This window comes from Chrysoperla carnea, chromosome 5 (genome assembly GCF_905475395.1).
Source record: "Chrysoperla carnea chromosome 5, inChrCarn1.1, whole genome shotgun sequence".
Taxonomy (NCBI): Eukaryota; Metazoa; Arthropoda; class Insecta; order Neuroptera; family Chrysopidae; genus Chrysoperla; species Chrysoperla carnea.
Window position 1 is genome coordinate 8855398 of NC_058341.1, and position 574412 is coordinate 9429809.

A 574412-nucleotide genomic window follows, 5' to 3' on the forward strand; every position below is an offset into this window, starting at 1 on the left:
AATTTAGTAGAAATCCATACCTCGTTTATCAAAATTGGATAAAATTTGAACGTGATAAAGCAAAATTAAATTTTTTGAATTTCGATGACGTCATTAAGTTCAAAAATTGATTTTTTTGATAACGAAGCCAAATTTTATCCGATCTGACTGGAATTTTTTTTGAAACCCACTTATTTTGGGTCGTAGTTTTCATCTGTGTTGTAAGTTTTTAGCTAGGTTTCACCTTTGTGCTAAATTTGGGATCTAGGACCCCACTTTCTTGAAACATGGTAAAGATAGGTTAAATTTGATCGTAAATTTGAAAAGTATGACCCAAATTTGGTAGGAATCCATACCTCTTTTATCAAAATTGGATAAAATTTGGATGTGATAGAGCAAAATTAAATTTTTTGAATTTCGATGACGTCATTAAGTTCAAAAAATTGATTTTTTTGATAACGCAGCCAAATTTTATCCGATCTGACTGGAATTTTTTTTGAAACCCACTTATTTTGGGTCGTAGTTTTCATCTGTGTTGTTAGTTTTTCGCTAGCTATCATATATGTGCTTAATTCCGGAACCAGGCCTCCACATTCTTGAAATATAATAGAGCTAGGTTAATTTTGATCATTAATTTGAAAATTATGGCCCAAATTTAGTAGGATTACATACTTGGTTTATCGAAATTGGATAAAATTTGGATGTGATAGAGCAAAATTAAATTTTTTGGATTCTGATGACGTCACTAAGTTTAAAAATTCGATTTTTTTGATAACACAGCCAAATTTTATCCGATCTTCTTGGAATTTTTTTTGAAACCAACTAATTTTGGGTCATTCTTTTCAGCTGTGATGTCAGTTTTTTGCTAGCTATCACATATGTGTCTAATTCCAGGACCAGATCTCCACAATTTTGAAACCTAATAGAGCTAGATTAATTTTGACCATAAATTTGAAAAGTATGGCCCAAATTTAGTAGGATTACATACTTGGTTTATCAAAATTGGATAAAATTTGGATGTGATAGAGCAAAATTAAATTTTTTGGATTCTGATGACGTCATAAAGTTCAAAAATTCTATTTTTTTGATAACACAGGAATGAAACCCACTTATTTTGGGTCAAACTTTTTATCTGTGCATGTGTTAGCAATAAATAACGTATCAAAAAATAAGATTTGTGTCTATGCGTTAGCTTAATGTCCGATCAACCTTAATATTATAACATTAATTTTTTTAAATAATTGTTATTAATTGAAAAATTTATTTTCATATTTCCTTTCTTTCATGGTTCGTTAATTGTTTTCATGTTATGCTTTTCTTAAGATTGAAGATTTTATTATAATGAGATTAATAAACTTTTAATTACTTTTTATCAAGATTATCTCCGGTTGTATTAAATCAAATCTATAACTGACAATAAATTTCTTAATGGTGCAGAGAGATTTTTTCTCTTTTATAATCTGCGATCATGTGAAAATTATTTCCCATTTAAACTACAATTTTTAGCTTCTCATTAAAAAAATGATAGAATGTATACGCTCTTAAAAAATCTGAACTGAACTGAACTGAAACTATTATTTCAGTACCCCAAGGAAGATTTTGTGCTCACTGGGCCTGTTTCCTTAAATCCACCACGGGAAAATTTTGATAATCTTAATTGCGAATTAGTATCCAATTTTATATTATATCCTAGATCTTATATTTCCTCGATTTTCCCTGCAACTAGAAGAGATATATAGGTCTTATACATTTGTCTATAGGCCTTATAATAACAATTTTTCGTGAAAATTAATGAAAAATAGTTGTTTTTCAAGATTTTTGGAATATTTCTCAGTTTTTCTCGAAACTATAGAAGCTAGAATGTTGGTAATGATTTCATACCAACCTCGTTCGATAATATTAAGGGAGTAAAGTTTAAAAAAAATTGTCATAAAAATTCTTTGAAAAATGGATAAGATCATCACTGGATAAGAGAAAGTTCAAGGGGCTGTAATCTTCTTTTCTTTTTATGGAGGTTTATCACTAAACCAAATTTCAGGAGTGGTTTTTCTCATTTATAGAAGTTTCGAAAAAAACAAAAATATTATGGTTTGTTATTATAAATGTCACCATCTTCCGATTTCTGGTTTATCTCCCGATTTTCTAGTTTATCTCCCGACTTGTCGGAACTTTGAGGTGTTGTCCCAAGTTGTGTTTTTCCCATTTTTCTTCATATAAATATGATTCTAAATCGAATTAACAGTCGCTCACATTTCAATTTGTTTTTCACAGCTAAAAACTTCTTGTGAACAAATTTTTAAACAAACAAAAGCTTATCTGATTGTTATATAAATAAACTAGAGTGATATCCACCCGCTTCGCTGGATTTAAAAGTAAAGATTGATAAAGATTGGTAAGGATTGTTTTACACAGGTAAAATATATGTATGGTTTTCTATTTTTTTAAATGTATAATAGTCGTAATTAATTGAGTATATCAGAAAAGATGGCCGTGAAATATTTTATATTGACTATTTTTACTGTCAAATGTAATGTCAAATGACTACTTTTACAGAAATCTGTAATTTATGGTAATGTCAAATTAAATTAATTTTTTTATTAATATATCTTTATAAATTCTAGTTCATGTGTTATTCTGATATCAGCTATATTGCTGTACAGTTTCATTAAAAACCATTCGCTAGTTTTAGCGTGAAAGCGTAACAAACAAATAAACAAACATACAAACAAACATGCTTACTTTCGCATTTATAATATATAAGAGATAATAAATAATTGTATGAATTAAATTAAAACAATCAATAATTACATTGATAACAATTACGATATATAACCAATTTACAATTTGATTAAATCTAAAAAAATTGAAAGTAATTTTTATTACTTTTTATAAATTCTCATTCATTTATTCTTAAAATAATAAATAAATTAAATTAAACATAATAAAAATAATTATTTATTTTACTTTAAAATATATTTTGTTCAACAAAAAACAATGTTAAGTACATAGTAAACATTTTTGTTTAAAACAATTGATAATTTTAAATAACTTTCTATTTCCGCAATAACAAACATATCATTGCTGACATTGTGTTTATTATTGTTTGTACAATAATATAAGTAAAAATAATTCTTCTGTTTCATCATTCTTATCTTATTATTGTTATCTTTTTAACATGTGTTTTCTAAAATAAAAAAATACAAAACAAGATAATTATTAACTGAGTTAATTGTTTAAATATACTGTTAACAAGTTGTATTACTGATAGATGGGAGTTGCAACCCGCTAACTGGTGATAATAATTCGTAATAATTAAAATAAAAAGTGGATTCATTTTCGGTAGTTCGGTAATTTAAACTACTAGGTGGCAATACTTGTATTTGCCATTTTTAAATGCCAATCAAAATATTCTAATTCAAATAAGATAAATTCCGCCAACTGGTGATAATGATTCGTACTGATTATTAAAAAAAAACTTTTAACATAAAGAAAACCGACCCCTATTAGAGTCTGGTATATCGCAATTTTTGGAACGATTTTGGTCCGTATCTCAAAAACTACTCGACCAGTCATCAAATGAACCCGATTTTTGTACTTTTTGGGTCAAAATTATCTTATATAGTGAGTTTTGTCGAAATTGGAAATAAAAAATATTTTTCGATTTTTTGGAATTTTTTTAAGGGGTACCCCTTTGATAAAATCGAGAAAATCGCAAAAAAATATTTTCTCTCGGAATTTGATAAAACTTGGTATATAGGGTAATTTTGACCCAAAAAGTACAAAAATCGGGTTCATTTAGTGATTGGATGCAGAATTTCGGATTTATCGCAATATTTGGAGCAATTTTAGTCCGCATCTCAAAAAATACTCGACCAGTTATCAAATGAACCCGATTTTTGAACTTTTTGGGTCAAAATTACCTTATATACTGAGTTTTATCGAAATTGGAAATAAAAAATAATTTTCGATTTTTTGCAATTTTTTTAAGGGGTACCCCTTTGGAAAAATCGAGAAAATCGCAAAAAAATTATTTGGTTTGGAATTTGATAAAACTTGTTTTATAAGGTAATTTTGACCCAAAAAGTACAAAAATCGGGTTCAATTAATGATTGGATGCAAAGTTTCGGAAATATTGCAATATTTGGAGCGATTCTAGTCCGCATCTCAAAAACTATCCGACCAGTCATCAAATGAACCCGATTTTTGAACTTTTTGGGTCAAAATTACCTTATATACTGAGTTTTATCGAAATTGGAAATAAAAAATATATTTCGATTTTTTGTAATCTGATATGAAGCCTTATATTTTGGAAATATTTGCGGCAATATTTCGATAACTACTAAATTTGACCAAAGAGACTCAGTAACATTAACCGTTAATATTGACTCGTATCACACACATAGTCTCACTAGAGGAACTTTGCTAAAAAATTTTAAGGGTTGAATGAAATACTTTCTTCCTAAATAAAATAATTAAAACTCATATGAAGGTGAAATGGTTTTGAGAAAGTACCTACATTTTTACTTACGTGTGTCTGAAGATGTGCATATAATTTTTATTTGAACTCATGTAAGAATTTATGATAATTTCTAAACAATATATTAAAAAAAATCAACAATTAATACCTGTGAAAAGTGAAATTTATTGTTTTTTGTGTGTGTTTATTTTTTAATTAATTAATTAATTGGAATGATTAATATTTTTTAATTGTATAAAATTATGAGTACTTTTTTTAATAATTTATTATATTAAGGTAAAGTGTTGTGGCTTGATGATAGAGTTCCTTAGATCGGCTTGGACATCCCTTCAGTATCGGATATTACTATCTATGCTCTTGGTTAACCGAGAGAATCGAACCCTCTAAAAGTATGCGGTCTAAGAGGCTGCAGTCTAAGAGGCTGCAGTCTAACTCTCGGACTTAAAGTCTGTCGACGTCAAAGCAATCCTGCTGTTCTTAAACAGCTCCAAATGGTTCATGAAGTAGTGGCCGGGGATGGGCCAACCCTTTTTCGGTATCGCAGCGGACCCTATGGTCTAAGTGTGTCCCACCTCAGGACAGCCACTCTAACCTAATCTACTCTAACCTAAGAGTCTGCATAATTTTTAATCTCGCAGATGCATGATGAAATCGTTAAAACGCAAATAACAACGGGAATTTACGAAGAAAATCCTTTTTTTTTTAAATTGTCGTAGGATGTTTCGTTACTGATTGTGCACGGCTTTTCTGAAGCACCAATTTTTACATTTTCCCAAATTGTGAGGAAACAAAAAGATATCATTAAAAGCTATACTTTGAGTCCCGAATGGATTTCGTGGGAATCATACAAGTCCGAAAAATAAATGGTGAAAAATGCGGTTTTCCCTCGATAAAACCGTGTTTTATAGCTACAACCCCCTATTTTATTTTCCGGCTTTTTTGTTTGCAAAAATCCGATTCCTAACTATTTTTTCCTAAAAATTACTATTTTTCACCTAATTATTGCATTGACGAACCGGAGAGGTTAATTTATTTTTAATAAGAATATTCTCAGATCTGCACTAAAGCTGTTTCAATTTGATCAGAAAAGAGGGGGCTCACCAGAGAAACTTATAAAGTTTTCAATGTATCAGTGTGTAGGAATAATGCAGCTATTATTAATGCAGATAAGATATATTATTTTCAATGTTATATTTTAAAAAATGGCTTTAAAAAACTCATACAATTATAGACTGTGATTCAAGGTACAACAGTCTCCCATACATTTTAATATATATTGTTATTGTTATTGCTTTGAGAAAATTTGTGATAATAAAATGTTATTATTATATAAAATTTTATATATTGTTTGTTCCTGAAACGATTATTTTCAAAAATTTATTAGTAAAAATTTCTCTTCCTATTTATTCATTTCTTTTTTTTTATCACTTTTTCTCTCAAAACACAAGTTAAACAAATTTTACTTTTTTTATTCACGTTATTTTAAAATAAACCTTCCAAATGTTCGACGAAAAGTTTTCGTTTTTCGGGGAGTTTAAAATTTATGAATTTTCAAGTAAGCACTCAACAAAACGGATTTTCCAACAATTTCAATTTTTAAAGTATCAGACAACGGACATATCGTTTTTTGTGCTTAACGAAATTATTGTTGCATTATTCATAAAATTTTCTTGCTATTTAAATATTGACTACAATTTAAAATTTTCGCGGTCCTCTGAAACAAGAAAGTCGAATCGAAATCATTCTAAAACTATATCGAAATCATCATAAGGATTGGAACGTGTAAGCTGTGCTTTACATAAATGTACAAAAAGAGTGGGGGAATAAAAACAAGCATGGTTGATAACAAACATATGATTCATTTGACAATTAATTTATGTTGAGTTAGCAGAGTTATAATTCCAGAGTTAGAGTTATAACTAACAAAATTTCCATAAGAAAATGGAACGTGTACAAGAAGAATGTAAAGCATTTATAGAACAATATAAAAAATCGGAATGTTTATGGAATACACGAATACCAAATTTTAGAAATCAAGAAGAACGTGCCGAAGCTTATAAAAAACTATCCATAATGTTTAATATGACAGTGGATCAAGTGAAAAAACGTATCTGTAACTTTCGTTCAAGATATTCGTTAGAAAAAATTAAAATACAAGAATCAATTTTACAAGGACATTCAAAAGTTTATACACCAAGAATATCATGGTTTAAATATTTAACATTTTTAGATGATGTTTTAATACAACGTACAAAATTGAATGAGAGTAAGGTAAGTTTATTATTACGCATGCGGTTTTGTTTATTTTTTTTATACCCATATCGGCCACCATTTTGTTTCCTGTAGTTAAAAGGAAATTGTTTGGTTGCTAAAAACTGAGATAAAGTTTCATTTTTTAATCAGTTCAAAACATGTTAAAGCTTTAGTTAGATCTGATTTTCACGAATCACGTTATTTCATTTTGAATTGTAAGTATATCTATAACCTTAATTTTTGTATACAAATATTTTACTCCCAGTGAGCGAAAATTACAATTGATAACGAAAAATGATCACAATGCATTTTGGTAAATTTGTGTACATTTAACACAATTCAAGAAGTTTGAACAAATATAAAACTTTTTCAGTTATTTTTGTATCAAAAAATTACACTTATTCAAAAATGGGTTCCTGTAGTGCAGTAAATTGTTCTAATAGATCCGAGAAAGGTTATAAAATGCATAAATTCCCAGCCAATCCTAAACAGAGAGATATTTGGGTGCGTAATATGAAACGTGATAATTGGACACCAACTTATGCGTCGTGTCTTTGCGAGGTAAAGTATACTTCATTAGGGCTTTTAAAAAAGGGATCATTCCAAAAATGATTAGTGTATATATAATTCCTGTAGGTACATTTTGAAAGCTCCCAGTTTGAAAACCATCGAGCAGACGGGAAACGGAAATTGAGATATAATGCTGTTCCTACTATTTTCGGTAAATTAAATTTACCGCCATTGACCAAGATTGTATCCCAAAACTCTATTAAAAAGGTTTGTCTTCTTTTTTGCAAAATACAAACTTCGACGTGTTTTGAATTGATTAAAACTTTTGAAACCTAATATTCGAATTTAAGTACGAATTTGAAATCAGTGGGAACTTCAAAACTAAAAAAATGATTTTTTTAGATAAAAGTTGAAAAATTTCACCAAAATACTGATTCTGAGAGTGAAGATAAATATTCAAATTCGAGACCACGAAAACTACCTCGTCTAGAAATTGATGAAAATTCAACCACACATGAAGAAGAGAATTATAGTGATACGTTTATCGCCGACAATGACGATGAACTATTAACCAAAGATAATTTAAAAAAGAAAGTTTACGATGTAGTCGAAACAATTATACAAGTATGTCAAAATAACACCGATAATACTAGTGATGATGAATTCGATATATTCGGGAAGAGTGTAGCTGCACAATTAAAATCATTACCGTTGGATAAAGCCTTAAAATTACAAATGCAATTACAAGAACAAATTAGTTTATTTAAAATTAGAGTTCTACAGCAAGAAGCAACACAAAATAGTTAAATACTTGAAGGAAGAATGGATTTGAAACTTTGTGATTTATTTAAGGTTGTACGACTACTGTAGAGAGATATTACAGTGGTCGTAAACTTATGATTTCTCCTACAAAAGCGTAAATTCAAATACACGTTTTCCGAACGTCCGCATAAGCAGTTTATTGCTAAAATATACGTTAAGAAAGGACGTCAGTCATGATGCTCGTGTGTCCGAAACCTGTCGCGAATCTCCTGAGTATATATAGAAGAGTATTTTTTTTATAAAGAAATTTCGTGAACATTAAATTATTTTACAATCGTTTATAATAAATTGTTTAAGAAACAAATTTAAAAATTTTTTTTTTCGCTTTGTCACCCGCTAACTTTATTTTTATTGTTTTTATTACAGTTTTCGTCACACGAAGAATAACATGTTTCTATTTCGAAAATTTTTTTATATTACTAGTCTTGTGATACATATTGCAAAACACTCTTGTTAAAGAAATTTTTGTCGATATCCTTGTTAGTTTAAAGATGTCTAGAAACTTTCTGAGATATCGACAAAGTTTTTCTACAATCGATATAATGCCTAGAAATTTTATAACGGTTAATAAGACTTTCTGAGATATCGAATCTCTCGCAAACTAGCCATGCAATCGCAAAATTAAGTAGATTTTCATGTTTTGAATTATTTATGGTAATTATGATTTAAAAAAGTATAAAATAAGCAGATCTTTTGACGATTAGAAAAGTATTTCTTCGAAATATCTCCAGAAACCTTTGCATAAAAGATTCTACGCGAACACCACTTAATTATTAAATGAAACCAATTTTATACTCATTTAATAATTAAATGAAACCAATTTTTGTATTTTTTTCGAAGTAAAATCGTCCCATATTCCAAGTTTCATCTAATTCCGAAAAAATAGAGATTTTTTTTTGTGATTTTCTGGATTTTTTCAACGAGGTCTTTGATTTGGATAAAAAATCATTTTCTAAAGTAATTTAGACATGTAAAATACGAAAATCAGATCAATTTGACGATTGGACATGAATTTTACGGAGATTCACACGAAATCACGTATACGAAAAATGCGATCCTTCAGAAATTTATCGATCAATCGCAAAATAAACCTGACTATCGTGTAATCCACGCTGGTATTAATATATAATCTTGCATTCTGTACAAAGATGTAGAAAAAAAAACAAGTGTTGAGTAACTTTAATAAGAAATAATCGGATCAAAATAGTTATGCAACTCATTTAACCTAAGGCTATTTAACAACAACAAAAAAGATTTAAAGATTTAAGATCTCACATATAGTAGATCTAGTGAGTGATCATTTCAAATGATTTCCGACAATGAACTTCCTTTATTTATCTGAAACTTGATTGTGGTTTTAATTAATTTATAATTTTATTATGTGATAAAAATTATTATACTGGAAGCCGCTGCCGGCTGGTATCGAGTTTAACAATGAATTAATGTTGACAGTTTAGGTATTTTATTGAGTTAGTAGTTCTTTGTAACTATACTTGTCTAAATCGATTAAAAATTATTATTTTCAATAAAAATATTCTCATAGATTCTTTCATCGAATTGTAATTAATATTGACATAAATTACTTTGATGAATTTACCAAGAAATAATAAATGCTTAAAAATTGATGCAATTTATAACAGTTGTCAAGTTAATCGCTCTGCTCAGGATTTAGAATTTTATATGAGTAAGACATGTCTGTTTCTATCATATTTTAATCCGACTGTGCGACGTAAACGAGTGGTAATTTGTTTATCAGTCTATATATCTCTGTAGAGACCAAACGCGTAGGCCGATTTTGATGATTCTTACGTCAATCGATTTGTCTTAATCTTTTGTGTGTCACTAAAGACATGGCAGTAATGAAAATACAATATGGCGACAACCAGACGCCATATTGTGAAAAATAAAAAATGAAAGTTGGTGAACTATGTTAAGTGGGGTATCATTGAATAGATATTTGAAAATCTCAGCTAAAATGTGTAAAATAAAAAAACCCAACTGCGTTAAATGAAATTTTGAAAGAAAATAATAAGTCCAGTAGTTTACATAGCGATTTTGAAACAGTTGGGACCTATGAAAATCTAGACTGGTTCAGCGGTTCAAATCTTCCCAATAATGGGTTCCGCTTATTAAAGCCGCTATGTAAACTAAGTACTGGACTTATTTTTTTCTTTTCAGCTTTTGTTTTTCGATTTGCTAAGTTTAATTTCTTAAAATTTGTGGGGAATTGGGACCTCTCTTTTTATTACATGTTTGGGGCTCCGTATAATTTCTACCTACCCCTGAAATGGCAGTTTCTATGCCCTTTCTAAGAGTACATAGTTCTAGAGTCAAAGTCGTGTTTTTTAACCCATTGTGCGAAAAGAAGGGTGTTTAACGTATGTATCTGTGACATCATAGTTCCTAAACGAATGAACCGATTTTGATTTAATTTTTTTTTTTGTTTGAATGGTAACTTGAACGAGATTGTTCTTAGATATATTTCAAGAAAATTTGTTCAGTTTAGAGCCACTCCCAGAGACCGCATTTTTCGATATTTTAAGGGCTTGTTGCTTATATCTACAGCTTATCCAAACTTTGATAGAGAGTTAGAAATTTGTATGTAAGTTCAGATAGTGTCTAAGAAGTGGAACATAAGAAGCCTATATTGGGGCACACAATTACCCGACAACTCCACCCCCCTTTTTACATTGAATGATAATGCATCTCCAGAGTTCATTCAATCACGAAACTGATCTAGAGGATTGAAAATGTTTGTTTTTTTTGTATCGAGGGTATGTCAAATTTTATAAATTTTACTTGTTGTTTTAGAAATTACCAACTTGTTAATTTTCGGATTAAATATAAACGTTTAATAATTATGAATTAAATGAAATTTAATTACAGTATAATTACATTTTTAAAACAATTGATAACATTTTTCTCAGGGATTAAAATTAGTATTTAATGACGTCAACATTTCGTTTTTAAAATACTTTTAACAGTTGTAACAAAATAAGAGAATGTCCGAGTTGATAGTTGAAGGTTTTTGAAGTTATACTTCTTTGGCGCGTTATGAAAAAAATTATGAGGGTGTCGCGAAACCTACATCTTAAAGTATGGAGTGTAGATTCTCTCGAAAACCAGGTACTTGGGATTAAAATCGAAGAGGCAAGCCTAAGTTTGGTGGCCTTAAAACTATATGTGCATTATAGTTTCTTTTTTGTGTTAAATAAATTATTTAAATATGTTAAAAAATCAACAGAATTATACAAATCTCGGTCGCATCATTAATAAATAAATAATAATATTTATAATGAAAGATTCATTACATCACTTGCACATCAAAAAGTAGTATAAAGAAGATTTGGTAAATTTTTAATAACTGTAATAAAAACCTTGATTTGTGTTGTATTTTGTAATCAAATAATTGTACTAAAAAATTGATTATTTGTATGTATTATAGTCCAGACTGATATCCTTTTCTGTGGCGAGATTCGACGTTTAGATCTCAATTCTGAAAATTTCGAAAAAACGTTTATGTTCACCAAGATGCATTTCCGTAAATACCAATAAACTTGGTATTTAGGGTAATCTTGACCTTAGAAATGCAAAAATCGATTTCATTTAGCGATAAGGTGAATGGGTGAGATTTCTTATCAAATCCAATACGAATAGCTTAGATTTTGAAGCAATTCTGGAGTTATCTCAAAAAATTTAATAATTGGACGCAGAGTTTCGAATATATCGCAATATTTGAAGCGATTTTAGTCCGCATTTCAAAAACTATGCGACCAGTCATCAAATGAACCTGATTTTTGAACTTTTTGGGTCAAAATTACCTTATATACTGAGTTTTATCGAAATTGGAAATACAAAATATATTTCGATTTTTTTTTTATTTTTCAAGGGGTACCCCTTTGAAAAAATCGAGAAAATCGCAAAAAAGTTTGTTGTCTTGGAATTTGATAAAACTTGGTAAATAGGGTAATTTTGACCCAAAAAGTACAAAAATCGAGTTCAATTAATGATTGGATGCAAATTTTCGAAAATATTGCTATATTTGGAGCGATTTTAGCTCGTATATCAAAAACTACCCGACCAGTCATCAAATTGACCCCATTTTTGAACTTTTTGGGTTAAAATTACCTTATATATTAAGTTTTATCGAAATTGGAAATAAAAAATAATTTTCGATTTTTTGGAATTTTTTCAAGGGGTACCCCTTTGTAAAAATCGAGAAAATCGCAAAAAAATATTTTCTCTCGGAATTTGATAAAACTTGGTAAATAGGGTAATTTTGACCCAAAAAGTACAAAAATCGGGTTAATTTAGTGATTGGATGCAGAGTTTCGAAAATATTGCAATATTTGGAACAATTTTAGTCCGTATCTCAAAAACTACCCATTCAGTCATAAAATGAACCCGATTTTTGAACTTTTTGGGTCAAAATTACCTTATATACTGATTTTTATCGAAATTGGAAATACAAAATATTTTTCGATTTTTTGCAATTTTTTTAAGGGGTATGTATCCTTTTGAAAAAATTGAGAAAATAGCAAAAAAAATTTTTTTATTGAAATTTGATAAAACTTGGAATATAGGGTAATTTTGACTTTAGAAATACAAAAATCGATTTTATTTAGCGATTAGATGAATATTTTTTGAGAATTCTTATTAAATCCAATACGAATAGCTTTGATTTCTGGATATATCTCGAAAAATTTTATTATGAATCCAAAATATTCTAAGTAATTTAAAGATACGAAAATATGGTTGATTTTGTAATTAAATAAATATTGACTGAAAAATGGTTACGGGATATGAATCTTAGAATGTAATCGATATCTCATCCAATCATCAATCTCGATTGAATCCCCCAAATTAATATGAAATGTTATTCGAGGTTTTTTGAATAATGGTGACTGGACTAAATATTAATAATTAAAAGGATATTATGATAGTTATAATCCTAATATTGAAAAGTATGCTTAATTTCGTGTGGATTTAATAATTATTAAATATCATTTGAAATTATCTATCTATTTTTTTTAAAATTAATTCAAATTAAATTCTGCACACACATATATGAAAAATTAATTATTAATTTTATAATAATAGGTATCTGTCGTAAATTTCTAAAAAAAACTTTATGTTATTAAAGAATTTTTTTAATTAATATACATGTTCGGTACTTTCACATTGAGAGTTAATTAAATTATGTGGAGATGATAATTATTTTCAATTTTGATGAAAAGAAAAAAAACATATGAATAACTAGCTGTGAACTACCCAGTTTGCTGGGCAACATCCCCACTTGCACCCCTACCTCCACATGTCCTTGCGTGGGATAACAGTTTTGTAATGTACAAGTCATGCTCTTTTATTTGATACCCCACTTAGGTATATTTGTAAATATTCGATAATTCCTTCCCTCTTTCTCGCTTCACCTTTCTACCCTCCGAAGGTTAAAAGTAGATAAAAACAATAGATCTTTGAAGCTGGTTGTATATCGTGTCAATATTTTAGCTTAATCGATGCACAACTTTTTTATTTTTTTAAGCATATCCCTTTCAACCCCTATTTCAACCCCTTACTCTACTATAATATGGATGTATTATACATAAAAACCTTCCTCTTGAATAGGGACAGAAAAAGCGACTTTGTTTTATAATATGTAGTGATGTATATCACGTATACGGTATGGATGAAGAAGACGTTCCTCTCCCTTAAGATTCTAATAAGACGAGATATCAAAATTTATTACCAAACAATTGACTTTATAAATACATTTTTTGATTAACAAATTTCCAAAAAATCACAAAAAATCCTTAGATCATCAGTCTTTTTATTATTATTTTATCGTTCAAAGTTGGCTGAAAAAATGATGAATTATATAGATTATCATCATCAATTGGATATTTCTATATCAAAAAATCTAGAGAGTATGATAAAAACAAAAAAAAAACTATCTAAAATATTTAGACAATATTGTAGTTTATAATAATACCATAAAAATATAAGGTTGCCGATGATATAAAAACAAAATTTTTAAAAATAATTAATTACTTCACTACAAAGCATCTATTATAGTATTGTAAAAAAGTTTTGGTTGGTATGTGTGTACCGTGCAATACTGTACGTTTACAATAATCTTAAATAAAAACTAAAAAACAACCTCGCGTTCATGGTATGTTGAATGTATGCGTATAAATATATAACCACAATTATTCAAATTCGTATTCGTAAATTGTTGAGAGCAAAGAGTCAATCCTTAATGGAATAAGGATTGCGTAATTTTTGGAAGAGCCTGAGTGATCGTCAAGTATTCTTAATACCGATGAGCACTCGATATGGCTCTCAATTAACTTAATCTAAAAACAAGAGAAAACAAACAATTGACTGAGTCAATTGTTTTAATACCATGTAGAGACAGTACATACCATGTAAGTAAAGAAGATAGCCACTCTTACATAATAGCCACATATACATAACTGATCATCTACATAAAGATATAATACATACTACGTAATTTGCGCCCTCACGGGTAAACAGTGATGATTACGATTAAATGTTTCAAACAAAAGTTGTTTATTGTGTTTTATAAGGAACATGTTTTGTATTTAAACTTTAAATTCTATCTCTAACGGTTTACAATCTGGATCCTACGAACTTAAGAACCAAGCCCTCCTAGATTGCTCATTTACGAACTCGACCTAACTTTTTACGTTCTGAGCTTGCTATAAAAATTTTAACTTGATATCTTTTTTCGTTTTTGAGTTATCGTGTTGACACACAGACAGACAGACGGACAGACAACCGAAAATGAACTAATTAGGTGATTCTATGAACACCTGTACCAAAAGTTTGTTGGTAGCATCAATATTTTTAAGCGTTACAAACTTGGGACTAAACAATTAGTATACCTTTGTATATTTCATATACATAGTATAAAAACTCAATTAAAATGACCAAACTGGCCATAATTATCAATATAAATAACCTCATAATCCCATAACAACACTTTCAATAAAATCAATCTAGTTTCAAATACTTTTAAATTGTTCTCAAAAACCGCAAACAAATATTTATATATGTACCTATAAAACAATTGAAAATCAAAATTGTTTATTTAAAATATGTATATATTACATAATAATAACATAATTTAGTGACCGATTAAAAGAATTTTTGTGTGTAACTGTTTGATATATATTATATTTTTTTTATTTCGATTAACGGTTTATTTATATTTAGTTAACAAACAAAAAATTAAATAAATAATACAATTTATTTAAATGTAGTGTAAGTGGCCATAGGCATTTTGTTTAATATGTGTGTACAAGACATGAATATCTTAAAAAAAATTCGACACGCAAGAGTTGCGTAAACCAAGAGAAGTCCTTATTACCTCTAAAGAATAATTTACCTCTAAGGAAACTCGCTCGGTAACAGAGCCGAGGAGATCTTGAAACTAAACAGAGCTGATATTAGAGTCATCGTAGAGTTACTCACAGGGCATGATAACCTGAACAAGTTCCAACATCAGATTGGAAAAAGACAATCCTCCGCGTGTGACAGATGCGGAGAAAATTCAGAACAAACATCGATCCACTTTCTCTGTTACTGCCCGGCGCTCATACAGCAGCGAAGGAAATGGTTTGGTCCGGCCATAGTCGAACCAGAAGAAATTAGGAAACTCAGCGCTAGGCAAATCCTAGGTTTCAGTACATCAATTGGTTATAATAGCCACTGAAAAGCGTAGCGGGGATAGAGTACAAGGATCTATTTGGCTAGGTGCTCTGAACCATTGCTTCGAGGCGCGATTCTCGAGCATGGCCCGCTAACCTCCATACCATACCATACCATTTCTGAATTTGGCGGCGCTGATTGTATCTCACGACCATGCGTATTGATTCTGCGCAACTTTAATGCATCTGTCAACGGAATAGCATAACCCTGCAATTTTATTACAAACCAAATTCATTTATTTCTCGTAAGTATACCGGACGTATATGGACACACTTAAAACCCAGAATTCTTTCCAGTCTTCTTGAACCTCATTTTGTGTACAACACAAGCTGTACAACATCAATTGCTCTATTTCCTTGAAGAGGAAATTCTTTAATAAACGATCATTTTATGATATTAAATTCGTGTGTATAACAACACGTTTAAAACGCACCACGGTGTGATCATTATAATAAAAATGGTCAAGGGCATATAGCGTTTTTTGAATGAATGAGTGGATGCATTACTGACCCACAGTAATATTATGCATAAATTAACTTTTGAAGTTTTTTTATTTTATATTCCGTTTTTGAATATTTTAGTTTATATAATCCATTCTTATGCTATGAAATAAAAGGAATCTGAACGAAATTTATTGCTCAGTATCCTTAAGGATTTTTTTTTTATATCTCCGCCTAACACGTGACCTAAATTCAGTCTTTCGACGCGCCACTTCTTAGAATGCAGGTCATCGAAATAAACTTTTCCCTTCGAAATTGGTATATTATGACCACTTTCGTAGTCGGCGAGTATACGGCAAAAAGCGCCGATTATTCGTAAAATATTTTCTTGTTTCATATTTTTTAGAGCGTTAATTGTAGTCGTCGGGGTTTTAGTTTTTGTATACTTTATTTTATTACCTTTTTATACCATGTATATATGAAATATATTAAGGTATATTAAGTTTAGCCCCAAGTTTGTAACGCTTAAAAATATTGATGCTACCAACTAACTTTTGGTATAGGTGTTCATAGAATCACCTAATTAGTTCATTTTCGGTTGTCTGTCTGTCAACACGATAACTCAAAAACGAAAAAAGATATCAAGCTAAAATTTTTATATCAAGCTCAGAACGTAAATAGTTAGGTCGAGTTCGTAAATGAGCAATCTAGGGCTTGGTTCTTAAGTTCGTAAGACCCAGCTTGTAAACCGTTAGAGATAGAATTTAAAGTTTAAATACAAAAAATGTTCCTTATAAAACACAATAAACAACTTTTGTTTGAAACATTTAATCGTAATCATCACTGTTTGTTTACCCGTGAGGGCGCAAATTATATAGTATGTATTACATGTTTATATAGATGCTCAGTTATGTATGTGGCTATGTAAGAGTGGGTATTTTCAATACTTACATGACATAAAAATACAAACTAATGCGTAATCAATACTGTCTATACATGGTATATAAACAATTGACTCAGTCAATTGTTTGTTTTCACTTGTTTTTAGATTAAGTTAAATGAGTGCCTTATTGAGTGCTCATCGGCATTTAAAATACTTGACGATCACTCAGGCTCCTCCAAAAATTACGCAATCCATATATACCATTATGGATTGACAATTGTTGCAAATTATATGAGGTAATACATTTTCGTATTGTAGTTATATATTTATACGCATACATTCAACATACTACTAGCGCGAGGTTGTTTTTTAGTTTTTATTTAAGATTATTGTAAACGTACAGTATAGCACGGTACACACATATCAACCAAAACTATTTTACAATACTATAATACATGCTTTGTAGTGAAGTAATTAGTTATTTTTTAAAATTTTGTTTTTATATCATCGAGAACCTTATATTTTGATGGTATTATTATAAACTACAAGATTGTCTAAATATTTAATTTTTTTTTTATCATACTCTCTAGATTTTTGGATATAGAAATATCTAATTGAAAAAGATAACCCCAACTTTGATCGATAAAATAATTATAAAAAGCCCCGGTGACCGAAGTGATCCGTGATCTTTATATGTTCCCAGAATCACCAAAAAAGTTAAAAGCGGTTCTGGTAACTCGCTTCTTTTTTTGATAAATATGCATATACCTATATAGAAATTAAAAATCTCAAATTTGAAATAATTATAATAATGAAATATTTAAAAAACATAATAATAGCTTTACTACTACCAACATAATAACATAATTTTTACCTGAAATTATTATGATTTAATGCAAATAAAATTTATGATTAACAAAGTTTGTAAAACCGCAACTATAATAGTTATAATTTAGTTTACCTCGAATACGAATTTGTGTTTTGATATTAAAAAAATATATGTAGCATATATACAAAGATTTATTTACCCGTCAGCACTTGCATTCTGAACAGTTTGCTCACACTCGATTTAAAAAACAAGTGAAAACAAACAATTGACTGATTTAATTATTAAAATACCATGTAAAGACAGTGTTTATTACTCTACATACATACATGTCACACATATATAACTGATATACTCATATAATACTACAATTTGCGAATAGTATGCGCCCTCACGGGTAAACAGTGATTTTTACAAAAAAATGTTTCAAACAAAAGTTGTTTATTTTTTAACAAGAAACATTTCTTATATTTAAACTTTTGTTCTATCTCTAACGGTTTACAAAATCCAATTGACCTATGTTGCTCATTTACGAACTCGACCTGACTTTTTACGTCTTAAGCACGCTATGAAAATTTCAGCTTGATATCTCTTTTCTTTTTGAGTAATCGTGATGACAGACGGACAGACAAGAATATTTAGCGCTCGCAATATTTAACATATGTGCAGAACACGTGATCAAATCTCTCATCATGCGACTTAAGATTATCGAACGATTGACGCGAGTGCTGACGGGTTAATATTAAGATGTCTAAAGAAAAAAACCACATTAGATTTTTTCTCTTAATTTTTATTTTTTTTTTTTACTTTTTTGAAATAATTTCAATGATTTCAAATTCTTACATTTATTATAATTAAAATAAAAATATGAACATAAAAAAAATTAATGTTCTGTGTCATAATTTTTAATATATTATAATAATAAATTTTACAAAAAATTATTACAATTTACGATGATAAAATATAAAACTTGACAAATTAACTGTTTATTAAAATTAAAGTTTTTATGTGTGAAATAATATTTTTCCAACTGTTCTTTTATGGGTTTTAATTAGAGTCAATGACGCGTTTTCTCATGAGACATTGACATTTTTATTAAGATAGGTCTAGAAAACTGATCCGTGCGCAGGAATCATCCAAGGAGGGGGTTGAGGTGAAATTTTTGCGCCTCAGGTTCGTCGCAGTAATCTATATAATCCGACAAATTCGATAATGCAACACCACCTTGCAAAATGTTTGTCAGATTACCGCAGGTCCACTGTATTATATGATTCGGTCATATACTTAGATTGTTTTCACTATTATATCCTGACTTCCTGGTTTATCTCCAGACTTCCCGGAACTTTAATGTGGTAGCTTTATGTTGAAGAGGACAAATCAACTGTTTGTTTTTGACCTTATTATAAAATACGTAACAGTTTTTTTTTGTAAATGTATTATACTTTAAACGGTATCATAAGAATTTAAAATAAAAATTTAATCCGTGCAAAACGAGTTCTTTAAAAAGCCAAAAATAATTCACATAATTTGTGTGAATTACTCAGCATTTTATAATAATAATAACAACAACGCAACGATAATAATAGAACAGAAGAAATATTAATGGATAGTAAAGACGTTAAATAAGGTAGTATCTATATAAGTATAGTTAGAGTTGTAACTATTAATTCTTGTATCATTCACTATCATCATAGACCCGTTACAAGGTCATGGTAAAATGACTCAAGTCATCAGAAGCAATAATAACAAGCGAGGTTTTTAAACTTCTTATGCTTAGTATAGATATATGTACTATTATTAGTTCAAGCACGGATCTAGAAAATTTTTTAGACGGGGGGGGGCGATATGATCTTTTCATCAGTATTTTTTGAGTAATTTGTTTTACTAGCTCGATCCCGTAGTTACCGTAACTTTTACTTTACCATTACCTTTGTTTATGGTAATCGGAAAAAACTAGACCTGGAAATTATAAATAGACCGAAAATTTTATAGACCCCCGGAGTATTGTTGTAATTACGAGTTGGTTGAGTTCTGAAGTTAGTTTACTCCTTTTTACGCGACCCTTTTTCCCTAAAACCTTGCTTTGTAGAATAATTTTGATCTCAAAAATTCGAAAATTCGGTTCATTAAACGACTAATTTAATAGTTTTTGACTTATCGCATGAAATACTTTACGAAAAGTTCTGAAGTTAGTTCACTCCTTTTTACCGACCCTTTTTCCCTAAAACCTTGCTTTGTAGAATAATTTTGATCCGAAAAATACGAAAATTCGGTTCATTTAACGACTAATTTAATAGTTTTTGAGATATCGCACGAAATACTTTACGAAAAGTTTTTATTTCGATGTGATTCAGAAGATATTTCAATAAATATCTCTCTAATCGTGAAAAACGCTGGATTTTTATGTTATTTTGGATTATTTCGAATAATTCACGGGAATGAAAATTTTGTCGAAATTTCATTCGAGTAATCGACTGAAATTGCTCCGACATATCACCTTAAGTATACGATTTCCGTCGCTATCTCGGAAATTTCTTGTCTATTCGGCAAAAGGAAACGATTTTTATTTATTTTGGGGTCAAAATTACTTTAGATAAATGAAAAAAAATTTTCCCGAATTTTTGCAAAGATTTTTTTTCTTTGGAAATGGTAGAAAAAGTAATTTTGATATATAAAATACATATATCGGATTTATTTAACGATTGGGTTGGTAAATTTTGGGATATCGTCCGAAATCCTGTAGGAAAAGTTTTTATTTCGAAGTGATTCTGCAGATATCTCGAAAAATATTTATTTGACCGTGAAATGAGCTGAGTATTAATTACTCAAAAGAATCTATAGACTCGAAAAACTGATTTATTTTGTGATTTCTTTCTTTCTGAACCATTTTTGAAATTTTGACTGAATTTGCTCCTGACGATATCGCTATAAGTTTAAATTAAATTTGTATATCCTCCAAATAATAGACAGCAGAAACTCACCAAATCTCTCTAAATCTCTTGGGATCCGCACTTGTGTTATTACATCTAATACTCGGCTTCTAATATTATACATTATACAACATTACTCTATATTATAAGGTACTTCGTCTTCTGCAGTTTTATCAAGAGAAGACGTGGAGAATACCGGCATCAGCATGGCATTATAGCATGGCTACATCGCGTCATATAACAGTAAAATGAAGTAATATAAACATTATATATTTTCAACATTTTAATACAGTTAAATACAGTTTATTTTCTACTTCCATATACAGGATTCTTTAATAAGATGTTAACACAATCAATGAGAAGAATTTTATCCAAAAAAAAAATGTTACCGTCTTCGTCAGGATAAAATCACTCCCATTTACATGGTAATATCTTATTGAACAATCTTGTTCAAGCTACAATCGCTGGTGAATCGATTACACCAAGAGCAACAAAGTCTGTCAGTGTCGGATTAAGCCAGCGCGGGGCCCGCAATACAATTTTATCGAGGGACCAAATTTCACCAATGTTTTTAATCTTTGTGTTAATCCACTGCCGGTCTCTATTATCGGCGCCGTCATCAAAAATATTTTATGCTGGGTCCACGGGGTCACCAATTGAGCGGGGCTTGTAGAATTTGCTACTCTTGCTATATGGTTAATTCGCTACTGAAGCCTGCCAAATTGTCGCTATGAAAAATACGCAATCTTTAATTTTATAATAGTTGATAAGCAGATATCTGTAAATTCCTATCCCTATATATTATAAATGTGAAAGTAATGATGTTTGTTTGTTTGTTTGTTACGCTTTCACGCAAAAACTACCAAATGGATTTGAATGAAACTGTACAACAATATAGCTCATACATCAGAATAACACATGAGCTATAATTTATTAAAAATTAACTTTATTATGTCATTTTACTACTCCATCTATGATCATCATTTTGAACCATAAATTCATCGACTTTTGCTGCTTGAATGGCTTTTTGCTGCTGGAATTTTGCAAACTCTAAATTTAATCAGCGAATATGGAATATAAACAGTCTTTTGTTAGAAAGTATGGCAACTTAATACTTTTTAGAAGTTCAAGGTTTTCCAAAGTGTGTGTTATACTTACGGCCAGGAGAACGTACTTTTTAAAATATTATCTAAGCGTTTCGCTTTCACCTCATTCTAGTCAACAGTGAAAAACTTTTAAGCCTCCTACTAGGACAGAAGCGATCTAAGGAAGCATTCACATGTGTCCAGCCTATATTATAGTTCATGGACATAGAAGTAATGTGAGTTTTGTACCCAACATCAATTTTTTACGTTTTATATAATATGATATTAAAAGATACATTTTATATACATATATATTGTTATTTAAATTGTAAAATGTGGAAAAAATTATGAATTGTATACGTTCATTCATTTTATTTATAAGTTCATCGCTTTTTATAATAATCATCTGAAGCGGTCTGACTGATCTACACACGGCTGCAGCGGAAATAATAAACTCTTTATCTTAACGTTATAAGTTTTAACGTAACTACTGTACCTTTACGTTATTTTACTGTTTAATTGTATTTGCGTTTGAAACAGATGAATGTTATCTTTTATTTTATTTTCTAAGATAAATTCTATAAATTATAGATTCTTGCAATCTTTTTAAGAGCAACACAAAGATCATTCATTTATCAGGAAAGAAAAAGATAAAAAAAAAAGATCTTCGGAAAGTTTGAATGTCATGGACATTGAATGTCAAATATATATATCACAAAATGTTTTACATAAAACATCGTGATTTCACTGAACTTTTTCGCTTTTTGACTTGAAAAAAATACTTATCACGTACCTATCACTTTACAATTTTTCTTACAAATCTACAATAGATTTGACCTAAGCAATGAACGCAGATGTTGACACGCTTAAAATAGTTTGACACTCAGTCTATGTAACTTAAATGTCACTGGTGTAATTACATTTTTTCTTACAAATCTACAATAGATTTGACCTAAGCAATGAACGCAGATGTTGACACGCTTAGAATAGTTTGACACTCAGTCTATGTAACTTAAATGTCACTATAGTGTAATGACATTTAAGTTACATAGACTGAGTGTCCAACTATTTTAAGTGCGCCAACATCTGAGGTAATTGCTTAGGTGAAATCCATTGTAGATTCGTAAGAACCTAATACAGTCAACTTATATCAAAATAAGGTACAAATAATTTCAACCACAAGCGACTAAACTTGTGCCTGGCGCTCGTACTACCTTAAAGCAGGCTTAGGCCTTAAATGCCGTAAGTACTTTTCACTTGATTTTTGCATTTTTGCTCATAGAATTTCAGACAATAGTTCGAAAACTGATATGTATGTTACGACCCAAAAAATCACGATATCACGATATTCGGCTGATTTGACTTCTTCGGTAGACCAATATTGTACGATTGTTTATTTGATTTTGTACCATATTTTAGAAACATTATATATTTTTGTTATGAACTCACCTGACCATAGTGTGACTGCACCGGAAGTAATATTATATTTTTATAAGGGTCTTATCAACTAAATAACACCCTCTCTTATAACGGAAAATGTAGTAGGGCTCATTAATTTCATTATAAAAAGTTATTATATTTTTATATAGACGACCAGGTGTAATATGTTACGGTAGGTTATTTTTATTTTTTGAATAGTATTACGTAACTTCGTTGAATTAATCATTTTATCCGAATTATAATTTTAAATTCAACGGCATTCAAATCAAACGAGTTCGACTCTTCAAATTATAGGCATTATATTAGATTCTAGTTTTTGTTGTGATTTCAAAAATCGGATACAAAGTTGCATGTGATAGCCAGTGAAATCAAGTATTTTGGATTCTAATTAATAATAATAATAATAATGGGGTTTAACCTCCGTTTCTCTGACATATACGCCTATAACAGAGGCCACCCACATCATTATTTGTTAATCTTTATTTATTTAATTATAAACATATTTACAATTACATTTTGATGTGGGTGGAGTCGGTTACTTCGTTCTTATCCAAGCGACGACAATGTGATCAATTCTGCACTCCCATTAATTATAAATTGTTCACACTGCCGCTGCTTGGATTCGAACAAACGCCTTAGACCGCTCGGCCATTTAGGCTCTTCTAATTATATTTTCCTTTTTTAAAGTAAAACTGTATGAACTTGATTTTTAATTTATCAGTTTAAGGGCTTAGTTTTCCATTTTTCCATTATGAGTTTCAGGTTTTTATGTAGGTATATTTTGCTATGAAAAAGATACCAATTTGTTGAAATTGGAATATAATAAGAACGGTTGTGCATGGCTTAAAAAATTAGATTAAATTTCCAAGAATAATTACAGTTAATTTACACTGAATTCTTTCGAAAAATTGTAATGTCAAATTTGTACTTGACTTACTTAACAATATTTAATGGCAACACTACTGGTGGTAACACAATTGTACGCATTTTATTTACTTTTGTGTGGAAGTAAGTACACAAAAATTTTAGATACTCTCCGCAAACTCCGTAACAGAGCAGCATCTATTACAAAATATTCAATTAACCATATATAGAATACCTTTATATATTGAATAGTTCTACGAAAATATAAACTTATGCACTGAATCAAAGATCAACGGGAACGGGCAGGGATTGGTTATAAATCCGCTTTAGGATCGCACCAGAACAATATATTTTATGTGGTTTTCGAAATGCCTTATATACAGTGTGTCAAATTAAGTCGGCACCCAATTTATTACATTCATATACGAGTTTTGGCGAAAAATATAAATTTTGCCTAAGTAAAGTACTTTTATTTTTTACAATATCGCCATATCGGCAATCTTTATTGAGAAAAGTTGATCCTGATTGAAAATTACTATCAGATATATCCAATATTATCCATTTATCATAGCAGATTTTGTTATTTTTACTAACTCTTTTCTGTATTAGCGTTGATAATTTACGTCTAACTAACTAACTTTTCTTCATAATCGAAATAATAAAAAAAATTCGTATCGCAGGAGATGCGGTAGCTAAGCGAATTCCGCCAGATATTGTAAAAAAGAGCAAATTTTTCTTAAAATCGAATATTGTATTTTTAATTTTTCAAGAATTTTTATTTCGAAAAATAAGCGCCTAGGGAAAAAATCACAAGAGTATTTTTTGGTTTAAAACTAATTAAAAAATACAAAAATAATTTTTACTTTGATAATATTTAAAATTTTGTAATAAACGAAAATTTGTAAGCTAAGTTTGTGTCAAGGATGTGCCTTTTAAATGATGTTAAGAAACTTTAAATGAGGGGGAAATATGACCTTAGTGATGGAACTCTCCTGCTCACAAATTTTTTTGGTACAAAAGTAATAATTATATTATTAATTGTTACTTCACATAATTATTACATCTTTTTATTTCATTATAAACATATTATTATTATTATTATACATTTCTTAGTTTTTTTTTTCAATTTTTGTACAATAGTTCAATAAAATTGGGTCAAATCAAAATAATTATAAAAAAATAACAGATTTTAAGATTAAAAATTGATGTAGATGGTACAAATATTTGAAATCTTACAGGGTGTTCAGCGAAAAGATAGTGTATTTATGAATATTTATACCATGTAATATATGAAATATACCAAGGTATATTAAGTTTAGTCCCAAGTTTGTAACGCTTAAAAATATTAATACTATGAACAAAATTTTGGTATAGGTGTTCATAAAATCACCTAATTAATCCATTTCCGGTTGTCTGTCTGTCTGTCCGTCTGTCATCACGATTATTCAAAAACGAAAAGAGATATCAAGCTGAAATTTTTTTAGCGTGCTGAGGACGTAAAAAATGAGGTCTAGTTCGTAAATGAGCAATATAGGTCAATTGGGCCTTGGGCCTTAAAAGCAACGGAACCTCTGTTACATTCGACATATTAGGAAATTTTCAATCTTTCCAGATTTGTAGGTGATTTTTATCGGAAAACTGAAATCGTATTTAAAGTTCACAGAACATTGGTAAATTATTTAGAAACAATCTGTATAATAAATTTTATACATATTTGTGTAAAGTGTTTTTACACTAAAATCTACTTAGGTAAAGTTGTATTTTTTTTTTTAATTTTTTATTATTTTGCTAATTCAATCTTAATTATTTAACCGTTAATGATATTTACCGTTTATATATACAGTACAATATTTGTTGTTGTTGTTATTTTTGCAAATTTGTTAAAAAGCGTGAAATATTCAATATTTATTGTCGTTTGAACACACTAAGAAAATTGGGTAGCTATGATAATCAAAAAAGAGAGTAATATACGATTTTCTTTGAGATTATTTTCACTCGATAACTGATGGTCCACTTTAAACCTACTTCTAATTGTCCGATTAACTTCAAAACCAGAATAAACTATCGACTAAAAAGTGCATAATAATTGTAATTGTAACGTAAAATTCAATGCGTGGGGTACTCGATATCATGTCAAATCAGTTCCTTTAAAGAATAAATGTAGACAGCACTCCACGCTTTAAATTTTATATTAAAATATATATTATCCACTTTTTAGTCCAATGTAGTTTTTTTTTAGTTTAAACTATAATTTTTCAATAAAACACCGTATAAATAAAGGTATACATTGTTTCTTGTCCAATCGAAACAGATACAATAAGATCTACAATAACAGATAAGTAATGTCTTATTTAATATAACTGTATAGTATACATATAATATAAAATAATTGTTTTAAATTATTTATTCATTTAGAAACAGAAATAATTATTTAAAAAAAAATTCTAATAACACATATTTTACATTAAAAATACAATTATCTATCTACATATTCATTTCTAAAGAAGTTATTTTTTTAATTAAATAAATCAATGTAAAAAAATTCGCTATTTTAAAGACCTTGAAAGACCAATTAACAATTTTGGAATGATAAGGTCGATTTTGTTAAGTTAAATAAGTTTCTGCATTTTTCACATTTTCATAAAAATTTCATGTGATTGAAACTGAAAGATGTTTTTGAAAAATATCACTGTACTGACAGACATTGTAATTCATCAAGTGTCTGTAAAAAGTCAACTATTTCGAGAAGCTCCGGCTAGTTTTCACGCGAATTTTATTCCTACAAAAAATATAACGATGTTCGCAGTTACATTTTGTTAAAATAAACTTTGATGGTATTTTTGCGATTAAATTATTAAATTATACAAATAAATCATCGGCTTTAACTTTAGCACTCGCTACCATTAAATAGATTTTAAGAAAGATATATCCTGTCAAGTGTTTTGGTGTTAATTTAAAAACCTGTCAAACAATCACTTTGTACTTTTATATTTGCCTGAAGGACTTACCTATTAAAACATCAAATACACAATATATGGGAAGATTGTCTGGCTCAAACATTCTTTTTAACTCATGCCCATAATTTTTTTTTAATGCACACTACTGCAAAGGCTTGGGGGAAATAATTATTTTAACATATACATCATCAAATGATTGGTGAATAGTCGAAAAGTAATAGATTATGTTAGGTTATAATGGCTGTCCTGGGGTGGGACACACTTAGAACATAGGATCCGTTGTGATACCGAAAAAGGGTTGGCCCATCCCCGGCCACTATTCCATGAGCCATTTGGAGCAATACCAGTAATACATGCAGTTGAATCCTATAGAGGTAAGCTAGTTATCTGTACATAGGCCTGGCGGCAAGTAGGCATTCCTAGACAACTATCCCCTATATTTTTATAAGATTATAAAAACAAAGAATGCGGGTGTCAAGTGTTGAGATCAGAAGAGATCTATTGTTTTATTTTTGTGTGTGTTCAAATGCTTCTTAGAATAACGGATATAATTTTTTTTGCATGAAATATCTTTATGTTTTATTTTAACTCTATAGTTAATGTATGCTTCATGATATCAAAAAATACAAAGAGATGTAAGATATTTTCTTTATATCCTTCGGACCCAAACCTCAATTGACCTATGCTGCTCATTTACCTCACTTTTTAACGTCTTAAGCACGCTATAAAAATTCCAGCTTGATATCTCTTTTCTTTTTTAAGTAATCGTGATGACAGACAGACAGACAACCGGAAATGGACTAATTAGGTGATTTTATGAACACCTATACCAAAATTTTGTTCATAGCATCAATATTCTTAAGCGTTACAAACTTGGAACTAAACTTAATATACCTTGGTATATTTTTCATATACATGGTATAATAATTTAATAAGATGAAAAATGGAAATGTAGTTGTTATTTATAAAAATTGTCATACATAAAAAATAAAGGACGTAAAATTATGGTTGATTACAAAATTTAATTTAATAGATTTAAAAAACACAATAAATAACGGGAACGCACCCCAATACACAGTACCTCATGGGTGATGGGTGGAAATCAATCTGTGTATTCACTGACTGGTACTATATTTTCCTATTTAAAATTTGAAAATTAAACATTTCGTTAATGAAAGAAGTATTCATATCCAAATGGTTAGTGTGTCCAGCGAAGCGGGCGGGAATCAGCTAGCAATTCATATGCACACGGTATTATTTTGTGCTATAGCGTGCTAAACAAACGGTTTATAAACAACTTTTTAATTGAGCATGTTTGATGTATATGTATAATATTTTAAACCAACATGAATAATAATTTTTTTACTTAAATAAGAGAAAATAAAAACGATCAAACGTTAGCGAAATCTTTCCTTTTATATTTTTATTTACTTTGATGTGAAATGCATGCGATGTTCATCTTAGTGGAAATTTATTAATATTCATCAGAGGTTTTTGTTTCTTTTGCTATATTTTCATATGTATTTATTGTTTTTACTTTCTCGTGTGTGGCCACCGTTAATCGTAGCAAATGAAATAAATGTATATACAAGATTTATAATCAGACAGATGGAGAAATTTTCTAATTTCTTTGATCACAATTAACGTTTGGTCTAAGAGACGGTATCGATCTTCACACATTTGATCGAACGAAATGAGACTTTTTTTTGGAAATTTTATTGATTTTTAAACACTTTCTTATCATAGTTTTTATATCAAACAGTGTTAATGGCTGTTTGTTTTCAAAATAAATAGCTGCTTAAGTTTTAAATTGAATATTTATTTTGAAATTGGATCGGAACTTAATAAAACATCCGGTGTTCTGTTGTAGGAAACATAAATTATGATCGCTATATATCTAAATGGGATACAGAGAGAAATCTTTTCAATTTCCGTCCAAATATTTTGCAAAATTTGTGTTCAAAATAATGATCACAGATGAAGCAGAATGATCATCATTTTGAACAATAAATTAAAGATTTCTGTAAAAATTTAAAACAGTAAATATCAAACAAATCATGGCCACCTTTTCTGATATACTCAATCAATTATGGGTGAACAGTGACGTTTACGAAAAAATGTTTCAAACAAAATTTGTTTATTTTTTTATAAGGAACATTTTTTATATTTAAACTTTTGTTCTATCTCTAACGGTTTACAAGACACAATTGACCTATGATGCTCATTTACGAAGTCGACCTTTTTATGTCCTCAGCACGCTGTAATAATTTCAGCTTGATATCATTTTTCGTTTTTGAATTATCGTGTTGACAGGCAGACAACGGAAAGACAGACGGACAGACAACCGAAAATGGACTAGACTAATTAGGTGATTTTATGAACACCTATACCAACATTTTTATCGTAGCATCAATATTTCTAAGCGTTACAAACTTGGGACTAAATTTAATATACTATGTATATTTCATATATACATGGTATAAAAATGAAAGCCTAATTGAAGCTACCTGCAAATTTTCAACTTCTTATCTTTTATATTTTTGGAGAAAATGGATACCAAAATTTTGTCCTAATAAAAATTGAAGAAAAGGAAAAATTTTGGCTCCCAAAAGTTATATACACCTCTTGGAGAGTGCCAAATAAAGTTATTCAAACGATTTTCAGCTTACTGGAAATTATTTTCTCAAAATACTTATTATGAATTTAATTTAATTAGCTTAGAAGATAAAATAAGTAATTGATAATAAAATAGATTTTTCGAACTTAAATTTCTATTAGAAAAATATTATAAATTTTACTTACAATTTAAGCTCCATTGAGGATTTTTGTACACAAAAAATTCGTTTTATAAAAAAAAAAAAAAATTTAAAAAAAAATAAATAAAATATCAATTTTTCTTTTACACAAAATTATTTATTAATCATAATTTTTCATTTTTTTCACGTAATAATAATAAAAAAATTTTTTATAAATTGCATTAAAATTCACGCACACATGTATTGTCACAACAATTAACAACAACAATCACACTCTACTCTCCGGTTTTTGTTTAAACTTGTTCATGAACTGACAGTTACTGATTGTTGAACACGTGCATTTTAAATTACAACATTAATACACTGATACTCACATAATAAATATAACATGCGCATTTATTTTAAAACAGTGGCGGATATTTTTAATCACACTATGCCTAAGGTAGCGGGTTCGATTCCGTCCATCACAACAAAAATTAATTTAATTAATAGTTATGATGGGCTGGTGTAGTGCATGGGATATGCATGAAGAAGGTGCATTCAGCCTCTGAAAATAATTGAGAAGCTGATAAATGAAATTATCAACGGAGAAGGTGGTACAAATCATATATGGTATCACAATGGGCTCTATATCCTAAGTGTGTCCTTCGTGGACAGCCAATATGACCTAACCGAACCTAACCGAGCTGTTTTGCTATTCGTTTAAAGCAGAAGAAGCTCGCAGTACATAGCTATCAATTCGAACTTCGATTCCTGAAAAGTTTTTCGAATACGGATCCATAAATTCGTAGTTAAAACGTATCTAAGAACACTCTGCTTTAAATTACCTTTTGCTTTAAAGCCTTCTCCAAACTGAACTGATTTTGGCGATCATCGCCTATATTTTAGTTGTTCTGGGTACGGAACTTAGCTAAGAAGACTCCCCATTAAATTACCTTTCAAACGAAACAAAAAAAATCCAAATCGGTTCACCCGGTACACATAGCGGTTAAAACACCTGTTTTTTTTTTTTTTTTTTGTTCGGGGGTTAAAAATGTACCCTGACTCTAAGATGAATCACAGCAAAATAGACCTTAAATACTTGGAGGAATGGAATGAAAAGTCGCCACTGTAATTTAAAAAGCAAGTGCATTGACTGATGAAACGGTATGTTTACATGTTGTTCGTTGTACAAAAAAAGGGTAAATCTTCTTGTGGTCTACCAGTACCAGATGCTTCGCGCCGCGCGTTTACCGTTAACTGTTAACATATTTCACATTTGCACCTTAATAATACATTTTTTTTAAATAATAACTTACTAACAAAAAGTTGATCCGTATTATATACTGGTTTAGTAATTGATATTTACCGACGCGACGTTTCAATTTAAACTTTTTTTGTATCTTTTAATTTGTTTTTTTTTTAATACTGACGAATAAATTGAGTTATTTTCAAAAGATTTAATCGAGTATAATTATATACTCTTTCTCACTGAGCACTGTGGTAAATTGCTCAGGGTCTCAAGTTCCACGGAGCTCCCAGAGCCCATAAATGATAACTAGCGAAACAGAGACATCACAGCTGATAAAAATGACCCAAAAATAGTAGGTTTCAAAAAAAGTTCCAATAAGATCGGATCAAATTTGCCTGTGTTATCAAAAAATCTAATTTTTTAACTTGATGACGTCATCAGAATCCAAAAAATTTAATTTTGCTCTATCACATCCAAATTTTATCCAATTTTGATAAACCAAGTATGTAGTCCTACTATATTTGGGTCATACTTTTCAAATTCGTGAACAAAATTTACCTAGCTCTAATAGAATTTAAGAATTTAGAGTCCTGGTCCTGGAATTAAACACATAAATGATAGCTAGCGAAAAACAGACATCACAGCTGAAAAAAATTACCCAAAATTAGTGGATTTCAAAAAAAATTCCAACAAGATCGGATCAAATTTGCTTCTGTTATCAAAAAAATCGAATTTTTTAACTTTATGACTTCATGTAAATTATGCGCCGGTGGCAGGTGCCTCCTTTTACACGCCCTAATTACGGACCTATATCACAGTGTGAAAATTCTATCCATTTGAATCCTAAGAAGAAAAAAAGTGTCCAGGACCCCCAATAATTTAAAGATAACCCTAAGTTGAAAGACCTAAAGAAGGTAACTTAAAAATCAAAGACGGATTTATACTTTCTTGAAATATATATTTTTATTTTATTTGTGTTTTTATTATATTCATACAAATAATAGCATACACCAAACATCAAAATATGTTCTAAAAACTACGCATCTTTTTTTGTTTTTTGTTTAATTCATTAATAATCATAATTTTTATTTATTAAATCAGCAACCCGTTATCAATTAAAACGTTCAAATTCAATTTATTTCTTTATATTATCCAATTTTGTACTAAAAGAATCATCAACATTTCAATATTTTCTTAGGTCTGGAGCATGCGTATAATATTTGACAGTTATTTCAGAACGGCTAGTAATAAGTACGTTTCAACACAAAATTCTATAGCCTGAAAAAAAATTCTTAATTTCATTCCAAGCTTAAAATTGATGAATATTTATGCATGACGATATTTAAATAAAAAGTTGAATAAAAAGTTGAAAAATTCATTTTGTACGACACCGAACAAAGCAGGGTATCCGTCGTCCGATAAAGCGTTACCAACTCTACCACCTTTTAGGTAGATCTACCAATCACATAGAATTCTTCATATCCTTATGACCAACTTTAAATATCTTTAGAATAGAAAATTGGTAGATTATCAACTTTGAGTAACTCAAAGTAATTAGATCTAAGATTAGATCTACCAACTTTTAAGCAGAATTTGCTGATTCGTATATTAAAAAAGGTGTTAGACATGATTTTCACAAAAATCCCTTAAATTTATTTTCTTAAGCCTTTGTCAAATATTACGCTTAGCCCTAGGCCTATTTTTTATATAATAGTAATAAGTTTCATTAAAATCTTAACATTTTTGTGTTACATTTCTTAGAATAATAATTATTTGATAAAAACGGTGTTTGCAAATTATTATTTCGCAATATATTCATATTATTAAAAACAATTCACTTCTTCAAACTGAAAGGTTATAACTTGATATATAAAAAATCTTTGAGAAATACATCAAGAAACCCCTTTCTTTTGTACATTTTCTTTCCTACAAGTATTCAATTTAAATTTTGGAACAAATTATATAATAGTTCAAGTAATCGTCATAAAAGAAGTAATAGCACGAGCAAAGTAACCCTTAAAACTGTTTTATGCGATTATTTGTTTATTTGACTATTTCCAAATAGCTAAACTAATCTAGGGCAAAGCCAGCGGCCAGGGCGGTTAAATCGATGCTCGTGAGATCGAGCCCTGACATATTTACATAATTAATTCCAAAATTCTCCATTCATAGACCAAAATATTTTATAATATAAATATATGCGCTTTTAAAAAAAGTGAACATTCCGGTTAAAGAAAATTGACGGAATATTTGATATTTAAACGGTTTGGCAATCGAATATTCTCTCATTAAGCAGACGATTATTGATTGCTTAGATCTTACGATTTAATCCCTGCTGACTTTTATGATCTGAAACTAAATATCATTGATGCCATTCAAGAGAAAATTATGGAAATGATGTTAATTTTAATTAAAAAAATTAAAAATAACAACTTAAATGAAACGCCCTTCATTCGTAAACGTTCATCGATGGAATATTCCATCATTTTTGCTAACCGGGATGTTTTCACTTGTCACTTGTCTATAATATAGGTCATTCTAGTACAAAACACTAAAATGGTGACACATTTAAGAATAAAATCAAATATGGAACACACCGATTTAAATTTCGATTGTTTCTTTAAAAAAAATTAAAATTAATTTGAAATGCTAATGATTCTTTTTGATAGTTCGATAAAAAATTAATTGATTTGCACGTTTTAAACGATGATTTTTTTTAGTGTTTAATGAATATATTGACAAGTATTTATTTTTTTTAGAAAACAAAAAGAATTGTTGGCAAATATTTTTTTTTAATGATTAAATACGGGTATTATTTTATTCTCTCTTTTTAATATATTAGGCATGATATTACAATATTCAATATCGATTTATATATAATATTATCCAATATTTATTTTATGGATAAATTAAATCCATGCCATCTCACAATTTGTTTTTAAAAAATTTAATTTTCTTTTAAAATTAATATTTTGTACTTTGTACTCTTATTGTATTTAAAATTCAGTTCTTTAATTAAAAAATTTCATCATGTGTTTGTATATTTTGTATTTGTGTATATGAGTAATGGTCCGTGAGCCGCTAAACAGTCCCACTTGGGCGATAATTGGTAAAATACTTCAAAGAGTTGTATCATAAAGCCTCGTGAACGTCGTTCAGGAAATTTGGACCTGGCTCGTGGACTTTAAGTGTATGTGTGTGAGTGTGTTATAAAAAAAATTAAGAATATTTTTAAAAGCTTCAGTTTGTTTTTTTAAAAACATTTTCTTGTTCAAACAGTCACAGCCACATTTATAAAATGAGAGCTTTTTTTTAATACAGAAATTATAATAAAGTAAAAAATCAGAAAGTTATACAAAGTGTCGCAATATTATACATTAGAAGATTAAAATGATTTAGACGATCAGATTCTAAGTAGAAAATTCCTTGACGGGTTTTGGAGCAGATGTAACCAGATACGTCATTTGTAATTTTGGAAATTTTTCGATTAATAATTGTCAATTTTTATTTTCTACAATTTTGCTTATTATAAAAATTTTGACTAATATTAGTCGAGAAATTATCAAAAAAACAACATTTAATGAAACTCTATGTCCTAAATTTTATCCTTCATTATTTTACTCAACCTTTCTTATGCGATAGTTTTGGGACATTCTGTATAGCGATCTTATCGGAATCGTATAATAAGTTCTATGAATTAAAGCACATTTAATTATAATTTTCGTTGTATTTTATCAAGTTTTGGAAATAATTTTATGCATTACATTTCTTTTAAAAACTAAATTTTCTGTTAGTGATTTTAGTCCAATTCATTTATAACGATAGATTTAGTTGATTTAATTCCCGAAATTTATCCAAAAGTCAAGAAATCTAGAAAATTTCGCTAATAGACAAATATTTTCGGCTGAAATCCTATATTTAAGATATATTTTTGATGATATATTCAAAACTAGACCTCGAATGAACTGATTTTTGGGATCTTTTTTACCCAATATATTCCAAAAAGACATACAACCAAATTTTCTTGGACCAACCGAAAAATTATAAAAAGTTGTTGGTGATTTTGATAAAAATAATTCATTTAATCCTAATTTTTAATAAAACGAAATTCTAAAACCACTTATGGAAAATTTTTTTATAGAAATTAAAAGAAAATTTGGAAAGATAGATGGGAAGACGTTTAAAACACAAATTATAAAATACGATATATCAATTTGAGACTTTTCACTGAATCAAAAAACAAATCTCAAAACATAAAACACATGACTTTTCAATTCTTGGTTGTAAAATAAACAAAAAATATATATAATGTAAATTTAAAAAAAAAAATTAGAATAGTTCTTTCTTTACGGAAAAATTACTTTCCCTATTTTAATACTTTTTTTTTTTTCATACAATTTCTCCAAAAAAAAAAAAATAAAATAAAAACGTGATGTATATTTCAACCAAGAGCGCGCGCATACTATCATTATAATCAATCCTTTAAAATAAAAAACAAAAAAATTGTTTGAAAAAAAATCTACTAGAAAATAGAAAATATTTCCCCCACTTTTGAATTTTTTTTTACCTAAAACACACATACACACACTTTTCTCATAGGTCTAAGGCCGGGCGAGGTATTCTTCGGTATTTTTTCAAAGCGGCTAGAAAATTTTCATAGTTTAAAAATTTCTCTTTCAGGCTTAAAAAATAAATTTTTTAAGAGAAAAGAATTGTTGTACAAGAGCTTAATAACACCCTCTCTGTCAAATAACAGACGTCTGGCTCTAGATCAATGAGAAATTAACAATGTTTTTTTTTTTTTTTAAATTGGCCCCGTGAATTTTTTTGATAAATTTTGATTTAAACTATTTTTACTAATTTTTGTTTAGGGGGGAAAATATTTTATTTTCACGTAGATTTTTCTTACAAAAAACAAAAATAAACATAAGAGATTTAAAAAAAAATAAAACAAAAGAAAAATTAAAAAAAAATGCAATATACAATAATTAAGCGAGATCAATGAGGTTATTAATTATTAATATTAATATTTTTTTAAATGATAAAAACAGTAATCTAAATTTATTATTAATAACAATATTTTTTTAAACATGGCAGTTGAATAGATAAAATTGAAAATATGAACTCATTTTTTTTCTTTTTATTTAGATCACGTGAGAATTTAACTTGATAGAGAAACAACTTTTCAAATTCATTTCATCCCCGTACCTTTCACCCTCGATCATTTGATCCCGCGATTTAAACCGTTGTCATTTCGAACTTCGATTTTTGGTCTCCGAGAAATTCATCCTTTACCATAGCGTCCCCGATCATATCGCTCCTGGTTATTCTTTCTCAACTATTATTGTGATTAGAATTCTTTGACGATCTAAGGATTGGCCATGCCTCTAATGGGGGGTAAAGTTAGCACAAGTTTGCGAGTTTTTAGCCTCTGCGTGATTTCTGTGAACTTTTTGGAAGGGAGATTGATTATTTTCTGAGAATAGGTGACTTAAGAACAAAACGATTGAAGGATGAATTTCCGAAATGACTTGGGACCATTTACTCAAAAGTTTGTTTCTTCCCTCCACTCTTGGAAGAGCAGACTTTATACATATTAGACGAAGTCCACTCGAAAAACTAGAAATTCATATACTGTTGTTTTAAAATGAAAAGCTCTCTCAAATTTTAAGATAAATTATCAACGGTATTCTAAATATTAACAAAAATTTAGATTTTCATCGACAAAATCCGGTCTTTCACAATATCTTTACAACTGCAAAATAATTATTTGTTTAATAAAAATGTTGAATGCTTTTCTTCTTCACTTTTTCTTCGTCACTTACTTATAAGTTTTAATTAATCAATAAAAAGCCAGGCACATTTCATTTTTATCTATAATAATAATTAGGCTTGTTAAATTGTTTTTATTTTTGGGGAGGATTTTTTTTTGTCATAAAAATTTGTTTTGTTTCTTTTTTTTTAATAATTCGGTGTATGATCACATCATAATCTCACCCCAAAAATTTTGGAAAAGAGTAACAAAAACTCTTTACTTTATTCCCTATACACGAAGGTAGTTTTTTTTCTCTCACAAAACTTTTGACTTTTAGAAGAAAAAATATTGTCAGAATTATTTAAATATAAAACAATATTACATTTTTTTTTTTTGTATCCCAACATTTCCTAGCTACAAATATTTCTGGCAAATAGATTAATTTTTTTCATTTGTTGAAATCATTTTAAGAGCCTGCAATAAATTTCATATGAGCAAAGATTTAACGAAACATTGCGATTTTCTTCATCATTACAAAATTTGTGGTTTTCTTATCTCGTACTTCGAGAAAAGCAATAATTTTGGTCTAATATTTCCTGTTAAGTCTGTCCTGGCGTATGAAATAAATTGATGGCTCATGGAGAGTTGAAAAAATCAAATTTCTGACAAATGAGAAAAAATTACATCCATGAAAAGTTCATATTTTAAAATATTCGTAACCATAAGAGAAAAAAAGATTATAATAAATCTTTTTTGCCACTGTTCGTAATTGTTTACAAACATAACCTACAAAAAATTAGTTAAAATTATAAATGTGGGATAAAGTTATACAGATTATTTATAAATTTTATATCTACGATATAATAAATTTTTTTTTTTTTTGCTCTCTTAAAAAAATGATTGATATAAAACTAAATTGTTAAAAAATTTCGATCTAATTAATTTTAATTTTGCCCTTAAATTTACAAATCCTTATATTTTATAAATATAAATGTGACTACCAATTTTTTTTTTTTTTTTTGAATCCTTAATAATAACAAAGCTCTCTTTCCACAAAAATTCTTTTTTTTTTAAATAATTTTTCAATTTTTGTATAAATATCACAAGTATTTTTTTTGGAAATACTAAAAAAAAAATAATAAAAATAAAATTTTCATCTTAATTTTATATTGCACGAAAAAAATTTTTTAAAAGCCCTTTTTTTATAAAATAACGCTTTGCCATCATTTTTTTTGTCTAAATTTTAATAAACAGCACCATTTTGTTTAGCCCAAATACGAATTTTGGTCACATTTTACGTTTTTTTTTTCTTGTTTTCAAAAATAATTTTCTGGTTTTAATCAATCATTTAATATATCTATAGTCTGGGTGCTCCAACAGCATACATTGTCATTGATAAATATATCTCTGGAAATTGTTGCTTGGATAATTTAAGCCCAACCTAACAAAACGAAAGAACTGAACAGTTTTCTTTATCGCAACTAGGGAAGTTTTTGATCGCACAGGGAAGGTTTAATTTGTGTCATATCCTGTTTTTAATTCTATTAGGAAGTCAATTGAATAACAAATATATAACTGTTTTATCAGACACTAAGATCTGAAGATCTTATTTCGCTTCAAAAGGCTTCTTTAAGCAAAACTTTTGCGGCCATTACAGGATACTGACTAGGTGACAGGAACGCTGAATGCCTGGACCTGACAGTGTATCACGACTATTGCGTGTGCAAAAAAAATCCGAGTCGCGTGAAAGATAACATTCCCACACGAATGACAATGTATGCTGTTGGGAACCACGGCTAATCTTCCTATCGATAACTTTATTATTTAATCAATTTTCCGATTAAGTAATAAAATATTTTTAATTACAAAAAAATTGTGTATTTAAATTATTTGAGTAAATAACATTACTTAAAATAGTGTGATTTTTTTTTTTGGATTTTTTTTAAAACATGCATGTTTTTATAGTTTACGAGCATACAGAAGAACTAGCACAAATTTGCGGTAATATTTTTTTTGTTTTTTGTTTTTTTTTTACAATTAATTATATTATTTATATATTATATTATATGAGGGGGTAAGTTTAATATTTTTTTATTTACTTTCATTTTTTTTAATAACTTGATATAACGTATTTGATTATATTAATTTTGAAGGAAACAAACGATTTTTTTTAAAATTAAATTTTGAAAAATGGACGGAAATTTACGCCAAATTAATATTTATCAATTTTATACTAAGATTTATTTTACCTAGAATAGAAATTATTAAAATTTTCGTTGAAGAATAATATTAGTTAAAATAGTATATCGGGTGATCCGAAATAGAGGATAAAATTCTAGGAAGACAATCGTTTTTACATTTGATTTACTGTCAGATACAAATATCAATAAGCATCTGATAGTATCCTTTACGAATTGTGAGCTAATTTTCAATGAAATCATTTTTAAAAAAAGCTAATGTTAAATGGAGGACAGGAACGTACTTGTGGTACGTTCAGTGACGTTTCGAAGAAATTATTTCACTTCTAAGAGTCTGTGTAAACAGCACATTAAGCATCGGTGCCTTACGATTGAAACAAGACAATGACTCGCCTACTCTGTCACTAAACCAGCTCTTTAAATGATTGACTCACTTGAGTCAGCCAATTCTTTGACTTCTTTTCCGATTTGGAGTCATTTTGTGTCAAAGCACCAAATGGTTCGTGGATAAGTGTGTCTAAGTATTGTATGAAAAAATTCCGAAAAACTTTCTCCTTAGAATTTGATCTCCTATATTACTACGATCTTCTAATATTAAGGATCCTATTCTAAATTTTTTCAGATTACCGTTTTAGAACACATTCCAAAAATTAATTTAATCCCATAAGCATATCAAGTACAGTAATGTTTCTGTTTTTTCTTCCAGTTTCTTTTTTATACAATTATTACACTTATTAATTAAAATTTTATTAATCACTCAAAAAAGAGGTGCACTATAAAACTATATTATTTATATTATATATTATAAAGTAATAATTATTATATTAATTTCAAAAATTTAATTTAATTAATTTCTTGTTTGAATTTAATAATTTTTGTTTTTCTCCAAAGTACTAAAAATCATGTGTTAATACATATCACAGATATTAATCGTTAAATACGCAATTGTGTGTGTTTTTTTTTTCTTTGCATAAAATACATATCATAAATAATTTTTGATTTTAACACACCGTCACAAATTAATTAAGCCATGAAAATTGTTTTAATTTTTAAATCTACTCAAATAATATTTTCATTAATGAAAAAATATGTTTTCAGTAGCTATGTTTATGATATTTTTCTTTTTGAATAATTTTAGTTTAGAAAATCTTTTCGACTGTGATTAAATAGGATTACATTCATTTAGAATAAATATATTTACTTCTTCACATCAAAATTCCGCTCAATTGAATTATCTTGAGTTTTGGTATCTAATTAAAAACCCAGCTGTTTTCTATTAAGGTATTTCCAGGATGGTATTTGCAGTTCCTATGGTAGAACTTACTTTTCGACAGAATTTAACGAATTTTTTTCACAGGCTAAGAATAGAATAGAGCTTAATATTAAATCTCAAAGTTTCAGAAATTTTGACCGTTTAAAACACGAGATAATTAATGCCCAAGTTCTCAACTTTTAAATATCAAAACTTTAGTCTCATGTCGTTAGAAATGCCTTAAAATAACTGCAAATATTTGGGCGGGCGGGAATTTTTATTAATGCATACGAATAATATCTTTTCCAATCGTTTTACAAAAATAGTCTCGATCTAATTTATTTAGAACGACCACGATAGTCAAATACAGACAATAACTTATCACTTTTCGCCCCCAAGAACAACAAAGATAATTAAATTGAGTAATAATTTGTTTAAAATTGAATTAAAATTTGAATTAATCCTAAATTATTCGTTTATCAGTAACCATATGTTTTCTAAGATATAATTTTGTTTTTCAAATACAGATTAAAACATGATTAATTTGCTCATTTACATAAAAACTTAATTGCAAAACAGCCAAAAATTGACAACAATTAGATTAACATTTACGTTTCTAAACAATTAGTAACACTCCCAGGGGTATTCCAAAAGCTAGTTAAGGGTTTGAGGGGGGGGGGGTGCGCGCGAACGTACATCAATCTTCTTATTGTCAATATTTATACAATTTAACATTTATTTTACATTTGTTAATAAATTTTTTTTGTATCACAATTTATAATAATGCCTTCAAAAAATTTTTTTGCTGAATTTCAAGATTACGCCAATTTCTTAAAATTTAATTTTTTTAATATATATTTAATATATATTTTGAATAACTTTTTGAAAAATATATATATTTTTAAAATACAACAGTAATTTTTTTTTTGCTTTTTAGGGGGCACGGATTGATTTTTAATATAAAAATTCAAACATCCGTGCCTTAATTTACAATTAATTGGATTTTTTTGCTGCACATATTAATTTATCTTCTAAATTTATTGTACTGATGTGAAACATGAATGTGTTACTTTTAAAATTTACATTGCAATAATATATTTTGTTTAAAGCACATTAATTTGTTTTCTAAAACTTAGGGGAAATTTTTGTATTATTTTTTAGGCCGGTGAAATGACTTGTTGCGTACATATATTAATAAAAGCTGTGTTAAAAGAAAACGCTGGCCTTATAAGACATCATTCATACACAAAGATATTTAATAGCTTTGTAATATTTCACAAAATCCGCAAGAAATATTTAATTGGATTTACTCTGAGTTTTCTTTTTATTTGGGAAAAAAAAAAACGTCATCTCGAATTAAATTTAAACAAATTCAATGAAACCTTTCTTTACGCTCCCTTTTCGCTGCTAATTATCAATGTGTATGAATGTGGTTTTCGAATTTTCCGGTTTGATTCAAGTTTTGCAACCAAAGTAAAATTTGTTGGTACATCGAAATTTGTGAAGATTTTTCATTACAAAAATATGATATGTATTATATAATATATACGATAAAGCAACATTGTTTTTATCTAAAAAAAATTATGTACAAATTTTCAAAAGCGTAAACAATTTACCACGATTTTCTGAACTTTTCTGCATAGCTGCACATATATCTATATTAAAAATACCCCCTGGTTTTTATTTTCCTATAATTCTATCATTATACAACTTATAAAAATTGTGTTGTAAAAAAATTGTCCTCCCCTTTTCTTCTACAGGAAATATTCTCCAAATACAATTTTGAAAATTAGTACGTTTGTGTGTGGTTAATTATACACATGGTCCACGAATAGTAAATAAAAAAGTGTTTTTTTTATATATATTCTAAGACCAGGCGAAGTATTTAAAAGTTATTGCAGAACGGTTGGAAATTTGAAAGGCTCTCGTCAGAATTAAATTCGAGACAAAGAGCAATATATTCGTTGCGTGGTTTCTTAAAAATTATAATTTTCAAAGTGCTGCAATTTATTTGAATATTCCTCCTGCCTCTCTGAAAGAGAAGTCCTCGAGAATGAAAATTTTCATAGGGTATAAAGCCTTTCAAAATCCAGCCGTCTTGAAATTACTTATTAAATACTACGCCAAGTTCTAGACCGATTATTTTTTAGTTACAAAATAAAAAGAATAAATGGAGTTATATAATAATGTACAAAATCACATACTTGGTGGCATTAATTGAGGTGAAATATATAAATATATATATATATATTTTTTTTGTATATTGATTCAAGAACTCAAGTCCTAATAAATTTTTTAAAATAAATTAAAATCTAACGAATAATATACAATTTCTTTTTTAGCCTAATATAACTTTTTATAAATTTTTTGCCCTTCTTATCTTAAATAGTATAAAAATAATTTGTTTTTTTTTTCTTAATAAATTTTATCGTCCGTACACAATTTCCCTCTGGAATTGGTTTTCGAATCAATATCAAAAAAAAAGAAAGAACCTCGTTTATACCCTGTACAAATATTTTTTTTTTTTTTGAATTTTTTTTACTCTAAAATCACAATACAAATTAAAACAATTATTATAATATTTTTATACCAGTTTTAAAAAAGTCAAAATGTGTGTCCTGATATCACTTTTTTTTTTTCAGATTATGTTATATCAACTTACATTGACAATATTTTCGCACAGCCAAATTCAACTGCATAGACGTCACACATGCCAGAATCCAACAATTTTCAAAACTATCCAATGATTTTCTAACATAAATAAGGTAGGATAAACTTGATTTTTCTCTAAATATTCCCACTTATAGTGACTTAGATTTCTAAATGGTTAAATATTTGTTTGTTTGGTTATTAATCATGCATAAGTAAGATCCAAAAGCCACGAAAATCTAGTACATTTGACTATTAGACAAATATTTTCTAACAAATTGATCCGAGAAATCACTTTTCATATGTTCATGTTGATATCGCTCCAAATTCCCATACAAAACCAATTTTTTTGGAAAAATCTTCAACGTTATATCGAGAAAATGTCTGAAAAGTATTGCCAATGTATGTTAATATTTATATTTTTAAAATAACTAGGTTTTTTTTTTACTTTTCGAAGGTATTTTTACTTACATAATTACTAAAAAATTCACTGGGTTAATTAGTTTTTTTAAAATATTATGTTGTTGCAATTATAAATGTAAATCGACTTGTAATAGATATATATTTTTGTTTTAAATCTAAAAATTTCCATTATTTTTTATAGAGGTTTTTTTAAAACACATCAATTATTTTAATATATTGAAATAAGTGGGTTTAAAAGTATTATTATTTATAAAATTCGTCCCGATTTTAGAACAATAATTGTTGATTTTTATTGGGTTATTCTAATTTCGGTCATATTTGTACCTTATTCCAAAAGAAAATTTCAGAGCAAATTAAACAGACTTAATAATATTGTGTAATTTGTTCTGAAATTTTGTTGAAATAAATTACAAATATTATACGATTTTTCCATTGTGCTCCGTCTTCCATTTTGATCCATCTCTCCCTCATTTTTTTAGAGCAACAACAAATAAATTGTTACTGAAGATTATTTACTTTTTAGGCAAAATGCCTTAACTGTAAAGAAATTAGAATAGCCAATAAGATTTTTTGATTTGATAGAATAATTAGTCACGAAAACCCAGTAAATTTAACTATTAGATAAATATTTTTTGATAAGTCGCCTGAAATTGATCTGATTTTTGTATTTTCTGGGTCGAAATTATCTTATATACCGAATTTTAACTCCAATTTCGATAAAACTCGAAAATTACAAATAACTTTTCTTTCGGAATTGATAAAACATTATACAGAGTAAACACTTAAGTTGATAAATGCTTGAAACTCGAAAAAGAACTTTTATCGATAAAAATACTTCGGTAAAAAAATGTTTGCGTATTTATTAATAACTTTCTTATTTAATGCGATCATATGTTTGTCAGTTATGAATCAATGTGTGGTTTTAATTGAACCTAAAAACTTAGATCGAATTCGATGCCGAAATCGATCTAAGACATTCAAAGATCTAAGAAGTTCGTGCCTTTGAAACAAACATTTTTCGTTTGAAGCATTTTCCTCGATTAAAATTTATTTATCGAGTTTCAAGCATATGTCAATTTAAAAAAGACACCCTATATATGAATAATATTGACCTATAAAATACAAATATTGGACTTATTTGAAAATTGGTCGAGTATTTTCTATGATACACTCGAAATCCTATATAAAGCTCTACATTCTAGTCGGTATCTCGAGAACTACAGTCAAATAAACTGCGTTTTTGTGTTTTAAAATTTTGTGATTTGGATAAAAACCCACAAAAAATTACAACCAGCCATCATTTCTAGTGTTGCTTCATTAATTAATCAAGAAAGTAATTAAAACCGGTTCGAATCCTATAAATAAACCATTTAAAAACATTAAAATAACTCGACTTGAAATTATGGAAATAATTAATTAATTATAATATCATCAGAAAAATTATTAAAAGAGAAAAAAAAATATTATTTTAATTTCGTCGAACCTGCAACGAACTTATTATCAATAACAGCACTGCATTTATTATTATCAACTTTTAAAAAATGCTGCTCTGTATTTGTACTTGTTACAAAATTATCACTGGTATCAGATGGTGTTACAGTTTGTAGACCGTCTGCACCACCTCCACCACTTAGCTGCATTAAATCATTATCAACCACGTTCGATGTATCATCCCCGACACGTGTTGTAAAATTAAATGTATCGTTAGCATCGACTAACAATACCGAATCAGAAAATGTGAAACTATCATCCACATACGGTGTATCATCACTTAAAATTGCCTCTTTGCTCTTCACAAACGGTTCAGCACCACGTACTTCCGACGACGTTGTCGACAAATAACTAGTTAATTCATTTAATTTATTATTACCAATCGGTTGGCCATTCAATAAATAATCTCCAATTTGTGTATGCTTATAATTAAATCCCGTATCATTGATTAACGGTGTTGACGGATGTGATTTCGATAAACTTCCATAATCAAGCAACGTAGACGCTGTATGTTGTTCTTTTACATATGGCAACGGTGTACTTGGTACCGATCTTGATGGTGCAAAATTATTTGGATATCGTACATTTTGATTAATCATCATTACACCGGATAAATCAATACTTTGTGATCTCAACAACCCATTATTATGATTTCCACCAGGTGTCTCTGATGCAGGTGTTGACATAAATGAACTTGATTGTACTAAATCACTTGAAACCTGTGATGATGACGTATCTAGCTCATTAAACATGTTATTTGATGACGTATCATTTTGTAGGATATTAAAAATTTTGTCCAAGTTCTCATTATTCAAAATCGTTGTTGTATCTCCGAGTCCAGTGAAATCATTGAATTCATTTGGTACAGGTGTTTGTCCAACGGAACTACTTGTGGATGTTACATTTGATGGCATAAAATTATAGTTAACACCTGGATTTTGTTGTTGATTATAAAAAATCATCGAATCACTAGTTTTGATTTGCTGGTGGTGTAATGGGACTGATTGTGATCGAAACATGTCAACATTGTTAAAAATTGGCTGAGATTGTTCATCGGGGAAAAATTGACTCACTTCTTGTGATAGAGGATCAGCTGAATGTACAACTAACAACGTAGAATCATTACTTGGTGTTAGATTTGATAATTTTGGTGAATTATCTGAGGAGGATGTTGTATCAATTGATGGATTTTCAATTTTCAATTTTGCTAACTTAGTTTTATCGTGTAGTTTTCGCTCGATGTACTCATTGATACTATCGTTTGGAAGATACGATGGTGAAGAACTTGTCACGTCCGCATCTAACAACGTTTGCAAATAGTGTTGCTGATGATGATGTGGTTGTTTATGTCGATATGGTAACATTGGACTTGGTGGCGCTGACATTGGTAAATTATTTGGTATAACAAATTGTCCGGATGTTTTACCAATATCTATCGATAATTTCACATCGTCTTTTGATAATTTCTTGGTGCATGTAGATCGATTACGTGTATATTTTATAGGTACCGGCGTATTACGTGGACTTACAAATGGACTAGCATTTGTACTTGAATTCTTTGATTGTTTCCCACCGGGTGAATTTGGTCCAGGTGATATTGGTGTAAAATTGAAATGTTGTCGACGTGTATTTGGACTTGGTGGTACACTACTTGTTGCCGTTGTGTACGTATCAAAACTAACACGACGTTTTGTATTTAAACCTGGTGTATTTGATGTTAAGAGCGATGATAAAATCAACGATTTCTGTGGATCGATTGAATTTTGATACATAAAATTATTTTGTGATGATGATGTCGATTGTATTTCATCACTTTTACAATCCTCTGGTGGACTTTTCGTTGATTTTAGATTTTTTTCTAATAGCAAACGAAGTTGTGAAATTTTATCGGTTTTCTCATCAACATGCTCCTCGATTGGTGTATTTAATAAATTATTTTCAACTTTATTCGCAGTAAAATCTTCAACACTTGATGAATCATTTTGAAAATATTGCATAATTTCTTCTTCCGGTTCTTGTGAATTATTCCCACTATACAAGTAATCGTCTAACGCATCTTTATCAATATTTCCAATACTACAAACACGTTCACGTGGTATTAATTTCAATTTATTCTTCATTTCAATCTGTTCCAATTTTAATTTATCATCCGCTGCTGACGGTATTTGATTATAATAGCCTAAAAGTGGTGGAACAGGTGGATTTTGTTGTAATAATGGTTGCTTGACAATATTGTCATGAGATCGAACATCATTTTTGTACTTAGTTGTTTTCGATTGTATTACTGGCTTTAATTTTGTATTCGGTAATCGTGGTACACGCAGTCTTTGTTGTTTCTGTTGTTTATCCTGGTGTGGAGGAGGTAATGTTGGTGGAGTCGGGGGAATTGGTTTTTGTTCAAGTTTTTGTGCTTCATTTTGTTGATGCTCATAAGAATTTGATCGTGATATTGACTTATTTGCAAAAGCTTTTACTGTAATTGTTTCTTGTGGTTTTTTAGATAAATTGACTGTTGTTTTATTGGAAGTATTTTGTTGTTTTGATGTTGTCAATGATTTTGTGTCACAACTTTTATTTGAATAATCATGAATGACATCATTATTTTTTAACGTATTCTCATCAGTATTATAATTATTATTATTATTGACATTATTATTTTGAAAACTGCTAAAATCAGGTAACGTAACTAGCTGTAATGTTGTAGTTGTTGAAGAAGTTGATGCCATTATTTTCTTTGTATCACAGACTGGTAACAGCCTTAACGTACCTGATATGTTTGTTAAATTATTATTATTATTATTATTATTTATATTACCCTGAGCAATTGTTTGTGGACTACTGTTTGTTGATGCTGGCGTTGATGCAACAATTGTGGTATTATTATTTGTTACAACAGTTGAGACTGTATTGTTATGAGTAATGGTGTTGTCATAGTTACTACCATTTGTTGTTGCATGTTGATGATGATTTGAATCGATTAATAAATCGCTTTCATCATTTATTGTTGGCGATGTATTTGGTGTTGTTTCTTCAATTTTGATTTTTTTCGCCCGTTTTGTTGATGTTATATTATTTGTATCACATTTTGATGACTGAAGCTGTGTGAAAAAAACAAACAAAAGGAATATTTTAGCACTAGTATGTTGAAAAAAAACTTAAAATTTAAATTAAATCTAAGTATTTGCTTAATGGCTGAGGCGGTCCTGGTTTTAAGAAGTAAATAGTATATTACACAACTAGGAAGCAAAAGTAAAGAATGTTTCAGATCTCATGTTCATGTTGGTGATGAGAAAAAATAATTACACACCTGCATTTTACGTTTATGCTCACGAATTACTTCACGTTGATGAAGCTTTCTTTGTAATTGAAGTTGTGTTTCCCTGTGTTTACCAGCTGTTGGACTCGAAGATGATGTTTTTAACTTGACTGCTGAAAATATTGAGAATGTATTATAAAAAACCCTTGCTAAATGCTTTTTGGCAAGAAGTTTTTGCTATATTCGCAAGACAGTTAAATTAAATGCAGTCATATGAATAAGTACATATTCGTCGTAGTAATAGAAAGCAATTTAATGTTCTAAGATTATAAAAAGGACGATTTCGTTGTTCTATTTCAAACAAATTGACATACCTTTATCAGAATTTCGTCCAAAAGCATTAATGATGGTTAATGCAGCCACTGAACGAGTATCGACACTTCCAATTTCAATCAAATGACATGCCAATGAATCTAAAGTTGGAAATTGTACGCCCAATAAATTTTCAGCCCATTCACGCACTAAACGAGACGCCGCTTCCATTAAATCAGCTTGTGAACATGGAAATTCTGTAGACTATTACCCAAACAAACAACAAAATTCGTTATAATAACAATTATTATATTATTAAAATTAATATTTTCCATTACCTTTGGGAAATCTAAGAGATCAGGTAAAATGGGTGCTTCTAACTTAACACGTTTTCGCAAACCAGCATAACAATATTTTGAATTTCCTCTAGTACCAAGTCGTCTAGGTCGTACTTTTGGATATACCTGTTTCATTACTTTCCCAAAATCAGCTGTTGATAGTGCTTTCATTTCATTTTCTAAGCAATACGCTCTGTAAAGAAAATGGCACTTTAAAACATTGAAATTGTAAAAGGTTACATACCAAAAGAACTCAGTCAAAACGATTCGAACGAAAACAACTCCGATCAAAATAACTTGGTGCCAAAACAACTCCGTCAAAAATAACACGGTGCCAAAAAAAAAACCCCGAAAAGTGTTTTGCAGTTTGGGTACGGATTTCACAAAAATTCAAACGAAGATCAAAATTTGTCAGAAATTTAAACTTACGTATATTCCTCATAAACATCCTGTTTTTGCATAGCCACTTGGGAATCTTCCTCCAGATGTGTTCGTATCCAATTAATTGTTTGACTAATTTCTGATCTAGATCCAAGTGGATTAAGTGGTTGTCGTAATGGATCGGAGATAGGTTGTGTATCGGTTGGAAGTCGTAAATACAATAATAGCTTTTCCGGCGAAGTAAGTGCTGATACCAATTCCAAAATTTGATGTATACGTAATCGTGATTCTTCGCTAAAAATTAAGATATCTTTTAGATTTAATTATTTAAATTCAAATGTCTAAAAAAAACCGATTAGTTTCAATTTTGATGTATAATTCGGCTCGAACTTGGCAAAAAATAAAGCGCTTTAAACAAATTACATAAAAAATATCGATATCATTCAGAATCAAGGACCGAAAAATTCGAGTTTGTTGATAATAAAAAAGCACTCAAAAATTATTCGGCCCAACAAAAATTCATTTGTTCACATTTTTCTTCGAAATTCCATGAAACCTCGAAAAATTCTCCTCTCATATTTCGTCAAATTTTGACGTAGCTTGTTTAGCAGTAAAAACCGCTTTGATCTCTTCAATTTTCAACCATTTAGAAAAGAGATACCAAGTTTGTTATTGATTGATTCTTACGCGCTTTGACGCGCTAAATTTCTGATAAACAAGCCCATAGACTTCAACTCGACCCCATTAAAAGCATGGCCAATCTGTGGATCACAGTGTGGAAGCAAGGGACAAAAAAACGCGCAGACCCGCGCTTACTCAACCCAATTAAGGGCATGACTAATCTGCAGATATGAAAAATTTCCAAAATAATAAATTCTAGTTTTTCATAAACATTTGAAAATCGATTAAAGTATCCGGTTGACCTCTCCGACTTAAAGTCAGTCGACGTCAAAGCCCTCCTGCTGTTCTTAAACAGCTCCAAATGGTTCATGGAGTAGTGGCCGGGGATGGGCCAACCTATTTACGGTATCATAACGGACCCTATGGTCTAAGTGTGTCCCACCCCAGGACAGCCACTCTAACCTAACGTAAAGTATCCGGTTAAATAAAACTGTGTTTTTGAATAGTACAAGAGCCGGCAACCGTAAAACTTCCGTGCTAGCACTAATTTTTAAGAAAACTAATTAATAAAGTTCCGTTCTTAGACCTAAAAAGTAGGTTAACTTCTTTAACTTTTTATTCTTTTCAAAATTTATGGTTTTGTAAGCGTAGAAAGTTTTAAAAAGGGTCTTTATTAGAAATGCAATTAAAAAAATTTTGTTATAGTAAGCTTGCCCAAAAAAAAAAAAGCTATCAATATGAAAAAAAATGTAATTTGAAAGCCATTATTTAAAAAAAACAAAAGCATTTTATTGTATATAAACAATATTGTTTATTGTTAATGTAACAATAAAAAAAAATTGATAACAATGTAGAACACACCTGATAGTATTCTCAACAATCTGTTGAATCTGAGCTTGTCTGTCAAGGCCATCAATATTAAGTTTTCCATGGTTGTCATTTATGATTTTACAATGATCATTTAAAAATTGATTGGGTTCATTTAAACAAACACTTCGATTATCTTTATTAAAACAATCATTTGTCGGTAAATCTTCCTGTAAATATTCTTGTTCCCCATTTGTTATACTATCAGTAGTGTTATATATAATATTTGTTAAGTTTGTGCTAATTGTTTCATTTTTTGACCATTTTATTTCATCCATATTAACGACATTTGTTAACAGGACGATTGTGGAATTATTTCCAACACAATTTTATTATAAATCACACTTTTATTGAGCACAGGCATTTTTTCTTGTCATATTTTCAATCAGCTGGTTTCTATCTCTTTGGAAGAATCGAGTTGAAGAGAATACTCTCGTTCAATGGCGGGACAAGTGGCTGATTTTAGATGTTATTCTATATTTAATTTTAATGGAATTATACCGATTCCAAGATTCTTTTGGGATGAAAATTTCTTTTTAATTAGTTATTTTTATATGTTTACAATTACAGCACACGAAAAAATGAAATTAAAAATAGGTTTCATGGAAAATTTGCATAAATTTTTTTGCTAATTACTTTAAAAATACACGTAATCTTATGCCCTTTTTTTATCTGCGAGACCTTAAGAATTATCTTTTGCCACGCCTATTTCCACGATAGCGTACCATTTTTCTAAAAGTTATTCACACGCTAAAATTGTTGTTTTGATGTTCTTAAGCCGGTTTTCCACTAAACGGACAAACAAAAACAATACTGAAACTTTTTACAAACTTTTTGGCTACTGGCTTCTACATTTTCAATTTTGTTTTTGTTTTTTAACAAAAACTCAACTGCAGTCCGTTTAGTGGAAAACCGGTATAAAAGATACTGAATTCCGAACTTTCATTTCAGATTTACTAAAATCGTTAAATTTACTATAACTTAATCATATTTTTAGTTCTTAAAAATAAAGGAATTTCTTCAAAACCTAGTGTTAAAAATTTTTTTTGTCGATACAGTAGTTTAATTTAAATTTAGCGCCTCTAGCGTTTGCTATATCAATTACCATAAACTTCACTTCAATTGTTAAACGTCAAAAGTGAAATATGTAAATAAGCATAATATTATGTAAACTTGATTAAGAATATAAACTTTCTCTGTTTAATTCTGACTCAAAAATTTAAAAGTAAACATACTTTTGAAGATTAAAAATAAATATTGATCTTTATATAAATAATAAATTGTTAGCTTTGTTATCATAAAGATAAATTTACTTCACTCTTCAAGAAAACATTGCGAGTATCATGTTTCCACAAGAAAGCATTTTTTTATCGACACTATTATGTTTACATTTCCAAAATATTCTTATAACGAGGGGTTTTTAAATGGGATCTTCAAATTTGGTTTTGTCCCGCGGGCTTTTCTTTCGGTCCTGAAAATGACATAACATTTGGTCTTTTCATCACTTATGACTAGTTTACAAAATAGAAGCTTTCAAATTATTAAAAAAAGTCTTATAGTTCTCTAAAACTTAACGTTTTTAAGACAAATTTAAAAATCCGTCACTGATAAGTAATTTCGTTTTTATATGAAAATGTGAATCAAATATGTGTGTGTTTCTGTATGTTTGTCTGTCTGTCTGGGTGTGGCATCGTACCCCCAAAACGAATGAATCGATTTTGATTTTTTTGTTTCGTTTGAAAGGTAATTTAATGAAGAGTGTTATTAACTATGTTTCAAGTGGGATTTTTGGGTTCCGTACCCAGAACAACACAGCACAACATCCACAAAATCAGCTCAGTTTGGAGAAGGCTCTAAGGGAAAAGGTAATTTAAAAAAGAGTTTTCTTAGATATGTTTCAAGTGCGAGTTTAGGGTACCCGAAAAATTAGTAATTTCACTTGTATTACATACAAAATCCCAAAAACTATGAAAAGGCGTTATATGAATAGGCATATAAATTTACGTTTTTTTCACTAATTCAACGTGTGAATAATTTTTGAAATCTATTTTCTAACGCTAGCGTGTAAATAAACATTTCCCATTATCTTTTTAAATAAAGTTGAAAGTTCGAGACATAAAAAAAATTATCATTAGAAAAAGCAATCATTCTAGAGGCAAATATATTTACAAGACTTTCTTTTTTCGCTTTTCTTTTTTTTTTCTACAAAAAAATCTAGACATTTTTTATTTAATACAAAACAATTGAAAAATGCACTGAACTTAAAAAAAATGGAAAAAAAATCTGCTATCTGTCACTTGAATCTTTCAACCAATCAGCATCCATGAATTAATCATATTTCAAGTTTACACACATGTGAAGTGAAGTATTTTTGATAATTCATTCGGATAAATAAAAACATGAATAATTAGAAATATTAGTTGTTAAGTGTTTAACGAGGTCCATTTGTTTTTAATTTTTTTTTTCCGATTATTTTCATTTAATTAAATAATTTTTAATTCAAAATGGATAATGATCAAACAACACGCAATAAACGAATTGATTGTCCAACATTTTTTAGTGCTCTTGGTATAACATTAGGTTTTTCGGCATTTGTGACGTTTTTTATTTTAGAAAATTATGATGCAGCAATTTGGGCATTTGCATCGTGTAAGTTATATTTATATTTTTTTTAAATTTATAACTCAAGAGTGTTTTTCGGAAATTTTCAAGGTTTTAAAATTAATAATGATTTCCGGATTCATCATGAAAATAATCACAGGAAGATATCTTTTATCCAATTGAAAATATTTTTTTTGATTGAATTTTAATTTTCCAGTTGTGGTCGCATCGATATGCTTCTATTTAAATTATTTGGATATGAAAAAACGCATTCCAGAAAAGTATGATATCAATGATGTACAGGATATGCAAGGATTGGGGATTGTATTTGCTGTAGTTGGATTGTCTGGTAGTCTGTGGTATACTTTCAAATTCTTTTATTATCATATACGTAAGTTTATAATTAACATATATTACAAAATATTTTAAATATGCATATGTTATCAAATTTTTAATGGATCAATTAATAATACAGTAGAATCTCGATAACTTAAACCTCGGTAACATAAAAACCTCTGTTACTTCAAAAAATACTATGTTCCCTTCCCATCAGAGCCCAAAACCTCTATAACTTAAAAGACGCAACCTCTATAACTTAAATAAATAATCTCTGTATAGGCCCTCAGTAACTACATAGAAACATGTACATACCTCTATATTAACTAGGGTACATAGAAACATGTACATACCTCTATATTAACCTTTACCTAACATAGACACTTGATAACTTAAAACCTCTATAACTTAAAATATTTTGTGTTTCCCTTGGACTTTAACTTATCGAGATTCTACTGTATTTTATTTAATGGCGAATATGTCATTAAAATTTCACAATAATTTTGAAAAAGATTAATTTTTATTTAAGTACTACAGTGTGGGCACCATACTAAAGTATTTTTACCATCAAAAACAGTAGCTTTTGTTTCCATCCATGGTAAATTTGTCATGGAATCACCCTAAAATCAATTTCCATGACATTGTATGACTTTCAAGTCAAATAAGGTACAACTGCTCGCTTTTTCGGTGATAAATTATGTTACCTTATCCAGCAAATGAAATTTAAAGATTGAAAATGTGCAATATTTATAATTTAAGACGGTTTTTCACTCATTTTTCAAGGGCGTGAAATCATTATTTGATTGGCGTGAAACTTTATAATTTTTTTAAGACTCCTCTTAAATATTCTCATTGGTGGAAAAAAATATTTATAAAGAAAAGCCATTTTCCAGAAAAGAATGGTTAAAGTTACATTTGAATTTCAAGAACTACGATTATACTCTTTACCTTATCAATTTGAAATTTCGATATTTTATAGATGCTCATATTCTATCTGCCCTAGTTACTTTTATTTTTCGAAAATCCTGTTAATTTTCACAATTTTCACTGTTCAAATTTAGATATAGTGGAATACGAAAAAGTACCTAAAAGTGAACAGTGAAAATTGTGAAAATTAACAGAATTTTCGAAAAATAAAAGTAACCAGGGCAGATAGAATATGAGTACATATAAAATATCCAAATTAGGCCTGGCAGTGTATCACGACTACTGCAGGAGCTGTCACAGTGGTGACGAGGAGGAGACAATGTCTAATCTTCTCTCTCACTGCTCAGCTCTTGTCATGAGGAGATGGGTTTACTTGAGCCAGCCAGCCTCTCTTTGACGACCTCTCCGACCTAAAGTCAGTCGACGTCAAAGCCCTCCTGCTGTTCTTGAACAGCTCCAAATGGTTTATGGAGTAGTGGCCGGGGACACTACCATACAAAATACAAAAATGGCGACGTATTTAAAAACTGGTATCGAAAATAGAACACGCTATATATTTGCAATTGATTATTCATCATTTATTATAATCTGCGATAACGGGGAAATCCAGTCACCGGAAATAAACTTATTTTATTTTTCAATATTTTATCAATAAATATAAAATTGTTTATATAAAAAATAAATCAAAACTTTAAGTAAGTTGGATGTTAAGTATGATTAAAGAACGCCCTCGTAAATAATACAAATAATTTATGTAATTATCTGAATAAATTGAAATCAGACAACAAATTATTACGTTTCGCTTTACTTAAATTTTTCAGTGTGGGAAATTATTTAATTATTCACAAGGTTAATAAATAAATATTTTTGCATTTATATTAATTAATTTTAATTTAATGTAATTTTCGAACCAAAAACGTTGAATAATTTTATCAGTATAATCTGAATGTAAGCTCTCAAAGCATTTAATTATTGTTAGCCCCACTCCAATCCTAATTAACTTATCATATTCGAAATTATTTTTGTTAAAAGTGTTTATTGAGTATTATTAATATCGTCACATTTTTTTAGATTTCTAACTCCCATTTTTTTCACTTCCAGCTGGCAAATTCTGCTAGCTGGCAACAACCATGACGTTAACAATAACAGTTTTTTTATAAACAAAATTTTGTAACACAGACGGACATGGAGCAATAAACAGTTCGTTTTTCATGTTGACGGAATTTTGGATGTGGTTGGTTTATCGTAATTTTCTGTTAATTTAATTTTAGATAAGAATTACAAAGTCAACATTGTTTATTAATTAACGCATTAAGTCATAATTATAGATAAGCGTATTATTTATACAGTGTGTCGCATTTTAGATGAAGACATCCTCATATTTTCCTTATTTATAAGAATATCAATTTGAAATTTTGCACAGTCATGCAGGTTGATGGGTCAAATTTTTTAATATACTTAACCAAAACCTGAACTTAAAAGGTCACATTTTTTAACATACTTAACCGAAACCTGAACTTTAAACTCGGTTTACTACAAATTGACAAGTGCGGCCGATTCTCAATAGTCAGTCATGAAAACCGGTATATGGATATAAAAAAAATATTCTAAACAACTTTTTCTAATATTTTTGTTTTCGATATCTCTAACCATCTCTGACGCTAGGCAAAATATTAAGAATCGGCCCTATTTGACAATTTGTAGTAGACTGAGCTTAAAGTTCATTCAGATTTCGGTTAGGCATCTTAAAAAATGTGACCCATTACCTTGTATGACTGTGCAAAATTTCAAAATAGATATTTCTATAACTATCTGTGTACTTCTGTGACTATCTGTATCACACTGTATATTGACTATCTAAATACAGGCACGTATTTAGGATTTTTAAAATAAGATCATACAACTATAAAATAATTAGGGTTGGTTTAAGAATTTCTCCTAGATTTATTAGAATCCATAGCATCTGAAATTTTAAGTGAAATCCATTTCCTCCTTGGCTCTAGACCTTATCAGTTTTGTGAAAATTTTAACATCTATAATTTTTTGTTTCAGCTGTAATGCCAATTGATCACAGTGTTGCCATTGCCATGGTCTGGGCTTTCATGACAATGAAATGGGGTTTACAGTTAACATACTACACGCATGTTTATAAGAAACAATTGCGTAACAGCAGATTATTACCATAAACAGAGCAGAAAATAACGAAACACAAAGGGTCCATTGTTTGTTTTAATTCTACTATCGAAATGTTATTTATATAAAATACGAAACTTCAGAGTCTTGTTGACCCTTTATTTGTGCTGATCATCGATGCTCACGCTTTATAAGAAACAAAATGTCTTTCAAGACGAAATTTTCAGATTCAGCTTTTTGACAAAAACCATATTTTATACCAAAAAACAAGAAATAGTATACAGACAGATCTCTTTTACTGTCAAAATGTCTTTCATGACAATTTCAGCTTTATAACAAAACAAAACCATATTTTATACCAAAAAGAAATAGCATAGAGACCCTCATTTTACTTTCACAAAAAGTCAAAATCTTTATTTTTGTATGGTAGCTGAATTTTTTGACAATTTTTTTTTACAAAATTTAGTTTTAAATAAGCGTTGATAAGTGATATTTTTCATAAAAATTCAGGTCTAATTTTTCTTAGTGTAAATTATGAACTTATAAACAGGAACATTTTATATTAAAGATAGTATATGTATTTATTAGTGATGTGACGAATATTCGCCATATTTTTTAACATTCGCAAGAAATTTATGCGGATGTTTTGGACTATAGATAAAGAATATATAACAATTTGCGAGCGCTTCATTTGAAAAAATTGGCATTCGCGAATATTGGAAATAAACATTCGCCTTTGCATTTGCCAACGTACAAAATACAACATTCCTCCCATCACTAATATTTATAGAGAGTGAATCATTTCCATCGATAACGGAAAAATCTTGTAGCTTCTATCCAATCGCAGTAACAAACACAAGTTGACTTTTTGATGACCCTGAAGGTCAAGATCAAATTCAAGGTGTCTAAAAGATGTCCGCCCTTTGTTTTCGACATTTTTCTTTTTTTTTTAGCCACACTACGAGATTTTTCCACTTATTATCGATTTAAATCGTTCTATTTTGAATAACACATGAATCTATCCTGTTTATAAGACCGTGATAATTGAATGTACAAGGTGATTGATTAATTCTAATAATAGTTCCTTCAATAATCCAAATATTTACGTTATATCAGAGAATTTATACAAAGCAAACAAATTGACGTTAAGATTAAAAATAATTCTATAGCGTTAAGTACAAAGTTTTACCCATGGAGACTACACGAGGAGATCGAACACAAACAGAATTCAGCGTCACTATTTGTTTCTCATTTGTTTACATAGAGTTCGATCTCCTTTAAATTTCGATTTTTGCCACAATTTCCTAGATCAGTTTTTTGTATTTTTAAAATACGTATTTTCGACTACCAAGTAGTCATCATCAGTATGAATTAGCTAGTGATTACTCTTATTATGAATGTTACTCTTTGCTAATTTGGTGGCGGACTGCACTTGGTGGCGGAAAATACGTATTTTAAAAATACAAAAAAGTGATCTAGGAAATTGGGACAAAAATCGAAATTTATTTCGATATATTCTAGAGTTCTCATTTATTATCTTCGATAATATTTATATTCGATCTCCTTGTCTAGTCTCCATGGTTTTAACGCCAGTTTTATGCATTACGTATAAATAAATAAATAAAATGTATTATTTTTCCCAAAGAATAAAATAGACTTAGATTAACCTCCCCCTAACTAGTGTAGATATATATTTTTCGTATAAAGACTAGAATCGCTTTTAACACTAGAATTTTTCAAATCACCTAGTATTTGCTATAGTAAATTATAAGCCTTAAACTTTTTTTTTTCGTTTCACTGTTAATATGTTACTTTTAAAGAATGTAGTTTAATTGCGCACATATCAATTTTTGCACAGTTAAAAACGGAGGATAACTAATTTCAGATTAAGTATAGGTAAAAGGTTTGGACACATTTGTATAATTTTTTCGATTTTATTGTGTTGATTATTTAGTAAATGTTGGTATTAAATTAGTAATTCGTATAATAAGAAGCCAAGCAGCTGTGTGGGTATAGCACCTGCCTTTGATACCAATGTACGATAGTTCGTTTCCAGCTGGAAATATTAAATTTTTAATTCAAAAAGTTTTTCCTGACATTACAAATTTGTAATTTTTTTAAAATTATCAGAATACAACAAGGTTACAAAGAAAATCAGTTATGCTTATGTCATAAATCACTCTTCTGTCAGAGGGTGGTAATGAAAATTATAAATCCCACCCCTCAGTGTATGTCATAAATCACTCTTGTGTCAAGAGGCGGGAGTTAAAATAATCAAAAATACTCCTTACGTGAAATTTTCACCGTCAGGAAATAATTTATTTAATTAAAAATTTAATCAAAACCGAAACTAGATACTAGCCACGACAAGTGCACTAGCCACTTCCCCAACTTGGTCATGTTATACTTACCTTTTAATTTAATACTGATCGGGTAGATTGGTATTTGTCTTTAATTATTTTCAAAAAGTTCGTTTGTGATTTGAATAAAAATCAAGTGCTATATCAATTTGGAAAGTGAAACAGTTAAATTGCACACAAAATAGAAGAAATTATCCAAATCAGATCGAGAACTTAATATCGTTGATCGGTTTGATAGATCCATTCTTGTGTCCAAAAGCCTTAAATCTATTTTATGTAGCTGTTATGGAGCATAATCTCATTTGACTAAATTCTCGCTTTTTAACTAGTCATAAATCAGTCTGGCGATCGACTTGGAAAACCTGAAAATGCTAGGGAATTTTAATATAGTCAGGAAAAATGATAAAAAAATACTCTGAGTGTTCAGAATTTGATTCTGAAGGACTGATTCTTCATCGATATCTTTTATTTCCGTGTTTGAGTTCAATTTAATTTTCTAATATAAGAATTTCAATGATACTTCATAAACAGTCAAGGAAGAACAATTCGATCGCCAACCTGAAAATTTTTCAAAAGAATGACACTACAGCTAGATAAAATAGAATTATAGACTGATCTTGTCAATTTATTGAGATTGTGATATTTGCTTCTAATATTATCGAAATTTGCATTTCAAAAACAAAATTTGCATCCATTTTAAACGCATCTTATAACGACCCTATTTCAACGAATTTTGTTGTACAAACTCGATCGAAATGAATGTTTTAGTTCCGGGAATAAAAAGAAATCATTCATGTGAATCTTATTTAGTAAATACCGTGGTCGATCGATGATAACTGTTGAGCTTTTAGCCGGAAAACAGGAAAAAAAATTTAACTTATAATTGTCAAAGATTATCAAGAGACCAATCGTCTGGTGTTTCGAACCTAACGATTTTTCAACAAAAATGATTTCGATTTTTTAAACAAAAATGATTTTAGAATGGATGCAAATTTGATACACTTACCGCGGTTACTTTAATCGTTAAAACGTTATGTTAATAACCCCTTGTGGAAATATTTCAGACAAAAAACTTAAAAAGTCTTACTGATACAAAACAAGAGTTTTTCAGAATTAGTAAAACTTTCTTAGTCTTTCGTTTGAAATATTTCTACAAGGGTCCGTGTAACATATTCGATATCAATCGATCAATACTGGATTTTTGTAGCCTTTGAAAAATAAAACCAATGATGCAAATTAATTATTAATTCTGATTTCTAAATCATAATATTTATTGGTAAATTTTCGCTATCGTTTCGAATTACATAACTCATTACCAAATTTTGAAAAATTTATAAGAATAATGCGATAAATTTTGATTATCGTTTAAAATTTATTAAAAACAAAAAAAATATGCGCTTGTGATTTAGCTTTTATATTAAAAAATTTATTGCTAAACTTTTAAACATAATTTTGATAAATATATTTAAATAAAAAATTGTAAAATTAATTAAATAATGTTAATTTTAATTAACTAATTAAATTTTAAAAGATTTTTTCATCACTTTGAAGTAAAACAATGTTTTTGTAACGGCCTAATATTAATCGGCTTCAACCGAAGGAACTTTTGTCCAAATATGTCTAAAGCCAGGCGAAATTTGAAAGGTCTAGGCCTAAAAATTGAGATTCCAACGTGATGAAAACCTATTTTAAAAATTTGCATAATAATATTGTATAATCGATCTTATTTTATCTTGTACAGTAGGCTCGCGGTAATCCGACACCCCTTGTAATCCGACAACAGTAATAACACTGCAGATTTATTTTAAATACATGAATTCTTCTTATCTGAAGTTAGAAAATGGTTGAAATTTTTCACTTTGATATATAATTTGTCAGATTACAAGGTACTATTTTTCAAAAAGGGGGACTGTGGCTATATTCTATAGTCCGGAAAATTCGATGATTCAACACCGCCTTTCAAAAAGTTTGTCGTATTACCACGAGTTCACTGTAGTTCGAATTTATTTCGTAGGAATCAATGTATTGAAATTATTTTTGTAAGTAAATCATAAACATGTCTTATATATTTTATACAAAAAATTTAATTTCTCGAATGATAAATACGATCTCATTTATGATTTACTGTTTACAAAACACAAATTTTTGTAACTTAGGCATTTTCCAATTCTATTAAGTTTTATTTAATTTTTTAATAGCGTTATTATAAAAAAGAAAAACAATTTTAATTTTAGTATTTTGCTCAAAGATAAAAGAAAAATGTAATTGATTGATGAACAGATACCAAAATATATTTATTTTGAAATTATACTTTATTTATTTAACCGTCACTAAAGTGGGTCGCACAGATACTTCATGGAAGAAAAATTAAATTACCGAGAAGCGGCTAAAAAGAGATATAAATACAAATGAGTATTCTATGTACAATAAAAATAGGTGGTAGGTAATTTTTCAGGAAAACTTACATTTATATATTCATACGATTATAGATTTATCGGTAGGTAAGTTATAAGTAAGTTATAGGAAAGATTATTAGTAAGGTAAGTATTAAATTAATTATATGATTATCAACAACCCTTGTAGCAGTGTTGGTATAGCACTTGCTTATGAAACCAAGGTACGCTGGTTCGTATCTTGGAAGAGTCAACTTTTTTTTCTTTTAGATTAAATTTCTTCTGATAAAAACTTAAAATTTTCCACTCTTTTTATAGTTTAAATTATCTATATAACCCGCCCTCTTGTTATAAATAACGCCAGTTATACATATGTCATAAATCATTATTCTGTCAGGGGGTGGGAATTTAAATTATTATAAATATATCTATCTCACTCTTTTATATCATATTTTCCTATTACGAAATATTCAAATTTCCATTTTATTTTTTTCTATACCATTTTTCCTTTCAGCACAAAATTATTAATTAATTAATTATTAAGTAAAGCTAAATATCAAGTTAATTATGTATATATATATGAACTGGGCAGCTGTGTGGATATAGCACTTGACTCTGACATCAAGGATTACCGGTTCGCATCCTGATGGGTTTCAATTTTTACTTTTAAATTCATTTTTAATTAATTTTTCCTTATGTAAAAAATTTTCCACTCTTTTATAGTTTAAATGTCATATAGTTTCTCCCTCATATTCTACTATTACCAAATATTAAAATTTGTATTTATAAAATTAAAAAATCGCTCGTTAAGACTAAAATTTTTTTTTCAAATTTCCACCACAACATGTTTGCCTAGTACAAATGATGAAAAAATTAGTTTTTTTTCGTTCAAAAACTTCAATTTTTTTCACATTTCTACTAGGAGAACATCATGGTCGGACGGAATAAGTAGTACCTGATAGCAAGGTAATTGTTGTCACCTCGTAAGTCAGAAAGTTAGTGGTCTGCACACCCGTGTTTGGTGAGTGTGACCTCTAGTGGGCAGACCAATAACTTTCTGCCAAAATAAAATTTTAGACTTTCGGGGTGAAAACACTTACTCACATTTCTCCTTATCAGGAACTACTAATTCCCACTTATGTTCTCCTAGTACAAATGTTGAAAAAATTGAAGATTTTTTCGATCTTTTTTGATAAAAAAATTTCAATTTGATTGAATGCAGGAGAAAATGATTGATTTTTTTCCACATTTGTACTAGGAGAACATGATGAACAGGAAGGAATTGCCTGACAGGTAAGTAATTGTTTTAACTTCGAAAATCAGAAAGTTATTTATTGGTCTGTTAACTTTTTTGGTGAGTGGAAATTAAAAAAAAATTAAATTATTGAAAACAAAAAAAAACTCATGATTTTTTTTTTAAATATACTAGAAACACCGCTTGGATGCGAATAGGAGAATATGAGTGAGATAAACCTCATTACATGTTTTCCTATTCAAAAATAATTTATGACTTTAAAGAATATTTATGATTATTAAAGTTCCCACCCCCTGAAAGAATAGTGATTTATGACTTATGTATAATTGACATGATTTATAACAAGAAGGCGGGTTTAACTATAAAAAGAGTGGAAAATTTAAACAACAGGAAAAATTCATTTATTTAAAAGTAAAAATATTAATTCCACCAGGATACGAACCAGCGTACCTTGGTTTCCAAGGCAAGTACTGTATCCACACAGCTACCTGGTCTATATGTGAATATATAATTATCTTAATACTTACGTTTAGTAAATAATTAATTAATTTATAATTTTGTTCAAAAAGGCATAATAATTACTTAACTAATTAAAAATTAATCGGGCCAATTCTGGATACGAACCGAGGGACTCTATAACCCAAGGCGAGTGATCTACCCACTATTCCAACTTTGACATATTATGATTATCAATAATGTAATATACATACCTTTTACTCACCTATTTTTAGTAAACTTAGTTTTTATTTTCTTTTACTAACCTTTTTTTTATTAAACTTATCCATTCCGTATTTCTGCTTACTTATCTTCTTCCAATAAACTTACCTATAAATGAATAATTGTAGTAATATTTTGTTAAAAATGTCTTGTCCTGTTTGATATTCCTGAAATCGATTTAAAGGATAAAAGATAAAGGTGTATAAAAGGATCTTACAAAGTTATTGAAATGACACACCAATTTATTGAAATAAAAATTTATTTTAATAAAGGAAAATTTTTTTTACAGAAAATCACAATAGTTTTTTAAGTAAAAATTTTGACATTTTTGACAAATTCTCAATTTTATAAATAAAAATAAGAATATAGTTTTTTTTTTTCTAAAACAATGCTTAAAGCTCCTAACATATGCTTAGTTTTTAGGAATTAAGTTCCTTATCGCACGATAAACACTTGGCGGATGAGAGCTAGATCGAAAAAAGATTCTGTAGGTCTGTATTTTGTTTCAAATTGTCTTGAATTTTCGATTTCCATTACAATACTTCGAGTCTTAAGAGTAAATAGACCATTTCCATCGATTTGTTTTTGTTTCGGGCAGTTGTAAAAAAACTATACAAGTAAAACCATATCAAATATTTTTCCTCTTTGCCAAACAGCTCTGTTAAACAAAGAAGGAAAATATATGGTATCTCCTCACTTGAATAGTTTTTTGGCATATTGCCCGAAACAAAAAAGAAACGCTTTTTTATAATGAAAAGGTCTATTGGATCGTTTTAGTCTTGAGTTAAACGCATCTTCACGTTTACTTCTATACCCAAGATCCCAAAAGGATCCAAAATAAAAATTGACGCCTTTTTATTTTGTATATCGCGAAATGAACTTAATTCCAACAGGGTGTCCATCTTGACACCTCAAGTATTTTTTCTTTGTTTTCAAAAATAAAATCTTAAAAGCTATCTATCTACCATTTACAAAAGTCACCTCCATTCAATATCATTAGTATTATCACAAGTTTTATATTTTCTTTACCCTTCCATTTTCCGTAAATGTTAACAACAAATAACAAATTTTGGAATCTTCCCTATAGTTTAACATTTATTAATATTAGTATTTCAGGTTAAACTGTATCACTATTTTTTTTTTTTAAATATAAAAATTATTACGATAATAAAATAGTTTAAAAGTTTACATTTAGGCAATTTAAAATTTTCAATAGTTTTTCTCATTTTACTAAGCATAAAAATTATCTAGAAGCTTAATATTAAATTTTCACATTAAATTTTTCCTTAATTTAATACAATGATTTCTGCTCATTAATTAATTTAAAACAAAAATGAGAAATTTAAGAGACTTTCTATTAAACACGTTCTAAAAATTCGATGTTTTGAAGCTTCAACCAAGATTTACGCCGGCATCACGAGAATGTAGCTGCTAAATGAATTAATTTTAGAATTAGAAAGAATCAAAATCCATTTCCCTGACGAGCCGCAAATGTTTGCTGCTTAACATGTGATCTATTCGGTCTTGTTAACATAGATTTGGAAAATTATTTTCGAAATTTAAAGGAACTATAAGCGGAAGACTTTCGAATAAAGCAAAAATCATTATAAAATAAAAATTCGATCACAATTACTGATCGGATAACGAATCACTATCATTATTCGATTTAATATTAAACCCATGCACAATATGTGATTTATCCGTTAAACTACTAGCTAAAACTAATACTGGCGCTGGTTTATGTACATTACTATCGTTAGTAGGAATGCTGTTGTTGCTAGTTGCACCACTTGATTGTTTTTGCACCGATGCTAACGTATCACGTTCCACACTTTGATTCGTAGCAAAAATATCAGCATGATTTTCAATACTTGAATTTGTACTACGATCAATATTCTCTTTGATTTCTGACGGATACAAAAAATTATTCGTTGCATATCCTTCATCAACAATTGTCGTTGTAAATCTTGGTTTCGGAACACTTTCATTAATTTTCTTAATACTTTCACTCAACAAACTATGACTTTTATTCGAGGACATTCCTGGTAATGATTTTTGTGTATGATATTTTCGATAATTTGGTTTTGAATCAATTGCTTCACTACTTCGTCGTAAATTCGCACTACTGCTGCTGCTAGTACTTTCATTTGACGATGAAGATTCCGTTGTTTTTCCGTGAAAACTTTTCGATTGTATACGATTCAATTTCAATGGTTCAATGAATGCTTCTTTGACTAACACAGCGCCTGGATTATTAATTTTATTAAAATTACATAATTTCACACCTTTAACTATTTCTGTATCAAATTTCGGTGAAGATTCTTCATCAACAACATTTGATACAAGAAAACGTTCTTTTGTAATAGCCCATTTATCGGAGCAATTTTTATTGAAAACATTTTTATCTAAATTTTGTGGTGAATCTAAATTATTGGGTGTACTATTTTGTCTACGATAATAATTACGACCAACATTGTTATTACATTTAGTGGTTAATAAACTATTGCTACGTTCTAATAATGATGGCGAAATTGATGGTTTTGGTTGTGGTGGTGGTAAATCGGTTAAATTATTTGAACAAAATGTATAAGTATTGTTACGTGGACCATTAAACGAGAATGCACGATGTAATTCAGTTTTTTTCGTTTGATTATTTGTTTTATACAATGATTCAGCAGAGCTAGATGATACAGATGCTGTGTTATTAGTTTTTTTTAAAGATGAAGTTGATGGTATTGGATTATTAATTTCAAGTAGGTTAATACTACGATGATGGTCCAAATCATTTTGAATGATGTGGGTTGAGGTTGTACAAGGATTTATTAATGACGAACATAGATTATTAGTAGAATTATTGTTACCGTTGTTTCCACCGATTAAACTGTTATCAGATGATTCTTTTGGTAATTGTGCGGAGGATTCGTCTAAAATGTCTTCTGTTACAGTTAAATCAGCATCAACTGTTGAACCAGCTGTTGCATCAGCTGTATTAAAATCAAATTCGGATTCTGCGGATACAGGTGTTATGTCTCCATTATCACCTAAAAATAATATTACTTATTATTACTAGACAACTCAACGGATGAAATAAAAAGAGAGGAATAGCAAAGAAATATTTTATTGGTTTTTTTTGAGATAAAATAAAGCGACATGGTAATAAACACCATTGAAAAGGTCTTTAAAACTAAATTTTTCTCTCCTAGGTGAACATTTCACAAAATGTAAGCTCTTAAAATATTTAATTCTAAGCTTCGATTCGCCCCCAATTAACGTATCATGCTCGAAATAATTTTCCTTGAAAATGTTTATCGATTACTAATACCGACAAATTTTTCAGAATGGGGATGATGACTAAATTTTTTTTATCACTTAGGTAAAGAAGTCTCACTACATGGATAGAAAAGTGAAGTTGGTTTTCGAAAACCTTTAGAAGTATGAAAAATATAAACGTTTAGGTTCTCAAAATGGGGGAAAGTTTTATAGATTAGTTTTTATAGACAAACTACTCACCTTGTTGTGAAATAGATTCAAATTCTGTATATCCTAATCCTGTTTCTAACAATAATCCAACATTACCCAAATCGTCATCTAAACCAGGTGCAGTTGGAAATAGTTGAGATATTGTGCCATTATTATTGCCCATTGGATATCTTGAAAGTAAAAGAAAAATATATGTGAGCATTGTTTCGAATTTTTAAAATTTGTTGTTTTTTTTTACCCATCGCTGCTAATTAAACTAGCTGACATATCACTGCTCTCCCTGGAATATACATCAGATAATCCAGTGGGTGATGATGGACCACTACTTGATACAAAACTAGGTGGACCACTCCAACCAATACCTAAACAGACAAAATATAAGGTCAAATAATTTCATTTTGTTTTGTTAAACATGTGATCATGGAAAAACTTCAAAAGAGCACAAATTTTGCTAAATAAGATCAATGAAATACACTCTTTTTTTCCTGTATAAGACCTTACGACTTTGTTGGCACCCATGACACTAATAATCTAGAGAAAAGCGATTTGTTAATGATGTAATTACTTACAGGGAAATTTAATGTGGATTTTATTTTCATGTTTATATTATATTTTAAAATTTTCTACCATTATATCAACTTAAACACTTTTGTGTCAAACATTTTTTGTCATTAAAGTTCTCCAATTAAAAATAGCGTACAATTTTGACAAGCAGTCAAAATTTTTAATATTTTTATGAAGACTGCACTAAACTGTACCTAGTGCCATTGATGTTAGCTTTCAAGGTCACGTAAAAGATAACTTAAATTCAAAGCTATTAAAAGATGAATATTTTAATTAATCCTTACAAAGAAATTAACATGTTTGTAAATCAACATATTGTAATCAATATTAATAAATCAACTTCAAAACTTTTTGAAAACTTTATTAAATCCTAAAAGTGTCTTCTCATTACCACGAAATAAATACTATTGCTTGTAAGCTTATCTATAAAAGAAGTCTATATGGATCCAAAAAAATCCAAACTTTCCAAACGGTCAGTATTTAGAGTGTTTTCGTTGTTGTAGGCAAAGGTTCTCCGTGGTTCTAATACAAATCGACTAAAATTAATTAACATATTATATACAATCCCTCATTTTAATCTCACCATCTAAATTTTTCTTCAACCAAGTATTTTCGACAAGGTCAAATTCGACGACCTCATAAGATATCGCCCTTTTACTAGTACAATTTTTACTTTGTTGAAGGAAAGCTTGGGTAGATTAAAATGGGACAACCTATTTATCATGAAATCACTTTATTTACAATAACAGAAGATTTAAGTGAAGTTTTAACTGAACTTGATCGTCTTAATTCAACTTCATCATCTGCGTTATCGGCTTCATCACCATCTGAATCCGACACAAGTAATTTAGAAATATTTTTGCCATATAATGGATGACGATCTGTAAAATTATGTAAACACAAAACTGAATTTATCTTACAAAAAGTGTTGACACTACGGCGGAGAGGGCGTTATGTTTTATTCTCATTTATGGACATCCAGAAAATAGGCCGAGTATGTAAGTTGCAATTCAACAAAGTTGAACAATTTAATTTAATTTTCACAAAGAGTTTCATACTTACTATTACTTGGTGATTGTAAACGCAAAGATTGTGCTGACGTTACATTATGTGATTGTTGTGCATTTGGTTGATTACTTGACGATAATATACCATCTTGTACAGAAGGTACTAGCGAACTATCGTTTATTGATGAAGATGGTATTGCAGGTAATGGGCAGCTTTTTGGTGGCGATGATGCAGGTGTACGCATCATTGTTGATGGACAAGTCATACGTTCCAAAAATTCATCCAATTGTCGTAATGACAATGCATTGTGTAATGTTTCTAATGGACGTATTGGTGGAACACCTCCAAAACCTTCAACAGCTTGTATTTGTAATAAATAGAAATATATATATATTTTTTTAAATATTTATTTTGTTTTTTCATTGCATTCCATTATAATTTTATCTCTCTCTCTTTATATATTAGTGAGAGATAAAATTTCTCGAGTTGACTATTTTAATTTATACTTATAACAAATTTCCCCATACAGGGTGTGTCATTTTAATCTATAATGGCTAATATCTCGTTTTGTATTTAACCAATCAAAAAATAACTTAAACAAAAGTTTCAGAGTTTGAAGAGGGGGCCATCATGTTCTGACATTAGATTTGACTCAGTTTCTCGGGTTTCTATAATAGCCAGTAAAGAAAAGAGAGAAAATAATGGAAAGAGAGAAAATAACACCTTAAATTAGAAAGTAGATCCTCATCGATAAACTTAAAGCGTATTTTCTTTCGAATGCTAACGTTTTTCGAAAAAAATTGTTAGCTTTTTAATGAGAACCAACTTTCTAATTTAAAGTTTTATTCTATCTCTTGATATCATGTTCTGATGTCAGAACATGATATCCCCCATCAAACTCAACCACTTTTGTTTAAGTTATTTTTTGATTGGTTAGTTGCAAAACGAGCTATTAGCCATTAAAGATTAAAAATTAATTAACTAAAATTGAATATAAAAAGAACTTACTTGATGCTGATGCAGTATTAGGAATCATATCCCGTAAATTGGGTGCCGATGAACTGCCACTAATTACAGCCGTTGAAAATAAAGAATTTGTTGAACCAGCTCCTATCTTCTTAAAACCCAATGGACCCCCACCAAATCCAAATCCTAGCATCTTGAAATAACTCATTTGACCGGCGATGCTGTGTCGATGCCGTCTTACATTTATTGCCGTAGTCCCGGTGGAAGCGCCCGTTTCTGTATTAGTCACATCAGAGGTTTTGGGGACAACATTGTTGTTACTTAGGACATTCTTAACACGGTTAGAACTACTACTGCCATCATTATTATTTGTTGGCTCCTGATTATTAGTAGTTGTACAGGATGATTCAGGTAAGGTAGTAACTGTTTGGTAATAATGATAGCAATAATGAAACTGAGCTGGGTGTGATAATGAACGAATTGGTTTTACACCGACACATGGTACGTACGATGTATGGGGGAAATGTGAATATGCGTACACAGGGGTTGTTGGTGGGGATAATGAACGACTTGTCAATGTTTGTTTTGTTTTATCAATCCCCTTCTTTTTATCATCACCAATCTCTTTTTCTATTTTATCCTCATTTAATAATTGTTCATCCGATGAACTAATTTTACGATCCATTTCTAATAATTCCGTTGGAATAATCACTTCATCATCGATATATTCACTAGCACTTGATTCCGACGAACTCATTGATCGCGAGCGAGATCGACTTAAATTTGGCGACAACGACAAACATTTCTCCATAGTTCTCGAATTTTCATATTCCAATTTTTTATCGTTTAGCGACATTGCTGGGTGGCTACATGATCTTGATGGGGGAGGTTTATTCGATAATTTTGGTAAATATTGAAAAATATCCGATGTTTCCTCGAATGCAGTTGGTTGAGATATTGATCGTGACTTAGATTTTTCACTTTTTGTACTTGCCTCTCGTTTTAATGAAATATCAACCGGTTGAAAGTACGGACTTATAACAACTGTTTCTTGAACTTCAGATATTTCTGTATCCAAAATATTTGGATCAGAATATGAACGCATTGGAGATTGTTTAAGTTGCGATGAAGGGATAAACGTGTTATCGTAAATCGGTACCGGTAAGGGACAATCTTCAAGAACTGAATTGGGATAATCAAAGTAATCTTGACAATAAGAAGTTTGTGTCCCGGTAAAATTATTAGATTCACTTACACGATCAAATATTTCATTTTGTATTAACGAAGATTTACGCGGTGTCATTAATTTTAACTCAGTTAATGGTAACTCATTTGTAGCTGATTCTGGCATTTTTTCGTTTAAAATTTTCTTGTCAATGTGAAATTTTAAATCGGATAATGGTACTTCGTTCGTTGGCGATCGACTAAGTTCTGAATTATCATTTTTTAGACTAGGAGGAGTTAAAAAATTTGTATCTAAATAATCAACCGATGAATTTACGGAACCTTCAATTGGTGATAAATTTGATGTTTCAAAAAGAGATTGGTGAATATCGATACGTGTTGAAGTTTGACTAATTTTATCGTCTGTTTGTGTCGTGTTAGTGGAGTTATCAAAAGGTGTAGTGTTTGAAAAAAATTCAGGAGATGATAGCGAATGAAACAAGGGCGCTGGAGCACTTAATAATAATGTACTTTCAGATATAATTGGTAAAATTGTAATGGCTAATATTTTTTTAAAAAATTATCGCGAAATAAAAAAATATAAAAAAAATTGTGGTTTTTTTTTTTGGTACCCATGCAATTTTGAAAATAATCCAAAAATAAAATAAATATAAATAATGCATGCGTAATTTTTTTTTGTTTTTTAGGTTTACGAAGCAAAATTATAAATTGGAAAATTATCGAAGAATAAAGCAAATTAAGGAAAATAAGAAAGGAATAAAGGATCAAAAAGAAAAAAAGAAAAATTATTAAACCCCTTCACCACAGATGTGTAATAATTTTTAAAAAATTTTTTACAACATACATTTTTAACTTTTTGTGTTGTTTTCTTTTGTTTTTTGAAAAACATTTATGAAAAATATTCAAAAAGATTTTTCAAAACATTCAAGGAAAAATATCAAGCTAGTTGAAATATTTTCTTGAATATTGTTTGAACATTAAACATAAATACCTAGAAGGGGATACATTTTTTTTTTTGAATTTTTGATAAATAAATCGTGACCAAAATTTTGCTTGAAAAGGACCTTACACGAAATTGATGTTAAAAAAAATTTTGAAAATTGGCCTAATAATTCTTTATAAGGTTAACAATTGGCCCAAACAAAAATATTCACAGGTTTTCGAGCTATTTTATTTACAAAAATTTACATCGCTATTGCGCCGGTTCTATCACGAATTGTACCTAAAATTCTACTAGAAGGAGGCGTTTCAATTAATATCGTTGTCTCAAGGGAAGAGATACAAATGAAGAGTAAAAGGTAAGAATTGATCAGCTTGAATGGCATTTAGCGCATGCTTCGATATGATTGCATGATCAGTAAAAACAGTTATCAAAAGGTAGCGAGATTATGATAGGCGCATGCTTTTGAATGCGGTAAACAAGGGCACTCCCCCCTTCCTCTAGTAGAGTATGTTTTTGATTATTATGTATCCCCTCTGAAGTTAATGCAATAAAACATTTAATTTCCTTTTTTAAATGCAAATCGAAAACATCAAAAACTACAATAGTCAAAATAAAAAAAACCAATCAACACACCATATTTTATGAGTTAAAAATGAATGAGGGGTGGGTTTATTGAAATTTTGTTTACGGGTAAATTATGATGAGGTTAATGTACAAAATTCTCTCTAACAAAAACTTTTCATAAAAAATCTTCCCAATTAAATAGAACAAATAATTCTTTTCAAAAGTTTTACGCTAAATTAAATTTGATCATAGACATACAAAATGCCTTAAAACTATATTTGATACTTGATGAATAACTCACTCTGTAATACTTCTATATCATCAATTCCTACAGTAGAACCTCGTCAACTCGAACCTCGTTAAATCGTAATCCTCAGTAAGTCGAAAAAAATGCCATTCCCTTCCATTGAACTCCTAAATACGCGGTATCTCGAATTGTGTAGACTTTGTAACTTGAACAAAATGTTATTTCTCTGCGAGGTATTGATAATGCATTTTTATACTCTGTTATTCAAATTTCAAAAAGCAGACTCCGTGGTCAGTAAAATATAATCGTGCCATTCTAAGTCATAATTTTAGCAATTAAATCTCCTTATATCTTGAACTACTTGTTCAGTCGAACAAGTAACGAAACAAAATGTGTCAGGTTTTTATTTTTGCGGATTTTATTATTTACTCTTTTGAGAGAATTATTTGTTCTGAATGTTTACTGGTACACATCTGTTTAAAGTTAGATGAAAATAAATGAAAATTAATAACAGTTAAAACAAAAATTATATCATAAAAAGTAGTATTATTCCAATATTTTGGAATTTTTAGAATAATTCTACTAAATTTTGATATAAATAGAAAAAGAAAGTCAAGAAAAATTAGCAAAATTAGTGCAAAAATTAAAAAAAAAAAGTTAAAAGGTTAATATTTTTAAAGTTAGATTATCTAAAGAAAATTATTTTCCTTTTGTGTGTATTTTGTGTTTCTGTGTGTATTTATGTTTGTGTGTTTGTGTGCGATGCTGTATAAATAGGACTACGGCGATAAAAAAAGTGAAGTGCGTCAAACACTGAACACAATATATCAACATCTCTCTCAGTCATAATAATAATAATAAAATACTACATAAAGGCATTCTACATTTAATAATATCAGCATGCTTATTTTTTTCTATCATAAATATCAAATTTTTATAACATTAAAAAACAATTATTTCACTAAAAAATAATTATTAATTTTTGGAAATAATCGCTGAATTAAAAGATAAAAAGCATAGACAGATATTTAGCTGAAGCGCGGACCTAAAACAAAATAGTAGAAAGGTTAACAATCCTGGTTTTCACTCATGTCATTATTTTATCTAGTGCAAGATTTGAGTGTTGGGGAGAGGAGCTAAGCACTATGAAGACAATGCCCCCTTAGATTTATGATTGTTTTAATCAGAAATATGGGTACACGAAATTTATGCTAACAAAACTTCTTTGTTAGACTGTCGAAGAATAAGGCCACTTTATTACATGAAAACGTGAAATCTTGATACGAGATTATCTTTTAATTAAGCGATTTTCTTCAAAAATTCATAATTACACTATTTCATTGCCTCACTATAAATAGCTAAAGTTTTTGAATGTTTTAAATACGCTAATTTTAATTTTAAATTAAGTACGTAAAGCATAAAACTGATTACCATGTCCTAAGTACGCACGCGTAAAAGCTTTCTAACTACAGTTCTCAGATTTCCTAAACCTAATCGAAAGTATTTGATATCAGTTTTAAGCTTCATGTTAAAGCATTATATTGAAATTGTGGAAGCCTAATAATGGAAGCCTAAAAACTAAATTCAAGTCAAAATTAATTTTAAATCATTCGTAACAATTTAATTAATTCTTTTAGTATATTTATTATTCGATTTAAGGAGAAAATTCAACAATTAAAATTGTAACACAGAATTAATAAGTGTGTTTGTCCGATACGAGCCTTCACTTTTCTCCAGATTTAGTACCCCATGGAGTAGGGGATGCTGGATGTCTGGAGATATCTCTGATTGCTGGTATCGGATTTTAAACGTAGCTAAATTTAACTCTAACAAAAAAAGAAAAGCATCGGAAAACTATCTAAAAATATTCTAAGAGATGTATAAAATAAAAAATTACATTCTAAATTTAAAAAAAAGGTTTTTCTGATTTGAAAATAAAAAAATATTGTCTATAAAGAGAGAGAGCTGAATAAAGATTAAAATTCAGTGTAAGACGCAAAACACAAGAAACAATTGACAGCAAGAACTCGGCATCGCGCGCGTTTTTTTTTATATAGTTATTTCAAAAAAATAATAGTAGAAGAGTAAATTTTACACAATAAATAAAACTAATAAAATTAAAAAATATAAACAAAATACAAAATTTAAAGAAGAACACATCCGTTAATATCAAATTAAATTTTTATGACATTGTTGTTTTTTTGTTGTATTTGAGTCATCGAATTTGAGTCCAATTAATTTTTGTATATGGCCAACCATGCTGTATTTTGGTCGTTGTCAATTTGTCAAGGAAAAAAAAAAGCGAATGTGTGCTCTTTTTTTTGGTTTGTTTCGATTTCATAATACACATGCATCATATATATAATTTTTGTAGCATTTTATTGGCCACTGCGAAATTTTTTAAGAGTTTTTGTAGTAACTTCTATTTTGTTGAATAATTAAGTATGCATAATTTTATTCAGACAAGCCAAATTGATTTCTAGATCTTAGTTTGTATGCAATTTTATTTAATCCATACTATTGGGACATTTGTTAGACGATTTCTAGTGGCATAAAAACGATCTGCGCATGGGCATACCAAGCTTTTGGCCTAAAAGGGGGAGATCAGGATTTTTTACTTCAGGTGGATCAAAATTTCATGAAAAAAAAACAGTACTTAGCCATAAGCATTTAATTAACCAGACAAGTGTATGAGCAAGATGCTCGTGGACCTACGAAGTATTGTCAAAAATGGAAAAAGGAAAATCAAGTGGACGAGTTTAACCGAGAAAAACAAAACATTGTAGTAGTATTTTTCTCTCACTATAATAAATATTCCTAAAGGCATCGAACCTAAATTCGCCACTGCAAATACAGAAGAATTTAACTTAAATATAGATATAGATTTTAAAGTTTCTTTACAATAGATTGATTTACTTTTTTTACGCATTTAACCCATTTTTTATAAAAATTGCACTTCCAAGTGTGTGGAATACCATCGGTATATGATTATGCTAATTATTCATCAAAATAGAAGTACTCGAAATACTCGAATGAAAAAAAGTAGCTTTTTATAATAAATAATAGAACAATTTAGCAGAGACAAAAAAATTACTGTAAAACAAAGCACATATAATATATAGTATAAAAAAATTATATATGTTGTCAAGTTTTAAAAAAAAATCCCTTTTATTCTGATAGTTTTAACTAAAATACATTCTTAAAATTAAAATTCACCACATAGGAGGCACATTGACGTCGTTAAACGCCATTAAATAAATAATTATTTTAGTTAAAGCCACCAATAAATAAATTAAATACCTTTCTTACCCACATCATGACAATTGAAAAAAGATAAGAGTAAAAAAAATATATAAAGAAATCATACCATTATTTTGATTCACATCGCCACGTTGTTGATCAAAAGATCGTGCACGTGGTTCGGAATCTGGGCTCACAGTACGTGAATTTTCGTATGTTGTTAAGCTACGTCCTTGTTGTTGTGCTAATTCAGCTGTTAAACGTTTTGCTAAATGTGCAGCTTCGTGACCACTTACAGTATGAGAATTTCTGAAAAATATGTATAATTTTAGTTTATTCTACACAGGGAATTGGCAAAAGTTAGGACACAAGTATCAATAGGTATCCGGGAATTTCTTTAGCAACTGAAAGCTGTTCCTGAAGGAGGAAATTAAATATTGTCATACGATGGTCTAAATTGGAACCACTGAAAATGGGTCCACTTTCTGTTTTAATTAGTCCGAATTATTATCGCCAGTTGGCGGGGTTGCAACTCCCAGTTTTCAACAGTTCGAAGGATCTTTGAAAGAATAAAAATCGTCTCAATAAACTTACCCAATTGGTATTGGATCAGATGATTTCTTTTTCGCTAGACGAGTTGTAACATCGTCAACATTATCCCGAGTTTCAGTTGATTCCTGACAATAAAAAAGTATCAATAATAGAAAATATTTATTTCTTATTCCGAACTTACAGTTTGTGTTAATGTATTACTACTTCTTCGCGATAATTCAGTGGGTGTTACATCAGCACTAAGTTCAACTTCTTCGTCAATTCTCGTTGAACAGTCTTCAGTTCTTGGTGTTGAAATAGCCGTTGATTCGCCATTCTAAAAACAACAATTCTGTGTAGAATATTATTGTAAAATAACTTAAATTATTTTACTTACACTATTTTTACCACTACTATTTGCTGTCGCGCTCTCACTACGTGAATGTGGACGAAAACCAGGTCCTGGTGGTAAATTCTTTTGTACACAACAATTTACACCCGGGCTAAAATGTAATTCAACGTGAAAACGTTCCTCACTACTTGGATCTTTTGTTGGATCTTCGTATAACATTACAACTAATTGTGCCATGTAATTTAATTCAGACACCATTGAAATATATTGCATTGCTCGTCGCCATTGTTCATCTTTTATGACCTAGGAAATCGAAATAAATGAAACAGATCAAAATAAATGATATTTGGAACAGTTTTGGCCATTCTAAGCAACAAAACTGTCAAAGAAGAAGGTTTAGGCACGGAGAACAAGGGAGTCCGCCGTTTCATTTGACCTAGACTGTCATGTGCTTGTTTTGACATTTGTAATATAAGAGATAAAGATTTATGGATTTATTAATAATACACTTACGTCAAGTAATCCTCCATATCGTAATACTGTTAATAAAGAATGTACATGACTTTCACTTGTAAAATAAAGTCGTGTGCGAACATGTCTGCCAGGACTGCTAACACCATGTGAATAGCGTGGATTTAATCGATTCACAGTTTCCTCCTCTTCACCAAATTCCTCAATATTTCGTTGTAAATCAGCACGGATTTTCTTCAACAACGGTGTACATATTCCTTGACCAATAGTTAACTTTTCTTGTTGAGTTAGCCCATATTCTTGAGGAATAACAATATCAGCTAAATATTTCGCATACATATAGAGCTCTTCAGCTTGTTCGAATTGTAACGTGTGTTGATTATGTTGTAGATCGTATTTGATGCAATCGTAAATGTCTGGTATTTTACTGATATCGAATTTTTTATTTTTATTACAAAAATCTTTTTCAATTTTACCCCAGCGTCGACCCATTAACTCCCATGTTTCACCATGATATAGAATTGCGTCTAAATAAACAAAAATTAAAATTAATCTGTTGTTAATTGCTCTAAAAACCGGAATTTTTGGAAATTATAACTCTGAATCAAATAATTGTGAATTGTAAGAGACGTAATAAATTTCGATACACCTAAAGGCACAATTCCACTGAGGCAACACTGAATGACATGTCCTTTGATCCTTGTTTCCTAATGTTAGTTATTGAAGGCGTCCGAAAGATGCGTCAATGCCGCATGCTACAGGTTGCCTCAGTGGAATTGAGCCTCAACTAACACAGGAAAAGGAAATACCTTACCTTTAGTTTTTGGATCATCACGTTTCGTTCGAACAATATCCATTAGTGAATGTATCAACGAGTGAACATGTTGACAACATCGAGCTGGATTTTTTACTATTTCCAAAGCAGCTGCTATACTTTCCGCATTACCTGGATTAATAATTTTACGTTCTTCATCCGTAAATTCACGATCTAATTGCATTAATTCATGAAGTCGAGCTTTACACCTACACAAATAAGAATCACACATTATACTTCTAAAAAAATTCTGTAAACCTTCCAGGCTAGAACTTACATATTCTGATATTTACTGGAATCACAATCATTATCTAGTAAACCATTTGTATTTGCACTTTTAACCATTTGTACTAAAATCGGTGTTAATTCACCTTCCAAAGCTAGCAAGCCTTTTGCGAAAGCAGCAGCAGTCATTTGTACACGTCCTTCATCCGATGCATAAATTTTTAAATCATGACGAAATGTTGAATGCAATCGTAATAATCCTAATCCTTGTGTTCCAGCATATTCACCTAAAGTTTACAAACAATCAAAAGTTATTTATCATAAATCAAATACACATATAATTTTGCCAAAAAAGAGTACCGGGAATTTGTAGTTATTCATTAGTTGGTTAAATCAGAACATCCCAATTATGGTCACGGTTTTACATCACGATAAAAATGTTTGAAAACATTGATTGTGTATTATCTCATCAAAACACGGACTTGAGAGGAATAGAAAGTGTTCAAAGAGAATAGAAACACAAACTTCGAAGACGCGAATTAAACAAGGAAAGGATTTATATTTGTAGTTTGGATTGGCGATCAATAAAGACTGTATTGTATTGAAGCGTTTGAATGAAAAAATTAATCTAAAACGGTCAGAATTAAGTTTTCTTTTTTTTCCCGAAAATAAAATTCTAAATTAATGTATACAAAAATCATTAAAAATGACTTTCGAAGACTTAAAAAAATCCTGATATAAATGTGCTGCGTCAAATGCAACCAACTTTCAAGGCCATAAATAATTGAAAATTTTGCATTTTCTAAATAATTCTCGGTACTTTTTTATCAGAGCAGAAATGAAATTAGGATAGTTGACTAATTTTAGCAGACGAAAACAGTCAACTACCCCAATTCAGAAAACTTTAAAACAGTAAGAAAATTAAAGACAAATATGGTAGCAATAACACAAATGATGAAAATGAATACATATTTGAGGGAAGAACTTTATGTTTGAGGTATTGAAATTTGTTTTATCAGGGAACGGGGTTATCTACTGGACGGCCGTAACGTAAAACTTTTACTTAAGCGTATTTTACAAACATAATTATAGATTTTCATTCGATTTACACCGATGAAAATTTCCATCAGTGTAATAATTGCCCTTTAAGCTAGACATCGAAGCACCATTTTTATTGGAGCACATACTTTGGTCTTCGACACAATGTAAAATAAGCTTTAAGTTTTGTTTTGATCAAAGAGGGGTAAAAACTAAAATAAATATTTAAACAAGTGGAAACTACTAATTAAAATTAATAATAAAATAATATTTATATAATACATTTTAAAAACAAGAGAACGATTATTTCTTCGGAAATGACTTAAGAACGAATTTTTCAAGTCAAGGTAGACGAAAAATGATTTTCCAATTAAATGAATTTGAAACAAAAACGATGATAAGCCAATTCAAAAATTTTCAAAAACAAAATATAAAACTTTTGTCATGCAAATAAGCAAAATAAAGTAACAATTAAGTTTTTGAACTTAAAGTTCAATTGAAACTTAATACTTAAAACAGAAAAGAAAAACAAGACATCTCATAATTTTTATAGACATCCTGTATAAATATTTATCTCATAGATTTTTCTACTGAAAATTTATTTGAAGATGTTTTTTATCCTGTAACTTATTGTGATACCATTAGAAAAAAAATAATAGTATTTATCAATATTTTTGTGTTAATCTACGAGATAATATTATTGGAATCAACACACTAACCACTCAAATGCCTGCCTTGGCCACCCGGATACATGCATCGAAAGATGCGTCCCAATTCTTCAGCTTGTATACGTCCAGCTGGCGTTAACTCACCACCCCATTTTAATATTAATACTAAAGATGGTTCTGCAGGTTTTGTATTTTCAGCTGAAATATTAATCAATAAAATACTTTAACATGTATTTTAGGATTGCAAATTTTTTTCTATTTTTAATAATTGTGACAAATTTTGTAAGCTAGATGAAGTCGAAAATGCGATTTAACATAAATTTAAATTTTTCGGTTTTAAAACATAAACTAAATTAAAAAATATAGGTTTCATGAAGTGGTCAATTCTTACAGGAGCTATGCTTACTATACCAGTCTACGTCAAATCCGGTAGTTCTAATTTTTCGCAAACTTGTATTGGCGATTTTAACCCTAAAGAAGTAGTTTTTGATAGTACCTTTTCAGGATGTTTTCCAAGTAGACTAAATCAACAAATATGAGTCTAGAATGAGACAAAGCCTTTCAAATTTTATCTACGTAACTTTATACAGAGAGGCGTGTATTCTCTGACTCTCTTAAGAATCGCCCTCAAGCTACGTGGTATAAGTTTATCTCAAGGTTGACTTACGAGAGACTTGTAACCTCTACCACCTCAGGAATGTAAAAGTTCGTTATATCTTTATTTCTCGACATGGCTTGAGATAGCTCAGTCAATGAAATGAATCTCTTAAGATTTTCCAAACCATTCAAATTAAAATTGAAGGACTCTTAATGCTTTGTTTGGTATCGTGCACGGCTCCTATAAAAATGTTCATTCAAAAAATTTGATTGGGAATAAAGGGGAACTAAATTATTTTTTTAATTAATATAAATATATGAATAAAAAAAAGTGAAAAAAAGTCGTACTACTTGATTGAGGTTTACCATCGTCGGAGGATGAACCACGTGGACGTCCTCTAGGTTGATATTTCATTTGTACTTTTCTATTGATACCAGAAAAGTGTCCATACCTGAACAAATTAAAAATTAGCATATAATTTTTGGTTTTTTTATATGAAAAATATTTGTTTCACATACATTTCAAGAACACTTTTCAATTGTTCTAATTTTCCTTGTTTCTCTTCAATTTCAGGTTGTGCTTCACGTTGTGCTATGTCAGCTAATAAGGATCGTGCTATGTCTAAAATTTCTTGTAATTGTTTTGGACGTTTTAATTTCACGTGACCATGTTTGTAGCCATCATATTTTTCGAATATTTCAAAAAATCTATGAAGAAAATCACAATCCATTAATTAAAAATTATAATATTAATTAAATCCATTAATTTTTGTCTTAAAGATAATGGTTAATAGATAACGGTTTTTTGCAGATATAAAAAAAAAATACAGTCGAATTGAGAACCTCCTCCTTTTTTGATGAAGTCAGTTAACAAAAGGGTCAGTGATTCAAAAAAATATAAAAATCGAAATCATTTGATGATGATTGGCCGAGTATTTTTCATGGTATCGTTCAAAATCCTATATTTTGGAGAAATTTTCAACGATATAATTTGGGAACTATTTATATAGTAGTACCTACAATTAATAAGCAGCGATGCATTGAAAAAGTTGAGAAACAGCACCGATTTTAATGTAACTTTTTGTACCGTGTTTATAGGACTCCAAAAAACATTCAGCCATCTTAACCTGGTCATAAAGGAGAATAGGGTCCCGCTGAGGCCTTATGTCTTCCTATGACTAGGTTAGAGTGGCTGAATGTTCCTTGGGGTCCTATAAACACGTTACCAAACTTTTCCGCTATCAAAAAACTTTCTTCCGGCTTATTCACTGTATTATGGTGGCTATGTATTCCAAAAACAGAGACATCTAAAAACTTTTTAAAATCATAAAATGTTGAAAACTTACTTGGGATGACGTACTTCCACTTTCATTTTTTGTTTAGGTGTACGATCACCATGACGTATAACAGCAACCACACATCGTAGCTCCATCATTTTACCAAAAGTTGTCGGTACAATCGGTGGATCATCTAATTGAAACGGTACACTCCATGGTATATGTAATGTGGGTGCTAATTCTCTTAATATCATATTGCCCAATATTTTCGCACAATCATCGTAATATTTATTGGAATTTTTTACAAAACTAAATCCATTTACATCACATACAAACGATTTACCATTCGCTCTGTTAACAATAAATTATTTATTAGAAATTTAATAATATCCGATAGATATTTTTAACATTATCAAGCCCGTGTGCAGGAATTATTCAAGTGGGGAGGGGGGGGTGGTTCAAACTTTTTTAGTATATTTTTTAGTATATTCAAGAGCAAATTGTGGAAATTTAGATAATTCGCGAGGAGTAATTCACGATAAATATTTCACACTTTTCCGTAAGCAATTTATTTTCGTTAGTTTCAAACGATTTCTATCGGTTTAAAATGTGAAACTTTGTAATGGCATTGCGTCCATATAGTTTATTAAAAATAAACAAAATATTGTTTATAATTAAAGACCAATTAAATGATATGAATATTATTCTTAGAAATATAATACAACTTGTATATTTATTATTACTATATTTGATTAAATTCTTGTTATGGTTCAGTATCAAAAAACTGTTTATTTTACTATAAAACTAAATAATTCCATGGAAATAGGAACCTGTATAATCTTTATGTAAAAGGGCGATTTGTTTCCGAAACAATAAATCAAGAATGTTTTGGAATGGGGTATGAAAAAAACTGCCTCTCAGAAACTAAAAAACATTCTTACCTTAATAAATCAAAACCACATACAGCTTGTTTAAATGCTAAACAAACTTTCCGTGAAATTAATTTTTCAGCATTACTTAAAATCACCGGATACCTTATTTCTTTTCCCTCACTATCCCTTTCCACTTTACCATCTAATGCCGGTGATTTTCTAGCTTCAGCATGAGCGTAATCAGGTCCAACTGTATATACCTATCAAAAAAATACATTTTGAGTCAAGTTCTCATATTCATGGCTAAATAAAAGAGAAACTTACTTTTACATCAGTCCCATCGGTTGGCATAAAGTCTTCGTAAATAAAACTACCAGTTTTGCGTACCCTTGATTCAGGTGAATAGACACTACTTCGGCTACCAATCTAAAACAGCAAATAACTCATTAGTATCACAATAATTTCAAACAGTTTTTTTTTTGTAAACAAACTTCACAAAAAAATACAAACAAGCTGAAAATACAAGCAGCTCTTCCGATGAGAAATAAACTAGAAAGGAGTTAATTTCTATCGGCATGCTAAAAAATTTGGGGTTGGCTGCTCCAACGCATATCGAATCGAATCGTCACATCGGATCCTTTTTATCGTCGCATCGGATTGAACCCTTTTTAGCATTTTAATATGGCGATAGTCATTAATTCCCTCGTGATTTTTATTCTTCTCCGAAAGAGCTGTTATTATGCGAACACGTAGTATTTAATGAGTAAAGAGCAATATAAAAATTGTCCACTACTAAACTTTAAACTTTATGAAAATTTAAGTCATTTTGTCCAACAAAAAAAAAATTATAATTACAAATATTTACGTAAAAAAACAAAAAACAAAAATGAATTTGAAAATCGATAAATTTTCTATAAAAATATTTAAATTGAGTAAATATAGGGTGTCCCACTGCTAGACATGCAAACTATAAGAGCGTATTTCTTGAGCAATTGCAAATTTTGCGTATCCATTCGGGAACACCCAATATAAAACTCTCGCTTTCAGTTTGTTTGCTCTTAAGAACAAAAAATCGCCCGGTTATAAAAGATTTAAAACAAGATTTTCACAATAATAAAATGATAATTTTTGCTTTTTCAGTATTCAAAAATTAATGTCCCCGAATAATTTTTCTATACTATCGAAACATAAATTTTTAATATTTAAAAAAATTTCCAAATAAGCCCTGAATAAATCGGGTTTTAGTTGTTTACTGTTAGAGACAACTGCAATTTATATTGAAGATATTGGCTGTGAACGAAATTTTTGATAAAATTTGATAATCTAAACATTTGAAGTTCACGTAGCCGTAAATGTTTTCATATTTAACGATTTCATTGAAAATATTTTAACCGATTTCATAGCCTAAATTAACACATATACACACCCCGCTCTCAAAATAAAATCCAAATTTGAAAACATCCCGTCTAGGCCACCAATTCCACCATTCCCTAATCTCTCTGTCATATTTCAACTTTGCTAAATATAGTAGACAAGCCACAATTCCATAAAAGTTCCCTTTGTACAATTTTGGAACGGAACACTAAACAAATTTTTAACAAGAGATATAACAATTAACATAGTTAATTGTTTAAATTCCCTGCATAATATATGTGCTCTAATAAAATAGTGGTTTATTATTTAGATAAAATAAAAAAGTTGAATTTACCTTACGAAATAATCGTTGGCTACCTCCGCCAGCAGAGGTTGGATAATAAATATAAATATTATGATCTTCAGCACTCACTGGTTTCTCAACAAATGGTTTATTAAAAATTACACCGTTCACTTCAACATGGTCTTCTGATTCAACCAATTCATGGTCTAGAAATAAAACAAGATATTTAAATTCGATTAAAAATTATCGACTAAATAGGCAAGCGTGGATCCAGAAAGGGGCAATCTGTTTGAAATGTATGTTGTCCAGCTTTCAGGGTCTCCGAATTCTAAATACGGCCCTGGCTATTATGAATTGATAAACTTACGTTTGGGATCGGGTGAGTCACGATCTAAAACAGCATATCGTGGTATTTCAATTCCCTCCTCTTCTAATATAGAATATACTCGACGTCTGTCTTGAATATCGTATTGCATATGCAAATTATTTATTAAATACGGTTTATGCATTGCAGCGTAAGCAATAGCTTTATCTAATGGAAAACCTTTTGAATGAAATGAAATAAGACAATCACATGCTGGCCATTCTTCCACTGGCATCTGGAACAGAAATAAATATATATTATTATAAAATTATATAGGATTTACTTATGTACGCTCATTACTAGAAAACGGGTAAAACTGTCAACAGTGTGGGTTTGTTTTCTTTTTTAAATTCACTGTTATTAAAATGGGCCCTCTGTAGTAGACAACGGAATTTAAGAAATTTATTTGCTGAATAGCAGAAGTTATTTTACATATTTTTTTGGAATTTGCATAAAAAGTTGAGGAAATTAACCAGTTACCTTTAAAATCACTTCCTCCGGGAACACAATCATTTTAATATATTCAAATTCTTGTAAACGTGTTAAAATCTCTTTCATCGGTTTACTTTGGGATTTTTTTGCCATCGCACACACTCCAACCACCACCTGTTTGGAGCATGGCGTCCCACCACCATTCTCATTTGAACCATCTGATACATGACTCATTAAATCACTATCAGCTAAGGAGGAATTTCCTTGATTACCTTCGTCGTCACCGCATAACTCCAATTCTCCCTAAAAACAAACAAAAACATTCAATATATAATTTTTCTACATTATTTTAGAGTTTCAAATCAATTATTTAGAAATTAGTTGCTATTAGTTTTAAAATTAGTCAAACTGGCACACTCATGAACATGTAAGTAAATTTTTGACATATTTAGATGTTTGGGCTTGGGTAAAAACCCTTAAAATTCGTGTCCTGGGATATTTTTATTTTTTCATCTTTTTTTATGCGTATGGTTATAGAACGTTTTATCCCAAGGGTAAAATTCAACTAATTTGAAGATAAGATCAGTATTTTTCAAAATATCTTCAGAAATGCGCCAAAATACAAGCTTTTCGTAGATAATTTTAGGCGAGATCTCAAAAACTATTCATCGATTAGTTAAATCCTCTAGATTTTTTTTTTCTAAAAACAAAATTATTTTATATACAAAGTTTCATGAAATTTCGAAACAGAAATCTTATTAATTACTCGAAAAATGCTCATGAAAAATACAAATTGACCCCTCCAACAAAAATTTGCTGGATCTGCACTTGTTTATGGGAGGTAATAAGTCGGAAAATATTTTCAGAAAATTTTAATTACAAACATTTACTAAAAACAGGAAATTTCAACATAATTTAGCTAGTACATTAAATTTTATTAAGATGTTAACTGACAAATGAATGTATCGGAATTTCCTGGCACTTTTCTTAAGTAATACTTGGCAACTTAAGGAGACACTTTAGGTTTTAGTGCCAAGTGTTTTTCATTCAATTCACATCGTTTCTTGATATACATTTTTTTTTTAGAAATAATTTTAATTAAAATGGAAATTCATTGACGCATACAACAAAACATGTTTGTTGTTTTAAAAATAAATTTTTGTTTTGTAGCGAAACAAAAGACATTTTTGTGTCATTCAATTCATGAAACCTTGAGTTTATTCCAGATTTATTGTTTACTTTTTTTTAAGTCATTAAAATGATTTTTCTTTAAAATTTTGGAAATTATAATGAGCTCATAAATTAGAGATTACAGGGGGTATTATTTTATCAAATTAATATAATTCTATACCCTGGGCTTCTTCAGCAGAAATAGGCAGTTTAAAGTGTACATTTTAAAAGGGCGAACGGGCTTATTTTCTGTCAGAAACAAAATGAGTGGCGGATGAAGCATTAGGCGGAGTAGGCAACTGCCTATGGGTCCCGGGTGATTAACAAAGGTGAATAAAAGGGGAAATGACAAATTTTTATGCGAAGTTTTATGGGGGCGCAAAAATATTTTTATGAACTGAACAAGCACACTGGCTGACATACAAATTATAGCCTAAACAAATCGTCGGGTCTAGATTAATAAAATATTGGGAAAAATTAATTTCAGAGGACGAAGGCCTCCTATTCGTTGTGTGCGTAGTCATGGTAGGGATAATAAAATCGATGCCAGCGCTTTAAGTGAAAAATTTTGGAGATAAAGTGGGCTGTTATGACTAATTTGCAATTATTTACATGTTAATGATATAGAAACTGTCAAATTAAAATGATTGAAAAACACTAATTAATTAAACTTAATGCATTACAAATTGTGAAAATAAGAAATCAAATTGTACAAATATTATTTTTCAAATGTTAATTATCGTAATTATTTATTTAAATTTGTGAAACAAGAATATTAAATTTTAAATGTAAGTTTTCAATGCAATCCACACAATTATATATGCATCCATTAATTCTATAATTAAAGTAGTGTATCGTTGTCATGGAAACGAAATTCACGCTCGGAGCGAATAGGGCCATCTAATTTAAGTCCAAGAGGAAAATGTTAAGTATATTGTGTGTTATATGTTATAATCATAGAGATAATAACATAGAGTCGCAAGGTCGCCGCGTAAACAGTTGATCGCTGTAGAGACTTCGGTAAAGAAAAGATCAGTATATTCAAACATATTAACGCCTCTGAGTTCCAGATCTTTTTTAGCAGTCAAGAATTCACTTATTGCGTTTCCTAGGTCTTTACACCTCTAGGTTATTTGCTCTATGGGTATAATTTAGGTATATATTTCCTATCCTTTCGATCCATTCAATATTCTGAATCAAAACAAATAAAATTGAGAATGAGATTCAGTTTTATAAGACTTAAATTTAAAACTCAATGCACAATGTCATATTTTGAAATAAACACACAACAAAAGTATTTCAATCTGAGAGTGGGATTTTTGGTTCACTCTGTAGAAAAATATTTTTAAATCTAAAATATCTTTAGGCTCTCCTAAGTCATTACATATACACAGGGTATAATCGGTTTTTGCTTTGTTTTTTAACACAGAATATACCATATTATATTTTGCAGCTGTTTTTAAGATATTTTAAAATTAAATTTTAATAAGTCGTATTATTATATCATTTTACATTTATTACATTACAAGGTCAAAGAATTTCAAAGTAACATTTAGGTTAAGGTCAATTAAAAGGAAGTATTTTCTGTGACTTGTAAATTAAATAATTTGAGACAAACATTTAAATTAAAAATTAAAAAATTGATATTTTATACTTTAGGATGAACTAATTATTAAATTTAAGTAGACAATTGCGAAAAATATTTTCCAAAAATAAAAGGTCATTGACTTGAGAAGGTTGAAACATTTTTCTGCATTTATTTTTAACCCTTAAACTACCACCTTAAAAACATACAAATTTTAAATTACCTCATAAATATGAAACATTTAAAAAACTCAGTTAAATTTAAAAAAAGAAAATTACAACACGACAAAAATACTATCAAAATTTTGAGGTTAAAGTTAAAACGATGGAAAAAAATGTAAACAATTTTTGCAAAAAAAAAAAAGATAACAGAACAATTGGTGCAGATTGAAGTGTTGACAAACTGTATCCCGAAATCGAATTTCAAAATAAATATTTTTATTTGATTTTCACTGTGAAAATATATTATGCAAAATTTTGTTTTGAATAAAATTACAAAAAAAAACCTATTTATCATTAATTTTCATTCTTATGCTAATATCGTCATTTTTTAATGCTAATAATGTAAAATTCAAATATTTAAATGTTTGCGAGTTTTATTGAAAATTTACACTAAATTTAGCTAACTAGTTATCATTTTTATTTTTGCAAATTGTAAATAATGATAAATGGAAATGATTGCAACAAATATTTCTTCATTTATTAGATCTTCCTTCGCCTTCATCACGTTGTCACATTTTCTACAATCCCCCTATCCAAATAATGTCACAATAGCAAGACTGCCCCCCCCCCCCTTAATTTAAAATTTAAAAAAAATCATCAAAAGAAGAATAAAATTGGTAATGAATTGAGAAAGTGATATTTACATAAAGTCCTTCTCACGCTAAGCAATGCCCCTCTGTTTGAATGACATATTTTATGACAGGCCCATACTGTAAAATATAGAAGCATGCCCTCCCCTCTTTAGGGTCCACCCATAAATTGCGTTTCATGTTAGGGGTGGACCCTAACGTCACATGTCAACATCAAAAATTTTAAAACGTGAATTTTACGTAAGCAAAAGACTTAAATATTACTAACTCGATCTATATTTGTAAGGTTTAGGTAGGTTTAAGTGGGGGGGGGAGGGTTGGAAACTACTGTTTCATTTTAATTATTTCTAAATATAAAATTGAAAAATATGTGACGTCACAGCAGGGGGTATTGGGTTCACAAATGTGACCACCTGTGACAAAGACGGGGGGGGGGGGGGTTAAATAATCAAAATTTGTGTGACATAAATTTATGAACGACCACTTATCCGCATCCAATATTAAAAAATTGCTTGATTAATATATTCACCTCCTCATCTCTGACTGAGAAAAATTAATAAATACGCTCGTGTTGTTGCGAACGTTTGAATATTAATTGACTAAATCGTATGATCTAATCGATTGACAACTGGCAACTTTTCATAAATTATTCAGTACGATTTGAGACCAAGAATTTTGATGGATTCATTTTTAAAAGTTACAATTCGAAAAATTTGCTTATCAATTTCGAATTTTTCTTTGAAATTAAACAAAAAATTATGTCATAAACGCGAATTCTCGATCGGCCTGGGCGAACATCTTTTTTACAAGTAACATAAGTGGCTTTATTAAAAAATTTATTTCGATTCTTTTGATATTAAATTTTGAAAAGCATTTTCCCAAGTTGAACAAATAACTTTAAAAAATCATCACAGTTTCATGAGTTTTATTTAAGTAACTTTAAATAAAACAATATTTTTATATTATTTTCAGCAGTTTTTCTGTGGATGACTTTTTTTTGAAATTATTAATTCAAGTGATTTTGAATATTTAATAATAATTGTTAATATCAGTATATTTCAATTTAATGCGTTAACAAAAAAATATAGTCTTTAGAAACAATTTTCTTACGAAAATTCGATTTCTAAAACATATGAATTTCCCGCTTCATTAAACAATAAAATTTGTCTAACATGAAAATAACTCAATGCCTCACAAAAATATATACATTCTAGATAGACTGACATTTAGCGCGAAAAATCGATCACAACTATACTGACGTCATTCACATTATTGTTGGTTTTCTTTCAAACAACAATTCTAACATTTTACGACAATGTTTTTTCATTTTTACTTCGAAATATAACATTCGCTTAAATCAATAGAAAATTGAAGAATCTAGATAATTTATTGGAGTGAATTTTAAAAAGAAAATTTTATTTATATAAATTTTTATTTAAGGATTTACCTTTTTCTGAAATATAGGATGTTCCAAAATCATCGAACCACCCAAAAATGATTAATTCTTTACGAAAGTCTAAGACGAAAAGACCTATTGTCGATTTTCGAACTGATACATTGTTAACAATTAAGACTTCGTTAATTATCGATATGAAATAAATCAAGGTATACAAAGTTTAGTTCCAAGTCTGTAACGCTTGAAAATATTGATGCTACGAACAAAATTTTGGTATAGGTGTTCATAAAATCACCCAAAGAGTTCATTTCCGGTTGTCTGTTTGTCTGGAAGCACGATAACTCAAAAACGAAAAGAGATATCAAGCTAAAATTTTTATAGCATGCTTAGGACGTAAAAAGTGAGGTTGAATTCGTGAATGAAGTCAAGGTGTTGGATCCGTAGGACCTATCTTGTAAGCCGTTAGAGATAAAGCAAAAGTTTAAATCTAAAAAATATTCCTTATAAAAAAATAAACAACTTCTGTTTGAAACATTTTTTCGTAAACATTACTGTTTACCCAGTTGAGTATTTCAACAATTAATTCAGTCAATTGTTTGTTTTCTTGTTATTTATAAGAACATTTTCGTTAAAGGTACGTTTCATTCATATCGAAGGACTTTTCGATATAAATTTCGTAAGGAATTCATAGTTTCTGGATGATTCGGTGATTTTAGACCACCCAGTACCTACAAACTATGATTTCATTTAATAATTTTGTATTGTTTATCGTTAGTATAAACAACGATAAGATCCAATTTGCAAATCCACAAAAATAATCACTATTATTCAAATCAAACATAAATAAAAATTATCGTAATAAGCTAAAACTATTATCTGAAGGAATTTCAATTCAAAATCGGAGACTCGAACCATTTTTTGAACTAAATACCGGTCAAAAAATTTGACTAAAAAAAACACAAAAACAACATACTCCAATACACTCATCACAAAAACATTCAAGTATTTCTTCCTCTTTAGTTCGTTGATGTGTTTTACGCCACTTTTTTAAACGCCACCAATCTTTTAACCATGACCATTCCATTTAAAATTCACTCAAACCACCAAAAAATTTTCAAAAATCAACAATCACAAAAAAACAAAACCATTTCAATTAAAATTCACTTTAAAGAGTAATTATGTAAATAAAAATTTTTGAATCGATGTAAAAATAAAATTAATATTTCTGTTTAATATCATTTAGTAATATGTTTTTTATAAAAAGATGATATCAGACAAGTGTTAAAGATAATAAAGAATGTTACTTTTGGGATTTAAAATAAAAAATATGTATATACTTAGTGGCGAGTTTTTACTATCAATGATCGTGTATGTATGTGCAATATTTGTTTTCATCAGTGAAAAACTCATGTGAAAAATATATCATTGCCATTGCCGCCAGTCAATGTGGTATATTATAAATTATTGTATATATTGTATAGGGTGGGACTCATGTAGACAAGATGTCAATAAAAGTTGGACTTAGCCCAAAAAATATAACAACAAATCGAATTTTATAATGGTATTATAAAAAAAAAGTTGCCATCTGTTGATATTATCTAAAACTATTCTGAATAAAATAAGGATTTCTGTTTTTTTATTTAGTAACGATAACCTAAAATAAAATTAAATTAAAAATACTTTTTAAAGGACAAGGGTACTAAAATGTAGAAAATAATTCTTTCTATGCGACACTCATACATGACTATTTGTAAAAACTGGAGGCATTCAATTTAAAAGAATGAATCGGAGTGCCTCCAGTTTTTACAATTTGGCATGTATAAGTGACGCATAGAAATAATGATTTTCTATTTTTTGCAAACCCTTATCATGGGAGTGCCTAATAATAAAAAATAATTAGTCCACCATATTGGATTTAGAATGACGTCACTTAGTTAACCATGGGTTGTCATTTGTCAATTGTCATCAAAACTAAACGATCAACTCCTGTAATATTCGTCTTAAGGAGTATCTGGCTTTGCAATTTCCTAGAATATTTTTGTGCTCCGGAATACATTGTATCTTACCGATAATTTGTCCAGAGAAGTCCAGAGTCACGACATAGGTAGACAGAGTTTAAGAATTTTATCGAAACTTGGTTGACAGAGACAATATAATTTCGTTTCAAAGATTAAACCACAGAAATAAGACAAAAAATATGCCGATCTGCTTTAAAAATCCAAGTGAAGAATTTTCACCGAGATTATCTTTATTCGGATGCAAGAAATGACTTATGAAAAATCAATCCATTGTAAAATCATGTGCGCAATTAAGTTTATGACAGTTTCAGCTATTATAAAATTTTTTCACTTGGACTTTTTAAGAAGAAAAACCTTTATTTTCTTGGACTAAGCTGTACAATTGCCTCTTTCTTTTTATTGTACTTCGAAAGTTCACCCCCAAATTCATTTTTTTCGGCTTTTGGGTTATCAATATTAAATATAGAACCCAAAATTTACGAAAATTCAGTACATGGCCTGAAATCGTTTCAATAAATCTCTCTTTGTAGGGGATTTTTAACAATATCTCAGGAATTAAGAATCCAATCATCAAATCAATTCGATTTTGGAATATTTTAGGTCAATATTCCGTTAAAAACTACGTTATATTGAAATTGGAAACAAAAAATTTGGATTTCAATGGATTTTTGTAATTTTTTTAAGAGGTATCCCTTTGAAAAAATAGAAAACTCCGTATATAAGATAATTTTAGCCAGAAAATTACAAAAATTGTATTAATTTGACGAATAGTTGAGTATTTGTTAAGATATCTCCCGAAATCTTTCATGAAGTCCCGTATTTTAGAGAATTTTTCCGTGATATTTGTAATGTATGTGTATTTATCTACTTAATGTGCAACCAACTTTAGGGTCAGTCCCAACAAATCTCGCTACCCTATTTACTATTAGATTTATACATCGGTAAATCATTCAAAACTTGTTAGCTTATTAATAATACTAATTATGGAAAGTTTTAGATTTCCCCTTTCATTTAAATTATAATTACATTGTAAAGAGTCATCATGTGGAATGTGGATGAATCAAAGAGGTTACGTAACATAGAGGCTTAAAAGCATAGGAAACGCAATAAGAGTACAAGAAAGGACTGCCTTCCCTCTTTGTCTCGTAGCCTATCAAAGCGCTATATTAATATTTTGAATTATTGTATAAACACGTGAAAATATAAGACAGACGAAAGCAGCTATACGCGTACTTTTTTTAGGTCTCTCTCTATAACGATCAACTTAACCGTTTGGAAGGCCATATTACGGTTCTATGTTATTACTTCTATGGGATGAATACACTGTATTATAAAGTGCAATCATGTGGATAAATACACTGCTAAAAAAAATCAGCATTTAGATGATGTTGCGGGTAGGTTAGGTATATTAGATAAGAAAAATAATATAATTGTATTTGTATACGAGTATAACACCTAAGCAAGTTAAGAAATAATATAAAAATCAATGATAACAATATAAAAAAAAACTAAACATCTTAACAGTTGTAAATAATGTTGTTACAATTTATGAAGTGTACAAGGAAACAACATGCTAAGTCACGTACATATATTGAGATTGAGATATTTCCAATTAGAGGTTTCAAACCTCCTGAAAATCAGCGCTAGAATTCGTAACATACACAGAGCAGAGTGACGCATTGGGAACGTGCTGGGCTCATAGCCCACACCTTCTTAGATCGAAACTACTTTTGGCCACCATTTATTTGGTTTTCGAAAATTTTGGAATGCATTTTATAGAATTTTTTGTTCGTTTTTCGAGTATATTTCACAAGACCACTCTTTGAAGCTGCTTGCAATTATTCAAATCCCTATCTTTTACAGTTTTGGAGAAAATGGACACCAAAGTTTTGTTATAATTTGCGCCCTCACGGGTAAACAGTGATGTTTACGAAAAAATGTTTCAAACAAAAGTTGTTAGTTTTTTTATAATGAACATTTTTTATATTTAAACTTTTGTTCTATCTCTTTTTATGTACTTAGCACGCTATAAAAATTTCAGCTTGACATCTCTTTTCGTTTGTGAGTTATCATGCCCACAGACGGACGGGCGGACAACCTAATTAACCTATGTTGCTCATTTACGAACTCAAACTCACTTTTTACGTCTGGAGCACGCCATAAAAATTTGAATTATTGAGTTTTAAGGACGGGCAGACAAGCAAACGGAAATGGGCTAATTAGGTGATTAAAAATCTGAATAAAATGAAATGATATTTTTCATTTTCCCAAAATTTGTGAATAAGTCTTTGAACATCGTTTAACAAAATCCTAAAAAAAATTACTTATAATCTTATTGTAAGACCTTAATTTTAAATTGTTAAGGTGTTGGTCTCTACGATCTTTGCGTTATTTTATCTTAACAATGAAACGATTAATAATTTCACCACGATTACGCTTGTCAAAGCCGATTTCGCCGTAGCATTCTTACTACCTTTGTACAAGAAAATGACATTTTCAGTTAAAATAACACAAAAATATGACTGAGCATATTCTTTCCTGTGCCCTTCATGGCTTCATATGCTGCTGACAGTGCTGACTATGACGCTGACAACACATAATATTATTATACGTTTTATCCTTGAAATGTTTTTTAATTTAATTGTATGAAACATTTCAATACGCTTTTTTTTTTTAAATAATTATATTACATAATATTAAAAATGAATTTATTTAAGCATTATAATAATAATATATACTTAAGTACTTTGATCTTGATAACTTGTGTAAATATGTCATTAATTTAAAATATAACAAAGCTACTTCAAAAAAAATGTATTCTTATTTAGGCAACTTGTATTGCATATCTGTTTAAAAATAGCATAACTTTCATATAGATAGTTAGCGATCGCGTATTATATTTTTCAAAATAGGAAAAAATAACTTAAATTATTGACATATGCAGGGCTTTAATGCCTAGCTTGGGTTCGTATTAATTATTCTGTCTATCATAACGGATTATTATCGTAAAATTAATTAAAAATTAAATACTGAATTTATTCGATTTAAAAAACTTAAATTGTATTGGATTTATTGTGTAAATTAACTATTTACGTATGACGTCATTCAGTTTAAAATTTAATTAAAAAGTGAATAATCGAAAATTGATTTTAAATAAAATCACAATTATTTAATTAATTATTTTATTGATTTATCCTGGCTTTATACGAACATAATTTTAACAAGCTGTCGAAAATTAGACTTCTGGGAGTCCGATCAATAACTTTCTGATATATGACAAATATTTCGATTTTACTTATAGAATGACAGTTAAGAACATTTTAACTTGTCTTAAATGGATTTAGAAAAAAATAGACCAAAAAAAAAACTATAATAGTGTCACATTTTTGAAGGCCAGGACTAAAAATTTCAGAACCCAACCAGAGAAGTGAGCGGGCATTATGCTAGTAATAAATAGTAATAAAATAGGCTTTAGATAATACATACTGATTGACAATTCATAATTGATTCTTGTATTAATATGATTGATACCCCATGTTTTAATATATCACACAAATTTTAATAATATATGCATTTTCAAGTATAAATTTAATAATAAAATGACTATAATAAACACACCAATGACCTGGATAGATTTCTTATTTAAAAATGTTTAAAATGTCCTTATAGAACTTGATCAACTGAATCTTAAAATGCTTAATTTGCATAAATAATTTTTTTTTTTAAATATGCAATCAAGATCAAATTAACTTACCGCAATAATAAAAGTATTAAGTTTTATATTTATTTAATAAACAAAAATAAATATTTAAAGTTTAATCTGGGAGTTTTATTATAATACTTAATTAATAATAAATATTTTGATAATAAAAATATTATTGAATAAATATGATAGGGATTAAAAACGTAATAGTTTTTCTATAGATTAATCCACTTATTTTAGTCAAAAGAATGGTTCCATCGCGGAATCTAACGGAGTAAGCTGAATATTTGTACAAACCATTATTTTGATAGTAGTTATGTTGACTTAAGAGTCACATATGGTCATGTGGTCAAAGGTCGCAAAAACGAATTTTTTTGAGAATAACTCGTGTGAGATTTTGAATAATATATTAAAAATTAGGCATCCAGTCATCAAATAAACCCGATTTATGAATTTTTTGGGTCATAATTACCTTATATAATGAGTTTCATCGAAATTGGAGACAAATAAATTTTTTCGATTTTTTGGAATTTTTTTAAGAGGTACCCCTTTGAAAAAAATCGAAAAAATCCAAACAAATTTTTTTTTCTCTGATTTCGATGAAACTCATTATATAAGGTAATTTTGACATAAAAATTACAAAAATCGGGTTTATTTAAAGATTGGATGCGTAGTTTCTGAGAAACTCGCTCTCTGTGTGAGATTTTTAACAATATCTCAAAAATTAGGCATCCAATCATCAAATAAACCCGATTTATGAATTTTTTGGGTCATAATTACCTTATATAATGAGTTTCATCGAAATTGGAGACAAATAAATTTTTTCGATTTTTTGGAATTTTTTTAAGGGGTACCCCTTTGAAAAAAATCGAAAAAATCCAAACAAATTTTTTTTCTCTGATTTCGATGAAACTCATTATATAAGGTAATTTTGACCCAAAAATTACAAAAATCGGGTTTATTTAAAGATTGGATGCGTAGTTTCTGAGAAACTCGCTCTCTGTGAGAGATTTTGAATAATATCTCAAAAATTAGGCATCCAATCATCAAATAAACCCGATTTATGAATTTTTTGGGTCATAATTACCTTATATAATAAGTTTCATCGAAATTGGAGACAAATATTTTTTTTCGATTTTTTGGAATTTTTTTAAGGGGCCCTTTTGAAAAAAATCGAAAAAATTACAAATTTTTGTTTCGGAATTTGGAAAAATTCCATAGATAGGGTAATTTGGACCCAAAAATTACAAAAATCGTATTCATTTGACGAATTATCGAGTATTTTTTATGATATCGCTCGTTATCTTATATATTCGCTCGTAATCGAGATTTTCGATGATATCTCGATACAACTACTAATCTAATCGTCAAATAACCTAACTTTTTTGGTTTGGTGAATTCTCTTTATATTCTAATAAAAACAGAGTTCTTGTGATTTTTAAATTTCCCTGATTTTTAAAAGAATACCCAGTCAATTATATAACCTGATAGCCATCGATTTTCCCGGCTTGTGATCACTCAACTTTGTTATATGATTTATGAGCAAATTATTAACATTGATGTAATGTAAATTGCATATACATAAATTAATATGAACTTATTTTTACGATTTTAGTACAACTACAAAAAGAACAAACGAAAAATTAATCTTTTGTTAAATACAAAATTGAAAACATAAAGAAATTTTGTACCAGTTGTACCATTAATGGCCAGCAGTGATCTTCAACATCTTGTAAAATCAAGCGTGGCAATGACATAATTTTTAAACGAACGTAAAAAAATTTACTAGAGAAAAAATAAAATTTATATCTGCAAAATTATGTAATTATGCTTAAAAAAAAGAAGCGCTTAAATATTAATAATAAAAATAAAAGAATAATTTTCATTCACTTACGGTAATAATATCGTCAGGAACGTAAAAATGTGCGATCGGTCCAGCAGCTGCTTTACGCAAACCTTGATAACCGTGCTCCAATTCCGTATATGACATAACTTGTTACATTCAATTTTATGGAAGTTGAAGGTAACACTTTCAGTGACATACCCCAACTAGAAATAAGAAAATAATATATTTTAATAAATTGTCCAAAAGATTCATAAAAATTGGGATCGAAACAATTATTATTGAAAGAGTGTAAGATAAAAGCAAGTCAAAGTGCTGCCTCGGAGGGTAGAGAAAGTATACTCATTTAACTGGAATGAGAAAGTTTTCCATTTCTTGAAAAGCTAGCTAAATTTTAAAGGGGCAAATAGAAAACTTATTTTCGCTATGTTATCTGCATGGAAATCTTAGGAAAATTTCTTTAAAACTCTTTTCAAGGTAGGAGTGAGAATATGAGGCAAACAAAATTTGTGCCTCCGGTCTCAATGTCAGCCAGTGTTCTCAATCATCAACGACATAAGTAAGTTTTGGTACCAATTCATGGATTGAGCTATTAATCGAAAAGATCTAGTAACGCAGATTAACTTTCACTGTGATTTTTAGAGATAAAACTGTAAGAAGATGGCAAATCAGAAAGCCACCATATTTTCGCTTTTGCTTCGGGGAAATGAAAAATATTCGAGTTCTGACTAAAATATAGAATAATAAAATTCCAATAAACATAGACTGGCATATGCTTTAAGGAAAATTATCTGGCAGGGACAGCCTATAGGCCACGAATTGTAGGCACTTTTGGTGGTGGGGAATCTTGAGTGTTTGCGAATAAACTTCATTAAGTTACCGAACATGCAATGTGTATTCAGAATGAAATCATGCAAAATTTTAGCATTTTAAATGACAATTTAGACCGTCATCTCAAAATCCTTTATTAAAATAAAAAATGGGTCGCATGCAAAAACACATTCTGACCAGTGTAATACAAAATCCCTTTCACCCTAGTCTTAAAATCACCATTTGGTAATTAATAAAGATTATTTAGGTATTGTCGGGAGGGAACGTCGCGTTTTAATCGAAACTTTAATTCAAAACAGTGATAAAAACCATCAAATGTTATTGATAAGCATACCTTTCAAAGACACCCGGTATAAACGTCAATTATTATTCTCAACTTGTTAAGATTATAATTTATTTAAATTAATTACATCGTAATCAATTAACTGCTCTACGACTTGAGATTTTAAGTGTTTATACAGTGCAGTGGGGTAATTTTGATAACAGCAAAACATTTGGTTTTACACTTTTGTGTCAAATGTTTTACACTTAGTCTTTCTATTAAAAGAGTGACCACTTAAAAAGCGTAAAAAGTGATAATTAAAAAGGTATTTGTAAACAAAAATATGAAAATTATTTTAAAATTAATAATAAACAAGAAATTATACCTTGACATTCCCACTTAAACAATTATAAATTTGTTCACGTTAGAAATTCTTCGATTATTTTCTGAATGAAAAATTAGTTTTGTTTATTTGTAAGAAAATTATACAACGTCCAAATAATTATCTATTCATGATTCTAGTTTATAAATAGGTAAAAATATTTAAAAATAAACTATCTATTCACAAATACACAATCAAAAAAAAAATATAACCCAAAAATTGATTTAATTGAGCAAGACTGTATTTATCGATTTTATTTTAATGAGTTAAATACTTACAGAATAATTAAACTGTAAAAAGTTTGGTAATTATTTATTTATAAAAGAAAAAAGCTTTATCAAATTCTATTTTTATTTCACTTTTCTTGTGCATAAAATGATTATTGATAGGTACTTTAATTTGTTATTTTATGCTTTGACATATACAAGGTGCGTCCAGATTGAGGTGTTTACACAATAAATTACTGTATATATATTTATAGGTAAGACGGACACACAAATATTTTCAATATTAAAATAATTTATACGAATATTTAAGAAAATATTTTATTTATTTTCCAATAATAAAAAGTTTATTGATTCTTCTTTTCATACAAAGTATATCAAGTTATAACTCGAATAAATAGTATATAAAAAATGTACTATTAATAGGTAGGTAAAGAAAAACACTTAGCTTTTGGATCAAGACCTTGGTCCATATTTTGTCTTCCTTTGAAAGAAAGGTCAATACAGGGACTTTTGGGCATAGAGGAGAGAAAAAACGAAATTTTTGCCTAAAAATTTCATAAATTCAACAATATTTTAGCATTAACAGATAGTTATATAAAAAAGTCCATGATAGATAAGACCACGTCCAGGAGGGAGGGGGCAGCTTAACCCTGATCTATGCAATCCGTCGCGTCGGTACGTCCATGGATAAAATATAAAAATCATATTTGACACCAAAATTATTAATGTTAGAAACTGTTTCTGTTAGAAGTGAAATTTACAAAGTTTAAAAACCCCCGACAAATACGGTTTTTTTTCTTGTAACTCTCTTCAAATAAACTGATTTTTTCGAAACATAGCTAAAAACATTCTAGTTTCAGATACCTTTAAAAAAACCGCATTCAAATCGGTACACCCTTTTAAGAGGTGCCACAGATAGACAGAAACGGCTCAGACTTATGTTTTTTTATATTACAACAATAAATTTTTGATTATCTATGCTCTTTTCAGGCCGCTTCCTCTCCGTTTGTCACGCTACATCAGATTTTCCGGCAAAAACAGCGCCTGAATATCTATACCCTTCCCTTTTGGCTAATGTATTCACATACCCCTGGTGTTCACATCTCTAAAAAAAGTTAAAGGGGTTGGGGGTGATCAAGGAGATGTGCAATACACATAGGACAGATGTCAACCGGTTTTGAAAATCGGTTGCAATTTATTTAAAAAAAAATTTATTCTAAAATATGAATGTACAGGTTTCCTTATTTACAACATACGATTTATTGCTTCAATTTTGTACGAAAATATAACAAAATGGACGTTATTATTTTTATAAAACACAACCGCAAATTTTCAAGGCAGCCTGACTACGTAAAAATTCAGAGAGCAATAAAAATTGCAGTCATTATTCGTTGATTACAGAACAGAGCAAGCCTCATAGGCAGCAATTTATTGCAAATACTATTGAAAAATCATAATTATTTAGTTGTAAAAATAGCTAGCTATGGTGCTAAATTTGTTCTGCACGCATCGAATATTTTCGTATGATAAGCTCTACAAATATAATTGCTCAACCATAACAATAACCATTGTTTTCAAGACACCATTGTGGCTGTAATGTATCAGCGTAAATACCTCGTTCAACAAATCGTTCTCTTTGTATTAACATTCTTTGTTCAGCCTCTTGCCAACCTGTTTGAGGATCAGACCATAATCGTTCACCAAGTGCTGCACATCTTGGCCATAAACGATTATCTAGTGATGAATCATCAGCCTAAAAACAAATTTTGAAGGAAAATATGATTTAAGGTTGTTATGAAGACAATTTTACTTAATAGTACTGAGTGAGAGGGACAATGAGACCCCCTTAATAACAACCTTAAAAATCTATGCATTGTACATACCTGTTCGGTCCATAATGCAGCTTCAGCTCCTAAAACTAGATCAACACGACCTTGTGAAATTTTTCGCGGATCGTTATTGTATACAGTTTTCCATCCTTTATATGGTGCACACCAATTCGTGCCTGAACCGACCCAAGCTTCAAAGCCACAATCAAGATATAAAGCATCATAGTTTGATAAAATAATACGATATTTTTTTGACAATAGATCATCGATCACCTGATCTGAACCTGTTGTCCAAACCTAAAAATTAGAAATGAATCATATTGGATAAAATATGACCAGAATATCCATCCACTAAAGTTTTCAAATTTTTACTTAAATTTGAGTATTTAGTACATTTCTAAAACAGTGGCGTTATTTACCTGAATGATATATTTATCCTTCGGTAAATACTGTTCAATATATTTAGCCGATGTAAGCGTACTAGTCCACATGATAATGGGTACTTTCTTATATTTTTCAAAACGTTCAAGTGCCTGTGTTTGAAATACATTCCATAATTTCATGAAATCATCCGTTGAACGTGTCCAATCTCTTTCTTTGATCATCCAATCGGTAATACTCTCCGTTGAATTCCAACAACTTAATGAAACTTCATCACCACCCATATGGAAGATATTTGGTTGGAAAAGTTCAACAATATCACGATAAATATCCTCTAAAGCATCGTATAATTTTGGTTTTGTTGGATTTAATTGTCCGCATGGTGGTTCAACACAAAACGATTGCCACGGTTGTGCATTAAAGCATTCAACAAAATCAGTATTTTGCCAGCCCTCACCAACATGAGCTGGTGCATCAAATTCAGGTATAACTCGAACACCACGTATTTTTGCATAGTTTACAATCTGAAAATATTGTTAATTTTTTCAATTTTTAAACAAAGTTTAGGAGCTACGATACCACAGACAGACACACAGATATACAAACACGGGAGTTAAAAATATTGTAAAAATCATAATTTAACAAAAATTTACTTACATCTTTGACATCATCAACCGTATACACTTTTCTGTTACTAAAAGCACCAAGTTTCGAAAATTCTGGTCGAGATGGTAATTTTATTGGAAAACTTTGTGAATCAGTTATATGCCAATGGAATGTATTTAATTTTGTCATAGCCATTGCATCAATTGTTCGTTTAATTCCGTCCACAGATATATAATTACGTGCTGTATCAAGAAGTACTCCACGATAATTATATGCTGGTTTATCGGTAATGTTTACATCACGTATAACCTAAAATAAAACAATTTTATTAAAACTTATTCTTAAAAACTGAATGTTTTAAAACAATCCGACTATTTCGAAAGTGATTATACGATGAATCTACGCTATAGATATTCCCAATTACGATCCGCGCTTCCAACTCGCCTTTTTTGCCTCTGTTTTACTCTCGAAATTCTCAGATCGTTTTGAAACACCCTGTATAATTTCCAAAACGCTATAAGAGCACATACTTGTATTTCGTTTCGAATATCATCATAAATAACAAGTTGACCAAGCGTTTCTAAACCATGGCGTGCACCGTAAAAGTTGGGTGCAGTAATTGTTGCATTTAAACGGCCATCATTTGATTGTCCAACATTTAAAGTATAGCTTTCATCAGTCTCCAATGTTAATTCTAGAAAAAAAATTCAAATAAACAAATTTCCATTACATTTTTCTGTTTTAAATATACAAACCAGTGTCGGATGAATCCTTAATTTTAACATAGACCATAACACTATGTCCACCAGGTTTGATTGGAGTACCTTTGGGTTGTAAAACATTGACATGTTGAAGGAATCTCTAAAAAAAATCAAAATATTTTTGATAAAAAGAATGAAAAAAATTTCTTAACAAGTTTTCAATCCGATTTATCGGTCGCAGTCAACTGACTTTGATAAATATTATCACTAACATTCTTATTCGCGATATTCTTTTCCAATCGCTATATGCGATTCAAATAATCGTTTTATAACTAATGCGGACGGAAAAAATTTACAAGTTTAAATTTGTGCAGGGTTGAATCTTGATAAAATTTGCCGTTATTATGCTCATTTGAGAAATTTTGATTGGCTGGCAAAAAGGAAGCCACTCACGAAGTTTTAGGTTTGTATTAATCATTTATCAAAGCACGTCTCACGGTCTAAAATATTTACGAACATAAAATTGAAAAACATACTTTTCCTGCATCTTTAATTAATTTTGAAGCATTTGAATCATTATTATCCGTTAATATATCAACGCTGTTAACATTAATATGCATAACTATATCACCAATCTCCAATTTTCCATTTGGTTTTGGCCATAACAATGAATTCTTATCACAAAATGCATGGCATACAGCACGACTTATTGGATTTTTATCACCTTCCACAACTTTTAATTTTTTACATTGACCTGCTTGGCATTCCCAACGCCACACGGGTCTGAAAACCAACAAGAATTTAATTTACAACAAAAAAAGTATTTATTGACTAAAAACGCCGTCTTACGGTTCTAAAATAAATTCATTGGAAGTTTTATGAAAAACAGCAAAACCTATAACCACCCCAAGAACTGCGATTATTGTTAAAGATGCAAACACCCGAAATATTATTTTATTATTTATGTACATTTTTTTGAAATGAAATGAAATTTTTTTTAAATTAATTAATTATGCACAAGGCAATTATTGATTTTTATTGCGTTATTAAATCATCAAGTGTTTGAGTAAACAAATAATCTAAAAATAATTTACAATATTCTTTTCATTTGTTTGATTTTTCCAATTTTTTTTATTTTAAGGAGGTTTTTTTATCAGCAACCATGATTTATTATTATTTATCATTTAATAATAAATTTTTGTAATGCAGATTTGGTTTTGCATTGTATTGTAATCGAGTAGAGAAAAAAAAAATTTTCAAACCTCACGAACAAAAGTGAGTGCGCTTTCCGCTCTGATACAATCTGATACTTCCGCTCATGCAGATAATATTTAGCTATCTCTTTTTTAAATCTAAAGGGTATATCATAACAAATAACAGGACCGTCTTTAAACTAATGGGGGTTCTGGGAACTTTAGGACACCTATGAATAGAATCCTCACTCTGCGGGAATTTTTTTTTGGTTAACCCATTCAATCTTCAAACCGAGAAATTTTCATTACAATTTGGCGGCTCCATGGAACTCGAGACCCTGAGTACTGTCTCTATTGAGAAAGAAGGATTTAATTGTGTCTAATGCCCACTTTCGAACCTTTTTTTACACCCAATCTTGAAGTCCTTTGACAGTAGTTTAAACATTTTGGGGGTCCATAAGGAACATATGTCCGGAAACGCTCCCCATCCCAGCTACAGGAATCAGAAACTTTTTCTGACACCTTGCCTGCTTGTGAGAAATGTAGATAATTTAATTAAGCGAGAAATTCTTATTTAGACGTATGGACGTGATAATAAACCCGTGTGTAATTATTCGTAAAGTATTGAATTAATAACACAAAAGAAGATTATTGAAATCTAAAAAAAACTACATTGTGGCTTAAGTAGTCTTTAAAGATTATTTTTGGACTTTTACTGTAACTCAATAATGTTTGCGGGGTACTTTTACAATGTACAGTTTTACTGTAACTCTAGTTTTTGTTGGACTGTTCAACTCCACCCCGTTTTTTGCAATTTTTGTTTCAATTCGGAGAAAAATACACTTTGAAATCGAGTAAATCACAAACAAATTTATGCTAATTTGACAGAAACTTAAAACTTATAATAATTTCAAATGACTCTTACCCATCATCCTGAGCTTGGCAGTAAACCGCAAACAAATATAATTGTATTATGACGAACACATGATGAAATCGATAAAACATCATTAGTGTTAATTAAATTATGTTGTTAATTATATTCCAGATTGTTGTCTTGACTTTGTAATATTGCGGTAAAGTATCTGTAAAAATAGAAGAAGTAAAAAATATGAGTAACAGTACTTGTGTAAAATATTGACATTCAAACTGTGCAGCTGTGTGTAATAACTTTCACCTGAATAAACTAATTATGTCCATGAAATATTAAAATTACTATCACTTTAATTTATAAATGATACTGTCCGTCCGTCTGCACGATAACTCAAGAACGAAAAGAGATATCGAGCTGAAATTTCTATAGCATGTTCAGGACGTAAAAAATGAGTTTGAATTCGTAAAATCTTGGTTTCTTATGAAAAAATACTTTTGTTTGAAACTTAAAAAGCTGGGGAAAGCTTCTCTATGGGCTCTCGAATGTCCTTTTATACAGCAGTAAGCGTCTTGATACGTCATACGTTAAATATAAGTTGAATTATAAATTTAGTAGGTAAAATTATTTTTCAATGGGTTTCCGTCTAATTTTTATACAAATAAACACATACTTTTCAGCTTTTCTAATTATTTTCCTTATCATATAATGATTATTCACAAGCTAAAACAACATCGGGTTTTTAAAGCCACAAATCCACCCATATATATTTTTGCCAATTATTTATTGGACTACAGAGTATAACAACAAAGTTCTGTTCATGTATGGATTTTCCAAAAAAGATAAAATGATAAGAAATCGCATAGATGTAACTTCACAGACCAGACCCATAATTCCCCGTTCACTTTCAATTAATCTGGTTCTATTTATTTATCTATGCATTACTAATAAAGCAACATAGGTCAATTGGGTTTTGAATCCGTAAGCCCATTTTGTTCACCTTGTGTAAATATCTTTGTTTTCCCGTGAGGGTCCAACCTCTAATTTGGACATTAGAGGTCAGGGACATTTGGAATGTTTATTTACAGCTTAGAGAAATTTTTCAGAAATTGAATGAATATTTTAAATAAAATTTTATAAAATTTTCGAATACTTTACCCTCCAAATTCAACAAATAAGTAATAATAAAAAAGTGTAGTCACTATAAGAGCTCTTAACTAAAAATCTCAAAATATATCCTTACAATGGGTCTATATAAACATTTTTGGAAGTTTTAAGGTTATTGTCCGTGGATAAAAGAAATGACAACAATATCTAAATATTAAGGAGCAAATCTAGTTTTTGATATCAATAACCTGTTTTAAATAAAAATGAAATATTTATTCATTCTAATTTTGTTTTTTTCCAAAGTACTTAACACATTTGTACAATGTGTCCGAATTTACAAAAAAAAAAGTCAAAACAAACGATTGAGTTTATTGTTGAAATCCCCTGTACAGAATGTGTTGAATTTCATTGCTTACAATTTTTTTTTTTTATAAATTAGAGGAATTTAAAAAACCCACACAATTATGGCGGCCTTTCAGGCGCCTTTTATTAGATTTTCAAAAATTTTCGAAAGTATTTTCTAGATTTTTTTCCGTTTTTCAAGAATATTTTACAAGACCACTAGATAAAGCTGTCTGCAAATTTTCAACATCCTATCTTGTATAGTTTTGGAAAAAATGGACACTAAAATCTTGTCCTAATTTGCGCCCTCACGCTAACGTCTAACGTCTACGAAAAAATGTTTCAAACAAAAGTTGTTTATTTATAAGGAACATTTTTTACATTTAAACGGTTTATAAGATGAGTCCAATGGATCCAAGACTTGAGCTTGATATCTCGTTTTTGAGTTATCGTGTTAAAAGATGGACAGAAAGCCAGACGGGCGTACAGACAACCGGAAATGAACTCTTTAAGTGATTTTATGAACAAACTTGGGATTAAACTTAGTATACCTTGACATATTTCATATATACATGGTATAAAAATCGGACAATTTTTTTTTTTTTTAAATTTGACACCGTATATGTTTATCAATGTAATATTATATGCAGACAAAAAAAAAATTCAAATGACAAATTATAGTCTAGTCCGGTGCTAATTAAAGAGAAGAGAACCTTTTAAACTGAGTTCAAAAAGGAGAAAGGAGCTCGTAGTTCTCATTTTTCGTACAGCTTGTATTCGAAACAGTATAAAGTGCACAATCATAATTGTATTCAAAATCGAAAAGAGTAACAAATTAAGTCTTTTATTTCGAATCATGGATAAAAAACAGAATTATAATTTTTTATATCTTTTAAGATTTAAAGATTATATATATTAAGATCTTTTAAGAGCTATCCCGAATGGTTTAAAAATAGTAGTCTGCCATTTAGAATATAATAAAGTTAGACTAATTTCCGGTAAACAATCGACAATCGATATTCAATATTGTTTTCTATGGAAAAAACTAGAAAAAATTTTACTTTTTCGTTTTAAGAAAAGTGTATCAATAACTGCAATACAAATCAGGGGAAAGTCACATAATTAAAATAAATTAGTAATAATTGACCTAGTTAATATGACTAATTTAGCCTCAATCTTCCAATCACCATTTTATAGTGACGGTTTTTTCCTCATTAAAAAAATTCCCCTTTGGTTTGTAGGCAAAACACGATTTTCATATTCCAAGAAACTAACAACAGCTTGAGCTTAATTTAAATAAAACATCGTTTCAATTTTAAAGATTAAAAAAATCAATTCTTGCCTGTTTTCAACCAAATATCAATCCAACAATGGAAAGTTTTATACATTTTTTAACAATATAATTCACACATTGTTGGAAGTATATCACTCCACTTTAAAAAAATAAACTATGTTACTATGACATCATTTTATGTATCGCAAACAGTTCATGTTTAATTTTCTATGTAACAATTTCACTTACTAGAAAATCATCACCATTTGACCTTACTATGACCTTATAAATGCATAAATTAAATTATGTTCTTCTGTACAAGTAAAATGTACTCTCGTTTTTATATGAAATTCTTTCAACAAAATAAAGTTTTATATTTTATGTTTTCACAACAGTTAAAAAAGATATTTTATATCTTTTAAAGGATTCGCTATCTTTAATAATTTAAAAAAAATATATATTCACACGCTAACGTTAAAATAACTTTGAAAAACTTTTAAATTATCGAAATATAAAACCCTTCGTTTCATCCCTTCACTCCTAGCCACCCCAACTTTAAAATGGCATCCCCTACCTTGTGATAACTCATTTGAAACGGCATAAAATTATCTCTTTAAAAATGATTTTAAAAAAATGAAATCGATCCATGCATAGTAATGAGCAAAGAAAACGAATCTTTTCTAGGATTTCCATTCCGTTCACCTTGAAAATGATCCTCAATCAAACTATAATTCGGGATCACCGTATTGTTCCTCGACCTTGTATGTACGTATTCATAACAAATGTTAACGTGTGAATAAATTATTTGCATATCTATGACGTGTAAATGTAAACATAATGTAAATAGACTCTTTTAAATCAATTGTAAAACGAATCGAAGATAAATAATTATTATTATAATCGATTAGTGATTACATAATTAGTAACATGAAATCCAATCACAATAATTAGAATAATATTACCAAGTCATTTTCCCCTGGAGCATATTTATAGTATTAGCATCTTAATAATTTTTCGAAAAACATATTAAAAGAATAATTTCAAAGCATGTAAAAATATCAAATTCGATATTTAATGATGAATCACCTCATAAATATATGCATTTTTTTATCAAAATAACAGCCTACATGTAAAGAAAAACAAATAATTATTTTTCAAAGGTCAAATTTCGCTTATTAAATAAAATAATTATCTGCATGAATGTATTTTTTTGTTTCACTCAAAGATATTTTCTTTGAATTTTAATTAATAATAAAAATAAAATTAAAAGTCATATGAATTAAAATTATTTTTGGGTCTAGTACATTACAGTTATGTTATTCCCCTAAACGCTGATTAATTGTGTGGAATTTTATGTGATTGAGTTTCTAGGTATAATAAGTTTTATTTATCTGAAAAGTTAGGTAAGATAAGATTTATAAATAAAAGTGGGGATTAAAATTTGTTTGTTGTTTCATTCTTAAAAAGGGATTTTAAAATTGTTTTTAAAGGATTTCAAGTTAGTATTCCATATAGAAGATTTAAAAATGAATTTATTTTTCGTAAATGTATTTTTTATTGTTGGTTTAATTCAGGTAACTAACTATTTGTAGCCGAATAGTTTTATTTCAATTTTGAATTTTCGATTTGTTTATTTTAGCTATCTGTTGGTAGTGGTAATAAAAACACTTATCGTGCCGCTGTAGTTGAATATTCACCAGATATACCATTCTCGGATGATATTAAGATTATTTATAGAAAAAGTGTTGCTGATTATAAACATTTTATACAAGAAGCTGCTAAACAGGTTTTGTATAATAAGAAAACAAACAAATAAATTTTGATAAAAAAAAGAATCGACTCAAAAAAATTTACAAAAAAATTAAAAATAATTTTTCATTAACCCGTCAGCACTCTTGTTATGAGTATTTTGCTCACACTCGATTTAAAACTTAATATAACTTCATATAATTTTATGTATTTTATGAATTTTTCAACTTATCCACAGTTTGTAAAAATTTTTGAGAAGAGTAGAAAATAAATTCTCCCCTAATTTATTTATATGTGAGTACAGGATGAATCAGAACATCTCTTTAGTGTACCCATACCAGTAATTGTCTTATTTATTCATCATTATGAATTTCCACTATTTCACCACGCCAAACAACTTCAAATTTTAAATACTAAACATCTTTTGATATAGGAAATTTTGATTTTTAGAATGTCGATATAATTGTATTTCCCGAAGATGGTCTATCAACATTAAATGTGCCAGCAAAACGAAATAAAATACATTCATTCGCAACAAAAATTCCTAATCCTAACGACAAAATATCACCATGTAATACACCAGGTTTTTCTGAGGTAAATAAAATCAAAAATTTTATCTTAAGTTTATAAGTATACGATTATCTTTAAAGAAATTTTATTTTAGCATTTAACAAACTTATCTTGTGAAGCTTCCGCTAATAAAATTTACGTTGTCGTCAACTTGATTGAGTACGTAAATTGTCAGGGCGAAGATGGATGTCCTTGCGATAATAGTTTTTACTTTAATACAAATTTGGTCTTTGATAGAAATGGGGTCGTGATAGCAAGGTAATATATTTTGATCTAAGAAAAATAAAAATAAATCTCTTTGAAATCATAAATCAATCGGAATGAACCTATAATTCAGTTATTCCGATTCGATTTTCTTCAAAGCCGATTTTGAATGAATGAATCATAAAGTTTTTTTTTTCGATCCATTTTGGTTAAAAATTATAAACTTTCCATTAGCTTATAACGAACTGAAAATTTAATTACTAGTTTTGCCAGCCTTTTGGTGTTTTGGCAATAAATTTTGTTAATAAAGAAAATTGAGTTTTAAACCTTAGACAAAAAAAAAATTGTCGAAAAACTCGATTTCCGTGCTCATTTCAGGGTACCTTCAAATTTTTTTATATGATTTCAGATATCGAAAATACAACTTATTTGTTGAACCTGGCTTTGATGTTACAAAACAACCAGAGATAGTAACATTTACGACCGATTTCGGTGTAACATTTGGAATGTTTATCTGTTTTGATATCCTGTTTAAAGAGCCTGCGATAACTTTGGTTAAAGATAAACAAGTACACGATATTATTTATTCAACGGCATGGTTTTCGGAACTTCCATTTTTAACAGGTATAAGATAAACATGTTTATGAAAGAACATAAATCTTCATTTCTAAATTTAAAATTTTACGTAATTAAAAATAGAAAATCTTTAGGCCCAGTCACAGGGTTGCCACCTCTCCCTCTCTTTTTGGTCGAGAGACTCCACAAATTCTGTAATTTCTCTCGACTTCTAGAATTCCTCCAGAATTCAGTAATAAAGATATTTTTAGATTACTCTTCTGCTTTATCTTTCGACTTTATCTGGAACTATTAGGTGGCAACCTCACACAGTCGTCTTTGTTTTTCTGGAACCGTCATAACCATGGATCACTGGCACCCCTCAAACAAAAAAAATGTACGATTTTCAAATTATTTTATATTTTAGCTATACAAACTCAAGCTGGTTGGGCATATGGAAACGATGTTACCGTTCTTGCATCTGGCTATGATAATCCAAATCAACGTAATGTTGGAAGTGGAATATATGTGGGAAGAGCTGGAAGTATTATTGAATATTTTCCATTGCAACGTAATAATAGATTATTAGTAGCCAATGTGCCTAAATATCCATTTAAAAATACTGATCAAGACATCCGAAAAAATTCTATCCAAATAACAGAAAATGATGATAGTCAAGTAAGTTTAGTTACATGCTAGTACGATAGTAATTTTTGTCTTATGCTTTATTTCACGCAAAGTTGATTTTTCGACCCGCACCCCTCTTATCTTGGTTTTCCATACTTATAATTATCTGCTAGCTTTCGTTCGGTGTTCTCTGCCCAATGTTTTTGATTCCCCTTAGGCTGCATTCCTTTTAGCATTTGCGATATTGATTAAAATAACTTTTACTTTTAGGATGACTTAGTTCTATTCCAAGAAGATCTCAGCGGATATACGAGTGAAATTTTAACTGACACATATGAAAATAAGTTGTGTAATAATGACCTCTGTTGTAATTTCGAAATAAAAAGTACTCCTCTCAAAGAAGCGTCGTACGTTTACAGGTAAAAAAGGAATAATGAATATAATTTAAAGAGTAATTTAGATTTAGAAGACATTGAAATCGAATTCGTTTAACTAGTAGACAAATATTTTCTAAGAAATTGTTTAGAACCATCATATAAACCACATTTTTGAATTTGGTAGATCAATATTACCCTAGGTATTTAGTTTTATTGAAACTAAATGTTTTCGATTTTTTTAAGAATAAATAGTCCTTCGAAAAAAATCGAAACAAATTTTTTTTCTCTGATTTCGATGAAACTCATTATTTAAGGTAATTTTGACCCAAAAATTACAAAAATCGGGTTTATTTAAAGATTGGATGCATAGTTTCTGAGAAACTCGCTCTCTGTGTGAGATTTTTAACAATATCTCAAAAAGTAGGCATCCAATCATCAAATAAACCCGATTTATGAATTTTTTGGGTCAAAATTACCTTATATAATGAGTTTCATCGAAATTGGAGACAAATAAATTTTTTCGATTTTTTGGAATTTTTTTAAGGGGTACCCCTTTGAAAAAAATCGAAAAAATCCAAACAAATTTTTTTTCTCTGATTTCGATGAAACTCATTATTTAAGGTAATTTTGACCCAAAAATTACAAAAATCGGGTTTATTTGATGATTGGATGCCTAATTTTTGAGATATTATTCAAAATCTCTCACAGAGAGCGAGTTTCTCAGAAACTACGCATCCAACCTTTAAATAAACCCGATTTTTGTAATTTTTGGGTCAAAATTACCTTATATAATGAGTTTCATCGAAATTGGAGACAAATAAATTTTTTCGATTTTTTGGAATTTTTTTAAGGGGTACCCCTTTGAAAAAAATCGAAAAAATCCAAACAAATTTTTTTTCTCTGATTTCGATGAAACTCATTATTTAAGGTAATTTTGACCCAAAAATTACAAAAATCGGGTTTATTTGATGATTGGATGCCTAATTTTTGAGATATTATTCAAAATCTCTCACAGAGAGCGAGTTTCTCAGAAACTACGCATCCAATCATCAAATAAACCCGATTTTTGTAATTTTTGGGTCAAAATTACCTTATATAATGAGTTTCATCGAAATTGGAGACAAATAAATTTTTTCGATTTTTTGGAATTTTTTTAAAGGGTACGTACCCCTTTGAAAAAAATCGAAAAAATCCAAACAAATTTTTTTTCTCTGATTTTGATAAAACTCAGTATATAAGGTAATTTTGACCCAAAAATTACAAAAATCGGGTTTATTTAAAGATTAGATGCGTAGTTTCTGAGAAACTCTCGCTTTTTTTTGGTCAAGCTATACGAAAATCGAGTTCAATTTGACGATTGATAAAAAATAATGGACTTACTTTTCCAGGGCTGTAGTATTCAGTGGTCAACGAAACTACGCTCACATTGTACAAGCTGGTACACAAGTTTGTGGTATCGTAAGTTGTTTAAAGGATACAATTGAATCGTGTGGCATACGAAATAAAACATTTGAGACAGGTCGAGAGTTCCACAGTATTAAAATTTCGGGAAATTTTCATCAAAATGAAAATAATGTTCAATGGCCATCAACTGTAAATACTCATTTTCTACCCTTGGATCCATTAATGTTTACATATGAAAATAAAAATAAAAATATCGAATTAAGCTTAAATGATGATATCCGATTGGATAATTTATTTACATTTGCGATTTATGGAAGAGATTATTCCCATGATCAACACATTCCTCAAACTAATCATGCAGAACAATGTAACGGTTAGTATTATTTTTTAATTCGTATTAATGTTAACATCCATGATTGATTATTAAAATTTTTTTGGTAACAGGAATCTGGACGAAAAGCAAAATAATGTTTATCTTTTCAGTATATTTTTTTTATTTTAGCTACGATTCGATCAACATTTGATCTTCATCAGGCATCATAAAAAGTACCTCACAATAAACATTAAATTATTATTTATTTTATAAATCATTAACAAATTAACGGAATTTAATTTGTTAAACTCCATTGATATTAAATTTGAAACTATTTTATATTCAAATCTTATTGTTACCAAAAAAATATTATTTTTAAAATTTTTTATCTGGAGAAAGGTTGGATATCAATGCGCCCTTTAATTTACAGACAATAATTAAATTAATTATAACAATAGTATAAAGATTTAATGTCTTGATGATGCTTGACGCTGGACTTTGAGGTCAAATTAGGCTTCCATCTAGCTGGAAATAATTAAGTTATATCTCTAAATATACATACTAAAAGTTATTCCCTAAACACGCTTTTAATAAACACATGATAATAATAAATAAACAATTATATCCAATATTCGATATTCGATAGTTCAATCTATATTTATTTAGTTCTGTCAAAATCAATCCTGAAAATAAAAAGCTAAAGTTTAGCTTTTTACGAAGAGACGCTGCTAAGTTTTTTCCGGATGGAAGCACGGCCTAAACAGCGTCAAGCGTCAGCATGAAACACACCTTAAAAAATATTCTGTAACATTAAGAAGAGGGTGTCTCCGTTGTCGCCGAATGAATCTCATTAATTTATAGACTTAGATATTTTTACCATTGCAAACTAGTTGTAGCTCCATTTTTTCTAAATAAATTTGTACTAATATATAAATAAAAAATATGTCACTTATTAATGTTAAGAAAATTATAAGAAAGCAGCATTAAATTTTGAGGTATCAAATCCTACATATATTTTATGGAGGATAGAAATAAGGAGAACCATCTCTGTATACAAAAAAAAAGTTTAAGTTTTGAAAGATTATAATAAGAGTAAGATAAAGATCTAAACAAGTTGTTGAAGCGGGATAGAGAAATTCACATGAAACACCTTTTGCTACACAAGGCACCATTTTGGTCAATCGTGATTCCCTCCCTTTTGAACCCAACTAGATTTGCGTTTGCCTATAAATGGGATAATCAAAAATGCTCAAGTAGCTCTTATTTAACTATTTAACCGCTAAAGCTAAATAAAAGAATCTCTTAGTTGAAAAACTCAATACTTTACAAAACAAATTTTTTGAAATATTATAAATAAATTTCATTTTTAAATTAATCATGGTTTTATATTTTTAATTTCTCATGAATCCCCACACAAGGCCCCTGTTAATGATGTTAACACTATTCCAACCTTCTCCTATGTTTACTTAAACTTTAAAATTAAGCTGTTAAATTTCTTTCAAATTTTGAATTTAAAATTTGTTTTTTTTTTTTTTTTTAGCCAAAGAAGAACTTTAAACTTTATTTAATGCTATTCAACGAGTCAACGACTGATTAAAACAGTGGAGTACCGTAAAGCACATCAATTACGACCTTCATTAAAATATATATTGTAAAATAAAGATTTTTTTATTGCTTATTTATTTATTTTATTTACTATCTGAAGCCCGCCACTTAAATTACGAATTACCAATCTTCTAAGATAGAAAGTTTATCACTCCCATCTTCTCAATACTGCTCAAAGAGAGGTCATAGAAATCATACATTAAGCCTAACTGTGTTATTCAGTGCCAGGCAGTTCAGTTCCTCGAAGCATTCATAGACAGTCCTCGATTGGAATCTTGAAGCCTGAAGGGCCTGACTGTCTGAAAAAAGCTGATATGTGCCCCAATGCCACCCCTCATCAGACCGAAATTTTCTATATGAAAAACCTTTTAAATAAAAATGAAAAATCGAATTAAATAAAAATTCTTACGTTTAAATTTTGAATAAATAACACATTTTAATTACGTAGATACTTTGAGGACATTTTTCTGTAAATAAATTATATACAAAGAATTCAGAAAAATTACATAATTATAATTTAAATCCTGAATGTATTGCAACAACACCGCTCGTTAAATTTTCATAAGTTACATTTCGAAAACCAGCATCTTCTATCATTAATTTGAAATCCTCCTAAAAACAAATTGCCAGCATTATTATTATTTGATATTACAATATTGTTTTGTAAAATTTGCATACTTGATTTGGAAATTTTCGAATACTTTCGACTAAGTATTGATATGGTTTCCATTGACCTGCTATTAATTGACCTAATACTGGTATTACTTGAAATGAGTATTGATCATAAAGTCTGTAAAATATTAAAAATTTTAAATATTTTTTTAAATAAGAATTTGAACGTTCGTCCCGTTAAAATAATCGACAAAACTCATATTCACTAACATGAACAATAGTTAAATTACTCTGAATATGTATATTGAAACCTATTAAAATTAAGATTAGTTCTCTTATGCTTTTAAAATTATCTGTTTGTAATCCTGAAAAATCCTATCGGATAAATTTTATTTTAACAGGACGAGTATAAAAGCTTCCTAATATTAAATCATACTTTTGTAATATTTCATTATTCAAATGACTGAATTCTAAACACATAAATCGTCCGCCGGGTGTTAAAACACGATACGCCTCGCTTAAAACCTGAAAAAAAAATCAAATATTTAAACTTTTTTATACACGTATTTATCTACACTCACATTATAAAGAGGAATGATTTGATTTTTGTTTGTGAAGGATAAACTCAAAAACTACTGTTAACAGATCGATGTAGTTACACCTGTTCATTTGGTATCAAGAAATGTACAACGATCTGTTAACCAATCAAATTTGGTATCAGGGCAAAAATAATTTAATAAAGAATGCCGCCTTAGTTTCCAACGGGATGTAAGTAAAGCTGACCTTAAGGGGGCGAACTAAGCGAAGACAAGCGGGTTGAAGGGTAGCATTTGGGTCTTCAAAGTTGACATTGTGTATGTTGCAGTATATAGAGGGGATAAGTTAAGTAAAGATTGGATCTCTAAATGAATCACTGATTCACTAAATGAATCATTATCACAAGCGATTGAGAGAAAAGTATACTGTATCACTAATTAATTTCATTCTTTAAAGAAGCACAGCGAACTCCATGGACGAATGTTATTTTCCAAGAGGATGTAAGTAAAGTCTGTTGTCTAAATCTTTAAAATTGGTTTTCTAAATGAATCAACGATTCATTAAATGAATCATTTATGGAATACATTGAAATGAATCATTATCACGAGCGAAGTCGTGGGCAAAAGCTAGTTATGTTATATAATAGTCTAATTTACGTTTAACATACCTTGTCTATATTTGTAACATTACGAATTCCAAATGCTATCGTATAAGCATTATAAGAATTATCTTTAATTTCAGTTAATTCTTCAGCATTTCCACACATCCAACTAATATTTCCATTTTTTACTAAATTAAGTTTTTCCGCTCTCGCTTGTCCTACATCTAACATTGCCTGATTAATATCAAATACGGTTACATGACTTTGTTCGCTATTTATATCCGATTCCAAATTTTGTAAATATTTCAAAAAACGAAATGCAATATCACCTAAGAACAATTCGAATATTTAATCGACAGGTAAATTTGGTAATTATTAAATTCAATCACAAACCTGTTCCACCGGCGACATCCAACAATTTTGTTCCGTGGCATGGTCCTAATCGTTCAATAAATATATCTTTCCAAATTCTATGAATTCCTAAAGACATTGCATCGTTCATAACATCGTATTTTTCGGCAACCGTTTCAAATACATTATAAACTACAAAATTTGAATGATACAATTTCAAAAAGAAAAACTTTATTAATATTTTTGGGAAAACCGATCTCACCTTTTTTTACTTTTTCTTTTTCCTCAACAGTTTCAAATCCAAAGTGTGTATATTTTGGTTCTTCATTTTCTGCCGTTTTACAAAATATAGTTTTTGTTGAATGTAAGGTACGTACTCCTTGAATTAACTTAAACGTTCTTAATGTTTTCAACATTTTCGAAGTATCACAATTATTTCAAATATTTATTTCGTTTATTTATCTTTTAACGATTTATACGGAACTTGCATTCTTATTTATATTTTAAGGTTAAACGTCGTAAATTGTTTTGACATTTAACTCGCAAATTTTGAAAGCATGAGGCATCGTTTCTAAAGATAAAATAATGATTATTTTGATGAGATTAAATCAATGTGTATCTGTTATTGAGAAATTCTCATTTCTGAAAGAATCTTTTTCGGAATTCTAAATCACATCCCCTCTTTCCACAATTTTTTGCAAATTTTTATGGATTTTGACCAAAATTATTTTCGGGATCGAAAAAAATCATTGAGATAAGGCGGGTTGAGAAAGCTAGTTAAAAGAAGTCAACCCAAATAAATCAACCCCTTTAAGAAATAAGACGGAGTAGGCGAGAATGATCTAGTACAAAGGATGGCGAACTTTAATATGAAAATGGCACACATGAGACCATAGAAGTGTCTGTTTTTTAGTATTCATAAATCAACTTGGCGCTTGCTTCTGTGCAGCCCTTCTCATAAAAATTTGCATATTCCCTTTTTTCGACTTGGCACCCTTCTCCTACAAATTTGTCATTAGTATTTATTGCGAAAATGATAATACTAAATGCTATCAACTCAAAATTCGTTCATGGTAATAATACTTCATAGAGAACTTTGTAATCGATGGTATTGGTTCACCATCCCTCGTCTAGTAGAATATTTGTGTCATTGGTCGTTTTCAGAAAATACTTCGCTCATACAACGCGAATCCAATGAAACGGACGTTATCTAAAAGAGACCCATGCATTGTTACAGAAAAAATACATAACATATTTTAAATTTACTTCACAGACACAATAGCTCGAATTTCGATCACAAACGATTACAGAATGGATTATAAGTCGTTCGCAGCAGACAAATATGAATTACATTACTTATCTTATCATGGTCTAATGGATCATATTACTAAATTAACAACTACTAAAAAATATATTAACGAGAAAGATGTCAAGGGTTGCACACCATTACATTATGCATGCGCTCAAAATCATACTCAAGTTGCTAAATATTTAATAAACTTAGGAGCCGATGTTAATTGTCAAGATAAAAATTTATCAACTGCTTTACATTGGGCTGTGTACAACAATAATATTGAGTTGGTGAAATTATTGATTGAAAGAAACGCTGATGTTAAAATACAGGATTCAAATGGTATACAATCAATTCATTTGGCAGCATTAAAAGGACACATTGAAATATTTAACATCCTGATATCATTGGCAACGGGAGGCGAAATCACTGATAAATTAGGAATCACTCCACTTCATTTAGCATCACATTGTGGCCATGATGATGTAATTCGGGCATTATTAGAGACTGCCTCTTTTGATGTTAATGTAACTGACAAAAATTCAATTCAGGCTTTACATTTAGCTACTGGAAGTAATCATATTAAATCTGTTGAATTGCTTCTACAAAAAGGTGCATCGACTTCATACTTTGATTATTATGATCGTTTACCAATTCATTGGGCCTCCTTAAATGGTAATATTGAAGCTATAAAAAGTTTGACTTTGAAATCAAATATAGATGCAGCTCAAGCTTTAGATGCAATGGACAAATTTAAATATAATCCATTATTTTTAGCCACTACTTATGGGCATGATGAAGCTGTAAATATTTTATTACAGAATAATCATGCTTTAAATTTAGAAAGTGGCCAAAAAGAAATGTATCTGATGTTGACTAATTTAGAAGGACCAGATGGTGTTATTAATAAATATTTCGATGAATTAGCATCGTTACCAGGTACTTTGCACTGGGCTGTTGCCTTTTGTTCCAAAAGTATTGTTGAACGATTACTTGACAGTGGAGCTGACATTGAAGAGAAGGGAGCGCATGAAAATACGTCGCTACATACAGCTGCTTCGTTTGGAAATAAAGAAGTTGTTGAATTATTAATTGATAGAGGTGCTCAAATAGATCCCCTGGATAAATATGAAAGCACACCACTACATTGGGCAGTATCACATTGTCATTTAGAAATTATCCAACTTCTTTTAGATAAAGGCGCCAATAAAAGATATGCTTTAAGTTGGGCTGCATCAGGTCGCAATTTAAATATTGTTAAATTATTAGTTGAAAATGGATGCGATGTTAATGAATCAGATAACGATACTGCATATTCACATACACCATTAATGTGGGCAGCAATTTGTGGTCAGGCTGAGATCATTGAATATTTGATAGAAAATGGTGCCGAAATTATAAATACTATCATCAATTTTGATATAATACATTGGTGTGCGACCAATGGACTTGTGGATACAATTAAAATGCTCGTCGAGCGAGGTGTGGACGTTAATGAATTAGATTTATGTTTCAGTCGAACCCCTTTACATTGTGCAGCTATCGTTGGTAACGTAGAAGTAATCAAATATTTATTGAGTGTTCAGGGTATTGATGTAAATGCAGAAGAAGACAACTGCGATTTACCCATCAAGTATGCGGTCAACGGAAACCATCACGAAGTAATGAAAATGTTAATTGAACATGGGGCAGATATTAATAATGAGGATGGTTACATGGGTATACCAGTATTAATAGCAGCTGAAAATGGTAATCTTAAAACTTTAGAAATTTTAATAGATAGTGGTGTTAATTTAAACCCTGAAGATAGTTCACCACTAGCTGTAGCTGTGTCAAACGGTCATTTCCACATGATAGACTATTTACTTGAAAAAGGTGCCGACAGAAGAGAGTTTATACATAGTTTGGCTAAGATGGGTACCGTCAATGATTTATTGAAGTATATGAAACCAGGTGAGGTTCATGCATTAGATTTGTATAATAAACAAACTCCATTATTTTATGCACTTCATAATGTCAGTAATGTGAAATTCCTCATCGAAAATGGTGCTGATGTCAATCATCGAGACAATGAGAACAAAACTCCTTTATATTTAGCTATTGACTATGAAAATCTTGACTGTGTACGCATTTTGGTTAACAATGGCGCAAATGTAAATGATAAAATAAACGATATAACACCTCTAATGCTAGCTAAACAAAAGGCTAACTTAGATATAGTCGAATTTTTAAAAGATTATTGTAAAGCAAACTCCAGCGGATTTGATGGTGATGATAACCTAGGCTCGGGCTGATAAGCCGCCTTTTTGTAACGATATATATACAGGGTAAACCATTTTAATCTACTATGGATAATAGCTCGTTTATTTGTATTTAACTAATCAAAAAATAACTTTAACAAAAGTTGCTGAGTTTGATTGGGAACCTCATGTTCTGACATAAGATTGGACTTAGTTCCAGGTTGCTTTAATAATTTTGATCCATTTTTTAAGTTTTTTTTTTGATTGGTTAACTACAAAACGAGCTATTAGCTATAATAAATTAAAATGATCCAACTACAAAATAGGATTTTGATAACGATTTTAACGAAGTCAAAATCAAAAATTTTTACGTAAATACTTAAATATTGTATGGACTTAATAATTGTGTAGGCGTCAATTTTATTAGCTTTTTAGATTTGAACGCCCTTTATATGTTGCCGCCCCAGGCTCAAGCCTCGCGGGTATTAATACGAAATATTTACTTATTGATAAAATTTAAGGCAGGCCCTGATGGAAAAAGTATTTGAAGAAAGAATAATGAATTCTTTAATTACTTAATTTTTCTCGACTACTGCATGGAAAATATTGTAAATTAATATTCCAATTTCATCCAAATGCTTACATACTATTTTTTTTTACAATTAAAATTTTATAAATAAGGTAATAAAAATGCATTTTAATTTTTTGGAAAAACCCGTTAATATCTACTTATCCATTTCCTCTAAGTTAAATTCCAAAGTTTGATTATTATTGATCTACTAAAGATTTAGAAAACAAATATTTCGTTAAATTTGAGGTAGGTATGCTTTTGTTAACTAATCTGTTCTAATTAAAGGAATTTGTTTCAATTGATTATATTTTTTACGAGCTATTATTCTACATAGCTCTTATATTGATTCATATTTTGAGGTTATTCAACAACATTTAATATTTCACTCGAAACTGGAAAGTTTAGAAAATAATAATGGTGATTGAATGATTATCGCTTTAGCAAAACGTTCATAATTATTCCCGTTTTTTTAAATATTATAAATGATAATTTATTTTTGATATCTGTAATCTGTATGATGTCACAAATAAGTTAGGTTGTATTCGTAAAATAATTTTACTAAAATTCGAAACATTTGAGTAATAAGTACGAAATAAAAACTAGAATTGGTGCAAATTTTTACAGAAAAAAATGGAACATAAGTTGATAGGCTCAGATAATTATGAATTACATTACTTATCTTATCATGGTCTAATGGATCATATTACAAAACTAACAAATATTGAAAAATATATTAACGAGAAAGATGCCAAGGGTTGCACACCCTTGCATTTAGCTTGCGCACAAAATCATACTCAAGTTGTTAAATATTTAATAAACTTAGGAGCCGACGTTAATTGTCAAGATCAAAATTTATCAACTGCTTTACATTGGGCTGTGTACAACAATAATATTGAATTGGTGAAAGTTTTGATTGAAAGAAATGCTGATGTTCAAATACAGGATTCGAATGGTATACAACCAATTCATTTGGCAGCATTAAAAGGACACATTGAAATAATTAACATCCTGACACCAATGGGAAAGAGTGATGAAATCACTGATAAACAAGGTATCACTCCACTTCATTTAGCATCACATTGTGGCCATAATGATGTAATTCGAGCGTTATTAGAGACTGGCTATTTTAATGTGAATGCAACTGATAAAAATGCAATACGACCATTACATTTAGCGATTGGTAGTAATCATGATACAACTGCTAAATTACTATTAGAAAAAGGTGCTTTATCTTCATGTTTTGATTCTTATGGTCGAAGCCCAATGCACTGGGCCGCAGTTAATGGGAATTTAGAAGCAATCAAATCTTTAAGTTTTGATTCAGAATCAATGACACAGAATCGTTTGGACACATTTAAATGTAATCCACTATTTTTAGCCACTTTTTATGGACATGATAAAGCTGTAAATATTTTATTACAGAATAATCATGCTTTAAATTTGGAGAGTGGTCAAAGAGAAATGTATCTGATGTTGACTAATTTAGAAGGACCAGATGGTGTTATTAATAAATATTTCGATGAATTAGAAAATACTTATTCATTACCAAATACTTTGCATTGGGCTGCTGCTTTTTGTTCCAAAACTATTGTTGAACGATTGCTTGACAGTGGTGCTGACATTGAAGAGAAGGGAGCGCATGAAAATACGTCGCTACATACAGCTGCTTCGTTTGGAAATCAAGATGTGGTTGAATTATTAATTGATAGAGGAGCTCAATTAGATCCCCTGGATAAAGATGAAAGCACACCACTACATTGGGCAGTAGCACATTGTCATTTAGAAGTTATACAACTTCTTCTAGATAAAGGCGCTAGTGAAGAAAATGCTTTATGCTGGGCAGCAGCTTGTGGTAATCTAAATATTGTCAAATTATTAATAGAAAATGATTGTGATGTTAATGAAGAAGATGGAGATGAAGAATACACACGAACGCCGTTGATTTGGGCTGCTACTTGCGGTCATCCTGAAATTTTTGAATATTTATTGAATGAAGTTGGAGCTGAAATTACAAATTATGATGTTCTACATTGGTGTGCATCTAATGGACTTTTGGATTCTCTTAAAATGTTAATAGAACGTGGAATTGATGTGAATGAACTAGATTTATGTTATAAATGGACCGCTTTACATTGGGCAGCCATCGCTGGTAACGTAGATATAACAAAGTTTTTACTAAATGTTGATGGAATTCGCGTTAGTGGATCATCTTTTAAACGCAATTCACCTCTTCACTATGCGGTCCTCCATAATCATAATGAAATAATTAAAATGTTAATCGAACACGGAGCAGATATTGACGAGTGTGCCGATTTAGGTATACCATTACATATGGCCGTTGAAGCTGGAAATTTAGAAACTGTTAAAATTTTAGTTGAGGGTGGTGCTGATTTAACTATCTGTTTCGTTGATTTGCCATTGAATTTAGCCGTTCAATTTGGTTATATGGATATAGTGGAATATTTATTTGAAAAATGTACTGAAAAACAAGATTTCATTCATAATTTAGCTGAATATCGTACTGTAACTGATATATTAAAATATATGAAACCAGAGGATGTAAATGCGTTAGAGAATTATGAACGGACGCCATTATTTTATGCGATACTTGGCAATGACGATAATGTAAAATTTTTCATCGAAAATGGCGCCGATGTCAATCATAAAGATGAACAAGATCGAACTCCTTTGTATGTGGCTATTGAGAATGGAAAATTAGAGTGTGTTCAAGTGTTAATTGAAAACGGGGCTGATATTAATACTAAAATGCCTGAACATCCCATAATGCTAGCTATAGAAACATCTAATCTAGACATATTAAAACTTTTAATTGATAAATATAATGCAGATATTAATATCGTCTCTGACAATTTATGGAGTCCATTACATCATGCAGCGAACATTCCTGATAATGATGCCAAAAAATTAAAAATCATTGAATACTTATTATCGAGAAACGTTGATGTAAACGCTAGAGACTGTCAAGGAAGCACTGCTTTATATTTAGCAATGTATTCAGTGTTGCCTGATTTTGGACATTTTGTTTTGAATAGTGACGAATTTTCTTCAGATATAATTCTATTATTATTGAACAATGGCGCCGAAATTAACATAAAAACTTGTCAGGGGCGTACAACGCTTTCATTACCTGTCAGCGAAGGAAACATTGCATACGTGAAGTTATTAATACTTCATGGGGCTGATGTTAATTTAGATCCAAAAATTAAAACATGTTGCACTAAAAAGAATGATATTCCAATTCTTCGATTGTTATATAACGCTGGATTGAACCTTACTAATATAGCTCAAAATGACCGTGCAATTTTTGATTCTGATGTAGAATCATTTATTACGTATGCAGAAACGAATCCATTAAGCTTAAAACAATTGTGTAGAATTACTTGTCGAAATACATTTGGCAAAAATTATTTCAATATAATAAAATGTCTCTTGTTACCAATTACTCTTAAGAAATATTTATTATTCGATGAACTATAGAATTGTTATCCTTCTATTTCTATATAGACGCGGAAAACGCATCTCGTTTTCTCCCATGAAAAGCAGGAATATTAGCAACCCTGCTAATAATTCTTGTGCTTTTCGGCATACTCATCACAGTCTTTGATTCTGCCATCTTTCACGACATCTAAGTTAATTTTGACTTTCTTGGGTCAATCACTTTTTTATGTCTTAACTCTTTGGTACTGCAGCGTTTTTTTGGTACTGAGAGTGTTCTTACTTTCTTAGGTATGTTTCAAGTGCAAGTTTAGGATTTCGTACCCCAAAAATTTGTCGGGGGTTTTTTAATTTTGTAAATTTCACTTGTTATAAAAAAATAAAACATATATTTAAATAAAATATTACTATACTGTACAAAACAAAATAAATCTATGTTGAATATTCAAGTATTTTTCCTTCATGTGTTCGTAAATGTGTCTGCAGAACATGTTTTTGTATAAATGATAACGAACAATATGTACAAGAAAAAGGCCGTTCTCCAGTATGAATTCTTTCATGAACTCGAAGTGTTCCAGATCGATTAAAACTTTTTCCACATACTTTACATTCAAATTTGTTTGGATTATGTATTCTTTTATGACTTCGAACACCATCTTTATCTGTAATATTAAAAAAAAGAAATTGCACAGTTAATTGATTCTAAAACATTAATTTAAATTTTACGATATTTGTCGGTTTATAAATACAAATACAACAACAGTTTATAAATACAAAAATAAGGAAAATATTTTTTCCAGAAATAATGGATGGTAATATGAAGTTTCTCCAAAGCGACATTTTGCATATTTTATCACACGAAGGGCGGATTGATGAAATTACTAAAATATCATTAGTTGAAAAATTAATTAACGAAATAAACTGGGAAGGATGTACACCATTACATTATGCATGCGCTCAAAATCATACTCAAGTTGCCGAATATTTAATAAGCTTAGGAGCCGATGTTAATTGTCAAGATAAAAATTTATCAACTGCTTTACATTGGGCTGTGTACAACAATAATATTGAATTGGTGAAAGTTTTGATTGAAAGAAATGCTGATGTTCAAATACAGGATTCGAATGGTATACAACCAATTCATTTGGCAGCATTAAAAGGACACATTGAAATAATTAACATCCTGGCACCAATGGGAAAGAGTGGTGAAATCACTGATAAACAAGGAATCACACCGCTTCATTTAGCATCACATTGTGGCCATAATGATGTAATTCGAGCGTTATTAGAGACTGGATATTTTAATGTCAATGCAACTGATAAAAATGCAATACGACCATTACATTTAGCGATTGGTAGTAATCATGATACAACTGCTAAATTACTATTAGAAAAAGGTGCCTTATCTTCATGTTTTGATTCTTATGGTCGAAGCCCAATGCACTGGGCCGCAGTTAATGGGAGTTTAGAAGCAATCAAATCTTTAAGTTTTGATTCAGAATCAATGACACAGAATCGTTTGGACACATTTAACTGTAATCCATTATTCTTAGCCACTTTTTGTGGGCATGATGAAGCTGTAAAATTTTTATTACAGAATAATCATGCTTTAAATTTAGAAAGTGGCCAAAGAGAAATGTACCTGATGCTGAGTAATTTAAAAGGACCAGATGGTGTTATTAATAAATATTTCGATGAATTAGTATCGTTACCAGGTACTTTGCACTGGGCTGTTGCCTTTTGTTCCAAAAGTATTGTTGAACGATTGCTTGACAGTGGAGCTGACATTGAAGAGAAGGGAGGGCATGAAAATACGCCGCTACATACAGCTGCTTCGTTTGGAAATAAAGATGTTGTTGAATTATTAATTGAAAAAGGTGCTCAATTAGATCCCCTGGATAAAGATGAAAGCACACCACTACATTGGGCAGTAGCACATTGTCATTTAGAAGTTATACAACTTCTTCTAGATAAAGGCGCTAGTAAAGAAAATGCTTTATGCTGGGCAGCAGCTTGTGGTAATTTAAATATTGTTAAATTATTAATAGAAAGTGGGTGTGATGTTAATGAAGAAGATGGAGATAAAGAATACACACGAACACCTTTGATATGGGCTGCTACTTGTGGTCATGCGAATATTTTGGAATATTTGTTAGTAGAAGCAGGGGTTGCAATTACAAACTATGATATTCTACATTGGTGTGTATTTAATGGGCTTTTGGATACTATTCAAATTTTAATTGAACACGGGATTGAAGTAAACGAACCAGATGTATTGTTTGGAAGAACTGCTTTGCATTGGGCCGCTATCGTTGGTAATATAAATGTAATTAAATATTTACTGAGTGTTGATGGCATTGATGTAAATGTTTACGATCACGGGCAATTGGGTGATTTGCCTATTCACTACGCAGTTGATAGAAGCCATTTTGAAATAGTAAAAATATTAATAGAAAGCGGGGCATATATTGATAGGGTAGGAAATTTAGGTCTACCGATTCTTATGGCGATTGAAGCTGAAAAATTGGAAATTTTAAAAATGTTTATAGAAAGTGGGGTTGATCTTGATGCATGTTATTATTATCCAGAAACTATGCGTTCTTATGGCTCACCACTACGTTTAGCCGTACGTTTAGGTCATATGGATATAGCAAATTATTTACTTGGCAAAAATTGCGAAAGTAAGGTATTTATTCATAATTTAGCTGAATATCGTACTGTAACTGATTTAAAAAAATATATGAAACCGGAAGATATAAATGCGTTAGACTATGATGGACGTACACCATTATTTTATGCAATACTTGGTAATGACGATAATGTAAAATTTCTTATTGAGAGTGGTGCCGATGTCAATCATAAAGACGAATCAAATCAAACTCCTTTGTTTGTGGCAATCGAGAAAGAAAAATTTGAGTGTGTTCAAGTGTTAATTAACAATGGGGCCGATGTTAATATTAAAATGTGTAGACACGGTATAACACCTATAATGCATGCAATACAAAATTCGAATTTAGACATATTAAAGTTTTTAATTGATAAATGCAAAGCGGATATTGATATCTTTGATAATAATTCATGGAGTCCATTACATCATGCAGCAAATATTCCTGATAATGATGATAAAAAATTAAAAATCATTGAATATTTATTCTCGAAAAATGTTGACGTTAACATTACTAATTGTCGAGGATGTACTCCTTTTTATTTGTCAATTCTCTCTTTGTACGAGATCAACTCTTATTTCTATATTGATAATGAAGATTCCGTAGAGATAATTGAATTATTATTGGAAAACGATGCTGAAATCAATGTTAAAACTTGTAACGGGTTTACACCATTATCAATTGTTGTCCGCGAAAAAGACGATGAACATATAAAATTATTAATACTTCATGGGGCTGATGTTAATTTAGATCCAAAAATAAAAACATATTGCACTAAAGAGAATGATATTCCAATTCTTGAATTGTTATATAACGCTGGATTAAACCTTACTAATATACCACAAAGTGATCGTGAAAAATTTGATCCTGATGTACAATCATTTATTACGTATGCAGAAACGAATCCATTAAACTTAAAACAATTATGCAGAATATCTTGTCGAAATACGTTTGGTAAAAATTATTTAAAGATAGTAAGAAGTCTATTACTACCAAATGGGGTTAACAAGTTTTTACTTTTTGATCAATTATAGAATAGTTAGTAATATTAGACAATAATTATTTTTATAATCAATTTTGTTATTTTTTAATTCTATTTTTATAATTCATAAAAGATTAATTTATAAAAAAAAATATAATCAAATTTTCTAAGCACTTTCTTTAAGCCTTTTATTTTTTATCCTTGTAAGGTGACCTTTTGTTTTTAATTCTTCTCTCAAAAGAGAGAATAAGACAAGTCAAGCTGTCTTGTATGTATGTAAAAGACATCAAAACTTTTTCGATGAATCGTTAAGAGGAATCATCCAATTATTAAAAAAGTCACTGTTACTAGTGTGGACTATTATCGTTACGTAACTCTGATTGCAGATTCGAAATAAAGGGTATACAAATTATTATTACAACAAAAAATTTCCGAATCTTAATTCGTATTTTAAATTTACCTTTAAATTCTTTATGACAAATATCACATTCGTAACTCTTTTGTATTGCATTTGGTTCAGGATGTTTCCGTTGTTTATGGAGTGTTAACGCTCGTGCTCTTCCATAACTTAGTCCACAAATATTACATAAAAATGGTTTTTCTCCACTGTGTGTAACTAAATGAGATTTCATTTGACTACGTTCATTAAAACTTCTAAAATAGTTAATTATATATTTAGCGTGTGACCGAATAGTCCAGTCAAAATTTTATTTACCTATTTGGACAATGCGGACATTTATATGGTAATTTTCCGGTATGTAGACGAATATGTACATTCAGATATAATTGTGTTTGGAATTTTTTCCCGCACGTAGGGCATAAATAATCACCTTTTGGTTGTCTATGATGGTATTGATGTCTACTTAACTGTCTTCGCGTGGAATATTCTTTACCTGTAACAGTAAACAATTTATTATCTAAATTAAGGGTTTTCGAATGAATTATCATGACTATTTTACATTAAAAAAAGAAATTGCTATGGAATCGAGATAAGTGAGAGCAAGGGAGGTGAAGGCTATAAAGCGGTAGTCTTTACTTTTAAGCACAGCGAAGCGAATGGGTATCAAGCTACTAGATTATAAAATATTTTATAAAAGAAAACTTACCACATGTAGTGCATTTAAATTTTTTATCCTCTTCATTGCTGTGGGCGGCATCTTGATGAGCTATGCGATCTTTTTCCATACAAAATGACATCGGACAATAAACACATTTATGATTATATTGATGTCGAATCAACTGTTTACGAGTCGGATGTTCTTTCCCACATGCATTACATACAAATTTCTTATCGTCCTCATTACCATGCTCTTGTGCTTGATGTGAAACTTTATCATTCTCGTTACAGAATTGCATAAAACAATACGAACATTTTAACGATTGTCGTTGTTCTTCGGTAAGTTCCGCATAATGTGCTTTACGATCGTCCAATGTAAAAAATTTCAACGAACAATATCGACACTTTAAGAATGCTTCTTTTTCATGGGTATGTTCGTTAACTTGATGAATTTTTCGTTCGTCTAAATTCTCAAATTTTAAATCACAATATTTACACTTTAAAAATGGGTCTTGTTCAATCTGTTGCTGTTCCGATTGATCTTCAAACGATTCATCATTAAATGAATCCGAATCATAATTTACTTCATATGGTTCAATTGTTTTTTCACTTCGTCCTTCAGACTTAATTATTAAATTTTCAATTACAACATTTTTTTCGTTATTTACAGATTGATTTTTGATTTCTTGAAATTCGATATCATTTTTACGTAAAATTTCATCACTTTTTTCACATAATTGACGAAATTTTAAGGATATTATTAGTTTTTTATAACAAACATCACATAAGCCAGACGGTAAACCATCGTTTCGTTTAATCTAGTAAACAAAAATTTGCGCTTGTTAATTTTGACTAAGTGCTGAATGGGGGATGATCATATAGATGATAAATTATGCCACGAAATTTCCTTCCTCCTAGAAGAATAGGAAAACGCATGTTTTCGGCCGCAAATTCCATGTTATCAGGAGGTACATGGGAAAATATAGACTGAATTCATTTTACGTAACTCAAGAACCGTTCATCGTTAAGAGTTCAAATTGTTTCTTGTTTTAAGTTTTTGAGGTATTGAGGTATTGACTGAAGAAGTTGTTCCAAGTGCAAATTAATCAGAATTTCGTGTCTATGGATAATTAGGACCCAAGATAAAAAAAATTCACTTTATTTGACTTTTAATTTTATGATTTTAGCTGGTATCTCAAACACTCTTCGATCAATTGTTTAGTGAATTCGAATTTGCGTTTTTTGGGGGAAAATTACTATAAAAAATGATTTTAATACAAATCGAAGACAATATAAAGTAATTTTGATCCAATAAAATACAAAAATCGAATTCACTAAACGCTTGTTCGAAAAGTTTTTAAGATATTGTCTAACATCATATACCAAAAGCTTTTGTTTCGAAGCGATTCTTATATCTCAAAAAATTGCAAATCAATTCGTCAAATAATTTAATTTTTTTTGGATCCTACTTACACTAAATGATCCATAATCACCCATTTCTGATTGATTTGCGTTTGAACGACAAGTTCTTGTGGTATCTACAGAAGAAATTGCTCCGGGATAGCATCCCTCGTATATGATTTAGTGAATACCTTAGAAATTCCTGGAACAATCGCGAAAAGGATCCGAGTTTTGAATTAAAATCTTAACTTTCTTACTTTTTAGAGGAGGCAATTGATTGACCCAATTGCCACTTTTTGGACCCGCTCGTTGTTTTACACTCTCAAGATAAGAAGCTAAAGAGAATAATCGTGTCATAATTGGCCCCTTCTAGATTGTATAAAAGCCTGTGTAGCCCCATTATTATTTTATCTATGAGCCTGTCTATCTTACTATATATTTTAAATATTTATTTACATTACCTGTATGGAAGCACACATTTTTATAGATGAAATTAAACAATATACATCATACTTGATATTTTCGTCTTGTTTTAAACATATTCTACAGGTTAATTGTTGGATAATATCCATATTTACATTGGAAAATTGTTTAAGTTCACTTTAATCAATTAAAATTTTTCTTTGGGATAAAGAAAGTCATAATAAGAAAACCAATTGTTTAATCGTTTTACCTGGTTTTACCTGAACATAACGATTATATCATTATATGTCATAGGGCTTTAAAAAAATTTCGATATCAAATTCAAAACATAAGTATTTACTTAATTATGGTTTAATTTAATGAAAATTCTAATATTTATTTATTATATTTTTTAATTCCAAGTATAAAAAGAAATAAATAATTCTTTAGAAAAAAAGCCGGGGGCATCCAGGGATAAGACATAATTTTTATGAGAAGGGCCGCCCGCGCCGAGTTGATCTACGATGACTAAAAATTGAAAATAAAGGGGAAAGTTGATTTACGAAGACTAAAAAAGTAAAAAAGGGGGGGCTCAAATTATTATGAGAAAATAGACACACACAAAGAGGCGTGAAAGTGATTTACGACGACTCAAATAAACAAGGCGCCGCCTAATTTTCACATTACCTAAGGGCTCCAGAGAATTACATTTATTACCTAGACGCCCCAGCATGGCTTAATCCGGCACTGCTTATTTACCTATCTTAGAAAATTGAAAATCTTTTCGGTATCTATGAATCTAACGGACTATATTTTTCTGAATATGATTAGCTGCTATTTTTATGTACGAATCAGTCAGAATAGTCCCTGAAGACCTTCAAAATATAAACTGATCGCAGGTTTATAAAAAACCAGGGACCGTAAGAAAACTTTCCAGTATCACAGCATATATTTCCAATGAGTTCAATGAGTTCTGTTAAAGGATATATTATTACAGGATATATGTATCAATGAAAAATTTTATTATATTAATCAATAAATTTATGATAATTTTTTATTAACTTTTATAATCATTGTGAATCTGCATATGAGATTCCATTACATGTTTTTGACGAAACGATTTTTGACAAATCGAACATTGAAAAGGTTTTTCTCCGGTATGGATTAATACATGAACCTTTAAATTATTCTTACGATTGAAAGCTTTACCGCACGTGTCACAAACATAATTTCCGGCATTACGATGTATTAATTTATGCTGTGATAAATCTCGAATATCTAGAAAAATTAAAAACATACAAAAAAAACCCTAAAATTTCGTAATACCTTAAAAATAGAATACCTTTAAAACTTTTACTACAAATACTACATGAATATATTCGTTTCGGAGAAGTAGTTGAATGTTTACGTCGAATATGAACATTTAACGCATCCACACGAGCGTAACCAATTCCACAAATGTTACATAAATGTTCCTTTAATTTTGAGTGAGTTAATAAATGTGATTTTAATTGATTCGATTGAGCAAAACTTCTAAAATAGAATAAAATAAAACTTATTTTCTAAAAATATTAACTATTAAGAAAATTTAACATACTTATGAGGACAATATGGACATATATATGGTCTGTCGCCGCTGTGTATCCGTACATGCCGTTTTAAATTTGATTGAAATGCAAATTTTTTCCCACAAGTTTGGCACAAATGTACATCATTCTTACAATTTCGTATATGAAGTAATAATCGCCACTTTGTATTGAATTTTTGATCTAAAATTAGAAAAAATCATTTTTATGTACAAACATTGACATCTAGTAGTCTAAATTGGAACTACAGATTTCGGGTCTTCTTCTGATTTTAATTAACAACTTACCACAATTTTTGCATTTAAAAATATCTTCATCCAAAACTTCTTCTGGCTCTAAACGAGGTATCTTAACAGATTCTTCTTCAGGGCAACTGCCCACTGATAATAAATCCACTAACGAAGTACTACTATTTTCATTTTGTTCTTCTTCTAAATGCGCTTGAGTGGGAATATTTTCAATTACATCTTGCGATTGAACATGCGGATAAGAAACCAATGTATTTAACCGTTGATTATCGAATTCTGTATTCCATTTACAAGATGATTCAACAAAACATGCTGTATTATATTGTACCTGGGTCTCATCGATTTTATTTGATAAATTATAATCCGAATGATTTGTATTTACACTATGATTACTGTCCTCCGATAAATTGATCGTTTTAATGGAATCCACACATTCGAATTCACTTTCACATTGATTTGGATATAAACAATTGTAATTATTTGAGAATGTGCGATTAATATGATCGTTCGATGTAAATACCACACTAAATTCGGATTTATCGGAGAATGTACGTTTTAAAATTTCTTCAGATCGCTCACATTGACAATAAAATGCATATGCATTTGTTGCTTTCTTGTAACATGTATCGCATATATTTTTCGGTAAATTATCATTTTTGGAAATCTACAAAAATTGAAAACTAAATAAAGTTTTTCTTAAGTTATCTCGACATCAAACTAGCTCATTGGACTTTAATTTTTAATCCTTTCTAATCGTTATCTCTTTTAACATAATTTTGAACGGATATTAACTGGGAGCTTCATTCTCACCAGGTTGAAGTTCGTTTAAAACCATGTATTCGTTATAATCAGAGGAAAAGAAATATAAAAAATATAAAATTAAATTTTTTTCAAATTTATTAAAACTTGAAAATAATCAAAATCGGATTTATTTGAACCTATTTAAATTAAAATATTACTTACATTAACGGAAGCACCTTTTTGAAGTATATCAATAATTTTAAATATAGACTGCATTTCCGATTGTTGTTTTGTTAAACATGTTCGACAAATATTTGAGTTAACTATTTCCATTTTACTTTAATTTATAATTATTTAATAAATAAATACAATCTATGAGTAATTATACCGGCTCTATTTTTATAATCACAATATAAAAAAAAATCAATAATTTATGGCATAAATGCAACAGTCTCTTAAACTTCCATTCAAATTGAGCCGTTTTAAAATTATTGTAAAACTTTAATTCTGATTCTAGACTTATTTGTAATAAAATAAAATTTACAAAATTTGAAAACCCCCAACAAATTATTCTAGGATATGGCACATAAAAAAATCCATGAACACTAACTTTCTGCTGCGTAGTAAATAAGATTCTAAGCCGGGGTGGAGCATTTTATCTCATAAGACAATATATATGGCAGAATGGTTATTTTCGAGAAATAGAGGGTGTAGAAATCTAGGGAAAGAAGTGGGTGCCTTGTTATGGGTTTTTAACCTATTTAAAAAAAAAAATTAATGGGTTCATTCTTTTAGGAGCTACGGTGCCACAGGCACACATATAAACTTCCCTTTTTTTGTTTTTGGGGTTTAATAAAACAAATTTTTAAAATGTACGGATTAGTGTATTTATTTCAATTTGGTTACAGAATTTTTTTCTTCATAATAATGCGTAATAATTGTGTTGTTAGTTAATATTCAAAACTATTTGTATAAAAACTTTCTAAATGCTAATCAAAAAAACAAAAAGAAATGCAAATCGAATCGGCTGGCTATCCTAATTGCATGCCTTCATCTTCATCATCATCCATTTTTTTATCATCACCTCCACTCTGAGGAGTTTTATCGTTTTTCTTCGTGGATGAATCAGCTTTTGGTGTAGCACTATTACCTGTAGTAGTTGTTGAATTTTCCGTTCCTTTCTCTAATGCTTGAACAAAACCTTGTAAATCACCTTGGCTTGCTGCTGACACTGCTTCAGGATTTACGGAAAATTGTTCAACGACTGGAGCTAATTGTCCAGATTGTAAAGCACTTGAGAACATTGATACAGCCTAAAATTTGCAAAAATTGAAGTTTTAAAATTGGGTTTACTACGAACACTGCAAAGATGGTAAGATATAAGCAATTTCGACTATAGTACTAAAATATTTACGAACTTGTTGAAATTGTGGTGATTGTAACGTAGAACGCAATTGGTCTTGTCGAGAGCCACCAACATCCGGTAAATGCTCTTGTAATTGATTCAAGGCTTCTGAATCATTTAATATTCCTGATAGAGCTTCCGTTGTTAACGCTGATGATAAATCAACCGCTACTGCACTAGCTGGAGTTGGGGTGGTGATACTTGAAGGAGTTGTACCAGTTGTGCCCGTTGTTGAATTATTTGAAGGAGTTGTTGTTGAGTTGTAACGTTGGACAGATGGAGTAGTTGCTGGTTGACGTGAATTGCCACCAGTATTTGGACGGCTAAAAATTATTCGATGTATAAATAAAATGGTTTAAGGGTTTATAATCAGGCATGGTATTTAACAGTCATTTCCGAATGACTAGAAATTTGAGAGACTGTTGCCAAAAAAGTTATTAGGCACACATAATCAAAAATTTTCTAGACACACTCAAAGAGAAGTCCCAGGATATTTGAGTAGAGGAAAAACTTGTTAAACAAAACTTTGATAACAGTCTTTCAAATCTACAGTGGTTCTCAAAAGACTGATCTTAGATCAGGCATAGTAAACCTTTTTTATGAGGGAGACGCCTTGAAGGAAGCCTGGTTAACATGCCCCCCTTTTTTTTTTATCGATGATTTCAATAATAAAGATAATTCAGTGGATCAAAGATACTTCTTTATCTGGTAACACATTAAAGAAAGAATCTTAAAAAATGGCCGGAAATGCAACAGATAAAAAAAATTTACATTAAGTCCGTTCGTTTCACACCGCTATGTTTTGACGAAAGCACTGACGTCTCTAAATCTACGGAAACGTCATTAAGAAAGAATTAATTGCGAATTCCAATAATCACGAAGTCAAAATTATTTGACGACACGTCTATGGCATCATTAAACATTTCTTTAGAGAAGAAGGCACGTTAATACATAAAAATTCCCCACCCCTGCCTTAGACCTGATAAGTAATACAGAAAACTTTATTCTTGCAACAGAAATTAAAATTTTACCTCATTGTTCCCAATAAATTGCTTAATCCTTGACCAACACCACCAAACAATTGTAGTAATTGAGTCTGAGACATATTATTAAGGAGTGATTGCAAATCTTGATCAGCTCCGCCAAGACCAGCAGCAGAACTTGATCCGCTATTACCACTACCAACACCACCTGGACCGGGTGGATTATTTAAAAAATCATTGATTTTCTTACAACTTTCTTCATCCTTATCAGTACGGGGTTCCTAAAAATTTAATTATTATTAAATGAACTCAAAATTTATATAATCTCCTTAAACCTTATTGAAAATTCTCTTTGGCCGAATTATCTGAACTTTCTGACCTTCCCAAACTATAAAATATATGAAATACAGAGCAATTTTCTATAAAGTTTAGAGATAACTCTATCGAATCATACTTGAAGCCAGAAAAAGTAGCGCCTATTTGATGACTTAAATTTAAGCAAATAAACTCGACCAGTTGTACATTGAGGCACTCGAACATATTCACAATCATCGGGGAAAATGATTAAGTCGTCTTCAACAACACCAGTTGTACGATCTTTCCAACAAAAATGCATTAGAGAATCATCGCTCTGGTATATGTAGAGCATACCTTTTCGTTTATCAGGATATACCATTTTTCCTGAAAGAAAAACATTTAACTTAACATATTTAAACGAATTTTAGTTAAAAATTCTGATTTTTGTTCTAAATTTTGATGTTCTGAATCTTATTTCGAGAACGTCGAATTCTCGTACATAAATAAAAAACCATTTATAATTTATTAATAGTACCATTGTTCGTTTTTCGATTGAAAATTAAAAAAAGCCGGTACAAATTTCAAACTTTCTAATTTATTGCCAAGAAAATTATATATCGAAACGTACCTTTTAAATGCATTCTACCCGCTTTCTGTTCAATTAAATGTTTGGCCCCATGAGTAGATCCAGGACCGGTTACACTACTTCCAAAAAGTGCTGAAGACGCAGGCATTCTATAATCGAAAATAAAAAATTGAAAAAAAAAACTCAAAATATTGAAATTAAAGTGCTTTCAAATTAAAATTTTTTCAAAATACTTACATTATTTTAATAATAATTGAATATTGCTTTAAGTTTAGTAAGGTAATATGAACTTATCAGAAAATCTAAAACTTTCGAGATGACAAGCACAAATTGTAACAAAAAATTACATGTAATTTAAAAGAACGTTATCTACACAACATGTCACTGAATAACAGCTACAAGGTTATATCACTACGGAAATAATATAGGAGGAGCTGGGCACCATCTGGACACTTCGAATATATTTACCATTTTTTCTTCTCTAATCTTTTATCGAACAAAATAAAAATAAGCTTTATTCGTTTTATTAAATTGACAAATATTGTATTATTTGTTTAAACTGTTAATGTCCTGTTTGTCTTTTCAAAAAACTTGTCCGCATTCTTTCTCTTTTTACTAAATGTTTTTTCTCACTGAGTTTTTACTTGTAGAATGATTTTTTCTCATAGACCCTTTATTCTTATTTTCGCTACTACTATTTTCCTTTCTAGATCCCTTTCGTCTTGGAATAGCCCCAAGACAAAAGGGGTCAAAAAGTAAAGGGGTCAATGATATCACTTTGGGAATTATTGATCTACAGAATGGCTTCAACTTGGCATAGGCTCGAAATTCGAGAAATAAATTTTATCAAGAAAAATGATTCAATAGAGTCACAACTGAAAAGAGATAGAAGAATACTACTTTTACTTAGAAAAGTATTAATTATTCGGTTTTCGCACAAATGTTTCAGACAAAACACGTTAATATTTTTAAAAGGAACAACTTGCTGATTTAAAGTGTTCCTTTATCTCGTATCAGTTATGAATCATAGTGAGCTTTTAAACTTAAAAACAATTTTCACATCAGGTCAAGAATGAGTAAGGGTGGATCTTTTGAAATGATCAACTGTATACAATAATGATCACACTGTGTGTGTAGCGTAGCGTAAGTAATACTGGTATGTTAACTAGTTGTATTGTATGTATGCTTCTATTTATGTAGTTGTGAGAAAAATGAAATTATTATGGTCCTCTCACTAGAGGTATGTTGAAGGTCTGAGTATATAATATTATAAAATATTGTTCTCAATCACTCTGGTTTCTCTTCAGAGCGAATAAATCTTTCGCCTTTTACTAAAGATTTCCGTGGAGAGGAACAACTCAAATGAGTCTAGAATGAATTTTTCTATGGCTCGTCCAATTTTGGATGGGCCTTTTAAATTAATCAAAGAGTATAAGATAAATTAACAGAATGAGTAGTGCTGTAGTAATGACGAAAATTTGATATCGTTACGTTAGTGGTTTCTTTTGTAGTACTACATTGTACCTAACGTTTCAGTACTCAATACTAGATGGTTCGATAGCCTAAGGTTCATACTGCAGCTCTAATAAAGGGACCTCCATAATTGAGGACGAATTTTGAGAAATATATTAAGTTAAACACATTAGTTCGGAGTCAGAAAAAAAAATAAATCTGAAAAGAAGTTAACTTATCAAATGTTTAGAAAAAATAAAAAAATAAATAAAATTTGCTAATTATTTCAGTACATTATTATTTTCTTGATAATTCGGTGAAACTAGTTTTTTTATTGAAAGAATATTATCTAATAAATAATGAAAAATAAATGGAAATAGTCGACCAAGTTTTTCTAAATGCCATAAATAAAATGGTATAAATATTCGTGTTTCACCATTTTCAATACCTACAATTATTTCATGGGCTACATTCGATGGATCTTGAACATGGAAAAATCTGTAAAAATAATAAACAAGATTTCTTTGTAAACTGTTCATTGCAGAGATAAATAAATAAATATTTAAGGCGTACCTATTATTATGCATATTGGACTTGACCATTTGTGTACACATAAAGTTTGGATGTACGGATAAAGTTCGAATCTTTGATTTTCTGGCACGTAATTCATTTTTTAAGGATTCCATAAAACCTATTTAAAAAAAGAATTTTTCTTCACTTTTTGCTATAACTAAAATAAAATTTGATAGTAATTTACCTGTGACTGCAAATTTCGATGTACAATAAGGATTTATATGCTTAACGCCAATGATTCCTCCCAATGATGATATTGCTACGATACATCCATAATCCCTTTCTTTCATTGAAGGTAAAATTTCTTTCGTAGTCTATTAATTAATAACAAAAACAAATCAGGCTAACAAAATGTAAATCCCTATCAAAATTCGGGGTTTTGGAGCATCCCTGTCAAAATCCGGGATTTTGAATTTCAATGCACGTAGGACTCGATAAGGTAAAAAAGAGATTTTTCCGAAAATTTAATATATAAGTCTAATCAATAAGCCGGGAAAAGTGGAAAAACAGCACCGATTTTAATGAACTTTTTTGCACGTGTTTATTGGACCTCATGGAACATTCAACCAACTTAACCTATAGTCAGAATACGGCATAGGGTCCCAGCGCGGGGCATTATAGTCCAAATTTTTTTAAAATGCTTATTTTGACTTTAACTTGTCGCCTAGTAGGTATTTTTGGTCGCTGAATACGAATCCAATATCAGATTACACGAATTCTGTCACGTTTTCTAAAAATCTGGCCATTTTTTACCCGAAATTACACTTTTTGGCACAAAAACTGAAAACTAAATATTTACCATCCAAACTGTTATCTAGGGGGTATAGAATCCGTGTAATCGGACATCGGATTCGTAAACAAAAATACATTCTAGAACAAAGTTTGGACGATAAATACTTAGTTTGCCATTTTTTGTATAAAAAAAGTGAAATTATTGGCCAAAAATGGCACGATTATCAGAATACGTGACAGAATTCGTTAATCTGACATCAGATTAACGAATCTATCAACTTGGTCATCAGTTTTCCGTTTTTTGTTGCAAAAGTGGAATTTCGGGTAAAACATGGCACAATTTTGGAATACGTGACGGAATTCATATAATCGGACATCGGAATCGTATTCAGCGACCGAAAATCTTCTATATGGAGCCTTTTGCTCTTTTCTGAGTAGGTTAAGTTGGGTGAATGTTCCTTGAGGTCTTATAAAAACTTTACAAAAAATTTCATTAAAATCGAATTTGACTTTGTAGAATGTTTTTCTATAAACATACCCAAAAGTGAGCTAAAACATTGATATTCATGATATTTTGTATTTGTGTTTCTGTATATTCTTCGATTTCACTACAATGTATGATACCAGCATTGTTAATTAAAATATCCACATGCTTGTATTCAATTAAAATTTGCTGGATCACGTTTTTCACTTGATCATATTTTGAGACATCACAAATAAATGACTTGATATTACATTGCGGATAAGTTTTTTTGATCAATTGTATTGTTTCATTATTGCTCGGTTCATTTATATCAATACATATAATTTGACATTGTTTTTTAGCGAATTCGAAACATAATTTACGTCCTAAACCATTTGCAGATCCTGTTATCTGGAAATAAATTAGATAATTTAATTTAACTCTTATTTAGAAGCAGGTTTTTGCATTGTTATACCGTGTGTATATATGAAATGTATATCAAGGTATACTAAGTTTTGTCCCAAGTGTAACGCTTAAACTTCTTATCTTTTATAGTTTTGGACACAAGTGGACACAAAAAATTTGTGGTAATTTATGCCATCACGGGTAAACGGTGATGAATATGAAAAAATGATTCAAACAAAAGTTATAAATTTTTTTATAAGGAACATTTTTTACATTTAACATTTTGTTCTATCTCTAACGGTTTACAAGATAGGTCCTACGGACCCAAGATCCAATTGACCAATGTTGTCCATTTACGAACTCGGCCTCACTTTTTGTATCCTGAGCACGATTTAAAAATTTCAGCTTGATATCATTTTTCGTTTTTGAGTTATCTTGTTGACAGACAGACGGGCAGACGGGCAGACAACCGAAAATGGACTAATTAGTTGATTTCATGAACACCTATACCAAAATTTTGTTGGTAGCATCAATATTATTTTTAAGCGTTACAAACTTGGGACTAAACTTAGTATACCTTGTATATTACATATACATGGTATAAAAATAGATAGATAAAATAAAGATAAAAGGTAAAAATAGAGATAAAAGATTGTATATAGTGATAAGAAAATTAGGTTCGCTTAAAAAATAAAAAAATAATAAAATCATTTCATATATTTACCACAACAATTGAATTTTCAATATGGAATTGTTTACGATATAAATATTTAAAAATTTTATGTACAACAATTAAAACTATCACAGCTATTATTAAATTCATTGTAAGCAAACAAACAATGATGACAATTTTTTTATTTTCTTAAATACAAATCTGTTTTAACACGCGTGTAAGATGCTTGTTATGACCAATATGTAAAATAATAATAACCCCACTACAAAAACTTGGGACACTCAATAATAATAAAAGTCAAATTGTTTCTTTAATTCGTGATTAATTTATTTATTATAAATCTATAAAACAATAATTCATAAATCATTAGATATTAAATTCATAAAATAGATACATAATTTTCTCCCACTATTTTCACTGCAATAATTTTCTATCATTTGCAATTTACTTTTGTATATTATTTATGAAATTTTTACTCGTATTTTCTCCGAAAGTATAGACTTATGTATGCACTGTATTGAAGGTCAGTGGGGGAGGGATGAGAATGAATTATTAAATCATTTTACTAACGACAAATCATCCGCAGACCGAATCTCCATCGAAAAGTACCTCACGAAACAAATATCTCCAACCAATTAGAGGCATGGTTAATCCGTGAATCAGAGAGTAGACAAAATCACAGAGTTAACGTAAGGGCCAAAAAACTCGTAGCCCCGTGCTAACTCGACCATATTAAAAGCATGACCAACACGAAACCTGGGTATTTAAATTACAGGCTTAAAGCAAGAGTCAAAAAACTCGCAAACCCGTCCTAACTCGATCTCATTTGAGGAATAGCCAACGTGGGTCAGTTATTATAAGCTTGTGTAACAAATCACCTGCGGAAAATGATCCGTAGATTGAATTGTTGTCGACGAGTGATTTGGATCGACGAATTTTAACAGTTCATATTTTGCGTATATTTTACGACAATTTTTATGTAGGTTGGTCTAATGTTAGGATTTTTAGGAGGAGCTTACTTTCCAGCCATCCTCTCCTTTTTTTTAAACTTTCTACACCCCATTCCAACCTTTTATTAAAATTTTTTTTTTTAGATCTTTCATGTATTTAATAACATGAAAAAAGAATAATCCAAGAATGTAATTTTTCTAATAAAAAGCATATAATAATCAGAAGCAACTAATGAGGAGATAATATGACCTTAGTAATGGAGCTGTGCTGCTCGTGAATTTTCTTTTGTTTTTGCATAAAAACAAATATTGAAAAAAAAACTGTGTAAGTATATAGTTTTTAAAAAAAATAGGAAGTCATGTTGGGTAGAATAATTTATTTATTTAGTTTTACACTAAATTTTAATTTCTTATCAAATTTACGATAGAAAGATATTGAATTCTCCTCGAAAAACGAAAATCTGTATTTGGATTACAAATAAGCAAATACATTCTGGTACTGGAAAGTTACGATTTCAAATTTCGGCAATGCTAATTTATCACTATCGTTGTATGATATTAATTTAAAATTTACTTCCCATGCTTACTTTATTGGGAAAGTTATTGGCCTGGAGTCTAAGGATCATATTTACGGTGCGATTTTAATTTCATACGTAGGCTCGTAGTTATTTTATGTCGTACAGATTAGGTCGATTTGGTCATTATCAATTTGTTGCAGAAAAATTTGATAAGAATTAAAATTGCTTATTATAATTTTTTTTACACACAATTTCAACACAGAAAATAGTTTCAAGCTCACTATCTTTTTATACGATTTTGAGTTATCATCAGGGCCGTCTTTAATCTTTTGGAAGCCCTGAGTACATAAGGATCAAGGGGCTTTTTTTTTAGTAAAACTTCATTTGACAGCTTTGTGATCAAATGCACGCTTTCACATAAGAAGATTTTAAATCATACGGTCAGTTATCCTCGAACCAGGGTAGTTCCAGTTCAATAATTCGTACTAATTAAAACAGGAAGTGGGCCCGTTTTCAGTAGTTTCAATTTAGACTACAAGGTTACTTACTATTTATCAATTTGAAATAAATTATACGTTCGCTTTGAGTTTAAAAAGGACTAAAACATGAAAATAACAATGGAAAACTATAAAAATATCAATTGCATAATAAATAATGAATAGAAAATCAGTCAAGCAAACAAATAGGTAATTTTAAGATAATTACACCCTAATTTTAAATCAATTGCGTGCTGAAAATCGAAGGGCACCCGGTTTTATTTTATTTTTTCTCATATTCATGTATATTTACGCATAGATACTCTGATAGAATTAAATTTCAATAATTTTTCAAGATGTTGGGAAAGGAGTAAACCCGAAGACAACACGAAGGAGATGTAAAGAGTAAAATTCTTAGTAGAAACATCTTCGAATTTTTCGTATTAGTAAAATTGAAATTTTAAATGAAATCTGAACTTGAAACTCAGTCTAAACTCAGCAAAATTTCTAATCGATATTCCTATAAATCACAAAAATATGAGGGTGTCTTCATCTTAAATGCAACACACTGTATAAATGAAATAATATCATTTTTGAGTGATTGGTAGAGCGAGCGGACGAAAAGTGTTCTAATTACTGGATGTTTTCGAATATCGAGACTCCACTGTAAAACAGATTCATTTTTACCTTGGCATTTTAAGGTCATTTGTAGATTAATTCATTTAAATAACAAAGTGTTAAATAGTAGTAAAAAGTAAATTTTAATTTTGATTAAAAAAAACTAGTTTAAGGAACTAGTTTTACGATTTCCTCTATTTTTTTGTCCATGGCTTACAATAATTCGCGTGTAAAATAAAATATATGGAAACAAACAATTGACTGAGTTAATTGTTGAAATACCCTGTATGGAAAGTTTTTAGCGTGAGTGCTTGCATTATTTTTTTATAAATTAGAAGAGTTTAAAAAACCAACACAATTATGGCCATTTATTTGCTTTATTAACATTCCTATCGAACTTTTTCAATCTGTGGTGGCACTCTGTAAATTCGATGTCAAAAGTGAATAGCTGAATGTTAATATTTTCGAAAGCAGAGATTCTAATAAAGAATAACTTTTTTTCGTAAACCAAATAATAAAAAAGTTTTCGATATGGAGCCAACTTCAGTAGACACGCTGTATAAACTACTGGATTTGTTTTTTACTTACCATTTTTTATAGAACGCAAAATTTTGAACTAGAAGAACTAAGAAGAAGCCGGAAAAATGTTAAAAATCTTAAATTTATTAATACAATTTTTGCAACGAATTTTTACAAAAAAAAATTAAATAATGACAAATTTTTTAAAATAGGAATGAAACTGTCCCAAACGGCTGTGTTTTTTTCCATCAATTTCATCTCCAACACTAATTTTGATAAGTGTATATTCCTTATGACGTAAATATATCTATATATATATTTTTTGAAATTGATAATTAATCATATTAATCACGAATGTGTATTTGTTCCGGAAATGTTATCCAAATTTGGTGTCAATTGACGATGTAATTAAATCATTTGTGGAATGGATCAGAATATATAGGTAGCCATATGTTTTATTCATAATAAATACCAATTACAACACCATAAACTATTAAATATTCAGTCTCAAACGTGTAAGAGGCAAATGAATCACGTTCGGGATCCCATAAACATTTCATCATACCTAAACCAGATTGTCCATGATTTTCACAAATTGATACTAAAACAATTAGACGATATCTGTAACAAAATAATGAAAATGAAAAAAATTAGTAGCGCAGGAGCTGCGTTTGCTAAGCGAATTCCCTCAGAGCTTGAAAAAAAATAAAACTTTTTTCTTAAAATCGAATATTCCATTTTTAGTTTTCCAAGAATTTCTATTTCGAAAACTAAGCGGCTAGACCAAAAATCACAAGAGTACTATGGTAACTCCTGAAATAAAACTCATGCACGGTGCGAATAATTTATCAGCAAATACAATAATTTACTTAATTAGAAAATTATTGGTCATGGCCTTTAAAAATTATTATTTTTATATAAAAGCTTAATTTTTTTTTAAAGTCAAAGCGATTAAGCAGATTTAAAGTCTACATTTTCTTTCTTACCTTTCAAAGTTTAATTCTTTAACTTTTTCACGAATCTTTTGCGATAACTTCGTAACCATTTGTGGTGCTTCACTTGCATTATAACGTGAGTTTCGATTGAATCTCGCACTAATAATTGTTCTAATAATATTCTCAACTGGTTCATGTAGAAATGGATTTTTCGATTCTAAACGATATGTATTTTCGTAACGAGGATGCTAAAAATTACAAATTAAATTACAAATTTGAAAAACAAAATAATAATTTAAAAAATAAATAATAAATAAATTTTTACTTACATTTCGTTTGGATAATAAAGGTAAGTTTTCTTCAACACCCATAGTTTAAGAATTAGTTTAAGTAATAACTTTTATTGATAATTCATTTAAATAAAATAAGGATAATAAAAGTTATAAAAAAACAGAACCGTATTTCCCTTTTTTGTTATGAAAAAGTTTTCCAGATTCCCGAAAAATTTTGTTAATAACTAACTGATATATGGATGCTTCATTTTCTCGCTTCTACTTAGGAGGGGAGAGAAGGGCTAAAAGTATTTCTATTTTTACTTAAATTAACCGAACTTTGTAAGTGCGAGCGAGCTACACGAATAACATATCAGGGGATTGGCTTTCTATTTTCAGTCCTTTATAATGGCTTAGCAATTGGCATATCGTATTGGAGCAGGTGCTATATAGAAATGAGTGTGCAAAAATCTAGGAGTGCATTTTATCAATTGATTCTTGTTCAAAAAATCTTATAGATTAATATTCTGAATCTTGCCAGAAACCATTCTGGCAATTCTGGCATTCTGTCAACATCCGGAATATTATTCTATAAGCTTTTCTGAACAAAGATCAATTGACAAAATGAGGTCCTCGACTTTTACATACTCAACTGTATTTAGCGCCTGCTCTAAGAAATCCATGAAGAAAAACTGTGCAGGAAAAATTTTACTAAATCCGAATCTGATTAATTGGTTCGACATATAACAGTTTATTTACATTGTTACTACTTTGGTACCAGTTGGTATCAGTTAAATTTAAATTTTTTATGTATATGGTCAAAATCGGTTATAACGACTATGAAGGAACTAACAAATTTCAAAATTTGTTAGTTCCTGTCATTTTAAAATTTATCTCGAATTAGAGACAATCAATCGACTTCAAATTTTCATGGTAATTGTATTATAATATTCTTAATGAGTATAAAAAATATATATATAAGTTCGAAATTTCTGATACAATGCCCGTAGCGAAACAACAGCCTTACTGAAAAAGTAAGTACACCTAAAATAGCGTGTTTTCACATGAATTGGTCGTTATAGCTAATATATTTGCTTATTATCCCTATATATTATAAATGTAAAAGTAAGCATGTTTGTTTGTTTGTTACGCTTTCACGATAAAATTAGCGAATGGTTTTTAATGAAACTGTACAGCAATATAGCTGATATATCAGAATAACACATGAACTATAATTTATAAAGAAATATTTAAAAAAAAATTAAAGTTAATTTGACATTTACCATTTTTTTTAAATTTTTACAGAAATCTTTAATTTATGATTATCATAGATCTGATTCCATCTATAAGCATCATTTTGAGTCATAAATTAAATAATTCTGTAAAAATTTAAAATAGTAAATGTCAAAAAAATCATGGCCAATTTTTCTGATATACTAAATGAATTATGACTATTTTTCATTTGACAAAATTGAAAACTGTGTATATCAAGATAGGGTGGAGGCTATAAAGCGGTGGTTTTTACTTGTAAGCCCAGTGAAGCGGGCGGGTACCAATCTAGTTCTAATGAATATTAGAACAATTAACTTCTGGTGCAGCAGGTAAAGTAGCAATGAATGAACTTTATTACCCGACAAAAAACTATGAACGAAGCTTAAAAAGACTGAAATATTTACAAGCAAATAGAATTTAATTATATTAGTCGATATAACTGATGTCATTATAGCCGATTTTGACTGTAGTAGGCAAAGAATTTGGTATACTAGAAATGTGGGTGAAAGCAGATACAATCAGCCATAAGAAGTTAAAATGAGTTACATATGTTCAAATTATTGATTTCCTCGAGATCAAAAACTAACTTCTATTATTATGTAAAATACAGGATATGTAACAAAACAGATGGCTTTTTATATTTCGTGTATAATTATTCAAAAATTTAATCAAGTAGCAAAATCTTGATTTGAAAGTTTTATGAAAAAATGTTTGAAACAAAAGTTAAAATATTTTTGGAGAATGAGGGAAGTTTGTTATCGATTAAAAGTGGATTTAGAAACAAAGTGTTTATATTCCAAGAATGCTATTTCCACAGAAATAAAATTTTTATTGAAATAAAAAACAATGTTTTCTTTCTTCTTAAAAATCGAAAACAACTTTCGAATTAATATTATTTTAATCTAGATTGATGACAAAATAAATAATAAGTTCTCAACAAGACATTTTAAAGAAATGTAAATGTTTATATTTAACAAATAAACAATAAATACAACTTTTACTATAATTAAAAACAAACAATGATTATTATAGATTTTTAATATTTTTATACTACAATAAGAATCAGCCATGATGAATTTACATCCAAATTTTATCCGCTCTGAATGGAATTTTTTTTGAAACCCACTAATTTTGTGTCAAGCTTTTCATTTTTGATATTATTTATTAGCTTACTTTCATCGTTGGTCGAAATATAAGTACCAGGACCTCTCTATCCCCAAAACTTTTATAGGTAGGTTAAATTTGAAAAGTATGACCCAAATTTAGTATAATTCCATACCCGATTTATTAAAATTGGATATAATTTGGATGTGATAGAGCAAAATTAAATTTTTTGGATTTTGATGACGTCATAAAGTTCAAAAAATCGACTTTTTGCATAACTTACCCAAATTTTATCCGATCTGAATGAAATTTTTTTTGAAACCCACTAATTTTGGGTCAAACTTTTCATTTTTGATATTATTTATTAGCTTACTATCATCGTTGGTCGAAATACAGGTACCAGGATCTCTCTATCCCCAAAACTTTTATAGGTAGGTTAAATTTGACAACAAATTTGAAAAGTATGACCCAAATTTAGTATAATTCCATACCCGATTTATTAAAATTGGATATAATTTGGATGTGATAGAGCAAAATTAAATTTTTTGTATTTTGATGACGTCATAAAGTTCAAAAAATCGACTTTTTGCATAACTTACCCAAATTTTATCCGATCTGAATGAAATTTTTTTTGAAACCCACTAATTTTGGGTCAAGCTTTTCATTTTTGATTTTATTTTTTAGCTTACTTTCATCGTTGGTCGAAATATAGGTACCAGGACCTCTCTATCCCCAAAACTTTTATAGGTAGGTTAAATTTGACAACAAATTTGAAAAGTATGACCCAAATTTAGTATAATTCCATACCCGATTTATTAAAATTGGATATAATTTGGATGTGATAGAGCAAAATTAAATTTTTTGGATTTTGATGACGTCATAAAGTTCCAAAAATCGACTTTTTGCATAACTTACCCAAATTTTATCCGATCTGAATGAAATTTTTTTTGAAACCAACTAATTTTGGGTCAAACTTTTCATTTTTGATGTTATTTTTTAGCTTACTTTCATCGTTGGTCAAAATATAGGTACCAGGACCTCTCTACTCCCAAAACTTTTATAGGTAGATTAATTTTGACAATAAATTTGAAAAGTATGACCCAAATTTAGTATAATTCCATACCCGATTTATTAAAATTGAATATAATTTGGATGTGATAGAGCAAAATTAAATTTTTTGGATTTTGATGACGTCATAAAGTTCCAAAAATCGATTTTTTGCATAACTTACCCAAATTTTATCCGATCTGAATGGAATTTTTTTTGAAACCCACTAATTTTGGGCTAAACTTTTCATTTTTAATGTTATCTTTTAGCTTACATTCACCTTTGTGTACAATATCGGAACCAGTACCTCTCTATCCCCAAAACTTTTGAAGGTAGGTTAAATTTGATAACAAATTTGAAAAGTATGACCCAAATTTAGTATAATTCCATACCCGATTTATTAAAATTGAATATAATTTGGATGTGATAGAGCAAAATTAAATTTTTTGGATTTTGATGTGGTCATATCGATTATTATATAATATTAATAATTATAGTATCATTATAATCGAGTATAGGTACGTATCGTATACTCGATAAGAAACACTGTATTCTTGATTTTGATTGTTTTGTCAGACACGCAGAATATTTAAAAGCTTAGATTATTATTAGCAACACGATATTTTAGCATAGTTATTAAAAAATACAAAATTATCAAAATATGTCTATTAATTATTTAAAGAAAACAGACAATGATAAGACCATATAGTAGACAATAGACAGACTGCACATGTTGGACAATTGATATAATACTAGCCGCTACTCGTCTACTTCGCTAAAAATACCAACCCTAAAACCAAATATCACTTATATAGTATTTTCATAGCCTGCCCTTTCCCTTAAGCAATACGGCGATGATTAATTTATCTTTATATCTTCGTTTCGCGTCATTGTAGTGCGATAAAACAGACAATAATAAGTTTTAAAAAAATTGAATTTCATCAAAATGGATTCAGTAGATTTGACGCTTGAATCAACACACAAACAGACAGATAAGACAAAAATTTTATGGTAGTAATGATAAAGAATGAAAAATTTTCTTTCATAAATTGTTAATTCAAAAAAGTCCTATATCATGAATTCTAATCAAAAATACTTGTTTTTTTAAATTAATTACTTCTAACCCATACATGGGACAAATTATATAAATTAAAATTACAATTATTAATTGCTAACATTTTTCAAACGTGCCTTATTGGAAATGTCCGATTCAATAAACTATGCAACGCGCGTCATTCATTGGGATAAGAATTTTCATTCAGAAAATTATTTTCATAGTAAACAGGTATTTCAAATATAATTTATTTTTAATTTAGAAAAAAAAATTAGGTAAACAAAAGTGTTAAAACACAAATTTTTAAACCACAAAAGCTTGAGATGGTCCAAATTCCAAAAATAATTTTGAAAAATTTTTTGTTTTGGAAATAATTTCAGGATGAGAATAATAATTCAAAAGTTTCTATACAAACTATATTGGAAAATAGTTTGGCATCATTGGACAATGGAAAATATGGTATTTGTTTTCCTTCATGTGTAAGTGCAATGACAGCGGTATTTTCATTGCTCAAGGTTGGTGATCATATAATCTGTGGAGATGATATTTTCGGTGGAACATGTAATTTACTTCGAAAAGTATTTCCACAGTTTAAAATCGATGTGGACTTTATTGATATGACGGATACGTTAAATGTTGAAAATGCAATTAAACCAAATACTAAGGTAAATCTATTTTCAATCCAAAGTAAAGAAAAATAGAAAATTGGCCGAACCAGTATTGCGCTTGCCTTTTACATTGCTTACAGGACCTTGCAAGATTAGATAAGAAAATTCTGTGAAATTTTACTAACTCACTCTAAAATGTTCTTTCCATCATTCTGAAAAGCTCTCACGGCCTCAAAAATTTGTAATGAGTAGATTTCGAACTAAAACCGATCAAAGTTATGAATATATTATGGTTTTAGTATATGACTAGAAAATTGGCTTTCTGTGAAAAATTTTCAAACCGTTTCCCAAAATATTCTTCGCATCGTTCTGATCAAAAGCTCTCACGGCCACAACATTTTCTAACGGATATTTTTCGAGCTACGTGATATGTAACTATAATGTTTGAGTAGCTTTGATTGTCCGTAGCTCGAAAAATATCCTCTAATAAATTTTGTGATCGTGACAGTTTTTAATCAGAACAATTCGAAGAACACTTTGGGGGTAATTTGAAAAATTTTCACAGAAAGCAATTTTCCTAGTCATCTACCAACTATAACTATGATCGCCCGTATCTCGATTTAACAACAATAGCTAGAGCTGGAGAACTGCTCCAAATAACCAATGGGATTTTACAGGTTCTAAGAAATAAAGAACTTGAAACTAAAAAAATGGTCTAGATTTATATTACAGTGGCGCTAATTTTTGAAACTGCAAACGGGCGCAAATTTTTTTAATCCGCCTATGTCTACGTGCCAACGTCTAGTCAGTGTGGTATCAAAAAAATACTAGTTATGCGAGTATCATAAACTGGCTGGAAATTGTAATTCATTTTTGTGAAAATTGCTTAAAATTTCACATACTTTTCACATCACTCTGCAATCCGAAGCACGGATGTAGGGAGTTGAATAAATTTCCTTTCCACGGTTGCCCATAAATTTTTTAAGGAATCAAGTAACAAATTTGAAATTCTTTTATAGCTAATATTTTACGAGACTCCAACTAATCCAACATTAAAAGTAACGGATATTCATAAAATAGCTAAAATAGCCAAATCGAAAAATCTAATACATGTCGTAGAAAATACATTCTTAACAAGTTACTTTCAAAAGCCGTTAAATTTGGGCGCCGATATTGTCTTGTATTCGTTAACAAAATATATGAATGGACATTCAGATGTTTTTATGGGTGCTATTGTTACAAATTCTGATGGATTGTATAAACAATTGAAATTACGACAAGATTGTATGGGGATTAATCCATCATCTTTGGATTGTCATCTAGTTTTTCAAAGTCTAAAAACGTTGCCGTTACGTATGCGGCAACATATGTTTAATGGGCAAAGGGTTGCTGAATTTTTAGACACTCATTCTTCGGTCCAAAAAGTTTTGTACACAGGTAAATTGTTCTTTATTAAGTAAATTTTGGATCGTTTTTTTATACCATGTGTATATGAAATATATCTAGGTATACCTAGTACCAAGTTTGTAACGCATATTTCCTGTTAATTCCCTAATTTGAGAAAATCAAAATTTATAATCCAACAGGTCTATCTTCTCACCCCCAATACGAGTTATCGAAGAAACAAACATCTGGACATTGTGGGATAGTATCATTTTATATTAAAGGAAGCAAAGAGGAATCAACAAAATTTTTAAAATCATTAAAATTAATCCAGATTGCTGTAAGTTTTGGTGGATATGAAAGTATTATACAACTTCCGTAAGTTTAAAATTCTTCCAAGTTAAAAATTGTCCTGAACTGTCCTGTTATGGTATAAAATAAATTCGTTTCATTTTTCAGGAAATATTGTACATCCAATCCAGTACCAGAAACTCGACGAGCGAAATTGGGTATAAATGATAGCCTATTACGATTATCAGTAGGTTTAGAGAATGTGGATGACTTAATTATTGACTTAAATCAGGCATTAAATTCAATAAATTTGTAAAAAAAATTATTAACTATGTTAATTTATTTATACCTAAAAACCCTTTTTTACCTAATTGGTTTAAATTAACCTATGAGTTCAATTTATTAAACCAAGTTTAAAATTTTAATTATTTAAATATATTAAAAAATTCATGTAAATTTTATTATTCGAAAAAGTTTGTTTTAATAAAGGATTTTATTGAAAAGTACTTGAACCTTGAATATGTCGATCGATCGATCTAAAGAAAATAGTTTTTAGTTTAGCAGAAAATGTGCTCCGGTTCTTTATAATCATTTTACAAATATTAAATTTTTAAACTCCGATCATGTGGAAATTAATTTTACATCATCAAAATTTTACACATAGGTATTTTTAAAGAAAATTATAATTTCATATTTTTACAATAAAATGTATTTTCAAAAAATATTTTGGAGGTTATGTTCTTTATAAATTATAAAGCCTCGTTTAGACTATTATATTTTTATCTTAAACCATAATTTACACGAACTAGATTTTTAGACTGTAAGATAAGGATGATTATTTTCTTGCTCCTGTTTCCCTCATTTGCCACCAGCCCATTTCCTCTCTGTATTTCAACTTTTCATCCAAATCCAACGCAGAAAATAAGGCACCCTAATCGGTCATTATCATACGATCAATTTGTTAAAAACATTATCTGTTTTCAATTTTTAGAACACTTCTTTCAAATCACGTTTCGAATAAACCAGTTTTTTGGAAACAGTATCTAATCAATAAACAAATACCCATCAAATTACAACATACTGTACCGAAAGATCCAAATAAAGTAAATAGTATTTTTAAATTATCTGCCCTATGTAAGATAAGTTTGGGCGTAACTGGGAGTATTATACATGCGACTGGTATTAAATTTGCATACTGTAAACCAAAAGCCACACGAATAATTGATTATAAACCAGATAATAACAAAGTATCGAAATTTGATTGGAATAAGTTATGGAGCTATTTAAAACCGGAGCTATTATGGTTTATAGCTGCAGTTGCTGTGAGTTTTCTCTTTACGAATACACGTAAAGTTAAGATTTAAATTTAATAAATTTTCCTGTTTTAGAGTGCTCTAGTAGTTGCAATTGTAAATATTCAAATTCCACAAGTGATGGCTGAAGTAATAAATGTTATCGTTAAAAGTACTGGTGATAAAACTGAATCTAGCTCATTTTTAAATAATATTAAACCAGCTGCAATTAATCTTGTATTCATGTACCTGGCCCAGGTAATAAATATTTATAAATTAAGTATTTTAGAGTCAAATTATTATCAAAATTTCGTTTTTAGTCTGCTTTTACTTTTGTATACATTGTTTTACTGTCGAAAATTGGAGAATCGATGGCATTTAGAATGAAATCTGATTTATTTAAATCAATTTTGAAACAAGATATTGCATTTTTTGATACACATCGAACTGGAGAAGTTGTTAACAGGTATTACTTAAATTAATCCTTATAAATTGGTGCATTTCATTTACGATTAACGAACAGTTACGCACCACTTAAAAGATTGCGGACTTATATTAATGTAACATGCTTATCTTCTCGCCAAAGCACGTTATATTGGTATTCGAAAATTTTTTTTTATATAATAGCTCAGAATTAATTAAAAAAATTACCAATCGTTTTTCAGATTAACCGTCGATGTACAAGAATTTAAGAGCTCGTTTAAACAAACAATTTCAAATGGTTTACGAGCAATGACTCAAATTATCGGTAGTGGCGTTGCTTTATTCACAATTTCTCCCTATATGACGTCATTAACATTATTTACAATACCTACGATAATTTTACTTGGAAGTGGATTTGGAGCTTTATTACGAAAAAAATCACGAGAAGCTCAAGCTCAGGTAAACTAAGATTCGATGTTAAAATAATACTTTGCTTAGATTTCAACCCATATACTTTCTTTTTTTTAGTCAGAGAAAACAACTTCCATTGCTGAAGAAGCTATTTCGAATATTCGAACAGTACGTGGTTTTGCAATGGAAGATCTAGAAGTACAAATGTTTGATTCGGAATTGAGCTTAGTTCAACATTTGAATATAAATCTGGGTGTTGGAATTGGTTTATTTCAAGCGGGTACAAATTTATTTTTAAATGGGTAGAAAACAATTAAACAATTTCCAAAAAGTAAAACCAAATTTATTTTATTAAAATGGGTCAATTAATATTTTAGAATGATTTTGAGTACAATCTCAGTGGGTGGTTATTTATTATCAACAAATCAATTGAGTGCTGGCCAATTAATGGCATTTTTAATGGCTACACAAACTATTCAACGATCGTTAACTCAAATCTCATTATTGTTTGGATCAGTGATTCGAGGACTTGCGGCAGGATCACGAGTTTTTGAAGTATATTAGAAATAATAGGAGATAATGTTTTTTAATTGCGATAAAGTTTTTTCTAATTTTTTGTAGTACATTAATTTGCAACCTACGATGGCTTTAAAAGGTGGTTTGATTTTATCCGATAATGTGAAAGGATTTATCGAATTTAAAAATGTTACGTTTACATATCCTGCTAGACCTGATAATGTAAGTAAACATACTTTGACTTCATTCATCTAAATTTGATCTGGATAAAGAGCTAGAAAATTTCCAAAGTTAGTAAATCGACCATGACGAATCATCATAGGGTCAACGCAAAGGTCAAAAAACTCGTAGACCGTGCTAACTCGATCCTATTAAAGGCATGCCAATCCCCAGATCACAGAGTGTACGCCATCGAGAGACAAAAACTTGCAGATATGGTGCGTTCAAGTAAGATTCTTTACAAGTTCAATTTTCAAAGTTATTCTGATCGGGTACTTTAAAGTTGCCTATTCAGACTCGTTTGCGTAATTAATAATAAGCTAAAACAAGTGAAAACAAACAATTGACTGAGTTAATTGTTGAAATACCATGCATAGTCAGTGTTGACTTCTTTATCACATTACACATACAAACATGTAACACATACATAACTGTTAATCAAGTACAGTACATATTATAAAATTTCCGCCTAATTGGCGCCCTCACGGGTAAACAAGATGGGTCCTACCTTTGAAAATTCACTACCTACGGACCCAATTGACCTATGATGCTCATTTACGAACTTGACCTCACTTTTTACGTCCTGAGTACGCTGTAAAAATTTCAGCTCGATATCTTTTTCGTTTTTGAGTTATCGTGTCCACAGACGGACGGACGGACAACCGGGAATGGACTAATTAGGTGATTTTATGAACACCTATGACAAAATTTTTTTCCTAGCATCATTATTTTTAAGCGTTACAAACTTGGGACTAATATATATGTAAACTTGGGACTAATATATAATACTATGTATATTTCATATATATATGGTATAAAACTTGGGACTAAACTTAATATACTATGTATATTTCATATATACATGGTATAAAACTTGGGACTAAACTTAATATACTATGTATATTTCATATATACATGGTATAAAAATGAGTCACTTTAAAGTTAAAAAGTTGTTTTTTTATAAAATAAACAAATTTTTTGAAACACAATTTTAAAAGTGATAAAATTTTTGTTGTAGATTGTTTTAGATTCGTTTAATTTAACGGTGGAACCAGGTAAAACTGTTGCGTTAGTTGGTGCGTCTGGAAATGGAAAATCAACAGTTGTAGCTTTATTAGAACGATTCTATGATGCTGATCGTGGATCTATATCGATTGATGGGTATAATATTCGTTCATTAGATCCAACATGGCTTCGACAAAAAGTTATTGGTATTGTAAATCAAGAACCAATTCTATTCGGCTGTACAATACGTGAGAATATTCGATATGGTAAAATGGATGCGTCTGATGAAGAAGTAAGTTTTAAAAATTAATCGATTGTAAAAAAATTCAATAAAAATTGATTTTTTTTAGATTGAAGCAGCAGCAAAATTAGCAAATGCGCATGATTTTATAGAAGGTTTTTCTAACGGGTATGATACAATGGTAGGTGAAAGAGGTTCCACATTGTCGGGTGGTCAAAAACAACGAATTGCAATTGCACGTGCTTTATTGAAAAATCCATCGATTTTGATCCTTGATGAAGCCACTAGTGCATTGGATAGTGAAAGTGAGAAACTTGTACAAAAGGCATTAGAAAATGCAAGTATAGGTCGTACATGTTTTGTTATCGCTCATCGATTATCGACTATACAAAATGCTGATGTTATTATTGTTCTGCAAAAGGGACAAGTGGTTGAGGTGAATATTTAATTTTATAATTATCGAGTCGATATCAAAGACAGAGGGCGATTAATCTATATGCCCATTTTTATTTTGTTTTAGATGGGAACGCATAATGAACTACTCGGAAAACGTGGTATTTACTGGTCATTAGTTTTACAGCAACAATTATCACAAGAAAAACATATACATCATGGCGAATAGATCCGTTCAAATTGTAAATTATTTTAATAGAGCATAAAAATTAGCAACGTGATGATATATACGATTTTAATTTGAAAAATCCCCTTGCATTTCCTTTTTTTAGAGGTTTTTTCAAAGAAGCCAGCAGAAATAAAAGAAATAGAGAGAGTCGCGGTGGCTAACTTATAGGATGGATACATGAATTCTTTCTATTTGAGGTCATATAATTTTCTTCTATTAAATTCGCGACATCACGCTGCTATTTCAACATATTGATGATTGACATCGGCGATATTGAATCTCGCTATAACTAATCTTACCAATCGTTTTGTTTTTTTTTTTTACTTAATTAAATTGTCTAGTAGAATTTTTATCTAAAATCGCAAATATAAAAGTTATTAGTAAAAGTTTCGCCACAAAAAGTTTCTGCCATCAATATGTGAAAACTTATGCATTAAAAGACAATTTTAGAAAAATTTTTAATAATCATTGATTTGATTAAGTACAAAATAATGTTTAATCTTAATTTATTTGTAATTGTAAACTAACAAGTGAAATTTACCAAATTTTAAAAGCCGTCGACCCCCTCCTTTTCATATTTTCTTGAAGAGAAGAATAATCTCTTTCAAATTACCTTTCATACAAAAAAAAAAACCGCATTTAAATCTGTTGCATCATTCAGGGGCGGACGTCTCTGGACAGCCTAGCCTGACTCTGAAATGAGCTTTTATACGCAATTCAATGAAACTTGAATTGGGAATTCAATATTCGAGTATCTTAATTACTTGGGTCTTCTAAAAGTGAAAAACATATTTATAATTGAAAATATATAATTTGGCTACGTTGTCACAGACAGACACACACCCACACATAGCGGACAAATTTATAACACTCTTCTTTTTTCATTGGAGGGTTAAAAAATGAATTTTGATGTATAGTAATGATAAAAAGCAAAAAATTAATTTTTGAAAGTAAAAATATGTTTATGATACGAAATTAAATTAATAAATGTATTATTTATGAAAATGAGTTGTCATAATTTATTTTAGATGTTCTTTTTGTTATACAGAAAAACAGGATGATGTAAGAAAAATTTACTAACAATAATAATGGCATACTGAAGGGAAATGTATGAAAATTCGATAAAATATATAGAAACTATCTCTTAATATTAAATAATTATCTAATGATATCAAATTTAAATGGATTAAATGCGTAGTTTTATTTTAAAAAGAAAAAGGGCACCAACAGTTCAGAATTTTATATTTAACGGAACGTACGGGCTGCTATATTTAGGCCGTTTTATAGAATGAAGTACAAGTATGAAAATTGACCCTTCAAAAGCATGTAGAATTCGTAAAATGGGGAAATTTCTGTTTGGCGTAAGCCATATTGCATATTTAAAGTGTTATAATAGTTATCAATTTAATTTATTTAAGTACAAATATACCTGCTAAGTGATAAGCTTAAGTATAACATTTGATATTAAATTACACGAATTCACTTCATGATTTTGGTAAGTGCACAATATTTACTGTTTGGAATATTTATCGTAAAATGTCCTTAAGTGGCTGCAAACTTAATTAAGGGCCAGCACACTTGTTGTTATGCATAAAAATACAATATGTCATTTAGTTGAAGCTTTAGGAAGATAAAGTTGATAAAATTATTTTAAAATGTACAAGATGTGTCATAATACAGTTTGTATCAAAATCATCACTTCGAAAAGTAGGGATCAATTAAAAATCAATATTTAATAACAATAACACATACATAAAAAATTTAAAGAAGCCCCTGTGTTCATAGCTATTGATGTTCCGATATTTAAAAGTCCCGCATCTCAAATTCGAAATCAGCAGATCAAAAATTCATTAGCGGAAAAATACATAACGAATGTGATGACACTCTTGGCTGCAAATGTATTTCAGAGCAGTTTTTTACCGAAACAAGTGAAATTTATTTGAAGGAAGCAGTGAAGCCCTTATTTAATTTTTTATGTGTTTGAAGAATACTTTCTGGCGCATTCTGTAAAATATCAATAATTTACATTAATTAAACAATCGAACAAATAAGATAAGCGACTGAAAAAGTAAACAACCCTCGGAATTCAACAAAACAATAGAAACATTAGTTGAAATATTAAAATTAATATTGTACCCAAAATTGTGAACTTTCTATTGTTGAATACTGCAAGATTTACGTTTTCGTTTAGGATAAAGAAAGCACTGTGTATTAATTAAATTTTCAACTTTAAACGATTTTTATCAGTTAGAAAATGTCGAACGAAAATGGTTTTTTACCAATTGACAAAACTTATGGTACTAGAGCAATGAATGTTGGGTCAGAAGCAGAACAATGGAATTCTTTGGCTATAGTACCACCAATTACATTATCTGCAGTGTTCAAACAAAAAGCTTCTGGAGAACCACAGGTAATACCTAGATTGAGAAAAGCCTCAAGTATTTGAAAATAAATTTAAATTTAATATTTTTTTAATTAGGAATTTTTATATGGACGGCTGGGTAATCCATCCAGACAATGCCTAGAAAGATGTTTAGCTGATTTGGAAGGTGGTAAATATGCATTTTGTTTTGCTTCTGGATTAGGAGCTTTGAATTCTCTTATGACAATGTTACGTTCTGGAGATCATATTTTATGTGGAGATCTTATATATGGAGGATCTAGTGAATTAATCAATAATATTACTGTACGAGCCGGGGTTGAGGCAACGTATGTCGATACTGAGGATTTGACAAATGTCGAAAAAGCTGTTAGACCTAATACGAAAGTAATTATGCTTATTAATCATTATAGCTTAGAAAATATCGTGTAAATTCAAATATGAAACGTTGTCGTCTACTAAACGCTGTCTGAATTGTTATAAATAATATAAGTACAAATAAAACAGTAATTTTTTGCAGTTAATCTTCTTGGAGAGTCCAACAAATCCAACATTAAAAGTAACTGATTTAGAAAAAATCGCAAAATTTGCAAAATCAAAAAATTTAATTACATGTGTTGACAACACATTTTTAACCAGTTACTTTCAAAAACCATTAAATTTTGGCATCGATATTGTGATGCATTCCTGTACCAAATACATAAATGGCCATAGTGACGTTACAATGGGAGTTTTAATAACTAATTGTGACAAGATAAGCAAAGATTTGGCTTTAATTCAAGGAGTTGGAGGTAGCGTACCTTCTCCATTCGATTGTTTCTTAGTTACACGTAGTTTAAAAACACTGGCTTTACGTATGGAAGCACATCAGAAGAATGGTTTTGCTGTTGCGAAATTTCTAGAAAAACATCCGTTAGTTGAGAAAGTTATACATCCAGGATTACCGTCTCATCCACAATTCGAAATAACGAAAAAACAAACTTCTGGTCATAGTGGAATAGTTTGTTTTTATATAAAAGGTGCAAAAGAAGCGCATACAAAAAAATTTTTAAGCTCTCTTAAAATGTTTGTTCTTGGTGGTAGTATTGGTGGCCTGAAAGGTTTAGCGGAGAGCCCGTAAGTTGAAATTTTGAATATTGTCAACAGAAATAGTGATATTTTCGAAAATTTGTATAAAAACATATAATTTTTTTTAGGGCTCATATAAGTCATAGACAACTTCCAGCTGAAGAAAAATTAAGAGTTGGAATAACAGATAATTGTATTCGGTTATCTGTTGGAATAGAATTAGTCGATGAATTAATAGAAGATATTGATCAAGCCCTCAAAGCTGCATTTGAATAAAGTTTATCCATGATAAATTTTTTTAATATTGCCAATAAAATTAATTAATTATTATGGAATGTTTGTTTTTATTATTATTAAAATTAATTTAGGTCACTTAAGCTATGAGAAAATGATATCTAGGATCGATTTTTAACGTTACCTCGAAAATTATACGACCAAATGTAAAATGAATCCGATTTTAGAATTTTTATTATTTTTATTACCTTATAAACTGAGTTTTATTCAAATCGGGAACGAAAAATTTTTCTCGATTTTTTGCAATTTTTTTAAGGGGTACCCCTTTGTAAATCGAAAAAATCACAAAAAAGTTTTTGGTTTCGGAATTTGATAAAACTCAGGTTATAAGGTAATTTTGACCCAAAGAATTCAAAAATCGTATTTATTTAGCGATTAGGCTAGTAGTTTATGAGAAAAACGATATCTAGGATCGATTTTTGACGCTACCTCGAAATTTATTCAACCAAATGTAAAATGAACCCGATTTTTGAATTTTTTGGGTCATTATTACCTTATAAAATGAGTTTTATTCAAATCGGGAACGAAAAATTTTTCTCGATTTTTTGCAATTTTTTTAAGGGGTACCCCTTTGTAAATCGAAAAAATCACAAAAAAGTTTTTGGTTTCGGAATTTGATAAAACTCAGGTTATAAGGTAATTTTGAACCAAAGAATTCAAAAATCGTATTTATTTAGCGATTAGGCTAGTAGTTTATGAGAAAAACAATATCTAGGATCGATTTTTGACGCTACCTCGAAAATTATTCAACCAAATGTAAAATGAACCCGATTTTTGAATTTTTTGGGTCATTATTACCTTATAAAATGAGTTTTATTCAAATCGGAAGCGAAAATTTTTTTTTCGATTTTTTGCAATTTTTTTAAGGGGTACCCCTTTGAAAAAATCGAGAAATTCCGATAAAAGTTTTTGGTTTCGGAATTTGATAAAACTCAGGTTATAAGTTAATTTTGACCCAAAAAATTCAAAAATCGGGTTCATTTGGCGATTGGGCTAGTAGTTTATAAAATCCCTTTGAAAAAGTCGATTTTAATTGTCGTCCAAAAAAATTGTCGGTTTCGGAATTTTCAGGTTATGAGGAAATATTACCCCAAAATTAAGAGACTACATAGAAGAACGTAGATTCATGTATATACACTACACAATACACATAGGCAACCACATATACTTCTTTGTTTTAGCGAATTGCCGCTGGAAAAGGAGCTATTGCTTTTGTACTGAGGATGGAATTTTGAACCAACTTCAAATATTCATCGATCCTAATTAATAGATGTCAAATATGACCATCGTTAAAATTTATATATATATATTTTTTTTCTTATATATTTGCTGCTATCGTAGACCTTTTTTTGTCTTGAAATCGATCTCAAGGAGTCGATATAGACCACTTTGGTAATTAATGATTTAAACAAACTAAGATAAAGAAGCTATTTTTGAAATTAAACAATTACTCGTTATTCTCAATGAATGATGACCTCTCAAGTCAAAAAAAAAAACAAGTATTGATAATTTTGAATATCAATACTTGATAATATTGATTAAATATATTTAATGATAAAATAAATTTAAATTTTTGAAAATTAATTCGCTGCCCAGGATCAATAGTGAATTATTCGGAGCGTGAAATGAACATTTATTAACCGCAGCTTTTTGACTTAGTTAAAAGTAAGAAACATATTTCATAAGAAAAATATTTTTTGCTCATAAAAGGGAAAAGCATTACAATGTCGAAAGAAAAATCAGAATTTTTAGATGTTGATCCAAATTTTGCAACAAAAGCCATTCACGTTGGCTCAGAGCCTGAACAATGGCATTCTTGGGCTATGGTTCCACCAATTTCAATGGCCACAACATTTAAACAAATGTCACTCGATAATTCCAAGGTACGATTTATTAACAAACTAAAAATAATTTATCAATATTAAAAATGAAATAAAATTACTTTTAGGGTTATGAGTATGGACGTTTAGATAATCCTTCGAGAGCGGTCCTTCAGAAATGTTTAGCAGCCCTTGATGAAGCAAAATATGGTCTATGTTTTGCATCTGGTTTGGGTGCAATGACAGCTTTAGTCTCATTATTTAATAGCGGTGATCATGTTGTATGTGGTGATGATATTTATGGAGGTACAAATGAATTACTTCGTGAAGTAGTTAGTCGTTTAGGAATTGAAATATCATATGTTAATACCACGGATGTCGCAAACATTGCCAAAGCAATTAAGCCAAATACAAAAGTAAGTGTTCCTTTGATTAATGAGAAAATTTATTTTTTCGGATAAAAGCAACATTCACTAAGTATATGTACATTCACAAGTATATGTTGTATAGTATATGCATGAGTAGACTAAACTATATGGTCCTCTCGCTAGAGGTATGTTGAAGGTCTGAGTATATAATGTAATAAAAGATTTTTTTCAATTACTCTGGTTTCACTTCAGAGCGAATAAATCTTTCGCCTTTTACTAAAGATTTCCGTGGAGAGGAACAACTCAAATGAGTCTAGAATGAATTTTTCTACGGCTCGTCCATATTGGATGGGCCTTTTAATTAAAACCAAAAATTAATCTTTTATGAAGGAGGATTCTCTAAATACCATTTGGAGTGGAGATGGATGCACTCACTGGCCGCACTTTAACAGCACTATTTTCGGCTATAAAATAAATGTTATAATGAAATTAAAATTATTCGGGGTAAATTTCGTTTATATTTTTTTTCGATATTGGAACCCAAAATAATGTTATAAGAAACTCTAAGACTTGAACTTCTAAAAATAACACAACTTATAAACATTCCCTTAAACTTTTCTCCACATTATTAAAGAAAATTAACTTTTATTGTGATGTTCCTAAGATTTCATTAAAAAAATTTTCCAGTTAATATATTGTGAAACACCCACCAATCCAACCTTAAAAGTAACAGATCTACGAAAAGTCGCCGAATTAGCAAAATCGAAAAATATTTTAACAGCTGTTGACAACACATTTTTAACAAGTTACTTTCAACGGCCGTTAAATTTAGGCATTGATGTAGTTTTATATTCGTTAACAAAATACATGAATGGACATTCCGATGCAATGATGGGTGCATTAGTCACAAGCAATGAGGAAATTTATAAACGTTTAAAAATCTTACAAAATGCGATGGGTATTGTACCATCACCTTTCGATTGTGCCATGGTTACACGTGGCTTAAAAACACTGGCGGTACGGATGAGAGAACATATGTCGAATGCATTGAAAGTTGGACAATTTTTAGAGAAACATCCGGCTGTTGAAAAAGTTTTACATCCAGGTATATATATTTTGCTTACGAAGAAATTAAACATCGGGGAAATTGATTTTGTATTTATTTCTTAAATTTCAGGTTTACCTTCTCATCCTCAATATGAATTAACTAAGAGTCAAACTTCTGGCCACAGTGGAATGCTATCATTTTATTTAAAAGGAGGTCTTGAAGAATCACGTAAATTTTTCAAAGCTATTAAGATATTCGCTTTAGCTGCAAGTCTGGGTGGTGTTGAAAGTTTAGCTGAACTTCCGTAAGTACTTCCAAAAGGCTTTCTCTATTTTTATACGTATTCTATCGCCTCTAAACAATGGTAGTAATAGTTATTTTGGTTTTTTTGCAGAACTTTAGGGGCTCATTTGCACGTACCAGCCAAACAAAAAGCTGAACAAGGAATTACCGACAATCTAATACGATTATCCGTTGGTATAGAATCTATTGACGATTTACTAGAAGATTTGGATCAAGCTTTAAAGGCTGCAACAAGTTGATGTTTAAGCTTTTTTTTTTACTTATTTTTAAATAAATGTTTTTTTTATTTTCTCCATTTTATGAATATTGAAACTTTGCCCTTAAAATAACTTATATTAAGCAAAAATATAAATTCGAATCAATTAAACTGTACTATTAGGATCGAAAACAGATTTTAAAGTTCAAAAAGTTGGCCTCGATAAAACAACTCAAGTATATAGGTATAAATAAAAATTTTTCAATCAGCCCCAAGGCCCTAGGGTATTGAATCTCATTTGGACTGAATTTGATACATCCTTTTTTCATAAGTATTTTTCAAGGCCACTTTTAAAATACTAAAATCAAGTGTAGCTTATCAAACATAGATAAAAGAATAGCATACAAAATCTATTATCAAACTTAATTATTATTATGGCTAATTATTATGTTTTTTACCGATAGAAAAAGATAACAAATTTGATAACATTAATCGTGTTTAGCAGATGAAAAGTGCTTTCACTTTCCTTTATCGATCGATCGTTTTCTCTGTAAATTTAGCACCTCTATACATTGATAACCTATCTTTTCTTTCATGGAAAGCACAAATCGGGCGTTAAATTTACAGAAATAGAGATCTTGCTTTTTATCTGCTGAACACGCGCATTTTCTAATATGAAGCACGTGTGTACCGAATCCCACCCATTCGCCTAAACATATTAATTTCATATTTAAATAATAAGACAATTGCCACAATTATTAAAAACGAACTAAGATTAGCCATATCTATTTTTAAATAGGTATAATGGAATTTTAATTATTCAAAAGTTATTATCAGTTTAAAATTAATAACCTCACAAAAAGCATAACATATTATGTACTAATTGTGAATATTATTAACATTTGATAATTAATTAAATAAATTAACGATAAATTATTTGATTAATTTTATGTTTTTTGAAAAACATATTACACATACATGTTAAAAGATACGATTATTAGAGATATATTACCGCATAAAAATTATTAATTCGCACATCAGTTTCAATTATTCGTGTATCGTGAAGTGGTAGTTTATTTTAACAATTTTTTTAAATAAATAATTTCAAAAACATAGGTAAGATAAAAAATATATTGCATCATAATTTTAAAATTAATTGATTAATTATTTATAATAAGCGATTAGTTGCTATGTATAAAAATACCTATGATTGTACTGCTGAGTCGACAAACTGGGAAAATCGGGAATTTTCAGGGAATATAACTTACCAGGAATTATTATGAACATCTAAAAGCTTGAAACTATTGACCTAACAATGGTTGTTTGATTATATTTTGAATTTTAATTATCGTAATCATCCGAATTTAAAGTAGGTAATCACTTTATTTTTTCGAAAGGGATAAATGATCCCATTAAAGACATGGCCAACCCGTAGATCACAGGGTGAACGCAAGGACCAAAAACCCATTTTTAGCAAAAGCGAGTTTAATTAAACACTTATCTTTTAAGGATATCTGATTTTTTGAGTTTTAGTACGCTTAAATAGACTTAAATAGAGGTTTAGTACGCTTCGTTTATTTTACCAATTTTTTTTTAAATAAATAATTTCAAAAACATAGGTAAGATAAAAAATATATTGCATCATAATTTTAAAATTAGTTGATTAATTATTTATAATAACCGATTAGTTGCTTTGTAAAAAATACCTACTAATTGTACTGCTGAGTCGATAAACTTGGAAAATCGGGAATTATCAGGGAATGTAACTAACCAGAAATTATTATGGAAAAGCTTGAAAACTATTGACCTAACAGTTGTTGTTTGATTGTATTTTGAATTTTAATTATCGTTGTCATCCAAATTTAAAGTAATTAATTAAATTATATTTTTTAAGCTATGTCGAAAGAAGCATCAGAATATTTACCTAATGACCCAAGTTTTGCAACAAAAGCCATTCACGTTGGTTCAGAGCCTGAGCAATGGCATTCTTGGGCTATGGTTCCACCAATATCAATGTCCACAACATTTAAACAAATGGCACCTGCTGATTTCAAGGTACGATTTATTAACTCAAAATTAATTTATCAATATTTAAAACGAATTACTTTTAGTGTTATGAGTATGGACGTTCAGATAATCCTTCAAGAGTGGTCCTTCAGAAATGTTTAGCAGCCCTTGATGATGGAAAATATGGTCTATGTTTTGCATCTGGTTTGGGTGCAATGACAGCTTTAGTCTCATTATTTAATAGCGGTGATCATGTTGTATGTGGAGATGATATTTATGGAGGTACAAATCGTTTAATGCGTCTAGTATTCAGTCGTTTAGGAATTGAAGTATCATATGTTGATACCAGGGATGTCGCAAACATTGCCAAGGCAATTAAACCAAATACAAAAGTAAGCATTAACAGTAAAATTCTTTGAATTTCTCACTTTATTAATTTATAGTCAGTGTGATGATTTAAAAAAATTCTTTTCCAGTTAATATTTTGTGAAACACCCTCAAATCCAACGTTAAAAGTAACAGATATTCGAAAGGTGGCTGAATTAGCAAAATCGAAAAATATTATATCAGTTGTTGATAACACATTTTTAACAAGTTACTTTCAACGGCCATTAACTTTAGGCATTGATGTGGTTTTATATTCGTTAACAAAATACATGAATGGACATTCTGATGTAATTATGGGTGCACTAGTCACAAGTGATGAGGAAATTTATAAACGTTTAAAATTCTTACAAAATGCGATGGGTATTGTACCATCACCTTTCGATTGTGCCATGGTTACACGTAGTTTAAAAACACTGGCGGTACGGATGAGAGAACATATGTCGAATGGATTAAAAGTTGGACAATTTTTAGAAAACCATCCAGCTGTTGAAAAAGTTTTACATCCAGGTATGCATAACTGATAGTTTTTTCCAATTATTTTGCATTTTAATGCTTTCTTTCCTATGACTTCTTCGGGGCTGATATCTATTCTTCATCGAATTAAACGAAATCTTTTGTGAGGCTTAATTTGATTCCATTTTTAATAAACAACCAAAAATATTTCTATTTCGAATTACTTCTTGAATTACAGGTTTACCTTCTCATCCTCAATACGAATTATCTAGAAGCCAAACACATGGTTACAGTGGAATGTTATCATTTTATTTAAAAGGAGGTCTTGAAGAATCGCAAAAGTTTTTCAAAGCTCTTAAAGTATTCAGTTTAGCCGAAAGTCTTGGTGGTTATGAAAGTTTAGCCGAACTTCCGTAAGTATAATATTAATTATCTCACTTAAAACTCACTTGTCAACTCTGTTAATTATGTTACAATATCGTCCTTATTTCAATCTTTTGGTCACTTCGAATCTTTATTACTACATTTTTTCGTTGCTAAGTTCGATCATAGAATTTATTCAAAGAACGAAGACAACAGAATTAAACTATTAATATTTGTTTTGTTATACATTTACAGAAGTGTAATGACTCATGCCTCCGTACCGGATGAACAACGAGCTGAACTTGGAATTACCGATAATTTGATACGATTATCTGTTGGTCTAGAAACTGTTGATGATTTAATTAAAGATTTAGAACAAGCTTTGAAAGCTGCAACAAATTAATGATTTAATTTTTTTATTTCTTTTTTAAAGAAAAATATCTCAAATTTGATAATAAAAAATTACATTTTATTTTATAATATGATTTACTTACCTCATTTTTTAAATCCTAATATATTTCAGTTCAAGATCAATATCTAAACTAAAAAGGGGCCACTGATTACGCCACATGCGTCACATCTAGTCTAGCTAGATCAAATTATTACCTCAAACATAGAAATAGCGGAAATGTCGTACGGATTAGTAGTTTTGACAATTTGATCTGTATCTCACTTTAAAATATTGGAAAATATATAAAAAAGACGGTTTTTTAAATAAAATATCAATGTTTCAACTTTTAAATAAATCAAAATATACAAATTACTAAATAAATTAAGTTTTAAACTTTAAACAATGTTGTTTAACTAATGATTTAGAAAGTTCTGTATGACCTAAAATTTACAAGAAAAATAAAAATAAATTATATTAAATTCTAAAGTATGAAAATAAACTCTACCGGCAAATTTTTTCAATTTTTAATAAAAATAAGTTCCGTAACGAAATGATAAAAATAATGATTGAAGATTTATTAGATTGTTTCAAAAGTTATGTTAATTTCTGGTACGAAACACTATGCAACTTAAATTGAATAATTTTGCTAGCAAGTTTACTGAAAGGCGATGATACATACCTAATTGTAATTCCACATACAAAACTAGCATAACAACATGAATAGGAATTTGTGATACTGAACTTTTCGACAACCATAATTGTTTTAAAATTTCCGAGGCACGTTCTAATTCACCACGATATACAAGTGCAACTGCTAAATTATATTTTATTAAATTTTGTATTGTTTCTACATTATTCGGAAACCATGCTAGAATCAAATGTTTAAAAATTATCACGAGAAAGCAACTGATAATAACCAGGAACGGAATAATGTTGTAAGAGAGACGCTAAATAAAATGATTTATAGTTTTTGGAAAATACTTACATTTTGGAGGTTTTGTATTTATTGAAAATTCATCATCAGATATTTTATCATTAGGAGCATCGTTATCCAATTTTAAATTACCAAATAAATCGGGATTTAAATGTTCAATAGCTTCTGGAATTTTATTCATTAATATCAATGCTTCCGCTGCATATAAATTTCCCAACAATCTAAAATCAAATAATTCCAATCAAAATAATTATCTCCAATCTACAAACTTTCTGTTAATTACCGATGAATATCAGATAATTCTGGTTGATCCAATAACATTTTCGAATATTCTAATGTCATTATATAATTGCCTAAACATAATGAAACATATGCAGCCGCTGTGAATACAGATTTACGTAAACTTGTTATTTCTTCTTGTGTGGCCACTGACGATGGTGCAACACTTGGACCTGATGGGGGTGGTGGTCCTGTTGGTCCAGTTAATGTGGTCGGTGGTGATACCATTACAACTTCTGTTGGTAATAGTAAAATTGCGTTATGCAAACAAAGCATTGCAAATTCTAAAGTAGGAACAGGAACAGCATACGATTGACTTTCGGCGCTAAAATTTCAAATATAAAAAAAATTAATCCCAATAAATGAGTACAACGCTTATATGCCAAATTTAAGTTTTTACTTGTAATCAAAAATTATTCAGGCTTCCTAAGTCTATAACGGATCTGATAAAGAATAAAAATTCAAAATACCTATATTTTTTATCTTGCGATAGATTCGATGCTAAAATAATTTTCCTATGTTTTCCACTACCAATTTGACTTTTCACAATTTCACTTTGTTTTTTTGTATCAAAATCGATTTTATTACTCTGAAAAATTCAAAACTTTATTAATTATCCTTTTTTGTTATAAATTAATAACCAAAATGTACTTTGAGCCTAAACCTTTGAAATCATTATCAAATACTTACACTTTTATGCACTTGTATACAACATTCGGCTAATCGTAACCATATTCTAGGATTTCTATGATATCGTTGTACAGCAGTTACAAAACAATCAAATGCGTGCACAGCCCGTCCAGCATGTAACAATGTAATCCCCAAATTTAACATTAATTCCTGTTTACGTGACCCACCTAAAGTGTATAAAGGACGTCCGGATAATGGTTCATCTGGAAAATTTTAACAATTTGTTATTATCTATAAATAATATGTATTTTATTCGAACTTACTTGGTTCAATTTTCGGTAATATTGTATTCACATTTTCATTTTCCTTTATTGCACGTTGAATATAGTATGCAGCTAAATGAAATTTCCCTAGCGAATGATGTATTATACCCATATTGTTATAAAATAATACTGTTGATGATTCACCACATTGCCTAAAATCGGTAAATTATTCATGAGCCTTGTCTGCCAACAAAAGCAAAGGAAGGGAAAATTTAAAAGAATACACGTAGCAAAAATTTGAAATTTGAACCTCGTTTGACGACGAAATTTTCGTGAAGACTTACTTATAATCTAATTCATTTGGCGGTACACATTTCAGAATATTAATGGCCTGTTTATGTTTTCCACGTAAGTATTCATAATTTGCTTTCAACATTAAATTTGCTGTATCCTGAAAAGACCAAAAACAATTAGGTAGAAACAATTGAGAAATTTCTAGTTAATAAACTAAACTTACGGTTGAATTAGTGAGAAACATATTACGTTTAATTTTTTTTAAATCGTGTACCATTAGACTACATCTTGTATGATATTTACTTAGTTTATTCTGAAAAACTTCTGTTACTGAATCAATTTTCTGAAAAACCATAAAATAGTTTTAAAATTAAGAAATCGATAAACATATTTATATGAATACCTTTTTCTCTTTGGAATCTTTCTTTAATATTTTTATTTCTCGATCACCAGATAATAAAATTGGTAATTCTGCATTAATTATTTGATTTTCAATGTAAGTAATTAAATTTAACGCTTTTTCGGGTTGAAACGTTGCTATGTGTAATTCAATTAATAATAAACATACTTTATATGATAATGCATCGTCTAAAAAAAAAAATGAGAAAGTACCTAATAAATTTATCGCTAAGTTTGAACGTCTAGAGTCAGGCGTTGTTTCTTTGGCCGTCATTTCAGAACGGCTGGTAATAACTGCCAATTAATACGCTTGATCATAGACCTGTTTGTCGTTCTAAATACACTTAATAATGGAAGTTTTATAAACATTTGATGTTGTAAAAATTATAAAAACGTACCCATGGGTTCAATAAAACTGAGCAACCTATTAACAATCTTTAACGAAGCAGCGTACTGTTGTTGATGATACAATAAAACTGCTAAATTATACTGTGCAACGCATTGTTCCACATCATCAATTACTTCTGGCCGCATTCTTGCCTGGAACACAATTTGTTCATTAATTAAAAATTGCTCTAAATATGAGCTCGCACAGAATCCGATATCATCGTGTTTGTATATCCTAAAGTAGTTAGAATAAAAGTCACGGAAATCCATTTTAATTAATTGCTAACAAATTGTCTCAATTCGATTCGAAAAATCACTTCGAATGAGGGTTTTGAACGATATCTCAGAAATCGTGCATCCAATCATAAAATAAATCCGTTTTTCGTATTTTTTGGGTTTATTTTACTAAATGAATTGAGATTTATCGAAATTGGAGACGAAAAATTATTCTCGATTTTTTGCAATTTTTTTAAGGGGTACCCCTTTGAAAAAATCACAAAAAAGTTTTTGGTTTCGGAATTTGATAAAACTTAGGTTATAATGTAATTTTGACCCAAAGAATTCAAAAATCGGATTTATTTAGCGATTGGGCTAGTAGTTTATGAGAAAAACGATATCTAGGATCGATTTTTGACGCTACCTCGAAAATTATTCGACCAATAGTAAAATGAACCCGGTTTTTGAATTTTTTGGGTCATTATTACCTTATAAAATGAGTTTTATTCAAATCGGAAACGAAATATTTTTCTCGATTTTTTGTAATTTTTTTAAGGGGTACTCCTTTGAAAAAATCGAAAAATCACAAAAAAGTTTTTGGTTTCGGAATTTGATAAAACTACGTTTATAGAGTAATTTTGACCTACAAATTACAAAAATTGGGTTCTTTTGACGACTGGACGATTATTTTCTATCATATCGCCCGAAATCCTAAATAAAACCGTCTAGTTTTGACAGATTTCTGGGGATACCTCGAAGACTACCATCAAGTCGTCAAATAAACTGGTTTTTGTATTTCTTGGGTCTTCTATTTTTACCCTACAGCCAAACTAAGTAGCATACAAAACCTATGCCAAAAAATTACTAAAAAGTATGCAGTCCTTGGTAGATTTTTAAACGTAAAAAGGACCCAATGCTTACATTTCTAACCCATGTGAGCTATATTGATATCAAACAGTTTCCTACCTGAGTAAAAACTGCATTTAAGGCTTTTTTAAATTGATCAGTCTTTTTTAAATCACTTTTATAGTACTCGGCAACTGCTTTATTATGCATTACTTTATAATCGTTACATCGATTATCCAATTTATTTAGTTGTTGTAAACAAGCAATATAATTCCCTCTGGAAAAAACAAATGGAAAATTTGAAAATAAACAAGTGATTCTAACCTAAATAACTGCGTAACTAACATCATTGTTCAAAAGACTTAATAATTTACTTACTTTGTAAATTCTTGAAGTGCATTATGTGCATGTTCACGTTCTTGTTCGGACAAAATTTGTCCTTCGTTAGAGGTTTCATCATTTTCATTCATTTTTATTTAATATTTTAGAATTCTTTTTCTTCGTAAATGGAAAATTGAATTTGACATAGAAAGATTTTAGTTTTCTTTTCAAGATAAAGATGTCATTGTATGTTGAATTTTCAAGTTAAAGGCTCTATCACATGTATAAGAATTATCGGATTGATAATTCCAATAAATATTTTTCGTGATCAACGTTACACGAATATAATCAATCGGCATATTTAAAAATAACTACCGACCAAGAAGTTCAAAAATTCTTGTTGTTTCTGTTTTTTTCGATCAAACAATGTTGTACCTTAAAAATTCCGCTCACTCGATTGAACAGTCACGCCCATTGTTTTCGCAACGATTGGATGCCCAAAATTGGACTGGAAAAACGATTAAAGAAGTCATATTGCAAAAGAGATCATACTTTATTGAAATTAAATAAATTTTTTTTTCAATATTCTTAATAATATTTCTAATTAATTAAGTAATAATAACATAATAACATAATAATTAATAAACAATTAATATAATGATAAATATTAAAATATTATTATTTAAACAAAGCTCATAATAATTCATATTAATACTTGATAGGTAATTAATAATCAAAATAATTAATATCGTGTGTTATAATAATATTAGGGGTTTTATTAAATAGGGTAGTGGGGGGAGGAATGGTGGATTTATAATAATATATGCAATATTTGAATAAAATATTACGTTTTATTTCTTTTTGGTTGCTTTCTCAGCAGCTTTGGTAACTTTACCACCGGATGTATCTTTGAATGATACCTTTTTAATAACACCAACAGCAACAGTTTGCCGCATATCACGTACAGCAAATCGACCTAACGGTGGAAATTCCTGGAATGATTCAACACACATCGGTTTCGTTGGTACCAATGTTATAATAGCTGCATCACCGGATTTAATTGATTTCGGTTGTTCTTCGGTGGTTTTACCGGTACGACGATCGACTTTCTCTTTAATTTCAGAAAATTTACAGGCAATATGTGCTGTGTGGCAATCCAACACTGGTGTGTAACCGTTACTAATTTGTCCTGGATGATTTAATACAATTACTTGAGCAGTAAAATCGGCTGCACCACGTGGGGGACAGTTTTTAGAATCACCAGCTACATATCCACGACGTAACTCTTTTACGGAAACGTTTTTCACGTTGAATCCAACATTATCACCTGGTAAGGCTTCTTGTAAAGCTTCATGATGCATTTCAACTGATTTCACTTCAGTTGTTAGATTTGCCGGAGCGAATACAACAATACAGCCCGGTTTTAAAATACCGGTTTCCACACGACCAACAGGAACTGTTCCAATCCCACCAATCTTGTATACATCCTGTTACAAAAATAAATGACTTAGAAGTACCAAATTCAATGAAATCGAACAAATCGATTGGGTTTGCGTAAAATTGGTGCACCATCGAAATTTAAATTGTAGGAATTGAGGTCAAGGTTACAAGAGCGTCGATTTTAACGTAAGTTTTTTCATACTAACTTAAATCTGTATATAGGATAGATATTATTACGTAATAGTGTGACTATGGCTTTATAAAGTTTAGGCAGTAACATAAAAAGTACGTAGTTGGTATTGCATATATTACAAAGTGAAACTGAAAGTGCAACAATTACCTGTAATGGAAGTCGTAATGGTTTCTCAGTAGGACGACTCGGTGGCATAATTGCATCTAACGCTTCAATAAGACATTTTCCTTCGGCTTTCCCTTCTTTACGATCAATTGTCCATCCTTTAAACCATGGCATTTTTTCAGATGGCTCAAGCATATTGTCACCATGCCAACCAGAAATTGGCACAAATGCAACAGCCGCTGGGTTGTATCCAATTTTTTTAATATACGATGATACTTCTTTCTTGATTTCTTCATAACGTGCCTCACTGTAAGGGGGCTCTGTCGAATCCATTTTATTAACACCAACAATCAGCTGTTTAACACCAAGTGTGAACGCAAGCAGGGCATGCTCACGTGTTTGACCATTTTTCGAGATACCAGCCTCAAATTCTCCTGTACCAGCAGCAACAATTAGAACAGCACAATCCGCTTGTGATGTACCGGTTATCATATTTTTAATAAAGTCACGATGTCCTGGTGCATCGATAATCGTCACATAATATTTCGCGGTTTCAAATTTCCACAACGCAATATCAATTGTGATACCACGTTCCCGTTCCGCTTTTAGTTTATCCAAGACCCATGCATATTTAAATGAACCTTTGCCCATTTCTTGGGCTTCTTTTTCGAATTTTTCGATTGTACGTTTATCGATTCCACCACATTTGTATATTAAATGTCCCGTTGTCGTGGATTTACCGGAATCGACATGTCCTATGACTACAATATTAATGTGTGTCTTTTCTTTACCCATCGTGTAGCGATTTTATTTTCTACTTTCGATATCACTGATTCTATGTACAAATTAAAAAATATTTTTTAATTCGAGATTATTTCGTTTATTTTTAAATTAGAAAAAAATATTTTTTTTAATTTTTGATTGAAGCAATTTCACACAGCAGACAGTAGCAAACGCCGGAAAATGGCAGACGAGCTTATTTAAACCTAGTCATTACCCACAATGCTAAGTGACAAAGTATATAGTCGACAAACTGGAAAATCGAAAATTACTAAACTAAATAAAATACGCCCTTTAATGGCGGTTCATATGAATTTTTTAAAATAATTTAATTTTAATTTCAAGGATCACTTGATTTAATTTTTAATAAATTTTCATAGAAAGTGTAATAATTTTCAGTACTTTTTAAAATTAGTTGAAAAGTGCATCAATTTTTTTCTATTATAAATAATCATAGATTTAAATATTAAACCTAGATAGCTATTCATTGTTGAAGATAAGAAAATCAATACGTTATCGGCTCAATGTTTTCGGAAAATAGGACGTAAATATGATGGGAGTAAAATGTGATGAACTTTTTTCATTCGCAAAGTTGTTGTGGCTGTTACAGGACACTGGTTGGGCGTAGGGCATGCTGAACGCCTGGGCCTGGCAGTGTAACACGACTACAGCAAGAGCTGTCACAGTGGTGACGAGGAGGAGACAATGTCTCATCTTCTCTGTCACTGTCCAGCTCTTGTCATGAGGAGATGGACTTACTTGAGCTAGCCTCTCTTTGACGACCCCTCCGACCTAAAGTCAGTCGACGTCAAAGCTCTCCTGCTGTTCTAAAACAGCTCCAAATGGTTCATGGAGTAGTGGTGGGCCAACCCATTTACGGTATCACAATGGACCCTATGGTCTAAGTGTGTCCCACCCCAGGACAGCCACCCTAACCTAACCTAATAGCGATCTATTTACTAGTATAGACATCTATACAAGCAGTAGATACAAATATTTATTATTAATTTAAATTTTACTAATGGGGACAAAATATCATTTTAAAATTTTGAAAAATTAAAAAATAATTTATATTTTTTGGTGTATCATAGAAGGCGAATAAAAATTTTTTTGATTATAATGTCAATAAGTGATGACATATCTGAAATTTGAACCATTTTGCATAAATTAAATTCGAATATATAAAATATTTTCTTTTATTTTTGTTTTTTTTGCTCATTTTAAAAATTTACAATGTTAAAACGAAATTACGAGACTGATATAGCAATGTCAAAACCGCCGTATGAAACAGTTCTGTTAATAATGATTACTTTTACAATCGGGGTAAAATTGTTTTTCTTTTAAGCGGGGAGCCCGTGACAGTAAAACTGCACTAACACGGATTTCGAAATTTCGCATTTAAATCAATACGATTTAACGATAGGTACAGTATGAACTAGGTGTGCCAGACTTAATCCTGGCAGGAATATTTTTTATATGTTTAATAATGACAAGTATTTTGCACTTTCATGGAAACTAATTTGTAAGAGACCATTTTATTGCGAATTTTATCTATTCTCACGAAAATTTGGTGTGTCAGACTTTATCGTAGCAGAAAGGTTTGTCACATAGATTATTAATATATAAAGCCAATAAAATTTTACCCTTATCACGGAATTACGTTCGTTTTGAGTTCTTCTTTCGAAATATCTCGGTGTGACAGCTCAAAATTTGGCCAAAAAATCTGTCACACCAGTAAAAAATAAAAAAAACCCTGGCAAAAAAAATTTCTGCCAGAATTAATCCTGTCACAGTACTTATCGTTAAATAGTATTGATTCATATGCGAAATTTCGAAATTCGTGTAAGTACAGTTTTACTGTCACGGGCTCCAGAACTAGATTAATTTATTCAAAATGTCATGTAATAAACTTTTAGATTTGGCTTTTATATTTATCTACAAAACAATATCAAAAAGAAAGCATACGAATCATGAAAGAAGTAATGTTAATGAGAAAACGGATCGGTGATATTTGTAATGAAATTGCTTCAATTACAAAAGTATGAAAATAAACTAAAATAAATTAAAATCATGTTTTAAATCTTACTTTTAATTTTTAAATTAATTTAAAGCACTGTGATGAACAATATAATCAAATGGATGGTCGATTACGCGATGTTCAATATGAAATTGAAAAACATTTAATAGACATTGATCAAATTGAACGATACATTGTCGAAAAAACAAATTTACGACATGTAATGCCATCTGCTGGTGATAGTGTTCGTGTCGGTAGTGCAGGTCATTATCGTTCAAAAATCGCTGAAATCATTGGAAAAGCATAGTCATGGTATAATAAACATGGTAAGTTCTTGCGGTGACAGCTGTATATCCCTATATATTATAAATGTGAAAGTAAGCATGTTTGTTTGTTTGTTTGTTACGTTTTCACGCTAAAATTAGCGAATGGTTTTTAATGAAACTGTACAGCAATATAGCTGATATATCAGAATAACACATTAACTATAATTTATAAAGATATATTAAAAAAAATAAAAAAATTTAACTTAATTTGATAGAAATCTTTAATTTATGGTTCAAAATGATGATTATAGATGGAGCAGATCTATGGTCATCATTTTGACCCATAAATTAAAGAATTCTTTAAAAATTTAAAATAGAAAATGTCAAACAAATCATGGCCAACTTTTCTGGTATACTCAATGAATTATGACTATTTTACATTTAACAAAATTAAAAACTATGTATATCAAGAGAGGGTGGAGGCTATAAAGCGATGGTTTTTACTTTTAAGCCCAGTGAAGCGGGCGGGTATCAATCTAGTATTCTATAATTTTTATACCATGTATAAATGAAATATATCAAGGTATACTAAGTTTAGTCCCAAGTTTGTAACATTTAAAAATATTGATGCTACGAGCTAATTTTTCGTATAGGAGCTCATAAAATCCATTTCTGGTTGTCCGTTTAAATGTCTGCTCGTCCGTTAACACGATAACAAACTCAAAAACGAAGAGATATCAAACTGAACTTTTTATAGGCTGCTCAGGGCGTAAAAAGTGACTTTGACTTCGTAAATGAGCCACATAGATCAATTGGGTCTTCCCTTTTGTAAACTGGGTTTTCCATTTTTGGGTTTCGTTCCCGAAAAAATTAAAAAATTGGCGTTGATTTTCAAAATCAGTGCAGTTTTTAAAAGGCTTTAAGGAAGAAGGTAGTTTAATGGAGAGTTTTCTTAGATATGTTTCAAGTACGAGTTTAGGGTTCCGTCACTTATCTGAAGGTTATCGAATAATAAGGAAAAATCATTTTGTCAGGAATTCAATAAAACGACCTAGCCATTATTCGACAATTATGGCCATTAATCGAAAATTATCGGATCCAAGTACTTGTATGTACAATAGATTCTAGAAAAATCTAGGATCTATATCGATAAATAAGGATCTATTATCCTCATTACCATACACATTTTTAATAAATTTCACCAAATTAACGAAAATTTAACCTAAAATATCGTCACATAGTTCATTGCATGATTCAAAATTCCTTCACCTTACGATCATACCATGTAATAATTATTGTACCATGACTCATGAGTATAATAAAAATAGTCAAAATGGCGTCACAACATCGTGAAGCTTTTCAAAAACAAATTCAACAAGATTGGGCAAATCGTGAATATATTGAAGTTATTACAATTAGTATTAAGAAAATAACAGATTTTCTAAATTCATTTGGTATAAAAATTGTATGAATTTTTTCCATTTTTTTTGTTTACTAATTTGTTGACGGATGTTTCAGATTTATCGTGTAGGTCACGACTTGCATGTCTAAATGAAAAACTCACAACTTTAGAGCGAAGAATTGATTATTTAGAAGCCTGTGTAAGTTTTAAAGTAATTATTTCTAATTGAATTTAATAAGTAATTTTGTTGAATTTTTGTAGGTGACCAAAGGTGAAACATTAACTTAATAAAAAAACATAAATACATTTCTTTTCCATTAGTTTTTACTGATTCATCCTTATTATATGTTATTAATTTAAAAAAATTTTATACCTTAAATGTCACTCATTTGATCCTTTAAATTTCTCCATCATTGTTTTACTTTAAGATATATTTAATGGAATTACAATTTTTGTAATCATATTTGTATTATTGATAAGCTAAATTAAAAAAAAAATTTGAAAATATGTTTTTGTTATTTTATTTTATAATCGAATAATTTGGTAGATATTAGGAAATTTTGGCTGGGGCTTAGAAATTTGTTGATTACAGATCCAATATTCGAACCTTCTTCATCTATTAGGATGTTTTTGACCAAAATATGGCCATAGAAAAGATTTTCCCAACAAACATAAGAATCAATTGTTAAATAGTACTATGGGTAGTAAAAATGTGCATTGTCCCACCCTGTATTTCCTGTTTTTATACCATGTATATATGAAATATATCAAAGTATACTAAGTTCAGTCCCAAGTTTGTAACTCCTAAAAATATTGATGACACGAGCAAAATTTGGGTAAAGGTAAAGGTGAATAAAATCACCTAAAGAGTCCCTTTCCGGTTGTCTGTCCGTCAACACGATAACTCAAAAACGAAAAGAGATTTCAAGCTGAAATTTTTATAGCGTACTCAGGAAGTAAATAGTTAGCTACAGTTCGTAAATGAGCAACATAGGTCAATTGGATATTGAATTCGTAGGATCCATCTTACAAACCGTTAGAGATAGAACAAAGGATTAAATGAAAAAATGTTCCTTATAAAAAAAAAAAAACTTTTGTTTGAAACATTTTTTTCGTAAACATTACTGTTTACCCGTAAGGATGCAAATTAGATTAGAACATTACATTAAAACACCACAATGGTGCTACTATTTTTTTCCACGCTTACTGAGTGAGAAAAGTCCCTCTTTTCTCACGAGCATAGATAAAAAACAAACGCTTGTGTAATCAACACTGTCTATACATGATATTTTAACAATTAACTAAGTCAATTGTTTGTTTTAAATAGTTTCGGAGGTTGACAATGCATTTTAATTCTTAAAAAATTATATTCGTCAAATCTTGATGCCCAAGAAATAGTAATCAAATCGCTCTTCTCTGAAAATCTGCTACATAATTAAACAAAGGTAAAATAAAAAAGAAAATTTGAAAATTTACGTATATTTCATAAAATTAATAAAAATAACACAAAATACTGATTAAAATTTTTATGTATGGTTTATAATTACATAGTGATTTTTTGATTTAGGTCTGTTCGTAACTTTTTCAAATCAGCGCAAAATAAAATCTGAAAAAAATTTTCTTTAAATATACTCTTACTAGGTGAGGTGTTTCAAAAACTACAGCATACTAAGAGCGGAAGCATAGAGCACGATATTCTAAGCCGAAAGTTCCTTTACAGATTTTGGATTCGATGTTAAACTAATGAGATACAGCTACGATAATTATCGCTTTTAATTTTGAGAATAACTCGAATTATTTTCTTAAACATTTCTTACGTTTTAGCATTTTTATCATCTATATCGTTCCGCTCTTCAAAAGCGGTAGTTTTCAGCACCCAGAATTTTTTTTTTTGCATTTATTGACTTACTGTATGCGCCCATCCAGCTAAGTTTCCAAATAGCTCACGAAAATGATCACCAATATCATTATAAACTTTTTCTGTGACAGTTTTATTTTTCTTTAATTGGGGTAAATAATTTTCGATCGCTATTTTGTAGACATGAGTATCAACTGGAATTGCTTCTAAATGATTTAACGACATTAAACATATACAATCGGCTACCTAAAAATACGATTAACTAAATTTCGAATACCAAAAAAACCACGAAGATCGTGTTCATTTAATAAGGGTCAAATGCAAACCTTAGCTCCAATTCCATGCAATTGACACAATTTACTTTTAGCTTGTTTATAATCCATTGTTTCTAATTCATCAAACCATTCAGTACCACCGAATTTCACAATTTGTTCGGCAGAACTTGTGATATATTTGGCCCGATATCCAAAATTAGCTGAACGTAATTCTGATTCTACATGTGGTTCAGCTAGTTTATCAACCGTTGGAAATGCGTAATATATTTTATTATCGATTTCACAAATTTCTTTTCCATAAAATTGACATAATTTTTCAACCATAGAAGTTATCCTTTTTAAAACAAATAAAAACTTTAATTGTAGTAATATTTTTTCTGCTATAACGTTAGAAGGGGCATGGAACATCCGAACTATTTAATCTGTAGTATGTAAGTATATTCCCATCAAGGCGATTGTTGTGGAAGTTTACTTTATGAACTAGATAGTCTACGGGACAGCACAGCAAATTTCATGAGTGGATTTTGGGGAGAAAATCGTCAAAATCATGCTTACGTAATTAATCAATGGCTCCTTATCATGTTCATTTGAAAACGTAGCAATTTCGAAAAAAAGTCGTAGAGACAAAGCTTGGTAGACTTGCTAAAAACAAGCCACGAAGTTTCAAGTATGTATCAATCATTTAAGAAAAGGGTGCTGTCCCGCAGACTATGATAGTAAACATCTTACTAAATAAAAATTTTGAAATTGAGCATATATCTTACCTATTAATATTATTATTTTGTGAGCAAATAAATGAAAATAAATTTTCAACTGGATCCTGCTTCAATAATCGTATACCATAAAAGTTTTCTGCAGCCTTTTTGAATATTGGATCGCATTCACTCCATTTATGATATAATTTTTGAATATCAACATCGAGTCGAAAATATGATTTTAATAAGCTTTCATAATACAAAGGACTTCGTTTAATTCTCTTCCCTGCTTTTTGTATTTAAAATAAACAAATTACTGTTAAAATCGGTTATGTCATCGCTTTTTTATATTGACGAATCGCTTATTACAACAAATTGCAAAGTTAGGAAGTATTATAAATACACCGGATGTCTGCCTTTTTCAAGTTGCCATATGCTTGAAACTCTTGTGCATATCTTACGCAGACATTTAACTTGAACTAGGTTTTCAAGCTCAATCAAAAGCTCTCTCTACTCCATAACTGGTAATCGACAGATAACACTTAACACTCATAACACTTTTTTTTAGAAAGTTGTTATTGATTAAGAAAGTAACATTTATTGTTCAAAACATTTTTCCGCAAACCATATAGTCGGACAGACGGACTTAAAAGTTTTACCCAAAATTGTTTTTTTTTGTATCAAAATGATATTTCGTTTAACTGTACCAAAGCTTAAATATCGGACATTCTGCCTCCCAACAGGAGCAGCAACTACGTACTTTCGGCCGTGGATAAAGAAAAGGCTTTTCTTAACCTGGGATCAGCATTAATATGAATTAGTTACTAGGAATTTTTCAATTGCAAGGGGCTAATTTGGTGACTTATTCACATAAGGAAGAAAAATTAATGAATCCTCAGTGGTCCAGAGAAAAACTTAAGTACGGACAGTTGGAAATCATGGGTTCTCCAAAATGATTAAATTTTAAAAGCTTCTAAGATTCTGTTTTTCCCATGTAAGTATTTAATGAAAAATGTGGGTTTTAGTTAGTAATTATTACCATTCGAATTTTCTGCTTCAAAAACTTTATAAAACAAATGAGTATTAGTTTGTTTCAGTATCCATAAACAACTACCAAATACCCCAATCCATTGTTCTTCATCGGGTTCCACAGTCCGTTTATGCCATCTGAAAACCGAATTTAATTAACCCCAAAGTAGAATTATAAATATTTGTGTATTTAATACCTAAATGATTGTCCACCGTTTAATGTTCCTATTAATTGTAAATCTCTTTCTGGAACAGCCAATTTTTGCCATTCTTTCATTCTATGCACCATTTTTAACATAGAAATTTTATTTTAATAATATTCCGCGGTTAAATTATAATACATAACCTTAAAAACTGTCAAATATAAACAACTAATTTTTTTAGAGCATTCAGTTCATAATGTTTTTAAAATATTTTTTCATTTTTAACCTGTTTTTAAGAAAAAATTGTTAACATTATTATTAGTGAAAAAACTGATAATAACAATTAAGTGAGTTAACTAATTATAAATCAGTTAATCAGTTAAATTTTAAATCGTTTGGATTAAAAACCAATCATTGTTGACACTCAACACGTTGTTGTACGTGCAAAGAGGGTTTTTCTACCTAAAACATGTAAACCTCCTGAAAATAAAAACTGAAAAAGAAAAAAAAGAAAAATCCTTCTATTTTTAAAGATTAGTTAGTTCATGCTTAGAATTTATAAAAAGCACTAACCTTTTGGTCCGTTTTTCATTACGTTCACGCTTCACATCCGAAACGCTGCAAATAAAGAAAATTTTAAGATTAGTGTGGTTTAAGCTCGAATATATTTCCAATTAAATTGATAGAAATTGTTCCTAGAAATATTCCCTGGTGGAAAAAATATTTGAAAAAAGAATAAGTCTTAATAAGTCTAAGGAAACTCTCAAAAAGTCTTAGAAACTAATAAAAAGTGTTAAGAACTCTGAATTAGACTAGTCCGAAAACGTTGAGAAATTCAAAGTTCCTATGACTTTTTCAGAATTTCTTATTCTTTCTTCAAATATTTTTTCCACCAGGGTTAGTTTGAAGAGTTATGGAATATCCTGCAAAAACATATAATTCTGGGTAAAACGAATATACTTCTAATAATAAAATTTCCAATCAAAGCTGTTATTTAAAAATCTAAAAGAGGTTCATCACTATGTTGTTACAGATATGTAATACAAATTGCCTAACAATATATATGCCTGGACATAATTAATCTAGGCAACTTACCTAATAGTAATGCAACCATCGTAGTCGTCAATTCCAGATCAAAGGCTTGTTCGAACACTTTCACTTCACAAAATTTTCACTTCGAACATTTCACATATCTTCAAACACTTTCACTTCACAAAATTTTCACTTCGTACATTACACATAACTTCAAACACTATTTTTTTTAAATAAAAGTTTAAAAAGTTATTTTGTATGGAGTTTCAACTAGTTAGCACCTTAATTTCCCGGTTAGTCTTTTTAGCTTTAAATAGCTTTCTGTAAATTAAGCACTCGTTATATATTTTTCTCTGGTAAAAAGAATGTATGAAGGTGCTAAATCAACAGAGAGAACGGCCACTATCATTAAAAACTCAACGCGATTTTATCCGAAAATTTTACCATAGTTTACCATTTTTGAAAACAAGATATTTAATAATTTATATTATAATTTGCATATTAAAAATAATAATTTTCCTAAAGAAAACTCGAAAATTTTTAAATTAAATAGTTAAATACTTTATTTTTACTTTTTGTTGCTTTTTCGAATAAAAATTTAGCAGGGACAAGCAATGATAGTTATACATTCACAAAATACACGAAATATTTTAATTCGTTCTTCAAATACAATTAAATAATTTTAAGGACAAACTTAATTAATCACTTTTTTCAAGTTTAATTAATTGCGAATTATTTTTATTTAAAATGAAAAAATAAATTTTATTTAAAATATGTACTTATGCAACATTTATTCTTAGCGTCTTTCTAAAAAACAACTGCGCACGCGTTGTATCGAATAAACTGATTTTCACTTGTTTTTTGATAAATATGGATTTTATTTTTTTTAATAATTTTAATATAAAACATATATGTTAAGGTAGATTATTCATAAATTTATATATTTAATAATTAATTTTAATATTATTAATAATAATTTAAGTGATAAAATATTTTTTTATTATAAAAATTGAATAATAAAATTAATAATGTTCAAATCATCCTAACTCACAAGTTTCAACCGTTTCACTGCATCTATGTGGTATGCGCATGCGTCACAAAGAAATTATATAGTTTTGGCAAAAATTTTGAATTTTATTTTTTTAATAATTTTAGTATAAAACACACATATTGAGACAGATTATTATTAAATTTACATTTTTAATAAATAATTTTAATATTATTAACAATAATTTCAGCAATAAATATTTTTTTATTATAATAAATAATAAAACTAATAATGTTCAAACATCCTTTCTAACAAGTTACAACTGTTTCACTGTTACTAACCGGTAAAATGCATGCGTCAGAAAGGAATTATAGTTTTGGCGAAAATTTTGAATACAAATTAGAGATGTTCTTCTAGCTGTAATTCATACATTACATTATTTTGTTATTAATAAAAGCCATCGAAACTTGTTGTTGTTTAAAGAAGCAGTTTTAAAGCTGCTAAAGCTCGTTATTTTTTAATTTTTATGCTATATGAAATCCTTTTTTCATTAGGAATAAGTTCAAAATATTTGACCATATAAAATACTATCAGTTTTGCTTCCATTAATCCAAATCTTGATGCTGAAAATTAAATAAGAGAAGTTTTTCTCAAAAAATTACGTTTATATACTTACCAATACAGTTTCTTGGACCTGCTCCAAAAGGTAAATATGTAATGTAATTTTTGAACTTTTGAGGAAAATTTCAAGGGATTATAATAAATAAAACTTATTATTTTGTATTACTCATTTTAAATAAAGAATTTTATTTACTTATAACATCTAGAAAACTATTATTATATAAAACCTTGATTTCTTGGTTTTAAAGTAACATGAAATCCATCTTCCATCGTTACATTTATTCGTTTCGTTGTTATTCTCGGAGGAATAATTGATTTTTCATTTGGAAGAATTTCAAAATGTTTTACCATAAAATATACAGCAGTTTTTGCTTCCATTAATGCAAATCTCGATGCTAAAAATAATTTTTTTTTATTAATACTTAAGTAATATACAGGGTGTAATATGTGTGTTAAGTACAGGGTGCATCATGAGCAAACAGAAGAAGTTTCGCGGTTTAGCTAATTTTGTGTAATAAAAAATATGCCTTTGCTATCAATAATGAAAGTTATAACTTCTCTTTTAGTCGAATTAAATTGTAATTTTATCATTTATGCTTACCAATACAATTTCTAGGTCCAGATCCAAAAGGTATATAAGTGAGTGGAACAATTTTATCCGCATTTTCATCACTAAATCGATCGGGATCAAATTTTTCTGGTTCTGGGAAGTAATTTGGATCAGTATGCATTGCATACAAGGGTATAGTTAAAATTGTTCCTTTTTCCAATGTAATTTCTTTCCCATCAACTTGTACAGTATATGGTTTATCACAGATTCGATCCAAAAATATTGGTGGTGGATATTTACGTAAAGTTTCTTAAAAAAAAAAAAACAAAAATTCTGAGAATTCTAGAGATTCATGCAGCTGTAAAAGTTTTATGTACCTGAAATAACCATATCTAAATATTTCATTTTATTTAGAACATCGTATGTAAGTTTTCCATTATTTTCACTTAAAACTTGCTCATTTTCTAAGTAGAGGCGTTCTTGTAATTCAGGATGTAAGGCTAATTCATACACACTAAAACACATTGCAATTGAAACGGTATCAAATCCACCCATAAAAAATACAAAAGCTTGAGCTGCTACATCATCTTCGTCCAAATCTATTAGAATATAAAACGGGAAAGTTTATAAAGGGTTTTCCATTTAAAAAGATGGAAATACAAAAAAATATTGGTAAATTTGTCCTATAGATCCCCGGTTAGATTAGGTTACAGTGGCTGTCCTGGGTTGGGACACACTTAGATCATAGGGTCCGTTGTGATACCGAAAAGTTTAGAAACTTCCGAGTTCTCAACAAGTTAAGAGAACTTTCGATATACAGTCTCATTTTCACATTTATAATATTAAAAATTTCTTACAAATTCTTTTTTTTATTTGTGTATAATTTGATTCTTCCACAGCAGCAAAACTATTATCTGTTTCTATTTTTTGTTTATCCTGTTTTATTGTCCCATTTTTCGCATCTAATAATAGTTGTAACATATCTGGACGGACAATATTTTCACGTTCACGCATTTTAATCGTTTCAATTACAATATTTCGTAAATAATCGCAAACTTCGTTGGGAATTAATCCAATACGAAAAAACTAGAAAAGTAATTTTTTATTATATTTACAATAAAATTTGTTTCGCAGTTAACTGTAAAGTTCTCACTCTATATCAGTTTTGGCTTACCTTAGCAAGTTTTGGACAAAAATTATTGATAAACATTCGCCATGTTGATAAATTCGATACTTTTGCTCCCATACGATAAAATTCATTATTACGATCGCGCAACGAATCACATTTCACTCCAAATGCTGCCGATGCAATTACGTCGTTTGTGAATCGTGTTAAAATATCTTTTAATTCCACATTCATTGGTTTTCCATTATTTTTCGTTTGAATTTCATTCTTGAAGTAATCCACGAATTGTTCGCCAACTTCGTTTATTAATTGAAACATTCCACGCATTTTACTTCCAGTAAATGTTGGACTAAGAGTTGCTCTCATATCACGCCATTTATTCCCTAAATAATTTGATAATAAATTAAGTGCAATTCAAGAGAAATAAATCCCATAAACTTGCCCTTTTCGGGCACGCTAGAGGCAGATTAAGAAATTTGGCACCCGTAATAGAAATCTATCAATAATGACATTTTTTTTACTTTATGGAAGGGACTCAAGTTGCAAAAAATAAATTATGCTAGACTATAGATCAATGAATATAAAACTTAACTTAGGTAATACGAATTTTATTGGCTTGAAACTTAAATGGGCATATTAATCACGGCTTGTCTCGTACCTTTTAAAGAGAATAAATTTTTATCTAACATTGGGTTAATATCTTCTTGGAATAATGAATTCGAATGATCAACAAAATATTCAAATTGTTTGATTAAAATGTTTTTCAGCATATCCAAATCACGAACGAGTATTGTTGGTGTATTAAACATAAACATCCCATAAAGCCTAAAAAAAAACTAATTTTATTAAAAAATTTGTTTTTCGTAAGAAGATCCTCTTGCTGGTCAAAAATTGTGAAAATTTGGGACAGCAAATTTTTAAGTACATCAAATGGTTATGCACTTTAATGGTTATCTGATTTTAGTAATTTGGTTACAGATTTTTGTCGAATCATTGTCTAAGATTATATTTGAAAATTACAAAACTTTTTTTCAATATAAAAGTCTTACTTTTTTTCTGGATATGTATTATAAATTTTTACTAATTCATCACCGAATGTAGTTTGTTTCATTGTATGCCAGAAAAAGTTACCCACAATTGGTAAACCTTTTACATACGGTATACCACGCTTTTCCCAATGACTTAATGGTGTTATTAGAAGCCAATAAGCGGCTACAATTATTACAAAAATCACTAGCACAACAATTAACATTTTGGGATTGTTGTTGATTACACTTAGATGGTAGTATAGAATCTACTAATTTAAACATAGGGTCAGAATAATTGTAGGTACTGTTGTTTTGGAGTACCTAACTAGTTTATTTTTTATATTTACAGTTTTCCAATTTTAGATCCTATTCCGAAAAATGAGTCAATAGTTCAGTAGAGTACAGTTAAAAATACCGCTCGCATTTTTCTAAAAACTCATGAAATGTATTTTTTAGATGTCAAATATCATTGGTAAGGCATGACTTAGTGGTGCAAATGTTTCTATTTGTTAATAAACAATAAATTGTTAATTCAATGAAACGATCAATGTTAAAGATGGCTTACAAAATTAATAAATAGACTACTTGAATTACGTACACGTTTTACATGTATCATAGTTTTCGATTATTTGACAAACACTTAACATTTACGTCATACAAGTTGCCTATTTACTAATTTTTAACATTGATCTTTTTATTGAATTAAAAATTTATTGTTTATTAACAAATAGTGTGCTCATCTAGCAGAATACATCCAGAAACGTGTAAGGAAAGTGGTATTTAGCAGGCGAATAATTTATGACATAATTTATAGGATTTTTCATATGAAATATCTTTGTTATTTTTATTTAATGTTATCTTAATTTTAACGCTACATGGAATCCATTTTCTAAAGTTGGAAGCACACTTTTCGTTGAGACTTTTGGTGGAATTATTGATTTTTCATTTGGAATAAGTTCAAAATATTTGACCATGTAAAAAATTGCCATTTTTGCTTCCATCAAAGCAAACCTTGACCCTAAAAAAACAAATAATGACTTTAAAATAACCCTTTCTATGAAATTCAAATTTATTTACTTACCAATACAATTTCTTGGACCAGTTCCGAAAGGTAAATATGTCATTGGATTAATTTTATCTTTATTCTCATCACTAAAACGTTCTGGATCAAATTTATCTGGATTGGGGTAGTATTCAGGGTTACGATGCAAAGCCCATCCTGGGAAAAATAAAAATGTTCCTTTATCTAAGGTAATTTCTTTACCATCTTCTACTTCAACAGTATATGGTTTGATGCAAATTCGGTCGATAAAAGGTGTTTGTGGCCATTTTCGTAATGTTTCGGACATAACCATATCTAAATATTTCATTTTATTTAACACATCGTATGTAAGTTTTCCATTATTTTCATTCAGAACTTTTTCGTTTTCTTTGTAAAGGCGTTCTTGTATCTCAGTATTGAGGGCGAGTTCATAAAGAGCAAAACACAATGCAGACGATACAGTGTCAAAACCAGCTATAAAGAATATTAATGCTTGTGCAGCTAAATCATCTTCTCCCAAATCTACAGAAACAAGGACAAAATATCAACAATTATTTTCAATTAATATGTTTGAATGATCTTACGAATTTTTTTATTTGTTTGAACTATTTTGGATTCTTCCACGGCAGCAAATGCTTTATCAATTTCTTCGTTTGTATCAGTCTGTTTTAATGAACCATTTTTAGCTTGAATCAACAGTTGTAACATATCTGGACGGTAAATATTATCACGTTCTCGAATATTAATGGTGTCAAGTGCGATCTTTCGTAGATAATCGATAGGTTCATTAGGAATCATACCAATACCGAAAAACTGAAAATTAAAAAAAAAAAATCATAAAAACTGAAAGAAGCATTTTCCGAATAAACTTACTCTAGCTACGTTAGGGAGAAAATTACATAAAAGAAATCGCCATGTTGCAAAATTTGCGACTTTTCCACCCATTTGATAGAATTCATTATTTGGATCACGTAAAGAATCAACCTTTATTCCAAAAGCAGTTGTAGCAATAACGTCATTTGTTAGTCGGGTCATGATTTTTTTTAAATCCACATTTAATGGCTTCCCATAATTTTTTTTAGCTTCATTTGTAAAGTAATTAACAAAAGTTTCTCCAGCATCAACCATTAATTGAAACATTCCACGCATTTTGTTCCCAGTAAATGCAGGACTTAAAGTTGCTCTCATGTCTCGCCAATCATTTCCTGGATAATTTTCAGACAGTTATTTAAAGAATATATTAGCGCAGTTATATACACCATCACAGATGTAGGTAAGATGCATCTAGAAGACGTTTCCAAAATAAAGCTATTCTCGATCAAAGGATAATGAATCCTTTTGATACAACAATAATATGACAAAAATCAAAGTGCATTGGTTTTGTCTGAAAAGAGGAAGTTTTTAACGAGGTAAGTCGTGTTACCCAATAAAATGCCCTTTAATTGGTAACGTTTCAGGAACAATTCGAATTTTTGAAATAATTCGAGTTTTACCGATCCACAACGACCTATCCCTGGAAAGAAATGAGTAAAAAGTGTAAATATGCTAAGAAAAAAGCTTAAAAATCAAGTTCTTAGTTTATAATTTCATTTGTAAACTCTCGTGTATAAACTTTCGTCTAATTTGTTATCCTCTTTGATTTTCTTAGGCTAGTATATCATTGAAGTTAATATATTATGCAAGATTATTTTACCTTTTAAAGAGAATAGATTTCGATCTACAACCGGATTAATACCCTCCAACAATATCGAATCGGAATGATCAACAAAATTTTCAAAATTTTTAATAAAAACATTCTTCATAATGTCTAAATCACGAACAAATATTGCAGGTCTTCCATATAAAAACATTCCGAAACATCTAAATTGAAAAAAAAAAATCAATTTTCTGGCGAAAATATATAGATTTATATAATACTTTTTTTCTGGATGTGCATTGTAAAGTTTAATCAACTCGTCTCCTAAATATGTTTTTTTAATTGCATTCCAAAAAAAATTACCCACAATTGGATACCCTTTTACGTAAGGTATACCACGTTTTTCCCAATGACTTAACGGTGCCACTAAATACCAATAACAAGCCACAATAATTGTTAAAATCACTAGTGCTAGGATTAACATTTTGTCTTTATTTGTAAATAAACAAACACAGAAACACTCTTTAATGACTCGAAGAGACTTGTAAACAAACAGTCTAGGAATGTTGTGATCGGTAAACTAACTTTATTTCTCTGAATGATGGATTTTTTATTTGATTGTTAAGTGGCGTTTTTTAATATCAGTTAAGATACTATAATTTGTAAGATTCATTACCTTGACTATTAAGTTTTAAGATAAAAAACTATTCTTAAAATTATCTCTGTGAAGTTTTATCACATCACAAATTAACTGCCGAACATGAAATAGAATTAGAAGCACAATCTAATCTAAAAGAAAGAAATGAATGGTACACGAGTCCAATAGGGCAATCATTCAAGGCTCTTATAAACAGCATGTAAAAAACAATTTTTCCGCAAAGGATTTCATGGAAAATCACTTAAAGATACTTACATTGTAAACTCAATAAACATGTGCATAAAATCAATATCACAAGGAACAATCTCTACAGATTTTATTATGAATATTAGAAAATTGGAATGCACTTTTTGTGTGACTGTGACAGCGCGTCTCTCTTAAATTACTTAGAATGAACTAATCTCCACTCAAATGAATTCAATGAAGTGTTGCCCAGGAAAAGCCTAAAGTTTACTAAACCTGTAGGGTCTTTAGGGCATCTTTAAAGCAAAGGAGGTTCAATATATTAAACTTTTCGCAGTACAAAAGATAGCTTCTATGACTTCCAGGGTTTGTTTAATGTTTTGAATAGTTATTCATTCTCTCTTACTCATTGGTAAGTTGGGTGTCAAGTTTATGGACAATGACATATATTGATATTAATAATTATAATCTATGTTTATATGTTTTTATGATGTAACAAAATAAACAATCAATCAAATATAATATGTTTTTAATATAGAGTGATGAAGATTTTTTTTAAAATCGCAAATCATTATATGTGTGACAGACAGTATCCTTTTAGTCCATGCGTCATTTGTGTTATGTGAAACTCAATAAACAAATACCAGAATACAAATGGATACTAAATCGCCTGGTAAGGCACATTTAAGTTTTTATTGAAACAGTGAAAGAACATGATAGCCACAGAAACGAAGCAATGAAGTTCGAAAAATTTGAACAGTAAGTCGAATTTGCATACAGTTTTTGACATTTGATTCGTTAGAGTTACAAAACACGATATATATTTATACTTTGATTTTATAATATTTTTCTTGCGGGCTGTTCAGTCATGCCATATAAGTTGCAATCAGTTTTGCTATTTAGGAAAAATGAAAATAGTAACAGCTAATTAGTACTGGAAACGAATATATCGTCGTCGTTTTGGGCTTGGATGAAAAACGAATTCTGATATTTTGGGATCTGAGTCGAAGTGAAATAATTTATATTGCATTTAGTAAGCCTAGATCCCATTCTCTAAAATATGTTTTTGTCCTATTTTGTTGATTATTTTGAAAATCTAAAAATATCTACTATGATAAATTATGTCCAGGACTGGTAGCTAAAAAACACCATGTTGTCGATTGACATCTCTTTAGGACATGATTTTGTGTTAACAGGTAGACTTTCATGGACCTCTGAATTTAATAAATTTCACTCAGCGTCTAGACTATGATAAATAATGATAGTGATAACATCAACATGATTTAAAAAAAATTTAAACATGCAAAGTACGCAATGTGTGAATATTGAAAACCTTTTTATCTTAAAAAGTAAATAATTTAATATTGTTCGAATTTGAGTTATCATTTTCCGATTTAACTAAGATCACAATTGTTTTCTAATTTTTAATGTTACATGGAAATCCATTTTCTAATGTTACATTCAGGCGTTTTGTTGAAAGCCTTGGTGGAAACATTGATTTTTCATTAGAAAGAATTTCAAGATATTTTACTATTTAAAATACTGCCATTTTTAATTCCATTAAATTTGCGATAATTATCGCAAATTTTGATCCTAAAATCATTTTAAAAGAATAATTTATTTAAGTCTTTTCCCCCTGGTTGAATATACAACACACGGTATTCTGGCCCACTTTTACCGCCTTCTTGAGCGGGCATTTCTGTCTTTAAACTCTTAAAAAGGAATTGGACTATTAAAAATTGTCGTCTCAAAAAAGACACGGAGTTCGGTCCAATTAACCTCATAGTTAAGTGTTCATTGGCTATGAATTCGAACAGATGAATAAGAACGAAATTTAAGAGTTTTGTCTTAGCTTCGTAACCCAAAAAGTGGAACTAAAACCTTTTGGGAATATTAGAAATATAAAAAAATAACTATATATGCAAATTAATCACAATTGGCCTAAATATATTTAAATGAGCCAATATTGATTTGACCTTTAGAAGCCGGGCCAATAGCTTTCCGATTAAGGTAGTGTATTTATTTAAATTATTGTACTGATAATCTATACATATAAAATGCTTTATCCTGATCCGTGGCTGACGGATCAACGCACAGCCTAAACTACTGATGACTTAGGCATCCGATGAGAAGAATTTTCTGAAAATCTGCCCCTAAGGGAGTGAAAAACTGGAGCTAAGTTTGGGATAACGTGATTCCTTGATCCAATCTACTTCAAATTTTGCATAAACCTTCTTTAACAGTTGCTCAACGAAACGGGGGGTTTGCAGCTAGTATTAAGATATGCGACATAATATTTGATTTCGTTTTTCGGAGTACAAACAATAACTTTCTCTCAGGTATTAAACAATTGCTGTAAATTTATTTAAATAATTTAATTTATTGCGTATATCTTAATTCACTCAATCACTGTTACATCAACCAAAATGAACAAAATAATGTTCTCTTGAAAATTGAGTGATATTAATTTGGACAGAAGGTTATAAACGATAATATTTTGTTTATCAACAAGGTGCGCGATTTTATATGAGCTAACGCCTTGCCCGATTTTCATAGCTCATCGACTTGTATTGTCTAAGTAGTAAACACTGAGTCTAAAAAAATCCGTTTCAGTTTTTCGATTGTCTATTTAGGTGTAGATAAAGTTTTGTAAGATATACATGTGATAACACTTGCTTAACGTACGTCTACGATTCCCCAACTCGAGCTGCGACGCCTCGTTGTGTAAATTTCGCATGCGTAAGTTAATAATGCTCTGAGCCCACTTGTGTCGTAAATAACTATATATTGTGTGGGTATCTTGCAGAATTCCGTTTAAGAAAAGCAAGTGAGAGGAATGGGATAAATCAGGCGAATAATTTATGACATAATCGGCAAATTTTTTTATATTTTGTATATTTTTGTTAATTTTATTTACTGTTATCTTAATTTTAACGCAACATGGAATCCATTTTCTAAAGTTGTAAACACACTTTTTGTTGAGACTTTTGGTGGAATTATTGATTTTTCATTTGGAACAAGTTCAAAATATTTGACCATGTAAAATATTGCCATTTTTGCTTCCATCAAAGCAAACCTTGACCCTAAAAAAAAACAAATAATGACTTTAAAATAATCCTTACTAAGAAATTCAAATTTATTTACTTACCAATGCAATTTCTTGGACCAGTTCCGAAAGGTAAATATGTCATTGGATTAATTTTATCTTTATTCTCATCACTAAAACGTTCTGGATCAAATTTATCTGGATTGGGGTAGTATTCAGGATTATAATGCAAAGCCCATGCTGGGAAAAACAAAACTGTTCCTTTATCTAAGGTAATCTCTTTACCGTCCTCCACTTCAACCGTGTATGGTTTGATACACAATCGATCCAAAAAAGGTGCTTGTGGCCATTTTCGTAAAGTTTCGGACATAACCATATCTAAATAATTCATTTTATTTAAAACGTCGTATGTAAGTTTCCCATTATTTTCATTCAAAACTTTTTCGTTTTCTTTGTAAAGGCGTTCTTGTATCTCAGGATTGAGAGCGAGTTCATAAAGAGCAAAACACAATGCAGACGATACAGTGTCAAAACCAGCGATAAAGAACACAAACGCTTGTGCCGCCAAGTCATCTTCACTCAAATCTACAGAAACAAAGACAAAATATCAACAATTATTTTCAATTAATATTTTTTAAAAGATCTTACGAATTTTTTTATTTGTTTGAATTAATTTTGATTCTTCCACAGCAGCAAAGGCTTTATTGTTTTCTTCATTTGTATCAGTCTGTTTTAACGAACCATTTTTAGCTTCAATCAACAGTTGTAACATATCTGGACGGTAAATATTATCACGTTCTCGAATCTTAATGGTTTCAAGTGCGATTTTTCGTAGATAATCGACAGGTTCATTAGGAATCAAACCAATACGGAAAAACTGAATATTAAAAAAAAAAAACATAAAAACTAAAATAAATATTTTCCGAATAAACTTACTCTAGCTACGTGAGGGAGAAAATTACATAAAAGCCATCGCCATGTTTCAAAAGTTGCGACTTTTCCACCCATTCGATAAAATTCATTATTTGGATCACGTAAAGAATCAATCTTAATTCCAAAAGCAGTTGTTCCAATAACGTCATTTGTAAGTCGGGTCATGATTTCTTTTAATTCCACATTTAATGGTTTACCGCCATTTTTTTTAGCTTCATTTGTAAAGTAATTAACAAAAGTTTCTCCAGCGTCAATGATTAATTGAAACATTCCACGCATTTTGCTGCCAGTGAATGCAGGACTTAAAGTTGCTCTCATGTCTCGCCAATCATTTCCTGAATAAGTTTCAGACAATTATTTAAAGATTATTTCAGTTTCCAAACTCTAAGTTTCTAACTTCAAAATTTTCTACTTTTGCGTATAAACTTTCGTTCCATATGTTGCCCTCTTGGAACTTCTGAACAAAATTCCATGCTTCTAGAGTGTAGAAGCCTCTCTGCTGACTTAGGCTGTATAGTTTTTTTTTTTTTTTTTATGGAAATATTATGCAAAATTATTTTACCTTTTAAAGCGAATAGATTTCGATCTACAACAGGATTAACACCTTCCAAAATTATCGAATCAGAATGATCAACAAAATTTTCAAAATTTTTAATAAAAACATTCTTCATAATATCTAAATCACGAACAAATATTGCAGGCCTTCCAAATAAAAACATTCCGAAACATCTAAATTAAAAAAAAAATTATTTACAATTTTCGAAAAACATTTTGATTTAAATGTAGGATTTACTTTTTTTCTGGGTACGCATTGTAAAGTTTAATCAACTCGTCCCCTAAAGAACTTTTTTTAATTGCATTCCAAAAAAAATTGCCCACAATTGGATACCCTTTTACGTAAGGTATACCACGTTTTTCCCAATGACTTAACGGTGCCACTAAATACCAATAACAAGCCACAATAATTGTTAAAATCACTAGTGCTAGGATTAACATTTTGTCTTTATTTGTAAATAAACAAACACAGAAACACTCTTTAATGACTCAAAGAGACTCGTAAACAAACAGTCTAGTTATGTTGTGATCGGTAAACTAACTTTATTTCTCTGAATCCTGGATTTTTATTTGATCTTAAAGTGGCGTTTATTAATACCAAACAAGATACTATAATTTGTAAGATTCATTACCTTGACTATTAAGTTTTAAGATAAAAAACTATTCTTAAAATTATTTCTGTGAAGTTTGATCATGGCACAAATTAACTGCCGAACATGAAATAGAATTATAAGCACAAAATTTAAATCTAAAAGAAAGGAATGAATGGTACATGAGACCGACAGCTCTTAGGCAAAAATTCAAAGCTCTTTTAGAAGCAAAAACTATTTTCCTTCAAAGGGTTTCATGGAAAAACGCATGCTTCCTGACCATTGTAAGCTCAATAAGCGTATGCACAAAATCAGTCTCATAAGGAACGATCTCTGCCGATTTTGCTATGAAGACGAGGAAATTGGATATATTTCTAGAATAAATGTAAAATCTAGAATTTGGATTTAAAATTAGGGTTTGTTTTAAGTTTTGAATAGTTATTCATTCTCTCTTTCTCAATGTTAAGTTGGGTGTCAAGTTTATGGACAATAAAATAATGATAATTAATAATTGTAATCTGTGTGTTAATGTTTTTATGATGTGACAAGATTAAAAAAATAAATAAATTTTAGTTTTTAATAGAGTGATAAAGATTTTTCTTAAATTGCAAATCATTATATTATGTGTGACAGACAGAAGCCTTTAGTTCGTTCATACATCATTTTTGTTTACGTGCAACTTTCGCAGTGCCGAACTTATGAACTTCGGCCCGATAGGCAAAACATGGTGGAGGCCTATGTAAGGAGAGCGTTTTTACCATTTTTTTTTACCGAGTCCAGGGTCTCCACAAGCTTTGATTGTAATGAAATTATTCATAAAGTATCTTAAGAATCGTAAGTAACCGAATCAACCCAGCTAATACCATTTGTTTGATCCTATAATAATAAACGTTAAAAACCGAATTCACCCAGTTCGTGCTAATTTTTTATTTTGGAATATTCAAATCTAAGTAAAATGGAAATGGTTATGCGTGTGAACCTCAAGGGTTGCATCAGACCCTACCCATGGCTTGTTAATTTCTCAATTTATCCCAAAAACGAAAAGTTTTGGGATGAAAACAATAACTTTCTCTCAGATATTAAACAATTGCTGTAAATTTATTTAAATAATATAATTTATTGCGTATATTTTAATTGATTCAATCATTGTTACATCAACCAAAATGAACAAAAAAATGTTGCCTTGAACACTCTGAGTGATATTGATTTGGGCAGAAGGTTAAACGATAGCATTATAGTCTAAGAGCTAGTGATTCAACCGACTAACCCTTTCCTACAAAACTAGAAAATTTTTTTATGTTGTTTTATAATTTCCTTCATCATAACTCGAGAATGGTTCAACCGATTCACTTGAAATTTATAAGGTAGACTCAGCACATGTTAACGAACAAGATGAACTCCAAAAGTTTCAAGTGTTTTTCTTTGTTTCGTAGTGAAAACATAAAAAAAACTTGACATAATGACTAATTTTCATTATTTTCAACTGATTTTAGCTGATTCGATGCATTTGGACTTCTAGGAAGTTGGTAGGTAGGTACAACTTCCGTTCTAATGAAGATTTTTATCTGAAATTTGTTTTGCATAATCTTAAAATAATAAACGATTTAAACCTCAAAGTTATATATCTCAAAATGAAAAGATACGACGTAATAATGGTTTTGTTTTTCGGAATAAAAACAATAACTTTCTCTTAGAAATTTAGCAATTACTGTAAAGTTATTTAAATAAATTGAACAAAAAAAAGTTCCCTTGAATTAGTTTTAGTTTTTGGATTGTCTATAAAAGGACCCAAAAAAATTTCAGTTCGTTTAAGGTATTAACAAACAAATATTTTTTAAAAAATGGTCTGAAATCGATCCGAAATATCGCTCTTCGTATGGGATTTTGGACGCTATCTCAGAAAATGTAAATTCAATTTTTTAAAATTTTTTGGGGTCTAAATTTTCTTATAGAGAGTTTTATCGAAATTAGAGACAAAATTTCTTCCCGGTTTTTTAAAATTTCTTAAAGGTTTTTTATAGGGTAAATTTAAGGCGAAAAAGTTCAAAAATCATGTGCATACATTTGACGATTGGGCGAGTAATGTTCTAGTTTTCTCAATAATTTATAACAAATTTTATATTTTTATTGCCGTTTATTTTCACGTTTTATATGCGCAGATAAAGTTTTGTACGATATACGTATTATAATGCATTCTTAACGTATACTTCTACGATTTCCCAACTCGTGCTGCGACGCCTCGTTGTGTAAATTTTGCATGCGTAAGTTAATCATGCTCTGAGACCACTTGTATCGTGCCCTCGGATATAATATTGTTCGGTTCTCAGAATAATGATATTGTTCGGTTGTCTAAAAGAATTCCGCTTAAGAAAAGCAAATGATGGGAAGGGGGATAAATCAGACGAATAATTAATGAAGTTTATGTATTTTTGTTATTTTTATTTAATGTTATCTTAATTTTAACGCTACATGGAAACCTTTTTCTAAAGTTGTATTCACACTTTTCGTTGTGACTTTTGGTGGAATCATTGATTTTTCATTTGGAATAAGTTCAAAATATTTGACCATGTAAAATATTGCCATTTTAGCTTCCATCAAAGCAAACCTTGACCCTAAAAAAAGAAATAATGACTTTAAAATAACCCTTTCTATATAACTCAAATTTATTTACTTACCAATGCAATTTCTTGGACCAGCTCCAAAAGGTAAATATGTTGTTGGATTAATTTTATCTTTATTTTCATCACTAAAACGTTCTGGGTCAAATTTTTCTGGGTTGGGGTAGTATTCAGGATTACGATGAAAAGCCCATGCTGGGAAATATAAAACTGTTCCTTTATCTAAGGTAATTTCTTTACCGTCCTCCACTTCAACCGTATATGGTTTGACACACAATCGATCCAAAAAAGCTGCTTGTGGCCATTTTCGTAAAGCTTCGGACATAACCATATCTAAATATTTCATTTTATTTAAAACATCGTAAGTAAGTTTTCCATTATTTTCATTTAAAATTTTTTCGTTTTCTTTGTAAAGGCGTTCTTGTATGTCTGGATTGAGGGCCAGCTCATAAACAGCAAAACACAATGCAGACGATACAGTGTCAAATCCACCTAAAAAGAACACAAACGCTTGTGCCGCCAAATCATCTTCACCCAAATCTACAGAAACAAGGAAAAAATTTCAATAATTATTTTCAATTAATATGTTTTAAAAGATCTTACGAATTTTTTTATTTGTTTGAACTATTTTGGATTCTTCCACAGCAGCAAATGCTTTATTAATTTCTTCGTTTGTATCAGTCTGTTTTAACGAACCATTTTTAGCTTCAATCAACAGTTGCAACATATCTGGACGGTAAATATTATCACGTTCTCGAATACTAATGGTTTCAAGTGCGATTTTTCTTAGATAATCGACTGCTTCTTTGGGAAACAAACTAATACGGAAAAACTGAAAATTAAAAATAATTATTATAACTGAATGAAATATTTTCCGAATAAACTTACTCTAGCTACGTGAGGGAGGAAATTACTTAAAAGCCACCGCCATGTTGAAAAAGTTGAGGCTTTGCTTCCCATTCGATAAAATTCATTATTTGGGTCACGTAAAGAATCAATCTTAATTCCAAAAGCAGTTGTTGCAATGACGTCATTTGTAAGTCGGGTAAAGCTTTCTTTTAATTCCACATTTAATGGTTTACCACCATTTTTTTTAGCTTCATTTACAAAGTAATTAACAAAATTTTCTCCAGCATCAGCCATTAATTGAAACATTCCTCGCATTTTGCTACCAGTAAATGCAGGACTTAAAGTTGCTCTCATGTCTCGCCAATCATTCCCTGAATAAGTTTCAGACAATTATTTAAATATTATTTTAATCACTTATATACGCCATCACGGATGTAGGTAAGATGTATCTAGAAGACGTTTTCAACATAAGGTCGAACTCGACTAAAGGGTACAAGTGCAATGAAACCTTTTTTTTTTGGTTCAACAATATGGCAAAAATCAAGTTCTTAGTTTATAACTTCAATATTGTCGATTTTTTCTAATAAACTTTTGTCCCATATGTTGCTCTCTTAGGCTGTGAGTGGTCAAGGCTCAAGACTGTGAGCGGTCAAGTTAAAGTTTTATTAAAAATGCAAATATTATGCAAAATTAATTACCTCTTAAAGCGAATAGATTTCGATCTAATATCGGATTAACACCTTCCAAGAATATCGAATCGGAATGATCAACAAAATTTTCAAAATTTTTAATTAAAACATTCTTAGTTATGTCCAAATCACGAACAAATATTGCTGGCCTTCCAAATAAAAACATTCCGTAACATCTAAATTGACAAAAAAAAAAAATTATTTACGATTTTCAAATATTTTGATTTAAATGTAGGATTTACTTTTTTTCTGGGTACGCATTGTAAAGTTTAATCAACTCGTCCCCCATAGATGATTTTTTAATTGCATGCCAAAAAAAATTGCCCACAATTGGATACCCTTTTACATAAGGTATACCACGTTTTTCCCAATGACTTAACGGTGCCACTAAATACCAATAACAAGCCACAATTATTGTTAAAATCACAAGTGCTAGGATTAACATTTTGTCTTTATTTGTAAATAAACAAACACAGAAACACTCTTTAATGGCTCGAGGAGACTCGTAAACAAACAGTCTAGTTATGTTGTGATCGGTAAACTAACTTTATTTCTCCGAATCCTGGATTTTTATTTGATCTTTAAGTGGCGTTTATTAATATCAGACAAGATACTATAATTTGTAAGATTCATTACCTTGACTATTAAGTTTTAAGATAAAATAAAACTATTCTTAAAATTATTTCTGTGAAGTTTGATCACGGCAATAATTAACTGCCGAACATGAAATAGAATTATAAGCACAAAATTTAAATTTAAAAGAAAGGAATGAATGGTACATGAGACCAACAGCTCTTAGGCAAACAGTCAAGGCTCTTTTAGAAGCAAAAACTATTTTCCTTCAAAGGGTTTCATGGAAAAACGCTTCAGAGCATTTGTTACAAGGGAAAAATCATTTTAGGATATTTACTGAGCTGCTTACTGACCATTGTAAGCTCAATAAGCGTATGCACAAAATCAGTCTCATAAGGAATGATCTCTGCCGATTTTGCTATGAAGACGAGGAAATTGGAACTGTATGATTGCGCCAGCTCTCTCAAATCACTTGAATGAACTAATTTCCACTCAAGTTAATTAAATGAATTGTCGCCCAGAAATAGCCTAAAGTTTATTGAAGCTGTATGGTCTTTGGGGTATCTTTGAAGAAAAGAGATACAATATATCAAACTTTTCGCAGTACAAAAGATCTTCTATGACCTTTTATTGCTAAGAATTTAAAAAATTTTTTAGAATAAATGTAAAATATAGAATTTGGCTTTGAAAGTTTTATATCAAGTAGGGTTTGTTTTAATTTTTGAATAGTTATTAATTCTCTCTTACTCATTGGTAAGTTGGGTGTCAGGTTTATGGACAATAAAACAATGATAATTAATAATTGTAATCTATATTTATGTTTTTATGATGTGACAAGATTAAAAAAATAAATAAATTTCAGTTTTTAATAGAGTGATAAAGATTTTTTCTTAAATTGCAAATCATTATATTATGTGTGACAGACAGAAGCCTTTAGTTCGTTCATACATCATTTTTGTTTACGTGCAACTTTCGCAGTGCCGAACTTATGAACTTCTGGCCTATTAGGCTAAACGTAGTGGAGGCCTATGTAAGGCCAGCTTTTTTACCTTTTTTTACCGAGGCCAGGGTTTCCACAAGCTTTGATTGTAATGAAATTATTCATAAAGTATCTTAAGAATCGTAAGTAATCGAATCAACCCAGCTAATACCATTTTTTTGATCTTAAAATAATAAACGTTAAAAACCGAATTCACCCAGTTCGTGCTAATTTTTGATTTTTGAATATTCAAATCTAAGTAACCAAAGCAACCGAGCTTGTTACTTTTTTTCAACTTTTATGCAAATAGTGGAGGCTTATAGACAGATGCCTACTCTGCTTATACGTAAGTTAGGCATTCCCAATGAAAATTGTTATTCGTGTGAACCTCAAGGGTTGCATCAGACCCTACCCCTGGCTTGTTAATTTCTCAATTTATCCCAAAAACGAAAAGTTTTGGGATGAAAACAATAACTTTCTCTCAGATATTAAACAATTGCTGTTAATTTATTTAAATAATATAATTTATTGCGTACATCTTAATTCATTCAATCACTGTTACATGAACCAAAATGAACAAAATAATGTTCTCTTGAACACTCTGAGTGATATTGATTTGGGCAGAAGGTTAAACGATATCATTGTAGTCTAATAGCTAGTGATCCAATCGACTAACCCGTTTCCCATAAAGCTAGAAATTCTTTTTATGTTGTTTTATACTTTCCTACATCATAACTCGAGAATGGTTTTACCGATTCACTTGAAATTTATAAGGTAGACTCAGCACATGTTAACGAACAAGATGAACTCCAAAAGTTCCCAGTATTTTTCTTTGTTTCGTAGTGAAAACATAAAAAAACTTGTTATAATGACTAATTTTCATTATTTTCAACTGATTTTAGCTGATTCGATGCATTTGGACTTCTAGGAAGTTGGTAGGTAGGTACAACTTCCGTTCTAATGAAGATTTTTATCTGAAATTTGTTTTGCATAATCTTAAAATAATAAACGATAAAAACCTCAAAGTTATATATCTCAAAATGAAAAGATACAACGTAATAAAGTGCAATCTTAGTATAACGAACCTCAATATAACGAATTCCTCGATTTAACAAATTTTTCGCAATCCCCTTGAATTGTCCATAAGAGTCAATATAAAATATACCTCTACATTACGAATATTTTTTGCGAACAGTCTCTTTATAACGAATTTTCAACTATAATAAAAAATTTAAATACCTCTAAATAACGAAATTCGTCAATTCAAAACCTTTATATAACGTATAAAGTCCCACCAATATATGACAGTTAGTATGCTCCATAGTATGTAATTCATGTCGCGAGAGGTTCCGACACTTTTTTCCTCTTTATAACGAATTTTAGACCAACTTAACCTCAATATTACAAACCTCGGTTTAATGAATTACTTGATATAACGAATATTTACTGGTTCCCTTCAGATTTGTTATATCGAGGTTGCACTGTATTTGCTTTCGTTTTTCGGAATAAAAATAATAACTTTCTCTCAGAAATTTAGCAATTACTGTAAACTTATTTAAAAAAAAATTGAACTAAAAAATTGATCCCTTGAATTAGTTTTAGTTTTTAAAATTTCAGTTCGTTTAAGGTATTGACGAACAAATATTTTTTAAGAAATGGTCTGAAATCGATTCTAGATATCGCTCTTCGTATGTTTCTATCTCAGAAAATGTGAATTCAATCATCAAATGAATTCCATTTTATTAATTTTTGGGTTCAAAATTTTCTTATAGGGAGTTTTATCGAAATTAGAGACAAAATTTCTTCCGGTTTTAAAAAATTTCTAAAGGGTTTTTCTTCTCATCTTACATTAGTAGATAAAGTTTTGTACAATATATGTATTAAAATCATTCTTAACGTACTTCTACGATTGCCCAACTCGTGCTACGAAGCCACGTTGTGCAAATTTTGCATGCGTAAGTTAATAATGATCTGGGACCACTTATACCGTAGATAACTATATTGTGTGTGTATCGCTTGCTTTAAGAAAAAGCATGTGTTTGGAGGGGGATAAATCAGGCGAATAATTATTAATAAATGACATTTATGCATTTTTTCTATTTTTATTTAATGTTATCTTAATTTTAACGCTACATGGAAACCTTTTTCTAAAGTTGTATTCACACTTTTCGTTGTGACTTTTGGTGGAATCATTGATTTTTCATTTGGAATAAGTTCAAAATATTTGACCATGTAAAATATTGCCATTTTAGCTTCCATCAAAGCAAACCTTGACCCTAAAAAAAGAAATAATGACTTTAAAATAACCCTTTCTATATAACTCAAATTTATTTACTTACCAATGCAATTTCTTGGACCAGCTCCAAAAGGTAAATATGTAGTTGGATTAATTTTATCTTTATTCTCCTCACTAAAACGTTCAGGGTCAAATTTTTCTGGATTGGGGTAGTATTCTGGATTACGATGCAAAGCCCATGCTGGGAAATATAACACTGTTCCTTTATCTAAGGTAATTTCTTTACCGTCCTCCACTTCAACCGTATATGTTTTCGTACATATTCGATCCAATAAAGGTGCTTGTGGCCATTTTCGTAAAGCTTCGGACATAACCATATCTAAATATTTCATTTTATTTAAAACATCGTATGTAAGTTTTCCATTATTTTCATTCAAAATTTTTTCGTTTTCTTTGTAAAGGTGTTCTTGTATGTCTGGATTGAGGGCCAATTCATAAACAGCAAAACACAATGCAGACGATACAGTGTCAAATCCACCTAAAAAGAACAAAAACGCTTGTGCCGCTAGGTCATCTTCACCCAAATCTACAGAAACAAGGACAAAATATCAATAATTATTTTCAGTTGATATGTTTAAAAGATCTTACGAATTTTTTTATTTGTTTGAATTAATTTTGATTCTTCTACAGCAGCAAAGGCTTTATTGTTTTCTTCATTTGTATCAGTCTGTTTTAACGAACCATTTTTAGCTTCAATCAACAGTTGCAACATATCTGGACGGTAAATATTATCACGTTCTCGAATACTAATGGTTTCAAGTGCGATTTTTCTTAGATAATCGACTGCTTCTTTAGGAAACAAACTAATACGGAAAAACTGAAAATTAAAAAAAAATTATTAAAACTGAAAGAAATATTTTCCGAATAAACTTACTCTAGCTACGTGAGGAAGGAAATTACTTAAAAGCAACCGCCATGTTGATATAGTTGAGGCTTTGCTACCCATTCGATAAAATTCATTATTTGGATCACGTAAAGAATCAATCTTAATTCCAAAAGCAGTTGTTGCAATAACGTCATTTGTAAGTCGGGTCATGATTTCTTTTAATTCCACATTTAATGGTTTACCACCACTTTTTTTAGCTTCATTTACAAAGTAATTTACAAAATATTCTCCAGCATCAACCATTAATTGAAACATTCCACGCATTTTGCTACCAGTAAATGCAGGACTTAAGGTTGCTCTCATGTCTCGCCAATCATTCCCTGAATAAGTTTCAGACAATTATTTAAATATTATTTTAGCCAGTTATATATACGCCATCACGGATGTAGGTAAGATGTATCTAGAAGACGTTTTCAACATAAGGCCGAGCTCGATTAAAGGGTACAAGTGCAATGAAACCTTTTTTTTAGTTCAACAATATGGCAAAAATCAAGTTAGTTTATAACTTCAATATTGTCGATTTTTGCTAATAAACTTTTGTCCCATATGTTGCTTTATTACAGTTTCTTAGGTTGTGAGCGGTCAAGTTTTATTAAAAATGGAAATATTATGCAAAATTAATTACCTCTTAAGGCCAATAGATTTCGATCTAATATTGGATTAACACCTTCCAAGAATACTGAATCGGAATGATCAACAAAATTTTCAAAATTTTTAATTAAAACATTCTTAGTTATATCCAAATCACGAACAAATATTGCTGGCCTTCCAAATAAAAATATTCCGTAACATCTAAATTGAAAAAAAAAAATTATTTACAATTTTCAAATATTTTGATTTAAATGTAGGATTTACTTTTTTTCTGGGTACGCATTGTAAAGTTTAATCAACTCGTCCCCCATAGATGATTTTTTAATTGCATGCCAAAAAAAATTGCCCACAATTGGATACCCTTTTACATAAGGTATACCACGTTTTTCCCAATGACTTAACGGTGCCACTAAATACCAATAACAAGCCACAATAATTGTTAAAACCACAAGTGCTAGGATTAACATTTTGTCTTTATTTGTAATTAAACAAACACAGAAACACTCCTTGAATGACTCGAGGTGACTCGTAAACAAACAGTCTAATAATGTTGTGATCGGTAAACTAACTTTATTTCTCTGAATCCTGGATTTTTATTTGATCTTAAAGTGGCGTTTTTTAATATTAGACAAGATACTACAATTTGTAAAATTCATTACCTTGACTATTAAGTTTATAATAAAAAAACTACTCTTAAAAATATGTCTGTGAAGTTTGTTCACGACAATAATTAACTATTAAATTGTATGACTTAAATTTCTTTAGCTTAACATCTACGAAAATTCTCGAAAGAATGGGCGTTCTCTTCCACGAATTTTTTTGGAATAAATGTAAAATCTTTACGTTGAATCTGGAAGTTTATATTCAGGTTTTTTCTTAAGTTTCGAATAGTTTATTCATAGACCGATTGTGAAGGTGATGTCAAGTTTATGGACAATAAAATAATTATTCAAATTAAGATGAGCATTTCTATGGGCTGTATTATGCATTTTGTTAAAATATATCCCCTTAAGGACCCACAATAAAAATATTTCGCTAGATTATAAAATTATTAATTAGCTAGACCGGTTTCGATTGTTTTGGCAATCCTCTTCAATGCTACTGAAGAGGATTGCCGCGAAATAATGATAATTAATAATTGTTATCTATGTTTATGTTTTTATGATGTGACAAAATTTATAAAATATGTTTTTAATAAAGTGATGAAGATTTTTTTTTATTGCAAATCATTTTACGTCCGGTAGCTTGAAGCTTTTTTAGTTCATTTGCCATTTTTGTTATGTGCAACTTAATGCCAGAATATAAATACAAAGAGACTTCGTTTTTTTCTATCATCTCTTCACTGAAGTTGTCTCGAATTTTAGCTAGTTCAGTCGCTTATGATTCAATATCATATCTCATATATTATTTAATTATCAGACAAGTCAAGAAAGGAGATAACTTATGTAAATAAGTGTTGACAGGCACAGGTCGAATCAGCTCTGCCAGTAGAAAAGACATGCCATTTCTATTATGAATATATTATTACAGTTTGATTTAGTTTTAGACTATTAGTGTTAAGTTTTTTCCTTTTTATTTACGAGTTATTATTTATTATATTACACTGGCCTAAATGGCCGAGCGGTCTAAGGCGTTTGGCTTTGAATGTTTGTCCATTTAGACTTAGGTTGCGTGTTCGAGTCCAGGCAGCGGCAGTGTGAACAATTTATAATTGATGGAAGTGCAGAATTGATCACATTGTCGTCGCTTGGATAAGAACGAAGTAACCGATTCCACCCACATCAAAATGTAATTGTAAGTATGTTGGTAATTAAATAAATAAAGATTAAAAAATAATGATGTGGGTGGTCTCTGTTGTAGGCGTATATGTCAGAGAAACGGAGGTTAAACCCCATTATTATTATTATTATATTACACTGGCACTAAATTTAAAATATATTTTCCAGAAATCAGGTGCCCTTTGTGAGTAGCGCCCGGGGCATGATACCCCCCCTTGCCCTGCCTCGCTACGCCACTGAGGGAGCTTCCTTCGAATCTTTTGGCGCCTAGACTATAATAAATAATGAAAGTGATTTACATCAACATGATTTAAAAAAATTTAAACTCGCAAAGTACGCAAATTGTAAATATTGCAAACCTTTTTATCTTAAAAAGTAAATAAATATATAGTTTAATAAAAAAATTTTTACATAAAGTACTAATTATTATAAATTAATAAAATATTGTAATCTAAAATAATATTTAAAAATAAAACTTAAATTAATATTGTTGGTACTAAAAGTACAAATTTCATTTTCGAATTTTAGCGATTTTTCGATCTAACTAATATCACAATTGTTTTCTAATTTTTAATGTTACATGAAATCCATTTTCTAATGTTACATTCAAGCGTTTTGTTGAAGGTCTTGGTGGAATCATTGATTTTTCGTTAAGAACAATTTCAAAATATTTTACCATATAAAATACAGCCATTTTTAATTCCATAACTGCAAATCTTGATCCTAAAATAATTTTTAAATCTATTTCATGCCATTTTTAATTTTAGTGGGCTTTGATTGCAGATTTAAGGCAATTTTATTTTTTCCAGAAACAGAGGTGGATAAAATTGTATAAATACTTACCAATACAACCTCTTGGACCACCCCCAAAAGGTAAATACGAAAGTGGATGAATTTTATTTTTATTCTCATCACTAAAACGTTCTGGATCAAATTTTTCCGGATTAGGAAAGTATTTTGGATCATAGTGTAAACCCCATACAGGGAAAGTTAAAACTGTTCCTTTCTCAAAAGTAATTTCTTTACCATCGTCCATTTGAACCGTATACGGTTTAATACATGTACGATCTAAAAACGAAGCAACAGACCATTTTCGTAAGGTTTCTGACATGACCATATCTAAATATTTCATTTCATTTAAAACATTGTAACTAAGTTTTCCTTGATTTTCATTTAGAATTTTTTCATTTTCTAAGAAAAGATGTTCTTGTATGTCAGGATTTATGGCTAGTTCATACACAGCAAAGCTCATTCCTATGGACATATTTTCGAATCCAGCTAGGAAAAATCCAAATGCATGGGCAGCCATATCATCGTCATCTAAAACTGTTAATATAAAATGTAATTTGGGTAATTTTAAATGCTTCATTCTGAGAATTGATTCCAGCTGAGGGTATAGTTCGAGGTACCCGTTGATATATTCTTTTTGTCTTTGTATTTTGGTCAACATATGCCCCGCACCGGGACCCTCTGTCTCCATTTGAATAGGTTAAGTTGTCTGAATGTTCTTTGGGGTCCTATAAATACGTTACAAAAAGTTTCTCTCGGTACTTCGAACTATATCAACTGCCGCAAAAAATCTTACTAATTTTTTTATTTGTTTGCATTAATTTTGCCTCTTCCACTACGGCAAATCCTTTATTTATCTCATCTTTTGGATCATCTTGTTTTAATGAACCATTTTTAGCTTCAATCAATAATTGAACCATATCGGGTCGATAAATATTCTCACGTTCTCGAATTCGAATATTTTCAATGATTATATTTCTTAAAAATTGCAACGGCTCGCTAGGAAGCATACCAATTTTAAAAAACTGTAAAAATTAAAAAAAAATCACCATGTTTTCCCGAGGAAAACTGTTTTTAAATATACTTACTCTGGCCACTTGAGGCAGGAATGTATTTAACAACATTCGCCATGTTGCAAAATTTCCTAATTTTATTCCCATTCGATAAAAATCATTATTACGATCGCTTAAAGAATCAATTTTAATACCGAATGCTGTCGATGCAATTATATCATTTGTAAGTCGTGTAAAAATTTCTTTTAATTCTACCTTTAATGGTTGTCCATCATTGTTAATTTTAATTTCGTTCATAAAATGATTAATAAATTGTTCACAACATTCGGTTATTAATTGAAAAATTATTCGCATTTTGCTGCCCGTAAATGCAGGACTTAAAGTTGCTCTCATATCTCGCCATTTACTACCTATAAATAATTTTTTAATCGAGAAAAAAAATTACCTTTCTGATTTCAACGAAATTTGGTCTATATATGGTAATTTTGACTGAATTTTGCTTCTGATTTTGATAAACCCAAGTATACAAGGTTGTCTTGACCCAAAAAACACATAAATCGCAAGCATTTCGCTAATAAATGCAATGTTCTCAAAATATACCCTTTTGGAATACGATTATATGCCATTAGAATCAAATCGAAGCAGGACTTTCACAGAGATTCAATTACAAGACAAGGACCCATAGTATTTTTTAGTAAAAACATATTTTACCTTTTAAAGAGAATAGATTTCGGTCTATAATCGGACTAATGCCCTCTAAGAATATTGAATTGGAATGATCACCAAAATTTTCAAAATCTTTTATTAAAATATCCTTAATCATTTGTAAATCACGGATTAATATTGTTGGAGCACTGAACAGGAATATTCCATAAAATCTATATACAAAAATAAGATAAATTAAAATTGATTCAAAGTTTTTTGTTTAAATTTTTGTAACTTACTTTTTCTCTGGGTATGCATTATAAACTTGAATAAAATCTTCACCAATCGATGTTTTCTTAATTGCATGCCAAAAGAAGTTACCCACAATTGGATACCCTTTTACATAAGGTATACCACGTTTTTTCCAATGATTTAACGGTGCCATTAAATACCAATAACAAGCCACAATAATTGTTAAAATCACTAGTGCTAGAATTAACATTTTGTCTTTATTTGTAAATAAAATAAGATTATAATTTGGCTACAAATTTGATCGATACTTTTATATTTATTTCTACAATGAGCTTATCGGTCAATAAGAATTAATAAATTTTTGCTTTTCTCGAAATTAATACAATTTTCTTGAATATTCGATGACCTATGCCAATTGTATCATCACAAATATTGTAAAAACTGGAAAAAATTAGATATTAACACTTGTAATAGTATGTTAAGTATTGCATAATCTCAATTCTCAAATTGGGCGATACTGCACTCTTGTGTAGGCTAAAGGTAATATTTCCAAGGGGACTCAAAGAAAATTACAAGGTACGAAATTTCTTGTGGATATTGATATGTCAGTATCGGTGTGAATGCCATACTGATTTGAACATTAAAGGATTAGTAACATTAGCAATAGTTACGGCAAGAGAATGATATTTATTTTTCAACGAGTTTCTGCTAGAAAACTCTTAAAAATTCATTGCAATTTTAAAATTGCATATCTTATTTATTGTCATTAAGCTTTGCAGATATCTGATTGTCTGTCAAATTTATTCAATTTTAACAATAAATATAGAACTTAAACAAAGGAACAATCGATGCGGCGTCTCATGATAACCGTTGCACAATTTAATCTCTCCATCAATATAAAATAAATTAGTATTTGAGATTTTGATTTTTCAAAAATCTACATCTCCTTATAAATGCTAGGTAAAACTGCAATTATCTGCTCAAAAAAGAACGACCAAATAGGGCGCAAGGAATAAGTCTATAATATTTCCATTGAATCCCGAACTTTATGGACTTTGTCGTTAGTTTTTTTTAGTAAGTATGTCGACTTTAGATCTACTCATCAAGCACCACGCTTTGAAACCATAGTTTGAAACTAACTAACTCTTTTTAGTAATCAGAAAGTTTGATCAGAAGTCATTATCTATTACAATCAAGTGAAAATCTTTTGTGGATACGAAGATTCCAGATGTCCCAGGTATGATTAAACTGAAAAACATCACTGAAACTACTCCTAATCTTAAAAAATGCCCGTGATCAATAGATAGTTTTTAAATACAATTCGAATTAAACCGATATTTAATTTACATATTTTCAATGATGAAGTCAAGTCAATCAAAATTAATAAAAAAACAATAAAATTTATTTAGTCATTTGTTCCTTGTTTCTTATTTAGGGTAAATCAAGGGCATTTTTATAGGAATTGTTAATAAAAATTGTGTGTCGTATTTCGTTTTTTTGTTTGTTAATATTTGCTTTAATTTATTAGTATACTAGCATGTTACTCGCCCACTTCGCTGGGCCACAAAACCCGCGCTATGACCTTCACCTCCCTTTCTATCACTTAGCCTCCTTCCATAACACTCGAAATACTTTTTATTATAAATCCAAAATAAACCAGAAATTTTTCGATGAAGCGAGTGGGAAACTCAGTCTCGGTATCTTTATAAATTCTATGTTTTATTATCATGTATGAGCTATATTATTGTTAAGTTTCATTCAAATCAATTCGGTAGTTTTTGTGTGAAAGCGTAAAAGATATACAGACTCACTTTCGCATTTATAAGATTATATATTGAGATATTTTTAAAAAAAAAAGGTGCGTGGTAAATTTTGGTGATTTTAAGAATAATATTTACTTTTGAATTAAAAAATACTTAATATTTGAATGATTAATGTGATTTAAAACTTGAGATTATAACTTATATATCCTTGGATATTTTAAAGTATTAACAATTTTTATGAAAAAAGAAATTGTTATACTTTAAACATTAGATAATAGTTTCTAAATTTCATAATTAAAGAAGAAGTCAATTCCAGAATAATCCAGAATAAATACTCGGAAATTTTGTTGAATAAGAACATAATAATTAAACTAATCTACAGGTAATCACGTGATTTTCTTCAACGTAGACTTAAGGTAATCCGGCTGTTTTCATCATAAAGAAAATTTATCCCAGATTCTGACTATGCAAAAAAAAAAAAAAACGTTACCTTACCGGGCTTAACTTTGGTTCTTGACGTTTTTACGTTATTTTTGGACAGACTTGTCGACAGACTTGGGCTAAATTTTGTGGGCAATTTCATTTGAAAAAGAAAACGGGAATTTTAGGGAATTTCATTCATAAATAATTTAAAATTAATTTTGTGCTTAAAATATCTTTAATTAAAATAAATTTACAATACACGGTGGTTGATAATTAACATATCTATAAATCTTATCAATCGTGTTAATCGTTGTTGTTACAGTTAAAATAACACCAAATACAATTACAAAACGTGGTAATAAATACTCAACACAATAATTACATTTATTATTCATATCAATTGTTGAATTCGATTGTTGTACTATAACATTATTATCAACATCATTATTATCAATTGTTGTAAGATCATTCTTTTTATAATCATAATTTAATATTTCAATTGTATCATAATAATTAGTTTTATTATGTCCAATAATTGTTGATGCATTTAAGTTATTGTATTGTTGTTGAATTAAACGTAAACGTATGTAAATTAATGCTGGTAAAATAAACATTAATGGTCCGGTAAATGTACCACCAATTAGACCCATAACAATATCAAAACGTGGTACAGATTCAGCTAATATTAAGGATATGATCATTAATGCTGTACGAACAATGCAACGTTTGTAGGTAAATTCTGAAAAATATATTCGATAAACCATCCTAAGAATTTCTATTTTATGCATAACTAGCTGTGAACTACCCGCTTTGCTGGGCAACATCCCCACTTGCACCCCTCCCTCCACATTTCCTTGCGTGGGATAACAGTTTTGTAATGTACACGTCATGCTCTTTTATTTGATACCCCACTTAGGTATATTTGTAAATATTCGATAATTCCTTCCCACTTTCTCGCTACACCTTTCTACCCTCCGAAGGTTAAAAGTAGATAAAAACAATAGATCTTTGAAGCTGGTTGTATATCGTGTCAATATTTTAGCTTAATCGATGCACAACTTTTTTAGTTTTTGAAGCATATCCCTTTCAACCCCTATTTCAACCCCTTACTCTACTATAATATGGATGAATTATACATAAAAACCTTCCTCTTGAATCACTCTATCTATTAAAAAAAACCGCATCAAAATCCGTTGCGTAGTTTCAAAGATTTAAGCGTACATAGGGACATAGGGACATAGGGACAGAAAAAGCGACTTTATTTTATACTATGTAGTGATTTTCTAATATGCCAATGAATAAAAGATAAAATTTCTAGCTTGATCTTACCTCGGGGTATTTGATAATAATCCTCAATATCTTGAAACAAAGCTGTATTATAAATGACTGATGTAAAACATAATTGCATTGTAACCAAAATTATTACCAAATATAACCAGATATTCGATGGTAAAGTTTGTAAAATGTTATAATTAATCCTTGTTCCATAATGCCAATATGCTAATATCGCTGTTATCGAAAATAAAAGTGTACTAACTGTAAAATAGAAAATAGTTAAATTAAAAAGGCAGTTTGACTAATTTATACACTGCTTTAGGGTTTGTACGTGCGTTTCAGCTTATCTTTATACATACTGGACTCCAGGGCCGTAACTAGGGTACCTAGCGCCGGTGGCAAGTATTATAGGTTTCAAGAATATGGAGTCCTGGTCCCGGAATTAAGCACATAAGAGATACCTAGCAAAAACTGACATGACAGCTGAAAAGAATGACAAAATTAGTGGGTTTCAAAAAAAATTCTAATAAGATCGGATCACATTTGTCCGTGTTATCCAAAAAATAGAATTTTTTTACTTTATGACGTCATCAAAATCCAAAAAATTTAATTTTGCTCTATCACATCCAAATTTTATCCAATTTTGATAAACCAAGTATGTTATCCTACTAAATTTGAGTCATACTTTTCAAATTTGTGATCAAAATTAACCTAGCTCTAATTGGTTTCAATAATGTGCAGTCCTGGTCTCGGAATTAAGCATATAAATGATAGCTAGCGAAAAACAGACATCGCAGCTGAAAAGAATGACCCAAAATTAGTGGGTTTCAAAAAAAATTCCATTAAGATCGGATCATATTTGCCAGTGATATCAAAAAAAATAATTTTTTTACTTAATGACGTCATCAGAATCCAAAAAAATTAATTTTGCTCTATAACATTCAAATTTTATCCAATTTTGATAAATCAAGTATGTAATCTTACTAAATTTGGGTCATACTTTTCAATTTTGTGATCAAAATTAACCAAGCTATAATAGATTTCAAGAAAGTGGAGTCCTGGTTTCGAAATTAAGCACATAATTGATACCGGAACTAAAGTAGTGCTCAATTCGCAAAACACGCCAAATATACTAAGATTGTTTAAGAATTTTGGTAGACTAATCCTAAAAAGGCCAAAAATGATACTTACATAAAAATGCATAAATAATAGCATTAATAATTTTTGATTTCTTTTCCATATCCACTTGTATCGTTAACAATAACGGATGTACATCAAATTGGAATGCAATGATTCCATATGTAATTAATAAATTATGCCAAATTAAAACATTATCATCGAAACGAAATGAACTTGGTCTGGTAAAATCGATTTTCGGATCATTTTCATCATATACAATGCATAAATTGATGAATATTGATGAGCATATAACCATTGCAACTGATATTGCTGATACTAATCTGGAAACGAATTCAAAATAATCGGTAAAACTTTTTTTCCGAGGTTTTTTCAAAAATTGACAAACTTGAGATATCAAAAAAAAACTTTCTAATAGAATTAACAAACTCTCAAACGGTTTACCGTATACTTACTGTAATGACAATGATAAAAAATACTTACCGAAGATCTTTCGGGCTTCCCAGCCACATGATTGGAGTTTGTATTGCACCCAATAATAAAATCCAATAGCAATATGACACATTAAAAGTAGAAGTTTTATCGCCTAATTCTTCTAAATTTTGTGCGGCTTGATATAGAAAAAAATATACAAAACTTTATACTTTTTATTTAATTTTAAACAAATTTATCTACAAAGTGGTTAAAAAAAATATTTCACTTTTATTCAAAACATAGTGAACAATCTTTGTAAGCCACTTTGTGTGGGGTGTTTAATCGATAAGTGAAGAAAATCTGGTAGAAATTTTGGATCTTCTTGAAGACCAATGTCAAATTCAAGGCGTCTACGTCCGAAGGGTTGTCACCCATTGATTAAAAATGTTTTCTGCCTTTTAGTTAAATTTTCCCATTTATCGATTTAAAAGGTCCAAACTTTTAAATAAGTTTTAGAAATTACTTACATACCAATTATAATATTTGGTATACCAGCAGCAAATACAGTAAAATCTAATAAATTAGCAATAACACGTTCCCATGGTTTGCCTAATGTAATGGATGCTAATGCCGCATATGGATATCGATTACGTTGTTCCATTTGATCGGGTGCAATTGTTTCAGCAATTAACCATGCTTTACCTAATAAACTTGCTGTATACACTTGAAAACCTAACATACCATAAACAAGTGGAATACCAAGCCATCCTTCAAAGAAAAAATTTCAAATAATTAAATAACGTCCTTCTGGGGCAATTTTTAAACTCGTAAGGACCGGGTGGGTATCAGAATAAATGATTTTTATATTTTTATCCTAATTTCAAGGAGTGGTTATGTTTTCATGCTCTTGTATCTTGTATGTAGGGGAAAGTGGTCTAGAATGATCCCTCGTAGTTTTAAGTAAACCATTAGAGCCTTCTAGTATATTTATCGATAGATGGTTTCCACGCGATCTAATTAATCGTTCAACAAAGACTTATGGTGATTTATAAGCTAATTTGTGTTTCGTAGCAAAATATTAATTTTACTGTTTATGATTTATGGCAAGACTTTGAATAATATTATAACACATTTTCATAGGCGTATAATATAAATTTTAAGGTCAGTTTTTATGATGAAATTCAAATATGTCGTTATGGGTAAAATGATCCCCTTTATATAGGCTAAAATGATCCCTATTTTGTGTGTAAAATTATAATAGATAAAATGATTCCCCATCATGTAACGGGTCTTGAATGTGTTGATGGGTTGTTGAACAGATCTAAAGAAATTTACATACCAATATTGTAACTAACATTTACATTTGAATAAAGAACTCGAAAATATTTCGACGTTGTATATATGTCGAATAGTTTGGCTATAAATTACATTTTTTCTTAGGGGGATCATTTTAGATCACCTTCCCTTACCCAAAACACCGTAACATCAAGAAAATTAAATCAAACGTTACTGATATAGAAGTATAAATTTTTGCGGGCAGTATTTTTCCCTTCTATGCAGAAAAACAGTTGAACTTACCACACTTAATAACCGCACCAGGTAGCGTAATTATTGGATAAACACCAAACACATCGATAATACATAGTGTGGCATAAAATAATGATAATTTTTTCGAATTATCATTTAACAATGGTTTATGTTCGACCATTGTTATGAACACAGAAACGCGCTATAAAAGTATAACAGTTCACAATGTCCACAAATAATACCTGAAATTAAATATCCTATGATGTGTTTTTAATTTTTTTACTATATTTTTACTATTTGTACGGGTTCATTATCATGGAGAGAAAAAACCGATGGCTTTGCCAATAAATAAAAAAGTTTGTGATAGGTCCAATAAGTTAACAAAGAATGAGAACCCCTTAGAAAAAATCGAAAAAACCGAGAAAATTTTATAGTTTCGGAATTCGATAAAATTCAGTTTATAAGGTAATTTTGACCCAATAAATTCAAAAATCGTACTCATTTAACGATTAATCGAATAGTTTCTGAGAAAATCGATATCTCAGATCGATTTTTGGCGTTAAATCGAAAACTGCTCTCCCAATCGTTAAATAAGTACGATTTTTGAATTTTTTGGGTCAAATTTACCTTACAAACTGATTTTTATCGAAATACGAGACATACAATTTTTTTTGATTTTTTGCAATTTTTTGAAGGGGTACCCCTTAGAAAAAATCGAAAAAACCGAAAAAAATGTATAGTTTCGGAATTCGATAAAATTCAGTTTATAAGGTAATTTTGACCCAAAAAATGCAAAAATCGTACTCATTTAACGATTGGTTGAATAGTTTCTGAGAAAATTGATATATCAGACTGATTTTTGGTGTTAAATCGAAAACTGCTCGCCTAATCGTTAAATGAGTACGATTTTTGGAATTTTTGGGTCAAAATTACCTTATAAACTGATTTTTATCGAAATACGAGACATACAATTTTTTTCGATTTTTTGCAATTTTTTGAAGGGGTACCCCTTAGAAAAAATCGAAAAAACCGAAAAAAATGTATAGTTTCGGAATTCGATAAAATTCAGTTTATAAGGTAATTTTGACCCAAAAAATGCAAAAATCGTACTCATTTAACGATTGGTTGAATAGTTTCTGAGAAAATTGATATATCAGACTGATTTTTGGTGTTAAATCGAAAACTGCTCGCCTAATCGTTAAATGAGTACGATTTTTGGAATTTTTGGGTCAAAATTACCTTATAAACTGATTTTTATCGAAATACGAGACATACAATTTTTTTCGATTTTTTGCAATTTTTTGAAGGGGTACCCCTTAGAAAAAATCGAAAAAATCGAGAAAAATTTATAGTTTCGGAATTCGATAAAAATCAGTTTTTAAGGTAATTTTGACCCAAAAAATGCAAAAATCGTACTCATTTAACGATTGGTTGAATAGTTTTTGAGAAAATCGATATCTAAGATCCATTTTTGGCGTTAAATCGAAAACTGCTCGCCCAATCGTTAAATGAGTACGATTTTTGGAATTTTTGGGTCAAAATTACCTTATAAACTGATTTTTATCGAGATACGAGACATACAAATTTTTTCGATTTTTTGTAATTTTACCCCTTAGAAAAAATCGAAAAAACCGAGAAAAATTTATAGTTGCTCAAAATTGAAAATATATATAACTTATAACTAAAAACGCAGCCCTAATCTCATTGTAAAGAAACTTACGCCTTGTAATATTTTTCTTTAAATCACACTGCTCCACAGGTATCTGCTTTCGGTATTTTCAACAACTTATCTTTCAAGTCAAATTCGTTAATCGAACCACAAAAAAAGAACGGCTCAAACGGCGTATATACAGCTGAATATAGCCGTGTCAGCTTTATGGATATACGGTATATTTCATACCTATTTTACTACCACAAATAATAAAATCAAATGAAATTCGATAGCTAAGTAACTTTTTACTAATTCTTAGTTGTAAATAAATAAAACCAGGTAAAAATTACTTTTTAAAAAACAAGAATTTTATAGTAGTAGTTTTATAGTATAGTATAGTACAAGAGACGGTATAAGATAAGGTCGACCTTTCCCCATCTGATAACCCTTTAAACACTTCTATCATAGTTTTTCTATCGAAAAGTGTTCATGGATATGTTTAATTAATTAATTTTTAATGTCTCATCTGATTTCATAAAAACTATGTCACATCAGATGGGTGAAGATCAACCTTATCCCGTCTCCTAGACTATAAATATGACCTGGATGTATTTTGAATTGAGGGTGAATAAAAGAAATATTCGCCACCATAGAGAGAGCTGAAAAGTTTCAGTATTGATTAAAATAAGTCATACATACAGTCATACATTTGATTGGCAAAACATTTCTAAAGCACGGAAAATTTTCAGGTTTCCACAAAATCAACTTATTTCAATGACATTATTTCGACTTTTTTGTCACTTGCAAAATCCTTAAGCTTATCGTTTTCCGATGCTCTTTCAAATTAATTCAATAAACATGACGGAGCCGAGATAAAACCATAAAATTTTCATTCTAATCAAGGCTGAATCGAAAGAAGCCAGAAAATGGGTTGCCATTGTTTTGTCGATTGCATAATTCGAGAGTCACTTTACAACTGAAGCTAAATTATTGAATTTTGTTAAATCTTTTTGGGTCAAGATTCACCGACATGATTAGTAGGAAATAAAATTAATAAATACGATAATAAACGATATTCAACTTCGTCAATCGATCGATCAAATCGAAAAACTAAAAAGGTCACTATATAATCTTTTGTTGAAATATCAGAAAAAGCGTACTCAACTTATCTTGATAGAACACATGTCGAAAAATAATTTGTTGTCAAAAGCAAAGCTTGTTGTCGCTATTATACGGAACCCTCGTTACACAAACCTAGCTCGCACTTTGTTCAAATAAAGAATTGTGGTTAATTTAGAAGTAAACCAGTTTTTTAACCTTAAGATCGAAGATATCGATCTGTAAAAATAATTACACATCTATATTAAAAAAATTTATTTATTAAAAAATAATAGGTGCTTGTTACAATTTTCTTAGTTTTAAACCAACATGAAAACCATTTTCCAGAATTGTATTTCCCGATTTTGATGATAATACTGGTGGTACAGTTGAATTTTTTACGAGAATTACTTCGAAGTTTTTTATCATATGAAAAATAATAATTTTTGCGTTCATTACTGCAAATCTTGCGCCTAAAACGAGACAACAATATTTAAAAATAATTAATAAAAACCCGGTGAAATGTTTGAGGAAAGAATCAAAGATAAAATTCTGGAACGTTCGCTTTTTTTATCAGGGATAAAAAATCCAAGAGATATTTTTTTACCTATACAAAGTCGTGGTCCAGCTCCAAATGGACAAAACGTTAACGGTTTAATATTTTTCTTATTCTCATCGTTAAAACGTTCTGGATCAAATTTTTCTGGATTTGGATAATATTGCGGATCCCGATGAAATCCGATTATTGGTATAGTAATTGGAAAACCTGGCTCTAAAGTTAGTAGTTTTTTACCAACTTGAATTTTATAATTCTTTGTTGTAACTCTGTCGGCAATTGGTGCTGGTGGCCATTTTCTCAAAGTTTCTGAAATGATTTTTCGATTTTAAAAACCAGTTAAATTTCGTTCACTATTTTTTACGGAGTTTACCTGTGACAATCATATCTAAATATTTCATTTTATGTACAACATCGTATGAAAATTCTCCATTGGATTCGCTTAATGTATTTTGAATTTCGATGAGAAGACGTTCTTGGATGTCTGGATTTAAAGCTAATTCAAAAATTGTGAAACACATTAAAATTGATGTAGTTTCAAAACCACCTAAGAAAAATAAAAATGCTTGGGCTGCAATGTCATCATCGTCCAATTTTTCTAAAAAAAAAATCAAAATTCAAACAATTACCCCGTCGACACTCGCGTTAACCCTTCGGTAATCGATTTGTAGACTCTATCAAAAAGCACTTCACTTTTTAATTTTCTCCAAGCCAATTTAATGGGACTGTGGAATACTAAAGTTGGAACTGTTGAGAATGTATTGTGAAACGATTACCGAAAGGATTGTAACTTATTAATCAAAAACTTACTAATATTTCCCACCGTTTTCGATTCAGTACCAACAAATCCTTTATTCTCTTCAACCGAATCATCTTTTAAAGCACCTTTTTGAGCCTGAATTAATAAATGAAGTATATCGGGTCGAATAATATTCTCTCGTTCTCGAACAGCTTTAGTTTCATAAACTAAATTTTTGAAATATTTGCAACATTCTTCGGGTATTACTCCACCGAGATTTAAAAACTAGAAATATTAATAATTAAAATTGAGATAAAATTTTTATTTTTTACTCCGTTACCTTCAAAATCCAAGGACAAAAATTCGATAACAATATTCTCCAAGTTGCAAAATATGCTGCTTTGCAGCCCATCAAATAGAATTCATTTTTCTCATTATTCAATGAATCACATTTCACACCAAAAACAGCAGATGCAATTATATCATTTGTAAATCGAGTAAAAGATTTCTTTAATTCCACTTCTAAATGGGAATCTTTAGCATTCTTTACTTTATTCGAGTAATAACTCACAAATTGTTCGCTACAATCGTTCATCATATTAAATAATCCACGCATTTTTGAACCAGTGAATGCCGGACTTAATGTCGCTCTCATATCACGCCATTCATTGCCTAAAAATTTTTAAAAGACTGATTTTTTGTCATATCCAAAGTTTAACAAATTTTATTCAACGTAGAATGCAATTTATCACTTCAGATGACGAATTCTCACTTCACGAATAGAAAATTAAAGTTGGTTATTAAAATTCTTCACTGGTATGCAAGATATGAACGGATAAAATTCCTAATTAAACAAAGAGGAAGATATCAGTGACGTCATACGTGGGTATCGCCATAGAGATTACATATAAAACTTTGTTTGTAAAAGGAGATGGACAACCTTTGAATGCAATCTTTGATTGCTTATAACTTCTTCGTTTTTTTAATCAATTTTAATTTCACTTTCAAATTTTGATATGGTATCAAGTCGAGTTTACATTTTTATGAGTAACATTGCAAATTTGACATCAGGATTATCCGCTATTCTACTTTTGAGTGATAAAATTGCCTGCATTATCAAAAAAATGGATCAGAAAAAAAGACGATTATTTCCTTACCACTTAATGTAAATAAATTCCGATCGATTAATGTATCAAAACCATCCTTAAAAAAGCTTTTTGTATGATCAGTAAAATAATTAAAATCTTTGATAGTTATTTGTTTCAACAATTCTGGATCACGGATTAGTAACGCTGGCGCTGTACCAAATGAAAACATTCCGACACATCTATACGAATAGAAAAACAAATCATTATCCAAGTTCATTTTCGAATAAAGTCTTACAAAACATACTTTTCATTTGGGAATGCATTATATAGTGAATTTAATTCATCCGTAAACGATTGTTTTTTCAATGATGTCCATATAAAGTTACCAACAATTGGATATCCAGGTATAAATGGTACATCCAAATTTTTCCAATAATTTAACGGGCGAATAAAATAGAAATATATTATGGCTATTAATATTATAAATAAACTCAAGACGAGCATTTTTTTAATCTGAAACATAATTATTGCTTGTTTATTCATAAAATCAAATTTTAATGGTTAGAGCAATTTTAGATCAGAATAAAATATATCAAGATCTAAACCAACCAATTCTTAGCACTCGAAATAATTTTCTAAAACTTTTGACTTCCTAGTAAGTTCCTTAAGGATGTAAGAGCAAGGTATTTTTAAATAAAAGCTTAATTTTGGTTTTATTCAGTTGAAAATATAAGACAAAAAGTAAGAATAAAGTTTTTCGATATCTAGAGTAATTTTCGAAATATTGAAAATTGAAAATCTTTTTTAATTATTTAGCTTTCGATATTTTGAAAACTAAGGCAGATTCGAAAAATTGTATTCTTTTTTTCGTCTACATTCATTAAGTTATAACAAAATACATTATCAAAGTTGAAAATAAGGTAAAAATAATTTCAACCCTAAATCTAAAATTGCCTTGGTGCTCGTACTACCTTAAGGAATCTACTTTTTCTACAAAATGAAAAGGGATTGTACATTCTTTGACCTATTTTAAACCTAAATTATTAAATTAAACCTAGAAGCTTTGTTATTCTATTTTTTCGCTTTACTCTATTAGTTTTCGAGATAAATAATGAAGAAATCAAATTTCTTAGGGAGAATTCTTTTAGCTAACGCAGTTCCTGTGCAAATAATTCTTTTAACTTTATTTTGGACCTTATTAACTCATATATATCGGTTATAACGACCAATTATCATTGGAATTATCCAATACCGAAATCGATACATATGCACATTCTTTCACTTTAATATAAAAATGTACATAACGGTTATAACGACTAAAATTATTGTTATAACCGATTTTGCCCTTTCTGGCTCTTTCGAGTTTTAATTAATAACCTTTTGGATACTTTTATCTCGAAAACTAATTACGATTATACGAAATTGGACAAAATATACAAAAATTACCTTCCAAAAAAATGATTATTAACAAATTTTTATTAGAAAAATATTAAGAAACGTCTATACTTACGATAAAAGTTCCTAGAAATCGCACAAATCTTCCACTTAATAAAACTCATCAACAATTGTATTATTACGTGATAAAAATAAAGAATTCAAAAGATAAATAAACTTATAAAATAAAAATACAAATCTTTGTTTCAAGTTTTATAAAATAATCTAATCTATTTTTAAAATATCGAATAAATAAATATTATTATAAAACAGGGCACCGTAATTCAAATTTTTTGTGTGTAATAATAATAATGTTATGAGATGACTATCAAAAAAATTCACACATAAATGAAATGGTCCGTTAAAAAAATTATTATTGTAAATAATTCACAGATTTCATTGATTTTAATTTACATTCAAGGACAAATCATCATAAAGTGCCATCACCATAAATAATATTATTATTTAAGATAAATTAATTAAAATTGATCCAGATAATTATTTTGTTTTTGTTGTTTTTCTGCAGCATCATGATGAACTTTAAATATAAACAAAATGGGATCACTTTAATACTCATTACTTAGTTTAGTTATTGGATCGTTACGAAAATTAGATTTATCGTTTTACGAACCCCTTCTTAGTGAGTTCATTCTGTTTCTTATTCTTTTATCAAATTCCATCCCTTATCTAAAAATGTACCGCTTAGGAGAAAACAGGCCATAGAAATAATATTTTATTAATTTTATTCATTATGCAATTTGTATTTCTTATCTGTAATAAAATTGCCTATAATTAAAAAGAATGAAAATTACTTGCTATATATTATTTCTGTAGCTTGATTTTCGGCACGGCTCGAGCTAGTTTACTTTGTAGGTACTCCTAAATTCATCGAAATTAAATAAATGCTTACCTTTAAAAAGTTGAAAATCTCGAAGGATATCTTTTAAACATTTTATATTCATCGCGGAAAAAGTTCCCTCGAACTCGTTACTGATTTATTCGTCTTAGAAAACCAACATCTTTTGTTTCAAACATTTTTTCAAGAATCAAAAAGTTTTCGCAGAAATTCAACGCGAAAATAAAGGAATCGTTTTTATTTTTATTTTTTTTAAATTATTAAAAGATTACTTAATTGTTTGCAAAGGTAGTCGTACTTTGGGGGTCAGAAAATGACAAATGCTAATTTTACAATTAATACAGGAACCGTGTTTTGTTAAAGAGTTTTGTAAAAGTTCGTGAAATCGATTTTTAGCGCATTTTTCTCTAGGAAGCTTGGTTAATGTACACTCTAACGATAAAAACTCTCAAAATTTCTTTTAATCGCGGGTAGCACCGCGGGGCGCAGCTAGTGTATTATATAAAATGTTAGTATTAATTTCTAAAAAATTGGGAAAAAAATCCATCTTGATAGCTTTAGTAGTTTTATTTAGAAATTTTTAGCTAATTACAGAAAAAAATATTAATTTAGTAAAATAAAAATTATTTTGATTTAATTAATGTGTTCTTGCTTTGAGTCCAACATTAAAACCACCTTCGATAGTCATATTTGTTGATTTTCTTGTCATTCTTGGCGGAACTGTTGATTTCTTCGTTAAAATTATTTCAAAATTTTTTACAAGATGTACAATCACAATTTTTACTTCCATCAAAGCAAATCTTGAACCTTAAAAAAGATTAAAATTAATGATAAAATTTTATAACTCGACTATATAGATTCAAAATACTTACCAATACAAATTCTGGGTCCAACACCAAATGGTAAATATGTCATTGGATCAATACTCTGTTTATTCTCATCATTAAATCGTTCTGGATCAAATTTCTCTGGGTTTGGATAATATTGTGGATCATGATGTATACCATAAATGGGTATACCTAAATTTGTGCCTGTCTCAAGTACAACACTTTTACCATTAACTTCAAGTGTATATGGTTTTGTACATAATCGATCAGTTAAAACAGCCGGTGGCCATTTTCGAAGTGATTCGGATACGCACATATCTAAATATTTCATTTTATTTAGAATATCATACGATAGTTTTCCATTATTCGATTCTAAAACATCTTGAATTTCTGCATAAACACGTTCTTGTATGTCCGGATTTAAAGCTAATTCATAACCCAGGAAGCACATTGCAGTGGATACAGTTTCGAAACCAGCGAAGAAAAATATAAAAGCTTGAGCAGCAACATCGTCGTCATTCAAAATTTCTGTAAAAATTAGTCTAATTAATTTTTGGGTGCCTTTGAAAAGCCAAGGGTAGACCAATTACTGTCTTCCCTTTTTCTGGCTTTCCAACAAAAGCAATTTTGCTCGCAAGGAGTAATTTTTACTATCTATCTGGGACACTAGCCCAGGCTTAAAATATTAGCCAAGTGAATTCTGGAATAAATGTTAAAACACCTACTGATTTTTCCGTGATGATTATTGTATTCGTCGGCAACTGCGAATCCTCTATTTTCCTCTTTTTGTTCTTCAACTTTTAAAGCACCTTTTTTCGCTTCCATTAGTAAGTTTAGCATGTCTGGTCGTACAATATTCTCACGTACTCGAATTTCCGTTGTTTCTTTTACTACATTTCGGAAATAATCGCAAACGTAAATCGGAATAACGCTCAATCGCAAAAGCTAAAACAAAGTTTATTTTTAGTTCAAAACCAGGATAATATTCTACAGGAGTAGAGAAATGAGAAAAGTTTTATAAAAATGCATAAGATACCTTCATAACCGCAGGCATAAAATTAACCAATAAAAATCGCAAAGTTGATATAGTCGTTGCTTTACGGCCCATTACAAAAAAATCATTTTTATCGTTTTTAAATGAATCACATTTCACGCCAAAAGCCGTCGATGCAATTATATCATTTGTAAATCGTGTAAATAAATCTTTCAAATCTAATTCCAAATGTGAATCTTTTAATGCTTTCAATTCATTGGAATAATGATGATAAACTTGTTCGCCGCATTCGTTCATCACTTGAAACATACCACGCATTTTTACGCCAGTAAATGCTGGACTTAATGTTGCTCTCATGTCACGCCAATCATTTCCTGAAAAAAAAAATAATCATCAAAGTTTTTTTGCATCAGACATTGTCACAGAAATTTTGGCTTCATCTTGACCCTTCATTTTTAAGCTTATCGGAAGAAATGACGAAAATAGACTCACGGTCTAAAAATGTCCCGCTTAACAAAAAAGAGACTAGATAAAGAATATTAAGTTGTTCATTATGTAATTTGTATAACATATCTGTAATAAAATTGCCTATAATTACAAAGACAGTAAATTTATTATCACTTATATATTATTTCTTTAGTCGATCTTTAGTCCCAGGTAACCTGGGCCAGGTTGACCTAGCTATTAATATTATTATTATTATTATTGACAATAAATTAATATTTTACCTTTTAAAGCAAATAAATTTTTATCGAATATAGTATCAAAACCTTCAGTAAAAAATACTGTTGTATGATCAGTAAAATGATCGAAATCTTTGATGAACATTTGTTTTATTAATTGAGGATCACGAATCATTAATTGTGGTTGATTAAATATAAAAATTCCCGCGCATCTATTTGGAAAAAAGAACAAAGTTAAAGTTAGAAAGTCAAAATATTTGTTAAAAAATTATTCTTACTTTTCTTCTGAAGTTGCATTATAATAAACTTGAATAGCTTCAGCAAATGATAATCGTCCTAATACCGGTCCCAAATAATTACCAACAATTGGATATCCTTTCACATATGGTAATCCTTTATCCTTCCATAAACTTAATGGACGTACAAATTTCCAATAAAATAAACCTATGGCCACAATAACTAAAGCGAGCCAAATCATTTTTCTTGTTTATACCATAAAATCTGAAATTGAAAATTTTACGAATTAGAAAAGATTCCTAAAAATAACTATATTTAAAATGAGTTGCCTGAAAACAGTCAATTTTTGGACTAAACCGAAATCTATTCTGGAAATTTCTAAGTGACTTCGAAAGTTGGCATATTTAACATTGGTTTTATGAGAAAACAGTAGATGGATGATATGTTTTCATAGATTTCTCCAAAACGGTAGTTGGAAAATTGAAAATTTAGTTTAATTATTTAGCTTTCGATATTTATTCTTATTTTTCGTCTACTTTCATAAAATTATAACAAAATTCTTCATCAAAGTTGAAAATAAGATAAAAAATAATTTCAACCCAAAGTCTAAAATTGCCTTGACGCTTGTACTACCTTAATTGTTTGTTTAAATATAATTCAGTTATTCTTAAAAAGACAGTTTTTTGCGACTTATAATTATTCAAAAATAAAATTAAACTTACAAAATATTATTATAAACAAATACTGGTTATAAACAAAAATTTTGCATTATCATTGTAATAAAAATCAGACAGTTATAATTATTAACAATTTTTCCTACTTGATGATAGGTTTGATGTCAAACTAAGTATCTGTTTGTTCATCGGAAGAATTCCACACTATCATAAAATAAATAAAAATAAGATACAGCAAAATTGATTAATTATTTTTTAATTATGTACCTTCAGGCAAAATTATTATGTTACAAAAGTCAACGGTTTATCTTTATTGATGGATCTGTGTTGTGTGTATATATATTTGTTATGTTGCTGAGAATATGGCCAGACCCGAAGGCGAACATCAAACATAAACGAAAATTGGCAAGTATGAAATGGATATAACATCGCAATGTGAATTCAATCTATACATTATATGATTTGTTTGATGTTCGCCTTCGTGTCTGGCCGCAATATACAAAGTAACAAAAGTAAAATTATTTAAAAAAAATTGTTATTTCTCGTTCCGATTTGTTTACCAATTCCAAGGCCATTTTCATAATGACAAAGAACCATGAATGAATGTTATTAGCAGAGAACAAAATTAGAAATATAATATTTTAACCCAAGAGATTGTAAGGTAATAATTAATTATCTTTTTTACTGATTTCAGTTATATTTTGTTGCATATCATGTTACCTATGATCTGTAACATGTCCGAAAAATTTTTCTTTTTTTTTTGGGTCTTGAGAAAATGAAAATATATGGATACAGTGTCGTTTGGCATGTGTGCCAGAATTGTGAATTTTCACTAATTTTTATAACGAAGATTTTTCTTAAATTTAGTTACAGTGTATGGTGATTTTACAACTGTGGACACTTAAGGTAGTACTATCGGTAATAGACTTAATTCAGAATTTAATGAAACTTGGCATAGTTGTCCATTATTATATCATAATTAACCAGTTAAATTTTAGGGGCCTTCAGAGAACTGAAAATCTGAACGTTCAGTTTTGTGAAATAAAATAAAATCTGTGATTTCCCATAAGGATCAATGTTAAAATATTTTTAAAATATCTTTTTTTCAGTTCTCTGAAGACCCCTAAAAATTTAACTGGTTAATTATGATATAATAATGGACAACTATGCCAAGTTTCATTAAATTCTGAATGCAAAGTCTATTACCGATAATACTACCTTAAAAAGGGGGTGAGCTTTACTTGTACCAAAGCTAAAAATATCATTTTTAACAATCTCATTTAAAATATTTGATATTTTTCATGTTTGGGGATATACAAACTACTCACGTTTTCAGAAATTAGCCACAATAATCGAATAGAAGCTCAAAAATTTAATCTTCAAATAAAACACTTAAAATACGTTAACTTTCAATGAATACTAGATTATTAATTCAAACAAAATAGCACATATCAAACTATTTTTTTTATTTGAATAAAAAATGATTAAAATTTATTAATAGAATATAATAATCCACTTGAAACAAAAAAATGAATTAATACTTAATGTTTAATGTTTAATAATCATGCAAATAAACTCTAATGACTCTTTCAACATCAACTTTTAATTTTCAACATCAACCAAAAATTTTCATAATTATTTTCGAAACCTTTTTTCCGATTCTTTTGATACAGAATATAAAAATTTAGGTGTATAAGTAGTTTCGAGTTGTTAAGTAAAAAAGTTTTGATCCCGCCTTCTTAACAAACATGAAAAAACGTAAAAGAAATGACAAAAAGTAAAATTAAAATCGGTCGAGAAATACGGATAATATAAGCATTTTAAATTACTAATTAGACAGAGAGATCCGACAGATACTGTGACGTTAGAGACTAATTCGAGCTAAATTCTATTTTGCTAGAAAGAGATATAATCAAATCTTTGAAGGCTTTTAACTCGGTTGTTTTTATAGTTATTCGAAAAATAATTTAGTCTCTGCTGTTTGTTACATGAATGAGCTTTTATTAAAGCAAATTATTCGTAGCACAGAAGCTGCGATAGCTAAGCGAATTCCCTCAGAGATTGAAAAAATAATACATTTTTCTTCGAATATTGCATTTTTAATTTTCCAAGATATTTTATTTCAAAAACTAAGCGCCTAGAGATAAAATCACAAGGATATTTTTTGCTTACAACTAATCAAGAAAAAGGTAATTCAGTTAAAACATGAATTATTTTCATTTATACTTATCCATGTTAACAAAAATCACCATAAACTATGGTTTAAATCGGATAAATTTACAGGATAAATCGTTTAGGAAAACATAAATTACACAATTTAATAAAAAAGGAAATATATTTATTTAAAGCTTTCAATTTCTCCTTATAAGATAAATTTTTTAAACTATACAAAAAAAACTATATTAAATATGTACTTGTGTGATCTATTGGCCTGGGTCTTAATCCAACATTAAATCCTCCAACAATTCCAAGGCATGAGGTCGAAGTCGTCAGTTTTGGTGGCACTGTTGATTTATTCGTAAGAATTATTTCAAAATTTTTAATTAAATGAAACATAGCAACTTTAATTTCCATTAAAGCAAATCTTGAACCTGACACAAAAATAGAAAATTCTTAATAGATTTCTTCATGTATTTTCCAAAAAATGCTTACCAATACAATTTCTTGGTCCAACACCAAATGGTAAATATGTCATTGGATCAATATTATGTCGATTCTCATCACTAAATCGTTCTGGATCAAATTTGTCTGGGTTTGGATAAAATTGTGGATCATGATGTATACCATAAATAGGTATTTCAATATTTGTGCCTTTCTCAAGAAATATATCTTTTCCATCAACATTAAGCGTATATGGTTTTGTACAAACACGATCTGTTGCAACTGCTGGTGGCCATTTTCGTAATGTTTCAGAAATTACCATATCTAAATATTTAATCTTTTGTACGGCATCGTATGAAAGTTTACCATCAGTCGATTCTAAAATTTCATGGATTTCATCGTAGCAACGTTGTTGAATATCAGGATTCAAAGCTAATTCATAAGCTACAAAACACATTGCGGTCGATGTTGATTCAAAGCTAGTTAAAAAGAAGATAAAAGCTTGAGCAGCGACGTCTTCGTCATCCAATGTTCCTGTAAAAAAACTGGTACTTAATTTGTGACGTTTTGTCTAGGATTAGACGTAGTACTTGACAGTCATTTCAGAATGACTTGAAATTCGCAGGGCCCGATCTATAGCTATTTGGCAGCCTCGGACAAAAATAATATCCCAGTTTTCGGAATATCTCTGGTCTTATAGAGTCCCAATTATCAAGATTACTGTATGTCATATTTGAAGGATTTGGCGCCCCACAATTTTGCAGCCCACCCCTGGATCGAGCCCTGGAAATTTCGAGAGGCCAATAGAAACAGGTTTTAACTTACTAGCTTTGCCATACGAATTTATTGATTCATCAACTGCAGCGAATTCTTTATACTCGATATAATTTTCATATTTTAATGTACTCTTTTGTGCTTCCATTAATAAATGCAACATATCTTTTCGAATAATATTCTGAAGCTTTCGGATTGTTGTCGTATGTTTGACTAAGTTCCGGAAGTAATCACAAACGTAAATTGGTATAGCAGTAAATTTTAACACCTACAAGAATTTATTTTAAAAATTTATAAATTTTGCAATGTTGGCAAACAAATTTTTGGATTTTTTGGAAGTCAATTTTATCGATTCTCTGTTGACACCTTCAGAAATTTTTCTCCGGTGGAACATATTGCCTCAATTTTACTACATATACAATAATAAAGTCAAACCTTGTTTAAAACTGCTGGAATTAAACTCAATAAAATTATTCGCCACGCTTTAAATTTAATCGCAGCGCGTCCCATTAAATAAAATTCATTATTTTTATCTTGAAATGAATTACATTTTACACCAAATGCCGTATTGGCAATTACATCATTAGTGAATCGTGTAAATGAATCTTTTAATTCCAATTCAATATGTTTTGAATCACCACCCAATTTTTTAATTTCGTTCAAATAAAATGCAGCCATTTGATCGCCGCATTCGTTGACCACTTGAAACATTCCACGAATTTTAGCACCAGTAAATGCTGGACTTAATGTTGCTCTCATTTCACGCCATGTATCACCTAAAAATTTTGTATCGAGTATTTGAGCGTTCAGCGTAAAGAAATTACAATTTTTTTCGTTTTATTAAGGATTTCGTGGTTTGAGTTATCGAGATTCTACTGTATTTGTGTGGGTAATGTATTCATATTTTGTATGGAAAAATTGTAATCTTTTTGCGCCTGTTTGTCTACGTACCAGACCAGGTTCAGAGCTAGGGGAAGACCTTGAGCCAGCCCCTTTCCACAATTGGCCTTCATATAATTTCGATCTCAGGTAAATATAAAACAAACACTTCAACTAACCGTCTAAAGCAAATAGATTTTTATCTAATAATCCATCAACACCTTCAACAAAGAATGTTTTTGGATGATCCGTAAAATAATCAAAATCTTTTACGGTTATTTGTTTAATTAATTCCGTATCACGTATTATTAATGTAGCGTTATTAAATGCCACAAAACCAACGCATCTACAAAAAAACGACCCTTTTTTAATAACATCAATAGAAAAAATAAAAACAAGAACCATATTTACATACTTTTCATTTGGTACAGCATTATAATAAGATAGAATAGTTTCAGCAAGAGATACACGTTGAAAAACTAATCGAATCACTTTATCGGTTAACCATAATGCTTTAAATGATTTGATTCCTTTGTTTTCCCAATAATTTGATGAGTAATGTTTTTCTCGATAAAGAAAAACTAGCACTAAAACTCCCAGTAAGCACAAGAGAATGAAAAACATATTTACAATGTCTTCCAGAAATTTTCTGAAAACAATAACAACTCCGAATAATTTTTAAAAATACTTCAAATCGAAATAATTGATGAATTTGAAAGCGAACTGATTATTGATTTATTTAATAACATTCTATGCAAAACTTGAATAATAGACTTGGCTATCTAATCATTAAAGATTAGGAAATTTTTCATTTATGTGTCACATATCGAAAGACCAAAATAAATTATATACATTTTTGGATTTTACTCGTTAAACTCCTGAAGAATCGATTTTCATATAAGGCACCCGGAATGAAAAAAATTCACGTTTTTGGTGCGCAACTTATCGTGTGTATAACTTGTTTATTTGATTCGTCAAAAATTATTCCCAAAAAATGTTTAAAAAAATGGACTGACACACAGGGGGACCTCCTTAACCTGTAACCTGTATGATTAGCAGCGAAACTCGAAAAAAGGAGTTTTTCTTTTAGGAAAATAAAAAAACATAATTAAAAAAATAATACAAAAATTTATTTAAAGTTATTAACTTAATAATCATTTTTAAAAAATTACAATAAATTTAATACTATTTTTAACGAATTTTTAAAGTAATTTATTAAATTATTGGCCGCGGTTTTAATCCCACATTAAATCCTCCTTCAATTACCATAGCAGATGTTGAGGTTGATAGTTTTGGAGGCACTGTTGATTTGTTTGTGAGAATTATTTCAAAATTTTTTATTAAATGAAACATAGCAACTTTAACTTCCATTAAAGCAAATCTTGAACCTGCAAAAAAAAAATGGTCTTAGATATTGATAAAGAGTGAGTAATTCCTGGTAGCCTAAATTGCAACTACTGAAAACAGGTCCACTTCTTGTTTTAATTAGTACGCATTGTTATCGCAGTTGCAAAAAAAAGCGAAGTAAGTGGCCATGGCTCCCACTTAAGAAAAGCTTGCGAGGATGCCATACCAAGAAGGTCTTAACAGATTAGGAGATAATCTGAAAAACCAACAATTAAAGGCATGGACCAGCTACGAGGGAAGGCGAATCGCCAAAAGCCTGTTGGGTGAAGGAAATTCGCTCGGTAACAGAGCCGAGGAGATCTTGAAACTAAACAGAGCTGATATTAGAGTCATCGTAGAGTTACTCACAGGACTTGATGACCTGAACAAGTTCCAACATCAGATTGGAAAAAGACAATCACCCGCGTGTGACAGATGCGGAGAAAATTCAGAAGAAACATCGATCCACTTTCTCTGTTACTGCCCGGCGCTCATACAGCAGCGAAGAAAATGGTTTGGTCCGGCCATAGTCGAACCAGAAGAAATTAGGAAACTCAGCGCTAGGCAAATCCTGAGTTTCAGTACATCAGTTGGTTATAATAGCCACTGAAAAGTGTAGCGGGGATAGAGTACAAGGGTCTATTTGACTAGGTGCTCTGAACCATTGCTTCGAGGCGCGATGCGCGATACCATACCATACCAAGTGGCCTTTAAAAATGATAAGTACAAGAATTGCCATCTGGTAGTCTGAATAAAACTACCGAAAACTATCACTTCCTTTTTTATTTAGTACAAATATTATCGCTAGTTGGCGAGGTTGCAACTCCCAGTTATCAATACTCACCAATACAATTTCTGGGTCCAACACCAAATGGTAAATATGTCATTGGATCAATATTCTGTTTATTCTCATCACTAAAACGTTCTGGATCAAATTTCTCTGGATTTGAATAATTTTGTGGATCACGATGTATCGCATAAATAGGGAATTGTATGTTTGTTCCTTTCTCAAGCAATACATCTTTACCATTAACATTGAATGTATATGGTTTAGTACAAACACGATCTGTGAAAATTGCTGGTGGCCATTTTCGAAGTGATTCAGAAATTACCATATCTAAAAATTTAATTTTTTGTATGACATCGTATGATAGTTTGCCATCATTTGATTCGACAATTTCTTGAATTTCTTCGTAACATCGTTGTTGAATATCTGGATTTAATGCTAATTCATAAGTTGTAAAGCACATTGCTGTCGATACTGTTTCAAATCCAGCTAAGAAGAATATAAATGCTTGGGCTGCAACATCTTCGTCATCCAAGAGTTCTAAAAAAAAAAAAAACAGACAAAGTAAAAATTTTACCCCCGGGAATACAAACTATACGTATATCTTAAGACACGCTGTATACTTAAAACTTTGGGATTAGGAAAATTTCCAGATTTCCGGAGTCTCATCCAAAGAAAGTATGTGTGCCAATTCGAAAAATGATTGGTAGTTTCTTACAAAGTCTCTACCCGAAATAATTGAACTTTGCCAAAATTTTCAAAAAGTAGAACACATGGCAGCCAAAAGACCGCCATAAAGTTTCTTTATTTTTTTCGAATATTAAAAATAATGCAAGCGCTGATATTTTTAACACTTTCTATACAGGGTATTTAAACAATTAACTCTTCAGTCAATTATTTATTTTTATTTTGTTTACTGTATGTTTAACTTACTGGCTTTTCCATGAGCATTTGTTGATTCATTTACTGCAGCGAATCCTTTATTGTCTTCAATCTGGTTTTCTGTTTTTAAGGTGCCCTTTTGTGCTTGCATTAATAAGTGTAACATATCCGGACGAACAATATTCTCACGTTCCCGAACTGTTACTGTTTCTTTTACTATGTTCCGGAAATAATCACAAACGGAAATTGGTATCGTGTAAATGTTTAACATCTAAAAAAATTAAAAATTATCTAATAGCGAAAAATGTCAAAAATTAATGTTTATAAACAGGGATTTTAGTAGTATTCAAAGTCAGAAATTTTCCAACGTTTTTTTGTTTTACAAGATTTCAAGATTTTTCAACTTTTCCATTAAATTGAGCCCTGTATATACAGAGTGAGTCAGTTTAATCTATAATGGCTAATAGGTCCTTTTTGACTTAACAAATCAAAAAATAACTTGATTGCAGAGCTTGGTGGGGGGACATCAGATCATGTTCTGACATCAGATTGGACCTAGTTCTTCGGGTTTCTTTAATAGTCAATTTAGATCCTAAACGGTTACAGCTGTAACCGTTTAGGATCTAGATAAAGTAGCACTATAGATTAGAGAGTTGTTCTTCATAAAAAATTAACATTTTTCATCTAAACAATTTTTTCGCAAATCGTCAGCTTTCGAAGGGAATGCAACAGGCTTATCCTGTATATACTACTAATTCTGCTATTGGTTATCGTATCGCTTTAGACATTCCACAGCTACAAAAAAAACTGTTGTCATGAAACAAACCTTCATAACTGCTGGAATAAAATTAACTAAAACTATTCGCCATGTTTGAAATTGAGTTGCATTACGTCCATTCGAGTAAAATTCATTATTTTTATCTTTAAACGAATCACATTTAACACCAAAAGCCGAGGTTGCAATTACATCATTAGTGAATCGTGTAAATGAATCTTTTAATTCCAATTCAATGTGTTTTGAATCACCACCTAATTTTTTGATTTCGTTCAAGTAAAATGCTGCCATTTGTTCTCCACATTCGTTGATTATTTGAAACATTCCACGCATTTTAGCACCAGTAAATGCTGGACTTAAGGTTGCTCTCATATCACGCCATGGTTGACCTAAAATTATATTTGTAAATGGTTAGGTTAGGTTAGATTAGAGTGGCTGTCCTAGGGTCGGACACACTTAGATCATAGGGGCCGTTGTGATACTGAAAAAGGGTTGGGCCATCCCCGACCACTACTCCATGAACTACTTGGAGCTGTTTAAGAACAGCAAGAGAGCTTTGACGTCGACGGACTCCAGGTCGGAGAGGTCGTCAAAGAGAGGCTGGCTCAAGTAAGTCCATCACCTCAAGACAAGAGCTGGGCAGTGACAGAGAAGATGAGACATTGTCTGCTCCTCCTCAAAACTGTGACAGGTCCTGCAGTAGTCGTGATACACTGCCAGGCCCAGGCGTTCTTGTAAATGGTTCATTATTAAAAAATCATTTTTCGCAGGTTGACATTTAAAACAGTAATAAATTGTTATGTCTAAAAAATTTGTTATTGCTTCAATAGACGTTCGTTATCGACACAAAACCTCTTGTGAAATCAATTTTTAGATTACATCAAAAACTACGAAAATAAGAAGAATTTAGGAAAGGAGCTATATTACATCAGTTATGATCCTGAATTGATTTTTAAATTAAAGTCAAGACCAAATGTTTCCATAGCATGTTCCCTGTTAATCCCAACTATTTGTGCTTAAAACATTTTTTCAAATAGATTTCTTGATTATTTACTAAAAAAACTTGTAAAATTTAAGACTTACCGTCTAAAGAGAATAAATTTCTGTCAAATAATCGATCAAAACCTTCTTTAAAAAACAATTTTTGATGATCAGTAAAATTATCAAAATCTTTAATACCAATCTGTTTAATTAAATTTTTATCACGTATGACTAATGTTGGTTTATTAAATGCCATAATACCAATACATCTATATAAAAATACAATCATTTTAAATTATATAACGTCCAAAAAAAGGAATTTTATGCTTAACTTCACTTATTTATGGAAATAAAATATCGAAAAATTGGAAATATGAACCGAAATCAGTGAGCTTCTAAAAGTTATTTATATCGACTATAATTTGGTAACTTTATCTAAAAAAAAGGATTTTTTGTACCTAGTGATATCATCAAATTTTAAAAAATTTGCTCTATCACATCCAAATTTATCCAATTATTGAGTCATATTAAAAAATATGACCGAAATTTAGTGCCTTTCAAAAACTATTCTATCAGATTAGATACAATGTGGCTAACTTATCCAATTGATTTAAGAAAAGTAAAAAAATTATATTTCAATTTTATTTCCAAAAATTTTCCAAAAATTACAAAATTTTATACATACTTTTCATTCGGTAAAGCATTATAATATAACTGAGAAGATTCAGCAAAAGGTGTCCGTTGTAATATGGACCATATAAAATTTCCTACAATTGGTATTGATCTCACTTGTTTGATTCCTTTATCTTCCCAATAGTAAAGTGAACGGTAAATTTCACGATAAAGAAAAATTACCACTGCCAGTCCCAATAAAATGTAAAACATTTTTGGAAATCACAGTTCAAAATTTATATGACTCTGGAAAAAATAATCAAATTTAAGTTTGCTATTAAATTAAAATTTTTACGTTACAGGTATAATAAAAATTTAATACGAGACTCCTAAATTTTCATCCAAAATATTTAGAATAACTCGCTTAGAATTTGGATAGGAGAAATTTATTTAAAAAAAAGAAAAGTTGTGTAAAATTAATTTTACAATAATTGATTACTGAACACTATAAAATACTTAACCAGGAAATCATAGGCTCGGCCTCTAAGGGCCTTACGCCGCACCGCTTCTTTTTACATTCATTTATTCAACACTTGTTAGAAAACATAAACGCACTTTTTATTAATCACTTCTATAATTAGGCTAAGGTCCCACTCTGCATCAAACCTGCGTTTGAAATACATTAAGTTTTCGCAATATTTCTATTATGGTCAATAGCTACGTTTAAATCAACGAACCGTGTTACCTCAGCCTAAGGTTATTTCATTTTATCATGAAAGAAGGATTAACGCAAAAAAAAAATAAATAGGATAACCGAACAATTCACCTTTATAATATTAAAATAGATTTTGTCACTGGAAAAAGGAACGAGGAAAAGTTCTAAAATTTGAGATAGTACCTCGAAGACAATGTCTAGTTCTCTTTTTGTAGGTACTCTCTAACGTTTCTAAGGCCAATTTTTGAAAATAGGAAGTATTCGCGTGCGACAATATTGTTATTAATAAAAATATTACTATTATTATGATTTTTTTTTTTAACTGATAAAAAATGTCTATTATATTTTTTAAAATCAAGGCTATATTTAAAATGTTTTTAAACTATTTATTGTTGAGACAACCGGCCATAATCCAATTTTAATTACCATAATTATAATTACCTATGGGTATTTGTATAAAATTATATATAAAATTTATTTGATATTGACAAAAAAATACAATTTTTATCGAAAATAAAGATTTTTCGCCTTAAAATTTCGTACAGAATTTGATCCGGTAAATTTAATAAAAGAAAATTTCAGGTAAATGTTTATAAATGTAAGACAAAAAGTTTTTGGAAATTATCAAGGCTAACATGTTTGTATAATTGAAATAATAAAACAAGTTTGACTATTTTCCAATAAAAATAATAATAAATAAATAAAATTAAACTATTTTAATGATCCTTAAAAAAGTCTCTTAAATATTATGTCGGTATTTTACTACACAAACCTAGCAAAACATGATATTACTTAATAATTAATAAAGGCAGGTAAATGTTGAAATGACGAATTCGAGAACTGAAAACCACAGTACATGTATACATCGGTGATAAGTTTTAAGCAAAAAAGTACTCTTGTGATATTTTCTCTAAATGCTTAGTTTTCGAAATACAAATTCTTGAAATGTGCTATTTTTTCAATTTCTTAAGAGGGAATTCGCTTAGATAACGCAGCTACTGCGCTTCGAATGTTTTTCTATATCACGTTTATAAAATTTATGTATAAATAAAATAATTTTAATGTTAAAAAGCGTGGGATGTTATTTAATCAGTTCATTTAACATACCTCGAACAACCCACGCTTTTTTACATTAAATTTTATACTACAATTCAAATAATTTCATTATTTTGTGCTTTTTTAAATCGTGATTTATTATAAAGTATTTTTTTTACTAATTTTGATCAATTTTCCAGAAAATATCCAAATTTGGACAAACGCACCCATTTTAAAAATACATAGATAGTTTTTTTTTTCAACTTTTACTCAATTATGTAATCCTAAAACACATTTCTGACACGAAATTATTGTGTAATTTTTAATTTTATATATTTGAAACATATGCTTTTTTTTTTGTTAATAAACATTAAAAATAATTTAAAATGTAAACAAATGTGTAAATTGTAAAATGTAAACAATGCAAAAATTTGTTCAAGACTTACCAATTTGAATGGCAACACTATATGATCAATTAATTAACAATTCACAGAAACTTGTTTTTAAAGAATAGTTTAAAACAAATATTGAAAGTCACATAAAATAATTAATAATTAATAATAATAATAAAAAGACTTAATTAAAAATAGTTTTCAAGTACATGTACTTAATGCAGTCAGAAATAAACAAGAATTCAAAGAAAAATATAAAAATTCCACGGGTTTTGTATTAATTTCTTATAAGATAGATTCAAAGTTTGTTCTGTTTGTACCATAATGTATACATACACTATTTACAATAAGTGTAATTAGAAAGAGATAGTCATATTAGGGTAATTCTTTAAAAAAAAAATTGAATTTTTTAGTGAAATGATTTTGATTCATAATTTAATTATCTAGCGATTTAGCACGCTAACAAATTTCTATTCTAATCGAAAATACGAAAAAATCGTAATTGTAGAAATAACGCTTTGAATAGGGACCCCTAAATTTAGTTTTGTCCCGGGGTCTTTTCAATTCTTCTTTCAGCCCTAGCTTGAGAGGTAACGATGGAAAGGAAAAAGATTTGAAAGGTAAGGATGTGGTTAAAAGACTTGATTTTTTTATATGTGGTTGAGCTAAGTCTAAATCAATTCTGAAAGTTTTAGGGGGTGTTATCCGCTTATTTAAATAGATAAATGACTTCAAAATTAGGCATATTTAACATTGGTCTTATGGGAAAACGGTAGATGAATGATATGTTTTCATAGATTTCTCCAAAACTAGTAGGTGGAAATTAAAAAAAAAAACTATTAAAGTTTAAACCTTAATAGATTATTGAAAACGAAAAAATTCGTTGCGTCCGACTAATTAAGGATGTATGAGCACGGTAGTGGGGACACAAATTTAAAAAAAAAAATATACATTTTCAATTTTGATAGCGAATTATGTTATCACTTGACAATGTAAGACGAAAAGTAAGAATAAAATTTTTCGATGTCTGGAGTATTTTTCAAAATATTGAAAATTGAAAATTCTGTTTAATTATTTAGCTTTCGATATTTCGAAAACCAAGGCAGATATCGAATGCGGAATGAATCGCCCTTGTACACTATAATTACAAATATTTTTTATCAAATTCCTAAGAAAAGTGCATTTATGGCCAAGCTACATTGAAGAAAATCATAAGAAAACGCAATTTTTTGAAAAACACCTTTAAACTAGGTAATAACGACATTCTTTTCTACTTAAACTAAGTGTACTACACCGAGAACATAAAGAACAAACTTAATTTTAATAAACATAAACATATTACCTACCTTATAAATATTGAATTGTATTATAACTATGTATTATTACGAAACACTTATTTAATAGGTAAATCAATATTCATAAAAAAATAATCAAAAAATCTTTTTAGAAATATATATTTTTATCATTGAATAAAAAATAAATATAAACAAAAACGCACTAGTATTAAATTTACTTTATGATAGATGTTTAAAATCTGGTATTGTATGCGCGCTGTTTTAATAATTTCATTCACTACAATTCACATTTTATACTGATTCGAATTAAGAATATATATATACAATGTATATTTTTATGATGGATACATTTGGTATTTTGTAGTATCATAATTATACCATGTATATATGAAATATACCAAGGTATATTTAGTTTAGTATCAAGTTTGTAACGCTTAAATAATTTTGGTATAGGTGTTCATAGAATCATCTAATTAGTCCATTTCCGGTTGTCTGTCTGTCTGTCACGATTACTCAAAAACAAAAAGAGATATCAAGCTGAAATTTACAGCGCACTCAAGACGTAAAAAGTTAGAGTAAGTTCGTAAATGAGCAACATAGGTCAATTGAGTCTTGGCATCTTGTAAACCGTTAGAGATAGAACAAAAGTTTAAATGTAATAAATGTTTCTTATAAAAAATTAAACAACTTTTGTTTGAAACATTTTTTCGTAATCATCACCGTTTACCCGTGAGAGCGCAAATTATGCACAAATTGTATTATAGTATGTATTATATGGATATATCAGTTATATATATGTATGACATGTATACTCAATGTCAGAAAAAATGCTCGTTTTAAAACATTCTAAGTGTTACTATTATAACATAACATATGATGAGTACGCTTAGCATGTTTTAACTGTGGCATTTTTTCTGACAGTGAGTATATGTATGTGTAATGTGACAGAGTAATCAAAACTGTCTATACGTGGTATTTCAACAATTAACTCTGCCAATTGTTTGTTTTCAATTGTTTATAATTATATTGTAAATAATAACCGACCGAATTATTTATTTTGATGCTAAAGGTTCAGTAGTCTAGTCTAGTCAAAGAAAGAGAGTAGTAAACAAAGTAAATAGCTCAGAGGGGGGCAAACGGAGTGATCGCCATTTTTTTCCCACAAACTTTCAGCCCACAAACAAAACAGAACGATAGCATGCGATAAGGAACATAAGGCGATTACCATTGGGGCGATTTGGAAGTATCCTTACTAATGCGTTGCTCAGACAACCATTTTCAGATAACTGGATATTAAATTGAATATTGATCAATTGAAAGTTAATAGCTTCAAAAAGTATTAGATGTTACTAATTTTTGAATATCCTAATCGATAAGATCGACACGATAACTCAAAAACAAAAAGAGATATCAAGCTGAAATTTTTAAAGAGTGCTCAGAACGTAAAAAGTGACTTTGAGTTCGTAAATGAGCAACATAGATCAATTGGGCCTTGGGTTCCTTATAAAAAACTTTTATAATAAACAACTTTTGTTTGAAACCTTTTTTCGTAAACATCACTGTTTACCTTCGAGGGCACAAATTGTAGGATACAAATTTGGTATTCATTTTCTTCAAAACTCTAAAGATAGAGAAGTGAAAATTTGCTTCAATTAGTGGTTCTCTTTCAATTTATAAAAAATAATGCAAGCACTGACATTCAAGACTTTCATACAGGGTATATCAACAATTAACTCAGTCAATTGTTTGTTTTCACTTGTTTTTCGTATTTCAAGGAGGAAACAGTAAATAAAAAATATAATAAATTTTTTGCTAAGGGACCCTAATTACATTTTGTCTTTCCTTAGTCATTAAATTAATAATTCCCAAAAAACAAATTGTTGTAAACAATCCAATTGCAAATTGACATGACTTGTAACTTTGTAAATTTCTTTACACGATGACTTGTATCATTTATAATTTATCTTACAACACTATTTTATTCTGAGAATCATCTGACGTGCTGATTCATAAATTAGCCTTTTTTTAGTAAATAAATAAATAATATTATCATATCTGTTATTGACAAAAAAAAAACGATTACAAGTGTTATTTTTTGTGTAATAAAAGATCGTGGGTAAAAGTGAGAAAGGCTCGTGCCTTTAAATATAGAAGCGTGCATAGGGGTATGGACTATGTTATCTTTACGGACACTACAAAAAGGCTAAGAAGAAGATATAAGAAGACCCTCGAATAACTTTAAGTATCTCATATATCTAATAAAATTCGATGACCGTTATTCTATCAAAAATCACCTATTCGATGGCAATAAAAGTGTCACAAATTGCATCATTTTATTTATTTTTAATTAAATAAACAGATAAATTGATTATTTAAATTATTGATTTATTTCAAAGGATTATAACAAATTAATAATATTAATCAATCGATTAATGGTACTATTAATTAACGTAACACATTTTTAAGAAAAGTAATTGTTTCTGGAAATTAAAATCCTAGGAAATTAAACATAAAAAATAGCTGAAAGTTTTAAAAAAAAAAATTAGAAATAGATAAAGAAATTGAGTAACCTAGGTAGTATAAAAGATCTGTTAAGGTAGTACGAGCGCCATGGCAAGTTTAGACTTGTGGGTGAAATTATTTGTACCTTATTTTCAACTTTGATGGTGAATTTTATTATAACTTGACATCACTTCATTGGTTTTCCAAATATCGAAATTATTCCAGATATAGAAAAAATTTATTCTTAATTTTCGTCTTATATTGTCAAGTTATAACATAATGCACCATTAAAATTATAAAAATATATTTTTTTTAAATTTGTATCCCCAATGTTAAATATTTAACATTGAATACGCGCCTTTAGTAATTAGTTCAAAGTCATATACATAGATGGCACATACGAAGAAGTATTGTAACAACATGTGTGTTAATGAAACTGTAATCAATAAAATTATTAATGATTGAAATCGATTTTTTACTAAATAAATCAAATAAGATTTATCGTTTTGGCAACATAAATTTATCACCCAATACCGTGCTCATACATCCTTAATTAGTCGGGCACAGTGGGTTGTTTTGTTTTCAATAATTTATTAACGTTTTAGCTTTAATTTAAATAGTGTTTTTTTAATTTCCTCCGACTTCTTTTGGAGAAATCTATGAAACATATCGACCATCTACCGTTTTCCCGTAAGTACCTATAGTTTAACTCATTTCATCGACTCAATTTATCGACATTTTACAATTTTACTAGATTTATTATAAAATAATGATTTTTTTTAAAATCCAGTAACATATATACATCTGCAGACTACAGTTATATTAGGCAATTTACATTACAGTTTAGTAAAATGCCAAGAGTGTATCTAATATTTATGCGGATTCTGTACAAAATATTTTTAAAAAATTGCTAGAGAATCCAATTCTATATCAATACTCTTGGTTTTTTCATCTTGAAAATTTAGAATCATTTACTATTGGTAAAAAACGGAAATAATCATGGAATTTTGAGAATCAAGATCGATGGTAAAATGGCTTAAAATTTAACGGGAAAATGTCCTCTGCGTCTTTTTACTTATAACAAAATCTGTTATTAGGGGAAATACCTACCTCCAGAAGACCCTTTATTCTCAAAAAGCGTACATGGAATGTATAAGTCAATTCATTTTTGAAGATTTGCCAAACAAATCGTTTAAAACTAAGCGCAGAATTAATAAAAATGACAGGGAGTTCTAAATCCTCCTGGTTGGTAAAGACATAGTTGAATTATTAGGTTCTGGCTCTCATTTTCGTAATCCTTAGGCTATGCGACTCGTGTTATTAACGTCGAATAAGTTTAAAGATTTACCTTTTAAGTATTTATCGAATAATAGATTTTCTGACACGATTTCTCTTAGAAATTCAACAATATCTTTCCAAATCTCTTCATTACCCGAATCATTTATTATGAACATACTTACCTAAATTTCGATACCATATAACGGAGAAAAAAAATGGAACAGTATTTGGTTTCATTTTAAATTTATTTTATAAAATGATTTTTCACAAAATTTGAATAATTTTTTCCTAAGTTTTTCTGAACTGGTTTTACAATAATTAAAACTAGTTTTAAATCGAGATAGTACAATTTTATTTCAAATGAACATGTTTCTTATCGATTTAATAATAATTATGATTTTTTGATTTTTAATAACATCGTGTTTTCGTTTAAGACATTCTTACAATTAAAAAAAAAGAAAAAATTAAGAATTTTTAGTTTCATTATAAACTACATAGACAGATTAACAGATAAAAACTTAAATAAATTGAAATTTTCGAAATTAAAACTGTACAACTGGTTTGCTTTTTTTTATTAAATTGTTTTCTTATTATTTATTTTAAATGAAATAAATTTTTATGTTTATTTGAATCCGGCCATGAATTCTGTGACAAGTTTCTTCATTGATGCATCAGTACTGTCGGAGATGGTTCCTTCTTTTGCAATTGTTGCTAATAAATCGCTAGCGGATGCTCTGTAAACAAAAACATAGATTAATTTTAAATTCTAAAACTAAAAACTGTTTGTATTCAGATTTAAAGCCATACTTTGAAATTAAACGTCGAAATTAAAATTTAGCATATTTATGAGATTCTCTTTAGAACTTCGAGAATATTCGAGATGTCAACGAAATTAGATTTTTTATGTTTTTTACTTTAAAATTCCAAAAATAATATATTACACGGCTAGGGTAATCTCTCCCAATTATAATCGCTGTTAATTCCCCTTTTTTACCGGTATATAGATAACTCTGTAATATTTAACAGTCCCCGAATATTATTCATTTACGGATAGTTTCCAAGATTTCCTTGATTAATTCCCGGTCAATAATAATCGCTGTGTATTCCCTTTTTTCCCTCCGATATATGGCCAACTCTGTACTATTTAAAAACGACCGAATACTTACTTAATGTGTTGTGAGAAAGCTTTTTCGAAGGCAGTGATTCTTGATGGTTCAAGTTTGTCAAGATAACCTCGTACACCACAGTAGATGATGGCAACTTGTTCTTCAATAGCCATTGGTACATATTGTCCTTGTTTCAATAATTCAGTCAATCGAACACCACGGTTCAACAATTGTTGGGTGGCAGCATCTAAATCGGAACCGAATTGAGCGAAAGCGGCGACTTCACGATATTGGGCCAATTCCAATTTCATGGAACCAGCTACTTGTTTCATGGCCTTAGTTTGGGCAGCTGAACCGACACGGGATACAGATAAACCGACATTAATGGCTGGTCGGATACCTTTGTAGAACAATTCAGTTTCCAAGAAGATTTGTCCATCGGTAATGGAGATGACATTGGTTGGAATGTAGGCAGATACATCACCAGCTTGTGTTTCAATTACTGGCAAAGCAGTCAATGAACCACCACCATTAGCTTCGCTCATCTTAGCAGCACGTTCAAGAAGACGTGAGTGAAGGTAGAATACATCACCGGGGTAGGCTTCACGACCTGGTGGACGACGCAATAACAATGACATTTGACGGTAAGCAACAGCTTGTTTCGATAAATCGTCGTAGATGATTAAAGCATGTTTTCCATTGTCACGGAAAAATTCTCCCATGGCACATCCAGAGTATGGAGCGAGGTATTGTAAGGGAGCAGCATCTGAAGCGGTAGCTGATACAATAATTGTGTAGTTAATTGCACCAGAGTCTGTTAATCGTTTTACAATTTGAGCGACAGTGGATCGTTTTTGACCAATGGCAACGTAGATACAGTACAATTTCTTCTTTTCATCATCGCCATCATTGAAACGTTTTTGATTGATGATGGTATCAATAGCTAAGGCAGTTTTACCAGTCTGTCTGTCACCAATGATCAATTCACGTTGACCACGACCAATTGGTACCAAGGAATCGACGGCTTTAATACCAGTTTGCATAGGTTCTCGTACAGATACACGTGGAATAATACCAGGTGCTTTTGTACCAACACGGGCACGAGCTTTAGTTTTAATTGGTCCTTTAGCATCAATTGGATTACCTAAAGCATCGACGACACGTCCTAATAATTCTGCGCCAATTGGTACATCGACAATAGCACCAGTACGTTTCACGATATCACCTTCTTTGATCAATTTATCGTTACCAAATACTACAACACCAACGTTGTCAGGTTCCAAATTCAAGGCCATACCCTAGTAGAAAAACACAAATTTTAAGTATTTATTCGAAAAGTTAAATTTGAATTCTACATTTATGATCGAATTATCTTGCGCTTTTTAAGTTATTTTTTTATCAGCGTTAATCGATTATTTGCAGCACCTTCACAGTGGTGACGAAGAGGAGACAATGTCTCATCTTCTCTGTCACTGCCCAGCTCTTGTCATGAGGAGATGGACTTTCTTGTGCCAGCCTCTCTTTGACGACTTCTCCGACCTAAAGTCAGTCGACGTCAAAGCTCTCCTGCTGTTATTAAACAGCTCCAAATGGTTCATGGAGTAGTGGTGGGCCAACCCATTTACGGTATCACAACGGACCTTAAGGTCTAAGTGTGTCCTACCCCAGGACAGCCACTCTAACCTAACCTAACCTAATCGATTATTTCGGCGATGTCACCAAAAGGAAAATCTGAAAAGTATTTTGTGAAATTATTTCTAAACATTTTACTTACTTTAAGACCGGATGAAAATTCCACCATCTCATCAGCTTGAATATTTTTAAGACCGTATACACGAGCGATACCATCTCCAATACTTAATACTCGGCCAGTTTCATCTAAATCAACCTAATTACAAAAACGAAATTTTTTTTGGTTACATAATCTACTTTTTTTAATTTAATTTTATCAATTTTCACTTACTTTTGATATGGCACCTAAGACACGTTCTTCCAAAACGCTGGACAATTCTGCGGCACGGTGACTGCATGATACATTGAATTTACGGGCAGCTACTGTTGCTGCTGGGAATGCAAGATTTGCAAGCTAAAATCAATCAAAATGATCAATTAATTAAATTTGGTAATAACTTGCAATTAATTCAAGATTTTTCACACTTTAGATAGTTTATAACATGATTACATAACACGTCAGATACTCAATTGAGGAGAGAACTTTGAACAGATAGTTAAAATAATCGAAGATTAAATAGTAAAAGAAGATTTAAACTAAACGAAATTAATTTTAAAAGCAAATGATAGAAAAATTTTTTGGTTGCATAACAAAATTTCGATTACATATTTGTGTATTCCATGGAAATGAACTACCTATAATTCGAACACAAATCACAACTTAATTATATCACAAAACAAAATTTAAAAAAAATGGAATAAAATCACTAAAAAAATGAAATACCTGAGACGATGCGCTAGGCAATCGCCTCGCTACGGAAGCAGCCAAACGTGCTGAAAGAAGTGCCATTTTTCTAATGTTACTTGACCGGCCGTATAAATGATGTTGAACAGCGGACTGTTCGATAATGATCCCAGAATGCTTTGCAATTTGACCTACTCTCGTACCCAGACACTTCAATGTTGAATTGGATATGTGTAAATGGGTGTCCTATACACATTACGATTTTAATATCGATTACATTTGTGTAAATAACTTTGATTTTCGTTTACTATTCAAATAAAGGTGTAATTTTCGATTATCGAATGAATAATTGTAATTCTAAAATAATTTTTATATTATAGGAATTCAATATATAACTTAAAAATTTTAATAATATCGATTAAAAAAAATGCGTGTATGGACGACTTTAACGATTAATGGAACCGGATATTTGGCTTATATATTTGAGTGGGAAATTTAATTTTAGATTTTTTATACTTTAAATTTTATTTTAGTAAATAAGAATAAATGATAGATTGGGCTTTGAAATTATCCATTGCGAGTAATTATATGATATTTTAAAGATATACGACAAAAAAATTGTTTGTGTGAAATATTTATTTGGGTTTAAAATTGTCAACGCCCTTTTCGTTTTTACAACCATACTAAAACAATCATTTAAAATTTTGTTACGTTAGTAAATTGTATTTACGGATCGAAAATATAAGTCGTGATTTTCATTTCAAAAACAAATTTCAACTTTGAAAAATTTTCTACCGGCTTTTGCCATTCACCTATTTACTATAGCTCGTGAACTTAGAGAACAATAAAACAGAATCGGTAAATGTTTTAACAATTCCTTAAGCTGTCCAATTCCTTCTTCCGATTTATTACTATTCATGACGCGTACGTGGAAAATTAAAGTTACTTTTATTTCCCTTAGAGTTTCTATTCATTTGTCCGTCACTTAGAATTTCATAAAATCGGAGGTCAGATTGTGGATTTTGAGGACAATTGGAAGAGTGTATGTTAATTTTAAAATCATTTTGCAACAAAACCTGATAATTTCGAAAGTTATACCGATTCCAAGAAATGTTTCAGCAATCATGCTTTGAACACTGTTTTTCTAAAATGAAATTCCCTGACTTTATAGTGTTTCTCATTTGAATAATTCAAAAATTTCCAGTCTAATTAGAACTTTTAATTATTTAACTTTTCTCTTTTTTCACTGATTTCTCTGACATTTCCTTGACTTTTGTAGAATTTGAATTCCCCGAGCTTCTCAGTTTTGCCCAACAAATACACGGATTCAACTTAATTTTCAAAGAATTAAAATAAAAAACTGATTTTTCATGAAATATGAATATTGAAATTTGAAAATATGTGGTTTATTTATGAAAAATTAAAAATTATACAATAAAATTATAAATCAAAATTATTGTGCTTGTTGTTGCTGTTGCTTTTCCTTTTTAGCAGCTTCATTTTCAGCTTCCTGAGCTTCGAATTTTGCAATTAAAGCTTCCACTTCTTTACTGTTTAAAATATTAATAACAGTTTTACCATCTACTCGTGTTAATGTAGCCATTTCCACTAAAAAAAGAATAAAAATTGAAAGATAAAGCTTTAAAAGTTTTATATAGAATTTATTCAACCTTTCTCTGCTGTAAGTTTAGTCATGTCTAAAGTTTTACTTAAAACTTTAATAGCCAAGGCTTTGCCATCTTCAAGGGTTGTTTCACCTTCTTTGTATTCTTGTTTTAAACTTGATACTGCAGCCTAGAAATAGCGATTATAATAAAAAATTATTTTTTTTTAGTTTCTATTTCTTGATGGGAATTTTTCGATTATTAGTTAAATTAAGGTAGTTTGATCGTTAAACTACTTTTCTTAAGAATTTGATGAAATTAAAATATGAAAAGGTAGTTTGACTATTATAGCCAAACTACCTTAACAAGATTTAACTATAATTCGAAAGTAAATATAAAACTTACAGCGCTATTATTACCAATACAAGTTGCTTTCCAACCACTGTAATTTCCACTTGGGTCTGATTGATATAATTGATATCCGTAATGCTTATCCCAGCCCATATATAAAATTGACACACCAAAAGGTCGTTTGCCTGTAATTTAAAAAATAAATAAGAATATAAAAAATACGGCTCTATCTGATTTTGAATTTGACTAGGGGACTGACATGAGTAAATCTGGCACTGCTGATGATAAAAATTAATCTACAAACCTCCATATTGTGTATAAGCTTGTTTCACGTCACATAACCAAGATACAAGTTGTTCGCATGGAATTGATTCACCATACTGTAGTAAATATCTTTGACCAATCAATCGTAATTCATTAGTGAGTACGTTAGCGTCAGATGTTATTCCGGCAACACTGCATACCATGTCGCTAAAATCAATATTAAATTTTGTTATTTTTAACCCCCGAACTAAAAAAAAAGGGGTTTTTCATCGCTATGTGTGTGTGTCTATCTGTCTGTCTGCCTGTGGCATCGTAGCGCCTAAATGAACCGCCAGATGAATGCCATCGTAGCGCTAGATGAACCGATTTTGATTTTTTTTGTTTCGTTTGAAATGATATTTCATGGAGAGTGTGCTTGGGTGTGTTTCAAGTGCGAGTTTAGGATTCCGTACCCGAAAAAACTTAAAAAATTGGCGATGAACTTCAAAATCGGCTTAGTTTGAAAAAGGCTTTAAGAAAAAGGTAATTTAATGGAGAGTGTCTTTAGACATGTTTCAAGTGCGGAACTAAAGAGGAAAGCCAGCTGTTTTTTTACATTCTTATGGCTGTGCATATTTGTATAGCCTCTACAAATTGAGCTAGAGGGTTGAAAATCGGTACGAAGTTTGGCATAGTGTAAAGAATTTGCCTTATGGAGATGTTAACTTTCCAAAACCACCATCTGCTTTTTAATACCCACAAAGGCATGATTTTCGCGGTTTTTAAGACTTTACACACCTCCAAACACCCTAAAAATTGAACTAGAGAATTAAAAATAGATATCTAAGTTAAGTTAGTATCAAAGATGTACCTTTTTGGGGATAGCAACTTCTCAGTCCCTCAAAACCATTTGTTAATACCACAAAATCCTTTTTTTACACATTTTGAAAACATTTAATGTTTTTGGTAAAACAAAAATTCCATTTTAATAAAAAGCATCTAACAGTAATAAACATTTAATGAAGGGGAAATATAACTTAAGTTATGGAGCTCATCTACTCACGAGTTTTTAAGCAGAATGCGAAAATTTACTTTGAAATGGCAGTTCTTGCAAAGGGAAGCGGATTTCTCTGCGGTTACAGTTTCTGACATGGGTAGTTTAGGTGCCGAGTAATTTAAAAGTACACAAATCTCATAACTTACTCATTTAATTTATAAATTTTCTCAGAAAAGAATACTTCATCTAATAATTTATTTGTATTCCGTCTTTCAGCCGCTAAAACGATTCCATCATTGGCTAAAATCCCTAGACAAGTACCAGCATGACTAATAGCTTCCATTGCATACTCCACTTGATATAAACGTCCTAAGTTTAAAAAAAAAACATATTCAGTTAATTAGATTCTAAAGAAAGTATTTTTAATTCATACCTTCTGGAGAGAATATTGTAGTTCTCGTATCATATCGACGAGCCTTTAAAAAAAAGTTAAATTATTTTCTTAGGATGACAATGCAATAGCTTTAAACATAACCTAATTTAAGTTAATTTTAATAAAAGTTCATGTATAATTTCGTGGTAATATTAAATATGGAAATTATTTAAGAACTTTATTGAAAATATTTACCATTTTGAATTTATTTTTCAAAATATATAATTAAATTAACAAATTCAATCTTTTTAGAAAATACCGACAAACGATGATGACAGTTTTGAATTGAAATTAAAAATCATAGAGATGTTTCTTTGAATGACAAGCTTTGAAAAATACATAGAATATTATACATCTCTATGGAAAAAAATTTCGATAATTCGCGGTCGAACAAGTTAAAACTTAAATTTGAATGCACGTGAAATAGCCCCAAAAATCATGGGTTCAATAAATAGAAAACTAATTCCATTTCATCGTAACCAGAAGATTCGTTCACCTCTGTCATGGAATAATGTATAATTAGCCTTTTTCCTGGGAAGATTAAAAAAAGATCCTCTAGATGGCAGGATAGCACCCCCCCCCCTAGTGTTGACATCTAGCGGATCTTTTTTTAATCTTCCCAGGAAAAAGGCTAATTAAAGCATTATATTTTTTAAATAATACTAATAAAAAACTACATAAGACAAATTATAAACATTATCATATTATCATTAACTCCGGACATACAATAATTAATAATTCCAGGCCTTTTTTTCTGAAGATTAAAGAAAAATCCGCTAGATGGTGACACTAGGGGTACAAATATATCCTGCCATGTAGAGGATTTATTTTTAATCTTCCCAGGAAAAATGCTAATTGAAAAATGGATATAGTAATATATTAAAGAATACGATAACATTCTTTTATTATTAAACTCTAGACCTGGAGGAAATCTAGGAGGAGGAAATCTATAGATTAAAGAAAGTAGTGATTCGATGATGTTTGGGTAAACTTTTTCATAAGCTGAAATTTGGAATTGGAAAAAGCTGGTACTGTAGGCATGAATAGAAGACTGAGACCAAGGGTGAGCGGGGACTCTCAAATATAACACATTTAACAAATTTTTCTAAAAGTTATTCTATTAAGTTTCGACGACCAGCGGGAATGGGTTAAGGAACTGTAGCTTCGTCTTTTCTTTCAATAATTATGTAATTCGACGACATGTAACGAGTGGTTTGAAGTTTTATGCTAGTGTTCCAATTCCGTTTTTTGGAACTTTAAGTATATTTTGATACCGGAAATCCTTTTAACCATGGTGTAACTTATTTCCATAGTTTTATTTTATGTTTGTATTATTGTAACACATTGTTCTACATATTTTTACGATATTGTTGACATAATTTTTTTGAATGCGTTTATTATTATATTATTTTAATATTACTTATTTTGATAGAAAATATAATCACTGTTTAAAATGTCTCATTCAATGAAATATCATGGATTTCTGAGTGAATATGAATTTATGAGTAGATATGATTTTCTAAAAAAGAAACAATCTTCGAAGATTGAAGAATCAACAATTTCTTCATCATCATCCTGTGGAACTCCAGAACATGAAGACTATGGACATCCGATTCCTCCTGAAGGATGTTTTCAGCCCAGTCATCTTTGTAGTCCAATTGGATCATTTGAAATTGAATCTGATTACAAATTCGACCTAACAATTCTTTTACCAGAAAAGAAAGTCGATACTGATTTACGAGAATATTTATGGACAAATGAGTGTAAAAATTTATTTATTATATTACATTTACAATATACTAAAATAAAAATTTGAGACTCTAATGAGGAATAGGATATTTTATGAGGTCGTATATGTATTACATAACTCTGGAGACTAAAGAATAGCTCGAAAATTTATTTTATAACGTTGGTCTTCATAAAGTAAAAAAGATTTGGTTTTTCAATTTAAATTCGATTGAAAAATGTTTGACAAAAGATATTTTGTTCTTTTATAAAAAAGAAGCCGCACTTAAGCAGAATGATCGTTTCGGCCAAACTTCTTGATACTTTAAATTCGGCACTCTAGTGCTTGATTAAGTAGTTTTAATGGGCATAAAATCAAAAAAATCCGAACTTTCGAGACACAGGGGTCTAAATTGTAGCATATGATCGTTATAGGAATTTGGGAGATATCTCTTCGAATTGTGCGAGGCACTAAATTTTACTCGTCCTGGATCTATATTTTTTAATTTTCTCGCAAGCGTCAGATATCCATCTGTATTGAAATCAGTGAAATAATATATTATGTTACCAATAGGCCTTTTCATTTTAAAAATTAATATAATCTGCCCGAAACAATTGTGAAGGGTTATTAATTACAGGTTATTTAAAGACCTTTCGTCAATTAGATCATGCGCATTAAGATTATTTATAAATGATCTAAGGTTATTTGATATAGTGAAGTCTTAATAAAAGTTTGAGAACCAAAACAAAAATGGCAAGTAATTCATTTAAAGATATGATTGCAAACAATATTATTAAAGAGGAAAATATTAAACTTGAAAAACAACTACACACGGAGTTAATAATTGGAGTTAAAGATGAAATCTTAGAAGAAGGTGACACCGACAATATTACAATACAAGATGGACTGCTGGAACTGGAAGGTAGTAATAGTGATGTAAAGGAGGAAATATTAAACAACAGTAACGACATTGGAATGGAACATGAACAAATTAATGAAAATTACGAGCAATTATCTAAATTTAACTACGAAAATATGAAACTTGAAAAACAACTAAATACAGAATTCATTGTTAAAGATGAAAGTGTTTCAGAACCACAACGAATTAATACTACAAAAAGACTATTTGCATGTGATATTTGTAATAAAACATGTACTCAGCAAGGTTCTTTAACTAGACATAAACGGACTCACAGTGGTGAAAAATCATTTGCATGTGATATTTGTAATAAAACATTTACTGAGAAAGGTTCTTTAGTTAAACATAAAAAGACTCATAGTGGAGAAAAACCTTTTCCATGTAATATTTGTAACAAAATGTTTACACAGCAGTATCATTTAGTTCAACATAACCGAATTCACAGTGGAGAAAAACCTTTTTCATGTGATATTTGTAATAAAAGATTTACTCAGCAAAGTACTTTATTTACACATAAACGGACTCATAGTGGAGAAAAACCTTTTCCATGTGATATTTGTAATAAAACATTTACTGAGAAAGGTTCTTTAGTTAGACATAAAAGGACTCACAGTGGAGAAAAACCTTTTCCGTGTGATATTTGTAATAAAACATTTACTGAGAACAGTTCTTTAGTTAAACACAAACGAATTCACAGTGGAGAAAAACCATTTTCATGTGATGTTTGTGATAAAAGATTTATTGCGAAAAGGACTTTAGTTACACATAAATGGACTCATAGTGGAGAAAAACCTTTTCCGTGTGATATTTGTAATAAAACATTTACTGAGAAAAGTTCTTTAGTTACACACAAACGAATTCATAGTGGAGAAAAACCTTTTGAATGTGATGTTTGTAATAAAACATTTACTACATCATCGCATTTAGTTAGACATAAACGAATTCATTCCGGAGAAAAATCATCACCACAACGAATAAATACTACAAAAAGACTATTTGCATGTGATATTTGTAATAAAAGATTTACTGCGAAAAGTTCTTTAGTTACACACAAACGAATTCACAGTGGAGAAAAACCATTTGCATGTGATATTTGTAATAAAAAATGTATTCAGCAAAGTGATTTAGTTAAACATAAACGAATTCACAGTGGAGAAAAACCTTTTGCATGTGATATTTGTAATAAAACATTTACTTGGCAAAAAAATTTAGTTGTACATAAACGGACTCATAGTGGAGAAAATCCTTTTCGATGTGATATTTGTAATAAAACATTTACTGGGAAAAGTTCTTTAGTTAAACACAAACGAATTCACAGTGGAGAAAAACCATTTGAATGTGATGTTTGTGATCAAACATTTACTTGGCAAAATAATTTAGTTGTACATAAACGGACTCATAGTGGAGAAAATCCTTTTCGATGTGATATTTGTAATAAAACATTTACTGGGAAAAGTTCTTTAGTTAAACACAAACGAATTCACAGTGGAGAAAAACCATTTAAATGTGATGTTTGTAATAAAATGTTTACACAACCTGGCAATTTAGTTAGACATAAACGAATTCATTCCGGAGAAAAATCATCACCACAACGAATAAATACTACAAAAAGACTATTTGCATGTGATATTTGTAATAAAACATGTACTCAGCAAAGTGATTTAGTTAAACATAAACGGACTCACAGTGGAGAAAAACCTTTTCGATGTGATATTTGTTATAAAAAATTTACTCATCAAAGTAGCTTAGTTAAACATGAACGGACTCATAGTGGAGACAAACCATTTGAATGTGATGTTTGTAATCAAGGTTTTTTAATTATAACATAAACGTATTCACAGTTAAGAAAAACCACAGTGAAGGAAAACCATTTGCATGTGATATCTTGGTATATATATTATTACTCGAGCAGGTTTTTTTCTATCCTTTCCTTATCTTCCTTATTCCTTGATTCAACATTTTCAAGCTTGATATAACTAAATTTGACGAAAATTATACTCACGGTCTAAAAATGTACCTAATATTAATTTAAAAACTTTTTAATTCTGTTCACCGCTTTTCTACGAAATTTAAGCATCAACTAGGATGTAGATACAATTTTTTATTACGTAAAATAAATATTTTCGACATTAATTCCGGAATGTATTTTTACTTTTGTGTAGTACTTAATAGAATATCTTTTTGATTTTCATATCGACAATATAATTCTATAGCAAATCCGATTTATCTTAAAAGCTTACCACCGACAAGATCCTTGTATTCCAGGCGGATTTGATGACGATATCGTAAATATTCGGGAACTATGAATTTTATCGGTGAAGAGCTTCTTTTATAAATCAAATTTGCTAGGTCAAAGGTTTTTTTTTATATTTTGTAAAATTGTTTTTATATTTTTCAAATATATGCATTTTTCGGAAAATCGAATTTTATTTAAGGAAAAATTTAATTTTTCTGAAACCATTCAATGTTAACGGCAATCAGAGGCTATCAGTTAATCAGAGTTAAGATCCTCGTCCTCTCCGTTAAATTCCTCATCCATCTGAGAAATTTCACCCGGGCAAACTGCCCTGGTCGGAAAAATATTTGAAGAATGAATTAGTCTTAAAAAGTCTTAGTAACTTTGTTTTTCTAAACGTTTTTGGATTGTCTAATTCAGTCTGATCCAATCTAACTCGGAATTAGAAAGTCCAAAAACGTTTAGAAATTCAGAGTTTCTAAGACTTTTTCTTTCTTTAAATATTTTTTCCACCTGGTGGGATAATCGTACAATTTTGTTTGCTTACAACACTTTTATTAATTTAATCAAAACTAATGATCTATTTTGATTCTTACAGCTGAAAAACTATTGTCTGAAAATGATGTTGAGCGATATAATCAATTGGTCAAAATACATAAATCTGAAACTGTACGAAATATTATTGATCAGTTGGCTTCAAATGATGATACGATGAGTTTAAAGGTATTTGAATCAATTTTTTTAAACAAGGTAGAAAAATGTAAGGTGAATGTTCAGACAGCGAACACGACATTCATTGAGACTGTTAGGCGGCACGAAGTTCGTCGGGTCAGCTACTTTCTTCATATTTTGATATTGATTTACAATCAGAAATTCAGCAATGCATTATGTTAAATAGTACGTTATGGCTTGTTTTAGATTTGTCACTTCTCTAGATTTGATTGGACAACTCCAGAAATCGTTTAATTTCTCTTGACCCCCGATATCTAAATAAATTTTCGAGAGTTCAGGATAAATAAATAACTTTTTGATTATAGTTTTCATATTTAGATAAATTCGAAAGTTCTGAGATGCTTGTATTTTTAATTATTTGAAAGATACGAAAAAAGTGGTAACTGGGTTGATCTCCCAACTTCCCGTAACTTTTACCTGAAACCCTAGCCCGTTTGTCATTAGCCGCATGTTTAACTTATAATTTTTTGTTTTCCAGTATTATGGATTAACTAATAGAAATTATATGGCTTTACTTGAAGTATTAAAAGATAATAAAACAGTTAAATATTTGAATCTTACAAATAATCAATTTAATTCTGTGGAAGTGGCTAAAATTTTTGCAGAGTTAATAAAAGAAAATCGAACAATTAAAGAGATTAATTTGTCATATTGTTTGTATGTGTGTTATATTAATAATTATCATAGGGCTAGGTGTAGTAATTGACAGTCATTTCAGAGCAGCTTGACATTTGAGAGGATGTTGACAACGCCGTATCATCACGTAGATGAATATTTAAGATCCTCACGGATTGATGATTGAATGTTCTTTAGCATAGGACCCCACGCTAGCCTCTCTTTTCCACTGGAAAGTCTGTGTAATTGTCCAAGGTTCCGCAATGGACGAGGAAAAGACCTGCTTTAAATAAAATTATTCTATTTCTTCTAGTTTTTATGTTACACCCTTTGATTAAAACAAAACAGCGTAACATTTGTCTCATTTTACAGTATAGGCCCAGAAGCAATGGCTGTTTTTTCAAAATATTTATCTCATAATAATTCCATAAAAGTACTAAATTTATCACATTGTAATATTGAAGATTATGGTTGTGAGAAGTTTATGGAAGGACTTGAACAAAATAGCGAAATTCAAACATTAGATTTATCCTACAATAAACTCACTGATGTTTGCTGTGAAAGATTGGCCCAAAGTTTATTTTTGAATGATTATATTCATGATTTAAATTTAAGCGGAAATACGTTTTATGAATATGGTAAATTTTTTTCACTAATTTAAGCTGTCGATGCTAAGGCGCTATTAGTTTTAAGTCGTGTTTTATCAATGCCAATTGATTGAAAGACATGTAAATAGAGTTCTAACGTGCGTTGGTGTTCTTATGTAAGTGAACAGCAATACGGAAGGGATTCCCAAGTAGGGGCATATTTTTTCATCGTTTTTATGGCATGATGCTTTTGGCGGGTTTTCTTAGCCCTTTTAATCTTTTTTCAAGGTTTTTAAAGCTTTGCATCACCTTTCAATAATAAACATTTAATTAGGGGAAAATACAACTTTAGCCGTGGAACTCTATTGCTCACCGTTTTTTTCTATTAAATATAATCATTCATTTCACAGGTTTAAGGCAAATAATTAATGGCTTGCGTGATAGTTTTTATAAAAAATTAACAGACCTCAACCTGAGTAATTGCGGTATTGGTCCTGGAAATGAAATAACTTTAAAAATACTTGTGTCTCGTATTCCTGGACTTAAACGTATCAATCTAAGTCGAAATATGTAAATGATAAATTTACAGAAGGGATCATTCATTACATTACATGTAAATAGAATCGTCTTTAACCTATGAGAAACCCTGGGTACTTTACAATATGGTCCCCTATGAGAGCCTGTAACTGCAATATGAAAGCAGTCCAAAAACGTTTTTATTTAAAATATTTTTTCCACCAGGGAATCTGTGGAAGTAGAAGTGCGGATCCCTAGGTATTTACTCAGAATTTAATCGAACAGAGCTATCTGCATGTAAATTAATAATGGATGGTCCTGAAACTCATTTGTCAGCGTTATTTTAAAATATTTTAATTTTTATATTAATTCAGGATTAATGGATCTTTAATTGAATCACTTTCTAGAGGCTTACTTAGAAACGAAGAAACTCTTCTTTCATTAAATTTAGGATTTAATCCATTAACATCTGAAGATATAGGAATTTTGTTAAATTCGTTTGATATAATGCTTGCAAATGATCATCCATTCAATGAATTGAATTTGACAGATAAATACATTCCAAAAGAATGCAGAGAGGTATCATTCAATAATTTTTACTTACGAATGCTTGAAAATCGATTTATACATCTAATACATCTCTTCAATTAATTATCAGATAATCCAGCGTTTAACAAAATATGGAAAACGTGTTATATTTACTGATTACTTAAGTAATTATGTGTTGCATGATCCTGATATGAAAATGATCTTTATTAATCGTATTAATGCGTTATTGGTAACCAAACGTAAAAAGCGAAAAGGTGCCAAAACATCACTAGTAGATAAGTAAGTAAAATAATCCTTAAAGGATATGAGACAAGGATTTTTACGTTGATTTTTGCAAAAATTGTTTGCTTGATGCTTATTGGCATACATTTTAATCTATAGTGGCTAATACTTCGTTTTGTAGTTAATCAATAAAAAAAAAAAAATTGTAGAGTTCGAATGGAAGACATCATGTTCTGACGTCAGAAAGGACCTAGTTCTTCGGGTTCACAAGATTGGTAATTTGATCCACATAAAACAGTTTTGTTTAGCTAAAAATTATAACGGAATACTCCATAAATTCGAAATGGGCTCCCCAATTTTAACTTAGTATCCGTTTTGCATTCTAATTATAATTGATACAACTGCAATTTGTCCAAATAATCTTACAACAAAACCTTCGAACTAAAATGATAATTATTTATTACAAGCAACTATTATCAGATAAATTCTTCTATAGTTTTTTCGAAGTACTGATGAGCGAACGGTATATGACTCAAATGAAATTTACAACAATGTTGAAGCAAAATCGTTTCAAAATGAGTACAGAATTCATAAAAGGATTGGGAAAAACATTTGAAAAATATCCAAATATTGTGGATGTAGAGTTAATGCGCGAACTATATTTTCAAACATATCCAAAATCAGAAAAAAAACGCCGCAGAAGGAGGCACAGCAGGTCTTCTAGTTCAAAAAGAGATAAAAGCTCGGACAAAAAATCTTCAAATCTAGATAAAAAGTCATTGTTTCCACCCAAGAATTCAGTGAGTATAAGCAAGAAAATTGTAAGCCTAGAGAAAAATTCATTGAACTCAGTCGAAAAATTATCGAGCCCAGAGAAAAATCCAAACAAAAAATCTTTGAATCGAGACAAGAAGTCTTTGAACTCAAATCAGAAATCTTTGAATCCAAACAAAAATTTATTGAGTTCAGATAAAAAATCTTTAAGCTCAGACAAGAAGTCTTTAGGCACAGAAAATCAAGACAAGATTTTTTCAAGCAGAGACAAAAAGTCATTGAGTCCAGAAACGAAAACTTTGAGCTCGAATAAAAAATCTTTTAATTCAGAAAAATAACTTAAAATCATCTCCTGGTTTAAAATAAGAATCAAACGAGCGTAGGATGAAAATTTCTGTGAATAAAAAATGAATACCAAGCTCGACATCATGCTAGAATAAAACTAAGTAATAACAAAAGAATGTACTGGGCTAAATAATTTAATTCATGTATTAAAATGTAATACAAATTAAAATTTAATGAACGAATTTTTATTTACAATATAGACAACGAATTTTCCATTCACTCTGGAACTCAAAAGCCGCTTTTTCTCGCTTCAGCCTGAAATTCCTTAACTTCTGGATGTATCAGTTTGGATTAGAATGTGGTAATAATTCCCTAGATTTCCGCATGATTAACACATTTGAAAAAGCTACCATTTATGTCGGCTCTGCTTTGTTTACTGATTGAATTCTATAATATAATTTAGAATCAAGTACCAGAAAGTTTTTAAGTTGTTTAACCATTTAATTACCATAAAAGCTTTTAATTTTTAACACACAACACTGCTAAATCATTTTAATATCGTCGCCAAATAAGAAAACGTTATAATTGGGCAATACTTCTTTGTTCATTATTTTGTATTGCATTTGTTTTCTCAAAATAAATCTTTCGATTATTCTGAATATTATCTAAAACATTTTGTAATGTCCAATGTTTTTTTAACAACGCATTTTCCGTTGTGTAAAAACTATGACGAATACATTGAACGCCAGTACAATGTGCAGTTGATTTCATATTCATTCCAATATCGTGAATTAATGTATGTAAATATTTTTCGTATTCATTTATCGAATGAATTTCTGTAACAAAAAAATATTTTTCTATCAAATAACTATTAATTTTTATGTTTGACTTTGAAGTTATGCAAAATTAGGAGTAAATTATGATTCAGAGCGTTTGTTCAGAAATAGTCGAATACACACGGAAATTTATTAAAGTGTTTTACAATTTTCCAAATCATAACAAATTCTTTGGACATGCTCTCGGTTGTTAATAGTTGTGAGACGTCAATTATTTTTCTGAGGTTGATTCAATTTGTTTTTCATTTCCTTGAATTGAATTGAAGCGAAAATTGTTTATTCAAATATACTTATTCCGATTCGAAATTGACGCGGAGTTAAGGCCAATGGCCACCTCAGGGATCAAAAGGGGGAGTCCCCACTTGTGAGCACACGCGATATTATGTTATTAAATTTTTACAACTGTGTACTGCTTAGAATGCACCCAGCGATATTTTGAAGATACAGGAAGTTCTTGAAACAAATTAGTTAGAACGAAAGCCCAAGTTTAAACTTACCAATTGTAAAATATGGTAAATTAAACTCAACACATTTGATTCCATACAATAATGGAGTTTTTGTAATTTCTGGTTTAACATAATCGGAAACAGCTAATTCATAGGCAGCTTGTGATTGTATATCAACTCCCCATAGTCTAGAAATTCAACGAAATACATTTTTTTTTTTTAAATTTCTATGTATTTTGAAATATATTTTAAAACTTACTCAAATTTCTTTTTTTGGTGTGAAGCTTGTATTGATGCTAGTAAATTATCTAAATTATATTTTTTAATATGTCGAAAAGTAGATTTTTCAACAAATTTTCCATCTTTATAATATGTATCACTTGCTAGACCAAAACGACCTTTGATACGATACGCTCTCGTTCGATAATTTTTATTCATATAATATGCGGTTTTTGTCCCATCATTGATACCAATTACTAAAATTATCAAATTAATAAGTGCATAATGTTAGGGGGCGTTAAATCAGATAGTGAAGGAAGTATAAAACACACAGCTATGGTCGTTTTATTTAATTGTTTAAGGCCAATTAAATTTGCAGTGGATTTGGATTTGAAGGGGCTCCCCGAATCAAAGATTGGTACATTTAAAAAGTTTATTATGTATATGCTTATCAAAGTAGATTTATTTCGTATATATCTAAATATAAGAAAAAGACTCAATATTTCTCTTTGTCCCTGGAATCGAACCCAGGCATCTAGACAACGGCTGAGGTTGTGATTTGAATGTAACTCCATCACTTCAACTATTCAACTTGTACTAGAAACTTACATGTTACACCACTAGTATTAAATCCTAAATTTAAAACAGGATTACATCTAAAATCAACTTGTTTATACGATGGTCCTAATACAGCAGGGTGATCACTATAACTGGACTCAACATGTACGCTTAATTGTTTACTAGGATCACCTTTTATAATAACATTGGCTAATCGTGGTCTACCTTCTAATTGGGACAATTCTAAAAATTAAAAGAGCTAATCAAAGTTAAGATTAACAACAGAAGACAACGTTAAATACGTAAGGTTATATATTCTATGGTTAAATATTAGTTGAAACTTTAAGACTATCCCTAACCTTCGCATAGTTTTGTCTTTATTTGTGAACATAATCGTTTCAAAGAGACTTCGGCTGGTTTATAAACACAAACAATACCATTTAATAATTTAAAAACAGTCTCAGAATTTCTAGTTATTGGCATTTTTATATTTTCTGAATTTTTAGGTTATTGTGTGGGAATCATGCTTATATATTTGTTTACAGAATTTTATCATTTAATGGAAGTGATTGTTTTACTTCCATTATTGTAAATTATTATTGAGGTAATGTGATTACCACTGATTAGATTCAGTTAGAATTCTATTCAATATTCGAAAATTAGAGAAAATATATACAAGATTCTTAGAGTAGAGTGTAAAAATTTTAATTATTCATTATTACTAATTAATTTTATTGATTATGAAATCCTAAAATTTATGATAAAAATGATAAATTAAAATAGGTCCTTTGGGTAATGAAAAAACTTGATTTTCTAGTTGTTTTATATAAGAGAAAATTGCTACAAAAGATTTGCACAAAGGTTTAGTTTTTTTATTAAACGGATACCTACTGACTTTTTTGCTTTGAATTAACTTTAAAAATAAAAATACACTTATTCTCTAGAAAGTTTACTCAGCAATTATAGGCTCTGATATTTAAAAACTAAAGTATTTTCTCTAAAATTTGTGGAAAAAGAATATGGATATTTTTGATAGGTTTGAATTGATTTGAGTCACGTCATGAAATTAAAATCAGCCCATTATTTCCAGTTAACTATTCATTACATTACAATCAAATAAACATTAAAATTAAACTATTTCACAAAATTTCATCAAATTTTGACGGGATAGTGAGTTTCATTACTTTTTTAGTTTATTACAATAGTTTATTAAATTTTTTAATGAAAATAAAATAAACTAATAATTTATCGTTATTCGATTTACATGTCTACATCAATATTTTTATTTTCAACCAAAACAAAAAGCTTCTGGTGAGTGTGTGAAATATATCATGTGATGATGAGTCTGTGAAAGATATGAAAAAGATTATTGCTAGTGGGATACTGGTCAAACTAGTCTCGTTTTTATTTCTTTTATTTTAAATTAATTTCACAATTTTGCACTTGATTAAATTACCAACATTTAATTTGTATGAATAATATTTTATATTCTGAACCTAAAACGACCCAAGAATTTATCAGCTAAAGAACTTAAAGAGGCTGCACTTTTCTTATGACAGATGGCGTTAGGTAAAATTTTCTAATACTTAAGATTATGGTATTCCTTAATAAGTGAAAGGTTTCAAAGGGCATTAAATCCTAAAAAGTCGAACTTAACCGTAATTGTGTGTTTTTCTATAGTTACATTTTGATCATCTGTAAAACATTATATATATACTTTTCGTTTACTTTTGTCGAGTTCTAATATAATAAATTATCGAAATATGTCGCCTAGAAAAAAACTTCATCGGTGCTGAAAAATAAAGCTATTTCACTATTTTTCAAGTTCAGTGGCATTCCCTATTCAGTAGTTTATGTTCACTCTGTATAATGATAATAACTACGGAAGCCTGAATGGTTCATTATCAATTTATGAAAAAGTGGCACTACACTAGCTTTTTTTTTTTAAATGTGTACATCCCACAAATATAAAATCAACTTTAAACAAGTGAAAACAAACAATTGACTGAGTTAATTGTTTAAATACCATACATAGTCAGTGTTGATATCTTTATCACATTACACATATACAAACATTTGACATATACATAACTAATAAAGTATAGTGCATATGTAAATGACTTTATAGGTTTCTGCATTACCGACCGACATTTAGTGTATAGTTTGTACACATACTATAAAATTTTCGCCTAATTGGGGCCCTCACGGGTAAACAGTGATGTTTACGTAAAAATGTTTCAAACAAAAGTTGTTTAATTTTTGTTAAGGAACATTTTTTACATTTAAACTTTTGTTCTATCTCTAACGGTTTATAAGATGGGTCCTACGAACCCAAGACCCAATTGACCTATGATGCTCATTTACGAACTTGACTTCGCTTTTTACGTCCTGAGTACGCTGTAAAAATTTCAGCTCGATATCTTTTTTCGTTTTTGAGTTATCGTGTCCACAGACGGACGGACGGACGGAAATGGACTAATTAGGTGATTCTATGAACACCTATGACAAAATTTTTTTCCTAGCATCATTATTTTTAAGCGTTACAAACTTGGGACTAAACTTAATATACTATGTATATTTCATATATGCATGGTATAAAAAGTGCACTTGTGACTTGTGGTTATGGAAACAAACCTTGAAATGTCAGTCGGTGATAACTATTCTTTAGTTAACCACTACTTTTTCATAAATTGATCATGAACCATTCAGGCTTCCGTCAATAACTATATAAAAATGATGAGTTATATAAGTTATCCATAGACCACGAATTTTATAACCTAGAGAGGTTCATAATTATAAATGTACATGTCATTTTTTTTTTTTTTTTTCAGCCGATGGCCTTCAAAGTTTAGTAATAGTCTGCAATTAATATATATAAAATGTTGATTTCATTTTATTATTTACATACAAAAGTCATCTGATTCATGTATACAACTATTATTGTGATTCGTATTTGTGTACGAATAGTTTGTGTATTTTTGTAGTTCTTTGTGTACTTTCACAATTTTCTTTTCACATATCATGGTATTTTTCCAGTGATAGTTAATTATCTACTTAATATAAATAAATTTTCATCAACAATACTATGTTGTTATAGTCATCATAGAAGCTAATTATTGAAAATTACAACAAAGCTGTGATAAGATGCCTCAAGAAATATCACAACGAAGATTATGGAAAATCGATGTGGATATTCCATTATGTTTAATGTGTTTTGCTATAAGTTTAACAGGTGAATTGTAAATTTTAGGATTCTAAAAATAATTACATACTAACTAGACGAAATTCTAATTGCACCTTAATCGGTCTAAGATTTGCACGAACTAACCTGCAAATAATAAACAATTAAATGAAATTTAAATTTCAAATTTAAATTGATATAATGCCGTGTAAATTTTAGATGATTTTGATAAATTAACGCATATTTTAAACTTTTAATAAACTTAAATTTTCTTTTAAATTTTTTTATTAAACTTTACTACTTAGAGATTTTCAATATGATTAATAATTAAAGATCAGACCATTTTTATATAATTAACAATAGCATTTTTTTTTGCTAATCTTTAATAAAACAAAACAAATTGAATGAAAATACTTTAGTAAAGTTTTTGATTGTTTCAAAAAATTGATAAGATTTGCAAATTCTTTTGATTTATAATAAGAATATGATTCAAGAAAGAGATTTTTGATAAGAGATAAAAGTTTTTCTTTTACATGCAAACTGCTTACATTAAACAATTTTATTTCCTGGAAAATATATCATCTTTCGTGAAATAAAATAAAATATTAGAAATTTCAACCATTACTTATTATTTTTATATTAAATATGATACTGATTGACAAAATATGTGGGCCACCCAGTTCCAAAGTTCTAAATTCATTACTAATTGTGATTTAGCAAATTTTTATTTAAAATTTTTGGTAAAATTGCAGTTAAAAACCTCAAACTAACAGTTGGGGAAAAGAGGATAATAGATGGGCCTGCCCTAAACATGAAGCCGTTTTGAATTAGCCTTCATTTGAAAGTAATGCGGTTTTGGAAATGTCAAATTTTATATGAATATTGTTCTGCTAAACGCGTTGTACAAAAATTGATCATTTTTCAAATTGATATCACCGGTCTGATCTACCTCAAGCTTTATTAAACTGCATACTGATTACACAATTGCTTTAATACATTGCAAGAAATGACGTCAGTGGTAGGTATCCTACCTGGGGCTATAAAAAAACTGGTTGGTTTTCTTTTTTTTTGAAATTAACTTCTTTTTAATTAGTTCAATAAAATTTTATTACAAAAAATCAAATTTAATAGGAAATTAAAGGATTTTGAAAGAACTCATAAAATCAAAGAGACTGACAGAAAATGCTGAAATTTATTTCTAGCGTAAATTTTTTATTGATTTTTTTCAAGGATAATTCTTTATTTTTAGCCAAACCTGCTGGTGGATATCGTAAAACTTAATTAATTTGCAAATTACGTAATTTTAGTAAAAAACATGAAGTCTTTTTAGATCCCTCGCGCAGAAGTTTACTGTGTAGAGTTCTGATGTCATGATGAACAAAGGATAAAAAGGATTGTTCATTACAAAAAATATAATTCAATTTTGAAAACTTGTATCCCATTTTCTATGCCAGTATCTATATTTGTCAACTGTTGTAAATGACATAGAATGTTAATTTCTTATCAACGCGCTCGCTTTTTTAAATTTGCTAGTTTTATTATTATTATGATATGGAAATAATGCGGAAATCATGTATTTATCATATTTAATTTTAGAAATAAGCTAACAATGTAAAAATTACCTGATATTTTTCAAGAAGTCCACAAAATAAATGTCATTGATTCGATTGTCGATTTATCAACAACGTGTAGTCTCAAAACTGCAAAAAAAACGAGTGCGGATAATTTGGCGTTATCAGTTCATTGAATTTTAAATTTGAATCCTTTGAAGCTAATAGAGCGAGAATGAAATTTTGAAACGGATTCTAGCCAGGCGGATTGTTTTCACAATATTAAAATTAGTCTAAATCGATGCCTGCGTGAAAATCCTCTTAAGTGCAGGTTTACTGTCACGGGCTCCCGCTTACCTGGTTTCGTGGTTCTAAATCGACGCATTTGTGAGCGCAACAAGGGCACACATAACTACGCCGTTGTTTTGTTTAACGATTTGTACCAACTTTATTAGTACTAAAATAATTTTTATACTTCACAGTAAATTTTCTAGATAATTTTTTTAATATATATTCTTGGTCATGGTTATCTGATTATCCAATATTTCGCGGCTTTTATTCAAGCGATTTACATTGTCAATGTATGAGGTGCTAAATTTATAGAGAGAGTAGTCTTGGGTAATCACGGGCTATGAGTTTCTGTAACGGAACCCGAAATAATGTGGTTTTTGTCAAAGTAATCACTCTAACCACTTTTATGTTTAATAATGGCTCATACATACATTAAATTTTTGTTGTTATCTCAAATAAAAATATTTCATAATTATTAATGGACTTTTCCGATAAATTTAAATGCCATTAAAATCTATTTAAATATTTGTCTATGTAAATAAATTCTTGTTGAGGCCATCATGATTATTTTGTTTACCTCGAATTACTATTTATACTTTTTTTTTATTTAATTTGCAACAAAAAATTCGATAAATTTTATAAAAATGTCCCGAAATGTATGTCTACCATGAAGACATTTTCATTTAAGGTTCTAAGTTTATGCAAAACTTGAATAAATAAAAAAAAAACTGGCATATTTTAAAGAGAACGTTAATCAAAAACTATTCCATTTTTATGATAAATTTTTCGATTTCCGTAAGTTAGTTTTATGAAACTATTTAGGTCATTTGCGGAACTAGGACGTAGGTATATTATGAAAAACTGTTATAAAATTTATCGGTTCAATAAAAAATTTATCAAGCTGTTACGATTATTTCCGCTAATACCTATATAATTTTTTTTATTGCTATAATTACAATTTTAAAATGTTTTAAGCTGAAAGTGAACTATAAAAAATATTAATAGCCCTGGAGCCCATGACAGTAAAACTGCACTTACAAGGATTTCGAAATTTCGTATATGAATCAATACTATTTAACGATAGGTACAATATGGACTAGGTTTGCCAGGGTTTATCCTGGCAAAAATATAATAATATTATTACTGGTGTGACAGATATTTTGGTAAAGTTTTGAGCTGTCACACCGAGATATTTCGAAAGTAGAACTCAAAACGAACAAATGAAAAAACAAAGTACCTAGTCCATATTGTATCTATCGTTAAATAGCATTGATTCATGTGCGAAATTTCGAAATCCGTGTAAGAGCAGTTTTACTGTTACGGGCTCCTCGCTTATAAATATAATTAATGAACCCAAACAAAAAAAAAAGTTAATTTGATAATAACGGATCTTTTTTTTGTGATTATTTTTAATTAACGAAATAATAATTGAACAATTTATTTTTAAATCCCGATGTAAAAATGAGAGTGTTCTAGTCTAGAGACGGTGTAAGATTGACCTTCACCCATCTGAGACATGTTTTTTTTGATAAAACAAATTTTTTATGAAATTTTATTGATTGATAAAGTCGCATATGATAGCTTGCCTATCGGAAAGTGTTCATGACTATTTTTAAATTAATTTTAATCAATGTTTTTTTTTTTTTTTTATAAATGTCGTGTTACACCAATCTGTTAATCAATCGAAATTCATCAAGCTATCACAGGCGTATTTATCGATCAATAAAATTTCATAAACATATGATGTCTCATCTGCTTATCAGATGGGTGAAGGCCGACCTTATACCATTTCTTAGACTATGTGTCTCAAGAAAATCTATAGCCTCTTGACTTTGATTAAAACATCTCTCCCCACCTTTGTATTCGTTTCTTGATGCTAAGCTAGACCCTCAAATGTTCGACTTCTTTGTTAAAGATTCGATTATATTCCCTTACCAAAATTTATATGAGTAATGATATCAAATTAATGTGGATTAATTGTGTAATTTTTGCTCTAACTTGTCTTTTTTTTTGCAGGAAATGTTCTTACCGATTTCATCGTATATCGTACATGCTACGTGACACTGGGATACAATAAAACCGAATGTGCCTTGCTCAATTCAAAAGATACAAATGATACCTCGATAAAAGATTTAGAAGAAAAAGTACAAGTGGTAGCATCATTATTTACAATGTCATCAACAGTGATAGGAGCTATTATACCAGCAACTTTGGGCATGTTTATGGGACCATGGTCTGATAAACATGGACGGAAGCCATTAATTGCATTACCGTTAATTGGTTATATGATTCATTTATGTATTATTGTTACATTAACGTTTATCCCGAATGCATCACCCATTTTTATCGTTTTATCAGCTTTACCAATGTCTTTTTCTGGTGGATTTAGTGCCATGTTAACTGGCATTTATTGTTATATAAGTGATCTTGTTCCGGTTAATAATCGTGCCGTAAGGTGAGAGACTTCAATGTTTGTCATAAATTTGAGTTTGAATTGAATCACCCTCAACTTGTGCTCCCTATCACACTGGTAACGTCTTTTTTGAATCACAAAATTGCAACTCATTCCGACAGGTTAAAATGATAAAAAACCTAAATATTTTGTTTTTGTTTTAGAATTGGTATACTACAAGGAATGCTTTCATTCGGAATCATAGTGGGTGGCTTAAGTAGCGCTCCACTTTTAAAGGCAACAAACTATTCAGTGGTTTTTGGTACAGCCGCATTTATGTTATTTATTGCCGTAATGTATACAATATTTTTGGTACCAGAATCAGTTCGAAATCAAGATGAACCAGGCGGTTTATTTAGTATGGTTGATTGTAATTTGGTGATTGATTTGTGGTCAACATGTTTTAAACAACGGTCAGAGAATCGTCGTTTAGCGATTTGGTTAATTATTATGTCATTGGGCTTAATGTTATTTAAAATGGATGGTACCTTTCAATTGGATTATTTGTTTGTACGGGAAAAGTTTCATTGGACCTTACAACAGCAAAGTATTTATAGTGCAATAACTTCGTTTACGGGTATTATTGGATCAATGCTCACTATTTATATATTTAGTAAACTTTTGAATGTATCTGAAGTGATATTGGGTCTGGTATCGTTTATCTCAGCAGCTTCAGTTGCCTTTATGAAGGCGTTTGCCCAAACTAGTTGGCAAATGTATATGAGTAAGTTTTATTTTTAAATACTTTTTCAATTTACAGGTATACATTGTGGACCATTTTAATCGATCAGTGAAATAATCTTGTAAGATAGTTAAAATATAGAAAAATCTTGAAATCTGATTTATCTAAAAGTCGCTTCGCGCTCGTTACTGTTAAGACATAGAAGATCATTCTAAACTAGAAAGTTTTTTCTTATAAAATGCAAAATTTACTTTATTGGATTAACCTATGCCTGGGCCTCTAGACAATGCAATTCTCCGGAGCTCCTAGGCGATGTGAATTTTAGACGATTTTGAAAGATATATTCAAGGTCTCTAAAAAGCCCCCCCCCCATGTTCCTCGATTAAATTCATAATCGATTAAAATGATTCACTCTGTATATAATCGCATTAGACAACTCACTAAATAAAGGGAAAATTAGAAATGTCCAATGAACTGTATCAAATTATGATTTTTCATTGCAAAATCTGTCATTCTGTCATGATTTCATAGATTTCATTGGATATTTCTGTGTCATAGAATAAATATCTGCTAAATTCTACGTTGGATAGCCACTAAGCATTCAACAGTCACGGTTATAAAGTGATCGGTTCATAGATCCCGACGTAAAAAGTGACTTTCTCATAAAAAGTTGCGTTTAGCATTTAAATTCACTCAAAATTGTGCTCGCCAATCCAGATTTAACTATATTGAAGGTATTAACCAACTTTATTTTATATTAAAGGTATTAACCAAATTTTATAAAAACCAGTAGAAATTGTATTGGATTTACGAAAAAAATTGCTGTTGACCGTTTAAAACATGAGATAATTAATGCCTAAGTTTTCAATTTTGACAATTTAGGTCAAAATTAATATCTCGAAAACAAAAAGACATGGTGCTATTTTTTTGGATTCTAAAAACATTTCTTTCAACCCTCCTATTTTTTTTTTCAATTCTTTCGAGAGAATTTTTTAATATCCTAAAAAATAGCTAAGAGGACAGTAAGTTTTACGTGCTTTGACCCTCGAATCGTGATCTAAACTTCTAGAGTCTATCGATAAGTACTTTCATTCTGGAAATTCCTTAAGCTACACTCATTTAAGTGTAGTTTTCATTCTATAATTGAAAATTTATTAATTTGTGTTTTTTTGTTTTTGCAGCAATTCCTGTTGGAATGTTTGAAGGTATGGGAAGTCCAATGTGCCGTACTTTATTATCACGCATGGTACCTGAACAGGAATTAGGTAAATACAAATTTTATGTAATATTTAATAACACGCTAGCGATTCAAGTTTCGTTTTGTAAATTTTGGTACGGAACGTTAAAAATATTTAAGTTATCTATTGTTCATTAAAATTTTTAAAACAAGGTTAGAGTAATTATAATTTTGTTATTAAGTTAGATATTTTACAATAATTAGTCCCATGGTATGGTCTTATGGCCAATGTGGTAATTAATTTTAATTAATTTTAATTCGTTTTTTTTTTTTATCAGGTAAAGTATTTGCAATGGCCGCATCATTAGAAGCAATTATGCCCTTAATATCAGCACCAACGTATACATATATTTATGATAATACATTAACGACGTTTGCAGGGGCTTTTTATCTTTTATGTGCTGCCACGGAATTATTAATTATAGTATTATTTTGGTAAGATATAATTATGAGTACAAATAGTTTGCGCAAATTAATAATACGCATTTACTGGACAACCACTATCTTGGTTAAAGTGTTTTATTATGAATCAAGTTATTTTCAAGCGTCCATAAACTACTTGGCTCAATTTCACTCTTTCTGGAACCCTTCACTCTCTCTATGTAGCGTACCGTAGCCTCGGTATCTCCTCGGATTGAACGTAGTTTATTTATTGTCAAGTTTAGAAGACATTTTGTATTTTCTGAAACACTGGCATTACGGCATTGTAAGAATATGGCGTTCATAAATTTATAAAAGTACAAAATATTTGAAATTAAATGTCTATGTTGATAAATGGTCAGTAATCTGGTAGTCTAAAATGGAACTACTGAAAACAGGCTCTCTTCCTGTTTTAATTAGTACGAAATGGAGAGTGCGTTCTTTGTATGATGTAGGCATCCGATACAAATTGAAAGGAAGGGAGATGAAGGTTATAACGCGGTGGTCGTTTCTTTTAAACCCATCGAAGCAGATAGGTATGAAGCAAGTTTGAATATAAATCCCTTTTATTGTGAGAAAGATACTTTGCAAGATTTTTTAATGCTTTATAGATTTCCATAATAATTTCTGAAAATAAAATCTAGTAATTCTCGGTAGTCTAGTTCTGTAATTTGATATTGCTTTCGTAATGTTATCTTCCCCTTCCTGTGGAAGGAACAAAACTTCAAGTTTAATTTAAAAAAATGATGCCTGAATGTGTTCCTTGAAAATAATTTGCGCAAATTAAAAATTATCTTACTTTAATCATAAATTTGTAATTTTTTTGATGATTTTTTTTAGTATATTGTATTTTGTAACGAGAAATCTGCAGACAAGCAGCAATATAACGCCTGTTAAACTTAACGATGACATCGAAGGAGAAGAAGATGAATAGATGAAAAATAAATAAATGCAAGACTTAATGAAAACGATGAAACGTACTACTTATGTGATAATTATTAATTATTTTTAATGTTAATTAAATAAATAAAGATTTTATATAATTATATGAAATAAATTTTAAAATTTATATTTTTAATACTGTGCACAATATAGTTTTAAAGAAAAACTAAAAAGTAACTAAATAAACTTTAATTTTAACTTTTTGTTGTTGTTTTTCTTATTTATGTGAGATAAAGAAGATATTTATTTATAATCAAGTAAGTAAATGTTGTAAATTGTGCAAAAATATCATATAGGCAAGGCACGTTACAAGTGATTTTTGGGTTTTGGAAGTAAAAATTTCAAAATTTGGTATTAGGAGAATATGTTAAAGAGAGTGATATATAGACGAAGCAGATTTTGCATGTCTATGGATATTAAAGTATAAAAAAAAAAATAATAATAAGAGGTGTGTCTTTAATATAAAATTATAAATGAGTACGATATATAGATATTGTATTGAAAGCAAAAGAGACAAAGTATATTAGTAATTTCAGTGCTGACAATCCAACGGCATAAGAACCAAACAATACCAACCTAATATGCTGTTATATCCATAGACATGTAAAATCTTCTATGTCTATGGTAATATCACTTGAATAACATATTCTCCTGTTACCAATTCTTATAAAATTTTATTATTTTAACTAAATAAACGTGTAAATTATGAAAAAATATCATATAGGCAAGGCACATTACAAGTTATTTTTAGGTTTTTGAAGTAAAAATTTTAAAATTTTTTATTAGGAGAATATGTTAAACAGGTAATATATAGACGAAGCAGATTTTACATGTCTATGGATATTAAAGTATAAAAAAAAAAAAATAATAGGAGGTGTGTCTTTAATATAAAATTATAAATGAGTAAGATATATAGGATATTGTATTGAACCAAAAGAGACAAAGTGTATTAGTAATATCAGTGCTGACAATCCAACGGCATTAGAACCAAACAATACCAACCTAATATGCTGTTATATCCATAGACATGTAAAATCTTCTATGTCTATGGTAATATCACTTGAATAACATATTCTCCTGTTACCAAATATTAAAATTTTTATTTCAGAAACAGAAAAATTACTTGTAACGTGCCTTGCCTATATGTTATTTTTTCATAATAATGATTGTGTCAACAATCATATATGCAAGGAACGTTACTACTACACAAAATTTCGTGAATGGCTTCATTTTAGTGTAACCTACAACATTTTTATTTACGAAAACTTTGGAAATTGGGGCGTTAGCATAATATAAATTCCATAATTGAATTATTTCGATTATATATATTTCACCTAAAATAAATATGAATGAATAATAATGGTTATTTTATACAGTATAAAACCAATTTTCGAGATAACAACTTTTTCATTTTTTCTAAATTAATAAAAATTAATATAAATAAATAAAAATCGTTATATATTTTTTTTTAGATTAATTAATTAGTAAAGGTAAATATTAATTAAGTTAATTATATGGTTATGTATAATCCGGCTAGCTGTGTGGGTATAGCACTTGTCTATGACACCAGTTTTCATAAATTTTTTTGGTTTAATTATTATTATTCAATATTATACTTACCTTTATCTTTTATCATTTACATCGATTTCAGGAATATCAAACAGAACCTACTTTTTTTACAAAATCTTACTACAATTATTCATTTATAGTTAAGTTTATTGAAAAGGTAAGTAAAAAGAAATACAATGGGTAAGTTTAATGAAAAAAAATCAGTTAATGAAAAAAAATACTAAGTTTAAGAAAAACAAGTTTATTGCAAAGAGGTAAGTAAAAGGTATTTATTTTACATTATTGACATATATAATATGTCAAAGGTGGAGTAGTGGCTAGCACAGCCGCCTCCGGTTATTGAGCATCTCGGTTCGTATCTAGCATTGCCCAGGTTAATTTTTGATTATATACGTTATTATGCCGATATAATGTCACCTTTTTTGTTATGAAAACCAAAAGCAATAAGTAATAAGAGAGCGTGGTATATTTTGACATTTTAATTTCCACCTACTGAAAGATTGATTTATGACATAAGTGTCTGATTGATTTATGACATGTCTAACATAATTTATTTTTTATAAATAACATGTTCTCCTATTACAAAATCTTATAAAACATCCATTTTACATTAAATTTTAGCATGTACAACAAAAAACAAGTAAAATAAGTATTTTTTTAATATTTTGTAATAGGCGAATATGTTATAAATAAAAATAGGATAAAATATATAACATATTCTCCTATTACCAAATTTTCAAATTTTAGTCTTAACGAGCGAATTTTATTACAAATTTTAATATTTGGTAATAGGAGAATATGAGTGAGATAAGCTATATGACATGTTCTCCTATTAAAAAGTTTCAAATTTTAGCGCAACCAAGCCATTTTTGTACAAATTTTTTAATATTTTACAGAAAGGAGAACATGATTTTAAAGTGAGATAGATTATGATTATTTAAATTCCCACCCCCTGACAGAATAGTGATTTACGACATATGTATAACTGACATTATTTATAACAAGAGGGTGGGTTATATAAATAATTTAAACTATAAAAAGAGGGGAAATTTTTTAAAATCAGGAAAAATTCATTTAATTAAAAAGTAAAATTATTAACCATACGAGGATACGAACCTGTGTTCTTTGTTTTCGTAGGCAAGTGCTATAACCACACAGCTGCCCCACTTGTGGATAACTAACTACATTATTAACATAATACTTACCTTTACTTAATAATTAATTAATAATTTTGTTCTGAAAAGAAAAATGGACTGCTGAATTATGAATTTAATTTTAAAAATAAGGAATCAATGAAAACTTCAAATGACATTTTCTTTAATATTTTTATTAAGATATTTTTTCTTTACATTTTCCAATAACACACATTGAATAGGACGAATTATTATTATTATTATTAAATATTATTTTGAATACCTTAAAAAATATGGTTTTTTAAATACATTATTAATAATTATTATTTTTTGAAAATTTTTTGTTTTATTATTGACCGACAGTTTTTTTTTTTAATATTTAAAACAAAACTTGTTTTAACTTTTACTGTACCTTCGTGTATATTTATTTTAAATCTTTTTATCAAAATAAATTCTATTTTATAAATTATGCCATAAATAAAATGATAAATTTCTCGGATTCGACTTTAGAAAAGCATACCATTCTTCTGTTAGAACTTTAGAAGCTGGAATTTTGAGAAGCAGTTTTTAAGGATTTCGATACTCCAATATTCCGAATCTTTTTGTCCGACACGCAACAAAGGGTATCTGTCGGATAACACTTTGAAAATTGAAAGCTTTATTGAGTTTTACAACGGAAATCTTGTCCTTTCGAATGGTTGCGTAGCGAGATTCTCTCACGCTTATTTTAAAATTTTCTTTTCAATTGTGGTACGAAAGATGATCAGTCTGGAGGATTAAAGCTTGCCTCAAATTTAAAAAGCCTTATAATAATAAAATCAAATTTCCAGCAAAACAGTCTTTAAACATTTTCGTAAAATATCATCAAACAAATAAGGATTCATTTTTAAAAGAAATTCATATTTTATCAAGTTCGTAAATTTTGAGACGTTTACGTGCCCTCTAAATGTCTTTGATTTTAGCTTAAGAAGTTTAAAACAAAATCATACGCCAAATATTAAAATCAAATAGAAAAAATTTGATGCTTTAAAAAAAAAATAGGCCGTATATGTTTTTTTCGGTACAAATAAAATAATCCTATGTGGCCTGAAAGTGTATTCGTTTTCAGCCAGACGCTTGTCGGCGACAAAATCGAACGATATTGTAAGTAAACGAGAATGCTCGTTGTTGTCACCGGCATGTCCATTTAATGTAGATACGTGTCTTGCAAAAATCGAATACTCTAGAAGTCTAGAATGATGGTATTTTTCTGATTGATATGTAAAATACAAAACTGTCTTATCATTTTATCAAAAAACCTTATTCTCGAAGAATGAGGTTGAAAAATGATAGTTTTTCCGATAATAATTTTAATTACATTTAATAATTTTCTTTCTATATTTATGTTACTCCTATACAACGGTTTTTTTTTTTAATAAATAAATTATTTAAAGTTTATCTTTTTTTTTAAAATACATTTTATTAGGTGATTTGATTATTTTCAGATACAAACCAGGAATTCATTCCCTCGGGGAGTCAAAAATAATCAAATTGCCTAAAATTGCAAACATGGAGTCTCAAAAAAGCTTAGCGCACTGCTCAGCCAGGGATATGTATGTTATAAACTCAAATAAACAAAAATATCTAGTTAATTTTTTTTCAAAGTCGTCTAATTATCGCAATCCACTCAATCGACTGTTAATTAAAATACTCGTCGTATTCGTTGCGGATTTGTTTATACTCATCGAATACAGAATGTGGACCGTTAATTAAAAGACTAGTCGTTTTCGATGTGTGGCGATAGATTGGCGAATTGACTTTAATTGCATATATTATGATTTCAAGATTATTTCATTCGCCAGTTTGACGTTACTCATCGAATACCAAGTGTGGACCTTTGTTGACATTAATCGAGGCGGCAAAAATTCTGATTTAGTCCGATAATTTTCGATAGTTTAAGAAATGACTATTTTAATTATTTCTCGTTTCAAAAATTCGATTTAATCGCCAATATACATCAAAGTATCCTGCGTTTCCAAAGTTATCTACGTTAATAGAACTCCATGCGCTGCTTAATAGCTTTTAAATTTCGAATAAGTTAACTTTGAAAAAATTATGGATTATTTTTTTATCGATTTGAGTATGTAAAATCCAATTTCGTATGTGTAGAATTGCAGAGTGTTAAATTTTTTTGAGCACCCCAGTATACATTTATATAAGTTATACAATAGAGCGATATTTCTATTCGTTTATTAATTTGCAATTATTTTTTTTGTAATAAATTTCTATGCTTTAATAATTTAATTTTCGATTTATTCCATATAAAAAAATAACATTATAAAAGCTTGTATTTTTTTTGTATTTTGGCGCACGTAGAAAAGATAAACTTAAATTGTTACATTACAGATTTTATTTACATAAATATTAAATAATAACAATATAAAAAAATTATTTTTTTACTGCAATCGAATTAAGGGGCCTTACGGCTAGTCGTAGTATTCGACAGTTATTTCAAAATTTTAGGAAATTTGAGATGTTGTTATTCAAATCTTGCCTAACAACTTTTTTTTCTAAGATACTTGCATAGTTGAGAAATTATCTTTCAAGAAACTTCCCCCCCCCCCCTCTGGTTCGGACCTTGTGGTTTATGAATGCTCAAAATAATGAGATTCTAATCTCCGCTCTAGTGGAAAAAATATTTGAAGAAGGAATAAGTTTTAGTAAGTCTTAAAAACTCTGAAAAGTCTTAGGGACTCTGAATACTTCTGAATTTCTCAACGTTTTTGGACTGTCTAATTCAGACTTAATAAGACTGCATAACTTTGAATTAGACAATATAAAAATGTTGAGTTATTCAGAGTTTCTAAGACTTCTTCAGAGTTTCTAAAACTTATTAAGACTTATTCTTTCTTCAAATACTTTTTCACTTGTCACTTAAAAATTGTAATTTTCAAGCTATTAAGCGACAAACATCTTCTCATTTGAATCTTAATGAAAATTCACCTTTTTTAAGCTTGCCTCACAATTAAAAATTTTTCATGTCATCTAAAAGAGAAATTCCCGACTATGAATAATTTTTTAGAAGAAAAAACACGACCTATTGTCAACAGCCTTTATGAAATGATTGCCAAATACTACGCCTCGGCCCAAACCAATTGAATTTGGTAGATTTAAAAACAAAAAAGTTATTTTTTCCTAGTATTTTCTTTTGTTTACCATAAAATTTTTTTTTACAGCAAAAAGGCGTGTTTTTTTTTTGTGTGTGTATGTATGTATGTGTGTTGTGTGTTGTGTGTTTGTTTTTCCACTTATTTTTAAAAAAATAAATAAATATTCACAGTCACTCATAAAAGTATGAAAAACATCATATGGACGACTCGATTACAATTCTACAAATATTATTTTTTTATTATTTAATTATTAATAATTATTTTTCTTATAAAGTATTTTTTATTAATAATATTGATAATTATTATTATGTGATACTTTATTTACAACAGTCTATTTTAATTAATTAATTTTTATGAAAAATATTCAAATTTTTATTTCATTCATAAAGGAAAAATGTTCGATTTCTTATTCGAAATCTTTCGAGATAATTAAAAAAAAAAAAAAACTTAATCGGTTAATTTTTATACGTGATGGGTTTTTATTTTTTTAAATCTGTTCGAATAACTTCAAATACGACGAATTTGATTTAATTCACATCGAAGGGACATTTTTACATTAAGCATACTCGAATGGCGGTTTCATTTTAGACGTATTTTCCCCAAAAACGACCCATTTTAAATCAAATGATCATAAATTAGTTACGAAATGTTGTTTATTCAAGAGAACATTAACTCTAAGAGCAGGAGTGAGTCAATTTTAGCAAACGGAAAGAATATAGAAAGAGAAAACCGTTTTTTACGTATCGATACGGATTCCGAAATTGAGTTTGTAGCTTGAAACTACGTATACGAATTGAAATGCCTTCTGGGAGAGTCAATTTTAACGCCCGCATCTCAAACTCTTTTTTGGACTTTTTAAGTTCAATGCCTTTCCAAATTAGAGTTAGATGGTTGAAAATTGTACGCGAGTTGAATTAGTATTCAGAAAATGTTTTGATGGTGTTAACTCTCCGTGGTTTATCCGTCACTCCCCTTTTATATAGAAATTTAATACATCGAAAATACGACTTTAGTAACGAACCTTCATTTTTCACGGGTTTTTTCTTTGAGAAATTAAAAAAGAGTTTATTATGTAATAATTCCCTTAATTATTTTACCGTTTATTTTGAAATAAAACAAAAATTTATGAATTTATAAAAAATAAAGAAGGTCTTACCAGTTGAGTGTATTTTTACGCAGCCTACTAAGAGTATTTGAGACAATTATTTATAAAAATACCAATGAGTGCTTCATTCTTGTAACATAAATAATGTTTGGATAATTCCCTACAATTACGAATATAATACATTTTTTTACATAAAAAAAAGAACAAAAAACAAAAGAAAATAGTTGTAAATTCAAAAAAGATTTCTCCTAAGTACTTATTCGAAGCTACTACACATTTTTATTGTACACCCTTAAATCTACATAAATTTTTTGGATTTCCACTAATATTGAATTTTTTTTTTTTGGTACCATAGGAAAATTCTTATATTTTTTTTATACATTTTCTACGAACTCGAATTGTTGTAAGCCTTTATTATAAGAAAAATATATAAAAGTATTAATACATTCGTAAAAGAATGTAAATTACGAAGCTTTAAAGCTTTTTTTTTTAATACTATTTTAACATCGATAATAACAACGCTTCGAAATAGTTCGTAATTATTCGCGTAAATAACCTTAACCAGGGAAAATATGTTGACAAATTTACTATTTACAGAGTAATGCCATGCTCATTGCGTACTTTTTAACAAAAATCTCTTGAATGGAAGTTTCCATTCTCCATGTTTCCAATGGAGACTGCACAAGGAGATTTAACTCCATCTAACCAAATATCTGTCGAAAACAAGATGTCAGTAGTGTTCCTTTTGCACCGGATTTTAATAATACGACTCATTTATGTTATATTTCGTCAAAGACGTAGAGAATGGGCTGAGAAATACTCGTACAAAATTGACTGCTCTGTAGAAAGAGACAAAGCTACTGTACGGCCAATACCTGTCTCTTTTTTATAGGTATGTAGAAATTCTAGAAAGAAACAGCTACTGGCGTACTTTCGCTTTATCTCTCACATAGATTTATTGCCCGTATTTACCACACAGCTAAATAGGGAATACTCAGTCCATTCTCTATGTCTTTGAATTTCGTTCGTATATTCGTATGTGTTCGTTATTTATTTCGTTTAATACACTTCGGTGCAAAAGGCACACTGACAACGCTATAACTTCTGCCTTGAGTTGAATCTCCTTGTGTAGTCTCCATGACTTGAAAGTTCAGCGCAATCTATTGGGGGAGAATGTGTACAAAACCAGGGCAGCACCTCTAAGCATCGCATGTGTCCTAAAAACACAGGAATGAAATTTACAAGTCTTAATTACTAAAACCACTAACGATAATACTCAAATAACATAAATTAAAAAATAAATTCCTAAAAATTAACGATTATTAATTACAAGACATGCGTGAACCACTCAACTGATTGAAGAGGGGCTGAACTTGATATAAAATGAAATAAAAATTTGAATATTTATGTATACAATATTCTAAATATATTTTACAAGTAATTACGAAACAATAAGGTTGATTTTTTTGTTTGTTAATATATTAAATTTATAATTGTGCATTATACATAAATAGTGCAATTTTAGAAAAATGCATTGATTAATATATTAATAATTTTTTTTCTCTTGATAAATCGATGGATTTGAATTATATTTCTAGAAATATTGATTTGTAAAAACTTAATTTTTCCCTTAATTTCATAAACTTCTAAACTTGTGACGTAATCATATATATACTGCCCCACAAAAAAGGTGGCGCACTTAATTTTTTCGAAATTTCTAAAAACAGGTATATATTTCGGCGAAAAATAATTGAATCTGAATGAAATATTTATGATCCGATAGCTTGCTCTATCTAGTTTTTGAATCAATATCTCAAACAGTTTTATCATCCTGAAATGAAACACTGAGGAGTATGTGCAATCAAAATGTTAGTTATTACGAGTAATAATGTTCCGATGTCCGAAAAATTATGTACCGAAGTCCGAAAATGGTTAAATTCTTGGAGAAGACGATTTTTTAATTTTTTGTTTTCACAAATCAATATTTCTTTGTCTTTGATATGGTTCTTAGGCTTTAAAAAAAAGATTTTGATGATATCAATGCTCAAAATTTTAATAATTACAAGAATGTTTTAAAAAAATCCATTAAATTAAAACGAGAGTTACATCATCAGTTTTAAGACATTAGTTTCCACAACGTCTCTTTAAGTTTAAAGAATTTTCTTACAAAAAAAAAAATTGATTTCCATTGCTATTTCCAAATTAAATTTTTATTCTGATCCCGTATTCCCGTAATTATTTTGATGTACTCGTTATAATTGATTCTATTCGATTGGCATTCTGAATTTGAGCAAATTGAACAATGTGTCTCAGCGGTGTTTGTTTTTCTTTCGTTAATAATAAAATTTGTGGAAATTTTTTAACAAAAACTTAAAAAATTATTTCATTGTTATTTACAAAAAAGTATTCTTTTTTTTTTTCATTTTCAAAAAATTGTTTTTAACACTACAAAACTAGTTTTTAAATATTTTTTTTAGGATTAACGTATATTTTTTTAAATATTTATTGGAATTGAGTGAATTTGGCGTTTGTTTGTAGGAATTGTAGCAAATTGAACTAGAATTGATTTTTTTTTATACTTTGAACATAAATATTAAAGTATCCTTTGTTATAATCTCAGTTAGGTGAAAAAATCGGTTGGTATCTGTGGAAATAGCCGTTTTTACAAACAGAATACGTTATTTGTTTGCTAGGACAGGGGTCATACCGAATTTTTCACCTATCTGAAAATCATTTAAAAAATAACTGAAATATATTGTATTTTTTGTTTGTTAATTCTATGGAATTATTATTATTAAAAAAATAATTACTTATTTCATTTTCCATTTTCAAAAATTTTACTAACAATTACTAATTATAATAATAAATTCATTAATATATGACTAAAACAAATATTTCAGCCAAAAAAAATATAATTATTAATAATAAAAAAAAATATTATACGCAAGATTATGTTTAACGAATTTTTGGCGCTGAACGATCATTTACTCTTGCAGCTTTACGTAAAGTGGCACCACGTTTTATCTGATCCATTAATGACTCGTGGCACACAGTTGGATCCGGCTGAAAACATAAAACAAAAATTTAATAACAGAACCGCAATACCTCGAGAACGGACCACTGTATATGGAAAATGGTTTTCGATCAAATTTCGCCCGAATTTGGGAAAATATTCTTCTTATCATTCTCATTCGCAAAGTTCCCGATTTTCATTGAATTTCAAAAGGTACTATATAATATACAATCGCATAATTAACGCCTGAAACGATAACAGGAATGAATTTTCATATTTTCCATATACAGTAGTTCGAGTCTTTTAAATGTTAAAAGACTAAATCTTCAAACAAAATGAAAGGTTTAAAATTCCTTAAACTATGACTAAAAAAAATTTAATTATCATAAAATAGTGTGAAAATTGAAAAGCGACACAAAAAAATGTTTTAAAGCAACTTAAAAAGATGGAAATGCGAGACAAAACAAACAAAAAAACATGGAAAACAAAAAAGACAAAAACTTGGAGACATTACACAAAATTTCTAGGTTATTTGTTACAGTACTCGTTAATTAATCGAGGAAAATAATTCGGAAATTTTGTTTTATTGTCATCCAAATCTAACATGAAGAAAACGATAAAATGAAAAACTTTGTTATGTGAAACTAGCGAAAATGTACCTGCGCACGACTATTAATAAGCTGTCGAATTTTAAACGCTTTTTGTTGTGTTAATCCATGATTTTGTGCTAATTTTGCATTTAATGTATCTAAAAATCCTTGTGTGGCACCCACAGATGATTTAAGATGATGTGTTGTTGATATATTTGTATTTGGAAATTGTATTTGATCTTCCGAATGACGACGTGAATTACGTGGACTTAATGATGGCGCAAGTTTAGCACTAAGTGCAGCTATAAAACTTGATCCTACACCACTTACCACTGGTTGACGATCAGCACTTTGTGATCGTGTCGATGTTATTCGCCGTATTGCATTTGGACTACTATTTGGATTTATACGAATTACCTGTCACAAAAAAACTGAGTTAATAGTTTAAAACATAATCGGGCTTTCCAGATTTGAGACATTTATGGACCAAATAATTTAAATTTCGAATTTAATTTTACGAGGATGAAAGTATTATCTCTAACTGGTTAATTCAAGACTCTGAGTGTTCAGAGACCCTGGATTTTGAGAGCGGATGAATTCATTGATAAAATATTTAGAATTTTTCTTACCTGATTAGGTTGTGCATAAATACTATTGTGATGTACTTTAATTGGTTGCTGTGGCTGGAATGAACTAAATTGTGGAACATTTTGAGCTGGAATTGGTTGATTTGCTACTACTGGTGATTGCGGTTGCTGTTGTTGCTGTTGAATTTGAGAATTACGTCGTGTAGCACCAGGACTTGCTGGTGTATGTTTTAATTCAGTCAATGCTTTAACAGTTTCGGCAACATTTATACCAGGTCGTGATGGTGTTGATGCATTCGTAACGGCTGGTGGTGAACCAGCTGCACTGCCTTCTAACAAGAATGCTGGAGGCGGTGGTAAGTTTTCAAGGCTACCAACTGGTGATAATCGTGTTGTGGATGAAATTGACGATGTACGACGCACAGGCGGTGGTGGACGAATACCTTGAATTGAACCGCGACGAAGAAGTGTGTTACGAATTGTACTTGATGAATAGAGAGCTAAAAAAATTAATAATTTCATCAAATAAGTTTGACATCAATGTTTTAATTTTATGAATATTAAAATGAATGAAATTTAAAATCCAGTATATAATAAGTTTACAGTCTTATATATATGGTTCTAGTTAAGACAAAGTTTCGACTTAGGAAGTAAACCAAACTATCCCAATACTAATTAGTATTCAATTCAATAAACCTGATTAATTTCGTATTTTAAGGGAGTGGAAAAAATTATTTAGAGTCAGGCGCCTATTAAATTTTGGGCGCCCCTCAAATGTCCTCTGGAAGTCCAACATTTTGGAAATCACAGCCAAAAAATAATATCTAAATTTGATTTCAGCAATCAAAATTGGAGGAAAATGGAAACAAACTCTATTATGTACTGGATTTAAAAAAAAATTATTTATAGATGTAGATGATTTCTCTTCAAATACTCGCCTCGTTTAATACTCTCGAAATGCTGGAAATATTATTCCGATCGAGAAAAATAAAAATAAAAAACAAAATGTTTCTACTTACAACATAGAAAACGTAGAATTTTATTTATTGCCGTACATAAATTAGTATCAAAAATCAATCTACTACTCTACGACAATCACAATCATACAAATGTTATAAAGAACAATTTCCAAGAAAACAAATTACCTGACATTGAAAGTGGCCGTCGTCTTGGCATCGTCATGGTTGCAGTGATCACTTCAGTAGTATGTCGAGGTAGGGTGCAATACTTGTTATACGAATAATCTACATGATCAAACACAAACAAAAAAAAAACACACTAAAGCACATTACAAACAGAAATAAAAATTAAAAAACAGAAACAGAAACACAAATGCTTTTAATTGTAAACGTAATTTTTTATGGCATTACTGATTCGAGAACCAATTGTAGTGAACTCTCTCTGATAATAAGTTTTGGATGTAAATTAACTGATTTTATTGTGATTAAAGAGGCAAAGCTTGTGGCCCTCGAGGTCAGTCTAAATAACAAAATATATCACATAGAGAGTACCAAAACTATTGCCTTAAAAGAGCGAAGTGACAAAATTCGAAGAAGAAAGTTCCTTTTACATGGTTTTGCTGAAATTATTGGTTGGAAGATTTAAAACGAAGTACGTTTAGATCACAGAAAGGATAGCTTTCAAAGGATTTTTGTTAAAACCCAGTTTCCTCTTTAATCACGATAAAATAAAATACAAATCGGGAGAATTTACTACACTAGGCTTTTCTACTACATCCCAAGACAAACAAATGATGTTAAGATTATAGAATTCGCACGTTTAAATCTAGCGGTTCGTACTAAGCGAAGCGATTAACCTAAGTGAATTCGACGAAGGGATTTTCCTACTTGGGTCAGACATTTCAAAACCATTAATTTTTGTTGAAGAAAAATAATACTCGCGCAAGAAAGTGGATACCTTGAAGAATTAAGCACATTGGAAACTTGTACAAGAAAAAGTTTCCAAATATGTATTTAAAATTATTAAGATTAAGATATATTGCCATGAAATTGGAGGTCACACAAAAAAAAAAATGTAACTCGAATCGAATTAATATAATCTTAACAACAATGGTTTCGAATTAATGCAGTGTTTAGTAATTAAAATGTTTTCAAGCAAATAATCGAGTTAATGTTTTGAAATGTGAAAATTTGTATTTGAAAAGTATACTTTTTAGACTTTCAAAAAGCTACCTTAAGGATTGCAAGAATTTCCACAAAATTTTGTTTGTTTTTAATTTCAAAGATACTGTTTTGTTTAATTAAAAATTGAAAATATTACGTCTTAAGATTTCTTTATGAAAATCTTGAAATCTAGGAAATCTAGCTAGATACACACGTCTACATAATAATCAGAATCTAATGTTGGGTGACAAAAATAATGCTGTTAAGTTTTTTGTGCAAAACGTGAAGGTCTTAGACTCAATGAGAATTTTTCACGCAGTAAGATCGATCATTCTAAAAATTCATGCAGTGCTTAACACAATCATAATAGGTGATATTATTGTACCACCTTCATCGTGGTGTTGACCACCTTCACCGCCCCTAATTTATTAGGGGCGGTCCTAGTAAATTTTAAAGGCGGTGCGATATATCATGCTTATTTGAAAGAAAAAACTGACTGACTGTTTGATTAACGCACAGATGAAATCGCTGGGTCTAGAAGCATGTAATTTTGCACAAACGTTCCTTAAATGACATAAGTGTGCAAGGGATTTTTAGAAATTCATCCTCTAAGGGGTTGAAAGACTGTATGAAATTTCCTCAATTTTGGATTTAGAAATTCAAAACAAAAGTTTACTGTTTTACCGTCATCTTTTAAGTACATGTTAAAATTTAAGTTACCCAGCGAAGCAAGTTTTTTATAAATAAGCTGCTATCGTAAAGGGCGAATGTTGCATATATTATAATTATTAACAAATGAAACATAAAAAAATTTTTGGATTTTTAGCGCTTTGATTTTTTCTTTCTTATTACGCCAGGATTACCACTAGTATAATTAAATCACAAAATGAGTACGATTGTGGCGTGTTGTAATTAAGTAAGTTAAATGTCTCACTAGTGTTGACAGAAAAACCAAAAAACCCATGCAATGAACGAACGTGTCTATATAGAAACTAAAATTTTCTAACATATTCAAACTAAAAATACAGATAAAAAACATTCACATGAATATATTTCAAGAGTTTTTGTAAATAAAATAAACTTCTTTCTGAATGCTTCGAATTTTTAAAATGGACAATACAAAACTCTTCAAATATAAAATTATTTTAAGCGTAAAGTGATAAAATTAAAATGCGTCTTTTTCTTTTATTAGTTTACCTTCACCGGATACACCATTATCGTCAACTGGAAATGTTGTTTGACTTCCGTAGCCACTAGATGATTCTAAAGAGCTCTCACTTGTACTCCCATCCTTTTCGCCTTCTTGTGTTGCAGGTACAGCTGCTCCAGCAGGCGTCGATGTTTTACTATTTTCCACGGCTATTGTTGTAGTTGAATTCATTGTTGACGATGTACTGAATTCTGGCGGTGGTGGAGGTAGTAGTTCTTGAGCTTTATTTGCTGCTAAATTTGCTAAATCATGCATATTGACGTAAGTGGGTTGAGGCACATCTGCGAAAAATAAAATTCATTAGATTTTTACTACTATAATTTCTCTAAAAATATAATCTTAAAATTTCTAGTGCAATCCCTGGAGCACTAATTACGGGATTTTGGGAGAGAGAGAGTCCTACTCGACGTAACCGTCTCTTGACTTTCCAGTTCGGTTTTCTGAATCAGAGGATATCAGATGTCGTAGTTTATCATTCAATAATAATTTATTTATGTCGAAATCTTCTATTTGTACGTTAACATGATTTGTTTAGAGACGATTCACTGGATCTTATTGAAAAAGGAGTGTTTAAAATACGGATTGAATTCTTAAGAAGTTGTAGGTTAACCTCGGCGAGAGTCTTTCTAGATAAACCAAATTCAACAAAAATATTACATGAATACCAAAGAGTAGATCAATAACTTGGAATTTTTGAAAGTCAATAATTTACCTTTTGTAATATGAGCTGGCAGTGAGCTTGGTTTTGCAAATAATTTATGTTCTAAAAGACCAGTCGGTGGAAGAACACGAACACCTTGTGCAATACTTTTTGCAGGAACATTAGGCCGTTCCAAGGATGAACATCGCTAAAACAAAACAAAAAATTAATTAGAAATTTATTTTTGATACTTGAAATAATATTTATAAGACTTACAGTCGGTAATGGAGGACGAGCATAAATTGGCTGTTGTTTACTGTTAATCTGAGTTGTTGACCTGGAAGTTGTTGTATTACTTTGTAATGTTTGTCCACTTGTTGGACTTGCTGGTTGTGAATGACTCTGTTCAGGAGCTTGGAATGTATAAACAGTTAAACCGGGACGTTGATGTCCTTTTTCGTATGCTGAAAAAATAACAAATTGTTAGAATCTATTCTAAATCTACAAAATTAATTCAAAATTATTTACCAGACGAGATAGTATGTGGTCGATCATTAACTATTGCCGAAGCAGCCCGTTCGAATTGCATTGTTTCTTGTAAATTTGGCCATGTCGCTGTTGAATTTGGAAGTGCTGAATTCACTGTATGTTCACTGCATTCTGATATATTGGACACCTAAATATTCGAAAACATGTTTTAAAATAGGTATTCTATTTAGATTTGGTATTTTTACAATCTTTTTAATTAATAACAAGTCAATTTGGATGGGATTTTGAGATTTTGAAATCCAATTACTTTCATTGACTGAAATTTGGAAAAATACCCGTTTACTAATAAGGCAACTAGCTTTGAATAATACATTTATTTCGATACAAAATTAAAAGGCCAAGTTTAAAGCTGCTATACATGGTGTCCCGAAAATGTCGCATTAGAAAAGCAAAGGATTTTAGGGGATATAATTCTAAGAAGCATAATTTGACTCTCAAACTCAGCGTCAAGGGTCCGCATAATAATATATCTTAAATTTCTTCTTGAAATTTGACCCCGTAAATCACTCTGCGCTTGTAATAATTTAAACGAATGCTTAGGTATAAAGAAAAAAAACAAATGAAAGCTAAAAGATTTGAAAGATATAATTCCTAAGTTCATTCGAATTATCTTGGATAGAAAAAAAAAACATCGACTTGTAAAAAAAATAGAGTAAGGATAATAAAAAATAAAATAAAAATTTTGCATTTTCATGCATTAAGCATCACCTGTGAAGATCTTGGATACAAAGTATCCTGGGATGTAAACCCGGAATCACGACTGGACACGGAAGGTAGACGACCAGGAAGGAGACGTCCTACAGGATGCTGTTTCACAACATATAACAACACATACAAGCTACTACAAACACAAAAACAACTCTACCATATAAATTTTAAAAATATTTAAGGTATCTTAGTTGTTTTTTTTTTTTTTAAATTTGTTTTTTATCAAACAAATGGTGGATTGAATTTCAAATCAATTTGAAATGATTGATTAACGATTTTTCTCAAAATGTTTTAAGTTTTGTTGATTTTATTGTATACCTTAAATATTTTTATAAAAAAATAAATAAAAGAAAAAAAAAATTATATTTATATAATAAATATTTGGAGAAAATAGTTTTTCATTTACAAAAATGGTTTAAATATTTACAAAATTCAGTCTAAAAATCAGACAAATAAATATTGTCCAAAAAATTGCTTGAAATCGATTCGAGAAATTGTTTTTTGCATGGGATTCTGTATGATACCTCAAAAACTGTACTCCCAATCAGTAAATGAACCCGATTTTTGTATTTTTTGGCTCAACTTTTCTTAAGAGGCAACCCCCTTTAAAAAAATTGAAATCGAAATAATTTTATGTATCGGAATTTGATAAAATTCGGTCTATAGAGTAATTTGGATCCAAAAAATTCAAAAATCGTTTATTTCAGGATTGGTGGAGTATTTTTCATGGTATCATCCAAAATCTTATATGGAGCCCTAGTTTTTAGAACGATTTTGGGAGGTAATTCGACAATTATTTGTATAGTTGTCAAATGAACTAGATTATCTCGATTTTTAAATTTCCTGAATGAATAAGGTCGTAAACATTACGAATATCCAGTTCATTTGACTACTAGACAAATGTTTTTTAAGAAACAGTTTGAAATCGATCCGATAAATCGATTTTCGTATGGGATTATGGACCATATCCCATAAACTATGCATTAAATCATGAAATGAACCCAATTTTTGTATTTTTTTGGGGTCAAAATTACTTAATGTATTGAGTTTCATCAAAATTGGCAACAAAAAAGTTTTTTGAAATCGAATAAAAAACTGTTTCGGAATTTGATAAACCTCGGAATAAAAAGTGAAGAATTTGACGAGAAGAATCTATGGTACAGCCCAAAATCTTATATAAGACTCTATATTTTGAAAAAATTTTTGACGGTATCACGACAAAAGCATTTTACATGGTAAAAATAAAATTTACAAAAATGAGAACTAAAACTATCGCGCTATTTAAATTTGTAGCACAGTAGAAATAAAATTTTTACAATTAATTTAAAAAAAAAAGACTCTGGTACCTAAGTAGAATAAAAAAAAAAATTAGAAATAAAATTTGTGCAAGAGATAGGACATACTAAAAATCGTGCAAACATAAAAGGCAATATTTATTCCATTCTTTGGTCGCTAATGATTTTTGTTTTGAATTTGAAGATCTTTGAAGAATCTCTAGATATTTAAGGCCTGATTTAGACTGTAAAATATATCGAAAATTAGGACTCAAATCGAAATTTGATAAAGTGCTTTTTCGATGAACTTCTTAAGCTTATTCAAGAAGTGCAAGGTTCTACAGTCAATTATAGAACAGTTAGTATATTGTAAGAAATATTTTACAGTCTGAATCAGGTTTATAAACATTGACATTACCAACATTTAGAAAAATTTTGTGAATCCATTGATTATTTAAAATGTTAAGCAATATACCTGTGACAAAGATCGATGAGATTTTGAGCTACCACTTGATGAACTATTCAACGAGCTGATGCTACACATACTAGATTTTCGTGAGCCTAACGAACTAGGTGATGATGGTGGTGTATGTCGGAATGTCCAAGTTCCATCTGGGTTATGATTCTGTCCACGTGTATCAATTATAACTTGTTCACTTGCTGGAGGTACACTGTATGGATCGGTTGTATGCTTTTCTAGTGCTTCCACAGCATCTTGTAAATGTGTTAATTCGGATAACATAGCTACTTCTTCGTCCTAGAAAATATAATTTTATTATTTTAATTGTTGAATTCGCATTTTGTTCGGCATAGTCCAAAATTCAACAAGAAACTTTATATTTATGACAGATTTGAAGCGGTATCTAAGTACCCTGTATATGATACAGTTATGTTATACAAATTGCCTATATAAAAAAATAAATTAATTTATATAATATTCAGAAAAAAATTACTACTTACAACAACTGGTTTCAAGAATCCAACAAATAAACAAAATCGACTACGTTCTTCAACTAATGCGGCACGTACTGCACGTTTTTCCGTTTCCTCTAATAATTGTCTACGTTCAGTAACATCTTGTAACGAACATTCAACACGTCGTTGTAAATCTGGTGTTGGATTACTTTTTAAACTACCTGTAACACTTTTTCGGGCTGCTTTCTTTTGTAAACGTAATGTATCCGTGGAACGTTTTTTCAATTCGGCTCGGGCTCGTTTGTAATCTGTAAAAATTAACTCGGATAATTTTGGAGATGATTCGTATTTGGAAATTTTTGTTGCAAGTTGCTTACCTTTTGCATGTTCCTTATCTAAATTAACAACAGCTTTTTTCCAATCTTCTAATTTTTCTTGTAAAGGTACCACTAAACAATCCATGATAGCGCTAAAAATATAAGGCAAAAATTTAATAATTAACCTAAGAATTAGTTTTCAGAGAATGAAGCTGATTTTTCTAGATCAGGAGAATTCAAATGAAATTTTTTTTTAAATTTGAATTGGAAGATAATTTGAAAGCGGATGTTTATTTTATGAACAAATCAACAAATTTGTATTCTGATTTTAATTTCGATTTTGGGTAAACTTGAGAATTAAAGAGATGCAAAGTTTTTAAATACCTTGTAAATGTCTTCATACGAGCTTCAACTGCTTTATGTCGTAAACAAATCCGGGTTAAAGCTGTTCCAATTTCTTTGGTTGCACCTAAAACAAAATTAAAAAAAAAAAATTAATAATTAATGATAGGTAATTGATTTTTCATAAATAATTATGTGGTTTCAATAAATTTTTACCAAAAAAGCCGGTAAAATATTATTATAATTGAAAATTGAAAATCGTGGTTTCAATAACCACCCGGTGTTCAAAAAGTTGCTAAATATGTATGTCATAAACGAAGGATTTTACAAAAAATAGTTTTGATGTCTTTTGAAAGATTTTTTTCGAACGAAAAGATACGTCAAACAATTCATTAACCTTTTAACCCATGAAAGATAACTTGTTTTATTAATAATAATAGGGCCTCCCATTTTTTTATCGAGGTGATGTAAACTATGGAAAAATCTGGGAAAGATGTGGATCACTTAAAAATGTCGGGTTTATTTGAAGATCTAAAAATTTTTTCGTCTCGTGTAACATATCAAAATAACAACATTTTTGGAGGTTACATAAGAATATGCGCATGACTGAATTAAATTAAAATTTTTTGAATTCTGTGTATAGATATATCGAAAAAGTTTCATGTAATGGCATGAATTTCTAATTATTGTACAGGATTGAAAATCAAATTTAATTAAAAAATTCATCAATTTTAATTAGTTATAAAACTTGTCATGCATATGATATTGTGTGATATTATTAAAAGTTTGTTCAGGAAACTATCATTAAAATTTATTATTGTTAAATATTATTATTTCCATTTTAAAATATATAAAACTTGTGTAGGATAGGCAACTTGTATAGCATTTCGATAATTATATAGCATATACAATTCTAAAAAAAGAAAAAGGAATTTATTCATTCTGCTACTAAATTTTTTTTAAAGAAATAAATAAATAAAAGTTGAAAAATGATTTTTTTTTATTAAATAATTTTCAACACTTTATTTTCTATCAGTGATGCGTAGTTTGAATTCAATCCGACGTTTTGTAGTGGGTGAAAATCCCGTTCAAAGATTCCGTTGCTAAAAGGGCTTTTCATTTACAAAATGATTCTTTTTTGTTTCGGACTGTTTTCAATCAAGTAAAGATGTATCTTATATCTCCTATTCTTGTTATTAAGCGCTGCTTGAAAAAGATAAAATATATTTAACTTTCTTAGGTTGAATAGTTTTTTGACAACTGTTCGAAACAAAAGCAAATCAATGAAAAGGTCTATAAAAGCGTGTTAATAAGAAGTTCAGTAAATTAATATCTCTATTTCAATTATTAAAAAGCCGTTTAGGTGACATAACTATATTTCACATTTCAATAAAATCGATTTAAAATTATTTTATTTTCGAAACATATCGTACGTCGATTTAAAAATCATTTGAAATTATTTAAATCGAGATATCTGGTTTATACATTTACCATATGCGTATAGTCAGTCATTTTTTTTTCTGTATATAAATGAAACATCAACCCCAGAGAATATTATACAATATATTTATACATAATTTTTTATTTCAATTCATGATAGGTTCCGTAGGCATTGTAAAAATGTAAACTTTCGAACATTTTATAACATTTATACCTTAGGGATTAAATTAAACGTTACTGGCATCTTTCATTGATGTGAAAAAGTTAAATACATTGTTATGAATTAACATAGATTTAATAAAAATTATTCTCATACTGTATGAAATTTTAGAATTTCGATAATTTTTAACTCCTAGGAGGATGAAAAGTTTTCGAAACATAGGCTATCAGGTTATACAGATTCCTAGTATCTAGATGTATCGGTGGCATCTTGATCACAATATCATCTTACGATCAATAAAATACCTTTTTACTCGAGTGCAGATCTGATTTATGTATGTATGCATGCATGTGCGTTCCTAAATGGCACAATAGAGACCAAATGTGTTGGCCGATTTTGATGATTCTAACGTCAATCGATTAATTTTAATCTTGAGGGGGTCACTGAAGATATGGCAGTAATGAAAATTTAATATGGCTCCCCTCAGACGCCATATTGTGATGAAGAAAAAAAATGAAAGTCGACGAACTATGTTAAGTGGGGTATCATTGAAAAGCTATTAAATATAGACAAATCATGAAAATCAGCTTACGCATTTGGTTTCTAGGGCGCCACAAAGGACCAATCATACATACATAGGCTAAAAATGAAAGTTAGATATTGAAAATTATATTTTTGGAGGATAATCATAATAATTGAGATAAAGATGCTTGCCAATTGGTTTTCATGATTCCTAGGGTATTAAAAAAACAGGAAATTTAATATGAATGGCGTTTTCTCATAAAAATCCTAAAAATACATGGCCTAATCTCAAAATATCTGCATTTTGTAATTTTTCAAAATTGCTACAATTAACATATTGTCCACAATTTTGTCTGCCATGTGAATCGAGCATCTTACATGTTTCAAGTGTTCATGTTCCTAAATTCAGATTTTTTGTGCAAACTTGAAAAGTTGACCCTTTACCACTTAAGCTAGTACGACTACCAAGGCAATTTTAGATTTGGCGTTGGAATTATATTTGTACCTTATTTTCAACTTTGTTGATGAATTTTGTTATAATTTCATGAATGTAGGCGAAAAATAAGTCAACCCCCCTCCTATAATTATCAGAATTTTAGACTTCAGAGTCCAACTTCATATAAAAAAATCAAGCTTTTTATTTAAAATTGCCTTGGTGCTCGTACATCCGTAATTGCGGATAACTTTTAAAATTGATCGTTCTTAACTTACTTATGAGTACCGGTCTGTTAGAGAAGGGGAACCTTTGGACAACTAATTCCCTATTTAGCAGGCGAACATCCCAAACTACCTTCTTTTTTTTACATTACTGGTCCCGGGGTGTAATCTTGAATAAAATTGAGAATTAAATAATATGGAACTATCTTTAACACAATGGTACGGAATCATTTATCCTTCAGACATATATGTTTCGACGGATAAGAGTAATACACACTTATCCAATTGTATATTTTTTATTTTTTTATTACTGGAATTGATCTGTTGTCGATGACTTTTCTATGGCTTGACTTCTACTGTTGACTAGCACTAGGTACTGACAAGATCGTAAAGATCATATTCTTCAATCTTCAGTCATATTGTTAACGATATAATATATGGAAAGAGATGTTTTTCAAGTCTTTCTAAAACTTATTATGATTATATTTATTTTTTTTATGTATACAAAACAGCTACTTAAAAAAAAAAAATTGGATGTATGGTTTATGTATTTCGACAACGATAATGGTTCCCGTTACGTTATTATTGTATGATGTGCTACTCAAAAATAACGCTATAAAATTGTTTACAAAAACAAATTTAATTTTTTTTGATCTCGAAATACAGAGTGATTCAGTTAAGCTTCAGCTTAAGTACATACTTAGCCAACAAAATCCACATTCAGGGAGGGAATCAGCTGTCCTGACACCCATTTATTCTATTTTCGGTGGGCCAGGAGTGATATATTTGATAGTCATTTCAAAAATGGTTGGAAATTTGAGAGCCTGCTTGTAATGACAATAGGTTGCGCCATTTCTTTCTAAGTCTCTGGCTAAGAAAATTTTCATAGCAGAAAAAGCTATTAAGCCTCACTTGACAACAACAACCCTCTCAAATTTTCAAGAATTTATATTCTAGTAGAATTCGAAAATATGCTACGAAATTTAATGAAAGCGATAACATTAATTTTCCAACGTGTTTTTTTTGTCTCGAAACCAAAATCTATGTACAATTTTAATTGATAAGTTTTCTCAACTTATTTGAAAATTCTAGACAACACCATTAATATTAAAATTAAGCCCAAAAGCTCATGAAGATTTTCTCCAACTGTATATTTGATTGAGGGCTCTTGATTTTTTGCTTTATATGGTAATAAAAAAAAATATAAACAGGTAAATATTTTATTTATGTATAAACAGGAATTACGGTGTTCGATAGAAGATTGATTGGGTTGTGATCAACGGGCGAACACCGCACCGTCATCCGGCTATTGTAACAACATATATACTTCCATTAAAATGCAATCAAAATCTAATCTAATATATTCCAAATAAAATTTATATAATTAGTAATAATTCTGATTAATGTTTACGAAAAAAATCATTTTATTTGTCAAAAAAGGTAAGTAACAAGCGGTAGCGAATGTAACCTTTAAAGATCAAACCAATAACTTCTTGACAATAGGGAATCGGACAAAATTTTTTTTATCCCTTCAGATGAAGAATTCTCACTTTACGAATATAAAAGTGAAGTTGGTTTTTAAAAATCTTTACTAGTATGCAAGATATGAACGTTTAAAATTCCTAATTAAACAAAGATACCCATTAGTGACGTCATACGTGGGTATCGCCATAGAGATTACATATAAAACTTTGTTTTGCTAAAAAGAAATGGACAACCTTTGAATGCAATCTTTGATAACATACAACTTTTTCGTTTTTTAATCAATTTTAATTTCATGGCCAATTCGACATCAGCTGATTATCCTCTATTTCTAGATTAGAATCCGGTAGGAATTACAGGATTTATATATAACCTTTTTACATCTACATGATGGATATTTCCTGTAACTAGTCTTGCCTTGAGAATGAGATTAAGTATCCATATGATAAAATCAATTTGCGTGTAAAATTTCAATTTCCTAGGTTTTAGAGTAAGAGGATATTAAACACCGGACGTTCAGGATATAATAAGGTGATGTTTAAATAATAATAAGCTACTTAGAATAAATTAATAAGTACGAAAGATAATTTTGTATACAAATATTTATATTTAATAAGATACAAGTTTGAAAACAATGTCGAAAGTACATTGTATTCTGTGCTTGGTAATGGTATATATTCATCTATCACCAGGTCTCTTTGACGATGATGCAAGGTGAAGACAAATTCATCAAACCGACATTATATATGCTATGTATATTATTATATAAATTCGTACGTCTAGGGCCTAGCTACATTTTGTAAACTCATTTGATTACGGACAAAATTTTGAGAGGTTTTGTTAAAAATTTGTATGACCTGACAGATTCAAGACTACAAGAATTAATGAATTCCTGGTGAATCTATTCATCTTTTAGAAAAATATTTCAAACAAAAATTGTTGATTTTTTTACAAGCTTTTCGGCGGTGATGAATTCTGGAGGAGTCTATTCAGTTTCCGAAAAGATGTTTCAAACAAAAATTGTTTGTTTTCTTACAAGGTGATTTTTAGCTTAAGGTAGTTCTTTTTTTACGCACAGTCCTGCCAAAAATTATTAGCTTATTAACCATGGCTATACATATTATTTACATAACTATAGGTTAGAACCAAGTTTTCTACTGTCACTGTATCTCTACACATACTGTCTCACACAATACTAGGAATGAATACACATATATATTATTATACTCCCTTCCATTAAAAATAATTCTCTAAATGTAATACTTAAGGATGTACGAGTTCTTATTTTTCGTCTACATTCATGAAGTTATAACAAATTTCATCATCAAAATTGAAAATAAGGTACAAAGTCTAAACTTGCCTTGGTGTTCGTACTACCTTAACAAAATCTCTTGCTTAAAAGTAACCTGGCTTTAGAACTATTTTGCTGTATGTAGAAGTAAGACCACCAAGTTTATTTATCATCAAAAAGGTTTTTTATTTATTATTAATTAAAACAGATGATGATGCTGAAAACAATGGTTGTTGACATATGCGAGCTGTGAGGATTGAGGACTGAGAGGAGTGCATATCGTCAACCAAGAAGCATTCAAATAAACAACAACAACTGTGTTGAGAGTCTGATGACTCTTCTTGTTTGGTGTTTTACAGTGTTTGTGTATATGCTTCCTCTATATATGGGTTTATTATGATGATACTACCTTCACTTCCATATTTATTTGTCCATTTTACATTTCAACGAATTGAAGTTACAATATTTTGGAACTCCGCCGGTTTTCCACTAAACGGGCAAACAAAAACTAGCCTGAAACTCGAGTCGAAAAAAACAAAGCTGCAACTAATTACAATTTTTTTGGAAACTGGCAATGTATTAGCCAATAGCTAGTACAGTTTGAGTTTTGTTTTTGTTGCAGTTTGAGTTTGGTTTTTGTTTGCCTGTTTAGTTCAAAACCGGCATAAGTTTAGAATTCTCCGAGGGGACGTTTAAATTGTTTATAACAACCGGATAAATCAAATCAAGGAGGATATACCCTTTCTGTTAGTTTATTCTCACTTATTTTAGAATGATTGAGGGTCCAATGACTTGCCAATTAGATGATATGCGGAGCTATGCCAATTCTTACCACTTAGCGGAAAATTTGAGTTGCTTTAGGACTTTAAGCAAAATATAGTACATTTCTTGCATGGAAGGAAGTTGCTGTGATATATTTTCACAGTACACATTTTATTACAATATTATGATGTATTAATAAATATGTAGCTCTGATGACTGGTTTACGTTACGTTAACATTACGTGGTGGAAGTTGCTTTGTTGTACCTTTAAAAAGACCTTTAAGTAACTATCTTGTTGATAAATAAGTTGACTTGACTTGCCTCTCTAGTTGTCGACATCAACATCAACTTGTACATATATGGATTGGTAGTGAGTGCTCTGTGCTTACTCAGTGCTTGTTGGTTAGACATTGAGGAGGCCTTATAAATGTTTTATTGCATGCTGCATATAATCGAAGAAATCAGGCATTTGACCCAGGAATCAACTCCACGTGAAAAGGTTTCTATGGGAGTCGGTAGAATTTGTTCTATGTGTACCTTATTTTCCTTTGATGATGAAATTTGTTACTTCATGAATGTAGACGAAAAATAAGAATAAAATTTTTCGATATCTGCCTTGGTTTTCGATATCGAAAGCTAAATAATTAAACAAATTTTTCAATTCTCAATATTTAGAAAATTACTCCAGATATCTAAAAATTTTCATATTCGCATGAACATAATTTTGTTCAGTACACTTAGAAAAATATTTTCTACCAACTCTCAAAAAAATCTACTAGCGCGGAGTTGATTCCTGGGTAAGATTGTTTTTTCGGTTTTATTTCTTCGATTAATATTGCATATTGTACGTTTGCAGATATGTATACATTTTCTCTTTTTATTATCAACGGGTAAAGAGAATTTGTTGTAAATTTAATGAAGGAAATTTCTATAAAAGTATAAAAAAATTTTCCTCTCTAAGGAATTAAAACAGACTTAACTATACTTGACGAAAAAAAAAAGGTATATTTCATATTATCCGTGCAAATTACTTTGAGCTTAAGGCATTGGTGATACCAAAAATCTGTCTGATATAATTGAGATAAGAAATAAAAAGATCGGTTTTTTAATGACAAGGCCATGAAAGAAAATGCAGTTATTGACGTTTTTATCAATGAACCGATGATGTTGTAAAAATTTTCTACAAATTGTTCATGAAAATTATCGCCAAACGTTTTTTCTGGCCATAGTCTTAGTTCAATTCGATTAGTAGTTTAAAGGTCAAGTTCGTTAATCAGTGGCACACATACTTGGCACTTTAACAGAATATGAGATATCAAAAAACATGCCAGGACTTTTTTACGAAGTAAAGAAAGATCAGTTTATAACTCTATAAGAAATTTAGAGTTAGGTAAGCTTGCATAGTAACTGCAGTTATAAAAAAATTAAAAAAAAAAGAGTAATAAATTGCTGTAAAGAATCTTCAAGTAACATTAGTTCTTTCAAAGTTCAAATTTAACAAATAATTACATTTTTTTTTTAAATGTAATTGTTTAGTTCAATGCCAACATTTTATGTGTAATTACACTTCCAAGTAACCAGTTGTCACAAAAGTACATCATCGTCGTAACATGAAATGTATTCTAGTAATATGAGAAGTTTTTTGTTTAATTTTATGATCAGACGAAGATTTATGATAAATAAACACCTAATTATTTTCAAATTTAGGTCTGTTTTACTCTATTTTAAATAGTTTGAAGTTTTGATATACAGTAATTTTTGGGTCAAAATCGTATTTGTTAGATCCACTTTATTTTATATACTAGCAAGCAACCAACTTGTCCCGAATTCACTTCAAATTTAATTTTTTCTCTTAAAGAAGTCAGTTGTAATAAATTTTGGTGGAAGCGCAAGTAAATGGTTAGTATGCACTAGGATTCATATATTTACTAATTTAACTGCGTTTCCACCATTAATTTAACCCTTCGGTTAAACGCTTAAACGATTTCGTCGAAATTTGGAAGAAAAATGGCTTGTATTCTGAAGAAAGGCAAAAGCTAGTGATAAGCGAAATCAAGATCATAGTTATCTTGATCTCGGTATTGGTCTTAACGATTGTATCTTGATATTGGTCTTGCATTATTAATTTTAGTCATGATCTTTGTCTTGCAAAATTATATCTTGGTCTTGCAGGGTTGAGTACTGATCTTGATCTTGCAAAAATTATCTCAATCATGGTCTTGATCAATCGAGTCTTGTTTATGATTACATGTTGGTGTTATAAAAATAAACCTATTATTCTCGTTCCTCAGTTAATAGTTCTCTAAGGGATTCTCTAAGGGGTTCATTAGTTATTTGCAACAATAATTTTGATAAAAATCTTGTTATGAGTCTTAGTCTTGCAGAGTTAGGTCATGGTCTTGCAGAATTGGGTTTTGATCTTAATTCATTTAGATAGGGTCTTGGTATTAGTTTAGTCGAAGTGATACTCTTGATCTTGAAAGATTTTGAAGACGGAGACTAAGTGATACTCTTGATCTTGAAAGATTTTCAAGACTGAGATCAATTTTGCTCAGCTCTAGCAAAGGCTACTTTTTATAATAAAAGCGATATTGAAACTTTTTATCGAACAAAAGGTATTGGAGCATAAAATAAAAACAGATTTTTACAATAAATTTTTAAGAGAGCTGTTGTTTGAGTTAAGAGTCCAGTTTGCTGCAGTCCAGATGTTTTATGTAATAAAATGTATTATTATGATTATTGACTGGTTTTATATAAAAATTATAAAAATGTTTTATTTTTTATTATTAAAAGGAAACTCGTTCTGTAATTATTATCAATAAAACATTGGATTGGATGGAATTGTTCATGTACTTTTATATAACTTGAGCTGTTGAGTTTTATAATTATTATTAACCTAAGTGGTTTTTTATACCGAAATTCTTAGAAATGTATCGGGAAATGATCAGATTTTTTTAAAGTTAACACGCTGTAGACAACTGCTTTTTTAAGGTCACATATATTCGAATTCACGAGTTTTAAAAAAGAGATAAACAAGAAAAAAAAACTGAGTTAATTGTTGAAATACCATGCATAGAAATAGTGGATTACTCTATCACATTACACATATATAACTGATATCCCCATATAATACATACTATACAATTTACGCCTAATTTGCGTCCTTACGGGTAAACAGTGATGTTTACGAAAAAAGGTTTCAAACAAAAGTTGGTTATTTTTTATAAGGAATATTTTTTACATTTAAACTTTTGTTCTATCTTTAACAGTTTACAAGATGGGTCCTACGGGCCCAAAACCCAATTGATCTATGTTGCTCATTTACGAACTCGACATCACTTTTTACGTCCTGTGTACGTTGTAATTTCAGATTGATATACTTTTTCGTTTTTGAGTTATCGTGTTGACAGACAGACAACCAGAAATGGACTAATTAGGTGATTTTATAAACACCCATACCAAAATTTTGTTCATAGCATCAATATTTTTAAGCGTTCAAACTTGAGACTAAACTTAGTTTACCATGTATATTACATATATGCATGGTATAAAAATTAAGAGTCTACAAAAGTATATGTTCAATTGAATTCAATTTATTCATTGTGCCCGGCTAATTAAGGTTGTATGAGCACGGTAATGGGGACACAAATTTAAAAAAATATATATTTTCAATTTGGATGGTGAATTATGTTATCACTTGACAATATAAGATGAAAAGTAAGAAGAGTAATTTTCAAAATATCGAAAATTGAAAATTTTGTTCAATTATTTACTTTTCGATATTACGAAAATCAAGGCCGATATCAAAAGATTTTATTATTATTTTTCGTCTACATTCCTGAAGTTATAACAAAATTCATCATCAAAGTTGAAAATAAGGTACAAATAATTTCAACCTTCTTCAAGTCTAAACTTTCCTTGCCGCTTGAACTACCTTAAACATAAAAACTTCAATAACTTCATGCCGAAAGAAAATATTAAATAATTTGTTTGTGTACAAACAACTAAAGAGAAGAAAAAAACCTCACTTTAGGATTGAATGTAGAAAATAATTTATTTGAACATTTTTTTTTCTGTCTTCAGTAACACAATAATTGCTCGTTTGCATGCTATAAATACATCTATTTTATAATCTTTTGTGTAATGTAATTTAAACAAGTTAAATATATGATTCGAAGAGAAAGGGAAGGTGGGTGCACTTCGATATGCCACATGGTACCCCTTGTTACTCGAACTTTTTTTTTGGGGGTGTTTATCGTAATAATTATGTTTGTATAAGATTTATTCTTGTAGAATAGGTGTCCATCAGCATGTGTTGTTAGACATTGTTAAAGGACCCCAAAATATTTTTCGGGTCGTTCTGATCAAAAGTTTTCATGCCCACAAAATTTTTTAACGGTTAGTTTTAGAGCCACGAGCAATCAAATATACACATTATAGTTATACAGCCCGTAGATCGAAAACAACTAGTTAAAAAGTTTTGTGGCCATGACAGTTTTTGATCAGAACAATCTGAATAACATTTTTGGGTGGGTAAAAAAAGTTACACAGAAAGCCATTTTCCTATCTAATCTTGCGGGGTCCCTTTGTGCCGTTGATTAATTCAACTCTAGAAATTTTGTGGCTAGACCTAAAACTTTTTCCCTCTACGAAACTTCTCGTATGTTTGACATTCTCTTTCACGGGGCCCTGCAAATTTCTATTCTTTGGGCAAGCCTAAAATTAATGGGTATTCTGTTTTTTATTAAAAATAGTTGGTACAATAACAGTAATTGCAAGATAACACAGAAATATTTTTAAAAATTAGTTAGCGTGTTAGAAATTATTCGAAAAAAGTTCATTGCTCTTTACATAAACAAAGATAAAACGTAAACAACCTTAATATAAATGGTTTTGAATGTTCGATGGCTTGTTTCTTCTGTTCACCAAATATGTCTCATTGTAAGACGTAAGTAATTGAAATTGTTGGGAAAAAATGGTAAATTTTACCTTTTTTGATGTTTAATTTTCCTTTGTTAAGGTTCATAGTTGTTAAGATACCTTTGGAAGTATTATTCGGAATAAATTTTAGAAAGCAAAAATGTTTCCACTAGCTTTACAGTGCTCTTAAAACGTAATAGCTATTATGGTATAAATATTGAAGACAACCATTTTGTTTTGTTTTACCATTTTAAGGTCTGGGCAAAACATGTAAAAAACTAGAGAAATTTATAAACTTTAATAAAAATCAAACGTTTTTCATTAAATTTTCACAAAGAATTGCGAAAGTTGAATTTATTTAAAGTTCGAATTTTCGGGACTGATTTTATTTGCTGGCTTGTTTTCATGAAAATACGAGATCATTGATAATTACCCAATATGTTCACATGTCCGTGGATACAGTGGCGTAAAGGTTGTTAAGTCCACCGTTGAAAACGACAGTAAATTAATTTTGCCACAAACTAGGTTAGAGTTTTCAAACAACCTTCCTTTTCTCATAAAAAATAACTTCAGTGAAATACTGTAACCTCTTTTAATAAAAAAAATGATATTAAATTTGATCGATTTGAGTGACTTGATTGACTGACATATACCTTATTACAAATTACATTTTACAAATAATAATTCTAACTAACATATAAAATAAAAAAAGTTTGTTTTATACATAAACTCTCCAATTATTATTATTGCTTCCTCGATTCAATGTTCAAACATACATCAAATGTAAATACATTATAATATAATGTAAAAGTTTTTTGTAATAACTTTTATTAATAATACATACCTTCCTAAAGTACTAGAATGTACGTACGTAAATGGTATAAAACTAATATCAACTTCGAGTAAAGTTTAAATAATTTTATTAAAAAAAATTAATAATAGTGATGGTATCTTTTGTGATATTCTTCTTTTATAGTCTTTGATCTCAATTTTATTAATATAGAATGTAACGCGGGTTTATTTTTATAGGTTACCAACTTTAAAAAGAAAAAAAAAGTAATGCCGTGGAACACCGGGTATGAACTATGTTACTTTCGATATAAGTTATGTATTATTGAATAACTAACACAATGAAAAAATGGTAATAAAATTGTATTTAATAATTTTTTCCCTGGTTTCGTTTATCAAGTTAAGAAAATAGGACATTTTCCTATTAATAATTATTATAGGCTAGAGTGGCTGACCTGGGGTGGGACACACTTAGATCATAGGGTCCGTTGTGATACTGAAAAAGGGTTGGCCCATCCTCGGCCACTACTCCATGAACCATTTGGAGCTGTTTAAGAACAGCAGGCGAGCTTTGTCTTCGACGGACTCCAGGTCGGAGAGGTCGTCAAAGAGAGGCTGGCTCAAGTCCATCATGGCAACAGCTAAGCAGTGACAGAGAAGATGAGACATGTCGTCAAAGAGAGGCTGGCTCAAGTAAGTCCATCTCCTCATGACAGAGAAGATGAGACATTCTATTCTAATCCTCACCACTGTGACAGCTCCTGCAGTAGCCGTGATACACTGTCAGGCCCAGGCGTTCAATTATTATTATAAAAACATAAAGAAATCAATTTTATGATCATGTCTTTAAAATTTCATATAAAAAACTGTCTATGAACAACAATCAGAAATTCCCAACGATCAGAATCAATTAATTGTTAAACTTTAATCATTATTATATGTACAAATTAGAGTACACCGAAACAAGCATTCTCATTTGATGAACGTGCATCCACAAATGAGTTCCTTCAGAGATATACTTGCGTTCAAAAAAAATGCGATATTATCTATATACCAGATATATTTGGTGGTTGGCATAAATATTCTGTATCATAAATTTTGAGACACCCAATATAAAAAATATCTATTTGTACATATAAATATGTAAAATAAATTTAATGATGATTTTAATTAACGGAAAAGAAAGAAGTTTAATATTTTAATTAATCAATTTTCTAGATGTAATATAGATGATCATATTTATTTATAAAAAGTTATATATAGTAGCTATTTCATGAGCGTAGTTATTGGAATTCGGGAAGGTTTAATAATCAAAATAGAAATGTGAAATTCGAAAAGTTGTGTTTCAATCGCTTCTTCTTCATGAATTTATTCTTTATACTAATTGGATCAAAATTTTTGGCAATGGAAAAAATTATTGCTAAATTCTATTATTGGTATAAAACCAATACCTTATTCCGTTAAGAGAAAATTAGCTTAGAAAGTTATAATTTGATCGTTTAATTTTTATTTTGGAGACAAATATTAAATAGAAAAAGAATGGATATGTATTTGAATTCAAAAATATTGTTTGGATTTAAGTCAAAGTTTTTGGCGGTAGCTACGATCATGATAGGCCTCAATTATAATCTTCGCTTACACAATATAACTGCATTTTTTTAAAAATAAAAATGTATAAATAACTTAATTAATTTCAATTATTCATTAAAAAAAATAATTTAATTATTATATTAAAGGCATAATTATCAATGTTAATTATAATTTAGATTGGGTAAGTACTATTCTGAGCAATAAAAATTGAACTAATCTGAATTAATTCTTGATAATTATTTCCAAATAATCATTAAATTTAACAATTTTGATGAACTAAATATGTAATTTGGTCGTCAAATTGACTGTTTTCGTGTTTTCGATCGCAGAACATGCGTTTCTTTAAGGATAGCATAATTGCTGTATGTAAAGTCAATGTCTTCCTTTCAAAATTGCTCAAACAAGACAGCTGTTCTACAGCAAACCTTAGCAAACAAGCAAACAGCATTTATGGGAATTTTGAACTTTAAGAATAAGATAACTTGCAGTTGAAATTATCTTTTTGATTTCATATTATATTTGCAGAAAAGAAATGATAAATAAATGGTGGAAGCACAATTAAATTATACATTATATCAATTCTTCACATGTATCAGATATTTATCTGCGTTTCCACCATATTTTTAAATTTAAATTTAATTTTGAATTTTACTTAACGAAGCCACACATTCCTTGAAAAATGGTGAAGGCTTCTTGTCACCATGTTGGTGACAAGCTAACTGCACACAAGTTTGACATATTGATTAATAACTTTCTATAAATGGTTGCAATAATTTTCAAAGTTCAATGAACTTAAAGAATTATGAGTTATTGTAAATGTATGTTTTTCAACTTCACAAAATATTTTTAGCATAATTAGCATAATTTTATAGTTTTCACAGGAAAAACAACCCAAAAATGTTCTATCTGAATGCGCATATATTTAAATTTAGTACTATTTTGGAAAATTACCAAAATATATTTTTACAGGAAGTTGCGTAAAACGTGAGATGAACAAACATGATTTCTTATATTTAAATTTTATATAATTCGAGTAACCGAAAATATTGAAATGGATTTGAAATGCTAACTTAGAAACAAGACTCAACAAGCCATGATTGTGGGACCAGGCTGAGATAATGGGCTTCAAATGAAAAATTTTCACTTCACGAATGGAAAAATGAGGTTGGTTTTTGAAAATCTTTAGAAATACGAACGTTTAAAACTCCTATTTAAACAAGGAGAAAAATATCGACTAGTGATATCATTGCACGGTATCGCCATACAAATTACATATAAAACTTTGTTTTTCAAAACAGAGACAGACAACGATCTTTGAATGGTTAGAACTTATTCATTTTTTAATCAATTTTAATTTAACTTTCAAATTTTGTTATGGTATCAAGTCTACTTTTACAATTGTATGGGTAATGTGGCAAATTCTACATCAGGAAACTACCCTGTTACTCATCGAAACTTTGTGACGAGGCCATTGTACAAAAATTAGCTCACAATTAAAGCAATTCCCTGTATGTTATTATCAATTTACAATTTAGGCATAACGCGTGGCTATTGTAATATGGATAAAATTACACATGATTTGAAAGAATAACGCGACAATACATTAATATTTATATGCATAAAAAATTCAATTCACATCATCTAAATTGAGTTCTGGCTACAACGCCAACGCATTAATTGTGAATATCCGTTTTGAATTTATTATTTTGAATTGTAATTATAATTAATTATTATATTTTTAGACGCACTACATCGATCCCAAGAAGGTGTATGTCTTACTGATTGTGTATATGTCGTAGCTACATAATAATTTTACTCAACTTTTAATTACGATCGATTTTTGACGTTATCTCGAAAATTACACTTTCAATCGTAGAATTAACCCGATTTTTGAATTTTTTGGGTTAAAATGTACCATAAAAACTGAGTTTCATCAAATTCCGGAACGAAAAATTTTTCATGTTTTTTTTCCATTTTTTTTAAGGGGTATCCCTTAAGAAAATTGCAAAAAATCAAGAAATTTTTTTGTATCCCTGATTTCGATGAAACTCAGTACATAAGGTAATTTTGACCCGAAAAATTCAAAAATCTGATTCATTTGACGATTAGACGAGTAGTTCCTGAGAAAAATGATATTTTGGATCGATTTTTGACGGTATCTGGAAAACTACTCTTCCAATCGTAGAACGAACCCAATTTTTGAATTTTTTGGGTCAAATTTACCCTATAAACTGAGTTTCATCCAATTTCGGTACAAAACATTTTTCTTGTTTTTTTTCGATTTTTTCTAAGGGGTACCCCTTAAGAAAATTGCAAAAAATCAAGAAATTTTTGCTATCCCTGATTTCGATAAAACTCAGTACATAAGGTAATTTTGACCCGAAAAATTCAAAAATCGGGTTCATTTGACGATTAGAGGAGTAGTTCCTGAGAAAAATGATATTTTGGATCGATTTTTGACGGAATCTGGAAAACTACTCTTCCAATCGTAGAACGAACCCAATTTTTGAATTTTTTGGGTCAAATTTACCCTATAAACTGAGTTTCATCCAATTTCGGTACAAAACATTTTTCTTGTTTTTTTTCGATTTTTTCTAAGGGGTACCCCTTAAGAAAATTGCAAAAAATCAAGAAATTTTTGCTATCCCTGATTTCGATAAAACTCAGTACATAAGGTAATTTTGACCCAAAAAATTCAAAAATAAGATTCATTTGACGATTAGAGGAGTAGTTCCTGAGAAAAATGATATTTTGGATCGATTTTTGACGGTATCTGGAAAACTACTCTTCCAATCGTAGAACGAACCCAATTTTTGAATTTTTTGGGTCAAATTTACCCTATAAACTGAGTTTCATCCAATTTCGGTACGAAACATTTTTCTTGTTTTTTTTTCGATTTTTTCTAAGGGGTACCCCTTAAGAAAATTGCAAAAAATCAAGAAATTTTTGCTATCCCTGATTTCGATAAAACTCAGTACATAAGGTAATTTTGACCCAAAAAATTCAAAAATAAGATTCATTTGACGATTAGAGGAGTAGTTCCTGAGAAAAATGATATTTTGGATCGATTTTTGACGGTATCTGGAAAACTACTCTTCCAATCGTAGAACGAACCCAATTTTTGAATTTTTTGGGTCAAATTTACCCTATAAACTGAGTTTCATCCAATTTCGGTACGAAACATTTTTCTTGTTTTTTTTTCGATTTTTTCTAAGGGGTACCCCTTAAGAAAATTGCAAAAAATCAAGAAATTTTTGCTATCCCTGATTTCGATAAAACTCAGTACATAAGGTAATTTTGACCCAAAAAATTCAAAAATCAGGTTCATTTGACGATTAGAGGAGTAGTTCCTGAGAAAAATGATATTTTGGATCGATTTTTGACGGTATCTGGAAAACTACTCTTCCAATCGTAGAACGAACCCAATTTTTGAATTTTTTGGGTCAAATTTACCCTATAAGCTGAGTTTCATCCAATTTCGGTACGAAACATTTTTCTTGTTTTTTTTCGATTTTTTCTAAGGGGTACCCCTTAAGAAAATTGCAAAAAATCAAGAAATTTTTTGTATCCCTGATTTCGATGAAACTCAGTACATAAAGTAATTTTGACCCGAAAAATTCAAAAATCAGATTCATTTGACGCTTAGACGAGTAGTTCCTGAAAAAAATGATATTTTTGATCGATTTTTGACGTAATCGTTATCAATAAAAGCGAGACAGTGTAATTTTACACAATCTGTACAAAAAAATTTCAACAAAATTATTATGTATGTACATAAAAATTACATAAATTTAATTATATTTAAAAATACTCAATAATTAAAATTGTAAAAGGATTTTTATAAAAAAAAATACAAAATTAATAATAATAATAATAATATTAATAATAATGACAGTCACATTTATTATTTTTGTGACATAGATTTAATATGACATACATTAAATAAATGATTACTCAATATACATAAATATTAAAATATGTTATTTTATGTATTTTTTATAAATACTCTAAAATTATGTATAATTTAAAAGTGATATTTTTATCTGAAAAACATTTACAGATTACAGCTGGTAGGCATTTTAAAAATATATATCCATCATATTTTTTATTATAAATGTGTCATTTTAAAAATTGCACGTAAATATGATTTAAATATCAATATAAAAAAAAAAAAATATGCCAGTCGTTTTAGGGATCAATAAACCAAAAGATGTTCAAACGGACCCAGATTTAAAATTTCGGAGAAAAAGAGTTTTTCGATTCCGGAACGTTCCACACGACTTTCTGCTCGCGGTTTTGGGACAATTTATCTCTACATTGTTGTCTTTGGTGAAGTTTCCTTGAATATTTTTACTTCGATTGATCGGCTTGAGGCGAATAAAAAAGAGAATTGTTTGTTATGAATTTTTGCATCGACCTTGCTTCTATCGAATCCTGGAGATAGCGAAATGACCTCTCAATAGACTTGAGATGACTCTCTAAATCTCAAGAAAACCGCAGTAACCTCATATTTGAAACTTTCTGTGATAATTTTTCCAACAACCTTTCGATATTCAAATAACGAGTATTTAAGTCGTTGCATTTCGAATTAAACGTAAATGCAATTATCGGAGTAGAACTGTAAACGTTGCGTGAAAGAATTACAACAATATTAGTTTAAATGGCGTGAAGATCAAAAAGTTGACCCATTTTTTATTAAAATACCGGTTTACTACGTTCAATTACAGTTAGAAAAATTCATTGATAAACTCAACACAAAAAAAATTATTGATTTTCAAGTTCAGAATCAGTTAAACATTATAATTCCAAATTTCACACGATAAAATAAAAATATACATAAATATACATAAATTTGCAACAATAAACATTATATATGAATGCAACAATAAAAGTAAACTTGTTTAAATAAAAAATTAAAACCAACATCGTTGTACCGTATGCATAAAATATAACATAATTATATTTAAATACGAAAAAAAATATAAATATAACTTTATTTTATAATAAATATATAAATAATAATAATAACAATAATAATAATCTATAATAATATAGTAAATATGTAAATTTAATATATTATTTTGAATATTAAATTAATAATATAATTATATTACATTTTATTTAGATCATTACAATAACTTGTATGTACCTTATACAAACAAATACTGTATAAAATTTCTTGGAGATCCACTGTCTGTTATAGTGTTATCATCTTATTGAAAGTGTGAAAGTAACACGGCGACTTACATACCAAAATTATTATTATTAATATTACGCCATAAAAATTGTGGTCTGATCTGTGTGTTTGAAATCTGGAAATCTAATAGTTTTCCATGAATAGGTGTTTCGATACCAAAACGAAAGTATTATACCAAAAAACTGAAATTTTGTGTGTGAAAAATTTTATTTATCAATTAATCGCCCTTTTGTACGTCTTTTGTGCAAAATTCATTTCCATTCTCTGTACTGTTTATGAGAACTGTTCCTCTTTTTTGGTAAAAAAAAAAAATTGTCTGATAGTTAATTTCTCCAAAACCGTTCAGAGAATTTTTCACTAAAGACGTATAAAAGGATGATTCATTATGAAAGGATAAAAAATGATTGTCATTTTTTTGGTATCAAAATACCTTAAAAAATCTTTCAAGACGTACTATTTTAGTTATGTACTTACAAAACTGCAAATCGTATTAAAATGAATGGACTAGCTTCTTACCTGAAAAGAAAAAAAGTGCCAAAATTAGTTTAAATATTACAATTTTCATCAGTCTAAGGAAATTTTTATATAAGGAACAAGATGCTCTAAGAAAGCCACATTTCACTTGACAAAACATATTTTAATTCAGAACAATCTTTTAGTTTCCAACGCGATTTTTTCACCTGGTAATAATTGTATTATTAAAAGTTGTATGAAAAGTACATGGACTGACAATAGACACAGTGTCAGTATTCATTATTTGTGAAGGGTTTATTATACCTATGTGAGTGATGACGAATGACGAGTGACGACTTTATTGTACTAATTGTAACACTGTAAGTGTGGACTATAGGTACTGTTACTGCAGTATTGCAGCCGTTACTCGTCGATTTCGTTGTGGGAATACAACTTTATAAATAAATATCACCACACAATAATTGGAACTATGTTACTTATCGCACGATATTTGTTTCCTGATTGGGAGTTAAAACCAAAAAAACTGCAACAGACACCAAAAACTGACATCTAGGTTACCTATATTGGAAGCTAAAACTTTTTCAAACGATTCACGTTGCCATGAATTTTGAGCAAATACACTTAAGTTTTCACTCTTGAAGAGAGGGGAGAAGAAGCATGATTTTGTCTTTGATCAGACATCATCTTTCAACTTCAGAAATTGCCCGCTTAAACCACAGGAAGAGGGGTGCTGAAGAGGTCTCTATGTTAGAAAAATCCATCTTTTCACAAGAAATATATTGTTTGAATTCAGGCCTCTATCGGTCATTATATCTTTCGAAAATTAAACGATTACAAACAGATACACCAACAATTATACAGGTATATATAAAGATTGATTTAAATTTTATATTCATAATATTTATTTCATTTAATTATATGTGGTATTATATTATTTATTATATTATATTTTATAAATATGGCTTGGCTTGGTCTGATTTAAAATAAAAATATTATAATAATTATATTTTTATTTGAATAATTGAATTAATAATAATTTTATAGAGCAGGTGGTAAGATGCTTTGAGAATGTTCAAATCCGTGGGCGAAATTATTCATGCATATGGAAACTGTGACATTATATAATTTATAAAAAACATGATGTCGTTGTGTCGATGTCTCCGTTAGACCGTTCATTAAAAACGAAAGGAGATATCGAGCTGAAAAGTGAATTTAAGTTCGTAAATGACCAACATAGATAAATTAAATCTTGGGTCTTGAAGTACTTCTTGTGAAAAAGTATTATCACTTAAAGATGTACGAGCACCAGGTCAATTTTGGATAAAAGGCTTGGTTTTTTTTATATGAAATTGGACTAAGTTTAAACCATTTCTGAAAATTTTAGGAGTGGTTGCCTGATTACTTAAATAAATAAAGGACTTCAAAAGTAGGCATATTTAACATTGGTCTGGAAAACGGTAGATAGATGATATGTTTTCATAGATTTCTACTACCTTAGCAAACCTAATTGTGAGTTGAACTTGACGGACAAATTTATTATAGTTGATTGATTCGAATAAAAAGAATAATGTATCGTGTTCTGCATGATTTAGCCCCTTACCTGTATATTATTTTAACTATTTTAAAATAACTTCCTTTACACAACATATTGTAATAGAAGATACATAGGATGTAAAAACAATATAAATGTATATCATTACAAATTATTTTATATAATTTGTTATATAAATATGAATAATATCTACGTATAAACGTAAATAGATTCTAAATAGATATAGAAATAGGTAAGTTATGAGTACCTAAAGTAGAAATACACCTTCGAGATGAATGCCCGTAATGTTACCCCTACATAGAAAATATATATATATTATAACGATACAAAAACGTTTATTGTTTATTTTAGAATTTTGTTGTAGGTATCATATAAATACATATATAAATAAATCAGAGGGCGTTATTTGTTATAAGAAGTACACTCAAATTTGGGATAAATCGAATCGATTTGGAATATTTTATACAATTTTAGTTTAACAGAATTTATTCTAATAATGATTTTGAAATATTAAGGAGTCTTTTCGAAGAAAGAAATGTGTTTAGGAAAAATTTTCACTACAAAAGGATGGAGTGCGGTTATAACGTGAAGCACTATTTTATGCTTCTAGTCCAATTTTGATAGTAAATGTTGGGGAAATTAGTAATGATGTCAAGCAGTCAATATGGCAGTCATAAGCAGGCTTGAATCTTAAAAAACAGCTGTGGTCGTCTATGGAATTGGATACGGAACAGGTCATTAAAGGAGTGGGCTTTTTTGATTAGACATTCACAAATTTGAACAATATTGTTGTTAATCACTATGGTTTTTGAATATCCGTCTATTTATTGAATGCCTACTGAACGCACTTTATACAATCTGGGGTATGCTACTGTTCATAGCGGGTAATCAATTTTTAGATAGAAATGCAATTTCAGGTAGAAACGAATGGAAATGCAATTTCACAACCAAAAACATTAAGGCATGAATATTAGCAATTTGTAATCTCGTCAGCGTTGTGAAGAACTTCTTGTAGTTTTTAACCTCACAAACTTATTACAATCAGACAATAATTAAGACCCGAAGCTTCCAAAACATTTAATTTAGCAGATACTTTCCATTCCCATAGAAAGAAATTTCTGGTAGATTTGATTTAATTATTTTGAGTCCCGTGTAATAATAATAATAATATAAAAGAGAGTCCCGCAAATGAGTCCCTAGCACTTAGATCAAAGTGCTCTCTGTCCCTTCGTGAGAACAACCTGTCACCTGAAGGCGAGACATCTCCGAGTAAAAGATGCTATTTTAAGTAGCTGAAGCTATACGATTCTGTCGAGGCTAAATGCCGCACAAAACCTCATCACGAGTAAGCCTTAGAAGATATTTTGTACTGCGAACAGTTTGATCTCTTGTACCTCCTTTGCTTCAAAGATGTTCCAGAGGTCCTATACAGTTTTAATAAACTTTAGGAAATTCCCTGTCAGTTCATTTACTTCACCTGAGTGGAGATCAGACAATCGTAGTCAAGTGAAGTTGTTCTTTGAACAAAAGAGAAAGGTTTTCACATTTACTCAGAATGTTTATTCCACTTTCCTCCTTTTCATGATAAAAGTGAGACAAAATTCAGGTAACAACATGAAAGGCTAATTTAAGATGCTTCAATTCTTTCTGAATAAAACTATACTATATACTTGTACGTATATATTGTGATATATGTAAAACATTTGTATGAATTGTTGTATAAATAATATAAAGATTACAATAATTTGTCTGAATTTGTCAACCAAGATTTTCATCTTATATAAATTATTCGTCATATGACATATCATATATGTATGTACAAATATATGTATATTTGTTTAACCAACTACACATCAAATAAACAAGCAAAAAAAAAAAAGAATCATAACAGGTTTCTATAAATGGATTTTTTATTGGTACAATACTATACTAATGTTCGTACATTAAACTTGCACCTACACCAGTACAGATAATAATAGATTAAATAATTTGTGTAATTATTTTAATTAATAGTTATTTAAATTTGAATTAGTTTTTAATATCTAAAAATTAGTCTTTGATAATTATTTTAAAAGTGGTTCTATATTGTGATTCTTCTTTCTACCTTTGCTTAGATTTCAGTGACGAATTTTTAGTTCTAATTTGGGGCATGCTTTTTCGTGGTTATTCATCTTTTGCGAGAGTTAGCTGTTTGTTACGACCCAAAATTAGTGGGTTCCAAGAAAAACTTCATTAATATCGAACTAAATTTTGCAAAGATATCAAAAAAATAATAGATTTTTTATACTTTATGACGTCATTAAAATCAAAAAATCTGATTTTGCTCTATCACACCCAAATTTTATAAACCAAGTATGTAATTCCACTAATTTTGGCCCATACTTTTCAAATTTTTGGTAAAATTCAACGTAACTACCGTATTTTTCAAAATTGCAGCTTTATGATTTCCACATTTGGTATAAGGACTGATATAAGCGAGTGACAAACACGAAAAATAGAAAATACAACCCAATATTAGTGGGTTCCAAAAAAAATTTCATTCAAATCGAACAAAATTTGGCCAAGATATCCAAAAAATTGATTTTTTATACTTTATGACGTCATTAAAATAAAAAAATTTAATTTTGCTCTATCACACCCAAATTTTATCCGAATTTTATGAACCAAATATGTAATTCCACTAATTTTGGGCCATATTTTTTAAATGTTTGGTCAAATTTAACGTAACTACAGTATTTTTCAATATAGCAACTTCATGATTTCCACATTTAGCACAAGCGCTGATATAAGCGAGTAACAAACATGAAAAATAGAAAATACAACCCTAAATTAGTGGGTTCCAAAAAAAATTTCATTCAAATCGAACAAAATTTGGCCAAGATATCCAAATAATTGATTTTTTATACTTCATGACGTCATCAAAATCAATAAATCTGATTTTGCTCTATCACATCCAAATTTTAAAAAGTAAATATACTTAATCTTGCGTGCTTAAAGCCGAACTATAGCAGGTGTCAGATAAACCCTAATTTTCGTAAAATTTTATAATAACAGATAAGTTTATTGAACAACAAGTGTGCCCTACACGCAGACCACCCGATTTAATAATGACTTACTATAGCTTAAGTATCATTTACTTTATAAGACCACCACTACTTAAATCCACTCTGTCAATCTTATCAACGCCAATCGATTACACAGCTATCTATTTAGATAAAGACAACTTTACTGACTGTAAATTAAGATTTTTTTCGATAAAAACACTTTTAATCAAAAAAATGACTAAAAATCGACTAATTAATAAGTGTACCTGTTTAAAACAACAGTTATTTATGAGATAGTATGAATACGTTAATTTTTACCAAATGTATATAAAATATTGATTACTTTTTAAAATCGATAATGAGCAAGCGTATATGATATGAATTTTAATAAGGATTCTGAAGTAAGCTTGTAATTATTTTACAATTGAAGAAATTAATGATATTTACAAAATTACACAAAAAAAAATTACGTGTAACTGTAAAACTTTAAACACATTGCCTGTCTGGGTGATTTAGGTTTAATGACATCGGAGGGAATTTTTGGTCAAATAAATTTGATTTTTGTATTATTTGTTGCAGAATTCCATGCAGTATTAGAGAAGAGTTAAATTTTTTATACCTGACTATAAAACACAGAGTTTTGAAAAGCAGTGAAAAGGAAACTTTCTAAATTAGGTACAGTAACGCAGGAAATATATCAAATGCAACGGCATCCTAAAAGCATGATTAGCATAATATTAATTAAAATTATTATTTATATTACAACTTTGTACCAACTTTATAAGTGTTTGAAATAAATTGGCACAATTATTATAAATTTTATAAATGAAAATAAATTGATTAAAATAAAATATTGATTGTATATAGATTATTATTAACTACAATTAATTTTAATAGTTTTGTAATGTTCGTTCGCATGTAATACGTATTCATTTGCATATTAAAGGGTTTATACAAAACGATTTCGAAATGTGCATTATTTTGTGAAAAAAAGAATACCTGAAGTAAGATTCTGGGACCAGACCTCCACATTCTTGAAATCTAATAGAGCTACGTTAATTTTGATCATAAATTTGAAAAATATGGCCCAAATTTAGTAGGACTACATACTTTGTTTATCAAAATTGGATAAAATTTCGATGTAATAGAGTAAAATTAAATATTTTGAATTTTGATGACGTCATCCGGTTCAGAAATTCGATTTTTTTAATAACACAGGCAATTTTGATCCGATCTTATTGGAATTTTTTTTGAAACCCACTAATTTTGGGTCATTCTTTTCAGCTGTGATGTCAGTTTTTCGCTAGTTATCACTTATGTGCTTAATTCCAGGACCAGACCTCCACATTCTTGAAATCTAATAGAGCTAGGTTAATTTTGATCATAAATTTGAAAAATATGGCCCAAATTTAGTAGGATTACATACTTTGTTTATCAAAATTGAATAAAATTTCGATGTAATAGAGCAAAATTAAATATTTTGAATTTTGATGACGTCATCAAGTTCAAAAATTCGATTTTTTTAATAACACAGGCAATTTTGATCGGATCTTATTGGAATTTTTTTTGAAACCCACTAATTTTGGGTCATTCTTTTCAGCTGTGATGTCAGTTTTTCGCTAGTTATCACTTATGTGCTTACTTCCGAGACCAGACCTCCACATTATTGAAATCTAATAGAGCTAGGTTAATTTTGATCATAAATTTGAAAAATATGGCCCAAATTTAGTAGGATTACATACTTTGTTTATCAAAATTGGATAAAATTTGGATGTGATAGAGCAAAACTAAATTTTTTGGAAAAATATGATTTAAATTTCAATATAGTAATTATTATCAATTCAACTGGGAAGTCAAATATATATTTAATTAATATAAATCCGTACAAATAAAATACTTATAAAATAAATAAATCTATTCATAATACAATATGCAAAGCAATTTGTAAGTCACCTAAAAAGTGCTTACATCAATAAATTACAAATAAAAAAAAAATCTCGTCTAAGGCTCATAGTAACACTTCGTTTAGAGAATACGAACAAATAGTTAGTATACAATATCGCATCCACTTACAGGCTAGCATATCCCTCGCGTTATCTATGATTCTATGCTTTGAATACAAATATATATCTATTAGAAATTTAATTTTATCTTAAACCTTAACATATTGACCGGATATGAAGTAAATCAAATCACATTTGTTAATTTCATATAAATTTCAAAAATTAATTAAATAAAATAACGTGAAAATCAATCAATTAGAAGTTTTTCAAGTCATTATATATGCATGCATTATTACATTCACATTATTAATAAGTATTCATATTATGCATATATTAAATATCTGTTACATAATATAATAATTTGTGTTACATTTTAATAATTGACATTTGTTTTAAAATATGTTAACTAAATGCAACCAATAATATTATAACAGCAGCAGCAAAGTGCAACACAGATGTTGCACTAAAAAATTACTTACCAAGATTTTAGATAATAAAATCATTAATCTAAATTATTTTTATATAATTTATATATATATTTTTTGAAAAAATATTTTTAGATTACGACACAGTAAATATGATAATACCACTCTAAGAAAATTCTCTATAAAAAACTACACTTATAATAAAAAGTCATATCTTATTTACGATTTTTCGTGCGGCTTCGGTTACGAAATTTTGATTTTGTTTTTGGGTATCACATTTGACAGTAGAATTAAATGAAAAGCTCATATTATCTGAATAAAGTTTGTTTTCAGATAAGAAAGATGAAAAAAGAATTGATATAAAATCTCTGTTGCTTATTTATTATTCAAACTTCTACTCGATCATGTCATTAGAAATAATTGCATGGGGCTCTAATAACTGCGCCAAAATTTTTACTATTAAAAAAAAGGTTATTATAGAATTATATTTGGTCTAAAAAAGACTTAAAGTTGTAGAGACATATTAAAAGATACGAGAATTTTGAAGTTTCACAGTGCTTACGCATTTGAAGTGTTAAAGTTTTTCATGAAAAATAAAAATTATTTTAATACGAATAAAGTTAGTATAAATCTTTATACAACAGCGCAGTTATGTGAACCCCTTACAATTACAAATGTGGAAATTTAGGGTCTCGAAACCAGGTAATTCTCCTGTATAACAAATTTATAAGTTGTAAGAAAATTAATCCTATAAAAAGAAAGATGGATCGACTTTTATAACTGCAATGAAAAAGTACTTATTGACTATTTGTTTGTATTCTCTAGACAAAGTGTTGCTATGAGTCTTAGACGAAGCAGATTTTCTTGTTTCTTGAAGCACATTTTACCTTACTACAATTATAAAAAAAACAATTAATTTATAAGACATAATATATTAGTATAAGAAACTGAATATAATATTATTTCCGATAAAAATTTATCATTAATTTATTGATTATAAGTACATTATTTATTAATACAGAATGCTTCAGAAGAAACGATTGATATATATAATGAAAGTAGTTGGCACATTTCAGAATTCTACCGTTAACTAATTTATGGGGATATTTATCGAAGTATTGGAAATATGACGACAGAATTATAAGGTAGAAAAAACTTCATTCTCTTCATCATTATAGTAATTTTAGGATATATTTCGTAGATTTTCAGCCATTAATCAACCAAGAAATCTGACATGTAATAAAATACTCCATTTCATCCCAATAATTTCTTTAAAAACGATTTTCTCCGTGGCCTTTATATCTCATAAACATTTGTGTGATTTTTTTAACTCTTCTCACCACCCCTTTTTAAACTAGTTACGAATCTACCTGAGACATGTTGTATAATTTACAATACTCTATTTTAATACTATATTTAGTAGTAAGATAAAAATATATAAATTAATACACCCATTTTATGATATTAAATTAATGCCTTGTTTTATAATAATTATTAATAATAATAACTGTAATAACTAACTTATATAATTTTTTTTATATTTTTTATAAGGTATAGACTTTTGATTACGCGCCAGTTGTAAGTAAATAAACATTTCTTATCTATATTTAGTGATAACGATGTTTATGTAGCAAAGCAAAAAAAAAAAAAACAATATAATTTATTTCTGTAGTAAGTTGAATAATAAATAAATTATTGATTGTGGAAAAATTGCAAGCATTTTTATACATTTTAAAGTTTAAAGGTTTTCTGTCTGTAGACATTCGAAGAAAAAAAATGGAAATTATCTGAACTGAGATTGATATAGAAATTATCTAATTGAGGGTGAAAAGTCCAATTATAATTACATTTCTACGAGGCCATATCAATTTTCAAAGGCCATGTGTGGTTGGTCATGACCTACAAGATATTCAAATTTTTCTGCATGCTTGCAGGTGATAATATTTTCCAATTACGTACATGTTAAGGTATTTCGATACCGTAAAAAAGGGCAATTTAATCAATTAAATTGCTCTTTCATACGTCTTTTGTGAAAAATTCATACGTCTTTTTTTTCACGAGATATGTCCCCCTGGAAGATCGCCAGGGGGAACTATGTCACGAACTCCTAAAATTGCTTGGATCAGTAATATTGACTGAGTAAGGCCATAGTTTAAACGATAATGATAAAACTGTGACTAAAGCCCTTGTTACATAAAACTAACAGTAATTAAAGTTACTTAACATTAATTATTACATGATATTAATTAGATTTTAATCAACTCTATAACTTATAAATCTAATCTATTTAGTTTTGATATTAGATATATATTATTTTATTTTGCATGCAAACTGATAAAAACAAGATTTTAAGATTTAATTGATATTAATTGATTTATTTATAGATTTAAAGGTGATAATAACAATTATAAATGCGTTGCTGATTTATATACTTTTGAATTTAATTTAAAAACAAAAAAATTTTATTTAGAACTTTTCATTGCCTGTAGCAAAGCTAAAATATTATGACTTTTACAATAATAAATAATTCAAAAATATATGAATTATTGGTTTTTTTGAATTATTCTTTTCCTGTTTGCTACTGTAATTATTACGAGCAAAATTAACATATGGATAATTTTTGCTAAACGAAATTCAAGAAGAAATAACTGCTAAAAAAATCGATAAATTTCGAAATACACTTTAGCCTGCAGTTTTTACTGATCTAAATTCTAGACTCACTTTTACTCAGTGAAAACAATGTCGTTGATGAAGAATTGATTCGCTATGGGTCCTCAATTAAAGGGATCTTTTCGCCGAATAGTTTAAGTCTTTGTCTATTGTGAAAATTTTTTGCAAAAATGTTAACATTTGTTGGCAGTCTTACGAGAAAATAAGACCCTACCAACTTTTCTTAGAGAAATAAATAATAAACTGAAAAAAAGTACTAATAGGAATACTTATTTTATTGAATTAAGGTTGCCCTTTCGCCGCCAATGTTAATTTAAAAAAAAAAGCGCAATTTACTTCCAGCCAGTGAAAGGACTACCTTCGTTTGAAAATCCAGAATATCAAAGCAGTAATATGTTGAAATATGTCGTATAGTTGAAGTCTTACATCCGTAAATGAATCGTAATTAGCTCCCGAGGTAAAAGAGTGATGTTAATATTAGTTTAAAGTGTCTACTTGTGTATCTGTGTGCTTGTCTGTGGCATCGTAGCTCCCAAACGGATGAACCGTCCTGATGAATGAGTCCTCTTAACTATTTGATTCAAGGAAATCCTTTTAATTTGGAGACAGTTACAAGGAAAAAACCAAATTTGTTGGGGGTTTTGTAAATTTCACTTATTTTTGGGTAAAATAATTTTATATTGAAATCAGAAACCAAATTTTGTTTCATTTTTTTTTCGTATTTATTAAAAGCGATATTGTTCGATAGAAACTATTTTAATTGAATTCGATTGAAAACGATTAGATTATGGGTGTAGCCCTCAATAGTCATGCATAGCCATAAGTACATGTAGATTGTATTGAACGAATGTTAAATTAAATTCGCAAATGAAAACAATTGATAAAATATTTATCATTTATAAAATTATTATTATTAATAATAATATATTTTAATAAACACACATCACATGATATTTTGACAGTAATAAGTAACAGTTACACAGTTATGGCGTAATTTGTATACATTATGGAATTATCATTTAAGTTCTCTGTCGTTTTAAACTTCTCTGATAGAAAATTCTTAAAATTTATCTGACAGAGATATGTTTTAAATTAACAAAATACATAATTAGCATCTCATTAGTTTGCCTGCATCTGATTAGTTTGTGATTAAATCGATAGCATCCAAAAACCACGAAAATCTAGTTGGTTTTAATATTAGGCAAATATTTTCTAAGACAATTGCCTGTAATCGATTCGAGAATCGATTACGAATTCAATCATTAAATGGAACCGATTTCTGTATTTTTTTGGGTTAAAATTACCTTGTCTTAAGAGGCTTACCGAAATGGGAGATAAAATACCGAATGGGAGAGAAAACTTTAATTTTTCGCATTTTTCTTAAGGGGTACCCCTTTGAAAAAATCGAAAAAATTCAAATCAACTTTTTATTTTGAAATTTGATGAAGCTCTGTACATAGCGTAATTTTGACCCAAGAAATAAAAAAATCGAAGTTATTTGGAGATTGGTTTTTGAGATATCTTCAAGCTAGACTAAGAATTGAATAGAGGAAGCCAAGTCGTGTACAGCCCATGATGCAAGTTTTCTTAAACCCTTTGGTAAAGAAAAGTCGTAAGAACTGTATGCAATTTTAAGCAACCAGGATAGTTTTCAATAAATAACCATAATTTAATTTCATACAGTTTCTAGCTTGTACTTCAAAGCTTACCTTAAGCTTAACTTCTAACCAAAATAACTTCTAACCAAACATTTGTTTGTTGATTTTTCAACAGGTTTCAATTATAAATAATAAATAATCATAATAATAAGACAAACTCATACATTAAATTGCTTTTCAATTTATTATTCTAATATTTATCCGGATATGTTATCTATAGTTGAACATTTATAGATTTAGTCAAAGAAAAAAATTTTAGATTATAGACAAGCATAAACATTATATATATTTTATAATTTATTATAGGCCATATTTGTGTGTTATAACGTGAGTGGTGGCGCTGTTTTACATTTTGAAAATTTTTATTTCTCATTTAAAATTTATGGAGAACATTTTAGGGGAATGGTAAAAGCAAAACTTAATTTTTTTTAAATTTCGGTGTGGAATACTCAAATGACTTCTATGAATAAACAATTTAGAATGTATGAATTAAATTTTTGACTTTGCAGGGAAATATTAAATTGCTATTAACTTGTTAGAAAAGTTATTTGACAGTATGGAAAATGTAACAGAAATAATGAAATGGTAAGTTTGGAAATCAAATTTTTGTTCAAGAAAAATTAAATAAATGTACGAATGAAATTTACTTACAAAAATGAAAATTTTTTCAAATAAATTGAATTTCTTACCTGAAAAAAACAAAAAATAAAAATTAGTAACATTAAAAAATTCAATCTATTATAGAATTTTTTTTAATAAATCCTTTTGGGACCAAAATTTTTGGGCTCATTGCTATGCTGAACTGCTTGTACAATCTCCAAAAAAATAAGGAAATAAAAATTTCAGCTTGATATCTCTTTTCGTTTTTGAGTTATCGTGCTTACGGACAGAAAATCGGAAATGGACTAATTAGGAAATTTTATGAACACCTATACCAAAAGTTTCTTCGTAGCATCAATATTTTTCTGAGTTACACACTTGGGACTAAACTTAATATACTATGATATATTTCATATATACATGGTATAAAAATTGTAAAAAGCAAATAATTTATTTTAAAACATTCAAACATAATAATAGACTCCTACGAATTAAGACTCGAATCAAATAAATAACAAATTTTGTTTACGAAAACACGATTATCTAATTCTCAACACACTTTTTACAGCAAAATTTCCATATTGTACCATGTTAAAATATGAATAATGACCAATGTTATGATAATTTTATAAAAATAACACGTGAAAACAAACAATTAACTGAGTAAATTGTTGAAATACCATGTAAAGACAGTGTTGTTTATTCTGGCACATTACACATACATACATGTTACACATACATAACTGATATTCACATTTAATACATAACATACTATACAATTTGCGCTCTCACGGGTAAACAGTGATGTTTACGAAAAAATGTTGTAAACACAAAAGTTGTTAATTTTTTTATAAGGAACATTTTTTACATTTAAACTTGTGTTCTATCTCTTACGGTTTACAAGATGGGTCCTACGGACCCAAGACCTAATTGACCTATGCTGCTCATTTACGAACTCGACCTAACTTTTTACGTCCTAAGCACCCTATAAAAATTTCAACTTGATATCTCTTTTCGTTTTTGAGTCATCGTGATGATAGACGGACAGACGACAGACAGACAGACAGACAACCGGAAATGGACTTAATTAGGTGATTTTATAAACACCTATACCAAAATTTTGTTCGTAGCATTAATATTTTTAAGCGTTACAAACTTAGGACTAAACTTAGAATACCTTGATATATTTCATATATACATGGTATATAAATTTGAATGAAACTTAAACGAACCAGATTTTACATTGTTCTACATATATGAACGAACGAACATTAAGTAAGGGGGTAAGAGGATGTTTAAAGAGGTAGGCTCATATACTCTATATATTCTATAAGCCGGTTATATAGATATGATACTTAAAAGATAATGAAGTTAATTTTTTTTTAAAAACACATTTTTGCATAAGAAATATTAAGTTCTAGGTACATTATATACAATTATATCATATAAGAATATAATTTAAACAGGCTATTATCATATATAATTGTTTATGTTATCGAATTACACTACCAAGCTTGTATTGTGTGATATTATTTAATACATTGCGTATGTTTGCATATGTAGTCTAGACAATTTAGATGGAAAATTAATTAAAACTGTCATCCAAGACTCGATTCGATTTGATAAGATTACATATTAAATAATATGAGATGGTAGTTTAACAATAATACAACTCATTAGTTTCATAAATATCCTAATTTTTGGTGTTCTAATACAAAAATAATTGAATAGCAATTTTCGAGGGAAGGCAAGCTCAATATTTCTTTCAAGTCCCTTGTATTGTTCTTGTCTGTATTAAGAAACACGTCAAGCATTCTTAAAATTATCATCTTGAAGAATTTTCAGATATTAACAAAGCTCAATATCGTTCATTTTCTCGATTTCATTTCGAAATCCTGTAGAAAACGTTGTAAAAAGATTAAATAATCACAATTCTGTATGTTTCTATGCTTTTTCGGCTTTGTAATTTCATCGATGCATGTAAGTGTTGTATCTTCTACATTGCAGTGGATAAAAACCCAGGATAGACCAACTTCCGTCACGTATTCAAGATAGTGATTCTCGAAATCTCTGAATTTTCTACCATTGTTGCTAAAAACCCATTTTTCAGTTTTATCGACTTTTGAATATCAAGTACCTCATAGTAGATTCCTATAACAACTCCCGCCTTGATTACAATTAATTCTTTTGTTTATTCTATTTAGGATATGTCTTTTCTTCGCATTATTTTATCTTGGAGTAATTTGTCTCACGTCTTTTCTATCTCTGTAAATATCTTCGGATTATATTTACAGTAGAGGAGCAATCGGAATAAATACTCCCGGAAAAAATTAACCGAAATTTTTATAGACCCCGAGTATTGTTGTAATTACGAGTTGGTTGGGTTGAGTGTGTCGACTATTGAGGAGTTGGTTGAGTTCTGCAGTCTGCTCGGAGGATAAAAAGCATTCACTAAGCCCAAAAACTTCAGGATATTTTCAATGGCCAAGTCTTGTTCTCTGATTCGTTATAAACAATCTAAATTCGTTCCCGTGAGGCACTGAGTAAATATATTTTGTCGACAATCCTCCAATGACTGCCTTAGCTTCTATTTTTATGACAGGAGGAAACAAGGACAATCATTCATCCAAAAAGCTTCAAGGTATTTTCTATGACAAAGTCTTGTTCTTTGATTCATTAAAAACAGTTCAAATTCGTTTCCGTGAGTGGCTCAGTAAATATTCTTTGTCGCCAATCCTACAATGATTGCTTTAACCTCTATTTTTATGCTAGAAGGATAAAAAGACAATAATTCACCCAAAAATCTTCCATGACGAAGTCTTTAATTCGTTATAAACAAATCAAGCATTGTATGTTGTGTTGTATATGATAATTATTATTTCCATCTTATTAAACAAATTGAACATGTCGGGTGATTTAATTTTCTTAATATAATGTCACCTGACTATAACTATTTATACATACATATTATATATTGTTACATATATTATGTAATACGCGTATAGACAATATTATTATTATTATTATTATTATTATAACAAATACAGAGATGGTGGACACACCCTGTTGCACTTATTATTATAACACTAATACCGACCGCCATTTAATACATCTTATACATTATTATTATTATTACATGTGTTGTAAAAATGGATGTGGAGGACTTATTTTACTTAGGTACTCCTTGTAAAAAATCACACTCCATATATTTTGTGGAAGTAAAAACAACTTGAATAGAAGAGGTAAATGTAAAACATATAGAGTAGGTTCATATATAAAAGGGAAGCTTTCATACAATTTAAATTATATTTGATTGAATCACTTGAATGTGAAAATATCTTAACTATCAAATATTAATTATTTTATTTTAGTTTAATTAAAGTGTTTTTGTTTTGATTTCTGTTTATACTTATCAACAATTAGTAATTTATTCAATATGATTGATTGTAAGGTAAGCAGACTTTTTTACAAGCTTTTATTTAACTTGCAATGTTCGTATAAATTATGTATGTTTGTTCGGGTTATAAATCTGGCAAATGAATTATAAAGCAGTTATTCTCAACCGATGGAGTGAAATTTTGCATACATAACAGAACTTTTTTAATGGGACCTGATTTTTCCATCGCTTCCACCATCCAAATTAAAAGTTTACATAAATAATACATTTTAAAGCTTTTATTGTACTCAAAAGTAGAAAAGAAATTGTTTCTATCAGCCACTCATACATGACTATTTGTAAAAGCGTGAGGCGCTCTAAATCATCTTTGATAAATTGAGAACCTTTACCTTTCAGACATAAGTTCAGATTTATTAGTGAAATTTACAAAATTTTTGGGTAGGGAACAAAAACTAGCACTTGAAACATAGCTAAGAACATTCTCCATTAAATTTTCTTTCAAACGAAACAAAAAAAATCAAAATCGGTGCATTAGTTTAGGCGCTACGATGCCAGACAGACAGACCTTGTTTTTGGTTTGGGAATTAAAAACAGTTTAAGGTTTTAGAAGTTTGGAATTTTCCTATTTAGTTTACGCGAATTTACACGAGCTTTAAAAATTTTTATGCTTGTTATTTTTGCGATACTTAATCGGATGCAGTTGCACAAGATTAATTTTTGAGATATCGGAAAAAGACTAATTTTCAATTTTAACAAATTTAGAAAAACACTAATTTTTCTAAATTTGTTAATTTTCTTAGAATAACAAAAAAAAACGTAAATCAGTAATTTTTAGGCCCCCGAAAGACAATACCCCACTACGACCATTTTCGTGTAATATTAGAATTTATCATCCTTATATACAAAATTAAGCAATTGAAATCTGAGTAAATTTCTTAAAATTAACTAATTTATATTAGACGATAGGTGTCGAAATATCTAATAGAAATTATAATTCCTTCAATTGTGTGCAAATTTAGGTGTTTTTTTTGTCAATTAGGGATCATAATCCGCGAGACTTTGTATTGAAAATAACTTCTTGCGCGATAATAGTTTTACCGATATCATAAGAAATTCCAAAAACACACCAATAATTTAACAAAAATATTCCATCCTTTTTCTGATGTGCCTACAGCATCGTAATAAAATAAAAACGCCAATTTCACAGCTTCATTTACTGTTATGTCTTGCGTGATTTTAGTATGATGAATGTATGAAATGTTTTAATTACAAAACAGTGATAATAAATTAATAATAGATATCTTAAATAATTATCGTTAATGAATATTTCATAATAGATATCTATAAAGTATAGATACGTAACGTATGATTTATATTATTTAATTATATCAATAACTTTCTCTATTCAATAATTTATCAGTTTAATAATCATTTTTCCTATATGTTATCTTATAGATTATCAATTAAAAGATATCTATCAAATTCTTACATTTATTTCTCATGTTGATTTCATTCATATAATAAATTTCTCTTAATTATTATGAAAAATAGTTGCAAATTGTATTCTTTTTAATTTTTTATTCCAAATGGTTTTATTAATTATTATATAACTAGATGAAATCTGTTGAAAACTCAATAACACAATTAGTACTTACAATGACATAGTATTTCACTTAACGTTCCCAAAAAAATGAGTGTATGCAAATTTTTTAGGTTTCAAATTTTGAGGGTGAATTCTGTTAGAACTTGGGAAAATTAGATTTAAATTAAGAGTAAAATTTTTTGATATTGATGCCTATAGATTTAGAGAAAATCATTTATAGAAGAAATTAACACAAATTCCATTCATTCACCACTTTAAACGTATTTTATGGAAAAACAAGTGCTACTTGTTATAATTTTCTTTATAGGAAAATGCTTCTCATGCTTTAAGATAATGAATTTTTCAAACTAATCTAAAATTTTGTTTAATTATTAAGCTTTCGATGTTTCGAAAGCGAAGGCAAATATCGAAAAATTCAATTCTTATTTTTCGTCTACATTCATGAAGTTATAACAAAATTCATCATCAAAGTTGAAAATAAGGTACAAATAATTTCAACCCTAAATCTAAAATTGCATCGGTGCTTGTACTACCTTAATGGTTTCAGCTTCTGTTAGATTTGAACTTCACTTCGGAGGTGTCTGACAAAAGTCTTTATTGTCTCTTTTCAAAGTTACATTCTTAATAATTTGATAAATGAAGTTTTGATGTTTAAATTAAATAGTTAATGAACTTATTTCCCCCACTCTAAAAGTTATAAGGTCATGTTATAATATCGTGATTTTGTGTCATACGTGTCTTGATTATATTTTTATAAACACTGAATACATAAACATATTAAAAATAAAGCTATTATTATCATTATTTTTACTTTCATGTAATTTCCCAAAAAACTTAACAATATGCTGTGTACTTCTTATAATAAATAATTCATTCATAAGTATATAAAAATATTTCCCATGCTTGTTAGCACGCATAATTACAATTAAATTGTGAAATTAATTTCATTTTAAAGTTAAAGACACATTTATTATTATTATTGTTATTAAAAAATAAATATTAAAACGTGTATGAAAATGACTAGTTTAAAAATGAATTTATAGTTAATGCGGTCTATATTTATTTATGCCATGAAATTATCCATTTTTTTTGTAAATTTTCTGTGTCATGAAATTATCAAAATCGTTTTTTTTTCTCCGACAGTTGTTATTATTTTGTAAAGAAATCTTACAACCTGAAATGTTATAATTAATTTGTATGATTTTAAAATGATTGTAACTTCTCTCTTGTAACCCGCTTTGCCCGCGGGGGATTTCACTCCCATGGCAGATCTTTCTGGCCGTATCTTTCTGGCTTGTAAAGAAGAAAAGAGGTAGTTTTAAGGATGTTTTTCCTATTTTCGGTGAGTTGCAATGTGGATAATACAATTTTTAGAACAATTCGAAAAATTTGACTTTATTTCGGATCGATTGGTGAAAATCTCATCTGTCTAGAAGCTATAGAACTGCAAAATGTAGATTCCGAGGGTTTTTCTTAGTTGCAATGAAAAAAATGAAGTTTTTCGATTTTTTCTTTAGATTTCAAGCCATTCCGCGTCGAATGCCGAAAACCGCATCTTTGTAGCACGTTCCTTAGAATTTGTATCGGTATGTTAGTTAGTCAGTCAGCTTCAAATGGGGCTATAATCTAGTATTTTAAATATCTGGACGAAAAACAATATCACCCCACAAGGTTAAGTTTGATTAAACTTCAAAATGTAACGTGAACGCTTTCTAAGCATTTTGAGGAATTATATTAAAAATTTTTATAACCAAGTTTTATAGAGAACGGTATCAATATATTTACGTAAATTATGCAGGTCGTCAAAAGGCCACCTATCGTTCAGTCAATCCATTAATATTTTAGTAGGTACTTCAATATTCTATGAGATGGCGCTAGAATGATTCTTTTTGTGAATAAGATTTTAATGAACTTGACGATAGTGGCCGCCTAACCTTAAAAAATATGTATCTAAAACAAATTTTATAATTTTCTGTTTTATTTTACAGATTCTAGTAACATTATGCATTGTATGCAGTGTAGGTGTCATAAATAGTTTACCAATTGCACCATTAGCTATTGCGCATGCTCCATTAGCCGTTGCACATGCACCAATTGCTGTTGCGCATGCACCAATCAGAGCGGAACCATACGATCCACATCCACAATACAGTTTTGAATATGCGGTAAACGATGCCTCCACTGGCGATTCAAAATCACAACATGAATCACGAGATGGTGATGTAGTTCAAGTAAGTGAACATTTTTAATAGAAATAGTGCAAGAGGGGGGGGGGGGCTAAACTTATCCGTAATCAAAGGGGAGAGTGAAAATTAATTTTGAGGAACTTTTTTTTTATTTTTCGCTCAGTTTTAAACAAAAAATTAGTTTTGCAAATTTTGTCAATCTTTTATGAGGGAATTTGCTTAGCTAACGCAGCTCCTAATTAACTTTTTTGAACAAGCGTTTATCGAATAATGGTTACGTATTAAATAATCTCCACAATACAAATTGCACAAAACACCCTCACATCTGGTAAATATGGGCTTATTATTTTGAATAAGGTGTTAATTTACACATTGTTTCAATTACAGGGAAGCTATTCATTATTGGAACCAGATGGTTCACGAAGAACCGTAGACTACACTGCTGATCCAGTTAATGGTTTCAATGCTGTTGTACATCGTGAAGCTGGTTCACATCCAGCCCCAGCTGTTGCCGTTGCTCATGCTCCACTCGCTGTAGCCCACGCACCTTTAGCCGTCGCACACGCCCCAGTTGCATACGCTCGTCCAGCATTAGCATACGCACATCCAGCTCCATTAGCATATCATGCTCCATTACACAGTGTTTCTTACATCCATTAAAAGGATACCTTAAAATATACTCCATTCATTGAGAGAGCGATTTCGAAATTGCGTACCGATGTTGTTCTCGCGATGAATGGAGTTTAGTCTCAGCCAGCCGCCTGCCTCTGAATCATTACGTCTTATGAAACTTACGCATGCCATATTATATTTATCTCTCTTTTTTTTACTATCGTTCTTTTCGTTTATCTTCGCTCTTTATTTTCCGATCTTCTCTCTATTTTCATTTTGTATTTTATTTATAATTATGTACCCATTTTTATGTCTTTCACGAAAAAATATTATTTTTATAAATAATTATTGTTGTATAAAAAAAAAATGTATTTTAATTATTTTAATAAAAAAAGAACAAAAAAATAGAATAAATTTAATTATTTTTGTTTTAATTTCATTTTCGGAAAATTAATGAATGAATGGTAGTGTTGGCACTAATTCGAAGGGAAAAAGTAATTAAAATAATTATATAAAAACGAATGGCATATGTAAGAAAAACAAAAGAAGTACGTAAATCTTTCGTTTTTAAATTTAGTTTTAGAGATGGCGAAAATTTGATTGTATTTTTAAACGACTTCGAAAAACGAATATGTTCTCAATTTGGTTGTATTTTATTTTGGGAATTTTTTACAATAGTTTCGCTTTATGAATCGAATTTAAAAGCTTTTTTTTTATTAAATATGTTATATTTCTAGCAAATTCCACTCTTGAAGGCGAAAAGGCGAAAAAAAACACCCCTAAGGAAAAAATTTAATATAAATTTTAGTAATTTCGTAACCATAAACTAAAACGTAAAAAATTAAATTCTTTGAAAAAAACATTTTCAGAATTTTAATTTCATTTTTGACTGTTATCAAAAAAATACCAAAGAACTCAAAGAATAACTAGGTAGGATTAATAAAAGAAAAGCTTCTGTTTTTAGTCACAGAATCAAAAAAAGGGGTATTATAAGTTTGACCGCTATTTCTGCCTGTCTGTGGCATCGCAGCTCCTAAACGGATCAACATATTTTATTTTTTTGGTTTTGTTTGAAAGGTAATTTCTTAGCTATGTTTAAGTGCGAGTTTAGGGATCTGTACCCGAAATAACAAAAAAAGAGGCGATAATATTCAAAATTGGTTCAGTTTGGAAAAGGTTATACGGAAAAAGGTAATTTAAAGGAGAGTGTCCTTAGATATGTTTCAAGAAGGTACGAATTTAGGATTCCGTACCCGAAACATTGGTCGGGGGTTTCTTAAATTTTGTAAATTTCACTGGTTTCTTCTGTGACATATTAACAAGAATATGGCATTCGTGAAAAAAATTGATGTTGAAATTTTAACGAAACTATCTACTTAATGAATTATTAGCCCACATTTTGATAAAATTTGGTTTACAAAAAAAATTTTTGGTATTGACCACTGGTTTGTCTGGTTTAAGGTTGTAAGGTAAATAATAATGGAAAGAGTAATGCTACTTCCCGCTTTATTTACCTTACAAACTTTTACCAACCAAACCAGTGGCCAGTTACCAATAAATTTTCTTGTAAACCAAATTTTTATAAAATTTACTTTTCTATCGTCGATATCAAATTACATGTATGTGTAAGGAAACATAGTTTTTTTATTCTATTTTTTGTTCAAAAATATCACCGCCATTAGGAAACAGAATTCAAAAATTTTTCAAAAAGTTTAAAATTCAAAAAATGTACAATAACTGAAAGTATTCTTAAAGAATTTTAAGTAATTAAGACTTATTGTAATGCATATTTAAAAAGCCATTTAAAAAAATTCTTTAAAGGGTTAAAAAAAGAATTTTTATATTTTCTGAAAACAATTGGTATGGTAAGTAAAACAACTATGTTTCAGTTTATTCGTTCTTTTTCCTCGGTGTAAAAAAAGGCAGTGTTATAAGATTAATTTCTATTAACACTCAAGTTTAAATAGTGTAATTTACTAGGATACAAAAAGAACAGAAAACACATAGCTCTTAAAATAAAATTTTATTATTATTTAAATATCGTACGTACAAAAACCACAAACGTAAAATAAAAAACATTAGTTTTTATTATTTATTTATATTATTATTTAAATATTATATTTATTTATAAATATTGTTTTACACATGTAAAAAGGGATCGACCGACATAACATACACGAACGACTATGGACGGCTCAACAGACTGATTCGATGATTTGACGATCAAAAACCATATGCATATACAAAATATACACAACAAATTCACCCACGCAAACATGTATATAAAAATATGTACTAGGTGATTCAGGAGGAATGAATGTTAGAAACTTAAGAGGTCCACAATGATTTTTCTAAAAGTGGAATTTCGATGAAAAATGATAATATTTTTGAAATGAATGTTAGATGATTAAAAACTACTTTAATTGGATATTACTCCACTTTCTATACATTTAAGAAGTAAAAAACTTCTACTTTTATAATTTAAATCTGGTACATTACGTTTCAAAAAAGAGGACTCAGTCGTAGGCCCCCGGTAAGAACTGTGTTCTGTATTGTTCTGCATTTTTAATTTTTCAACTAAATTATAAAACATATAAATTGCATCAAGTATCGCTAACAAATTTTATTGATTTCCAAAGGTATTGAGAAACGTTATGGGTTTCTTCTGAATCATTCTGTACTTTTTATAAATATAATATAATAATAATAAAAGAATTGTGTGTGTAAATGCAATCATATTTGTGTGTTTTGTGACAATACAGCTAAACTTAATAATTCTAAAACAAATTTGAAAACTTAGCCTCAACCGTGGCCAAATTGAATGAACTTAATTGGAATTAATTTAGCATGTTGTGGTATCTATGAATTAAATGAGTTTTGATAACGCGAACCTTAAGAGAAATGCTAAAAATTTCGTGTTTATAATTTTTCGACTAAACAAGAAGTTCGAGATACAGAGAGAAACACAATGGGTTCTAGGCGTCTGAGAGACTGTTGGAACTGTTAAATAAGCCTTTAAATCTACCCACTTACTCACCAACGCCCAGGTTTTGTTCTTCATTTGAGTTTTTTTCTCCTACCTAATTTCTAAGAAAAAATTTGAATGAAATATGTTCTTAATCAAGTTTTACTGTAGGATATAACCGGAAATAATCACAATGCATGTGTGTATATTTACATAGACATTCACACACACATAACCAATATACATGTATATAAATGTTTTACACAAAAAAAAAAAAATAAATTCTAAATGTGTTCCAGACAAATTCGTTTGGGTGAAATATTAGATTATATATTATATAATATTATTTATTATTATTAATAATTTTTGATGCATTTAATAAAAAAAAACACTTGTAAACAAATGTAGGACAGATATAATTGAACATAATTTTATTTTTTTCTATAAAATAGAAAATAAAATTATTTATGTTACATAATTTAAAAAAAACAGGCTTGGAATTATTCTTATTAATCAATTATCTTCAATCAATTAACTATATGTGAGATTATTGATTGATTAATCATTTTTTAAATATTTTTTCCGGGAAAATTAAATATCTTGAATCATATTAAAAGAGAGATATTGAATATTTTTTTAAAAATAATAATTAACTTTAGAAATGAATGCATTTTTTAAATTACTTAATTTGGAAATTAATAATTATCAACTTATTTAATAGGTTGTGCAAATAGTGTAAAATTTCATTGGAAAAGATCGAGAATTTTTTTGTCTCCGTTATGGATAAAAATAAATTTTACGGACTTAGTTTTCGACTAAAATCGATTACTAGCAGTGGTATTTTCGAACAAGTAAACAAAACGTTCACACTATCAGTGAAACAAACTAAAAATTAAGACCATAAAAAGTATAAAATTATCTTTTTGACTGCTGGTTTGTATAATCTAAGAATAAGTTTGACTCTTAGATCATTCTGTATCTAAATAAACATCTAACTTCAAAATGGGAAAAAAAAAACTGTTTGTTTAGACATGACACCGTCCGTGGTTGTGGAACGCAAATTGAATAAATATACACGTTTTTTAATCTGTTTTGTGTTTATATACCTTTATCTTAAGATAAATACACGTATTTTCTGTGATAATTTCGAAAAATTATCTAATCCATTAAACATCTGTGTGTTGCAAACTCACGAACGAGCATTGATCGTATAACGTGTTGTGTTTATTGCATGCAAACAGATGGTAACAAAAATTTTCTAGCTAATCTTGCATAATTATACGAAAACTCAAAAAAGCTACAGTTTTCAATGGACGTTTAGACCGTTCTTGAATCCATTACCATATAGCTCATTGGTTTACCAGCATCCAAAGTACGGAAGTTTTTTCTATTAGAAAATGTATTTTTTCATTCTATTAGAAAAACAAATTTTTTATCTACGAAAAATCAATATAACATTGGTTATTGAAGTCACAAAACATCTACATTGGCCAAAATAAATTCAGTTAACGTTTCATTAAATATTTGATTCATGCGTGAATGCATTTTCCAATTTATTTCGTAAACCAGTTATATAAGTTCTACATATTTTTCGACATAGAAAACATAGATTTCAGTTTATTACGATTGCACACATATATGATAACATAATTTATTTTATCAAAATATTCTTTGATTTATCAAGCGTTCAAAATTATTATTTATATACTGGCATGAAAATTGTTGTTTTTCCACGTAGATATTTCCTACATTTTATACACAAGATGCGTGGCATATGTTATCCAAAAGTTTTGCCGGAAAAACATTTTCTTTTTAATGATTCAATTTATTATGTGTAACATTGTTAAAAGATCAAAAGTTTTCGTTTAAAAATTAATGATGTTTTTTTTTTTATATAAATTTAATAAGAAAGAAAATAACCTTGTCAAGTATGAGAAAAAGAAATACATTAAAGGTTCTATAATACGATTATCTCTTTTTATACCAGGTATATGAAATATATCAAAGTATACTAAGTTTAGTCCCAAGTTTGGGACTAAGATGTTCAGAAAATCACCTAAAGAGTCCATTTATCTATTAGTCTGTGATCACGATAACTCAAAAACGAAAAGAGATATCAAGCTGAAATTTTTATAGCGTGCTATAAGGACATAAAACAATTAGGTTGTAAATGAGCAACATAAGTCAATTGGATCTTGCGTTCGTAGAACCAATCTTGTAAACCGTTAGAGATTCAATAAAAGTTTAAATGTAAAATATGTTCCTTATAAAAAAATTAACAACTTTTGTTTGAAACATTTTGTCGAAACGTTATTTACTATGTCTACAAGTATTGTATATATTTTGTAAATCTATACGTTACACTTTGTGTGTAAGAGTGGTTTTCTTTCTTTACTCACATAAAGTAAAAAAACTAAACGATTGCGTAATCAACACTTCTTATATATGGTATTTCAATAATTAGCTCAGTCAATTGTTTGTTTTCAATTGTCGTAGTTCGTTTGAGCTATAAGATTTTCGATTTTCAGATTTCAATAGAAATATCCATGATTGTGTGATCAAGAAACTGTTTTCAATACATTACTTGAATTCTACGAGTGAAGATGCAGTTTCCAGTTAATATTATACATAAATAATTGACATTTGTGTCAATATGACATCCCTACGTTTATACATTTAATAATATATTATATTCTTAGACATTGTTCAAGATAACAGTTATTGATCGATATTTTATAAGTTTGTATACCTACACAAGAGGAATAACTATGGATGTAGTCAGTCTTCTTGAATATTCGACGTAATTCATCCAATGTTTAAAAATTTCTTAAAACGATTTATGAAATATTTTAAAAACACAAATTATTATTACATAAGTATCAGAAAAGGAATCACGTTGCCCAGACAAAATTTTCACCTTTTTTTCACCCCCTTAAGGGTAGAGTTTCAGAAAATTCTACCCCTGCGTCAAGCAAAGAACACACACTTCATGTTTCAGGTCTCTACGATCAGTGGTTTAAGCTGTACGTTGATCCGTCAGGCCGACATCAGGCATGTCATACAGGAAAAAGCATTTTATATGTATAGATTTCTCTATCGTTTTCAATCACGGGTACCGCACTGCGAATTTCGCATAGGTTGACTAGTATTAATTATAATAATAAGATGTTTATCATCATTTAATATGAAAACAAACTACTTTCTTGGTGTGTTCTATTTCACAGAAGTTCAAAGTTCATCATCTTTTACTATAATACATATAATGGTTAGAGCATCAAACAAAACGATCGTATTCATTGATCGTGATATACTTTGAAAATGATTATCAATGGTGAAGAAGAACTTGGTAACTAATTTATTTTTTATACATTGTGATTATTGAATGAAAATCCGAGATCAATTTTTATTTCAAGAAAATTTCGTTGGAACATTTTTCTCTGAATTTCATTTGAACTTGTTTCAATTTTTAATGATAATAACTTTGAGTGATTATATCTCAAGAATGAAAGGGTCAATAGTTTCGGTTTTTTTTTTTTTTTTAAACTCACATGTACAAATTCATGAATGTTCAGTTAGTTTTTTGAAAATATCTTAAATCTAGTTTTTTTCTAGAATTGAAAAACTTGTTAAAAACACAACAAAAGGCAACCTTTCCTATGCTCTCCATGTTAATTATCCGAACTTTAATTGTATTTAACTCGAGTTAGAGACGGTCAATCGCCTTCAAATTTTTTTTGGTTAATGTATTGTTTTATTCCTAATAAGTTTGCACAAATTTAGAATTTTCTGTCGATATGCCCATAGCAAGACAATTACCTTAATTACATAAAAAATATTCAGTTAATTCTTTTACTTTGTACAAGAAAACAATAAATTAACACAGGGTATAAATATTAAATGTTCAAAAGTGTTGCATGAAAAAAATCCCCAATTTCTTCAATCTTTTACCTATACAACTTTTAAGATAATTCATAGGTTTTAGAAATGACATGGACAGATATATAACACATTATTCTCACAACATATAAGGTAAACGAATTTATGGATGGAATCGAAATAAATCGAATAGAACTAGAAAAAAAAAGTAGAATTTTACCACACATATTATTCTTTGTGTTCAAAACAGTTTTGTCCGATAAATCAACGACTATTGTGTTTTTCTAAGATATATATTTTATATATGTTCTACTTCAAAGTTTTTCATATTTCATGAATAACGTTTTGTGTTCTTTTCTTTAAAAAATATGTTTCTTTTTTTTTGCAAAGTTGTAGAATGAGAATGATTATTATTATTCATAGAATTTTGATATACGCTCCGGAAATGTGACATAAATACAGGGCGTCACTCTCTGGTGTGTAAAAAGTTCCTATATATGCAATAGTTGAGAGAAATTTTGTATGATTGGCAGATAGGAGGTCCATCGCTACTCATCTGATTATTCGCATAACGAAAAAGCCTTCAGACAGCTATTTAAATTTTAGAGATTTATATATCCTTACTGGTTGGAGCTACGATAAGGAGCTTTGAGCCAAAACGGTCGATAGGAAATTTTTGCCGATATAACAATGTAAGTGTACATATATATAAATATATGCTTTGTAGTCAAGTAAGGAGTTATTTTGGCTTCACAATACCACACAACTACAAAAATATATAATATATTGTGTGCAAGTGATGCTTATAAATTTGATAATATAGATATCGCTCTTCAATCATCAATACTCTAACTATAGTCGTCTCTATCATCAAATGATGAATCTTCGATAAACCATAGTTAAATTAAAATTTTTTATTAATATCATCGGCAATCTTTATTTTTATGGTATTATTTTAAACTACAAGATTGTCTAAATATTTTAGATAGTTTTTTATCACACTCTCTAGATTTTTTGATATAGAAATATTCAATTGAAAAGGATAACCTAGCCATATCAAAAAAGGCTTTCGGTAGCTCCTTAAATTTTGAAGGTTTATTTATCTCGTAGCCCCCCTCTGATTAGGGTAGATATTAGAATCATGACGCAGTTATTTCGCAAGAATTTGCACGTCAAAGGATTTGTAAGTGTTAGTGAACTTTACTAGAGATTGCATCATATGATGATTCAGGTCAAAAAACATAAAACATCCATAGACTTACATTACACTCACGACGTAATATTTAGAAGTATACCTTAAACAATAGATTGTTATTACATTTATTGATTTTACCTCGATTCAAACAAACAAACAAACGTATAAACAAATGAACAATAAAATTGTCTCCCAATTACATATATCAAATCTATATATCTAAATGTATAAGAAAAAACATGAAAAACAGATATAATTAAATAACTTTTTTATATTTATTATTATTATATCATTCCTATACAAAAATATATAAAAAGAGAGAAAAGTCTTTATGTTTGTAAGCTTATTAAAAAAAAATTATGTTTGTATATAAAACTAAGATAAAAAAACAAGGAACTCAATTATATATTGTACAGTGTGTACAAAAAATGATGATACATCTTATTTTGTAACATATATTTTTGTTCCTTGAACTCAATTTATCAAGAAAGATAATTTGAAATATATTTTGAATTTAATTCTACGTTGTGTTAAAAGATTTGAACTGCTTACACAGTAAAAGTAAATTCAAGTAATTAGTTTCTTTCTTTCACACTAAATAAGTCGATATACGTTTAGGATTTAGATAATGAAAAATCTAATTAGGGCCACCCAACAGGTTTAGACTTGTAACTGATACATTCTGTAAGCGTGTCAAAATCAATAATAGTCAATTATTCGCTAAATAACACACAATAATAATAGGTTTGTATTCGTTATTTCGTTTAGAATAAAATAATATCATCTTTATTACTGTTGTACTGTCAAAAACAAAACAAAATTAACTGATCCATGATAAATATATATTTTATTAATATTTTTTTGTTTATCTATAAACACAAACATATTATTAATATATCAAACTGTTTTTATATATTTTTTATTAAAGTTAATTTCTCAATTATGCCCAATACAGTTGTTATATCTCATAAAAAACCTCAATTTTCCATAAAACAGCTTAAATTTTCGATTAGTTTTATTCCATTCATTAAAAGATATTTTTTATATAATTTATGAGCAAAACATGATGAACAAAAATTAAATCTTAATATTTTTTTCTAGTTTCTCTTCTCCTAAGCGGTACATTTATAGACCATGAGTCTATTTTTGGTCATCAGCCAACAACGATAAGCTTGAAAATGAGGGGTAATTCATGGAATAAGAAAGAGCTCACAGGGACAGGAAAAAAAGATCAGAGAAGTAATATATAACATAACATAGGCGTAATTTAATTTTTCCCCTCGGAAGGAAAATTTTTGAAGACCATCATCTCGAACAACCTTAATAAGAAAACTATTTTTAATATACACTTTATATTATAATACAAAAAGGGCATATGATTTTTTATGCAGATAGAATAAGATATATACATATAATATATTATTCACGAAGGATATTATTGGGCAAAAGGTTAAAAGGTAACATTTTCTTAATCTTATGCATCGATTATAGGTCGATGAAGATGATAAATTTAATGATAAAAATATACATCTTACTTTATAAATATTTTGTAAAATAAATCAACTGAAAATATTTTATATATAAATATCAAATATTTATTTTATTACAGGGTGTTTCAGAAGTAAAATAGAGGACTTAAACTACGTAGAATGAATTCAAAAATCCTGGGAGACCATGACGAAAAATTTAAATTATGTGCGACCAAATGGCACAAAAGTTTAAATGGATTAACATATCTTTGATTAGTTTTAGAAAATAACAAGATTTTATTTTCACCGACTCTGATCTACACATCACTAGCTTACTTCGCTAATTCTCAACCTCGTTTACTTGTTTTTTTTCAAATTGGATATCGATGTCGTTTAACCTATCGATAAAAGATGCAAAATTGATAAATGGCGTTAGGTTTTTTACATATTAGAGGGCGAAAAATTTTATACCCAACGCCATCTATGAACAGTAATCAGAAGTTGCCGAAGATCAGAAGCACTTACTTAAAATGTAATTGTACAGCTTTAATTATTATTACATGGTATCGTTTTTTCGATTGAAAACAGTTTTAGCTTCCTAGGTTACGGTGCTATTTATATCTGAGGTTATATCATCGTCAGCATGTTGCAGACGATGCTGGTGATGATGACGTAACCGTAACATTGCTGACACGAATCCATAAGATTTTACTCTACCAAAAATTGTCTAACGCGGATATAGAAGTTTTCACGTCAAAAATTTTGAGTGGCGTATTGGTTAAACTCCTGATTCCCAAGTACCAATCAAAGAGAAAAACGATTGTTTAAGAAAGAAACTATTTCCCGGAAAACGTAAATATGTTCAATGTATACGAAAAAAGCAACAATTTAATATGGTAATACTTTATGTAAAGTAAAAATGGTTTTCGTTAGTTTTAACATTGCAGGGGTGAAAATGTAAAAATATTACTACATTAACTCAACTGTACGTGCAGAGTTACTATACATACAATTAGCATATACTCCAATGCTTTTTCATCGCCTCGTAAATTTTCCCAACTTGTAGTAATATAAAATGTCCTTCAAAACATTAAACGGAATAATTTATTTATATGGCTTTTATATTTTTCAGCAGTAATAAATATTTTTGTAATTTTAAATGGAAATAAATTATTAAAAGTATTTGTTATCTGAATCTGTTACCTATTGACCTAATTAATTTTTTCTGTAGACACATAAATAATAGCAGATTTTAATTACCTCGAAAATTAATGATGCCATTAAAATGTGATTATTTTACATTTCTCTTACGACTGATTACATAAAGGAATAAAATTTATTCATTAAAAGCTTTTATTTAATTTCAGTTGTATGTCCAGGAATTTTGAAAACAGTATTGCATCTACATTCCAGTTTGAGAGTTAGCTGAAATTTTGCTGTAAATCTGTAAATCGGATGGCAATGATGAGTTTTTTGTACGAACTGATTTGTCGATTTGCCCGTCTCTTTATTGCTAAAGCTTGAGTTTCAAATGTAATCTCTATGGCGATACTCAACAATGATGTCACTTTTAAAGTGGAAATTACTTTTTGTTTAATTAGGAGTTTTAAACGTTCATTTTTTGCGCAGGTATTTCTAAATTAATCAACTTAACTTTTCTGTTCGTGCAATGAAAATTCTTCATCTGAATCGATACAAAAAATTTAGCCCTCATTCCAAATCTATTCAAGAATAAGTAAGATTATTTCCAATTTCCAACAAGTGTCAAAAAAAAGCGTAATTTTTATACTTCTCAAACTCAAGTAAACTATCATATTCGAAATTAGGTTACATTTAAAAGTTTTTCTCGTACATATAAACTTTTAAAATTTATTCGACTTATCAAATTTTTTATTTCTAATGAAAAACTAAGTATCATCGATTCAACTAGTCCAGTCAGTAGTTTTAGTTTACTGCACTAGTTTTCGAGTTTCTTTCCGTATACTCACTCTACAACCACCAACAACCACTAAAATTCCATCTGTTTCCTTGCCTGCTGATGTTTGCTCTATATGATGTGAGTTTTTTTTTAAATGATGATACCAAGTTTTGGGGGAGCATGAGGTATTCCACCCCAAAAATATGTAGTTAGTGATACAATATGATAGTTATACCCACCTTGTTTTCTAAATATGTGTGTTGTCAAGTCTAGGAGCAAGAGTAGTATTTGTCGATCGTTTCAGAGTGCTTAGAAACTTGAGATATTAATGTATAAGAGCAACGTAACGAAAAAGTATATTTAACGAGGACTGTATTTTCGATGTTTCTTTTTCCATTGAAATGATTTTCCAATCTTTATTAAATTAAAAACTCAAATTTACCAATAACTTACAAGTGTCAACCATCTCAAATTTATCGGCGAAGACAAATGACATATCTTCAAAGGAATAATCTAAAAGGTTTTTCGCAAGCGTACAACAATTTGCAAACGTTGCTCTGACTTGAGCCTATTCATTATGAAATAACAAGCCAAAATAAAAATTAAGCAACTTTCTAGTGCCAAACAAAACAGTGTTAAGTACCAACTCGAAGATGTAACCTCTAAAAAAAATTTATATATTCTCCAAAATGAATATTTCTTTATTTTAAGTATACCGCGAAATCAAAACTTTTCCAAGCTCCCTAAAGGAAAATTTCCCGGTTATGAAAATTTTTATGCAAGAAATACTTTTTAGGATTAACTTTGACAATATCCTCCCAAATTTTCTAAACGGCCAAAAACCTTGCATGAGCCCAGACCGAATTGTACTATCTAACTGGTGCTATAATAGTTCTATATAGATTACAGAGTACTGTACACGCGGAAAGCGCAATGACCGATGTTCCAATGCCAGTGACCTCATCACTGCAACTATGTTTGTGATATTATACAAGCATAGCTACAAAACTAAAACTTCTAGCTACATCAAATACTGCACCAAATGTGTATCGCAATCTAAATGCAAGAAGCAACTTACTATGTTTGGGTGGGTTCGTTCGGATTCGATACACGGAAAAAGATTTCTAATTGAATATGATTTTTCTTCGATGTTCTTTCTGAGTCAGTTTAAAATGGGTTTTCGAAGTAGGGTGGCTACAAAAGATAGCTTTCAAAATCATAATTTTCGTCATAAAATTAAAGCTGATAATTCAAAAACGTCGAACTAACATTTTCTAAGAAACTGTCGAAAATCGGCTCGAGAAATCGCTCTTCCCATGATATTTTGGGCGATAACTCAATAACTATGTATTTAATAAAAAAAATGACCCCCTTTTTTGTAATTTTCGGATGAAAATTACTTTAAGTATTAAGTTTTATCGGAAATTAAAAATTTCGTTTGCCAATTTTTCGGATTTTTCTTATATGGGTTAAGTTTTTCTTTCGGAATTTGATAAAACTCTGTCTACAGAGTAAATTTGGCCAAAAAAAAAAAGGATTAATTTGTCGATTAGTCGGGTATTTTCTATGTATGATATCGCCAAAAATTCTAAACAAAACTCTACAATATAATTTTATCCTAAATATTCCAGAAACAGTAAGCATCGAACAGAAGAATTGACGAATACATTTGATTGAAATCTTTATTTTTTACTAGAAAAATAACTTCGAATACGTGGTTTTAACTTCAAAAAAATACATTTAATAGAAAATTGAAAACTTTTTCCAGAATTGATCCATGTAATAAATATAGGTACATGTTGATAATATAGAACACAACATTTTAAACTATTTATCGTTATACTGATATCAGTAGACCGTGAGCCCATAATGAAACGTAATTTCTATGATTCTTCTTTGAGGATTTTTTAGCCTGTTATAAAATAGCCCATAAAATAAATGGTGGGAAAATTGAAGCTATCGAAAAGGTTGAATATAAAAAAAATTATACTTATATCTTCCTTCAAATGATGGACATAAAAAAAACACCAAAATTTTATTTCATTATTAGCTCAAGGTCTTACATACTGATACCAAGTAGCCAACCATTTTGATATCATAGAATATATTGTTTTGGTTTCTTGTATCGTTCGTTGTTCGCTAGAAGCTGTAGTCAGGAACTAGTTTTACTGGAATTAGTTCATGAAAAACTTGCATTTAATTTATTTCTATATATTTCTATAAATTTCTAATATGGACATATAAGTACATATAAGAAATATAATGGTTTTTATCATCGTTTTCTATCTTCTTCTAATATTCTTCTATACGATTCTCGAACTTAAGTAGCTAGTCAAGTGGTTTGTCTTATCAATTTTTATAACAATTTGAAATTAATTAATACTAATTTTTTAATAGGTTGTATATTTTATAGCTTAGTTCTCACGTTGCCTGGTTTATATCTAATGATTCTTCCACACTCTCTCGAGTAGCACAAAAATCGGGTGATGCACAAAAATTTGGAGGTAATACCATTGGTGTGTCACCTTGTTCATCTTATTACTTTAGTTCTATCTCTAAAGGCTTATAAGATGGGCCCTACAGACCCAAAACCTTGACCTATGTGGCACATTTACGAATTCAAATTCACCTTTTAGGTCCTGAGCACGTTATAAAAATTTCAGCTTGATATCTCTTTTCGTTTCGAGTTGACAAACAGGCCGTGTTGACAGACAGGCGGATAGCCGGAACTGACCTAATTATTTGATTTTATGAACACCTATACCAAAATTTTGTGAGTTACAAACTACTGGAGACTAAACTTAGTATACCTTGACATATTTCATATTTACAGGGTATAATTATATTTTCTTTTATAATAAATACGAATGTAATTAGCTACACGCAGAGAGAGTGAGCATAACTTCGAGTTGCTACTTCGATATCCGCTACAGTAATGAGATACTTGTGAAGTAAAGCTAGACTGTGGTAGTGAGTGCTTCAATTCGGTTAACTTTGGCGAATATAATCGGTGAGTATATTCGCCAAAAGTTTGGATGTGGGGTAATAAAGTCATACTACGCGCTCGAATATCACTTGACTGATGATACAATCGAATAAAAGCGGGTACCCCAAAACAATCGTGGATAAGCTGAGTAAAACAAAGGATTCAAACACCTTACTAGTTTTTCCTTACTAGTTTCCAGGACAAACTGTTAACCGACGAATTAAAAGAATATTTCTTTGCGTTTAAAAATAGGATTTGATTACCACGAACACATACCTGTCATGTCTAGCCAATATGCGGTTGTGTCAACTTTACCACTGCGCCCCATATGGTAGTTGTATCACATATGTAGCTCCATTCACCATATTTGCTCTCGTGACGAGGTTGACACAACCTCATATCGATTGATATTAAGAATTTTTTTTCAGTGAACTTTTTTAATAGAAGGAATATGAATTTTTCTCTCGATATGAATAATATGACAATATTATTACAACCTACTTCCCATACAGGATCTAGAAAAATATAATTTTTTTCTATGAGAGAAGAATAATAATATTTATTCTGATTTGAGCTCGAATGAATGAATGAATATATATATATATAGTTTTGACATAACTAGGTGAATGTATTTCACATTTTCAAATCATGCTGGGTTACGGTTGGATAATGATATTTATGTTTACAGCATGTTTTATAGTCATCAGTGGGTGATATATGAATAACAAGGCGAAACGAACAGATAGTAGGTACAACGCTTCTAGCATATATATAGCTCCCACACACTCATCAATGGTGTGTTTTCTGCAATATTCTTTCTTTTTGTAGCTGTATCTACTAACAACAATATCATATCTAAAATGTATCTATTTTAAATTTTATATGACGTCATGATTTTAATGTGTGTATATGGTGAGTCATTTATCTGGGGGTGTATTAGAAATTAATAAATGTGATGGACTTGTTTATGAAGTTAGAAATACGTTTTAATCTTTTGTTATATTTCCAAACGAGGCGTTGAATACTATAAAGTCCTTTCGAACATTCAAAAATTGTCCTAATTTTTAGTTTTCTAGCTTGGCTAGTACCTGAAAATATTATCTACGAAATCGTTTTTCATTTGGACATGGATTATGTACTGTATTTTACTGAAATTAGCCTGTCAGCACTCGCGTCAACCATTCGGTAATCTTTAGACGCGTGATGAGAGATTTCCTTAAGCCTCCTACACTTAGGTGAAATATTTCGCGCGTTAAATATTCTCTGAACCACTCTGAGCTAAGAACACTCTCCATTTAAATATCTTTCAAACTAAACTAAAAAAATCTTAATCGGTACATCCGTGCTACGATGTCACACATAGACAGACAGACACACAGAAAAATAATCGAAATAATTAAATTCATTTTAACTAATTTCACCATATTTAAACTAAAGAAATTACACGAACAGGTCCGAAATTAATATTTTTTTGCTTTAAATTTATCCTCGGGATAAGATAAGATTTCACAATTTGAAATCGAGCGTAAGCAAAATGAACATAACGCGAGTGCTGACGGGTTGAAGACCCTTGAAAAAATCACAAATTTGTCTCGAAATTTACTAAATCTTAGTATAAAGAGCTAAAAAACTAAAAAATACAAAAATGGATTTTATTTTGCGATCAGGCGTGATCATGATAGTTCAAGGCATGATAGTTTTATTGTTTTTAAAATTAATTTTGTTGTAAAACTATTTAAAATATTTGAAAAAGTAGATTTTATTGTGCTTTTTATAAAATAAAACTAAACTATTTTTAATATCGAAATCGGGAAAAAATGTAATAAACACAAATGTTTTTGTTTTTCGGTAATTATTCGAAAACAAAACAAAACCTTCAAAAAACAAAAATTAGATATAGAATAAATAGTAATTTGACGTGTAGTGGTATTGTTTTTGTGTGTACATACCTCGTGCATTTGTTGCAGCATCAGCTATTTTTTGGAAGGCATCCAAATAGGCTGATATTGCTTGAATGGCGACTCTGTAACAAATAAAAATGAATATTTAGAATACATAAACATAACACATAACAATGCATTTTAAAATGTATATAAAAAATGGAAGCTGAGAGATACTGGCTATTATATTCTGGTTAATAAGGACGGTCTTACAAAAACTTATTTTTATGTACAGTAAAACTTCTGTGTGTGAATTAAGGTGTTGAGTATTAGGTAAAACAAAACAATATGACCTTGCTTTACCACATATCACGACAATCTTTATCGATTTTAAGCAACCAAATCGAAAGATATAAAGGTCAGGTTTCCTATTTTCTTACTTCTGTCTAGGAGGGCTGAGGACTTTATTTGTTTTGTAGAATTTAATAAAAGAGTAATTCAGACCCAAAAAGCACGGAAATTCTGCCGTTTATTTGGCTATAGGGAATATAAAAATTGAAATTTAAATTTGGTTTGATGTTGGTGGAATCAGATACTTCGTTCTTATCCAAGCGACGACAATGTGATCAATTCCACAGCTTCCATTAATTATAATTGTTCACATTGCCGCTGCCTGGATTCGAACCCGCAATCTAAGTCTAAATGATCCACCAGTCAAAAACTAACGCCTTAGACCGCTCGGCTATTTAGGCTCTCGAAAAAATACGCTTAAAGTTTATGGATAATTGTAATTAGAGTTTTAGATATACCAATAAACAGTTTTCACTGTAATTTGTAATTTGCCTTCTGGAAACTCTTTAAACTCAAAAATGAATATAATATTTTAAGAAAAAGCTATTTTCAAAGTATAATTTTAATGATAATATCGTGTGCCTGTTTCTCATCTTCATAGAAATGTCAATCAACATGTTGTTGACAAATGAAATGAACGTTTTCCTTATGTATATGTTTTTCCCTTTGTTAAAAGAAAATGAATTGATTTGAAAAGATTTTTCGTAAGAAAAGCTCTGTGTACGTTGAAGTGAAGGAAGAGTGGAAAACTGTAATAATGATACTATTATCTTAAATAACATTTTTCATGGAAAACAGTCACGAAATATGTTTGTTAGTATAAAAGATATACAGTCAATTGAGTAGATTTTTTTTCGTGAGCTTTTTAAGATGATATTCGAATTAAATCAAGCTTATTCTGAGCGATAAATTTTCTTTTCTAAATTGTTGGGGGGTTAGCATTGAAAGTAATTGGATTGTTTGATTGTTTAAGATAAATATCAAAATATATAGATTCGTATTTTGATAATTTTTTTTGTAAAATTGTGGAGAAAATTGGTTTGCAGCTTTTGTATTTAATTAGATATCATTACGTTATATGTAAGATGAAGGTGGAGCAAAAACCAAAGATTTTCCTTTTTTTTGGCTTGGACTTTTTCGCAATATTTTGTGCAACCCTTGGCCAAAGTTTTTTTTATTCATTCAAGCTTGGACGCTCTATTAGCTCAGTGTATGCTTAGGGTAGCGGGTATGTCCTTCGTGGACAGCCAATATAACCTTACCTAACCTTAGCTTGGATGAAGAATAGATATCAGATTTAATCTAAACTTGGATGACACTCTACCATTCCTGATTGGCAAAATTTTTGTAATCTTATCTAAATCCACAAAAATTGGTAAGACTAAAAAACTCCTCCCAGGCTTGAACTGTTTCATTGTTATTTTCTTCTGTCTTAAGGACGTTCCCAAAATTGATATTTATGATATATAGAAAAACATACCTCGAAATCTTAAGAAACTTGGTATTGCTTCGCGAAACAAAACGATATTTATAATTGTGGTTTTATAAAAGAAAATTACTAATTGTCACGAATTTCCACAATATCTGTTCATCCTTCATAAAATTTTTATTCATTTATAAATAATACACACTTGAATCAAATTCACAGACGAGAAAACAAAACAATAATAAAATGGCGAAAGATTATTAAACTCAACGACGACAATTGTTTTTGTCTCTGCTTTTTTTTTCCATTCATTTTGTTCGTCTCCATGAAAATTACAAACAATAAACTCGAAAAATATAGGTTAATAAAACAATGCATCATTTGTGTGTTCAGTCGGTATATATAGTGCTCTATTTTATCGGCAGAAAAGCTAAAAACAGAATAACAAGAGGGATATATGGATATATGACAGTAAATTATATGGAATAAATTTCCGAAGTGTAACAAGCAGGAGCATAAATGGGAGCAAACCATATATAACAAGAGTATCTTACACATATTATTATCGGCAATAGAGTTTGATGGTCTAACCATTTAGGAACCATATAGTTGTTGTAGGATAGTTGTTGTAATTATAGTAGATTTTTCAAATATTGATTCCTGAACATATACAGTGTGTCTCATCATATTTTCGTAATTTATAGGAATATCGATTAGAAATTTTACACAGTCATACAGGGTGTAGGGTCACAAAAGCTGTATAATTAACTATTAACTAAGTGATTCTGATCTCTGGTAACTTCTGATTGCTGTTCATAGATGGCGTTTGATATAAAATTTGAAACGCATTATTAATTTTATGATTTGTTTAAATTTTTATAATAATTACTATTATATTGGTTTTTTATTGATAAAAAAAAACACAGTTATTCCAACTTTCGTCGACAGTCCCCATGACTGACAATCTTCTTTTTTTTTATACTAACGATAAAAAGTACAATACTGAAACAAAACTACCAACGGGTGTCAGGATTTTTATATATTTTAGGATCTATCTAGATAGTCTAGATAAACTATCAAGTCAAAGTCTAAGTATAAATAATTCTTGGCCTTTTTCGATTCGATTTTAAATTGAAGTTAAATAGGTAACTCATAAACGATTTATCATGTGTTTTCAGTTTTGTATTGAGATAAAAGGCAAGGATTTAAAACAACAATTTTAAATCGTTATATTTCGAAGTAAAAGTGAATGAAAATTATCGAAGTTAAGAAATGTTTTTCTTGAAATAATTGTTGCAATTTAGCGAATGCCATCCAAAGAAGAAATCCGAGCTACTTTTCGGGCTGATACCAGACGATTAGCCATCAAGTTGAAAATTCAAAGAGTTGATTATAGGTAAAATGAACGTAATTTTTGCTTTTTAATGAAAATTTCATTAGAAAACTATTTCTAATTAAACTGTGGGTAGATTTTTTTTTTACTTGCATATTTTTCTACCCCTAAATAGAAAAAAAATCGATAAAAATTTAGTGTTTCGAAGTGTAACAATGACATTTATCTAGAGTTTAGAATAAGTTTGTCACAGTCAAACGAATGCCGGTTAAAATCGATACAGTTCTCGATGGACTTAGATTCTCAACGAAAATTATAATTTTTTGTACACAAGGATCAATATTCAATGAAACTACTATACACATCATGATAGCTAGTTGGAGCACCATATACAAACATATAAACTGTGAAATAAAGCCACTTTATATTTTATTTTCATGAGGGGATACATAGAATTGAGAAAATGAAAATGGTTGCCTATATCACATGTCGGTATAAACATAGTGTAGTAATAATATGTGCTGATACTAAAACTATTTACTATCGTAGAACTTTTGTATAAATGTATATATGAATGTAGTTGTAGTATCTGTTCTAGTTTTTGGCAATAGCAAAAAATAGTTTTTTAACAAGATTTATAGTCACAATAATAATATTTCCACATGTTTTATGAATGAGATTCATTTTATTTTTCATTTTATGAATTCGAGTGCAATGTGTACCAAGAGACAAGGGTATTAATGCTTGATTTTCGAATAGTCGGTATAAATTCGATTACACCCGATGAGACGTTAGTTCTTTGAATTTAATACATTTATTTTCCAATATTTCACCCCTTAAAGCCATTTATTTTCAGTAAATTAAATTTCTCATCGAATTAAACCCAAATATTTTGAGTTCCTTCATGTATTGCGCAGGTAACACAACTTTTTTTTGTTTACAAAACGTAGTTTCACACACGCTTAAGGATGTATGAGCATAGTAGTGGGAGCACAAATTTAAAAATAGATATTTTCAATTTTCATGATAAATTTATATTATTACTTGACGATATAAGACGAAAAGTAAGAATAAAATTTTTCGATATCTGGCTTAATTTTCAAAATATCGAAAATTGAAAATTTTGTTTAATTATTTAGCTTTCGATATTTCGAAAACCAAGACACATATCGAAAAATTTTATTCTTATTTTTCGTCTACATTCATGAAGTTATAACAAAATTCATCATCAAAGTTGAAAATAAGATAAAAATAATTTCAACCCTTAATGTACCCTGCTCTTACATTCCTCATATGGTCGGTGACACTTAGTTTTTTTCTTTTCTAATTCATTGCTAATATGTTTACTTTCTATTAAAAAGTTTTTTTTTAATTTGTTTTCATTCATTCCAAATGAAAATTATCAAAAACTTCCAAAATATGTCGTTTTCTGAGATTCCTCCATAAGAGCCAATGTATTTTATAACGATTTTTAATGACTTTTTTCTTAAAAATTTGCATGGATACCTAAGCTGAAATTTTAACCACATATTCTTTGAGTAAAAGACTACCTACAAACAAATTTTGAGCCTTTAAATCAAACATTGTTGTCATGCTCATACATCCTTAAGTGTTCCAAATAACATACCAAAAAAGCAGCTTTACAACGCATTTGGCGATTTTAGAAGTTTTTAGACCGTTAAAACTACAATTTTTCTATGACCATATTATTAAAATTGTACAAAATTCGGCCATAAAAAATATTTTTATTAGGCAACAGGCATACATTAAAATGGCTCACGTATTTCATTATAAATTTTACAACCATATATTTAAAGTTTTATTTAGATATGAACAATAATTTTAACATAACAAAATAGGTGTTAGAATATAAATTTCTAAGAAGTAATATCATTTTATAAAGAAACACTATTCATTAAAAAAACTTATTGATTTATTTGCAGAATACCATAATAAAAATAAAGATTTATTTAAGTAAGTTTTGCTGAACGGATAAACTTTTTATGAAATAAGGAAGTGTTTTCTTTTGAAGTTTTTCTTTACACATATACAAGATATATTTAATCATTGGTCATTTATCTTTCACAATTCTGGTTTTCTAAGAGAATAATTTTTGTTTTTTATTTTATACACTTGGCTGTTCATTAAAATATACATAATATTTTATCTATAATTTGTTGTAACTCAATTATAAAATCAAAATAGTTGTTGCTCTTTTAACTTTTATAGTTTTATAAATATGTAAATTACTAAACTAATGAAAGTATAAATTAAATTGGTCAAGTGTGGCAAATGCTAAAATGACATTTTACTTATGATTCATTAGGATAACATTATACATCAGGGAGTAATATCGATGTGAAAATTGTCTTAACTTGTTTCCAAATATATTCTTTTTGAAAGTAAAATGTTGTACAGTGTTAAAATAAGATGATATTTCCCAAAGGAACTCAAGTTTAATTAATGATATCCATATTGCAAGTGCCTTTCCTCGAAGGTTGTTTAGTTTACGAATGAAAGTCGAGAAACTTCTCGATGCTCAAACCTTGGAAGGTTTTATAATAATGCCTTTTTTTATATTACAAGAATTTTAAGTTCGAAAATACACCAGGATCGTAGATTCTAACATACAAGGAGTATATATAGTGTATCAGAAAAATGGAGAAACTATTTTGATTGAATTTTCTCCAAAACTATAAAAGATAGGCAGCTGAAATGGCGACCTTTCGGCCATAATTTTGTTGATTCTTAATTTATGGAAGCATTGACATCCAACACTTTCCATACAGGGTATTTTAACAACTAATTCGGTCAATTGTTTGTTTTCACTTGTTTAAAGATTTTTTTTTAATTCTCACATTTCCCAGAAGTCTATTTATTCTGAAATAGTGCGATTTTATAAAAATCGACATATTATAAAAATATGGTACAATTTTCTCGCTGTCTCTATACTTTCTTACTTTTCAGTGCCCGACCTCCGCTATCAGTTTTACAATGCCGAACAGCGACAAAACAGATGAGATGAAAATACCGCGTACATAAAAACCTACTGACCCCTATGAATGATATAATATCACATTTATGAATATGAATATTGTACATAACAAAGTTGATATTAGTGTGGTGTGTGTGTGTGTGTGTATGTGTGTGATGGGTGGGTGTTAAAATGATAATTATTAAAATAAATCAACAACAACAACATACAATCAACAAATAAAAATAACAACAAAACACAAAACAACATCTGACTGACTGATGATATGATATGAGTTTTGCATAATTAATTTTGTTTATGTATTATAAATAAATATATATAAACATTTAAAATGCAATCAGCAAGCACCAATATAAAGGGGACTCTAGACGTTCTCTTTCTATTCGAAATGCTAAAACAACGTAATACTTAATAAAAACTAGAGAACACAAATATTTGACTGAGTTAATTGTTGAAATACCATGTATAGACATTAGATAATGTTGATTACGAAATCGTTTGTCTTTTTACGTCATGTAAGTAAAGAAAGATAGTTACTCTTCAACGCAAAGTAATAAGAGTATCTTTCTTCTCACTTCCGTCGTGTGTATCGTAATAAACAAACACATACATATGTACAAAACATATATACTTGATACAATACAATACACGTATACATACAATATTTGTTCTAACCTAATTTGCGCCTTCACGTGTAAACGAAAAAGCGTTTCAAACAAAAACTTTTTATTTTTTACATTTAAACTTTTGTTCTGTCTCTAACGGTTTACAAAATGGTGAAGACCATTTTTTTCAGCTTGATATCTCTTTTCTCTTTTGAGTTGTCGTGTCCACAGACAGACAGTCAGACGGATAACCGGAAATGGATTTCATGATCAACTATATCGAAGTTTTGTTCGTAGTATCAACAGTTTTAAACATTAGAAACTTGGATTTAAACTTAGTATAAAATAGTATTATATTTAATATCGTCTTTATAGCTCAAACGCTTAAGTTTTAACATTCAAGCTTTAAACTTTGTGAGTTTTTAGATTCCTAAACGGTTCTCAGTTATACGAATCAGCTAAAACAGACTATTTTACATGATCAATCTTCAGAAATATGGTAGAACAGAGTGATATATAGAGAAGAAGTTTCTAAGAAAGAAATTTATTTGCAGTTTTTGAAAACGATGTACCATTCAACAAGAGAGGTATTCGTTTAATTTTTGTTTGATCCTTGAGAATTTCTATAGTTAATATAAGTAAAATTCAAATAGTAAAATTGTAGAAAATGAAATTTACATAAATATTTCAATTCGATAAATTTTTATTAAGAAATTTTCAGAATTATAAACAATAATTAACGTAGTTCCTTCTCGTCAACGATACATCGAATTCAAGAACTGTAAAAGAACTTTTTTCACAAAATTGCATCGGCTTTTTATGTAAGCAAAAGTATTGATCGTCTAGAGACCCCTTAACACTTAACATCGCATACATATGCGATATTAATTCTACAATGAGATAACTTTGATGGTAAATGAACAAACAGTTAGCTTTTAGTTAGGTTTAGTTAAAATGTTTGACTTTTTACCGCTTTTAATTTACGCAAAACAATTTGTTCATTATATTAGTAAATGGATAGATAATTTATTTTCTACCATTTAATTTGATGTATATTTTCAATTATTATTTTTTAATTGTTTTTTTAAATTTTATTTTAACTACTGAGTGTCATCACTAACTGATTGGCATAATTAATAATACTGTGACCTGATTCTCTTAATTATTAAATCAATATAATAACTAATAATTATTATGAATTAAATTTGGTTGCATCATCACAATTATTAATGAATACAGTTGAACTCCGTTAGTTTGAAATTGTAAGATAGTCGTAACTAGTTCGAGTTTAAAGAGGGGAAATCGGGAACTTTAAGAGAATCGGGAACTTTAAGATTATTGTGGAAATCAAGAAAATTTAAGAAGTAAATAAAAACGTGGAGTAATTTTCAAAAATTATATTTCACTTGTCTCAGATTTCGAAATGTACAAAGTAGACGAAAATCTAGTCACAAATTTTCTGAAAGGGTGTTTAGAAAAAATCGAAAAAATTGTGAAAATTTTTTTGTTTCGCATTTTGGTAAAACTCAGTTTATAAGGTTAATTTGACCCAAAAAACTCAAAAATCGTGATATTTTAACGATCGAGCGAACAATTTTCGAGATAACGCCAAAAATTGATCTGAGATATCGTTTTTCTCGAAAACTACTTGTCCAATAATAAAATAAACACGATTTTAGAATTTTTTGGGTCAAATTTACCTTATAAACAGAGTTTTATCAAATTGCGAACAAATAAATTTTTTCTGATTTTTTCGATTTTTTTAAGGGGTACCCCTTAGAAAAAATCGAAAAAATTGTGAAAATTTTTTTGTTTCGTATTTTGGTAAAACTCAGTTTATAAGATTAATTTGACCCAAGAGACTCAAAAATCGTGATCACTTAACGATCGAGCGAACAGTTTTCGAGATAACGCCAAAAATTGATCTGAGATATCGTTTTTCTCGAAAACTACTTGACCAATAATAAAATAAACACGATTTTTGAATTTTTTGGGTCAAATTTACTTTATAAACAAAGTTTTATCAAATTCCGAACTTATAAATTTTTCACGATTTTTTCGATTTAATTTTATCCCTTAATAAAAATTCCAAAAAATCGAGAAAATTTTCTTGTATCCAATTTCGGTAAAATGCAGTACATAAGGTCAGTTTGATACAAATAATAAAAAAATCAGGTCTATTTAATGATTTGACGCATTGTTTCCAAGATATCGTCCAAAATCTCATACGAAAAACGAATTTTCTTATCGATTTCAGATAGTTCTTCAGTAAAACTTGTCTAATGGTTAAATAAATGATTTTCCTTTAATTTTCATGGTTTTTAGGTTAAAATTATTCTAGATAATCTATAAATGAAAAATGACTCAACAAGGAAAATTAATTCGGTTAGAAATTTTAGCCAAAACTGCAGATTATTTCTCTGATTTAGCCTTTTTGAAAATTTCTCACAGTCACTTATTTCATCCTACATTATTATTCAAATTATAAAACCTACTTAATAAGGTCTCATAAAGCCTAATTTATCCAAATAGTGTTTAATTTTAAAATTTAATTAAACAATATTAATTAATAATTCGACTAATGTTCCACTTTAACGTAAATCTATAAATACGTGATCGAATATAAACGAATTACATAACATAATTTATTCGATGTAACAAATTTTAAATTTAGTTAAAAATAAACAGTTTAGTACAACAGTACAGTAGCTATAACTAGCTATTTAATATTCAAGAACAGTCAAGTCAGTAAACCTTTCGTTTGATAGCTATTAAATTAACAATATGAATATGTCGCCATTATTAAGTAGCTTCTGTCTTCTCTAAAATTTATAATACATACATCAGTACATGTGTTTTACTTTTTATATCTATACGTAATTGGTTTGATGACGTATTTAAATAAATTACATTTTTTATTATAAATGAATGAATAATAATAAATAATAATAACAATAACCTATATTTCAGTGGCGTAAATATAGAAGTTATAAAACAAACTTTGAGTTTAAAAAAAAAAAAATCTTTAAAAAGAGCCTCATGTATTTATTTTGTATACAACGTTTCATTTATTCTTAACTAGCTGTGAACTACCCGCTTTGCTGGGCAACATCCCCACTTGCACCCCTCTCTCCACATTTCCTTGCGTGGGATAACAGTTTTGTAATGTACACGTCATGCTCTTTTATTTGATACCCCACTTAGGTATATTTATAAATATTCGATAATTCCTTCCCTCTTTCTCGCTTCAGCTTTCTACCCTCCGAAGGTTCAAAGTAGATAAAAACAATATATCTTTGAAGCTGGTTGTATATCCTGTCAATATTTGAGCTTAATCGATGCACAACTTTTTTAGTTTTTGAAGCATATCCCTTTCAACCCTTATTTCAACCCCTTACTCTACTATAATATTGATGTATTATACATAAAAACCTTCCTCTTGAATCACTCTATCTATTAGAAAAAATCATCAAAATCCGTTGCGTAGTTTCAAAGATTAAAGCGTACAAAGGGACATGGGGACATAGGGACAGAAAAAGCGACTTTGTTTTATAATATGTAGTGATTAATAAAATATCGATTGAATGAATTTACAAGATGATGTATTGTAAGTAAAGTTTAGGCTAGATACTATAATTTGAAAATGTTTCAGACTTCATATATTGTAAAATTTACGATAATAAATCGATTTACATTGAAAAAATGTTTAGAAAACAGTATTTCTAACAATTTTAATTAAAACATTTTCTGAAATTTTGCATATTTCATTATTTTGGAATTCCCTTCTACTAATAACAGAGAAAAATCTACCATTGAGCTTTCACGACCTTGAAATTAAGCCATCTATAGTCTCGCTACTTTTTACTTTACAGGCAGATTAAATGTTTCTTAAAAGATAGATATATTTATAGTGCACGCCACTGATATGATCCTTAAATTTACAAAAATAAATTGTCACATGCATGCATATTTTTATATAAAGACAGCACAGAACCATGAGCTTTACAAGTGACTTTTGTTAATAAATATAGATACCCTATTTATATATTGTTTGATTTAACAAAATACAATATATAATATATCGTTTTGAATCATATAATACTTAATATATACATAGGAAGGTTCTCAAGGTCCAACACTCTTTTAAGTCTGTCAAACTTTCGTTAAAGAAATATTTCGAGAAATGAAATTACATTATTTCAAACATTTAAATATTTCGGTAATTTCCACGAAACTTTCTACAAATATCACCACAAAGTAAATCATGGTAAGTTTTACGATCTGATCGTAGCTTACACGATCCCTTATGGCTTACTTTGCTTACATTATTGACCCAACCTTGAACACACTTCCAATTTTCAACTTCCAACTTCGCTCCTATCTGGTATATCTTAAAATACTATCCTTGTTATGGAATATTTTAAAAAGTCGATATACCTAGACAACTTTCCCCCATACATACATAGACAGACGTATAACAGTGCAGTGTATATTTGATTGTATCAAATAAATAATGATGATTGATAATAATCTATTGATAAAAATGAATTAAGGTTAAATGAAATATTCAATAAATAAATATAACACAATTGTGTTATATTTAATATATAATACAATCATATATTATATATAGTACAGGAGACGGCAAAAAGGTCAAACTTTACCCATCTGATAACCAGATGAGACATATTTTTTTATGAAATTTTATTCATTGATAAACACGCGTATGATAGTTAATTTATCGAAAAAAAAAAAAGTTTCTTGTAGGTAAGCCTGCCCATTTCTTACCCACGCCCACGAGGGCGTAAATTAAGTGCGTTGATAGTATGTACTATTTCTTTACTTACTTGACGTCAAAAAACAAAGGATTCCGTCATCAACATTGTCTATACATGGTATTTCAGCAATTAACTCAATCAATTGTATTTTTTTTCACTTGTTATTGTTAGAGTAAATACATAAACTTTAATCTCTGTAGATACACTAAGACGTAATATAATGAACATGTAATGAATTTCATATATTCAACTAATTATAGAGACCTTAAGAAAAGATTAAACCATCTTCAAATCATTAATGAATCTTTAAATTAGGTACTTCAATGCATCAACAACCTTACAAGTAAATTTAAAATAAACATTAAAAAAAATAATGATAATAAAATGAGATATTTTAACCCAGTTATGTAAAATAAAGTTTTGTGAACTATTGTTATTTAGTTAGGTTTAATATATTTAGTTTAATTTTGTACAATAAAAAGTTTAAAACAATAGAATTATTATTGTTGTTGTTATTCTGTTGGTTGATATAATATTATTAATTTAATGCATTTTATTTTCATTTCAAAACTATGTCATGTATATTTATTTATATACAGAAGAAAGTTGTTTAGATAGGGCCTATGCAATCTGAAAAGCATATTTCTATCGAAAATTCGGTTCATATATGGTATTCAATGATATAAAATGAATAAAATAATGTGATAATCAAAGTAAAATAAAGCACCTCTTTTAGAATCAAGTTTATAAGAAAATCAAAACGTGACTGACACTACAGAACAAAACGTGATGGGCACTACCGTCGCTTTGGAATGCATAATAGTTAACACAAGTACTTAAGATACTCACAGTTAAAAGTACTACAGTGTGGGCACCATAATAAAGTATTTTTACAATCAAAAACAGTCATGTGTTTTTTCAATTCGTGGTACACTTTTTCATGGAATCATCCAGCATACAAATTGTAAAAAATCTTCTCAAATTGAGTAATTTAATTCATTTTCATTCAATCGCTTTCTCACTTATAATTATTCAATCAATTAGCCATTTAGAAAATGGGCCTAATTCCAAAGTATGACCGACTTTGACGTTCTTCCCATAAATTGTAAACGTATATAAACAAAGTAATATGTTTATGCTACGTTTGAATGGTACTTACTTCTCATATTGTATGTTTTTACTGTAATGTTATTTTCATTTAAAATCTTGATAATAAAATAACATTATTTTGTTTTCCTTATGTTTCAAACTTTTATTATAATTTATAAACAAAAGTCAGGTAATTTTATCTTTCAAATAAAAATAATGACCCTGAGCTAAAAATTTATATAAATAAGAGAATAAAATATGGGTCAATTTCAATGAAAACTTAATATATACGAAGAAAAATCATTATTTATAGGTACTTAAGATACTGAAAGCTAAAAGTACTGTGGCAGTACTTGTTGGCAAAATACTAAAGTATTTTACCATCAAAAACATGTTTTTCATGGAATCACCCATCTAAAGTGTATTGCCATTCGGATGACAACGTACGGAATATAATGACACCTGTTATAATAGGTATTCAAATCCTAAGAACATCATAATAAAAGATGTAGTAAGATAGCTTAAAACATTTGCTATGTCGTGCGACAACAGTTTATTCAATTAATCGCTTCATTAATTATATCGTCAACGGCATGGATTTTTTAAATTTAATTTATGCTTCTACCATACTGCTAAATAATATATTCAAATACCGAATTAGTTTTAAACAGTTGATGAAGACTTTAAACTCGTCGAAGTGTACATGTAAGAATTTCGAAGACAGTTTGTTAAAATTAATTCCACCTACCTGGGTATATATGTCAATATTACGAATATTTCAGTGTCGAAATTAAATGAGAAATAAAAAATTTTCGCGGATATCATATCAGAAAAAAATGTTTTCCGTTTTTCCAAAAGATTCTATCAGTAATCGAAAGGTTTGTACTGTCGTTTTATAAATTACTACCAATTTTGATGTGATATCAAAATGTGGTATTCTCCCAATGATTTTTGAACTGTGTATATAAATAAATTTTAATAAAAACAAGTGGGAAAAAACAATTGACTGAGTTAATTGTTAAAATATCATGCGAAGACAGTGTTGATTTCGCATTCGTTTGTTTTTTACGCCATATAAGATAAACACATACATAATACATGTAACGTATAAATTCAAAATATAAACATGTTATACCTAATGTTTTTAAGCAAATTTGCGCTCTCGGGTATACAGTGATGTTTACGAAAAAGTGTTTCAAGTCAATGTTTATTTTTTTATAAGGAACATTTTTCACATTTGAACTTTTATTCGATCTCTACGGTTTGCAAGATGAGTTCTACGGACCCAAGACCTTGCCCTATGTTGTTCATTTACGAACTTAGCCTCACTGTTTACGCCTTAAGCACGCTATAAAATTTCAGCTTGATATATTTTTTCGTTCATTTTTGAGTTATCGTTATCGTTGATAGACAGACGGGCAGATGAAAGGACAGACGGAAATGGATTTTTTCAATACCTATACAAAAATTTGATTAACTAAGTATACCTTGATATTTCATATATACATGGTATAAAAATTGTTCATGGATATTTAAGCATAATAATTTTCTACACAATTAGTGTTACAATATATTTTTTTTCTATTTTTATTATTTATTTAATTCAATAATATTTAGACTATAAAATTAAAAATTTTAATAATATTACGTGTATAGTCATCAAAATGATATTTTGAACACGTTTGTGTTTTTTAATAATATTTTATTTTAAATTATAATAATAGGAAGTTTTAATGTCAAGGTTGAGTTCAAATTTAATATAATAATAGATTATGGTTTTGTTAATATTAGCTACTGGAAATATCAATCAATTATTTTAACAACTTTTATATATAGTGACAGTTTACATAATGGCCTTTTTGTTTTACCTAAAATGACCTTTTGTTTAAATTTAGAATCCAATTCAATACTAATATACATCAAGTGAAAATATTTATTAATCAATTATCAAGGGAGTTGGAAATTATAGTACAGAATGGGAAAATCATATTTTCACATGCAATAACCTTGAACTACGATAACAGGATTAAATTGGATTTCATTAGGCATTGAATAAGTAGAGGGATATTCATAAACCATAGTAACTCACAACATTACTGTTTTAATGTGTGAATAATCGTTACGTTTTCATTAAACATAAAAACCATACTAGGTAAAATTATATAAAGTAAACAGTTGACCTTGATTATTTTATTCGCATATCCATTTTAAAACATCCTGTAGTAATAATAATAATAATAATAAAATATACCTAATTATTTTATAATTAATTGCAAAAACTTAACCTTTGAATAGAACTTATAATATTCAATAATTAATTAGTAAATTAATTAACGTATAATAATATGTCAAATCGCCACTAATAATGTTGTAAGTTTTATAATAATTAATAGAGTTTATATAAAGTTGTTTGCTCAACAAATATATACAAAACATATACCTATACTAATTAAAACTTGACGTTTTCTGCTTACGATAGCGTATTGTTAACAATAACCTTTAGCATATACGCTTCTATTAATTAATAATATACCTATACAAATACAAAATATTCAATGTTTGCGATTTTATTGAAAGACTAATCAATTTCGTGTTTGAAAATTATTATTGAATTTTCTGTAAATAGGTTATTATTGTTAGTCAAAAATAAATCATGAAATTTGAAAAAAGTTAAAATTTATGTAAAAACTAGCTGTGAACTACCCGCTTTGCTGGGCAACATCCCCACTTGCACCCCTCCCTCCACATTTCCTTGCGTGGGATAACAGTTTTGTAATGTACACGTCATGCTCTTTTATTTGATACCCCACTTAGGTATATTTGTAAATATTCGATAATTCCTTCCCACTTTCTCGCTACACCTTTCTACCCTCCGAAGGTTAAAAGCAGATAAAAACAATAGATCTTTGAAGCTGGTTGTATATCGTGTCAATATTTGAGCTTAATCGATGCACAACTTTTTTATTTTTTGAAGCATATCCCTTTCAACCCCTATTTCAACCCCTTACTCTACTATAATATAGATGTATTATACATAAAAACCTTCCTCTTGAATCACTCTATCTATTAAAAAAACCGCATCAAAATCCGTTGCGTAGTTTCAAAGATTTAAGCGTACATAGGGACATAGGGACAGAAAAAGCGACTTTATTTTATACTATGTAGTGATATACTTAAATATTCTGATTTCGAGTCATAAAAGCACATTTTCTTTTAAAATATTAAAATTAAAAATCGTAATTTTTAAATTGTATATTACGTGACCTTAAACGCGGGTAAGTCTTGCTGTGATGTCATATCGGTATGAGCCATAGACCGTCAGTTAGTTCAATGTAGACAGGTGGGGATAATATATCCATAGATAAGTATTTATATTTATTATAATCAGATGTCTATGAATATATCTGCCAAACTTATTTGTGTTATTTCGTATAATGATACCCATATTACGTCATCAAATTGGATGCTCGCGTTTTTGACAGTTTAAAAAAGGTTTAAAATTTATTTTAAGTTTTTGGCAAGAAAGCGTGTGTTTTTTTCGAAATAAATTTTTGTTGGCTTTTTATTAGCAAAATCAATATTTTCAGGTACTTTTTCAAAATACCCGATTCATATCATATCATTGCAGTTTGTGAAATATCGCGTAAATCCTGTTCCATTTCTAATACGATGCTTTGCAGTACCTAGAGCCTGCAATTAATTCTATTTGTATGTGATGAAGTATGAGTTCGCATGATTACAACATCGGGTAAATATTAATTATTATGATGAAGATCATGTGTTTTTGTCGGTATATTTCTTGCATATTCTGTAATTAGATTGACGGCCGCAATATTAAATAGACCGCGCCATAAAAAATAATATCTATTAATAACCATATAAAAATAGTTCTGATTACACATTTAACAAACTATTGGACATCATCTTCAATGCATTCTTCACATGCAGCATGTAATACATGCATTCTGATTCACACATATTGCAATTTTATTACAGCGGAAAAATATTAATTATAATTATTATAAGCATGGAAATATAAATTATATTTTAAAAATTTTATAGTCATTTGGCACTTGATTTGAATAAATGTGATGAAATCTGAAAGTAGTCGCAAAAACTTGCGCAAGTTGCTGGAAGTTTCACCGAAAAGAAAACAGTGAGCTACTACAGTTTTGTCATGATTTGCATATGCTACAAATAAATAGGGTATTCTACTATTTTTGAAAAAGTACTTCAAAATGTTGATTTTGCTTATAAAAACCCACCAAAAATTTATTCGGGAAAAATACACACGCTTTCTTGCAAAAACTTAAATTTCAAACATTTTTAAATTGTCAAAAATGCGGGCATCCAATTTGATGACGTAATATCGGTATCATTATACGAAATAACACAAATAAATTTGACAGATATATTCATAGACATCTGATTATAATAAATATAAATACTTATTATCTATGGATATATTATCCCCACCTGTCTACACTGAAATAACTGACGGTCTATGGATCATACCGATATGACATCACAGCAAGGCTTGCCCGCGTTTTAGGTCACGTGATAAACAGTTTAAAAATTACGATTTTTAATTTTAATATTTTAAAAGAAAAATGTGCTTTTATAACTCGAAATCAGAATATTTAAGTATATTTTGACATAAATTTTAACTTTTTTCAAATTTCATGATTTATTTTTGACTAACGATAATACCCTATTCAGGTGCCTAGGAGCTTAATTCGTGTCTATATCCCACAATGCAGAATTTCCAGAAGCATAATTGTATCTCAACGAAAATGAATAATGGTGTAGAGTGTAGACCAAAGTATTAAATCTAGTCTAAAATCACGAAATTTTTTTTTAAATATTCTGGAAAGTAATGATCGTAAAATTCTTAAATCCGTCTCTAAGCAATCAACTATATTAAAAATGGGATGAAAAAGTTTATAAAACACTTTTGATATCAAAGATTTAAAATTAAAAGCATGATAATATGTCAAAAATTTTTGTAGTCGCAAGTAAAAGTGTAATAATTATTACACTATAAGGTAGTAAAGTTTTATCGTAATGTACAGAATGTACCAATATTATCGTGTCATACCATCCAGTTTTCGATAATTTATTATAATCTCTATATATTCAAAATACGAAAGCAAGCATGTTTGTTTGTTTGTTTGTTTTTTACGCTTTCACGATAAAACTAGCGAATGGTTTTTAATGAAACTATACAGCAATATAGCTGATATACCAGAATAACACATGGAATAGTTATATTAATAAAAAATAAAAAAAATTAATTTAATTTGACATTACCATAAATTACAGATTTCTGTAAAAATAGTCAATATAAAATATTTCACGGTCATCTTCTCTGATATACTCAATAAATAATTACTATTATAGATTTAAAAAAATAAAAAACCATACATATATTTTACCTGTGTAAAACAATCATTTCCATTATTTCGAGTGTTATAGAAAGGGGATAAGCAAGAGCAATCTTTATCAATCTTTACTTTTAAACCCAGCGAAGCGGGTGGGTATCACTCTAGTTTATTATAAATTCGTGAATTTATAATTTATTTTATTATGATAGTAAGTAGGAAAGCAAGTCTTGCGCCTAAAACGATTGCGTTTATTAACACAGGAAACATGCTATAATATAAAGTAAATCAACCAATTTTCTTCGAGATCATAGACAAAGAAAATTTCGATCTGTCAAATAAAGTTTTAAAAAAAGGAACCCGTAGTCCTTATATACTCACGGTCTCCAAAAGATTAAAAACGGCCTTAATTTTAACCCATATAAGATGGCATATTTTGTAACATCCTGTTTGAAAAATAAAATGCAATTTTCAATGTCTATGACATTTAGTCTGTCTCTATATACAGCAATAAAATCCAATCTTATGAATAGTTTAGTAAAATAATAGTTTGGACGTTTGCTTCGTCGTCTATGATGTCTAGTCTCATTACTATAAAACTATAGATATTCTAGATTCTAGGTTTTGATCACTCATATATTAAAGTTCTATATCCAAATTCCTAACTATTCGAACTCCATACGTATTTAAGTAAGTCTTCGTGTAAAAAAGTTTTTAGCTCTTTATTATATGTATAGTCAGTCATATTCATTTCAAATAATTTTTGTTTGTATGCATTAAATGAATAGATTACAGTGAAACTTCATACGAAAAAAGAAAGAATTTTTCTCATAGAATAGGCATGTTGGCTAAATTTCTTTTATCACTTCAAGTGAAGAATTCTTGCTGCAGAGGCACAAAAGTGAAATTCGTTTAGGAGTTCTCAAAATATGAACGTTTAAAATTCCTCATAAAACAAAAAGGAAGGTATAGTTTAGTGACGTCACTGTCCGATATCACCATGGTTAGGTTAAGTTAGGTTATATTGGCTGTCCACGGACACACTTAGGCTAGAGAGCCCATTATAATACCATGTGTTTTACCACCTTTCCGCTAATAATTTCATTTATCAGTCAATTTCAGAGGCTGAGTGCACCTCATTCATGCATACACCATGCACTACACCAAATATCATTTTTCTCGGAAACTACTCATTCAATCATTAAACGAACCCAATTTTTGAACTTTTTGGGTCAAATTTACCTTCTAAACTGAGTTTTATCAAAATCAGAAACAAAAAAAATTTTCGATTTGAGGGGTACCCCTTCAAAAAAATTCAAAAAATCGAGGAAAATTTAGAGGTTTTCAATTTCGATGAAACTTGGTATATAAGGTCATTTTGACCCAAATAATTCAAAAATCGGGTGCATTTGACGATTGGAATAGTAGTTTTTGAGATAACGTCAAAAATCGATCCAAAATATCATTTTTCTCAGAAACTACTCATCCAATCGTTAAATGAACCCGATTTTTGAATTTTTTGAGTCAAATTTACCTTATAAACTGAGTTTTATCAAAATCAGAAACAAAAAAAAATTTTCGATTTTTTCGATTTTTTTTAAGGGGTACCCCTTCAAAAAAATTCAAAAAATCGAGAAAAATTTAGAGGTTTTCAATTTCGATGAAACTTGGTATATAAGGTCATTTTGACCCAAATAATTCAAAAATCGGGTGCATTTGACGATTGGAATAGTAGTTTTTGAGATAACGTCAAAAATCGATCCAAAATATCATTTTTCTCAGAAACTACTCATCCAATCGTTAAATGAACCCGATTTTTGAATTTTTTGGGTCAAATTTACCTTATAAACTGAGTTTTATCAAAATAAGAAACAAAAAAAAATTTTCGATTTTTTCAAGGGGTACCCCTTCAAAAAATCGAGGAAAATTTAACTGTTTTGAATTTTGATAAAACTCAGTACATAAGGTCATTTTGACCGAAATAATACAAAAATCGGGTTTATAAGACGACTGGATGCATAGAAGTGGAGACATCTGCCAAAATCCTATATACAGAACAATTTCTCGAATCGATTTCAGATAACTTTAAATAGGCGAATATATTTCGGATAGTTTTAATAGTTCTTAGTTTTTCATATTAATATCCGGTCAATTATAATCTTTGATAATCCCCGATTTTCCGAATTAGGGTCACACTTAATTGTATGATTTAAAAGTTATTTTCTATTTTAGAAGAAAATATTTCTATAAATATTAAAATTTTGATCAACTTTTTGATATGACATAGATTCATACACTCGATAATTATTACATCAACAATACTGTAATTAAAATAAACCAAGAACAATAGAATAAAGAGGTCTCACTGTAATTACACATGATAAGTATTCTATTCCTGTTAGTACAAATCGTAAATCATAATAATTGTGTCTCTTTTATTATTTATTCATACTTTTTATCATTATTATACAGTTTTATTAATACGTATACGGTAAAATGTTGTACCTTGATGATAATCTATCCTTGCTCTTCAAAGGGTATGATGCAATTGAAAGAATAGTTGTCCATATATTTTGATTTCAAGTAAAATAGAAATAAACCACTGTTTATTTGGTGGGATAACAAAATATCAATAATGTTTTATATGTTATTTCTATGGTGATACCGTACAATGACTCTACTAAACTATATCTTTATCCTTGTTTAATTAGGAATTTTAAGCGTTCATATGTTCCATACTGCTACAGTTTTTCAAAAACCAACTTCATTTTCCAGCCCGTTCAGTGAGAACTCTTCACCTGAAGTGATAACAACTCACAATATGATTGTTCAATTGTTTACAGCAACAATACTATAGTTGTTTCTGTTACAATCACAATAGTCTAGTAAACGATATAGTAAATCGACTTCAAATTGGATTACATATTTTCCTTGTTTTGTAAATTTACTGGGCGCTCAAAGAAGAAGTATTCTATCTCAAAAACCTTGAATTTTCAATGATATCTCCTCTCTATTCCCACGAGTAAACCGCAAATGTTGAAGGATGCGTCGACAGATAAAATCGACTGGTGGATCCAAAGTACGTATTATAAATTGTGCTCTCAGGTACAATACTCTCCCATACAAACATATATGATGCATACATAGTATTATCCGTTCACTATTCAGTATAGTACATACAGTACAGTGTTCGTAGATTGTTGTTCCGTTCCGACTATTCTGTTCTAATATGTTTGTTGAAATTCCTTTGTTCATTGTTCCAAACCATTATACTGCTTGCCTGCCAGTAGTAGTAGTAAGTACGTATTATTTATGTGAGTTTAGTATAATATTTACTACAACATATTATTTGCAGTTCGTTCTTACTATCTAAAATGGTAAATGAATGTATGAATGTATGAATGGATGTTTATGATCATTATAGACTTATAAAATATACAGGACGTTAAGGAAACATATTGCAAAACATACAAACATAAGTAATACCTTTAATAATTTAGTTTTATATTGAACATGATTCGGAAAATTCTGACTGATTCTGACTACGGCTTACAGAGTCTGCTTTTTGAAATTCGATACGACAGATCTTCTGTTGTATGCATGCAGAGAGTGGGAGTTTTGTTGCATACTTGCTAGTTCTGTAACTAAAAAACTCCCACTCTCCAAGCGTCTTCCAGCTAATGTTCAATACATGTATATAATACCTCTCGCTTAGATGCATTACTAAACGGATGTATTCTGTCATACTAGAGATATGTATATGCCTAGATGGCACAAACACACGGTATATAAGTGTGTAATAAATACACGAATACAATAAAAGAGAAGCGTAAAATAAAACTCTAATAAAACAATCTTTGACAAATACAGAACACAGGCACTGTAAACTATACAAATACAGTCACTGACTGACTCACTGTACAATGTACGGTACACACACCCCTTGATAATTACTAATGTACGGTCACAAACATTATAAACGATACGAAACATAAAACTTCCGATTCGATGTTATATGAACATATAACAAAAAAAAAAAATAGCTTCTTTTCGTTCTTCATTCATATTATTATAGAAAAGTTTTCCGGAAAATTTTCTTTTATAATAAAAAATTTGTTATTCATATGAAAAATATAATTTAGAACTTCCGAGATTTTACATAACAAATTTTCAAAAAAGACGATTTGACAGAAAATTTTATACAAAAAAACTTTTTACATTCTTACATTGTATTCAATTACCGCTATATATTATTAATGTGAAAGTAAGCATGTTTGTTTATTTGTTTGTTTGTTACGCTTTCACGCTAAAACTAGAGAATGGTTTTTAATGAAACTGTACAGCAATATTGCTGATATATCAGTCGCAACTCAAAAGGTCTAATTTTAGAGTATCTAAAATATACACGATAAGAAATTTTTACAACCAGTATGGCCCTGACGCCTTTACTGATTGACGATACCCACAATACTTCTGGTGGGCGGGCCTATACAATACTATTATTTTACTTATGCTAACATTATGATACTATATGCATCTATCTCTATACCATACCATCATTGTAGTAAACGCCATGCATTTCTTACCGTGTTAGATACAAAATCCAAAACTTTATTAAATTTGTGTATAGAGAACGTGTGAGTTTTTTACACTCCAATTTGCTTCTACATAAAGTAGCAAAAACTTATAATATTATAACATAAAAAAATTAGCATAAACTCATTTATGTAGGTAGATATAGAATTAGAAAGTTTTTTATGTATTCAACCATACATCACCATCATATTATAGTACAAGAAGTGTTGATGATATTATAATTACAGATATATAGATATCATCATAAAACACATATATTCTAATTCTATTTCTACAAATATCCTTCCTTTCAATTATAAAATATGAAAAAAAAAATTATGAATTTTTATTGCAATTTTTTTATTAACATTATGTCCGGTCACAAGGTAGAGTATAAATATTTTAATTTTCACGCAAAAAGGTGGATTACATGAAAATTAACTCAAACATCAAGAGATAAAATTACCCAATCTCGTAATTCTTGTAATGAAAAAAAGCTCCTTTAAGGAAGAGGTTTAAGCTGGAATATGTCAACCCGAGAAAGTACCACCCACATTAGAGATATTTGTCTGTTTCTCTTATATTTTCCCGTTCAACTACACTCACTGTAAAAACATTACTACAGTCAAACCTGGATAAACAAGAGTTCAAGGGAGCACAATCTCATTCTCGCTTATAGAGTCTCACTAACACGAGTTTCTCGCTAATGCAGGTACATGGGTAGCGTTTCTCTCTTATAGAGGTACGCAGCAATAACAAATCACAGCAAGTACGAATGTAGTAAAAATATATCTCCTAAATAATAGAAATAAATAAAGCTCGACTGTCGCTTATAGAGGAATAGATAAGTAGCAGTCTCACTTACGGGGGTCCATGAGGGAAAAATGACTAATTAGAGTTTTACTCTAATGTTTTGCAATTTATTAGAAAACCATGCATTTAAGAGAAAAAATAGATACGTCGAAAGTTATTAAACGTAAAATTTCTCATCGATTTTTATATATGAACTTTTTATCTTTCCGATTTTCTTAAAAATCTACATCCATGTACAATTTTCCATGATTTTTTTCAGACAAATAGTGGATAATCGTTGATTTTTCTGTAATCACCCTTTATTTTTTTCAGCACATGTTGATATTCTCTCAAATATCTGCCAGGAATATATCATTTTCTTAATGTATCTTTAGCATGTAACCAGACACAATATTTTTTTATTAAACTCATCAAATAATTATAAATTCATAACAACAAGTGCAATTTAATTAGAGTAAAAATTATTAATTACATAAGACCGCATGTAATAATAGTTGATTAAAAAAAAAGTTTGGTAATTTAGTATTTAAAAAAAAAATTAAACTAGTAATTATTTTTTTAATATTCTAAAGTTATTGTTGTATATAGAATATACTACCACCATTGATGTGAAATATCTGTAAAGGTATATTGATGTTAAATCAAACAGACCATGAAAAAAGATTATTACACCACAAATAAAAAACAAACTAAAAAGAAATCCCTTTTGTTGTGATCGTATTACGTGAAAACGGATGTTCAAATATAATTCTTGTATATATAGAATTATTTCTATCGAAGTTTTTACTTTCAATTTTTAACCTTGGTTTAAAACGGTGTAAGAAAGCGTTTCTTAAGGCTGTTATGTACATATTTTTAACATTATTTGATTGGCGTGAAACTTCTCTTCTTAAATATTTATTGGTGGAAAATGGTTATTCGAAAATCCGGTTAATTTTACCAATTTTCAATTTTCACACCCAGGTACAGTGGAATAAGAAAACTATAATCCCAAGGCAGGTAAGAGGTTATGGCGACTTGAGGAAGGAGAGACATAATTATACTCTATTATCGCTTTGAAATTCGGAAATGCTATAGGTATTGATACTCTACCTGCCCTGAGCCCTGGGTCCCCTTATTTTTCGAAAATCGTGTTTAATTTCCCAATTTTCATTTTTTACACTCAGGCACAGTGAAATAAGAAAAATTTAGTTCTAGGGCAGGTAAAAACTCCCATTAAAATGGTGACAGAAAAACCAAGTTCGGAAAGACTGCAAGTGAACACAAACAAACGGACAGTGAACAAAAACAGGACTAATGGGATAACTTGGGTGTCTTTGCATTACACACTTAGGTTTGTTCTTTGATCTTGCTCTTATACCGGGTGTTACAAATGTTCCTGAACAGCAGCCAACCTCGGAAAATAATGGTTTTAGAAAAAAGTTTCGTACAAAAGTTGTAAAGATAAAGAAGTTGTATAAGTTCTGAGCTTGATGCGGGCCTTGACTTTCTGGGGACGTGAAATGTTAGACATTTAACTATTAAATAAAACAAAAGAGAGATTCAATGGCTTAATATACAATATAGAAGCGCATATTACAAGGCACTGCCTGTGAGCACGTGGACTTGACAGTAGACCTAACTAGATTACTGTGCAGACTTTCAGAATGAGAAGAATTAAGAAATTGCCTAAAAATTGACACATTTGATGACTTTAAATTTCTTCTACTGCTATCTTAAACAACTGGAAATAATTCAAGAAGTGGTGAATCTTTGTGAGATAATCACTTTTTTCAGGTATATCGCCTAGAGACATTCGATCCGCTCGCGGTTATAAGCCGTGACAAAGCGTACTTAGAATTTCTTATTCCCAAAAAAAAAACCTTTTTTTAATTCGTATGTAATTATATTCCGTTTACAGTCAATACTTAGAAAAACTATTTACCGTTTTACTTAGAAACATATACAATGTCTACGTGATAGACTGAATTTCATGTGACTAAATTTACAATCCTATCTTTAATATCTTTTATTATTACAAATAATACAACATGATTTTTAAGTATGAAATACGTGTTTTCATTAAAGTATTATACATTTTAATAACACAACACAGTCAGTCATATATACTTAATATTCTATTTAAAAAAATGTACATACGATCCGATGTGTCGAGTCTTTTCATTTCTAATACTCTGACTCGACTATGACGCTCTGGTAATACGTGATTTTTTGGTAAATAATTTATATATTATACTCTTTTTTTATTTGGTAGAAACTTTTAAGAATTTTATTTATAAACTTTCATTTTATTATAGGTTTTATTATTCCTTTTATGTTGATGTAAAAAAAAATCAAAAGGAAACTCGTTTTTTTTTTTGAGACATCTCATCGTGCCATGTTTTAACTTTGATAAGTTATTGATAACAGTTCAGGGATTTCTAAAAGAATATGTATAGAGTGGTCCAAGTTATAATAACAAAATTTTATCAAATGGGTAGATAACGTTAAAAAAAATACTCTTATAGACGGGAAAAGGTCCTTTTCCAGATAGAAGTTGTTGAAGTTTGGGTCATTCTTTTCAGCTGTGATGTCAGTTTTTCGCTAGTTATCACTTACGTGCTTAATTCCGGGACCAGACCTCCACATTCTTGAAATCTAATAGAGCTAGGTTATTTTTGATCATAAATTTGAAAAATATGGCCTAAATTTAGTAAGATTACATACTTGGTTTATCAAGATTGGATAAAATTTCGATGTAAAAGAGCAAAATTAAATATTTTGAATTTTGATGACGTCATCAAGTTCAAAAATTCGATTTTTTTAATAACACAGGCAAATTTGACCCCATCTTATTGGAATTTTTTTTGAAACCCACTAATTTTGGGTCATTCTTCTCAGCTGGGATGTCAGTTTTTCGCTAGTTTTCACTTATGTGCTTAATTCCGGGACCAGAACTCCACATTCTTGAAATCCAATAGAGCTAGGTTAATTTTGATCATAAATTTAAAAAGTATGGCCCAAATTTAGTAGAATTACATACTTGGTTTATCAAAATTGGATAAAATTTGGATGTAATAGAGCAAAATTAAATATTTTGAATTTTGATGACGTCATCAAGTTCAAAAATTCGATTTTTTTAATAACACAGGCAAATTTGACCCGATCTTATTGGAATTTTTTTTGAAACCCACTAATTTTGGGTCATTCTTTTCAGCTGTGATGTCAGTTTTTCGCTAGTTATCACTTATGTGCTTAATTCCGGGACCAGACCTCCACATTCTTCAAATCCAATAGAGCTAGGTTAATTTTGATCATAAATTTGAAAAATATGGCCCAAATTTAGTGCATATTGGAAAAAAAAAAAACTGCTTATAAAAATTGGAAAAGAAAAAGCAAAATCTGCTGTTACAACCTGGATCACCTTGTATAGATAATCAATTTATTATTCTGTATGCTATACTAGCTTTTTCCATGGATTAGCCCACCTACAAAAAGAAAATACTCTAAAACCTTTTGTAAATAGAATTTAGAATATCGAATTCAGCCATTGTCCGGTATCAGTTTGAAAGCTTCATAAATTACGGGGTTTAAAAATGAAAAAACCATCAAAAACTCTCTAAAAATGTCATTGCCGGGCCTACCAGTTTCTAAGCTTCATAAGTTACCGGATTGCTAAATGTGATAAGTATATTCTAATATTGTTACATTCTGTAGTCACCTCGAGCACTGTTATAAGCGGAATACCACGGCAAAAGCTACCACTGGGAGGCTCAGATATGCCAGAAATGATTTAAATTTTTATTAGCTCTTAAGACTTTTAATATTTACTCGAAAGTATCAGGGAACAGCATTTAAAACAGAGCAAATACAACAACTGTATTTTTAAATGCAGAAAAAATTTATGAAAATGTAATATCCTTTAAATTTTAAATGTAATAAACAATTTAGCGCACGTCAACACTTTCATAACTAACAAAATTTATGTCAATTACTACAATAAAAAAAAAAAAAAAAAACTTTCGTTTGGCACGATGTAAACAGGAAACAAAATGAAATTGTAGAAAATCAACTTAGAAAAATAAATTAGATTTTCAAGTAATAAAACATTATTTTGTTACAACATCCTTACTATACCATGTAATATAAATCAAATCGTGGAAAAATGGTTTAAAGAAAAAAATATAATAATTTAAGGTATAGAAACAATTTAGTCAGATTGTAAAATTAACTATTTCCTTTTCACTTACCGTAAGCATGTATGTAATTTTGTGGCCTTTGTTACTAAATCTTCCCAAAGTGGTGTCCCATTCTGTAAAAAGAACAAAAAAAAAACTTGTTATTGAAATATTATTGTTATGGTTCAATAATCATAAATAATTATATAATTGTAGGGTTTTATGTTCTTGTAGAGATCGATTTATAATTTGATATTGAACTGAAGTTTATTATACATGTTTGACACGTTCTAAAGTATAAGTGTTGAACGTACAGAGTGTATCAGTTACATTGGTGAAAAATCAACAGAAAAGTCTGGCTGCTTGAAAAATTTAATTTTGCATTATCACATCCAAATTTTATCCAATTTTTACAAACCAAACATGTAATCCCACTTAATTTGGATCATATTTTTCAAATCTTTCATCTAATTTAATGTATCTTCAATAAATTTCATAAATACACCATCATGTATTTCACATTTTGTACAAGGTTAATTATTAGGGAATAACCAACATGAAAAATGAAAAATATGACCCTAAATTAGTAGGTTTCAAAAAAAAATTCATTCAAATTGGATAAAATTTGACCAATTTATCAAAAAAATTGATTTTTTAAACTCTATGAAGTCATCGAAATCCAAAAATTTTAATTTTGCTCTATTACACTAAAATTTTATCCAATTTTTACAAACCAAACATGTGATCCCACTAATTTTGGGTCATATTTTTCAAATCTTTCATCAAATTTAACGTATCTTTAACAAATTTCATAAATACACTATCATGGGTTCCACATTTTGTACAAAGGCTAATATTACCGAATAACTATTATGAAAAATGAAAAATATGACCTTAAATTAGTAAGTTTCAAAAAAAAATTCATTCAAATTGGATAAAATTTGGCCAAAATATGAAAAAAATTGATTTTTTAAACTCTATGACGTCATCAAAAACCAAAAAATTTGATTTTGCTCTATCACATCCAAATTTTATCCAATTTTTAACAACCAAACATGTAATTCCACTTAATTTGGGCCATATTTTTCAAATCTTTCATCTATTTTAATGTATCTTTAATAGATTTCATAAATACGCTATCATGGATTCCACATTTTGTACAAGAGCCAATATTAGCGAATAACTAACATGAAAAATATGACCCTAAATTAGTAGGTTTTAAAAAAAATTTCATTGAAATTGGATAAAATTTGCCCAAATAGCAAAAAAATTGATTTTTTAACTCTATGACGTCATCGAAATCCAAAAATTTTAATTTTGCTCTATTACTGTCAAATTTAATCCAATCTTGATAAACCAAACATGTAAACCCACATAATTTGGGCCATATTTTTCAAATATTCTATCAAATTTAACGTTTCTCCAGCAAATTTCATAAATATACTATCATGGATTCCACATTTTTGTACAAGGGCTAATATAAGCGAATAAATTGCATGTAGTTTAAATAAATAAAGATTAAAAATAATAATGTGAGTGGTCTCTGTTATCGACTTGTATATGTCTAGCCCCATTATTATTTACCCAAATTCAATTTTCATTCGATTCTACCGTTTTCTTAAATACAATTCACATTTCATCCGAATCTCTCTGTAGTATGTATTTAAATAAATAATACATTTTACCTTCAAGGATTTCTTTTACTTCTGAAGGTTAATAAAAAGTAATAATTCGAAATATTCTTAGCCGACTATTAATTAAAATAGTTTAATTCAACCCTAACGAACTGTCAGACGTGGTAAAACATGAAAAAATACAAAATTACTGGAGCATATTTTACTTCATGAATTTACCAACCTAGGATTGTATTTCCAAACTATTACTTGCCACAGTTTCCATAGCTTTGCTGTTTTAAATTTTCATAGCATTTGATATATGTGTGTACAAAGCTCGAATTTAATCTTTCCATTGTTTTGCAATTCTTTGCAATTTCTATTATTTCTATGAAGTATTATATCATAAATTTTCTCTTAAGAAACACACTCAATAATTTTTCTAATTAAAAACCAATTCAAATAATTTCAAGAACAAGGTTAATTCAATCATTTTTTATTTTATTATGAAAAAAAAGTTGATGTAACTTAATTAATGGCGCCATAAACTACCCACGGTTAAAAACCACGTAATTATACTGTATTTGACATAACTCATTACTATACGTATAAGAGAAACTATTTATAAGGTTTCCGGAGCTCCAGATAAGAGTTGAATTTTATTTTTATTTTGAATTATTATGTACAAATAATTCGACACGTAAGAGCTGCGTAAACCAAGCGCATTTCATGTTAAGAATAACTTAAAATATTATCGTCATTGGTTGAGAAATCCAAAAATTAAAAATCATAATCAATGAAAAAACAAATCGTAGACAAATTTGTAAGCCAAAATTATTGCAAAATTTGAATTTTAAGTTAAATGTACGATAAAAAGTTGGCTTACGGGTGTAAAAATGGAGGGCTAAACGAAAAAAATATGGGCTTTCACTATTCAGAAACATTTTTAAAAAAATGAGGATTTCAATTCTGATGTCAATAATTCCGTAACTATTCTAGGAAGAAAGGAAAGAAAGCTTTCTTTTAGGATGTCTCTTGGAAAGAAATTGAAAGCTGTAGGTACTAACGAAATTCATTCACATTTACGCAAAATTTTCTAGATAATTCGAAACTATCTTTGAATCAATAAAATTTCCAACTTTTGATTAAAAACCTTTTTTATCAAAATGATTTCTTGCGTTTATTATGGAACAACCTTAGATTCTTCGTCTCCGCACTCTTCTGAACCCACTTACATATGTTCAGATTTTACTGATTTAACCGATAGAAATTTAAAGAATTTTTAGTAAAATTTCATCATTGACCCAAAACCAATAGCTCATTGTCTTTTCAATAGGAGATTCGTTAAAATCTGTCTAGTTCCATATTATGGTAAACATACAAATTTTTTATTATGTTGATTTAATTTTAATCACGTTTTTTAATAGTTATTTATGGAAATTTTTATTTTAATGGAAAATTATCTAATCACATACAAACAAACAAGGGGCGGTCTAAAAAAAATTATATGTATTTCCGTTTTGAATTATTATTTTTGTACACAAATTTGCATATTGATAATAAATATAAAATTGTGTTACGATAATTAATCAAATATAATAAATATATTTTTAAACCTTGAACTATAAACAGGATGGCCAGAAACGAACGAAAAATGAGCATAAAAGGAAATTTATAGTTTTAAGTGATGGCCAATAATTGCTTTGCATATTCATGATATTTTCCATTTCGTGGAAGGAAGGACGTGTAGTTTTCGAAATATGCCAGAAATTAGGTTGATGCTATGCTGTTTACTCATATTTGCAGACAGTTCAAAGGATATTTCTGTATCATAGAGTAAGAAAAGAAACTGGTAGTATCTACGCTGAAATCATATAGATTGCTTGTCTTTAATTAAGTTTCAGCCTTAGATTTTTATCAAAAGATATAATAACGTGGTGAATTTTTCCACTTTTACGTGACTGTAAAAATTCTGTCAGAATAATCTAAAAAAATGAAATCATTTCTAGGAATGAAAAGAAAATAATTTCCTCATGCAAATCACATTAAGTTTTCATCATCAGTTGGAAATTTTTTTTATTATCAAACTTATTTATCACAACTTTGCAAAAACTTTGAATAGGAAAAACATTTACTCATCATATATCCGTAAAAGATTGCACTAGGAAATTTATTTTTGAGTTCTCGGATTTAAAAACACATGAGTGTTAAAATAAATATTAGATAATACTGACTTAATCGTGTTTGAAATTTTACAAAAAAATTAAATAAATGAATCAACAAAACACTAGCCAGTCATCATTAATAAATAAAACTCATCATTAAAAAACAATTTTATAGAGAAGAGAAAAAAATTGTTTCAATAAATGCAACAAAATGTGGTTAAACTACTGGTTGAAAGTCGATGAATTTTACAGGCTGTGTTTTAGATCATCAGGTCTTGTCTACACTTGTTATAAAACGGTTCGAACATTATGGGTTATTATTTTTTAATTTTGTACTCAATTTTAATGAAAAATAAAAATTGTGTCCTCCGCACGAGTGGAGTTTACTCATTAAGTGTTTTATAGTGTATTGAGTCCGTCAGGTTATTGTCAGTTTGAGAAAATAGATGCTTTGCCTGTTAAACGTATAATTTATATATGGTAACTCGAAAAAACACGAAGTCATACGACGAACGTTGGCTGAGTAGCCATGCAATCATTCTTATCGGTGGGTACCAACTACACTGTGTTCTATGTCCGTCAGATTATTGTCAGTTTTAAACAATAGATACTTTGTCGACTGCAGAACACAAGTATACAAGTTGTACACACGCATTACTAAGAAGTGCAAGGTTCGCACGATGGGTTGCGCACCAAACACGTAACGAGATCAATCGATCACTAGACTTGACTCTTCATACCGGGCAACTTTCATATCGTTTCAAAAAGATTTCCTACGGTAAGTTTTTTCACATTCTAGAATAGCTTAACAATCTCTGATATGCAGGCAAAAAAACATTAATCACGTTTACTTCAAAAATAACTATTCAAACATTTTTTGTTTTGTTACGCAAATTGTATCTTGAAACTATTTACTCTCAATACAAGATAGAAAATAGCGTCAAGATAGAAAAACGGAAACAAAGCTGTTTGTTAGGCGTCGGGATTTTTAAATGTTTAATGTCGAGGCATATCCTCAAGCAAGAGTCTATGTATATCAAAATCTCGGTCCCTTTTGGAAATCGATCTCACTTTCATATTATCATAAAAGTTGCTCAGATTATAGAGCATAATTTTAAATCATTATTTTTCGTAGAAAACAAGATTATCGAAAGAAATGTATCCAGATAATAGTCTCGGCCCATTTTTCGTGCTTTATACCAGCTTACAAAATAAACACGGACTCAAACCTAATCAAGCGTAAAGAAAAACTTTTCAGAAAACATTCTCTTTTGATCGCACAATAATTTATTGACGTCTGACGTTAATGCTTATTATAAACATTTCTTTACAAATCATTCAGTCACATCTCTCAAATAAAAACTCAACTCTTTGAACTAAATTACAATTTTTTTTATCTACATTTTTTAAATAATAAATTACAGTTATAAAACTACTAGCACTAGCATATTATTAATATTGCGGTTTATTTTACTTCCTCATAGTATATGTGTAGTAGTATGTGTGGAAAGGTATCTTTAAACACAAAACACTAGCAGAACACACACAAGGTCGTCAACAATTTTAGAAGAATTTTAAATTCATAAGAACAAGTTGAAGAATTATTATTTATTAGTTCTTTTAATGGATTCTTATACAGATTAATGTATCAGAGCAACAAGTGTTCTTTCTGTGCAAGTTTAAATCGCCAATTTGATAATAAGATTTAAAATTATAAAATACCATTCTGAATTTCTTTTATACCAATTGGTTTTAAAAGCGTATCTCTTGAATTTGGGTATGTTGTAATTTGTCTGTCTAATCGAAAATTATTTTGGCAATAAAATGTGAATATAATCACTTTGTAGCTTTCTCAGGCATTAATTGGTGCACAATTGACTTGTCTGGAGTTTAATATACCGTCGTCTTAATATTCGTCTTAATATGGGTTCGTTATTACTTTCAATTTGAATTCTCCTTTATTTGGATATGAAACCTTTGTACTGGTCGGATCATCTTACTCTATTATGGCTAATAGTTCCATTTGTAATTAACCAATAAAAAACAACTCAAACAAAAGTTTGATGGGGTACATCATATGCTGACATGAGATTGGACCTAGTTCTCCAAGTTTCTTTAGTAGCCAATTGAGATCCAAAAAGGTAAGAGATATAATAACATTTTAAATTTAAATCGTCATAAAAAAACTAACACTTTTTATTTAAAACAATTTATTACAAAATATGCCATTATTGAATTTAATCGAAAGAAAACACGCTAGCAACAGAAAAATGCTCTAGTCAAAAGTTGTCAAAGGCAATAGAGGGCATTTTTATGTGTCCATGACTTTGACCTGAAATTCCAGTTTCAATTTAACCTTTATCTTCAAATGATCTAGATTTACTTGGGCTTAAATTTATTAATACAGACGAATGAGCTTTATTGTCCTTGATAACTATTGTCTAAAAAATTTTTCTAAAGTAAGGGCATTTTCTTTCGAATAAATAGAATAATGACATATTTTTAAGTGATATTTCCTCTGAAAGCTAACGATTTTTGAAAAAATTATTCAAATAAAAAATGTTTCAGAACATGATGTCACCCATCAAACTCAGCAACTTTTGTTTAAATTATTTTTTGATTGGTTAACTACAGAACGAGCAATTAGCCATTATAGATTAAAATGGGCCAACCTGTGTAACTAAGGAAAATATACGTTAGCTCTCTGGTTTTTCAAATCGATACCATTAAAGCTAGAATATCTCGAGCACAATACATCAGATCGATTTTTTATTCCACGATTGTTTTCGTTAGGATCAAATAAGGCTAGAACAAACAATTTTATTGTAAATTGGAGACCAAAAACCAGATTGATGAAATTGCACAAATGCCATTCATGTGGATTATGCAATATCTACAAATTTTAAGACTTTACGTCTTCAATTCATTGAATTTTCAATTTGAGGTTTGTGAAACTGATACCTTCTGAAAATCTGTTTCACATTTTATTGGAAATTGATTTGGAATATTGATTTACTTATTCTCAAAATTGTCTTATTCATTTCCAATCGAATACGTGATATTTTATGATCAGAATCATCAATAGGAAATACTTTCCTTTATATCACAATTCTAATGTGTCTTATAAAAAATCTTTTCATTTAGCAACCAAAATGAATTTTCTTTCAACCTCTTGAGGGTTACTATCTTTGACAGTCTTTTCCATATTTTCAATATTAAATTTATCTTATGTAAGTAATTTTTATATCAAACGATTTATTTAACATCTAGAAAATGATTGGGGCCATAGAATTATTTTTGGAACTCCTTAACGACAAATTTACAATATATTTTATGATAGATAAAAATCGAATCAAAAACAGAACTCTCATTTTACGATTACCTATATAAAACAGAATAGATAGGCATTATAAAATATTGTTTTGAACAATTCTTGTTGCTTTTGCTGTTCACATAACATTGTATGTGTTATTTTAAGTTTTATGAGGGGTGAATTTATTGCGCCATCATATTTTATTATTATATAAAGCTCTGTGTGTAGAGAAGTAAAAGAGCTTGCTTGGTGCTTGCTACTACTATAGTAGTGTTGTTGTATTGTCAATAAACTGTGTAACCATAGTGACAGTATGGTGGTTCACAAATACATACATACTTACATACATATTACACACCTTGCATTTAATATTTTTTATCATCAATTTTGATATTCTTCTATATTACAAATTAAGACAACTATGAAGTCACACACAAATTATGACGACTATGAAGTCACATACAACCAACACATGATGAAGTTTAAACTATCATCAAAATGAAAGCATGTATTTTTGAATATAGTTTTTACATAAATTTAAAGGAAACATAGTTAAAAAATATTGAATTCTATTAAGGGGTTAAAAAAACATTAAAAACTACCGTCAAAATCACTCTTTTTGGAAAAATCTCGAAAACATACGAAGCTATGGAAAAAAGTTTAAAATAAAAAATGTAGATATCGAAATTTTTTTCATTTCTAATCACTTTTGACGTATTTGCAATAGAAACCAAGATATTTGCAATAAACAAATCTGATTAATAGCTCAGCGGCACAAAAAAAAAACCTTCTGTCTAGCATTTATAGAACTGAAAAAAGTAATTTTGGGGGATTTTTCCAATTTTCCGGTGAGAAAGTTTTTCATATTGCTATGAATTAGATTTGTTTGTTGCAAATATCTCGGTTTCTACTGCAAACACCTCAAAAGTGATTAGCAATGATTTTATTAAAAATTTTGGTATCTAAATTTCTTATTTTAACCTTTTTGGACTTGGAGAAAGAGACACACAATAAAGCTATAACAATGGGGACTTTGACTTAAAATAACTCGCTCATGCCTGGTATAGAGACAGATACATATAGTATCAGATACATATACTATATATCAGGCATGGGCGAGTTATTTTAAGTCGAAGTCCCCATTGTTATAACTTTATAGTGTACCATAAACTTTATTGTGTGTCTCTTTATCCATGTCCGTAGTGCTCATAGAGGTGGAAGCGAGACGGATATACGACTCTTCTACCTATCTCAGTTCCTCTACTAGTAATGAGATAGGTAGAAAAAAATGTTGTCTCTCTGTCTTACTCGTATTTTTGGTTGTCACTGGTTAGGTTGTCACTGTCTTATTCGTATTTTAGATACAGAAGTATGAGGGACTTTTAAGCCACGTTTGCCCATGCCTGCTATATAGTATCTTTGTTAGCAAAAGTAATATTACAGTTACAACGTCACGTAATAATAGCTTAGTCACTTTAAGGAAGTTGTAGGTAGTCTTTTACTCAAAGAATATGTGGTTAAAATTTCAGCTTAGGTATCCGTGCAAATTTAAAAAAAAAAAGTCATTAAAAATCGATATAAAATACATTGGCTCTTATGGAGGAATCTCAAAAAACGACATATTTTGGAAGTTTTTGATAATTTTCATTTGGAATGAATGAAAACAAATTAAAAAAAAAACTTTTTAATAGAAAGTAAACATATTAGCAATGAATTAGAAAAGAAAAAAAACTAAGTGTCACCGTCCATATAAGGGATGTAAGAGCAGGGTAGATTAAGGGTTGAAATTATTTTTATTATTTTTATGATGAATTTTGTTATAACTTCATGAATGTAGACGAAAAATAAGAATAAAATTTTTCGATATTGTTCTTGGTTTTCGAAATATCAAAAGCTAAATAATTAAACAAAATTTTCAATTTTCGATATTTTGAAAATTAAGCCAGATATCGAAAAATTTTATACTTACTTTTCGTCTTATATCGTCAAGTAATAATATAAATTTATCATCAAAATTGAAAATATCTATTTTTAAATTTGCGCCCCCACTACCATGTTCATACATCCTTAAATATGTCCATATCTATACCAACAGATAAAATAAACACCTAACAAACAATAATATTCCTATATTCCTGTATATATTCCTGACTTATAAAAGCTAGCTGTGTGTCTGTGTGTTTATTGGATGATAGATGAATTGAATGGATGACTGACTAAATACTTGAGTGAAATAGCTACCTCTGTCATTTTAACCACCATTACAACATAGTACATACCTACCTACTATCAGTTTATGTATGTATGTATGTGTGTATGTAGGTATCTACGTAGATACATTAACAAGAGTTAACTGTTAGCAGATACATTTTCTACGTAATAAACATTGAGTATAATGTTATTATTGAGGCATGACATTCTATGAATGTAGTATTTAGTTGTGCGGTATTTATGAATGTAGTATCTAACATTTACCTATCTATCTGTGTATGTAGGTATGTTTACTATATATGTAGGTAGATTATTTATTTTTATGTTTTTAAAAAATTTACAATTCAAATCTGTTTTTATATCCGTTTCCAGTTTTCAATAACATGCCACAAAAAATGTGAATAGATGAAAATAGACGATCTATTATTTTGTTTGCTACCCAATTGTTAACAATTATAGTCATGCTCCTGAAACTATCAGATATTCTACCAGCCAAAGTAGTAAAAAAAAAAATTAAGGTCGAATCCGGCTGTCAAATCACTTAGGTATCTTCTGTACATATCGAGGAACAAGTACATACCAAGAAAAGCAAGAGAAAGAAATTCCCATTAATTTGAAAGGCAGAAAAGTCGAATTTCACTGGTTTATTCAAGGTCAAGAGACTCCAAACCTTTCTTAAAGGTTGTCCAATCACCTGAGTCTCTTATGAACCCTTCAAGGATCAAGTATATACCAAAAAAATGAGACTAAAGGCAGAAAAATCGAATTTCACCGGTTTATTCAAAGTCAAAAGACTCCCCACCTTTCTTAAAGGTCGAGTTCGTCTATCCAATCACCTGAATGTCTTCCGAACACTTCTAGAAATAAATGCATACTAGGAAAATCAAAAGAAACAAATTTCCATTAACTTAAAAGGCAGAAAAGTAGAATTATACCTAAAATAGTCAGTAATTCATTATTGGTTGTAAAATAATTTGTAACATATATTAGACAAATGTCATGATGAGGTTAGGAATTTTAGAGACAGAAAGGTAAGTTCTATCGTTTATCGATTCGACTCTCTTGTCACCCACGGGATATACTAAATTGCTTGCTTACGTATTGCTTTAGTGCTTTAAGGTGTGGATTTATCCTAGATCTTCCCAAAACACACATTCCCAGACAGAAAACAAAAAAATTAAAATAAAACACGAGATGGCGTTCTATTTTACTAACTACTTCATTACTTGACTAAATACATTTATCGTATGCAAGTATGAAGCACTTTTAGAAACTAGAAGGCAGTTTTGTTTAGTATATCCATCATCACATTTTTGGTTCAAGACAAAAACTGCAAAAAGAGCTAAATAGATGAAACAAATGGTTTGTCGGTCGTATCTACCATATTTTGGATACGGACCACTAATTATATTCCTGCACACATCCTTTTAAATATTAATATGTGTACGATGTGCGTATTAACATTAATAATTAAACACCTCCTCTTTTAAATATAACTTTCATATTATAATACATCGTGTAGGTAATTGTGCACGCAATCAGTCGAATCGTTAGAACAAAAAAAAATTAATATACATAATTCTTTTTATTTTTAAATAAAATTAAATTCCTACATTTGTTGATGTTCATTAAATAATTTATCATAAATAAATTGATTTTCCGTTTGAATTACTTATATTTTTATTTAATTGTTTTTAATATATTTATTATTATTAATAATTTTATTAATAATATTTATTATTTATTATTCATGAAGAAGATTGTACTAGAATTTAAAGAATTGTTTTAATTATATTTATATAAAAAGATCATTACTTTTACTTTATAAAATTCATAAGTATTACTTTGTGTTGTTATATTGATTTAATTTCCTGTAAGAAAATATTAATTTGAAAAAAAAATGAAGAAAACACGTTTTAATTTATGAATTATGAAAATTAAGTAATTATTATATTAAATGCAAGAAATTAAATGCGTATACGATAATAATAAATAATTGAACAATTTTATTTTTATAATTAACTATCTGCCTTCCGGGGTTTTAAGATTATCAAATGGTGAAGGAAAAACACTAAAATTCAATCTATTCTATGACTAGAGGAGTAGTTTTTGAGTTACCACTGTAAATTTCTCTAAAATACAGGGATTCGTATAAGATTTCAAACGATACCATAAAAAATATCAACCAAAGAAACCGATTTTTGAATTTTTTGGATCAGAATTACTTTAAGAAAATTACAGATAATCGATAAAATTTATTTCTCCCTAATTTCGATAAAATTCGATTAATAAGGTTATTTGGCCGCATAAAATCCAAAAATCGAGTTTATATGATGATTGGATGTATAATATTTAAGATATCGCTCAAAATCTTATCCTAAAAGAGATTTCTCTGATCGATTTCAAGAAGTTTCTTAGAAATATTTGTCTATTTAGTCAACTGAATTGGGTTTTCATTATTTTTAATTCGGATCTAAGCTAGAAATATTTGAGTTAGCCAAAAAAAATGCAGATAAAAGAATAAGTATCAAAAAAATGTGTTCATAAGACTTTACGATATATGATTTATTTTACAAAATGCAAGTGTGACTGACACTACATGCAAAAGGAAATCGCGTTCGGGAGTGTTCTTAAATTTCAAATATCTTTCTCTATGCAAGATTTATGAGTGTTAGCATTATACTAAAGTATTTTTACCATCAAAAATAGTAATAATTTTTTTCCATTCATGGTAAACTATAGAATTCACGATTTCAAAATACTGAGCTGACCTCTACTGATTTTAATATGAAATGGAGAAGAGGTTGTAACATTATCTTAGAACAAATAATTAAATGACATAAAAAACAAGGAATTTCTACTAATTGATTAACGAATTAGAGTTGTGAATGATATAAAATAAACGTTCTATGGATTTTTTCTTTGTTTATACCATGGCGATAGATGTTTATACCATCTCCAACTAGTTTCTTGATGTCGCGAATAGTAAATTTTTTATAATGTTTAAAAATTTAAATACAATAATAAACTAAAAATGACAATGAAAAATGTTATTGACTCTGTACCTATGAAGTCTGTACAAACATTTTCTCCATTGATAACAAAAAACATTCATGTCAGTCATCATATATTCGTGACAATATATAAACACAATTCATTATCATCATGCTACAATTAGAGACGCGTACATAGCCATATTATAAACAACATTATAATGACTTCTAAAATAAGTTAATTATTATGATTCGCTAGCTAAAAACGTGATAATTATCATCTTATTTAAAATAAATGAATTAATTTAATTATTACTTACAGCTATCTATGCACAACAACCTCACATAATTATTATTTAAAAAACATGTATTGCAAAAAAAAACATTAAAAAAAACTGGATATATTATTATTGTATAATTGGTGATTATAAATTAACAAGATATGCATAATTTTATTTTATTAGTGTTTGTATGTGAATGTCAGTGTGTGACACTAAATTTGTGTCATAATTCAAACAAAAATATTACTTGTGTAAATTATTTTATGTGTATGATAGAGGTGTATAAAAGGCAGTCTATACATAGACAGTGTTTGACAAACCATCACATCAAATACGATCGTAGAAAATTTTAAGATTCTCCTTAAGGACGTTCCTATAAAATCACGTTTTCTTTAGGATCATTTTTAAATCGCGTACATGCATTCTCATTAAATATCGTCATGTTAAATATTTCCCAATAAAGAAAATTACAAGCTGCAATCGTTATTCCATAAAATACACTTAAAGTGATGAAATGATTTCATTTGTGTTTTATTTCTTCTACGAGTGATTTTCTTTAAATCTTTAGGCATCAATATTTTAAAAACTATGGTATGTATGTATCGAAAAATTTTATATCTTAATTTTCCCAAGTTCTAACAGAATCTACCCTCAATATATGAAACGTAAACCACAAATATTTTCATACCCTCTTTTTTTTGGGAACGTCCTTAAATTTTCACTCAATTTCAACAAATTCCTATTTATAAAATATAAAAGAAGTTTATTATGCAAAAAATAAAGGGCAGCTACTACAGAAATGAGAAAGCCCTTTAGTCTGATTGTCAGAAAATTAAGGTATTCTAGAGTAATTTGGATTCAAAAGTGACGAAAAAAACAAGTGACTGTTGGACAAATATTTTCTAAGATGATCTAAAATTGATTTCAAAAAACGGTCTTCGTATAAGGGATTTTTGACATTATTTCACAAGCTATGCACCCATTCATGAAATGAACGTGATTTTTGTATTTTTTGGGTTAAAATTATCTTATGTACAGAGTTTTATCAAAATTGGAGACTAAAAACTTTCTTCGATTTTTTGTAATTTTCTTAAGGGGTTTCTAAATTTGATAAAACTTAGTTTCTTAAGTAAATTTGACCCCAAAAATTCAAAAATCTGGATTATTTGACGATTTGACGAATAGTTTCTGCCAAAAAAAAAAAAAAAAAAAAAGATTCCTCAGATCGAAGTTATTCTCTCAATCCTTAAAAAGCCCTGGTTTGTGCCTTTTTGGGTCAAGTTTAGCTAAGAAATTAAGATAGATAACCTGTTAAAATTTTGTACAGTTTTTCAATGATTTTTTTAATATATTTTTTGAGAGCTATCACCACAAAAAGATAGAAAATAGAATTAATAGAATAGAAAAGAGTAAATAGAACTGACTAAGCATCACACCGGTTGAAGAGAACTATCGTATCTAAATTACATTTACATCTGTGTATTGCCAACTTTATACTTTATAAAAGTATAATATATTTTATTACAACATATGTTCGGTATGCTAATAAATAAAATACCTCTTTTTTAATTTTATTTTTTATACACTTGGCAATGATTACTTAAGTACACTACACTAGTGACTAGTATAGTAGTGTGTGTACTTAGTGTTTATTTAATTATAACGGATCAAGTTCATAACTTTTTTATAATGTATGTAATGTAATGTAACTAACTCAACCAACCACAGAAGTTTTGATTTAATATCACATTCTCTAAAAATAAAATGAATTACTTTTTGTAAATATTGCATAAATTAAAGAATGTTATATTACTTTAAATTAGATAATATTTGACTAGACTATATACGTGGGTGGTCGGTATAAGGGAAAATGCTAAGAAAATTATTCGAGACATTTTATTAATTCGTTTTCATCTATCAATTTTCTAAACGTCCATTTTCGGTTTACCACCCGTCTGTCTTGGCGACGTGATAACTCAAAAATGAAAAAAGATATTAAAATTGCTAAAAATATTCAAAAACAAGTGAAAACAAACAATTAACTGAGTTAACTGTTGAAATACCATGCATAGTCAGTATTGATTTCTTTATCACATTACACATACAAACATGTGACACATACATAACTGATAATCAAGTATAGTACATATTATAAAATTTCCGCCTAATTGGCGCCCTCACGCCAGTGATGTTTACACAGTGATGTTTACGAAAAAATGTTTCAATCAAAAGTTGTTTAATTTTTGATAAGGAACATTTTTTACATTTAAACTTTTGTTCTATCTCTAACGGTTTACAAGATTGGTCCTTCGGACCCAAGACCCAATTGACCTATGATGCTCATTTACGAACTTGACCTCACTTTTTACGTCCTGAGTACGCTGTAAAATTTCAGCTCGATATCTTTTTTCGTTTTTGAGTTATCGTGTCCACAGACGGACGGGCGGACAGCCGGAAATGCATTATGCGATTAATCGTAATCTAGCTACCACACCTATTGTAAATAAATACGCCTACCACAAATATAAATTTAAAAAAAAAATTAATAAACATACATAAGTTTTCTAATTAAACATATGATGAAGTTTTGCAATAATTATATTTATTTAAAAATATATCTGATAGGCAGCAATTGAAGGCGATAGCCAGGCGCCTCAAATGCAACACAATTTTAACGACTGTAGAATATATTTCACAATTAAAAGCCATAATAATTATATTTTGTATACAAAACGTCAGTCGTTGCTGGATATGATCCTTAGAGGTTAGACAATAGCTTTCTGATTAATATTGATTTATTAAAAATGAAAATTCTTTGTTTCGTTAGGCTTCAAAATCAATTGGGAAAATAGTTTTCGAGATAACGCCAGAAATCGATGCAATATATCGTTTTCCTCAGAAACTACTCCCCTAATCGTCAAATTTCTGAATATTTTGGGTCAAATTTGTTTATTTGATAATTTCCGAAGTTCTATTCTTTGAAACCTTATCTTTTCGGCGATATAAAATCTTTTTTCAATTTTCTGGGTGAAGAAATTATTTACCTGTCGAAAAAAATAATAAACATTTTTTAAATAATATTATTGTTATATATAAATATTTATATTTGAAATTTATAATTATTATTGATATACTCGTATAAATAATATATTTATAAATAAGAAAAAGAAATATATTACAACTTTTGTTTGAATATTTTTATAAGTTTATGCATGATATAATTAAATTGATGAATGAGCACAGTGGCGTATTTAATTTTTATACAAATAAATCAGAGGTAAATGACGGTTGCAAATTAATCAATGTCAAAAATAAATCAAGATAAAATAACTAAAATATTACAGTAAAAGACTACTTTAAAAAGCAAATAAAAATATTTTTAAAACACCAGCTTTTATTTTAATACAATAAAACGAAAATATGCTCCGCGAATTTTATAAAAGCTTTGGAAATTCAACGAAGACCACTTGTAAAACAATAATTCCAATTTCTGATACTTTTTTACGTATCTTGTACGCATTTTGAAAAGTTATTTCAGTTCAGACAATTTTTAAGTAAATAAAAAGAAAAAAGGATAAACTACGCCACTGGATGAATCTTAAAAAAAATTAATTTGTATATTTCCTGTTTTTATTAATTTCCTGGATCGTAAAATTATATTTTTAAAAAGTTTTTCTTTTTATTAAGTTTTCAATAAAATAAAAAGTTTTAAAATTAGATTCAACCATTTACACACAAATTTAATTTTAAATTATAAAATATTCTCTTTGGTAAAGAAATAAAGGGCATAGAATTCATTCTCCTTCATTCCGAAATGATCGATTAATTGAATACCTCAAGGCTGTGTCAATTACCCCCTAAATAAATATCTTCCCACATTAAAAAAGGTAGGTGTCGTGGGACACCCGTTAGAAACAATGTTTCTTTCGCTATAAATCTACGTATTTTATTAATTTAAAAAGTAGAATTAAAAAAAAGATTATACACAAGAGTGGGTTTTGTACTTACGACCTTCCACATAATAAGCGACCATGCTCACCACAAGACCATGCCCTAATTGGTAAAAATTTTACATATCTTAAGATAAAATACGATAATAAAAGAATGCCAGTTTCTGGACACTTTTTTGGTTTAGCCCTCTTCCGTCAAACATTAAAACTATAGTTCAAAAAGATTTGAGTAATGTTTATGAAAAACATTCATGAAATTTTATAAATTGAACCGATTGAATAATGAAGCAAAAATTTGTGTTAATAAAAATGAAATTAAATGACATCATTATTATTAATAGATTTTAATGAAACAGCAAAATTAATATAAATTAATTAATAAATATTCTAAATTCTGAATAAATATTTAAAAACTGAATCAATTTTGAGCACAAAAATAAAAATATATTTTTTTGGCTGACACATAAAACAATTTTACATTGCGAAGTTCGATAAAATATCAATATTAGGAATTGCTACTTTTTTCCCTTATAATTTTTAACTGTACTTTTTTTACTCTGAATATTCCCATATCAAGCCTAACGCTATAAAATCTGCTTACTACGAAAATCACTTTACTTTAATCGTAAAATTGCAAGAAAAAAACTATTTTGCTTACAACTACAGAATATTTTATTATAAAATTAAACTATGCAAAAAAAAATATTTATTTTACACCTAATTTTTTTAAATCATAAATAAGAGGGGAATGTATTGTACCACGGGTCATTTGCAGATCATTTTTAGTTTTTTGAAAACTTATTCGTGTCTTTAAGACGAAACAATCGATGGTGGACTCAAGTGCACTTATTTTCAAGTAAAATAGAAATTAAATCTGTTAGATGGTGAAGACGTCATGTACCTTAGATCAAAAAACATATTACACCACTTATACATGACATACGCACTAAATTTTACAATTGGTTTCTCCTGTGTTATAAGTGGAAAAAAAAGAAGTCTGATGGCTCACCGCGAATCCAGTTGTTACTGGAAGCTCAAAGGATACTTTTAAGAGAAATTTTTAGGGTTATCAATGTTTCAATCACATACATTCTATAATGCTTTTTGCTATGGAAGGGAAATGTAATGATTACATGTAAAGACCGTCTTCAGGTTCAATCAGCTTGGATGATTCTAGATACATTAGGGTGTTATCCATGGTAAGCTATGATCTTGTGCCATGGATCATAAATTAATCAAATATAAAGCTACTATCAATATTTTCATTCTCAAAAAGTATCGTTTTTGAATAATAGTGATATTTGATAAAATTACTTTAAAAATAACATAAATTTTGATCCCAGGTACTACACTGTCCCCTAGTTCTACTATAAAAAAACACATACGCCGTTATATAGAATTGAAAAAGAACAGAACAGCTAAGGAACGTGTGTGTGAATAAATGAATGAAGTGTATACGATAAATATATTTAAATTTAAATCCAAAAGTTCGTAGTATTATTGTGTGTGTGTGTGTCTGAGTGTTTGAGAGTGTCTGACAACATGAAAACAGACACACTAAATAATAATATTAATAATAATACCTAATAATACAAACAATGTAATTACTTATTATACCAATTTACCGTTTTAGAGAAGTTGAAAAATCTAATATAAATAATTTTATTATTCATTTTTGCATTGTAATAATAATGTTTAGAATTTATATGAAATTTATCTTTTACCCACGGCTTAGCACGCGTTGCTAATACAGTGAGACATGCAGTGAAATTAAAGTACTCACTCTGCTCGCAAGGACGGCCAACACTCTAAACCTCTGTAGGTTTTGTATCTTTGTGAAGAGAAAATAATTTTTTTTAAATTCGCATGTCATTATTGAAGACGGCTCAGAATGCTGCAGGTCTGAACACTTTCTCGTAAATTGGGACTGATATCTCTTTGGGTTTTTGTGCTGGCAGACAGACAGACGGATAGACAACCGGAAATAGACTAATTAGATGATTTTATAGACACCTATACCCAAATTTTGTCCGTAGCATCAATATTTTTAAACGTTACAAACTTGAAACTTAACTTAGTATACCTTGATATCTAGGCAAAGATAATTAATGTGTCTCCGTCGTTTTATGTGAAGAAAATTATCCATCTGTACTAATTATTTAGAAAAATTAAAAAATACTCAAATAAACAAAATTATACTATTTTTAATTAAAAATTATATCTTATTACTTTCAATTTACTAATGTCCTTGAAACATTAATTTTTAAAAACAGAATAAACTTCAGCTATCGAATAATTAAGAGCAAAATATTAATTAAAATAAAAAATAAAAACACATATTAAATTATTTAAACTAAATAGCCCTGGCAATCTGTCTGAAATTTCGAAATCTTATTTAATAACTTGTATCGCAAAAATCTAAACTTTTTAATTGTAAAAAAAATCGTATATTGTCTATTATTATGAATTAGTTAACATTTCAATTTCATTTTTGAGAAATTTAATTCAATTGAAATATTATTTACTATTTAAAATTCTCACAAATTTGAAATAATACCAGCTATAAATACAATTTGAATAATAAATTATTTTTGAATAAATAAAAAAAAATCCTCTAAATATTAATTAATATAAGTAAGGTTATACAGCCACTACCGTCTTATTCATTAAATCAAAATGCAAAATAAAAGGTGAGGAATTAAAAATAAGATAAAATTCACTGTTAAAAACCAACAAATTGATTTTCCTCTATCGCAACCAAATTTTATTCAATTTCAATGAACCAAACATGTAATCCCACTAATTTTGGGCCATATTTTTCAAATCTTTCATCAAATTTAACTTGTCTTCAACAGATTTCATAAATACACTATCATGGGTTCCACATTTTGCACAAACGCTATTATTAGCGAATAACTATTATGAAAAATGAAAAATATGGCCCTAAATTAGTAGGTTTCAAAAAAAAATTCATTCAAATTGGATAAAATTTGGCCAAAATATCAAAAAAATTGATTTTTTAAACTCTATGACGTCATCAAAATCCAAAAAATTTATTTTTGCTCTATCATACCCAAATTTTATCCAATTTTTATAAACTAAACATGTAATCCCACTAATTTTGGGTCATATTTTTCAAATCTTTCATCAAATTTAACTTATCTTCAACAGATTTCATAAATACACTATCATGTGTTCCACATTTAGTACAAACGCTATTATTAGCGAATAACTATTATGAAAAATGAAAAATATGGCCCTAAATTAGTAGGTTTCAAAAAAAAATTCATTCAAATTGGATAAAATTTGGCCAAAATATCAAAAAAATTGATTTTTTAAACTCTATGACGTCATTAAAATCTAAAAAATTTAATTTTGCTCTATCATACCCAAATTTTAACCAATTTTTATAAACCAAACATGTAATCCCACTAATTTTGGGTCATATTTTTCAAATCTTTCATCAAATTTAACGTATCTGCAACAAATTGCATAAATATAGTATCATGGGTTCCACATTTTGTATAAAGGCAGGTTTTAGAGAAAAACTCATTTGAATTGGATAAAATTTGACCAAAATTATGCCAAAAACTAATTGTGCTATCCAATTACATTTTTAGTTGCTTTTATAATACACATACGTGAAAAATAGAAGTTATAAGTTTTACATTGAACTGCATTTTTTTAATTGGATAACACCGGATTTCCGAAACTATTAAAAAAAAAATACGTACATTTTTTTAAGTAAAGATAATCTCTTAACTTGAACAAAATTTGCATTAACTAAAAATAAATATTGTTTTTTAGCGCAAAAATAATAATAATAAATAATGTGAGAAAAATGTATATTTTTAAAACAATAAAACAAAAATATTGTTAGAATTTTTTTTTTCATGCAAATAATTATTTTTTATGCAATCCAAATATTATTAGCAAGATTCTCTGTAACAATCATTTAAATTTTATAAAACAATTGTCCCAACATCAATATGAGCTCACTATAGCTCCAACTTTGATGCGGGCTCACTAAGACGTCCTAACTTTAATAATAAATGACGTAAAAATAAAACTTTTTAATTTTTAATTTATAAATTTCTCTTATATTATTATTAATTTTTTTTATGTTGAAATAATGGCTAATCATATATCATTAAATTAGGTAGGTAATCTTTACCTTCTAGGTATAAAAAACATCATTTTTATTGCATCACATGATCACTCAATGCAATTACATCAATCAAATCAGATTTAATAAATGTTTGTACTGAATTCTAAACTCAACTGTTACCTACCACAAAGTATAAACCCTTTTAAGGTAGTTCAATCGTGAAATGATTTTTCTTAGGAATTAAATACAATTTGAAATATATAAAATTAATAAAGTATTCTGTATTTAATTTAAAAACAAGTGAAAGCAAGCAATTGACTGAGTTAATTGTTGAAAAAACCTGTATATAGACAGAGACAAGAATCATTTGTTTTTTTACGTGAAATAAGTTAAGAAAGAGAGCCAGATAGCGTCAATATTTTAAGCGTTAAAAACTTGGGAATAAACTTAGTATACCTTAATATATGTCATATATACATGGTATAAAAAGGAAAATGTGTGAAATGAGTATTTAAAACAAAATTAGTTTTCTATATATCGCGAAAACAGTTCTGAACAATTTTTTGAAAAACGCGTATTGAAAGCTTGTCCTGTTAAAAAGATCATACAATGTGTAAATAGTAATTTGTTGCATACGTTTTAACTTACGCTTTTGTTTAAAAATTATTACTTTCCAAAAATCAGTGAATGATATTTACCTGTAACAAAAAATAAAAAGATTAATTCGATTGATTTTGATGATTTTATTATTGATTAATTTGATGATTTTATCAACTTTGAGCATAAATTTAATAAAAATATTCCACTCTTTATCGTAAGTTTTGCTTTTCATCACATTGACTCACATTGTATTTTTAACCATGAATTTATCTCCGTGTACATGACATATACAAACACTTGACAAGACAATTGATTCTTCTCAACATTTACGTTATAATAATTTACAATTAAATATACTTTATTTTCTAATCACTTTCGATTACAACTTTAGAAACAAAACAAACTATCTTGGAAGAACAACAAAAAAAGAGTTTCCGGATAATTAAACAAACGATTTAATAATAATAATAATAATAATAATTCTACAACGTTTAATAAGTAATTAACATAAAATAAAGTCATTATTTTGCATTGATGCTAATGTGATGAGATGTTCATCAACTTCAGAAGAAAAAAAACAAAGAAATATGGCAAACAAACAACAAATGAATTATTATCTATTATTATGTTAATTAGAAAGTGGAACAAGAAATGACAAATTGATTTATAAATTATAATTCATCCTAAAACTTAAAATACATTATAATCTAAACAATCAAATAAATTTTAAATTATTTATTAATAAAAATATACTGTCTATAAATCATATCATTAGCCATTTATATTATATGAAGTGAAGAGTTTTTATGGACGTTCTTATGTATAAAACAAAGAGCGTTTGTATATGTGGATATATGACACAGCTGGACAGTCTCACCTCTTCAAGTTGTACACATACATTTTAGTTTTTATGCAAATTACTTACGTCTGCGCCGATAAACCAGAGAAAATTGAACTCTTGGAATTCGAGATACAACATTGAGCGAATTACTGACGAAATACGACTGGAAAACATATTCAAACTTTTTTTTTCACTTAGTATTGGCAAGTCGGATAATAGGTAAAAAACGAGAAAAAAAACCTTATAACAGCAAAATAATTTGATATCAATTTTTATACTTTCTTTCCGAGAGAACATATAAGAAACCGCGTACTACCCGTTCGATTCTTCCTTTTTTCTTTAATGCATTTACATGAAACTTATTAATAACTCATCATGTAACTTTACACTATACAGCACATAAAAGAGGTTTTACGATTCAGTGATTGATATATTATTTTATTGATGTTAATAAATTTCACAGTTCGTTAATTAAATTGTTTTTTATTATTATTTTTAATATTATTTTATATTGTTTTTTATATTTGTATATTTAAATACAGTAGCGTAGATAGCGTGACTGTACAAGGGAGGTCTTTTAACTTGATTTCTATCTTAATAGATTTTTATTGTCTTTATAAATGCCAATAGATTTATTACAGTTCATAAATCTTGTATTAAGTTAAATCATTAGATTTAAAATCAATCATACTAATTATTTAACAAACTTTTATAAGCATTAACTTTAAAACTATTACACATGCAAGAAATGCCCAACTGTAGGATCAGTAGGATCAAGTCCTACGATTTTTTTTATACTCGATTTTAAATTTGATACCGGACTTTACCCTAGATCAGATAGATATTAAGTCTTCGCACGATGTTATCATTCCAAAATTGGTTAAATCAAAATTGAATTAAGACCTTGAATTAAGAGCTTTGTGTCTTTGAAAACTTTTGATCGACTCGTCAAGAACTATAGGAATTCGTAGTTTCAGAAAATTTGACCGAAATCCTTTTTTTATTTATCTGAAACGAAAATCGAATGTATTTTACGAGGAGTTAAGCATCTTTAGTGTCTAGACGCCCACTTATTACTTCACAAATTAAAATTTTTATCAGAAGAAGCAATTTCTTATCAGGACATATTAAAAATCATCGATGCAATTTCAATGTTATTGATAAAAATTAAAAATTTTAGCTTAGCTGCGATACTAAACTACCAATAAAAGGAAAAATAATTTGTTATAATGTTATTTATTTAAATAAAAACGCAATAAATAAATTTATATCTTCTACTAACATATATTTCCTTCGCTTAACAGTTAATTACCTACCAACATAAAAAAATTTACTGTAAAAATAATTTACGCGCAAAAAAAACTACTCATAAGTGATAACATTCAGTTTATGAATGAGAATATATTTTTAGGCCGTCAGCTAACAACAGTTAAAATTGGCTTATAAACAAAACACCTATAAGAAACATTTTCGTGCAAATTTAATACAGTTGGTGAAAATCGAATGAAAGTATTTTTGTCGGACAAAAATTGTTTAATAATTATTAATGATATCAAGTGGTCATAGTGTCCGACAAATTTTCTGCTGCGTTTCTCCATACCGATAGCTTAAAATATGACGTTATCATGCTCACATTAGAAAACACAGCACTCACTTTCTGCTATACCTGACTAATTACTAACATGAGGTATTTTTTAGCCCCCTACGCAAGATGAAAATTTTAATCCCCTACCTAATAGACAGGATGAGAATTACAAGTATCAATCATAATATTTAACAAAACTAAGATAATTTCAAGTGTTGTTAGCAATCGGTCTTTACGTACGTATGTTGTTAAGTTTTAAGTAATACTTATCTGACTCAATGGCCGTAAAATATCGGTGACTTACTGCTATTAGCAGTTGTCAGTGTATTAGGTTAAATAAATATAGTTTTTATTTTATACATAAAATACATTATTTTATTAAAAACAACATTTACTTAAGAAGTAAATCACTTATAAAAGTTGAATCATTTCGTATAACAAGAGATTCCGTAGCCAAAGGCACTTACAGTAACATGAAGCGTCACACTATTTGAATGTCTATTTAAATGTCTGTGAAGTTACCGTAAAAATAAAAAATTTAAAAGTCACAAACACTGAAGTTTAACCACGTCATTAAAAACCAGAAATTTTGACTAAATAAAACTTAATCTTTATGTATTTCATTTTAGATTTTCGATTTGCGATTTATTATTTACGATTGAATCGATAAACCCAAAAAATGTCTAACTATAAAAAAATTCTATATTTATTTTTGGAGTTTCAAGGGTAATTTAGGACTCAATAGTCAGTCCATTTGACTAGTAGACAAATATTTTCAAAGAAATTCAATGAATTCGATCCAACAAATGGGTATTAATATAGGATTTAGGGCTATATCTTCGAAACTATGCATATAACCATCAAATGAACCCGATTTTTGTATTTTTTGGGTCAAAATTACCTTATGTAATGAGTTTTATCGAAATTGGAGACCAAAAAAATATTTCTCGATTTTTCGTAATTTTCTTAAGGGGTACCCCTTAGAAAAAATCGAAAAAAATGCGAAAAATTTATTCTTTCGGAATTGGGCAAAACTCGATAAATAAGATAAATAAGACCCAAAAAATACAAAAATCGGGTTCAATTGACGATTCGATGCCTTATTTGTAAAATATCGACTAAAATATCTATATAAAAAGTAATTTTTGGAATCCATTTCAATGGAAACATATTCGTTCGAGATTTGCGCCGAATCTCGAGGAATATTCATCGAGTCACCAAATTAATTGAAATATTTTGTTTTTAAGATCTTTTAACCCTTTATTTTCCAAAAACTTCATTTCATGAGATGAGAATAACTTCTCGAGCCTATTACACCATTCATCAGAAAACCGTTATCTGTAAAAGCAATGATATCGTTTCGATATCATCTTTTATTACCAACTTGGCAGATGGTTCTTTTCTTTCTTTTTTAATCCAGTCACATATAATTTTTTCTACTAAAAGTATTTAATACATGTTTTTTTCTTCATATTTTACGTTTTAAGACGATCGTAAAACGTTTTTTATTAACTATTTTCTGTGATAGATTGTTTTAAATGAGTGATATGTTTTTATGACTTCTAATATAACTTTTAATAAGTGGTTATTAAAAATAAGATAAGTATTTTGTTTGCTTTAAAAAGAGTGGGTTGAAAAAATTACCTTTAAATTAAATATTAAAATAAAAAGAAACAAAAAATTTATTATTTTTACGAGACGATAAAAAAAATAACGGATCTCGTGCAAAAAAAAGTTATGGGCATTTTTTAATCGGAATAAATGAGGATGAGTAATGTACACAGTAACAAAAAATAATGGATTGAAAAAAACGTCTTTATACTCGATTGTTAATGTTCTTATTACAGATAAATATTTCTTGAATCAACGATCTCAATACTTCAGTCAAGAAAATAAGTATTGATTGCTTAAAAATTTTCTTAAATCAAGAAAATGTTTACTTTCAGTCAATGTCAACTCTTTGCTAAATAGCTCTGAAAATATAATTTTACTTCTCAAAAGATGGCAAAGTAATCTTGGTTGACTGCCGTACGTCCTTAAATGAGTGGTGAGGAGTAGGAGACAATGTCACATTTTCTCTGTCACTGCCCAGCTCTTGTCATGAGGAGATAGACTTACTTGAGCCAGCCTCTCTTTGACGACCTCTCCGACCTGGAGTCCGTCCGTCGACGTCAAAGCTCTCCTGCTGTTCTTAAACAGCTCCAAATGGTTCATGGAGTAGTGGCCGGAGATGGGCCAACCCTTTTTCGGTATCACACCTATGGTCTAAGTGTGTCCCACCCCAGGACAGCCACTCTAACCTAACCTAACCTAATCTTGGTTGACATTTTAAAGGTATATTTTGCAACTCTTTTTAATACCGACTGACAAAGAGTCGGCAAGATAATTTTTAGAATCATCTGACTTACACGGTAAGAAATTTTTTGTGAATATCACAATGTCAGTATCGATGTGAACGCCATACTGTATACTGTATTGAGGGAATAGTAACATTAACAATAGTTATGACTGGAAAGTCAATACAGTATGCGCGTCAGGCCCATACTTATTGGCGATATCATAAATACTTCTGGTGGATAGTCCTATTTAATAATGGAATAGCTCTTACCATACCAGTATTGTAGTAAACGTCATGCATTCCTTACCGTGTACTTCGCCGGAACTTTGTTTAAACATTGTGTGAAATACTTTTATATTTGTAATTTTAATTATTTTTCTAAGAAGTATCAAAAGTTTCTCATACAGATTAAAACAGTAGGTACCACTTTTTTCAACACTTATTATATCTTGACATAACGGATACATACAATTTTTCGATTCAATAATACGGTCAAATTTAATTGTTGAAAGATCTTTCCTCTTATGTTGTTAAATGTTACATATGACATATAAAAAAAAAAATATAATATAAAATTATTATTATTAATTTTGACTTTTATGACATAAACTATTAAAATGAAATCGTATTAATTACACATGACACAAATTTTTAACTCTGTACAATTAAAATATATATTGTCATCAATTGTCATCAGATAGATAGTCAGATACAACTTGTTGAGATTTTAAAAAGTGTTATAATTACTTTAATAAAATGAATTTTAATGAAGCATGAATGTTTGGATGGTTATGGTTTTGTAATTAAAAACATGACTAAGATATTCGAAATTTTCTTAAGCAGAGTGTCAGAGAGGTTCGAAATCTTTTCGCCTAGAGAAAACATCACTGCTGTGAATGATCTAAGAAAGGGAACCCAAAAATCTGTCCGTCTGTGCGTCTGTGATCACGATAATTCAAAAACGAAAAAAGATACCAAGCTGGAATTTTTATAGCGTACTTAGGACGTAAAAAGAGAAGTCGTCTTCGTAGATGAGCAACTTAAGTGAATTGTGTGTTGAGAAGATACTCCTATTACTTGATGTGTAAGAGTGACTATCTTTCTTTACTTGCATAACGTATAAAAACAAACGATTGCGTAATCAACACGGTCTATATACATGGTATTTCAACAATTAACTCTGAATATTTCAAAATTCTGAAATATTGATTTAAGGATTTATAGATAGTTTCCAAGGTATGTCCTGTGAATGACCAATTCTAAGTAGAGAATTTCATTTCAGCTATAAACTTATTCCGATTCGAAAGCTAATATCACAGGGCGTTGATTTCAACGAACTTAGATTTAAGTACATGCTTGTTAGAATTACACACCAAATAGAGCTTCATTTCGTGTTGAAATTGACGTCAGTGCGAAGGACTCGAAGGATTGAACATAATTTCTATAAATATTTTCAAAGATAATAAATGAAAACTCTAGGATAATTCGAATTAAGTTTCTAGTTTCTCCCCAATTTCATATTTCCACGTCCAAGCCCGCCACCAAATTAGGAACGAGTGACATACACAATAAGAGTAATTACGATTAGCAAATTCACACTGACCATGACTACTTGATAGTCGAAATACGTATTTACATAATACAAAAAATTGATCTAACTTAATTTCTCGTTAAAACACACGTGTGACTTTAGCCTTAGTTATGATAACGTACTAACGGTGTTTCGATTTGAAACGGAATACTAATATAATCCGTTATATTTTAATTTACTTATAATAAAATTAAAACTTTTTTAAGAAATAAATATATACATATCCAACAAACTAAACAGTAGAATTTAAAGAACAGTCAGTCATCGTCATATAAATACAACTCAACTTCAGTATCAAGTTATATTATAATCTACAAAAGTATTTTTTTTTTAAATAAATAATAAGAAAAACATAATTTAAACAAACATAGATTACGTACAGCATCAGTAAAGTCAGACCAAACCAGACCAGATGTCATTATTATTATTTATTTATTTTAAAATAATCATAAAAATTAATATTTATTTTATAATAATATAAATAAAATAAAAAATGCATTTATAATTGTTTTATTTCTCAACTATTTATTATCCTGATTTTTATACTCAATTATAACTATTTAAAGAAGTTAAATGTCATCAGAATATACATTTTAATTTAAAATTACCATACAATTATTATAATTTTAATTATATTGAGCATGCGTATATAGTAATTTAATATTTTTAATATCTAATTTATGTTAATTAATACTTTGATTTCTAGAATCATTTTAAAAATATTATATTTAACAAAAATTGGGTTGAATAGATTAAATATATAGGTGAAAGTATAAATATGGAATCATATTTCTATTATAATTTTTTTTAATAATTTCATTTTTAGGATTCCGTACCCGAAGGTTAATCAAAGAAATTCTATTGCTAAGACGCTTTTTTTTTGGGAGGGCTAAGAAAATCAAGAAAATCGTTTCAAATTAGTTACACTCGGCAATACTAAATCCAGACGATATAGACATAGGAATGAATAATATTATCGAAACCATCTAAAAGTGTTCTATAAAACATTCCCAGACAACTAATTTTTATAAAACGAAAATTATGAAAAACCATCCCATACATAAATACGAAACAAAAATATTTTAATTTAAAATTAAATTATTCATTGTCACGGATTATTTTTTGCTACAAATTCAATTTTTTTTTAATATAAATAATAATTTGTTTACGTAATGTGAAAATGTTTACATTTATTACAAACACCAAAGACCGAAAAAATTCTCCAAACTACAGAACCCAGTTACAAAGCAAATAGTAGCCATATATAATCATAAAAATTCTCATCTTTTAACGTTTCGTAAAAATTCCGTAAGTTAATAAACAAACCCACTAGAATATTAGACCCAATAGAGGTCTAAACTCCTGTTCTTATCAGTTTGACCTTTTGTAGAAAACTTTGAAATTTTTTTGTATACATCTCCACACATTACATTCTAACAAAGACTACTAACAGAATAAATTGTGTAAAATCAATTTTTGGATAATACCAAAAACTACAAAAATATAACCGATTTAAATATACAAATAGAAAGAGACGAAAATAGCACGTGATGACGTCATAACTTGCGATTGCAATAGAAACTATATTTCAAAAGTTGATTTGAAAGAAAAAAATAGATGAAATTTTACTTATCATATATTCTCGAAATTTTCTTGAAATCGACATCAGAAAACTATCGAATTAATGAAAGGATATCCATTAATGGTAAATAGGATTCGAAATGTATATTTTATATCTTATCATATTATTACACTTTGAAAATACAAAACAGTTTCGGACAGTTTCGATAAATTTTATAATAATAACTGTTTATTCTTCAATTCTTTATTTATATTATAAATTTTGTATATTATATTTTCATTATAATTTTCTGAAATTTTTTTTATTTATTAAAATAATAATAATTGTGGAGGCCAATGAACTAGTTGTTAAACTGGAAATCATGTTTATAAAAATAATAATAATAATAATAATAATAATAATAGCGCAATAACACTAGTTAGTAAGTACTTGAGAATATATATGTATTTTAATCAAGAGTAATAGCAAGCCGACAACTATATTTTGCAAAAACGAACACATTTTAAATGAATAGACCGTAACATAATAAATAGATTTGGGTTCCTTAGTTGGGGCCATCCATAAACTATGTCCACAAGTTAAGAGGATATATTTTCATATTTTTATATTTCAAATATTTGTATTTTGTGTAAAACCAATTTAAATAAATTTTTTTAATAATTTTCAATTCTGAATATTGATAAAAAAGTATAAATTTTATTATGAAAAAAACGTATATTTTTTGGTATGTTCATCATGTGGCCCATTAGCTCAGTTGGTTAGAGCGTCGTGCTAATAACGCGAAGGTCGTGAGTTCGATCCTCCCATGGGCCAATAATTTTTATTTTAATGCTTTGTGACGTCACATGTAAAAATTTTAAATTAAAAATCCCGAAATTTAAATTGAAAAACATTACCAATATCGATGAATATTTATAAGATTTATATAGGTTTGCGTCATCGGCGGATGCATGCTAGCTGTCCTACTGATCTGATACTGTCCAAATTGAAAAATATGTGACGTCCTTCCAGGAGGTAGGTTCACATATGTAACCACCTTTGACAAAGATGGGGAGGAGCAAAGAGGGAGGATATTTCACTGTGGATTAAAATATTGAAAAGTTTCCACTTAGATAGCATATCAAAAAATTTATTTTCATTATTCCTTCATTTACGCTAGTACGGATTGTCTCTTACACAGTCGAACGATAAAAACACTCATTTCCTTCGTGTTTCTATAAATCCACTCCCGTGTAAAATTGTCCCTACTTTGAGGTCCTTAATAATTAATCTGACAATTTTGTGGACATCATTTTATCCACTTTCATATTTTCGATTAGCAAAACACAGGCGACTGAAAACTGACCAGGCGGCTGAAAACTGAGATACTTTCTATGCCCACCTTAGTCTAAAGTTAGAAAATGAGACACAGATATCTGTCATCATCTCACGGTCTAAAAGGATGGGTGGATAGAATCAGTCTAAATGGATCTTTAATAGCTAACATAGTACAGTCAATAAATATATGTTTATTGATATGTAAATTAAAAAGATACAAATTTTATAGTTATTGAAGTCAATTATTATTAATAGCATACAAAAATTTATCAATTAAGTGCTTCAAATGCGTAAGTGTAAATTATGATTCTATTGAACTCTAAATTAAGAAAAAACTAGTCCATGACTTTGCCTGTGTGTGTGTGTGTGTGTGTACTAAAAGAACTTGGACGAAAATCCATTTTTTTTCAGTTGACTTATTATCTATTTAGCTTATTACCTTAAGCCAAATCGTTAAATTGATCTTCCTATGAAAATTTAACAATATTTCAGTGACTATGCACTTAATTTTGCACTTCAGTTTTGTAAAATTTCGTGATTTCGATTTTTAGCGCATTTTTCTCAAAAGCATTGATTAATTTACACAGTAAAGATAAAAATTCTGAAAATCTCTTTTAATCGCGGATAATACCGCGAGGCGCAGCTAGTAATAACCTATATACCATAACAATTCCCGATTTTCCGATATTGCGAACTAAAGTACACTTAGTTATTGAACCGCCATAATATAGAAGCCAGTAAGGAGCCAGTCTCTAGTCGGTTAAAAATAAAAGTATCTTATTTATATCTTCTAAATAATATATATTTGTTACTCGATCTGGTCACAATAAAATACATAATACCGTATATCATAAGATATAAGATATTACTTTCTTAACGATACCATCAAATATCTATATAGATAGTAAATATATATACACTACTACAGATATTTAGATACATAAAACATTTGATATATTTATTATAAATAATTTTATTAGAATATTATACCGTGACTATGCTGTTAAAATATTATTTATCAGATACAATACATTCATACATACCTATATTATGATTATTATATTTTATATCAAACTCAACAAATATATTAAATATACAGAGTGGCTCTCCACTTAACTTAGTTCATAAGAATTTAACCATTTAAATGTATCATTAACAAAAACATAGTTCAAACGTCAATTTATATATATTCGCGTATAACTGAATTAGAATTCCGCAGTCTATGCCTAAAATGAAATATAATGTAAGTTGAAATTTAATGTAACAGAAGTTTTAACTAGTTATTAACTAAAAACAAGCCATGGGTAAGACCTAGTGCGACCCTTGAGATCCACACAAATAACTTCTTAGAATAATAAATAGTAACAAGTGAAAACAAACAATTGACTGAGTTAATTGTTGAAATACCCTGTATAGAAAGTGTTGAATATCAGTACTAGCATATTTTTTTTATAAATTAAAAGAGTTTAAAAAACCAACACAGTTATGGCAGTCAGCTTGATATCTCATTTCGTTTTTGAGTTATCGTGTTGACAGATCATCGGACAGCCGGACAGACAACCAGAAATGGACTAATTAGGTGATTTTATGAACACCTATACCAAAAATTTGTTTATAGCATCAATATTTTTAAGCGTTACAAACTTGGGTCTAAACTTAGTATACCTTGATATATATTACATATATACCGGGTATAAAAATTTAAAAAAATAAAAATTCGACCGACCCGATATAAATTAATACGCTTAATACGCTTATTCGATCGACGCCTCAGCAAAGTTGATATCATTTTTTCTTCACGCGATATCGATCAAGAAGGGAGGGACGTTTTGTATTATATATATCGTAAAAATTGTAATATTGAGAATATGGTAAAGGTATAAGATACACGATACAAAAATTTCATGCTCTAAATGTATACCTAAGCTAAAAAATATCATATTTTTATATTAAAAGATCCGTATATACGTCTTATAGGTAGATATTTTATGTTGTTTACACGAATTGATCAAGAAAATAGATGCAAAAGTTTATTCTTTCTGTTTATGAGAAATGCATTTAAGTTTTTAAGTAACATTAAATCATATTTGGGTTCACCGTTAACGCGAAGGACGGGCATTCTAACGCTTATCCGATTGTGGACAAGAAAATGTACTTGCCACTCGAGAAGAAGAAAACGTGAAGATATGAACTTGTTTAGCCCCCGAACTAGAAAACGTGTGTCTGTTTGTCTATCTGTCTATTTGTCTGTCTGCATGGCTATCTGTGGCACTGTAGCACCTAAACGGATGAAGCGATTTTGATTTTTTGTTTCGTTTGATAGGTAATTTAATGGAGAGTGGTCTTAGCTTTGCTTCAAGTGCGGGTTTAGATTAGAATGGACCACTATGAGTTGCCGAACTATTTAAATGTACATCAAATTCAATTAATGTACTTACTTTAAAATAAGCTGATACATTAACAAATTCTGGTGATAAAGATAAACAATCATCTGAAAATTTGAGCTCTTGTTTCGCATGTTTCCAGTACTGAGTGCTCTGGATCGACGGGTTCGTAACCACACTTGCAGGGATAATACGCATGGTCACGTAATAATCTCCCGTCGGACCGCTTGACTCGTATGTATTTAACCCGTCTGTCGTCCTTACTCGCATAAGCTCTGAGATTGTGGATGTACGTGGTTGAGTTAAGGTCGAGTTGCTTGTCGATGGAACGGGGATATCGTACAGAATTGATTCCAGAGATAATTGCGCATCGACATTTTCCTCTGGGTTTGTTACAATCGTGGATGACATGAATGTGTTCGAAGTTCTGTTTTGGATGGTCGAAGATGGTGAGTAGTTGTCCACCGAATCCGTTGGCATTTTTACATAATTTTCGAAAAACTTCTTGACGCTCGTTATCAGTGTCCCATCGTACAATTCTTTGGACCAAGTACTTTCTGTTAGTTTCTGATAGAAACTTTCCCACCCAACATACTCCCTCATTGTTGGGTGATATAGCGAATGTACAGCCTTGATCATTGCAAAAACAACCCGTTTTAATGGGTTCGGTTCCTTTTTCAATTGCAGCTTTATATTCGGCAATGAAAACATTAATTGCTGCTGAAATTCATAAGGCCAAGCAAATATTAATAAACATGCCTTAAAAAATCCATCAATTATGATGTTATAAGTAATACCATCGATGTCGTCGCTATCAGAATCACTTTCAACTCTTTCAACTATTTTTCTTTTTTTAACAATTGGTTGAGTTGCTTCAATTTCACTATCACTATGACAATTTTCACTATGTAAATTATCAGCCATTTTTTGATAATATTTAATTGTTGGTAAATTATTAATACAAATTAGTTCAACATCAGTTACAGACATGATTAAAAATTATAATTTTCAGCTTTATATATTCTTTTTAATCAAAAATTATTCTAAACTAATAAAGAAAAGTCCTACCGACCGCCACGGATAGTGCTCCACTGACGCAAGCAAATAATGATAACAGATAACCTGTGACCTTTGACTTTGACCTTACTTGCCGGCAATTTTTATTTTATTATTTTATTAGTGGTCAAAAAAAACGAAGGGGATTTTTTAAATTTTGTCAATTTGACTTGTTGTTATTTGAATAAAAATACACAATGTCTAAACTTGATTCTTTCATTTATTCATTATTCGATTTTTCATATTATTGAAGAACTTACAACTGACGTCTCAATAAAAAAAATAATCACAAAGTAAAATTTTGTTAATCTTTAAACTTACGCATATTTGTACCAAAATTTCTGTGAATTGTGGATGTGTAAATCCTGAACGATATTTACCTGTAACAAAAATATGAAAAAATATTAATTCATATACAGTTTTAGATCTTGATTGATGGAACGAATGAGATATAATAATAATAATAATAATAATGGGGTTTTAACCTCCGTTTCTCTGACATATACGCCTATAACAGAGGCCACTCACATCATTATTTGTTAATCTTTATTTAATTACAAACATATTTACAATTACATTTTGATGTGGGTGGAGTCGGTTACTTCGTTCTTATCCAAGTGACGACAATGTGATCAATTCTGCACTCCCATTAATTATAAATTGTTAACACTGCCGCTGTCTGGATTCGAACCCGCAACCTAATTCTAAATGGACAAACAGTTGAAGACAAACACCTTAGACCGCTCGGCCATTTAGGCTCTCGAATGAGATATAGTTCTCGAAGGTCTTTGATCTCAACGTTAAGTCAAAGATAAAAAATAGATCTAGCAAAATGAAATTTTAACAGACACATAAAATTAAAATAATATTTCATTATGGCGGAAGCAATGAAGGAAGCACTTCCATCTAAATAAATAAACTAGAAAAAAGGCAAAGTAGGACACTAAAATGCGAACAAAAGTTGCAAACTGTTAAAGGGTATTCTTTTAGAGGTTAAAGCCTTTCTCTTTTTGTGGAAGGTGTAAAAGCTTATGATTGATTAGTAAGCAAATCTTCAATATGACATAATCGTTGCTTGACCAAATAAAAATAGTAATAAATATCCATTTTTGTCATTTTAATAATAAATAATTATTACGATATATTTTTAAATATCATTTTTATATAAAAATCAAGATTATGATTGCAGTATGAAAGAATTTTTTGTATCTTGTTTTTAATTTCATTTTTCATGGTCATTCTCTGTTCTTTATTTGGTATGATTATTAATCTTTGTCCCATATTTTTTTATTGGTAACATATGAAATTAATTCTATACTATAATACATAATATAACGACTGAAATAAATATTGGTCAAGGTATAAACGTATCCTAATACATAAGGGGTTCTACATGATTGATTTGCACTAATAAAAACGTGAAATCATGATTATATATAGCAAAATTTTTATAATGATATTAATTATATAAATAAAAGTGACTAAATCAGCCACGATTTAATAATTATAGAACAACCAAAAAATCATTTTTATATAGTCCAGTAGACTTTTTTAATAAAAAACGAGAAGAAAGACCGTCTGTAAAAGTGTCAACCGGAAATAAAGAACGTTCAGTCAATCCGGTACTTTCACATACAACGAAATATTTCGAAGTTGAGAGGGAATATTTTCCTCTTTATTTTGACTAAAAACTGGTGAAGTACGAGTCGAACTAGGACATATAAAGGATTCCGTACAAGGTATAACACTAAGAACTTTCTTTAAACAAAAAAAAAGTACGGAACCATTCGTGAGCGAGTTCAGCTCGCACTTAAGCGTTTCATACAGCGGCAATAGTAACACACACCCTGTCAAAGTTTGAGCTGTTTAACTATTGCAGTCATAAGATACGGACTGCTGACAGACAGACGAAAAAACGAGTCTTAGCGTTCCTTTGGTTACCCTTCGGATACGGAACGCTTAAAATGGCGAAAATTCTATATTTCCCAACTCTGATTGTTAGAAAAGCTTAATTTTAATACTTCTCATAAAGCTTAATATTTTAACATTTCTCATAATTACAGACTATTAAATACAAAATTTTGATATTGAATATTAAAAATAGCTTTACAGTCTATATTACTTTGTAGATACATTTTATGTTAAAGCTTTTACGGTCTGGAGAACTTAACATATTATATATTTTAAGATGTTTTTAGAGTACTAATGTAATAACATAAAATTAGATATTTAAATAGGATTTGGAACTGTATCAAGTTTAATTACTGACACATTTGATGAACGTTTTATAAATATCTAATAATTACTTTTCACATAATATTTTAACACGTAAACCAACGCGTCCACACTCAATGTAAACCGATAATCGTCAATCGATAAATGTCAACCGATAACGTCCATCAGAATGCAAATTGATTCCTTTTCAAAATTTTAAATAAGGTGAAGAAGATATTCAGATATTCCAGAATTTAAATTTTACCTATCTTGATTTATCGTGTTCAAAGACAGACGAACAACCGGAAATGAATGATTTAGGTGATTTTATGAACACTTATACTAAAATTTTGTGCGTAGCATCAATATTTTTAAGCGTTACAAACTTGGGACTAAACTTAGTATACCTTGATAAATATATACATATAACAGGGTATAAAAAGATATGTACATATCAAATATGTTGAACGCGATGGGAAAGCAAGGTCAGGGTTACTATAAAAATGCATTGTTACCCGATTTACATGTTATTCATATTCTTCTCAGCAAACCCTTTCATTTGATACCCAGATTTAAAGAAAAAGTATTAAAAAACTAGTCCACCATCTTGAGCGATCCGCCATAATGGACTTAGCATGACGTCACTTAGCTAACCATGCATTGTCATCTAGATTAATCGTGTATATGCAAAATTTCAGCCCAATCGCTAGATGATAACTGCTTTAAAATTCAGTTGCAAAATTTAACCCGAACAAACATACATACAAACATTGCAAGTTACTCTCATATTTGCAGTAATTTACCCAATCTTTTTTCAACTAATTAGATATTCACTTTGATGAGGTACCAACTGTGTTTTGATATATGTAGCATAACCAAAAGATTTCACAACTTGTTTTAAAATTATATTATTTACATGTTTGTTTGAATTGATGCGTAAAATATAAATATACAAGACTAGCTGTGAACTGCCCGCTTTGCTGGCCAACATCCCCACTTCCACCTTTCCCTCCACATTTCCTTCCGTGGGATAGAAGTTTTGTAATGTACACGTCATGCTCTTTTATTTGATACCCCACTTAGGTACATTTGTAAATTTTCGATAATTCCTTCCCACTTTCTCGCTACCTCTTTCTACCCTCCGAAGGTTAAAATTATATAATAACAATAGATCTTTGAAGCTGGTTGTATATCGTGTCAATATTTGAGCTTAATCGATTCACAACTTTTTTAGTTTTTGAAGCATATCCCTTTCAACCCCTATTTCAACCCCTTACTCTACTATAATATGGATGTATTATACATAAAAACCTTCCTCTTGAATCACTCTATCTATTAAAAAAGTAGATAGTAGATTTGCGTAGTTTCAAAGATTTAAGCGTACATAGGGACATAGGGACAGAAAAAGCGACTTTGTTTTATAATATGTAGTGAAGATAAAAATCATATATACTCAGGTGTACTCAGAGTAGAAGTAAGTACTAACTTACACAATTATTAATTATTCCAATCATAATGTGTGTAATTTCAGATATTATTATTTATTTTCTTTGTGTTTTTTATTATTTAAATATTAAAATATGAAATATATAAACAATATCGTTTCATGAATGTGAGTGAACATTGCTTGCTTGCTCATTATATATGAATCTTTTAATTACAATATTTATGTTAATCAAGATATGAAGAATAGTGTTTACTTATTGTTTCTCTTACCTCTATATATTCATAACTTAGAGGTAGGTTAGGTTAGGTTAGGTCATATTGGCCGTCCACGAAGGACACACTTAGGCTATGGAGCCCATTGTGATACCATATATGTGTTTATCCACCTTTCCGCTGATAATTCCATTTATCACCTCCTCAATTTCAGAGGCTGAGTGCACCTCCTTCATGCATATATTATGCAATACAGCAACCCATCACAACTATTAATTAAATTAATTTTGTTGCGTCGGCGGGAATTGGTTACGCCTTAACCAACTGAGCGATTTAGAGGAAAGAGGTAATATTTTCCAGTCGAAAATGCGAGTTTTCAATGGATCTTCAAGTTCTGAGGTCTCTTAATGGAATGATGTCATGAAATTTTAGACAAAAGTAAAATAAACATTCATGCTTTAAGGCCTAATCAAAATTGGAGTTTGACTTATGAACTAGGACATTTTCTGCTCCAATTTCATTTGGTATATAGGGGCGTATACATCATGAGTATATATAGAGGTTGTGTGGAGTTCTTACACAAGATTTTTTTTATCTACACAGACAAAAGTTGTTCCTTGAATTTCAAATTGAACGGTCTGTTTAATTCACGCTACATATTTTTTGATAATAATGATAATAATTGACTATTATAGAGATGTAATTATTTAAACGAGCAAGTTTGAGTTGTACATGAACATAAAAGATTCCTTATACACAGCAAAATAAATCGGTTCAAGGAGGAAGATCAAGAAACCTTTAGATGGTTAGATATCAATAAAATTAATCCAAAAAATTTGACTTTGTTCTATCACACCCAAATTTTATCCAATTTCATAAACCAAAAATGTAATCCCACTAATTTAGGGCCATATTTTTCAAATAATTCATCAAATTTAATGTATCTTTAACCAATTTCAAAAAAACACTATCATGGGTTCCACATTTTGTTCAAGGACTAATATTAGCGAACAACTACCATGAAAAATGAAAAATATGACTCTAAATTAGTAGGGTTCAAAAAAAAATTCATTCAAATTGGATAAAATTTGGCCAAAATATCAAAAAAATTGATTTTTTATACTCTATGACGTCATAAAAATCTAAAATTTTTGATTTTGCTCTATCACACTTAAATTTTATCCAATTTTTATAAACCAAACATGAAATCCAACTAATTTTGGGTCATATTTTTTAGATCTTTCATCAAATTTAACGTATCTTCAACCAATATCATAAATTCACTATCATGGGTTCCATATTTTGTTCAAGGACTAATATTAGCGAATAACTGTTATGAAAAATGAAAAATATGACCCTAAATTAGTAGCTTTCAAAAAAAAATCCATTCAAATTGGATAAAAATTTGGCCAAGATATCAAAATAATTGATTTTTTACGTCAATTAAATCCATAAAATTTACGTTTTTAAAACTTTTAAAGCACACTCTGTACAAACTCTCCAATTACATCATCTTTACCCATAATTAGAGAGATTCGTAATTAATTTTTTTTTTATGTTTATTACATTAAATGAATTTTGTTTGTACCTTAATTACGGTCACAAAAAATGTACGTTGTATTTTAAGGACTTCCTACACAAACAATATTAAAAATTAAAAAACAAAAAATATTTTTAAAAATCAGTTCATACATTAATTTTTATATCACAAAACAAAGGGTCGTGACCTATTCACTCATTCGCAGTGGGTACACTGTGTTTTTAGGTGGGTTGTTGTGTCATTATAATTTGATGAATATAATAATTTGGTACGAAATATGTATTTATATATACAGAGTGAGGTGTAAATGGATATACATTTAAAAATGGTATAACCTTTTTTCAGGAAGGTATTTCGTGACCCAATATACATACATACATGTAAAATTGAAAGCCATACCAAAAATTTTAGATTTTATTTACCAAATAATTACCCATTTATGAAAATCTTTTTACCCGACTGCGCGAAACGAAGGAATGGTAATGTGTTTATCAGTCTATATTTGTATGTTTGTTTCTGTGTGGCACACTTGAGACCAAACGCGTGGACCGATTTTGATGATTCTTACGTCAATCGATTTGCCTTAACCTTGCGAATGCTACTAAAGATGTTCCAGTAATTAAAATTCAATATGATTTCTCATAAAATGTACAGAGAATGAATGGATTTTGGAAATTTTTACAAAAGATATGTAAATGGGTGATTTATTGAAAAATAAAAATTGTTGTTGTACAATAGATCTAAGTTCTATCGAATTGCAAACTATCTGATATTGGTCTCAATTTTTATAACTGTATATCCACTCACGCCCAACTCTGTATGTATGGGTGTGTAATGTATATGAATGTATGTGTTGAGTGTATAAAATCATTGTTAATTTACATTAAAGTCAAGTTTCATTACCCTTTTTTCCTCTCTCCCCCCGTGTTTAAAAACAAAAACAAAACAATACTACCTAATAAAAATGTCAAAAACCCTAAATCGTATTTTTGTGGGTATCGGTAATGAATAATAAAAAAAAAAATTAATTTTCTGTAAATCTTAGGAAACTTAATAAAATTTTTGGATTTTGATCATGTCACAAAGTTTGAAATTTTCATATTTTTTAATTTTTCATGTTATTCGCTTATATTAGCCCTTGCACAAAATATGGAATCCATGATAGTGTATTTATGAAATTTGTTGGAGAAACGTTAAATTTGATGAAAGATTTGAAAAATATGACCCAAATTATGTGAGTTTACATGTTTGGTTTATAAAAATTGGATAAAATTTAAGTATGATAGAGCAAAATCAATAATTTTGGATTTTGATGACGTCATAGAGTATAAAAAATCTTTTTTTTTTATATCTTGGCCAAATTTTATCCAATTTAAATGAATTTTTTTTTGAAACCTACTAATTTAGGGTCATATTTTTCATTTTTCATAACAGTTATTCGCTAATATTAGTCCTTGAACAAAATGTGGAACCCAAGATAGTGAATTTATGAAATTGGTTAAAGATACGTTAAATTTGATGAAAGATCTAAAAAATATGACCCAAAATTAGTTGGATTTCATGTTTGGTTTATAAAAATTGGATAAAATTTAAGTGTGATAGAGCAAAATTAAAAATTTTAGATTTTGATGACGTCAAAGAGTATAAAAAATCAATTTTTTTGATATCTTGGTCAAATTTTATCCAATTTAAATGAATTTTTTTTTTGAAATCTACTAATTTAGGGTCATATTTTTCATTTTTCATCTTAGTTATTCGCTAATACTAGCCTTTGTACAAAATGTGGAACCCATGATAGTGAATTTATGAAATTGGTTGAAGATACGTTAAATTTGATGAAAGATTTGAAAAATATGACCCGAAATCAGTGGAATTATCAATATTTGGTTTAAAAAAATTGGATAAAATTTGGATATGACTACCTTTAGTTAAAATAATTACAATAAAAATAACTATTTGCCAAAATTTTGTATAAATAATATTTGCTCCACTTTTACTACCATATCAGGTAACAAAATAAAACAAACCATTTTAATCAGGTAAGTAAATATTAACAGTAACAAATTTTTATAAATAATCATCGCATAATTTTTTGATAAACTAAATAGATAAATAAAAATTACAACTTCAAAAAAAATTGTAATTCATCCTCAATTATAAATTTTGATATAATCAGTAAAGTATCATATTATGACTTTGTGTGTGTTAAACAAAGATGAAAAAAAGAGCAAATATGATGTTAATCTTTTTTCTAAACACAAAACCAAACATTCATAATACAATAATATCTAATATTTGGTTATGCTTTCTTCATTTTTAATAAATTAATTATTACATTTAATTTTTTTTTTTATGAAATGATACACCGACAAAAAATATGATGTACAAAATTCAAATGAATATTAGTCTAATCATCTTAGCGTTTCAATTCGGAATCTAACGAAATGAGCTGAATATTTGTACAAACCTTTATTTTGATAGTACAAAAAATTTTGTCTCAAAAGTCACATGTTATTACGTGTGCGCGGTGTGCGTAATAGAGCCTATAACTCTATTAAATTTTGGACAAAAGTCCAAAGACATTGTCTACTTAAAATTGTTCAAAGAATACACTCTCAAGCTATGACCATCGAGTCAAGGGACATAATGTATAAACCAAACAAAAGGATCATGAAGTTTGAGGATAGAAATTTCGAAAATCATATTGCAAATCAATTATTTTGTCATTGAACCGTGTACTTAATGCGTAGAATGAAACGAAGACATCCGTCAATCGCGACAGAGTGCTCAATGGAAAAGTAGAGCCTGTTGAGACCACACTACCAAAGTATTCTGGACACAAGCCATTACACACTGTTCTAAAACAAGCTTTTATGAAATATATTAATTTCATCCAAATAAAAATAAAATAAATGAAAAACAGGTTTCATGATAATTAAATATCTATAAAAATTAAACGGAATCCTTAGTAGTAGCTACCAACAACAATATTGCTTAATTAACATAATATTCAAATTTAAATTAGATAATAAAACAAATATAAATAAAATAAAATAAAAAATAAATCAACCTTTTATTAAATACATAAAAAAGTCCAAGGTAAAACTTATTTTTTTGTGTTTTCATCATTTATAATTTATAATATTTAATATTATTACAAATGAAAACAAATAAAAAAAAATTTATTTTATCATTACATATAGAATTTAATTGTACAACTGAGCACAATTAATTAAAATATATATAAAGAAAAAAAATTATTTAAATCAATAAAATAAACAATTAATTTATTTAGATATCACAATAGGAGTTTATTTATTACTATCCATTACCCGTCTGCCTCAAAGATCAATGTGAGTGAGGCGTAACTAAATAAATTGTAACTTGGAAAGTTATTGATCATCCTCAGACTTCAGTTTTAGACAAACAGGATTTTTACATTTGTTATTCAAAAAAAACAAATACATATCTGTCAAATGCATGTTGACTAAATTTTCAAGTGAAGAATTCTCACTGCCCGGGTAGAAAAGTGAAATTGGTTTTTGAAAATCTTTAGAAGTACGCAAAATATGAACGTTTAAAATTCCTAATTAAACAAAGAGGAAGATATAAATTAGTGACACCATTGCTCGATATCACCATAGAGATACATATAAAACTTTCTTTTGCTAAAAGGAGATGGGCAACAGTCTTTGAATGCTTATAACTTCTTCGTTTTAATCAATTTTAATTTCACTATCAAATTTTGTCATGATATCAAGTCTAGTTTTAGATTTGTATACGTAATATAGAAAATTCGACATCAGGTAACTACCGTATTGAAACCGACGAGGGCGATCAAAATCTTAACGAACTGCGTTAAAGGGAATCTATTTACATCCATTTTCGTCGATAAAAAAGTTGTTAAGCATAATTAAACTATGCACCAATTTTTAGAGATGTATTTATCAATGACAATAAATGCTGATGAGCATTTAGACTACAAAAATGTGATGATTTATTAAAAAAAATAAAAATATGTTTTTGATTAACCGTAATAAAAAAAAAAAACCCTTTTCATAAATGTTAATTGAATTAATTAAATACTTAAAAATAATAAAATATGGTGTTGTTCTGTTGTTTAAAAGATTACAAAACATAGACACACAAAACAATTATTATTTTACGTGTTTAGACAACATTTATTCAACATTCTAAATTAAAACAATTAATAAACAAGATGAAATAATTGGATTTATTAATTTAAAAGAGAAGGGTTTATGTCATACACTGACTTATAAAAGTAATAATCAACTACTTAAAAATTATTTTATTCATTTTCAATTCATACACATATAGGTTCTTTTTTTTTATACCATGTATATGTGAAGTACCTCAAGGTATAGTAAGTTTAGTCCCAAGTCTGTATCGTTTAAAAATTTGGATGAACGAACAAAATTTTGGTACGGGTGTTCGTATTTTGTTACGATTAATAGAAAGGTGTTCCTGATAAAAATCTCATTGGGCAATTTTTCGAGAACCCTGCGTATGCACCTAACCTTTGAAATGAGAAAAAAAGGATATGAGTACTTAAGGAAAAGTAGAGATTCACTGACTTACTTTCAGTTTCACCCCTTTAACCCCCTCCCTCAAATAGTATCATATTGAGATGATATAAAATTCAGTCCTACAAACCAACATCGAAATCACTTACCACCAATTGGAATTGGAATTATTTTTGGAAACTATTTGTGGATGGCAAACAAAATTAATAAAAAAAACTTAGCACGCAACTCGTTGGTCTTTCCAAGAAAATAATATGAAAGTAATGTAAATTATTTCTTAATGAAAATTCAACAGAAAAATTTTATGTAAATTGAATTAAAACCTTGACAAAGAAAACAAGTTTTCCACACAAAACACAATTACTTATGTCTCATATTTCAAATATTTAAACTTGACCTTATAGAAATATTGCAATGTGAAAAAAGTCTTTTTCATTGAAACTACACTTCCAAACAAAAAAAAAACAGATCATTTTACATTTTTATTCCAAAAAGTTGTTGAAATATCGGATTCATTTGACGAATAATCGATTTTTTTTTTATGATATCGCTCGAAATTCTATATTTAGTCCAGATTTTCGAAGGTTTGTCACTCTTAGTATCTTTTAAAGCGTACCTACATCTTATTGTTTGATAGTATTCTGGTTTGTGGCCACTCTGCGCAGATTATGTCTGACCACAAGTGTAGAAATTTTATATTTAATTGAAAAATTGAAATGTTCCTTTATAATATAAAAAAAAATTATTACATTTTTTGGTATTAAAAAGTTAATTTTATATTTCCCCTTTGAAAACTAAATCTCATTTCCGGATAAAAAAGTATCCTTCCTTTGACATTTATAATTCAAAAGCTAGAAAATAAAAATACCGTACTATCGTGTAGTATACCGTCATACCGTGCAGTTCACCCACACACGCATAATACTTGAATGACCTTTATACCAAATTTGAAGGTCACATACAAAAACTTTTTATATTTTACTACTGAATATAATAATAAAATTAAAATAATCAATGTTTTCATCTAACAAGTAAGTCAACGTTATTAATTTCACTCAACCTCCAACGTATCCAATATGGATGATATAATACAGTTAAAATTGGTTGTAACGACCTAATGAAATGTCCCAACTGAACCCCTATTTAAGTACATACATGAATGTGTTAACTATAATTACTTCGGTTATAGCAACATATCGGCTATAGCGACCATAATTCATTGGAATTATAAACCGAAATAACAACTTTAACGACCAAAAGTTAAATTTTTGACCAAAAACGACACGTTTTTTCATGTAATCCGACGTCGGATTCGTAATCAGCGATCAAAAATACCCGCTATAGGAATTTTCGGTCAAAAATGACATCGAATTTATATTCAGCGACCTACTTGTTGACAATTTTAAACCAAAATAAGCAATTCAAAACAGTTTTGGGCTACATATGCCCTACGCTGTGGCCATATGCTCCCCTATGACTAGGTTTAGTTGGCTGAATGTTCCTTGGAGTCCTATAATCACCTTACAAAAATTTTTATTGAAATCTGTGCTATTTCCCAACTTTTCCAATGCATTCCGGCTTATTGAATGTACTACATACCTCCACAATTTAATTTTTTGAAATTCTTGGAAAATTATAAATCCTTAAAGAATCTTTAACAGATAATTAATAACCAATTAATAAATTAATTATTAAACCTCTGGTGGTATAATTAAAAATTAATTTTATATAAATTAATTATTTGTAATTAATTTTCCAATAATATTTTTTATTAGATAAAAAGGGAATAACAAATTAATAATAATCATTTTTTTATTCTTCAATATGTGATATTAAAAAAAATATATTGATTATATATTAAAATTATATATTCAATAATAAAAATATTTTTCTTTCCTTATAATTAAAATATGCAAGCTAGATGTAATTACTTTTAATATTCATAATAAATTTTAAATCATTTTATTTGCAATTATTATGAATATTGATTATTCAAGTACAAGATTGTTATTTCAATGACAAAAAAAACACAGGTGCGTATACATTGTGGCATGAAGTTAACATTATCGTAAGGGAAAAGTTCATAAAAAGCATAGATACAGTCAAATTTGTGTTGGCCAGCGAGAAAATTCTATAAATCGGCGTAATTGCCAGGTCCCGTCCCAATTTTAACCATGTAAAACCTCTATAAAAGTGAAAAACAGGACTCTCGGAGACTGCCACTTGTTTGTACCTCTACATTTTTCAATTTTGTGGAACCTATCAACATTGATTTTATTGAAAACTTCTCTAAGTGAGAAAAACCACTCATGTACCTCAATAAGCGAAGAACTTGGTTCAGTGATAAACCTCTATAGGTAAGCGAAAAAGAAATTGAGGTCCTTAAACTTTCGCTTAGCCAGGTTTTACTGTATATGCAAATATAGAAGAGTTTATTTAACCATTAAACAATTTATTTAACTATTAGACAAATATTTTCTATGAAATTATCTGAAATCGATCCGAAAATCGCTCTCCAAATGGGATTTTGTACGAAATTTCAAAAACTATGTTTCTAGACAATAAATAGACACGATTTTTGTATTTTTTGGATCAAAAAGACCTTATATAATGTGTTTTATCGATATTTGAGACAAAATAAATTATCTCGATTTTTTTAAATTTTCTTAAGGGGTACGTACCCTTTTTGAAAAAATCGAAAAAAAATCACGAAAAATTTTTGTTTCCTATCTCGATAAAACTGAGTATATAAAGTAATTTTGACCCAATAATTTCAAAAATCGGGTCTATTTGACGATTGGATTTGTAGTTTCTGAAAAAAAAATCGCCCTTCGTAAAGGACTTTAGATAATATCTCAGCAACTATTCGTCTAATCATCAAATGAACCCAATTATTACAGTATTGAGAGTCGTTTTAGTGCTGAGACACTTAAAGTCTAAAATAATTTATAAAATCAAAAACCCGACTGCGTTAAATAAAATCTGAGAAGAAAAAACCAAGTCTAGTAGTTTACATAGCGACTTGTAACAGTTATAGCCCATTATCGGGAAGATTTGAGCCGGAAAAGTCGCTGTCTAAACTAGCGGACTTGTTTCTTTCTTTCCAGATTTTATTTAACGCAGTCGAGTTTTTTAAACCTATTTATTATTTATTTCATCAACAATAGAATGTCGTTCAACAATAAACTTTTGTATTTTTGAGTTTGTTTGAAAATTCGGTTAAAAGTAATCTATAATAAACCAATGTACATAAATACTTCTTTTTAACAATACAGCACCGTTTAACAATATGTCTCGTGCCAAACTTACAAGATGTTCTCTCTGCTATAACCAATTTTGCTAAGAAACATTACCTAGAGTTGCTAACGACCCGAATGATTTGTGTTGGATAAATGGCAATGACTTGTGTATGTATTATACCGTTTTTAATTTAAAAAGGGATTCTCTATTATGTAATACATTATAAGGTTGTCTTGACGTTTTTATTATGTCAAAAGGATATGAATAGAGAGGGGGAGCTTTTCTCTTCTTCTTTTTTTTTTACAAAAAATAACGTAAATAAAAATAGCAGATGTTATTACACAAAATTTTCGGTTAGCAAAAAAAAAAAAATATCTAAATAACAAAAGCATCTTTCTTCTGGAAGTAAGTATAATTCCAGAAAATAATCAATAGAAACGTTTTATAAATAAAAACGTCTTCATATTTTATTAGGAAGTACTTTATTAAGGTTCCGTACCAATGTTTTATGAAAACTGGGTGATTCCATGTAAAAGTGTAACCATGAATGGAAAAAAAAATATTACTGTATGGTAAAAATGCTTTAGTATGGTGTCAACACTGTAATTCTTTTAGCTTTCAGTATCTTAAGTACCTAAATAATTGTTTTTTTTCGTAAATGATAAGTTTTCATTAAAATTTCATTACTAATCAGTGACTTATTAATGACTTTTTGATTCTTATTAATTGTACTCAAAAATAGCCCATTTGAGTACATTTTTATATCTTTAAAATGGCTTTAAAATTCCTATCTTGTGTCCTGTAATATCAAATTCTAAGATTTCTTTTAAAATACAACTATTTGCAATCCAAAATGATGGTAGTGTCAGTCACGATTTATTTTTCTAATAAATTTGTCTCTAAAATACTAAAGTTCTTTATTTTACCATTTTCCAATAATTATTTTTATGTAATTTGGTCCCAGATACAATTTAAAATCATAAACCATGCATAGAAGAAGATATTTGATGATTAAAGCGTGTAGTGTCAGTCATATTTGCATTTTGTTAAATTAATCATATATCATAAAGTTTTATAGGCCCATTTTTTACTACAGGCGGTTAAATGTAGAATCAACCATAAAACTACTCTAAAATTAAAACCGTTAACATAATTGTATTCGTAATATGACACAAAATAAAACGCATTTTGGATCAACTGTAGTGTCAGTCACATATGGAATGACCCAATTATATTTTATTTGGACTAATCATCGTCCAAAAACATAATAAACAAACAATTAGTTTTGTGTAGGTAGCGGAAATTAAATAAACTGGACCTGATAAACAAAAAAAAACTTGTTAAACCTGTTTCCAGGAAATGATATGAAATTTTGGCAATTTTGATTTGATGTGAGAAAAATTATTTAATCACAGTGTCCCAGACTTTAAGTGGATTTTAAAAAATGTAATATTTCTTTCCGATTCTGATTAAAATAATTGACTAAGACAAATCGAGTCCAAAATACCCAAAATTTGAGGTTAAACCTAATGCTAAATGATGGATTTTCGAGAAATCAATAAGAAACTTGGAGATGTTTTAAGAATTAGAGTTTAAGAGACACAAAATATTTTACTTTCAAGTTTTTGTTGATTTCCCCCTTGTTAAAGGGATTTCCAATTCGGGATCCGAAACTAGTACAGATCCCTCTTCTTTTGCCTAATAGTGTCATTTCCAAATTCATTCACCCGTTTAGAAACTATAACCGGTTAAAATTTCTCCAAAATTTGTACAAAGTATTCATTCACCTCATCAATCAAAAAGCTTAACTCAAACTAGGAGCAGAATACTCTTTAATAGTTCGATTACTTGATAATCTTACTCCCTTAACAAGAGAAATTATATTTTTTTTAAATTCTAGGCCCAAAAACAAATTGCCCTATCAAATTTTTTAAAATTAACGACAATTAATTTACAGTAACGAAATACTACTTCCATGAAATCAAACTCACATTTGACCGTAAATTTTCAAATGAAAAATATTTAGACTCAAAAATTCCGAAAGGAAATACCTTAACCAAAATATATTCGAAAATATCAAAACAAAGGATTTGAAATATATATTTCTATTCCGTTTTAACATTAAACAGATCGATAAAATTGTTAGTAATAAGTCATTCAACAGCTTTTTTTTCTCTGAAATATTTTATAATAGAAAAGCTTTTTTTTACCAAAATTCATATTCTAAATTAAATGATAAATAATTAATGTGAATATTTAATGAAAACAATGTAATTAACAAAATGGAATAATTAAAATAATCAACCAAAATATATTAATTAAAACATAATTGATATGTATTCTAATTAAAAAACAAAAAACATGGGATTAATCAATATTGAGCCCCAAAAAATAATATGAAATAATAAATAATACTACGAAATATATCACCCTCTTTACCATACCTTCATATCCGTAATGATTTGTTGAAACAACCCTCCAAGAGCGCTGCAATCACGCTCAATATTTCCCTCCATATCCACGACACTTCACTCTTAAAAAATCAAAACGTTACAAAAAAAAAATTGAATTCGAAGAAACCAAAAAAAAAAACCACACAGTCGGAAAAAACCACACTTAACACAGTTTCACTAAATTTTGAAAAATCAATTCAATAATTGTTTCAAAAAAATAACAACGAAAATTATTTAAACTCATTATTTTAAACACTTTGAAATTTCAAACACTCGAATAAATTTTTTTTTTTAATAAAATATTGTTTTATTGAATTATATAATATTGAAAACAAGATAAAAAAAACATTGCATAATAAATTCAAGAGATTGTCGGATTTAATTGAATATTATATATAAGTAAACCCATTCACTCAAAACTGGTTTATTTATTTCATTTTTGTAAATGATTATCGTAATAATTTTATTAAATATTGATATATTTAATGAATTCACGCACAATTATTACATGTTTCACTCATGAAAATGTTTATTTTTGGGTTGTTTTTATCAAAAAATATGAAATTGTGTATCAAAAACTTCAACAATTTGATAAAACACATACGGCAACCATAACAGAAGCTATTCTGTCTAGTCTTGTGTATATGTGTATTTATCTCTGACAATTATTTTATTATTACTGCGCATGCGTATGTACATGTACTATACAAATGTAACTGGAACGATTTAGCGTGACTACTAAAATTAAATATCCCATGTATGTAGGTATTTCAGATGTTTACTGTTTTTTAATAAATGTTATTGTTTTGTTAGGTTTTTTTATTTTATTTGAGTGTCATCTGTTTTTCAGTCGATGTACTTAGATGGATCGTCTTTTATTTTTATCATCTGAACAAATCAATGCCTCGGGGTTCTAAAATTGGAAAACATTTAAAACCCAGTTATCGTAATTTTTATATTCGAAACTTCTAAAACTCAAGATAATTTTTGAGTTCGTTCAACTCAATAGTAGAACAGGAAAATTAACAATTTTTTTCATATTAAGACTATTTATTCAAATTGGATTGTTTTCTAATAATAGGTTGCAAAACAGAGGCAAATCTTGAGTTTGAAGGTTTCACCTTTGTAGATTATGCCTTTTCTATTTCATATAATGACTAGGGATTATTATTATTTAATTTTAAATTATATTGTTTGTCCCTCATTTTGTATCTCATCGTGCTGGCTAATGATGTACCGATCACGATCTAAAAATGTACTGCTTAGAAAAAAACAGGCTAGAGAAATAACTTTAAGATTTCATTTTTTTTTTTCATTATGTAATTTGTATATCATAACTGTAATAAAGTTGCCTATAAATAAGAAGAAAGTAAATTATCACTAAATAATCTATAACATGTTTTTAGCCGTGGATAACGTACTGCAGAATTCTGCAGTTAAATATATTAAATTTTGATGTGACGCGACAATCTAATTCGCTATCCCAAGTATCCCGCGAACCCAATTGGTTATTATTACCTTTTCGAATATATGACTTGTGTGCCAATTGCACCGATTTTTCTCTTTTGAAATTTGGAATATCTTGCTTTATATTTATTGGTTTTAAATTTTCTTCATTAGTTCTGCATACCATGGTAAAACTATTCTGTTGCTAATCGCATCGAGAAGTACAGGTTAACATTTGAACTACTGATTCTTTATAGACCTCTGGACAGTACTCTGGAAAAGCCAAAATTAAAAATAAACGCTCTCGAGATTTTTCATTTTTCAATTTTTACGTAGCCAAATCTCTTACGCTTAAGATACATCAGGAGCTATTAAAGTTGAGGTAACGAATGATAAGCCGGATAAGCGTCAAATTTTATTGTGATCTCCATGAAATCGTGATTTCAACAGAATTTAATTTTAACATAATCAGTTCATACAGTCCATTGGATGATTCTGTTCGACTTGCACTTGTCACTCAATTGTAAATTTAGCACAAGTATCTCGAAATTAGGTACCTAATATCGCAATTCGGGACACTTAAGTTGTCAATTAAGCTACATCTTAGTTCTTGCTGTAAAACTTTTACGTGGAACATTTTCATCAAATCGAAAAACTAAACGCTTTTAAAAAATTAAGTTCGGTTCAACAAACTCTTATCCGAATGGAATTGAAAAAATAGTATTTTGTATTAAGATTTTCATGGAATGGGGTGATCAGGCCATCAAATCTTTATCCAGGAAATGAGTTTTACTAAGTTTATATCTTATTTTGTAAGCAATGAAAACTCATTAACACAGAACTTCCCATGAAGTTTGCGCGTTATCGAGATTCTACTGTATCTTGTCAAAAATTCTCTAATACTCAAATCGGTGAACAATCTAGGTTAAAAATAACACAACAAAGACATTTTACGGTCCATTTTTTTCTCATATATAATGCAAATTTTATTTCAATCAAGAGCGTCTCCACCATTTTATCAATAATATTTGTTGAATATAATAACACATCTGCAAGAATAATTAATAATAAATGTCGTAACAATTTTAAAAAATTAAAAAAAAGAAACATTACAAGAGAAACACTATTATTATACTTTTTAATTAAAAAAATTCAATTTTTTATCGATTATATCAAAAAAATTACACAAAAAATCAAACGAATTGGATGAAATATTGGTTTTTGAGATTTATATATGTATAATACTCACAAATATTAAATATAACTCACTCTTTAATTAAACTTTTTTAATTTTACAGAAGAGTATCAATTTTTCGATTTTGTTCCTTCATTCAATAATTAATAATAATAAAAAAACGCAATAAAAAAACATTAAATATAATAATATATGTAATAGGAAAAGTTGGGAGGATAATGGTCAGACACACAAGTGTAAAAACAAGATGCCAGAACTATAATAATTATAATAACATTGAAAAATTGTAATAATATTAATTTTAACAACACATTTTTTAAATTTCAAAAAGTTTCGTTTTTGTATTTTGGATTCCGAGCAAGGAGTAAAAAATTTAGGAGGCAATCTAGTTTTTTTTTAAAAGAAATGAAACATGTTTTTTTTTGTTTTAGAGTTTTAGACTTTTTTTTGCAGCAAAAGCTAGTATGTAGCTTGTTGTTAAGCTTTACGATGATGATGTGTGTGCACATAAAACTATATTTAGTATTCTTCATCTTCTGCAGGCGGTACTTCGTCCTCTGGAGGTACAAATCCTTCCTATGAATATAAAGATGAAATTTTATTAAAATTATTAAACATGGATGAAGTGTTGGGGAATAACATGCAAGATGATAAAAGGTTCGGCTCTCAACTTGTAAATCAATATATATAACTTAATTTCACATGGAAACAAGCTGAAAAATGTGAATTTAGTGTGATTCCAATTGGCTCTTAGCATCAAGGGTTATCATGACAACACAATCACAAGTGATTTTTTTTACTATCATGTTTCTAGTTTTATTGTTTCTTGGGTTTGAAATAATAAAAATAAGAAAGATTCGGCCTGAGTGTAAAAGTTTATGAGTACACAAATGAATCAAATTAAAGGACCCCCCTACATAGATAGATAGATACGTGATGCAAATTTTTTGATGGATCTTTAAAAATAAGACAAAAATCTTTCAGAAGTTTATCTTCCAAGACAAATATTACACCATTCCGAAGGCTTGCATTATTGACCAGGTTTTAATTTTATACGAATTGTTATTTAAGAGTCTTACCTCAGTCGCATACAGTACTTCAAGAATCTTTTGTACAATAGGTAATTTTTCATTATCGTTTTCCTGGCATAACACTTCAATATCTCTTAATTTTCCAAAGTAAAAATCTCTCTCTTTCTCAAGCCCGTCCACATTTAATTTCATTTCAATTAACTGAAATCAACAAAAACAAAATCATTATTAAATTATAATTGAATAATTGAGAAGTTTTTCAAGAACTAACGCCAACCTGATGAGTTAATTCTTCTACTTTTCCGTTATCTCCTCTATTTGACACACTGTTGCCACCAGATATTGGTTTTACAGCCGGACGTGTTGGTTGCACTTTAGCCACTAAAATATAAATCAAAATTGTATTACATGTGAAGAACTTTAAAATTACAAAAAATTTACAGTGATCGGAATTACTATAAGATTTTATTTCTGATTGGCTTTTCGAAATTGGACTAAAATAATTGGGAGATTGTTGCGATTTAGATAAAAAGTGTCTAAGGTAACTTAAATCTAAAAAATATAAAAATTCATTTTATTATTGAGTCTTTTCTAAGATTCTTTGATATTTCCCTCATTCCTATAATTCCCAAGCTAGCGCTTTCAAATAATTCATGATTTTTGTCCACTATCAAATTTTGGATTTTACCCAATAGCAAGTTACCTCATTTTAAAGTTAACTCAATTTTTCTTTTTATCGTTCAATGTAATTTCTATTTTTAAATGGTGATGAGATTAACAGAACATATTTTTTCGATTAGCCAATCAAAAACAATCTTACCATTTAAATTTGACTTATTACCACCATTTAAAGAATATTTTGACCAAAGTTATAATATTTAATAGTAATTCTGATCACTTTTAATATCTCTATAAATGTTATATTAAACCAAGAGCCAGACGTAACAAATTTTGATCATGGATTGAATTGCTCTTCTTGTCTTTATCGATTAAGATCACGTATAATATAAAATTAAAAGCGCTTAATAAATCGCGTATCTGCTGATTATTTAAATTAAATTTAAAATTAATTCGAAAGCCGAGAATTTGATACATAGATTTTAGCTTAATAATCCGTCTTACACTAAAATATGAAAAAATCTTGACGCCATTAATTAGTTTTGCGTCTTTTATCGATAGTATACACGGCGTCAAGATTCTATGTCGATAATGAAAAGAGAACAATCGATGAATCGTTATATTTCGAAGTAAACGTGAATAAGAATTATCGCCGTAGACTAACAATGTTTTTTGAAGTAATTATAACAATTGACGTCAATGGCGTCCAAGATCATAATCACTACCCATTCTTCGGGCGAGGGGCTTAGTTAATATCCTTTACATCCCCAATTCAAGATGTCCAGTGCATGATCAAAATTTTTCAGGTCTTGCTCTTGGTATATATTTTGTTAATGTTAATTTACATTTCTATTTTTGAAAATTTTAATCGAAAAAGGTAAAAGACATTAAGATTAAATAAAGTAGCACAAACAAAGCAAGTTTATCACTAAATATGGTGGAGTAAGTATGTAAAAATTAATTTTTTTATTATTAATATAAATAATAAATAATCCTAATTTTTTAAATATTTATAACATGTCTAAAACGGAATTCATGCGAATTGGATGACACTGATGCAATTAATTAATTAACACATAGGTGAAAAAATGTTTGCCAATTTAAGCAATCTTTTGAGACGTGTCATGTCTTTAAAGATTCTACAATCAGTTTATAGTCCGCGGGACAGCACACTTTTTGTTAAAGATGTTGTCCCGGGGACTGTCTTCTTCCAAAAAAAAAATGTAAACTTATTTAACCTTTAAAAATCAGTTACATCATTGGGCCTATTCAGAACAACTTAGGGCCATGCGATTGAAGTTAGAAACCTAGCACATACGAGGAATAATCTGTACACTTAACTAGGAAGCACTGATGTTATTTTTCAAATACGTAGAGTTTCTAACTTAGACCTGTTAGCACTAAGTTGTTCTGAACAGACCCATTAATACTTACTCAACCATATATTTACATATTATTTATATTAATTCAATTAACTAATGCACAAAGTGTTGGGGCATGCAATATTAAAAAACAAATCCGTTACGTTAATTTACATAAAAGAAACAGTGATGTGTGGAATTATGTGTAAATAAATAAAAAAAGCATATCTATGAAAAACAAAACAAAACGCAAATAGACAACAAAAAATGAAACCAAAAAAACAAATTACAAAATAATAATCAAATAAAAAATAATAATTACTGGCTTTTGCAGCGGGTGGTTTGACTTCTTGACGGAACGTATTTGATGCACGTGGAGCATGTACATTAGAATTACCACGGGGACAATTGGCACCACCGCTACCTAATTGAACACCACCTCGGGAGATAACTGGATCGTAACCAGTGTTACCTTGGTAATTAGCGTCGAAAAATTTTTTAAACCATTGTAAAAATTCGAAGTTATCTTGAAATCTACCTTTTACTAATTTATCAATCGGTACTATCTAATAGAAACAAAAGAAAAACAAACAAAAAATCATTCAGTCAAATCATTTTAGGAAAAAGAATACGGTGGAGGCTTCCACATAAATATCGGTAAAATGATTTTTTTGAGCATATATATGAGCACTCCGTGTAAGGGAAATCTAACTTCATCAATCACAATAAAAAATTTTCTACACCCCCTGCATGATAAGCTCCTGGAAGTACAAATTTCCGTTGTAAGAAAATAGAATCGGCCTTGACAACCAACTCAAATTTTCAGTCATTCTAATAAAATTATCAAATACTACTTCTGTTACCAGATCTATGAATGCTGAGTGTATCTGATTTCCACCCCGATTTTTACCTCGACAGCGGCAAGGGATATATGTGTTTGACCGGTATGTATGTATGTATGTATCTGTTCCCTCATAAATTCTAATTACTGTCAAAATTTAATAAATGAGGTATCGTTGAAAGCGTCTTGATGATCCGCTGATTAAAAGCTATGTGATGTCACATTAAATTGAATAAAGTGTCCTCTAAAGGACACAAATGAAAATTCTTCGCTAAAATAGTTTCGGTTTCTGATCTTGAATAATGTACCCAACTTGTTTAACAATCAGTGGCGGATTTGAGGGTTGGCAAAGGAGCAGTTGCTCACTGGGGCAACCAGAAGGGAAACGGAAGGGCTCGGCAGGCCTCCAGATCAGTCACGAAGAATAAAAAAATACGTCTTTTTCAAGGACTCTAGGGAGATTTTGTCCAAAGAACCATAAAAGATATGATTTCCAAAAATTACTTCATCAAAATATTTATTTAAAAGTAAAATCCTAAAATGATTTGGACTGAAATAAATAAAATAAAAATTCTTCTAAATATGGGATAATTGAATAATATATTTTATTACTTGTGAAAGAATTAATGAAGTTACTTGAATATTCAAGTAAGTCATGAATCGCTTCCGGTGATGGTGAATTGTTTATAATAATTAAAGAATTTATTATTCATCAGGTTCATTGTTAATTTATTTATCTGCGATCAGACAATCATAAATTAGATTAATTAATTCCTAATTAAGATGGATATTTCCGAACGTTTCTTGATGGCTTTATTATTCTAGTAAGACGTCGTTAAAAATACCAGATGGAATATTTCTTTCATTATTTTTCAAAAAATTGAGGTCTAGCTTACTCTGAAATACTCGGTTCGACATTTTTATTTCATGTACGCAAATCATCAAGAAAGTACAAGGGAAAACAAAATTAAAACAAAATAATTTTGTTTTAATCGTACTTTTGGAGTAATTTGCGTGGATAATATTGGCCGGTTTGTCTCCAGGTTTTTGTGGAGTCTTTCACCTCCTGAATAAATATTTTTTAATAGAAGTTCGTCCGAATTTTCATTTACTTGATATCAAAGAAAATCTCTATCCTTAATTCGTCCCTAACTATATTTTTGTAGAAAATTTCTATTAACATGTTTTGTTTTTCCAAGTGTTACATAAATGTTAAAAAAATTAGTTATTATGCCACCAAACCAAAAAATTATTGTGTTAAGATTACAAGTTGATTTTTTTTTTAAACTTCCTATTCATTTTGGAAAACCCTGTATTTATTTGCATATCAAGTTATAAAATATATAATTTATTTGACCCCACTTCCAGATTACATTATGTTTAAAACACGCATACAAGATATACGCTCGATAGAGAACACCGCACGCTAGAATCTGGTTGTTCGTTGAAATTAACAGTATTATTGATAATAATTCAATTAAAAAAATTCATAATAATTTTACTCTGGAATCTAGGTGATGTTATTTGAACTTCATATCAATAAAATGAAAAACAAGTTACCCGGCTTGTAAGAAAAAAAATTACATAACTAGTTTATTATAAAGTTACAAACGGAGGTTAAAAAAAAAACAAATATGTAATTTAAGACTTCATTAATCAACTTTGTGTTATATATTCAAGACATAAATATTTTATTATGTTTATATAACATTATTTACGTGTTCGATGTGACATTGAAAATTTATGTTATGTGTGTCTAGTACACCTTCAATTATTGATGAAATTAACGTTAATAGGTTGTCAATAACGACCATATTGATTTATTTTTAATTTTAAAAAAACATAAGTCATCCTTCGAATTATTTCGAATAAAAGACAGTTCCTTTATTAAATTAAATTATTGAAAAGTTTCTAATTTTCTAAAAAGCGTATAATACGTACCAGTTTCCTAACTATCTAATTCTAAAACGAGTCTAATAGTGTGCTAGAATATTTAGGTATTTGAGTCGAAGACAACGAACGGGATATTTAAGAAAGGTTCTGAAATTTTGTAGGAACCATTCAGTGTTAAGCTCAATTCTTAATTAACACTGTAGATTATTGAATAGAAAAGGTTCTTGCATAGTCGCCATTATTAATCCAAACAGTCACTACAGACAGGCGTCTGTTTCTAGAGAAAAATTTACTAATTAAAAATCCATTTTTATTTTTCCTTGTTCAAATGTGGGCAACCGATTCGTCATTCTGTATCGATTTTACTCTAATTAGTCTTTTATTTTATACCAAGGACAAGGTTATGGTAAAACAAGTTCAATGACGATATCAATCGACGAAAATACGTCATTTTAACTATTGAAAATCAAACCACATGTAAGAGAATTACAAAGAACGGCGGGGGATATAATTCTAAAACAATGCTGGAAATCAACCATAACTTTATGTGAAATGAAAAATAAAAGCATGCTTACCCATAAACACAATTAAAAATAAAAATTAATATACAATAAATAGGTCTAGAGCCAGAAGCAGTATTTGACAGTCATTTCAGAACGGTTAGATATTTGAAACCCTGTTGTTAAAGACATACCTAGAGAATTTTCCCCTTTTCGTAAATTTTAGTTGGAGCAAAACTTGTTCAACACGACTTTGACAACACTCTTTCAAAATCTAGTTGAGGAAATAAGTTATTTGATCCAGAAATCGATTCCTCGCCAGTTGATTTTTATGAGAGCTGATGAAAAAAGTTTGCCTGAGTGTACTCAACAAAATCATATCCATGTGAACTTCTGCTTTTTCGATTTACGCCCATAAAGTGGTTGTCAAATCAAATTTTTGTCCAGAACCACAAACAAATCTTCATTTTAGGCGAAAATCTGCTTTATTGTCCAGAAATAGGATATTTCTACCCAACTTAGCGAACGTAAATCGAAAAATCACAATTTCGCATGGATATGCTTTTGTTGAGAGCACTCGTACATTTTCCATCAGCAACCATACAAACCAATTGACGAGAAGTTAATTTCTGAGTAAGGATTGTTAGATTTCGGATTTATTTTCTAGATTAACAGTTCTGTAATGGGTATCAAAAACTACAACTGCCCTAGACTTAAAATAAAACTAAAAAAAAAGGAGATTTGTGTACAAGTGTAAATTAATAAAAACATGCCGATTTACAAAAAAATAAATAAATATAGTAATATAATCCGTATATAGGCTACACTATTCAAAATATTATTGTGATTTTGATTTGAAATATGATTACCCTGCTGTCGGCTTTGTGGGACAGCTCTAGGCGGTGGTGCATATGAATTCACAGCACCATGATGCTGTTCACAGGCTCCCGACCCTAACGGTATACCACCGCGAGCCTCAAAGCCATCATATTCACGACCATCATAATTTGCATCGAAAAATTTTTTAAACCATTGTAAAAATTCAAAATTATCTTGAAAACGGCCTTTTATCAATTTATCTACTGGTATTACCTATAATTTTTTTTGTGGTTTTCGTTATTTTTTTATTTTATTTATTTAGAAATTTTGATATGATGCCGATTATACTTTCTCATATAAACAAATTTTAAATCATTATGGTGGCCACGAATATTTAATCAAGTTAATTCCATTGTTATTTCAAGTTTTTCGGATTTTAAAATCAAATTCTTTACTATTTTTTCCGAAAATTTAGAAGAAATCATCTGATCAAACTATCCGTCCATTTAATATAACAACTGAAAACTAGTTCCTCCGTAAATGAAGGGGGCCACCATATATCCAATCGAACAATTTTAATATTTTTTAGGATGTCCAGGGTATTGTTACAATTTACCCAATCTCGAGGCTGACGACAAATCCCTATCCCCATATAAAAGCGAAAGTTTGTTTGTTACGCTTTCACGTAAAAACTACTGAATGGATTATAATGAATCCCAATCGGATGTTATTTGACATCCGATTCAAATCGGCAACCTAAAATATCTCCCAGAGCACAGTTTAAGCGGTAAATACTTGATGTTTTTGTGCCAAAACTTGGAATTTCCGATCAGCGACCAAAAAAAACCTACTAGATGACCATTTTAAGGTAAAATAAGCTATTCAAAATAATTTTGGGCTACATTCTGGAGCCCTATGCTCTACTATGACTAGGTCTCCTATGACAGCTGAATGTTACTTGGAGTCCTATAAACATGTACCAAAAAGTTTCAATAAAATCGTGGGTTCCCAAATCACTCCCCTCAGAAACAAACTGAACTTTAACGTCATTAGAATTTTTAAACTTAATTCGAAAAACTAAATTTTGAAAACGGAAAATGATAGGATTTGAATGATTCCTACGTCTTACCACAATTTTTTAACACTAAAAATTCCCGGTTTCTGGACATCCTGTTTCAGATTTCATAGAAATACACTAATTAAGCGAATTATTCATAAATTAACACTCAGTTTATATGAGAAAGTAATAAAATGAAATATTCTAGGTAAAAAAAATGAAAGATTAATCACAACAATTCTAAAAATTAACAAATAATATTTATTATAAAAAAAAATTTCCAAACCTTTTCCACACCCATTTTTTTAAATCCAGCTTGTAAAACTTTAAAATTTTGAATATATTCATGTTCTAAATTTGTTTTGAATTTCACTCGTTTTAATGGTACAGAACCAGGAAATAACATGTCCATAAATTGACAATAAGCAGCCCCCGTACATAGTTCTTCTATTTTACTGAAACTAGCTGATAAACAATCGTTGACCCATAACAACATATCATGCCTTGACAGATTTTCCGATGTCACATTCGTCGAAAATACATTTACAGCCATTTTGCTGCTGTTTGCTATAAATATTTTCGAAAAATAAAATCAAAATTAATTTAAAACAAAACGTATTTTCATAAGATAAGATTATCACAATTAAAATTCTCGTAAATGTCACAAATGTCACACAGAAAAAAAGTTCTAAACACAAATCAATGAAAAAAATAAATAGTTACATAGAAAATATTTTTATAAATAAATTACGATATTTCTAACAAAATTTACAACGAGAAATTGTTAAGCTATGACTGTATATTAATTCGGTCGGCATTCAATTACAGTTATATCTTCCACGTTTTAATTTTGTACTCAATTTTGAAAAAAATTTATCAAAGTATGTTTTTTATAAACAATTTATATTAAATTTAATAATTTTTTAATAAAATTTTAATTTACTTACCTAAAACTAATCAAATTTTTTATAGGCCGGGAGTGGTTGGTTTTGTTACAAAAATTTTTTTCGTCAACCACAACGGGCGATTGAATGCTTAGTTTTGAATAAACCAGAGGGAAGCATCTATCAATGTCCGCTGGTTTATGCACTTTGTTATGTGTGCTATTTTAAAATCTATTAAATTTTTGTAATTAACAGTGGCGTATTTAACTTTAATTACAATTAATGTAAAATTGAAGAAAAACACATTAATTAATTACATTAAAACATTTTTAATATTTGTTTTTGAAATATTTTGTTGTCAACTTATTTTGTTTTAACTAGCAATAGAGAAATAGGTTTTTTATATGAACTCTTTTTAAAAGTAACGATAATTATCTTGTTGAATTCATTTGTAACTCTTAAAAATTTCATCAAGCATTCATTCATTCCTTTAAAAAAGATTCCTTATTTTTACAGTTCGTTACAAAATGAAAATTCCGATAAATAATACAGGATTTTAGTTCAGCCGCTGTGGCTCTACCCTCTGATAGGGAATAATCATGAAATTTTTTGGATTCTAGTTCAGACAAAAAAGGAACGGGGAAAAACAAGTTCTTAGAATTATAAAAGGTTATGAGACAAAAGATTTCGTAATTAACTAGTATCAAAGTTAGGATCTAATTTAATCTCGCTGTCTATATTTCTTTGGAAAACAAAGAGCAGACCCAGTCATTTTAAGTTCGTTAGCAAATCTGTTCAGAAGGTTTGCTACAATAATATTGAAGAAAACGGAACGCTGTATTTCTATGAAATGTTCATCTTCGAGTTCACCGACCTATAAAAACCGTAAAAAAATTCGCTCATGTCGCTTGAACTATTTTTTACCTAGTGTAATTCATACTTTGCGTAAACAAAAAGCCGGTTTTACACATTAAAAATATTTAAACGTCAAAAGTAACCAATTTTTAAGAAAATTTAAATAATGTTAATTTTTTAGTGACAAATTATTAATTTGGAGTCAATTTAATTTAGTTTTTACAAGATTTGAATAAAAATGAGTAATATTTACATACAAGAGCCTCCGACATCTGGAAAAGTACGTTTTTATTTTATTAAAAAAAAAAACATCAAAACCTGTTACTTTATGTATTAAATTTCATTATTTTTACGAAGGTCTTACTAAAAACCACAGTAGGTGACATTGATGTAGAATTATGGACACGAGAGGCTCCAAAAGCATGCAGAAATTTTATTCAATTATGTTTAGAAGGATACTATAATGGAACGATATTCCATCGTGTTGTTAAAGGATTCATTGTTCAAGGTGGTGATCCAAATGGAGATGGAACAGGCGGTGAATCCATTTATGGAGAACCATTTAAGGTAAAAATTAGAGAAAAAGCTTTTATAAACAAACCTTGATCTTTTGTGCTCATATTTTTAGGATGAATTCCATACACGTTTACGATTTACTCGCCGTGGATTGTTGGCAATGGCGAATGCTGGTAAAGATGATAATGCTTCACAGTTTTTTTTCACAATGGGTGCAACACCTGAATTACAGAATAAGCATACGATTTTTGGCAAAGTCACAGGCGAGACTATTTATAATATGCTAAAATTAGAAGATGGGCTTATTGATCACGATGAAAGACCACAATATCCAAATAAAATTTTAAAAACAGAAGTTCTGTTAAATCCTTTTAAAGATATTGTACCAAGAGTTACCGAGCAAAAAGAAAATAAGGAGAAGAGTCAGAAAAAGGAGAAAAAAACAGGGGTGAAGTTAGTTTTTTTAATATTTTGAACAAAAATTTAATTTTATTTGCCAATATTTGCGCGTGCCCATTTATTAAAATAAATAATTTATTTTTAGTTTCATTCATAAAAAAGGTTTTTTTTGTTTTGGCTAGTCACACGTAACTTTCATACTGTCAAAAATTTGCATAGTCGTGGAATTCTCAGGGGCTAGGAATTTTTCTAATTGCCCTACAAGCTTAAAATTGATGAATGTTAGTTTTGTGCAACATTTATCCCTATATTTACGTGAAAGTAAGTTTGTTTGTTACGCTTTCACGCAAAAACTACTAAATGTATTTGAATGAAAATATACTCAATGCATTCTGATATACTCAATGCATTATAAGTATTTTACATTAAACAAAAATTGAAAACTGTACATCTATTTTTACAATTACTATCCCTATTGCGAGTGTTATGAAAGGAAGATAAGTGAAAGCAAGGAAGATGAAGGCTATAACGCGGCTGCCTTTACTTTTAACTCCATCCAAGCGGGCGGGTATCATGCTAGTATAGGATAATTGAATAACAAAGACTAAAATCATTTTTAAAGATTTGGATCCTAGACCAATTTGTTGTAAAAATAACTTTGTTTGATATTAATAAATTCTAAATTTTATTTAGAAATTTCAAATTACTATCGTTTGGAGAAGAGGCTGAAGAAGATGAAGAATTAGCTTCAGTTGCAAATGAAAAATTCTCTGGTAAAAGTAAATCGACGCATGATTTATTAGACGATCCAAAACTTAGTTCTTTACCGGCAGTCGAAACTGATGATGATAAAAAACGAGATATTTCTGAAGTGGAATTACATCAAGAAGAATTAGAAAATATTCGGAAGAAATTAAAAGGTAGTGATGGTAAGAAACCAAAATCTAGTAAATCTTCAACGAAAATCGATGTTGAAGAAAAGGATGAAGAAGAAGATGATGAAGAAGAAGAGGAAGAATATTATTTTGGAAAAGATCGACATGATGAAAAGAAAAAGAAAATGTAAGGAATTTTATAAATCGCAAGAAAACCCAGTTAATTTGTCTGCCAAATGACTAATTCCCCCGTTAACCCCGAAAATCTCTCTAAAATATAATCATGTGGGATTTTGGGCAATATCATAGAAAATAGTCGTCCTTTTTTGTACTTTTTGGGTCAAAAGAACTCTTATTTATTGAGTTTCTTCAAAATTCATAAAAACCAAACAAATTCTCTGAGATTTTTTGCAAATTTTTAAGTTTGGTAATTAACACAAACAAATCGGATAAAAGGAATATCTCAAATAACACCAAAATTTTGTTTTTAAGAGACCGTTGTCCTCAAACGGGCGTGTTAGGTAAAACAAAGATCTTAATTGAACTACGAGTTAATTAACCTTTGGATAATAATCTTGATCTTAATATATTGTTAACAATTTACAGGGAAAATATACGAAAAGAAATACGTGACTTAAAAAAAGATTTTCAAGATAATAAAAAGAAACATGTAGAAGAAAAACAGAAAACTGAAACAGAACGAACAAAACGTAGTGAAACATTACAAGATTACGATGACACAATCGTTAAATATGCTGAAAAACAGAAAACTTTACCAAAGAAAGGAGCATCAAGGGAAGAATTTACTTTACAATTATTGAAAAAATTTCAACAGAAATTAGGTGCAGCCAAAGAAAAAGTTGGAGAAAATGATGATGCTCAAACTAAACCGTTAGACGATGAAGACGAAGAAAATGAAGATGATACTTGGTAAGTATTATTTTCTGCTGCTATTGTACATGTAACCCACGCGATCAGTCGCATGAAACCTAACCTCTCAGTTGTACATTGAATAAAGCTTAATAAATTTTTAATCTGAGTTTATAATTATCTTAAATGGGATTTATAAGTTTACATATTTAAATAAAATTTCCTTATCTTTGGTCTTAGTCATTATCACATGACATCGATAATCAGTTTTTATCTTTTTGCTTATTTAATTGTGATTGTTACCAAATTGGCAAATTAAAATGAGTCTAATGTTTTGACCTTACATTTAGATCAAAACATCCACATTAGATCGTTAGTCAGAGTTACCATAAACAGCTTTTTGGGCGATATTATAGAAAATAATCGACCAATCGTCAAATCAATCCGTTTTTTATTACTTTATCGATTTTTTGAAAGGGTTTTAAGAAAAAGAGAAAGATTTATATCTTCAATTCCGATAAAACACAATACAACCAGTATTTTCGATCCAAAAGATAAAGATCGGATACATTTGTATCCGATGTATTGATTGAATGCATAGTTTTTGAGATATTATTCGAAATTCCATACTCGGAGGGATTTATTGGATCGATTTTAGAAAATTTCTTATTCTAACTGATAAAATATTAGTCTAACAGCCTAATAAACTGGATTTTCCTGTTTTTTGAGTCATTTTTTACAGTTTGACTTACGCGGCATATAGATTCCGGTGTGAATATTCATTATTGTCCGACAACGATAAGGATAAACAAAAAATATTGAACGATATTGAACGTCGAATTTATTTTTGTTTTTTATTTTTAGGCTGGCACATAAATTATCATTTGCAGATAATGTACCAGTATTAGCACGTGATGCAAACACAAAAGATGATGCTTGGTATGATTTAAATGATCCTAGAAATCCAATAAATAAAAGACGTCGTGAAGAAAGTAAAAAAATGTTACATAAGAAAGGTGGAAGCGGAAGCGGAAGTAGTAGTGGACATAGTCGACATAGGCGTTAAGTTTTGTATTTTATTTTTTGTTTTTGTCATTTAGATAACGTAATTCGTTTTTTATTTAAAATAAAATTTTTATTGATTAACTGATATTCGTATTTTATTTATTAATTTTTATGGATCTGGAACCAGACGTAATATTTGAGAGTCAAAGGTCTCTCACATTCTGAAATGATTAAAAATTTTACACCTGGCTTGCGACTTTTACCTACAGCTTTTAGATTTCATCTACAACTTTTTTTTAGTGACAACAATAATTAGTTTTGTATCCAATGACAAAAAAAGTCTTCAAATATATTTTGATCTGAGTTGTGGTCGAATGAGGCTAGTAGTTGTGGCTTTTCTTATTTAAATTTTAATTTTCAACAACCCCTTCGACCGATTTTTAATTTAGAGAATATTTTATCCGATTTTTTTAACAATAAAAGATGAGGTTGAACAATAAAAGAATGCATTATTGGCATTGTTTAGCATTTAATACGATAAAATGGAGGAACATTGGCGTTTAAAGGTTCAATGTCTGTAATATTATTTTTATACAAATTTTAATAAACGGTCGTGCGTAAAACAAAAGAAATTATGCTGTTGAAAACTATATACATACAGGGGATTAAGCAACATTAAATTCTTAAATTGTTGCCAAGTTTGCATTTTTTATGTACAAAGTACAATGACTCAAAACAAAGTTAATTTAGGTCAAAAAGGCAAAGTTTATACCGTAATTAAAAGAAAAATAGTTTATAAAAATAGGGATATTTCAATTTAGAACAGCAGGTTACTTACCACTTACCACAATAGCTTTTGCCGCTCTGTGAAAAAATAGAGCAAAGCAATATCATTTATGTATTATGTATTGCATATACTATATAGAAAAATCATATAATACGGGTGAAACTGGTTTAGGAATATCAAAATTTCGGTTAATCATTAATTTAATCGAATAATTCTACCGTATCTTGATAAAAAGGGGAATCTCTAAAAAGGTTTTTAGATTCTATATCTCTGTATTATACAGTGATGTAGAGTTTAAAATAGAATAAAAAACTTTTAAGAGATACACCATTTCATGAAAGATACAGCGATACTGAAACGATAACTAAAAAATACGCCACTGAAAAAAATTTTAACTATTTTAACAATGTTTCAAACACAGCATCTGTTTTTATAGTTTTTTTATATGATTATTTCATAAGTGTTAACAGACCATTTTTTTTTATTCTTTTTAAAATTAAAAATGAAAAAAAAAATTGTCGGAACAGAAAAAATAGTCGTACTATGTCGCAATTAAACATAATTTTTCTTCCAAAATTTAAAAGAATTAATTTATACACACATATACATATTTGCATATATTTAAAATAAACATTTACAAATATTGTATGAGAAAACAATAGTCTTAAAATTAAATTTTTATAATAAATAAAAATATAAACTAGACAAAGATAAACGCTAATGAGACAAAATATTCCTCCCATATTTTAAAATACAAATATTATAAAGTGATAATAAAATAAAACTTCACAATCTTTAAAAATAGTAATAAACACAATTTTGTTTTAAACATAAGTGTGAGGCGACATTAATTATTGTATTTCTATATTAGTTTTAATTTATTTTTAAATTCGATCCCAAGAATATTTCGAAAAACGTTAGTATCCAAAAAATGTTATATAATTATTTTATCGTAAAGTATGTTTTGAATTATTATAATATTCAGATTTTTAGAAACGTGTTTGCATTTATGTTAGATAAAAATATTGATATTTAGGACATTAATCATCCTACTAAGTACAGTTTTTGTATTATTGTTTATTTATAAATTATGAGAATAATAATTTATTTTTATGTGAATTAATTTTAAAGGTTTTTTCCTCATATGAATTAATTATAATTATTGTCAATATTAATAATGTTAAAAGTCTTAAAAAGTACACGCAATTAGAATATTTTTATCAGAAATTAATAGTGTGTGGTTGGCGCGATAAGAGCTTTTTGCACATATTTAATCGTGCGGTTTTTTTTTGCTCCTTTGTTGTAAATCTTGTTTGTGTTTTTTTAATGAGAATTGTTTTTCTCTAGAGTGTAAATATGGAAGAAAAATTTAATATGGAGGAGAAACTTAATATGTTAACGTTTGAAGGTAAGTTTCATTGTTGAGGATTTTCGAAAAAATCGAATTCGTAGTTTAGATAATTTCGTAGACCTTATTTGAAAGTATAGGCACATTTTCACTTATATTTTATGTTTACAAATGAAGGTATTATAAGTTTAGTATCAAATTGTGACAGCTAGGAATATTGATCGAAAATACCAATAGATTTTAATAACTGATCTAAGAAACTCTATACATATCTGTCTGAGAATCGAACCCATGATATTTCGCTTACCAGACAAATATTCTATCTATGAATCAAATGATGGTATCATTATGTGCAGGTACAGTGGCGTAGCTCGCCTTGGAGGAACCCCTATCAAAATTAGTTGAGGGCCCCAATGAAGCTTTGGGTCCCTTTTGATCTCCTTGCAACTAATTATTGTAAGATAGGGATACATTAATATGCTGCTGTGAGTTTTCATGCTCAAATATACATTGCGTACATTGGATACAGAATCCCGAAGAGGCCCGGGGGCTCCGTATCTTTGATACGGCGGTAGCTACGACCCTGTGTGGATATTTACATATTTCTTCATTATCTTGATATCTTTGTATTTATTTCTATTCGATTCTATTACAAGTGTTTATGCAAAATATAATTAGTCATTTTTCATAACTTTGTTCATAAAATAAATAGATTTGCCGCAATTTTAACTCAAATATGTGTACTGATATGTTCAACTTAGTATACGCAAGATATTTAAACAATTAATTATATCTTCATTATAGTTAGGTATTTTTAATAAATCTTCTGCGCCACAATCTCAATAGACTATTTTTAATATTTTTCAAATTAATTTAAAGTTTATTCATAGAAATCATTGAAGCTGAACTTTGATGAGAAATTATTTAAATTTAACAACACATAATTTTTATTTGAATTTGTGATAAATCTTGTTTTAATTGCTTAAACAGTTAAATAATATTTTTAATTTTAAAACAATACTTTAAGAGCTTTAAAATGCTTGATAGTTGGAGTTTTGTGTAAAGATTAATATTAGATTAGATAGTAAGCAATTGTGTTCACAACTCTTCAATCTCCTTCACATCTCTAGATTTCATTCCAAAAAAGATACATGAAATCGTGTAACAGGTCTTCACCAAAGACTTTCAACGCTTATTTTTTCAATTTAATTTGTCTTACATCGTTTTTGTTCGAATTTATATAAAAAAGAACTAACCGGAAACGAAAATTGTTATGAAAAATTATGTATAATATTTATTTAATTCATACTTTTTTGGTAATAATAAATATCATTTCGTATAGCTTAGTGCTTATGATATGGGAAGACTTTTACTTCCCTGTAATACAAGTTGCATATCCGATATTTTAATGCCATTATATTATCGTATTTGATTCCAAAATAGAATAAGAATTGTTTATGAACTTCTCCGAAGAAGTCTAAAACGTCGACAATCCTCGATCGAAATCTTAAAGTCTCAAATGATCAGTAGTTCTATTTATCTATTTTTGTCCTGCAATTTGTTTCTAACAAAGAAATATCGCTAAGTCAAGTCCTTTTTATATACCTAATATTGGAGAGGATTTTCAACTTGCCCATGATCCTTGTATTTTAAAATGGTATGCCCCAATAAATAATATACCTATTTGATTAAAATTTCAATCTATTAGAAATGCTCTATAATAATTTTTGTTATGTTTTGTACACAAAAAGTATAAAATAATAAAAAAAAAAAACATGCATTAAAATTGTAGATGTATGTATATGTTATAAGTTTAATGAAATTATAATTAGCAGTGTTATAAATTTTTATAATTAAAGGCCGGCCTTAATTAAATTGTGATATTGTACTCAAATCAAAATCAATATAAATAAATAATTACATATTTTAAATATTGTGAAATGAATATTTTTATTAATATGTTTATAAAAATTCTATTTTGTTTTGGTAAGATTAATTTTAAAAGTTTAAAATAAATTAATTTATTATTTTATTTATATTATAAACTTATAAACTGTATTATATTCATTGTTTTTAGTTTATCAAATCTCTTTCAAAACAATATTCTTTGTTTTAAAATGTTTATAGTAATAATACTAAGCTTAAGTGTGTCTTTAGAATTTTCTAGCAATTTCAATTTTAGTACCTATATGATGTAAACGCGAACGGCAGAATTATGATACTCACCCATTATGCAATGATATCCCGAAGGAATATATTTTAAAAAGTGTACTTTCTGATACGCGTCGAGCAGTGATGGCTCTACCCCCAAATCAAGGTAGAGCGAGGTCGTCTTTCGACGCCTTTTAGCGTTCCTTGCAACCTGGGGCCTGGAGCACCCGCTCCACTTGTTCCACTCTTGGTCCGGTGTTAGCTTGTGTAGCTGATAGTTTGAGAATCATAATTCGCAACAGATTTTAGCCAGATACATCGTATCTGTCATTCAATTAAGCCTAGATTGAAATTTTTGGTGAAAAATTTAATAGTAGACTTATTATTTACCAAACTTACTCTGATCTTTGCGAAAAATTTGAGTACTGTCCACGAGTAATCTTGTAGGACGGCATCAACCACTCTGACCAAAACTTTTTAATATCTATCCAAAAAACTATCCAAAACTTCGTCCCCAAGTAGACAAAGATGGAGAACTTAATATTTAATAACTCATTTATGCCTAATTTTGCTAAACGAAAATTAGGTTGTTGCTGATCTATCATCTTGATATGAGTTCTTAAGGATTGGATTAATAGTCTGTGGTTTAATCCTCACTTCGTCAAAAGCTCTTAAGGAATTCATCAGAGAATGATCTCGCAGGATGGCATCGACCACTCTAACCAAAACTGTTTAGGATCTATCTAAAAATCTATGCAAAATCTCGCCCACAATTAAACAGATTTAGAGAAATTCAAGGATTTTCAGGAATTCACTCGATCACGATCTGGCATGTTTCGCCGCCTGTGGTCTTATCAGAGTGGATAAAAATACTGAGTTAAACGGTTGGTGATACGTAGGTCTCATACTCCGAAACACTTTCCCTGAAAGTATTTTTCTTGGCAAAAGTGATTGATTTCACATGGCTTACGTCGTGTAGCATCCAAAAAACGTGGTGTATTAATGAAAAACATTTTTCAATACTTTGTACTATTATGACTTTTTCGGTTTGGCGGAAATCCAAATATTTATTATTATTATGATTTGCATAAATAAATAAACACAGTTTATGCCAGTATCAGATGCTTCAGAATATTCTATTATTTCATTAAATTTATTGTTATTCTAAGAAAATTAATAGTCTTCTAGATAATACATTGTTGTTAAAGTATCATCTCTACATCGTAAAATAATATTTAGTTTAGAAATTAACATAGACAATGTGAATGATTCACTTGGAAAAATAATAGTGACAAGACAAGTGTTCATTAATGTCGGATATTGTTAGAAAAATGTGACGTGACCTTCATGTGTCGAGTACATTTGTAGCCGTTTATTTATTTGCATAGTTTGATTGTCTGTAAGACATGATTAAGCAATATAATAATTCATCATTAGGTTGGGTTATTACCAGTTAGAAGCAAGGCTAAAAGATTGTTTTTGAGTTATGGAACACAGCTTTGGGAGCGTTCGTAAAATACGTAACTCTATATGGTAGTCGCCTGATGTCGAATTGACCATATTACGCTTAAAAATGTAAAACTAGACTTGATACCATAACAAAATTGGAAAATGAAATTAAAATTGATTAAAAAACGGAGAAGTTAGAAGCATTCAAAGATTGTTGCCTATCTCCTTTTAGCAAAACAAAGTTTTATATGTATCTCTATGGTGATATCGGACAATGACGTCAGTATCCTATATCTTCTTCTTTGTTTAATTAGGAATTTTAAACGTTCATATTGTGCATACTTCTAAAAATTTTCAAAAACCAACTTCACTTTTCTGCCTGTGCAAAGTGATAAAAAAATTTAGTCATCAAGCCTGTTCCAGCCTCTTTGTAGCTCCACCTCCCTTCATGTAGCTTACGTAGCCTTAACTATAACCCCTCCCCCCGGATAGAACGTACCTTTTTTATTATCAAGAAGACATTTTATATTCTCTGAAACATTCGCAAAAAACCGGCATAAAATATCGCAAAACCGGCAAATTGGCTCATAAGTCCTTCTGGTATGCGGGCCTTGATCACAAACATCATATGTATTTCACTTTTTATTAGAATATCTCAAAAACTTATAACTTTTTAGCTTTGTGGTCATTGAGACTTGCTGTACTCTTCAAGAAATTACATTTATCGAATTTTCAAGAAGCTTCATCGACAGTTATTTCCCATCTAGTCTTTTACCGCGGTCAAATAATTTGAGATATATTTATACACTCTTATTTTTTAACAATAATTGTTAGGAAAATTTTTGGGCGGTATTTTATAAAACAACCAAAGTTGATTATTAATGTAAATATTGTAGCTAATTTAATTTGCTTTTCATAAATAATAATTAAACGTAAATAAATAAAAAAGTTTAAAATTAGTTCTTATCTAATGAACTTTTTGGTAGTTACTTGTAATTTGTAACATTTACTTACTATTTAATTTTCCGTGTTGTAATTTTTGCAAAAATGATTACTAATTTCTATTTTTATCCGCTTACTGCTTAGAGGCATTTTTGTTGGGGACAATATCAATGTATTATATATTATTGGGTGCACTTAAATAATTAAAATTGTACCTTTTGTTTTCTTGACTCTAAAATGTTTTTGAATTTGCGAGTAATAACTTTTTGAGGTATCGAAAAAATCACAAAACAATTTTTGATTCTGAATTTACTGAAACCTTGAATTATGAGGTATTTTTGGCTTAGATACTCCAAAAATCGGGTTTATTTTACGGCTCGGTGAGTAAATTTTGAGCTATGACCTAAAATCACGCATGAAAACCTTTTTTCTTGGTGCGATTTAATTCTAAGTATCGTTAGTAATCCAAAATTACGAAAATCTGGTTAGTTTTGCAATTGTAACATTATTGATTATAGGCAACTTCATATACAGAAATGATTATATTTGCCTATATGAGTTCAATGTACTCCAAATTTTGTTCTGATTCTAATTTTTTAATTAATGTGAATAAAAAACGACCATTTAAAAATATCACTAATTAAATTAAGTACTGTAATATTTAATTAAGCTAATTAATTTGTCAACAATTCATAGAAAGTCCTTCTAGAAATTTTTTTGCTGTTTACATGTATTCGCAAAAACAATGGGTATCACATGCGCGAAAAAATTAAAGTTATTGACTATTGTATTACATTAGATTTTTTTTTGCAAATGCCTTATCAGTAACAAAACGTTTTAAATTTCAAGGTCCTTCAATTTAAAATTTTTTTAATTTTCAAAAGATTAGATGTTCTTGAACCAAGAAAAACAATTGAAAATAAGTGTAAATAAAAGAAATTAAGTTTAATAATTTCTGGTTGTTACTTCAATTGCTTTGAAGAATGATTGAAGAACTTTTTTATTTCATTTTTCGAAAAGTTATCAGAGAAAATTGAAAATAGGAAATTAAGGTTTTGTATTGCTTTTCAAGCTTTCTTATCTTGACCACAATGATATCGGTATAAACGATTTTGACTCTATTCTAAAAATTAGATTAAATAAAGTTTATTCAATCCAATTTGTTTATTTGAAAACAATTTTATCAATAAATTAATTGTCGACGACATTCATTTCATAAAAATTACAGATTTAATTTTATCGATATTTTATTGATTACATTTGGGATTAATCAATAACATATTGTAATATTTAGAGTATAATAATTAAAGCAATATATATTTAGCCAAATATTTGCCTAATGTTTATATTTATTTATTTTTTATCCTATATTTATATAGAAAAAATTAAAATATCATTATTTAAATGGCTGTCTGCTGTCTTATTTATTGTGATTCGAGCTCATAGGTCATATTTCTAATCAAAAAATTTTATTATTTACAATAAAAAGTGCAAATATATGAATTTTTTTTAAAAATATTTATTATTTTATTTATATGCATATATCTGACAGAAATATAAGAATAATTTTGAGTAGAGTAAATGCATATTGACCTAAAAATTTAAGTCATATCAGTACAAAAATTTATCCAATTTTCTGAGCGGCCACACATCGTGGGAATCAGAAATAATCTTGATATACAAATGATCGACAAATACAAATAAATCTTTATATTTCTTTCGACTTTACCGATGGCGATAAGAGCTTGTGTGATTTTTGGACGCTTAAAAACGTAGTCTTTTGATTTTGGAATGTATACAAGACAGGGTAAACAAGATCCAATTTCTCTCAAAAATTATTCGGTTAAATAAAGGATTTTGGTGGATATCCACAAAAAAAATCGTCGACTGAGTGAATTTCGAACTGGATTTTTGTATTTTTTGAGTCAAAACTATCGTATATACTTTATCGAGTTTTATCGAAATTGAAAAACCTAAATTTAAAAGTATTTAAAAATTGTTGTCTCCAATAGGGTAATTTTGACCCAAATAATACAAAAATTGGGGTTTTTTTTAATGATTGGATGCGTAGTTTCTGACAGTTCAACCAAAATTCCATAAGATCGTTTTCTCGAATCGATTTCGAGAAATTTCTTAGAAAATAGTTCATCAAATCATTAAATTGTCTGAATTTTTCTGAACTTTTGAGTCCTAATTATTAATTTCGAGTCTTCTGAATCTCATTTGATCTGTCTTTTAAACTTTTTAACCATTTTATATCGAAGTTTATTTATTTTTTTTCAGAAATTTTACCATTACGGCGTGCCAGTTCTATGAAACGTCAACAATCACAAACGAATTCACTAAAAGGACCATTACGTGTAATACGTTTATGCCTGTTAGCCATAATATTACCGGGTATCCTAATTGCTGGACCACTATACATACGATATCATATGTATTCAGGACAAATATATCCATTAGCTATATCCGATATGCGATTAATTGATAATAAAGTATCAACAACATGGTGTCAGGTATGCAAAAAAGTATCTTTATTTAATTTTTTAATTTTCTAGTATTAATACAGAAATTTCTGTTAAAATTTTTATCTGCTCAAAAAATTCGGCTTTTACTCAGGATTGATTTGGTTTAATCATGTTTTGTGGGCTTGAAAATTGAATCTTTTATATCCATATGAATCTTTAAGTTATGGAATACTTCTTTTTTGGATTATAAAATAGTAGTCTTATGATTAGTTTAACTTTTTCTAGCGACAACATGTCAAAGTAAATACCACATTCAACGCATTTTTGTTAGCAGATACACCAAAATTGATACGTGAAAAGCGTATACATACAATGGTACGTGAATTGAGATTATGGGATGATATGAAAGAATATTGGGGCTTTTATTTGTTAAAAGGTTCAACTGTTACTGTTTCAACATGTACGAGGTGAGAATCTTTTAATTAACATAAAATTTTGCAGAATTCATATCCATTGGCGTCAAATGTACAAAAATTGTTTTCTTTGAGAAGTTGCTTTTCTTCTTCACGAGTTAAAAAATCATGTCTAATTTTCGGTTGCTATGTAAATTTAATTTTCCACAAAAAAGTACTTTGTACGATAGTTATTATAACATGTATTTTATCTTTAATTGATGGCAAAAGGTGTAAAACTATCAATACCACTTGATAACACTTCAATGACCATCCACTTCAATTAAATTGTTTTTTTTTTTCGATAAATGAAAATGACGTTAATTTATTAATTTTCCGACATTTGCAAAGATAAAGAAGTGAAAATGACTAATTGGTTTGCTTCATATCTGATAACTGCTTAAACTTACGTAATTTATGTAATCTAGAATTGTTTTGAAAAGAACTCAATCCAAAAATCAAGACTTTCTTACATCCAAAGTGATCGAGAAGTCTTATAAAAGGTGTTATCTAATTGACTGCAGAGCTCTTCACTCCCTACATAAACTTTTAAGCATCCTTATATTTCTAAGTGCTTTGTCATTGGATAAATTAATTAATTGATTTGGTTAATTATCTCGAAAATTAGGCCTCAAATTGAAATTTGGTAAAGAGCTTTGTTCGTCTTTACAAGATTATTTAGGAAGTGAAGACTTCTACAGTCAATTATGAAGCACCTTGTATATGAAAATTTGCTTTTACAATAATTTTTCCTGTCACCGAGTATTATCGCTTGGCATAATGTAATCCTAGTTTACTAAGGAACTCCACTGAATAGATTATGTGCAATTTTCTCATCAAATAAATGTATTTTCTTAGTAATTTAAAAAATAAAAATATATATTTACCTTTTGATATTGTTAATGAATGACGACTGTTTACCAAAAAATTAATATTTTTAAAATAACAGTGAATTAAATTATATTGTATCTAACATGTGAAAATGCACATGTTTAATGCTTATGCTAAATATTTATTAAAAATAATAAATAGTGGATGTTTTAAATTGATGCACAATTATGGAAAATTTCCAGAATTCAAAATGGAATTAAAATTATTATCAACATTAGTAGAAATAAAATAAATTATACTTGATACAATGTAGTCAGTAATGGATTTATAATAACTAGTTTCGACATGACTGAGTAACAAAATTAGAATGGTTTCGAAGATACCTACAAGACGGTCGTATTGCCAGGCGCAGATCTAGAGCTAATGTTGGGGAGGGGGAATAAGGTCAGAGACTAAATTTTATTTTGGGGATAGTTAGGTAGGGTCATTGTAGCCTAACCGGCAAGTTTCCCGTTGCAAACCCTGGTTGGTGGTAGAGAATTGGCTCTTGGTGAAAAACGGCAACAGATATAATAAAACTTTAAATTAGAATGTTGATCCTCGTAAAAAACTAGCAATTTTTGTTTAAAACATTTTTTTGAAAAACGTTAGATTTCGGAAGAAATGCGTCTTAAAAATATGTTATTATTGCATTTAATCGAAAGAAAGTATGCCTAAATATTTTTTGCCCTCATAATTTCTCATGAACAAAATTATATTATTAAATTACCTAAAGATTACGTGTAATTTTAATCAAGCTTGATTAATTAATCAACAGTATAAATTATAATCGATTATTTATTATAAAAGTTCATATACACTAAGCAAAAAGTACGCTATAGTATAACTTTAATCAAATTAATTGGTTTATCAGATAGATAAAATAAATTAAAAATTTGGTAATAATTATGTAGTTTCACCTCTCTTAGTTAAAAAAATAAATATTTTTCACGTTTTTGTATCTAATTAGTATTATTTTATTGAATTAATTAATCTTAATTTTTTAAATAATCGTCATTATGTCTATTAATAATGATTAATTTTTTTCTAGAGATTAATTATTTGTATTGTTTATAACAAGTTGTTAATTGATATCATATGTTTTCTGATATCAGAAATTATTACAATTTTTTTTGCTTCTAGTTGTACTTACAAGAAATAAGTATGTCAAATAATTCTGAATTAAAGTGTATTTTAATCTTGGCGCACGGTAATTCCCGAGTAATTCACGGTATTTTGCGTTTAGCAATAAGCAAGAAGAAGAATTGCGTTGATATCTCTGAAACTACGAATTTAACCATTAAATGAACCTGATTTTTGTATTTTCTGGATCAAAATTACCTCATGGCATGAGTTTTATCGAGATAGAATAGAAAAAAAATTTTTCTCGATTATCTTCAATTTTCTTAAGGGGTACCACCCCATAGAAAAAATCGAAAAAATCAAAATAAATTTAATGTTTTCAATTTTGATATAAATCAGTACATAGGGTAATTTTGACCCTAGAAATACAAAAATAAGGTTTGTTTGACGATTTGATTATTCGTTTCGAAGAAAATCGCCCTTCGAATAGGTTTTTTAATGATATCTCAGAAATTACGCATCCAAGCATTAAATTATTACGATTTTTGCTTTTTATGGACAAAAGTTACTTCAGAAACTCATTTTTATCCAAATCGGAGACAAAAAAATTTTCCCGAATTTTTGCAATTTTTTGAAGGGGTACCCCTTAGAAAAAATCGAAAAAATCGAAAAAAATTATCCGTTTCCGATTTGGGTAAAACTCATAATATAAGGTAATTTTGACCTAAAAAATTCAAAAATCGGGTTCATTTGACGATTGAAATATTAGTTTCTGAGAAAAATGATATTTCGGATCGATTTTTAACGTTATTTCGAAAACTACTCCTCCAAATGTTAAATGAACCCGATTTTTGAAATATTTAGGTCAAAATTACCTTATAAACTGAGTTTTATCCAAATCGGAAACGAACAATCTTTTTCGATTTTTTGCAATTTTTTCAAGGGGTACCCCTTAGAAAAAATCGAAAAAATCGAAAAAAATTATCCGTTTCCGATTTGGGTAAAACTCATAATATAAGGTAATTTTGACCCAAAAAATTCAAAAATCTGTTTCATTTAAGGATTGGATTAGTGATTTTTGAGGTATCGCCTAAAATCAGTTTAAAAAAGGTTCCATTTTGCAGCAATTCTGAACATATCTCGCAAAATAATCATCTATTCGTCAAAGGAGCTACATTTTTCTCTTCTCAGGTCTTATTTATCGTAAATAATCCATAGACACGAAAATTTGATTGATTTTGCAAATAAACGTCAAGTTTTTGATGTATCAACTGAAGAAATTCCTTCGGGATCCATCCTCGATTAAGATTTTAGTCGATGTCTGCTTGTTAAATCGTTAAAGATAGTCGATTTTTGTATGTTTTGAGTTAGAATTACTCTTCGAAATGATCTTCGGATCTAAATCGGCGAAAAATCAAGTTCCCCATTTTCTTACAAATACTAAAACTATAACGAAAAAAATAAGGATTTATCGAATTTTGTTATCTTATTTATAGATGGCCAGGATCATCACTAACCGTAATTCGAGGACATAAACATTTACATGAATGTGCTTATATTGGTGACGATTCCTCAGAAGAGATTGACGAATTAATGGAATCAATACGTGAAAGTAATATTGATCCAGCTGCGGTCAAATCAACCCTACCACAATTGCAAGAATCGGAAACAAACCAGCATGACACAAGCGCTCCATCAAATCGACCAACAAATATGAAACGACATCGTTCAGACGTACAATTTCACGACGTAAAACATAATCTTTCAAAACCGAACGAGAATCATACACTTCATTCGCAGATTAATGAAATCGATGATCACGATTTAATCGATAAAAAACAAATGACTATTTTACTAGCAAAGTTATATGAAAAGTCCAATAATAAGCGTGTCAAGGTCCCAACGCAAACGTACGAAGATCATATTCATAAGTATCGTAATCAAAGTGTTAACCAAGACGAACGTAATAATTTGAAATTTGCGTCAAATGCTGCGAAACGGGAACATACTTCTCGAAATCGTTCAACTATCGGACACAAAATACATCAACAACCGATTGTACTTACACCTGAACCAGAAAAAAAAATTGATGATAAAACACCAACCTCGGAGGAAGTATTTCAACGTGCATTAAATCTAATCGAAGCGCGTGGTGATAAAGGAAAACGGATTTTACAACGTTTAGTTGAGAAATATAATCTTGGAAATAGTTCATTGAATCAAAATCAAACAAAGAATGAATCAGAAGCAAATTTGAAGAAGCTTTTAAATAACGCTTTTCATGAGCATCCCACGACTGGAAGTAATCAAAATGTCTTTAATGCTTCTTCAACTAGTGAAAGAAATTTGAATATTTCCTTGCCGAAAAATAATTCGAAAATGGATGAAACTAGGGATCAAAAATTGATACGTGAAAAACGTGACTTAGTATTTAAATTGGCTAAGAATTTAAATACACCTGATGAAGAGAAAGATGCAGCTTTTGAGGAGGTATGTCTTTTCTTTATTCATTTTTTTAAGTACGTATGGAGTTCCTTTGACCCAAAATTGGTCAACTTTCTTTTACTTTTCTTCTAATTCTACACTTTTCCTATCTACGGATTAGTTGTATGGAGACCATTTCCTAAAAAGGCCATTTACTTGGTTTTCAAAAATTTCAAAATAAGAGCTGCTCGATAATCGAAAAAAATTTCAGATCGATATCTCGTTTCATTTTTGAGTTCTCGTAATGACATGTGGACAGACTAATTAGGTGATTCATACCAAAATTTTGGTTGTAGCATCAATATTTCTAACCGTTACAAACTTGAGACTAAAATTAGTTTACCTTGAAATATATTTCATATATTTGGGAGGAGGTCTTGACCCTCAAGATACCCCTCTCGCAAGACTTGCACTTGAAAGCATGCAGGAATATCCTTTCGGAAAATGTACCCCATTCTCCAGAGGTGGATTTACTTTTCCGCGGCTATATACTAATACAAATAAAAATTCAGACCAAGAAATTGTTCTCGATAAAAAAATTAACTTTTTTTTGTAGGGTTTATCACCTGATGGTATTGCTGATCATCATGAAGTATTAAACGAAACAACTTTAGATGATCGATCCAATTCGGAATTTTGGTCATCGTTTTCAAGTAGTGAAGAAGCCCTATTAAATTGTGCTGGTTTAATATTAAATTTACCACTAACACCCCATATGGAATGTGAAGAAGAAAGGCCGAATAGTGAAGCATTCGGTGCAAAAAGTTTACCAAATCGTATCACATACACGTAAGTTCCTAATTTATCTTCTGATTACATTTCAAGATTGATTTAGGAGACCTGCTTTTGAGATAATTTTCAAAAAATCGTCAAATCCTTATGAACATTGGCTTTCTGAAAATTTGGAAAATGTTACTTCTTGCATAGTAAAACAAAAGACACAATGGTGTAAAATATTCTAAGATTTTTTGAGCTTTATGGTCATTGAAGTTTTGTTTTATCTTTCAACAAGCAATAATATTCCCTAAAGTTTCAGAAAATTTGATTGATAACTATTTTCCGTAGGATAGTTCTGATTTCTAATTAGTGGCAAAAAATAGGGTGGCGGAACCGGTCAAATGCCATTGGTCTTAGTCAGAAGGGACCCCTAACCCGAGAGAGTCGTAAGCACAAGGTCTTTGAATAATAATTTTGACGAAATTTCAACCAAGACTTATTAAGACTTATTCTTTCTTCAAACATTTTTTCCGCCAGGGATTATTTGCCATTTTTAAATTTGGCCTTATTTTTTTTTACAGCGTTCCATCGAATGGATATTACTTTTTCGTATTCAACAGCGAAAATGAAGTACAAGAGAATTATCTACGCATACAATTCGATTTACATAAAACAGTTTATGATGTAAATAATTCCGTTGCAAGATGTCTTAATTCAACTGGTGATTGTTCATTAAATTTACAATTTTTCTCAAATGAAAAATTAGTTTTAGAATTACCAATTATTGGTTTGAATGATAGTCAAGTGAGCGAAGAATATGTTGTAATTTCCGAATGTGAGCCGCGTACTTCAATTTATGTGGTCTGTGTTTTAGCTGTACCATTAGTTATTCTATTATTTGCATTTCAATAATAGCTAAAAAGTTTTGAGTTTGATCTTTTTGGAAAACTTTATTTATCTTTGTCTAGTCAAAAAAAGTTTACCAATTCGTTGGTAAATTGTTTATTTCAAGTATTTTAATGGAACAAGTTATCGATCCAAAACAATAGTCCTAACCGTGGTATCAAAAAATGTACAAACTTTATTTTTGTCAACAACCTTTTGAAAAAAACCCCAGAAAATCACAAAAATTTTTACTTTCGGAGACTTATTATTGGCATTTTGGCCTAAAAAGTACAAAAAGCGGGTTAATTTGGGTTTAGGTGAGTATTTTTTGGAGTAATTCAAAATATATTTCAAAAAATACTTTTCGGAACGACAAATGAGCTGAATTTTCTTTTGGGGTCCTAGTTTTACTCTCTGGAGAAGATAATAAACTCTTTTGTCTCTTTCTGGATCCGAGAATAGATCAAATTCATCTCAAATCCATCTTTCAAAAAGTATCAAACTCATTTCAAACATATTTTTATTTCGTTTAACGAATTTTATTTGATTTGTTTTAAAATAAAATAGTTTTTTCTATTAAAGTAGCAGCTACTTTCTTAAAAATTAAAAACAAATTAATGATTTTATAAAAATTAATGATGGCTGTGTTTTCATTAGACTTTTTTTAAACTTTAAGTGTAATGAGTAGTCAATTTTTGAAACTAAAATTATTTTATTCCAAATTTTCACAAATTTCAGTTTTGTGTAATAATATTTTTCAAAAATATAGGTATATTGTTTTTGAGAATTTCAAAAACAGTTTGTTTTTATACGTAGCTGCAGTATGAATGAATTTATGCGGTGAAAATTGTACAAATTTCGATCTATAAGTGTTTTAAGATTATTTTTTATTGCTGTGAAAATTCCGTGAAAGTTGTTTTTTATTTCAATATAATTGAAATAGCGTAACATAGGAACTAGAACTGTTACTCTTCGTACCACTGAAATTTTCTATCTCGATCAGAGTCCCGATAAAATTCTATGATGGTGCTAAATTTGGGGCCGCGGTATGGTGAATCTGAGCTCAATTGAACTAAGATGTTTACTGCACTAAAACGATCTAGTTCGATCGACTGCAACCTAAACTGACTAAAGCAATAAAATATGAACGTTCTGCTTGTATGGTCCTTCGAGACGGATTTGTATTTGATTCATAATTTTTAATTTTTTATCTAACAATTGGAGTTCATGAGCGATGAACGTCATTATAAATTTACATTCCAATTATTGATTTTAATAAATTTTCAAATCCTAAGAAAGGTCTACATGATAAAATTGAGATTAATGAAGATTTTAATGAAATATAAAATAAATAGTGTACAAATTATTTTTTTAAAACTATGTATATGATTAATATCTCAGGAATAATTCTAGTTTTTAAATAATATTAAAAATATCGAATTTCGGAGAGACGTGATATTATTTTGTAATAATTATTATATAATATTAAGATTATTTTTAAGGTTTTAAATTGTAATATTTGTTAAAATGTTAATAAAATTGTTACAAAACTATTATATAGACGAATTTTTTTTAAAGTAGCCCTTTTTTTTGCATGGATAATGGTTCTTTGATTTACTTGAAAAAATAACACGAAAATCTGGTTCATTTTGCGATTTAACGACTAATTTCTGAGATAGCGACTAAAAATGGTCCGGGATATTGCCCTTCCTATACAATTTCGGTCGAAATACCAATATTATCCTAGAAAATGGTTTTTTTCCATATCAGGGAAAAAAAATTTTCCCGATTTATTGCAATTATCTTAAAAAGCTGTTTTGAAATTCATTAAAGGGCTGTTTTGACCCAAAAAATACAAAAATCGGGTTCATTTAGCGATTAGGTGAGTTATCGCTTAAAATCATGTAAAAAAAGCTTGTATTTCAGTGCGATTCTGAAGATATTTCAAAAATACTCTTCTAATCGTCAAATTAGCCCGATTTTAATAATTTTTAAGTCGTTCTCCTTACCCTTAATAATCCACATAGCTCACATCTCGGAAACTACTGGCTCAATTGTCGAAGGAAGCTGACTTTTTATTTTAGGGTCAAAATGAATGTAGAAAATGATTTTCAACAAAATTGTAGATACGAAACGTTGAGGTTCTTTATGGATATCTGAATTTATGCTTGGATTTATTGGCTGATTAAGCACTATCCTTGTAAAAAGGATATAAATAATTTGTATCCTATCACACAGGATATAGAATTGATAGCTAAATGGTCACATATTTTATTTACATTTACAGATAATAAAATTGCTGTAAGTGTGCTTAAAATCATTTAAAAACCCCAAAAAAAAAGGTTATTTATATTGTTATTACAGAATTGTTCCACATGGTCTTTTAAAGATTGCTTCAAAAAGAAGATGATTGTAATCTTTTTAATTTTATTGTAAATATTTTGGGTGGAGTCGTCCATCATATTATTTACAAAATTTGTTGTGCAAATAATCATTTTTGGTAAAAATAAAATAGAGATTATAACTTTTTAAATGCATTAAGATACAAAATCGATAAGAATTATCAAAATATTAAATGCAAACAAAGATCATTTTATAATGATCTTAGATCCTGTGTAGTCCTTTGTTTATTTAATTTGTGGTAAATATGTTTTTACACCCAAAAACATTTTGATTTATTATATGAATCCCAAAATAAAAAAGTCTTTTTTAAGTTGACATATGCTTGAAACTTGAAAATAAGTTTTATTGATAAAATTGCTTCAAGAAAAAAATGTTGGATCTGTAGGCAAACAGACATTAAACTTGATCCAGGTTTTCAGGATCAATGAAAAGTACACCTCTATTCCATAACTGGTAATCGATAGATGAACATTTTAAATTAGAAAGTTTTTATTGATTAAAAAAGTATCATTTTTTGTTCCAAACAATTTTTCGCAAATCATACATTTTAGGCAAAAATGGACTGAAAAGTTTTACCCAAAAATTGTTTTCTCGTATTTCTTTTGGGGAATCTAAGCACATTTCGAAAAAATTTCCTAATAAAAGTGGTTTGCTTTTCTATAAAGACCATTTTTGTTGAAATTGAATGAACAAAGGCGCAAAAAGCTCGTTCTTATAGGGTATTGGTAAATCCTTTGAAGCGATCACGTTGGAAAAGATAATCGAAACTTTCGATCATTATAGTGGCGTCTGTTTAACTACGGATGGTGAACATGGTAATCGATATTATTTTTCGAAGCTTAAACTTAAGGTAGTACTATCGGTAATAGACTTTGCATTCAGAATTTAATGAAACTTGGCATAATTGTCCATTATTATACCATAATTAACCAGTTAAATTTTTAGGGGCCTTCAGAGAACTGAAAAAAAGATATTTTAAAGATATTTTAACATAGATCCTTATGGGAAATCATAGATTTTAATTTATTTCACAAAACTGGACGTTCAGATTTTCAGTTCTCTGAAGGCTCCTAAAAATTGGTTAATTATGATATAATAATGGACAACTATGCCAAGTTTCATTAAATTCTGAATGCAAAGTTTATTACCGATAGTACTACCTTAATATGGGCTTACTTCTTTGCACAGTATGACTTAATTGGTTAAATACCACAAAAAAAATTTATTAGCCAAAACCATAATAAATTTGGCTTCCGATTTTATTATATGCGAGAAGTATTTATTTTTAAATATTTATAACACTTTTATGGATGAGTGGTTATTAGAGTGATGTATCTCACACTGATAACACCCAAAAAAGGGATGATACAAGGGATGGTATAGTATATGAGATGATCACTTGTGGAGTGTGCTGGTAAGTACGTGTGCCCTTTCATTCAAAACCTTTTTATTATTAGCATATTTCAATGTATCAAAATAATATGATTATAATTTTGTTATTGTTATTATATATTTATTTATTTTTAATATGTTTAAAAGTTTTATTTTATATACATCAAGTATCAAAGATGGAAAGTTAAATTCATTTTAATTCTTACCTTTGTAAACTTTGAATGAATTTGTGATATGTAAAGTAAAGAAATCGGTGATATGTACAGTTCGCACAATATATCAGTTTTGAGTCGGATTGCAAAGCTCATATTGTCTTTTTTACGAGTGTTTTAGGTCTTTAATAGTGCCGAGTTACTTTAGGTATGTATGTATAAATTCGCATTTTTTAATTTTTAGAAACTAACTAATTAAATGTAGACCGCAATTAATCGATGTGGCATGGGACTTCCTTCAACTCTTAAAATTTTGTCTTTTGAACAGGATTTTATCCCATATCCGGGAATACACCACTTTCCATTTTCTTAGGTTCTTAGGGACGATTGATGGTTAATAATAACATTTATTTTTAATAACAAATAATTTAGTATTGACTTAATTTTGCCCGCTACTCAAAACTCTCTAATATTTATGATGTCATTCCTATTACTCGACAAACAGGAAGCTGAGACCGGTACTCAATTTAATAGTTTATCTTCCTTTATTGTTAGTCAAGTTTCTAACTAGAAAAATGGTACGATACTCTGATCTGAAAGCCTTCACCATAACTGTTCCTCCAAAAGTATTTTCAGTCAAAAGTATTTTCAGTAATTGTCATACACGTTTTTTTCGAAATATAATGACTTTTCTTAAATCTGAGCGCTATTTATGTCACTGCATAACTGAAAATGCTTGATAAATCACATTTATGTTAGTTACTTTACTTAAATTTTAAACCAATTCGAAAAAGGTTCCAGAATTTGACATGAATAGACTTTTGCTTGACAGACTGCCTCGGCCTAAAATATATACAAATCCTGATACCATTTATCAGTTTTTAACCCCCGACTAAAAATAGGGGTGTTATTAGCTCAACGCGTCTGAGGCATCGTAGCTCCTAAATAGATGAACCGATTTTGATTTTTGTTTGCTTTATTGAGCGAATTCATAGCCATGTTTCAAGAAAATCCGTTTAACCGCCTAGGAGCTACGCGTCTACCTTTGTATCTGTGTGTCTGTTTGTGGTATCATAGCACCTAAAAGAATGAACCGGTTTTCTTGAAACACAGCTAAGAATATTTAATTTGCGTAAAAAAAAGGGTTTAAACGCTATTTTTCGAAGTAAACGGCCTAGAATTGTTGGACTAAAGTGTTTTGTAGGGATTCTAACAATTTATCTGAGTGGCGCCTAGATCAGATTCGACCCATTTTTTCGAACTAAGGGCTGGTCTATGTGTGCATGAATTATCGGAATGTTTCGAGACATAGTATGGATTAAATAATAAATTTCCCACTTTTTAAATAGCATTTCCTGGCGTTCTACAATCAATTAAAAAAACCTTGAACTTTAGAGTCATATACAATAAGAGATTTGTATATGACTCATTCTAAGATCATTTTTTTTTAAACATGGGCTAATTTTTTTGGAAAATGCAGATTTGATTTCGGTGTTTCGTCATTAGCTTTTTCGATGTCAGTTCGAAGTATACAGACAAAGATAATAAACGATGGAAAAAAGACAATAATTCATTTTGATAGATTAGTTTTTAGCACACAATAAATTTTCCTTATTTTCATATGAAAATGTGTCGACGTATATACTGAATATACATAAAGAGTTTTCTATTAAGAGTGTCTAAAATTTAAGCTTACATGAGTTGTATATGAGAAAGATACTTAGCATCTTAGAAAGATATCATTAGATATCTTAGAAAACTTTTTCTTTTTTCTAAACGTGAGGTTGAGTTCGTAAATGAGCAACATAGGTCCATTGTATCTTGGGTCCGTAGGACCCATCTTGTAAACCGTTAGAGATAGAACAAAAGTTTAAATGTAAAAAATATTCCTTATAAAAAAATAAACAACTTTTGTTTGAAACTACAAATTATGCGGAAATAGTATATTATATGGGTATATCAGTTATATGTATATGTGTGACATGTATGTATGTGTAATGTGACTGAGTAATCAACACTGTCTATACATGGTATTTCAATAATTAACTCAGTCAATTGTTTGTTTTCACTTGTTTTATTTTAATTTAAAGTTGTAAATCTCTAATAAAATACCCGTTATTATTCCTACACAAAATGAAATATCGTAAGATGTCTCATATACATTTACATTTAAAATTGAAATTTGGAAACTCTTAATGGAAAACCCATTATGTAGCATATTCATTTGAGCATGAATATAATTTGTGGGTGGGTTTTAGAACTGATTGTATGTGCTAACGTTTGGATAGTAAAAAGTGGGTGTAGCAACCAGATTTATCCCCTTTATGGTATCCCTATGGTTATAATAATATGAGTATATAGTATCTATCTGTATATAGCTGTTCGGGGATGAAATGAGTTTCTCTTATCGCATCGTAACAGGTATGTGTTTATTTTAGACATTAGTTTTGTATATATTTTGTATATGATATTTGGAATAATAGTACTAATTTAGACAAAATTTACTTTCCTCCTATTCGGGAATATCAATTTATATAGAATTGTATTAATAGTACAAATAATAAGCTGGGATGCATTGGGGAAAAATAGGGAAACGACGTCGATTTTAATGAAACTTTTTGTATCATGTTTATAGGACCCCAAGAAACATTCAGTCAACTTAGCCCAGGCACTGGGTGCAATAGGATCGCAGCGGAGAGCTGAAGCCAGAAATTTTTTTTGATATGCTTATTTTGGCTTAAATTTGTCACCTGGTATGATTAATGGTTGCTGAATACGAATTTGATGTCAAATTACACGAATTCTGTCACTTATTCCGAAAATCGTGCCTTTTTCTATCGGAAAAACAGCATACTAAGTATTTATCGGCCAAACTATGCTCTAAGGAGTATTTTTAACAATTTTTCTCGATTTTTTGAAATATTTTTAAGGGAAAAAATTATCCGTTTCTGATTTGGGTAAAACTCAACATATAAGGTAATTTTGACCTAAAAAATTCAAAAAACGGGTTTATTTGGCGATTGAGATATTAGTTTCTTAGAAAAAAGGATTTTTCGGATCGATTTTTGGCGTTATCTCGAAAATTACCACTCTAAATGTTAAATGAACCCGATTTTTGAAATATTTGGGTCAAAATTACCTTATAAACTGAGTTTTATCCAAATCGGAAACGAACAATTTTTTTCGATTTTTTGAAATTTTTTCAAGGGGTACCCCTTAGAAAAAAATCGAAAAAATCGAAAAAAATTATCCGTTTCCGATTTGGGTAAAACTCATAATATAAGGTAATTTTGACCTAAAAAATTCAAAAATCGTGTTTATTTGGCGATTGAGATAGTAGTTTCTGAGAAAAACGATATTTCGGAACGATTTTTGACGTTATCTCGAAAATTACTACTCTAAATGTTAAATGAACCCGATTTTTGAAATATTTGGGTCAAAATTACCTTATAAACTGAGTTTTATCCAAATTGGAAACGAACAATTTTTTTCGATTTTTTGAAATTTTTTCAAGGGGTACCCCTTAGAAAAAATCGATAATATCGAAAAAAATTATCCGTTTCCGATTTGGGTAAAACTCATAACATAAGGTAATTTTGACCTAAAAAATTCAAAAATCGGGTTTATTTGGCGATTGAGATAGTAGTTTCTGAGAAAACCGATATTCCGGATCGTTTTTTGACGTTATCTCGAAAATTACTACTCTAAATGTTAAATGAACCCGATTTTTGAAATATTTGGGTCAAAATTACCTTATAAACTGAGTTTTATCCAAATCAGAAACGAACAATTTTTTTCGATATTTTGCAATTTTTTTAAGGGGTACGTACCTCTTTGAAAAAAATCGAAAAAATCGAAAAAAATTATCCGTTTCCGATTTGGGTAAAACTCATTATATAAGGTAATTTTGACCTAAAAAATTCAAAAATGGGGTTTATTTGGCGATTGAAATAGTAGTTTCTGAGAAAAATCGATATTTCGGATCGATTTTTGACGATATTTCGAAAACTACTCCTTCAGATACGCTGATAAGAAATGACAACAAGAAACTTGTAAAAAATTAACTAAAAGAAACAACATGTTTAATTAATCCCGTCAACAAATTACCATTAAAAAAAAACTAAAACTTTTTTAATTCCTGTATTAATTAAAAGATGTAATTTGATGAGTTAAAGATAAAATCCCACGCTTCTTAAATATTACATAATTAACGTTTTTTTTTTTTTTTATATTACGTTGTAAAACTGGTGACAAAATTTGTAATAGATTTTTTATTGTAGAAAAGTTATTGTATACTTTATTTCATCCCGTTTCCAGATTTCATTTTGTTTATAGAAGTATACAGTATACAACAAGTGAAAACAAACAATTGATTGAGTTAAATGTTGAAATACCATGCATAGTCAGTGTTGATTTCTTTATCACATAACACATACATACATGTGACACATACATAACTGATATTCAAGTATGGAACATAGGTACTATAAAATTTTCGCCTAATTTGCGCCCTCACGGGTAAACAGTGATGTTTACGAAAAAATGTTTCAAACAAAAGTTGTTTAATTTTTGATAAGGAACATTTAAACTTTCGTTCTATCTCTAACGATTTACAAGATGGGTCCTACGGACCCAAGAACCAATTAACCTATGATGCTCATTTACGAACTTGACCTCACTTTTTACGTCCTGAGTATGCTGTAAAAATTTCAGCTCGATATCTTTTTTCGTTCTTGAGTTATCGTGTCCACAGACGGACGGACAACCGGAAATGGACTAATAAGGTGATTTTATGAACACTTATGACAAAATTTTTTTCCTAGCATCATTATTTTTAAGCGTTACAAACTTTGGGACTAAACTTAATACACTATGTATATTTCATAAATATATACATGGTATAAAAAGTATATTCATACAAACATGTATATTTGATAGAGAACGTTACAGGATGGAATCTGGTTACTTATTGGAATGAATTTAAGTTAAATAGGGATAGGGAATGATAAATATGGGGTGTACTTATATATAAGGTACTAATAATATAATATAAACCAAACACCATACCATAGCGAACCACTAATCCGTTATTAAGAGGGCGCGTGTCATTGAAATTAACTCCAGGATTTATTCAATTATATTTATATATATTTTTTTCCTGTTTTTATACTTCAACAGTTTTTAATAAAACTGATATCAAAAGTGTGATTTTTTCTTTTCATTTTAAGGGTTTGATAGAAAAAATATATAATTTTAAAGTTGGCCTATTTTAAAATGTTAAAAAAGCATTTTATAAGGCGTTTTTATACTCTGTATATATGAAGTATATATCAAAGTATATTAATTTTAGTCCCAAGTTTGTAACGCTTAGAAATATTGATCATTCAAGTTGGTATAGCTGTTCTTAAAATTACCTATTTAATCCATTTCCATCTATCAGCACGACCACTCAAAAACGAAAAGAGATATCGAGCTGAAAGTTTTATAGCGTGCTCAAGACGTAAAAAGTGAGTTTAAGTTCGTAAGTGAGCAGAGATAGAAAAAAAGTTTAAATGTAAAAAATGTCCCCTATAAAAAATAAACAACTTTTGTGTGAAACTTTTTTTTGTGAACATCTTTGTTTTCCCAAGGAGCAGAGAAGGCTCAAATTAGGCTAGGATAAAAGTTTCCATTTTCTCCAAAACTATACAAGAATATAGGTTGAAAATTTATAGGTAGCTTCAAATACTTGGACTATTGATTCTAACTTCATACCAAACCTGTCGGATAATATGAACGGGGAAAATGGAAAATCTTTCGAAATTTCCAAAAGGCGGTCAGAAGGTTACCATTTTAGTTGACATAAATGTTTCGACACTGCCTATACAGAGTATTTCAACAACTAATTCAGTCAATTGTTAATTTTAACTGAATATTATAAAATAAAAAAAACAATTTATTGCAGGCTAATATTATAACTTTGTTTTATTTTTACAGGATCATTTACAAAAATAAAAGTTGAAAAACTAAAAGTCGAATACGTAAAAGTTAAAATTTATAGAAGAAAGTCAATGCCCTGATTCCATGAAAAAAGGTTGGAAAAATTTAAATAGTTGTCGAAAGTATACAAAAAAAATTGAAATTGTTCCTTATTCAAATTTCATAATACTAGTCCGTGGGACAGCACCCTTTTTGTTAAATGATTTTGGGCGAGTCTATCAAACTTTCTCTATACGACTTTTTTTCGAAAATGGAATTAGCCGGATATACAGATTACTATAAGTAATGTTTTTCCAGACTCTGAGATAGAGAACGTCCTTCTTGTGATGATTTTGGGCATCAATGGCAATGTATGTCGATGGAAATTGGGATTAATTGACCCTTGGATCTTTGTTCTTTTTCGGTTCGAGATAAAAAAAGGGATTTAATAATTCATATTTAATAAGAGCTACTAACTAGTATAAGTATAACCATAATTTATTCATTAATAGATACTTAATATGATACTCTTTAGTTTAGGGACTTATTAGGGATCAATATAAAATTCCCACAAACATGACAACACGTGCCATGTAAATTCAATAAAACTATTATATCAGTGCCTTATTTGTTGTCATAATACAAATAACTGTATTTATTCATTGACATGTAAAAAAAAAGGGATTGATACTTATGCAACGAAAACACGTGCCTTTATGACTCTTAGTGTTCAATTTAATTTTTAATATAAAAAAAATCATTTTGTTAAAAAAAAGTTCTTTTTTATATTAAAATCTAATAATGTCCGAAAATCGATTTATGATAATAAAAGAATGATTTAGAAAAAGGAAAACATTTCGATTATCCAATGAACTGTAATATAAATTTGAGGTCTGATTTCTGAAGAATCATAATTTCGAACAAATTTTCGGCGATGAAATTGTTTTCATCAAGTTCAAATTACCTTGAAATGATGTTTTGGTGGACATTGGAAAAAACTATATTGAATAGCTTTTGACTAGACTATTGATTCATACCAGACCTGCCTGATTAAATGAAGCGAGACAAATAGCAAATTTTTCGATAATCTTAAAAGGCAACGAGAAGATCACCATTTTAGTTGAGATAAATTTTTTAACACTGTTCCTTATTCAAATTTCGGAAAAGGGAAAGATTTCGATAATCCAATGATTTTATTTAACGGTTCTAGGAAAAAATTTAATAAATTTGAATAATATTTTTGTTTTTAATATTATCATTTTTAAGCTAATTTTGACCCAAAAATTGCAATAATAGTATTTGCTTTTAGTGGATGTATATCTATGCATGTCAGTTGGATTTTAAAAAGTCCTATCAAGCCGAGATTTGGATAACAATAATTTTGAACGAACTTTAGCAAGTGGCATCTTTTTCGCTTCGTTCAATTTGGCTTAAACCAAGGCTTTGGAGAAAACAATTTTTGTCGAATTTTTACAATTTTATAAGGAGTTTTCTAAGTATGAAAAAATTGAAAGAAATGTTTTCAAGCTTACTAAAAATCATTTACTAAGCTAATTTTGATTCAAAAATTAAGTCGGATCTATATTTGGGCGTATATTTTTGTATGTATTTCAAGAAAAAATGTTGTCAGTGCCTTAGATTTTAAATTTCAGCTTTGCGAAGCCGATATCTTGATTTCGGAACAAATTTAAGCCACTTTTCGGCAAAAAATTTCCGAAAAAGGTTTTCCTTTCCCAGTTTTTCAATAGATCAGTTAATATATCTTTATACGCAAGATTTTTGGATCATTTAGCCCACAAAGTTAAACGTACTCTAGTTTTCTTCACAATTTCGACAATAGAAAATGTAAAAAGCAGGTAAAAAATAAAAATTTTCCCTTTTATGGTTGAAATGTACAAAAGTTACAATAATTGGGTCTCCTCGGGTGTATATTGTTTATGTATTTCAATCAAAATTTGAAGCAAGTTTTAGCCAATTTTTTTTTGTAAAACATTTTAAAATAAGTTTTTCGATTAGACCAGTTAGTATATCTTGATACGCTAGATTTTTGGAGCATCTAGCCCACACTTTTCCTCATAATTTCGAGACTAGAAATGTAAAAATCAGTATAAAATAAAAAAAATTTTCCTTTTAGGGTTGAAATATATATTTTTCACATCACTAAAATAAACCACTCCTACTTGTATGTGATTGGAGGGTTTGCTGCGAACATCCCTTTTAACACAACTACAGTATCAGCATCTATGCTGGAAATATCATTTTCATGTTACATCTTTGAAATAAGGTATATATTAATATAATACAAATTATTATCTTTTTTTTTTATTTTCATAAAAAAGAATAGAAAATTTTCAAACATGTAAATGAGAATACAACTATCTTTGTTTTTAAAATCTATTCATGTCATCCTGAACAATCCGGGGCTTATCAATTGTGATATTATAAAAGAGATATATGTTAGAGTGAGATGAAAAAAATTATGGATTTACCATGGACCAAAAAATTTTAAAGACCAGATATCATTTGGATTTTATGCAAGACAGTATTATAGGGTGGTGTTCTCATAAGTTTTTGTGCGGGAAAGTTTTTGCTTACTATAAATACAAAGGAAAAAGTGTTAAGTTTTAATGGTGAGTTTTTGATGAATTCATTGTGAATATTTTTTTGAAAATTAAAATTGTTCCAAGTTTTGACATAAATTTAATAAAACAATTAATTTTAGTTTTAATTTTGCTTAACTAAAATTACGTTTATTGCAAAATGTGCATTTCCAACTGAAAAAAGCATACTTCTGGATAGATAACTGAAAAATCATAGCCAATTGTCAGCCACAAGTGTCCCTTACGAATTAACCACAGTGGTGGTTAATTCGTAAGGGACAGCATTAAAATCTTGAATCCCAAAAATATTAATCCGACTTAATAGCGGACTGAAAAATTTGAATTAAAGATGAGTTTGTTTAGATAATTTCTTTAAAATATTTATACGTTTATGTGATAAATTAATAAAAAAAGATTCGATAACTTAAAAAAGCCCGACTACGTTGGGCGATATCTTCGCATACCGTCGCATTCACGGCTTATGGTTCACCTTAGTGTAACTTTTCTTTATCTCAGTTTCATATACCGATGTTCTAGACAAATTTCCATTCACCCAAATCTCTTAATTTCCCAAAAAAAACGATAAGGAAATTTTAATTTTTAAAATTGGTAAGGTTTTTGGAGCTTTTACACCTAGAAGTTTTGATTTATTGACTCTAATTTTATCCGTCCGATTCGATATTATAAAAATGACCAGCGCGGCAGGGGTTGAAATTTGCTTATTGGGAATATCGAACAAATTCCATAAAATTTTAGGTAAGAATTTAACTGTTGAAAAGTAATACTTCCAAAATATCTATAAGACCATTTCAAAGCCCATAAATATTTTTTTTTAAATAAACAACTTTTGTTTTACGACTTTTTTTATAATAAACTCGATGGATATATTTAGATACTCAAATTCACGAACTCGAACTTATTTCTAGCTTAACGTGATCACAGTCGCGGATTTATAACTAAATTTTAGTGGATATCGATGCCATAGACTCAAATTACTTAAAATCCTGGTTTTTACCCATAACCTTCTCAATGTAAAATTTGTTACACAATTTTTATTGAGTTTGGGAAGGCCATGACCCACCCCAAAGATCTACGCTTGCATGTTCAAAATTTGTTGGCTATACGATTAATATTTCTAAGCGTAACAAATTAAAAAATATAAATAAAAAACATAATAAATGATAATAATTAAAAATAAATTTAATTCTCAATTATGTGGGTGTTCAGTTAACATACATATTGCAAATAAAATTCATGTTAATTCGTTTCCTTTGTAAAATACAAATTTTTATTATGTGAAATCCCCGATTTATTCATAAATTTTATTAAAAATAATGGGTGAGTTTATTAAAAATTGTTTTGAAACTTTTTGATGAAATATTGCTTGCTTAGCCAAATTAATTAAAGCCTGACTTCTTTCATAAATAGCTCAAAAATATCATATCGTAATATTTAAAAATAAATTGTGGTAGTAATTACAGCTTTATTATCAAAGCTGCTTCTTTATTATAACTCTCAGAGGACATACGATATTCCCTCTAAGATCATATTAATAATCGAGGAATTGTATATCTACTCAAGATTGAAAATTTTATCAGCTTACATTGTAAAATAAGTACTATAACCGGGTTATTTTAGAGAGACCAATCTTGAAAAAAAAACAACGTACTTTATTAAAGCGCACAGTTTAATCTAACTATAGTTCGATCTTTTAATTCTACTTTAATACAACTTATCCTATTTAGCAAAATTATTAAATTGCACCACTATAAACTATATAAGGCTTAAAAACAGACTTTGAAGTTCCCAAGGCTAACTTTTCTTGAATACCCCGAGTATAGTTGCAAGAAAATATGCTGTTAACATGGTAACCAGTAAAATTTTTAAGCAAATTATTTTTAATCCCGGGCAAAAAAAGAGGTGTTCTAAGTTTAACGTGTCTATCTGTGTATCTGTGTATTTGTATGTCTGTCTGTGGCATCGTAGCTTCTAAACAGAAGAACCAATTTTGAATTTTTTCAAGAAAATCTGAAGGGTCGATTGTTTTTTTAAATTTTGTATAAGAATATCAACAACCAATTCATCCCATTTACTTTAATCCAATAATTATTTTTTGTAGTGTAGTCAACAGAAATTTCGCTAGATTCATTAAATAAAGCAGCTTCGATATTAAAGCTGCGATGTACATTAAGTGTTTAGATAAAAACCGCGTTATCATATAAACACTAAATTATGTATAGTACCACTATTCAATTCTAGGAATATTTTTGTGTTTTCTAAAAACTGACCCTGGTCATATATTTATTATTACATTATTTTACTTAAAACTGTTTACGTTTTTTGATTGTATTGGTATTCGTAACAGTTTTCTTTAAATTCTGGCAGAAGTGCGTCAAAAAATTATCCTGAATCAATTGGGAAAAAATCAAGCTCAATTCGAATAGCTAATTTCGATAAATTTTGATTAACTTTTCGATTTACGAATCAAAATTAGAAATCGTTAATACAAGTACAAATGAAAATGATCTCGTCTAAATAAGGAGTGGTCTACTAGCTTCAAAATCGTAAAACGCGCATACAAGGAACAGTCCCAGTGCCTTTCAGCACACGTATTGTCATTGATAAATACACTTTTTATAAGTTGGGAAAATTGCTTAGTTTCAAAATCATTTTTCATAGTAAAAAATTGAGCTTTAATAAATGAAAAAAATTTGATAAAAAACAGTATATTTTTGAAAGCTTAAACTTACTTGTCGTGTGCGGGAGACAATAAGAAAGCACGGATGGTTTCTAGGGTTCCGTAGTGGGATGATTCATGGTCGAAATATGTCATGGTGTACTCCTCAAGGGCTCGAATATTCTCAAACGTACGTCATCAATGTCGGTCATATTGGTTCACTTGATTAGGAATTGTACATAAAATTTTACACAATTTTCTTTTCAGAAAGACTTAATATCTCTCGTAAGAACAAAAGCTTTTAATTTTCCTACTTTAAATTATACATAATAAAAAGAATAATATTTATTATTTAATTTGGATTTATTACTACAAGAATTTTTTGATATTTAATACAGTTTAACATATGAAAAACAAATACAACAAAAATTGACAGTTTTTAGTGAAAATTGAGTTTTCTATATCTTTGAATGTTCTATCTTTGTCTTTCTGAGTGCTTTGGCCACACTATGTCCTTTCCCAACCATGATTAGATTATTAATAATAATAAATTTAATCGTAACAGTGTCGAATAATATTTGGGACCTGTTGTACATTCCCGTCTCCCCAGGAACCCTAAAAATATTATGATAAAATTTATATCTGTGGTATTTTTCAACTGAGATAAAAAAAAAAACATTTAAAATAATAAAAGACAGAACGATTATAATTAGTCTTACAAAAATACCATTAGTTTTTCTTTTGTACAAATATTAAATAAAAAAAAAATTTTGATTGTCAAAATCGACCATGGGAAGAATTGTTGTTTCACATTTTGGACATTTTTTTGAAAATTTGATGGCTTTTCTAGCATTAGTTTAAATATACCGAAAATTTGGATCTTTCTTAAAAACTTGTACACACTTTGAACTTTTAGAATGTTCGCATATGCTTATTTTTTTTCCCGTAATAGCTTATTGAAGCAATAACCTCCGAAAACTTCGTGATAATGTTATTTTTCGTGGAAATACAGACAGAACATAGAATAAATTCGAGAACAAACAAGATCATACAATTAAGAAGTAGTAGACGGCATAAAATAAGGCTCCAAGAGATATTGCACCTATCGTTGCACTATTCCCTATGAGGGGCGCCGATATTCTGCTTTCTGTTTCAATAACAGGACCATTTTGCTCGCCCATACCAGGACTCTTGCCGGATAACTCTGTGTCCGAAGGTTTTGGTTTTAGCGATATACCACTTGGCGTATATTTTGTGGTTGTAGGTCCTTTGGGTTTAGGTGTTTTTCCACAACATTTAGAACCCCTGCGTTTTTTTTCTGTACAATTTACATCGTCACATTTTGTAATATATATTTCCGGATTTGTTTCTTCTTCAGATTCAGGTTCAGATTTGGGCTTTTCTTCTTGCTTTGACGTACACCACCAGCCATAAGGTTTTTTATCAGATTTTTCGTCATTCTCATTCTCTTTCTTATTCTTCTCTTTTTCCTTAGCCTCGTTTAATATCTCCTTAAGTTTCTCAGTTAAAAATTTTTCACATTCTAGTTTAAAGTCACTTTTTTTACAACATTTACTCCCCCCACCCTTGCAACATTTGGTACCCCCACCCTTACAACATTTGCTACCACCCTTACAACATTTTTTACCACCGCCACTCCCACCTCCACAACATTTACTTTTTTTACATTTACTTTTGCAGCAACCTTTACTTCGTGTCACCTTGCAATCACATTTCTTTTCTTCAGGCAGGGGAGATGGTGGACGGCTTGGACTAGGTTCTTTTTCTTTCTTTCTTTTCTTTTCTTTCTCTTCATCATTATCTTTTTTCTTCATTGGAAGGCACCAATTCCTTACTTTCGATGGTGTCGTTTCTGATTTAGTTTTTTCACCTTTTTCTTTAATCTGTTTTTTTTCTTCATCAGCACTTTGAGATCTCTTTATAATTTCTTGCTTCTTTTTTTCAATTTTCTCTGATAATAATTTTTCACATACTTCCTGACAACTTTTTTTTTTCTTACAACATTTGCTTCCACCTTTGCAGCATTTGCCCCCTCCACCTTTGCAACATTTGTTACCACCTTTACAGCATTTTGAACCACCACCACAACAACCTCTACCTCCTTCCTTGCTTATACTAACCCCACTCGTACTACTAACTGATGGAGAATCTGGTCTTGGAAGTTCTGGTTGTGGTTTTGGAGTTGGTGATTTAGATTTTGATCGTTCCTTTTTCACTTCAGGTGAACTTTCTGCTTTTCTAGGAGATTCTTTTTGTGGAGTTTCCTTTCTCCGAAAAAATGACCAACTCGAACATGGATCAAGTTTTTGAGGCTCAGATTCAGACTCAGGCTCAGTTTCAGCCTCGGATTCAGGTTCAGACTGAGGCTCGGCAGATGGAGGAGGACCCGGTTTCTTCTTACAGCATTTAGACTTACAACCTCCTTTACAACATTTGCTTGGTTTACAGCATTTGCTTTTACATTTATTTCCTTTACAACAACCTCCTTTTCCTTTACTTGGTGGGCTGCAACAACATTGTTCAATATCAATCCGTTGAGTCGATGGTTTTACTGAAGGTATTGAAGGTTTTGATTCAACGTTTGGCTCTACCAGATCGTCTACTTCAAATGTAACTGATGGTGTTTTCGTTGTATCTACTTCAATAGTATATTCGGGCATTTTAATTTTATAATTTTTTTTTTTTCAATTTAATGCTTCTTATTCACTCGAGATTTATTCCACTAAGAATTTTGAATTTTTTCCATTATTTTTTAATATATTTTGCAATTTTTTTATTTAGAAATATTTTACATTTTAAGAACAAAAAGAATTTGGAATAACAATTTTTTTGACGTTTTCTGAAATATGCAACTTGGATAACTAGATAATCATTTTTTATATTTATTGATTTTGTCAAACAAAGTATCCGTTCAAGACAGCTGGCTATCTACTCGAAGACTAATTTTCATTCGAACTCGCGAATTTTTTAATTATTTTAGGGTAATCGATAAATAAGAAAAGTTTTTAATTTTAAATTTTTAACAAGAAAATGAAATAGTCCTGGTATGTGTTTTGCTTAAATTCGAAGTTCAGAAATGATATTTGGACAGCAAAATCTGATTTTAGACGACTATGTAATATATTGAGGATGCCATTGTTAAAACAATGGCAAAAGATGCTAATAGTGACATGTACCATCGATTCATCAAAGGCACTGCTTCGTGACAATGTATTTCCGCTACTCTTGTGCCGATATTCGCATTAATTGGCAAAGCATTGGCATTATCGCAATGTGGACTAGTCAAGTCGCCCGGGATCATATGAGAGTGGTGCCCCATAGTTTCTTTTGAAAACATTATTGTTGGTCGAATTTCTACTTCGGAATAATTTCCACATGTTGATTCTCTGTTATAAAAACTATCATTAAATCTCAAAAAACGATCAGATGAATGATTCGGATTGTCATAATCATTTGTCGAAATCATCATCGGATAATATCTTGTTAATTGTGCAATTTCATCGCAGCTATTATTCCTAATTGGATGATCTCTTTCCAATAATGAATGCGAAAGACGTTGGATAGCCGAAGGATGACAATCTGCCGAATAATGCTGATTGGTTGAAGAATGATGATGATCGGTTAACGAATGATGTTGATCGGTTGCCGAAGGATGATGGTCGGTTGTTGAATGATGATGATCGGTTGCCGAATGATGATAATCGTGTAACGAATGATGTTGATCCAATTGCGAAGCATGATGATCGGGTAACGAATGATATTGATCTAATGGCGAAGAATGACGACCGTGGAATGAATGATGTTGATCGGGTAACGAATGATGTTGATCCAACGACAAAGGATGATGATCCATATTGTTGGGATTTTGACAATCTTCATTTGGTAGTCGGAATGATAATTTTGGACGATATGCATTATTAAATGGATACATTATTTCTATCTGTGGTTCTATCGTATTACAGGATAAACCACAATCAGGATGCTCATAATGGTTTGCTGAACGTAAAGTGTAACGTGTTGGTCCCATAAATATATTCACTGAAATTTTTTTACTCTCTGATGGGTAGCAATTACAATCTTCGTACATAATAAGAATTTTCCATGGTTCCAAAGTATTTTTGAAAATGTATTTGACACTTAGAATTTAAGCTTTTTTTCTGTGGAATTTCAATTTAATTTTTTTTTTAAATCTTATTTCTTAGATGAAAATTTTTGTTCGGAATAGTTGGGCTCTAGATCCTCAAATTAAATATTCTTAAATAATATATATAATTTAATAATTTAATAATTAAATATTATTAAATAATATATAAATACTAGAAAATAAAATATTATTGTTTTGATGCAATAAAGTTGTAATGGTATTGCAAATTGATCAGAATACTTCCTTAAAAGGACATAAAGGACATACATATTTAGGCTTCCCCACATTTACAGTTTCTACGGGGTTGTAATTGGGAAATTTCCTGTTTTTGCGAAATAAAAGACCCCTAAAAAATTACTTAATTTATAAATTCAAATTATTTTGATTTCAGCTTGTAATCACACCATCAACATCAATGTTTGATATGGAATGGTCTGGTGACGGTGATAATACCGACCAGAGTACAACATCATCACCACCGAGACGTGGTGCTGAGGCACATTCAACGGTGGTAGCAAGATTACCAGCACCCTTGGATGCAGGTGATTCACCCGGTGATTCTGAAGATGATGAACTAATGTCCGATGATTTCTCAATACCTGATAGTGATGACGACTCATCATCTACGCAACAACAACGCAGTACATCAAACAATAATCAACGATTTCATCAACAACGTGGAGGGAATATTCAACAATCATCTACATCAAGCAATTCAATCACTTCAACTTCTTCTAGTTTATCAACAGTAACATCATCTTCAGCGATTGTAACATCACCACGTGGTACAAATAATAGTGGGAATAGTGGTAATGGGACAGGTGGAGTTGTAGTACGAAAAATTTTTACTAATACTCGTGAAAGGTGGCGTCAACAAAATGTGAGTGGTGCGTTTGCGGAATTACGAAAATTGGTTCCAACTCATCCACCAGATAAGAAATTATCGAAAAATGAAATACTCAGAATGGCTATCAGGTAGGTTCTACTTTTATCATGTTTATACTAGAACAGCGCTAGATAGTTTGATGATTGTATCATTTGCGCCTTGATATGTAAACAGTTCGATATGGCGTAATGGTTGATTAAAAACGTGAAAAATCGTTGATTTCCCCGAAAAATTAGCATTGGTGCAACATCAATAAATTTCACCTAACTAGATGAGACTATTGCGGATTCTTGAATTTAATCTTGAACAATTCTTGCTTACAGATACATCAAATTATTAAGCAACGTTTTGGAATGGCAACAAAAACATACAACAGACAAAAATAATATTCACATCAAATGCGAATCCAATATCATAATCGAAAATAGTCACACCTCATTAATTCGACTACCAATTCAAACGATGACATTACCACCACAGCAACGATTAACATCCCTTCCAGGAGGTTTACCTCGTGGTGGAAATACAAGTCGTATATCATTAACAGCCCGCCGTAATAATATTAACTCTAAACAAGAATTTGTACAAATGTTATCAACTACCACACATCAATTTACATCAACATCATCTTCAGCGGTTACATGCTCTGGTGATCGAAATAGTAATAATTTATTAATGATAGCACCGAAAATTACTACAACAACAACAACTACTACAAAAAATTACGAAATTAATCGAAAGATTAAAATTGAAAATGAGGATAACATTGGAATGGAAGAACAGCGAAAGCTCAATGTTTTGGATGGTACTGCGGATGATCGAAGTAAAATTAGTACGGAAAATTTTTGTAAACGACGTAAAATTCAATGTCTAAATGATCATGAACATGATAAGAAAGCTTTTAAGTAATCTGATAAAATTGATTCATAAATAATTTTCCGTTTATAAATTACTTTGACATCCATTTTCTTTTCACAAATAATCCTCTCAAGATGAATCGTGATTTTTGTGGTAAAACTATATGCCTGTACTTATGCTAAAGAAGCGAGCTACGACCGATTCTAAGAGGTAAAATAGCTGCACAGGAACTTCCTAGAATTTTACTCTCTATAGTCTATATCAATCTGCCCTTTTTAATGCGATCCTTTTGGGGATCACTGCATATAATAAACGTTATTTTTCCTTCAAATCTCATTATCTCATTTAATTAAAAAGTACCTAAGAGATAATTTCGATTATTTGCAATGAACTAAAATGAGGGCATATTTTTTGGAACAGTATTAAAATGTTATTTTTATTATTAATATTAGGTATTAATTGAATTATTTTATTATGTAGTTCAGATTGAAATCAAATTATATTTAGATTATAAAAATTATAATTTTGTACAATTTTGTTTTTGTTTTATTTTAAATATTTAATGAAATAAATATTAAATTAATAAAATAAATATTAATTCTGATTTTCAACGAACCAAGCTCTTAAAATACCTTAGATAACGACTTTAGATAGATGAACAAGCATTCGGCGAGATTTCTCAGATATCGACTCCTTAGGAATGCAAATGAAGATATCTCGAAACAATTTCTTCAATCGATATCTCTAAGATTACTCACCCAATCGTTAAATGAACCCGATTTTCGCATTTTTTGGATCAAAATACCACTCCATAAAAAGTTTCATCAATTTCTGAAACAAATATGTTTTTTTTTTAATTTTTTAATTTTTTTTAAGGGGTACCCCTTAATAAAATTGTGAAAAATCGAGATAATTTTTTTGTAACCGATTTGGAAAAAATATTTTTCTTGAGTAAGTTTGACCCAGAAAATACAAAAATCGAGTCCATTTGATGTCTGGACATGTAATTTTTGAGATATCGCCCAAAATCGTAAACGACATCTGGAGCAATTTCAATCGATATATTATAGCTAAAAATTTTTTATGACTAGAAAAATTATTTGTACTACAGTTAATTATATGCTATAACTTTACATTCTTGTTGATAACGTTGCATAAAAACAATAATAATCAAGCATGACCACTTTCCTTGAAATTTGGAAAAACGTTTGAACATGGGCTTACCGAGGGGACAACAGGTCAGAGCAGTTGATCCCTCACTCCTTTGGACGTGATTTTACCATAGATTTTCTCTACTTTATATGTATTGCCAAAATATAATCGAACTTATTACATTTTTAGATAACATACTCTGATTTCCTCCAGTAAAAGCTAGATACATTCAAGTTAATTGCGAAGTTATTTCCAAAAATAATCAACCTTTTAACATATTTAATCAATTTTAATTGGTAGATATTAAAAAGGAATTAAACATCCTATATTGAGACTAATACTTAAATTTTCCAAAATTACTTTTATGATATCAATTCAATAGAGAATTAAAATTTTTGATTAATTTTCTAAGCACATAAAACTATACCTACCAATAAGAAAGTTCATTTAAAATTTAAACTGAATTCATTTTAATAAAAAGATTTGTTTTAAGAAAGTTGTTAAGATAAAACTAATCCTTTAAAATAATATTTAATCTTTCTCATGTCTGGCAAAGATTAACATAAGTATAGGGTATTATTAAAAGTATTAATTTTATATTTATTTACATAAAAAGTTTACAATTAAGTAACACTTTATGCGTCAATTCATATAGAGTAGCTTTTACCCTTCGAATGTGCTCGCATGATGGTAAAGGTCCTTTGTTGATGACACTAAACTTTAATTTTTATTTTACAGAATAAAGAAAGGAATTTATCTCACGAAAAAATGCATTGTTGAATTTTCTACGGAAATATTATTTTTTGAGCACATCCTAGAATTAATTTTCTTTAGAAAATTTGTGTAAAAATTTTGCCTATTAATCTTTGAATACATTTTGTCAGCATTACTCGAAAATCATTAAGAGTAAGTGTTGGATATCTCAGAAACTTATAGTCCACAGTTTATTTAAGGTAATAAGGACCCAAAAAGCACAAAATTCTGCTTACTTAATTGACGAATAGATGAGTATTTTATTTTTAGATATCTGTATAATAAAGAAAATAAACTTTCCGTAATTTTCATTTTTAAACATGTGCTTTTTTTAGTTGACATATGCTTGAAATTCGAAAAGTAACTTTTATCGATAAAAAAGCTTCAAGCGAGAAATGTTGGGTGTGTAGAGCACATCTTGGGCGAACATTAAACGTGACCTGGGTTTTCAAGCTTAAGGAAAAGCTCACTCTACTTCAACGGGTTCATTTGAGGATTGGCTGGGTAGTTTCCGAGATTTCGACTACGATTGGTGATATCTCGGAGCAATTTATTCAATTCAATTTTCATGATTTTCCAATACATTCTCTGGATTTAGGTGCTTGATTTAAAAGCATTACCAGACAATCATCGTGTAACGAAGTTATAATGCAGAACGAAGTTTAAATGACCGAAATAATATACCTCAATCAAATACCTAATACCTACCTATACACTTACCACCTCCAACTTGTTGCATATTTAACATTTTTTTGTACATTAAGAAACCTTGTGCTAAGTGAGTATATGAAACCAGAAATCAATGAACTTTGCTAGCAAACACATAGAGGTAAGTATTGTAAATATAGCATGAATAAAATTCACTTGTTATATCAGGTAAGCACCAACTTCCACATTAGTATGCCAACTAGTGGACAGGTATTGAAACAAAACAAAAATATTGCATGTATGAAGATATCACTTATGGGTTCAGGAGTTCAATGAGTTTGTACATCAAAAATCTTATATATTACTTCCCAAGTCTGTTTTTTCCTGGGTACACGATATTTTCCTTATTCTTTTATCAAGTTCCATGATTTATCTCTCATTTCAAAGGCTCACAGTCTGCAAATGTATCGCTTAGGGCTAGAGAAATAATGTTAACATTTAATTTTGTTCATTATGTAATTTGTGTATTATATCTGTAATAAAGTTGCCTATAAATAAAAAGAAATTAAATTACAATTGATATTTTGTATCACTTGTATATTATTCCTCTATGGCCTGTTTTCAGTAACTGCGTATTTCCGTACGAGTCAAGCTAGTTTTGATATAATGTAACTATCCATAATGTCCGGTGTTACCGGGGTCTGTTTCAAAACCTTCTAGACTTAGAAGATCATTGTATAGTTTTTTTTTTCGTTCAAAAACACTCAAAACTTTTTCTGGAACATTCTGTCATTTTGTCAATGTTCACTTTGGACTTGCTGCGGTTTAAGACTCCACACCCCCTCAACCAAGTCTTTGATATCGGATTCAGACATTAAAAAAGAAGTGTTAAAAATTTTTACCAAATTTTGATGGTTTTTTTTTATGGATTATTAATCAAACAATTCCAAATTTTTTACATATATTTCTAAATAGTTTTGCTAAAACAAGTTAAATTTACAAAATTTTAAAAATCTCCGATAAATTTTTCGCTCCACTAAATTACATTTCAAACGAAACAAAGAAAATCAAAATCGGTTCATCCGTTTAAGTGCTAGAATGCCACTGACAGACAGACACACACACATAGCGGTTAATCTTATAACACCCCGTTTTTGGCTCGGGGTGTTCAATCTACTTGAAAGAGATTGGATCGTAAGATAATCTTAGTTGGCGTAGTCGGTAGTCGATAGATCTCGAATTTTATTGTAATTACGAGTTGGTTAGGTTGACTTTGTTGACTATGGTTGGGTTCTGAAGTTTTAAGCCGAAAAATTTTTTTTCGGTCTATTTTTTCCGGGTCTATTTTTTCGGTCTATTTTTGCCTAAATGTGCGTAGTCATTGGAGTTAATCACAAGTAACTGTGTTGTCATTGGTGTGTTTAACCTTATACTCACACTCAAAATCTTGACGAATAAAAAGCTTTCTTAAAAGTTGGAATGCTTTATGGCGAAGGTTTAAGAGAGTTTAATGATTTCCTAAATAACAGGCTTCCGAGTTGGTGATGGTACTGCTGGCCATCACACATAAATTCATACAATGAAAACTGATATGAAATTATAGGGAAACCCAAAAATAGTTATCTTCCAAATATTTTGAATGTCAATTCATTTAATCTACGGACCCAACATACATTAAAATTTTGTTGAATAAAGTTTGGGTGGTATGAAATAAGTTGTATATTACTCGTAGTATTCTGATAGTAAGTGGATAACTTACTCATGGTATGTAAAATAATAGAAAGAATTATTACAAAAAGAGTGGTGGTCTCCACTCCAACATCGTTGCTCGCATCGACCTTGTTTGAGAGTATAGTATGTTTCTCGCGAAGCGAAGTTGAAAAATATTTTTATTAAACAATTCCACACACAGAAAATTATTAAACTTATGCGGCGTGGCGCGCAACAATATTATTTCTAACAACTTTAAAATTAAAAAAGTTTTTCAAATCAAATCATTTTAATTAATAATTTTTAAAATAATTGTGTGCTAATAATAAACAAATAACAAATAAATGATTGTCATTTTATTTTAAAGAAAAAAACATGTTTTACACAATTTTGTTTTTAATTTATTTTTACTGAAATAAATTTTTATACCATACCTTTCACTTGATTTTTTTTCTACACTGAATGTTTTTTTATTTTAAGTTTGGTGTTGTTTTAATTAAATCATTTTTTTTATAATTAAAAAGTTTATTAAAAAAAAAAAAGTTGTTATATAGTTTACAAAAAAAATAATATTATATTTTTTTAATTTATTTTTTTTTTTATTTAATATAAAAAGTTATGTGTTATTGTTGTTTTTCTAATTTGTAAATATTTGTTTATTTTTTTTGGTGTTTTTAATTATGTTTTATGGTAAGTGTTAATTTAATAATATTTTTTTAATTTAATATATATATGTTCTTTGTTTTCAAGTATAAAGGATTTAAGTCAAGTATGTTGACTTCGAGATTTATACTTGAAAATTTAAGACTCTTTTGAATCAAGTAAAATAACTTTGAATTTAATAACTATATTCTTGTTTGTACCAAATTGTATAAAGGATTTAAGTCAAGAATGGCTCGTTGGCTTCAAGATTTTAAGCTTGAAAGTTTATCATTGAAATAGAAGTAAAATATCAAGTAAAATAACTCTGGATTTAATAACTATGGAGTTATCTTGTTCGTACCAAATTTCAGAGGAAAAAAAATCAATTTTCTGACTTATTCCTTTATACTTGGCTACAAAAAATTCAATTATTATTATGATAGCAATACAAAGTATGCAAAGTTATTTTATCTCGTTTTGTTTAGGAAATTTTATCTGTTATTTGGCGTGATCAAATTTTATTTTTAATTCCAGGAGGAAATATTATGAATTTAATTAAAATAAAGCGGAAAATTATATTTTTTCCATTTTTTCTTTAATATTTTAAATTAAAATATAATCGAATTTATATTTTTATTAATATTTAAACTTACTTAAGTTATTATTAAATTAAGCATTAATTTAAGTAATGTTTAAAGATATCCCTTGCTTGGAAAATCAGGAATTTTTTCTCTAAAATATATTTGATGGTACACATGGGAAATATACATGTCATAACTATTTTTAACAAATCTTAGAAATTTTAAACCTTACAAACCTTAGAATTTTTACTGAATTAATAAAAATGGATAATCAACTAGTGCATAGATTTTGTGACGCAGAGATATACATTGAATGCTCTTTTAAAAAATTAGAATTTTGAACCTAAAATTTGAGAGTACCGGTTTTGAAACAATTGTTTTTTTTCTTGTTGCTTTAATAAAATATAAAAGTATGTAATATTCTTAACCAATTCAAGAACAAAGTTCAATTTTGCTCAGTTAAGACAAATTTCGTTTGAAGTTCAAACGAAGAAATTGAAATATCAAATTGAACTTTATAAATTTTGGATGTGTCTCTTGCTAAATTGAAATTTCTTCTTTTTCTCTTTCGATGAGTACACTTTTAATGTGGAAAATTCCAATCCTGTTTATGGAAATTTCTTTCAAAAATGTTATATCTCAGTAAAATTAAGGTCCAGGATCCCTCAGCCAAGTCTTACATTTCAGATTTAGATAATAAAAGAAGAGTTCCAAAATTTTTACCAGATTTCATCGGTTTCAAAAATCTAGAAATTGTGGACCAAAAAACATCCCATTTTCCATAAAATTACAAAAAAAGTGTAAACTATATTATAGTTTGATACAAAATTTTTCAAGTAATTTTATACGGTGTTGAATCAAAGTTACTCATGTGGATATCTACTCGTGCATAAACATCCGATGATATTTTTATGACTATTTCAATTTTTTAATTAAACTACTATTCAAACAGATGCGTTTGGAAATATATATTAAAAATAAGAAATATAAAAAAAAACACATTAAATGACAGAGTTTCTAAATCAAACAAAAAATTAATTGAATAATTATGGTGGAGGCGCAGGGAACATTCAATTTTGTTGCAAATAGATATATTAACTTCACTTATTTGCGCTCCCACCAAAAAATATATATCCTTGCAAATAACAAGAATGAACTGATAATCGTCAAAACGTAGTTAAATAACAGATTTTTCGATAACAGGAAAAAAATTAAATCAAACTCTATTGAAAAAATCACTAATGACGCCATGTAGTTAATATGGCAGTCATATAAGTAGGCTTAATTTAAAAAAAAAATTGGTCTATTGATGGCAGTGTGTTCATTCATACATTTGTATTTTTGTAAATTACTATAGCTTCTTCTGCTAAATCACCTGCTAAAGATCAATTTAAGCCATTAACAGGCAAATATCCGAGCTAAAGACTTCATTTTTATGGTCGTGCGTTTAATTATTATGTCTTCGTAAAATGACTGAAGTCTTGAGAAAGTTGCGTCTATCACAATACAGTAAGTGTAATTAAAATAGGGAAGACACAAATCCTAATATATTACGTTAATTAATCATAAAATTTCAGTAATTAACCTTGTATGAATGCTTGATTTATATATTTATAGGAAATAAAATAAACGATTAATAACTATTTAATGAATAACATTATTGTTTTAAAAACAAATATCTAAATTTTAATTATTAATTTTTAATTTTTATTATCAAATAAAATTAATAATATTCAAAAGTATTTTATAAATAATTAATTTTGTATTTGAAAATTAAATTCATTTGAAATTCACTCCCATATACTAATATAGAAAATACTAGGCGTTTTATTCGCTGGACAATTACAACTTTCTCCTTCAAATCAACAATTCGAAATAACTATAAAAAATGAATAAATAGATATACAAATATATATAAACAAAATTTGTTTGTCTTCTTTATCCATCCAATTAAAGTTTGCTTTTATAATTTTTCTATATAGCGGTCATATGAGTTATTCAAACCACATTTTTAGTGATTTGTTTATATATGGCGTTAACGAATAAAAGCTATTTTTAGAAAATTTCTTTTATTTCAATAATTGAATTATTGACTATAATATTGAAATAATAAAATTTTTGACTGAACATAATAAATCATGGATAACTTACGAATGGATTTTGGAAATACATTTTTGAATTGGTTATTTTCATATACAGCGCTTCTTATTTGCAAACAGCGAAATTTACGTTCTATAAGAACGAGTCTTTAGGAATAACTTTGAAGAATTTAGAAAGTTTATAAAGAATTTATTATAATTAAATTTTGTAAATGCCTTAGTGGTCCAAATATATTCTTTATCCGATTTAGCACGAAACAATTGTCTTTTTATGTTATTACATAAAAATACAAAAAAAAATAGTTCAATCTTGATATGCAAATTTTAAAATATATACCGAGTAATTATGATGACTTGATGATTATGAAACAATGAAGAAGCATGTGTGTTTAAGGAAATCGAATACTTTATGTCTTTATATGGATATTTAATCTATCCGGCATACAACAAATTAAACGAACATATTATTAGGAAAATCTTTGCACAAGGATGTGATAATATTGTAACGTTAAGTCCTAGTAAGATCGACACAAGGATACAACACCACCAAGGGAATTCTTTGAAAAATTTGCTAAACTTGAATGTGCAAATGTTCATTAATTATTCTACACAAAATCAATTTTCAATCTTGATTTCCAAAATATATTTACAACAACAACTTTTAGCTCTGGACTGTAATAGCACCCGTTCACAATGACTGCCCACAGAGAAGTCTTCATATTGACTTACTTGTTATTTTAAAGTACCTGTATCTACACTTTTACATAAGAGCCGTTTCCATAAGAACCATGTACTATTTTTATTATTCGCACAGTCACCTTAGATTATTCTAGAAACAACCTTAACAGTCACCCACGAAACCCATTAGAATATCAATATCTTATTAGAAAATATTGAATTTTTAACCATATTGGATGGAATTCCATATGAAAAACCTAATTATAGTACTATTATTAATGTATCGCCTATATATTTTGGATTACCATTTTAGTAGAATCGATTTCAAAACTTAAGAACCAACCTACTGTCGCAATTCTAGGCGAAATTTTTCGCTACGATAAAGGTTATAAAATCCTTATACGAGACTTCAAGTAGTTACAATTAATTTTTTGTAATCTCTCTGTAATAAAAAGTAACATGTAAGTTTAAAAAATTGATTAAAAAAAAAAACAGTGGATGGCCTTATAAAATGGCCTAATTTACTCTGTGCTAAATGTTTTAATATACTACTATTACTAATTCCGGTCAATTCTGGTACCTAATACAAACCCATAATTTATTTCAGTTACTCTGCGTATATAGTTTAGTAATGAAATTATGTAAATCAATAAAAACTTCCAATTTGAATAAAATAATTTGGCAATATATGTGTGTTTGTATAACTAGGTTACTTTAAAAATTTTATTAAATTACAAATGGTTAGAGATTTAAAAAGCTTAAAAAATGAATTGAAAATAATTTTAATTAAATAAAATATTTTGTAAATAATAGCCGCACATATGTTTCCGGTGCCAAACCTTTTATGGTGAAATATTCAATATATACAAATTTATTAATTATAGTATTTCCTGAATGGTAGGGTCTCAATTTACACGGATAGGCATAACCAACGGTCAGAAAAAGCCTAAATCGCTGAAAAAACTAAAATTTATGAAACTCTTTTAATTCCTAGATATATTTTTGAAAATCGTTGAAATTGAATTGTTGAATTCTGTCAGGTATTCCAAAAATCATGCAATTTTTGACCCGAAACTCTACTTTTTGGCACAAAAACGGAAAACTAATTTATCGTCCAAACTGTTATCTAGGAGGTATTTCTGGTCGCTGATTACGAATCTGATATCAGATTAACAGATTCTATCGCGTATTCCCAAACTGAGCTATTTTTTGTCAAGAATTTCAGTTTTATGGCACAAAAACTGCTAACTAAGTGTTTTTGTACCATAAAAGTGAAATTCTTGGCCAAAAATGGCATGGTTTTCAGAATACGTGACATTTTTGAAATACTTGCTAGTAAATTTTTAACTAACAAACAGTTCACTGGTTCGTGACCTATTATATATAACTTTAGGGTCATCGATATGTAGATTAGAGGAAATAAAAATGACTAATTCAATTAATGAGTAACATTGATTATATTAAAATTTATAATATTTTTGATCCTGAATCCATAAAAAACTTTATATAGATAAAGTTATTATTTTAATAGATAATCAAGGTCAAATAACTTGATTTATAAATCAGATGGCGGAAAAAACATTGCACTATTATTGTTCTCGGAATTACCAAGCTATATGGGTTTTTTGTGCATACCTTCTCTGGTATTGAATCGTAATAATTTTAATGTTGAGTCATATTTATTTTAATAAATATTTACCATTAAATACCTATTTAACTGTGAGTAACAAAGTTCCATTATTTTTATTGGAAAGTTTTTAATTGGCGTGCATGCAATTCTGGAATCAAATTAAAATACTAGTAATATAATTCCTCATTTCCGTTGCAGTGCACTTTTCTTTTTTCTCAGCAGTTCTTGTCGGGTATTCTCCCATGCTTGATTTCAAATTACGGCAATACTGTCAGTCTGCAATGTCTGCCACTATTTTTCCATTGTAAGTACCTGTTGTAACAAGAAAATCGCACTTAGGATTCACTTTTTTCCGGTTTACTTTAACCCCACTCCCTTCCGAAACCGCCATCAAATGTTGTCTGCCACTATTTTTCCCGGTTTATAAAAAAGGAATGCTTTCACTAACCGTTGCTTATAGACGGTTGGGGTCCACTTTTTTTCCAGATTTTTACACCTCTCTCTATCTCGGAAATGGCCCTCTATCTCGAAAATGTACGCTCAAGGGCTTATTTACCACGCATCAGAAAGTAGGGATCATAGATTTTAGGGATCATTATAGTATTGTATTTATTTATATGTATGAAGAAAGATCTTTATAAATAAACTTGCAAAAGTTTAATATACAGGTGAATGAAACTTTTGAGTATGCAGGTATTTGATTAGGTAAAATCACTTTCTAAAGAATTTATTTTATATAAGTACTAGCAGCATATTAAGTGCAATAATAATTCAATAAAAATATTTTATTATAAAAATTCATTAATAGTCTAGATTTGTACTAATATTCATAGTAAAACTTTAATAATATAGAGTGGCACACCGATTTTGCACGATTTATATTTAAAATATAACTAAATATATAAAATTTCTTGATTTAAAAATCCAATCCTATGAAAACACCCACTATTAAAGAATTTCTATGAATTTGAATACAAACAAAATTGTACAAATCAAAATGCAAAAAAAAAAAACCTATAAAATTTTTGTTTGATTTGTATTGAATCATTAATTTGGCATTGAAATAACATTTAAATTTTTTAATATTCAAGACGTGCTTTGCATGTGTGTTTTTTTCAACAAATTTAAAACTACTTATACATTCATGCCGTTTTTTTTTCAAGTTTGTGAAATATACAATCAACATAGTTGTTCAAAATTTTCACTATTATATAAACTTGATTTTAGCACACTTTTCAGGTAGGTCTGCTAAATCTGTCGACAAAATAAAACAGGCGTTGAGTGTTTTTAATAATCGTGTAATAATATCGGAATTTTAAAATTAGCTCTCATTCGAAAACTGCTCTATAATAAAAACATAATTTCAATCTTTTAAAACAACAGTGTACTTGAACTAGTAAGCATAATATAACAATCTATTGTGAAAATCATACTTTTAAAAACAAAATTTATTCACAAATCACCTCTAATTGGGGTTATTTTAATCAATAGTTTCTTATGAAATAACATAATTTAGTAGGCTATTGTACCTTGAATCACATTTATAGATTTTTAAAGCCATTTTATAACAAATATATATATATATTATAGAATTGATAGAATACAGTTTTGATTCAAGGTACATGACGGAGCTGCTTTTCAAACTTGACCTGCTCAAAATCTTATGATATGTTTAAAACTTTAATAAAAGAAAATATCCACCGATAAATAGTGATTTTTGATTCTATTTTAGTTGAAAATGAAATCTGTCGAACAACCATGATAGATCTGTCAAGAAATTCATGGATAGCCCAAGGCACAACCATCTACCCTACACTTATATATTAGCCATTCTGCTGGTGAATAGGGTTATGTAAACTTAATATATTATTAAAAAATGTTTCTCATGTTTTATTTTTTTTAAATAATATTAATATTTATCAAATAATGTTAATAATTTATTTGTTTCTTTCGTGTTTCTTCTTCATCATCTTTATTTACATGAAATTTGCATAAAATTTGGGTCACATGTATGTATGTACCTACCTCACCTCTGTATATGATGTATTGAATGATGAACATATTTTAAATAATAATATCTACCTAATCTATCATTAACTTATTTAAATTATTCGATGTATTTGTTCGTTTAAGTATCCATCATTTGGATCTTTAATTATTTTAGGGTTATAACTAATTAAATATTTTAAAAATATATTACTTAGAAATGAATTGTTTATTGGTAAATAGAAACTGGTAGATTAACCGTGCCGCTTACCAAAATAATCTCTTTTTTCTTTAAAAAGTTGGTCGGGTATGTGCAGTTGCAGAAACGAAGCAATAAAGTTCCAAAAATTTGAACAGTAAGTCAGATTTTAATGCGGCTTTCGGCATTCGATTCGTTAGAGCGTCAGAAAATTTTGTGGCCTAAATTGATTTATAAGAAATTAAAAATTTTCGTAAAAAATATGCATTTTAAATTAATCGTAAATATACTAAATTCACAATTCGGTTAATAGTGATGAAATTGATTCCAAACTTGTTACTCGGGGGGTCGCTTAACATTAATATCACGTTAGAATTGACCTCCGAGTTACCTGGTGCCTAGGGTACACAGTATCCCCGTCGTTTCCTGGAGTTTTCGAAATATTCGTGATATAATCGGTCCAATACCTTCTTTGTCACTATGAAATGCCTTACAACTTCTGTTCGAAGCTATAGGGCTTAAACAGGTATATCTTAAAAACCATAAAATCTTCAAACAGAGGATAAGTTTTTGAGTTTTTGAGCAAATTTGTACGTAATATTATAATATTTCAAAATTGCTTTACTAATTTTTTTTTCTTTTATTTTCAGGTAAGTGTAAAATTTGCAACTGTAATGTTTTCACAGCCAAAAATTGGTAACGTTAAAAATCATTTCTAAAGTAAATTAATTTAGGTAGATAATTTTATGAATATATCTGAATTTGCATACCTTGAGACTATATAAGAGTCTTATATATTACAACAAGCCTTCTGGCCGTAAATCTTGTTGAAATATTTGCCTATGGAGAAAAGAAGAGAAGATATTCTCTAGTTTTCATACAAGAGAAAAGTGAGTGGTCTGTCTTTTCATAGATCTCTAACATAAAATCAAACTCTTCCAGTGAAATTTTTCTTCCAGGTGAATATTTCGCAGGATATACGCTTCTTAAGACGTCTGTATTGCCTGCAATTTGAACTTTATGTCCTCTAAGACACAAAGTTTTAAATTTCTATCAAAATCCATGATTTCAAAAAGTTTTCCCGGATAATTCACAATTTTGCTTTAAAAAATTTGATGAGTACCAAAAATCAAGATTGTGATTTTTTACTACGAGACCCTTAAGAATAAGAAAACAAAATAATTTATTCATATTAACTTGCTTTTGGTATTATTAATAAATAATAATTATAATTTTTATATATATTTTTATAATTTTTTTGAAGATGATCATACCGACCCGACGTGGTCAGTCATGGTCAGCATTTATTGGGCCACTTGTGGTATAGGTATATAATTTACGTATACGTCACACACCGTTATTTAAACCAGAAAAAACTAATTATATTTATCGAAATGCAATATTAAAGAAAAAAAAAATGATATCAAAATTTTTGGTGTCTCATTAACTGCAATAAATTTTTATTAGATTTCAAATCTACAGTCGTAAAATCGTTGTATATTTTTGGAAATTATTTACAATCTGACTTTATATCAGTATTCTTTATATCTATTGTACTTTCATATTTTCGGTTGTCAGAAATTTCTAAAACGCGGAGAAGTTTCTTGTTTTCTTCCATAATTAATTACCTACTAATTTCAATTTTGGTACCACTTGGAACTCTAATGCTTAACGATGATAAACTTTATTGTGGAACTTATTTAGTACCTAATTTTAGCATAAGTGAAAAGTCGAATATCTTTCGACAAATGAAAAACCATCTTTAATCAAAACTGGTCTATTTATTCGAAATAATGGGGTGATCTGATAGTTAACCTCCCTTTTTCGAGGGAAGTACAAATAACTTTCTACCAGAGAGCTTAAAATTTAAAGAACCAAAATTTTTTTAAATTTTGAGCCTAAACCAAATTACTCACTTCGTTAAGCATTATTCAATACTTGCAATTACCTACATCATAATTACATCTTAATGTCTCAGATGATAAAAAGTGCCGTCAATAAATGCCTTGTGGCTTATTTTATAAAACTCTCAAACCAACTTATTAAAAATACTTACTTTTTTTGTGTGTACATAAATTAAGAAAATATTTATGTAATTATTATTTGAAAAAAATATGAGGGCGTTATTAATTGTTTAGTTGTGTATATAGGTATACGTTCGACCTCAATTTTAAATATAGTTAAATTGTTTTTCCATTTCTGTGGCTTGTTTATTTTTTAAATGAATTATTGTTTTTATATTGTGTGTACATTTACTTTTAACGAGAGTTGATAATTGAAAAATAAGTATTGTGTAATTGATTATTCGATTCAAATTAGAGACAGGTAGAGAAATTAATTTCCAATATATAAGGTAGATTTTATTTTATCTATGCAAAGTATAAAAGCAAGTCGCCTTTCTCGTCTTTCTGCCTGTTTATACGCTCATTTCTTCTAAAACAGGCAACGGATTTTGAAATAATTTTCATTATCATGCGTAGTAAATTTTTTCGGATTTAAAGGCCATAAGTTGATGACAGCTAAAAATTTCTTATTTATTCGATTTTCATCGGAAAAAGTTACAAATTTCATCTGTTTTGATTAGAATGAGAAAAATCTCATTTCTATATAGAATTCAAGATCGAGAAATGATAGGTAGATAGGCATTCGGTGGCAAGGTTTTCGGTGGCAAAAGAGTTGAAAAAAGGACTTAATTTTCTAAGGAAATATGACATTTTCTGCGTTTAAGAAACGTCCGTCAAATCCATTATTTTCTATACAAATTTCTTCTAAAAAATTTATTATTTATGGATGATTGATAGCCTGCAACTTAATTTCGATGATTATCGAACTAAAAATTTAATTTCTTTTCTTGTTTTGCAAATTTTAATGTCTTTAGGTGACATTAATTTCCATTGTACTATTAAAGATAATTTGCCAAAGTTTACAATATATCTTTGAAGTTACCCAAATCAGTAAACATATTTTCTAAGTATTTAGGGCCCTATAAAAATGAATCTTTTCTGGGAATCAACTTCAAGATAATCTTCACGTTTTAAAATTCTGCCAACGAATAATGATTACACGTAGATATAAAATGTATTTCCTTGTTCAAGAACATAAATAATATTTTTTAACATGTAAATAAATTTTTAAAATTAGCTTTGCATGTTAAATTGTTGCAAATACCAAATCAATGGCGCCGGCTAACATTGTATGTACCTTTTTTTATACAATGTAATAAACTGTAGAAGTATAAATCTAGTATTTTTTAATAAAATATATAACTGCAACAAACATTTCTCACACTTCATTAGTAAAATACAATTATATTCAATTACAAAACTGTACACATAACTACAAATATTCCTATTTTGACCTTTTTTGTAATCGTAATATATTATTTGAATTATATTTTTGTAATACAATTATTTAATAAACACTGTTATAAATATATTATGGACTTTTTTTATGGATATATTAATAAAACAAACAGTTATTTAGCCATAATTATAATAACTATACCCAGGTTATTGATTTTAATACAGATTGCAAAGTAATGCGTGCATTTTTGTTCATAAATTTATTTCGTCTGTACTATTGCCAAAACTTTTATAGTTAGGTTAAATTTGACCACAAATTTGAAAAGTACGATCCAAATTTAGTATAATTCCATACTTGGTTTATTCAAATTGGATATAAGTTGGATTTGATAGAGCAAAATTCAATTTTTTGAATTTTGATGACGTCATCAAGTTCAAAAAATTGCTTTTTTTCATAAGACACCCAAATTTTATCCGATTTGCATGGAATTTTTTTTTAAACTAACTAATTTTGGGTTTAATTTTGCATTTTTGATGTTATTTATTAGCTAGCATTGGCCTTTGTGCGAAATACCGGTTCCAGGACCTCACTATTGCCAAAACTTTTGTAGGTAAATTAAATTTGACCACAAATTTGAAGAGTACGACCCAAATTTAGTTTAATTGATTACTGAATTTTTTTATTTAACCTTCCAAAAGAGAGTGAAAACTCTCTTTAATCCTTCACTTTAATCTATTTTCCGTCTATAATCGCCGTCCAATAATCTTTGTTCCCGAAAAATAACATTCGAATTCTTTCTGCTATCCAATGAAATTTTTAAGTTCGTTTCATGATACGACATTGTGTTCATTGATTGAAAAAGTATTATTTTCGATAAATTCATATTAGTCTAAAACGAAATTTTCCTGAAAGTTTGAGGTAAAATTTACTAAAATGGAAAACCTTTATGCCTATCTACCTATCAATTCTCGATCTTGAATTCTATATAGAAATGATCCATCTTTTCAATCCTCTTCTAGTAAAACTTTCAAAACTTTTTTGCATGATTTAGATTACCTAAAAGAAATTACTCATTTGGTTATGACATCAAAATTAAAAATATTTCCTTGAAAAAAACATACCTATTATTATACAAAAATTTGGTATGTTAATTATAGAAGCAGCAAAAAAAAAATTGTCTACGAAATAGTTATTATTAAATATATATAATTTTTAATATTTTAATAAATAGAAGGAAATAACGATGGTTTTAAATTATTAAAAAAATACCTATTTTTTAAAGTTTTTTTACATTTTAAAAACTTTTACTTTTATCATGAGTTATGTCGACCTTCAATTATTCTTATTACCATTAGTAATTGTAATAATAAATAAACTATTTATCTAATGAATATTATAAAATTATGTTGTTAAAAATATTACTTTCAAAATGGTTGTCTATGATTTTAATTACATAAAATGTGCATATTTATAATATCGTGATTTAAAATGCATTTACTATAAATAATTGTGCATCCGGAACCGTTAATCGCATAGAAGCCGAACATTTAATCATCCAAACGCTTACGATTTTTCGTGGATTCCACCGAAGTTTTTTACTTCTTTACTTAGTCTTTACTATCACAAAGTCAATTTTCGTAACGAATGAAAATTGTTATAGAGAAATGAAGAAATTTAATGCATGTGAAATGAATCTTTCTGTAAACTACATATATCGCTTTGGTGGAAGCGCAGAGAATTCGTACTTCTTATCTTAAGATTAATCGGACGCTAAGGAAATGTATGGGCAAAAATCTGAATTTTTGATATGTTATTAATTGCTAATAGATTACAAGCCCATGCCATAATTTTTGAAATGACCCATTAGGACTCATGTTGATAACGATGCTCTTGTATGAACCTTTACTTTAAGCACCATGTTGGAGTCAGTTTTGCGCGGTACAGGTGAGTACAGGTGAGAATTGAATGTCACACGTGTTTGAGTCTCACCCCTGCACCAGCAAATATGTATGGCGTTGCTGGATACTAATTCTGTATAAGTATTCGAAGCGAATTACATAAATGCCGTACAGAAATAAATCCGCTAAGCTGAAAATCGTCAATTTCCGAAGCCTTGCGTGATTTATTTCTGTACGGCATTTATGTAATTCGCTTTGAATATTAACGTATAGAGTTAGTATCCAGCATCGCCGTGCGTATTTGCAGGGGGGAGACATTAGGGGGTGTAACACTTATTTTCTCACCTGTACTCCCCTGTACCGCGTAAAACTGACGCCATGGTGCTTAAACTTACTTTTATATATAAGTGAATTAACATGATTTCTGGTGATTCATTTCAACCTAAAAATTAGCTAATTTAGCACGAGCTTCTAGTCTATAATTCATACTAAAATAAAAAATTTGTTAGTTCTTATATATTTGTTCCGGTACAAATTTTTACAAAAATCCTGCAACAAAATGATTCATTTTAGTTTTAAATACTTCAAGTGAACTCAAGCAGGAAGTTTGCAAAATTAACTTCAAGGCTTTTTTTCTGCACTTATTATAACAAACAACGATTTAAGGTTATTTATTTATTAATCAATAAATTCATAGTCATTGGAGATTTAAATCCTATTAAAACGATTACTGGACTTATAAACATATAATTAAAAAAGAAAAAAATATATCACGTAAGTGCTGCGTAAACTAAGCGAATTTCTTCTTAAAATATAAAAAGGCTTATGGTGTTAATTATCGAACTAAAAAATAACAGCAACAGTACACAAAATCAATGGCTCATTTTTATTGAAAAAGAAATTCGCTAAAAATCTGGTCACATTAAAAAAAAAAATTAAAAAGTATAATATAATAATTATGCATCAACAATTTTTTGACCTTTTTCTTACTTAAACCAAACAAACGACTGAATATCAAACTTGAAATTGGCTACACACTGAGAATTTTTACAATAAACTTGACCTAGAAATTAATTTTTTTTAATATTTTATTAATGACTATATCATGATCTTTTATTAAATTTAATTACACCTACAATAGGAACTCTATATATATTTATATTCAGGAAGTTAATCATATCCGATTTTATAAAGTTTTTTAACTATGTAGAAGTTCATGCGATTTCCTTATGATTGCGTTTTAAATCGTTATGTGGGAAATGTTTATGGAAATCTATAAAATGAATAATATATAATTTTTTTACTTTTACATGTTTTAACATTTACATAAAAAGCTTTTAACAAATATATTCCACAAGTTTTAAGCTTTAAAATCATTTCAAAATTAAGTACTGTGTATAAACATGAAATTCTTTTTTGGTAAAAACACTGACTTTGATAGTATATTTCTCCTAGACTGTACAGAGAATCGATATGAATTTTTCACAAAAGACGTATAAATGGATGATCATTTTCATTTTTTTGGTATCAAAATACATTAAATGTTTTTCCAGTTTTTTCTGAAACAGTATACTCATTTTTAAAATTGCTGATTAAAAACCAACGTGAATGTAAATAAGCCCTCGTTAATCATATATTGCTAAAGACATTGCTTACTAGCAAAAACCGTAAAAATACTTTTGGAATCATAAAAACTTGGAAATTCAAAACATTCTTAGAATCATTACCAATTTCAAAGAATATTTGGTATATTTTTAAAAAATTTTTTCTAAATCTAAAACGATTTATTAATTAACTCTCATTGCCTGGGCAATGTTCTTCTTTTACCCATCACTAGAAATCATTTCAATATTAGCATTAATTCGAATTCTTCGAACTTTTATAGTATCTAATAAATAATAATTATATATATTGAATAAAACAGGATGTGTAAAAAAAACTTTGTGTGATAATTATTAAAATTTTAAATACTCATTTCCAGATTTACATACATATAAACATATGAATTTTGTTATTGTATATTGTTGTTTGTAGCCATAGCCATACCCCACAAAATTTGCTTATCATGTGGTAATTTTACATTGATAAACAGAATATAATATAGTTATACCCATGTAGAAAATAAAAAATTATGTATTACAAAATGGATCTTTATGAATGTTAATTAGCTGTAACTTTTAAATCAATGAACTAATTTTAAAATAATATCTACCTTTGCCTCGGTAAGTATCTCATATCTCATGAATCCTGGGTATATAAGCTCATCAAAATCCCGAATAAAACAAATAAAAGACGAAATAATGGTAGAAAACTTTTAATAAAGTTATAATCTTTTTATTTATAGAGAATAATTAAAAAAAATCAAAAATATTGATCCTATATGTGATATCATCCCAAAAATTGCAATTTTTAGGATATGTTATTTGCCAGCTTATTTTAGCCATTTTATCTTAAACTTTGCGAAAAAGTCGAAGCAAAAATACCCTAAAATAATGTGTCCAAATCATACTTCCTCTAAAACTATAATCGAAATCGGATTAACTGTTTCCGAATTTGCACAAATGTACAAACAAGCAGATAGAGACTTAACTTTGTTATGAAATTTGATTTCATTTTGAGAAATTTTGAATAATCAGAGAAAATCAATCAATTTTCAATATTCTACGCTTATCGATATTTGATGGCCCATAACACATAACTGTCAAAGTCTTATCGTAAATAATATGATTAGGTAAATACCACATAAAATTAACGACCCATAATTTCAGTTACTTAATCTACTTTTTTGTCAATTGACTGCAAAATGTTCAAAATTTGTTACACATAAATTATTCAATTATTTTGCATAGTTTGTCCATTTGATTTGTGGTATTAATATATCAATCGACAGTTAAATATTTTTTACACTTTTTGTATTTTTTTTTTTGGGTAAATTCACAAGAAACATTCGCCAAATTACAAAGATTTTCCCTGCAACGGCTTCTTTTGAAACTAGAAAATGAGTGATGGATTTTTTGGTAGTTCATGGTCTCTCCTATTGATTATAGAAAAACCGCAGACTGTAAATAATAAAAATAAAGATGAAATGGTAATAATACATCTCAATGACAGCATTTGCAAAGAGATGACCACTCTTTCTTATTCATTAGATTGTTTTGGTCTTACGTAATAAGCTAAAAAAAATTTTACATAGATTGTGGGAATTTAAGATACAATCTCCCAAAAAACAAAAAGTTTATAAATACATGGCCTTGAAATTTAATTAAAGGTTTTTATTTTTTTAATAATTATTTTTACTTTTTACGCTGATAGCAGTTTGAATAAAAATTGCATTGTTTTATTTATTATAATAATTTTATATCAATTAAAGGCCTTGAATTACTATGAAATAATACACTCATTATCCAAAACATAGGATATTCCTCCTACATTGTTATTTTACTTGGACCGTAGGTAATTTTACTCACAATTGCAAATTTATTTGCAAATTTATGTTGGTTTTCCAGACTACATAAATTTTTGTAAAATATTTGGATATCTATAAAAATTTGTTTTTTTTTTTTAAAAAAAGCCTGATTTTTCATATTTATGCTAATATATTAGCGAATTTCCGCAGGAAATGGAGCTATTTGTAGTGTCAAATAGCATTTAAATGTAAAAACAAAAACACCACTAAAAAGCCACCTTTGGTGTAACTTTAAAACATGACCGAAGCCGAAAGTTTCGCCGCAGGTGGTTTTTAATTTAAATTTAAGGTAATTTTGTTTAGCAACCCTAAATCAACTTCTAGAGATGATTAAAATAACCTTTCTATATTATACAGTTACTATATCAAATCATTTATATTATTAATTGAAGCTTGTAGCCAATCTTGAACAAAAATTTTTTAGAACTTTCGGCTGAAGGTTGTAACGATAGCCACTCAATCAGCTTCGGCCAGAAAACTTGACTTTCTGTCGGACAATACCTGTTTGTGACATCAGTCATGTTACTGTACATAATACTTAGACGTAGACTGCATACGTAAACTGTTGTTTTTTTGTTTATCTTTTCAATAAATCGATATAAAACAGATATATTCATTTCTAGATTTTCCCAATTCATTTGGTTTTATTAATTATTAGTTGTATAGACCAATCCTAAAAATTGTTTTTAAGAAATATACCGAAAATCATTTGTTTTTTTGGATTTACTTAAAAGACTACCGAAATGCCAAATCGAGAGCTGTTTTATTTATTACCACAGTCCCAAATATTCATTTTTTTATAACATATGTTCTCCCCGAGGCACTTCACTAATTAACAAAAGTAAATTTAATAATATTTCGTCTCCTATTAACAAAAAAACAATGAGAAAGTAATCGTCTTCAAAGAAAGCTAATAAAAATAAAATTATTAAGTGAAATTAATCATTTTAATAATAACTAATAAATAATATTTGTATTAATTTTTATTTAAAACTCATTGGAAGCGTAACATCTAACATCTAACAACATTCACTCCTACACTGTAAAAAAAATTACTGAGTTGAAGTAAACTTGGCAGTTTATGATATTAAAGCAAATAAATATTTCATGAATCAAAGATCTCAATACTTAATTCAAATAAATAAGTATTTGACTACTTAAAAAGTATAGAAGTAAATATTATTTAGTTTTTTTTACAGTGTAGAAATTGATTAACTATTATAAATGTTATTATTATTTTTTTTATCTATTTACTAACTAATGAATATTTATGTAATAACAATAATAATATAATTATTTAATTATTATTAAAATTAATATTTTACGCATAGATAATTTTAAAAATAAACATTTTATTTTTTTATAATAATTTATTTATTTAAATACCTACAACACACTCACTTTTGTAAATAATATATAAACAAATACAACTTGTTAACTTTTTAACAAGTCATAATATATTTAACACAATTTATTTAAGAATTAAATATAAAAAAAAGGTAAATTAATTAATTAAAAGTTAAATATTATTATTGTAAAAGATTAAATAATGAAACGGTTTAAAAAAATGTTTGTGAATTAATGTTAATTGAATTAGCATTAAGCTGTTTTTATCCGCTTTTTATCAATTAATTTCTTACCTACTTCTTTCCTACTTTTGTTTTTCATAAAGTATTAATAAAAAGAAAATTTGTTAAACAAAAATATTTGACCCAAATTTCAAACAGCTGTATCTCTGCGAAAAATCATCGAATTTGGAATCGCAATAGCTCAATTGAAAACTTGGACTTTTTAGTTTTGGAATCGATTACTGAAAAACTTTTATTAGCCCTTGTCGTTTTGCACGCAGCGATGAAAGGATGAGAAATGTTATCCCTAAATTTTATATAATCTTATGTTAAAATTCCAATTTTTAATTATCAATTACACGAAAACCATTCGTCAGACTTTTTTCAAAAAATGATTTTATACTTTATCAATTAATAACATATCAAAAATTTTAATTTTTATTTATACATTGCTTTAATATCGGATCAACCTTAAGTTTAAAAATTTATGACTAAATATTTCCAGTTAAATGTGTTTCTTTTTCCATAAGGAAAATTTTTTGTAATTAAAATAAACCAGAAATTTTTCCTTATAAAAGTATAAACGTACAAAAATTCTACCATTTAGAATTATTCATAGTTAGAGTAATTAAAGCATTTTATCATATTTATTTCTTAATTATTTTCATGCAACATTAATTAGGTTTTTTATGTACTTCTGTTACAAATCGTCAATTTGTTTTGTATTTATTGTTATTATGTGCCGAGTCGAGGCTATGTTTGTTAAAAAATTTTTTGATAAAATCTGACCGTGAGTATGGGTTATAGGTATACTTAAAAATTTGATTTTTTTAAAGAGACTTTATAGCGTCATCAAGGTTAATTTTACTTAATTTAATAAAAAAATAATAATAAAAATATGTAAATTTAATTTACTGAATTGTTTTATTTAAAAAAACAAAAGTCGTTTAATTAGAATAATAAGACCTGTCATTGAAATTTCCTTAAATAATAATTAATATTCAAGATTTACTAGCCTGTTTCTTTTGCTTGGCTGTTGAGTTCTTAGAACAAGTAAATATTTCTTCAAGTCAAGGATTTAAATACTTAATTTAAAAAAATTAGTATTTCATAAGAAAATATTTACGTATTTGCTACCAGCAGTGCAAACTGTAAAAAATAATGCTAAAAATTTGGTGCGATTCAAAAAATGTTTAATTTTCTAACTAATAAAAATAGATTTTGTTCTAAAATCAATTTTATACTAGTTTGAGAAATTCTAGGTAAGATAACAAACCCTTGAAGAAAACAAAGTATAAGTAGGTACTACAAATTCAGATGTTTGACTAAGCGTTACAAACACCGAAAAGTTTTATTTCAAAAGGCTTTCAAATTGAATTATTCAATGTGACTTAGTCGTTTGAACTCAATTGGGTCCATAACATCTATTTTCATTTGCAAATTTAATCATAGTAGGTAAATAAAACTTCACTTATATTGGTGGAAGCGATGAGAAATGAAATAGGAAATTATATGCATTCAAAATACATTTGAAGTACTTAACGCTTCTATAACATTTTTGCGGAGAATTAGGCAGTGTAAAACATTAAACAAGAGCGTTATCGAAAGAGCCATGCTTTTTAAATTCTGAGCCCGGAAAATTGATGAGTTGATCTCCCTTTTTCTTAAACCCAACAATAAAAAAAAGGGAAAATCTTTTTCCCTAGATACTTTGAACATATGAATATTCAAAATATCGAACTATAGAAATTCGCCTTCATCGTCGAATTTATATCCAACTCAGTGCTGTCGATATTTTATAAAAAAGAATTAATAAATTTTATAAAAAATACAGTCAAACCTGGATAAGCGGGAGTTCAAGGGAACACAATCTCATTCTCGCTTATAGAGGTTTCTCCCTAACTCGAGTTTCTCGCTAATGCAGGTACATGGATAGCGTTTCTCTCTTATAGAGGTACGCAGAAATAACAAGTCACAGCAAGTACGAATGTAGTAAATATGAAATATGATAAAATATAGTTCGTCCTAAATAATATAAATAAATAAAGCTCGACTGTCGCTTATAGAGGTATAGATAAGTAGCAGTTTCTCTTACGGAGGTCCATGAGGGAAAAACGACTCTCTCTTACAGAGGTTTCTGTTTCTCGCTAATAGAGGTTTTGGGAGCTTAAAATGACGGGTCCTGGCTATTACACTCACTTATAGAATTTTCTCGCTTATCCAGTTCTCACTTACCCAGGTTTGACTGTATTTGAAAAAAAGAAAGACTTCTCTCTCTTATGTAAACACATAATATAGTTTACATAAGACATCATTATTATTTCCTTGTCATATATGTAAACACAATATTAGTGAAAGCAAGATAAAATGTAAATAAAAATATACCTGTAACAATCTTAGACATTCTTACAAAGTACATGCATTATTAAATATTTGTAAACAATTCACGTGTATACAAATTTTCCATGCTAACAAAGTTGTTGAATTGAGTCATCGTCACCGATAAACTTTAATACATACTCATGAATATTTTAATAAATTTATGCGCTTACGATAATAGAAGAATGCACGCTTATCAGATATGCTAATATATAGGTTTTTTGAAATGGTTTTTTGAAATGATTTTTTTTAGACCGAGCCAAATAATTTTTCTTCATCCATTAGCGCAAAAGTGCGGTCTTCCCGATCGCATTTAACTACGGGACGTTGTTTGCTTTTTTGTGGCTCGGTAGCATAGCAATACTCAACACAAGCTGGAAAAGTTGTCGTTTTCGAAATTAAATGCGGCTGGGAAGACCGTACTTGCGGTTAAAATCAAGACAAGCCAGTACAGGACACTGAACTCGCACTTGAAACGTATCTAAGAACACTTTCTATTAAATAACCTTTTTCCTTAGAGCCTTCTCCAAACTGAACCGATTTTGAGGATCATCGTCTACTTTTTAGTTGTCCCGGGTACGGAATCCTAAACACGCACTAAAAACACTCCTACCTAAGAACACTCCCTACTCATTAAATTACCTTTCAAACGAAACAAAAAAACTACAAATCAGTTCATCCGTTTAGACACTGTGATGCCACAGACAGACAGACAGCGGTCAAACTTATAAAACCTCTTTTTTGGTTCGGGGGTTGAAAATAGTATATAATCCAAGGCCAATATGTTCAATGCGTGGGCGTATGTGATAAAAAGCATTCGACAAATTATTGGGTCATCTTTATTGAATCACGAAAGGACCATTTTTTTTTGTATATATTTCCATACGCAACACTAAAAATAGTTTTGCTTCAAAATGTTTGAATACAATTAACACACCTTTATTTCACCAAACAAGTGCAGGGTCCGTAGGCAAAAGTTCTCTAATTTATTTGAATTTTTTCAGTCTTTTTCACGGTTTATACATGTTTTTTTTATTGAAGTATAAAATCAGTTTGACATTCAATTTTCACAAAAATTGGGTTGAATTATCACGGTTGAACTACACTAGGTTGAATTATAACGGTTTGACTTGTTTTTATAGCTCGTTTTAGCAAGATTGATTTATACAAATCACTTATTATTTATCAAATTGAATACGTCTCACTTTTTCGCAGCATAGATATATTTTTGCCCAAGACAAAAGGAGTTTCATTAGTCGCGTGAATGTACCTATTTAGACATGGATTCAATAATTTGTGCTCCGAAGAATATTACAACTGTTGTACCCATCAATTGCATTTCATAATGTAACCAACTCAATAAAATTTGTGTTATTTGAGGGAATCGAATAAAACTGAACCAACTCTACCTTCGTTAAATAAATATTTTTGACAGAGTAACATATATTTATGACACCTAAAAGTAAAAACATTGCGTCCAATCACAAGTTGCTATGAATAAATAATTAAGTTTATAAACAGATAGTCATACACTTCAAAAAATACATATACTTAAATAAATAGTGAAAGTTTTTTTTCCCATTAAACATACAAAATCACTTTTTATTATGAAGTTAAATATACAGAGTGTCCAATAACTGATGGGCCAATTAACAAGCGGTAATGTGGACAAGATTAGATATAAATTAAGTGTGGAATAAAACCTCAACTTTATATAAAATCTATGAAAAAATATTTATGATATTGTTGGTAAGACCAAATAAAAACTATTATATCCCTCTTAGAATTATCATCTTGCAAAAATAATCTTAAGGCGAAAATCAATAATCGTAAAAATATCACTTCATTATATGCGGGGATTTTTCTTTCACAAAATTCGAAAAATTTCGGATGCGTGGCAAGTTAAAATTGATGAAAATGCAAATTCATATTATACTCGACAAAACAGAACGAAAATTCCCGATTTCTTGAAAAACAATTCCTCGGCTATGGAAATTTTCACTGAAGAAACAATTATTTACTTATCTTTTCTTTATTTATTTCTGTTTTTTTCTGAAACCAAATGCCAAAACATACCCTGACATTAGACTCATAACTTTTAATAAGAATATTTTTTCACCATCTGATACATTCTGTACTTATTTCAATAAAAATATACATATTAAATACTATGATAATGAATTTTTTAAAAGTTAACAATCTAATAACACATAAGATGGATGTTATTATAAACATTTTATTTTATTTTTTATCATATTGTAATTATACCATATTAACAAATTAATCGTTTGGAACCATTAATTGTATAATTAATTCTGTTTTTGTTTTAACACACACATATTATTAAATATAATATTTTTAGTAGTAAAAACCAGTAAACGTATTAATTAAATTAATTTAATATTTTACAAATTGTACTGTTATCAAAAAAATGTAATTTAATTATAGTTAATTCATTTAAGAAATTTGATAAATATGTATTACTATTATTTAATTCAAGGACTTACTAAATTTGCAACGTAATATGCAAAATTTTTTTTTTTTTGCCAACGAAGAAAAACCCGCGGATCTTTACGTTTTAATTTGAGAGACAATTCCCTATTGCCCAAAATGTGTGAACCAAAAGTGTTTCGTGCGATAACTCCTTGAAAAATTATCTTGTCAAATATAAATTTTCCGAATGATAAAAATCTGTGAAAAATGATCTCATTAAATTTGTAGTCAAATTGGCGTGAGGTTCCGGTTTAGACTTGTGGTTGAAATTATTTTTACTTTATTTTCAACTTTGATGGTAAATTTTGTTATAACTTCATGAATGTAGAAGAAAAATAAGAATACAATTTTTCGATATCTGCGTTGGTTTTCTATCTCTATATCTTTTTATTCTGTTTAGTAGAAAAAAAATGAAATCTATATTTGATAATGCGGTAGAGTTGTTATTTCGAAATTTGTCATTTATTATGTTTTTTTGCGGTTTTATAGTAATATTATTCATTTTGTTTTGCTTACTTATTTGAAGGTTTTTTTTTTTTATATTTTTAGTAAATAATGTTTCTTGTTCTTATTTTTGTCGTATTTTTGTGGTTTTTATATAAATATGCAACGGTTTGATTAGTAAAATGGAGTAATTGTATTTAAAAATTAACTACTAATCAAGGACTTTTTACGTTCCAATAAAATTAAACCAAATTGAAGTGGATGTATTTAGGGATGTACGAGCCTCAGGATAATTTTCAATTAAAGAATTGTTTTTTTTTATGAAGTTGTACTAAGTCTTAATCAATTCTGAAAATTTTAGGGGAGGAGGAAGTCTAAGCTTGCCTTGGTGCTCGTACTATTTTCGAGGAAAGCGAGTTGGAAAATTATTTAATATACTAACAATAATTCGATGTTAAGGTCATTGTATTATTGTCCATGTTTTCCATTTAGATTTAATCTACATTTCTATGTGTTTCGATATCATTAAAAGCATGTTACCTTTTATGACCTATCGCGTTTTAAATTGATTGATTACCAATAGATGTGTAAATATAATTAAAGTTGGTGTAAAAATGAAATAAAAGCATACCATACCATTTGTGGATGTCAATTATATTTATTTTTCTATAAATAATGAATTCAATGAATAATTGTTAATACATTTTTAATTTTATTTCCAATAAGTCGTTGACACAAATACAAATAAAACATTTTTACCGTATAATTTATAAATCATTAATACATATTTTCAATATTTTATAGAAATATGGTAAGAAATTCGATTGTAATCTTTTAAAATCAATTTTATAATAACCATAATTTTGAATTAAAAACCATTGGTGGTGTCATCAAACTATTGATTTGTTTTGATTTGATTTAATGACCACTGTAGTTTTTGTGAAATAATTATTTCCATATAAATGTCCAGTTCTTGGAAATTGGAAGGCTATGACTTTGTAGAAAAATAATAATAAAAAATGATATTTATATAAATTTAACGATCCATATACTTCTAATAAACAACTTTTGTGTCTTAATTCTATGTATCTAAATAACTATGTAGCCCGATTTGAAGCTGACTGAAACTCATCAAATTCCAAGGGACTTCTAGACATCCATGAAACATGCGGTTTTCGGCATTCGACGGAAAATTGTTTGAAACCTATGAAAAAAATCGAAAAACTAAAACTTTTTCATTACAATCCCTCCAAAAATGAGAAAAACTTTTGGAAACTGCGTTTGTCTGTACTATACGCATGCTAGAAAGATGGAATTTTCATCAATCAACTCCAAATAAAGGAAAATTATCCAAAATATTACTATCCACATCACAAGTTCTTGGAAAATAGAAAAAAAACGATGTAAATGATGTTTTCTGTGACGCGAAGCTAACTTCTAAAGCCACCAAGGAGGTCAAAAGGGCGTAAACTTAAGCAATATATTTGGCAAAAGGAATCATTTATATACACTCCGATTTTTCTCCTGGGATTGGTAATATTGTTTCGAAAGTTTGATATTTCTTATGTTTTCTTATTTACCTTCTTTCTAAAGACCAAATAAATTGTCAATTTCGGTTGAGTCCACGCCTCCAATATAGATTTTTAAAATTTATTTCATTGAAATACTTAAATAACTAATTATACAAGAATTTAAATTGGATATAAATCAATTTTTGTATATACTCTTATCAATGAAATTTGACCACAAAACACCTCGCGCTTTTACAATTAACATTTTTAATTATTTTTTGAGTTTCAATGCGTTGTTACTCATAAAAGTACTTTTTTTTTTAATTTTTGTACTTCTTTAATAAGTTTTGAATAACTTGACATACAGAGATATATTAAACATGATATATTGAAAAGAAATGCCCATTTTCTCTTGTTTAGGTCAAGAAGCCAATTCACCTCAAATTTTTGGTCAAATATAATTATTGATTATTTATTACAAGACCTCAATACAATAAAACCTCAACTACAATTCGCGGTGGTATTAATTGTAATTATTGGTTTCAAGCAAACAAAATATTAACCAAAAAAAAATTAATTGACCAATAAATCAATTATTTATGTATTTTCTAATAATATACGGTGTGAGTCACGGATCTTTCGGTTTTACTATATTTAATTATCGTTATTCACACCCAATCTTTGGTAGTCGAGTTCTTCAAGTCAAAATAAGTCCTGCATAAAACTTTTTAAAAGATTAACCATCCCATAAAGCCATATTTTTCTCTACAATTAATTTGTTCAAGGAGTTCTTAATTTGTTCAAAATTTGCCCATGCGATTTTTTCAAGTCAAATATGTATTAATCATTTCAAAAAGCACCACTTCTGCCGCACGGTCTATAACAAAATTATCTTTGATAGACGTACAGGGACAAAATTTGAAGATTTTTGGTATAAATTAGCCACAAATCTCATGGCATATTTTTTCATACCCGGATCTCTCACCCATGGTATTGGCTTTACCTGATGGTATAATTTTCTGATGTCATCATGCACCTGATGTTTAAATACACACCCTATACTGAGTACACACATATGTATGTAACAATAATTATTACTTTTACTAGAACAATTCAATAAGAGTAAAATGGTTAAAGTTTTTTTTTGTTTTCTTTCTTTTAGATATATTAAATCTTTAATTCGTTGTGATTACAGGTATAACAACATTATTTCACCTAAGTGGTAATTTTTTTTATCTTTTAGCATGTCCATGACACGTATTAATTATTAACAATTATATATTTTTATTATCAAACGTGATGGACAACTTGTTGAATTTTTAACTATATTATTTATTAGATTAACGGATTAACTAGTAGAGAAACGTTAAGTTTCTTTTGAGAGTCTAAAGAAACGAATTACTTGAAAAAAATACTGAAACACAACATTAATTTGTGAGTTTTTCCTGCTTAAATGTTATTGAAAGTTTTTATTATGATCACATTATAGGATCAGTTAACAAATGGTGGAAACGCAGTTAAATATAGTACTATATCCTTTTTGTATGTATTATATGTATTTATTTGCGCTTCCACCAAATTTATTAAGATTTCGTATTATAAGAGATAATGTTGATATTTTTTAAAGTTTTTAGTGAAATTTTTGAAATTCTTATATCAAAAATTAGCTAAGAATTAAATTAACAAGAAACTAAGTATATGATCTTAGACAAGCAAATAATCTTTGGATTCCAACTGAAAAAATTAGACCTGCTTAACTTTGCTTTTTCCTTCAAATTACTCGTAAATGACGACAGTTTTTATACCATGAATATATGAAATATACATAGTATAATAAGTTTAGTCCCAAGTTTGTAACGCTTAAAAATAATGTCCAAATTAGTCCATTTCCGTCCGTCCGTCCGTCCGTCTGTGGACACGATAACTCAAAAACGAAAAAAGATATCGAGCTGAAATTTTTACAGCGTACTCAGGACGTAAAAAGTGCGGTCAAGTTCGTAAATGAGCATCATAGGTCAATTGGGTCTTGGGTCCGTAGGACCCATCTTGTAAGCCGTTACAGATAGAACAAAAGTTTAAATGTAAAAAATGTTCCTTATCAAAAATTAAACAACTTTTGAAACATTTTTTCGTAAACATCACTGTTTATCCGTGAGGGTGCCAATTAGGCGGAAATTTTATAATATGTACTATACTTGATTATCAGTTATGTATGTGTCACATGTTTGTATGTGTTATGTGATAAAGAAATCAACACTGACTATGCATGGTATTTCACCATTTAACTCAGTCAATTGTTTGTTTTCACTTGTTTTAATTTTATTTTAAGCTACTTAATAGATAGATATTAGACAGAGAGACGGGCATCTTATACTATGTTTACCATGAGCTAAATTTTGTTTTGCTAGAAAGTAATACCAACAAATCTTTGATGGCTTTTATCTTGTTTGTTCTTATTAAGCAAATCAAAAGCTTAGAGATTATTGTTAGAGATATATTTTTCAATGAAACTATAATCTTGATGGGCACCCAGACTTACATCGTGCAAAGAACATTCAAGTACATGATTTATAATTTTTATTATTAAATTATATACTATTATTATATGTTTCTTTTTGAAGTAGTGCCTACTTATTTCTATATAAGAATTAGTTGGTATAGGTCTCTAACTAAGTAAGTAAACTTTCTGGCATACATATTCAGTAAACTGTATAATAATAAAAAATGAAAAACCATGCTTCTCAATCAATAATAATCATAATAATAATACAAGCTATTAATAAAATTTTTAATAAATAGTATTGCAATTATTATTATGTTTTTTTTTACAAAACAACGGCAAATTATTACTTTGGTATCACACAATTGATGTGAAATTTGGTCGTGTTTTTTTGTTTTGGCGAGACATACTTTACACAAATTAGATATATTTTTAAGGTGGACTTAATTTGATCTTTGTATTGGTATAAAAAATAGTCAATACAGAAAGTAATTATTGTAAAAAGTGTTTAAATACTGAAGAATCAAAACTATTTTGACAAAAAATGAATTAAATTTTATAAGAATAGAAACGTGAGAAAAGCATTAATTCGACCCTCATTCATTTGACCTTTCTTAATTGCAATTGTACCTATTAATGATGTATTCTGCATTAACAAGTCTGTTTCAATCCTTCTTCAAGTTTTATTTTGAGTTTTCTGTTCAATTTGATATTCAGAACTCGACCATCTTAGTCAAAAAAAAAGTGGTCAACCTTAGAATCTAACGAAATAAGCTGAATTATTGTATAAATCTTTATTTTGATAATACAAATGTTATCGCAAAAGTCACATATGGTAACGCCTGCGCGTCCTTATATATTCTAGGTCAAAGGTCGCGAAAATCAATTTTTTGTGAATACCTCGTTTCTTTCTAAATATTCATGATAAAATAGGGAACTTCCTTAAAATAGGGAACCACATGTAAGCCTTCATGCAAAGTTTATCAGTGATTATTTTTGGTATTTTTTATTAGTTTCTTCGAATTATGTATTTAATATGTTTTAGCATTACCCGTTACTTATTACATTTACCTGTACTGATTTTGTGAACACATTGTACACAAAAACACACCCCTAAAACTGCCCTTTTAACTTCTATTCGTTTTGAAAGATCAAGCTTTTCCTATTTAACGTGGAACAGGTTCAAAATAAAAAGATTATTTGACAAACGTTAATTTTTTCATCACAATCCTTCGAAAAATGGGTAAAACTCCCACAAAACTATAATTTTCTTCTGTACATGATAGAGAGATTGATTTTTTCGAATTCGATGCTAAATGACTACAAATTAAGAGTGCTAATAGAAAATCTTAATTTTTTTATCGCTATCCTCTAATAAATGGGGAAAAAACCCTATAAGTTTCTTTTGATTATAACCAAAATTGATTATGAAAATAAATTTATTTGCTGTCTTTTAACCTTCTGAAGCTTGCCTCTTATGCCAGCTTAATCCGCTATAAAAGCCTTAAGTTATCAGTTTAATCGTTTCCAAATACATACCTATAAATGTAAGAAATAAAATAATTTTTTTAATAGGTACGTTCGAGCAAACATCCGTTTTTTATTTATTCTTAATTTGCAAATGAAGGATATCAATATTAATTTTACGACAGCAATTAATTACATTTTTCATTATGGAAAACAGAAAATTTAAAAATAATAAAAACGATAATATGTATAAAGTTCTACTAAGTTTTTTATTTATTTCATTCATAAAAGTTTATTTTTATATTTTCTGTTGTATATTTATAGTAAGTGTTATCAGATAATATATAATATTTTTTTGTAATATGATCATAGTATTACAATCGGAATTGTCCATCAAAAATAAATAAAAAACAAAGACATTACATGCACGCAACCAGCAAGTACCAATATATTCCATGTATAGAGAAAGTCAATGGCCGCGTACTTACCCATTAAAAGTATTATTATTATTATCATTATTTTTACCAACAATTGTTTATTGTATTGTTATAAACTTATCAAAGTTTTCAATTCTAAAATATTTTATTGATTAAATTTGTACCGAAATAAATTTTATCGAATTTTATGATAAACCAAATCTATAAGTCTACTAAATTTAAGTCATATTTTTCAAATTTTCCGTTACATTTGATATGCTGGGTCGAGTTATCAAAGCAAAAGGTTTTTTTGTTCTAAGTGACGTCATAAAAATCCAAAAAGTCGATTTTGATCTATTACATGCAAATTTTATTCAATTTTAGTAAACCAAATATGTAATTTTATTAATTTTGAGTATATTTTCAAATTTTGCATAACACTGAATTGTTGACGAATGAAATTTGGCTGACTTATCCAAAACACACCCACACACAAATAGTGGTTAAACTTAAAACACCCCTTTTTATGGCATCTTAAAAATCCAAAAAACGTGAATTTTACTCTATCACACGTCAATTTTAGTCTGTGTTAATAATCCTAGTATCTAATTAAACTAAAATACGGGCATATTTTTAAAATTTCTAGTTTTATCTTTCATGCCGGATCAAATTTTGCTAGTTTATTGGTAAAAATCGATTTTTTGTACATAATGACGTCATCAAAATCCAAAAAAAAAAATGTTTGCTTTAACATTGTAATCATTTCCATTATGATTTTCACTAGTGCGACTCTTGCAGATTCCTAATAGTAAATTAATAAACATTTAAAATTAAAAACTTTTGTACTAGCTTTACTTATAAATTTTCAAATGATATACATTTGAATTGCTCCGGTATATTACTTAATAATATTACCTATTCGAATGAAAATCGATCCAGTGTGTTGTTAACTTATTAGGGAACAATTTACTTGTTAAACGAATATCTACAGTTAATTTTATTTCTACAAATTACTTGATATATGAAAATAGTTATCGCATTTTTTTTAACCTTTTCTTTTTTAACATGACTCAATTTCTATGAAAATAGTAATGAATTTTATATCCTAAAATCGAATTTATTATTAAATAAAGTTTTTAAATCGAAGGTAATTAATTTATTTTCAAAATTCTGGAAAAGAGTTTCTGGAATATCCATTTAATACATTTATAATGGGAATTAACAAAAATAATTGCATATTCGGAAAATACTTGTTCCAAAATCGCCAATTTTCAAGATTTCGAATGATAGATACATATTTCGTTTTTTCTCATGTTAAATAAAATTATATTTTCATTTTTTAGTGAATTATCTTTTTACTGGCATCCTAAACAAATATTCATTAATTTTCCTCGGTCATAACAATTTTCGTGGAAGAAATAGTTGGTTTCCACTCAAATTTCTGTCCTAGTTAAAATTAGGTTCCAAGACTTATCAGATAATTTTAATGACAAGTTAATTTTTAATTATAAATTATTTTTAATATTAAACTAATTTTTGTTTTTTTTTTTTCTTTTCAGGTAAGAAGTTTATTTGAAAAAATTCATTTTTGTAAGTAAATAGTTCCTTCGTTCGAAATTTCGGAATATTATCGTTAAATTTTATAATTAGGAATTTTCAGTATGAAATTACTCATTCAAAAACTTTGATAAACAGACTTCTAGAAATATGACTATCAAAATTAGTTAGTGATATGAGTACTACAGGAAATTTATTGAGTAATTCACAAAATTTGGTTTTTTTTTCAAAAAAACATCACTATGATTCCATTATACCTTATATAAAACAAGGAAAATTATTAAATTTAATCTACTTTTTAGTAAATTTACTCATTCGACAACTTTAGATAATAGACTCTCAGGAATATATAACTCTTAAAATTAGTAGGTAGTAATATGAGTTGTATAGAAACTTTTTTTGCGTGATTTTGCGTTTTTAAAATGACATCATTACCTTAAATAAAACAAGGAAAAATTAGTAAATAAAATGCTATCAACTTTTGAATTAGTGTTATAGATATTTTTTTGGAATTTCCGTATAATTATACTTTGATGGTTATTCCAAAGAATAAATAAACAAGAAAATGATTCAATCAAAACATTAATCAATTCGGTAAATTTGTTTATCATGTTATATCGTTAGTCAGAATTTTATTGACAATCTTATTAATAAAATATCATAAAAAATGTCTCATTTGGTTATCAGATGGATGACGATTGACCTTATACCATATACCATGTCTTATACCATGTCTTAGTACCTTATACCATGTCTTAGTATTTTTGGATCTTTAGGAAGAAAAATACCGCTTCCATTAACGGGTATTAAAGCTAGGCTAAAGCGTCAATAAATTTATAAACCTATAATGTACGCTTCAAGGAGCCTTTTTTTTTATTTCAACTTTCAAGTCAACATATAAAGTCAATATCAATAAAATATTTTTATTATATATAAAAATAACAATAATTAATTGTTATGTAATAAATAATTAAAATTTTAATTACATTAAAAATAAATGTAAGTGATTTTTTTATAATTATTTTTAAATAATGTTTTTTTTTTAACATTTTTAATAGCAATAATTATTGGATATCATTGTATTCAAGTTTTTCTTTAGGTAGATAATATTGACATCGTTATAATAATGAAATAATAGATAGTTTTTTTATTTATTTATTTGTTGGGTAATAATTGTTTTAAAAGGAAATAATTTATCATTTTTATGAAAATATTTATATGTTTGTATGAATATGAATGACTCAACTCTATTGTACAGTCTATTGAGATTCTGATAAGAAATAATGTCAACTTCATAGATATATTCTTATGACAAGAACTTTGCGAGACCCATCAACTTTCGATAATTTATTTTAAAACTTAATTTCGGATATTTCTCTCCCTATTGAACCTAAGTAGGGGAGAGAGAGAGAGGTTTCTCTCCCTATTTTCAATTTTGATGGTGAATTATGTTATAATTTGACAATATAAGACGAAAAGTAAGAATTTACGAAGAATTTAAGAAGAATTGGCGAAAAGTCAAAATTTTTTGATATCTGGAGTAATTTTCAAAATACTGAAAATTGAAAATTTTGTTTAAATTTTTAGCTTTCGATATTTCAAAAACCAAGGCAGATCTTATCGAAAAATTGTATTCTTATTTTTCATCTACAATTCATGAAGTTATAACAAAATTCATCATCAAAGTTGAAAATAAGGGACAAATAATTTTAATCCTAAATCTAAAATGACTTTGATGTTACCTTAAACAAGAAAGAACATTAATCTTTCGTTCACAAGTACTGGGTTACTACGAAATAAAAGATTTCTAGCTATTTAGCTAGAATTTTCTTTATCAATGGTTACTCACAATACCCTTGTCGGTGTATTCATAATTATATAGGGCAAGGTTAAAATGATAATTTATGGACATTTAATAATAATAATAATAATGACAAAAAATAATTGCCATGAAAATTCACATTATTCTTCAAAAGAAAAATATTTATACCTGTTTATTTTGCTTTTAACATATAAAACATTATTAAAATTAATTTATTATTTTAATTTATTCATCTAAAAAAAAATTAATTCTATTGTGTATTGTTTTAAGTAAGGATTCTTAGGTAGTTGTCATTTAATGAAGATGAGACCCTTGATCATTCTGTCCTTGTCAAGTCCTTGAAAAATTTGTTAAAATAAAGATATTATAATAAAAAGTAATTATTAAATGAAAATTTCAAGTCAATTCAATTTTTTATTGAAACCTATTAAAAATTTTTAATCCGAGAAAAATTTTGTCAATCGAAATTAAATTTATTTTTATTTTCCATTCAATCCAATTCAAAATTTTGAATAAATTTCAAAAGGAAGGAATCGAAAAGTTCGATTAAAAGTTTTTTATCTTAGTTTTACGAAAACCGTAGCGAAAGTGTTACGAAATCCGTTACGATTGATCAAGACATCATGGCTCAAATTTAATTTTCTGTGAATTTGCGATAATTTATGAATACCTAGTATATAATTTACACAGGGGAAAGCTTTTTATACCATGTATATATGAAATATATCAAGGTATACTCAGTTTAGTCCTAAGTTTGTAACGCTTAAAAATATTGATGCTACGAACAAAATTTTGATATTGGTGTTCATAAAATCACCTAAATAGTCCAATTTCGGTTGTCTGCCCGCCTGTCCGTCCGTTTACACAAAAACAAAATGAGGTATATAGCTGAAATTTTTAAAGCGTGCTTAGCGCGTAAAAAGAGAGGTCGAGTTCCTAAATGGGCAACATAGGTGAATTGGACCCATTTTGTAAACCGTTAGAGATAGGGCAAAAATTTAAAAATAAAAAATGTTTCTTATAAAAAAGTAAACAACTTCTGTTTAAAACATTTTTTCGTAAACATCACTGTTTACCCTTGTGGGCACAAATCAGACGTAAATTATATATAGAATGTATTATATGATGGGAATATCAGTTCTGTGTGGCTATCCAAGAGTGGTTAAGTAACAACACGGTCTATTCATGGTATTTTAACAATTAACTGAGTCAATTGTTTGTTTTCACTTGTGAAAATTTAGATTGAATACTAAACTTGGATTTTAAGTGTACTTGACAATAATAAAAAGATGATTATTTCATAAAAAGTGTATGAATCATAGTTGAATGAGATCCCTCTGTGTATAAAATGATTACATTTACTACTATTTTGTTAAACCGGTTCAACAATATTTTTTTTTATATTTATTATAAATGTTTTAAAAAATTAGAACACTTGTTAAGATCACATATTTTCTATAATGACACACATCAATTATATAAACAATTTTTTTTTCTTTCATCAATAAAAATTAATAAAAAAAAAACTAATTTTCAAATCGATGAAGTGTATATTTTTAAGAATTTACGATTTTTTTTTTTAATTCACATAATATATTATTTGTAAAGACATATTTCTGTGTATGTTACGCAATAGCCATAATTTTTAATTTTTTTAAATTCCTACCTACTAACTAATAAAACATACCAAAGTATTTCATACAAATTAATCGCAGGCAGCTCACCGATTTAAATAGGTTTTAATATGAATTATTGAATAATAAATTTTTTTTAAAAGATATTCTTACGTATGTGGTATGTTTGATTCATTGTAAAATTGTAGTCAAGGTTGACTACTTTTTATTAGCGAACTTCCTCTTCAAGAAAAATTAACTATGGGTTTTGTATCGATAAATCAATTTTAATAAATCAATAGAAATCACAACTTTATCAACAAAATTCGCGTAATATACAAATTTATTTACACATTTGGCAGGCAATATTGGCAGGTTTTTTAACTTTATTATCCTAGATCCTTTTGGGATTTTTAACCATTTATTTTGAAGTTAAATTATAAACGGATTCCCGCGTGGATCCGCCAATGGATCTGACTCATTTCAAAGGTAACGAAGTGATATGCGTTATACTTCTTTGAATAAAATCTAATTTAATCTAATCTAATCTATATAATATTAGGTAAGGCATGAGTTAGAGGCACAAATGTTTCTATTTGTTAATAAACAATAAATTCTTAATCAATGGAACCGTAAATCTGAAAGTTAACTTACAAAATTAATAAATAGGCAACTTGAATTGCGTATATTGCGTTATGCAAGTATAATAGTTTCGATTATTTGGCAAACACTTAACATTTACGTCATACAAGTTGCCTATTTACTAATTTTATTAACAAATAGAAAAACATTTGCGCTACTAACTCATGCGTTAATAATTATGATATTTGACACCTATAAGAAACACATTCCATGAGGCTTTAGCAAAATGTGAGTGGTTTCTTTTATTTTCCTTTATTAGCAGATTTTTGTTTTTTAGTGTATTATAGTTATAATAAATAATTTTTAAAATTTTTCAACAAGTGATATTTTTATAATATTTATTCTTTAAAAAAAAATAATTCGCTTAGCTTACGTAGCTACTACATGACAAATTCTTTTATATTATATTATTTATTTATATTTTTTATTATTATTATTATTATTACATCTTAGTACACATGTGCTTGAAAAATGGTATGTTTATAAATTATAATTAATTAATTTTTTTTTTTTCGTTTATTTATATAATTTCTTAAACGTGATGGTAACACACCTTAAAAACAAAAATCAAGTGTATTGTTTATTTTGAAACCTAATTAATCTTATTCATTTGGGAACCAACCTTATTAATCTTATTGATTTTGGAAGCAACCTAATTAATTAATCTTATATTAATTCGTTCAATTTTGACTACTTAAGAAGTAAAACTATAAGTAGTTTAGTCAAAAATTATTCAAACTGAAGAAAATCGTCAAACTTTCAAAGTTAATAAAAGTATATAAGTAAAATTCTAATTGAGAATTACAGCAGAAAAAGAATTTCTCAAGCTCATTTAAGTCAAGTTACTTGTTTTATTTCATCTTTTTGGCAAACAATACTTAGGATTCTGTATTGTTTGATGTTTTCAGTACATAGAAATAATTATATTTTTTTTTAAATCAGCTATACTGGACACAAATTTAAAAAGCAGGAAACTGTAAAGGTAATTAAAGTTTTGGAAAAAGGAGGCACTAATACGTTTCAATAAACCCTATTTTCTAACATTGAAAATAAAATATTTTTCAAGAAATTTTTTATGTCTGCGTAAGATATGCGCCTTTAAACCCAATATTTTTTTCCTTGAAGCATTTTTATCGATGAAACTTATTTTTCGAGTTGCAAGCATATGTCGACTTAATAAAGACACGCTGTATAATAATATATTTCGATTTGACAATCAATTTCCCATTTTTCTAGGAAAAACACATACAGTAAATTGTATACAGAGATAAAACTAACGGAATATTAAAAAATATTTTGTTTTTATATTGAACAAAAAACTATTGTATCGAATATCGATTGTTCTCAAAAAAATAATAAATATAAAAATGCAATAAACACTGAATAGTGACCGGAAGTACTTATTTATTTAAACATATAAAATAATGATTCAATAGTTTATTTATATTGTTGATAGCACGTAACTTAACGTATAGCACGTGATAATCATTTCAAATCAAATATGTATCCAGACTGAGGGGGAATAAATAAAAAAAAAGTTATAATTAATTATTACTGTAATTTTTAATTATTTAAATAATTTGTGCAATTATTATCATAACAAATTATATAACTTTGGTATTTTTATTGAAATTAGAAATTCATTGTAATAAAAACTTCTAAGCATATAGATTTCATAATACAGGGTTCTTGAAAAAGACGTTAACAGTTGTATATAAGTAAATGATTTATTATTTTCTGGTCTTGCAAAATAAATATTGTCGTCTCCGACTAAATTTGGAAAGGAGCAGAATAGAAACAGCTCCTTTCTGCTTTCCGTTTCCTTATTGAGCAATTACTAAAATCGTCGCCCTATTAGCTCAGTTGGTTAAGGTGTAACCAATTCCGTCCGCGGTATGCCAAGTTCCAAAACCCCAAATTATCCGCACCGCATTTGTCAGTCTTTTCAACACATCTTGATGTTATAACGCAACGATACGCCCAAGAATCCAAAATCGTAATTACCTGTCATTCAGGAGAAAAGGAGTAAAATAAATTTCGGGCAAATAAATTTCATCAATCTAAAAGTGATGTAAATACAAGCTCTCTTGACTATGATACGTAAAGATATATTGAAATTTTCAATTTGGGTCTTTTTACCCCGAAAAGAAACGCAATATGATAACTAGTCCAATCGAGCAAAAAATATGGCATCCAAATTTGGAATTATAGCCAATAAAATTAAAAATAAACTGTAAATTATAAACTAAATATAAACAAAAGAATTTAATACAGTATTTTGATATTATTATTATTTCCTAAAAAAAAAATTAATATAAATCGTATTTGGATAAAAAGAATAGACATTTATTTTTGTATGGATCGAATGACTCGACCATCTCATTGCATTGGTAGGTAACCATGTAATGTCAATTACACCGTCACAGTTTACGATAATAGCGCTTCTTGCTTTTTTGTAGGATTCCGTACCCAAAGGGTAACCAACGGAACGATAATTATAATTTAAAATTTGTCATAACTACACATAACTTGTTATTAGATTTTGACAATAATTTGACTAATTTGATGGGTTAAAAATGCGGGTGGCAATGGAAATGGGTGCAGTAATAAAGTATTTCGCCCAAGCAAAATGAGTGAGATAAGTTGTCTTATTTCACGGGCTAGATTAGTAATTACATTATTGTCATAGCGATTCTCTTATTTCTTTAACAAAAAGTTTTTTAAAGTACATTGATAGTGTTAGATCTTGTAAGATGGTATGGAACCCTTGGGTACGAGCCCAACTCATACTTGACCGGTTTATTTTACAAATATCATTTACCTTCCTATCCGTTATAACTGCGTTTATTTAATTTGTAATTGAATATGATGGCATCGTGCATCGTTTTAAACAAATTTTTTTATTGTCTTTGTGTATAATTTAGTTTTAAAAACGTTAAGTTAACTATAATTAATTTTATAATAAATAATTAACTTTATATACGCGTAATTAAAATAATACTATAAATGATGCCAAGCGCGGATTCAGAAACTTTTCATTTTGAGGGTAGTATGAACTTTTTTTCATGAGCGATTTTTTGATAGTTAATAATTTAACACTTTTCATACTCCTATTTTTTAATCCTCGAATCAGAGGGTTGTTATAAGTTTTACCCCTTTGTGTGTGTGTGTCTGACTGTCTGCCTGTGGCATCGTAGCTCCTTAACGGATAAACCTTATGAACCTTCGATTTCTTTTGTGTTTTGTTTGAAAAGTAATTTAATGAAGAGTGTTCTTAGCTAAGTTCTAAGTGATAGTTTAATATTCCGTACCCGAAGCAACTAAAAAAGAGGCGATGATCTTCAAAATCGGTTCAGTTTGTACAAGGCTGTAGGGAAAGTGGTAATTTAATGGAAAGTGTTTTTAGCTATGTTCCAATTTTGTAAATTTCACTAGTTTTAATGTTTTATTCTATACTGATCGAAACACGAAAATCCGATTGGATATTGACCAAGAATGTTGCTTCGGAGTATCAGTATATAAACCCAATTTTTGTATTTTTGGGATCAAAGTTACTTTAGAAAGTGATTTTAATCCAAAAGGAAGATAAAAAATTGTTCCCGATTTGTATACCTTTAAAGGACTCTTTGTCTAGGTGCTAGGGACCCACTTGGGGTACTCCTCTTTTTGTTATTATGAAACTCGGTATTTAAGGTAATTTTAGCCCAAAAAATAAGAAAATCGGGTCCATTTAACGACTAAGCAATTAACTTCTAAGATATTGCGTAAAATTTCATAGAAAGGTGCAACATCACGAAAACTAGTCAGTTAAAACAAGATTGCCTTTGAAAAAATCGAGAAAATCACCAGATGGACCGATTTTGGGTCCACATTACCTACTGTATAAAATGGTTTTTTATCCAAAAGGGAGCGATAAAATTATTTGTTTCATCATTTGTTTTTATATATTACCTTCATAAGAATTGACTTCATCTAAGAATCAAATGAAATACATGTAATTAAAAAATACGGAAGTTTGATATATTTTTGGTAAATACATTTGGGAATACATATTATGATATAGATAAAGAAATATTTCATACGACTAAGTAAGACTAACCTTCAAAATTATATAAACCATACCTATACAATTATAAAATAATTGTTTTTTATTACAAATATTCTAATTACATTTAATACCATCATAAACATATAGTCCAAGCAAGTTAGGAATTTGTTATTATAGTTGATTTTCAACTTAAAGAACAATATTTCAACTTAAAGTACCTTTTATACTGTAAGCATGCGGATTCCGAAAATCCTTTTTAAAAAAACTTACAACTTTACGTTTCATAATTTAACGAACAAAATGCCTAATTTGCTTGGTCTATACGAAGCGTAGTATGATATACTAGCATTCACTAAGGTACGTACAGCTAAGCGCTCCATCTTCAAGGCCCTCGATTTCAAAAACGTATAGAAAAAAGTTTCTTTGTAGAGAATTATATCCTCTACAACTTTTAGAATCAATTTAAATACGATTGAACGCAAAAGAAGCGAGATATTCTCAAAAACTGATGAACTGACGACCTTTGACGTTGAATATATACGGGCGCTGGCACGTGACCATATGTAACTTTTGAGACAACATTTGTAGTAGAGTTCGTACAAAACAAAGTGGCACTGAACAAGAGAGAGTGTAGATACGAGTGCACATACATATACATCATACACTCTCTGTTGCTCGGTGCCACTTCGTTTTGTACGAACTCTATCAAAATATTCAGCTTATTCTGTTAGATTCCAAGGTGGAACCCTAAGATGATTGGACTAAAAATGTTTCAGAATATTTTAGAACAGATTCACTGCCTAAGTTAAGCAAAGTACATCTTGGGATGGTAAAGATATGTGGACATAGGAATAATTCGAAAATTTTGGAAATCTCAAAAACGTTTTTAACATAAATTACCAAAAATAATAAATTTTTTTGTTTTGTTTCAGATACAACAAAAATGTTAACCACATCATGGATTCTAGTCATTACTATAATATGTTACACGACCATTACGGTCGTATATTCATTACCACAAGGTGCTCCCACCTCAGTGTGCCAAACAATGTTACCAGCTCACAATAGTATACCTCCACAATCGGATGTATCACCATATTTAGTATCGTTACCAGTACAAAAACTATCCGAAAATGCTCGGATGCAAGTTACAATAGTATCATCACAAGGTTTACATATTGCTGGTTATATGCTGCAAGGACGTCGACAAGATAATGGTGAACCAATTGGAAAATTTACTGAAGTCTCACCAGAGCTTGGCAAGCAAATTAATTGTTCCAAAGAGAAGGATACCGTTACGCATGTGAATACGAATAAAAAGAGTGCAGTGGTTGTTGAATGGGAAGCACCTGAAGGATATTTGGGACCTGTTATTTTTAAGTAAGTATAGGTCGAGTTATCGCCTATTGGGATGATTTTTATAATCTGACGGAAAGTACAATCTTTCTTTGACATATACATTCTTTTTATGCCTGTACCACGATTATTATAGCCATGATGACAAAGAGCCAATAAGTCACTTGGATCAACCATTTTGTGGCCTTCCATTTGGGATTATATCCAGTTAGAATTTTCAAAGAATCAATTTTGCATTTCCGGGATGTAGCAAATGGATAAAACCTCTTAAAGGCTTTAAGTTCTAACTATTGCGAATCAGCCAAATTGAAATATGATAACGTATCCTAAAGGGGAGCCCTAATAACCAAAGTACTATGACGGATAACTTTTAAATCATTTTTCCAATACTCTTTGAGAAAATCCAGAAAAGTTTTGCTGAACTGTTTCCTAGATATACATTCTCGAATCAAATATAATTTTCGCTTAATTCACTATTTTCTTTTTTAGTTCAACAATCGCACAAGATTACGCAACATTTTGGACAGGAGTTGAATCAAACCCAGTTGAAATTGTAAAACGTTCAGCTGGATATACACCAGGCATATCAACAACACGAGCACCAGTATCACCGACAACTACACCGTTTAATTTCGAACCAGAACCAGCAACTGAATTAAGAACCTCTCAAGATCCATTTTATAATGGATGCGGTGATTCGAAAACATGTTTTGGTGCCCCAGCTAATTGTGTTGAACAGCGCAATTGTAAGGCAGCTGTTGCATGTACAGTGAAAGGTGAACAATATGAATTTGAGTTGAAATCTGTACAAGGTGCTTATGTTGCTGTTGGTTTATCGGATGATGATAAAATGGGTGATGATAGTACCATAGAATGTGTACGTGATGCAACTGGATTGGATGCACATATGGGATATACGGTGCCACGACCAAATTTAAATGCTTTTAGATTACCAAATGTAAGGATAAAATTTAATTAATATTTCAAAATTTAGAATTTTGGCAAAACATTAGCTCTCAAAATCTATAAATAGAAACGTTTTTTTAGTTTTCGTTAATAAAAACAAGAAAAACAAGATAGTGAGAAAACTTTTCGAGCATATGGTGCTCTCCCAAATACATTAAAATTTGAGTAGTGCTCATTAAAATTTCGGTAAACTCTCGCTTATCTCATCAGGAAAGCAAAGAAAGGCGCGCAATTAATATGAAAATGTTGCTGCATTCCTTTTCATTTCAGAAAAGCTATTTTCTACAAAATGAAGTTAACTCTCCGAACTATTTAGGGCTCAAATTAATTTATCCTTCTCAACGTAAAAATTCACATTTTTTATTAAAATTTATGCATTTTTGTAGTCAAAATATGGAATCACCATAAAAAATGTAAGCGCTGTAGATGGAGGAATATATTGTCGAGTGGTTCGTGACGCAAAAACAACTGTTCAAGGAAAATCCTACGATTTAATCAACGATCAATTTTATATTATGATTGCCGCTGGTGATAAAGTCCATCGTAAGTGAAAATTTCATAAAATAAATTGAACAAGAAAATTAACTATTGCAATTTTTAGCAACAAAGGTCAGTTTTCATTCTGTGGCATATGCTGTATCGGCTGAAAGGAAATCTTTAGCTGATGTTTCTGGTTTTACGGCAGCTTCCAAATTATTATTACGTCTTCATGGTGCTTTTATGGTTGCCGCATGGATTGGAACAGCATCAATTGGTATATTATTAGCAAGATACTTTCGACAAACATGGGTCAATAGTCAATTATGTGGCAAAGATCATTGGTTTGCTGTAAGTTTTATCTTTAAAGTTTGAGATACAAAGCTGTTGTGTAACTGATAAGTAAATGTCTGCTGAACAACTGAGACTACTGAGAGTGACAGTTCTATTTCAAGCAGAAATCGTAGGCCCTAATTTTGGCCGATCAATCGTTACCCGGCTTCAGTTCCCTCAATTTTCTCTTTGATATTTTGACATCTATTTTTCACAATCTTCTACCACTTAAAGTTGATTTTTCTTGTGTTTTCATTTTCAATTTTCCCCACTTATATATATTCCCACTAAAATTTCACTACGGTTACACTTACGGTTTGTTTTTGATTTCAGTGGCACAGAATGTTAATGATATTAACATGGCTGTTAACAGTAGCTGGTTATGTAATTATATTTGTGGAATTACAAGCATGGTCATCAGAACGAAATCCTCATGCAATATTGGGAACAGCAACAACTGTTTTATGTTTCTTACAACCAATTGCAGCATTCTTTAGACCACATCCAGGTTCATCCAAACGACCATGGTTTAATTGGTTACATTGGCTTGGTGGAAATGTTGCCCATATTTTAGCAAGTATGATAAATTGAACCCTACGCATAAACAGAAATAATAATTTACTCGAAAATTTCCTCTTCTTAAAAATCGTAATATTTTATTCCCGAAATTGTGGTTCACGAGATATCGAAACTTTACAGAACTTAAAGTTGTGCTTAGTTTTTGTTAAAAGAGTTAGAATTTGTACGAATATTACAATTAACAAGATCGGACCTTCGGTTTATGCGTACAGGTCTTAACAAATTTTATTGGAAAAATCGAAATTTCATAATTTCATTATTTTTTAGTTGTTACAATTTTCTTCGCTGTAAAATTAAACAAAGCTGAGCTTCCAGAATGGATGGATTGGGTATTAGTAGGATTTGTTGCATTCCATGTTATAATGCATTTAATTTTATCCGTAAGTCATTTCGAATTTTCTTTTTTGGTAACGGCTTCTGCTTTCGCTTTGATGCATAAACATACATCTTTTTTATTTTTTTATTTTTATTTTTTTATTTTTATTTTTTTATTAATTTATTAATATTTTTATTCACTCATATTGCAAGCTAATAGCTGTGTTAAATAACAAAAATAATACCTTATATTCAGCTCTCATCCTGGCTCCAGATATTGGGTTGTGTATCAGACCGGCCATCTGGACATCGTGTATCAGCGTTCCCAATGAAGGAAATGGGACAACGTGGTAATTCTGCTATGTTAGAACGAAAAATGGATGCTCCAGTAAGTATAATAAACTAAATAGTACTGGTCTCATGATCATTAAAGTCCAATCCGGAAGAAAGCCATCCAAAAGTCATTATTTTGTTCTTGGTGATTAAAATCCAAAAAAGTTAATATAAAACTTTAACCAACTTCGACAAATTTCGAGTTATATTTATTAATGGTTCAAATTTGAGTAAATTATCCAAAAAAATCGTTTATTTTGTACTGTAAAACTTTCTTTCGGAAAAAGCGACCGATTTTCTAACGACCTTGGTGTGATCTGTATGAAAATTAACTAAACTTTCTTTTTTTCAGCATTCATGTCTAAGAAAATTCTTATTAGCTGTATACATAATTGGAATTGCGTTAATCGTTACCGCCTTAATACTCATCGTTGTGCTAGCACCAATTGAAGAAACATTCGAATCAATGCAGAAAAGTTTAAACATGACGTGAAGATAAAAAAATAAATAAAAAAACGTGCCTTATAAAAAAAATCAAACAAGAACTGTTAAATTATTTATTTCACAAATTTAGTCGTAGTTACCAAATATTTCGATCTATTTGTAGCATCTGTAAATTTAGCACCGGTTAAACTTTTTTTCTGTAATAAGAAACAGATAAAAATTTAGAAGGGTTCTAAATTTACAGAAAAAGCGCGTTAAGAGGAGTATATTTTCTAACTACGGCCAAAAACTTAACATTAATTTTAATTTAATGTCCAGCGAAGGTGCTTATTACAATTTTAATTAAACGAAGATTTGTTATCATGGAAAATCTAAATCCAACGCCAAGATATTTTTTCGAACATCGTAATAAGTTCTCGACATCCCAAAATCTCGTCGAAAATTATATCGTTTACTATGTAAAAACTATATTATTGGAATTTTTTAAACAATTTTTTTGTAGATATTATAAAAATTATTTTACATATCATTTTAATGAAAATGTCCCAAAAAAAATGTACAAAGAATTAATTTGAAAAGATCCGTTCATTAGTGATTTTTATGGTGCAACCGGACTTACTTAAGATATTCGTGTATTTTGACGTTAATATTAATGTCCTTACTCAGAATTCAAAGAGGAAATTTTATTCTAGAAGGAAAGTTTTCCTTCGTTCTTAATTTCACATCAACTTTACTAGAAAGTAGTCTCTTTATTCGATTGCTCTAAATGAAAATCTTTCTCCAAAAACGTAAAAAAATTTATTAAAAATCGTCTAGACTAGTCTTTAAAAAAATTATCAAAATTTTTAAATCTTTTTTTGAGTGCAGTAAAAATACTAAAAATTGGGAGTGATTTTTTATTGTGTGAAATTTTTAAATAGTATGTGAAATAAAAACTTTTGTAAATTATTTTTCCCGAAAATATAAGAAAAAAACTCACACATTCCTATAATTTTATATAGAAAAACGTTTTTAATTTGTTTTTTATTTAAAATTTTTGTTTTAAACGTAATTTTTTTTTTTAATTATTAAAAATTTTGTAAAAGCACAAATAAATTTATTTTTATTTTTAACATTTTTATTTATTTAAAATAAATACCCTAATTTGTATCCCTTACCTACTCTGATATCCTAATTTTTATCCTTTACCTAGGCCTAGGCCTCACAGGCCTAAACCTAAATCCGCCATTGGTTGGAAAAAATCAATTCAGTTGAGGAACAAGGTTCGACTCTCTGTTTGACCGTTCTTAAGCATCCCGCTGTGGATAAACAAAACAAAAACCGGGAGGCCTTAGCCTAAATCTATATCGCTAGTTGGAAAAAATAAATTATTCAGTTCAGCTGAGGAACATTGGTTCTGCTCTGCTTCTGTTAGACCTTTTTAAGCAACCCGCTGTGGATAAACAAAATATTATGTAGGTATCTATATTTTAACGAGATAACTGATTGAAAACTCAGTTTTATACGGCTGAAATGAAACAGGTTTTGTCCTTCATATACATATAATCAAAGGTTTTTTGTACTGCCTAGACCGTGGTAAAATATGAAATTTTTAAAAAGTGCAATAACTCGAGAATTGGTACTTCTAGCTCTCAGTTTTGATCAAATTTATTGCAAATAGCTATAATCCTAAAGTAAATCAATGGGCATTTAAAGAAATGACAGTTCTCGGGCTCTAATTAGTCTATTATATATATATATATGTCTGTGGGTGCATCTCTTATTGGACAGTCTATATTATCTGAGTCTGTAGTTCATTTTTAGTTTGTATACAAAATAAATAAACTGTACATAATTAATAAGATCTTTTTACGTCCTCTTTAGTTAATTAAAAAATACACCTTTAATTAATTGTTATTTCATACAAATAATGATTTCATACAAATAATTATATTATTATATCGTGAAAACTGCAACATTGAGGTTAAGTTTATCACTCGTGGTTTAATATTTATGGCGGCAGTTATTTTAGATTAAAAATGACTTCGGAAAGTGAATTCGAACTTGTTGAAGTTACTCATTTCATAAATCCACATTTATTTTGGATTAATCGAATTGAGGATGCCGACACAGAATATAAAATATTCTATGATAAATTACAGACTTTTGCAGAGCAATCTGGAACATGTATACCTCACCTAAAAAAGGTAAACAAATTTTTGAGTTTACCACAAATCTGGAAAATGTAAACAATTTTGTTTGATTTATTATTATAGGTTTATGCATTTAAAGATCCCGTCAAGAATATTTGGGCCCGTGGTGTAATCGAATTAGACATTGACTTAAAAGTTGCCCAAAGTCTTGTGAATAACAAAATACGGGATACATCGTACAAAGTATGGCTGATCGATGAAGGAAGGCCAATTGACGTTTCCCATTTACCACATAGACTACCGCCAGAATTTCGAGAGAAAGAAACAAAATGCGAACGTTGTATTCTATTTGGTGTAATACCGGCAATTACTGATTTAAACATGTCTTTGGAGGTGTTTGAGAAACGTCGCATATGTGAGTGGCAAATTAGTGCCAAAAATATTGTTAAAGAATTACTATCGAGGAAAAATGCACAAGTTTTTTTTAAAACTCGAAAATATTTGGAAAATGTTGTTATTGGAGATTTACAAATTGTTTTAAAGAATAAATTATACAATATTGCTGAACATTTAGTGGAAAAAGGTTTTGCTTTTATGGATGAAAAAAATTTTTTAAAAGGTATCAAATTTTGATTAATTTTTTCCCATGATAAGGTCTGTTTTAGGTTAGGTTAGAGTGACTGTCCTGGGGTGGGACACACTTAGACCATAGGGTCCGTTGTGAGATCGTAAATGGGTTGGTCCATCCACGGCCACTATTCCATGAACCATTTGGAGCTGTTTAAGAACAGCAGGAGGGCTATGACGTCGACTGACTTTAGGTCGGAGAGGTCGTCAAAGAGAGGCTGGCTCAAGTAAGTCCATCTCCTCATGACAAGAGCTGGGCAGTGACAGAGAATATGAGACATTGTCTCCTCCTCGTCACCACTGTGACTACTCCTGCAGTAGTCGTGATACACTGCCAGGTCTAAGCGTTCAGCATGCTTGCCGCCCAGCCAGTGTCCTGTGATAGCCGCAACAACTTTGCGAACAGAGACCCTTGGAAGTGATATGAGAACTTCGGAACGCCTGCGATTGTACTCAGACCATATCTGTCTTGTAGTACCACAAGTACGTTCTTCCCTCTATCTAAGATTGGCCTTTTTCAGAATATCTTCTTTCAAGAGTAACTTGTAGTTCGCAAATGAAACTCCCTTTAAAAAGTTGTTAGACAGAACTTTGACAATAATCTCAAATTCCAGCCGTTCTGAAAAAACTATGCTTGGCTCCAGACCTAATATTAATATAATTTTTCTAGACGTTAAATTTAATTACTTCTGCTTTCAGTTCAAAGACATATTATATTAGAGCCATCATGTCGTGTGAAAACTCCAAGTGATACACAATCACGACCGCCTTCTGTTCAATCACGTTCGATTTCAAATCAATCACGACCACCTTCTGTTCAATCACAGCCTGTTTCAAGCCAGTCTAAAAATAAAAAAATTCCATCAAATCTATCAAGCAGATCAATTTCTGTACAATCAGAAACTATTCCAAAACGATTCACTGATAATAAAATAATCGACGATTTAAATGATATAAGTGATTTAGTTGATTCAGATCCCCCATTAAGGGCATTCACCAAACGACCTACTGTCGATTCATCGAAAAGTCAAAAAATGAATACAATTCCATCAAGCAGATCAATTTCTGTACAATCAGAAACTATCCCAAAACATCCAACGATAAAAAACGCAATAGCAGACGATTTAGACGATGTAAGTGATTTAGTTGATTCAGATCCCCCATTGAGGGCATTCACCAAACGTACTATTACTGAATCACACATGCGCCATCGAAAACCGATTACTTCAGATTCATCGAGTTCAGAAAATGAAATCAGCAAACTGCAGCATACTGTAACTACACACACAAAACCATCGCCGCAGATTAAAACATCACCAAACGATGGTTTAATATTAAATCGAACCGCTGGTCGAGGATCTCGACGATCATTAAAACTAAAACAACAAAATAATTCATTCAAAGATGAATCATTAGAAATTTCTGACTCACAAAATGAATCATTCGAATTTGAATCGGAATTAAACAGTGTTGGTCGGGGTACACGAAAACATTTAAAATCACCAGAAAATTTAAATGAAAGTAATTCATTAAGTGTTCGAAAAAAATTATTTAACGCGAAAGATAAATTGATCTCGAACACGTCGGGTAAAACTCCAGCCAAACAACTATTCACTGATGTTATATCCATAAATACCATCGATCATACATTAGCGATGAATCAAGATGCGGAATTTTACGATAATACCGATTCAGAAATCACAAGTGACGAAAAAAATTCTCTGATTGAAAAAAATGGTAAAATTTCAGAGGTGAAAACTTGTATTGCTGTTATAAAAAATATTGATGAAGAACAATCACCGAAAAAACAAATAGTAGAAGAAGATCTTTTAAGTGTTGGAAAAACTGAAGATGATGCTTTATTTTTGGAACGATTTAATCAAAAACAGGCTAAAAAACTTGAAAATGAAAGAAAATTACTCGAATTGATGGAAAAAAATAAAGAACCACATGAAGAGGAAACAAAAGAGAATATTTCTCCAAAACAAACTACAGTAAAACCAAGTGTTACAAAACTATTAAAAAAATTGAAAATTAAAAAATCATCTTCAACAGATACAACTAATCCAAAATCAAGTTCTACACCAATTCCTTCATCAAATTTGGATAGTTCATCTGCAAGTCGTTGTGAATCAACTACATCAAGCAACGACTTCACCGATAATGAAACTTTGTGTATGTAATTGTTTTTAATCATTTTTTTCTATTGACTTCGTCAAAGCAAAGGAGTAGGGGTGGGGTTTAAATCTTGTCATCTGAAAGTACGTATTCTGTCCCACTTTACGGACGTAAATCGACAAAGCACAGGTTCGCATGAATATGACTTAGATTCCCATACAAATCTACTGACGAAGAGTCGATTTCTGAGTTCCAGGAGTCGGCCTTATTCCTTCGACTAATTATGATAAGTCAGAGTATTATTTTTCTGATGTCGCAATGTGGTTTTTTTTTCTAGATAAGAAAAAACAGACGTCAACTGAAGTTAATTCAACTTTCAACTGGCCTAAAGTAGATAATGCTCCTGTCAGTAACCAAAAGCTTAATATAATGCCAGCAGGGGCGCTCGTAGAGTTACCTAATATGAAAAGGGAACCAAAAAATCAGTATACAAGACAAATGCCAAGGAAAACAAATAACCAAAATATGGAAGAGTCCGATGACGGTATTATTACAGTTGAGTCATTTTTAGAGAGACAAGTAAAAACATTTCAAACTGGTCGCAATCTTAAAGCAGCTACATCATCATTGTCACCTGTTTTGTAAGTCCTTTTTTAATTTTTTTTATTCAAAATGTATAATTTGATAATCTGACTTAAATTTGTGCTGTGAGAATAGAAATAATCTTTTATTAAGTTCGAATTTAATTATGAAGTTAGAAGAAATTAATAATAATAATCTGTAATGCGTAATAATTAAATAATAGTATACTGAGTTTGTATGAATAAACGATCAAAAGGATGGTAGAGTACGTCGAAACAAGCATTTCGGTATAAGGCACATGTGTGCGGAGACAATCGCCTTTCTGAGTTACCGGCATCCAAAATTATTTTTGATTTAAAATATTACTTTATCTTTTATCAGTAAAGAACTCGAGATGGCATGTTTCGGACAACTCTGCCACTTTCTTGACTATTAAACATTTGTTAATATACACACTGTATAAATATTATGTATAAAGTTCCTAGAATTTACAGGAATCGATTATAATTAGCAAAAAGTGGGAATCAATTCGAATTTCCCACACTTTTTTTTGTGCATAATGATGTATGCATACCGTTAAAGTTTTCTAGAATTATTAAGAATAATTAATTTAAAAAATTTTTAATAAAGCTTTAATTATTTTTATTGAAAAAAAAATATTTATTTTTTTTTTACAAAGTTTATAATAAAAAATGTATTTTTGAAAAAATTGAATAAAAAAAAATCGTTAATATAAATTTTTAGTTGAATTATTACACTGACCGGCACAGAAAGTGGGGCAAAAATAAATATAAAATCAAAAATATAAAGTATGTCAGTATATTTTAAAATAGAGCTCTTCGATTTTTATTCAAAAATGGTGACGACTGGAAACTATGAAGACCAGACGAAAGTTTATTTTTATTCTGCTTTCGATTTCCTTACAGAATTCATTCAAGCTTTCATATTTCCTTTCCGTAAAACAATGATTTCCGTTGAACAAGATTTTATTTCTGACACAATAAAAAAAACAATTTTTAGAAATAATCTGTAGATTAAATTTTTTTATCGTTACTTTATTTTCGAATCGATCTCATTCGTTATTTTCAATGAGATCTCATTTTCTCGACCGTTTCAGTGTATTTAGTCAAAGCTAATTTCGTGAAATAATGTAAATATAAAATATTTGTGACATAATGCAAACATAATTTTTTATTTTAGAAACGTCGGAGGATTTAACACTAGTCGATTTTTAATTCATTCGTTGAAAAAAATTACACCTATACAAAATGTCGGACAAGCCTATTTGCATTCAGATATTCGAAATGTGCTAACTTCTTTAAAGTAAGTTTTAAAATTTATTATCAATTAAAATATCATTAATTTAACATGGTGGCCATTACTTGAAAATCTGGAATACATGGAAATGTCTGGGAATTTCGTGAAAAAAGAGAAAAGTCTAAGAACTTTATCAATCAATCAATTGTTAAAATAACTCGATTTTCGTATATTTTAGATCAAAATTACCTTATATACATAGTTTCATACGGGAATAACATTTTTTCAGTTCATACGGTAATTTTGTCCCAAAAATCGAGTTCATTTAAAAGTTGAGATGTATAGTTTCAGAAATATCGCCCAAAATCCCGTATGAATGATGATTTCTTGGACCGATTTCAAGCAATTTCATAGAAAATATTTGTCTAATAGTAAAATAAATCGAATAAAAAAACGTTTGTTTTTAGTATAATAGAATTACACAATTTACAAACATATGTATGGCCAGCAATAAATCGTGGCGAAAATGTTGTGGCTATATGGCCAAAATATACACATAATAAGCCAGATGAAAATAGTTGCATGATGTTCTTACCATTAATGTGTAATACAATTATTGAAAACAATTATGATGATTTGGGAAATTTTGATGGTCCAATTGTATTGATATTATGTGCCCATAAAACCGCAGCACGTATTATTTATGAAAAAACATTATTGTTGCTGAATTTGATAATAAAACGAGAAAAATTCGAACATACACAAAAGGTAAAAATATAAAGAGTGACCCTAATCAGTCTGGCTGTGTACAATAGTATTCTAATAAGATGCTTTTTTCTAGAATAAAAATAAATCAAATGCAAGGATTCCAACCAAAAACAGAGCATATTTATTATTGGATAATATTGATATCATTCGAGGAGATATCGTTATTTCAACACCAAAATGTTTTATGAATCGTTTAAATCAAATGCGTGGATTTGCTACCGAATTCCGAAGATTGTGCCATTTGGTTATTGACGATGCAGACATAATAACTGATAGGTAATTTAAAAAAGACTTTCGATACATTGGATATCGACTACCCTCGAATAAACTAATTGAGTGCTCGTGAGTTCTTAGTTCGATCAAACGCTGCCAATGATTTAAAGTAAAAACATTATAAAATTAATACAGAAAAAAATATCTTAATTTTTAACAGATATTCCTCAGAATTGACCGAAATTTTATCGCAATGTCAAAATACCTTAGATCGGCGTCGTAACGCAATAAGAAATATTCAATTAATTTTAACCGGTGAAAAATGGACAAATGGTGTGGAAGAATTATGTAAAAAATCAAAAATTAAACCTGCAATTTGTATTGAAACGCAAATTGAAGCGGCGATTTATGCTAAAGTTAATATGAACTTGCAATTTATTAGAAAAGAAACAAAAATGGAAATTTTATATGGTAAGTAGTACAATATCAAAATTTACCTAACTTTTCACCCCCCCCCCTCTACTGAACCATATCTTTATACGGATGGATCAAGGACCGGAGATTTGTGGACCTAGAATAAAGGAATCGATTCCGTTTCCTTCCTAGATCTGTAACACGGAAGGTTACATTGGGTAATACATATCAGCAGTCTACCCAGATTACCCGGTACTCAGATCAATACTCAGACTGATCTGGGTACCGGATCACTCTGGTTTTAAAGTGGATGAAGCAGCGGAGTCGTTGGCATCATAAGGGTCGTCTCAAACGCTCCTTTCACCTAAACCTGCCATTGCCATAGCATGATGTTTCGTAATTTACCTAGAGATATTTCTCTAACTACTATCGGATATAACCACCATAATTGTAGGTCCCATCAAGCCGTTATAACGAATTTTGATGTTTATTGGGGAGAATTCTATTTGATTTTTTCTAATTTTAGAATTAATTAATCAAAAAATATCAACATTCAAGACACTTTTAATGTGTAATAAATACAGCGAAATTGAGGAAGTTGTTAATTTTTTGAATTCGAAAGGTATTGAAGCTTTGTCTTTTCAAAAACGTGTTACTGGTACTGAAATTAAACGTAAGTATACATAAAAATACCCTTTTATATTTTCAAAATAAATAATAAGAGAAAATTTCTCTTTAGATACATTTGATCAATGGAATACTGCACTACCTGGGGCCTATAAATTATTGGTTCTCACTGACGATGTACTAGCTGATATTTCTATCACGTCGGCTATGTGGTTAATTCATTATACATTGCCACGAACCTGGACACATTTTTCAAATCGATTTAATACGCTTAACGCAAATTATCCATCGTTTTATGCAACAACAAATGTAAGTAACTCTTTTGTACGATATTATTAGAGTTTAGATTAAATCGATTCAACCAATTTGTTCTTTTAGTTTTATTGGTTTCTCTCTGCCCAATAATTTATATGAGTTGAGTCCAGAACGAATTCTTTCCATATTTTGGGTTAAATATCGATCTAATATACCATGGATTTTAATTTTTTTTTTCCAGAGAGCTGTAGCTAGTCCAAAAGTTCACATTTTTATCGATGAAAGTCATATTGAAGTTGTTCCACGCATGATAAACTTTTTGGAACGATTGTCAAACAATGCTAATTTTACAAAATTACTTCCATTAAAAGAGGTGAGTTTTTATTAAAGTCTCTTAATAGTCCCGTAACTTTATTAATCAGAGCTTGTGTCCAATCCGGTAGTTAGTTTTTTTGCAGTCCAATGAATAATCTAAGAATAAGTTTGTGACCTCGAGCGTAAAACGCAACTTTGTCAAAAATCGAAAAAACTGCAAATTTCATGTTTTTTTTTCAGATTTTGGCGATTATAACCCTAAAGGACTAGGTTTTGGTAGTACCTTTTTATGTACTACCTATGTTTTTAAAGTAGACTAAATTTACTACAATATGAAACTAAAAAAGTCTCTGTAGATTCAATAGTTTCCGAGTTAAAGCATTTCAAATTTTATCATTTTTTCGAACTTTTTTGCAATATTCTGTCGTTTTGAATGAATTTTTACTTTGATTTTTCGTTAATCTGAAGAAAAAAAAACTGTTTAGAATCTAAATTAGCTATTAAAGAAATCCAAAGAACTATATCCAATCTGATGTCAGAACATGATGTCGCCATCAAACTCTGCAACTTTAATTTAATTTATTTTTTTGATTGGTTAGCTAGAAAACGAGATATTTAGATTTATATATCAAAATGGCCCACCCTGTATGTATGGTATGGTAAATATAGAATTTTTATTAATATTAATAATATTTTATTTTAATAGGCTGCAATTCTTGCTAAAGAAGAAAAAAAATTACAAACAAAAAACACCGAATTATGCTACTTATTGCTAAGTACCGGCGTTTGTCCTAACGAATATCGTTGCAATAAACGTCATTTATTATTTTCGAATATTGATTCACCAACATTCTCAAATATTAAAATCGGTTCATCGATTAAATTAAAATTAATCGAACAATACGATGCTGTACATTATTCAGCTCGATTAATTGATTCCGACAGTGAATATAAAATGCTATCGTTGGATTTGGCAAGCTATTATCGTGAAAATCCTGGAAAATTATCAACAATTGATATTAATAAAGTGTATGCATATAAAAAAACTGAAACATTGTATGAACGATGTAAGATTATTGAGAAAACTTCTCGAATTTCATCTACTTCGATAGAGTATTATAAAATATTACTAATTGATACCGGTGAAGTAAAAACTGTCACATTTAAAAGTTTATTCGATTTGCCTGAGTGTTTTACAAAAGATCAAAGTGAACAGTTATCGTTAGATGTATTTATCGCGAATGTAAAACCATCACACGATGAAATTATTTGGGATATCGAAAATAATACAAAATTGAAAAATAAATTATCAGATATCAACATTTATGATCCCGATATGTTTATCACATGTGACGTACAATTAGCAATTGGTAATCGTATTTGGATTGATAATGTACAAATTATTGAACAATTTCCGCATACTAAAACATGTTTAGAACGATTAAATTTAACATATGAATTAGAACGTGAGCATATTGTTGAGAAAAATCCAATGCATTTGAAAAATTTAATAGAACTTTGTAAACGAGCGAAAATTGATTTAAAATATCAAGAGCGTGATCAATTAAATGAAAAAACGTATAAAACAATTAATAAGAAAATGGAATTTAAAATACAAAATGCATATTTGGAAGTTGGTAATGATTTTGAACAAGTGTTTTTCTTATCAACTGATGTTGGTACGAAATTCTATTTAGGACGTTATGAGTTTAATAAAACGTAAGTATAATATTTTCACTGATTTCCAATTTGACATCTGTTTCTTTTTGTAAACTTTAGTTTTCATACAATTTGAATTCTCTGAAAAATCGAATAAATAAACCTATTTTCCTCATAACATAGGTCTGGAAAATAATTTTTTTGTCAGCTGCATGAGATATTTTTACTAAATTATATGTTTTAGAATGCGCTGATTTCAGAAATGATGGCCATTTTTTTCTATCACGTAAGGTTTTTTTGCAAATTCAATAACAAAAAATTGGTAAAAGCACTCGTTTATTAAAAATTATACAGTAGCCTGCAAGCATAGTCACATCCCATCTTCCTTGGTAACGTCTCTCGATATCGCGGACATCCTGGTGAAACCGCTCCCCCTGTTTTTCGCTGTAAGCTCCCAGGTTTTCAGGAAAAAAGTCTATGTAGGAGTGCAAAAAATGGACCTTTAGGCTTATCTTGCAGCCTTGAGCTTCGTATGCTGCTAGTTGAACAATGGTTTTGTATTCAGGATCCTTATTATTTCATCATTGAACGATACACAAGCTTATTTTTTGTTCTCATTCATACTTTCCACAAACAGGGTGCCGGTTAAAAGCCTTCTGATGTCGGGGCCAGTGAAAACTTTCTCTTTCAACATTTGTTTTGGTGGATACAACCAAAATTGTGTTCTTCTACCTTTTAAAAAAAATAACTTTATTTTAAGCTAGAAAACGCAAAAATTTAAAAATGAAAAGCTTTTCAATCTACTAATATTTTTCCCTTTTTCCAGATTAACTCAACTTTTAAATGATATCCTACAAAAAGCAACAGATGCTTTATATCCAAAAGAATTCGATATTGTGGAAAATAATTATTGTTTAGCATGGATGTCAGAAGAGGAATTGTATTATCGTGCTCAAATTCGTCAAATATTACCCGATCAACAAATCAAATGTTTTTTAATTGATGAAGGCTATGAAGAAACATTTGATAAAAATAATTTACGATCAATACGACACTGGATGCTCACAAAATTACCGGCACAAAGTATTCCATGTCGTTTATTTGGCGTACAATATAATTCATCAATATTAGAACGATTTGAAGATATGTACGAAACTTTATGGGCCAAGTAAGAACACATTCATTTTTATATTAAAAAAATAATTATACCAGCGCCATTTTTAATAAATTTAAATTTTCTAGGTGTATACAACGAGATCCTGATGGAACTCATGCCGTATTATTAATACAAAATTGTAATAAGAATACGGATAATCTGGTAATAAATAACATCGCGCTTGAAGAAACTGATTCGAAACCGATTACTTCTGAAGTCTTTCAAGACGATGATTTTATATTTCAAGAAATTGATGGAAGTAATAGTGATGAGGTAAATTTTTGCACCTTGATGGGCGACATTTTTTACAAAAAATTAAATTTTAGCTAAATTTCTTAGAACTTTTAAGGCTTCGGCTTCGGTCGAAGGTTGTGGAGATAGCTGATTAATCAGCTTCGGCCAAAAATCGACTTTCGGTCGGACACTCAGTTAGTTTTTGAAAATATCTGTCCGTTTTTTTTTCTTTTCTAGAATTAAAAACATAACTCCCTCCCCTATGCTCTTTATGTAAATTATCCGATCTTTATCTTTATCTTTATAAGTTTATCTCGAGTTAGAGACATTCAATCGACTTCAAATTTTATTGTAAATTATATTATTATATCCTTAATAAGTATTAAAAAATTTTAGAATTTTCTAACACTATCGAATCCATATCGAGACAACAGCCTTAATTACTAGAATACTAAATATGCGTTTATTTTTTTTAGGAAATTACCGATTATCTTGACACAGCAAATTCAAACACATCAAATAATATTTTAGATTTAGTAAACATAGACAAAGAAACAGACATATCCGATGATGAAGGCGTTTATATTTATGATCCAAAGGAATTTTATCAAGGATTACTTCGTGTAAGTAAAAGATCTTGTATTTTCCTACGGGGGTACTTTATGAAACTAGTAGTCTCTAGTAATTAAATATAAAAATTCTAATTTTTTATTTGTGGAGAGTATATGTATATACTCCACCCTTACATGGTAGTAGTGGGGATGTTATCAAAAATTGCCAAAATTACACTTAATTAATGAATGCCCCCTGATAAATTCAATGTGTTACAGTTCGAAGGGCCGTCAATAAATGAATATAAAAATCAATTGAAAAATAAAAGTGATAAAAAAGAGGATAAAAATCAATCGGTGACAGAATATTATAATAAAATTATTGATCCACAAACTGAAGAAATAGTTTCTTCGGGATTGTTACCAACTGTTTTGTGGCATCAAACTGAAAATATAATTGTATTAAAAATACAATTGGCTGATATTAAAAATTATGACTTATTGATTACCAAAGATTCATTGTTATTCAGGTAAATTAAAACAAGAAGAAATTATTCCAAACTACCCGCTATGAATTCTTAGTTTAAAAAAAACTAGGTCATTGCAAGATAGAACTTATAATATTTTTCTGAATATATTCGACCTTTTTTTTTTTAAATATCCTATACGTCGGGTAGTTTGGGTTTAATTTTTATACATAGTGCCAGTTTTTAATCTAATGTTTTTCAGAACTGATTTTCATGGAAAGTTTTATGAGTTAAATTTATCTTTGTACGAAGATATTGATGAAACAAATTATTTTGACGAAGCCAAAGGCTTGGAAATTGTTATTAAATTAACAAAATTAAGTAAAGGTAAGGTCACGTGGGCTTTCTGTGAGTCGTTTGTCCTTAACAGAATCCTATAATTTCAATTAATCAAAATAGCTTCTCTCTCCCGAAGACGTCTTGCCTTCGGGTGACGGATTGTTCCCATGGAGGGCACAGAGCACCCTTTGTTCTAGGTACTAGGGATCCACTTGCGATACCTCTCTTATATTTTATTATTATTATAGTTGAATCTTTTGACAAAACATTGTCAGTTAAACAGACGTTCCTATAACATTTTGTCTTTACTTACTTTTCAAGAAAGGTACAGGAGCCCTACAGATCTAGAGAGCCTAGTAGTTAAAGAAAAGGTAGAGATCCTAGTACCTAGGGTCTAGACTAAATTATATTTCTAGTACCTAGATCTATACATTCCTATAGAGATAATTAACGAATTATTTGAACTTTACCTGAACTGATTTTGTTAATAAAACCAATTTTTTATTTTTACAGGTAGTAAATGGCCTCGTTTATTGAAAAGTAAACAACGTTTCCGTAACATTAAACTGAATGTTGACTTGGCGTTGTCTGATGACGAAGAAGATGGTGAAAAATTTGTACCATTCTTAAGAGAATTCTCACAATTAGAGGATGATGAAACTGACGAAGATGAATATCGTTACGAGATCGGATCTGATGAGGATGATAGCAGTGATTGGTATAGTGATCAAGATTGTGATTCCTAGACATTCAAAATTTCTTAACATTCCAAAAAATAATTATAGATTAAGCCATATTTTTTATTGGAATTTTCTAAATTTTGATCTGGTCTTATTCCAAACTTCAAGGACTGATTTTTACATGACATATTTTCTTTTTAAGTTGATACATTTGTTTTTTTTTTTTTTTCATGTGGTCCAAAAGTTTTAACTTTGTTATGCAAATATTGGTTAAAAATATTTGGGAGGACCTCTCATTAACTCCCATTTGTTCCTGAATTAAGTTTATTTAGTTTTTTTTTTGTTAATAGTTACCATTAGGTGATGCACATAAAGAAAAATTTATTAATTTTTATTGAGAGATGTTAAGATTTTAAAATGAAACTGAAGTATATTAAATTAAGTTCCATGTTTGTTACGTTTAAAAATTGAGCCAGCCTCTCTTTGACGACCTCTCCGACCTATAATCCGTCGACGTCAAAGCACTCCTGCTGTTCTTGAACAGCTACAAATGGTTCATGAAGTAGTGGCCAGGGATGGGCCAACCCTTTTTCGGTATCACAACGGACTCCGTGGTCTAAGTGTGCCCCACTCCAGGACAGCAACTTTAAACTAACCTAACGTTTAAAAATATTGATGATAGAAACAACAAGTGAAAATAAATAATTGACTGAGTTTGTTTGATATACAGTGGAACCTGGATTACTGGGCTCTTTAGAAACCTAGGATTTTACGTGGATGAAATCCGAATGTTTGTAAACAAATATGTCGCGCAGTTTACTATCCTACTTTTATACAAGTTATTGATCTTCAATTCCTAAAATTAGAGGTAAACATCGATAAAATCGAAAAAATGAAATTTTAGTTATAATGGTTTCATTATTTCCAATTATAGAGGTCAAAAGTTTCGGGATCTATCAATGGTAAAGATATCTCACACATCCAGGGGCAACTTAACCATGTTCCACTGTAGTATTAATTAAAAAAATTATAATTGTTATTTATTATTTTTAAAATTTTTATAAAAAAATTATATTGTTCAATGTTAATTTTTCAAAAAATTATTATTTTCAAATTCGAATAAACTATATTTTTTACAAATGACATACTGTACAAAATAACATTCATTCATATTTATTTTTAGTGAAATATGTACAAATATAAATAAAATATCTTTTTTATCAATTTTTCTGGTTTAGTCATTCAATACCTGTTACCAATTCTTATAAAATTTTATTTTTTTAACCAAATAAAAGTGTAAATTATGAAAAAATATCATATAGGCAAAGCACGTTACAAGTGATTTTTAGGTTTTTGAAGTAAAAATTTTAAAATTTGGTATTAGGAGAATATGTTAAACAGGTGATATATAGACGAAGCAGATTTTACATGTCTATGGATATTAAAGTATAAAAAAAAAATAATAATAGGAGGTGTGTCTGTAATATAAAATTATAAATGAGTAAGATATATAGGATATTGTATTGAACCAAAAGAGACAAAGTATATTAGTAATATCAGTGCTGACAATCCAACGGCATAAGAACCAAACAATACCAACCTGACATAATTAAATTTATTTTTTTCATATTCTCCTGTTACCAATTCTTATAAAATTTTATGTGAGATAAAGTAGATTGTGATAAAATATCATATAGGCAAAGCACGTTACAAGTGATTTTTAGGTTTTTGAAGTAAAAATTTTAAAATTTGGTATTAGGAGAATATGTTAAACAGGTGATATATAGACAAAGCAGATTTTACATGTCTATGGATATTAAAGTATAAAAAAAAAATAATAGGAGGTGTGTCTTTAATATAAAATTATAAATGAGTACGATATATAGGTATTGTATTGAAACCAAAAGAGACAAAGTATATTAGTAATATCAGTGCTGACAATCCAACGGCATAAGAACCAAACAATACCAACCTAACATAATTAAATTTTTTTTCATATTCTCCTGTTACAAATTCTTATAAAATTTTATATTTTACATGCTTAAAAAATTTTCAATTCTCTATTTTTGCTCTAAATTTTCAATGATTTAAGCGTGACGCAAAGAAATGGGAAGCTGGCAAAGTTGCGTTACCCGTAGTATAATAATTGAAGCCCGATCAAGATGTTTCCAGATTATTGAAATATTTTAACATGTAAATTAACCTACTATATCTTAATCTGACGCACTCGAGTTAATTTATTGTTGATTGCCCCACGCGCGTCACCCCATATTTAGGGCTAATATTTGGAGGAAGTACTAAGGAAGGTCCAAGAAACCTCTTATATGTTAATCTGACGCGCTCGAGTTACTTTACAGATCTCCTCTTGGGCTCCCCTGTTCTAATTTTTTAAAGGAATAAAGAACCCTGCCTGATTAAAAACACAATAATTTAATTATTATATATTTATTTTTGTACAAAATTTTACAAAGCAATTATTTGAATCAATTAAATAATTTAATAAATTCCAATCGGTGGTGGTCCTCCAAACAGCAAATCCCATGATGGTGGAAACGTAATTTGTTGATTCAAATTATCAAACATTCGTAAGTAATCATCTAAGTATTTGACAATATCCAAACTATCCGGTACATTATCACCTTCCGAACAATACTTCATAATTAATAATGTTTTAATCTTTCTACACGTTAACTCATGAAATAATTTCAACGCAAATCCACCACCATTAATCGTATACAACGCAGCATCATTAGCTGAATTATCAGCATTCTTCTCTAACGCTACCCATCCTAACGATTGAAATTTATCCGAATGTTCTGACAACATTTGCTCATTGGCAATATATCGAAACGGTGATGATTGTATATTATGTTTCTCAAATGCAAAACAACTTGTTAGTAAAATCACTTCACGAAATTTATGCTCTTGAATCAATTCGCATAAGTTTGATAAAAACACTTTTGCATATTTCTTCTCAATACCAGAACGAATTTGTAAAACCACAAAATTTCCACCGGGTGATGAATATAATTCACATGCTGTACTTAATAAATCAGAATTTGTATTGTATGGATCGGTACCAATAATTGGTATTAGTGCCGTACTCCAAACTGTTCCGATTTTTTCCAATTGTAAACTTGATATTAGTAAATCAATTGCTAATTGACCAATATTTCCAACAGATACAGAAGGAATTATTAAATATTTATCTTTGAAATCAACTTCTTTAAATAAACGTATCATTTTTAAATTATTTTCTTTAGTTGTGAATTTTTTTAAAATTTTACACTGTCATTATATTTTTGACACTTTGGAAACAAACAATAAATAATACAGATTTGTTTTTTATCATTGTAAAGTGGTGACATCTATCACATAGGTGTGTTAACTATAAATTATGCATAATATTCAAAATTCGCAAATTCTTACCAAATTTGAGAACTAAAAGTCGAAGAATGAGATAAATATGAAAATAATTATGATATTTATGGATGAAATATAAATAAATGGTTGTTTTATGTTTTAGATAAAAAATTCCAGAAGAACTTTAATAGCCTACCGTCTGTCTTTATGTTCCGATTGTGTATACAATATCAATCATTTTGAATCATTTGGTTACTCTATATAGACGTTCCCAAATCTTATAATTCGCGCAATTTATTAAAATAAAATTTTTAAGAATAAATACTAGGAGAACATAAAAATTTAATTATGTTAGGTTGGTATACCTGTTTATAAATCCGTGAGTTGGTAGTATTGATATTATTAACAAATTGGTCTTTCTTGGCTCAATATAATTATATATATATCTCACTCACTTATGATTTTCACATATGTGTCTCTTTTGATTCAAAGCTATTATCCATGCCTGTCTCACTCTTTGAGTATTTATAGTAAAGCAGCCATGTTTTTTTTATATTCGACCAATAGGAATGCTTATAATTTAATATTTATGTCTCTTTTGGTTTGATACTGTTATGTATATACTTAACTCTTTTATGAGAATGCCATGGATATTGAGAAATGTCACTTGTATGTCATGTCCTCCTGTTACTAAATTTTAAAATTTTTCTTCAAAAATCGAAAAGAAACCTTGTAATATGTTTTGCCTATATGGATATCAATTTGTACAAATTGTCAAAAAAGCATTATTTTAGTCAAATCCGAAATTCATTATTATTTATTAAGAAATCCAGCTTATTTTGTTTAAATCTTTAAAGCTTAAAATTAAGAATTTTACCTGTGTATAAAAAGCTAAAAATTATTAAATTTTTTTTTTTTTTTGAAATTTGATAGAAATTGGTATATGGAGTGATTCTGCAAGACCTTTATAAATCCAATAATCCGGTCTTAATAATTTATAGCTTCTATCTATTTATAGAAATATTCCCAAAGAGTTGAAATAAGTGATTAACCGGTTATAATAGCTGTAATTAACACGTTCACTTATTAAAAATGTAAGAAAGTATTGCCAAAATTTGTATTGTTGTATTTTAATTACCGTTTTTTTAGCTTTTGTTAATAAAAATACCGTCAAGTATGAATTGACGAGGGCTCAGAACGAACACAATAACTGAATAAATTGAAAATTAAATTTTTATCTGTGTTCAGTCCGTTTTAGGGTTATATTTTTGTTTGGGACTCAAATACGAAGAATTACCTGCTTAACCTTCAACTTGTTTGTTTGAAACTGTTTTTTAAAAACCGCAATAAATTAAAAATAGACAAAAACAAAAATTTAGGTTAGATATTATAGTTATTGCCAACGGCTTTATTTATTACGTGAGTCTATTTTCGTCCTTAGCCCACACTATAAGCTTAAAAATGAGGGGTTAATCATGGAATTTGATAAGGAATAAGGAAGATTTCCCCCGATCAGAAAAAAACTGGCTAGAGAAATAATACATAAGATAGCCATACTAAAAATTATGTGATTATAGAATGTCTACTATAATTATAGTATGATTGGTAACGCTGGTCATTTGTGACATATTATAATATTTATTATAATTCTAGCGAATGAAAATTACGTACCGTTTAAACTTTATGCAATTGGAATACGTACTTGGTCCTTTTTTTACAGATACAGAACCCTAAGAATAATTGAAAAATATGAAAAAATCATGAGAATAATCAATTTCTTATTACACTTCCTAATTACAAAAAATGTAAATACCGTTATTATTTAAAAGAATTTAAACAATTAGCCTGAGGGGATTTTATAAAATGTATCTTATAAGTTATTCCACCGTTATATTCATATCATAATTAAGTTTTATGATGACAACACTAACATATTTCTATTCACAGAAGACAGAAACGCATCTAATTCTCTTTAATACAAATGATTTAATGAGTCTTAACAGCTGAATGAGTGGAAATATTCAAGGCGCCAAACATACTTCGTTATCGATTACTAGGAAAATAATATTATTATCTGTGGCAGGTCTAGGGTTGGGTGTAGGGTTTGACAGTCATTTCAAGAGGTTGTTTAGTTGAGGAAAAGACATTTGAGCTTGGAATTTAATAGTCCAACCTCGATTTTTACGGAACCGAAAAATGTTCGTATGAATGTTTTTCCTACCCTCTCATACAAACAGTCTGTACTCATTCCTGTAAGAATCGGAGTTGTGCTTTAAATTCCGACGATTTTGATCTATTTTCAGTTTTATTATCTCGATTAGTTAACAAATTTGTGCCTAAATACAGGACACTGGCTGGGCGGCAAGCATGCTGAACGCTTAGGCCTGGCAGTGTATCACGACTACTGCAGGAGCTGTCACAGTGATGACGAGGAGGAGACAATGTCTCATCTTCTCTGTCACTGCCCAGCTCTTGTCATGACGAGATGAACTTACTTGAGCCAGCCTCTCTTTGACGACCTCTCCGATCTAAAGTCAGTCGACGTCAAAGCCCTCCTGCTGTTCTTCAACAACTCCAAATGGTTTATGGAGTAGTGGCCGGGGATGGGCCAACCCATTTACGGTATCACAACGGACCATATGGTCTAAGTGTGTCCCACCCCAGGACAGCCACTCTAACCTAACCTTTGTTAACATAAAATGGCAAAACAGCTATTCTAAAAATGCTGTCAAATACTACACATGACACTAGACATATTTGGTATGTGGTTTAATTCAAACAAAGAAAATAATAAATTACAAAAATCTTATTTATTAAGCAAATCTTCATTACAATAAAGTCTTACTCATACGATAATAATTATTTAAAAAAAAAAAGAAAAGCATAGTTTTAAAATTTTTTCAACAAAATGACTAAAATACATTGTTTAGCCGGATTTTGTGTAAACATTTTTTTTTAAATTGATTATATAAATTATTATTTTACAATTAAAGGCAAAAATATTGAAATACGGCCCCCCGATAATAGCCGATTCGTATTTAATTACTTAAAAAGTTTGCAGTATTGATTATTCTTCAATTAACTTAAAAAATTATACAAAAAAGAAATGGTGGTTTCAAGCATTTTAACACAAGGAAAAAAGTATTAAAAAATGTGATTTTCAGCGCCATAACTACATATAAATTCTTTTTTTATTTGCCTTTTCTAAAAAATTTTTTACCAAAGACTGGTTGAATATCCACCAGGAGGAACTCGTTTAGGTTTTTGTACCTCTTTCTGGACTTCCTTGGCTTCTTCAGTCTGTTTATTATTATCAACATTGTCTTCAGTCTTTGTCTCTTCGGTTTTTTGTTCGTTTTGTTCCGTTTGCACGGTGTTATTTGTTTGATTTTTATTTTCATTCTCTTCTTCCGAAAATACGATCGAAGATTTTAATAAGTTCTTCTTTTTTGTTGAACAATTTGAATTTTGATCGTCATTGCCAAATATTTGGCTGATTTGAGATTGTTTGGCGTTGACTTTTGGTGTAATTGGTTCTGGTGGTCCAAAAAGATCTGTGTGTCCACCACCTGGAGGTTTTAATACACGGCTGGAGTTACGGTTATCATTCATTAATCCAATATTAAAATTTGTAGTAGTCATCTGTAATTAAGAAAAAAAAAGTAATTTAGCTTAATCTTGTTAATTCATGCAAAATAATCATTAGTTTATCTATAGCAATATACAGGACCGGCCTCGATGAAGACGTCAGTCACACGGAGACGAAACCTTTTTAGATAAAGCTACAGCGTTCTGTCAACGTCGGAGGCCCACTAAAAAGTTTCCCTTAGTTTTTCCGTTGTGATTGTTCCCAGAATTGTTGTGTCCAAGATTTCGGACCCAAACATTATATTCCCGATTACTTGGAGGTGCAAATAACCAATAATATTAACAATGAGTGTGCAAAAGGCGTTTTCACTGTATCAATGAAATTCAGCCACATTTACATGGTGGTCAGTTTTGCCAAAATGAAATTGACTTTTCCATCTTTCCCAGTTGAATCATTCCAGAATTCCCTGACCAAATTAGTACTTTAAAATTGCTTTAAGGGAAAGTGGAACTAAAATTTTACAAATAACGAGCATGGAAAATCTTCTTGAGTCTACTAAATGATTCTAAAATTCTTCTTTTCTCTTTTTCACGAAATTCCCTGTCTTTACTGTTAGAAATTGAATTTTCTGGTATTTCCAAATTTTCCAGTATCGCGGCCACCATGATTTATGAATTCAAAACTTTTAATTTAAACCTCTATTGTCTATCAAAATAATCCACCCTATATTTGAGATAGTGTGTAAGTTTGTGTAATAATTCTTTTATAATGATCGAATTAAATTGTCGAAGACATGGCTGAATGATTTTAGGGCCATTTTAATTTTATTACCCTAAAATTTAGTATTTAATGAAACAAAAAAACTATTATTATATTTTATAGAGGTATAAAATTTTAAGACTTTTTTATGTTTTCATAAATATCGAACAAATTTATTCAAGGCTAAGAATAATATTTACAACTGGACAAAAATTTTCTTAAAAGGGCTGCTTTTAGCCTACCATTCGCCACGAAATATCGTACAAATTTCCACGGTGTTTCAAATATCTACCTTTGATGAATATAAGATTCATCTTAATTTGAATACATTGACCCCTAAAAAATCTTACCGTTGACTGACTAAATAAATTAAAATTTGCATACATATCAATTTTTAAATTTTAAAAGAATTTCTTTTTAATCAAAATAGAATAAAACAATGGATAATTCAAAAAAATTTAATGATAAATTTAATTAAAATGGAAACGTTAAATGTTTTTTTTTTTTTACCAGTTGAAACCAGTATATTTAAGCGCGATTTTCCTCAAGTAATTTTTAACCAGAAATTACATGAATTTGTATAAAATTTGTTGAAAATGAACGATAAAAGCTTTGAATTTATTACAAAAATTTGTCAGTTAAAAAAACCACCTTGAGATTTTAAATGAGCCTATTACACACATGTCTTTCAGAAGAATCTGAAAGATGGAGACTTGAACCAACGTTCAAGAACAAAAGCCGGTATTGAATAATTTAAAAGCTTTTTCGATCGTTTTCATAATAAAAACCACCATCACAACTTTATTAAATTGAATAATAATTCTATTGAAAACCATTAAATCGTTTTTTATTTTTTTTCGAAAACAAAATGGCATAAATGTAAGCTGTTTAAAAAATAATCGTTATTCTACAAAATAAAATTGATGAAAATAATTTTTACCTTGTTTCTTTTTTATATAAAACACTTGAATAAACTAAAGTTTAATACAAATTTATTAAAAAAACTATTCACACTTAAAAAATTCTTAACGGAATGAGACTGCTTGTGAACGGGTCAACCAACTGAAAAAAATCGATCTATCGAATGATTCAAGTTGTAACGTATATTTTGTTCTAATCGTGGTAACAGAAAAACAACAACCACATGACTAATAATATATTGTTATCCTTCTTCAACATTATTCATAATTACGTACATTGAAGTGAAACAAATGCGTGTATTATGCCGAGATATGATATGACATGCAATAAATGGTACATGCGCATCAGTTATTTGATCCATAAATAGTGATAGGAAATACTGTTTTAAATGAGTGGGATTGAAATATCCTATATAAGGATTGTTTTAAAACAAAGAGCTATTTTATTATTAATGTAGGATTAAATTATTTATCAATTATTTGATTGTAATTAATTTGACGAAGGTAATTTAATAATTAGGTACTTAGGATTATTTATAGATTATTTACAAAATGAATTACATATTAGAACTTGTAAAAATATGAATTGTGTAATAAGGCTTCCATAATAACATGGCCGAAATAAAAAAAGTTTAAATGAAATTGTATACATTTTATATGATCAAAAATGCCCTTTTTGAACTTAAACATGTTATCGATTATCCAAAAAAAATAATGCACTAGACGTTTGATAATAAATTCTGTCTATAAATAGGCTAGACATGTAATTAATGAATACATATTAATGATTCGAAAGATAAACAATATAATCTCAAATATTTACAATTTTATTTATATTTTGCCCACACGACGTTTTTTTTTTGTGTAAAAAATTAACATATCGTGGAAAACTCAAATAACCTCCATGTACGAGGCGAGAAACCGGGAAAAGTAAAGGCTGTTTTGTGAAACACATTGTCTACAATAGAAAGAACTCAAAAACTACTGGACCGATTTAAAAAAACTCTTTCACCAATATATCTCTATATATTGATAGAGATAATGGGTTGATTCATAGAGATAATATAAAAAAGAACTACTGTTAATTCAACAATTTCCACCTTGACAAATGTGTAATACCAAATTTTGGACCCCATGCCATTTAGTCAACGTTATTGCATCTCCTCTTCTAATAATACCTCCATGATCACAGCCAAACTTACGCCAATTTGAACAAACAGAGGATGTAGTTCTACTAAATTTGGGTCATATTTTTCAAATTTTTACATAAATTTTACACAGAGAATCAAATTTTGCAATTATGTCAAAAAAAACCGAAAAACATTACGAAAATGTTTCAGTATAATATTGCAATCAAGTAATTTCTTACATGGAGGTAAAATATCTAGACAGTGGCAGCATAATCAACTGCTTGGCTGCTATCATATGGTCAATTGAATTACTTTTTTTTTTATTTCTCCTGTGTGAGTGACAATAACAAGTCATTATATTCTCAATGTCAATGAAATGATTTAAGAGAATTGTGCAAAAAAAATCAAATGAAAAATCGTAAGACAAAAATGTAATGACAAGGACATTGTTTAGTCACAGAGTACTTTACAAGACAGGAAGTTTATAACAATTGAAGAACGTGCCTGAAAATGCTAATATTTCTTGAATCATTTTTTGTACTTTGCCTTACCTTCTTATTAATTACTTCCATGCTCAAACTATATTGCGAAATTCCTAAACCGCTTCAAAACCCTTGTTTTTATACCCTGTATATATGAAATATATATCAAAGTATACTAATTTTATTCCCAAGTTTGTAAAACTTAGAAATATTGATGAAACTAACAAAATTTTGGTTTAGTTGTATATATCTGGAGAGGGGGCAGCCTTTTATTCCTTATTCCAGTATTTTTGGTGTTCCTCACAGCATCCTTTATCATACCTCGATTGATAGAACATTAGAAAATTAGATTCTTGCAAATGAGATAATTTAAAATGCCTACTATCTGATTTACGAAGATATTTATATTCCGGAAATTAATTTAGGATTAGATTTTGAACATAGAGGTAAAGTGGAGTTACAAGACACTTTATTTTTCTATTATTTTCATAACGAGTTGTATGCTGATTTGACAAATTAGGGAATATAAAAAATTAATGTAGTTCATTGCCGATGAATAATTCAAATACATAATTCAATTAACTTTTCAATTATATAAAATCAACATTTATTTTTCTCTCTAAAATTAGAAAACCTTCAGGAAAGTCATTTAAGTCGTTAAATTGTTTTACACAATACGTATTAGGTAAATCATTTTCCTTACAATTCCCTTAATTAACCATGGCACATGGAATGACTCGCCTCGGAGAAAAATTTAAATAATCGAAAATGCTTTTTAGATAACCGTTTTTAAATTGTACATTTTTCCGGCTGCGTAAAATGACCCCAAGGATTGTTTTTACCACATTATCTGCATATCTGAATGCGTACATTACATTATATGTCATAGGCAACATCAAAAATAGATATGTATAAAAAGTTGCCTATCTTTAACCTCGTTGCTATCTCTACTGCTTTTCGGTGGACACTTAATTTTGATACACTAAGGTAATCTTCCTTATCTCTACCCTCCATAATTTAATTTTATTGCTTGTGTAACTCAGGATGATGTAAGGATTCTAACGATATCCCATAAATACAAATCTGTTCAGGCACTTAGAAGTTATGGGCGAATAAAGAAACTCATATACTATAAATGTTTAAGACATTACGAGGCTGCTGACCTAAAAAGTCAAAAATTAGAAATTTAAATAAGTAATTATGTTTAATTTCCATTAAAAAAAATATCATTTATTTTAAAACAACCCTTCTGTAACGACAAAGTTATCTACTGGAAGCGTTGGCGTTGGTTTGATTTCATACTCTGACTACGCACCCAACGAATACTTACATAAAATATATATTATTTAAATTAGTGACTAATAACAAACTGAGAATAACAATAGGTTCTTTACTTTGTTTAAATTAAATAAATTATTTTTATAAAAATAATTTTAAAACAGAAGTTGTTTGTTATTATACAGCACGGTTAATCTAAAAACACATCGGAGGTGACTAAGTACCTAAAGATTAGGTGCCATATTGGCTTAGTCTACCATACAAGGTGTCTCCAAAAGATCTGTACAACGTTCTACGTTCTACCAGGTGTATAGTACAGCTCAAAATAAGTCGATTTAGCTGAACTTGCCTTAGTACGACCAAGATGATTTGTTTGGGAGAACGCGAAATTGCATTTTGCTAAAATTGCGTATGTTGGCATTGTTTTATATAGTACAAAAAAGCCCGCATCATAATTAAGTTTATATTCAATGGATTAGTAGAACATGGGGTTTTTAGATTATAAATCCACCTCATTTACGCCGATGGGGGTAACGGATTGAAAGCGGTTAATTTAGATTCAGTAAATTGTGTAGGTGCTACAAAAAAGGTCAATTCTGTTTTTCTGAAACCAAGAGCGTTGTACAAACTTTTGAGAGCTCTCTATATTTAGAAAAAAAATTATTCAAAAGTCAGAGATAATAATTTTTCCTGATCTAGATCTCAAGGAGTTTTCTTACTTGTTTCTTGACTTTCAAGGTTATGCACTTGACAGAGTCACGTAGAATAAAGAATAGAACATTTAAATTTAATTAAACCAATGAATATTTTATGTGTAAAATATACATTTTATTACAAACAGATCGAATTATTTATAATATAGTTTTTCCTAGAAATATGTAAAGTATACCCATACATATAATAATAACACTATAATTAATATAATATTATATGTCGTCAAGGGGGCTGTTGCAAGTACCTTTAACTAGGTATAGGCATATAAAGTTCATTGTCTACATAGAATAAAGCACGTATTACTGATATTCGATATGATTCATAGAAAATACATCGAATCACGCATATCTCATTTAAAAAATATAATTAGTATCGTATACGAAGCTACAGGTGTGAGTATGTGTGTATCAGTGGCGGATTCAAGAAAAACAAACCACAGGGCAATTCGACAAATTCGATTTTGAAATTAACTTAAAATTAGCCAAAATAATAACTGCATTTATGGTAGTTTATCGTCGCAGAATTTCAGCAAATATCATTATTTATCATCTGATGAAATCTTGCGATGATATACGCATTTTATTACTCTGGAATAAATTATCTCACAGAGAGAAATGCCACTAGAAGCTAATTTGACTACTCTTTCAACAAAACTAATCCCTCTTAGAAGAAAAATTAAAATCCCATCTTCAGATAAGCTGGAAAACCAAAAGATTGGTTTGGAGATTTGACACATCTTGTTTTTTGACAAACGAGCTTCCATTTTCGTCGGTTGACTTTAGCAAAAAAGTTTTACCAAATTCGTTGTAAAAATCGATTCGTTATTAATATTATAGATAATTCATTTTTTCTTTAATAGCACGTATAAGACAATGGCTAATCCTGTGACTAAATGGCATTGCTTTTTTGCCAATCGCTTAATGAGATCCGCCACTGATGTGAGTATGTGTATAGTATTGAACTATTGAGTATTGAATAATTAATATACTGCCCATACTGCCTTTAAGAATAATAGTTTAAAAAAGTTATGAAAACCCACATAACCCTTGACGCACCCTAATGTATAGTAGTAGTATTGCCTTTTATGTGGAGTATACTGTTTTGTTTCAGCTTTTAATTATTTATTACTTAGTTTTTTACGTGAAACATGTTTTTTCTAAATAAGTAAAAATGACAAATTATGTTTGACTTGATCCAAAAAAATTGACTTCTTAAAATTAGTTAAAATTAATTACTTCCAAAAAATTTTGTGGCCGTTGATCAGAACGATCCAAAAAACATCATTTGGGGATATCTTGAAAAAGTTTCACAGAAAACTATTTTCCTATCTAATCGTGCAGGGTCTTTAAGCTATCTTCTATTGTTTCTTTCTACCTATTGTTTTTAAAGATTCAAAAGAAAAATGTACACACAAGTATCACGATATAAAACTTTAATAATTATAATATAAAAAATAATTTAAATTCATAAAATATTTAGTGTTTACTAAAACTAAATTTACAAAACTTTACTTACATTAATATTAATAATGATTAATATTTTAAAATTTCGAGGAAACAGTTAAAAATACAAATTAAAACAGTCTTAAAATTTTTAAATCTCATCATGGTGGCCCCTGTTTTTTCAAAATGAAATTCCCTGATTTTTTTCAATTTTCCAGTAACTCAAAAGTAAGTACTTTTAAATTGGTCTGAGAGACGGTATAAGATCGATCTTCACCCATCTGATAACCAGATGAGATACTATTTTTTATGAAATTTTATTGATTTATAAATATGAAATTTTATTGATTTATAAATATTAGTTTTTCTATCGAAAAGTGTTCATGGATATTTTCATGGAAATCAATAAAATTTCATAAAAAATATGGTTATCAGATGGGTGAAGATTGACCTTATACCGTCTCTTATACTAAACTAAACTTTGCAAGAAAGAGGAACGAAAGTTTCACTTTTACAATACTAAATGTGACTAAAATACGATCACAGTTACCATTTTTTTGAAATAATTCGAATAGAAAAATAAAATTATAAAAATACTTTTAGAAGTTTGCTACGAAAATGATAAAATTGTCCTACTTTTCTCACGAAATTTCTTGACTTTTCCCTGACCTTTTTAGTAAAATTTGAATTTCTTGACATTTCCAGGTTTTATCAGTAATGTGGCCACCATGTCACAGAGCCAAGTTAAGAAAAATTGTGCTTGACTTCATGACTAATTACTATTTCCTCGAATTTTAACAAATAATATTTAAAATTATAAATTCAAAAAAAATTTAAAGATAAGAATATTATTTTGGTGTTCTTAAAGCTGATTTTTTGACACGAACTGATACATCATTCGCATTAGCGGACGCATTAAAAATAGATAACGAATTATCTAAAGCGTTTAATGAGTCATTATTCATTGTGGTTTGAGGACGAAGTCTAGGTGATTTACGCTCTTCAGTTTTAATGCGTGACTCATGTTTTATAACATATTGTACAGTTGGAAAAAATTTTCGTACACTTTTTGGTACTTCAGTTGTTTTATCCTCAAAAAGTTTTACATTTGAAGCACTCTTATATGCACAAAATGGTAACGGATTTTCAATCGATTCTACTTCATTATTTTCACCATTCTTAACCTTTTCCTTATCGTAAAATTTCGTTTGACGCTTACTATAATCACATTTGACGACTAACGGTGATTGTGGAGCTTTATTTATATAAAAATCAACTGGACTCATAATATTTTTCGGCATTTTTGATTTTTCGGTACTTTTTAAGACTCTTGTAACTGTTGGAGTTTTAAAAACATTTTTTTTCACTTCAACATTTGGTGCTATTTTGGGTTTCGGTGTGGCACGTTTTTCTGTTGATGATGGTTCGATATATAAATCAGAAAGTTGTCGACGTAAAGTACTTCGTAATTGTACGAATGAACTTTCGGCTTTACCATGATCAAACGATTCGGTTAACTCATTTACTTCTGCGGTTATTGGAGAATCCACCGAAGTTTTAGTCGCACTAGACGGCGCCGCTTTTGTATTCTTTACTAATGGCGAAATTAATTTTGGAGAATTCACATTTAATTTTGTTGGAACATTTCTAGTAGGTTTCGAAATAGGTTCCTTCGAACTTTTTATTATTGGTGAAATCATTTTTGGAGAATTCACGTTTGTTTTTGTTGGTACATTTTTAGTAGCGCTTGATGGTGTCCTTGCAACAAATCCTTTTCTAAGCGGAAGTGCATTCTTTAGCAAAGGCGAAACTTTCGATTGTTGTATTTTATTAATAACGTTTCCATTTTGCAATCCAAGTCTTGAGGGGGTACTGGATATTGGTTTTTTAGGTGTTGTTTTCAAAGGGGAATTAATTATGGGTTTGATTTTTTCAAGAGGCTTTGCAACAGCTTTCGGTGTTTGTAATCTACTAAGAGTACGAATATTCGAATTTGATGATGGATCTAATTTCGGTTTTCTAGGTGAAACATGCTCGGCTTGTTTTGATTTTTCTGTTGATTGAACAGTTGTAGCATTTGAAGCTGCTTCCATTTTTAATAAACGATCGATCATATCTAACGTATTATTACATTCTGCTTCGGAATCTTCGCATGCTGTCGAATAACTCTCGTTAATATGCGATTCGCTCAATATCGATTCATTTTCAGAACAAGTTAAATCAATTGATTGTTCAGATTTTTCTAAGATTGTCGGAATCGTTGATGGTTTAAAAACTTTATTATTTTCGAAACTGTTTAAATTGTAATCAATATTTGTTTTCTCCAGAAGCGTAATAGAAGTTGGAAGCATTGATTGTTCAGCTATGAGTGTATCATTTGATAAAGCTAATGCTTGTTTCCAATTGTTATCGAATATTTCGGTCTGGCGATGAGGTTTACGATGTACATGCTCAATTGGACTCTGATTTACTGATTGAACATCTTTTGATACTCCAATCGGTGAATTAGCTTGCGTTGGTTTTTGATGTACATGTTGAATTGGACTCGTAGAGAATTTTCGATTTGCTAATTGAATTTCTTTCAATTCTCCAATCGACGAATGTGGTTTTCGATGCACATGTCCAATGGGGCTCTTAGAGAACTTCCTGTTAACTGATTGAACTTCTTTTGATTCTCTGATCGAAGAATTATGAGGTTTTCGATGTACATGTCCAATTGGACTCGTAGAGAACTTCCTATTTATTGATTGAACTTCATTTGATTCCCCAATCGACAAATTATGTGGTTTTCGATGTACATGTCCAATTGGGCTCTTAGAGAACTTTCTTTTTATTGATTGGACTTCTTTTGATTCCCCAATTGAATTGAGTGGTTTTGGATGAACATGTTCAATTGAATTCGTAGAGAACTTTCTGTTTATTGATTGAACTTCTTTTGACTCTCCAATCGACGAATTAAGTGATTTTGGATGTACATGTTCAATAGGACTCGTAGAAAACTTCCTATTTATTGATTGAATTTTTTCTAACTTCCCAATCGGTGATCCAGGTTGTTTCCAGTGATTATCGTTGTCATTTTGACGATTTTTCAAATGTACGTGTTCAATTGGACTTGTAGGCAACTTTTGATTAAGTAATAAAACTTGTTTGGACTCTCTTAACGGTGAATTCGCTTCTTTCCTATTGTCATCGATATTTTCCCGATTTAGTTTTGAATTAACATGTTCAATCGAATCCAATTTTCGATTTAATGATGGAAATCGATTAGGTTCTTCAACCGATGAGTTAATTTCCTTGCAACCTAAACTTGACGTATTTGATTCGCTTAAAAGTGAATCATTTTCGTTTTGATTTTTATTTTCCAAAAATTTATCCAATGTATCATTAGTTTCAATATTATAATGCCTTGAGTTATCATTTTCATCTTCTGGGTCTTCTGAATTACTTTTCCTTTCTTGCAATTCACTTTCTGGTCTATTCTCGAAAAATATGTTTTCAATTTTATCAATCGCTTCGATACGATTATACATTTTAAGCTCGGAATATCCAGCGTATAATTTGGCACCACTTTCATGTTCGTCTTTTCCTTCATCATTTTCTTTATTTGGTTCCAATATTTCATGTATTTTTTCAGTATTTTCCCCATTTTCTTGATTTTCATTGGTGGAATTTAAAGTACATTCGGAAAATGTATTATTTATTTCATTTAAACTATCATCTTCGTCTAATATTTTACTTATTTCAATTTCGTTAATATCTTCCATTTTGGAGGAATAGTTGCTATCAATATCTTCAAAATCATCTTCATAACTCACATTTTCCAAGTACTCAGGTTTGGTATCCGTCTCAAGATTTTCTGAAATTATTTTGTCGTTATTATCTGAATTACAATTTTCAGATTTTTCCATAATTACTGCATCGTTATTTATTGATAAATTACAGTTTTCATGATTTTTGTTATCAATTTCAGTGTTTATTTCTGAAATTTTTGGTGAAATACACTTTTCTGAGACAATTTTAACATTATTTACTGGTGAAATCTTTTCTGAGACTATTTCATCGTTATTTATTGGTGAAATACACTTTTCTGAGACCATTTCATCGTTATTTATCGGTGAAATACTCTTTTCTGAGACGACCCCATCGTTATTTATCGGTAAAATACATTTTTCTGAGCCCATTTTATCGTTATTTATTGGTGAAATACATTTTTCTGAGACGATTCCATCATCATTTATTGGTGAAATCTTTTTCGAGTCCATTTCATCGTTATTTATCGGCGAAATACACTTTTCCGAGTCCTTTTCATCGTTATTTATTGGTGAAATACAGTTTTCTGAGTCCATTTCATCGTTATTTATTGGTGAAATACAGTTTTCTGAGTCCATTTCATCGTTATTTATTGGTGAAATACAGTTTTCTGAGACCATTTCATCGTTGTTTATCGGTGAAATACACTTTTCTGAGGCGATTTCAACGTTATTTATTGGGGAAATACAACTTGCATACTTTTCTGAAACTGCTTCACCATTATTTATCGATATAACACAATTTTCATACTTTTCTGAAACTCCTTCATCGTTATGGATTGATGAAATACAATTTTCATACTTTTCTGAGATTCCACCATCGTTATGTATTGATGAAATACAATCGTAAAGTTTTTCTGAAAATTCTTCATCGTTATTTATCGATGAAATAAAATTTCTGGAGTCATTATTTGTTTCCGAAATTATTTCATTGCTATTACATTCATCTGTCTTCGAAACTGAATTATTAATTGATGAAATAAAATGTACATTATCTGTATTTTTCGAGATTTCAGATTTCGAATCTGAAAGATCGATTATTAAATCATAAGTTTCGTTATCTTTATTACCCGTATTCGAATTATTTGTATTAAAACTTTGAATTTCTTCAATTCGGGATAAACATGGAGATACTTGAACATTTCTTTTTCCAGCAGGATGAATATTGTCAAATAAATTTTCGTTACCTTCAGAAATACACGCCACTAATTTGTCTAAGAAACTGCTAGAAATTGATTTTGTATCGTCCGAATTTGTACTTACAGTTGAATTACTGCATTCGTTAAATTTACTTTTGAAAGTATCTTCCAATTTAGATTCTTTGATAGGATTTTCGAAGTTATTTGATATAGAAATGTTTTTCAATGATGGTATTGGATTTGTGTTTTCTTTATCATCCAAATCTATAGAAAAGCAAACAATTGACTGAGTTAATTGTTCAAGTACCATGTATAGACAGTTTTGATGACGCAATCGTTTATTTTTTGACGTCACGTAAATAAAGAAAGATTTCTACTCTTAAATAGCCACACACACATAACTGATATTCCCATATTAATACATACCACAAAATTTTCACCTAATTAGCGCCCTCGTGGGTAAACAGTGATGTTTACAAGAAAATGTTTCAAACAAAAGTTGTTTATTTTTTTATAAGGAACATTTTTTACATTTAAACATTTGGTCTATCTCTAACGGTTTACAAGATGGGTGCTACAGACCCAAGACCCAATTGACCTATGTTGCTCACACTATAAAAATTCTAGCTTTATATCTCTTTTAGTTTTTGAGTAATCGTGATGACAGACGGACAAACGACAGACGGCAGACAGACATACGGAAATGGACTAATTAGGTGATTTTATGAACACCTATACCCAAATTTTTTTCGTAACATCAATATTTTTAAGCGTTACAAACTTGGGACTAAACTTAATATACCTTCGTATATTTCATATACATGGTATGCAAATTTTGTAAGTTTGTGTAAAATATTTTAGGGGTTAATTTTGTACAAAAAAAAATAACGGTCAAAACTTACCGGCAAATGAATTTTCTTCACTGCTAATTTCTATGATTGAATTTCTATTTGATTCCATTTTATGTCGTTCGTTATTTTTACTAAAATAATTTAATTAAAATTGTATATAAAACCTATTAATTTTGAAAATTATTAATTTCAGATTTATTAAAACGCTTACCTAGTGGACATATTTTTTTTGTCAATAACACCAAATCCTATTTTGATTTCTCGCATTGTCAACGGTCCAAAGAAAACTTCATCCTCACTATCTGAATACATTCTGATTATTTTATATTTATTAATTAATATTTAAAATTTTATTAAAATTACATAAACGATCATTACAGTTTGAGACATTAGTTACATATAAATAATAACATAGTTTTTAAACAAGTTTAAACTTGTTCGTAATTTAAAAATGGTTATTTGTTTTTAACGATTTTATTGAAGATATTGCCAACTTTAAGAAAAAAAAATTATGATATTTTGACAAGTAGCATCTGCCGTTGGAAATTTTTTATTTTTATTAATGTCCTTAACTTATTACCATAGAGATATTGTTTATTATGCTTGAATAATTATTCCCTTTAATAAATATTCGGATGCATTTATTTCATTCTTCCCTACTGGGGGGATATTTAGCCGACTCCTAAGATGAGCCCCGCATTTTACGCAGGCTAAGGCATCTAGAAACTTAGCCAGCCAACCTCAATAAAAAATGACCAAAGTACTAGAACCCCTTAAATACTTTGAAGTACGATTATACCTGAACTTTATCCTTAGTTTTTTTGGCTCTTTGGTGGGAAAGTAAGGAATACTCATGGAGTACATGATTTTCATTATAACAATCGTGGCCTCAAACGCAATTTTCATTATTTTTATTTTATATGATTATATGGCAGTCGGATTCTAGTTGGTCAAAGCTCCGGATTGTGTGACGACCGAAGTTCAGGCTGTTAGTGTAGGTCGTAATACGTGCCTATTGCAGAGCCTTTTATTGTGCTTTTATGATCCCATTCTGGTTTCCATTCTTCTATTAGTAAACTGCATTTTAACGGAGCAGAAATCTTCGAAAAGCTTTTTGACTGGTCAACGCAGGCATCTATAAGTTTTTCCAACCAACCACAACCAAAACTGCCTCAAATCCTTTCATTATTTTAATTTTATATAAATATATGGAAGTCGGCCCAGGATTGTGTGACGACCGAGATTTAGGTCGTTGTCCCAAGGTTTAAGATTAAGTGTAGGTCATAATACGCGATTATTACTGACCCTTTTATTATACTTTTATAATCCCATTCTTCTATTACCTGTTTTCGTTATCGATACCCTCCATGGAGTGGTGAATATTGTGCATATCGGTATGTGACGAACACCGTAGACTTCATACTTTATAAAGGATATAATATAGGAATAAGATAGGGTAAGGTCGGAAGGAGGTATTTCGAATCAGCTAGTACTATTTTTTAAGGAAATAAAATTATTTATTAAAAAAAAAAACAGAAACGATATTTTTTTTAGGCACTTTTATACCATTTTATAAAACAAAAATATAGGTACAATTTTTGGTATATCTCAAACAGATATTCAATATTAATTATTAATATTTATTTACATAATTGTTTCTGAGACTTCATTGTAGTATTCACATACTTAAAGCTCATTGATTTGTTCATCAAATTCTTCACTCAATATATCCAAAGCAAACGTTTAAAAAAATCATGTCAACATTTTGCACCGATCAGGGCTGCCAGACGAAATTATTGGAAAACAAAACCAATATCATCTGCCTCGTATAATTGGATACAAAAATAAAAATTCTTAAGTCAAGTAAACTTTATGTTAAAACAATTTTTTCCGCCCAAGGATCACATTTTTAATTTCAGATATATGGAGAGTAGAAGTAAGAAAGGCAATCTTAAATATAGGTCAAAGTAAAAAAGGGTCCAGCTGAACACAGAAAATAACAGTTCTAAAATTGACCAGGTACTCGTGTAGCAAAAGCTTGTTTGATGAGAACTTCTCTATCCTTATCTAATAACTTGTAGATCTTAGATCTTTATCCTATTCTTATTACTTTGTGTTTGATGTGAACTTCTCTATCCTTTTCTAACAACTTGCTTAGATCTTTGCTCCTATTAATTTCTTTTAAGACTTATACGCCAATAATTTTCTGCTTTTCGTGGGCACTTTTATAATATAAAGAGATTATTCTCCCAACCTCTACTCCCCATAATTATATAGGGTGTGTTTTTTAAGTTGACATATGCTTGTAACTCGCAAAATAAGTTTGATCGATAAAAATGCTTCGAGCAAAAAATATTGAATCTATAGACGCACATCTTACGCAGACATTAAACTTAATCTAGGTTTTCAGACTCAATGAAAAGCTTTGTCTACTCCAGAACTGGTAACAGATAGATGAACACTTTAAATTATTTCGAAGAAGAGAAAGTTGTTATTAATTAAAATTGAAGGAAGAAATGCGCAAAAAGCTATGATATGTAAATTCTTATAGGGTTGAAATTGGTTTTCCATATCAAAACTGTAATATCGTATAATTGTTTCTGCGAAATCTAGGCAGTATTCGAAAAAAACTTTCCAATAAATCCAATAAAAGTGGTTTGTTTTTCTATAAAGATCATTTTTGTTCAAATTGAATAAACAAACGCACAAGAAGTTAGATTTTTACTATCAATTACTTACTGTCTAAACTATTCGGTTAAAATGTTTCAAACAAAAAATGTTTACACTTTAATAAAGAAGAACTTTCTAATTTTAAGTGTACGCCTAATGTTTGCCAGTTATGAATTAGAGAAAGTTTGTAATTGAACCGGAAAACTTAGATTGAATTCAATACCCGTGTAAAATGTGTGTTTTTGAAATTAACGTTTTTCGTCTGAAGCATTTTCCTCGATTAAACTAATTTTGGAGTCTCACGCATATGTCTAGCTAAAAAAGACATCCTGTACAGTACTATCAATCTCTAAAACTCTAAATTCAATTGTCATATATCAAGTTAAAAAAGACAGCCTGTATAAAAATTCAATTTTCAAGTTTAAAAAGACAGCCTGTATTAAAAGATTTGATTCGAAATAATTTCAGTGACCCAACGGAATAAAAAAAAAGGCTGGTTCTACTGGCAGCCCTGTACAGTGTGAACCACATTTTCTCTTTTCAATGCAATACTTAAAAAAATCGTTCAAACATGTACATTGCTTACATGTTCTTTTAAAAGATATTCCGAAACGAACGTATCATCACAGATAATACATTGAAATTTCTGTGTACCATGAGCTAAATTATGATGAGCTTCTAAAAATTTCTCCTGTGAAAATAATTTCTCACATAGTTTACATTCGAAAAATTGTATACCAATATGTAATAATTTATGTTTTTTCAATAAACGTCTTTTCGTAAATTGTTTTTCACACATATCACATTTATATTTTCGTTCTTTATGTTTATGCTTGGAAAATTCTTCATTATTTGTAAAGATTTTCTTACATTGTTCACATTTCAAGACTTTATGTAGTTTCTCGTGTCGTTTTAAATTATAACTACGTGTAAACTTTAACGAACAAACGCTGCACTTAAATGGTTTTTCACTCGAATGAATTCGAATTGTATGTTCCATTAAATGGGATTTTGTCGTAAAGTTTCGATTACATATCGTACATTTATGTTGTGGTGATATTTTCAATGGTGTTAGCTTTATTTGTGGGATTTTAATCGGTGTTAATTTAACTTGTGGAATTCTAACTGGCGTTTTCGATTTATCCGGCGTTTTTAGTGTCTGTTTCACATGTGCAGTTTTCTTATGTTGTTGTAAATCATTACGATTTGTGAATGATTTTTCGCAAACATCACATTCGTATGATTTAACGGGCGTGTAAATATCTTCTAGGGCATTTTCTTCTGATTCATTTTGAAAATCTGTTGTATCCCCGACAATATATACAAATTCTTGACGAATTATTTTACCTGGTTTTAACATTTCTTTGGCACATTCTTTACATTTATAAGCGTTACCGATTACATGGATTTCACTACGTAAAAACTCCTTGTTACACACACTACATTTCTCATTTTTTTCACTTTCACTTTGTTTATTAATATTTTCAAAAAGTTTATTATCCTGTTTTATTGAATTATTATCGATTTTAATGAATTCACGAAAATTTAAATGTAATTTTTCGTGACGTTCTAAAATTACTTTCGATGCAAATGCATAGTCACAATATCGGCATTTTTGTGATTTTGTTGAGCTTGTATTTTTGTGGGTGGTCAAATGTCGTTTTAAATTCGAGGCTCGTGCAAATGCTTTATCGCATACATGACACTTAAGTGGTTTTTCTCCCGTGTGTACCTTTTCATGTTCGGTTAAATGTGAGCTACTTTTAAATTCATGTCCACAAACTGTACATTTATGAGTTCGTTTTCTTGGTAATTCTTTTAATAACTCCAATGATGGTTTTGATGCTGATTTTAATTGAAATTTTTTTAAGAAATTATCCACAGCCAAACTATTCAATTTCACAACTGGTATTTTTTCTGTTGTCGAAAGCATTTTTACGAATCTACGCTTGATTTTTTTTTTTTATTAGCGTCCTAACCTAATTTTATTTGACTTTGCTCAATTATATTTTTTAAATTTAAATATTTTGTTAATACTATTTTTAAAAAAGTTTTTTTTTCTTATGCGTCGAAAATTCTAACCAATTAAAACGTATAATATCGACGAAAAACCCGCACATTTGTATTCGTTTTGTCAATATTTACAGCCAAGAATAATATCGAATGGAATTATGCCTATCCAAGCTTTGATTATCGTGGGAAAATTTGAAGGTTCCCTTAGGAAACATATTTCGATTCGGAATTTTATTTTTCACCCAATATTTTTCGAAAATCTAATAATTTACTCAGAAACATATGCTATCAATTTTAATGAAAGGTCAACGTCAATTTTTCATAATCTGTTACCGTTTTTTCTAAACAATAATTCATTTTTCTTTATTATTTTATTTTTCATTCATTTTCAGGGAATATTTATTTATTTATTCCTATTTACTCGGAGTCACGGAAAACTTTCTTTCATATCTGATTTGATTCGAGATCAAGAAAATTTTTTTATTTCATCAATTGTGCAAGAGATGGATTTGTGTGTGATTGATGATAATTTTTAAGTTTTGTTAGCTTTTTTAAAGATTTAGCAATAGGAGAACATGATGCTCACAAAAAATAAATTTGAACCAACAACCACTAGCGTTTTTATATTTGTCTCCAATTTTACAAAAATGTTTAGCAGGAGAACAGGATTAATCGAAAAAAATTGTCTATATTTTAGGAATATTTGTTTATAATGTGCGTGTGTTGGTAAACTTGATTGTTTATATATTTGTTTCTTTTTATCCAATGCAATTACATATATATCCCACTTTTTTACTAGTTTTATATATTTGTCTCTTTTGGTTCAAGGCTACTATATTTATCTATCTCACTTTTGGTTATAATATGCGTGTGTTGGTAAACCTGATTGTTTATATATTTGTTTCTTTTTATCCAATGCAATTACATATATATCTCACTTTTTTACTATTTTTATATATTTGTCTCTTTTGGTTCAAGGATAACATATTTATATATCTCCCTTTTTTATTGTTTATATTAAAGCAGCCATGTTTTATTATTATTCGACCAATAGGAATGCTTATATTTTAATATATTTGACTCTTTTGGTTTAATGCAGTTATGCATATGTTTCACTCTCTTTTGAGAATGTGCGATATCTTTTGTTCTCATCATATTCTCCTAATACCAAATATTAAAATTTTTAATTCAAAATTCGAAAAAATGCTTGTAATATGTTTTGCCTATATGGTGAAAAATTTGTACAAAATCGATGAAACCAAAAAATATGAATTAAAATGAAAACCGATTTTTATGATTTAAATTAAATTAAATTGTAATAACCGCGTGAAAATCGCTTATACTGGCTGTTTTTCTTTCGGATTTTGATAAAACTAGCAATTTATTTATTGTAGAGGAATTTTTACTTTGCATAAAAATAAGTAATCGGGTGATGGTATTTTCTGAAATTCTATTCTTGGATTGATTTTCGTTGTAGAATCTCATTTTAACACATTGGCTTCTTGAGATCATTTTTGGCATCTATTTCGTAGGAAATTTTAAGAAATTTTTGCGAAATTCAGTAGGTACATTGGTATAAATGCAACAGCTCCATATCTTTAGAGAGAAAATTTCTAAGAATAATCTGTGTTTTTAAATAATCAAAATAGAGCTAGTTCAAAATTTTATATGCTTGCAGGCATTATTTAACGTAGTTATCCCCATATTAATCTTTCATGAAAAGGTTAAAATTCCATTTCAGTTAATTAAAATCATCTAACGAATAGAAAATATGTCTTTAATGATGAAGCTCTTTTACTCATCAGTTTTTTGTTAGATATTAAGAAAAGTACACTCGACTCGGGACAACGAGCCAAATTTTTGTTCTGTAACGAAAAAGGGAAAAGGAATAAAACACAAAATCTAAAATATAACGATTTTTATTTATTTTAAAAGTACTGAAACTTTGGTATTTGATAGTTACAGCTTACAATTTTCGTTCAAAAAATGGACAGGATAGTAATTTAACTTCATCAAATGTAAAAAAATTTCGAGACTAAAGGCTTATGCAATCAGCCCCCAACCATACTCACGTATTAAGGAAGGAAATAAGAGGGCTGTATCAACGAAATTTAATCGCCAAAAACTACTAGTCCGCGGGACAGCATCCTTTTTGTAAAATGATTGATACAGATTGATACATAGTTGAAACATCATGGGTGGTTTCCTTTTGCGAGTTTATCAAACTTTCTACGACTTGTTTCGAAAGTGCTGCGTTTTCAAATGAGCATGATAACGTCATATTAAGCTATCAGTTTGAAAAAACGCAGCAGTTCCGTATCATGCTCATTCGATAATGCAACACTTTCGAAAAAAGTCGTAGAGAGAAGTTTGGTAGACTAGCCAAAAGGCAGCCACTCAAAAAGTTTCAATTATGTATTTATCAAACAAAGCATCCTTTCTGCCCCCCAAGGTTTAATACGTTCATGAATTGAAAACCTCTTTTTAAATTTTTCAAATCTCAACTTTCTTCGAAATAAAAGTAGTAAAGAGAAAGTTTTTTGGTAGACTCGCCAAAAGGAAGCCACTCACGAAGTTTCAAGTATGCGTTGATTATTTAAAAAAAATAGTCTACTGTCCCGCGGACTATAAAATAAAGCTTTTCCCTAACATGGTCATTTATAAGAAACTGTATTTTTCCAATATGAGATCATTTATGGCACTATTTCGTTGAGTAATGGTTTTGTTGCAAATAGCACAAGAATACGAATTTTTCCCGATATGCATTCGTTTATGCATAATCAATTGATTTTTGTGAACAAATTTTTTATTACAAATATTACATGCATGTGGCCTTTTAAGTATGCCAATTTTCTGTGTAAATGATTTATCACAGACATCACATGAAAATGGTTTTTCTCTAGTATGCAATCGTTGATGATAAACAAATTTGAATTTTTGGGTAAATGTTTCATTACAAAAATCACATGAAAATGATTTTTCTCCATTATCAATTTGTGTATGTTCAATTAAATCGTATTCAGATAAATCACATGAATAAGAGGATTCTTCCAGTATTTCATCGGTGCTTTCTTCTTTAATAATTAATTCTGAGTTTAATTCAGTTTTAATATCTTCGCCGTGAATGAATTGTTCTTCATTTTTAAGACTTCCACCTTCAATAAATATTTCTTCAAATCCCTTGGTTTCATTTTCTTCATTTTCAATAATTTCATCTTCAAATTGTTGTTCAATTTTTATGTGTTTTTCCGGAATTAACGTCTGATCTTCTTCAAAACTAATATCTTTATTTTCTATGATAATTTTAAGATTGTCAACAGTAATCAATTTTTGTTCAGACGTATTTTTATCAAGATTGTCCGATGGTAAATCTGAAAGATTAAGAAAATGATAAAATTTTGTACTATCTTGATATAAAGAGAATTTTGTACTAGAATTTCGGTTTTGGTAACCGAACAAAACACCTTAGAGAATGCAAAATTCTACAAATTACCTATGTGTTCTGTCTTAACTGCTAATCCGTCTTCTATTTCTTTTAATATTGACAATCGTTGTCTTTTCAAATATGCAGTTCGGATTTTCGGAACCGCAGAATTTCTGTTAACTCGACTTTTTTGACAATCGAATTTAGATGGTAAACATCCCTTTTTCATCGAAACTTTCTGAACCGAGCCCATTATTTTATAGACCATATAATTTTCCATGTCATTGGGTAACTAAAATAAGAAAAGACGTTTTAAAATTTTTAATATTTTTTAAATTTTAATATTTTTGGAGTAGACAGTTTTATCTAAGTTTTTCCTTGTGATTGCGTTCATTTACTGATCCACGGGTCATGCTTTTAATGGGATCGAGTTAGTACGGGTCCCCAAGGTTTTTTGGCTTTTTGATTAACCCTGTGATTACGTTTATTCGTTCAGAAAAGCCCATAAAACTTGTTGATATTCTTCTGTTCCCTCTAATCATCTACTCCAAATTTTGTTAGAGTGGGACTCACGCTAAACACACGGTAGCGTCCATATAACCTCATGCTTTATTATTATATTAAATTTGATAAAACTCGGTGTCTAGGATGTTTCGACCCAAAAAAACACAAAAATTGAATTTATTTGATGATTGATCGAATATTTTTTATGATATTACTTAAAATCCAGTATAAAGCTCCAAAGCACAAACTCCTTATGATTTTTTCGATTTAGCCCGTCTCTTGAACGGTAAATCATGATTTTGAAACGAGCTAGGAATTATAAAAAAACAATTTTTCATTTTAATATCGTCAATACGTACATCAAAGTGATCCTCACAGCAGTAGAGTGTCGATTTGATTGAAATATATTTCTCATTACGTTTGGCTACTTTAAACCATTTTTCTCGAATTTTTGCTCTTGGAACTGATATAAATAGTTTTTCAGGATGCTTCATGGACGTATTTGAACACTCAGGCACAAAACAATATTTAGTATAACACGGTATATATTTTTTATCCATGTCTTCTTCGATACTCATACACAAATCTAGCATGAATTATAACATTGAAAATGTGCTCCTTTGATACAAGTTACACTTAAAAAATAGTTTTGGAGTAATTTCTTATTTTTTTAATTAATAATACACTAAGACACTGTTTACGACCGTAAACCAAAACATCGTCTGCTGGTCTTTCGATCCATAGTCGATCGTGTTTACTTTTCGACAGTTCACAATTGTTTATTTGTTTATTCAAGAAAAATGACGTATTGTGCCTTAAAGTAAACCATAGACATATTTAATATAGATTGATAACACACTGCGTTCTCTTGTATGTCGTCACTTGACTCCGAATCATGCACAATTGAAAATTTTCAATATGAAATATGCCCTTTTCGCATATTTCGATAAAATGTCGCCATTATATTTCATGGGTTTAATTAAATGCAATTATAGCAAACTAACTTCAAATCAAAACAAACTGAAGCGTGCTTTTAATGGACTTATACAATGTGCTTTTAATGGACTTTACGACGGACTTTTTTACGCTTATGAAGAATTATATGCATTAAGTTAATTTGCGAGCGCTTTGATTGTAAGTTGAAATTCAAATGCGCGAATATTGGAGAACACTCGCATTCGCGAATGCACAAAATACAACATTCATCTCATCACCACCACGAAACATGGGCATAACTAACACAAAGTTTGTGCTGTAATTTTCCTTATTAATCACTTTAGGTTTAGGATGGACAACAATCTTTGAATGCTTATAATTTCTTGGTTTTTTAATTAATTTTTCTTTCACTTCAAATTTTGAGATGGTATCAAGTCGAGTTTTACATTTTCATGCGTACTATGGCAAATTCGACATCAGGCAACCCCGTATTCTGTAAAAAAAATAGGTATCTCTGTAAGTAGAAAGGATAATACGGGTATACGGTTCAGAAAGGCAATAAATATTTTTGATACATCTTAATTTATTGTAAAATAAGAAATAATTTAATTGTAAACAAAACATTTAACAATAATTTAATAATTTATTGTAAATACATCATCGGGATTGTTTTTAATTAATTTTTTTTTTTAATTATACTGTCATGGATCAAATATTTGAGAATGGTCAAGAGGGAGATAAAAAAAAACGAGTACTTTTTAAAAGCATGCACAATGAAAACAAAAATATGACAGTACAAATCAAAATATTGTTACGAATTTTTCTAATATAAATAAATGAGTATTAGACATGCTAGAGGATTTTTTAATATTAAACAGTAATTTTAATATTGCTTTTATTTGTTGATATCGTTAAGTGCTAGGATTCACAAAAAATGAAAATTCAAAACTCAAAAAAAAACCTCTATCAAATCAATACTCTCAAAAAAATATTGCATACTTCAAAAACAGGACTGGTAACAATAATTTTGTATATATATTTGTATTTTTTTAATTTTTTTGTTTGGACCTAGCACATAGGATAAGAATTGGTTTTCTGAAAGAAGACTAATTTCTAAAAAGCTTGAAATATTTTCAGAACTGATCACAGTAAAATCGTACGGATAACAATAGAGGCTAGACTCCATTGGCACAGCAAGGATTTGAGTTTATGGACATAAGTCACGGTTACAAAAAAGCGAGTCTAGTAACGAATTAAAAGACAAGTTATTTGCCGCTTATGATGAGACAAATTTGATCTCTAATCAGTTTACTTGACCTAAAACGTGTTTTTTACGCATCAATGGACTTAAGTCTCAAGTACAATTTTTTAATTTAAAAATTGAGCTTTCGTATTAACAAAGAGAATAAATTACTTTTCTTTATTCATGCAAGGGGGTGTATGTACTCTCTTTTTGCACTGTTCCATTGCAAAATATGTATTATATCGTGTTCTATTTATTGATCTTCTGGAAATTAATTTTCTTACAGATAAACAGCTCTTATTAACATAATTATGTGATAGCTGCCATTGTTTTCTTTTTTTTATGTCTCGGGAGAGTTATGTATTTTGCGTCAATGAAATTCTCCATAAGGGACGAATAGATCACTGATATGATGAGAATTTTCTTCTTTTTTTATTTATTTAACAAATTAACAATTATTCGTTATCTCAATTTTCAAGAAAAACTATAACATTTGATATTATTATCATCATATTTTATAAAATAAAAATAATAACAACCTTTTAAAATATTACGAAATAATATTAATTCGTTATTTTAATATTATTTTGTGTACATTTATCAATTTTTTATTAAGTCTAGGACCACACGTGTAGTTTTTGACAGTTATTTCAGAACGAATGAAAATTTGAGAGGCTGTTATGTCACGGTCGAATCTAATAAATTTTTACTTCATGAAAATTTTCGTGGCAAGAGACTTCTTTTTCAATTTTTAAATACATAGTAAGCTTAAAAATGGCCACATGTCTGAAAGAGAAATCCTCGAGTATCAAAAATTTTCGTAGATGAAAAAATTGTTAAGACAAGATCTTGACAACAGGCTCTTGTATTTCCAACCGCTCTGAAATAACTCTGGCAAATACTATACCGGATCCAAGATTAATATGTTTCTAGTACACTCAAATCCATGTGATGTTTGGGAAACCATATGTCTACATTTATACTAAAAAAAAAAGTCTGATTTGTACGTACCTTAATTAACAAATGACTATAAATTATATTAATCGCGTTATTCTGACTTTAAAAAGTTTAGAGTTAACGAGAGATTATCGATAATTTTACCGTAATTTACGAGATCAAGGAATGTCGTACACTGTTGACTGAACAACCACCATTATAACATGAGGATCACTGATGATCCTACTTGTGGGGCCTGCTCGGTTGCCACGAAGCAAATATAGCTTTTTTCAAGATACAACCTATAAAATTCGTCGAATCATCAAATTCGAAAACCCTTTTTGTTTTTTCTGATTTCCATAGTAATCCCGGTCAATCATATTCCCTGATAATTTCCGTTTGTGATAATGTTTGAGAAATCACAGGTTTAATTACAACGACTATCGATAGATCTCCACTATGATAAATTTCACTTGGTGTGTCATTTTCCGAGACAATTAAATTAATTGGCACCACCTGAGACAAGATTCAAGCGTATTCTTTACAGACAAAAATAGCACAATTTAAAGCTTAAGGAGTACTTACTGCACCGTTAAATCAAAGATTTTTTGCACCCATGACTATCGTAAAATTGCAATTTTCCTATATCCCGACGAAACTGTTCACAATTTTTCAGCACTTGTTAATAAAATACGTACAGGAAAAATATCAGTTTAAATGTAGATTTAAAAAAAAAAAAGTTTTTCATTATAAATTTTCATTTAAATAGGACGAAAAAAATGATTTAAAAAAAAACGAGCTACGATTTTCGATTGGATTCTTTCCATTTAATTGTTTTCAAAAAATCTATGAAATCACGTTTGGATTTTCCTTTTGATTAATAAAAAAAAAAAAAAAATGTCACAAGAATTTCCAAAAACTAAAGCTTTCTACCATACAATCAAAATTTGTGAAAATCATTAAATGGAAAATGAATTTTTTTAATATTTGGTATTGCACTTTTATTTTTGTATATTTTTTATCAAACAATTTTTTAACGGGAAAAATTTAAAAATTTTGACACTAGTCTAAAAAAACTACACAAATTTATCACCGACACGAAATACGTAAACAATCGTAGTTTACGAAACGACGTAGATTTAATTATATCAATTCCGATTTATATTTTTTTTAAAATTGTTTGATAAAAAGAACGGAAGTCCTGCAATAAAAATAATTAAAAAAATATTTTATGAAAATTCTTTTAAATAAAAATTTATTTTTCGATTTAAAATCGTTTACGATACTTAAACAATCGCGATAGTCAAGAGCATCATTTTTATAATCACAAAACGAAAAAAAAAAAAAGATTTTTTTCCACTAGTTTATAAACACTGAATATAATTCAATATATCAAAGTCTTCGTCAATTTGAAAAGTCCTAACATTTTAAAAATTACACTTTCTTATTCGAGCTAATATTTAAACGGGTTTTTTCCGTTTTATTTTCAATGTGTAAAATTTAAAAATATATCTAAATAATAAAAGATCTAAATTATTGAATTAACGAAGATTTTTTTTTCAACTCTTTCATTGTTCTTGGTGTCGCCATTTTTAATATAATTTAATCACATTCAAAATAAATTAGGATCTACTAGGAGTATCCCGAAATTACTTAAATTAAACCCTAAGCAGTAATATCTTTTTCAATTTTTTTGATCCGATGTATCTTTAACGAAATTGAGCTTCGGTTATTATCGGGAATTATAATAATCAACGTTTTAGAATTATATTATAGAATTATTTTTTCTTTTAGTCTAATTTTTACGGAGATATTAACGTTTAAAGTTATTAAATTTTGTATTTTAGAACATTAAAAGAAAAAAAATGCTAAGAGAATAAATTTTATGTTCTTAAACTTTGATTAATATAAAAATTTCGTTTTGACTAATATTAATGGAGATATTCTAAAAATAATTAACGACTTTGTCTCGTTTTCAGTGGACTCAAAAACTATAAATGAACTTTCTGCTTACAGTTCCATCTTCTATATTCCTCTACTATTCGTATTCGATGGTTTCGGGACACTCCGCATAGAAAAAAAATAATGTTTTTAAAAAATATCGAAAATAAATCGAACAAAAAACAAAATTAAA

At 29.1% G+C, this 574412-nt stretch overlaps 51 protein-coding genes, 1 long non-coding RNA gene and 3 other non-coding genes across 78 annotated transcripts in view; 21 read left to right on the forward strand and 34 right to left on the reverse strand.

Moving 5' to 3' along the window:
- LOC123300446 overlaps nt 1–3366 on the reverse strand; it is a 9952-nt gene extending 6586 nt beyond the window's left edge. The window contains exon 1 of the mRNA XM_044883021.1: nt 3354–3366. Coding sequence (XP_044738956.1) covers nt 3354–3366 — 13 coding nt within the window. The remainder of the gene's footprint in view (nt 1–3353) is intronic.
- A 3426-nt stretch (nt 3367–6792) lies between these two features.
- LOC123299581 (THAP domain-containing protein 5) lies at nt 6793–8252 on the forward strand. 2 transcript variants are annotated; one of them, XM_044881829.1, is made up of 4 exons: nt 6793–6924; nt 7083–7270; nt 7346–7486; nt 7622–8252. In XM_044881829.1, the coding sequence occupies exons 2-4, from the start codon at nt 7118–7120 to the stop codon at nt 8024–8026; spliced, it is 699 nt and encodes a 232-aa protein (XP_044737764.1). In that variant the 5' UTR covers nt 6793–6924; nt 7083–7117; the 3' UTR covers nt 8027–8252. The 2 variants fall into 2 exon arrangements, with proteins under 2 accessions (XP_044737764.1, XP_044737765.1); XM_044881830.1 differs by lacking the exon at nt 7346–7486.
- Nucleotides 8253–44924: 36672 nt separating this feature from the next.
- LOC123300448 (dual specificity protein kinase splA) lies at nt 44925–51005 on the reverse strand. Its single transcript, XM_044883023.1, has 7 exons — nt 50722–51005; nt 49288–49533; nt 48859–49051; nt 48583–48784; nt 48260–48381; nt 47563–48050; nt 44925–47520 (listed from the first exon to the last, which is right to left on the reverse strand). The coding sequence occupies exons 1-7, from the start codon at nt 51003–51005 to the stop codon at nt 44925–44927; spliced, it is 4131 nt and encodes a 1376-aa protein (XP_044738958.1).
- Nucleotides 51006–53201: 2196 nt separating this feature from the next.
- LOC123299583 (heme transporter hrg1-A-like) lies at nt 53202–58045 on the forward strand. The gene is made up of 3 exons (XM_044881831.1): nt 53202–53376; nt 53546–53719; nt 56644–58045. The coding sequence occupies exons 1-3, from the start codon at nt 53232–53234 to the stop codon at nt 56775–56777; spliced, it is 453 nt and encodes a 150-aa protein (XP_044737766.1). The 5' UTR covers nt 53202–53231; the 3' UTR covers nt 56778–58045.
- A 6698-nt stretch (nt 58046–64743) lies between these two features.
- On the reverse strand, nt 64744–91009 carry LOC123299576 (inositol hexakisphosphate and diphosphoinositol-pentakisphosphate kinase). Of its 3 annotated transcripts, none has more exons than XM_044881819.1 (22): nt 90880–91009; nt 84993–85247; nt 84516–84747; nt 84200–84354; nt 82816–82917; nt 82561–82751; nt 81689–81970; nt 80862–81050; nt 80709–80794; nt 79797–79943; nt 78092–78326; nt 77815–78023; nt 77043–77527; nt 76575–76832; nt 76380–76514; nt 76241–76323; nt 75774–75955; nt 69510–71192; nt 68556–68861; nt 67168–67291; nt 66960–67099; nt 64744–66490 (listed from the first exon to the last, which is right to left on the reverse strand). In XM_044881819.1, exons 1-22 carry the CDS (start codon nt 90988–90990, stop codon nt 65079–65081), a joined length of 7002 nt encoding a protein of 2333 aa, XP_044737754.1. In that variant the 5' UTR covers nt 90991–91009; the 3' UTR covers nt 64744–65078. The 3 variants fall into 3 exon arrangements, with proteins under 3 accessions (XP_044737754.1, XP_044737753.1, XP_044737752.1); XM_044881818.1 differs by having other exon boundaries at nt 80694–80794; XM_044881817.1 differs by having other exon boundaries at nt 80691–80794.
- A 9357-nt stretch (nt 91010–100366) lies between these two features.
- On the reverse strand, nt 100367–107776 carry LOC123299577 (chitooligosaccharidolytic beta-N-acetylglucosaminidase). Of its 3 annotated transcripts, none has more exons than XM_044881823.1 (9): nt 107722–107776; nt 104808–104964; nt 103226–103472; nt 102744–102849; nt 102519–102682; nt 102040–102297; nt 101421–101906; nt 101056–101298; nt 100367–100925 (listed from the first exon to the last, which is right to left on the reverse strand). In XM_044881823.1, the coding sequence occupies exons 2-9, from the start codon at nt 104888–104890 to the stop codon at nt 100722–100724; spliced, it is 1791 nt and encodes a 596-aa protein (XP_044737758.1). In that variant the 5' UTR covers nt 104891–104964; nt 107722–107776; the 3' UTR covers nt 100367–100721. The 3 variants fall into 3 exon arrangements, with proteins under 3 accessions (XP_044737758.1, XP_044737755.1, XP_044737759.1); XM_044881820.1 differs by lacking the exon at nt 107722–107776 and adding an exon at nt 107542–107652; XM_044881824.1 differs by lacking the exon at nt 107722–107776 and adding an exon at nt 105909–105927.
- A 1186-nt stretch (nt 107777–108962) lies between these two features.
- LOC123299578 (vanin-like protein 1) lies at nt 108963–114949 on the forward strand. 2 transcript variants are annotated; one of them, XM_044881826.1, is made up of 9 exons: nt 108963–109046; nt 109112–109258; nt 109672–109815; nt 109886–110049; nt 110405–110619; nt 110978–111228; nt 111448–111596; nt 112943–113331; nt 114812–114949. In XM_044881826.1, exons 1-9 carry the CDS (start codon nt 108999–109001, stop codon nt 114826–114828), a joined length of 1524 nt encoding a protein of 507 aa, XP_044737761.1. In that variant the 5' UTR covers nt 108963–108998; the 3' UTR covers nt 114829–114949. The 2 variants fall into 2 exon arrangements, with proteins under 2 accessions (XP_044737761.1, XP_044737760.1); XM_044881825.1 differs by lacking the exon at nt 114812–114949 and adding an exon at nt 113403–113543.
- A 337-nt stretch (nt 114950–115286) lies between these two features.
- LOC123299580 (2-methoxy-6-polyprenyl-1,4-benzoquinol methylase, mitochondrial) lies at nt 115287–117490 on the reverse strand. Its single transcript, XM_044881828.1, has 6 exons — nt 117240–117490; nt 117020–117169; nt 116693–116955; nt 115925–116013; nt 115555–115666; nt 115287–115488 (listed from the first exon to the last, which is right to left on the reverse strand). Exons 1-6 carry the CDS (start codon nt 117391–117393, stop codon nt 115387–115389), a joined length of 870 nt encoding a protein of 289 aa, XP_044737763.1. The 5' UTR covers nt 117394–117490; the 3' UTR covers nt 115287–115386.
- A 1408-nt stretch (nt 117491–118898) lies between these two features.
- Nucleotides 118899–128235, forward strand: LOC123300452. The gene is made up of 3 exons (XM_044883027.1): nt 118899–120551; nt 121729–124573; nt 125319–128235. Exons 1-3 carry the CDS (start codon nt 119012–119014, stop codon nt 128233–128235), a joined length of 7302 nt encoding a protein of 2433 aa, XP_044738962.1. The 5' UTR covers nt 118899–119011.
- Nucleotides 128236–128530: 295 nt separating this feature from the next.
- On the reverse strand, nt 128531–130737 carry LOC123300453 (zinc finger protein OZF-like). The gene is made up of 5 exons (XM_044883029.1): nt 130714–130737; nt 129290–129863; nt 128899–129076; nt 128644–128837; nt 128531–128559 (listed from the first exon to the last, which is right to left on the reverse strand). Exons 1-5 carry the CDS (start codon nt 130735–130737, stop codon nt 128531–128533), a joined length of 999 nt encoding a protein of 332 aa, XP_044738964.1.
- Nucleotides 130738–132100: 1363 nt separating this feature from the next.
- On the reverse strand, nt 132101–133964 carry LOC123300454 (zinc finger and BTB domain-containing protein 17-like). The gene is made up of 5 exons (XM_044883030.1): nt 133841–133964; nt 132917–133541; nt 132641–132812; nt 132386–132576; nt 132101–132321 (listed from the first exon to the last, which is right to left on the reverse strand). Exons 1-5 carry the CDS (start codon nt 133949–133951, stop codon nt 132101–132103), a joined length of 1320 nt encoding a protein of 439 aa, XP_044738965.1. The 5' UTR covers nt 133952–133964.
- A 532-nt stretch (nt 133965–134496) lies between these two features.
- On the reverse strand, nt 134497–137237 carry LOC123299579 (proteasomal ubiquitin receptor ADRM1 homolog). Its single transcript, XM_044881827.1, has 6 exons — nt 137127–137237; nt 136932–137038; nt 136461–136687; nt 136055–136287; nt 135037–135346; nt 134497–134931 (listed from the first exon to the last, which is right to left on the reverse strand). Exons 2-6 carry the CDS (start codon nt 137035–137037, stop codon nt 134650–134652), a joined length of 1158 nt encoding a protein of 385 aa, XP_044737762.1. The 5' UTR covers nt 137038; nt 137127–137237; the 3' UTR covers nt 134497–134649.
- A 939-nt stretch (nt 137238–138176) lies between these two features.
- Nucleotides 138177–138297, forward strand: LOC123301911. The gene has a single exon (XR_006535467.1). It is a non-coding gene; the product is annotated as a U5 spliceosomal RNA (small nuclear RNA).
- A 331-nt stretch (nt 138298–138628) lies between these two features.
- LOC123299584 (estradiol 17-beta-dehydrogenase 11-like) lies at nt 138629–141337 on the reverse strand (the record flags this gene model as incomplete). Its single annotated transcript, XM_044881832.1, has 5 exons — nt 141239–141337; nt 140185–140520; nt 139099–139228; nt 138915–139032; nt 138629–138839 (listed from the first exon to the last, which is right to left on the reverse strand). Coding segments are annotated over exons 1-5 (894 nt in total), but the record flags the coding sequence as incomplete, so codon positions are not given.
- Nucleotides 141338–144718: 3381 nt separating this feature from the next.
- LOC123300455 (dynein light chain Tctex-type 5-A) lies at nt 144719–145574 on the reverse strand. Its single transcript, XM_044883031.1, has 3 exons — nt 145533–145574; nt 145255–145451; nt 144719–144889 (listed from the first exon to the last, which is right to left on the reverse strand). The coding sequence occupies exons 1-3, from the start codon at nt 145572–145574 to the stop codon at nt 144724–144726; spliced, it is 405 nt and encodes a 134-aa protein (XP_044738966.1). The 3' UTR covers nt 144719–144723.
- A 4270-nt stretch (nt 145575–149844) lies between these two features.
- LOC123300456 (putative cystathionine gamma-lyase 2) lies at nt 149845–152550 on the forward strand. The gene is made up of 5 exons (XM_044883032.1): nt 149845–149853; nt 150333–150617; nt 151580–151997; nt 152147–152321; nt 152403–152550. Exons 1-5 carry the CDS (start codon nt 149845–149847, stop codon nt 152548–152550), a joined length of 1035 nt encoding a protein of 344 aa, XP_044738967.1.
- A 307-nt stretch (nt 152551–152857) lies between these two features.
- Nucleotides 152858–157437, forward strand: LOC123300458 (mitochondrial potassium channel ATP-binding subunit-like). The gene is made up of 11 exons (XM_044883035.1): nt 152858–152898; nt 153226–153556; nt 153623–153784; nt 153847–153992; nt 154192–154408; nt 154478–154662; nt 154738–154915; nt 154982–155098; nt 156114–156392; nt 156451–156777; nt 156862–157437. The coding sequence occupies exons 1-11, from the start codon at nt 152858–152860 to the stop codon at nt 156961–156963; spliced, it is 2085 nt and encodes a 694-aa protein (XP_044738970.1). The 3' UTR covers nt 156964–157437.
- Nucleotides 157438–159048: 1611 nt separating this feature from the next.
- On the forward strand, nt 159049–160746 carry LOC123301532 (putative cystathionine gamma-lyase 2). Its single transcript, XM_044884306.1, has 4 exons — nt 159049–159373; nt 159443–159730; nt 159864–160459; nt 160540–160746. The coding sequence occupies exons 1-4, from the start codon at nt 159218–159220 to the stop codon at nt 160685–160687; spliced, it is 1188 nt and encodes a 395-aa protein (XP_044740241.1). The 5' UTR covers nt 159049–159217; the 3' UTR covers nt 160688–160746.
- A 1556-nt stretch (nt 160747–162302) lies between these two features.
- Nucleotides 162303–164518, forward strand: LOC123301531 (putative cystathionine gamma-lyase 2). Its single transcript, XM_044884305.1, has 5 exons — nt 162303–162588; nt 162654–162941; nt 163581–163998; nt 164071–164245; nt 164336–164518. The coding sequence occupies exons 1-5, from the start codon at nt 162430–162432 to the stop codon at nt 164481–164483; spliced, it is 1188 nt and encodes a 395-aa protein (XP_044740240.1). The 5' UTR covers nt 162303–162429; the 3' UTR covers nt 164484–164518.
- On the forward strand, nt 163126–163247 carry LOC123301913. Its single transcript, XR_006535469.1, has one exon. It is a non-coding gene; the product is annotated as a U5 spliceosomal RNA (small nuclear RNA).
- Nucleotides 164519–165387: 869 nt separating the features above from the next.
- Nucleotides 165388–168081, forward strand: LOC123301529 (putative cystathionine gamma-lyase 2). Of its 3 annotated transcripts, none has more exons than XM_044884302.1 (6): nt 165388–165556; nt 166335–166495; nt 166552–166839; nt 166924–167341; nt 167526–167700; nt 167906–168081. In XM_044884302.1, the coding sequence occupies exons 2-6, from the start codon at nt 166337–166339 to the stop codon at nt 168051–168053; spliced, it is 1188 nt and encodes a 395-aa protein (XP_044740237.1). In that variant the 5' UTR covers nt 165388–165556; nt 166335–166336; the 3' UTR covers nt 168054–168081. The 3 variants fall into 3 exon arrangements, with proteins under 3 accessions (XP_044740237.1, XP_044740238.1, XP_044740239.1); XM_044884303.1 differs by lacking the exon at nt 165388–165556 and adding an exon at nt 165636–165809; XM_044884304.1 differs by lacking the exon at nt 165388–165556 and adding an exon at nt 166013–166059.
- A 341-nt stretch (nt 168082–168422) lies between these two features.
- LOC123300459 (CCR4-NOT transcription complex subunit 10) lies at nt 168423–172823 on the reverse strand. The gene is made up of 13 exons (XM_044883037.1): nt 172668–172823; nt 172410–172566; nt 171239–171380; nt 170845–171029; nt 170665–170784; nt 170492–170598; nt 170208–170359; nt 169945–170147; nt 169725–169843; nt 169259–169579; nt 169027–169196; nt 168721–168909; nt 168423–168481 (listed from the first exon to the last, which is right to left on the reverse strand). The coding sequence occupies exons 1-13, from the start codon at nt 172757–172759 to the stop codon at nt 168423–168425; spliced, it is 2016 nt and encodes a 671-aa protein (XP_044738972.1). The 5' UTR covers nt 172760–172823.
- Nucleotides 172824–173337: 514 nt separating this feature from the next.
- On the reverse strand, nt 173338–177362 carry LOC123300658 (elongation factor 1-alpha-like). The gene is made up of 3 exons (XM_044883263.1): nt 177215–177362; nt 174391–175183; nt 173338–174097 (listed from the first exon to the last, which is right to left on the reverse strand). The coding sequence occupies exons 2-3, from the start codon at nt 175141–175143 to the stop codon at nt 173462–173464; spliced, it is 1389 nt and encodes a 462-aa protein (XP_044739198.1). The 5' UTR covers nt 175144–175183; nt 177215–177362; the 3' UTR covers nt 173338–173461.
- Nucleotides 176325–179301, forward strand: LOC123300659 (probable protein BRICK1-B). 2 transcript variants are annotated; one of them, XM_044883264.1, is made up of 4 exons: nt 176325–176451; nt 177045–177167; nt 177240–177471; nt 178930–179014. In XM_044883264.1, exons 1-3 carry the CDS (start codon nt 176362–176364, stop codon nt 177450–177452), a joined length of 426 nt encoding a protein of 141 aa, XP_044739199.1. In that variant the 5' UTR covers nt 176325–176361; the 3' UTR covers nt 177453–177471; nt 178930–179014. The 2 variants fall into 2 exon arrangements, with proteins under 2 accessions (XP_044739199.1, XP_044739201.1); XM_044883266.1 differs by lacking the exons at nt 176325–176451; nt 177045–177167; nt 177240–177471 and adding exons at nt 178740–178865; nt 179075–179301 and having other exon boundaries at nt 178930–179012.
- Nucleotides 179302–180328: 1027 nt separating this feature from the next.
- Nucleotides 180329–183007, reverse strand: LOC123300543 (N-glycosylase/DNA lyase). 2 transcript variants are annotated; one of them, XM_044883130.1, is made up of 6 exons: nt 182868–183007; nt 182681–182808; nt 181711–181927; nt 180998–181280; nt 180723–180917; nt 180329–180419 (listed from the first exon to the last, which is right to left on the reverse strand). In XM_044883130.1, the coding sequence occupies exons 1-6, from the start codon at nt 182966–182968 to the stop codon at nt 180357–180359; spliced, it is 987 nt and encodes a 328-aa protein (XP_044739065.1). In that variant the 5' UTR covers nt 182969–183007; the 3' UTR covers nt 180329–180356. The 2 variants fall into 2 exon arrangements, with proteins under 2 accessions (XP_044739065.1, XP_044739064.1); XM_044883129.1 differs by having other exon boundaries at nt 181711–181930.
- Nucleotides 183008–183165: 158 nt separating this feature from the next.
- LOC123301655 lies at nt 183166–183989 on the reverse strand. Its single transcript, XR_006535443.1, has 3 exons — nt 183909–183989; nt 183387–183431; nt 183166–183306 (listed from the first exon to the last, which is right to left on the reverse strand). It is a non-coding gene; the product is annotated as an uncharacterized LOC123301655 (long non-coding RNA).
- A 1678-nt stretch (nt 183990–185667) lies between these two features.
- On the reverse strand, nt 185668–188410 carry LOC123299754 (cytochrome P450 9e2-like). Its single transcript, XM_044882088.1, has 7 exons — nt 188180–188410; nt 187789–187955; nt 187179–187513; nt 186862–187090; nt 186382–186603; nt 186056–186313; nt 185668–185849 (listed from the first exon to the last, which is right to left on the reverse strand). The coding sequence occupies exons 1-7, from the start codon at nt 188380–188382 to the stop codon at nt 185671–185673; spliced, it is 1593 nt and encodes a 530-aa protein (XP_044738023.1). The 5' UTR covers nt 188383–188410; the 3' UTR covers nt 185668–185670.
- A 570-nt stretch (nt 188411–188980) lies between these two features.
- On the reverse strand, nt 188981–191448 carry LOC123299755 (cytochrome P450 9e2-like). The gene is made up of 6 exons (XM_044882090.1): nt 191118–191448; nt 190894–191060; nt 190074–190405; nt 189785–190013; nt 189240–189722; nt 188981–189176 (listed from the first exon to the last, which is right to left on the reverse strand). The coding sequence occupies exons 1-6, from the start codon at nt 191318–191320 to the stop codon at nt 189013–189015; spliced, it is 1578 nt and encodes a 525-aa protein (XP_044738025.1). The 5' UTR covers nt 191321–191448; the 3' UTR covers nt 188981–189012.
- A 3148-nt stretch (nt 191449–194596) lies between these two features.
- LOC123300460 lies at nt 194597–201510 on the reverse strand. The gene is made up of 13 exons (XM_044883038.1): nt 201200–201510; nt 200967–201133; nt 200308–200639; nt 200023–200251; nt 199477–199959; nt 199271–199413; nt 197665–197677; nt 196450–196699; nt 196219–196385; nt 195660–195991; nt 195372–195600; nt 194826–195308; nt 194597–194760 (listed from the first exon to the last, which is right to left on the reverse strand). Exons 1-13 carry the CDS (start codon nt 201400–201402, stop codon nt 194597–194599), a joined length of 3195 nt encoding a protein of 1064 aa, XP_044738973.1. The 5' UTR covers nt 201403–201510.
- A 3101-nt stretch (nt 201511–204611) lies between these two features.
- On the reverse strand, nt 204612–206885 carry LOC123299756 (cytochrome P450 9e2-like). Its single transcript, XM_044882091.1, has 6 exons — nt 206547–206885; nt 206317–206483; nt 205680–206011; nt 205394–205622; nt 204849–205331; nt 204612–204785 (listed from the first exon to the last, which is right to left on the reverse strand). Exons 1-6 carry the CDS (start codon nt 206747–206749, stop codon nt 204622–204624), a joined length of 1578 nt encoding a protein of 525 aa, XP_044738026.1. The 5' UTR covers nt 206750–206885; the 3' UTR covers nt 204612–204621.
- Nucleotides 206886–208610: 1725 nt separating this feature from the next.
- On the reverse strand, nt 208611–211009 carry LOC123300462 (cytochrome P450 9e2-like). Its single transcript, XM_044883040.1, has 6 exons — nt 210807–211009; nt 210574–210740; nt 209938–210272; nt 209646–209874; nt 208904–209386; nt 208611–208783 (listed from the first exon to the last, which is right to left on the reverse strand). The coding sequence occupies exons 1-6, from the start codon at nt 211007–211009 to the stop codon at nt 208611–208613; spliced, it is 1590 nt and encodes a 529-aa protein (XP_044738975.1).
- Nucleotides 211010–213184: 2175 nt separating this feature from the next.
- LOC123300463 (amino acid transporter AVT1I-like) lies at nt 213185–217479 on the reverse strand. The gene is made up of 7 exons (XM_044883041.1): nt 217350–217479; nt 216303–216539; nt 215841–215967; nt 215412–215680; nt 214275–214481; nt 213491–213684; nt 213185–213415 (listed from the first exon to the last, which is right to left on the reverse strand). The coding sequence occupies exons 1-7, from the start codon at nt 217477–217479 to the stop codon at nt 213185–213187; spliced, it is 1395 nt and encodes a 464-aa protein (XP_044738976.1).
- Nucleotides 217480–220335: 2856 nt separating this feature from the next.
- LOC123300467 lies at nt 220336–241494 on the reverse strand. Its single transcript, XM_044883044.1, has 15 exons — nt 241301–241494; nt 227503–227725; nt 227270–227436; nt 226584–226915; nt 226273–226492; nt 225593–226075; nt 225366–225527; nt 223941–223951; nt 222735–222943; nt 222500–222669; nt 221683–222014; nt 221414–221627; nt 220977–221201; nt 220655–220912; nt 220336–220520 (listed from the first exon to the last, which is right to left on the reverse strand). Exons 2-15 carry the CDS (start codon nt 227700–227702, stop codon nt 220351–220353), a joined length of 3153 nt encoding a protein of 1050 aa, XP_044738979.1. The 5' UTR covers nt 227703–227725; nt 241301–241494; the 3' UTR covers nt 220336–220350.
- Nucleotides 230493–233038, reverse strand: LOC123299753 (cytochrome P450 9e2-like). Its single transcript, XM_044882087.1, has 6 exons — nt 232805–233038; nt 232569–232735; nt 231946–232286; nt 231562–231778; nt 230788–231270; nt 230493–230726 (listed from the first exon to the last, which is right to left on the reverse strand). Exons 1-6 carry the CDS (start codon nt 233011–233013, stop codon nt 230533–230535), a joined length of 1611 nt encoding a protein of 536 aa, XP_044738022.1. The 5' UTR covers nt 233014–233038; the 3' UTR covers nt 230493–230532.
- On the reverse strand, nt 233605–238085 carry LOC123300470 (cytochrome P450 9e2-like). Its single transcript, XM_044883048.1, has 6 exons — nt 237886–238085; nt 237303–237469; nt 236271–236608; nt 235496–235715; nt 234620–235102; nt 233605–233777 (listed from the first exon to the last, which is right to left on the reverse strand). The coding sequence occupies exons 1-6, from the start codon at nt 238083–238085 to the stop codon at nt 233605–233607; spliced, it is 1581 nt and encodes a 526-aa protein (XP_044738983.1).
- Nucleotides 241495–245433: 3939 nt separating the features above from the next.
- Nucleotides 245434–248750, reverse strand: LOC123300023 (ATP synthase subunit alpha, mitochondrial). Its single transcript, XM_044882480.1, has 5 exons — nt 248591–248750; nt 248099–248221; nt 247910–248023; nt 246196–247433; nt 245434–245763 (listed from the first exon to the last, which is right to left on the reverse strand). The coding sequence occupies exons 1-5, from the start codon at nt 248654–248656 to the stop codon at nt 245652–245654; spliced, it is 1653 nt and encodes a 550-aa protein (XP_044738415.1). The 5' UTR covers nt 248657–248750; the 3' UTR covers nt 245434–245651.
- A 1207-nt stretch (nt 248751–249957) lies between these two features.
- Nucleotides 249958–252463, reverse strand: LOC123300157 (proteasome subunit alpha type-4). Its single transcript, XM_044882657.1, has 7 exons — nt 252375–252463; nt 252180–252222; nt 251953–252115; nt 250811–250977; nt 250561–250691; nt 250222–250345; nt 249958–250159 (listed from the first exon to the last, which is right to left on the reverse strand). The coding sequence occupies exons 1-7, from the start codon at nt 252375–252377 to the stop codon at nt 250005–250007; spliced, it is 786 nt and encodes a 261-aa protein (XP_044738592.1). The 5' UTR covers nt 252378–252463; the 3' UTR covers nt 249958–250004.
- Nucleotides 252464–261526: 9063 nt separating this feature from the next.
- Nucleotides 261527–263918, reverse strand: LOC123300653 (mitochondrial mRNA pseudouridine synthase Trub2). Of its 2 annotated transcripts, XR_006535391.1 has the most exons (6): nt 263759–263918; nt 263451–263642; nt 262882–263098; nt 262674–262810; nt 261849–262176; nt 261527–261787 (listed from the first exon to the last, which is right to left on the reverse strand). XR_006535391.1 is itself a non-coding variant. In XM_044883259.1 (5 exons), the coding sequence occupies exons 1-5, from the start codon at nt 263880–263882 to the stop codon at nt 261920–261922; spliced, it is 927 nt and encodes a 308-aa protein (XP_044739194.1). In that variant the 5' UTR covers nt 263883–263918; the 3' UTR covers nt 261527–261919. The 2 variants fall into 2 exon arrangements, 1 of the variants encoding a protein (XP_044739194.1); XM_044883259.1 differs by having other exon boundaries at nt 261527–262176.
- A 2417-nt stretch (nt 263919–266335) lies between these two features.
- LOC123299941 (solute carrier family 46 member 3-like) lies at nt 266336–274230 on the forward strand. Its single transcript, XM_044882363.1, has 6 exons — nt 266336–266631; nt 270438–270876; nt 271038–271597; nt 272737–272820; nt 273071–273227; nt 274053–274230. Exons 1-6 carry the CDS (start codon nt 266544–266546, stop codon nt 274144–274146), a joined length of 1422 nt encoding a protein of 473 aa, XP_044738298.1. The 5' UTR covers nt 266336–266543; the 3' UTR covers nt 274147–274230.
- Nucleotides 274231–284050: 9820 nt separating this feature from the next.
- LOC123300967 (protein MTSS 1) lies at nt 284051–425885 on the reverse strand. 5 transcript variants are annotated; one of them, XM_044883661.1, is made up of 16 exons: nt 425774–425885; nt 376277–376338; nt 348771–348844; nt 293421–293505; nt 293097–293188; nt 292765–293027; nt 292280–292561; nt 290531–290629; nt 289802–289949; nt 289550–289737; nt 289346–289481; nt 288621–288914; nt 286446–286544; nt 285343–285800; nt 285044–285130; nt 284051–284173 (listed from the first exon to the last, which is right to left on the reverse strand). In XM_044883661.1, exons 1-16 carry the CDS (start codon nt 425843–425845, stop codon nt 284066–284068), a joined length of 2547 nt encoding a protein of 848 aa, XP_044739596.1. In that variant the 5' UTR covers nt 425846–425885; the 3' UTR covers nt 284051–284065. The 5 variants fall into 5 exon arrangements, with proteins under 5 accessions (XP_044739596.1, XP_044739592.1, XP_044739594.1 ...); XM_044883657.1 differs by having other exon boundaries at nt 284059–284173; nt 284783–285130; XM_044883659.1 differs by lacking the exon at nt 290531–290629 and having other exon boundaries at nt 284059–284173; nt 284783–285130.
- LOC123300970 (cuticle protein 7-like) lies at nt 327987–332662 on the forward strand. The gene is made up of 3 exons (XM_044883666.1): nt 327987–328065; nt 331603–331845; nt 332188–332662. The coding sequence occupies exons 1-3, from the start codon at nt 328051–328053 to the stop codon at nt 332458–332460; spliced, it is 531 nt and encodes a 176-aa protein (XP_044739601.1). The 5' UTR covers nt 327987–328050; the 3' UTR covers nt 332461–332662.
- On the forward strand, nt 406115–406188 carry Trnai-aau. Its single transcript has one exon. It is a non-coding gene; the product is annotated as a tRNA-Ile (tRNA).
- On the reverse strand, nt 407803–410034 carry LOC123300969. 3 transcript variants are annotated; one of them, XM_044883663.1, is made up of 3 exons: nt 409874–410034; nt 409131–409796; nt 407803–407918 (listed from the first exon to the last, which is right to left on the reverse strand). In XM_044883663.1, the coding sequence occupies exons 1-2, from the start codon at nt 409998–410000 to the stop codon at nt 409180–409182; spliced, it is 744 nt and encodes a 247-aa protein (XP_044739598.1). In that variant the 5' UTR covers nt 410001–410034; the 3' UTR covers nt 407803–407918; nt 409131–409179. The 3 variants fall into 3 exon arrangements, with proteins under 3 accessions (XP_044739598.1, XP_044739599.1, XP_044739597.1); XM_044883664.1 differs by lacking the exon at nt 407803–407918 and having other exon boundaries at nt 408371–409793; XM_044883662.1 differs by lacking the exon at nt 407803–407918 and having other exon boundaries at nt 408371–409796.
- Nucleotides 425886–428605: 2720 nt separating the features above from the next.
- On the reverse strand, nt 428606–437646 carry LOC123299558 (microtubule-associated protein RP/EB family member 1). 4 transcript variants are annotated; one of them, XM_044881785.1, is made up of 6 exons: nt 437491–437646; nt 436830–437110; nt 435537–435759; nt 429726–429835; nt 429503–429655; nt 428606–428999 (listed from the first exon to the last, which is right to left on the reverse strand). In XM_044881785.1, the coding sequence occupies exons 2-6, from the start codon at nt 437094–437096 to the stop codon at nt 428943–428945; spliced, it is 810 nt and encodes a 269-aa protein (XP_044737720.1). In that variant the 5' UTR covers nt 437097–437110; nt 437491–437646; the 3' UTR covers nt 428606–428942. The 4 variants fall into 4 exon arrangements, with proteins under 4 accessions (XP_044737720.1, XP_044737722.1, XP_044737718.1 ...); XM_044881787.1 differs by having other exon boundaries at nt 428607–428999; nt 429732–429835; nt 437491–437645; XM_044881783.1 differs by lacking the exon at nt 435537–435759 and adding an exon at nt 431756–431999 and having other exon boundaries at nt 428610–428999; nt 437491–437645.
- Nucleotides 437647–438425: 779 nt separating this feature from the next.
- Nucleotides 438426–442036, forward strand: LOC123300181 (spliceosome-associated protein CWC27 homolog). The gene is made up of 6 exons (XM_044882692.1): nt 438426–438562; nt 438640–438849; nt 438911–439251; nt 439891–440259; nt 440679–441002; nt 441807–442036. Exons 1-6 carry the CDS (start codon nt 438521–438523, stop codon nt 442006–442008), a joined length of 1488 nt encoding a protein of 495 aa, XP_044738627.1. The 5' UTR covers nt 438426–438520; the 3' UTR covers nt 442009–442036.
- A 1988-nt stretch (nt 442037–444024) lies between these two features.
- On the forward strand, nt 444025–458102 carry LOC123299812. Of its 2 annotated transcripts, XM_044882180.1 has the most exons (6): nt 444025–444142; nt 450908–451140; nt 451378–451559; nt 454994–455987; nt 456538–456770; nt 457280–458102. In XM_044882180.1, exons 1-6 carry the CDS (start codon nt 444091–444093, stop codon nt 457608–457610), a joined length of 2025 nt encoding a protein of 674 aa, XP_044738115.1. In that variant the 5' UTR covers nt 444025–444090; the 3' UTR covers nt 457611–458102. The 2 variants fall into 2 exon arrangements, with proteins under 2 accessions (XP_044738115.1, XP_044738116.1); XM_044882181.1 differs by lacking the exon at nt 444025–444142 and having other exon boundaries at nt 451077–451140; nt 451427–451559.
- A 15069-nt stretch (nt 458103–473171) lies between these two features.
- On the reverse strand, nt 473172–475544 carry LOC123300738. Its single transcript, XM_044883379.1, has 2 exons — nt 473818–475544; nt 473172–473380 (listed from the first exon to the last, which is right to left on the reverse strand). Exons 1-2 carry the CDS (start codon nt 475444–475446, stop codon nt 473318–473320), a joined length of 1692 nt encoding a protein of 563 aa, XP_044739314.1. The 5' UTR covers nt 475447–475544; the 3' UTR covers nt 473172–473317.
- Nucleotides 475545–476707: 1163 nt separating this feature from the next.
- On the forward strand, nt 476708–479082 carry LOC123300481. Its single transcript, XM_044883064.1, has 3 exons — nt 476708–476788; nt 477322–477905; nt 478140–479082. Exons 1-3 carry the CDS (start codon nt 476708–476710, stop codon nt 478723–478725), a joined length of 1251 nt encoding a protein of 416 aa, XP_044738999.1. The 3' UTR covers nt 478726–479082.
- A 29932-nt stretch (nt 479083–509014) lies between these two features.
- Nucleotides 509015–527507, forward strand: LOC123299566 (putative ferric-chelate reductase 1 homolog). Of its 3 annotated transcripts, none has more exons than XM_044881802.1 (9): nt 509015–509036; nt 522812–523259; nt 523725–524193; nt 524588–524744; nt 524803–525029; nt 525345–525588; nt 525858–525970; nt 526162–526293; nt 526591–527507. In XM_044881802.1, the coding sequence occupies exons 2-9, from the start codon at nt 522823–522825 to the stop codon at nt 526729–526731; spliced, it is 1920 nt and encodes a 639-aa protein (XP_044737737.1). In that variant the 5' UTR covers nt 509015–509036; nt 522812–522822; the 3' UTR covers nt 526732–527507. The 3 variants fall into 3 exon arrangements, with proteins under 3 accessions (XP_044737737.1, XP_044737740.1, XP_044737738.1); XM_044881805.1 differs by having other exon boundaries at nt 526180–526293; XM_044881803.1 differs by lacking the exon at nt 509015–509036 and adding an exon at nt 513765–513787.
- A 1047-nt stretch (nt 527508–528554) lies between these two features.
- Nucleotides 528555–537514, forward strand: LOC123300483 (putative ATP-dependent RNA helicase TDRD12). Its single transcript, XM_044883066.1, has 13 exons — nt 528555–528868; nt 528938–529433; nt 530141–531616; nt 531897–532200; nt 533342–533464; nt 533866–534166; nt 534240–534442; nt 534600–534850; nt 535320–535466; nt 535533–535729; nt 535917–536048; nt 536697–537460; nt 537505–537514. The coding sequence occupies exons 1-13, from the start codon at nt 528701–528703 to the stop codon at nt 537512–537514; spliced, it is 4572 nt and encodes a 1523-aa protein (XP_044739001.1). The 5' UTR covers nt 528555–528700.
- A 45-nt stretch (nt 537515–537559) lies between these two features.
- LOC123300485 (putative ATP-dependent RNA helicase TDRD12) lies at nt 537560–541439 on the forward strand. Its single transcript, XM_044883067.1, has 8 exons — nt 537560–537709; nt 538476–538817; nt 538892–539078; nt 539516–539662; nt 539870–539880; nt 539920–540120; nt 540320–540444; nt 540910–541439. The coding sequence occupies exons 1-8, from the start codon at nt 537591–537593 to the stop codon at nt 541140–541142; spliced, it is 1365 nt and encodes a 454-aa protein (XP_044739002.1). The 5' UTR covers nt 537560–537590; the 3' UTR covers nt 541143–541439.
- Nucleotides 541440–543552: 2113 nt separating this feature from the next.
- LOC123300696 (proteasome assembly chaperone 2) lies at nt 543553–544378 on the reverse strand. Its single transcript, XM_044883317.1, has one exon. The coding sequence runs from the start codon at nt 544317–544319 to the stop codon at nt 543573–543575; it is 747 nt and encodes a 248-aa protein (XP_044739252.1). The 5' UTR covers nt 544320–544378; the 3' UTR covers nt 543553–543572.
- Nucleotides 544379–547227: 2849 nt separating this feature from the next.
- LOC123300573 (jupiter microtubule associated homolog 1-like) lies at nt 547228–549891 on the reverse strand. Its single transcript, XM_044883159.1, has 2 exons — nt 549728–549891; nt 547228–548081 (listed from the first exon to the last, which is right to left on the reverse strand). The coding sequence occupies exon 2, from the start codon at nt 548079–548081 to the stop codon at nt 547656–547658; it is 426 nt and encodes a 141-aa protein (XP_044739094.1). The 5' UTR covers nt 549728–549891; the 3' UTR covers nt 547228–547655.
- A 13491-nt stretch (nt 549892–563382) lies between these two features.
- LOC123300211 (zinc finger protein 808-like) lies at nt 563383–565212 on the reverse strand. The gene is made up of 2 exons (XM_044882739.1): nt 563654–565212; nt 563383–563618 (listed from the first exon to the last, which is right to left on the reverse strand). Exon 1 carries the CDS (start codon nt 565153–565155, stop codon nt 563788–563790), a length of 1368 nt encoding a protein of 455 aa, XP_044738674.1. The 5' UTR covers nt 565156–565212; the 3' UTR covers nt 563383–563618; nt 563654–563787.
- Nucleotides 565213–567203: 1991 nt separating this feature from the next.
- On the reverse strand, nt 567204–569962 carry LOC123300451 (zinc finger and SCAN domain-containing protein 12-like). Its single transcript, XM_044883026.1, has 3 exons — nt 569523–569962; nt 568729–568951; nt 567204–568606 (listed from the first exon to the last, which is right to left on the reverse strand). Exons 1-3 carry the CDS (start codon nt 569754–569756, stop codon nt 567894–567896), a joined length of 1170 nt encoding a protein of 389 aa, XP_044738961.1. The 5' UTR covers nt 569757–569962; the 3' UTR covers nt 567204–567893.
- Nucleotides 569963–574412: the final 4450 nt, after the last annotated feature.

Coding starts and splice junctions, on each gene's coding strand:
- LOC123299755 (XM_044882090.1), bottom strand. CDS start 191,320: ATGTTAATCCTAGCACTAGTGATTTTAACAATTATTGTGGCTTGTTAT. Junction 191,061..191,117: donor AATGCACATCCAGAAAAAAA/GTATTATATAAA, acceptor TTTTCAATTTAG/ATGTTTCGGAATGTTTTTAT. Junction 190,406..190,893: donor AAATCTATTCTCTTTAAAAG/GTAAAATAATCT, acceptor AAAATTATCCAG/GAAATGATTGGCGAGACATG.
- LOC123299756 (XM_044882091.1), bottom strand. CDS start 206,749: ATGTTAATCCTAGCACTTGTGGTTTTAACAATTATTGTGGCTTGTTAT. Junction 206,484..206,546: donor AATGCGTACCCAGAAAAAAA/GTAAATCCTACA, acceptor TTTTCAATTTAG/ATGTTACGGAATATTTTTAT. Junction 205,332..205,393: donor TCAAACAAATAAAAAAATTC/GTAAGATCTTTT, acceptor TTGTTTCTGTAG/ATTTGGGTGAAGATGACCTA.
- LOC123300448 (XM_044883023.1), bottom strand. CDS start 51,005: ATGGATGAAATAAAATGGTCAAAAAATGAAACAATTAGCACAAACTTA. Junction 48,051..48,259: donor AGCATAAACGTAAAATGCAG/GTGTGTAATTAT, acceptor TTTTTCACACAG/CTTCAGTCATCAAAATGTGA. Junction 47,521..47,562: donor TATAATACTGATGAGAATAC/GTTAAAAAATAA, acceptor TTCAAATAAAAG/TTGTGACACAAAATCATTGA.
- LOC123299583 (XM_044881831.1), top strand. CDS start 53,232: ATGGATAATGATCAAACAACACGCAATAAACGAATTGATTGTCCAACA. Junction 53,377..53,545: donor AATTTGGGCATTTGCATCGT/GTAAGTTATATT, acceptor TTAATTTTCCAG/TTGTGGTCGCATCGATATGC. Junction 53,720..56,643: donor ATTCTTTTATTATCATATAC/GTAAGTTTATAA, acceptor TTTTTGTTTCAG/CTGTAATGCCAATTGATCAC.
- LOC123300967 (XM_044883657.1), bottom strand. CDS start 425,845: ATGGAGGGAAATATTGAGCGTGATTGCAGCGCTCTTGGAGGGTTGTTT. Junction 289,738..289,801: donor ACCACATACTATCTCGTCTG/GTAAATAATTTT, acceptor TTATTTTTTCAG/CATACGAAAAAGGACATCAA. Junction 288,915..289,345: donor GCCAGCTCATATTACAAAAG/GTAAATTATTGA, acceptor TATTTTTCGCAG/ATGTGCCTCAACCCACTTAC.
- LOC123300181 (XM_044882692.1), top strand. CDS start 438,521: ATGAGTAATATTTACATACAAGAGCCTCCGACATCTGGAAAA. Junction 438,563..438,639: donor AGCCTCCGACATCTGGAAAA/GTACGTTTTTAT, acceptor ATTTTTACGAAG/GTCTTACTAAAAACCACAGT. Junction 439,252..439,890: donor GAGAAAAAAACAGGGGTGAA/GTTAGTTTTTTT, acceptor AATTTTATTTAG/AAATTTCAAATTACTATCGT.
- LOC123300211 (XM_044882739.1), bottom strand. CDS start 565,155: ATGCTTTCGACAACAGAAAAAATACCAGTTGTGAAATTGAATAGTTTG.
- LOC123300462 (XM_044883040.1), bottom strand. CDS start 211,009: ATGTTAATTCTAGCACTAGTGATTTTAACAATTATTGTGGCTTGTTAT. Junction 210,273..210,573: donor AAATCTATTCTCTTTAAAAG/GTAAAATATGTT, acceptor AATTATTTATAG/GTAGTAAATGGCGAGATATG. Junction 209,387..209,645: donor GCAAACAAATAAAAAAATTA/GTAAGATTTTTT, acceptor TTATATTAACAG/TTTTAGATGACGATGATATG.
- LOC123299812 (XM_044882180.1), top strand. CDS start 444,091: ATGGAAGAAAAATTTAATATGGAGGAGAAACTTAATATGTTAACGTTT. Junction 451,141..451,377: donor TATCAACAACATGGTGTCAG/GTATGCAAAAAA, acceptor AACTTTTTCTAG/CGACAACATGTCAAAGTAAA. Junction 451,560..454,993: donor ACTGTTTCAACATGTACGAG/GTGAGAATCTTT, acceptor TCTTATTTATAG/ATGGCCAGGATCATCACTAA.
- LOC123299941 (XM_044882363.1), top strand. CDS start 266,544: ATGCCTCAAGAAATATCACAACGAAGATTATGGAAAATCGATGTGGAT. Junction 270,877..271,037: donor GTTAATAATCGTGCCGTAAG/GTGAGAGACTTC, acceptor TTTTTGTTTTAG/AATTGGTATACTACAAGGAA. Junction 273,228..274,052: donor TTAATTATAGTATTATTTTG/GTAAGATATAAT, acceptor GATTTTTTTTAG/TATATTGTATTTTGTAACGA.
- LOC123299754 (XM_044882088.1), bottom strand. CDS start 188,382: ATGTTAATTGTTGTGCTAGTGATTTTTGTAATAATTGTAGCCGCTTAT. Junction 187,956..188,179: donor AATACATATCCAGAAAAAAA/GTAAGACTTTTA, acceptor GTTTTTTTTTAG/GCTTTATGGGATGTTTATGT. Junction 186,314..186,381: donor TTTAGATATGGTTATTTCAG/GTACATAAAACT, acceptor TTTTTTTTTAAG/AAACTTTACGTAAATATCCA.
- LOC123300452 (XM_044883027.1), top strand. CDS start 119,012: ATGGACAAATTTAAATATAATCCATTATTTTTAGCCACTACTTATGGG. Junction 120,552..121,728: donor TGATGGTGATGATAACCTAG/GCTCGGGCTGAT, acceptor ATAAGTTGATAG/GCTCAGATAATTATGAATTA. Junction 124,574..125,318: donor TATTTATTATTCGATGAACT/ATAGAATTGTTA, acceptor TACAAAAATAAG/GAAAATATTTTTTCCAGAAA.
- LOC123300485 (XM_044883067.1), top strand. CDS start 537,591: ATGGAATTTAAAATACAAAATGCATATTTGGAAGTTGGTAATGATTTT. Junction 537,710..538,475: donor CGTTATGAGTTTAATAAAAC/GTAAGTATAATA, acceptor CCCTTTTTCCAG/ATTAACTCAACTTTTAAATG. Junction 539,079..539,515: donor ATGGAAGTAATAGTGATGAG/GTAAATTTTTGC, acceptor TATTTTTTTTAG/GAAATTACCGATTATCTTGA.
- LOC123299566 (XM_044881802.1), top strand. CDS start 522,823: ATGTTAACCACATCATGGATTCTAGTCATTACTATAATATGTTACACG. Junction 524,745..524,802: donor CGCTGGTGATAAAGTCCATC/GTAAGTGAAAAT, acceptor TGCAATTTTTAG/CAACAAAGGTCAGTTTTCAT. Junction 525,589..525,857: donor TGTTGCCCATATTTTAGCAA/GTATGATAAATT, acceptor ATTATTTTTTAG/TTGTTACAATTTTCTTCGCT.
- LOC123300157 (XM_044882657.1), bottom strand. Junction 250,692..250,810: donor AGCTTATACACAATATGGAG/GTTTGTAGATTA, acceptor TTTAAATTACAG/GCAAACGACCTTTTGGTGTG. Junction 250,346..250,560: donor GTATTGGTAATAATAGCGCT/GTAAGTTTTATA, acceptor CGCTATTTCTAG/GCTGCAGTATCAAGTTTAAA.
- LOC123300456 (XM_044883032.1), top strand. Junction 150,618..151,579: donor CAATTAAACCAAATACTAAG/GTAAATCTATTT, acceptor ATTCTTTTATAG/CTAATATTTTACGAGACTCC. Junction 152,322..152,402: donor GAAAGTATTATACAACTTCC/GTAAGTTTAAAA, acceptor TTCATTTTTCAG/GAAATATTGTACATCCAATC.
- LOC123300458 (XM_044883035.1), top strand. CDS start 152,858: ATGTGGAAATTAATTTTACATCATCAAAATTTTACACATAG. Junction 152,899..153,225: donor CATCAAAATTTTACACATAG/GTATTTTTAAAG, acceptor TTCAATTTTTAG/AACACTTCTTTCAAATCACG. Junction 156,393..156,450: donor TGGATGCGTCTGATGAAGAA/GTAAGTTTTAAA, acceptor GATTTTTTTTAG/ATTGAAGCAGCAGCAAAATT.
- LOC123300455 (XM_044883031.1), bottom strand. CDS start 145,574: ATGGGTGTTGAAGAAAACTTACCTTTATTATCCAAACGAAAT. Junction 145,452..145,532: donor CTTTATTATCCAAACGAAAT/GTAAGTAAAAAT, acceptor TGTAATTTTTAG/CATCCTCGTTACGAAAATAC. Junction 144,890..145,254: donor AAAGAATTAAACTTTGAAAG/GTAAGAAAGAAA, acceptor ATTTTGTTACAG/ATATCGTCTAATTGTTTTAG.
- LOC123299753 (XM_044882087.1), bottom strand. CDS start 233,013: ATGTTTTTCATTCTCTTGTGCTTACTGGGAGTTTTAGTGCTAGTTTTT. Junction 232,736..232,804: donor AATGCTGTACCAAATGAAAA/GTATGTAAATAT, acceptor GTTTTTTTGTAG/ATGCGTTGGTTTTGTGGCAT. Junction 232,287..232,568: donor AAATCTATTTGCTTTAGACG/GTTAGTTGAAGT, acceptor CAAAATTTTTAG/GTGATACATGGCGTGAAATG.
- LOC123301532 (XM_044884306.1), top strand. CDS start 159,218: ATGTCGAACGAAAATGGTTTTTTACCAATTGACAAAACTTATGGTACT. Junction 159,374..159,442: donor AAGCTTCTGGAGAACCACAG/GTAATACCTAGA, acceptor TTTTTTAATTAG/GAATTTTTATATGGACGGCT. Junction 160,460..160,539: donor AAAGGTTTAGCGGAGAGCCC/GTAAGTTGAAAT, acceptor AATTTTTTTTAG/GGCTCATATAAGTCATAGAC.
- LOC123300470 (XM_044883048.1), bottom strand. CDS start 238,085: ATGTTTTACATTTTATTGGGACTGGCAGTGGTAATTTTTCTTTATCGT. Junction 236,609..237,302: donor AAATTTATTCTCTTTAGACG/GTAAGTCTTAAA, acceptor ATATAATTTTAG/GTCAACCATGGCGTGATATG. Junction 233,778..234,619: donor TGGACCCAGAAATTGTATTG/GTGAGTATTGAT, acceptor TTTTTTTTGCAG/GTTCAAGATTTGCTTTAATG.
- LOC123300573 (XM_044883159.1), bottom strand. CDS start 548,081: ATGACTACTACAAATTTTAATATTGGATTAATGAATGATAACCGTAAC.
- LOC123300467 (XM_044883044.1), bottom strand. CDS start 227,702: ATGATTTGGCTCGCTTTAGTTATTGTGGCCATAGGTTTATTTTATTGG. Junction 226,076..226,272: donor TAATCATCACGGAAAAATCA/GTAGGTGTTTTA, acceptor TAATTTTTACAG/AAATTTTGAATGACGACGAT. Junction 222,015..222,499: donor GAATTTATTTACATTAAGTG/GTAAGGAAATAA, acceptor AAAAATTTTTAG/GCAATGAATGGCGTGATATG.
- LOC123300658 (XM_044883263.1), bottom strand. CDS start 175,143: ATGGGTAAAGAAAAGACACACATTAATATTGTAGTCATAGGACATGTC. Junction 174,098..174,390: donor CATTACGACTTCCATTACAG/GTAATTGTTGCA, acceptor TTTTTGTAACAG/GATGTATACAAGATTGGTGG.
- LOC123299576 (XM_044881817.1), bottom strand. CDS start 90,990: ATGGAATGGTCATGGTTAAAAGATTGGTGGCGTTTAAAAAAGTGGCGT. Junction 79,944..80,690: donor TGGTAAACCTCAATCAAGTA/GTACGACTTTTT, acceptor TTAATATTTCAG/CTGAAAATACAAAACCTGCA. Junction 71,193..75,773: donor CGATGTGAATCAAAATAATG/GTATGATTTCTT, acceptor AAAAAATATTAG/CCATTACAATTTTACCAATT.
- LOC123300659 (XM_044883264.1), top strand. CDS start 176,362: ATGTTAAAACGAAATTACGAGACTGATATAGCAATGTCAAAACCGCCG. Junction 176,452..177,044: donor TGATTACTTTTACAATCGGG/GTAAAATTGTTT, acceptor ATAAACTTTTAG/ATTTGGCTTTTATATTTATC. Junction 177,168..177,239: donor AAATTGCTTCAATTACAAAA/GTATGAAAATAA, acceptor ATTAATTTAAAG/CACTGTGATGAACAATATAA.
- LOC123300653 (XM_044883259.1), bottom strand. CDS start 263,882: ATGCCAATAACTAGAAATTCTGAGACTGTTTTTAAATTATTAAATGGT. Junction 263,643..263,758: donor AAAGACAAAACTATGCGAAG/GTTAGGGATAGT, acceptor TTTAATTTTTAG/AATTGTCCCAATTAGAAGGT. Junction 262,811..262,881: donor CACCAAAAAAAGAAATTTGA/GTAAGTTTTAAA, acceptor TTGAATTTCTAG/ACTATGGGGAGTTGATATAC.
- LOC123300459 (XM_044883037.1), bottom strand. CDS start 172,759: ATGAATGAAAATGATGAAACCTCTAACGAAGGACAAATTTTGTCCGAA. Junction 170,360..170,491: donor CCAAATGAATTAGATTATAA/GTAAGTCTTCAC, acceptor TACCGATTTTAG/GCAATGTGGTGAATCATCAA. Junction 169,197..169,258: donor GAATTATCTGATATTCATCG/GTAATTAACAGA, acceptor ATTTGATTTTAG/ATTGTTGGGAAATTTATATG.
- LOC123299558 (XM_044881783.1), bottom strand. CDS start 437,096: ATGGCTGTAAATGTATTTTCGACGAATGTGACATCGGAAAATCTGTCA. Junction 432,000..436,829: donor AAAAAATGGGTGTGGAAAAG/GTTTGGAAATTT, acceptor TGTTTCTATTAG/ATAGTACCGATTGATAAATT. Junction 429,000..429,502: donor AAGTACTGTATGCGACTGAG/GTAAGACTCTTA, acceptor TTATATTCATAG/GAAGGATTTGTACCTCCAGA.
- LOC123299581 (XM_044881829.1), top strand. CDS start 7,118: ATGGGTTCCTGTAGTGCAGTAAATTGTTCTAATAGATCCGAGAAAGGT. Junction 7,271..7,345: donor ATGCGTCGTGTCTTTGCGAG/GTAAAGTATACT, acceptor TAATTCCTGTAG/GTACATTTTGAAAGCTCCCA. Junction 7,487..7,621: donor CCCAAAACTCTATTAAAAAG/GTTTGTCTTCTT, acceptor TGATTTTTTTAG/ATAAAAGTTGAAAAATTTCA.
- LOC123300460 (XM_044883038.1), bottom strand. CDS start 201,402: ATGTTAATCCTAGCACTTGTGATTTTAACAATAATTGTGGCTTGTTAT. Junction 195,992..196,218: donor AAATCTATTCGCTTTAAAAG/GTAAAATAATTT, acceptor AAACTTATTCAG/GAAATGATTGGCGAGACATG. Junction 195,601..195,659: donor TTCTCCCTCACGTAGCTAGA/GTAAGTTTATTC, acceptor TTTAATATTCAG/TTTTTCCGTATTGGTTTGAT.
- LOC123300738 (XM_044883379.1), bottom strand. CDS start 475,446: ATGCCCGAATATACTATTGAAGTAGATACAACGAAAACACCATCAGTT. Junction 473,381..473,817: donor CCGTCTACTACTTCTTAATT/GTATGATCTTGT, acceptor TAATATTTTTAG/GGTTCCTGGGGAGACGGGAA.
- LOC123300451 (XM_044883026.1), bottom strand. CDS start 569,756: ATGCTAGATTTGTGTATGAGTATCGAAGAAGACATGGATAAAAAATAT. Junction 568,952..569,522: donor GCTGTGAGGATCACTTTGAT/GTACGTATTGAC, acceptor TTCTTATTTTAG/TTACCCAATGACATGGAAAA. Junction 568,607..568,728: donor AGTTAAGACAGAACACATAG/GTAATTTGTAGA, acceptor TTAATCTTTCAG/ATTTACCATCGGACAATCTT.
- LOC123300543 (XM_044883129.1), bottom strand. CDS start 182,968: ATGTTAAAAATGGTGCATAGAATGAAAGAATGGCAAAAATTGGCTGTT. Junction 181,281..181,710: donor CAAAATAATAATATTAATAG/GTAAGATATATG, acceptor TGTTTTAAAAAG/GATAACTTCTATGGTTGAAA. Junction 180,918..180,997: donor TGCATGGAATTGGAGCTAAG/GTTTGCATTTGA, acceptor TCGTATTTTTAG/GTAGCCGATTGTATATGTTT.
- LOC123300970 (XM_044883666.1), top strand. Junction 331,846..332,187: donor GAGATGGTGATGTAGTTCAA/GTAAGTGAACAT, acceptor TTTCAATTACAG/GGAAGCTATTCATTATTGGA.
- LOC123300969 (XM_044883663.1), bottom strand. CDS start 410,000: ATGGCTGATAATTTACATAGTGAAAATTGTCATAGTGATAGTGAAATT. Junction 409,797..409,873: donor TGATAGCGACGACATCGATG/GTATTACTTATA, acceptor TATGAATTTCAG/CAGCAATTAATGTTTTCATT.
- LOC123299580 (XM_044881828.1), bottom strand. CDS start 117,393: ATGTTGAAAACATTAAGAACGTTTAAGTTAATTCAAGGAGTACGTACC. Junction 117,170..117,239: donor AAAAGAAAAAGTAAAAAAAG/GTGAGATCGGTT, acceptor CAAATTTTGTAG/TTTATAATGTATTTGAAACG. Junction 116,014..116,692: donor ATGTTACAAATATAGACAAG/GTATGTTAAACG, acceptor TTTTTTTTTCAG/GTTTTAAGCGAGGCGTATCG.
- LOC123300023 (XM_044882480.1), bottom strand. CDS start 248,656: ATGGCACTTCTTTCAGCACGTTTGGCTGCTTCCGTAGCGAGGCGATTG. Junction 248,222..248,590: donor TGCCTAGCGCATCGTCTCAG/GTATTTCATTTT, acceptor GATTGATTTTAG/CTTGCAAATCTTGCATTCCC. Junction 248,024..248,098: donor TCTTAGGTGCCATATCAAAA/GTAAGTGAAAAT, acceptor TTTTGTAATTAG/GTTGATTTAGATGAAACTGG.
- LOC123299578 (XM_044881825.1), top strand. CDS start 108,999: ATGAATTTATTTTTCGTAAATGTATTTTTTATTGTTGGTTTAATTCAG. Junction 110,050..110,404: donor AATGGGGTCGTGATAGCAAG/GTAATATATTTT, acceptor ATATGATTTCAG/ATATCGAAAATACAACTTAT. Junction 113,332..113,402: donor TCATGCAGAACAATGTAACG/GTTAGTATTATT, acceptor TTTTGGTAACAG/GAATCTGGACGAAAAGCAAA.
- LOC123300453 (XM_044883029.1), bottom strand. CDS start 130,737: ATGGGTGATTATGGATCATTTAGT. Junction 129,077..129,289: donor ATTTAAATGCACTACATGTG/GTAAGTTTTCTT, acceptor TTACTGTTACAG/GTAAAGAATATTCCACGCGA. Junction 128,560..128,643: donor TTGTCATAAAGAATTTAAAG/GTAAATTTAAAA, acceptor ATCTGCAATCAG/AGTTACGTAACGATAATAGT.
- LOC123301529 (XM_044884302.1), top strand. CDS start 166,337: ATGTCGAAAGAAGCATCAGAATATTTACCTAATGACCCAAGTTTTGCA. Junction 167,342..167,525: donor TGAAAAAGTTTTACATCCAG/GTATGCATAACT, acceptor CTTGAATTACAG/GTTTACCTTCTCATCCTCAA. Junction 167,701..167,905: donor GAAAGTTTAGCCGAACTTCC/GTAAGTATAATA, acceptor ATACATTTACAG/AAGTGTAATGACTCATGCCT.
- LOC123299577 (XM_044881823.1), bottom strand. CDS start 104,890: ATGATGTTTTATCGATTTCATCATGTGTTCGTCATAATACAATTATAT. Junction 102,850..103,225: donor TAATTAAAGATGCAGGAAAA/GTATGTTTTTCA, acceptor GATTTTTTTTAG/AGATTCCTTCAACATGTCAA. Junction 100,926..101,055: donor CTGCATTATGGACCGAACAG/GTATGTACAATG, acceptor ATTTGTTTTTAG/GCTGATGATTCATCACTAGA.
- LOC123299579 (XM_044881827.1), bottom strand. CDS start 137,037: ATGCCTGCGTCTTCAGCACTTTTTGGAAGTAGTGTAACCGGTCCTGGA. Junction 136,288..136,460: donor GCTACTTTTTCTGGCTTCAA/GTATGATTCGAT, acceptor TTAAATTTTTAG/GAACCCCGTACTGATAAGGA. Junction 134,932..135,036: donor AATCACCACAATTTCAACAA/GTTCGTAAATAT, acceptor TGCAAATTTTAG/GCTGTATCAATGTTCTCAAG.
- LOC123300483 (XM_044883066.1), top strand. CDS start 528,701: ATGACTTCGGAAAGTGAATTCGAACTTGTTGAAGTTACTCATTTCATA. Junction 528,869..528,937: donor GTATACCTCACCTAAAAAAG/GTAAACAAATTT, acceptor TTATTATTATAG/GTTTATGCATTTAAAGATCC. Junction 535,467..535,532: donor TACTGGTACTGAAATTAAAC/GTAAGTATACAT, acceptor ATTTCTCTTTAG/ATACATTTGATCAATGGAAT.
- LOC123300463 (XM_044883041.1), bottom strand. CDS start 217,479: ATGGTCGAACATAAACCATTGTTAAATGATAATTCGAAAAAATTATCA. Junction 215,968..216,302: donor TATACCAAATATTATAATTG/GTATGTAAGTAA, acceptor TTCTATATCAAG/CCGCACAAAATTTAGAAGAA. Junction 213,416..213,490: donor AACAATACAATAACTTAAAT/GCATCAACAATT, acceptor GATTATAAAAAG/AATGATCTTACAACAATTGA.
- LOC123300696 (XM_044883317.1), bottom strand. CDS start 544,319: ATGATACGTTTATTTAAAGAAGTTGATTTCAAAGATAAATATTTAATA.
- LOC123300481 (XM_044883064.1), top strand. CDS start 476,708: ATGGATACATTATTTCTATCTGTGGTTCTATCGTATTACAGGATAAAC. Junction 476,789..477,321: donor CTCATAATGGTTTGCTGAAC/GTAAAGTGTAAC, acceptor TTTTGATTTCAG/CTTGTAATCACACCATCAAC. Junction 477,906..478,139: donor ATACTCAGAATGGCTATCAG/GTAGGTTCTACT, acceptor TCTTGCTTACAG/ATACATCAAATTATTAAGCA.
- LOC123301531 (XM_044884305.1), top strand. CDS start 162,430: ATGTCGAAAGAAAAATCAGAATTTTTAGATGTTGATCCAAATTTTGCA. Junction 162,589..162,653: donor TGTCACTCGATAATTCCAAG/GTACGATTTATT, acceptor AATTACTTTTAG/GGTTATGAGTATGGACGTTT. Junction 162,942..163,580: donor CAATTAAGCCAAATACAAAA/GTAAGTGTTCCT, acceptor AAAATTTTCCAG/TTAATATATTGTGAAACACC.
- LOC123300454 (XM_044883030.1), bottom strand. CDS start 133,951: ATGGAAATAGTTAACTCAAATATTTGTCGAACATGTTTAACAAAACAA. Junction 133,542..133,840: donor AAAAAGGTGCTTCCGTTAAT/GTAAGTAATATT, acceptor CAATTTTTGTAG/ATTTCCAAAAATGATAATTT. Junction 132,577..132,640: donor TGTCCATATTGTCCTCATAA/GTATGTTAAATT, acceptor ATTCTATTTTAG/AAGTTTTGCTCAATCGAATC.